Here is a 576,716-nt window from a genome sequence, read left to right on the forward strand (position 1 = left end):
TACGCAATGGAGTGCATCTTCCCGTCCTCATCAGCCTGGAGAAGGCATGCCCCTAGACCGCCATAGGATGCATCCACTTCAATGACAAACGGGCGATCGAACTGTGGATAGGCCAACACAGGCGTCTGAGTGAGGGCGGTCTTCAGTGTGTCAAAAGCCTCCTGTAGCTGCGCTCCCCACTGGAATTTCTTCCCCGCTGCACCTGTCTTACCTCCTGCAACCTTATGAAGTGGTGCAGCCATATGAGAAAACCGCGGCACAAAGCGTCAGTAGGATGCAAGGCGAAGAAAGGAAGAAACCTCCCCCGAAGTCTGTGGAATTGGCCATGTCTTAATTCTCTCCACCTTCTCCTCGTCCACTGATACACCCTCTGCAGAAACAACGTGCCCTAGTTAGTTAACCCTGTCTTTGAAAAACTGGCACTTCTTGCCCTTCACCTTCAATCCATTATCTCCCAAGCGTTGGAGGACACTGTTCAGCCTTTCAAGGTGCTCCTCGAAAGTGGACGAAAACACCAGAATATCGTCCAGGTAGAGGATAATCTGAGAGAGGTTGAGATCCCCCAGAATAAACTCCATTGTCCGCTGGAAGGTGCTTGGACTGTTGGTCAAACCTTGTGGCATTCTGGTAAACTCGAACAGTCCCCAGGGCACCCTGAAGGCTGTCTTCTCCACGGAGCCGGCATCCATCTTTACCTGGAAATATCCGTGTGACAGGTCTAGTGAAGAGAAAAACCGAGCACCCCCCATTGCCTCCAGAGTCTCCTCAATCCTGGGAAGTGGGAAGGAGTCCTTGATGGTCCGGTCGTTGAGCTGCCGGTAATCTACACACAGCCTCAATGAGCCATCCTTCTTTTTCACGAGAACGATGGGGCTGGCGAAGGAACTCTTTGAGTGCTGGATTATGCCTTGATCCAGCATTTCTTGCAGCATTCGCTTAACCTCCGGCATCAGGTGGAATTCTTCGATATGGAAGGCGGATGGGTGGCCCTTCCGTGAGGTCAATTATGTGCGGGATGACATCACATTCTCCAACATCAAAACTCCTCGTAGAAAACACCGACTTGAGTGCTGAAGACCAGGTCCAGCTCTCCTCCTGCTTGATCACCCAGCGGGAGAAGTTGCTCACCAAGTTGGCGCAGGATGTTGCATCCCAGAAGTATCGGGAATTCCTCCTGCCTGGGACTCTTCCCTGCCTGCTTGTCATCCACCACCAGGAAGGCTGCTTGAATAGTGGCTGACCCTAAGCTCAGCGGGGCTTCTATGCAACCCTTAATAGGTAGCTCCAATCCGCTTGCCCCAACCACACTGAGAAAGGTTCCCACCTCTCCCACTTCCCCAAGGTTATTGCGAAGCTTACCTTCATATACAGAGGCCGGGATGAGGGAGGTTTCTGCACCAGTGTCCAAGACGCAACCTATCTCTAGTCCTGCCAGCTTGGCTATCGCCATCGGACTTTTCGAGAGCAACCTGCTCCTCCAGCTTCCAACGGCATCCCCGTGCACTGCACCGCTGGCACTCCGTACCTCTGCACCAGGTACTCCTTGCAGCCCTGCTGGTGCCCCGGTGCTCTCTGGTTGAGGAATGGGTTGTGATTTCTTCGCTTACGAAACTTAAAGTTACCTGACCAAAAACTAACTGTGGATTACTTTTTGTCTGAAATACGTAAACCAAGCAAGATCTGCAAGTTATACCTTTGGTATGTGTCTGTTCATCACGATGCAACAACTTGTTTCCATATCCTAAATTGTCTATCGATTGATAATTGATAATCTTTCAATTAATTTCTTTTGTCTCAACATGCGTCAAAAAGCCAGTTAATTGATACAATAATTCTTTATTAACTGATACGTCAAAATCCGATACCATCTATCAATGTTGCATAAAATATTTAAAGCGCTTGACTATGCAAATGAATCAACTATAGCTTACTATGACACAGACTATTTACGCATTTATCTCATATACCGATAATCTTCTAACTCAATGTACGCTTCTCAACTGGCGATCCTAAAAATCCTATACAAGTATGATGTGCAAGCAGAATAATAATTATACTACGCACAAGCATAATAATAATACCACATGTATAATTATATACAAGGGGTGATCATACGATCAAATCAGCCATCAACGGCGACGCTACCGTTAACCATTGCCAAATCCCCCTTGGGTTCTTGTCTCCTTTAGTAACCATAAATCACTTACATCAGATATATTCTATTTAATCTGAACAATAATCATGCACAATCAATGTATCTTCCCGTCATGCGAACTGCCCAATCTTTAGTTGATGGTACATTGTACTATTTAAACCAATCCAAAACTCGTGCATGACTAATCAAATGTTTCCAAGGAGGAATCACATCTCCCTTCAATTGCGTAAACAACTTATTTAATTCAATCTAATTCTTTTCACAACACAAATCATCTATGCATTACTCATACCTGAATCCAACACAGGAATCTCTGTTGTGTTACGAGTTCCCGCTTTTCGGAATACGTCGTACAAACCCGCTGCAATATACAACGATAACACAAATCAGTCATCTTACAATACAATACGATGCATCAAAATCATTACTACTACGTCAAATATAAATGTGAACAAGCCGTCAAAGCAGCGAAACAACGTGCCCCTCACTGTATGGAGAGTGTCTTTTGTTTCTCTTTGTTCCTCTAAAACTCCTCAACTACGGCTCGCCGAGGCATTTTTATCGGCAAAATGAACGAGCTACGGTTTGTGGACTAAATACCGACCGAAATCTATACTTTTGCCTGTCTAAGGTCACTCGCTTGAACGAGGCAAATCCCTTGTGGATAACCGGACATAAAACATGAATCAACTCTTGTGACCGTTAATTGCCACGCGACCTAACTTTTTCTCTTCTTACTTCGACATACCACCTCCGATAAGGCTGGTGTAAACTTCTCTTTTCCTTTCTCCCTCCATCTCTCTTCTCCTCTCGCTCTCCTTCTCTTCTTTCTTCCTCTCCCATTGACCGAAAGCGACTCAAGATGGTAGTCGCTCACTCCTAGCACCCATCATCGTTAACGGAAACTTTCTAACACCATTACTATAGTGTACTTCGTAATGCGAAATTACAAACACAATATCAACAATTACGGTCTACAACTTAAAACGACTTCATTCTGATTAATATCTGTCTTCCCAACAATATGTGGAATTTACACAAAGAAAGAAAGTGGTATCATATACGAGACTAATGTCCAGCGAAAACGCAACTATTTCACGGTAGACCACTATCACCTAACAACGTCATAATTCTCCCTACAGAAAATTCTCTAAAACAACGTGCGGAGACACAATTCATTATTGGACGTTTCTCTATCCATTTATAAATTGAAATGTTGAATTTACTTACGATTTTCTCCAAAATCGGGATGATTGTCCAAAACTTTGACTTTTCCTCCGACGCAAAACGTGTCCTCTTCCTCTGGCCGTTCTTAGAGCGACTGAAACTCACGCGGTCTCTCCGAGCTGACCAGAGGAAGATTTCTGACCCAATCACTCTTTTCTTCCAAATTGTTATTCTTACTCTAAAATAATCTTGGTTTCCCACAAAGCGAAATAAACATGAATATACCTTTCGAAAATCACAATACCAGAAACTACTTATATCTGAAATTATCATAGCCGACGTTTTTATTCTATAATTTTCTCCAGGAGAATTACTTGCTTGCTCGCGGATGACCACATGATGTCATCGCAAGTCAAGCGGTTTTTCGACGAAATACACCCCGATTAAAGCAATTCTCCGGCCTCTTTGAGGCAAAAACAGCAATACGAATGAATTAAACTGTATTCAAATCCCTTTTTAATCCCGTTCATGCTCTGTAGGGAAATATTCTATTTCAAGCATCTTAATCAGCCACAATGATCACCATATCATCGAATTCATTTGCACAAACTAAAATATTAATCTCGTCAATTTTCCATTTTCCGACAGTAAGTAAATAATTATGGCTGTTAATGGCCTTTAATTTTTTTTCTTATTATTTGCTTTACTTTCAATGTGACATACATGTTGGCATCAAACAATAGATGTAATAGAGATAATTGGAAAAAAACGGCATTTTTCACAAATGTACCATCTTATATATACTTTAAAGTATAACAGTATCATTTTGACCCTTTCAAACAAGGTTTGCCTCTAGTATCATCTCTCTATCATAATATCAATCTGCAAACTCAAAATTATTATATCATGGAAATGTAGTGAAATGTGAAAATATTATGTGTACTGTTTTGTACCTTACTCCAGCATACCCAAAGTGTATAAGAGGGTATATAGGAATATGTGTAGTGGTTGGTCGGGCGGTTCGTCGCAAAGTTTTTGTCGCAATGGTTTTTTTTTTATCAGTTCTGAATTGATAATGATAAAATCTGGGGTATATGGTGATATTGAGTGATTATTTTCACAAGTGTGAAGTAATTGAATGTAACTTTGGTGTATATGATGAAATTGAGACTTGTGTAGATTTGTAGGATATGTTTTTCGTGTGTGTTTGTCGGAGAAAGCATCGCCATGGTAATTTTAATTTTCCTAAAATTTTGTGGGGTGAATTATTTCCACAGCATTTAAGTAATGTTATTTTAAATTTGGAATGCGTAATGATTTATATGTGTATTTATGTAAGACACGTTTTGTGTTATTTTTATAAGGCGCTACCATGGTAGCAGTATATATATTGGGATATCTTTTGGAGTGAATTATAAAAACATACATTGGGATGTGTAGGTGATATATTGTTTGGTGTATATAATGATGCAGGAAACGATATTAATGAATATATTTATGAGTTGAATAATTGTATAAAAGTGATATATATATCAATAGTTTTTGTATAGTTGTTAATGTCGGGCTAATGTATTATGTTGTTATGGTACATAATATTGATTATCCCAGGGCTCGACACTAACTGTGGCCCGGTGGCCCGGGCCACCAAAAAAAGCACGTCGGGCCAGGCTACCAAAATTTCAGAAATGAAGATTTTGGTGGCCCCATCGGGCCACCAAAAAAGTCGGATGTTTGCCTTTACTTTTGGAAATGAAAAGCGGTATCAATCGGCTCCGCAAGATGCTAAAATAAAGGTTAGATGTTTGCTTTTAATTTTGGAAATGAATAACGGTAATATTCGACTGCGTATGATACTAAAATAAATGTCGGATGTTTACTTATATTTTTGGAAATGAATAACGGTAAGATTCAGCGCCGTAGGCCCGTAGGGTACTAAAATTAATCTCAGATATTATTTTTTGCGTTCGGAAATGAATAAGGATATGCTGAAATAAATGTCGAATGTTTGCATTGACGTTCGGAAATGAATACTGATAATATATTCAACTCCGAACGATGATAAAATAAATGCCGGATGTTTGCTTATACGTTCGAAAGTAAATAGCAATAAGATTCGGCCCCGGAAGATGCTAAAGTAAATGTCGAATGATCCCTTTGACGTTCGGAAATGAATAACGATAATATTCATCTCTGTACGATGATGAATAAATGTCTGATGTTTGCTTTTACTTTCGAAAGTAAATAGCAATAACATATGGCTCTGGAAGGTGCTAAAATAGATATCGGATATTTGCTATTACATTTCGAAATGAATAACAGTAACATTCAGCTGCGTTTGATGGTGAAATAAATGTCTGATGTCTACCTTGACGTTCAAAAATGAAAAACAGTAAAATTCGGCTCCGTATACGATGCTATAAAATAATTGTCAGATGATTCCTTTTACTTTCGGAAGTGGACAGCAATAACATTCGGCTCCGTACGATAATGAAATAAATGTCGGATGTTTGCTTTTAAATTTGGAAATGAATAACGGTAATATTCTGCTCCGGGTGATGCTCAAATAAATAACAGATTGTTGCTTTTACATTTGGAAATAAAGGTATCAATCGGCTCAGTTAGATGCTAAAATAAAAAGCGGATATTTGCTATTACATTTCGAAATGAATAACAGTAACATTCAGCTGCGTTTGATGGTAAAATAAATGTCTAATGTCTACCTTCACGTTCAAAAATGAAAAACAGTAACATTCGGCTCCGTATAATGGTATAAAATAATTGTCAGATGAATGATTTCACTTTCGGAAGTTTACAGCAATAACATTCGGCTCCGTACGATGATAAAATCAATGTCGGATTATTGCTTTTAAAGACGTTCCTCAGTCATTTTCTTCAAACTTTCCTTACCGTAACTTTGACCCATCCGAAGCCCAAATATGTAAATAAAACCATAGGTTCATGTGCTCGTTTTTCTTCTACACACTAAAAAAAGGGTTCACTCAGGGAGCTAGAAGGGTTCGAAGTGGCGGAAATGGGTGCAAATTACAGGATTTGCGAAAATGGTGGAACTTTGCTTCTTATATGGTTCATTTGGGGTTCGATCTTGCCACGGTCATTGACGGTGCAATATTGTGCCCCAAAATAGTCTCAAAACAAAGACCTCCTATGCTCTTGCTCGACACTAAAATGCAATATTACATATCCTTGTGCTGGTATTATGAACATACATTTTTTGATATCAGGAAACTTAATTTTCTTTCATATTCTATAATCATTCATCGAGAGTATATTTTGATATTAAGTTGAACCCATGATGAAAAGGGTCTACTAAAAAAACTAACGTAGAGTACCTGATTGCTTGTCTGATATTGACCAATCACATTGTACACATAACCTAGGAGGTTTAACAGATGAAGTTCCAACTGGCTGTAATTATTCAACAGTCGTCAGATTTCTATTGCTGAACAAAACAATTCCACAGGTGCATTTGTGGCTTCGCTGATCGGGATTCGATGCCGCCGTCTCGCTGAGCAAACTGAAGATTCATTTTGGACGTCAACATAATTTTGGCTATATTTTGCTTGTTTATCTATTAAATGAAATGAAATCCTACTTTAAGATAAAAACATATAAAGCAAAAGTCAATTCTGAAAAGAAATATTATTGTGCAAAAGTGTAAATCAGAGCTGTTTCATGTAAAGTGTTAAACTGTACCCTGGATAGCCGGTTTTATTTTATCACTTTTCCTCATGATTCTGACAAATCAAACTGATAGGAATCTTCAAATAGAATTCTTTATCAATAGATATATCAGATTACTGCCAAGGCATGCCTATTCGAATAATGTTCTTTTTATTTCATTTTTTTTGGCGCAATTTCTATTCGTGTACCCCCGTGTCTTTAACATTCACCTAACCTATCTCTTATTGGTTGGGATGTCGAAACGTAATTACCATTACAAAGACATATCTTCCTGTTTGTGGTTCATTCTTGCTAAGGTGCAATATTGTACCCATAACTGGTCTCAAAGAAAGACCTATATGGTGTTGATCGACACTTGAATACAATATTGCATACCGTCGTGGTGCTACTATGTACATTTTTTAAAAGACATCATAAAACTTGATGTTCTCCCATAATTTCATGATCATTCATCGGATCATTTTTAAATGAAGTTAAGTCCTTGATGAAAGGGTCTGCGAAAAAGCTTACGAAGAATACGTGACTGCTCGTCTGGTATTGACCAATCAAAATGGAATATGGAATGGAATACTACACGCTAAAGATTTTCGTTGCGACTCGATCTCGGGACAGCAAAAAAAAAAGTCATCATTTTTTCAATGCCCTCAAATCTGGAATTTCATCCACTCTGATGTGAAATGTAAGAAAACGGTACAAAGTTTTAAGAAAGCTCTCAAGCGTATTTTACTTGAAAGGTTTTCTGGAAGTTACCAATATCATTTTACGAATTTATAAGAGACTAGCAAGATAGGGTGTGTTTGTGAAAATGACATCTTTCGTATTGTTAATGTGCGCTGGTCCATGTTTTTGTCTGTGTATGCATGTGTCTGTATGTGTGAGTGTGTGTGTGTGTGTGTGTGTGCCAACGTTTTTCTCTGTATATACGATGTATTTACTTTTCCGGGATTAGTTTTAAATAAGGCCAATTGCCTTCTCACTCACCCCTTCACTTGATATCTTTTGCTGTTTGTTTGCTTTGTTTGTTTGTTTGTCACATTGTCATTTTATACTTGTCATACCATTGTCACATTGTATATATGCATATTTCATTAAGTGAAAATAAATAAAATGATGAAATAAAATCATTTAGAGAGCAAAATCGCGGATATATATGGGTGAAAACTACACGATTTATTTTCAAGGGTTGATTTTTTTTCCCCTTTTTTTTTCATGGATTCATGCACGGTAAAGCCTAAGGGTAAAATGCTTGCACATGAAAAATGTTAGCACATGTTTCCATGTGCTTACAAACACCACATTTCAGAATGAATAAAGACTAGCTGTGATAGTGGAATTTCTCATGAATAAATAATAAAGCATTCAAATCTAAGCTGGCCATTGTTCAGCACCATTGTCAGGATGTTAACCACATATTCCCATACACACCCATTGACCCCTATGCAAAGTGAAAGTTTTGTACAGAGGGTTGGAAATAGAGCAAAATCTGTAACCTAACTGTGAAATTGATCGTGGATTTCATGAAACCGATTTCTGTTTTAAACCACCTCCAACAAAATTGTACACTATACAGCTATCACCCCTATCAATGACAGTGTTATCTGATATATAGTTACTGAATTATTAAGAATCAAAAGTGGAATATGTTTTGTTACAACGCCTAATCCATAGCATACATTCGATGCAAAATAATGACACGGATGTTTCCTCAAGTGTCAATTCACGGACCCAGTCGTTTTGTCACCTGGTGTGGGCATGTTCATTCTTTTCTTAAACATAATTTATGAATTCAATGAATTGCGAACTTATATGCACATAAGTTGACTCCCAGCTGGCTCATTATGTACAGCTCGTGCCTGCGTATTTGAGCTGAGCATGTAGCGCAAATTCCATTTCCACAGCAGATCAGCTCTTCCGAGGCTTTTCGTAGCGGCTCACTGCAACTCTGACTTCAACATTATTTTGTCCACTTCATAATATTAAGACCCCGCAGATTCCTACTACGTGGAAAATGGTGAGTTAAAACATCATCGTAAAGCATGATTTGAAATATCCACAATGTTCTCGACCAAGGCCTTACTCTCGATATTACCCTTCATCAAATTTCTTGTATCTGTTATGCTTTTGGTTGTATGGCCATGTCTTATAACGTAGGCCTGTAGGCAGTAATATCAAAATGTTAATCTTAGACTCGCTGAAAATCTTAATCTTAGAGTTCTGTTAAAATTGGCTAGTTTTGTGCGTGCTGTTTTCTGTTTTATTTTGTTTTGTTCCGTAACAATTCTGTGGAATTAGATCAGCTTTAATGATAAAATGTCTTGCTAAAGACGTCATCATGGCATTCCGATTTCAGATTTCAGATTTCAGATTCATTTATTGTCCATTAAGGAAATTCTTTTTGTTGGCATATGGGCGTGCACATAGGAATATCTACATACATGCATACATATATTCATGTGCATGGACACATTATAAGTGATACAATTTTCACTACATACACAATTACAAGCATAATTTATACTCACAATACAGTGAACACATACATCATCACAAATTTCAAATAATTCTTTATATTTACCGATCAACAACAAAACAAAATAGTTAAGAAAACGTGGAATCGGATATTCCTACAGGAAGTGTATCCTTTACATGACCTTTGCCCCCCCCCCCACACACACATCCCCAAGGATATACATCGCGTCTTGCCATACCACATTTGATTAATAAAGAATAAAAGGAACGGAAGTTGATGAATTGTTGATAAACTTATGGATAAATAGACCAGTGTACTAACTAAACTTATAATGGCAAACATTGCACGCTTATATGCTGGAATAATTCTCTGTAGTCAGGTAGTGTTAGTGGTGGACTAAGTACACCCTGTATGAAGCAAGGCAGTGCATAAGAATTGAACTATACATTGAGCTGCCATGGAGAGAGTTATGTAGTCACATTTACATAAGTCAGCTCTTCTGCAAAATTATTACACACGCATGAGCAGTGGCCTTGAACTCATGACACTTGATTTTCCTTTTCAGGTATTCAAGCAAGATACAGTATATGATGAAGTTGCGCGCATTCTTCTGATCACGTAAACTTATGCAATTCTGAAGGACAGAGTGATTCCTCAACAGAATATGTAAGTTTCATTAATGGATTAATCCGTATATATGTATTTTCAGGTTATTGATTCATCTAGATTTTAAGCATGTGATATCCATGAAGTGTATTATATTAAAGCTTATTATATATTACACATGAACGCAGTTTTATCAGTTACTATAACGTATAGCCCCCGTTTAGTGGGTTGCGGAAAATTTGATAAGACATAGTGCAATTTTTGATACCATCAATACTCGAGAGATATGTTACTCAAGTGGACCATTGCGATCATTCAACCTTGCCTTTTCCGTTCTACGTCTTCTCAGTTTTTTGGATTTTTTTCCCTGAAAACTCCATGATGGATTGTCACTCATACAGGCAGCATCTCTACCCCGCAAGAATCTTCAAATGCCCTGAATACCCCCCCCCCCTTTTTTTTTGGGGGGGGGGAGGGGTTAATCTTCTTTTCTGTAACCAGTATTATTAAAGTAAATCAAATCAATGTTATGAATAAGTAGTCGGGGCTGTGTTTTCACTTTTTTTCTTGTGACAGGATTAGAGGTGTCAACCATAATGGGCATCATTACACCCATTGCCATGGCCAGCACCCGGACCATCATATGTGGCAAGCTCAGCAACGACTGAATGGCTGAGGTCTATAAGTCTTACTCCTTTCTTAACTGTGTAAAATATACAGCAAATTGACGTTAAATTGGCATGTAATATGATGTTGTCTTACTTTATTATTTTATGTTATGAAGACTTTGAGTTGGTCAGGAAAAATGTGGGAATATTTGAATATGCCTTATGTCATAAATGTATGCAGGCCTACATAAAAGGTGTGTATTTTCATCTCAGTCCAAATTCGCCACATTTTCTTTTTCAACATGACTTTACTCAGGCTATTCCACATCTATTCTTTTTTTCAGCTCTAACTTAGTAGTGTCTGCATGCTGTCTCCTAATTCCCCGTGTGCTTGGAGAGGACATGCTGTATGTCTTTGACAAAGTAAGTGCTGCATTTTTTGTTATGGGAGACGGGAATTCCATCTGCTTTGTGACTAGAAATATAAGAGGAATATTTCTTTGCAATATTATTATGTTTTACTTATATGACAAATAGCTAAAATAAATCTATCCGACCGGATCTGTTTAGAAACCAATATCAAAACTTAAAAGGATGGTATAGTATTGGTGGAGGTGAGGATTTGGGCTTTTAACTTTTTGTGATATACCAAGAACCTACTTATGAAATAATAGAGAGTATGCCATTCTAAGAGAAATTCTAAAGATTATTTGATGAAAATTGGTTTTGAAATGGATGAGGCATCCAAAAGCAAAGTAAAACGCAGCGATCGTGATAAATCGTCCCACATTTTATTATTATTGTTCTGTTTTGGATATCGCAGCTACTTCAAAACCATTTCTCGTTATCTCAGCAAAAGGTGTTAGAAACCTGAAGTAGATCTCAACAAAAACTATACAATCAATTTAACTTTCCATTTTCATGTCAATGGTCATAGTTGCAACCTGTTAGTTATGTACGCAACAAAACTGCGTAGTGTAAACGACCCATTTCCTTCGAAATTTTATTCAGTCATCATTTATTCATGCAAAATCTCTTTCACAACCTGGCAGGACTAAATCCCACAATCTTCACTCTGTGAATGCTGCGCACTAGTGACATCACTATTTGGCTGGATGGTTGTGAAATCTGCCCGAATTCCTGTATACAATCGTGTCTTCCTTCGCTACAATGTTTGCGGCCTTCTATGCTCTGTGGCTTTGAGTATCCCAGACAAGACAGAAACACTCGATGCATTCTTCAGCAGTACATTGCAAGCCTTGATCTGAACAGGCAACTATCACACACACACACAAAAAAAAACCTGCGGCATTTCATTAACAATATTGTTCAATAATTGTCTTGATATAGTTTACCAGCCTAGATTTTTCATGGTGTATACTTTTTTTCATGACTTCGCAAGGAATTGTCACCAGAGAAAATTATGATGTTGTTCAGGTTGTCCATCCGTTCGTACATCAGTCTGTAATCGATTATGGCAACATTGTATCATGAAGGGAAATGAAACGAAAATATACAAGTGGACAAGTTAATGCAGGGAGATTACTTTAGCAGTTGAACACATCATGATAAATTGAGGATTATCGGAAAATCCGTTGAAGAGCTATACATATATTTAGAGTTTCAGTGCCGCCATTACTAGATGAGAAAGCTACATCTTTGACGTCAACCATGGAAAATGATATAAAGAAATGTAAAGAAAATAGGCATAGTTTCACTTTTCTAGTATTACAAAAGGAGCACTTGATTTACATCTTCCAATAGGGGGGGGGGGGGTAATATTACCCTTAACATTATGGCAACGACAAATAAGTCGAGGCAATTTGTACTTTTCATTAAGAATCAGATTTTATAGAATTCCCTTGATATATTCTTCATAAATACGTTTCCAAACGTGAAAGTGACACTGTATGTACGATTGGACGAAGTTACTTCTACCACCTTGTGGGTGCCAGCGTTCAAGGTCAAATATTGTAGGTCATTGTCAAATTCTACAATGTCATTTCGTGCTCTATCTTTGTATCTCACCTGGTAAGCACTGTCGACATAGTATTGTGGTGTTCTTTTAATAACTTTCCACACTTTTGAGCTATATGACCACCAAATTCGCTCCTCAGATCATCTAAAGATGGCTGTCAAGTGTTAATATTGGTGAAGTCCGACTACGTCAACAGTAAAAAAAGTCAGTGAGTTTACATTTGAAAATCAGTGTAATCACAAATTCGATATGGGGGCAAGACATCACTTCGCTTTTACCTTGTTAGATGGTGAATATTTGTGAAGATTCCGTTTCTGATTCATACAACATCAGCATACATGTCTGAGAATAGTGGTAAAGAAGATTAGAGACTTTGGCAACAGCGTGCAAAATTCGCAAAATTTCATTTTGTGCCTTTTTTGCTGAACAAACGTCGTAGGAGTACTGCAACCTGTTAGGCAATATGGCGGAACAATCACTCTATTATTAGCGTTATATAAATGACAATGATGTAGTTCTGAAGCATACTTTTCATTAGATACTTTTGCAATAACTCCATGTATACTTTTAATCGAACTAGGTATATAATTATTAATGACTTGTACTTGAATAACGACAGAATGATTCGGTGAGGAAAGTTTCCTGTCATGTCATTATTAAAGAAAGAATTGAACATGTCAATATAATGCTATTTGTTCTATAGTCATTTCTGAAGTGGTTAAATGTATTTTCCTAAAACATTTTTCCTTTTGTATATACCTACGTTGCATCCAGATGCCTATTCGTTGAAAAATGTGGGCAATGTATTCAAAGGTCAAAGATCATAGGTCACTGGGCCTAGGGTATCCAACATTTCACTAGTTGTTGTTGTTTTTTTTTTTGCAGGGGGGGGGGAGACACGGTTCAACGTGTCCTGAAACCTTGTATAATACATGTATTTAGTTTTGTAGTCACGACACTTGCTATGTATGATGCCAAACTGTTCCCGCTCATACAAATGCTGCCGTTTCAAGGAAATAATGATATTCTTATACTCCATGATTTGGTAATGCCTAAGTGGTTCATAAGATTCCATTGAAACTGTGTATAGAACAGAAAGTGGATTTGACAATGGTATATGATATCCGCAATTTACTCTTTGACGGGGTCTGTCATCCGATTAATATGTATAAGCACGGTAGTCCCCATTCGGAAACTACAAGTCAGATAAGCTGCATTCATTTTGCACGCGACCATGGGGTTATAGCCAAAGGTGATCTGCAAATCCCTGTGTGCCTACACAGGATTGGAAAACGTAACAACTTTCTGTGTATAGAACAACGAAACAGAAACTGGTGCATGTATTATTCTCAGTCACTATGTTAGTTATAATGATGGTTTTCTCTTTGCAGTTCCGAAATCTGAGCTCGAGGGACTCGAATTGATCCCAAATCAGTCGGAATGCGTGTATCACCAAAACAAAATCTGAACACATAACTGCGATCCTGCGAAGTCTCCATTGGTAGCCCATAAGGGCTGGTATCAAGTTCGATTTTCATATTATATACCTTGTATTTAAATGTTTTCATCGAAATGCCCGTATACGGTATGCGTATGTCAGTTAAGTGTCTAAACCATAATAAATTGTAGTCGTAATCTACGTGCCAAAAATCTCATGATTTAAATAAGTGTGAACCCCAAGACATGTCGTGATAAGGACTTTAAGACAATTGGCATCGTCATTATAAAACAAACTCCTAATTATAAGACATGTTTTAGATTTTAGATAAATTCATATCTATGGTGGAAACATATCTTTTTGATGATTCATGATGACGTCACTGTTACATGGATATTGTACGCATGGAAATATGTAGGCCTATTCTTTTAAATGCATACAAACAACTTGTTAAATCCTCTTACATCTTGTTTTTTTTATAGATATGGTGCATACTTTAGAAATGTAAGTAGCATGCTCTTGTTTTTGAGGCTTTGAGTACTGGTAAGAAGCATATCTTTTTCTTATAGATTATGTGAATAAGTACGCATTCAAGTACCTTTTGAATAAAACGTATCCAGATGCATACAAAATGCATACAAATGCATACAAACAACTTGTTAAATCCTCTTACATCTTGTTTTTTTTTATAGATATGGTGCATACTTTAGAAATGTAAGTAGCATGCTCTTGTTTTTGAGGCTTTGAGTACTGGTAAGAAGCATATCTTTTTCTTATAGATTATGTGAATAAGTACGCATTCAAGTACCTTTTGAATAAAACGTATCCAAACAAATGCATATCATATTTTTACCTCTTCCTTCATGCAGATGTATATTCTTGCCTGGAGGGTTTGTTTGATAGATAGTGATAGTGCTCACCTTATTGGAAAGGTAATTGGGTAAATATTTGGTTTCAGTATATCATTCAAACACAACTAAGTTAACTTCTACATTAACATGTCAAAACTCACAAATTCCACAAACACACACACATTTCATGATTCACAGGATCCAAATTACACCATTCTTATTTACTTTGCAGAGTGCAACAACAACATAAGTTTGATCACTGAGCAAATAGGCTTGCATCAGTTCGCACTATTGAAGGTTTAAAGTAGTTAAGTAACTAAATTGTACCCGGTAATGTGATGCTAAGTATATATACCTTATAGGTATAATGTTGCAAATATGTGGTGCTTATATGATCCATAACTGCTGCAAAATTGCTTCTTTAAAGGAGCCAATTAGTGTCACTGCCTGTTCCTTTAGAGACGCAATATTGCACAGTAATCTCAAGGTGCACTTGAGGTTACTGGGCAATATTGCGCCTCTAAAGGAGTAGACAGTGACACTGACTGGCTCCTTTAAAGAAGCAATTTTGCAGCAGTCATGGATCAAATAAGCACCACATAGGTGCAACATTATACCTATATATAAGGCACAAAATTGCACACTTAAGAGAGGGTACAATCTTGGAACCTTGGGTGCTTCTTTGCACCCTCACGAAAGGGTGTGAAGTTGCACCAAAAGTAAAGGGAAGACAGGGTGCAAAGTTGCGCCGAAAAACTAAAGGGAAAAAGATCGCACCCTCAAAATGTGCAAACTTAGCACCACTTAGTGTGGATGGAAAGATGCACCCTCAAGAAAAGGTGCAACTTAGCACCACTTAGTGTGGGTGGAAATATGCACCCAAGGGAACAACTTCGCACCCTCAATAAAGGGTGCAACTTTGCACCCTCTCTGGAGGTGCAAAGGTGCACCGCTAGGGTGCAAAATTATACCATTGCACATGGTGCAACTTTTGCACCCATTTTTTGGGGTGCAAGATAACACCCATAGGGAGCCACCAGTGTGACATCACTTTGCACCCTTAAAAGGTGCAAGAGTGAACCATTTTTTCTTAGTGTGTACGGGACTTTGAAGAATATGACTAATCTGCCGTCCTGTAATACCAAAATGATAGCACTACAGGATCAAGACCATGATTGGCAACAAAATCTGCAATGACAAACTTAAATCCCCATAATTCTTTCAAAATCCACGATATTTTCTCCAAATTTGCAAGAATTGCTGAAAAAGGTACCCAAAACGAGAAAAAGGTTTTAAAGTTAAGGTTTACACTCTCATTCTTGAGCAAGCAGCGCCCTCACGCGGCAGAAAACACCGAAATCTCTCAAATCCTTCTCATCGACGTTTTCTGTTATAGGGGTGAGCTAAAGGACAAGGTTCATAAAACTTATGCTGTACATTCAAAACCCATATCATTTTCATGAAACTTGACTGAATTGTAGAAAACTAATTCCAGAAAAACAATAAAAAGAGGGGGTTCATGTGCTCGTTTTTGTGCTAGCAGCGCCCCCATGCGACATTGAATGACGTCTTTGAACTCCAAGATGTTAATTCTTCTTATGAAATTTTCTTACAAAAATTATTAGATTATTGTGATAAACACATTCCTTTAACTCCCAAAAGAAATGGAAGGAAAAAAGCTCGGCAACCCTGGATTACTCAAGGTCTTATATGTTCTATTCTCACTCGAAACCGTCTTTATAAAATATCTCTGAGAAAACCTACTCCTGAAAACGTGAAAAGGTACAAGATATATAGAAATAAACTAACTACTTTGATTCGAGTTTCACGTAAATCATATATTTCGAATAAACTCGAATCTAATAAGGATGATAAAAGTGCTCTTTGGCGGATCATTAATGAAATACTGAAAAAGAAACCCACGGAATGTCCTGACAGCATCACTCATAACGATAATATTATTACCAATCCTGACCAAATTGCAAATATTTTTAACAATTTTTTTGTCAATGTTGGTCCTTATTTGGCAGCATCTATTCCCATAAATGATATAAAGAATTATAAAGATTATTTATCTGAAAGTAATCAAATTCTTTGTTTTTTACTCCAATTAATGAATCGGAAATTATTGATACTGTTCGATTTTTGAAATGTAGTAAATCTTGTGGGCCTGATAACTTAAGTGTGACTTTGTTGAAAAAATAATTTACCCCCTAGCAGCCTCTCTCACCCATATATTCAATCTATCCCTACTCAACGGAAAGTATCCAGACTCCTTCAAAACGGCCAAAGTTATCCCCATTTATAAAAGAGAAGATCCCTTAATGGTGAAAAATTATAGACCCATTTCATTGTTACCTGCAATATCGAAAATTTTAGAAAAAGTAATTTACAAGCGTCTCCACTCGTTCATGATTGAAAATGAAATATTAAATGCGAATCAGTTTGGTTTTAGGAAAGGATTTTCTACACACTAAGAAAAAATGGTTCACTCTTGCACCTTTTAAGGGTGCAAAGTAATGTCACACTGGTGGCTCCCTATGGGTGTTATCTTGCACCCTCAAGAAATTGGTGCAAAAGTTGCACCATGGTGCAATGGTATAATTTTGTACCCTGTGGGCGCACCTTTGCACCTCCATAGAGGATGCAACATTGCACCCTTTATTGAGGGTGCGAAGTTCTTCCGTTGGGTGCATATTTCCACCCACACTAAGTGGTGCTAAGTTTCACCCTTTTCTTGAGGGTGCATCTTTCCACCCACACTAATTGGTGCTGAGTTGCACCTTTCTTGAGGGTGTGATCTTTCTCCCTTTAATTTTCGGCGCAACTTTGCACCCTTTCTTGCCTCTACTTTTGGTGCAACTTTACACCTTTCGTGAGGGTGCAAAGAAGCACTCAAAGTTCCAAGATTGTAGCCTCTCTTGAGGGTGCGATTTTGTGCCTTATATATAGGTATAATGTTGCACCTATGTGGTGCTTATTTGATCCATGACTGCTGCAAAATTGCTTCTTTAAAGGAGCCAGTCAGTGTCACTGTCTACTCCTTTAGAGGCGCAATATTGCCCAGTAACCTCAAGTGCCCTTGAGATTACTGTTATGGGCAATATTGCGTCTCTAAAGGAACAGACAGTGACACTAATTGGCTCCTTTAAAGAAGCAATTTTGCAGCAGTTATGGATCATATAAGCACCACATATTTGCAACATTATACCTATAAGGTATATACTTAGCATCACATAACCGGGTACAATTTGGTTACTTAACTACTTTAAACCTCGAATAGTGCAAACTAATACAAGCCTGTTTGCTCAGTATATCAAACTTATGCTGTTGTTGCACTCTGCACAGTAAATATGATTGGTGTACTTTGGATCCCGTGAATCATGAAATGTGTGTGTGGAATTTGTGAGTTTTGAAATGTTAATGTAGAAGTTAACTTATAGTTGTGTTTGAATGACACACTAAAACCAAATATTTACCCAATTACCTTTCCAATAAGGTGAGCACTATTAGTATCCATCAAACAAACCCTCTAGGCAAGAGTATACATCTGCATGAAGGAAGAGGTAAAAATGTGATATACATTTGTCTGGATACGTTTTATTCAAAACGTACTTGAATACGTACTTATTCACATAATCTATAAGAATACGATATGCTTCTTACCAGTACACAAAGCCTCAAAAACAAGAGCATGCTGCTTACATTTCTAAAGTATGCACCATATCTAAAAAAAAATGTAAGAGGATTTAACAAGTTGTTTGTATGCATTTAAACGAATAGGCTTACATATTTTCATGCGTACAATATTCATGTAACAGTGACGTCATCATGAATCATCAAAAAGATATGTTTCCAGCATAGACATGAATTTATCTAAAATCTAAAACATGTCTTACCATTATAGGAGTTTGTTTTATAATGACGATGCCAATTGTCTTAAAGTCCTTATCACGACATGTCTTGGGGTTCACACTCATTTAAATCATGAGATTCTTGGCACTTAGATTAGACTATACAATTTATTATGGTTTAGATACTTAATTGACATACGAGTACCGTAAACAGGTATACGGGCATTTCGATGAAAACATCTAAATACAAGGTATGATTATAATATGAAAATCGAACTTGATACCAGCCCTTATGGGCTACCAATGGAGGCTAGGCAGAATCGCAGTAATGTATTCAGATTTTGTTTTGGGTGATACACGCATTCCGACTGATTTGGGATCAATTCGAGTCCCTTGAGCTGAGATTCCGGAACTGCAATGAGCAAATCATCATAATGACTAACAAAGTGACTGAGAATAATACATGTACCAGTTTCTGTTTCGTTGTTCTATACACAGAAAGTTGTTACGTTTTCCAATCCTCTGTAGGCACACAGTGATTTGCAGATCACCTTTGGCTATAACGCCATGGTCGCGTGCAAAATGAATGCAGCTTATCTAACTTGTAGTTTCCGAATAGGGGACTACCGTGCTAATACATATTAATCGGATGATAGACCCCGTCAAAGATTAAATTGCGGATATCGTATACCATTGTCAAATCCACTTTTTGTTCTATACACAGTTTCACTGGACTCTTATGAACCACTTAAGCATTACCAAATCATGGAGTATAAGAATAATCTTATGTTATTTCCTTGAAACGGCTGCATTTGTATGAGCGGGAACAGTTTGGCATCATACATAACTAAATACATGTATTATACAAGGTTTCAAGACACTTTGAACCGTGTCCCCCCCCCCCCACAAAAAACAAACAAAAACAAAACAAAACAAAACAAAACAACAACAACAACAACAACTACTGAAATGTTGTATACCCTAGGCCCATTAACGTATGATCTTTGACCTTTGAATACATTGCCCACATTTTTCAACGAATAGGCATCTGGATGCAACGTAGGTATAAATAAAATGAAAAATGTTTTAGGAAAATACATTTAACCACTTCAGAAATAACTATGGAACAAATAGCATAATACTGACATGTTCCCTTCTTCCTGATGACGCGACAGAAAACTTTCCTCACCGAATCATTCTGTCGTTATTCAAGTACAAGTCATTGGTGATTATATACCTAGTTCGATTTATGGAGTCATTGCAAAAGTATCTAATGAAAAGTATGCTTCAGAACTACATCATTGTCATTTATTCTATAACGCTAATAATAGAATTATTGTTCCGCTATATTGCCTAACAGGTTGTAGTACTCCTACGACGTTTGTTCAGCAAATAAGGCACAAAATAAAATTTTGCGAATATTACACGCTGTTGCCAAAGTCTCTAATCTTCTTTACCACTATTCTCAGACATGAGGTATGCTGATGCTGTATGAATTAGAAACGGAAGCTTCACAAATATTCACCATCTAATAATGTAAAAGCAAAGTGATGTCTTGCCCACATATCGAATTTGTGATTACACTGATTTTCAAATGTAAGCTCATTGACATTCATTTTTTGACTGTTAACGGAGTCGGACTTCCCCAATATCAACACTTGACAGCCATCTTTAGATGATCTGAGGAGTGAATTTGGTGGTCATATAGCTCAAAAGTGTTGAAAGTTATTAAAAGAACACTACAATACTATGTCGACAGTGCTTACCAGATGAGATACAAAGAAAGAGCACGAAATGACATTGTAGAATTTGACAATGACCTACAATATTTGACCTTGAACGCTGGCACCCACAAGGTGGTAGAAGTAACTTCGTCCAATCGTACATACATATGCAAAGTTTCATTTGGATACCTCAAACTCAGTATAAAAGGGGAATGAAACCCAAATGTACCCGTGGATTGGAGCAATATCATAAGAACACATAAGTGAACATGGAAAATCGTATGATCCAGTGGAAGTTATGCATTTTTTAACGTTTCAGTGTCACTTTCATGTATGGAAACGTATATGAAGAAAATATCAAGGGAATTCCATAAAATCTGATTCTAAATGAAAAGTAAAAATTGCCTCCACTTATTTGTCGTTGCCATAATGTTAAGGGTAATATTAGCCCCCCCCCCCACCCCCTTCTGGACGAAGTAAATCAAGTGCTCCTTTTGTAATGCTAGAAAGGTGAAACTATGCCTATTTTCTTTACATTTCTTTATATAATTTTCCATGGTTGACGTCAAACATGTAGCTTTCTCATCTCGTAATGGCGGCACTGAAACTCTAAATATATATGTGATCTCTTCAACGGATTTTCCGATATTCCTCAATTTGTCACGATGTGTTCAACTGCTAAAGTAATCTCCCTGCATTAGCTTGTCCACTTGTACATTTCGTTTCATTTCCCTTCGTGATACAACGTTGCCATAATCGATTACAGACTGATGTACAAACGGAGGGACAACCTGAACAACATCATTTTTCTGGTGACAATTCCTTGTAAAAGTACAAACCATAAAAATTTTAGGCTGGTAAACTATATCAAGACAATTATTGAGCAATATTGTTAATGAAATGCCGTAGTTTTTTTTTTTCGTGATAGTTGCCTGTTCAGATCAAGCATTGCAATGTACTGCTGAAGAATGCATCGAGTGTTTCTGCCTTGTCTGGGATACTCAAAGCCACAGAAGGCCGCAAACATCGTAGCGAAGGAAGACACGATTGTATACAGGAATTCGGGCAGATTTCACAATCATCCAGCCAAATAGTGATGTCAAGTGCGCAGCATTCACAGCGAAGATTGTGGGATTTAGTCCTGCCAGGTTCTGAAAGAGATTTTGGCATGAATAAATAATGACTGAATAAAATTTCGAAGGAAATAGGTCGTTTACACTATTTTGTTGCTTACATAAACTAACAGGTTGCAACTGTGACCATTGACCAGAAAATGGAAAATTAAATTGATTGTATAGTTTTTGTTGAGAAATGGCTTTGAAATAGCTGCAATATCCAAAACAGAGCAGTAATAAAATAATGTAGGAACTTTTTATCACGATCGCTGCGTTTTACTTTGTTTTTGGATGCCTCATCCATTTCAAAACCAATTTTCATCAAAATCTTTAGAATTCCTCTTAGAATGGCATACTTTCTATTATTTCATAAGTAGGTTCTTGGTATATCACAAAAAGTTAAAAGCCCAAATCCTCACCTCCACCAATACTATACCATCCCTTTAAGTTTTGATATTGGTTTCCAAACAAATCCGGTCGGATAGATGTATTTCAGCTCTTTGTCATATAAGTAAAACATAATAATGTTGCAAAGAAATATTCCTCTTATATTTCTAGTCACAAAGCAGATGGAATTCCCGTCTCCCATAAAAAAAAAAATGCAGCACTTACTTTGTCACAGACATACAGCATGCCCTCTCCAAGCAGACGGGGAACTAGGAGACAGCATGCAGACATCACTAAATTAGAGCTAAAAAAAAATAGATGTGGGATAGCCTGAGTAAAGTCATGTTGAAAAAATATGTGGCGAATTTGGACTGAGATGAAAATACACACCTTTTATGTAGGCCTGCATACATTTGTGACATAGGGCATATTCACATATTCCCACATTTTTCCTAACCAACTCAAAGTCTTCATAACATAAAATAACAAAGGAAGACAACATATTACATGCCAATTTAACATCAGTTTGCTGTATATTTTACACAGTTAGGAAAGGAGTAAGACTTATAGACCTTAGCCATTCACCCGTTGCTGAGCTTGCCACAGATGATGGTCCGGGTGCTGGCCATGGCAATGGGTGTAATGATGCCCATTATGGATGACACCTCTAATCCTGTTACCACACACAAAAAAGTGAAAATATAGCCCCCTCTACTTATTCACAACATTGATTTGATTTACTTTAACAATACTGGTTACAGAAAAGGAGATTACCCCCCCCCCCCCAAAAAAAAAAAAAAAAAAAAAAAAAAGGCTATTCAGGGCATTTGAAGATTCTTGCGGGGTAGAGATGCTGCCTGTATATGAGTGACAATCCATCATGGAGTTTTCAAGAAAAAATCCAAAAAACTGAGAAGACGTAGAACGCAAAAGGCAAGAACGAATGATCGCAATGGTCCACTTGAGTAACATATCTCTCGATTATAGATGGTATCAAAAATTGCACTATAGTCTTATCAAATTTTCCGCAACCCACTAAACGGTGGCTACGTTATAGTAACTGATAAAACTGCGTTCATGTGTAATGATAAACTTTGATATAATATACTTCACGGATATCACATGCTGAAAATCTAGATGAATCAATAACCTGAAAATACATATATTACGGATTAATCCATTAATGAAACTTACATATTCTGTTGAGGAATCACTCTGTCCTTCAGAATTGCATATAAGTTTACGTGATCAGGAGAATGCGCGCAACTTCATCATATTGTATCTTGCTTGAATAACTGAAAAGGAAAATCAAGTGTCATGAGTTCAAGGCCACTGCTCATGCGTGTGTAATAATTTTGCAGAAGAGCTAACTTATGTAAATTTGACTACATAACTCTCTCCATGGCAGCTTAATGTATAGTTCAATTCTTATGCACTGCCTTGCTGCATACAGGGTGTACTTAAGTCCACCACTAACACTACCTGACTACAGGAGAGAATTATACCAGCATAACAATGAGCGTGCAATGTTTGCCATTATAAGTTTAGTTAGTACACTGGTCTATTTATCCATAAGTTTATCAACAATTATTCATCAACTTTCGTTCATTTTATTCGTTATTAATCAAGTGTGGTATGGCACGACGCGATGTATTATCCTTGGGGATGTGTGTGTGTGTGGGGGGGGGGGGGGGGGGGGAGGGAGGGGGCGTAAAGTTTATGTAAAGGATACACTTCCTATAGGAATATCCGATTCCACGTTTTCTTAACTATTTTGTTTTGTTGTTGATCGGTAAATATAAAGAATTATTTCAAATTTGTGATGATGGATGTGTTCACTGTATTGTGAGTATAAATCATGCTTGTATAATTGTGTATGTAGTGAAAATTGTATCATTTACAATGTAATGTGTACATGTACATGAATATATGCAAGTTTATGCATGTATGTAGATATTCCTATGTGCACGCCCATATACCAACAAAAAGAATTTCCTAAATGAACAATAAATGAATCGGAAATCGGAAATCGGAAATCGGAATGCGATGACGTCTGTAGCAAGACATTTTATCGTTAAAGCTGATCTAATTCCACAGAATGGCTACGAAACAAAACAAAATAAAACAGAAAAAAGCACGCTTAAAACGAGCCAATTTTAACAGAACTCTAAAATGAACATTTCAATGTTACTGCCTACAAGCCTACATTAGAAGACAAGGCTATACAACCAAAACCATGACAGATATTAATATTTACAAGAAATTTGATGAAGGGTAATATCGAGAGTAAGGCCTTGGTCACATTGTGGGTATTTCAAATCATGCTTTACGATGATATTTTATCTCACCATTTTCCACGAAGTAAGAATCTGCGGGGTCTTGATATTATGAAGTGGACAAAATAATGTTGAAGTCAGAATTGCAGTAAGCCGCTACGAAAAGCCTCAGAAGAGCTGATCTGCTGTGGAAATGGAATTTGCGCTGGATGCTCAGCTCAAACACGCATGCACGAGCTGTACAATGAGCTATCTGGGAGTCAACTTATGTGCACATAAGTTCGCACGACTCAACAATTCATTGAATTCCTAAATCATGTTCAAGAAAAGAATAAACATGCCCACGCCAGGTGACCAAACGACTGGGTCCGTGAATTGTCACTTAAGGAAACATCCATGTCATTATTTTGCATCGAATGTATTCTATGGATTAATAGGCGTTTAAAAAAAAAACATTTTCCACTTTTGATTCTTAATAATTCAGTAACTACATATCAGATAACACTGTCATTGATATGGGTGATAGTTGTATAGTGTACAATTTTGTTGGAGGTGGTGTAAAACATAAATCAGTTTCATGAAATCCATGATCAATTTCACAGTTAGGTTACAGATTTTGCTCTATTTCCAACCCTCTGTACAAAACTTTCACTTTGCACAGGGGTCAATGGGTGTGTATGGGAGTATGTGGTTAACACCCTGACAATGGTGTTAATCAATGGCCAGGGTTTAAATGCTTTATTATTTATCCATGAGAAATTCCACTATCACAGCTAGTCTTTATTCATTCCAAAATGTGGTGTTTGCAAGCACATGGAAACATGTGCTTACATTTTTCATGTGCATGCATTTTACCCTTAGGCTTTACCGTGCATGAATCCATGAAAAAAAGGAAAAAATCAACCCTTAAAAATAAATCGTGTAGTTTGCATCCTTATATATCCGCGATTTTGCTTTCTAAATGATTTTACTTTATCATTTAATTTAATTTCACTTGATAAAATATGTATACATAAAATGTGACAATGGTATGACAAGTATAAAATGACAATGTGACAATCAAACAAACAAAAGCAAACAAACAGCAAAAGATATCAAGTGAAGGGGTGAGTGAGAAGGCAATTGGCCTTTATATTCAAAACTAATCCCGGAAAAGTAAATATATTGTATATACAGAGAAAAACATTGGCACACACACACATACACACACACACACACACTCACACATACACACACATGCATACACAGACAAAAACATGGACCAGCGCACATTAACAATACGAAAGATGTCATTTTCACAAACACACCCTATCTTGCTAGTCTCTTATAAATTCGTAAAGTGATATTGGTAACTTCCAGAAAACCTTTCAAGTAAAATACGCTTGAAAGCTTTCTTCAAACTTTGTACCATTTTCTTACATTTCACATCAGAGTGGATGGAATTCCAGATTTGAGGGCCTTGAAAAAATATTGACCTTTTTTTTTTTTTGCTGTCCCGAGATCGAGTCGCAACGAAAATCTTTAGCGTGTAGTAGGGTTTGACTCCATCATCGTACAGTAAGCATTCTGTGACATATTCCATTTTGATTGGTGATCAATACCAGACGAGCAGTCAGGTATTCTTCGTTAGCTTGTTCGCAGACCCTTTCATCAAAGACTCAACTTCATTTCAAAATGCTCCAATGAATGATTATGAAATTATGGGAGAACATCAAGTTTTATGAAGTCTTTTAAAAAAAACATGTAAATAGCAGCACCACGACGGTATGCAATATTGTACTCCAGTGTCGATCAACACCATAGGTCTTTCTTTGAGACTAGTTATGGGCTCAATATTGCACCTTAGCAAGAATGAACCACAAACAGGAAGATATGTCTTTTCTTAATGGTAATTACGTTTCGACATCCCAACCAATAAGAGATAGATTAGGTGAATGTTAAATACACGGGGATACACGAATAGAAATTGCACCCAAAAAAAAAAGAAATAAAATGAACATTATTCTAATAGGCAGGCCGGGGCAGTAATTTGATATATCTATTGATAAAGAATTCTATTTGAAGATTCATATCAGTTTGCTTTGTCAGAATCATGAGGAAAAGTGATAAAATAAACCGGCTATCCAGGGTACAGTTTAAACACTTTCACATGAAACAGCTCTGATTAAGATTAACACTTTTGCACAATAATATTTCTTTTCAGAATTGACTTTTGCTTTATATGTTTTATCTTAAAGTATAGGATTTCATTTCATTCAATAGATAAACAACCAAAAATATAGCCAAAATTATGTTAACGTCCAAAACGAATCTCCAGATTGCTCAGCGAGACGGCGGCATCGAATCCCGATCAGCGAAGGCACAAATGCACCTGTGGAATTGTTTTGTACTGCAATAAAAATCTGACGACTATTTGAATAATTACAGCCAGTTGGAACTTCATCTGTTAAACCTGCTAGGTTATGTGTACAATGTGATTGGTCAATACCAGACAAGCAATCAGGTATTCTACGTTAGTTTTTTTCGTAGACCCCTTTCATCATGGACTCAACTTAATTTGAAAATATACTCTCGATGAATGATTATAGAATATGAAAGAAAATTAAGTTTCCTGATATCAAAAAAATATGTGTTCATAATATCAGCACAAGGATACGTAATATTGCATTTTAGTGTCGAGCAACACCATAGGAGGTCTTTGTTTTGAGACTAGTTTGGGGCGCAATATTGCATCGTCAATGACCGTGGCAAGATCGAACCCCAAATGAACCATATAAGAAGCGAAGTTCCACCATTTTCGCAAATCGTGTAATTTGCACCCATTTGCGCGACTTCGAACCCTTCTAGCTCCCTTATTGAACCTTTTTTTCTTAGTGTGTACCGATTATGTTATAATTAAATCTGTTGATAATATTATTGATGCGCTTACTAAAAAGGAGCACATAACTGTAGTTTTAATGGATCTTAGTAAAGCGTTTGACACTATTGATCATGACATTTGAAAAATTACATAATTATGGTGTGAGAGGGATTACTCTGTCGTGGTTCAGAAGTTATTTAAGTCACCGAAAACAATATGTTGCATTTAAATCCACTCACTCAACATATTCTAACGTGTCATGCGGTGTCCCTCAGGGATCTATCCTCGGGCCCCTACTCTTTTTGATTTATATTAATGATATTATCAACTCCTCTCGTTTAAATTTCATCTTATTTGCATACGACACCAATGTTTTCTATTCCCACAAGGATATTGTAACACTGGTTGATACATTAAATACGGAATTAAGCAACATCTCGAAATGGTTTAGAAGTAATAAGCTTTCATTGAATATTGATAAGACATGTTTTATACACTTTCATACGTTGCAATCCCAACCCACCCTTCCTCAAAGTATTTTTATTGATGATATAAACATTGCTGAGAAACATTCAACCAAATTCCTAGGAGTGACCCTAGATAGCAATTTAACTTGGAATACTCATGTTCAGAATATTACTACAGCAATGTCTAAAGCAACTGGTGTTTTCAGAAGAATAAAATATTTAATTAATGATCAAACTTTAATTATGTTATATAACACTTTATTTTTACCATAAATATGTAATGTACTGTAATATTGTATGGGGCAACAGTAGCAAAACAAAATTAAACACAATTTTTCTTCTCCAGAAAAAGGCTCTTCGTATATGCACACATTTAAATTATTTGGCTCACACTGATCCCATATTTTATCGCCTAAAAACTTTGAAGGCCCATGATATACATCTATACCTAACTGCCATATTTATGTATAAACACACTCGAAATTTATTACCATTTTTTCATAATACCCTAGTAACCAATGACCATATTCACTTATACCCTACCCGTCGTTCCCATGATTTTCATTTAAGTAATCCGAAACTTTTACTTGCTCAAAAGTCGATTAGACATCAAGGTCCGGATACATGGAACACTCTTCTTGAGGAGTTGAAACAGTGTGCCTCCTTGTTTTCATTTAAAGCAAACTTAAAGAAGTACATTTTATTACAGTCTACTTCAAATACGAACTAAAAACAAACAAATTATACAACTAATGTTGGTCTCCCGATAGCAACAACGCATATCGTCCCCTCTTTCAGTAAACCAATTTTATTATTCTAAATTCCAGCCTATCTGCCATTGTGCACCTTCAAGCACCTGCACACATATTCACCACCACCACCATCACACACTAGAGTTTATTTTCCCCTGCTACCTTCGCAGCAGAATTTATATTGTTACGAATCTAGTACGTCCTTATCTTTTCCTCGGGCCGGCCATCTTTTCAAGCAATGCTTATAATGGCGGCCCTCTGCATAATCGTTTCTTAACTATAAATGTTATTCTTATCACTGCTGCATAGACATGCATATTGTATATTATATTTCTTTCATATCGTTGTTTATGCAAGTCTAAAGACTGTGTTAAATTTATTTTATGTATTTCCTACATGTTCATGATTATGTACTTATATGTATCGTGGTTTATGCAAGTCAAACTACTCTGCGTTGAATTTACTTTGTATATTTCCTGCATCTTCATGATTATGTAACTTATGTATATTGATTTGCAGAAAATAAAGTATCTATCAAACAAACATATATCATCGTAAGTCCCCAAAATCTGGTCAGGAACCTATGCAGGGATGCCCTGACAGGGTGGGTTCATAAAACTTATGCTGTACATTTAAAACCCATGTCATTTTCACGAAACTTGACCAAATTGTAGAAGTAGGCTTACTAATTCCAGAAAAAACAATAAAAACTGGGGTTCAAGTGCTCGTTTTTGTGCTAGCAGCGCCCCCATGCGACATATATCATCGTAAGTCCCCCAAATCTGGTCAGGAAACCATGCAGGGATGCCCTGACAGGGTGGGTTCATAAAACTTATGCTGTTCATTTAAAACCCATGTCATTTTAACGAAACTTGACCAAATTGTAGAAAAAGGCTTACTAATTCCAGAAAAGTAATAAAAGGGGGGGGGGGGTTCATGTGCTAGTTTTTGTGCTAGCAGCGGCCCCATGCCACATACATCATCGTAAGTCCCCAAAATCTGGTCAGGAACCTATGCAGGGATGCCCTGACAGGGTGCGTTAATAAATCTCACGCTGTACATTCGAAACCCATGTCATTTTAACGAAAATTGACCAAATTGTAGAAGAAGGCTTACTTATTCCAGACAAATAATAAAAAGTGGGGGTTCATGTGCTAGTTGTTTTTTTTTGTTTTTTTTTTTTGTGCTGGCAGCACCCCCATATGATAGAAATTATCCTAGGACCCCAAAATCTGGTTATAAACCTATCGTGCATGGGTGCCCTGATTAGGTGGGGTTCATGAATGTCACGCTGTACATTCAAAATCCATGTCATTTTTACGAAACTTTATCAAATTGTAGAAGAAGGGTTGCTTAATGCAGAACAATTGTAAAAATGGGGGGTACATTTGCTCGCTTTTGTGCTAGCAGAGCCTCCTTGCGACAGAAATCATCGTAAGACCCCCAAATCTGGTCAGGAACCATTGCAGGGATATACCTTGCTAGGATGCATGAATATCATGCAGTTCACTCAAAACCCCATTTCTTTTTTTTTTCAAAAACAAAAACAAAACAAACCAAAAAACGTGTCACAATTGCAGTGATATGGTGGAAAAATAGTCAGAAAGGAAGGTCCATATGCGTTTTTGTTATTATTTCCCTTACACAGCCATGTGGACGCAAGCGTGGAAGACTCCACATTGACATGCTTGTTTGTTTGTTTATGTTACTCACTTGCTGGAACCATGTGCAGAAAGTGATAATGGAGGAAGAAGAATAGATATAAGGGAATGGGAGTTTTGGGCATTAGTCTGACGGTCCTCCAAAGGAAAAACAAATCATAATGACATTGATTGTACATTGCATGTGTTAGTTGTTGCAGTGGATGGTAAAGTGCGTGTTGTGAACTATGGAGATGTACCTTGAGTCCCCCCCCCCCCCCTCGAAAAAAAAAATGATTCTCCTTTTGTTGCACCAGAATTGGCAATCAAAAGTTTAATCTCTGAATAGTGAAAGTGTCATGTTTGGTAATACTTTCGTGACCTTTTATTTTGTAACAAAAAATAAAAAGACAATATTTTGCATTAGTAATGACAAGTTTAGATCTAATTTAGATTTTAACAGAGATACTCAGATTTAGTTGTTAGACCTAAAGATGATATGTGTGTCATATATTTGTTTTGTTCTTGTTGTTTTTAACACCTTGTCTAGTAGACTAGTAGTCCCCGACTAGGGCCTATAAGCCCTATAAAGGTACCTTAGTACTAGACTTGACCATGTTGATGAACAGATAATGAACTGCATGTCACAAAACGGATCTACGGATTGAAAATGGAAACAGCTCAGTTCCACTTCAAAGCTTCCCGATTCCGTCGATCAATGTTATGCTACCATGACCATGTATATGCGGCTCGGACCGCTGAACTTTGCGTAGTACGTACAGATTGTAACGCGTACAGTCGGCACGCGAGCCGAGCGAGGCCGCCCAGCGCGGCCACGGTGGGGAGCTGTCGGGTATCCGTACGTACCACACTCATCGATCTTCTAGCAGCTGCTCAGCTCAGCTAGCGCTGCTCAGCTCATCACTCGTGCGTGCGCTTCTAGCTACGCTCATAGTTACGTCACTGCCAACCTGCGCAGCTAGGATGCGCACAAACACAACTGAGGAACGTCCTTAGATTTGGAAATGAATAACGGTAATATTCTGCTCCGGGTGATGTTCAAATAAATAACAGATCGTTGCTTTTACATTTGGAAATAATCAACAGTATCAATCGGCTCAGTTAGATGCTAATATAAAAAGCGGATGTTTACTTCCACGTTCGGAAATGAATAAGGATAACATTCAGCTCCGTAAGATGCTAAAATGAATGTCAGTTGTTTGCTTTTACATTTGAAAATGATTAACGGTACAACATTCGGCTGCCGTATAAGATGTTAAAATACTAGTAAATGATAGATGATTGCTTTTACAATAAAAAATGAATAACGATAACTTTTGGCTCTTAAAAATGCCAAAGCAAAATGTCGGATGTTAAAAGATATCTGCAAATGCTTCCACTTTATCATTTCAAATGTTTATGTTTTGACCACTTTATAGGCATCAACTTTTATGATAATCTATAAGGCCATTTGCTAAATCTTAGAATTCAGAATAACGGTACATAAGATGATTGAATTTTCTATTCATTTATTTTAGACATGGGTACCTGTATCACTTCAGTAATACTTAATATTTCTTTTTCTATGTTATGTTTAGTAGGACCGATTTAGATTATCTTGATTTTTTTTCGGGCCACCAGAGTTTACTTTCGAGCCACTAAAAAATAAAAATCAATGATTTTGGTGGCCCGATCGGGCCATCAAAATTAAAAGGGAGCTATATATTGTATGTTAGTATGGGTTAGTTTCATTTGTATTCTGTGATATGTCTGTGGTGTACCTGTGACCCTGTGATGTATGTAATGTTTATTTTGCTGTGATATCCGATGTACAAAGAATTTCCAGTGTGGACAATAAAGCAATCAATCAATCAATCAATCAATCAATCAATCAATCAATCAATCAATCGATCAATCAAGTTAACAAGAATGGAGTTAGCGCGTTTTGCAATAAAACTCTTCATAATTATGTTAAAGCTTATAGATTTGCTGTTTTGATCGGAAGTATAGGGCCTACACTTTAAAGCTTTTCCATATTGTGCATCATAATATTATAATATTATCCATCCTGTTAGCCATAGAATTATGTTTCTGTGGATATTTTTATACTCTTTTATTTGTTATTGCCATTAATTTTTGTGCTATTTTGTGGCTTGTTTGATGTCTTTTACTTTTATTTATTCACTGGATTCGCCGTCCCTGATTCACCCGATACTTCGTCACTTGAATGACACTTTTTTTACGTATAGTCGCGTTAAAAGATCAGCCTTGTCAAGGATTATCTGTATTAAGTTGTGATTATTTTACCCCTCCTTCCCCGACCCTTCGTATATTAGGGCATGTTATTTACGAAATGTCGGGTAACCCGACCACCCGACGCGAACGCGATCACCCGATGGAACGAAGTAAGCCCATCCTCACTACCGCAGCTCTTTCTGTATTCTTTTATTATCACATGACATCGGACACACCTTTTTTGTTAAGATTAGCAATTTCATTCTATAAAGTTGCAAGTGTGATTGTCTGTGTGCGTGTTTATATGCGAGATACACAGAAGGCTTTTTGTATACATGTCCAATGTGCAATGCTGCTTATTTCGACCTGTTATATCAATGTTTTACAAACGTCATTGCTTTTATGTAGGCCCCACCATATTTCTGACATATGCTTGTGACATCCTCAGATGATAATGACCATAATTATACATTTGTGTATTCTTTCTTCTCCAATGAAAAGATATGGTTGTATACATTTTGTATTCTTGTTTTACTGTAAATCATTTTGTAATCCCATCACTGAGAAAGTGGAAATATGAAAACTTGAACTTGAACGTTATTAAGGCTTAGTTGTTGTTTGTTTCTATACACCCTTATATTTCCTGTTCTTTGTTTCTGGCATTTAGAGCAATGCTGCTATTGTTATGAAGTCCAAGCATTTCTTCCGATGTTTTTCTTTCCATGTAATTGTTGCTGAGCTACAATACTACCGTGAGCTCATTTTGTCAGCTCTATAGTCGCCAGTGTATCTTTCTTTTCACGAGTAATGCACTCCGAGAAGATGAATTTACTCTACGCCAACATCAACCTGGAAGGATACAAAACTTCGATAGATATGCATTGTCTCGTAATTACTGTCAGGAAACTTTAAGAGAGTTAAGGAAATTACAGTATTAATCATCCTTCTTTTCACAATCCGTCACGTCGCGACGTCGTTTGTTCGTTGTCGGTTAAAAAAGATCAGACAACCCTGCTTGCATGCAAGCCGTGTTTCCGAAAGAGTTCAGTCTTTTATCAGCAAAAAAGAAAAGCGCATATATGCGTCTTAACGATTATAATCGTAAAAAACAGGTCAACATGAATGATGCGAACCAACAGAAGTCGTTAAAAGATAACCAATACACTGTTACTGGTCTCGGTATAGAGGCAGTTTACTCCCATGTTCCCTGTGGTAATCCAGCCAGTACACTCGTACTCTGGACAGTTGACTTGAAGGGAGACAGTGAAACCGAATATAGTAAGTTGGCAAATCTGAGCAGACGTAGAGAGGACGAAATGTAAACGCTTTTCACCTTCTCTTCCCTCTTTCTCCATCTCTCTCTCCCTCTCTCTGTCTCTCTCTCATTTCGTCATATTCATATTTGTTCTCTAAATCTTTATGGGTTTTTCATCTATATGAATATAATTATAGCTTATAAAATATGTTTTCTCCCCGATAAGAAACGTACGTTACGTACTACCTAAGGGTATTGTTTTTCGACATGATTTTATCTGTATATATATATATATATATATATATATATAGATAGTTGCCAATTACATCTCACTTTATCAAATCTCCGTGGATATCTACTTCATCACATGCAAAAAAAAAAGAAAGATAACAGTCCATAGATAAAACAGACACACACTCTACACTCGCTTCGCAAACACCCCCTCTGAAATGAAGCAAATACAACACACAACTGCGCAAAACGCTCTATATTATACCATTCATTTCAACCTGCACGATCACACAATTAACAGCTTCTCCACCTGTGATATCGAAACCATTCGACAGAAACGTCACACCACCATCCTCAAACGAGAATGCTATCAACGAGCTTCGAACTCTCTGTCCCCAAGGCATCAATGTCGAAGATCAGCTCGGGGCTTTTTGCGTCAGATGTAACAGTCATTGAAAATCTGTAATCTGTGTTATAAATTTGATTGGTGTATATTGTTCTGTGTCGATGTGCTGTAAGTGCACTGAAATAATTGAGAATTATTGACCAGTGCCATCATCGCTCTCAACAACAACCCCCTCCCCCTCCACGCACACATACACACACACACACACACCAACGGCGGCGTAAATCCGTACTGAGGAGTAGGGGGGATGATCGGCGATAGTCACCATTACCACGATTACAAGCCCATAACCGGACCGGTGCAGCCCTTGTGTGTGTGTGGGGGGGGGGGGGGGGGGGGGGGAGAATCCTGCCCCCCCCCACACACACACTCCTTTCCATGCAAAGTGGGAAGGAAGTGGCACCAAAAATATGAAGACTTTTTGTTCTTGTGTTTGTTTGTTTGTTTGTTTGTTTGTTTGTTTGTTTTTTGGTTGTCAGCCGACTTTCGGCACAAAATCAGACCTTAAAAGTATGAAGACTTTTTTGTTGTTGTTTCTCTTGTCTTTTGATGTTCTTTCTTCTTGACTGACAGGTGATTTTGAACCCCCCCCCCCTTTCAAAAACGTAGCGCAGCCCTGAATAATGCCCAAATAAATTCAATAAAATGCTAATATGGATATCCATTTCTTTGTATGTAATTACGTAGTAGATATTTTCCTGTAGCTATTAATTGTATTCTTCAATTTCATTGATTTAAGTCAATAAAGCAATTTTGCCTATAAAATGGTATCATTTAGATAAACTTCTTGTATTAATTCTTACACTGAAAATCATGAACGCGATCATAAATTCTGACATTGTACAGTCCAAAAACGGCCGCTTGTAGCTATATTTTTGCGCTTAGGAAATTAAGGGGGGCGCATCGGGCGCAACTGCTGGCAGTTACTAGCAGCAACATCAGGGGAATGACATAACGAATAAATGCGAGCGAGCGAAGCGAGAGAGCTTGAAAATTCTGACATTTTACGGTCCAAAAACTGCCGTTTGTAGCTATATTTTTTCGCTTTGAAAATTAAGGGGGGGGCACTGGGCACAACTGCTGGCAATTACAAGCAGCAACATCAGATGAATGGCATGACGATTAAATGCGAGCGAGCGAAGCAAGCGAGCTTGGAAATTTCACATTGTACAGTCCCAAAACGGGTGTTTGTAGCTATATATATATATATTTTTTTTTTGGGGGGGGGGGGGAAATTGAGGGGGGTGGGGGCGCACGGGGCGCAACTGCTGGCAATTGATGGCAGCAACATCAGGAGAATGACATAACGATTAAATGCGAGCGAGCGAAGCGAGCGAGCTTGAAAATTGTGACATTTTACAGTCCAGAAACTGCCGTTTGTAACTATATTTTTTCGCTTTGAAAATTAAGGGGGAGGGGGAGGCGCACCAAGCGCAACTGCTGGCAATTACCCGGCAGCAACATCAGGAGAATGGCATGACGAATAAAATTGTGAGCGAGCGAAGCAAGCGAGCTTGAAAATTTGGACATTGTACAGTCCTAAAAAGAACCGTTTGTAGCTACATTTTTCGCTTAGGAAATTAAGGGGGTGGGGCGCACCGGGCGCAACTGCTGGCAATTACTGGCAGCAACATCAGGAGAATGACATAACGATTAAATGCGAGCAAGCGGAGCGAGCGAGCTTGAAAAATTTGACATTTTACAGTCCAAGAACTGCCGTTTGTAGCTATGTTCTTTTCGCTTTGAAAATGAAGGGGGGGGGGGGGGAGGGGCACCGGGTGCAACTGCTGGCAATTACCCGGCAGCAACATCAGGAGAATGGCATGACGATTAAATGCGAGCGAGCGAAGCAAGCGAGCTTGAAAATTAGGACATTGTACAGTCCCAAAACGGCCGTTTGTAGCTTTATTTTTGTCGCTTAGGAAATTAAGGGGGTGGGTCGCACCGGGCTCAACTGCTGGCAATTACTGGCAGCAACATCAGGAGAATGACCTAACGATTAAATGCGAGCGAGCGAAGCGAGCGAGCTTGAAAATTTTGACATTTTACAGTCCAAAAACTGCCTTTTTTAGCTATATTTTTTCGCTTTTAAAATTAAGGGGGGGGGGGGGGAAGCGCACCGGGCGCAACTGCTGGCAATTACCCGGCAGCAACATCAGGAGAATGGCATGACGAATAAATGCGAGCGAGCGAAGCAAGCGAGCTTGAAAATTTTGACATTGTGTCCCAGTCCCAAAACGGCCGTTTGTAGCTATATTTTTTTCGCTTAGGAAATTAAGGGGGTGGGGCGCACCGGGCGCATCTGCTGGCAATTACTGGCAGCAACATCAGGAGAATGACATAACGATTAAATGCGAGCGAGCGAGCGAGCTTGACAATTTTGACATTTTACAGTCCAAAAACTGCCGTTTGTAGCTATACTTTTTTCGCTTTGGAAATTAAGGAATGGGGGCGCACCGGGCGCAACTGCTGGCGATTACTGTCAGCAACATCAGGAGAGCAAAAAACTGCAGTTTGTAGCTACATTTTTTCACTTTGGAAATTAAGGGGAGAGCCCGTTGCGCTCCCCCCCCCCCCCCTCCCCTGGATCTGCCACTGGTAGTCAAGGGTGTCGGTTTATGTTCATGATTGGGGGAGGTATGACCAGCGAGGTGGCGTCGAAGTGACCAAGCGGGGGAAGGATGTCCAAAATCTGCACTTTAGAGCATCCCCTTATTGTTTGCGTTTGTGTGTGTGTGTTTTATATGCATGGAAAAATTAGGAAATAGCCCAGGTCAAGTCTTATTATTGTCCCCGCCGAACGAGTTCGAGCAGGGGACTATGAAACGGGCTCCGTACGTGTGTGTGTCCGTGTGTCTGTCCGTCCGTGCGTCCGTGTGTCTGTCCGTGCGTCCGTGTGTGATCAAAATGTTCAAAATGCTACTCCTTCGCCATTTCTAACCCGATTTTGATTCTGTTTGCTTTATATGATAGCACTACATGGGAGCTTCAAAATTTCTATACAGAATTTCAGTTGTGACCTTTGACCTTGACCTTTGACCTATATTGTACATTTTGCTTCAAAATGCTACTCCTTCGCCATTTCTAACCCGATTTTGATTCTGTTTGCTTTATATGATAGCACTACATGGGAGCTTCAAAACTTCTACACAGAATTTCAGTTGTGACCTTTGACCTTGACCTTTGACCTATATTGTACATTTTGCTTCAAAATGCTACTCCTTCGCCATTTCTAACCCGATTTTGATTCTGTTTGCTTTATATGATAGCACTACATGGGAGCTTCAAAACTTCTACACAGAATTTCAGTTGTGACCTTTGACCTTGACCTTTGACCTATATTGTACATTTTGCTTCAAAATGCTACTCCTTCGCCATTTCTAACCCGATTTTGCTTCCGTTTGCTTTATATGATGGCACTAGGTGAGGGCTTCAAAACTTCTACACAGAATTTTGACCTTTGACTTCTTTGACCTCTGACCTTGATTTTTGACCTGTATTGTACATTTTGCTACCAAATGCTACTCCTTCGCCATTTCTAACCCGATTTCGATTCCGTTTGCTTTATGTGATGGCACTAGGTTAGGGCTTCAAAACTTCTACACAGAATTTTGACCTTTGACTTCTTTGACCTTTGACCTTGATTTTTGACCTATATTGTACATTGGCTACAAAATGCTACTCCTTCGCCATTTCTAACCCGATTTCGATTCCGTTTGCTTTATGTGATGGCACTAGGTGAGGGCTTCAAAACTTCTACATAGAATTTTGACCTTTGACTTCTTTGACCTTTGACCTTGATCTTTCTACCTATATTGTACATTTTGCTACTAAATGCTACTTCCGGCGGGGACATATATTACGCACCGCGTAATTTCTACTTTTCCTTGTTGACAATGCAAGGCATTTTAATATAGACAAGTATGTAAAGCTACACTGCAAAATCAATGATCTATAGCTTTGATATAACGAAGCGTAAGGTACAAAGGTGTACATTTTACATCACATTGCGCAACATTGCAGCGACTCTTTTTTTTGCCGTTGGGATGTTCTGAGTACACTGCGCACATCCTGCTTATATTCCGAATGCCAACCAGGAATCACGCTGAATCACAATATTTTGTCGGCTCCGGGCTTTTTGAACAATGTCTCACAGTATATACATGTACCTCTTTAATTATGGTTAAAAGAAATCCAAGAAAAACAATTTATTTCTTAATCACCTTTTCATGTCGATTTGAAAAGCAGTTTACCAAACCCTTGAATTACCATTTTGGGTTTCTTTTTTAAACCAGCGGATTGGGGTGGGGGGGGGGGGTGGGGGGAGGGGCATGCCCCCCCCCCCCCCCCCCCCCCCCCCCAGTTACGCCACTGCACGCCCCTGCATACGAGGGTGCTTTTGCATTTTTAGAATTCAGATGAAAACATCTCGTCATATATGAAGTAATGTGGGGAAATTTCAATCCCAGAAGTGTATACTACTTTTTTTAAGGGGGGGGGGGGGGGGAACCCTCCGTTAATTGAAAGTATCTACACATCTCCTCCCACCCAAGGAACATTTGCATTTCTTTAAACTGAAGTAACAGACCTGGTGCACACTTTAGATGAAACATTTTGAAATCTGTCAGTCTAAAGTATATTAAGTAGAAATGACTGAACGGGGAGGGTATGGGAGGGGTTAGACCTATCCCCTTCTTACGCGAGGGAGATTTTGTATTATAAAGTTTGATCAATTTATTTTATCTCGCAAATTACGAGATACGCACAATTTATAGCGCCATCTACGGAGACTGAAATTCATGATGTTGCAATGAACGACTTGCCCTGTTTGCAACGAGAAAATTCAGGATTATCTTGAGAATCCTGAATCCTGGTAAATCCAAACCGACAAATATAGGCACGGAGGTCAGTAATTTACTCTTTTCTAAAGCATTTATGGAAATTATATCTCAAAAGATGTATAAATTTGGCTATTATTTGTGCAATGTTACTGTAGTCAGTGACAGAATGTGTACCGCAGTATGCGTGTGTGTTTCGCTTGACCGAAGTACGCTTATGTACATTACAGAAATTTAGGTTCAGTGTAAGAACACGATTATGCAACAAACACTTGCAGTTTTGGTTGGTAAAATCTAGATAGTTGAAAAGCCTTTAATTGGAGAACACGTTTGTGCATGTATGAAAGTTAAATGTCAAATGAATCAGGCTCAAGGTCAAACCAAAGTCACATACAGCTATTTGTTTAGATTGTACATGTCAAGGCTGCCAAGTAAAACAGCAATGAAATTATTCTAACTAAACTTGAGAAGAATTATGATGGTTGTAATGAAGTTTTGGTTTTCAAAGGCAATTTATGGTGCTGTTACAGGTTTATTTCATTTTTATAACATTTCAGCTGCCAATGCGGAAATAGTTGGTGCTACCTTTACTTGGCAACTCTGATTCCTAAATTAGTATAATTAAATGTAGTATAAAGGATTATAACATGAATATTAATAAGAAAATTTGTTCAAACAAAGGATGTAAAGGATTGTGACAGTTTAAAGGGCTTATTCAAGTTATACTGATATGAGTTAAATCGGGACAAGAAATTCCCATTCATTCATTTGATATTGGTGTCACTGATAATGATAGAGTTTTCTGAGAGAAAGCAAAGGTTTATTATGAAAAGAATAATCATCAGGTGTATTACATTTCATGAAGGTTTATTAATATTAGAACGTTGCCATGGTGACTTTCTGAGTATTTTAGAGCTATCGTCAAACACAGAGTTGTGTATCAACTTAGGACAGAAATTAAAGTTGAATGTGTTTTAATTATATGCGAAGTCTCAGACTGAAAGAACAGTTATAATAGAAATGTTATAAGAAATTATGAAAATAATATAGAGTTGAGGTTCGAGTTAGATAAATGCAAACAAGACACACAAGTAGAGTCAGATACTGAATGTTAACTTATAAGATGCATTTATTGGTACAAACAGTTCTTTATCTTTCTATGCATACACATGAAATGAGTCATTCATTTATGCCAGTACGTTAACACATGTATTAATTATATGCCTTTGTTTATATCATTCTCTGTTACAGTTTTCACGGAGTGGAGTGGAGTGGATTGGAGTGAGTTGCGATAAAAGAAGACAAGATTAAATTATGACACTCCCGTAGAAACCCGAGTCTGTGTGATTTATCATTAACCTGATCTCGTACAAGCAGGCACATGTATTTTCAGAATTGAAATTCAGCCATCTTTGGGTGAAATATTTAGACAGTTTTCTATCAAAAAAGTAAGAACATTTCCACATCTCGGGAGTTACGAGGAGGAGCAAAATGATCTGTTTGTCCCCAATACTTTTACGGGGGAACCATCCCCCTCCCCCTCCATCGACGCCTCTGCATATGAGGGAGCTTTTGTAAGTGAAAGATCTGCTGCACACTCTTTGATAGATATAAGGAAATAAAACGTCAATCTCAAAAGTGTACAAAGTCTATATCGAAAGGGACCGTGTTAGTAGCGGAGCTTTTGCATATTCCTATGATTGCAATTCAGCGATCCGGTGCATAATTCTGGCGGTAGTTGTACAATTTTCCATAAAGAAAGTTCGAGATTTGTCCTCATCTGGTGGACAAATGATTTGTGTGCCCCAACATTTCCGTAGGGGCGGGGCAAATGCCCCTTTGCCCCCCCCCCCCCCCCGAGATAGATTCGACGCCCCTGATCATAGGTATGCCCATAAATGTATCAGAGTCATCATCGTTTCAGGAATGATTCAGGAAATGGAGGGGGGGGGGGTTCAATTATGGCGGTATAGTTTTTGTTATTGTTTGTTATTGTTTGTTTTCGTACAGAATTTGCAGATGGTCCCGAGTTGCTCGCTTCATAGCATGTTTGCATGTAAGCCTGTGCTATTTGACGTTGTCAACGTCTGGGCCATACCTTATGTCGATATTACTTTCTTCGCGAGCGAGCGACGCGAGCGAGCGCTTGAGAAAATTATGCATACATTATCCTACAAGATAGAATACCGTTCAGCTCTGTTACCTGTCTGAAGGCGGGCGTATGAACGTCAAGCAATATGCCAAAATTGATACAATCACATTTCTGCTTCCTCCATTTTTTTTTCTCAAATTTAAGGGGGGGGGATGATTGTACAGGCCATCCCCCCTCCTCCATTTCAAGGGGCGATAATTATATCCCCCCCACCCCCCCCCCGGGATTTACGCCCATGACACACACACACACACACACACACACACACCCTGTACCCAAACACGACACCAACCACACACTCAGTCAAACCAACCACACGTCACGGAACGCCATGAAACCCATCATACAGCTCATCACAACATGTATGTATTATTGATATAGATATAGATAGATATAGATATAGCGCCCATTGTGTAGATATTGCATTGTACATGTAATTCCTTTTACTGCTGACAATATCACTGTCTGTGGCACACTGTATATCATTTTGCGTCTTTCTAGATCCTGATGAAGGCCTATAATATACGGCCGAAAGCTCGAACTAGATAAAGGAGATAATAAGCAGAAGCTACGTCTGAATCGATTGAATACTATAAACAATGTATTACACCTATACAATGTCTATACCATCAGTTGTAGGGGTTTAAAAGCCGGTGCATCTTTGTTTCTTTAAATATATCAAATATATATATATATATATATATATATATCCCTAGTTGGCACCTTAGGGAGACATATTGGGGGGAAGTGTCTTCATTAGGGAGACAACTGGTCATTAGGGAGACAATTTTCGTGTCTCCATTGCGTAAACTGCCATTGAACATGTATATACAAATTTGCATATAAAACAAATGGAAATGTCTTCCAAATGACCCATCTAGGAGTATATATATATATATATATATGTGTGTGTGTGTGTGTGTGTGTGTGTGTGTGTGACCCTGCATCACAAAACCAACAAAAAGTCGCCAGACTCGGATTTTTAGTTTAGGGCAAATTCTAAAAGAGCAGTGACGTTAAGCTTTAAAATGATATATAACTCAATTCAAATGGACTCTCATAACCTATTTAGTATCGGAAAGAAATCACACGCTGTTGAAAAGTGTGAACTGAGAAAAGAGGCTCTGAAGTACAGGGTCTATTCATGCGCTTATGCAGCTGTCATTTGTATGACGCACCTCTTGACCCCCGGGATAGGTGCGTCAAAGTACCAATGTGCGTCATACCTTTTAGGTACCATGACGTACCCTCCGTCACAAAAAGTGACACACCTCTATGAGACATTGACGCATTAACCAGTCAAAATGGTGACGCACCTCTTCGTGAAAATGACTGACCCTTGACGCACATGTTATTCGCGGTACGTACCAGACTGGAATGCTGCAGAGCTCTGAATGATCATAGAAAAGTGTGCGCTCACGCAATTCGCTGCCTGCGAACTGTGTACACCGAACGGGACTTCGCGCGCGTGAATCCCTGTCGCCTACGGAGCCTGGATGTTTACATCGATCGCCGTGGTACTGTATCCCCATGTGTAAGTGGGCGGCTGGGTAGGCGAGCGTGAGTATAATAGTAGCTTAGCTGCACACTGTAGCCAGCTGCCACTACACTACAGTACCCTGTTTCGATTTGAGTCGGGGTAGAAGCGTTCCGTTGTGCAATGTCTGCTTCTTTGTCTCTTTTTCTCTTCTTCTTCATCCGCTTGTCCCTTGCCTCCCAAGTACGAAATGATTTTTAGAGTGTTGTGTGTGTTTTTTGTAACGTTATTGCATCATTTTTCTGCAAGGAAGAGGTGAGTTTCTGTTCGTGTATTGATGTGCACTGCATTATGTGCAGGTGAAAAGCGTTCGAACTTTCTTTCCCCGAGTATCGTGGAAACTCGATGTATTTCTAGGCCTATCAAAGGAGATCTCATATAACAGAATACTTATAACAAACTATTTTCCGGTCAAAATGAATTGATTTCCTTTGTTTTGTATCGTTTATTGACTTGCTCCTAAGGATCTCGTCGCAATACCGAGTTTCCAATGTGTATTTATTTTTGCGTAGCTTTCGGTGCTGTAAACTTTTCTAGGGCCTAAGCTAGCCTGACCAGACCGCTGTGCAAAGCACAAGCGACAGCGGCTGCGTGTAGTTAGGGCCTATTTAGCCTACTACTAAACTTACCGTTCTCCACTGTCGTTCCTCACACCTCGTTTGGTACGATTTCTTCCATTTTATATCACTTTATCCGTTCCCTTTATACTTTGAAGTATTTGACGTAATTTTTTCAAGTGTCTCGCACTGCTATTTTCGTAACGGCGATTTCTCCGCTTTGCAATACTTTTTCGAATCGAAGCGACGAAGTTTGATACCAGCCGCTTTAGTGTGCTGTGTGTTGTCTTTTCTAAATATTTGTGTTGTTGGGAGGTGTTGATACTTTGTATTTGTTATTATTTTCCTAGGTGTTTACCTCGAGGGACTATGCGTGTTTCTTAATGTTGATGATAGGAAAAAGCTAAAAAATGGTGTGAGTGATGTCTGATGGTGATGATGATAACTATGCTGGTGTAAAAAGACGGCTTACTCTGAATGCTGAGCGTACGTGCCGTTCGTTTCATTTCACTTTCCCTCTTATTCTTCTTTCCCCCTTACTCTTCTTTTCCTTCCCAAGAATGATAAAAAAAGAATTACATACACCTCACAACAAAATAGAACCACATGCTACCAACCTTCGTTAAGTTAAATCTAAATGTTCAATATCAGCAAAGAATAAGGAGAAAGCACGAATGACAATAAATTAGAGCGAAGAGATTGTTTTACATGCAGTCTCTTCGGCTCGAAGAAACTTGACACCCCACCCCTCTCCCCTTGTGGAAATTTCCACAAAAGCAGGTGCCAGACCCAGGTGCGTGCCAGACGAAAGAATGCGCGCACTGGAATAAACAGATTGTAAATATCCTGGAAATATCGATCGAAGAACCAGCTCATTTAGTTGAATTAAAGGAATCAATTGCAAAGATATCGTGATTCTATAGCCTTTCTTTTGGCGCGTAGTAGGAAACATCAAACAGTCGAATATAGTGTACTTGATCGAATATCTTATGTTCCCTGAACAATAAAAAAAAATCGATTAATCAGTCAATTAAAAATGCAATCACAGAAATACTTAAAAGGTCTCGTATGCCCAGAGAAATTCACTACGAGTAGGTTCAATGAGATGCAGTCAGTGACCTGGTTAGACAGCAAAATCATGACAATTACTTTCAGTTCACGCTCATCATAACTGCTTATTACTTATCAAAGTTTTGGCTATCAACATTCGTTCGTAGGTGTTTTTTGTTTGTTTTGTATGTTTTTCCTCGTGAAAGACGTAATGATTTCTTCGTATCGAACGTAGACTGCATGTTTACCGTTTATCCAAACAGTAGGCGCCTATAGGCGTACTTTCTGAATATATTCAGAAATTTCTATCAACATTTTTAATATATTACAAGACTCCCAAATACCAGTTGAAAAAATTAAGAAATCGAATTTTTGAGATATGAACAACAACAACAACAAAAATAAATAAAAATGCGTAGGAAAAAAACACTTCAACTTCGAATGACTTCGAATTTCTCAAAACCGTTCCCTAGTTCATGGACATCATGGACATAGAAATGCGTGTTTTGATATACACGTTGCTATGGCATATCCTCGAACTATCTAGTTTCGCGAAACTACGGCCTGGCCACAGTAATTTTTTCCGTATTAATCCTCCCGCCTCCCCTTCCCCGATTCGAAAACAGCTTGATTGAAGCCCCTGCCTATTTAAACACGAACCTTATCAAACCCCAAGTTAGGTACATGGTTTATATGGCTAGTGTTTAAATAGAATTTACTATTTTAAGTTAATATAGGTTTTAATAGACTCTCAGTAGTTCCATAATCGTTTGTATGTGTTTTGCGGCCTGGCCTCTGTCATGCCTCGTCTTCTGTACGTACGTACGCCTGTACTGTATACGTGTACCACGCATGGTCACATCACGCACGTGGTTTTGCTGCAGATTCCACGGTCGACGGTCGATGCTACACTACAGTGAATGCGATTGAAGGATAGCAAGCTTCGCGATGCCGCGGGCTGTATGTGATGATTTTAATCACAAATCGTGTTTGGTAGTGTGGTTTTGGAGCAAATTTGTGCTCAAACTTTCTGAAAAGACCTTTAGTCTAACATCTGATAGAAAAAGAAGACATACGAGAATGAAGTGAGTATCAGTATGTTATAATAAAACTGAATGAAAATTGTGTCATTTTCGCGTTTTCAGGAGCCGGTGAATTCGGCCAGCTCGCGATCGCGCGTTTGTTTTATTCTGTTACGGAGGGATACCATGCAAGAAGCCTCGCAAAATTACATGACGGTCCTATTAACGAACCTGTTGACACACTCTGGTTAAATGACCGACTATGACGCACATAATGGGTCAGTATTGTGACGGACATTTTGCTCCCGTGACGGTACCACGCGTCATCAAATTGGTGGTACTTGACGCGACCATGACGCACATTTCCCGGGGGTCAAGAGGTGCGTCATACAAATGACAGCTGCATTAATCCTTACCAAACCGTGCTAGCTGTGCAATGAATGGGACAAAAACAGGATCTAAACCACAGGAGAAACAACAATGAAGGGATTATCAGATTAAGCTGTAATAGAGCATGCTCTATCAACACATTCTGTGCATAATTGACGCCAACTTTTAAAGCAGTAGCATTATCCTTTCAAAAGTTATTACAATTGAAAGTGAAGAGTGTGTATAGGGATTTTCAAGAAATGATAAGGGGCCTCCAGAACATACCTGATTTCACTACTTTACAAAAAAGGCTTGTAGAAAAACTGCTGAAAACACACTTTCCCATTCATTTTATGATCTCAAACTTAGGAATAATGTAGAAGAAGAATAGATCTTTCAGAAAATGAGCTATTATGAACAACTCAAGATTGACTCGGTTCACTTGTTTCACCCTTTTTTTTAGTCCTATAATGTAAATTTAAGGGGTGCGACTTTTTGTTGGTTTTGTGATGCAAGTTTATATATATATATATATATATATATATATATATATATACACATATATATATCAAGAGTAAAAACATTCGTGTAAACACCGCAGGAGCCAAAAAATTGGGCTGACGTTAATTTTTTGGCTCCTGCGGTGTTTATACGACTGTTTTTACTCTTGATATCTATTTATTACGCACCGACGCAGAACTTTCATATTTTGTTATATCTATATCTATATATATATGTATATATATATATGTATAAATGTGAGGGTCACAGTAATATTAGCACTCACCCCCCCCTTTCCTGTGTTTGCACCCGCTCGTCGTATGTAATATTTGTATGTAAGTTTTAGTTATTTCCTATCCACACAATAATATGCAAGATAATTACCTATCACAGTAACCTAGTTGGATAGTAGAGGTACATCCGCTGTGGTGTAAGGTCAGAAGGTAATTTGCATAATCATAGGGAACACCCCCCCCCCCCCCATAAGTTGAATCTCCCTGTGAGGGGTAAAGCGTATCCTGAAGTTATTCAGAAGGGGCACTTCCTTTGACCATTCTTGAGAAGGCGTCCAAGCATACAACTTCATTTTAATCAACATGCTCCTGTGGCTATAGCTATAGTCCAGTCCCTCATCTTTTGTACTAAGGTAAGAACATCTGTATGATATGTCTTTACTATTTTATACTGATTAACATCATAATTTATGTGGTGTTCATTATATTACATATGATAATTTGAGAGTGTTTGGTTCTGCCTAATAATTAATGGATGAGGTTTTATTCACTAACGAGTGGTTAATGAGGATGGCATGTCGGTTGCCCATGAAGTACATTAGCAACTAAGAATTTGTAGTTTTGTTTGTACCGTATATCTATGCTTTAATGTTATTAATATGAAGTGATATTGGCAGGGAACATCACTTACAGCAAGCTTAATGAAGGACTGTAGATGTTTCTTACTGTATCTTTATTCTATGTGACTTTGAGAAGCGTGCTTGATGCAGAGGGAAGCATAGATTATAGCACTGTGGTAGATGGAGATAAAAGCTGAGCGTTCACACAGCCCGATGTGCACCATAGTTGATTTTGGTAGGCACGCTGGAGGGTTAAAAACAAAGGGGAATGAACTTGGCCCCAGTACAGGGGATGATACAATATACTGGTAGGTGCCTCGGCTTACAAAAGGGTGACTGCCTATGCAGGGGATTAAAGCAGTGGCTAAATTCAAAGGACTTTTTATCTTTACTGCTCGGTAAACTTCCGCTCTCACTATCCAAAGACTTGGGCTGATGTGTGCTACACTGTAAGAGCTGTGCACCCCTATTGATGAAGATGTAGACAAGCTGCTCTTTGTTTTTATAATATGAGCGTAGGAGGTAGCTAGCTAGATTTAGTTCAGGCAGGATGCGGCCTCTACGCCCAGTGACACATGTACAATATATTTCAAGTTTTTAGATGGTGGAAATAGAAACGTATATCTCTTGTACACATGTATCTATCTCTTGTACATAATTTACTGCGCTACTTTAGCAAAGGCAGCCGATCAGTCCTTCAAGTAAAGTTTTCAAACTGATGTACTGTATATTATGTATTATGGTATAGGTTAATATAGTAATAGCACTGGTTTATTAGTAGATTGGACGATGCTTGGGTCGAATAATTCGCTTTGTTTATCATACACACAGGCACGTGTGACTTTATTTACAGATTCCTAACATAGGAAGAGATTAAAGAAAGTATATTCATTCGCATAGTCCATTTTAGAAGACACCAAGACTTATGTCAAGTGGATGGACCCCAGCGCACTGCGCTGTCAGAGCTTCTGTGGGAAAGGGACACGGACTTGCTGTACTCTGCGTCGGACAGTGTTGCGTTTGCTTTAAATTTGTTTGTTCTTTGTTGTTTTGCTATCAGTTGTTTTAAATTCGCGTTAAGAGTTGTTTTCTCCGTTGTTTTAGTTGCGTTGCTTGTAACCGTTGGTTTATTTTAGCTGCCCTTCGTTGCTTATAACTTGTTGCGTTATTTCATTTTATACAACGTCCAAGTAGATCCTTGTAATTTAATTGGAGGATTGTTGGTGACGTGATATTCTATAAGTATTCCATTCAACGCGCCGTGCAATTTTGGTTCAATTTTTTCGTTCTATTCCTCGGTTCGAGAAATTGTACGGTACTGCATGTACGTACTGTGTGTTGCATATTGAGGATCGCATGCAGCTAGCGCAGTGTACGTGTGCTGTACATGCATGCACGTATGTAGGCCTACGTAGTGCTAGTGTACGTGTATGAGCGCTAGCTGTGACCTGTATCCACACTGATTGCACAAGCCAGAAAGAGAATCGCAGTGGATCCACATGTAAGTATGGCTATATTTTTCATACATATATAGACTTCTAGGCCTACTTAGACCTACCCAACAATCCTCCAACCAAAAAGATATACTTGGACGTTGTATAAAACAAATAGTGTATGGTCTTTACTCGTGCAATGGAACGAGATTTCGCACTCGGTGAAAGATGAGGCGCAATATTCAACTCGGCTTCGCCTCGTTGCTGGTATTTCATGCAAACTGCGTCAAAATGATCAAAAATATTTCGCAATTCAGTTGGAACACCTACTAAGCTCTTATAAAAATGCGATATGATATGGTAACACTATTCAAAAGCCAGATTTTGGTTGACTTTACGTGAATGATAATAATAATAATAATAATAATAATAATAATAATAATAATAATAAAGGTTGTTGTTCCGTTAATACGTGTCCATACCGAAGAGAAAAGGCGTTCTGGTAAACCCAGAATGCACAAGTCGAAAGGAATACTACGGTGTGCAGTGACAGACTTTTTTTTTTTTGCACCATTGTATGCAGGATAACAAGACTCGTAGCCCTTCAGCCACTTGTTTATATCTCATATCCGACTTTTTAGAGCAAATTTTTTCTCAACAGCGCTACAATTTTTGTGAAATGCTTGGTTATCAAAATATCAATAACAATGAGTTCCATTCAGAGTGAGAAAAAAACAATCAAGCATCAATCAAGAGAGCGACGGGCAGTGATGAACATGTGAGAAAAGAAGCTTTTAGGCAATCAATTTGATTTGTGTGTGGGCAGCAGTCAATTAGTTCTTCCTAATGTGGCCGGGACGTTCTTTCGCTTCTATGCTTTCAGTCTGGATTACTCTCTTATGAACATTAAAATACGCCTGAGACAAATAAGCACTAATGCATGCGAACACAACACTAACTTTTGGCCAGCCAATTTACGAAATTTTGAAAGTTCTTGTTTTTGTTTTTTTCTAAATTAAACCAAAAAACCTATTTGCACAAACGAGCACCGTGATGTGTTAAATAAAGCTTAACAGCAATAGACATATCTTGCCTACGGTCATTTTGTGGTTCCTGCTTTGTACTTATTTCCGGTGAATCAGTTATTGCTGAAAACCAAGAACGAGTAAAGAGTACAGGGTCATGCATCAGAAGCTAATCCAATGTTACGTGGCCAGAATTCACTTTGTGACCGTCGCTTCGTTGATGCAACGGTTCGTTTAATATTCCGAAGATTGGTTATTCCGAGGGTTCGTTCTTCCGAAGATTTGTTATTCCGAAAGTTCGTTAATCCAAATATGAAATAAAGTTCGTCACTGGGAAGGTTCATTAAAATTCTAAAATGAAGTAAGGTTTTTAATACCGAAAATAAAATAACAAACAAACAAACACACAAACAAACAAACAAACAAATAATCTTATTTCAGTGGCAAAATCCGATGTTGCAAAGGATATTACACTGGAATACAATCATAACTGTATTATTAATAAAGAAAAGTATTTTCTAATCCTTCTCCTTGTGCCCCCTCCTCCCCTCCCCCTCCCATCCTCTACATCATCATCAGGATGAGCCATGCATGACGTATAAACAATAAAATAGGAGGCCACTCAAAGGCAGAAAACAACAACAACAACAACAACAACCCGGAGAGTACTGATCGTCCCATTCGAAAGAATCCTGCTTTACGCCCCTGGTCATGATAAATCTGCCTCTTCCCACCATATTAACTACTCGACAGATACCGATGGCTCGTAATTTTGCAAATGAATAGGGTCAATTCGTTATTCCAAAGGTTCGTTGATCAAAAAATAAACTTAGGTTTGTTAATCAAAAAAACAATCCTTCCTCCAAAAATGGAATAGTCATTATTCCATTTTTGGAGTAAGGAATTTTTTTTTATTAACAAACCTAATTTCATGTTTGGATCAACGAACCTTTGGAATAACGAATTGATCCTATTCATTTGCAAAATTACGAGCCATCGGAATAACAAAAAACTTACTTCATTTTTTGATTAAGGAACCTTCGAAATAGCGAACATTATGACACTCTTTGGACTAACAAACCTTCAGATGAAAGAACCCTATTTGGCATGCGGAACTTTGTGTTTTCGGAGTAACGAACCTTCGGATTAACGTCCTTTATTTCATTTTCGAATTTTTCTTCAGTCATTTCATTTTATTTCAACGAACGAATGAACAAACCTTCGGAATAACGAACATCACCCTTGGCAGGAGCGTACAGGATCAGAGCTGTACTTGAGTCGGTCGAGTAGCAAACAAAACGAAAAACGAGTAGAGAGCCAGAGAGAGAGAGAGAGATGGGGGGGGGGGGCGACATTGGTGTTAAGAAGGAAGAAGATAAGAAAAGGAAGGGAAAAGAAGAAGAGAGAGGGAGGGGGCAATGTATCACCTCCTGCTAGAGTGACATGCAGAACGGATGGGGCTAGTAAAACATGTAGACCACATCGCTGCACGTAACCAAACAAAAACCATTCATTATCATACGTTAACATTACAGATTCAATCGCATAGGTACGCACGTGACAGTGACAATGACAATGAGTGTCTATTTTGTCATGTCACCCTGGTTGAAGGGTATTGAACGTTTGAAGGTTATGGAACGTTTACATCTATCAAAATTCAATGAGGAAAGTGAACGAAGAAATATATAGTTATTTGTTCTTTCTCAACCGACAAAAATAAAACACATCGAGCTACGTCTTCTTTTAGAGTTGAGGAAACCTTCCAAAGGTTTGAATAGTTTTGATAGACTGTAGTTAAACGCACCATTTTTAAACCTAAAAATTATGCAGGCTTTGTGAATTATGTTCTCATTTTCTTTTTTTTTCTTAAAAAAAAACTGCTGAGTGGAACCGAAATATGTAGGTCTATGTGTAGTAATGTGTAGGATATATTGATATAACATATCTGTGAAGTTTGAGAAAAATCTGTTCGAAACTTAACAAATGTTTAAAGTCTCGGTATGCATTTAAATGAAAAAAAAAGGAAATTTTAACATTTTATGTACAAACTATATGGTAAGTTGTGAGGGAATGACATGCTCACTTTGCCATTCGCATAGTCATCTTGACGGTTTAAGAACTGTTCCCCCCCCCCAAAAAAAAAAAATAGCGAAACTTCAAAATGTCATAACTTCCTTATTTTTCATCCGATTTCGATCAAATTTATACCGTTAAACTCGTAATATTTTACTCTTTCTTATCAGACTAACTTATATTTGGACGGGATTTCCCCTTTAAGGCAGTAAACCTAAAGCAACAAACGGTCATAGAAATGTAACTTCAGAATCTAACATTTGGAAATTTGTTATCAAACGACTTATTAGAAAGATCCTGTATCGTAGGAAGATAGGAAAGTAGCATTCAGCTGTTAGACGTATTAAAGAATAGAAACTGTTCTCTCAGACAGCACGGTGTAATTCCCATCGACATTCACTTCGATGTGCTCTGAGACGAGAGAGAAACTGTACGTATTACAATCCCGAAAAGGCACCTATTTCACACGCTGGTTATCATTGGATGCAAATGATAGTGAATGTGACACAATTACGTAACTTATTTTCATTGAGATGTGTGAAATCTGGACATACTATAAGACACTCGGGGCTTCTTGAATGTGAGTACACATTCCCACGGGGGTATTGTTTAAATTTTTAGGCCTACCTCAAAGGAGTTGTGTAGGTCACATGAATATGATGTAACCAACATGACGCACCCCTCTGGGCTGTAAATGACATTGATTACGTTTACATTTTAATGACTGTCTTCATTTCCATGGTGGTATACAGTATACTAATACAGTGCATGGTATACATGCAGTGGTATACAGTGGTGGCTGTACAAGGATGGTGCGATGGTCTATTGCAGCGTGACTGCGATGGAGGCCTGAGCCATGGGCATATTGTTGGTGCTCGAATTGTCTTTCATTGAATCTTCACTGATAGTCCATGGGCCAAGACCCGAAAAAAGGGGTTATTGGTACCACCTGAGGTGGCAAAACCTTTTTGGTGTCATTTTGTTTGTCGGGTATAGATATGCTTATCAAGCTATGATAGCATTTCCAAATGAGTAGCTTAGTCATAATAAATGAATTTTTAACCAATTTGGACTCGTTTTTATATCCCTATACTTCTGAATCTAAACTAACCGCTATACAAAGAAGAGCACTGTCTTCTGTATGTCCACAGGTGTTCTGTTGTAAACGCGGTGCGCTTAGTCTTTATTCAAGGTAGCGAAGGCCTACTCGGATTACATCTAAAACCTCAACTCTAATTGATGTTCTGTTTTCCTCAAATCATGAGAAAATATCGTTTTGTGATGTAATACCCCTGAGTTTAAGCGATCACTTTATGGTCATGGCTACTTGGGGTAATACCAAACCACCGCTAGGTAACAATAGATATGTAGTCAGCCGAAGTGTTAAGATGTTACCATTGTATGTGAAGACGAATTAATTGAAGACTTACAGCAGGTGTCTTGGAGTGACGTGCTTGCGGGAAAGTGATGTAGAAAAAGCATATGAGTTATGGGTCTCTAAATTCAATTCCATTCTCGACAAACGTGTTCCACTTCGAAAAAGGCGAGTCAAACAAAAAGAGACACCATGGATGATTAATGATGTATTAAGTAAGATTCGAGAAAGGGACCAGATGAAAAAGCAAGCTAAAAAGTCTGGATCTGGGCTTCATTGGGACATGTATAAAAAACTACGAAATAGAGTTACATCCATGAAAAGAACGGCCAAACGATTATACGTCTCTAAAATGATCGGAGACAACAAGGGTAACCCCTCCACTATGTGGAAATCTTTGCGTTGTGTTTTGCCGAACAAAAAGAAGAATACATCTATTAATAAGTTGGCTGTCTCAGGTAAAGATGTCAGTGGATATAGAAATATTGCAACTCATTTGAATGACCATTTCACAAGTATTGCAAACAAACGTAAAGAAACACAACTGTTTGGTAATAACATGGAACAATCTATGGAAAAGCATCGTCTGTGTTTACTTTTCAGGAGTTCTCAGAACAAGACATTCTAAAGCATGTCAATACAATACCTTTGAACAAGGCAACTGGTCTTGATCATATTCCTGCAAGCATACTTATGATATCAGTAAGTCATATGTTACGGCCTTTAGCACATTTGATCAATTTATCTCTGGTGAAAGGTGTAGTACCAAGCGCATGGAAATTAGCACGTATCACGCCACTTTATAAAGATGGTGACCCAACCAATGTAACCAATTACAGGCCAATTTCTGTTTTACCTGTGCTTTCTAAGGTATTGGAAAAAAATAGTGTTTCAGCAGGTCACTGCGTATCTAACGGAAAATCGTCTTTTATGTTCACAACAACACGGTTTTCGACCGAAACATTCCACTTCGACTGCTGTAATCAATGTCATTGAAGACCTTGTGTGTGCCATAGGCAAAGGTTATGTTGTTGGTTTGATCTTATTGGATCTTGAAAAAGCGTTTGATCTGATTTCGCATGACATTCTATTAAAGAAATTAGTTTACTATGGTTTTGATGAGAATGTGACCAGATGGTTTAGACATTACCATATTCAAAGGAGACAGATAACTGTGGTCAATGGAAATGAATCGTCCTGTTCTTTTGTGCATTGTGGTGTACCGCAAGGCAGCCTATTGGGTCCCCTCTTATTTATGTTGTTCTTAAACGATCTCGCAAAAGTTGTTGAAAATTGTCGCCTGTCTTTGTATGCGGATGACACCTGTGTGTATTTTGCATCCAAAACCCCCCAAGAATTACAACACGTTTTGAACAATGATCTTTCGCTGATGGCTAACTGGTTTTCGCATAACCACCTGATATCAAACGTACAGAAATGTAATTATATGATCTTAGGATCTAAAGCAAAATTAAGACCCTTTGGCAACTTCAATGTTTGTATTGGTAATACAGAACTCGAAAGAGTTTATCAATGTAAATACCTCGGTGTTATTATTGATTGTAATCTAACCTGGTCTCAGCAAATTGAAAGTGTAAGAGTTAAGGCCCTACGCAATCTTTATTTACTCAGAAGGGCATGGGGTTTTATTGACAAAGCTACAGCTCTTACGCTGTACCACACTTTAATCCAAAGTCACTTTGACTACTGTTGTACTCTGTGGATGAATGGTAATTCAGTGCACTTACGGCGATTGCAGATAATACAAAACAGGGCGCTGAGAATCGTGTTGCAAGTTGATAATCGTTTTAACCGCCAAACATTGTATAGTACACTTAAAGTTGACTGTTTAATTGATCGTTGGAATTAAAAAAAGCAAGCATTGGTTTTCATCTTCAAACTGCTGAATAATTTTCTACCAGAAAGTTTATGTGAACGTCTCGAGAAAAGAGTAAGCCACTACAATCTACGCAATCATGAAAATATTCTTAACCTCCCTAGGCCCAAATCTACTATTCTTAAAAATAACACTTTATATTCGGCATCGAGATTATTCAATACATTACCAACGGAAACAAGATCCTTAACTTCAATTACTGCATTTTCAAGAGCAATTTCGCACATTTCCTTTGCTAATCATTCTACCTGATTGTATTAAATTTATCAAAGTACACAATGTTTATGTAATTACTATCTCCCAATAACTTGTCACATGATGTTTGATTTTTCTTTTTTTTTTTGTCTGTACTTACACAATGTATACTCTGTGACTTTTTTTTTTCTGTCATTTTTTTCCTGGCGTTCGTTTGTAATGATTATTTTGTGTTTTTTTATGTGCATTCTCTTCATTGTATGATTTCTATGTTTTGTTATCATTTCACGGCCTTGCTGAAAAACAGCTTATAGCTGACAGCAGGCTTTTTACCGTGGTTAAATAAATAATTTCAATTCAATTCAATTCAAAGACTATGAACGTATAAATGTACGGCCGATTCATCCCCCCCCCCTTGACTCCTCTGACTGAAGACGCACAGTGTCAAGTGCCATTCTTTGTGTGTGTGTGTGTGTGTGTGTGTGTGTGTGTGCTGTGTGTGCGTGTGTGTGTGCGTGTGCTTTAGTGTGCTAGTGCAAGGCGACTCGACCTACAGTCACTTTAACAGACATGACTGTCCTTGTTTTCTGAACACCAACGTTTCTTGATAATATACTTATGTGGCTTAAACCTACTAATATTAACCAATGCCATACAAATCAATTACCCTGCTAAGGCAATTTTTCCTTTAATTGACTGCAGAGGTGGCAATAAAAGTGTCGCTATCGAGCAGCTGAAGTAAGAGAGAGTCCCGTAATCGATGTATACCCTTTCTCGCCAATCGTGCCTCTCAATATACTGACAGTAAATCAGACTCCTCGGATATGGAGATATAATCCTAAGCACCTCGGTCAAACCAGCACTGCCAGAGAGGTGCAAATATCATGTCGATGCGACTGATGGCGGCATGGCAGCGAGGATGTGAGAGCGATGTTATATAGTGAGTGCTCTTCCAGACCACGTTCTCCACGCAGTGCGCTCATCTCCCTAATGGGCACGTAAATCTGCGAGGAGACCACATCATCGTTCCAGAGGTAGAGGGGCATGTTTAGGGAGCACTGTGTTTTCAGACTCAAGTAATTGCCTTGAGATTATACTTATACATACGTATGTTACTGAGTACTGTAATTCATTGATCGTCACGTTAGAGATTATAGTTGCACCTAATAGAATATCCACATCCCGTAAACTGTTTGATTCTCAAGGCCCAAAAATCTAGAATACATTTCCGAGATGTCATTTGACGAAATATAGTACTGAGTAGAAAGAAGTTTGACTTCGTTTTTTAAACACGTTTTGCCAGGAGCACGCGCAACGTCTTTAATTCACGTTTAAAATATGTGAATAATTTTTTTTTTAAATCAACTTTTGTGTGTTACTTCATTATTTCATTCAGAATTTTTCTCCTCGTTCTCTTTGAGTTCATGAAATGATTTTTGGCGTACACGTATAGTTTCATTTCATCGTAAAACATTAATACTGCAGACGAAATAAGCTTAAAAATCAGGACAAAGCTCTGTCTTTGTGGCGTCTCAATCTTGCCTTAAGAATGTCGAAGATTTCATTAATAGAATAAATATGATAATCATTGTACATGTATATCGTATCTATGATGTCTACAACGTCTGTTGGACAGGACTACGAAGTCATAAACACAGATGTCCTGACCTTTGTATTTATTTTGACCACTAATATTGATATCTATAAAACGTCAGTATGACGTCTTGATGACGTCCTACTACGTCTTAAATACCTTGCGAAGATGTCTAACATACGTTGTGTTAATGACCAGCAACACGCAGAAATGACGTCAAAATATGACGTCCTCGTGACGTCTTCAGGATGCACTACTTAGACGTAATTATACGACGTGAATCTGCCTTTTCTTTGACGTCTGTTTGCTATAATACAGGATTTCAAGCAATCATGAACAATAGCGGAAATAGTTTCAATATTAGCAATTATTTAATGATGATGATGATGATAATAATACTAATTATAATGATATAATAGTGTAACCAAACCCCCCCCCCCCACAATTACCAGCGGCTAAATACTGTTAGTGATAAGGTAATAATAATGATAATAACACTGATAATGATAATACTAATAATAATTATAATAATAATAATAATAATGATAATCATAATAATAATAATAATGATAGTAATAATAATAATAATAATGATAATAATAACAATAATAATAATAATAATAATAATAATAAGGTCTTATTTACCCAGGGTAGCCTCTTCTGTGTTACCACTGCTCTACCAGAGGGCCCTGCCATTATTATTACCCTAGCGTTGCCAGGTACCCATTTATACACCTGGGTCGAGTGGGACATGGTGGGTAAAAGCATCTTGTCCAAGGACGTAAGCACTGGGCGGGATTCGAACTCGGGTCCTCCGATCGGGAGTCGGGAGTCTTATCCACTATGCCACTGCGCCCCAACTTGTTTTAGAGTAAAGATTAGAGTTACGGGTAGGTTTACAGTTAAGGGAAGGGTCCGGGTGATATCCAGGAGGTAATTGCCCCAAACCGGCTATAGCTGGGATATATAATCATGGGAATATACCATAAATAGCTGAAATGGGAACAATCGCGCCAAACCCCCTGTCTGATGTGAATCATTGTGGAAATCAAACATGCATGTATAGGACACGCTCTCTTAGTGCTGTTCGCTTTTTTTTCTTCTTCTTTAATTTTAGGTGAACTGTGGGCCATTTTCATATACCTGAAGCATATTTCCCTCTCAAGCTTCAGTGTTTAATCCAGGATGAGGATACTTTCGTCAGTCAGTATAAAACCCTAGCTGAGAATTCGACCCTTACAAAAATCGTCATTGGTAATTGAATGGTAATGAAAGGTAACTGTCAACGGTGAAGGGTAATTGAACGGTAATGAAAGGTAACTGTCAATGTTGAAGGGTATTTGAATAGTAGGTTTCCAGTGATCAGTGGTAACTGTCAATAATGAAGGGTATTTGAATGGTAGGTTTCCAGTGATCAGTTGTAACTGATAATGGTGAAGGGTATTTGAATGGTAGGTTTCCAGTAGTCAGTGGTAATTGTCAATGGTGAAGGGTATTTGAATGGTAGGTTTCAAGTTGTCAGTTGTATCTGTCCATGGTGAAGGGAATTTGAATGGTAGGTTTCCAGCGGTCTTGGTAACTGTCAATGGTGAAGGTTATTTAAATGGTAGGTTTCCAGTGGTCTTGATAACTGTCAATGGTAAAGGGTATTTGAATGGTAGGTTTCCAGTGATCAGTGCATGGTAACTGTCAATAGAGAAGAGTATTTGAATGAAAGGTTTCCAGTGGTCAGTGGTCACTGTCAATGGTGAAGGGTATTTGAATGGTAGGTTTCCAGTGATCAGTGGTAACTGTCAATAGTGAAGGGTATTTGTTGAATGGTAGGTTCCAGTGGTCAGTAGTTTCTGTCAATGGTGAAGGGTACCAGTATTTGAATGGTAGGTTTCCAGTGGATGGTCAGTGGTAACTGCCAATGGTGAAAGGTATTTGAATGGTAGGTTTCCAGTGGTCTTGGTAACTGTCAATGGTGAAGAGTATTTGGATGGTAGGTTTCCAGTGGTCAGATGTAACTACTAATCTTCTTCCTTGTCACGTTGCATACACATATGCTGGTGTGATCCGCAAGAGAGTTCTCCACCGAGTGAGGTTGGCTGCTATTCTATAGTAGCGCCAACGATGTTTGTTCCCGTACAGTTACTGATGTTTTCGAACCAACTTGCTGCTGGCCTACCCCTTCTTCTCTTCCTTTCGACCATCCCTTGAATGATTCTTTTCTCAAGGCACTCGTGTCTTGTGGCATGGCCAAAAAAGGCGAGTTTCCTCGTTATGATGTCAGATAGCAGTGTCTTCTCACACCCAATCTGTTCCAGGACCCATGTGTTGGTTTTACACGATGTCCAAGACAGTGTCAGCACTCTCCGGTAACACCAAAGCTCAAAGGAATCAATTGTTTTCTTGTCGCTTTCCTTCAGTGACCATGTCTCGCAGCCATATGTTGCAGCAGGAAAAGCTGTTGACTTTGAAGTCGAATCTTCAGTGCTGTTGGTATCTCGCTTCTCCAGATTTTTGACATGATTTGAACCATGTTTGTGGCGATGGCAGTTCTCGATCCTCTTTATTTCTTGGGTGCAGTCACCCTTAACGTTGATAATAGAGCCAATGGTGAAGGGAATTTGAATGGTATAGGTTTCCAGCGGTCTCGATAGCTTTCAGTGGTGAAGGGTATTAGAATGGTAGGTTTCCAGTGGTCTTGATAACTTCCAATAGTGAAGGGTATTTGAATGGTAGGTTTCCAGTGATCAGTGGTAACTGTCGGAATGAACGTATACCAAGTTTTTGTTTGTTTGTTGTTTGAAGGGATCGAAGTAACATCCGCTGCAACAAAACTGGACGTAAATGTAGTCCCGTTCTCGCTCTATACATGCTCTGGTTACGTTGTTTTGATGTCAGTAGCGCTGACTCTGTTTCAACTGCTCTGTTCCTGCGCTACGCAGAATTATTTTGTGCCCAAATATCCCTCCCACCGCTATTCATTAAAGGCGAACACCTTCGCCGATGCAGCCAATAGTATATCCTTGTTTCGCTGCCGATCAATCATGTCTGCCATGAGGTGGTTCAAGAGAGACAAATGTCGACTAAGAGGATGAAGAAGTTCTTGCTACATCCATCGAGACTGACATAACTGAAGAAGTAGCAGACGAAACAGAAACCAGAATATCAAGAAGAAGTCGAGGGGAAGAGAGAACCAACCAGATACTCAAGAAAGCCAAGAGATACAGACTATAGTAATAATCTTAAGAAGAAGAAGAGGATTCGGTCGAGTTCTCTCGACCTAATCGATTAAAAACAGATTGATCAATCTTTACTTACAGAAGAAAGACACGTACGAAAGCAGGGATATCAAAAATATGCTGTCATACAAAGAACTCAGTAAAACTAATTTGGCAAATTCATTTATGAAACAAGGACCTGTTACAATTCAATTTTTACCAGGTTAGGTCGTCTGATTAGGAATGACAGTCAAATCGGGGTATTTATGAGCACATCGGGCACCTTCGAGTTCTCTCAACGGAGAAACAGCATGATTATATATCACATAGATCATTCACAGCGTAGGGCCTCAGCATTCATAGATGGGGTAAAGCCCGCCGCATTCACACTTTACGACTTTCCGGTCGCACGACCGACAGACTTCGGAGCAATACAATGTATAAATCACGATAGCCTCAGAATAATATGCTTGTTTATTTCAGATCCAACGTCGCTTAGTCGTGCGACCGAAAGTCGTGTAGTGTGCTCAATATTTGCGTTACATTATTCTAGCACATAGCTTTCAGCATATAGCCGAGAACGTTGGTTGTAAATACAGCATTCTCACATCGTTTTGATATCACTTTCGATCCAGATTTGTTCAGTTGTACCCGATCATACCCGATTTAAAACAAACAAACACTCCCCCCCCCCCAAAAAAAAAAGGTTGCCAAATCGTGGTGAGGACAGCAAAATGAACTCGAAAAAAATTATGAAATAGCGCACTCTAATCAGAGACGATTTGAAGAGCAAAAAAAGGCAAATGATAAAGACATAATTTGGAAAAAAATTAAAGAGGGCGCGCGCCCCTTGAGTTTCTGCCTACCCTGGGCCCTGTTTTATCAAGATAAAGTTAGCGTTGATTGTGAAATCAACGCTAACTTTATCCAACTTGAAGTCCGCTATAACTTTAAATCAACAGTAAGTTTCCGTTTTACGAAGAGACTTAACAGTCAATTATAGTTATAGGTGATCACCATGACTTAATTATTGATTTAGTCAAAACAAAAAAATACGGGACGAGGCTGGTTCCCGGTACTGTCTGCTTAAAAACAATACAATACATTAAGCTAAACAAACAACAAAAACATGATTGTTTGCCATGGCCACGGAAGCGTAGTCTGCTAGAGCGACGCAGTATTATTAGCGCTACAGCCGCTGAATTAGAAGTATTTAAGTTTGCAACAGAACCGCAAAATACGCCGTTTTGCGTTGTATTGAAGAAAGTAGGTCGATAGATCTAGCACATTTCGATCTCAACGAAAATCTGCGTACGTGCGTGCCGTAAAGATTCCGCACACTACGAAGTGAGGATTAAACACTCAAGTATTCATTGACATGGATCTAAACGTACAGTAACTGACTGTCCAAGGTGAAGGTCGTGTAGGCCTACCACTATGCATTATTTCAAGTCTTAATTCAATAGGCTGAAGTCCTGTGTGTTTTACGTGTAGGATTATGGAAACTTGTAAGAATGTGGTGACTACAGTAGCTTGTTTTTACCTCTACGGCGCAGATCGGCTTTGTAAAGAATAGATCGCGAGTCTACATCAACATGTCGAAATTCTAGACTCTAATAGACGCTCTAATCTGCAGTTCGTGTTACGGTAAGTACAAACGACTCGCTGAACGTTACTTAGGCCTAACGTTAAGCCTATATTACTGGTTAGCCTAACTAAGATCTCAAGTTACTGTCGTACAGAAAGATCCGTGTGTCTGGAGGACTCTTAGTGGGGGGCGCAAGGGATTTTTGGTTCAAATTTTTCCAAAAGCCGCACCAAAATTTGGCACACATGTAGCCCAAACCATACTATTTCGATTTTTGATGGCCGCCAAGAAGGGCGCCCTCTGGGGCGGCCATATTAGCGAAATCCAATATGGCCGCCACATAGGTTTAAAGGTCACTTGCATTTGAAAACATAAAAGGGTTACAATCACTTAAAAAGTCAGGAAAAGATGTTTTCTGGGTCAAGGAATTGGAATCTGAAGTTGTTTTTATGGTATGATGTCAATTTTTCCTTATAAGGTCACCTTAAAGTCATTTAGGGGTAAAGCCATTGTATTCATAACAGTTTAGTAAAAAAAAAATGTCTTGCTCATGGACAATATTCCAGGAATGCCAGCCTCAGTAATAGAATTGCAGTTGTCGACGGCTGAAAAAAAAGGCGTATTTCTTGTGAAGGGCGCCCTCCGGGGCGGCATATTTGCAGAGTCTAATATGGCTGCCACCTACGTTTAAAGGCCTGTATAACAATCAAAAACCTTTAAAGTGTTACAATAATTTGAAAAGTCAGCTTTAGGTTTTATGGGTCAAGGAATTCGATTCTGAAGTTGTTTTTATGGTCTGATGTCAACTTTTCCTTATAAGGTCTGCATAAAGGTTCTTATAAGGTCTCCCTATGAAATATTATAGTTCATGTCACAATCATTCCATTAATTGTTTTTACATTACAGGTGCTAAGAGGAAATGTCCTCACCGACTGGTTATATTTGCGGAATTCTATATATTTGCATTTGCTTTGATGGCAGCCAAAAGAGCTAGTTAGAATTACGGGTAATGCCCTTTTAAAGAGTTTTCAAGATTTGATAATTGGAATATTATTTTCATCTTCATCTGCGAGGAATCCAATTAAAAACATACATATATGAGAAATAAAATCCTATTGCTACCGAATATATTACTAGTTTAGCAATAGGGGGGGGGGGGGGCTACTCTCTACATTACCAGCGTCCTTGACGTTGCCACTAAAAACAGAAGGGTTTTTATTTCTCTGTTGCAGTTCAGGGATCCTCAATCACAATAGATATTCATAATTCAGATTTAAATTCAATGGAATAATAATCATGAAGATCACTCCTAATCTGGATGAAAAAAGAAAAAAATCTGTCGTGTTTAAGAGAGTTTTTAGTACATCAGGTTGGCATCAATTTGCTATTTTCGAACTTGTGTATCAAAGTTCGATTCTAAAGTCCTTATAGGAATTTGTATGTGCCTCCACAGCTAAATATGCCGTTCAGAGAACATGACGGTCCTGGTGACGCCATGTAGGGAACAAGCATATTTCACAGGTGCCACAGTGACACCATTAACAGGGTACAGATTAGATATGCTATAGTACAACTTTCATGACACCTTCTAGGGTCTATTAAGATTCTATCCAAAGTGCTTGGACGCAAATTGGTATGATATCACAAGACTTTATAAGTTGGTATCTCGTTGGTCTGAAGACTATAGGTTGCAACTCTCCTCTCCGCAACATCTCTACGACGCACGTCTCCTGGAGACGAGCCCAATCTCCAGGATTCGAAGGAGAATCGAACATTTTCGAATTTTGAAGAGACTATTTCCGTCTTCCAGCTTATCTCCGAGACGTCTCTGCGAAGTCTCCATCACTGTGGCCATGTCGTGGGGACTAAATTTGTCTGCAACATCTTCGAGATGTCCCCGCATCTTGTGGAGACCGTAATAACATAATGGCGACGAAAGGGAGAAGTCGCTGAAAAAAGACGTCTCTGATAAGTCCCTGCGACTGCAAAAGCCGTGCCAACATCCCCGTGACTTCCAAGCAAATAAGTTGTCCCTTTGTTTGAACACGTCTTGGACGTCGCCCTGGAAATTGCATTAGTTGTGACAGCGAAAATAATTTCTTCGAGACGCTGGCATTGCGACAATGTCTCCTCCCGTCAGATAGGCCCTCAATCCCCCCCCCCCCTTTAAATTTGCAGCAATATCAAACTACTGACCATGGCTCGTCTGACACCTGCTCTACATTGTGCATTTTCACCTTCATTCATCCATCCATCCATTCATTCATTCATTCGTTTCATTATTTTTTTTTTTCATTTCCATGTTTTCCACCTCCAATGCATGCCTTGAAACAGCTGTGGTACAGAAGAATGAAATTTGGTACTGAAGCATTGCGGAGGGTGGCTGATAGTACTAGTAACTGCCATGTAAGTGTCCCATCTTTCCTCTAACTTTACTCCCTGAAGTCAGGGATCACATCATGACCCACGCTGTCATGATTCCAGTAGAAACTCACTTGCAGCAGCACTCATCATCGAAATATTGATACAGCGCCGCTTGAGCAGATAGGGTAGTTTCTGATGAACTGCTCCCACGTTATGACGAGATGATGCCTACCCTCGTTGACGCTGGCTGCCCCATAAACCTTGTTGCTCATCAGTCCTTGCTGGACATGAGCACGATTATTAAAGTAGTTAATGTGTCAGTGCGCTCTGGTTTGCTGACCCATACTACTTAGGCATTTTGCATGCCACATCAAAGCAAGTCTAAAGTAATGTCGCACCCTGTCAGTGCCTGATGTTGGGCTCTGGAACAGAGGTATGCTGTACAGGAAAAAGCTGAAAAGGCCTTTATCTTTTCAATATCACGACCCAGCCGTAACTCCCTCAGATCACAGGGACTAAAAAAAGCACACTACGGAAAATGTGATGTTATGCTCATCCGTGCGATTGTATTCTGTTTTCAAAAAATGCTTTCAGAAAACATTATGTCATCCTTTGTAAGGATATCTTTGCGGAGATCGAATCTAAGTTGTTGGAAAATCTGAAGGATTGTGAGATCACAATTCCTATTGGATATTTCCGTCTCGAATCAGGTGCTCAGGATGAGTTGTCCGTCCCATTCATTCTTGGATATCTGTGCGCTGATAAATGAGGGCAGTTCTTTATTTTTCAGTCTTAATTTTCAAAAAGCCGCTACGCTCTTCCAATCATAATTTGAGATTTGAGTGGTGCCATCACCATCTCTTGTCAGAGGACTGCACAGTGTTGCTGTGCAAAAATGTTAAGATTATTTTCTTCAGGATCAGCATCCCATACAATATCAATAGGTGTTCAGTTTCCCTAGTCATTTGCGCTTTCAGTAAAGAAACGGTTTCGTTTGATAAAAAAGAGAATTAAAAATAGATAAGAAAAAACCTTCAGCTGAATTGTCTTCACCTACTTTGATAAGATACTGCCATTAAAGGACTTAAATGATCAAATTTAATTTACTGCCCCCAGAAAACTGGTCTGACCTGGATTGAGGAACTCGATTCCCTGGAAGCTTCGGCCATTGCTTCCTTCACTGAAGAAGCAGACGCTGTCTTGCCAAGGGAGAGCAGGCATACACCAATTTCAGCAGCAGGAGAATCATATCGCTTGGCAGCTGGAAAGTTATATAATTGAACATGAAAGGTGACGAGGTGGCTCAGGCGGTAGCATATGGCTTGCTGTCTAGGGACTTATGTTCCGGTGCGGGTTCGAATCCCACTTATCTCAAGTCTAGCTGAGCAATGGAGTGTGTTGTCATACCGTCCCCTCTAGTAGAGGCACAACACTTTGCACCTCATCACTTGGATATAAAAAGTGGAAGTCCCTTTTGTGAAAGAATCACAAACCCAGACACATGAAAAGATCCCGAATCGGCATTCCGTGATCGGAAAACTCAAGGTGCATACACCGGTAAAGTGGTCCACCCCAAGTACACATACAACTGGCCAGCTTTACAAACAGACCATCTAGTTGCATACGGGCTATCCAGCTCTCTCGTCAGAGGGAAAAATGAAGACAAAATAAGATTAGGTGTGTTTACTACCCTCATTATCATTGCACCCTGATTCAGCATCTTGGAATAGGATGGCGGCCGTATTTAAGCATATATATACACTCAGCAAAAAATGTAAGTCCCCCCCCCTAGCATTTGTGGATATATCTCAAAAAGTATTCAACCGATTTTCATAATTCAAACGGAAATGGATAAAGAATTTTATTACTCATAACATGAGTGGCAAATCATTGCCACCAGATATCATTATTGGTGTGAAAAAATGCATTTTATGTCAAAATGCATGGAAACAAAAGTTGCACTTTAGTGATTTGCAATGACTTTTACACAAATAATCAAACAGTCACTCATGATTCTGAACATTTAAGCATTGGTTATTGCATATTCTCTATCTCTTTCTTTTCATGAGCATATAGTGAAGTATTTGATAATTGATATGTCCACCACCCGCAATGACCAGCCGCCATCTCATCCTCATACTGATAACTAAAGTTTGTACTTGGCGCTGCTCAATGTTGGCCCATGCTCTCTGCAAGATGCGCTGTAATTCTTGCAGTGAAGTGTCATCTTTCAACTTCTTGCTCGCTTTCCACTAAATAATGATATCCCAAAGATTCTCTACTGGATTACAGTCAGGGGATCTTGCCATTTCCCTCAGCAAACTGATCTACAACTTGAGGGCATGATGCAAAATGCCCACAGGCACATTAATGTGATCAACCTAAATTGGAATTACAAATCACATGGCTTCTACCATTTTCATATTGAGAAGGTCTATTGTTCAAAAGTATGCATAACATCTGTTTAATAGGGAAGCACATTGTACCTGAAGAAATTCCTGAGAATTACACAATTTAAAAAGATCATTTGATAACTTACATAGGAAATGTATACAATATGCTTCCTATGGCCTAAGGTGCAACCTTTTTCCCCCATGCATTTTGACATAAAATGCGATTTTTTACACCAATAATGATATCTGGTGGCAATGATATGTCATTCATGTTATGAGTAATGAAATTCCCTATCCATTCCCGTTCGAATTATGAACATCCGTAAAATACTTTTTGAGATATGTCCAAAAATGTTAGGGGGGAACTTACTTTTTTTGCTGAGTGTATATATATATTGAAACAAAGAGAGGGAAAACTGACCAGATACAAATGATAAATAGCGAAACTTTGAGCAAAGAAAATGAGAAAAGAAAACGAAACCGATGGAAACCCATTTTCTGTGCTCAAAGTTTTCACTATATATACACTGTGATATTATATATATATATATATATATATATATATATATATATAATTTTTCTTTTATTTGTCATAATCATTATTGATATGTAGGGGGATGCAAACCGCTCTTGGCCCTAATTGATCATTGAAGAAGTATGGAAGAAATGACAAATGGGACAAAATAGGTGTACCTGTAAATTCCAGTTGAATGCTCACAGATTGCATTTCCAAAAATGCCCGAAATGCCTGATTTGACCATTATTTGACCTTGAAAGTGACCTTCAGAAGTGATTAGTGACCTTGAATTGCAGAAGTGACATTTAGAATCACATTCTCTAACCCCGTAAACCCTTCCACATAGGATTCATTACCTTGATCAACCTTTCCAATTTGTAACTGCAGTTGACCTTTAACCCGGATGGCGGCCATATTGGATTTCACCAATATGGCGGCCCCAAGGGTTTTTAGTCTTGGCGCCCATCAAAAATCGAAAGAGTATGGTACAAGGGACATATGAGCCAAATTTGGTGCTTTTGGAGTAATTTGAACCAAACAGCCCATTTTGAGCCCTTAGGCCCCCAACTATCTTTTATATTTTGCCATTAACGCTGTCCTCTGGATCAGTGAAGCCAGACGCAGTCTCCGCGGAACATTCCCCGACGGACAGATACAGACCGATCTTTCGGTCAACTGTCGCACTCGGTGCTATAGAATTAAACTCTTTATTTTCTGTATATGCCTACTTAGCTCTTAATTAGTATCAAATGACGAATTAGCTCTACGAAGCCCTTAGTACGCACTTGAGAAATCACTGGTGTTCTCGCATATATGAGTTCTGTGGCAAGGTATGCATTGCACACAGACGCGGTTCCATTAACTCGGTTACTCATTACTTAATTGCCCTTGCTGGCGATGGCTTGATTGGCGGGCAGAGGCGCCGGGCGCGCAGGCTGGGATTGAGACTGCTGTCTAGGGTGTTTGCGTGCAGCAGTCGCGTAAGCAATGCGTGCCGATTGTGAATTTCATGCAAGCATGCAAGGAAAAGACCATAATTGCATGAAAGAAGCGCAACTAAATGTTAGAGAAAGTGAGCAATTAAAAGACAAACATTTGTGACAAGACCCCAGCTAGACTAGGAAAGTGTGACAGTCATCTTTCTTCTGTAAATTACCTTACAAGTGAGTCTAACTAGTCTAGACTGTTTCTACTTAAAGTTGATATTTATCAACTGTTAAGTTAATCATGGATTTGGAGCGGTTGAGAAAACTTTACATGTTGATTTTAGGGGAAGTTAAATTTTTTCCAACTGTGGGTGTCTTGATAAAACGGACTTTAACTTAACTTGGAAGTTAATCATAGATTAAGTGGACTTAGAGTTGAGAAGTTAATCATGGATTATCTTGACTTAACGTTAAATGTATCTTTTGATAAAACGGGGCCCCTGCACTATTTAATTATCAAAGGCGATTTGAAGATTTAAAAAAAGAAATGATAAAGACATGCGTGTGAAAAAATTAAAGGGGGAGGGGCGCCCTTAGCGCCTTCGTCTGGATCAGCCATTGTATTTGCTTGTTTTAATTTTCCATCTGTACAAGACAAAGTGGCTGGATAGCCAATATTTATAAAATGGGTTCAAGAATGTAGCCAATAGGAAGCGCTGAATGAGTCACATGTGCTTTGGTTACTCAGTCCCATTGCACTGCGTGTTAAATCCTATTGCCGATCGTCTGTGCGCGCGGCGGCTCCTTTGAATTGCATGCATACGCGCTGTCAATCCTGTAAACAACTTCTAGTTCGGGCTGCCGGCCGGCCGGCCTTTCTTCCCTTGTGCATAACATGTGTGGCGTACGTACACGTACGTATCATACGTACAGTGTACAGTAGACCAAGCGTTGTGGGACCGGACGCGTACATGGAGTCACTTTGAAGGGCAAATCCAACGATTTAGCAGGTTAATTCTCACGCCGTTTTCAGAGTATGTTGTCTAGCAGGCCTATATGAGGAGTCTATATCAAGTCTTTAAGGTAAAGGGTGCATATTCTATGTAAAATAAGTAAGTTTTCATGCGGGAACTTAAGTGTCCGGAAACCCAACCCCCCATCATACTTATATGTGCGGGAGTTCCGAGTGCGACGTGCGTAAATGTTTGGGACGAACATCTTCGGACGTCTTGACCCACAAAGGTACGTGAAAAACGCTGAAAAATGCTGTTAGTTTTCGAATTTTTGACCCATTTTATAAAACAAATGATGCACAGGATTATTTCGTGGCGTTAGTGGAGGCGTATAGCTCACGAGCTCGAGTGCACTATACGCCTACACTAACGCACTCTATCCTGTGCATCATTTGTATATTAGCAGGACTATATAGCTGGTCTTGTTTGAGGTCTACTTGTGTATTATGCACTTAGGGCGGACCACTTCATAGGGTTATGAACTCTTCTGAATGAATGAATTGGTATTCGGGATGAATGAATGAAGCGGAAAGCGGGATGAATGAATGAAGCAGATTCCGAAGGTTCGTAAACGAATCTTCGGTACAACAAACCTTATTTCATGTTCGAATTAACCAATTTTCGGAACAACGCCACAAATGTTCGGATTAACGATCCCTTCTCCTTTTTCGGATTGCGAAACTCTTAGGTATTTGGGAATTTGCGTGTTTCAGAATAACAAACGTTCGGAATAACAAACCTTATTTCATATTCGGATTAACGAACCTTCGGAATAGCGATCATTATCTCCTGATTAAATTTTCACTGTTGTGATTATAAGATTGTACGCTTTCTTATCAGACTAACTTTTAACTCGTCCGGAATTCCCCTTTAAGTAGAGAGGACATTCATTTTTGTCAGTGTCTGAACACGACGGTTCATGGAGAGAGTGGTTGAATTCCACTGCAGTATAGATTGGACACTGAGATAGAATCTTAACAATTCCTTCCCCACAGGCTCCACTCCAAGCCTTTCATTGGAGATGTCTACCAATTCTTGGATCAGCTGAAAAGCAACGAAATTATCGTGCAACCCTTCTGATATTGCTTATACTGTACACTACGTGATTATAAAACCAATATTCTTAATCTTGTACGTTTGAAGCCTCGAAGATATTTTGCATCAAAATTAATCATTGACGTATTAGTGAATTTCATAAAAAGTGAACAACTCAGAAAATTTGGCTGCTATGGCGGATTTTCTCAATAAATAGTTATTGAGTCTCGTTAAAAATAACAGATTGGAAGGTAATTACGGAAAATCGATTTCATTTATTTCTGAAGAGCGCTTTGATAGCTCTATATGGGGAGAAACCGTTTAGAATATAGTATTCTATTGTGATGCATGAGGAAGACTGGAAGAATTAAACCGACAGCCATCATTACTCAGGAAGCGACTGTGACGAGAGATGTCGCCATCATTTTTTTCCATCATTCAATTTGCCCATGTCTAAGCTGAAAAAAAATCCAATCACCTAATAGCCTCCTCAGTCAGTAACTCATCCAGCCATTTAGAAAATGAATCATTTCTAAGGGTAGGTTAAGATGTGAAATGACACCACTGAATAGTCTATGAAACCTATTACATCAATTGTTTATATGTAATCCAAATCGTTTGAGGGATTTCATTTCATTTCATTTCATTTATTTGTTTCCATATCCAAATGATACAAAACAATTGCAAAATAGGATAATCCATTATTGCACAAGAAGGCAAAGTGTCATTATCCACTGATACAAATCCAAACAACAATAAAAAGTAAAGTACATGTGCATGAGGATCAAGTTAAATATAAGATATAGATTTCTATGGTACGGATGATTTAGGACGCTATAGATGAGAGCATTTGTATACGACGTTTCCAACGAATAGTGAAGGACAATTTATTTCCTGACTCTCGATTTTGTTTTAACCCTGTGATGTCTGCTTTCATTAAAGTAAAAAAAAAGTGTCCATGGACCTCTGTTATCAGTGTAGTATAACACTATCATGTTCAGTTTCAGTTTTTGTTATTTCTTCACTTGTACAAATGAAGCGATTATGATAAATTTACAACGTTCTCATCAAAATATAAGACTACTTAAAGGGTACTGTTGGAACAAATATAATCACGTGTATACAAGAACATACATACATCGTATCTCCGAGGTACAGGTGTGGAGGAGACCGTCATCGATAAAACAAATAACTTAATCCTCGAGTACATTCAATAGCATTAAGGAGGATAACACACTATCTTCACAGAGATGATTACGAAGGGACACAGAAGGAAATACCTGAAAAGTTGTATGACGTATATCATTGTAATGAATTGAATTGAATTGAATGAATTCGGAGAGGTTGAGAAAAGTTAGAACGGATAGAAACAGTGTGTAGTCATGTTAGTAGTCTGGAGCTATGTTATAATAATGTTTAAAAATACTTTAAGGCCTTGTCGCACCTTTCCGGGCAAGCCTTGCTTGCGACTTGCGAAGAACAATTTTTACTACCCGGAGATCCCCGCAGATGACCCGCACATGACAGCACCTAGCACGTATCTCTCCCGTAGTCGCCCGGAGGTGCACACTCAAATCTATTTACCCGCAACCATGTTTAGGCCCTGTCACACCTTTCAGGGCAAGCTACGCGGGCTTAAATTGTTGCATGTGGGGATTTTCCAAAATACCGGACAATTTCTGGGGGCGGACAAGGATTTGGGCGAGTCAGTGCATGTGTCTTACTTGTAGGGCGCGCTCTACTGAAGTTCTACTTTCGGGTATACTGCGTGACCTGTGTGCCAGGAGCGTGGGAGCTGACAACTCAGTGAAGGAATTCCTCTGAAGGAATGACAGAAGTCCCACAGACTGTCATTATCTTGGCCGTATAAACAGGGACTGTATGCGGCGAAGGACTGCGAAGTACCTGCGTGGGAGTTGCCTGCGAGGTGCTCCCAAGGGTCTCATACCGGCGTTCTGCGTGGACCTCTGCGGGCAATCCCCGCGACTCACCCGGAAAAAGTTTTGGTCATGCTCAAAACTTGGCTGCGGGTAAATCGGACCTGCGTGCGCACCTCCGGGCAACTACGGGCGAGATACGCGCTAGGTACTGTCAGGTGCGGACCAACTGCGGAGAGCTCCGGGTAGCAGATTTGTTTCCCCGCAAGTCAACCCGCAAAACCTCCCGAGATACAGTATGACAAGGCCTTGATCATGCTCAAAACTTGTTCCGAGTGAGTCGTGGGAGTTCCCTCGCAGAGGTACGCGCAGAACACCCAGTAGGAGACCCTTACCGGCAGCACCTCGCAGGCAACTCCAACGCAGGTACTTCGCAGTACCCGTAAGTCGCTCGTAACAGAAAACAGATCGGTTTCAAAGCTCTCACGCAGGTCACACGGAATACACGCAAGTAGAAGGTAAGTTGCACGCGTCTAGCAGGTAAGACACAAGTGCTGAACTCGCAGACATTCTTGTCCGCCCGCGGAAAATTCTCCTGCGTGCTGGAAAATCCCTACTCGCAACAAGCCCTCGTAGCTTGCCCCAAAAGGTGTGACACGGCCTTAACTAAGATAGAAACAAAATTGATTGTAAAACTCTTGTTAAACATGAGCTTTCATGTACGGTAACATTATTTAGCGATAATTGAAGTCTTTGAGGACATTCTTGCTACCTACTGATCCATACAATGGTGTATTTTGTTTTTGTTGGTGCAATTACCTTACCTTTATCAACTATCCCAGATAATTCTGCTCGCAGCCATTCTCTTTATTATAAGTCAGTAATACTGATGCATGTGCTATTATAATTTTTTTCCTGGGGGGGGGTGGTGACGAGGTCTTTCGGTTCTCTTGCACTTGTTACCAAAATAACACTTACCTAGTACTTTCCTTTTTATTACAGTTTTCATCATTTGCGTTAATTACAACTCATCTTAATGAACCCATTTCTGTATTTCAGCCATTTGGAACAGGTTAATGAAAAAGCCAAGAACCTGTGATATAAAGCATAAGCCTCAGTTTCAGCGAAGTCCTGTACATGCATTTTTTCTTTGAATGTTGTGTGTTCATAGAAATTCGAGATTTTGAAAATTTGAAGCTGAATTCTATGGATATACAATTCATTTTGTCGTTCCCTGTAGCTGACAGAGACTGGCAGATAGTCGATACTCACAAGCTCCATACATCTTGAAAAGATAAAGATGAATTGGAGTTGATATGATCAATAAATGTTTACTTTGCATACTGCGGTCTTCAAACATACAACAGAAACTAAAAAAGGGTTGTTTGATTGTTTGTTTTTCAGAAACGGCGATTTGAATTCTTTGCTCTGTGTACAAATATTTTCTTTCATCAGTCACGTTAGACTTCAATTTCTACAAACTCTAATTCAGCTGATCATGCTAAGTTTCACTTGCGTACAGTGTTAAAATGAGAGAGGTCCCGTTAGGTTATTCGTAATTGGAAAAATGTTCAGTAATATTTCACTTCATCTCATTCCATTTCATTCTGTTGCTTTGGAATCGTTTTTATGAAAAAGAAAATCGTTGCATGAAGACATTGAAATCAATCTGAATCGTTTGTACCGCAGTTCCCATCTTTTATTATCTCGTCCGTTATATTTTGTTTCATGTAACATTTCCTCTCTGTCAGATGAGTTATCCACGCATGCAGTCGGGGGGGGGGGGGGAGCATTTCATGAAGCATTTTGGTCGGATATTTTTCTGACAAACTGTTAGAAGCTACTGAAATCCTTGTATCTGATTGGCTGAGAGCAAATTTGTCTGACGACTTCTTCAGACAAAATGCTTCATGAAATTCCTCCAGGTGTGGAGAGAAACCAATTTGTTTGTTGATGGTGGATTGGATAACTGAGTAGATACTTATAAGGAGAGGAACAGTTTGCCGCGCCGTTTGTATCTAAGTATATAATATTGCTGATTAAACAAACAAATGTTTTTTAAACATGATATTACACGGCGACAATGAAATTTGAGTTTACATCGTCTCTCGCCCACAAGAGGAACCTTATTGCAATTTGATTTGTTTGCGCTGGCTTTGCTACATTATGGGGGGGGGGGGCAGACAGATAAGCGAAGAGTGCATGTGTATTGTGTCTACGTGTGTGTGTGTGTGTGTGTGCGCGTGTGTGCAGTGGAGAGAGAGAGAGAGGGGGGGGGGGTGTGGAGCGGTGAGGTTGAATTCATATCATTCTTGTCCAAAAGGATAAATATACTGTATTGGCAGCGTCTTGGAATGCTCCTTAAATGAAAACGAGTGTGTGAATTCACGGCCTGTAATCATAATAATTTTATTCTCATCGAAGTATTGTGAGTGTCAAAAATCTGCATTTTTCTAAGTTGACTGTGTCGTTCAATAACCACAAAAATTAGACATTGTGAGATCCGTGGTTCTTTTATTTCAGCTCGCAAAGCAATATGAGAAGAAACAAAATTAACCATGAAGAACCATGGACCAGGCTTTCCAACTGACTTAAACTTCAAATACATGTATTTCAAAATGTGCACTCCCAACAAAAACATAGGAGAAAGAAAGCAAACAAATACTCTACTACGTGTCTTCGACGCGTTTTATGTCTTTATATGTGCACTTCAGTGTTCACACTTCTAGGTCTATAGTTTTCCTAACATAAAAAACCTGCCATGTGGCCTAAAACAATACTAGTAGGCCTTCGTGTAGGCCTACTTGTAGCATCAGCGCTTACAAAAGCACATCCGGTGTTAGAGAGAGACAGAGAGAGAGATTGTACAATCATCGCACTCGAATGCACACAAGCATAATTCTACAGATGCTGACATTATAGATGTCAGAAGGCCAATTACATTCATTTGTGACAGTACTGATACTGAACCTACAGGAGAGATAAGCAGTCTAGAACTAAGATATTGCTACATGAGTTTAAAAAATTCAACTATCAGCATTCGTTGATTGTTCATAGTATACAGTTATGTGATACGAATGTTATGAGGCAATAAGCATATGATCACCTGTAGAAAAAGAAACTAGGAAAGTTATTGATAATTATTGTACGATTATTCTTTATATATATCAAGAAAAATACTCAGTCGCAATTGAATGAAATGTCCTGAATGTCTTCACATTTTCATTTGGTCATATTTTAACTTGAGATAAAATAATATGATCGGATAAGACAGAAATCGCAAAAAGCATTAGAGATTTTGTTTTTAGATGCAGAGAAGAATACAAAATAAGAGAGAGAGAGAGAGAGAGAGAGAGAGGAAGAAAACCAGACATACCAAACTCTTCCGTTTTCAGCATTCTTGACTTCTCCATTCACCAGACATCCGACACAGCACACCTTGACTTTACTCTGCTCAGCCAGCATATGTCCCGACACCTGCCTTAATGAATGTCCGTTTAATTTTATGAGTTCTCGTACGCATGTATGTGAGGATAAACCAACCAACGTAATGTCCACGTACAGTCTGACAACAAGACCTGAACTCCGCGACTATATGTAAGATGCAGGTTGCCCGCTGTGGCTTATATCGCAGCTCAATATCACTCTGGCGCACACATCGGGATGATGCGTTCGGTTTTGCAAGCTCTACGTGTAGAGCCTCACAACGCCTTCCCCCCCCCCCCCCATATCATCACCATCACCACCAGTCTATAGCGCTGTTTGCCCCCCCCCCCCCCCCGTCCACTTAAAACCCTGGGAAAACTGAAAAAGCGACAACTGTGTGATTAGTGCTAAACTGCATGTTCTTGACTCACCTCCTCTACCAGTGCATCTGTGAAAGCACTGAAATAATCAAGTCCGAAAGCTTGCGTTTAAGGGATATAATTGTTTTCGACAGAGTACACGAAGCAGTTGCAACTGAAATACCATATTTAAAAAAAAGCCTTAAATGAAGCACCGTTTGCGACAGAGGGAGAGAGAGAACTTTGCTTGCTTGTGTAGTGTATGCGTGCAGTGGGATGGGATGGATGGGGATGATGCCGCCGTGCATCATTACCAATGAGACGCAGTGCTTTTTGGTGAAGGTTAGGAGATAAACAATAAACATTCACCACAAGAGAGACATAGCGATTTTTGGAGGGGCTAATGCTGTCTTCGTTGTGTTTTGTGTGAGGGGAGTTCAATATGGAGCAACTGAAAAGAATCAAAGAGGGGTATTATTAGCATTTCGAATTGTCAGGGAATTCTATCAAAATCTGTATTCAAGAGAAAGTAACTTTCAGGTAGGACATCACGCAATAAAAGTTGAATGGAAGCACGCGCGCGCGCACACACACACACACACACACACAATATACACTCACAGACAAGTAGGGCCTGATTGCCTGAATAATGTTGTAACGGCAACGACAGAAGCGTATTATAATTGCTCTATAGATGTATTTTCGAAGTTCAGTGATAAAAGTAGCACTAATGTAGAAATTAAATGACAAAATTAAGACGAATACCTTGAAGCCTACAAATCTATGAAATGAAGTTAATTTGATGGGAAAGATGGATGTACATTCTCTGTCATACATTATTCTGGCCAGGTATTGGAGAGAGTTTGGTTGAGACCTATTTTAAGATAGGTATACTCTCTCGAGATGTCATAAACAGAGTGTAGTATACAAAACTGAAAATGGACAAAATGTTTGTCATAAACCAAACTGCAGGTCTGTTACATTACTATACTTGATGTAGGCCTATACACTGTATTAAGATTTAAGGGGGCACAAAGGATGAAAGGCGTTGGCATGCAGAAAATAACAGAGACCAATTAGGTATAAGTGAAATAGGAGTAACGTACAAGCTATGAGATTAATTGATTGGAAAGGTTTATTGATGATAACATCGTCGCAGCCAAAAGGCCGAATTGTGACATTTCACATCGAATGAATAAAAAAAAATCACATGAAAATAGCTTTAAAAAAAATCAAAATACACATAATATTCATGATGAAACAAAGTTAAATGCTAGTATATGAGGTTATAAGATATGAAATATCTCCAGAAAGGGAAGTGGAATTTTCGAGAATATTTCATGTGGTGGTGATAGGGCTTTATGTGTGTGTGTGTGTGTGTGTGTGTGTTTGCTCAGGTAACAGACAAGACGGCTTAAAGATAGCGGCAGAGCTTGAAATGGCCCTCGACTCACCTGCCCATTGTGTTCTACATTATTCAAGTTATTCGGATCTAGACCATCATTCTACACTTGGCTTAAAGTGTACCAATATCCTGAGTTGGATGATTGCTATATATGCAGAATTTACTTGAGACTTATGCCCTGTGCAATATATTATTAGATTTTTTTTGTCACTCCGATTCTTATTTATAAATTTATTTGTAAATTCTAAAGAGCATAAAAACAAAAACAAAACTGAAATAGACTAGTCGATCACCCGATTCTTTCAATCGAACGATCACGCTATTGATTTTTTCCCCAAATAATGGTTAAGAAATTACCATTTTGAAGGAAAAAACAATACTCTGCCAACGGAACGTTTGATCAAAAGTTTTGTAGAATAAGATAAGTTTAGAAGAAAAAAAGCTATCAATTATTAGCAATACGTTTCCAATACATTTGGAGAAGTGGAAAAACTGGAAAAATATTTGCGATTCTGTTTTGGTTTGTTTATAGTGTTGGGCATCCACCAGGAAATGCCTTTTACATCTTACATTGTATAGCCACATAATCACTGAAGCTTTACTCACTACAGTGAAAATCAATAATATTCTGAGGGAGATCCCGTTTTTCAACACTTCACGTCGGTAGTCTGTTTTCGTCGTAGTGCCGCTACTTTTACAGTATTTATCCTTCATCTCCGTACATCTGAAGTTTCTGAGCCATGCTTTCCCTAGTACATGTATTTCAATCTTATTCACTTGACAACTTCTTGAATGACACTTTACTTTATCTTAACATCATCCACTTGCAGCTCAACACGATCCCAAGTGGAACTGCACTGCGTCACATCTAATAGGGGAGATGTTTGACTTCATAACCATATCATGTCGTGATTACATTGTCTATACGGTCATGAAATAAACAGGACACACATCACTGGCGAACAAGAAAACAAAAGGCAAACAAACAGGTATTTTGATCAAATCAAAACAAATGAAGGAAAAGAGGATCAAAACAACAAAGCAAAAGAAATTTCAAGACACATGTTGGTAATTGTATGAACGTGAATAATTTGACACAAAATTGTCTAGAAAAAATACAAACAAAAATATAGGGACAACAAAGTTACGCTCAAATAAACGGGAAATATATATGTATGTTACTCTATTTATTCAATTATTCACTTATTTATTTATTCGTTTATCTATTTATCTATTTATTCATTTATTTATTTATTTATTCAGTATTCTTTACCCAAGGTAGTCCCATCAGTTGTTTATACACTGGTTTATACTATGGATGCCAGAAACCCCCGGGAAACCTACTTTGATAGAATCCGTACGAAGATAAAAACTTTGTCTGATCATTTGCAGCTGAGATACAAACCATGATATCTCAGCATGCGTTAATGTAGGGTTTGATTGTGTGTGTGTGTTTGTGCGTGTGAGTGTGTGTGTAGTACCTTGAGAGTACCTTGTGAGCTTGACTGCTTCACAATTGTGGAAGTATTTCACTCCACAAGATTTTCAAGAAAATTATGCTGTTTACCATGGCAATGCCTTGTCGGGTACAAACACAAAGTGTGTCTTGCATAACTACACCTGTAGATCATTTATACATACAAAATGTGAAATACATTGCTTAAACACTAGGGAAGTAATTCGCTTCACAAGGTTAGGAGGAAAAATTGTGGTTACCATGGCAACGCTTTTCTCCGACAAACACAAAAAATATGTCTTGTACATCTGAGTTCAATTGCTTCAAAATTGTGGAAGTAGTTCACTCCACAAGATTTTCAAAAAAAATATACTGTTACCATGGAAACGCCTTGTTGGGTACAAACACAAAAGTGTACATTGCATAACTATACATCTGTAGGTCAGTATACTTACCAAATTTGAAACCAAGAAATGTCTATTGCCGCCCAATGCGATTGTATCCCCCGGTACTTAGCAGCAGCTTTTGCTTCATCTTCACGTTTGAGCGAGGACAAAGATCCCCTCCCCTTCTTCAAATATAAAGGTGAATATTGTGAAGACTAGGCGCAGAACAACACAGAACAATATTTATGTATATAGATTAGAGTATAATGCATCTGTATACAAAATTCAAAAAGTACTATCTGAAGATACGTCACCTGCATGCAGGGTGACTACAGGACAGCCGCTAATGCCCCAGTCACATAGTTGCTCAAACAATGCTCTGCGTCTGGCGTTGCATCGTAAAAAGTGTAATTTTTTAAATGGACTTTTTGGACGCAAGCTGCAAGCTGCACGCAGAGGATTGTTTGAGCGATTGTGAGATTGGGGCTTAAAATGTGATATTTGACTATGTATAAGGAACATCAGGAGGAGCATCAAAAACTGTGGAAGAGTAAACTATGATGTACACTTTATATAATCTGGAAGAAGTCAGTCTAAAATGTGATTGTCAAGTGCATGCAAGGCAGGCAACCAATATGCGACATTTGACCTGTAAAATATGGAACACTGGGGCAGCATCAGAATAAAATTAGGTAGAGTAAAGTACATGTATGGTACTCCTTACAAATCTGAATGGAATCAACTGAAGAAAAAAAAAAAAAGGTGATTGCCGGAGAGGAAGCCAGACAAAAATCAAAATGTGATATTTGTCCATGTAAAAAAAAAAAGTGGATCCATAAGAGCATTACATTAAGTATAGGCATGTATGTAGATTTTTAACAAGATAAACCAATTTCTGAAAAATGGAAGTAAATCAACACAGTCAATATTTGACAGGCAAAAGTGGTAAAGGAATGTATACTTGTAAGATGGGGAAGATAGGTTGAGGAACGTGTGATTATGAATAGTTAATGAAAAATAATAATGGCAATATAAAAAGAAACAGATCATAATTCAAAATAATGAAAACCATTTGATCAACTGAAAAAATGATACATGTAATTAAATGTGGACTTGAAAAGAGGAACATTGTTAGATTTAGAACTCGAATGGAGATGTGGTAAGTATGTTAACAAAATATTATTATTGGTTAAAGCAAATGTGAACTCGGAATTAAATGTAATAAATGCACTGTGACAGCTCTGCCACTTAACTCAGCACTCATTTGATTTTACTTTTGCATTCTGTACTAGAGGAGAACATTGATATCAAGGTGTTGTACTTAGGGGTTAACATGGAGGAGGATCCTCTACGAGGATAATCATGTCATAAGCAGTAATGCTTAAACAGCCTTCTCAATCCAGAATATGACAGTCGAAAAGAAATTTATAAAATATAATAATAATAATAATAATAATTGCATTTATATGGCGCTTCATACTGACGTTTCTTAGTCCACTTTTGCTACTCATACAAATAGACTACAAAACACAATAACATTAACAAAATCAGCGTTAACAGTAACAAAAGAAGAAGAAAAGAAAAGAAAAGAAAAGAAAAAAAAATGTGATACAATGGTACAATAATCAATAACTGTGTGCGCCTCCAGAAAAAAAAAAATACAACTGATTAAACAGGTGAGTTTTAAGAAGAATTTTAAATGATTCGACAGATGAGGCATTCTGAATACAATTATAAAGAGGGAGTTTATTCCAAAGAGTGGGAGCAATGGTCTTAATGGTATAAATACTGAAGAAGAGATGTTCTATGCTGGGAGATGAAAAAGGATAATAAGGATTGTTCATGAGAGGAAGGTTGTGAAAATTTGACTCTTGATTTTTGAGGGAGGGGTTGAAGCACTTTGAGTGAAAAAGTATTACCGACGCCACTGCTGGGAAGTGGATCACACATCATACTATTCACTGTTTTACAAAAGAGGAAAGGTATCTATTGGAAAAGAATTACTTAAACGTGCAGTTATATTGGTCTTAATATACTGGGTAATGGAGTTGAACAGAGGTCAAAACTGCTGAGTTTATACGAATACTGTTGTTATGGAAAACATCTAATAAAGATCTTTGGTTTATATTTTTTGAGACTCAACAGTGAATTAATATGAAAGGTGACATATACCAATTTTAATCAACTTTTGTTGAAATGAACAAAAATACATGGAAACATTGAACACATGCAACACAATGATTTCATGTAAGATGATTTGGATAATTATAACACAATTAAAGTGATTTGCATTGTGGATTGTATAATGCTTGTAACATAATAGACATACCTAGGGTGATTTTTATTAAGAAATAATTGTAACACGAGTAAAATGATATGTATTGTAGATTATTTGTAGCAGAATAGAGCGCACACAAACCATCCCTCAACAATATGACCTTTGACCCTATAAAAGACGGAACACTGGGGGTGGCACATCCAAAATCTTTTGACTTGTAGCTCATATCATGGTAGACCTTCATACCAAATTTGAACAAAATCCGTTAAGAAATGTAGCCTATAGAGCGTACACAAACCGCCATCAACAATATGACCTTTGACCCTATAAAAGAGGGAACACTAGGGGCAGCAGACCCAAAATCTATAGGCTTGTAGATTATATCATGGCAGACCTTCATACCAAATTTGCACAAAATCCGTCGAGAAATGTAGCTTATAGAGCAAACACAAACCATCCACCAAAAAACATGACCTTTGACACTATAAAAGATGGAACACTGTGGCGGCAGATCCAAACTCTATAGGCTTGCATGATAGAACTTCATACTAAATTTGCACAAAATCCGTCAAAAAATGTAGCCTAAAGAGCGTACACAAACCATCCGCCTACATGACCTTTGACCCTATAAAAGACGGAACACTGGGGGCAGCAGATCCAAAATCTATAGGCTTGTAGATTATATCATGGTAGACCTTCATACCAAATTTACGAAAAATCCGTCAAGAAATGTAGCCTATAGAGCGTACACAAACCATCCATCAACAATATGACATTTGACCCTATAAAAGACGGAGCACTGGGGGTGGCACATCCAAAATCTTTCGCCTTGTAGCTCATATCATGGTAGACTTTCATACCAAATTTGAACAAAATCCATTAAAAAATGTAGCCTACAGAGCGCACACAAACCATCCACCAACAATATGACCTTTGACCCTATAAAAGACGGAATACCGGGGCAGCAGATCCAAAATCTATAGGCCTGTAGATTATATCATGGTAGACCTTCATACCAAATTTGCACAAAACCCGTTAAGAAATGTAGCCTGTAGAGCGTACACAAACCATCCACCAACAATATGACCTTTGACCCTATAAAAGATGGATCACTGGGGGCAGCAGACCCAAAATCTATAGGCTTGTAGATTATAATTATCGTGATAGACCTCCAGACCACATTTGAACAAAATCTGTTAACAAATGTAGCCTATAGAGCGCACAGAAAACATCCATCAACAATATGACCTCTGACCCTATAAAAGACGTAACACTGGGGGTGGCACATCCAAAATCTTTCGAATGGGGGCAGCATCACCCAAAGTTATAGGTGTGGAGATACAGTTAAACTCGCCTAAGTCGACGTCGCATATGTCGAATAATCGCGCAAGTCGATGATTTTAAAAAGTCCCAATTTCTCCCCGTTGACTTACGTGTATTAATTCACTCACAAGTCGAATTTTTTAAGTCGAATACTTGCCTAAATCGATGAAATTCCAAGAACACTTTCACGGAAAAAACATTGAATTCACGGTGTCTAAGTCGAATAAGATTTTTATTGTGTAATAAATCACTGTCAAAATCATGAGACGCCAGTTTTTGTTTACATACAGTACATACCAAAAGAAAACTTTGCGTTAATAAACATTAACGTTTCATTAACGCAACCGTTTTCACCTGAATCGTTAGTAACGCAAACTAACGATCGGGAAAATTAACGTTTGTAGTAACGATGAGTAACGATCCCTAGCGCAAATTAACGATGTTTCGTTAACATTAAAGGTAGGTAACGCAAGAACCTACGCGAGATTTTGGTTTTGTAACGAGACCTGGTGAAAGGACGAGTGTAGCGATCTGTGCCTTATATTTAGCGGAGTCTTTTCGCAAATCGAATCACGATTTCGCGAATGGTTAATTTGCGACCGGGGTCACCAAAAACGCACGCCGGGCCACCAAAAAAGGCGGATGTTTGCCTTCAGTTTTGGAAATGAACAGCGGTAACAATCGGCTCCATAAGATGCTAGAATAAATGTCAGATGTTTGCTCTTAATTTTGGAAATGAATAACGGTAATATTCGACTCCGTATAATACTAAAATAAATGTCGGATGTTTGCTTATACTTTTGGAAATGAATAATGGTAAGATTCAGTTCCGTACGGTGCTGAAATTAATGTCAGATATTTAATTTTGCGTTCGGAAATGAATAAGGATAAAATACGGCTCTGGAAGATGCTGAAATAAATGTCGAATGTTTGCTTTGACGTTCGGATATGAATAATAATGATATTCAACTCCTTACGATGATAAAATTAATGCCGGATGTTTACTTTTACGTTCGAAAGTAAATAAAAATAACATTCATCTCCGGAAGATGCTAAGGTAAATGTCGGATTATCCCTTTGACGTTCGGAAATGAATAACAATAATAATCAACTTCGTACGATGATAAAATAAATGCCGGATGTTTACTTTTACGTTCGGAAGTAAATAACAGTAACATTTACCTGCGTTTGATGGTAAAGTTAATGTTTGATATTTGCTTTGACGTTCGGAAATGAATAACAATAGTATTCAACTCCGTCCGATGATAAAATAAATGTCTGATGTTTGCTTTTATGTTCGGAAGTAAATAGCAATAACATTCAGCTCCGGAAGATGCTAAAATAAATGTTGAATGTTTGCTTTGGCATTCGGAAATGAATAACAATAGTATTCAACTCATTACGATGATGAAATAAATGCCGGATGTTCGGTTTTACGTTCGAAAGTAAATAGCATGTAACATTCGGCTCCGGAAGATGCCAAAATAAAGGTCAGATGATTGCTTCTACGTTCGGAAGTGAATAGCAGTAACATTCTGCTCCATAGTTCAGATGCTAAAATTAATATCAGACATTTGCTATTTAACATTTCGAAATGAATAACAATAACATTCAGCTGCGTCTGATGGTAAAGTAAATGTCGGATGTCTGCCTTGACGTTCGAATATGAAAAACAGTATAACATTCGGCTCCTTACGATGCTGAAATAATTGTCAAATGATTCACTTCACTTTCGGAAGTGGACAGCAGTAACATTCGGCTCCTTACGATCATAAAATAAATGTCGGGTGTTTGCTTTTGAATTTGGAGATCGAATAACGGTAATATTCTGCTCCGTACGATGCTAAAATAAGTAACAGTTTCTTTTACATTTGGAAATGATTAACGGTATCAATCGGCTCAGTTAGATAAAATAAAAAGCGGATGTTTGCTTTCACGTTCGGAATTGAATAAGGATAATATTCAGCTCCGTAAGATCCTAGAATGAATGTCGGTTGCTTGTTTTTACATTTGAAAGTGATTAACGGTGACACTCGGCTCCGGAAGGTTTTAAAATACTTGTAAATGGTGGATGATTGCTTTTACAATCAGAAATGAAGAACGGTAAATTTCGGCTCTTTACGATGTTAAAACAAATGTCGGATGTTTACAAAATGTCTGCAAATGCTCCCACTTTCTCATTACAAACGTAAATTTTGACCACCTAAATAGGCATCAACTTTTATAATAATCTATAAGCCTATTTGCTAAATCTTAGAACTCAGAATAACGGTATAAGATGATTAAATTTTCTATTTATTTATTTTAGACGTGGGTACCGTCCTGTATCGCTTTAGTAATACGTAATATTTATTTTTCTATGTTTAGTAGGACCGATTTAGTTTTACTTGGTTTTTTTTTTTTCGGGCCACCAAAAAATAAAAATCAATCATTTTGGTGGCCCGATCGGGCCACCAAAATAAAAGTTAGTGTGGAGCCCTGGCCTGCATCAATGTGGATAAAGTGTCTTGCTGAAGGGCAAATATCGGGCACACCGCTCCAGCTCTCGGCTCCAGAGTAGACGACATACATGTTTGTACGTGTGGTGTAACTGTAAGTTGATTTTCTTTTTCGACTATATACGCACAAGTCGAAAATCGCCTAAGTCGATGTGTTTTGCTCAGTCCCGAGAAGATCGACTTTTGCGAGTTTAACTATATTTCCAATATGAGCTTCAATACAAATATTCAAAGAAATCCGTCAAGGTTTGCGGCCGCTAGAGTGCTCACAAGAATGTGATGTGGTGACAGTAGCGGCGGCGCAGGGGGTAGCGGCGGCGCAGGGGGCGACGGCGTAACACTGCTGCATCCAAAGTATACTCCGGCATACATGCCGGGGGATACAATTAATTGCTTAAAGCAGAAATTTATAGAGAATCTAGAAATATGACAAGTTTGATATCTACGGTAAGCTAAGAAACTAGTTAACAAAACTGAATATCTTTTAGACGATGTAACTTTACCCCCAAACTGTTTTTGAGATTGAAAAAAACACCCAATTTCCATGACCACGTAGATCCGTTCGCTACAAGAAACATCGGATTTGAGCGACGTCACCTAATGTGTATGAGCTGATTTGCCGTACGGCTATGAGACCCGCTCTGGCAAAACCCGAAACTTCTCGGCAAATGTGATTTCGCGCTAAAGCCCGAAAAAGGTCAAAAAATGACCTACCTCAGGGACCAAATTGACATTTTGGTATCACGTTGTAGGGGAAATTTTCTAGTTTCTGATTGATATTAACAACATTTCGAAATACAACCTACAAAATGTGGAGTTTTGAAGAGAAAAGTTGGATGTCAATCTCAAATGTTTCTTGGCCAAAATCTTACGTATAAAGACCAAATCGCCTTCGCTTACGGCGAAAATGACTGTTCTTTTGGCGATCGTGTCTTAGATATTCTGCGTTGAACCATGACACATTTGGTACCTACAGAAAGCTCTACCTCTGCTTATTCCAAATATGGTCGTGGCATGATGTCATGCTACTCACTTTCATTCATAAATTCGTCTGAAACATGCGTCTTAATATGCAAATCGTCTCCCAGACGCGCAAACAGCCTTGTTTGCTTACCAAGACACGTGATCGAAAATACGTGTTCACGATTGGTCAACTGCGCCGAGGACCCCCTTGTTTACAAGCAATACTATGGGGATCGCTGCAGCAGCGGTGCATGCTTGCATGCAACACGTGTATCGTGACTGCTGCTCAGCACGAAAATGTTGCAGTTTCCCGCTTTTTTAGACTGTTTTTTTAACAAGTTGAGGGAGAAATTAGAATTTAAACCAACACACAAGAGAAAAAGAAAGTCACATTTATCTAACAAACCTTCATCATGCCATTTCGAAGAAGAATCAAGCTGAAATCACGGCATCAAGGAATACCTCTTCACTGCCAATTCTGCTGGTACTGTTGTGCGTACACCTGACTAGTCACGGTAATCGCAAAATCTTGAACTGATTACGGTAGGTTTTGTGTTTTTTTCAAACGTCGTATTTCCGTAAATTTATGGGTGTAAAAATGTTTTCCAATCAATTACAGCTCTTTGACTTAGTTATCATCCTTCATGAGTAAGTAAGATTACCTCAGCTATACGCAATTCCCCCACAATGATCGATTTGTTGTGTCAATAATAACAGCAAATTGTGGCTGTACGAAGGAACAGCTGATCACGGCAATCGTGAATCTTGAGCTGACGATATGTTTTGTGCGTTTAAAACTGTTTTCCCGTAAATTTATGGGTGTAAAATATGATTCCAATGAACACAAACCATATCTGTCTAAAACATGTTTGATGAGGTAACATCTCAAGCTTCTCATGAAGCTTCTCAGTTTCCTTTTAGTCAACTTGACGATATAAGTTTTCTCAATGAATTTCAAAGTCACACAGTAGATCTAGATCGACTGTCAAACCTACAGTTCAATCCCTTTTCTGTATCTGATGGCTTGTTTGGGACCAATGACCTAGATCCGGATAGGAATTTTGTTCTTAGTAATTTCGAAAATTCTAGTCGTTACTATGAACTCGAAAACTTTGCCAGTCGATTTAGCCCTTCAAAGAATGATACCTTTTCATGTATACATTTTAACTCTAGAAGTCTTCCAAAACATTTAGAGTCTATCACAGACATATACCATTCACTTGACTTTCCGTTTGATGTTAAAGGGTTTTTCTGAAACATGGTTGAAAGACACAAGTCCACCTGTAAACATACCAGGTTATACCATATTATGTAAAAATAGAAGTAATAGAACAGGTGGAGGTGTCGCACTTTGTGTGAAAAATGCATTATCTTATAATGAGAGATCCGATCTGCTGCTCCCAAGTAATTTGTGTTGTGATTCATTGAAATTAACTCTTCACAGGAAAGGAGTATATTGGTCGGCACTGTCTATAAACCTTCGAATGTAAATATCACACGATTTAATGAGGCTTTTTCTACATTGTTATGTGATCTTGTCAGAGAAAATAAAAAGATTTACATAATGGATGATTTGAACATTGATCGTCTGAAATTTAATACACATTCAAATATTCAAGATTTTATGCATTCCCTGTCAAGTAATAGTTGTTTACCTTTGATATCTAGGCCAACACGCATTACTAGAACTGCTGCAAGTTTACTTGAAAATATTTTCACCAACCAATTTGATTTACCTATTGAGAGTGGTATTCTATACTACGATACAACTGATCATTTACCAGTTTTTCAGATAACATCTCTCAAATGTAAATCTAATAAAAGTAGTTAAGACATGTATTCTAGATGTATTACAAAAGACAGAATATTTTCATTCAGAAATGCCTTACAGGATGCATGTTGGGATGATATTAAAGAAACTGATGATATTAATATAGCTTATAATATGTTTGAATTAAGATTACGTGGTTTATATGATGCATATTTCCCTCTTCAACGTATATCTTCTAAAAAGAGACGACTGAAGCCATGGATGACTGATAGTTTATTGAAATTCGTACGATATAAAAATAAATTATATAAGATTTTTTTTTTTTTACATAAAGGTACGGTTGTTAGCGAGATTAAGTATAAAAAATGTTCGTAATGAATTGAATTTTTTATTACGAGAGGCTAAGAAGAAGTATTTTGTTAATAAATTTATTCAGTATAAATCTGATATTAAAAACACATGGAATGTTATTAATTCATTGTTACCATTTAAACAGGGCAGGGATGGGGATATTAGACTGAAAAATAATGGTCAGATTATTGACAGCTGTGAAGGTGCAGCTGAAAGTTTCAATTCCTTTTTTGCTGGCATCGGGCCAAAACTTGAAAGATTATTATATACCTGAAAATCATGGGAACTTCCGGCAGTATTTCCGCACACCTGTACATGCAACAGTGTTTTTATATCCAGTAACTGAAAATGAAATTTGTAATATTGTAAAATCGTTTCAGAACGGTAAATCGTCTGGTGTTGATGACTTCAAACCTTGTGTTATTAAAAATGTTATATCATTTTTAAGTGAACCACTTTGTCACATTTTTAATATGTCTTTGAGTAAAGGTGTTTTCCCTAACAAATTAAAGGTAGGGAAATTAACCCCCGTATTTAAAAATGGAGATAAAACTGAAATAAGTAATTATAGACCTATATCTGTTCTTTCATGTTTTAATAAGATACTTGAAAAAATTTTATTTACACGGGCTATGAAATTTATTGATAAAAATAAAATATTAAGTAATAGTCAATATGGTTTCCGACAAAAATACTCTACATCTTTAGCCTTAATTGATTTAACAAATAAGATTGTTGATGCCTTTGAACATGATATGTACCCGTTGGGAGTGTTCATTGACTTATCAAAGGCTTTCGATACTCTTAACCATGATATTCTGCTTTCTAAGAAACATCATTATGGTTTTCGAGGTACTGCCCATAGTTGGTTTTCTAGTTACTTAAAAGACCGTTATCAATGTACTAAATATAATTCTGTTGTTTCACAACTCAGTAAAGTTCAGTGTGGTGTTCCTCAGGGTTCACTACTTTGCCCAATTCTTTTTATATTATATATAAATGATATAGATACTGTTCCTGATAAGCTTTCTTTTATATTATACGCTGACGATACAAATATTTTTTCATGTGGTAAAAACCTGGATATCCTGTGTAATGAAGTCAATAGTGAACTTCAAAAGGTATGTGATTGGTTTCAAGCTAATAGGTTATATTTGAATAGTAAAAATGTAATTATATTCTTTTCAATAACAGGAAAAAAGTTGATGTTAGAAATGTTAATGTTTACTTGAATAATGATGCAAATCCTAAAGTTGATAAAACAAAGTTTTTAGGTGTATTTATTGATTCCAAGTTATCCTGGAAATTTCATATTGAAGAAGTTGAGCGAAAAGTGTCAAAAAATACTGGTATTATTCGTAAATTTGCATATTTTTTGCCTGTAAACATACAACGTATGCTTTATTGCACACTTATTTTACCCTACCTGACGTATTGCAACATTGTCTGGGGAAAACATTTGAATCAAATTTGAAAAGATAACAGGTTTATCAAAATCATATCATTAGATATTTATGTAATGTGCGAAATACAGGTCCTGGTGGTGCTCGAACAGATACATTGTTTAATGAGTTAAAGTTGCTGCGTTTAAAAGATATCAATACACTCCAATTGGGTTTATTTATGTATAAGTGTACAAATAATCTTCTCCCTGATCATCTATGTCACTTATTTGAAGAAAACTTGGAATATCACAAATACGAAACCAGATCATCTTCACTAATTCACATTCTAAAACATAAAAAAGTCTCATTCCAGCACACAGTGCGTTTTTCTGGTCCCAAGGTCTGGAATAATCTCCCAGCTCATTTAAAATCTGTACCTTCTTTTAGTCTATTCAAATGCCACTATAAATCGTCTTTGTTTTTGGAATGACGGACTTTTTGTTGTTGCGGTCAAGTTTGTTCTCTGGGGGCCTGGCAGTGCTTGGTGTCGAGTTATTTTAGTTACCCGTGCAATATCATGGCATTTCAATGCTTGGAATCCACTTTGCACACACCAGTTGTTGTTGTGCTGAACAGGCCTCGTCTGAGCTTTCAGGTTGCTAGGAACAACTTTTGTTGAAGTGATATGCATAAGATTTAAATAGTAAAGCGGTTTATTTATGATCCAGTAAGTAAGAGTGTATTTTATTCATTGTTGTTACATCTGTGCAGATGTTTCACATTACTTGAAACTAGAAATATTCAACGTTTAACCTATATATATGCAACTTTTGCTATAGGCTGTAGCTTGTCACATATTTTCATACTTTACTGTTGCCTCTCTGTTAGACTGCAATACAACGTATCTCTCTTTGAGGAATATCTCATTTCAATATTGCCATGTCTATTCACGATCCAGTTGGAACCAGTGCATTTCATTCATTGTCTTGTTTACATTTGTGCAGAGATTTCATATTATTGGCAATTATAAAATATGCAACGGATAATTCAGGCATATGCAACATTTGCCATAGCCTGTAGCTCGTCACATATTTTCATACTCACAGTTGCCTCTCTGTTAGACTACAATATCTCCCTTTGAGGCATATCTCATTTCAATATTGCCGTGGGAACTATTATTATGTTTTTGTTGTTTTTTGTGTTTGTGTATGTGATGTAATGTATTTTGTAGGGCAGCTCTCTACAAGCTCTGCTTTTGTGAGGTTCTGCCTTCCTGTACAATAATTTCATGCATGTGATTTCCTACATGAAAAAGATGGAAAATAAATGTTTCACAAACTTGAAACTTGACAAACGAACAATTTTACAACGTGATAGTTTTGGCGGACGATTGATTCTAGATTGACAACAAATTACACCCCAATTTCCTGAAAAGTGCACACAGTTTGCCTATAGATACGTAAATCCCACTGGGTTTCATACACACGCGGTGACGTCACAGATTTGGCACTTTTCGTAGCCGCATCGAGCTTTTTCCAGTGCTCAAATTTGGTAAAAATAAAGATTGTTATATTCAAAGCAGAGACAACTTTATTGCATGATTTATGTCAGAAATTAATCAAAATAACATTTAATGATGGAAAACAGTCAATTTATATGATATTGTTTCCTATAAATTTCTTCTTTAAATATTGTGGTAGTAGTTCACTCCACAAGGATATGGGGAAATTGTGGTTACCATGGCAGCGCTTTCTCCGACAAACATAAGAAAGATGGGCTGTACATTTACACCTCAATGTCATTATGTATACACCAAATTTGAGTTCAATTGCTTCAAAATTGTGTACTGCTGTAAAAGTGGTTTCTTTCACGTACAGAAACTTTCGCGGTTTCCATCGGTGCCGACTTTTTCGCGTGTGTTTAAATTCGCGGTCGGTGATGATAGCGTTGTAACAAGCGACAAGTTCGAAACATTTTCGCGTGATGTTAAATTCGCGGTTCAACCTCAAAGCGCGAAAAGCGCGAAAATAAAACCACCGCGAAAGAAACCAATTTTGCAGAGTAAGTAGTTCACTCCACAAGATTTTAAAGAAAATGTCGGTACCATGGCAACGCCTTGTCAGGTACAAACACAAAGTGTGTCTTTCCTAACTACACGTATAGATCACTATACATATCAAATTTGAAATAAATTGCTTAGACACTGTGGAAGTAGTTCACTCCACAAGGTTTTGGGAAAATTTGGGTTACCATGGCAACACTTTCTCCGACAAAAGCAAAACACATGTCTTGCACATCTACACCTCAATGTCATCATGTACCCCAAGTTTCATTAAAATTGCCTCAAAACTTTAGGAGTTCGCGACGCAAGATTTGCAATGGACGGCCCGACCGACAGACCACACGCTGATTCTTATACACCCTGTAGAGCCCACTAATGTCAAAATCGCCCACTAATGTCAAAACAACCACTAATGTCATAACACGTCGACGACAAATGTCAAAACAACCACTAATGTCATAACGCGTCGACGACAAATGTCAAAAGAACCACTAATGTCATAACACGTCGACGACAATTGTCAAAACAACCACTTATGTCATAACACGTCGACGACAAATGTCAAAATCGAATTAACCACTAATGTCATAACACGTCGACGACAAATGTCAAAATTTCCATTTTTACTGCATACTCTTATACCAGTCTCTGTAATGTGTTCACCACTCCTGCTATACAGGGGCAAAATATTGCTCAATGAAGTACATGTACCTTTTTTATCTGGGAAATCATCATAGCAGTGGACATAGGATTTGATTGACTTGGAACCAATAATTAATTACTTTATTCTTCAATACACAGTGCTGCTGTTTATTGTATGTGTTTGAATTTGTGTGGAAAAGTGTCATTTTATCACTCAATATAATGCAGCAGATGTTGGAATATATGAATTCAGGGCTACTGGAAGTGAACAATTACTGATGAAATACTGATTCTGTACATAGTCCATCGTATTATATATAGTTTTCCTAAGAAAAGACTGAATAAATGGACCTATAGATTATGTCAAACAATTGCAAGAGTGTCAGGAGTGTGATTTGTCATGGTTACGTGAGGTATTTGGTTGGAAATCGCCAGTGCTTTCATTGTTTAACAAATCGCCCACACACAAGTATCTGTATGATATGAATACAGGTACTTGAAGGTTTCAACACCATAGCCGTGATGACTTAAATAGGTCACATACCCCCGCATACACAAAGTGTATAAAGGGGTGTGTAGAGCCCACTAATGTCACAATCGCCCACTAATGTCAAAACAGCCACTAATGTCATAACAACCACTAATGTCATAACGCGTCGACGACAAATGTCAAAAGAACCACTAATGTCATAACACGTCGACGACAAATGTCAAAACAACCACTTATGTCATAACACGTCGACGACAAATGTCAAAATTTCCATTTGTACTGCAAATGTCATAACACGTCGACGACAAATGTCAAAATCGAATTAACCACTAATGTCATAACACGTCGACGACAAATGTCAAAATTTCGAAATTTTCTGCAAAATGTCATGACGCGTCACAAGGGCGGATCGAGGAATTCCATAAAGGGGAGGCGCCTTTACAAAATCACAGGCTGGCGCGACCCTCGCCCCCCCCCCCCCATTTTCTTATTTTCATTTCTGTTGTGTTCACTAAATAAAGAGAGGGGGGCACTAAAGGGGAATGTGCCCCCTCTAAATCCGCGATTGCGTCAACCACAAATATCAATATTGGAATAACCACAAATGTCATAACACGTCGACCACAAATGTCATAACGCGACACAGGGGCGGATCCATGAATTCCGTAAACGGGGGGGCTTTACAAATTCAAAGGCTGGCGCGACCCCCGTTTCTTATTTTTGTTTCTGTTAGTGCGGGTGCACGAATTCCGTGAAGAGGAGGCGCCTTTACAAAATCAAAGGCTCGCGCGACACCGCCCCATTTTCTTCTTTTCGGGCACCATGGGGGATGCGCCCCCTTTCGATCCATGATTGCGTCAACCACAAATGACCAAACCCATTGCTTACATTACAGGGGCGTATCCAGGAATTCCGTGAAGGGGAGGCGCCTTTACAAAATCAAAGGCTCACGCGACACCGCCCCATTTTCTTTTTTTTTTCGGGCACCATGGGGGATGCGCCCCCTCTCGATCCATGACTGCGTCAACCACAAATGACCAAACCCATTGCTTACATTACAGGGGCGTATACATGAATTCCGTGAAGGGGAGGCGCCTTTACAAAACCAAAGGCTCATTCGACACCACCCCCATTATCTTCTTTTCATTTTTTCTTGTTTTAACAAAATATATAGAGGTGGCACCATGGGGGATGCGCCCCATTTCGATCCATGATTGAGTCAACCACAAATGACCAAACTCATTGCTTCCATTACAGGGGCGTATCCAGGAATTCCGTGAAGGGGAGGCGCCTTTACAAAATCAAAGGCTCGCGCGACACCACCCCATTTTCTTCTTTTCGGGCACCATGGGGGATGCGCCCCCTCTCGATCCATGATTGCGTCAACCACAAATTACTAAACCCATTGCTTACATTACAGGGGCGTATCCAGGAATTCCGTGAAGGGGAGGCGCCTTTACAAAATCAAAGGCTCACGCGACACCACCCCATTTTCTTTTCATTTTCTCTTTTTTTAAACAAAATATATGTAGAGGGGGCACCATGGGGGATGCGCCCGCTTCCCTTGATCCATGATTGCGTCAACCACAAATGACCAAACTCATTGCCGCCATTACAGGGGCGGGTCCAGGAATTCCGTGAAGGGGAGGGGGCACACCTTTGCATAAATAAAGCCTGACGCATCACCCCATCTTTTTATCATTTATGCTGTTTTGAAGAAAAAAAAATAGAGGGGGCATCAGAGGGGGATGCGCCCGTCTCGATCCGCGATTGCGTCAACCACAAAATGTTAAAACTCATTGCTTGCATTAGAGGGGTGGATCCAGGAATTCTGTAGAGGGGAGGAGCCTTTACAAATTTAAAACCTGCCGCACCCCTATTTTTCATTTCTGTTGTTTTAACAACAACAGAAATGCTTGCTCATTGCTTGTATTACAGGAGCGGGTCCAGGAATTCCGTAAAGCGTAAAGGGGAGACGTCTTCTGAAAATGAAAGGTTGGCGCAATCCCCCTCCCCCTTGTTAATATTTTTTTTATTTCTTTTGTCTAAACGACAGTTAAAGCGGCAGTCTTTAATTTTGTAAAGGAGCCTCCACTTTACGGAATTCCTGGTTCCGCCCCCTGTAATGCAAACAATGGGTTTTGCAATTAACTTGTGGTTGACGCAGTCGCGGATCTAGAGGGGGACACGGTACCCCCTCCCCGTCTCTATTTTTGTTAATACAAAAGAAATTAAATGAAAAAAAGGCGAGGCAGTTTGCGCAACATTTTGATTTTATAAACGCTTCTCTCCTTTACGGAATTTTGGCCGCCCCTCTAATGCAAGCAATGAGTGTTGACATTTGTGTTTAACCCAATCGCTGATCGAGAGGGGGCTCATACCTCTATGGTGACTTCTTTTTTTTTTTACAATAGAAAAATTAAAAGAAAAAATAGGGGGGTGCGGCAGATTTAAATTTTGTAAAGGCGCTTCCCCTTTACGGAATTCCTGGATCCGTCCCTGTACGGCAAGCAATTAGTTTTGATATTATGGTTAACGCAATCGCGGATCGAGAAGGATGCGCATCCCCCTCTGGTGCCACCTCTCTTTTTTTAAAACAATAATTATAAAATATGGGGGGTGCGGCCGCAACCCTTATAATTATTTTGTAAAGGCGCCTCCCGTTTGCTGAATTCCTGGATCCGCCCTTAACGAAAGCAATGAGTTTTGACATTTGTGGTTGACGCAATCATGGATTGGGAGGGGACTGATACATCTCTGGTGCCCCCTTTTTTTTAAACAACAAAAATAAATGAAATGGGGGGGGGGGTGGAAGCCTTTAATTTTGTAATGGTGCGTACCTTTTACGGAATTCCTGGATCCACCCCTGTAATGCAAACGATGCAGCAGATTTGATTTTGTAAGGGCGCCTCCCCTTTACGGAATTCCTGTATCCGCCCCTATCATGCAAGCAATGAGTTTTGACATTTTGTGGTTGACGCAATCGCGGATTGAGAAGGGGGAGCATCCCCCTCTGGTGCTCCCTCTCTTTCTTCTTCTTTAGTTAAAACAATAGAAAAAATTTGAAAAAAATGGAAGGTGGGGGTGCGGCAGTTCTAGTTTTGTAAAGACGCCTCCCCTTTACGAAACTCCTTGATCCGCCCCTGTAACGCGTTATGCCGCTCCCCTATTTTTTTGAATTTAATTTCTGTTGTTTTAACAACAACAACAACAAGAACAAAAATAGAGAGGGAATACCAGAGGGGGATGCGCCCCCCCCCCCCCCGATCCGCGATCGCGTCAACCACAAATGTCAAAACTCATTGCTTGCATTACGGGGGCGGGTCCAAGAATTTCTTAACAAAGCGCAAAGGGGAGACGTCTTTTCAAAATGAAAGGCTTGCGCAATCCCCGTCCCCCTTATTTTTCTTTTTATTTCTTTTGTTTAAACGTAAAAAAAAAAGAAAAAGAAAAGAATGGGGGTGCGGCAATCTTTTGTAAAGGGGCCTCCCCTTTACGGAATTCCTGGTTCCGCCCCATGCAATGCAAACAATGAGATTTGCCAAAAACTTGTGGTTGACGCAGTCGCGGGTCGACAGGGGGGGGGGGGCGGTATACCCCCTCCCCGTCTCTATTTTTGTTAACACGAGAGAGAGAGAGAGAGAGAGAGAAAAAAAAAAAGGAGAGGTGGCTTGCGCAGGCATTTGATTTTTTTTTAAAGGCGTCTCCCTTTTATGGAATTCCTGGACCCGTCCCTATAGTGCAATCGCGGATCAAGAGGGGCGCATTCCTCTCTGCTGCCTTCTTTCGTTTTTTTTTAAACAACAGAAATAAAAAGGAAAAAAAAAAAGGGGTGCGGCAGTTGTAATTTTGTAAAGGTGGCTCCCCTTTACGAAACTCCTGGATCCGCCCCTGTGACGCGTTATGACATTTGCAATACGTTTGGAAATTTCGACATTTTTGTGGTCGACGTCTTATGATATTTGTGGTTAATCCAATTTTGACATTTGCGGTTGGCGCAAACGCGGAACGAGAGGGGGCGTACTCCCCTCTGGTGACCCCTCGCTATGTTTTGTTAACGCAACAGAAATAAATCTAAGAAATAGGGGTGGGGTCTTGCCTGCATTTGATTTTGTAAAGGTGACTCCCCCTTACGGAATTCCTGGATCCGCTCCTGTAATGTAAGCAATGAGTTTTGATTTTTGTGGTTGACGCAATCATGGAACGAGAGGGGGCGCTTCCCCCTCTGGTGCCCCTCACTATATTTTGTTAAAACAACAGAAATAAAAAAATAAGATAATGGAAGGGGGAGGTCGCGCAAGCCTTTGATTTTTTAAAGGCGGCCATCCCCTTTACGGAATTCGTGGATCCACTCCTATGACGCGTTATGACATTTGCAATTAGTTTGAAAATTTTGACATATTATGTGGTCGACGTGTTATGACATTTATGGTTAATCTCCGATTTTGACATTTGCGGTTGATGCAGTCGTGGATTGAGAGGGGGCGCATCCCCCTATAGTGCCCATCTCTTTATTTGGTCAATACAACAGCAATGAAAAGAAGAAAATGGGGAGGGGGAGGGTCGCGCCAGCCTTTCACTTTGTAAAGACGCCTCCACAAGATTTCTGGATCCGCCCCTGTAATGCAAGCAATGAGTTTTTCCATATGTGGTTGAAGTAATGATGGATCGAGAGGGGGCGCTTCCGCCTCTCGTGCACCCTCACTATATTAGGTTAAACCAACAGAAACAAAAATAAGAAAAGGGGAGTCGCGCCATGCAGACTTTGATTTTGTACAGGCGCCCCCCCCCCTTTTACGGAATTCCTGGATCCGCCACTGTGACGCGTTATGACATTTGTGGTTAATCCAATATTGATATTTGTGGTTGACGCAATCGCGTACTAGTATTCAGAGGGGGCGCATCCCCCTTTAGTGCCCCCTCTCTTTATTTTTTTTTCCAACACAACAAAAATAAAAATAAGAAAATGGGGGTGGGGGCGAAGGTCGCACCAGCCTTTTATTTTGTAAAGCCGCCTTTCCCTTAGGGAATTCCTGGATCCGCCCCCGTAATGCAAGCAATGAGTTTGGATATTTGTGGTTGACGCAATCATGGATCGAGAGGGGGCGCTTCCCCCTCTGGTTCCCCCTCACTATAGTATGTTAAAACAACAGAAATAAAGATAAGAAAATGGGGGGGGGGGGGTCACGCCAGCCTTTGATTTTTTTTTTAAGGCGCCCCTCCCCTTTACGGAATTCCTGGATCCACCCCTGTGACGCGTTAGGACATTTGAAGTTAGTTTGAAAATTTTGACATCTGTGGTCGACGCGTTATGACATTTGTGGTTAATCCCCAATTTTGACATTTGTGGTTACGCAATCGCGGATTGAGAGGGGGCGCATCCCCCATTTCGTCAACACAACAGAAATAAAAAGAAGAAAATAGGGAGGGGGAGGGTCGCGCAAGACTTTTACTTTGCAAAGACGCCTCCCCTTTACGAAATTCCTGGATCCGCCCCTGTAATGCAAGCAATGAGTTTGGTCATTTGTGCTTGACGCAATGATGGATCAAGAGGGGGCGCATCCCCCTCTGGTGCCCCCTTTCTTTTCTTTTCTTTTCTTTCTTTTTTTGGGTTAAAACAACATAGATAAAAAGGAAAATATGGGGGGGGGGGTGCGGTAGCCTTTAATTTTGTAAAGCCGCCTCCCCTTTACGAAATTCCTGGATCCGCCCCCACAATGCAAGCAATGAGTTTTGATATTTGTGCTTGACGCAATGATGGGTCGAGAGGGGGCGCATCCCCCTCTGGTGCACTCTCACTGTAATTATTAGGTTGAAACAAAAATAAGAAATGGGGGGGGGGGGAGTGTCGCCAGCCTTTGATTTTGTAAAGGCGCCCACCCCCCCCCCCCCCCCCCTTTACGGAATTCCTGGATTCCCCCCCCCCCCCCCTGTGACGCGTTATGACATTTGTGGTCGACGTGTTATTGCATTTGTGGTTAATCCCCGATTTTGACTCGTGGTTGACGAAATCGTGGATTGAGAGGGGGCGCATCCCCCTTTAGTGCCCCTCTCTTTATTTCGTCAACACAAAAAAAATGGGGAGGGGAAAGGTCGCGCCAGCCTTTGACTTTGTAAAGACGCCTTCCCTTTACAAAATTCCTGGGTCCGCCCTTGTAATGCAAGCAATGAGTTTTTCCATAATGTGGTTGGCGCAATGATGGATCGAGAGGGGGCGCTTCCCCCTCTCGAGCACCCTCACTCACAGAAACAAAAATAAGAAAAGGGGGTCGCGCCAGCCATTGATTTGTAAAGGCTGTCATGATAATGACATATTTTGTATTTGTCACGTAATAATTTGTCTCATTGTACTACTGTTTATTAGGTAGCTCATGTAAGAAATTGATGTTATCGCAATGGTTACAAAAGAAGTGCAGCTTTAAAGACAAAAGCTTGCATCAAAATAACCATATAAGGAGATGTTGCGATGCACAATCAAAGTAAAAGAGAGTGATTTGGAATTAAATGTTTTAGGGATGAGTAAACCCTACATGACGTCAAAATACGAGGAATGGGTATCCCTGGTAGTATGCCTCATACTATCTGGTATGTGGACGTCATTCACGACGTCAAACACAAGTTTCTAGCTAGGTCAAAACAGGACCACTTCAAAGAATTTTGGTTTCCGTGGACAGGAAGTGATGACGTCAAGCAGAGGCTTGACCAATGCAAAATGAGATACTCAGGAAAGTTTAGACAGACAGAAAACGCCACCCAATAAGAAAAGGGAGCAGGACTTCTATGAAAACTTTCTAGGAAGTCACTTCATTTAATTTTACATGGATACCTATGGTCCAACAAATGTATAAATATGCAGTGTTTGGGCATAAAATTCAGATGCCTCATTATTTGCGAAACACTCAGGACCAGGCTACGGTACTTCGAGATTGCGAAGTTAAGAGAGTAGCAGAGTGTTATTTGGAATCAGTGTGATTCAGGGATTGTTGCATTTCGGCTTGGACAGCCTGACCGTCCAGCAGAGAATCTAGGAGGATTCGAGTGTAAACACCAACAACTGTTGTAAGTACACGATCATTTAATTGAAGTTGTTTGTGCCTTGTAAGTTCCTATGTAATTCCCGATATTGCATTGTATGTGTGATGTTTGTATGTCAAACCGAATTTTAATTGCATTGTGAAAGAAATAGAGAATTAGAACAACGCTTATATTTTAATGGGCTGATTAATCACCCCTATTCAACATTGAAAGATAATGATCCATGGTGAAACAGTATTATGGAAATTATGTGGGGCTAATCAATGTTAATATGATGGAATATATAATTATATGTTTTGTTGAAGTTATATGAATAGAATCAGGAATAACTAAAGACCACAAATTATAAGGGAGGTATCATGTTATTAAATCAACAGGGTGTTTAGGGTTCCAGGGAGAGAGCCACGGTTTAGGGGTCCAGAGAGGACCACAGTTCAGGGTTCCGACAAGGACCAGAAGTTGGGAAGCCAACGACCAGTAAGGGGAGACGACCCGCTACATCAGGCAGGGCATCATCGACAACCTAGAACAACCAAGCACGGGAGCTTCTAGAATAAGCCAACGAGCAGAGCAACCAAGCTCAAGATCAAGTGGAATTGGATATCTGTATTCAAGTTTGTACTATGTTATTGTTGTAAACGACCACAATTTGAGACCAGTATAATAAATCTTACTGATTATTATATTGTAAGAACACTGTGTGATTGGCTACTTCTTTCGAGGCACTGTAGTTGCACAAGTCGAAAGAGTTGATTGAGTGAATGGTCTGCTAACAATCTGCTGCATTTAGAGAAAGTCAACCTTTGACTATAGAAAAGATCCCAGTCGCAGGGAGGACTTTCGTTCCCCACATTCAGAGGAAAGTCCCCTGTGACAAAGGCCACCCCCCTTTTTTTACGAAATTCATGGATCCGCCCCTGTGTCGCGTTATGACATTTGATGATGATGATGATGATTTGTGGTCGAAGTGTTATGACATTTGTGGTTAATCCAATATTGATATTTGTGGTTGACGCAATTGCGGATTTAGAGGGGGCGCATCCCCCTTTAGTGCCCCCTCTCTTTATTTTGTGAACACAACAGAAATAAAAATAAGAAAATGGGTGGGGGGGGGGGGGGGGAGGGTCACGCCAGCCTTTGATTTTGTAAAGGGACCTCTCCTTTATGGAATTCCTGATCCGCCCTTGTGACGCGTCATGACATTTTGTAGAAAATTTGGAAATTTTGACATTTGTCGTCGACGTGTTATGACATTAGTGGTTGATCCGATTTTGACATTTGCCGTCGACGTGTTATGACATTAGTGGTTGTTTTGACATTTGCCGTCGACGTGTTATGACATTAGTGGTTGTTTTGACATTAAGATGTCGTCGACGCGTTATGACATTAGTGGTTGTTTTGACATTTGTCGTCGACGTGTTATGACATTAGTGGTTGTTTTGACATTAGTGGGCTCTACACACCCCCTTATACACTTTGTGTATGCGGGGGTATGTGACCTATTTAAGTCATCACGGCTATGGTGTTGAAACCTTCAAGTACCTGTATTCATATCACACAGATACTTGTGTGTGGGCGATTTGTTAAACAATGAAAGCACTGGCGATTTCCAACCAAATACCTCACGTAACCATGACAAATCACACTCCTGACACTCTTGCAATTGTTTGACATAATCTATAGGTCCATTTATTCAGTCTTTTCTTAGGAAAACTATATATAATACGATGGACTATGTACAGAATCAGTATTTCATCAGTAATTGTTCACTTCCAGTAGCCCTGAATTCATATATTCCAACATCTGCTGCATTATATTGAGTAATAAAATGACACTTTTCCACACAAATTCAAACACATACAATAAACAGCAGCACTGTGTATTGAAGAATAAAGTAATTAATTATTGGTTCCAAGTCAATCAAATCCTATGTCCACTGCTATGATGGTTTCCCAGATAAAAAAGGTACATGTACTTCATTGAGCAATATTTTGCCCCTGTATAGCAGGACTGGTGAACACATTACAGAGACTGGTATAAGAGCCAAGATCATTGTTGAAGCAGCACAAAACAGACTCCTTGAAGGCAATTATTCCTGACCACTAAACATACAAAACACAAAAAAGGGGAGGATAGGGACTTCTACATCATGTTTGGGTTGAAATTTATACAAGCAGTACAGTCAGACAAAGGTGGTCAAAATTTCTGTAAAATCTGACATAAAATCAAATGTGAGGTTTTTTTTTTTTTTCAATTTGAACTGTTTACATGTTATAACTGAACACTGACTGGTCACAACCAAATGCATATTAGCTGAGTTACTAATGTCATTAACTTACAAGTCTCCTTATTGTTTATACAAATACAATCATAATCGGTTTTTCATTGATAATAAGTACTTGCAACACATCTCCTCTAGGTTCGAACTAGAAATGTCGCTATGGCGACTGGTATGCCTCCGCCATAATGCATGATTCTCCTAATAGGTCTATAGTACCTGTGGACAATGTGTGATTACATTTTCACAAAATTGGCAAAATATTACAATGCCATGTTTGTCACAAATGTATCAAATGTTCACCTTCCTTGACCTATGTTTAAATGGATGAATAGGAGAGCATGTATTTGGGGATTTAAGAACTTTAACTTCGACTTTGACCCTTTCATAAGTTTACGCACTTGAGTAATTTTCAAGGTAGGGAGAAAAAGTGCAATTTCTGTATTGAACAGTAAATTGTTATTTTCATCTGGCCTTTGATTCATAAGAGAATCACTGTCAGGCAGAACATACATAAATATGTACTAAGTTTAAAGATAACTTGAGCCACTTCCGAGATATGGAGAAAGAAGTAAGTTCAGCACTTGCACTTGATCTTTGACCTTTTGACCTTTGATCTTCTTGGCAAAAAAAAAATCCCAGAGAATCTCCAGTGGGTTATACATGCATACATCAAGTTTAAATAAAATAATCCTGCTGGCATTGCATAAATATAAGGAAAATAGTAAAATTTTGAAGTATTGCCCTTGACCTTTGACCCCTGACCTTAGACCCCCATGAACCCCAAATACCCTAGATAACCACTGCCAGTCAGTACATGCATATATACCTAGTTCCATAAAGATATCTTGAACAATTTCCAAGATACAGAGAAAAAAGTGCAAATTTTAACATTTTACTTGACCTTTTGACCTTTGACCTTTTGACCTCATGACCCCAAACTTTCACCAGAGAATCTTAATTGGGTAATACATGTATACACTAAGTTTCAAGAAGATATCTTCAGGCATTGCATAGATATGGGGGAAATAGTGAAATTTTAAGCATTTGACCTTGACCTTTGACCTTGAGCATGTGCACCCAGAAGTTGATAGGCACAACTTCACCCCCTAATACACATACATGCCAAGTTTCATTAGGATACCTCAAAAGGTTTTGATAATTACCCTGTCCACAAAATTCATTACGGACGGACGGAAGGACGGACGGACGGACAACCCGAAAACATAATGCCTCCGGCACCACTTCGTGGCGGAGGCATACATGTAACAAAAAAAAAAAACATGTGAAAGAAGTTTTTCTAATTGAGTTAATCTTAAAAAGGATGATACATTGTATTTGCATATGCACATGAGGCATTGTGAAATTTTCAGGACCATGACTTCATCGCTTCGTCTAATTTGCATGGCCCTGTTGCTACTGATATCACTTTATCATGAAAACAATGAAATTCAAAAATTCTGTCATTTCTTATTATGGATCCGATTTTGATGGAACCTCTACTATTCCCTTTGATTTTAATACAGCCTTTTGAGCATCATGTGACATTTTACAAAGAGCAGAACTATAATGACAAATTAGACTACAATAAGGGGTAAATGGTAGAACTGTGCTCTGAAGTGACATCACACTCTCATAAGCTTTTCATCATTCTCCTCTTGGTAAAAGAAAACACAATATTTGTCATGTTGTAATGCCACGCTGTAGGAATTATATCTGTCTGAAACCATCTGTATTAAGAACATAAAGCAGGAAATTGCATGATTTTACCAATCAAAGTTAGGCAATACTGTAGATGAGTCTAGACATCTATTCAACATCTACAGGCACCAACTCATGGGTGGAGGGGGGGGGGGGGAGAAGGAATATTGGATGGAAATAGTAATGGCAACTGGTATGCCTCCGCCATAATGCATGGTTCTCCTAATAGGTCTATAGTACAATGTCTTCACAATGTGTGATGACAGTTTCACATAACTGGCAAAATACTGAAATGACAGGTTTGTCACAGATGTGTTGAATGTTCACTTTCCTTGAAGTAGGTTTGGTATATTGTCTAAGAGTGCAGGTACATGTATTGGGGGATTTGAGGATTTTTACCTTACTTTTGACTCTTTTTGAAGTTTATGCATTGAGTAATTTGCAAGGTATGAAGAAAAAGTGTAATTTTAGTATCAAATTAAAAAAAATTGCATTTCAGCCCAGCCTTTGACCCTTGACCTATGACCCTAAAATTCCCTAAGAGAATCACTATCAGGTAGGACATGAATGAATATGTACTAAGTTTCATGATACCATGAGTCACCTTCAAGATATGGAGGAAAACATGAAATACTGCACTTTCACTTTCACTTTGACCTCATGGCAGGAAATTTCCCAGATAATCTCCATTAGGTAATTACACGTGTTGTGTATATTAAGTTTCAAGAAAAATCCTGCAAGCATTGCAAAAATATGAGGTAAATAGTAAAATTTTAGGAGTTGACCTTGACCTTCAACCCCTGACCATTGACCCATGACCCCTGAATTCCCTAGATAATCCCCGCCTGTCAGTACATGCACATGTACCAAGTTCCATGAAGATACCGTGAACCATTTGCGAGATATGGAGAAAAAGTGAAATTTAAACATTTTCACCTGACCTTTGACCTCATGACCTGAAACTCTCTCTGGAGAATCTTTATTTGGTAGTGCATGTATACACTAAGTTTCAAGAAATACCTTCAGGCATTACATAGATACGGGGGAAATAGTGAAATTTTGAGCAGTTGACCTTGACCTCTTGCTGATTTCACTCAAAACTACTTAATTCATTGCCCCATTATACACGTACGTCATCCTTGGACCAAATTTGGTGAAATTTGCTTCATCCAATTTTGGGTTATCATGTAAATGGTTAAAATTTTAGGATTTGACCTTGACCTTTGACCTCTGGCCGATTTCCCTCAAACACTAATCACGTAATTGCCCCATCATAGCTCATCCTTGGACAGAGTTTGGTGAACTTTGCTTAATCCGGTCTTGAGTTATCGCGTAAACGGACAGAATTTCATGATTTGACCTCGACCTATGACCTCTGGACAATTTCACCCAAAATCTAATCAAGTAATTGCCCCATCATACTTTATACTTGGACCAAGTGTGGTAAAATTCCACTCAATGTTACTCAAGTTATCGCGTAAACAAATGGGGACGGATGTATGTACGGACGTACAGACGTACGGAACCCGAAAACATAATGCCTCCAGCACCCTTTGGGCGGAGGCATAAAAAACAAAAAACAAAACCAAAACCAACACATTTTTGGACTAGAAAAAACATGCAAAAACACACACATGCACAAACCAAATAAAAAGGGGGAAAATCTACAATGGTTCTTATGGTATTTTGAATATCATTCCATAGCTTTTGATTGAAATACAGTATTCTGGACCTGTATGACTCACCCCCTGCCTAAAAAAAAAGTATATCATTATCTGCATATGTTTTGTTACAGCTCTCACACTGAAACAGAGATATCAGGGCCTGTGCGTCACATGACAGATTACTAACAGCACTCCGAGCATCAAAACAACTCTCCTCAGTTGTTTCAAATACTCAAAAGAATTGTATAGCCAATTGAAGAGACACTTCTTTCAGGGTGTAATATATCGTGGGACTTCTAAATGACTAAAAGCTTGAAATGACATCACACCCTTCCCTTTTCTTTTCAGGAAAAGAAAACTTTTAGCACATTTCACGGGCAAATTTATAACTGATACCTCAGCTCCTAAAGGGGGTATCTCACTGAGTGGCGAACGTTTGCGAACGTAGTGAATTTGAGATTCGTCAACTTTTCTGACGAATGTTTGCAAAAAATCAGGGTTCGCTTTTGCCATTAGCGACAGTTAACGACTTTTAGCGATGTTTAGCGACAATTAGCAACATTTGAGCGAATATTTGCTTAAGTGTTTACGAAACACAGGTGGCGACTATCAGTGACTGTTAGCAAATGTTAGCGAGAGTTTTGCAAATATTAGCAACTGTTTGCCAATCCCTTGCAACACTTTGTGAATGTTTTGGGACCTGGAAAAGTACCAGGCGATTATGTATAGTCAGACCCATAAAACAAACGTACAACCTGCCACTGCATTCAGATCTCTTGTGACCACCGTTCAAGATGGATTTCCAGTATATGGAAATGAATTTCTGCCAAGAAGAGGCTCTATGTGCTGCTATCCTTGAAGAGCTGCTTTCCCTGGCTGCTGCTACAGCTATGGTGCAGCTTAAGAGACAGAAAGAAGATGAAGAAAAACAAGAAAGGAAGAAGAAAAGAAAGACTGTTTGGGTCAGAAAGTGGTTGTTGCAGAGGACAGACTTTGGTCAATATGAAAAGCTTTTGCAGCAATTACATGATGGAGATGTCAAGAGCTTCAAGAACTTTCTATATGACAAATTTCTCTCAATGGGTCAATTTTATATAGGAACCATATGGTTACTTGTTTGCTAGCAGTGGCGAATAAAAACAAGGCAATCGCCAAATTGTGTCTCGCCCATTCGCGTACAAGGAATTAATATTTTTTATAACTCCCAGAAGTTAATTGACCTGCTTATGACCTTTGACCTTGTGGTGACCTTCAATACCCTAAGGGACATTTACCATCCAAGTTTGGTCACAAACGGACAAAGGGATCAAAAGTAATGAGCCATAATCGAAACGCGCCATAAAAACTTAACATTGGGCCCTAAAAATTTGTTGACCCCTTTCTGTGACCTTTGACTTTGTGATGACCTTTAACTCCCCAAGGGACATCTACTGTCCAAGTTTGGTCACAAACGGACATAGGGATCAAAAGTTATGAGCCACAATCAAAACGCGCCCTAAAAACATAACATTGGGCCCTAAAAGTTTGTTGACCCCTGTCTGTGACCTTTGACCTTGTGACGACCTTCACCTCCCCAAGGGACATGTTCCATCCAAGTTTGGTCACAAACGGACAAAGGGATCAAAAGTTATGAGCCATAAACGAAATGCGCCCTAAAAACTTACCATTGGGCCCTAAAAGTTCGTTGACCCCTGTCTGTAACCTTTGACCTTGTGGTTACCTTCAACTTCCCAAGAGACATCTACCATCACCCAAGTTTGATTGTCATTGTAGCAACATGTGCTGAGTTACGTGTGATAAGAGAGTCTTGCAAGTAAACTTTAACGTATGACCTCAAATGACCTTTGACCTTATCATGTGACCTCTTACGGCACCATAACATGAAGGTACCCCCAGTGCATCCATCACCCAAGTTTGATTGCCATTGTAGCAACATGTGTCGAGTTACATGTGATAAGAGAGTCTTGCAAGTAAACTTTAACGTATGACCTCAAAATGACCTTTGACCTTATCCTGTGACCTCCAACGGCACCATAACATGAAGGTACCCCCAGTGCATCTATGACCCAAGTTAGGTTGTAATCCAAGCAACTTATGTGAAGTTATTTGTCAAAAGAGAGTCTTGCAGGTAAACTTTAACATAGAAAAGAGGGTCTTGCACATACCCTTTAATATATGACCTCAAATGACCTTTGACCTCATCACATGACCTCTGACAACACCATAACATGAAGATACCCCTAGTGCTTCTATCACCCAAGTGTGGCTGCCATTGCTATAACAGTTGCCAAGTTATGCATCATAAGAGAGTCTTGCAGGTAAACTTTAACATTTGTGACGGACGACGGACGACGGACGGACGACGGACGGACGACGGACGGACGACGGACGACGGACGGACGACGGACGGACGACGGACGGACGCCATTTGGATCCCTTAGTCTCGCCTTCACCTCCGGTGGGCGAGACAAAAAAGGTTAGCGGCACCGTATTACGACCATTTGCGAATTCTTAAGAGTGTTTTGCGAATGTTTGCTACTGTTAGTGAAAATACAAATTCGCAAAGGAATTTTGAACATGTTCAAAATTTCTTTGCGACAAGAAAAACCATTTGGGAACTTTCTTGCAACTGTTAACAAACGTTTTGCAACCCTTTACAAACCCTGGCAATATCGAAAATTTACTACGTTCGCCGCTCAGTGAGATACCCCCTGTAATGAATCACCTTTTTAAAGTCTCTATCTCATATGCCTTGCTTGTAGACTTCATAACAGTATAATATGCCTACTTGCTGTAAAGACCTGCCATCTGTGGGATTACACATATGACTACCCTTGCAAAATAAAATAACACATAAATACACACATGCACACACACACCATTTACAAAACATGTCTTCCAGTATGGACTCGATGGCTAGAGAGAAAAAGGTAAAACAGATTACCGTTACTTTTCTCTGTCCTGTATCACAGACAAATCACATGGGTATTCTTACATCTGCCTTTACAAGCAACTTAAACTCTTGCTCAAAAAGTGAAATGTATTCATTGGTGGATGATAAGGACGTATCACACAATCAGTTGAAGATAAAATGGGCATCCTGAATTCAAACTACTACAGGCTGGAATACTCATGAACATCCTCTCAAAAATATTGTGGCAGTCTTCCAATAACCCTTAGCCATTGCATGAAAACTAAGAACTGAAGATCTACACTTTCATTGGCCTTTCATGTTATCCAAATTATAAAGGATACAAGGCTTCAGGTCAAATGAAAATTGTGTTATCTTTGTAATGATAGGTTAAATTAAACTTTGAGCTGCCCAAAACAAACAAAACTAAAAATAAATAAACACTTTGGCATCAATGAGTAGAGTACATTTCTGTCAATTCAGTGATTGACAAAAGTGTGCTAAAAAATATTGATAAACTTGGATTTAAAAAGATTTACTGCCCATACAGACTTATTAAAAATCCAAACTTGCATGATTTCGCTTGTACATCATTTCAATCAAGGACAGAACAAATAAAAACTGATAAAACTAAGAAATTTCATCATTTTCAGTTGACTTTCACGCTCCAAGCCATTTACATATTTACTTGATGTCACTTGAATCAAACCAAGATATTAGATATTGTTTTCCTTGAGAAATTCATATTGCTAAAAAACAAGAATAACATAAAAAACAGCATATTAGATACAAAATTCTACTTTCCTACTACCTACGGCTGTACACTTTGGTAAGATCACATGTAATAACTTAGCCATGGGATACAAAATAAATACACAGTGCTATTCTGTAAAGGTGCCATGGAATTGCCAGTCAGCAAAACTTTTCATGCACAAAGTTTGATAATTCTTTTCAAAATAACTTCTAGTTTAATACATGCATTTATCATTAAAGGCATAGAAGCACACAACTACAATCAAGAAAGTCAAATACTTGCAATCTTTCTTCTTTTTTTTTTTTCTTTTTTTGATGCAGGAGAGTACACAGCAGAAGAGTGTGCAAAAATTTCCATCACTATCTATCTCAGTAAAGAACATCTTGGAAAAGTGAAATGTGTATGGCTACTTATTTTGTTTTCTCAGTGGTGTAGATTTTCATTGCTACAATGGAGCTTTACCTGGAGCAATAAACCTTTCCTAGTGATCTGACATGTCAAGACCCATTTATATAATTCATTGGCTATAGCACAAATTACCCAAAAATAGTTGAACATTTTCTTTAATCTGATTGTGGTAACGACCTGAGGTTTGCCAAAACATACCTATATATATATATATATATATACATTGACTATTTTAAAATGGCTGCTACATCATGGCAGAGTTCAACTATGAGAAGGGTGAAATTTAATCTACTTTACATAGGGAACATACTTATGATTATGTAACATTTTCTCCATACACAATTGCAAATACAAGCATCATTCAGAGGTTTTAGACAATGACCTGCTGGAATTCAGCTGTTACAAAATGACTTTCACGTAAGACCCACATATCATCAAAGGAAATTTTTGCACTAAAACTCAGTTGTGCATCACTTCTGGAAAACAAGTGAAATATAATTCAATTTTAGATATATCAACTTGAGAGAGAGAGAGAGAGAGAGAGAGAGAGAGAGAGAGAGAGAGAGATGTCATTAGAATCTCTGCTCAAATTGTATGGAGTGTTGTCGGGGGCTTGCATATCAGTAACAGTAATACTGATTGCAACAATGAACCATAAAAATCCAACTCTTTCTTCTTTTCTGCACCATATTTTGCACACATGTTAAAAAAAGAAGATATAATACTCCTGATGGACTATAATGACTTCTTCTTGTAACTCTGCCACAGGCAAAATGAAAATTTCTTGCACTGCTGTACCTGCATCCATATTACATGAGAAAAAGAGCAAACCATCTCACAGGAGTAATATGACTCATGCATATTATTAATAATAATATTCTCCTAATTGACAAAACTATCTAGCTTTTGCCTTATAGAGTTTTTTCCACTAGTTTACAGGTGGTCAGAGTAGCAAAGCCTTGCTTTTAAAGGATTAAAATACTAACAGAATGGTATCCACGTGTGTAAACACCCAGCAGCAGATAGTTCAACTCACACTTGAATTTCCCACATTTCAAATGTCTAAGTAATATCAAAAGGTATATCAAACTTCACAATGTAACTTAAAATTAAGGCATTCTGTCACAGCTTTAAGGAATAGAATATACAATTTATTGTAAATGATGGTACAAAGAAAACCCTGTCCAGGGAAAAAAGAAAACAGAGATTTGTTTTTTTTTTTTTTTCTTTCTTTCCAATTGGTCTGTAAACTCAATTTATCATATCTTAACACTGCACGATAATTCAAGGTTTGATATATCTGTACTTCTTATTTGCAAATAAAAAATGATAGAAGTAAAAAAATCATATGTGCCTAAATCACATACATGTAGTATGATGCTGAATAACAGGCACAAAAGTGCATGAAATATCATTTTTTGTAAAAATAACATTATGGCAATTTAGAATTAGAATTACAAATATGATTTACGCTTCAACAAATGGTCATTTTAGTTTGGTTAAGTCATGTTTATGAATCTAAATGCTCTCTAACAACGTTATTTCTTAACACATTTAACAAACATTTTTAACACATATTTCAGCCACAGAGTCCTTCAATGTGATAATAGGTATAATAATTTCACACTGCTTTGATTTTAACACTTGGCGTATGTGGCATCCACAATGAATGGGCAAATATTTTACTTTTTTTTCAAGCAAATAATGCTATGAATAATGCTCAATGTTTGACATGTGATTATAAAACAATGAGTCCTTTTTTTTAATAAAAAAAGTACCAAAATGGAGTATTTATGATTAATATATTCAGACAGTCAAGAGAAGCAAAACACATGCATAGCAAAATATTTAGATGCCACGATTTTGTCATTTTGAATGAAGGTGTACATAAGACACATTTTTACATGACTTTGTCAAGTGTGTGTGTACATTGCGTATGCATGATTTTTTAGCAAGTGTGTGTTTGAGCAAAAATCTTCAATTTATATCCATCATCAAACACCATTTCTTATTGTCCATTACAGGGGCACAGTCTGATGGCAGAATGCAAGTGAGTCTTACATTACCTGCTAACAAAATATATACATGAAAGTAAACACAGATGAAACAGTTGAAAAATCTTAAAATACATACCAATTACTTCCACTTGAACAAACCACTAGTCTCTTTGCTTGATAACGTCATTTATGGTCAACAGACATAAGTTGTCAATAATAAGAATTTAAAGCTTTTCATGAATCTGTTTGTGATCAAGAAGATTATAATCAAGACAAAATTGTTATGAACCAGGTGATACCATACATGCCACATTATTTTGTCAGAGAATCAGACATATACACACATACACACAAAAAGAAAAACCCACTAACCAAACAAACAAAGCAAAAACAGAGTATTGGTAGACTGGCATGTTCTCTCTCTCTCTCTCTCTCTCTCTCTCTCTCTCTCCAGTGTATAAATTAATCTACTTATTCATTGACACATTCATAAACACCTCATCAGACGACTGTCATCAGAGTTTAGGGCACAGAGGGTAAACAAGTAAAAGTAATTACATAGTCTGTCACACTAACACTATGACTTGACATTATAGCATAGGTCCTAGGTCCCAAGTTCATGAAGATGAATGACAGGTTGAAAAAAAAATCTAACTTGGTACTGTAGCTACAGCAGAAAAAACCAAACACAAACACAAACAAAACAGAACAAAACTTGGTCTGTGAGCAAGAAAATTACTTTCCTATAAGATGGGACTCAAAGCTGGGTGATTTTCACATAGCAGTGTAATCATTCCAAGTTCACCATATGCTAGATGCATAAAATCTAGGAATTTGTTTATTTTTACTTAATCTGATGTTTATCATCTTTCAAGCTGTAGTCCCTAAACACTCATTTGAGAGCCTTTGCCTCAAAGTTCTCACAAATCTTTTAGCTCCTTACATAATGGAAAGTACATTTTAGGTGAATAAACAAACAAGAAAAAGGACCTTGACAGAAGCACACTGAGACAAGACATTCTAAGAAATGTTGCAACAAATAGGATTTATATGCAAACCCCTAGTATTCAAGTACATATCATGTCTCATAATATAGCAGGAAGAGAGATGTTACTATCCTCTCCTCTTCATAAGTTAACTGCCTACAGTCGAATTCTCTTTGGAGTCAGTCTTCCTAGTAATTCTGTCTCTGCTTTGAAATGAAATATTTCGTCAAATATGAGAGAAGTATTGTGAAGTAACTATACCTTTTCTCTGTTCTGATGATAAATGTCACCAGTAAGAGGTTAACTGTACACACCAGCAAGGTTTTAAGAAACATTACATCTGACATTCTTTGCTCATAAGTAATACATTCCATTGTGCCATCATCTCTTTCTGAGACTCTAATGATTCATTTCAGCATCAAAGAGCTGATAATTGATAAAAAAGACCAATAGGCACCTTAGTCATACAAACATACTTTTCCCAAATATAATGAAGATTGTTGCCAAATACAGGTACATTTTGGCATGGGGTGATACTGTATTGCTAAGTTCAGTATGCCAATCGCTTTGTTACATCCATAGAGAAAGGCAGTACATCTCCACTTACTTGTGAATCAAGTTCGCACATGACATCTCTTAATACAAGATTGTAATCATACACAGTTCATCTATCAGTATATTTATGAATGCCTACACATACCACAGTTTTCATAGTAATAAGTGGCTTCTACAATACACATAACTGATATGCACTACTTCCAATTTCCATTTCTCATTATTTCTTTCCCATTTCCTACAATCATTACTCTCAGCACATTATTGCAAACACCTTCTTGAGCATAGGAGGCAAAAATTCACATAACAATGATGAGATGTGTATAAATATCCATGTTTTATATGATAAATATAGTAACAATCTAATTTAAGTATCTCCAGGAAATATCTGCAGACAGTATGCCTACTAAGTGGAATGTCAAATCTTGCTTGCAACAACAGATTTCTTTCTCAACTCCATCTTGGTGACACTTTGATCTTGGACAGGTGCTTTTCCTGTTGCCAATATGGGACCACACTCTTGGAACTCTCCTTTATTTCTGACAGATCACATTTACAGGTCATGAATAAATGCATTTACAGGCATCAAACAGCCAGCCAGTCCCAAGCACAGGATCATCCTAAAAATGTATATGACATATAAGCAATCCTTGATCATGTTTCCTTCGCTCCTAAAAAGGGACATCAACTCATCCCTTTCAAGACGTGCCACTTGGCAATGTTAGTCCGTGGCTTACTCATCATCTCATTCCAGTGGGACATCTCTGACGGTGATGCTCGAGCCCCAAGCAGTATACCTCCTATCATGTCATTCTTGGAGAGCCGGTCTTTGTCCACTACAGAGACGACAAAGGTGGTATCCCGTATCCGGTCCAGGGGAATGTTGAAGACGAAGGACTCATTGTAGACAGGATTCAGGGTGTGATACTTTACAACCGTCTTTTTCTTCTCTATTCGTTTGTCCTTGTGCATGTGCCAGATTTTCACATATGGGTCTAAATGGAATGAAGAAAGGGAAAGCTCTTCCATCAGGTTTCCATGATGTTTATTGAAACAAAGGTCTAATAATGTACAATATGGAAGATATTGTGCATGTGTGCATGTGTGTGTGTGTGTGTACTTATAAACCAACTAAAATAGCAGGGTTTCTACACTATTTCTGTTTAGTACATCCCAAGATAAATTTCACAATCCATAGCCAATATCCTCATCACCATCATTAAGTGACACGCACAGTTTTATAAGGCTGGAAATGATTACATGAAAAAGCTAACAGCAAATAAACACCAAAATCGATGATTAGTTTATGTTATAAGATTGAGAATTAAACAGTTGCATATTGTATCTACAAACAAGAAATGAGACAGGAAATTCTGATATCTCAATCTTTGTGTCTTAGCAATAAATAAGTCAACTTTGAACGTATCACAGAAACTGACTTATTTCTTATCAGACTAGACTAGGCCGAGTGTCTTCCCCTGCTTCTCTTGAAATAACTTTATTCTGTTATAAGTAGAGTACATTGTGATGATGTTATGTGATCTCAAACATTAAATTTAAGGGGAGAGAGGGGTGGAGGCTCTCTGTTTGCAGCATATTTTGGTACCACCTTTGCACAAGTTTATACAGGGGGTTGTAGGAAGGGTTTCCCACTCATTACCAGGGCAACTTACATTCAAAGAACCTTTGAGCTACGGTACCAGGGGCAATTCTTATTGACTTTAGAGTGACATCCATGATAATGGAGTAAAAATGAAGTAGATGACATGTCTATCAAAACGTGCTTGCATATATTCTATGAATGTCAGGGCATAGTAATGGTACAATGACCATGCATATTCACATAAGAATTATGATGTTCTGGGACAATGTCGCCCTCTTGTGCCAAGAAGAGTATAATGCATACGGATCACATCTCGGTGTGTGGTGGAACTGGGGCGAAGCATGACCGTCATACATCATTGCCCCGGATGTTTACAAATGTACATTAAGACTTTGGATGCACAACTCTAACCTGACAAAGTCCTAACCAGAAGCAGAATATATAAAACATCCAGGGGGTTCTCACCTGATTTTCCCGTAATGTCTTTTGCAGCAAGGTTTGCACATTTTAACACTGATATGGTAATTCTGCCTGCTGTCGGCGCATAGCACAGAGATACAAGTAGACTCCCAAGTTTACCCTGCAAATGTCACACAAAGAAAAAGAAACAGAGAAAATATATCAATTCAATGGTTAAAACAGAGATATTATAATGTAACACAAACACTCTACACCCTCATTTGGTAAGCCCATGAGAACCATATAATCTATCTTACATCTGTGACATCCTCATACAGACAAAAGAGGACAGTTTATGACACATAAACCAGTATTGAACTGACAAAGCCAGTCTACAAAGACATTAAGCAGCACATAGATGATTTAAAAACACTAACTGCTCACAATTTATTCATGGAGAAGCTTACAGTATTCTTATTCCACAATTAGATTACTAAAATATAACAAAACTAAAAATGTTGCTATGGCAAGTGGTATGTCTCCACCATATCACTTTATTTTCCCAATAGATCAACAGAGCATGCTGCCATTGTTAAATTTCAATTTTCAATTTCAATTTATCTTCATATTTCTCATGAAAATGGCACAGAAAAAATATGACTATACAATACTAAAATAACATATCATAAACTAAAGAAGCACTCTGAGAGCGCAGACCTCATCCAAGCAGCTCATTTCCACCACTGGTTTTGTTCTTCCATAGAAATCAGTGATTTCCAACCATATGTATGCATGCTGAAAGCCGCCCGATTTCCCAGTACTGGTATAGAAGCCTTTTGTTATGTCCACTTCCAGCTGCGTGGCGCGCCTAGCCTTAGCAGAAACTAGAGCATGCACTTTAGTGCGCGTATGAAAACCTTCAGAATGCGCAGCTTAAACTCCCAAGTTCATTGACTCTACCTGCCAAAATATAAAAAAATCCTTCACAAATTCCACAAAAATTCCTGGATCACTACCAATACTACCAACATTTAATCATCTGTTACTTTAGTCATTTTCAACCTTTCCTGTAAGTTTCGTCCAAATCCATTCACAACTTTTTGAGTTATTTTGCAGACAGAGAAACCAACAAAGAAACGCCAATGAAAATATAACCTCATCCCTTGGTGAAGGTAATTAGGTGAAACTTCACCTGAATGCTCAACAGTCTGTCTCAATATAAATACAAAGGTGTGAGATGACAATTTCACATGATTGGCATATAACTATTTTCTTGTAATCATACACCAATTTCCATGACATTACTTTGATTCAAAATATGGAAAACAGGTGAAATTTTAGAATATTACTGCATACACTGTAATCACTGTGTAGTGATATATGTTCAAAATTGTATTTACCAAGTTTAATTACACCAATAAGTACTGTACATTAAATGATTTCCAGAGTACAGGGCTGCCAACTCTAACGCATCGAGCGTCAGACTCACTCATTTTGGTCCTTTCTCACTCTAAAACTTCATTTCATTTGCATGCATTTCTATTGATCTCACTCATTGACTCCTAAATTATAGCATTGGCCTATGGGAGTCTCACTCTCAACTAGTTTCCAGTGTTGGCAGCCCTGAGAGTATGGAGTAAATAATGTTATTAAGCATAAAATGTGTAATTTAGAATTTCAGCCTAACCTATGACCTCATGACCCGACACTTAAAAGAGAGTAAATGTCAGGCAATGCATGCATATCGGAGATATGGAGGTCAAAACTGACACGTTAGCATTTTCATTTGACCTGTGACCCAAACTTTCCCTATAGAAAGTAATACATGTATACAATAAGTTTCATGATAATACATTTAGGCATTGCAGAGATGTGGAGGAAATAGTTAAATTTTGGCATTTGATGACCTTGACCTGTGACCTTTTAATAGCATGTGCACGCAAAAGATAATAGGCACAGCTTCGTCCACTCATACATTCATATGCCAGGTTTTGTTTGGGTAGCTCATATGGTTCTTAAGTTACATTGTCTACAAAATCTATTACGGACGGACCAACTAATGGATGGACAACCCGAAAACATAATGCCTCCGGCGCCACTTCGTGGCAGAGACATTACAAAACTAGAGCACTTTGATATCAATGTGCAGTCAACAGAGAGAACCTGCACTTCCTAGCATCATTATGATATTCTGCAAAAAAATAATTTGGCCCTTTGTTTATTATGGTTAGATGTGGTTTATTCTGAAAAAAAAAAATCATTTGGCCCTTTGTTTATTCCAGTTGGATGTGGTCTATTGCTCATTGTCCACTGATTTTGAGGACTGACCTCTAACCCGTTGAGTCCTGAGTATACTTGGGCAGGTGTCTATGGGAAATGCGTATTGTAGCAAAATCAGCCCGTCCTCAATGGGTTAAACCTCCCTTTTTTCACTACAGAATATTTCAAATTCTTTTCTATCCCTCATGCCAACATTATATTCCCTCTGCACTTTCAAAGCTTATGTTAAGACTGGAATTAAAACTTTTTTTTTTTGGGGGGGGGGGGGGCCTGGTTAAGTGACAGTTTGCCTTCACCCTCATCATTTTATGTACATAATTGATTATTCATTTCTTTACCTTTCTACCAAATCATATTACAGTAGTCTCTGCACAATTGGGTAGTGCCTGGCAGAGCATTTTTTATCCGATTATGTGGAGTACCCGATCAACTGGAAAGCATGTTAATTCATTCACAACATAGATACCCCATACTAATCACACACCTCTCTGTATCAGACACACAGCATGGTATGTCACTTACAGCAACAGCTCATCTGAAGTCTCACAGCAGCCTATAGTTAGTGTCTACAGCGTAATTTTTTTAATAATCTGTATGCAGCCCAGAGTCCTCATCAAGCCACATGCAGGATTCTAAATGTGTCATTTGTGGCTAGATTCCTATGCAAGGTATGCAACCAAATGCAGCAACAAATTATGCTGTGTCCCCATGTGTTTAAAGGCGACCGTATGTTTATTTTCAATGAAGAAAGGTTAGAGTCTCATTGGAGTTAGTTAAAGGGGACGCAAACCCAAAGAGCAATGTGGATTGAGTAAAAGCATTAACACAAGTAGAACACATCAGTGAAAGTTTGAGGAAAATCAGCCAATCGATGCAAAAGTTATGAATTTTTGAAGTTTTGGTGTTGGAACCGCTGGATGAGGAGACTACTAGAGGTTATGACGTGTGAGTGGACAACAATACAAAGAAAATTCAGAGAAAATTCAGCAAAAATTCACTTTTCTAGCAAAATGAAAGAGTACTTGACTAACCGCTTTCAGAAAGCAGGGGGAATAAGTGCTACCCCTGTATGTCAGTATCAAGTTGATAAAATGCGTTATTTTCATTAAAAATGATTTTTTTATTGAATTCCCTTTATATTTTCTTTATATTGTAGTCCACTCACACGTCATAACCTCTAGTAGTCTCCTTACCCAGCAGTTCCAACGCCAAAAATTTAAAAATGCATAACTTTTGCATCGATTGCCCGATTTTCCTCAAAATTACACTGATGTGTTCTACTGCTGTTACTGCTTTCACTCAATCCACATTGCTCTTTGGGTTTGCGTTCCCTTTAATTCTCAGTATCATCAATACCTGGGTGCCACGAGTCGAGCATTGCTTCAGATGCATGATGGGATAGCTCAGGGGACAAACTTGCATCCAGTTTTGACTGAATGTGCACTCGGGTCACATTTCCTCTTTATCTAGGGGTATTCTTTTGTTGTTGAAGATTTCTTCGCTTTCCACTACGTGACCAGCACAGGGAAGCCTCGCAGTAGCGAACCATGACTCTAGTGACCACAAATCAGTAAAATGTAAAAGTTTTAAGCTCTTTTTTAGCTTAATTCTAACCAAAGAAAAAAGCACTAACGAAAGAAGAGCAGATGAAAATTGCAGTGAATTGAATGGGAACTGAGACACGCGCAAACCAACCAGAAGCAACAATGCTCCCAAGGAATACCACAGTGCATCTGTGACAGGGCTATGCAGCATATGCAAAAGTTTTTTGCACATTGGCAATATCAAGAATTCTTTGTTTTTCTCAAGACCTAGCTATAGGCATGTGTACAGTGATCAGTGTATCGCTGTGTGTGTGTGTGTGTGATTTTGGTAGTATGTGTGATGCTGGTGCAAGGGTTCTTTCGGAGCATGCATAAATGCATCTACTTTGTACAAGCGATATGGCGAATCAGTTGTACATCAGTTGCTCTCTATCGACTTACCGCACCTCACAGTTTCTTCATAATCTTTTTTTTTTTTTTCCCACAAATTTTAAAGGCTTTCTGCGGGGAAGCTATGGAAATAGATCAGGTTAACCTGGGAAATTCCTACCCTTAACCGGAATGCCTACCCGACTATCCAGTAAAATATAAAATGCATTAGAAAATGTTTTTTCAGCTTGTAAGTCAATTAAGTGGAGTACCTGATTAAGCAGTACCCTATTGAATAGACAGTACTGTATCACAAGACATTTGCAACTGAAGGAATGGTTAAAAGGAACATTCATTGTGCAAGCCAGGGAGCCTTTGACCCGACCTTTCAACACTTTTCCTTTGGGGGTTGGACAACTCACACTCGGCATATCCCAACCCTGGACAGCCCCAGTGGGTGGAGGTGTCCAGGGTCGGGTTATGATTGGACAACTTGACCCAACTCAATTTGTTGTGGATATCTAGTAAATGTACGACCGGACAACTTGACCTATTACAAACTCGATTTGTTGTGGATATTCAGTAAATTAAACACACAATTTCAACATGAAAGTGTTTTAGATTACTTAATTGATAGTGCTTTATTGAATTTTAAAGCAATTCCCCTTTATTCTCTGCTATTGCAAAGTAATAATGAAAGGTATTTTTCTTGCTTGGATAATCTCCATTTCTGAGCTTCTTCTTTTAAGGGCAGTGGGAATGGTAAGATGCCACATGTATTTGTATAGAAATGCCTCTCAAATGATGAAAACAAACAGCAAAGACCATTTTGTATGTACTTTTTTGTTGTTCTATTGTTGGTGTCATTTTCATAAACTGTGGAATCATTTTAGCGAGAAGAACGAAACAAACGCTGTCTAGGTGAAATCACCATATCTCATAGGCCCACTCATACAGTTACAGGACTGCTATGAGAAGGAGTAAACCTCCCACTTCCACAAATATAACCAGACTCCAGTCCCTCTCGCTGTACAGCAATTATGACATGTTATTTTCTAACTTTGAATGATGATATATCATCTGGCCAAAAGTGAACCTTAACCTGGATTTTGACAGAAACAAACTAAAGGGGGGGGGGCACCCCTGAAATCAACATAAAACTACAGCCACCAATGTACTAACTCATAGCACTAAGCTGTATGTCTTCTATTTCAAAGAAGAAGATTTTTACAGATTTCTTCCTTTGAGGGCTTTTGGGCACCCTAGGCTGAAGGGTGTATGGAGCTCATTTGAGAAAATTAAGACCATATTCCTCATAGGATTCCACCTCCCAAGGTTGGTGAAAATCCATCGCGGGGTTTTCAAAAGGAAACTGAAATATAAAATTTGGGGCACTTTGTTCCTCCCCCCCCCCCCCCCCCCCCCTCCATGCACGTCACAAGCTAAAAAAAAAAGGTCCAATATTCACTTTAGGACATAATTATTCTGAATGTTATTTGTCTTTGGTCATTGTCATTTGTTCCTTGTCACTGAAGAGGATTCTTCATAATTGGTTCCCACAATAGTCCCAGCTATTGACTTTAAAAGTCAACTGTGGGACAGCTTTATCATTGCAACAGCCACCAGGCCCCGATTTCCAGGACACAGTCATGTTTTTGATGACTTGTTAAAAAAAATAGATTGCGTATGTGCAGGTACATTCATATTATTTAATCAGTATAAAATACGGTGTATTTCAAAGTAACAATGTCCCTCCTGTTCGAAGTTCTTCTCTGTTTTCTCCTCTAACACACTTCATGGATGTCCTATACATACTTTGTATCTTTCCCTCAAATACTAAATCATGGACTCACCGAGGATTTTTTGCTGGGAGTCAGAGGTCGCCAGTACAGCCGCTCATGGGTCAGGTCAACCTCAGCCAAGGGTAGGTTGACCTCTCCGATGGGGTCATTGCGACTGAAACGATCATAATCTAGCACCTGGAGATGTAACACTCTCTCCTGAATCTTGGCATATGGGTAGCCTGGTAAAGAAAAAAAAAATTGTCAAAGTAATCACAATGATTGGACAAGGGTTACACTTTATTCTTTTACTTCTTTGTGATGAAAGCTTCAGTGATGGCTATCTCACAGAATGCTGAGAAGAGATTCCCAGATGGCCAAAGCAATGCAAGAATGAAAAAACTGTCAATTATTTCATCATATCAACTAATGATTCACTGGGCAACAGATGAGTTTACTGAGCAATGCTGTATATGGAGAGTCTTTGGCCTTACATACTGCTCAGGAAGGAAAATAGTACATTCTGACAGTCTTTAATCAGGGTACAGTAAGATTTTTCATATAAAATATCATATGGAACATTTATTTGTCCAGGAAGGGATGCAACTTACAGGCAAGCATGCACACTAGATTAGCTCATCACTACATAGTATAGGAAAGAGTGTGTGCTGTTACACAAATGAACAACATGAACACTGTACTGAGAGCCTCCGGTTGAAATCATGCATTATGAAATGAAAGGAATAGCAGTATTTTCTGATGGCTGCAGCCGTGAAGAAATTAGTGCAATTTTTGTCACCAAGGAATTTATATAATTTTATTGGAGGCCTGAAATAGTTTATGATATATTTGTTTTATATCCTCATACACATCTTTAAAAAAAATACAAAATGCTTTCACTTACAATAATGTTTATCTAGTTTTGTTGTTTGTTTACATATTGCAGCATAGACGCTCATAAAGTGTACAACGTGCAGTGGTCATGATTTCACACAGTGGTTTATGAGGCTGATACCAATAGCACTTGACACATGCCATCGATGAATAACATGAATATGACATCATGGTAAGGCACAATTTTCTCAATTAGCATTTTGTCTTCAACATAACAATGGTTTGCTTGGTCACATGACGCTATGTAGACCAAACAGCGAACAGGATTTTGTTAATGAAGGATATGATAAGACAGTATACTGCAGCAATATTCTTTATATCACAAACATTAATGGAACCAAAGAAGCCATGGATGTAAATGTGGAAATCCATAGTTCATTGACTAGTGAGTTCAGTGAAGGTTCCATCCCTACAGAATCTCACATTCCACTACAAACTAGCATGGGTGTCATCCGGGTCAATATTACTACTTTATCAGCATGATTAGATGGATGTTTTGCTTATATCATTCATTTAAAAAAATGGAACAGCTCCTCTTTTTCTGCCTTTGCTACCATATGATCAAGCTGCCACTTCACATAGATTATTATACCCCCACCAAACGAAGTTTGAAGGGGGTATATAGGAGTCAGCGGACGGTCGGGCGGTCGGTCGGGCGGTCGGTCCGTTGCGAACTACTTCCTCAGTTTTCAACCGATTCCCATAAAACTTGGCACAGATGTGTGCCTTGGGTTGTAGATGTGCAAGACGTATTTTTTGACAGTACCCAAAAGTACGTTGCCATGGTAACGGCATATTATGGGCAAAAATGGGTACAAATCTTGCGTCGCGAACTCCTCCCACAGTTTTTGATCAATTTTTATGAAATTAGGTACAGATGTTCATCTGAATATGTTAATGTGCAAGACACATATTTCCGCAGTGGCAAAAAGTGTGTTGCCATGGTAACGGCATGTTATTGGTAAAATATAGGGCAAAATGCTTCATGGCAAAACTGCTTCATCAGTGTTCTTCCAATTCTAATGGAATTCATATTGAATGTTTGTCTTAGGATATAGGTCAGCATGACACATTTCTTGACAGTGACAAAAAGTATGTTGCCATGGTAACAGCTCACATATTATGAGCCAAAATGATGGAAAATTTTGTGTTGCAAACTACTTCCTCAGTTTTTGCCCAATTTCCATGAAACTTGGTACAGATGTGTGCCTTTGGTTGTAGATGTGCAAGACGCATTTTTCGACAGTACCCGAAAGTACGTTGCCATGGTAACGGCATATTAATGGCAGAAGATCAAGGAAAGATCTTGCGGATTTAACTACTTCCTCAGTTTTATGACCAAAGCTTATGAAATATTGTTTTGACCAAAGCTTATGAAATGTTGTTTGGCGGGGGTATAACCAGTCGCTGTAGCGACATTTCTAGTTTTTACAGCTTATGTCAGGGTGGACGTTAAAGGGGATGGCTAGTAACTGATCAGTGGGAATCAGTGAGAATGCTGGGGGATGATCGTTCCAATTCTTGTGGGATTCATTAAAGAGTACATTATATATCTATTGTTGTGTGAAAATTATTTGCTTCAGAAGGGTCTCATATTCAAGTAAAGTTTAATCGCCCCGTCACTGTACAGGCATGCTAACCTGGAAACATTAAACTGCACATTACTTGAATATGAGACCATTCTGAAGCAAATAATTTTCAAATTTCAACAAAATCCGTTCACAAATGTGACCTCTAGAGCGCACATAAACTACGCACAAAAATACGGCATTTTACCCTATAAAAGATGGAACACTGGGGGCAGCATCACCCAAAGGTATAGGTGTGGAGATATTACCAATATGAACCTCCATACAAAATTTTAAAGAAATCTGTCAAGGTTTGTAGCCGGAATCCAAAGTATCCTCCGGCATACATGCCAGGGAATACAATTAGAAGAAGGCTCTTGGGAAAGGATTAGAAACGAAACTGGTAAAAACAGGAATACACATGGGTTTGTACCAAGAAGGTGAGGTAAGGAAAAAACACAAACAAACAAATGCATGGGAAGCTGAAGTACTGCTGGAGATACATGTGCCAGTAATAGAAAATTGGTTCAGGCATTCGCTATTCTGTACAGAGAAAGAAATCAGGTGAAAAATTAAGGAAGAGGCAGAGAAAAAGTGTGTCTGCGAGAGAGATAGAGAGAGAGATACATGTATAGTGGTAGACAGAGAGAGAGGTAAAGAAGTAGAGAGAGACAGAAGAAGTGGAAAGAGGTTGTTTTCATACTCATCAAATAATGGGGCTGTCTCGTACGTAACATGAACACACCCAGGCAAATGTATTTACGGGACCTATAGGACATGTATGAATAACTTTTTACAAGTAGATGTACTTGTTATCATACATTTCATTAATAAAATGCATGTTTTTACTCCTGGCCATATATTTCACTTGTAATGCATGTCTGTACTCTTTTCTTTCTGATGTTATTGAGTCCTTTACTGCTATCTACTAGCAATCAACAAATAACTCCCTCTCTCCGTCTCTCTTCTTCTGTCTGTCTGTCTGTCTGTCTGCGTCTCTGTCTCTCTCTCTCACTTGCTCGTGTATTTGAATTTGGTGGAGGAGGCAGAAGAGTAGTACACATTGCCATGTATGTGTGTCCATGCAGGGAGGGGAGGAGGTGTGTGAGGGATCTACTGGGCACTGAAGGAAACTAATCACTATTCCTAGTATCGATGAAGCGTGAAGCGTGCTAATTGAAAATATTCCATTATTACAGTTCATCAAAACTGGACTGAAATATGGATTGCGGTGGAGAAAGCGGTGCTCTAACACACACAGAGACACAATACTGCACTACTTCCTCCTTGCTGTTGCCTTACACATCTTGAATAGTATGGATCTTGCACTTCAAAATCAAATCATAATCACATCCATCAAATGACATGCTTTGTATCCAAAGAGCTTCTTTTTCTGTCTAAATCATGGGAATTAGAAATTAAAAGAGTCTCACTTGTAATATATAACAATTTAAGAAAAGTGCATACAAAAATTTGAAGCATGACTCACATCTTAGACTATCTTTTAGAAATGACAGGGTCATATTGGTTATTGTGCTTACTCAAGCTTTCTGCAATTGTGTGCGCTCTATTCTACAAGCAACATGCCCACTCAATAGAATTTTATAAATAACATTGGCTAGAAACATGCTCACTTGTCCACATTTACATAAAATCATTAATTTTCTCATGACTGTTTATAGAGCAGTAATATCTTCAATACAAATAACCCTGTTCACACTTGAAACATGTCTAGTAATAATCACAGGGACACCATTGCCATGGCCATAGTATAGTGCGGATATCAAGCTGGCTCTCAGCCGACAATATACAGAGTAGGCTATTGACTGCCTGGTTTGGCGATAAAAACACTAACTACTAACAGGGTCACTAAAGTTTGGTAAAAAGATAAGGACAGAAAATGTTTAATACTTAGAGAGATATTTTTTTGATAGACTGAATCTGTGTTTGTGTTTTGAACAATCTATGGGAAAATAAATGATTTGAGTGAAACAAGAAATGGTGTTAGTTTGTGGAGAAAACAAATCAGTAGGGTCAGTAATTGTTGTTACTGCAGGGAGCCTTTGGAAAGCATTTTTACAAACTGAGCAGGCCAACCCTGCAGTATGAAATAAATAAAACCAATAAATAAATAGATAAACAAATAAATAATGACAGCCACTCTTTCACTTCCTTTTGCAGACAGTATCTTCTTCTTCTTCTTTTTGTCTGGCACAATGTGCCTAGTTGATACTGTCTGTTGATTATTGCTAGTCGCCTCAAGTGAACCACGAGGGGTCGGCATTGTTGCCTATTTTCCTTGTGTGGGAAGGATAGGTGGACCATTCCAAGGGGTAATATCTAACTCCTCGTGATGAATGAAGTGGGTTCTTTTACATGTGTGAGTCTTGAGATAGACCCCGTTTACAGTGCGGGGCTGGGCCGAGCCGCGGCCGAGCCCAGCCTCAATTGCGGGGCCGAGCCCCGCAATTTTGTCCGTTTACACTGCCGGGCTCGGCCCGGGCTTTTAATTCAAACCTTTCAATATTTTGTCGTAGTGGCGCTCTGCTTGTAAACAAACGCAATTTGGTATTGTCTGGTTTTCAGACCCTTTGCCAACTGAATTCCGCGGCGAGGAAGTCGCCATTCGGGCAAATGCCTTTGCCGAAGGAAAAAATCCTTTGCAGGACAAAACAACCTTAAACTATACTAGTTTTCAATGTTGAGAAGGTTAATATTCTGAATAGCGAAATACTGTAAAACATGATATATTCGCGGCATGAAATTTTCGCGAATTGGAGTCGACAGCCTTTTTCGTGGCATGAAATTTTCGCGAATTGCCACTGGCGTTCAAAGCATGTAGTGTAGGCAAGAACTTTCGCGTGCATTTTAATTTCGCGAATTTTGGCGCTCGCGAAATTCGTGAAATTAAAATGCACGCGAAAATTCCTCGTTTTACAATAGTACAGGCAGAGGGTTTGGAGCGACTTTTTGTCTTACATGGAATGTGAGGTTGAAATACAGGAATGCACACAGGTAGGTGATTCAGAAGGGACATGAATAAATCCACCCCCAGGCTGAGTAAAAAGCTGACAATACTTTGACAAATTGACCCAGACATTGACCATTCTGAGGGAAATGGGCCAAAAAGACTGCTAACAGATTCTATTCACCCTGGAAAGTTGTCCTAACATATTTTGCTGATGTATTCTTAACACACAAAAACGACAACATCAAAATTTAAAAAAAAAATGAAAGGAATGATATAATGTGTTTTACCTTCAAAATGGAAGGATTCATTCCAGATGGGACTGAGGTTTTTCCTCTTCACCTTGGTTTCCATTTTGACTTTCTTGTCTGGCAGGAGCATGATTTTCACAAATGGGTCACTGGTGCCACTGCGGGGGAGAGGGATAATACAAACAAAACGGTGATTGCTTGAATAGCTTTCTAATACACCCCAGTTCTGACATTATGTTTTACATAAATGACAGCTTTACTATCATTAGTTAACCTGTTGAAGACTAGTCCTGAGTATACTTGGGCAGGTGTCTACTGGAAATGTTTGTTGTAGCAAAATCAGTCCATCCTAAACAGGTTAACAATGTGAATTTAGCTCTTGAATCTATATTTCTACTTGAAAAGATTATTTTTTGATATTGTCACTATAAAACATAATGAATATGCTTTCTGCGCTGAACTGATGCACAATGGGGATTATCAAGCCACTTTCTGTATCTCTTCACATCATAGATATATCACACACTCTTCACACTTAGGTATGTCATCACACAACTATCAAGCAATCACTGCAGTTCTTTTCAAATTAAACAACTGAAATTAGGCCAGCTGCACAAATTTTTCCCCCATTGGAGATCTGATGGTGCAATCTATCTGAAAAACTGAGGAGTTCTGTACCCCTACTTTAAATAGGTTGGATGGTAGGTAGTGGTGATGGCCAGTGTCCAGCAAGAAGCTGGTGACATGGCAAGCACTCAGTGACAAACCTGAAATCTTTGGCTGGAAGTTGTTTTGCTTTCACAATCCTGAGTATCAGTGTCTGGTCAGGGAAGTCATACATGAGGGAGAACTGAATCAGTCCCAGGTTCTCACCGGACGGCACGTTATCCTCATCAACACTCTGGGCCTGCCAGAATAAACAAAATCCCCTCAACAGTCTTGTATCCACAAAACACTTTCTGGTGCAGTAACAGAAATCATGAATTTTAGTATTTCTACATCAGTACTGAAGGACTACGCCTATGCTTGAACTGTCATCTAACAACAGCAATATGGCTTGTATGAAATACATAAATATAGATTTTGATTCATCCAAGTAATAAAATAACACATATTTGTAAATGCTCGTAACAAATACTTATATGTTATCCTTGTGCTAGTAACTTGAAAGAATGACCTACTACTGCAAACACATTGACACTATGAAACAATACACAGATATATAAACATAATATGTGACTGCGCATCACAAAACCAACAAAATGTCGCACCCCTTGATTTTACATGAGGCCTCAAAAAAGATGGAATGGGTTAACCGGGTCAATCTTGAGTTTTTCATATTTTCTGAAAGAGATATCCTTCTTCTACATTACTCTTTAGTCTGGGATCTAAACATGAATGGGAAAGTGTGTTTTCAGCAGTTTTTCTACAACCCTTTTTTGGGGGAGAGTAGAATGATCAGGTAAGTCTTAGGGGCCCCTTTTCAATTCTTGAAATCCTTTGCTCACTCTTCACTTTTAAGTCTAATAACTTTTGAAAGGATATTGCTACTGCTTTGAAAGTTAGTATTAATCATGGATAAAATGTGTTAATAGAACATGCTCAATTTCAGCTTAATCCGATAATCCCTTCATTGTTGTTGCTCAAGTGGTTTACATCCTGTGTTTTGTCCCTTTCATCGCACAGTTTGGTAAAAATTTAGCACTTGAATAGACCCTGTACTTCAGAGCCTCTTTTCTCAGTTCACACTTTTCCAGAGTGTGTGCTTCCTTTCCAGTATCTAGGTTAGGAGAGTCCATTTGAATTGAGTTATACATCACTTTTTTTTTTTTGGTTTTGTGATGCAGGGTCACATATCACCACAAAACCAACAAAAAGTCGCCTGACATGAATTTTTAGTTAAGGGCAGATTCTGAAAGAGTAGACTATAAGCTTTAAAATAATGTATAACTCAATTCAAATGGACTCCCCTAACCTACATAAATACTGGAAAGAAAGCACACACTCTGGAAAGGTGTGAACTGAGAAAAGAGGCTCTGGAGTACACGGTCTATTCAAGCGCTTAATCTTTACCAAGCTGTGCAAGCTGTGCCATGAAAGGTACAAAACACAGGGTGTAAACCACCGGAGCAACAACAATGAAGGAATTATCAGATTAAGCTGAAATTGAGCATGTTCTATGAACACATTCTGCCCATGATTAATGCTAACTTTCAAAGCAGCAGCATCATCCTTTCAAAAGTTATTAGACTTGAAAATGAAGAGTGTGCAAAGGATTTCAACACATGAAAAGTGGCCTGTAAGACATACCTGATCATTCTACTCTTCCCCCCAAAAGGGTTGTAGAAAAACTGTTAAAAACACACTTTCCCATTCATGTTAAGATCCCAAACTTAAGAATAATGTAGAAGAAGGGTAGCTCTTTCAGAAAATATGAAAAACTTAATATTGACTTGGTTGAACATTTCACCTTTTATGAGTCCTCACATAAAATCAAGGGGTGCGACTTTTTGTTCGTTTTGTGGTGCACGGTCACATTATGGTGTGAGATGACCAGTAGATTTCCTATGGTTGAACTTGAATACATTTTCCCAAGAAAGGACAACATTATTATATTACAATTTCTGCAAAAGACCTTCAAGCCATTACTGTCTCCATTTTCTTTTGCCAGGTGTTTTGACTATTGCAATCAATAGGTCATTGCATATACAGAAGTAGTTCATCCACAGAGCAGCACATTCAAACTGTGTCTTGATATGTCTCCTCATAAAATTTGATTCATTATATTATAGTAGTCTCATCATAATCGTATAATGCTGGGCAAAGCATTTCTTACCTAATTAAGCAGAGTATCCAATTCCCGGACAGCATGTTTCTTCACATTACAGCTACTACACACTAACATGCACCCACCTGTTAAACTATCATACAGCATGCTATGTCACTACAGCCACAGCTCCTCCAAAGTCACACAATGTTCTTTACAGAAATGTCAGTTTTTCCCATTATGGTTTAAATGAGAACAACATAGCAACCCAACAAACTTATTATGATTGAATACCATACCCTATTGATGACCAACTGCAAAGGATGATAATAACAATAATAAAGGACATTTATATTGCACAGCTACTATAATAACATACTCTACTGCATTAGTAATAATCACGACATACATAATTCAAACATAAAATCCATTGTTCAAAAGATGAGTTTTTATCCGGTAATCCATGCAATTTATTTTTATAAGGTCATGTTAACATGGCATTGTCAATAACGAAAAATGCAATCATTACTGCATGTCACTCATGTGGTGGTGCAGTTGTGTTGATACCAATGAAGAAGAAAAATATGAACTGATAAATTGATTGTCATTTCTTCCAGTCTGAAGAAGGTTGAAGCATCATTGGAGCTAGCTTATTCTTTTCCTTGATTAATGTGTCTCTGTGTGTAGTTCGGGAAGAATGTGTGGTGCTGGTGGATGGGTTTGTATACATGGCATGCATAAATGTGTCTACTTCTAGTAAGACTATGAATTGATTGTACATTGCACATTGCAACATAAACCTCAGCACTATCTTCTCTATACACCTCATTTTCTTCAGGATTTATAATATTTGCCCCCATTTTAAAGATCTCTGATGAATTATGAGAATAAATGAGGTTTGTCTGGAAATTTTCTACCCATATTAAACCGAAATGCCTAGTACCCGATTATACAGTAAATATAGCACACATTGGAAATGTGTGCTATATTTACTGTATAATCGTTTTCTTCACAATTTATAATATTGTGGAGAACCTGATTATACAGTAAATATAGCACACATTGGAAATGTGTGTGTGTGTTTTCTTTTTAATTTGTATGTTAAGTGGAGAACCTGATTAAGTGGTACCTGATTATGCCAAGACTACTGTATGGTACTGTCAACAACCATGAGTGAATTCAAGCTTTAATAGTTTTTATAAGTAAGCACATTTGTGATGATATTTAGGAATGAAAGAAGTAAACTGCTTACCACTCCCAGAGCTTCTGCCTGGCCATTGGAAGCTGGAGTGGCCAGCTTGCTGGGGTCTGGTTGGACGTGTTCAAATCCTACTCTTGGCTTTGGACGCTCAAAACTGTGGCCAAAGAAATCAGAGATGAAAATAGATACAACATTAATGAATGTTGAACAACAATCAGTCTACTAATAAAAAGAGTGCAACTGGAATCAAATGAAAAGACAGTAAGTATAGCAACGCCTGAATGGCACGTCAGCCATTCATCGCAACCTACACCCAGGCTTTTATCAATTCAAAATAAGCTGGGTGGACCAGAGAACCTGTTCATGGTATTCCTTTTTTTTTCTTCAAAGGAACATTGGAACATCCAGCTCATCAGTGACTTAATAAGCTGCACAAATCTTCAAATTTTTGTCAATTATTCAAATACTCCCCAATTGTTAAATGTCCATATAAAACTTTATCTATCATCAAAATATTAAATCACAAATGTCACAAAATCACATATTCACAGTAGAAGCAAATGTTCAAAAATGCTGCTATTTGTGGTATTACAAAGTAGCAAATGATTTGCCACTTTGTAAAACCTGTTACGCAAATAGTAACACAGCACCAGAAGTTTACTGTTCTGGTGAATCAAATTTCATTTTGAGTATAAACTTGAAATCTGGTGCTTTAGAAATTTACAAACTGACCAATGCTATGGAGGGGATGAGGACTGGGTAGACCTATTATCCTGTGTCATATTTGTAATCTTCATTCATTTTATGTACACAGCGAGTTATGATTTTCATCATAATCTGCTTTAATGAGGTGATATTATGTATTCTTAGAACTGTATGACTATTGAAATAAGTCTCAAATCAATAGGCGTTTTTACATCAGCCAAATAAAAATCCAAGCTCGAGATATTTTTCGCGATCCCAAATTAGCGCGCTATTTCATTTCCTATTCACATCAGCCTGAACATTATCAAATAGCGTGCTAGTTCGCATTAATTATCGTGCTATTTAGAAAATTTCCCGAGTTAGACTCGAGAAATTTTCTCAATCAATTTGTGTTCACATTATCAAATAGCGCGCTATTTCGTGATCGGGTAAATTTCCCAAGTCAGAAAATAGCGCGCTATTTCGAAACATCAGGCCGATGTGAAAACGCCTAATATTACCCAAGCACTGATCATTTCCATACGATCAGAAATGTATTGGCATGTAACATTAGTCATGCGTAGTTTTCTTATGTTTAACCCATTCCTCCCGCAATTCTATGGCAGCATAACACAAATAAACATGAATTTAGGCCATGAATGCAAGCACTCTTGTCTACATTTTGGGAGCATGGTATTCCATGTTCCAGTGAGGAACGGGTTAAAAGCAAGCACCTATAATAAACAATTCAAGCACACATGTAGGGGGTCAATTCCAGGGAAAGGTTGCATTTTATGAAAATCAAACTATTGAGTATAGATGATTAATGAAGCATAATTAGATGATCTGGTATTGTTTACTCAAAGCAGCCTTTCACAACGGATATTTTGATACCTCATTTGTGAACATCGGTGAACGTGGAGTGGAGTTGTGTCCGAAAAACCTTCATTTTTCATGAAAATTGCCAATTTTTGCAGAATTTATGTATCATTTCTGATACACTATTATGACCATAATACAGCTTGTGTAATTCTCAGATGGCTTATTTTCTGAATGTTCTTTGGTCATAGATTGGTTTTATGATGTTCTAGAACTTGTTCCGGCATCAGTAAATATTATTTTCTCAATCTCAAAATGTGGTAGTTGATAGCGTCCCATAAGTCACGTTTTTGTGTCCCATCAGTCACACTGGTTTTCCCTATCCTGCTACTGTACCAATGAGTAGATATTCATACCGCTTGGCTCAGGGTAAGCACCAACCCTTTGCTACATTCAGGAAAGAAAATATCTTTCCAGAGACTCTGTGTGTAAGAATATTTCAGAACTTACTTTCCCATGTGAAAAACGGTGGTCCTCAAATGTCCCATAAGTCACGACAGCAATTTTTCATTGCTGTACGTAATGCAATGATACTTTTCAAACTAAGTATGGTGTTTTGATAAACTGTGATATGATGGATCTAACCATGAACTGAGAAAAATGCATTTGATGCAACTATTTTCTCAAAATACTGGTTTGAAATTGCCGAAAATTGTCACTTTGTCCCATAAGTCACAATGGAATTGACCAGGGATCTTTCAGACCATGTTGAACTATGAACATCATTGGCTAACTTCATGTATAAAGAAGAAGAAGAAAGTCATTAACTTAAAGGAATATATATGTATAATTCCACTGGCCAGAACAGCGAATGTACACAATGTATTTTGCGCATACCACTTGTAAGGGTTGCAATGTGCTATGTACATTTGTAGTGTGGCAGTTATGTTACATTCACCGGTTTATAATGCCTCGCCTGAAAGTAAGCAACATCATTATGTATAACGCACAAAATTAATGGCTGAATGAAATATTTGGTTTGTAATGTTGTACACAAGATATGTACAATGCACAAAATACATCATTTTACAAACCGAATGAATGAACTACTTTGCATCGATACTATAGTATTACTGGTTTAAAACCAAGTACATTTACAAAGTCATATTTAGGTTTAATTCTACTTTCATCACTATCAAGTAATTGATACACTGGATTGAAAAGAAAAAAAAAATCATGTACATTTACAGAAGTTGTGAATCTTGAAATGCAATTATCTTGTAATCATGTCTTCCCGCAAGATCTAACATTTGCCTGTTTGTAATGTCAGTAACGACTTGGCTGCAATTTAACCAGTTGAGGATGGACCGATTTTACTACAACATGCATTTCCAATAGACACCTGCCCGAGTGTACTTGGGACTCGTCCTCAACGGGTTAAGATTTAAGGTTCCCTTTCAATAAATTCCTGCAAAACAACAGAGTGGCAAAACAAACTGAGAGTGTGGCAGGAGGATAGCAATAGGATAATATAATATCACCTGAAAAATAATCTGAAGAATTGAATCATGAGATGTAAGTAAAATATCCATGACAAAATGCATTTTTTTTTTTACATAAAATAATATCATTGAAATTACAAGGAGATTAATCTATCAGTTCACATCCACATTCAAAACTTAAAAGCATTCACGCTAAGATTCACTCAGTATTCTGTTACTCTCATTTTACTGCTGATCTGTCAAATTAGACAGAAAAAAAAACTAGAAATGTCGCTATGGCGACTGGTATGCCTCCGCCATAATGCAAGGTTCTCCTAATAGTACAATGTCTTGACAATGTGTGAGGACAGTTTCACATAGTTGGCAAGATATTAAAATGACAGGTTTGTCACAAATGTGTTGAATGTTCACTTTCCTTGAACTAGGTTTGCTATATTCCATAAGAGTGCAGGTACGTGTATTTAGGGATTTGATGATTTTTACTTGAATTTTGACCCTTTGACAAGTTTATGCATTGAGTGATATTCAAGGTATGGAGAAAAAGTATAATTTTTAGTATTAAATAGTAAAATGTTGGCATTTTAGCCCCTTAGCCTTTGACCCTTGACCACTGACCCTATGACCCCAAAATTCCTCAGAGAATCATTGTCAGTTAGAACATGCATAAATATGTGCTAAGTTTCATGACGATACCTTGAATCACTTTCGAGATATGGAAGAAGTTAAATTCAGCTCTTCCACTTGAGCTTTGACCTTTTGACCTTTGGGCAAGAAACTTCCCAGAGAATCTGTGTTGGGTAATACATGTATATATATTAAGTTTCACGAAAATTCCTGCAGGCATTGCAGAAATGCGGGAAATAGTGAAATTTTGAGAAGTTGACCATGACCTTTGACCCATGACCTTTGACCCATGACCTTTAACCCATGACCCCCAAATTCCCTAGATGATCACTGCCAGTCAGTACATGCATATGTACCAAGTTCAATGAAGATACCTTGAACCATTTGCGAGATATGGAGAAAAAAATGAAATTTTAACATTTCTACCTGACCTTTGACCTCATGACCCAAAACTCTCTCTTGGGAATCTTTATTTGGTAGTACATGTACACACTAAGTTTCAAGAAAATACCTTCAGGCATTGCATAGATTTGGGGGAAATTGTGAAATTTTGAACAATTGACCTTGAACATGTGGATCCAGAAGTTGATAGACACAACTTCGCCCACTCATACATATAGCGGTACATACCAAGTTTCATTAGGATACCTCACAAGGTTTTTTAGTTACTCTGTCCACAAAATTGATTACAGATGGACAGATGGACGGACGGACAGACGGACGGACGGACAACCTGAAAACATAATGCCTCTGGCGACACATCATGGCAGAGGCATAAAAACCCCTTCAAAGAAACTCTGTGTCTCAGACACTGTGGCCCAAATTCATGAAGGTAGTTTACATTTAGACCATGGTCTAGAATAAGTGTGAAATAGGCGTATCTCTGACGTGCATGTACAACGCGCGTTCACTACTGGACGTCTGTTGGTATACGCAATCTGTCAATATAATATTTAAGCAGAAGAAATTTGCATAAACCATGGTTTAGATTTATACCACCTTCATGATTTCAGGCCTATTATGTTGGTAAACAACTCAAAGGTGATGTTACAGGCTGTGCCTGGGGAACAGCCATACAATCCATTTTGGATCAAATGTGACTGAATACACTGCAAGCACCATCTCACAAACAATGCACAATATCACAAGACAAAGATTAAACACTTCTTCTCATGAGGTCATCAAATGTTCCCTTTACCCCTCTACCACATCCTAACAATACATACAAATATAACACAACTTATAAACAAAAAGATTAAAAAATAGACATTCACTATGTAATCAGGGAGTCGATCATTGCAACACTCTCCTAAAACATCACAAAGTGACAGCCTGCAGGCATGCATCAATTTAGCAGTTTAGAGGGCTCACTGACAGTATCAATATTGCAATACATGCTTTCCTACACCTTGCACATAAAATACAGAAAAAATGAGAGCAAATATGCCATTCATACCATGCACATTCTTAATGGAAATAAGATATCAAAGGAACATGAGTTTGCTGCATGAAAATCTGTCCATGGCATTGGTAACTGTTTTGGCACTATCTAGCTATCCTACCACCACTGTATTGACTCTCTACAGCAAAGTGTTTGTACCCATCCACTGCAATCAAACCTGTGACAATCAGACACCTAATCATGCCACCTTGTTACCATGGTAATGGGACATTCTCTAGCCACTGTCAGGGAACAGTGGTTACCATGACCAGCACAATTTGATATTACCATCAAGCTGATATTAGCAGCAAGAGATACAGTTTCAAGGGTGAGACAGCAATGAAAGTAATATTTGATTGGACCCTGGATGTTGGCAGTATCATCCGGTTAAAAATGTGAGTTCTTCTTTTTTTCAAATGCTATGACATCACTCAATGTGAGGTAGCAAATGTTTATCCTTGTTGTATGTGATTATCAGAGCAATATTTCCTCCATTTGAAAATTATTTCTAATCAATGATTATCAACATTACATACATATGGAATATTCCCTGTCCCCTGAAGACATAAGATTTTTTATTAATAATTCTGTTTGTGACGATTAAAATTTAATCTTTACTATTAAAATGTTTGTTATTGTACACATCATCAAGTAAAAAGAATGACTGCAAGCTGTCAAGAGTAACCCTGAAACACTTGAAACCTAAAGCAATGACATTATGGCCGATTTTCCAACATTCACAAGGGGTAAAATATCCCTACTGCAAGGTTTTGATTCACTGGGTAAATTTGAAGGAGAGAAGTCTCAGAATCTTCCCTGGGATCATGTTTTCCACTCTCATCCATAAATTGCAATGTTATCCAGTATTGAATCCCATTATGTCTGATACCTATCTCTGTCTAGTGTGGAAAGGGCCCACAAATTGAGCATAATTGATGAATGAACCACTAGAGGGAAGGATAAAATTCAGTCCCAGGCAGTCACAGTCCACTTGTGGTGGAATCCCACTCCATCCCTAGATAATCCTTTGGTCATTTAAGATGAGATCCCAGACAGGCGGACTGCACAAATCAAGACTTTTTTCCCTTCACAACATCTCTCTTTCAGTCATCGCTGGGAGACAGATTACATTTGGACCAATTAACATTTCACAAGTCCTTCCAGAATAGTCTGCATTTCCCCTATTAAGGATTCATTCACAGTGCACAAAGCCTAACAGACCGGGAGGCAGCACAAGGCATGGTGGTGTGTATCTCGAAACACAACACTTTCAAAGATGCTAAGTGTTACCTATACCTCTTTAGCCCTCATGACACAGGTTTGTAACAATCCCACAAGGATCTCTAGTGTAGAGTAGGAGTGACTGACACATTGCATGTTTTATCAACCAAAAAAAAAAACAAAAAAAAAAAACAAACAACACAGAACAGAAAAAGAGATGATCTAGCGACAACTTCTTTTTTGTTCGTATTTCAATGGTATGCAAATAGAATGTACTTAACTTTTAAAATAAAGACTCTGTTCTAACCATCAACAAACAAGTCCTCTGTGACAGCGGTGTAAGTCAGATATATACTTCTTTAAAGGCATAATCTACCATTTGCAGATGAAACAAAAACCCAGCATTAGTGCTTTAAAATAGTTCTAAAATGTGAGTCAGGGATAGAAACAACCACTGTTAAAATTTGAATCCACATAATCAATGTGTTGTTAAATACACAAAGTGTGAACAATAGTTATGATAAGAATGTTTCAAGACTAAACCGTCTACAGTTACGTTTTAATGAGAAGAACACTGCTATCTCCTTATACACTTATTTTAGGCTTTAATGCAAAAATTTTATATGGTAGGATGTTTTGTGACACAACAGACCTACACATATGCATTATTAAATGTGATATCTTGAACATTTTTTAAATCACTGCTCCCAAAGGTAAACAGGACATTAAATACCCTGGAAAGTCACGATGATCTTAAATGCCAAAACTAACTTCAGCTGCATAGACACTTTCAATGTCACTCAATACTGTAAAAGTGGAAACTTTCGCGGTGTTGAAATTTTCGCACATTCCGCACAACCAGAAACTAGCAAGAAAATAAAAGCATGCGACTATTTTTGCTTGCCATATGTTCCAGCAGTTGATGTCTCGATTCTGTGGAATTAAAAACACGAAAAACTCTTCTTACCCAGCTGAGCACGAAAAATTAGTTACATGAAAATATCCACTTTTACAAATGCTGAAAAGCTGTAAATTTCTCAAGACTCTCGGCACTTCCAAGGTGTGTGTTCACAAACTGTATAGTTACTGTATTCAATGTTTTCTATATCAAGCATAAGACATGATATCTTCTGTTCAGCTAAGTGCTTTAAGCCCCTCATGGTCGAGGGTTTTTTTCCCCCTCACATAACAAAACTAGAACTATCACTAGGCGTTTTCACATCAGCCCGATGTTTCGAAATAGCGCGCTATTTTTTGACTTGAGAAATTACCCCGATAGCGAAATAGCGCGCTATTTGATAATGTGAACACAAATTAGCGCGCTAATTGTATCGCTCTGATCGAGAAAATTTCTCGAGTCCAACTCGGGAAATTTCTGAAATAGCGGGATAGTAGCGCGCTATTTGATAATGTGAAAACGACTCGAGAAATTAGCGCAATGCATCCCATCATGCCTAGCATGTGTGACTCGATCGATCGCGGCAAACTGCACACAAATCATGAGGAATTTTTGAGAGGGCATACACATTACTGATGCTGTTTGCACATACTTAGCTGTCGAATTAGCTCGAAAAAATTCGGGCTAATTCTATTCGGGCTGATTTGAATAAGAAATGAAATTCTCAATCGCAAAAAATATCTCGAGCTTGGATTTTTATCGGGCTGATGTGAAAACACCTACTGAATGTGATTAATACCCCCACCCAAACCTGAAGGAGTTAACTCATTCCTAAATACTAAAAAAAAGAAGATAATTGAACTAAAAAAATCTGGTTACCCTGGCAATGCATTGTTCAACAATGAAAAGAGATGGAGTTTGTGCACTTATATACTATAGGGATCACATCGTCGCTGAATCCACGAACCGGCACACGTGCACCGCTGGTGCGCGAAGTACATTTCGAGTAAATCGCATTTAAAGATTTCTGTTTTTTCAAACTATTAGTAAGATATGTTAATGGATTTGATATTCAATAAATTTCAATATGACGTATGAGAAGAATCTGCTCTTTCTTGCTATACATAAAAATACTCCCAGTGATGCAAAATATGCACACAGTAAGGCTATAAAGTTGTGTGTCGTTTTGTGAAACCTCCAGACTAGGTACTAAAAAATCCACGAACCGGCACACAGCGCTTAGCTATGTGTCGCACATAGCGTGCAGGATTTTCCGCAAAATAAATCCACGAACCGGCACACAGCGCTTAGTGTTGCACATAGCATTCAGGATTCTCCGCAAAATAAATCCACGAACTGGCACACAGCGCTTAGTGTCGCACATGGCGTTCAGGATTCTCCGCAAAATAAATCCACGAACCGGCACACCTGCACTTGTGCCGCACATAGCGTTTTTATTTATTTTATTTATTTATTTATTTTATCCTTTTTATTTTAATTTTTCATTTCGTTCAGGATTCTCCGCAAACTCAATTGGTAACAGCTCGTTATTCCGAAGGTTCGTTATTCCGAAGGTTCTTTAGTCCAAAGGTTCATTAATCCAAAAATGAAAAGAGGTTCGTTATTCCGGGGGTTCGTTAATCCGAAAATGAAACAAAACTCGCTATTTCGAGGGTTCTTTACGGACCCTATACCCTATCATTTCGGATGAAAACCTTCGGAATAGCGAACCCTATTTCATTTTCTGATTAACGAACCTTCGGAATAACGCCGCAAATGTTCGGATTATCAAACCCCTTTTCTTTTTCAGATTAACGAACCTCTAGGTATAGGGAATTTGTGTGTTTCAGATTAACGACCCTTTGGAATAACGAACCTTCGGAATAGTGAACTTTCCGAATAACGAACCGTCGGAATAGTGAACTTTCGGAATAACGAACAGCACCCAATAAATTCACGAAACGGCACATGGCTTTCAAACTTATTTCTGGTTAAGGTTATTTCACTAAGAAAAGTGTAAATTACAATTAGCTCTTCTAGTAATCCTAGCACTGTGCTCTTGGCATTGTAAATCTAATATCCATGGATAAAAGTATTGTTCTTATTTAGATCATGGAGCTTCGTGTTTAGATCTTCACTTCTTTTTTGTATTTTTCATTACGTATTTTCAATATTCATTTAAACAGAAAGGCAGCCTTTTATATTTTATGTTCTTCATGCACTTGCTTGTTTACGAAAATGAAGAAATTCCTGACTCATTTTAATAGGCATGCAGACGTACATTGATATCAAATTAGAATTCACACAATCCCTCGTACTCCCCTCCTCTCTCCATCACTCCTTCTCTTTCAATCATCATCATCATCATCATCACCCTTTACATTTGCTTCTTCGACAAATAATGACATTTTCAAGCACTCTCAAATCCTGTATTATATTCAATCATTCATTAAAGGAAGAAATACACATTCTTTTTTTTTTTAACAAATGACATTTATTTCTTATTAGATTATAGTCAACATTTCATTCATGCAGAACAGCTAAAAAGAAATCAGACAAAGATAATGGTTTGATTATATACATTCATTACTACAATTATGTTGTATTGTTTCTAAGTATCATAAGTTGTACATTTCATTAAACGGATTTCCACATTTCATTTTCAGCCAAATTCAAAGTTCATTACTATGGTATTTCATAACGATAGATATATAAGCAAAACTGCTGTCAAATAAGAAGCTGTTAAGATTAGATTTCATATTACCTCGAGGACAGACAGTAGTTCATTCAATCATAATCTAAAGTAACAATATTTCCCGTCATGAAAGAAATCTTAACGTTATTAACATATACTGTATGTTCTAATGAACATGACAATTTCGAAGTACCCATATCACAATGAAATAATATATTGCATTGTACCTTTATACAATATTCCTTTACCTTTATGAAATAAAATATTACTTAGTATTTCTTCTATCCAACTCTGACCAAGAAATGAAGGATCATTTTTATCATCAAATTAAATACTAGTCATCTCTACTCTTTCGGAACCGATTATAAAATTTATTGTTCTCGCTGCTCTCAACTCTCTGTCAAAAAGAAATTTCATTTTCATTCCAAATATGCATAATATCAATCTCGTTTCTTACTCCAAAATCAGTTACTGGATATTCTCTATGCACGAATTAAAGATAAGTTTTTCTTCTTAAACTTGACTGTTGTTTAAGAATGATTTATTTTGACTTCAGAAATAACGTCCTCTTCAAAGTAAACATTCCTTCTAGTGCATAAAAAGATATTGTTACATAAACACTTTACATAGTTATCTACACATGTAATGCTAAAGATTTCATACAGATGAATTTCTAACTGATATTTTTACCATAGATTTACGTGGAAATTATCAGTTCTGATATTTCATCAAGTATCACACTTTTCACATTCAGATTCGTTTAAACGCAATCAAATTTTACATGTAATTATATTTCTGTGGTTCTTTACATTGCAAATATTTCTGTATATTATTTTCTGTACATATTTCTGTAAATGATATTGACACCATGAAACTAGGTGACTGTTTTTGCTTCTGGCACTGTACCTGTTTACAAGTAGACTGTTACCATAGAAGTAGCTATTTTGATCTAAATCATAAGAGTAGTTTACCTAGGCAATGATATGTGAACACTCAATATTATGCAGTTTTTCATCATTTGTATCATAAATTATCTATTGATTTATTTTATCATCAGTTGCTTCTATTATTGACCCCAGAAATCAATTGAATAGTTTATGTCTCAATTTAGGTAACCAGGTTAACCTATTAAAAAAAAAAGTCATTTTGCTGATACTTAGTGACACTTAACATATCTTATCAAAACCTTTCCCCCTCTTTGTTTGCATCCTTGTTTCTATCCCTTACCTTCAATCGTGTTTCATTCAAAACCATAAATGCGAGTGAAGAAACCAAAACAGAGTACATTATTCTAATGTGATTTCACCACGATCTTTTAAAAGAAACACATACAAACCAAAAATGGAAATTGTTACGAGGAATCAATATTGCCTGTCAAATCACCATCACTATGACCTTGACATAATTGCCTACTCCTGAGAATGACCCATATTTTTTCATTTAATTTGTCATTTGATAGTATTCACAGAGACATTATATTAATTATACTATGATGGTTACAGAATTTCTCAAGAATCGATTCTTATCGTTCAGAGCTTCTATAAATGTACACCAGCAGATAAATTCAGACACAGTGACTATAGTATAAGTTCCAAGTAAAGACAGAGGAAAGTCAAAGCACTGTGATATCGGCATTTTCATTTAACATTACCATTGACTGGGTTATATGCCATAAATAACTGGAGCACAGAGAGTGGACATCAGATGTACTCTCCTCTTGACACTAGATTTGGACTTGTCCTAATGAACTAGGTCCAGTCTTTCATTGTCATAACAACATTAAAGAGAAAACAACTCAATTACATACTCATACCGTCGCCAAGCAGGTAGGCCTGATGGTAAACGTGAAAAAAAAATAGTCACGACAATCAATGTAGGGGAGAGCGGGGTGAGTTGGGACGCGGGTCAAGTGGGACACGTTCTCTGAATTAAAAACTATTCAACCAATCAGCGATTGGCTTATATCTACAATAAGCCCCCAACAACCATACATCACACTAAGAAAGCCATGCAGTTCGGCAAATTCTAAGTATGTATAAAATGCTATTGAAAATTTTCCCCAAAATATGATATTTTTTTGAAATCAGGTTAATTAACCTGTTGTCTTTGTATTCATGATTTCAAGGGCACAATTGAAGCTGGTGGTGAGCCTTATTGATATGCAACTAATATAACTTGTTTTTGACAAATGCCTGCATGGTTACTGAGCAGTCGTACATATTTATGTATATGCCACGTGAGGGACAATTGGGACAACGTGTCCCATTTGTCCCTCATAATAGCATTACATGTAAAAAAAAAGTTGAGATTTTCAAACATGTCGTTCAAACTTGTTTTGTTAAAACAGAGATAATTTGAAAGCATGTTTGACTGTTTTCATTACCAATGTTTCATTACGCCTTCCAACTTTGACATTTCCGACATTTCTATAGGATGTCACACTTTACCAACACCGTCCCATTTCTCCCTTGCCGTTGTCCCACTTTACCCACGGGTGGGTCAACTTCTCCCCCAAAATAAGGTTTTTTCTTTTCATTAACTGCAGAAAATTGAGAACAGTGCCACCCCCAGTTTATAGCTCTTTATGTAACCTACCATATGAACCTTCATGCAAGCCCAAAAGGAAATGTAACCATCTCTTCTATAAAAAGATATAAGAAGAAAATTGGCGAACTTGAAATAATGTCCCACTTCTCCCCGCTCTCCCCTACCTCAGAACAAACCTGTAAAATTTGATCGTGGAGATTTTCTAAGCACCAATGACTGTGCATGCGCGAGTGGGACACTCCATACGGACATTAAAAAAAAGACTAATCAAGGCCAGAAATGCTTTCAGCAGGTTGAACAAAGCGTGGAACTCCCAGCAGTTAGGCATTAAGATCAGCAGAAAATTTACCAAACTGTCTTCTATCTACATGACTATATGGTTCAGAGCGCTGTATAGTATAACACAGAACGACATTGTGAAGTCCCTTATTTTTGTTTACACACAATGTGTATTAGCGGATCTTTATTATTTTCTATCCAAAAACCAACTATCCAAAGATGGAATTCAATGTTGCAGACCTAAGGCAAATGGATGGCATGAAAAATGCTCTCCTGCGGAAAACGTTTAAGATGGATAGACATGTGCTACGCAAGGAACCTAGCAACATCACACAAATTTAAATGATTATCCCTTGTTGGTCAGCATCTCAAAATAATACTAATCCATGAACACTTATACGTTTATGTGTCATTCTGGTTGACTCTTCTAATTTTTTTTTAGTGTAGCAGTTGACGATAAAACCACTGAATATCTGGGTGGGCCATGACTGCGGTAGGTCCAGAACATAGAGCCATCAAGTCCTCATACTTTTCTTGTGACAACTTTGGAGAGCCTTCTTCATACAGACTCTGCGGAGTTTGATCCCAGTCCTGATCATTAGAGTTGCGTCTTGTTCCTCCAATTCTGAGTGCATGGAAGACATCTTCATGGTGAGAATTCTTGAAGAAGATTGTACATTCCTCTTGCTTCAAGACTTTAAGGGCCTTGAGTCTTGTCCAGTCGATTTCTGTGCCATCATCCGCTGACCGAACTCTCAATACTCCCTTCTTCTGACTGAAGGTTTTCCAGTCTTTCACATCTGAAGACTTCACAGATACAACCCTGTACTTGGGTGGCTTTTCTTTGGCCATCCTACATATGCTCGCTAGCTGAGCAGGTAGAAATACCTCAGTCTGCTGCTTCAGTCTTCTCTCTATCGTACTGTGCATTGAGTCTCCCTCTGACTGGCCGTGGTTGGTTTCCAAAAAGTTAAGACCCATCTTTTCAACACATGAGGAGTTCTTGACAAGTGACAACATCATTGTCGGGATTATGGAATTTTTATTCTGCCCTGCACACCCATCTGCAAAAAACTCGACTTCCCTGACTCCTTCTGAGTCTTTCTCCATGAGAAACCTATGCAAGTTTGAGGCAACCTCACATGCACCTCTTCGTGTCTGTCCTTCATACTCCCTCCTTTGTACCAAGATTGAAAACGGTAAAGTTATAATTCGATAGTCTTCTCTTATAGAAGATTTCTGACCTCTGACTCTGGGGAAGATACATGACTTGTTGCAAGTCAAATACTGCAGCGCAAAAATCATCAGATCTCCCAGCCTTGATCTTGGCTTCTTCTTTGATTTTGCAAACTATTTCTTTCTCACTGATATGAGCACTGTATTCATCATGAAGAGCTTCCTTTTTAGTGAATGAGCCTCTCATGTAGGAATCGCAAAGACCACAGAGGTCTTTTTTAGGTCGATGGAATTTCAGATTCAAGAACTGTAGTACTGACTTATAAAACGTAATAGATGCACCTTCAGGGTGTTCTGACTTGTACATCCTGTACATGGTGGCTGGTGTCAAATCTGATGAAAGATATTGGCAAGTGGATGTAGACCGACAGTAATGTGATTCAACCCTTGGAAAACGATAGATGTGGTCAGTTACTTCCTGTCTTAGGGCTTCATCTCGATTTTTGTTGATCTGCTGTCTTCCGCCTCTCTTATCCTTTTCTATCACACCAGAAGGTCGAATCTTGTTGGTGACAGTGCGTATCTGATGTGCTGTGATTCCAACAGTGTTCATGAATATGGCCTTACACACCATTTGCTTTTGATGCAAAGCATGAGATGAAGGAAGATAGCAGGACAGATGTTTCTGCTTATCAGCCATAGATATATCGACGTGCCTTGCTCTCCACTCACGTTGTAGTTGGAGATCAGCGAGGTCAAAGAAAGCCTGTCTCACAGTTTTACGCTCCTCCAGTGTAAACTCCATGCACTTGAAGTCACACTGATTACAGCTGTGGCTACATTTTGTAGAAAATGGAATATCCCTTCTTGCAGGAATCTTCCTGTCTGTTTTTTCTGTAGAATAGGCGTCCCCTTTGTTCCTATGTATCTTCACATTCAAATTCCTGCTGTTGGGAGGTTTTTTCAACTTTTCAGTCAGAGGTAGAGAAGTTTCGCCATCTACGTGAAAATCTTCTGGTTGAACTTCCTTCATAGCATCTTGGATACACTCTGTCTCCCCTCTTGCTAGAGGTAGATCTGCAACACTGATGTGGCCAGTGGCATTTGGGACAAGCTCTACTTCTTCTCCTACATGCGGCAGATCTGCAACGTTGCTGTAGTCGGGAGCATGTGATATCAGCTCTCCCTCTTCTCTTGCCTGTGGTAGATCTGGAACGTTGCTGTAGCGAGGGGCATCTGGCACCTCAAATATCAGCTCTACCTCCTCTCTTGCCTGTGGTAGATCTGGAACGTAGCTGTGGTCAGGGGCATCTGGGATAAGTTCTGCTTCTCTTGCCTGTGGTAGATCTGGAACGTCGCTGTAGCGAGGGGCATCTGGCACCTCTAATATCAGCTCTACCTCCTCTCTTGTCTGTTGTAGATCTGGAACGTTGCTGTGGTCAGGGGCATCTGGAATAAGTTCTTCTCCTCTTGCCTGTGGTAGATCTGGAATGTTGCTGTGGTCAGGGGCATCTGGGATAAGTTCTGCTTCTCTTGCCTGTGGTAGATCTGGAACGCTGCTGTGGTCAGGGGCATCTGGGATAAGCTCTACTCCTCTTGCCTGTGGTAGATCTGGAACGTTACTGTGGTCAGGGACATCTGGGATAAGTTCTGCTTCTCTTGCCTGTGGTAGATCTGGAACGTTGTTGTGGTCAGGGGCATCTGGGATATGTTCTACTCCTCTTGCCTGTGGTAGATCTGGAACGTTGCTGTGGTCAGGGGCATCTGGGATAAGTTCTGCTTCCCTTGCCTGTGGTAGATCTGGAACGTTGCTGTGGTCAGGGGCATCTGGGATAAGTTCTGCTTCTCTTGCCTGTGGTAGATCTGGAACGTTGTTGTGGTCAGGGGCATCTGGGATAAGCTCTACTCCTCTTGCCTGTGGTAGATCTGGAACGCTGCTGTGGTCAGGGGCATCTGGGATAAGCTCTACTCCTCTTGCCTGTGGTAGATCTGGAACGTTATTGTGGTCAGGGACATCTGGGATAAGTTCTGCTTCTCTTGCCTGTGGTAGATCTGGAACGTTGTTGTGGTCAGGGGCATCTGGGATATGTTCTACTCCTCTTGCCTGTGGTAGATCTGGAACGTTGCTGTGGTCAGGGGCATCTGGGATAAGTTCTGCTTCCCTTGCCTGTGGTAGATCTGGAACGTTGCTGTGGTCAGGGGCATCTGGGATAAGTTCTGCTTCTCTTGCCTGTGGTAGATCTGGAACGTTGTTGTGGTCAGGGGCATCTGGGATAAGCTCTACTCCTCTTGCCTGTGGTAGATCTGGAACGTTGCTGTAGCGAGGGGCATCTGGCACCTCTAATATCAGCTCTACCTCCTCTCTTGCCTGTGGTAGATCTGGAACGTTGCTGTGGTCAGGGGCATCTGGGATAAGTTCTTCTCCTCTTGCCTGTGGTGGATCTGGAACGTTGCTGTGGTCAGGGGCATCTGGGATAAGTTCTGCTTCTCTTGCCTGTGGTAGATCTGGAACGTTGCTCAGGCCAGAGTCATCTGCAATAATTTCGCTATTACACTATAATGAAAGCTGCAAATGTGAATCATCCATGTGCTGCTTTATAGGTCCGTTGCATTTCTGATGGGTTTGGACATGATTTGTTGTGATTTTACCTGTTGTATTTGAGGTAGAGGAAGAGCATACATCCATATCAAATAAACTTACGTCAATGTTATTGGAACAAAAATGCCATATTATGACTCAGGCATTCTTCACTCTGTTCAAAGTGTGTAAAACACAGCAGGCATCTGCATCGGTGACAGGCAGCCCAGATCTCTTCCTTGCACAAGAAGCTGTCACATTCCCGAATATGATCATCTGTTGCATACTCCTGGCCCAAGTTTGAGTCGTCTGCTGAAGGGTTGCTCAGTCCTTCGGAGTGTGCCATAAAGAAAGAAATGTAGTTGATATCCAGTTAATTGTTGAAGCTATCATCAATTTGAATGGATTACACATTAACATTGTGAATTAAATAAATTTTACTGTATCGTGGAAAATAAGCCAATACAAATGAAAGCATAACATTAAAATGCTGGATGTGAAACAATTGACTCTTAATATTCCCAAGTCGCAAATTTGCACCACATATTACACATAAAGTCCATATAGACCTAAGTTTTCTCTGGCACGTTAAGAATTAAATTGTTAATTTGGATGTTAATGTTTGTTGTCATACGTCTGAACCAAATCCAATTAATCCATATCCAATATTTATGCAACTTTTGGGACATTATTGGTGGGTTGGTTTCTTCATTTGGACATCTAATCAGTATATTTGTAATTTGTTGAAGCATTTTGGACCAGTTTTCATGTGTCTATTTTAAATAACTAATAAAATGCCACATAAAATAGGTTACATTTCAATATATACACACAGATATGATGAAAATTTTCAACAGCTTGAACGGAGTAAATGTATATGCATCTGATCCACACACAACTTGCTCCTTAATATGTGAAATGATACACTGTTAGCAAAAAACAAAAACAAAAAAACATCAAATTACAGAATGACAGAGCAATCTAACAGTACAAGTCCAATGTGAAAAAAAAGAAAGAATATGTGAATGACTATGCTTACTAATTTTTTGTCTGAGACTAGCCAGTGCAAGTGAGCTTTCAGGGTCAGAGCTGTCAGATGACTGATTCCTCTCAATGCTTGGAAGAGTGAAGTCCTTGTCACCTATTTTGAGAAAGAAACATCTATCTAATCAATTTGTTATTGTGATCAAGCCATCAACTACATTAATGCCTGGATATTTTGAGGATTGATTTTTCTTCATACTTTTGTATTCATTGTGAAATAAGACCATGTTAAAAATTTGCCATTTGAAAATACAATTGGATGTACTTTACTAGACTTTAATTCATTAGCACTCAACATTTTCATGTATGACATATTTAACTGATGAGTATTTATCAAATGTGTAATATATGGATATTTCTATGGAAATGATACTACTACTGCAACAGTAACAATAATAATATAATGATGATAAAAAAGGGAGGATGAAGAGAGGAAGAAGAAGAAGAAAAGAGCAAGATCACAAAATATTCTAAGAAATAAACACCTTAGTACAGTAGTAACATGACTATAATTATTCACATATATAGAAACAATGAAAACTTCAGCGATTAAGCTACATGCAGTCAGTGAATAAACATACCCACACTATGACAAGATTTGTTTATTTGTTTTTAATATGCCATGAACTGCTGGAAGCATCCATTTACAGGATGAGTCATCAAGACACATCAGTGGTGTGACAGTAGGGGTCAAGTGAGGTAAAATGCTGCAATGCCAAAGCTTACTTAGTTTTTGTCTGATGGTAGCCAGTGTAAGTGAGCTGTCTGTATCAGAACTGTCTGATGACTCTCTCCTCTCAGTGCTGTTACAACCAAAGTCCTGGCTACCTAATTACAGATATACAGTTAAAATTGTCTGTTATCAGTCAATCTGTTCCAGTGGGCAAAAAATCAGATACATAACCCTTTTGGAGGCCAATACGCTTTGAAATGACTATAAAGATGAAAATGTATATGAAAAATAACATACAAATTCCCCTGCACTCTTCAGGTTTACAGACAAGTGTAACTGATACTAATTTGTAAATTCAGAATACTCTGCATTATGCCATTTTAATAACAATTTTTTTAAAATGATTCTAATGAGCACTGTTGGACTCATAGACCAATCTACTTCTGCTATGCGAGATGGCAGCTACAGAAATAAGGCTTTCAAGGTCAAACTGTTTCTAACGCGTGATTCTTCTTACGGTGAAAGTTTCTGGGGAGAAAGCTGAGGACTGTGCCTTCCCACTGAACACCTTCCCACGGCATGGTGACAGTTGATCCTACTCTGAGTGGTGCCCTGTACAGCAAATCTCTGCTGGCAACAGCGTTTGTCTCTCCATTACTATTCCAGCACACCACCAAATCTCTGGAGTGGGCTTTCCTATCGGATCAACTGAAAAATGATTATCAGAATTGTAAATAATAAGTTACATCAATGCACGTGCCTATTATTCCTTGACATAACTACAGACTTTATAAAATAACTTATGTTTTTTTAGAAACAGTTTCCTGTTGACATGATGTTACTCTGTGCAGTTCTTTTGATCTGCATTGCATTACGATTCTAGAATTTTAATGAGAAATCTCTCTTGTCTCTTTCTCTCTCTCTCTCTCTCTCTCTCTCTCTCTCTATATATATATATATATATATATACATACATCAGATGTAGTCCAGCTAATTCTTTTCAGAGAATTCAATATTCTGTCAGGCTGATTCATTTTCGATTTCAATGAATGAAGATTCATCCTATTTTTAAATCTTTCAATCTCCAAAACTTCATTTCCAGCATTTCTGTTTTGATTTTACCTGGCAGAACGTTTTCGTTTAGGCATTTTCTTGGTCTTGGGTGTGTGGCTAAACAGCACTCTACTTAGTTCAGCTCATCGGAGAAATGGAGTGTTACCTAGGGATGAAAAAAAAAAAAGAAAACAAGGAAAAGTAGAAATTACGCGGGGCGTAATATATGTGACCCTGCACCTCAAAACAAACAAAAAGTCGCCAGACATGAATTTTTAGTTAAGACCATATTCTGAAAGAGCAGACCTTAAGCTTTAAGATGATGTATAACTCAAATTAAATGGACTCTCCTAACCTATCTAAATATTGGAAAGAAAGCACAAACTCAGGAAAAGTGTGAACTGAGAAAAGAGGCTCTGAAGTACAGTGTCTATTCAAGCTCTCAATCTTTACCAAACCGTGCTGGTTGTGCGATGAATGGGACAAAAAACAGGAAGTAAACCACCAGAGTAACAACAATGGAGGAATTATCAGATTAAATTGAAATTTAAATGCCTCATTAACACATTCTGTCCATAATTAATGCCAACTTTCAAAGCAGTAGCACTATCCTTTCAAAAGTTATTAGAGTTGAAAGTGAAGAGTGCGGACAAGGTTTTTCAGAAATGAAAAAGGGATTCTAAAGACACACCTAATTACACTATACTACCAAAAATGTTCGAGATAAACTGCTAAAAAGCACACTTTCCTGCCCATTTTATGATACCAAATTTTAGCATAATGTAAAAGAAGACCCGCTCTTTCAGAAAATATGAAAAAGTCAAGTTCGGCTAGGTTGACCCATTTCACTTATTTTCAGTCCTCACGCAAAACCAGTGCATGCGACTTTATGTTCGTTTTGAGGTGCACGGTCACATATGTCCCCGCCGGAAGTAGCATTTTGTAGCAAAATGTACAATATAGGTAAAAAATCAAGGTCAAAGGTCAAAGAAGTCAAAGGTCAAAATTCTGTGTAAAAGTTTTAAAGCCCTCACCTAGTGCCATCACATACAGCAAACGGAATCGAAATCGGGTTAGAAATGGCGAAGGAGTAGCATTTTGTAGCCAATGTAAAATATAGGTCAAAAATCAAGGTCAAAGGTCAAAGAAGTCAATGGTCAAAATTCTGTGTAGCAGTTTGGAAGCCCTCACCTAGTGCCATCACATAAAGCAAACGGAATCGAAATCGGGTTAGAAATGGCGAAGGAGTAGCATTTTGTAGCAAAATGTACAATACAGGTCAAAAATCAAGGTCAAAGGTCAAAGAAGTCAAAGGTCAAAATTCTGTGTAGAAGTTTTGAAGCCCTCACCTACAGCCATCACATAAAGCAAACGGAATCGAAATCGGGTTAGAAATGGCGAAGGAGTAGCATTTTGTAGCCAATGTACAATATAGGTCAAAAATCAAGGTCAAAGGTCACAACTGAAATTCTGTGTAGCAGTTTCAAAGCTCCTATGTAGTGCTATCATATAAAGCAAACAGAATCAAAATTGACTTATAAATGACAGAGAAGTAGCAAATTGAAGATTTTGATCACACACGGACGCACACACAGACAGACGGACGGACGCATGGACACACACACGTACGGAGCCCGTTTCATAGTCCCCTGCTCGAACTCGTTTGGCGGGGACAATAAACATAAATAAACATATCAAATGTAATCTGCATAATTGCAGTGAACAAATTGCATGCATATTATGTACATGTACATCAACAAAACCGAAGGCAAAGGATCTAGACCGGACATGATTGTTTTCTCACTGTAGACCTTTACAGTACTATGCTAGACTAGGACTAGCCTAGGTAGGCTATAATTATACAAAGCAGTTTGAACAAGGGACTCTTTATGTGTAGGCCCTATAAAAATACCCGGTAATCAGTTCACCAAATGGATTGGGCTTTCCTATCAGATCAATTAAAAATGATTACCAGATTTGTAAATAATAAGTTACATCAATGCACGTGCCTATTATTCCTTGACATAACTACAGACTTTATAAAATAACTTATGTTTTTTTTTAGAAACAGTTTCCTGTTGACATGATGTTACTCTGTGCAGTTCTTTCAATCTGCATTGCATTACGATTCTAGAATTTTAATGAGAAATCTCTCCTGTCTCTTTCTCTCTCTCTCTCTATACATACATCAGATGTAGTCCAGCTAATTCTTTTCAGAGAATTCAATATTTTGTCAGGCTGATTATTTTTTATCTCATTGAATGAAGATTCATCCTATTTTTAAATCATTAAATCTCCACAACTTCATTTCCAGCATTTCTGTTTTGATTTTTACCTGGCAGAACGTTTTCAGGCATTTTCTTGGTCTTGGGTGTGTGGCTAAACAGCACTCTACTTAGTTCAGCTCATCGGAGAAATGGCAAGTGTTACCTAGGGATGAAAAGAAAAGAAAAGAAAATAAACATAAATAAACACATCAAACGTAATCTGCATAATTGCAGTGAACAAATTGCATGCATATCATGTACATGTACATCAACAAAACCGAAGGCAAAGGATCTAGACCTGACATGACTGTTTTCTAAATGTAGAACTTTATAGTCCTATACTAGACTAGGACTAGCCTAGGTAGGCTATTATAATTATACAAAGCAGTTTGAACAGGGGACTCTTTATGTGTAGGCCCTATAAAAAATACCCTGTAATTAGTTTACCAAATGCTTGACAGTGCAGGTTGACATTCCTCGTCCTCAGCCTTGCATTATGTTCCTATCAACAAGTCCACATCTAACTCAGATCTAGACTAGAGCGACACTTTTACTTTAGGCATGTTTTGCAGTTCCATGCTAATCATGGCCGGGTTTGTATGTAGATAATATAAAGTTTTGGTACCTCAAAAGTTTCCCTGAGTTTCCTTATCTTAGTTTGTGTTTCAGGTTAAAGTACTTTTCATTATATAACTAACAATGTGAGACTTACTCGCCTCAAAGTGCTCTCATGTCTTAGTAATCATGCAATAATGGTTTCGTACAATAGGTGTATAATGATTGTCGTGGTACCGCGTCGAGTCAAACTAACGGCTCGTTCCAATTTTTTCAGAGCCCGCTCTGCTCTGGTATGAAACCATTATTGCATAATTACTAAGACATGAGAGCACTTTGGGGCGAGTAAGTCTCACAGTGTTAGTTATTTGAAAGGTACTTTAACCTGAAACACAAACTAAGACAAGGAAACTCAGGGAAACTTTTGAGGTACCCAAACTTTATATTATCTTTAGTCGTATATCCTAAGTTATAGGTGCAGTTCTACTCTGTTTACTCATCAACCTACCGGTACAAGTACAACTACCACAGTACCAGTAGTTGGCAGTACCAGATTCTTATCTGCAAATATTAAGTCTAGAATTGCATGTACAGTAGAACGTATAAAAAAATGGACTTATATAGACTCTACAAATCTAGCTGTAGATATATAGCTTTATCTTCTAACACATGATTTCATGAGCATGAAATTCATTCGTACAAGTGATGACATCTATTTTCAGCAACAAAGTAACATGTAGAGTCTGGATTTAAGTAACATGACGTTTATATACAAGATACGCAAAACCCCTATGTTAATTGTTAGCCTATACAAAATGCCTCGTTGACTTACTGTACAAATCAGCTACTCCTAGACTATTATTTTCTTGATTGTTTTATCAATAAACGGTTTTGGGTTTTTAGAGACCGCAACTTACAAAGGGTACGCAGAAAGAGATAGGTGGGGCAATAACGTGAGCACAGGCTAGACCCATTTGTTGTGTGTCAGTGCGCGCACGCGCGCGATAGTGCCGGTTCATGGATTTCCGTTCCCTCGAAGTTACAATTTCACGAAGTGTCATACACCTGTATGCCGGTTCGTGAAAATGTTTTTCTGACTTTTGGGGCTAATGTCGCTTTAGTGACATCAAATATTTCATTAATTAAGCGAAAATACATTCATGAATGCAGGAAACTCATGTAAATGAAAGACCTTTGCAAATAGATGTTAAAAATGAATGAAACTCAAATTTGATTTGTTTTTTTTCGTGATTTTCGGGGTTTGTGCCGGTTCGTGGATTCAGCGACGACATGTGCCAAATTTCAAGTCAAATGGTAAAAGACTGAGGGAGTTAGCTCAATCCACAATATCTTTATTTGCTTTATATTGGAAAAATGCTGTTACCGTGGCAACATCTGGAATCTAAATTGCTCAATTGTACTAAAGCTCAACTCAAATGCTCAAAACTGAGGGAGTTAACTAAATCCACTGGTAATTTGCATGAATTGCATTCCAAAAATGTTAACATGGCAACACATTGTTCCACAATGTAAAGAGATGGAATTTGCACATTTACATACTATAGGGATCCCATCTGCCAAATTCCAAGTAGAAAATATGTTAAAAGAAGGGCATAGGCAAATCCATGATATTTTTGTATGATTTATCATCAATAAATGCATTTACTCATGATCTGTAAACTTCAAGTTACACTAATTACTCTTAGACCACTGGACACATTCACCCATTGCTTTACATTTGCTGTGGGCAGATTGACTTGTTTGTTGACTTCGTAGATTTTTATTTGTTAGGATTTGTGTTTGACACCATATAATGTGTCAGCTTTCAGATGGAAATGAAAGCAGCAGATGTCTGCTTTGTATAATCTATCTGCTTGTGTGTGCTATGTTGTTTTTGTGTGGCTTTCTACACAATAACTGAGTGCAATTCAATCACAAGGAAACTATAACTTTTAATATCAAACATCTAGATACATTGTATTTGTCAAGAAATGCCAGAATACCTGTTGTCGTGCACTCCTACAGCATTCTGAACCATGACACTTAATCTATAAAAAGAAAAATCATAAAGTAAAAAGCAAGAAAATAGAAAGTAAGTAATCTGCACAAAAGGAACATATAAATATTGCAAAAAAGTGCACTAACTAGTGAATATGTTAATGTGTGAGGATTAAGTGCATGATGAAACAGCTCAAGGAAGACAGGTAATTTAAAAACTCAAACTAGAAATGTCGCTAGGGTAACTGGTATGCCTCTGCCGTAATGCATGGTTCTCCGAATAGGTCTATGGTATGTCTTGACAATGTGTGATGACAGTTTCCTATAATTGGCAAAATATTAAAATGACATGTTTGTCACAAAATGTGTTCAATATTCACTTTCCTTGAACTACGTCGCATTCGATGAATGGCTATATTGTCTAAGAGAGCAGGATGGACGGAAGGATGGACGGATGGACAAACGGACCGAAGGACAGATGGACGGACAACCCGAAAAACATAATGCCTCCAGCGACACCTCATGGAGGAGGCATAGAAAGAAAAAAATGGAAGTCATGCCTTGTAATACGCAAATCATATTCCAGATCACATGTGCACATACACATGAAAACCTGACAATCTACAATGAATCATACCGTTATGTGCAGAATTGTGTGCCGATATACAAACACGAGACTCAATGTAAAGCAACAAGATAGTGCAGTGTCTCAATGTCTGCAATGCAGTGTGTCAATGTCATTACAGTGCAGCCAAAATCACAAAGTTTGATATGCCTTGTCGAACGAAAACAAGCGTTAACTCATTTATCTAATTGCATTAAGTGTGCCAAGTGATTCCAAGAATGTAATAAGCGAGGAAAATTAGGTTATGTGCTGTCATATTGAAACATACTAGAAATGAGTGCATCTGTAATTAGTGTTGACTCCCTCACACATTGCAGTACCCAAATGCTGGACTATACCTGGAATGTATGCTTCATCTGCTAGGTAGTGACAAACAAGACCATCACACAGCACAAAGTAATATACAAAAACAAACCTGCTTAGAATCATATTCAGCAATGGAATACAGAGTGCTAAGAAATACTTATCATAAGGACCAACAGAGAGGGTGGAACAAAATGTTTGCACATCAAATGGGTACAAATGGTATAGAAAACAACTGCATAATTCTTTAATTTGATAATAACAACAAAAAATTCACAATATCTATAAAGCGCTTATTACATAATAACGTCTCCGCTGAAATTTGTAAATACTTTGGGGGGGGGGGGGGGGGGGGGGGGAATAGTGCATCCAGTGGGGCAAAGGGGCAACACTCCAATCCCCACACTTCTTCAGAAGAACCTTGGGGCAAAACCTTCAGAAAATTGTTTTTTGGCAATTGTCATTTTTCCTATTTTCTGTGGCCCTTGTGATATCCCAGAGAATGTTTCTTTCAGGTAAATGACACAGCTGTGTGTCCTGTAAAATGCACGCAGCTATATGATAAAAGAAAGGGCAAAGGGTAGAGTTAAGAGTGACAAGGCTAGTGTTGACATCCATCAATCTGTCTTACTGTACTGAAAGTGGTCTCTAATGGAAAAATTCCACCCGACTTTTCTCATCACCAGTCTCCTGTGCTTCTACTTCAGATGCCTTCCCATAATATGCCCAAAGTGGGTGATTAGACTATAGTACATTAGAGGGCAGCCCGTTTAAGCGGTAAAGAAAAACACCTTGAAATAGAAATAAACAAAGTCAAATTGTATCAATACATTTCAAAGGTGTACATCAGCTCTGATTGGTATAAAGGGACCATGTAATGTAATGTACAGTACAACAGGCAATGCTGCCTTTCCATATATGCCTTTCAATAAACGATGTACGCAATGCCATAAAACAGGGGGAAAACATGAAAGCTACAAAGACTTGTACAAAGGCTATGAGTAGATGTCTGGCAAAATAGCTTCGAGTGATTTTATCATTATAGGCAAATAATGCGTAGGCTTCATGATATTGGTAAAGTGTCAGATGTCTTGTAGTTCAACATCCCTGGAGAAAGGGCAGGTTTTTGTCTTGGGATGAAAGATTCATGACCCCTCCCCCCCCCCCCCCCAAAGAAAAAAAACAACAAACAAACAAACAAACAACAACACAACACAACACACCAAGAAACAAATAAATAAACAAACAAAAACAAAACAAAACAAAACACAAACACAAAAAACAACAAAATTGTCTGCATTTTTTTTTCATAATTTCATTTATACAATTGGCCAGTAAACAATCACTTTGATGGAGTGTCATTCTTGGAATGATAGTCATTTCGGTGAGAAAAGCAGTCAACTCATTTAATCAATATCCCTTTGTTAAGGCACTAAATATTTACATGGAAACTCAATAAAGATATAAATGTTCTATAAAATTTTCATTGTATAGCATATGGATCTTGATATCCTGATCGATTACAAAAAGTATCGTATAGATGGGCAGTTTTCCACTGCGCATGTTGGTATGGTCACTGCTGGAAATGAGAGGTAAGATATGGTCACCTTTTGCATGCATTCACGTTAGCCCGGCCCATTTACACCAGTCTATAGTCACCATACATTCAGACATACATAAAAGGTTGATTTGATTTTTAGTTTTACATCCAAATGATGCCCTGACCCGCACTTCATTAGGTGTACAACATTCCATTATATAATGTTCACTCATCAGCATTCACACACATTAAAATGAAACCAAAGAACAAATATAAGTGTGGACTGAGTGAAAGTAGCAATATTAGTAGAACACATCAGTGAAAGTTTGAGGAAAATTGGACAGTCAATTCAAAAGTTATGAATTCTTAAATCTTCTATGCTTTCATTGCTGGATAAGAAGACTGCTACTGTTTATGATGTCATTTTGTACCACAATATAAAGAAAATATAGGGAGAATTCCACAAAATTTAATTTTTCATGAAAAGTACATACTCCATTGACTTGTTACTGACTTATACTTTATGATAAGGGTAATATTATTCCCCCTGCTTTCTGAAAGAGGGAAGTCACATGCTCTTTCACTACGTAAGAAGAGTGAAAATATGTTGAATTTTCTTTGTATTGTTGTCCATAATGACATCATCAAGTGCAGTATTCTTCTAGCTTATCCAGCAGTGATGGCACTGAAAGTTTAGAAAGTCATAACTTCTGAATTGATTGTCCACTTGTCCTAAAACTTTTACTGATGTTTCCACTAGTATTGCTGCTTTCACTCAATCCACATTTATATTTTCGGCTTTGGTTTCCTTTAATCTTTCAATACGGCTATGCCATTTTAGTATAGCCATACCATTTTGGTAGAAATTGTCTAAAGAAAGAAATCTGTAGAAATGTGTCTGAACATCCTGTAATTCTAATATCCCATAAAGGTACCAAAATACAATGTACCATTGATACCTTTAACTTCCACATTTCAGTCAGCAGTTGAATTCACATGAATAATATGTGAGGAGTTTTGGCATTGATTAAGGCAGAAAAAATTGAATTAAAACCATTTGGATTGTGTAGCTGCATGCAATATATGAAAAGGGAAAAAAAAGTTTGTGGTATGCATTGATGATGAAAATAAGCATTTATATTGGAGCAACACACTGCCACATAGGAAGAAATGTGAGATTCACTACATGACCAGAGCAACGGAGTAAGATCAAGCTAGAAGCATGACTATGCACTTTAAATCCTCCTGGCTTGTAATAGTTGGGTCATTACACTGCAATATCAGCCTAATTTGGCAAATAACGTTAACTCTACTGGCCACTTTTCTCATCCACTTTCACCAGAAACGAAGCTCGCCTAACACCTCCAACCTCGTATGAAATTCAATTTGAACATGATCAGCAATATTCAATGAAACGCTGAGGGAGGGTTCCACTCACCGAACTTGAAATAAGGTATATTGATGGTATTCTCAGAGGATTCTACAGAAACCTCTTTCCTGATTCTCTACTTCATTACCAATACACCGCCTGATCCTTCCTTGCATGAGTGACGATGACCACAGCATTGTTTGGATTAAAAAACTAGAAATGTCACTATGGCGACTGATGCCTCCGCCATAATGCATGATTCTCCCAGTAGGCATATAGTACAAAGTCTTCACAATGTGTGATCCATGACAGTTTCACATAACTGGCAAAATATTGATATGACAGGTTTGTCAGAAATAACTTGAATGTTCACTTTCCTTGAACTGGGTTTGCTATAATTGTCGAAGAGTGCAGGTACACATATTTGGGGAATTGAGAATTTTTACTTGAATTCTGACGGACCCTTTTATAAGTTTATGCATTGAGTAACTTCCAAGGTATGAAGAAAGAGTGTAATTACAGTACAAAAATATATATATTTTTTTTTTTTTGGGGGGGGGGGCACTGAAACCTGGCCTTTGACCCTTAACCTTTGACCTTTGACATTCTGGCTGGAAATTTCCTGGAGAATCTCCATTAGGTAATGCATGTATATATCAAGTTTGAAAACTAATAATGCAAGCATTTCATATACTAGTGTATGAGGGAAATATTAAAATATTGAGGAGTTGACCTTGACCTTTGACCCCATGACTATCGACCTATGACCCCTAAATTCCCTAGATAATCTCTGCCAGTCAGTACATGCGTATGTACCAAGTTCCATGAAGATACATTGAACCATTTGTGAGAAAAGTGATATTACAACATTTTCACCGAACCTTTGACCATTTGACCTTTGACCTTATGACATGAAACTCTCTCTGGAGAATCTTTATGCAATGGTACATGTCTACACCAAGTTTCAAGAAAATACCTTAGAGCATTGCATAGATATTGGGGAAATAGCAACATTTTTAGCATTTGACCTTGACCTTTTGACCTTTGACCTCTTGCCAATGTCACTAAAATCTACTCAACTAATTGTCCCATCATACATCATCCTTGGACCAAGTTTAGTAAAAGCTGCTTCATCCAGTTTTGAGTTATCACGTAAACAGATAAATTTCAGGATTTGACCTTGATCTTTGACCTTTGACCTCAGTCCGATTTCACTAAAAAACTAATCAAGTAATTGTCCCATCATACATCATCCTCCAATAAAGTTTGGTGAAATTTGCTCGATCCAGTCTTGAGTTATCGCGTAAAAGGATACAATTTCATGATTTGACCTTGACCTTTGACCTTTGGCGGATTTCACCCAAAATCAAATCAACTAATTGCCCCATCATACTTTATACTTGAACCAAGTTTGGTAGAATTCAAGTCAATATTACTCAAGTTATCGTGTAAACGAAAGCAGACGGACGTACGTACGGACGGACGGACAACCCGAAAACATAATGCCTCCGGCACCACTTCGTGGCGGAGGCATAAAAAAAAAGTATGACAAAGCAGTCATCAAAGGGGATTTAGTAAACGTATTAAAGCCCAAACAAAGTTCTGGTACACCTGCAAAAGTTGTCAAATTTCGCTCCCAAATGTGAACGTATGCTTAGGAAATGTGCAGGATAACGATGTTATGACAAGATATTCGATGGGTAACGACGAAAATGCGAAATATTAACTAAAAAGGTTCAGTCTCAGCACTTACCCGAACGGGGTCAGGCTAAACTCGGACTCGGGGATAACTCGGCTTTGCTTTGACGGTGGGATGAGCTGTAATGGTTGTCCCTCTGATTGTACAGTGTTGTCCTATGGGAGCGGCCTGTATAAACTAGCGCTTCGTGTTCTGGCTACTCGCAGTAATGGTCCGTGTTGTTACAACGCGCGCATCAAAAACCCAGAGATGCCAAGTTCAAAAAACTTTTATGAGTGAGATTTTTATGACTCGGCGTCTCGGCGCTCGCGCGCATGCGCACGCGAACAAGGAGGGTGTCCCCCTCCCATGGTAGGGAGCTTTTTTAAATTATTAGCTCTTAATGATGCGATCTGGTGCATACTTAAGTAACTATTTTTTACTAATTTTGAACTATGCTCCTTATTTTTGGCCCAAATTGCAGACTTCACCAGATGCGTGAGAAAAATGGGTGCCATGCGTGAGATCGTGAGACAGACCCTAAATGCTTGAGACTTGGTAGCTCTGAAAACCTCTTTTGCGCGCATGCAAAATTAGTATGCGCAGATCAAGCACCTCTGAAACAATCAAAGGCGCTTGATAAACAACAACAAAAACTCCAAAGACCGCGCGTCTCTTCAGCTCAGCAACTGAGGACCGCGCACTGTCATTTTTGTTTTGTTTGTACAGGATTACGTTAGCACGCACTTTCCTGTCCATTCAGTTAGGCCTCATTTGGTATTATGCAGTGGCAAGTAGAATGTGGCGATCACGAACTGCGTGTGAATTGTCTGAAGTAGGGTCGAATTTTTCCCGAGACCGAGTTAGTCTGGAGCCTTCTGGAATAAAAGTCGGTTTTCCTACTATAATTATTTTTCTCAAAATACTCCAAACCGACTCATCATTCCGGCAAACCGCGTCAGCCAGGTCAGTTTCTTAGTGGACTCTTTCGATATATTGCAATAAAAAATGAAATGGTGCTAGACGGGTTCTCAAGCACTTACCGAAACTTAGTTTTCACTTTAAGCACAAAGATGAAGCATGAATTGATTAAGAAGCAATCGTGGTGCTAGATATGTTTCAACCCCTTTACCTTTAACCCGTTGAGGACGAGTCCCGAGTATACTCAGGCAGGTGTCTACGGGAAATGCATGTTGTAGCAAAATCAGTCCATCCTCGATGGTTTAAAAGGACTACCAGTATTTTGTTTCAAATAGAAATAATAATTCAACCTAATATCATCTGTTGACAACCAGAAGGGCAGTAATGCTATACAATGTCTAGTGACTTAGCTTCCATCTGCTTTTTATGTACCATATGCTCCAAAATAAAATCAGGTAAAATCAACACATCTAATGATGTATCTAAATAAATTACAGTACATCAATGAATTCATAGCTTACTGGAAACAAAATCACTCCTGACTGTGCTGTTGTAAAGTATCTCTTCTCTGTCTAGCTACAAGAAACTTTCAAACTAACAATGAGATGTTCATTCTGCCGATCTCTCATAAAGAGATTAGGTATGGATGTGACACTCTCAAACTACCTTAAGACAACAAGACGCAACACCAACATCACATATTTTGGCATTGAAATGAGATTGGTAAATATAAACACACATCCTACCACACCATCCACCCTTCTAAAAACACATCTCCTCCTCAACATTACAGAATCTCATAAGAATACCAGTACTGAATATAATATAATGCTGGTAACTGCTTTCACACCATACCGGGTAACTTTGTGATGAAATTTGGCTCCCTATGTCATTACGTGAGGGAAAAAAAAAAAATCTGCCATGCACATATTGATTGAACAGGTATGAGAGAAGTGTAAATTATTGGGATGTTGGTGAGGGAGAAGCAATTAGTTTGATGGCTCAATACAGTAGGACACAGAGTCTGAAAGATTCTACAATGTAGTAGTCTCAGCTTTCACAGACCAATATAATCACCATGACGAGCTGGCAACTCATTTATCAAAGAGATATATCTAATAGTAGCACTGTATATATCAGGGTGCATGGTTTCGTCTCAGAGCTGAGCAAATGATAAAACTGTCAATGCATGGCTGTGGTAGACAAAAATTGCATCACACACAACCATACTTGTCTGCCTTCATTTGATTGTTCTGGAGCAATCAAAGGTTTGGTGCTTCAATATTTAAACTCACTGTCATCTGTAAAATGATTTGTATTGATTCACAGTACCATGATCACCACTTTTGTGGGCAAAGGAATACTTAATACGTGCTACAGATTACTAGATTACATTCTTTTATTCATTCATTTAATTACCTATGTACTTATTTATTTATGTAGTAATTTAGTTATACACTTATTGTGCCATATACATCCACAGACCCCAAAAACTTCAATACCAAGATTCTGTCAGTGACATCACATATCAATCACTGGCTAAAGTCCTAGTATGATTAATGAAGTAAATTGGAATGCACATTCCCCTAGACCTAGCATAACTTATAACTTATCATAACGATATGATTAAAAAAAGACATGGCAGAAAAACATGAAAGTTACGCCCAGTCGAGGGGAAGGTCCATGTCTTTTGTTAATCCAATACCCACAATTACACATACAAAATATTAAGTGGGTTAGGAAGCGCGCTCCGAAGCTGGAGTTTTTTGCAAGCATTCACACGTATAGAAATAACCCGCTAATTGCCGGTCAATAAATTGATAAATCTATTGTGCTCGTGCCTCACAGTGGTGTGGAGGGCACACTGGTGTGACATGCCCTTTGAATAATGGGATATAAAAACTCGAGCTTATTTGGCCAACCGTTTACACCGTCACAGCAGGGCAAATTAGTGCACTAATTCAGAGATAAGAGCAAGATTTCTTTTGTTTATCATTGCACTGCTGATCGCACTAATTTGTGGGGTTTTTGTGCCCACATGTGCAAAAAAAACCAAGCTTACTAGTGGGTTACAAATCTCAAGCTTTGTAACTCGCTATTTTGTATATGCGTGCATCCCTGTGATCAGTACTTTACCAGTGAGTGACAGATGATGTCACTGACAGAATCTAGGTTTTGACTGTTTTGTTTGTTTTGTTTTTTTGCTTGTTTTGTTTTTGTTTTTGCATGGGAGGGGAGCATATATCAAAAAGATCTGAAGGGAAATAGTAGAAAAAATATTGCAGAATGTATGGCATGCATTTACACATTCTTTTGCCCGCACAACTGATGAACAACGAACTATGAATCAACCAACCCATATCAACATGCCTTTGCAATGCAGAATCACAATCCTTTATGTAAGTTACATTGCCCACAAAATTTATCTTAGAGGGACAACCCAAAAACATAATGACTCAGGCAACACTTCATGGTGGAGGAATAAAATCTAGGAAGAAGTCAGTATCAGACGTTAGTGATGAGATTCAATCGACAAGGATATGGAATGTTGGCAGACACACCAGAACAGCAAACCAGTACATGAGGTCACATGCTTTCCTCCAAATTACACAAATCTGTGCAGCTAAATAAAATGTACACATCACTTGGCTTATTTGAGGCAGTTTACTGAGTCAAAGGCAAACTACCACCATTCATCTGACTCCACACTACACAGTTGATTAACTGACAAACTCATTACAGCAAGACAGAAGGTAACTACTGTACATGGCAGGCAAAGATAATCACTCCCCCTGCCTGCTTCACCTGACAAGAGCCTCACATTTTTGTTCCGTCACCATGTATTTGACCCTTCTTCTCTGATCAAGTAGAGGGGTAAGAGGTAATCAAGACAGTTCAACAGCATTCATGTTTCACAGGGCTATAATTGCATTAACTAGCAAATGGTTCTAAAACTTTAAAGCTATATATAGTAGTGGTTGCACAGCAGTATTGTAAGACAGAGCAAATATGGTTTGGAAAAAAAAAATGATTCAGTCAGAGCGACATTTTACAGTTGCAGCATGACAGATTGGCTCTATCCCTCCCCCCCCCCAAAAAAAAAAATCACAGCAAACTTATTTTTCCATTATAAAAAACAACAGAACCTTAGTTGCAGTAACCATTATGCAACAAGTAAGGTATAAAACAGGTCACGTTACTACAGCACTGAAGGTCTAGTGTGCTGCACTCAATCTACTGGGGCACAACCGTTTCCATTGAGTCTCTGGGTGCGTTTATCAACTCCTTTTCTCGGCAGAAACAGGTTTTCCAAACAGCTTTCATGGAATTTTTGCGAGTTGATAAACGCAAAGCTGTTTTGAAAGCCCTTTCGGAAAGTCTTTTCAAAAGGGTATGTCTGGGTGCGTTTATCAACTCCTTTTCTCAGCAGAAACAGGTTTTCCAAACAGCTTTCAAGGAATTTTTACGAGTTTAAAAACGCAGAGCTGTTTTGAAAGCCCATTCGGAAAGCCTTTTCGAAAGGGTGCGTTTATCAACTCTCCTTTTCTCGGCAGAAACAGGTTTTCCAAACAGCTTTCAAGGAATTTTTACGAGTTGATAAACGCAAAGCTGTTTTGAAAGCCCTCTCGGAAAGCCTTTTCGAAAGCCGCAAATTTGTGGCTTTCCAAACAGGTTTCCTAAACAGGTTTTCAGAAACCTGTTTGTAAAAGCCTTTTGAAGTTGATAAACGCAAAGCTGTTTTGAAACGGCTTTGGAGTTATTGTACTGCAGTTACGAACAATGCACGCCTTACATGACCTCTTCTCCTCGGGTCGAATTGCGCAATGCAGCTGTGCAGTGACAGGCCAGTTATCGTGTTCGCGAAGAGAGTTGATAAACGCAACTACTTTGGAAGCCGTTTCTAAAGGGCTTTGGAAACGGCTTTTGAAAGCCGTTTAAACAGGGGAAAGTTGATTAACGCAGCCAAAGTCTCATGCCGCCACTCAGAAATATTTGAAGTATGTGCTAAACTGGAGCTGCCTCACAGATAGGAAGAAAATTGATTCATGTGGCATTGCATCATGACTCGTCATTCTCAAAGGAAGATGTGTCTTTATGATGGTAACTGCTTTTCGCTGTCCCTTCTTAGAAAACAAGCGGCACATTAATAGTACAGGACTTTGGAAAGGGCTTTGGAAAGGGCTTTTGAAACGTTAAACCGGGAAAAGTTGATAAACACAGCCTTAGATATTTATGAGTAAGAGGTCCACATCACCATGCTAATCTCATCTCTAATTTACTGTCTTCATGTGGTAACATGCCCAAACACATTCTCACATACTTTGTCAACATAGCACTACACACTGGAGGGGAAAAAATCAGGGTTAATGCACTCTGGGATCCTTCTGCACATCAATTCTTCATTCACAATCTTACTGAACTTTTCTCACCAGCGGAAATATTGTTACACCAGGTTGTTAAGCACTGAGTCATACTTACACACTTTGCAGGAGCAGGCCTTTCATGCAATTAAAGCTAGAGTAATGTACATGCCTGCTGACAGGCTCTTGCTAATTAATGCCCAATTAATTAAACTGGTGACAGATCAATGGTGTCTGTGATCAGTCATTTTGCGTGTCATTTGGATTAGGAATAATTAGCGCCTGGGGATTCTAAGACTAGACCACTCAAAGGGCACTTAACAGCCTCTGGCCATACATGCACCCGAAAGTGAGGGAATATTCATGACACAAAAATACTGGGGTATAATATTATGAATACATGGACTATTTAAAACAGTTCTTTAACAAACTTTTACATCGATAGAATGACAGAACAGACCATGCTTTATGCAACAAATATATGGCTTGGAAGAAGAGGGAAATCATCATCCATTATACTTTAAAAGCATAGACATTTTCATTTCCAGGATCTACTGAAACTAGAAATGTCACTATGGTGACTGGTATGCCTCTGCTATATTGCATTTTTCTTCAAATAGGTCTACAGTACATCGTGACAATATGAGATGACAGTTTCATATATAGGCAAGATATTGAAATAACATGCTTGAAAGTGTGATGCCACAATCCACAAATGTTTTGAGTTGTTACACATTCCTTGAACTAAGTTTCATTTGGATGACAAAACTGTTTCAGAGAAAAATCATTCAAGAATTTGAGTATTTTCACTTGACCTTTTACCCTTGTACCTACGGCCCACAACTTTCTCCAAAGAATCACTATCTGGTAATCTATACAAGCCAATTTTCATAACAATACTCTGAGCCATTTTAAAAATATGGAAAATGATTATAAAATTTTTCAGCATTTTTTCATATGCCCTTTGATCCCATGGCCAAAATGTTTCACTCCAGAATCATAGTGTGGTAGTGCATGAATCTACAAAGTTTAAATAAGTATACCATGGCATGCATACGAAGATAGCATAGCTTCAGCATGAAATAACATTCTAATTTGACATTTGACCTTTGACCCAAAACTTACCAAGAGATATCATTGTCGTGTAGTGCATACAATATATGTACTAGGTTTGATAAAGATACCTCAATTGAGCCATTTCTGAATTATGGAGAACAAGAAAGGTAAACCTATCCCTAGTAATACATGTTTACACACAAGTTTCATGAGAATACCTGCAGGCATTGCAGAGACACACTGAGAAAAGGTGAAGTTTTTAGAATTTGACCATGACCTAAAACCTTTGATATTGAGCATGTGCACCCATAAGATGATAGGCACAGCTTAATCCACTCACATACAGTGCACTCCCGTTATAATGAACATGGTTATAACGAAATTCCGGTTACAACAAAGTAAAATTCAGGCCGCAACATCATCCCCTCGATGTATTTTTATTGTTTATTAGTTCGGTTATAACGAAATTTTGATACAACGAAAGAAACTGCTGGTTCTGATGATTTCATTATAATAGGAGTCCACTGTATACATATGCCAGTTATCCAATGCTATTTTAAAACTAGAAATGTCGCTATGGCGACTGGTATGCCTCCGCCATAATGCATGATTCTCCTAATAGGTCTAGATAGTACATGTGGACAATGTGTGATTACATTTTCACAAAATTGGCAAAATATTAAAATGACAAGTTTGTCACAAATGTGTTGGAATGTTCACCTTCCTTGACCTAGGTTTAACTGAATGAATAGGAGAGCATGTATTTGGGATTTAAGGACTTTACCTTGACTTTGACCCATTCATACATTTATGCATTGAGTAATTTTCAAGGTATGGAGAAAAAGTGCAATTTCTGTATTGAATAGTAAATTGTTACCATTTTCATTTGGCCTTTGACCCTAAAATTATTAAGATAATCACTGTCAGGCAAAACATGCATAAATATGTAGTACGTTTCAAGATAACTTGAGCCACTTCTGAGATATGGAGGAAAAACTTAGTTCAGCACTTTCACTTGATCTTTGACCTTTTGACCTTTGAGGCAAAAACAAAAACAAAAACAAAAAAAACTTTCTAGAGAATTTCTATTAGGTTATACATGCATACATCAAGTGTAAAAAAAAGATATCTTGCTGGCATTGCATAAACATGACGGAAATAGTAAAATTTTGAAGTGTTGCCCTTGACCTTTGACCCTGACCTTTGACCCCATGAACCCTAAATTCTCTAGATAATCACTGCTAGTCAGTTCATGTATATATACTATGTTCCAAGGTACAGAGAAAAAAGGTGAAGTTTTAATATTATTACTTGACCTTTTGACCTTTGACCTTTGACCTCATGACCCAAACTTTCACCAGAGAATCTTAATTGGGTAATGTATGTATACACAAAGTTTCAAGAAAATATCTTCAGGCATTGCATAGATATGGTGGAAATAGTGAAATTTTATGTATTTGACCTTGACCTTTTGACCTTTGACCTTGAGCATGTGCACCCAAAAGTTGATAGGCACAACTTCACCCCCTAATACACATACATGCGAAGTTTCATTAGGATACCTCAAAAGGTTTTGATAGTTACCCTGTCCACAAAATTCATTACGGACGGACGGACAAATGGAAAGAGATGGATGGACAGGCAACCTCATGGTGGAGGCATCAAAATAAGTTCTGCATCATATCACAATGCAACCTTTCTTTCATTCATTCTTGTGCTATCCTTTCTTGAAAAAGAAAAAGAGTTGTAACTACGTACCTAACTTTTAAATCCTTTTTCAAGTGGGCATGGATAAAGGGACTTCATTTAGATTCATTAACTTTTAAGTATTTTATAGAAGGGAGAGAAAAAAAAAACCCAGAAATTTTACTTCATTGGATTATTTAACCTATTGAAGACTAGTCCTGATTACACTCAGGTAGGTGTCTATTGGAGATGTGTGTTACAGCAAAATCAGCTTGTCCTCAATAGGTTAAAAGAATGTACAGTCAACTTCGGATGCTTCAAATTCGTCGGGACTGAAGAAAATGGTTCGATGTACGCGAACTTCAAGGTACGCGTACGTCAAATTTTCTTCCACTTATCCAAAGTTTATCGATGTTCTACATGGTATCTGTTATAGTAGTCTGGTAGGAATGGGGGGTCCCCATGCACCCTCCGAACACATTTTTTTAACTTACTTTTTTGTAACCCTTAGGGTGTCTAGTTAATGAAATTTTTTGTTCCCAAGAAAAAATCGTGTCCCATGGGGGTCATTGGCGGCCATCTTGGCAGCCATCTTGGATTTTCAGGGAAAATCATGAATTTCCATAACTTTTGAACTACACAGCATACAATTACAAATAAAGCATTTATTCAGGATAAATGTGACATGAGGAATCAATTGAAGTGGTTATTTACATGATTAAAGCAAGTTTGAAACAAGAAAAGCCTAAAAATATGACAATTTCAGTGTCATTTACACCGAAAAATACACAAATAGTTTTACTTTTGAATTACATAACATACAATAACCAATAAAACATTTCTTCAGAGTAAATACGGCATGAGGAATCGTTTGAGATAGTTATTTACTTGATTAAAGCAAGTTTCATACAAGAAAAGTCCAAAAAAGCGAGAAAAACTAGTGTCTTTTACTCTAGAAATTGACCATATAGTCCATATACATAGTACATGACAATCTCATACATCATAAGAGTGACTGGCCACTTTGTCTTAATAGTTTTGTAGTAAAGGGGGATCTTCATACACCCTCCTTTTTGGTATCCCTTAGGGTGTCTATTTAATGATTTTTTTTTTTTAGTTTCCAAGTAAAAATCATTTCCCATGGGGGGTCATTGGCGGCCATCTTGGATTTGCGTGGAAAATCATTCATTTCTATAACTTTTCAACTTTCCAACATACAAGGACTAATAAAACATTTCTTCAGGGCAAATGTGGCATAAGGAATCGATTGAGATGGTTATTTACATGATTAAAGCAAGTTTGATACAAGAAAAGTCCAAAAATATGAAAAATTCAGTGTCGTTTTTATCGGAAAGTACCAAGATAGTTCAACTTTTGAACCATACACAACATACAGGGACACAATTAAAACATTTGTTCAGAGGAAAGGTAGCACGAGGAATTAATTGAGGTGGTCATTTACATGATGAAAGCAAGTTTGATACATGAAATGTCCAAAAATATGAAACATTTTCATGAAAACACAAAATGTTCAGTCGATTTCAAAAATGTAGCTGCCAAAATGTTTTTATTCAAACTTATTTAAGGCTGGGTTATAGAAGCATTTCATTCAAATGTATTTGTTTAAAGCTTATTGTCCGAAAACAAAGAGCAAATTTTCACTTGAAAGCCGGAAATCTACTAATACCCTGTGTAAAAGGACTGTTATACCAATGTGGATTGCTGCTACTTTTATTTAGGAATATTTGCATATAAATCGCTTTTCTGCTTACATTCTGTATTCAAAGTCAACAAAATACAGTTCAAATTGATTGGAATTAAGTTTTTTCTTTCCAAATTATGTTAAAAGTTGTCTGACACAAGACACAATATTTAAGCTGTTATCAATTAATAATTCTCTGCAGGCAAAATGTCTCCCTAGCCTAATCTCCACAAACACAATTTGTATAGCAGGTCAGCTGGTAACACAGGAATGATTATAACTAGTCGCTTCGGAGCCAGAAGTGACGTAACTCTCAGAGCAGAGGTGTTGGGTACTCTGCCTACCTCAGAATTTCCCCTTCTTACAATACTATCCATTCACCCCTTTCTTGAAGATTCTGTAATTTTCTCCAACCTGGGGCCACACACTTGTATATACTAGTACTAGCAAGTCCAAGACGGTTCTAGAAATCCGAACTGTCTCACTGCCTAACTATGTGCATAACAGCCTACTAAAAATAACTACCAATCACATTGGGCTACAGGGACAGTGCATCACTCAGCTTAATATGTAAGCACTTCCTGGAACATTCTAGATTGGGTGAGATACCATTCTAGATTGAGTGAGCTATAATGTACATGTATTTCCTGTCACATGCATGTACTGTAGCTACATTGTATACCACCTAGAAAATTCTCCACTAATCTGGTCAGCCTGTATTTACTATATCTATACCAAATAGAATGTTCCTCTGGTCAACCTGTGTACATACATATTAAAGAAACTATGCATACAGTACATCATAATATGTACATAACTACTAGTGTGTACATTTGTGACATAAGCGATATGTCAGCTTTTCATTTTACACTTCTGTAATTTCTAGTCATTAACAAAACCATCATCGTAATCAATATCTAGCTCATCCTCTTCATCCTCCTTCATCTCCTCAGTAATTTTCTGAAGCAAGTCAATGAGGGAGATGGGAAAGATAGGGCCACTTGACCACACTGGCTCTGTGATACCGAAGGCTGTCTTCTGCCATCCTTATCCAGAATCAACGGGGTCATGCAATACAGAGCACCAGAAGATTGGCTGGTCAGCTCTCTTTAAGATGGTAAGGCGATGGATCACACATTAAATGTGGGAGATAAGATTGTCTCTTCAAGGTTGGAGCATGGAGAAATCCACTTTCGAGTTGATCGTCATTTGTTCGCCTTCTCCCACCATCTGTTTCAGGATGATGCTGCTGTTAATAAACTTCTCCCAGGCCTCGTGGCCATACATTCGGCATGCCAATGCTCCAATCTCATCTGTCACCTCTGGCTCTACAAACCACCAATCACCAAGATTTATGAGGGGGGCAAAACATTGGCACATTATAAAGTCATGCTCTAAGATCTTAGCAGTGTTTATCAAATGTTATATTGAACAATTCAATAAATTTCAATAAAATATTGCTGAAATTATAATATCAGACTACTCTCAACTGAATGCTGTGTGGTACACGGGGTGGCTTTGTAGATTCTTTAGGGGTCCGACTTTGTTCCTACCCTTGAAGGCACTTGTTATATCTTCCCCGGTAAACACTTGTAGTCCAAGTATTGTGGTACTGTAGTTAGCTCTCTTTGATTCTGTATGCCAGTTTACCGACATTTACAATCTGGCAATGCTCGAAAATCCGTTTATCAAGGAACATAGAGCGAGTGACGGAGTGAGCATGGTGCAAGAGGATCAAGAGAATTTCTGTGTCTGGCGTCCTCACCACAAATGCTTTGTACCCATGCTCAGTGGAATACTCAAGGTAGAGCACTACCCTGGTGTCCATCTCCTGGTTGGACAGCAGCTCATGGATAGAGCTGATTGTCTCCTGGGACGCATCATTGTGTGAATAGAAATAATGTAAGAGGAATCACTTGAGCTTCAGAGAATGTGATTTCTGTTACATTCCTTTTGTTTACACAATGATATGTTCCAGGAGACGATAAGCGATATCCATGAGTGGCTGTCTAACCAGGAGGATCAGACGGACACCAGGGTCGTGCTCTACCTCGAGTGCGCCCCTAAGCTTGGGTACAAGGTAGCTTTTGTGAGGACTCCAGACACAGACATTTCGATCCCCTTGCTCCATGCTTAATCCATCGCCCTCACTTCTACAATGTAGTATCTTCCTTCATAAACGGACTGTAAAGTATTGCCAGATAGTGAATGTCAGTGAAATTGAATGCAGAATCAAAATGAGCTGACTACTGTACCACAATACTTGGACTGTATGTGTTTACCGGGGAAGATGTAATAATTAAGTACCTTCAAGGGTTGGGCAAGGTACGTTGGACCCCTAAAGAATCTACAAAGCCACACCATGTACCACATAGCATTCATGTGAGAGTAGCCTGATATCATAATTCCAGAAGTATTTTACTGAAATCTAGTAACTTGCTCAGTATTATCATAATAAACACTACTAAAATCTTAAAATATGACTTTATTATGTGCCAATGTTTGTTTGCTTTTTCCTCAGAAATCTTGGTGATGGGTAGTCTGTGGAGCCAGAGGTGACAGATGACATTAAAGCATTCACATGCCAATGTATAGCAAGGCCCGGGAGAAGTCTATTAATGGCGTCCACAGCATCATGCTGAAGCAGATGATGGGAGAGGGTGAGCAACTGATGACCAAATCCAAGGTGAATTAATGCTCCCACCTGACAGAGGTAACCTTATCCAACACTGTCAATGTGTGAACCACCACCTTGCCATCTTTAAGCGAGCTGATCAGCCAGTCCTATGGCGCGCTAACCCCTTTGATCCTGGACAAGGGTGGCAGAAGACAGCCTTCGGTATCATGGACCCGGTGTGGTTAACTGGCCCTATCCTTACTACTTCCCTCATTGATTACTTCAGAAAATTAACTGCGTAGATGGAGGAGGATGAAGAGGAGCAGCCAGACATTAATTACAATGATCGTTTTGATGATGACTAGAAATCACAGAAGTGTGAAACCAAAAGCTAACATATCCCTTACCGCTTCTATGTTTTGTATAATTGCACAGGATGAGAATTCAGAATACTTTTGACAAAGTGAAGTCATATTGTGTTACTTTTCTCAATATACTTGAAGTCCATACTTCATGGAAAACACATACTGCAGTACACAAGTAACAAAATGTGACTAACCACTTTGTCTGCTGATCAAAGGTTAGATATTTTGTCTTGTATCAGACAACTTTTAAAAGAATTTAAAAGAAAAGTTAATTTCAAACAATATGACATTTCTTTTTGTTGAAATAGAATACAGAATGTAAGCACATTAGCGATTCGTATGCAAATATTCCAAAATCAGTTGCCGCAATCCACATTAATATAGCAGTCTCTATTCACAGAGTGGATTTCTGGCTGTCAAGTGAAATTCATATGTTTATTTTCAGACAGAAAGTCTTTGAACAAATACGTTTGAATGAATCATTTTTAACTTAATTTTCAATAAGTTTTAATGATAACATTTTGGCACCTAAATTGTTGAAATCGGCAGAGCATCTTGGCAGAGTGATTGTTTTCATGAAAATACCCCAACTCAAACTCTTCAAATGCAAATTAAGTGAAATAGAATGCACACAAAAAGTATTCACTTTCATTTTAGGTTCTATTTTTTTCGATTAGTCACTTTCACATGTTGTGATCAAAGTCTGTATGTTCACCTCTTTTGATCTGCTATTTTAGGGGTATTTGCATATGGATTGCCATAGTGCTTACATTCTTCATTTGATTTCAACAAGTGAGAATTCAAAATGCTTGGAGTTGATTTTTTAAAGATAATGTTGAATGTTCTTTATGATACAAAACATCAGATCTGAGCTATGATCTAAAGACAAAGTGATAAGTCACTTTTGTGAAGTAGTTTGTGTCATGTATATAAACGGATTATTTGGGTACTCTACAGTGTAAACGACACTAAGCTTTTCATATTTTTGACTTTTCTTGTATCAAACTTGCTTTAATTATGTAAACAACCATCTCAATCAATTCCTCGTGACACATTTACCCTGAAGAAATGATATATTTGTCCCTGTATGTTGTGAAGTTCAAAAGTCATGAAAATTGATTTTCCTTGCAAATCCACGATGGCCACCAATGGCCCCCATGGGAAACGATTTTTACTTGAAAAAAAAACACCAATCATTTAATAGACACCCCAAGGGATACAAAAAAGAGGGTGCATGGGGATCCCCCATTCCTTCAAGACAAAAGTGGTTAGTCACTCTTATGAGGTATGAGATTGTCATGTATATTATATGGACTATTTGGGCAATTTCCAGAGATAAACGACACAGCTTTTTTTTTGCATTTTTGGACTTTTCTTGTTGCAGACTTGTCTTAATCATTTAAATAACCATCTCAACCGATTCCTCATGCCAAATTTACCCTGAAGAAACGTTTTATTTGTCCTTGCATGTTGGAAAGTTCAAAAGTTATAGACATTAATGATTTTCTTCGCAAATCCAAGATGGCGGCCAATGACCCCCATGTGACACGATTTTTACTTGGAAACGAAACAAAAATCATCATAAAGACACCCTAACGGATACAAAAAGGAGGGTACATGGGATCCCCCAAGTTACTACCAGACTGTTAAGACAAAGTGGTTAGTCACTCATATGAGGTATGAGATTGTCATGCATGTATATGGACTATTTGGTCAATTTCTAGAGTAAACGACACTGGTTTTGATCGCATTTTTGGACTTTTCTAGTATGAAACTTGCTTTAATCATGTAAATAACTATCTCAAACGATTCCTCATGCTATATTAACTCTGAAGAAATGTTTTATTTGTCCCTGTATGTAGGAAATGTGAAAAGTTATAGAAATTAATGATTTTCCTCGCAAATCCAAGATGGCCGCCAATGACCCCCATGGGAAACAATTTTTACGAGAAAACAAACAAAAAAGATCATTTAATAGACACCCTAAGGGATACCAAAAAAGAGGGTGTATGAAGATCCCCCTTTACTACAAGACTATTAAGACAAAGTGGTCAGTCATCATCTTATGAGGTATGAGATTGTCATGTACTATGTATATAGACTATTTGGTAAATTTCTAGAGTAAATGACACTAATTTTTCTTACATTAGGGACTTTTCTTGTATGAAACTTGCTTTAATCATGTAAATAACTATCTCAAACGATTCCTCATGCCGAATTTACTCTGAACAAATGTTTTATTTGTCTCTGGATGTTATTTAATTCAAAAGTAAAACTTTTTGGGTATTTTTCGGTGTAAATGACACTGAAATTGTCATATTTTTGGGCTTTTCTTGTTTCAGTTTTTCTTTAATCATGAAAATGATCGTTTCAATCGATTCCTCATGTCACATTTACCCTGAAGAAATGCTTTATTTGTAAGTGTATGCTGTGTAGTTCAAAAGTGGTGGAAATTCATGATTTTCCCTGAAAATCCAAGATGGCTGCCAAGATGGCCGCCAATGACCCCCATGGGACACGATTTTTTCTTGGGAACAAAAAATTTCGTTAACTAGACGCCCTAAGGGTTACAAAAAAGTAAGTTAAAAAAATGTGTTCGGAGGGTGCATGGGGACCCCCCATTCCTACCAGACTATAGTGCCTACTGATTGTTTGCATGCTTGTCAATTGGGATTGAATTGACTTTTATATGAATGAATTGAATGAAAATCGGAATTGAAATCAACATTTCAGAAATAAAGATTTTGGTGGCCTGATCGTGCCACCCAAAAAAAGTTGGATGTTTGCCTTTACTTTTGAAAATGAACAGTGGTAACAATCGGCACCGTAAGATGCTAAAATAAATGTCAGATGTTTGCTTTTAATTTTGGAAATGAATAACGGTAATATTCGACTCTGTATGATACTAAAGTAAATGTCGGATGTTTGCTCATACTTTTGGAAATGAATAACGATAAGACTCAGCTCCGTATGGTGCTAAAACTAATGTCAGATATTTGATTTTGCGTTCGGAAATGAATAAGGATAACATTCGGCTCCGGAAGACGCTGAAATAAATGTTGAATGTTTGCTTTGACATTCGGAAATGAAAAACAATAATATTCAACTCCGTACGATGGCTAAATAAATGTTGGATGTTTCCTTATACTTTCGAAAGGAAATAGCAATAACATTCGGCTCCGGAAGAAGCTAAAATAGATGTCAGATGATCACTTTTATGTTCGGAAGTGATTAGCAGTAATATTCTGCTCCATACGATGCTAAAATAACTGTCTGATGTTTGCTTTTGAATTTCGGAATGAATAACAGTAACATTCAGCTGTGTTCAATGGTAAAATTAATGTTTGATGTTTGCTTTGACATTCGGAAATGATAATATTCAACTCCTTACCATGATATAATAAATGCTGGATGTTTGCTTTTACGTTCGAAAGTAAATTGCGATAACATTTAGCTCCAGAAGATGCTAAAATAAATGTCGAATGTTTGCTTTGATGTTCTGAAATGAATAACAATAATATTCAACTCCGTACGATGATAAAATAAACGCCAGATGTTTGCTTTTACGTTCGAAAGTAAATGGCAATAACATTCAGCTCCGGAAGATGCTACAATACATGTCGAACGATTGCTTTTACGTTTGGCATGTTTGGAAGTGAATAGCAGTAACATTTTGCCCCATACGATGCTAAAAAAATATTGGATATTTGCTATTACATTTCTAAATGAATAACAGTAACATTCAGCTATGTTTGATGGTAAAATAAATGTCTGATGTCTGCCTTGACGTTCAAAAATGAAAAACAGTAACATTCGGCTCCGTATGATAATAAAATAAATGTCGGATGTTTCAAATGAATAACGGTAATATTCTGCTCCGTACGATGCAAAAATGAATAACAGATTGTTGCTTTTACATTTGGAAATGATTAACGGTATAAATCCGCTCAATTAGACGCTAAAACAAATAGCGGATGTTTGCTTTCACGTTTGGAAATGGATAAGGATAGCATTCAGCTCCGTTAGATGCTTAAATGAATGTCGGTTGTTTGCTTTTACATATAAAAATGATAAACGGTAATATTTGGCTCCGTAAGGTGCTTACATTCTAATAAATGTTGGATTGCTTTTACAATAAGAAATGAATAACGGTAACTTTCGGCTCTTTACAATGCTAAAACAAATGTCGGATGCTAACAAATGTCAGCAAATGCTCCCACTTTCTCATTTCAAACGTAAGTTTTGACCTCCTAAATATATAGGCATCAACTTTTATAATAATTTCTATGCCTATTTGCTAAATCTTGAAACACAGAATAAGATGAATTTTTTATTCATTTGTTTTAGACATGGGCATCTGTATCACTTCAGTAATGCTTAATATTAATTTTTCTATGTTTAGTAGGACCAATTTAGTTTTTCTAATGTTTTTCTTGATTTTTTTTTCTTGTGTGTCACCAGATTTTACTTTCGACCACAAAAAAATTAAAATTAATGATATTGGTGGCCCAATAAAAGTTAGTGTAGAGCCCTGTCTATTCTATTCTTTATCATGCTCGGCCTACTTCCAGATCATGGGTCATTCTCCGAAAAAGTGTGCAATTACCGTTGTAGAAATGACAAAAATTCAACATCAGAGATTTCATTAATTTTTCATCATTTCAGAAACTTCAATCCCTTAGGAATACAAAACAATCAATGGGTGATTTTTGAGAGCCCATACTATTCCTAAGAACATTCCCAAATGTAGAGTCCTTTTTTGCATGTTAAAACCAAATATCAGATACGTTACCAGAGGCAGCATCCTACAAAACTGTTGATTGTCTGCTTATTTCTTGCTTTAAAATGGCAATGATAATGTAAAACTACAAGCTTAAACATCTACAAGCATGGTGGAAACATTTTGGAGTCAGCTTTGATCTAATCTGTAATAAGAATGATCGTAATTTATAAAATGAAGGCCAAAAAATCAAGAACATGTACATATTTCGGCTTGAAATATGTTGCCCTAATCTAACTTTTTGCTTGCATTTGAATTATAACAATACAGTCAAACCTGCCTTAGCGGCCACCTGCATATAGCGGCCACCTGTCTACAGCGGCCACTGAAAAATCCTCCCGAGAGAAAAGCCCTGTGTATAGCGGCCACCTGTCTAACGCGGCCAGCGGCCACAAATTTTGTTTCCCGCGGTAGATTTTAACCTGTCTATAGTGGCCAAAAAACCCAATGTAGCTCTAGCCGAGCCGATAATTCAGCGTGTTTTCTCCTTTGTAGCCGTGCGGGAAACGTTCAGTGATCGCCATTCATCCCTCATTCAGTCATAATAATGCACTAGTGTTAAGCTTTCTTCACGACAGTACACATACTACTGTGCAACAATTTCATATACACCGGCATGGTTAAATGCATGAAACACACGTGTGCATACGTACGCACATACATGAACATGTAAGGATGCAACAATGATACATGTACATATAAGCAATGCACACAAAGTTGGATTACCTGTCTATAGCGGCCACCTGTCTATAACGGCCACTTTTTCTGTCTCCCTTAGGTGGCCGCTATAGACAGGTTTGACTGTAATCTCATTGATTATGTATGCAACTTTATGAACAAGTATTATACTTCTCATAAATAGCAAATGCCAGGTAACATCTCTGCCAGATTAAATACATTTCGGATCGAAAGAAGAACGGTGTGTGGTAACGTATCTGACGCATCAGACGTTCCGTTAGTATACAATTTTAAACCCAACACCAATCATGCCAATATATTCATTTTAACTTGTAAGAACATCACAATATGATTATTTTCGTTAGAACACCACACTTCTAAACGTAAAGAATGTTCTCGTCATAGATAGAAGATTAGATCATTCTTCAATAAAATTTTGAGATGTACATGAAATACGAGAGTCAAGCAGGCACAATTCCACAATGCTTCTTTTCTGATATAGTTCCGAAATTTTGTTATTTTGATACACAGAAGACGGTAAGAATGAAATTGGAAAAGATATAAGCAAGTGATAAATATAAATTCAATTTCCTTTGTTCCTGTCTGTAATAAATTAGGTCTGAAGAACCAATAAGCGATGGTAACGTATCTGACAAAGTATTTATGTTTATTGACATAATAAACTACCAATTTACATCAAACCCCGATCACTCAAACATGTGATTCAAAAACCTGATGCAAAACGTTAGACATTGTTAGACATCAAATCCTATCGTCATTTTCAGAACATAAACCTGCAACGAAGGGAGTGATCTTGACTTTATCCATAATACTAGCCCCATTTTATGTAAATAAGATGCAACATTATAATGAAAGGTAATAATGAAAGGTAGACCGTTCATGTAGTTGCCATTTGCTGTGAAGTTGAAAAAAAAAAGGTGGGTACCAAAACTCAGCCTCTAAAGTCTTTCTATGTTATTGTGGAACAAAACACACACACAGACACACACACAGACACAACAAAGCAGAAAGAAAATGAATTTGTAACATGTATGACGGCACTTTTTGTAAATGCCACAATAAGAGATAGTACATTTCTGGTTTAGATGAGTATAGGTTTTAACCTTTTGCAAGATAATCGAAATCCACTTACACGAAATACTTTACAGCATATAACTCTAAGAAGAATTAAGTATTTACTTCATGAAAATGGTTTTGAAATGACTGAGATGTCCAAAATAAAGTACAAGAAAGATGTCCAAATAAAAGGATATGAGCCACCACATTTTGTTAGAAACTCATTCTTTTACTCTATATTGGATATACCAGCCATTTCAAAACCGATTTTCATCAAATAAACTTCTAATTCCTCTTAGAACTATCCTCTTAGCAAGTCATAGTAAGAGAGCACGTTGTAAACCGGTTAAATCCGCACGCAAAAGTGCGGCGCGGATAACCTTGCTGCACGATACATTTTATTGGTAACGTATCTGACGTGCCTTTACCGTTCTCATACTATTATCTACTAAAATATTCATTTTCACAAACAATTTCTGTTGTGTGATTAATCATTACCTTAAGTATTCAAAAGTATCTGAGCTTCGTTTTTATTTACAGCATACTTTTTTTCTAAATGAAGCAAAGTTTAAGTAACGTATCTGATATCAGCTTATCGTAACATGAGGCTTCCGCGGCTTCGGATCAGTATATGTGACCCGCTACAACAAAAAGGTCCTAAAGTCGCGCACTGTCGAAGCCGTGAAAATCGAGTTTGAAGTCAGAGCATTAAAATTGGTCAAAACTTACGATTTCCTGATTTTGATATATTATTGGAGTCTAACATGTCTTCTATCATCTGTCGAAATTTTGAAGCAAAGTGATCAAAGAAAAGATTAAAAAATAGCATTTTTCTGAGCCATGTTTTTTGGCGTTTCAACGAAGCAGAAACTGGTTCGAAAATTTGGATTGAGCGCCACAGATAGGTTCCGCCCCTAACAACGACCAGAGTGATCTCATTGGTCAGTTTGCTGCTTGCTGCAAACCGAAGCGTGAAGCTCGCACACTGCCCAGTCGACTGGTGCACGTGCGGGCGGGGTGCGCTATGCTCAGCTGCCTCTCACATCCTGGTCACTGATTGGTTGGTGAGGAGACCGCCGACGCTGACGTGCTTGAATTAACTCTTCGGGGTTGCTAGGGCTTACCTTCTATTGTCCAGAGGTGAAAACTGACTTGCGTGTCCCTTGATCGTGATTGCGTCGAAAGGAAGACTTTTAGGGGGCTTTTCTCGAAACACTGCTTTTCCAGACGTCTCGACATGCTCTCTTTTAAACATCGATATCTCCGCAGCCGATTATTTTTATAAAATGTGTTATATATCAATTTAAAGCAGAAAGATTAGGGGATTACATCATGCAATTTTCATATAATCGACCTCGCCCGACTTTAGGATCATTTTGTTGTAGCGGGTCACATATTTTTTTTTGTATTAAGAGATTCAATGAATAAATCATGGTTCCATGTATGCGTTAGGTTGACTTTGTTTAACACATGAAATTACACTGCCATGCGGCATTTCTTCGATCTTCTCTCAAGAGTCTGAAAAAAGGTAACGTATCTGACTGCGATTTGGCGACACGATACAAATTATCTCTTAGAAAAAAATCAAAACATCATATTGTTATGTATTATCATTTTTTCATTCAGGCACTCGAGGGGCAATGTAATGAGGTAAAAAAGATTTGATCTGAATGATATGTAAACAAGTAACAACTTGTTATATGAACACTTACTGTCCTGGCGACATGGGGTTTTTAGGGTTACATCAAACTTCGGATCGTATTTCTAATATTATCCCGGATGTCCCAATAGCTTTATTTATATGTATTTTACAGGTCTGACCTCTCAGATGAATGAAAGTAAAAAATTTGATTTCTGAGGGACAAAATATCGATTTAAACTGTATAAACATACAGGCGACACGAAAATCGCAGTTTTGCACACTTTTTGGGAGAATGGCTCTCATATACCACACTATTTTCATAATCGCATTGCTGGAAAAAAAAAGTTTCAGTGCTTGCGTTCTTGGGGAAGAATGAATGAAACAAACTTCATGAAAGGCAAAAAAAAAAGTTTTAAAAAGGCACTACGCAGGAGATTGATGTTTGGACAGTGGAGCGTGATTAATGCCAAAGATATAACTGTCAACACCTAATCAGGTGCGCCAAAACGGTTAAGAAATCTACGCGCATGGTATGACTATCACGATCAAAAATCAGAACACAGTCGTTAAAGAAAAGAAGATGATGGGGCAGAGCGTAGTGCTATCGTAAGCACTCCATTGGCACGGGGCTATGTGCATACCGTGTACATGTGTAGGTAGGTGTTGGGGGTAGGTAGGTGTTGTAGCTGTATACCGGGTATTTCTTTGGGCGCGCGATTGTTCTGGTCTCAGAATATTTACAATCGATTGTGAAAAGATTTGTGACATGTCTTCACTGTCCACGCGTGCCTAATCGGAGATTCTGAATGATGTTTGCAATTTCAATTCGAGCAACATGCTGGGAAAAACAATAAGTTAATTCAGATCGGGACATGATGTTTGCAATTTCGATTCGAGAAACATGCTGGGAAAAACAAGAAGTTAATTCAGATCGGGACATTAGATTTCCCTTCGAGGTAACCGAACTTTGAGGTTTTTTTTTAGCTACGCGAATTTTAATACACGGAAACTCCATAGGAACAATCGAGACTTTCATTTTGCCCCCGAGGTAAGTGATATTCAGCTTATCCGACGTCGAGGTATCCGAGGTTGACTGTATTAAATTCAGGCAGTCGGTTTTCTGCTTTGATTTGAAGGGCACATTGCCGTTCATCAGATGACAACCCTAGCATCAGAAAATACACTTGTAGCCAAACATACATACAGTTTCTGAATTCTATACACTGGTATTGATACTGTGAATGCTGCATTTCATTTCATCTGCAGACTGCACATGATGTATGATTCTCTAGCCTTCCTGCAGTCATGCTCAGGTTAGCTTGATCCCTTCCAACCCCACCCCTATCTCCTCACCATGCCCTCTACCTCCAATGGAAGCAGCTCATGTTATCATTCATCACTCTTATGACCAAAAATGTGAGTCAGTGCTGATTGAAGAGTAATGCACAATTTGATTTCAGGTTACCCTCTTACCACAATTCAAGTTGCAAAACTGAACAACTGGAAAGAGAGAGAGAGAGAGAGAGAGAGAGAGAGAGAGAGAGGTGAGGGGGAGTGACAGGCCATGTGCTACTGTTTGCTGAGCTGGAAGCTATCTACTGTAGATTGGAATGTAGCGATGCAGCTGAGTGCTGAGTACATGGCCTGAACCATTCTAACAGCATTAATCACTGCTTATAGCAGTTACATAATGCTCGTATTTCATTTTGTTTGCACTTGTGATTTATTCTATTTCTCTTAGCCCATATCAAGACATCCTCTGAGACAGAGACAACAAATGTTTCATTATCTACTGTAAAAGTGGATATTTTTGCAGGAGTAATTTTTTTCGCTCGGCCCGGTAAGATAAGTTTCACATGTTCTTAACTACATGGAATGAAGACATCAACTACTTGAACATATGGAGGGCAACAATATTCATGTGCTTTCTATCTTTGTGATAGTTTCTGGTTGCATGAAATGCTTGAAAATTTCAACACCATGAAAATTTCCACTCTTACAGTAATCAAAACAAACACAAAACATATATTTTCATCTTCCTGAGTAGACAAGAATAAGAAAAGTTCATCACGTTTCATAATCATAGCACTAAAACAATGGGATGCTTTGTCTAGAGATCTGCTATCACCTCAAAATCATTACTGGTTTTTCAGATCTTCATCTGATGAGACTGAAAATTTGTCTTGCAAATCAGTATTTGTCACGCAAATCAGTATTTGTCACTCTGCTTTTCCAATATAATAAAATCTTCCTTTTAGCAAATAGATCCAGTCCCTCCAAATATTTCTGAAAAAGTCACATAACAGACTCACTAAAACTTGCAGCAACCAGTGAAACTGCCTCTATTCCACAAAACCACATAACATACACATATCAGTCAGGGTCAGATCATATGCACATGTAACACTACCTGTAATAATTAAAGGGAACCAACACCCAAATATAAATGTGAATTGAGTGAAAACAGCAATATTAGGAGAACACATCAGTGAAAAATTTAAGGAAAATGTGACACTCAATTAAGAAATGATTTTTTGAAATTTCGGTGTTGTCATCAGTGGATAAAGATACTATTGCAGTTCACGACATCATTATGGACAACAGTATGTAGAAAATACAGAGAGAATTCCACAAAATTTCATTCTTCATGAAAAGTAAAATTCCATGGACTTGCTACTGACAGATGTAAAGGGTAATATTACTTTCTCCTGCTTTCTGAAAGAGGTATAAAGTCAAATACTATTAAATTATGATAAAAAAGTGAGCATTAGTTGAATTTTCTTTATATGTTTGTAAAATTGTTGTCTATAGTGATGTCATGAACTCTAGTAGCCTCCTTATCCACCAGTGACAGCATCGAAACTTCGACATTTCATAACTTTTGAATCGACTGTATGATTTTCTTTCAACTTTCACTGATGTGTTCTACTAATATCGCTGCTTTTCCTCAACCCACAGTCATACACTGTATTTGGAGTTTGGTTTCCTTTATGATTTCTCTCATGCTAACTACAATACATTACGCTATGTAAACACTTCAACATAGTTGGAACTGATTGAAGGTAAAATCTAATACACTTGACTGACAATACACACATACAAAATTACTTTTTGTACATCCATATGTACAGGGGAAACTTGCTATAAAGAACACTGCTAGAACAAGATATCGGTTATTACAGGGAAACTTTCGCAGTCTCAACTTTCCTTCCACACAAGTCTATTATAATGCTACTCATATAGTGAGATCAGCTGCTATGAAACAACTACTTTAACGAGATAAATTTTGTGATTTTCAAACAAAGAAACATAGTTAATCAAATCTGTTATAGCGAGGTGAAGCAAAATCTCTGGGTACAGCTTTACTTCGCGTGTGATCATGTTCAAAGATTCTACAGCTTGATGAGACTCAAACTGTGTGTTGTATATTTCTCCATTGCACTCCACCTATCCTGGCGCAGAGCGCTGCATGGTTTACATGTGTGTGCACACTTGTATGTGTACACGCACAGAGTGTGCTAGAGTATTTACGGCCGCGTAAGGTGTGAGGCGTAGCAGGTGTGAGGCAATCTTCTGAAGTAGCAATTGGCTTTCTACTAGGGAATTCCCAATCTCAACACATACGTGCATAATGCACAACACAAAATGTGTCATACAGTATTATGCATACATTTGTAGTAACATGTTTGAATCTTCCACACACAACACACGCTTGCCAGAACCATAACATCACATAGCAATTCACAGACAATCGTGACACGATTGCACACAAACTATACATTTGCAAATTCAAAATTCATTAAGAAACACATTCTTAAAATTGTATATCAGTGGCAAAAAACATAAAAAAACCATAACATCACATACCAATTCACAGACAATCGTGACAGGATCGCACACAAACTATGAATTTACAAATTCTAAATTCATTAAGAAACACATTCTTAAAATTTCAGTGGCAAAAAACCCCCAAAACATTACCAGGTTATCAGATTTAATTGAAACATGATCTGTAGTCCCACAGGTACAAATTAGTGTCTTTATGTAACACTTTTTATGCCAACTGATATAACGAGATATCGGCTATAATGAGGAAAACTGCTTGGTCCTCCTCGTTATATCCAGTTTCCCCTGTACATGCATATAAAGACATGAAAGCTAGGCAGAGATGAAATAGGGTATGTTACCCCGTTGAAGACAAGTCTCGAGAATACTCGGGCAGGTGTCTATGGGAAATGCGTGTTATAGCAAAATCAGACCATCGACAATGTGTCAATAGATAAAAACATACCCATTATCAATGTGGTAATATATGCCAAGGATCTAAATATGGTACAGGTTGTCAGCTTTAGAAATATGCCATACACCTAGCTGTGTATATCTGCATGCCCAGAAGACATACAGTTGTAGAGGGGGTCAAGTAGGATAGAAGAAGGGGAATGAGGTCATCCCATCCCATATACCAAAACCCATTTGGCTCTCAAGTGAGCTGTCTTGTAGATTGATGTGTGGATCATTTTCTATTTGAAGCTGGAGATTTGATAAAATGTATGGTTTGTGGACTGGTGTTGAGGTGGCACATTTGTCCATCATACCATGATGAGCGCAAAAAGAGAAGGAATTGGTTTGACACCAGCAATGGTGCTTTTTGTACATAAAATATCTTGTTGTTTAACAGCTGAGTATCCATCTGTGTCTCTAACCTTAGTTTATATCGCCAACTTGAGCTTCAACCAGATCTCTGAATTAACAAATTATTAGAAAACCTTGCCTTCAAGCACTAAGTTGAAGTTTCAGCTGTGGAGGCAGCTAGGAAAAAAGAAGATAAACTTGACCAGACAAATCATATCATTTGTGGATGGGGCCAAAGAATCCAGAATGGTGCTCAATCTGTGTATGAGCAATTACATACTACAAATGGTCTTTCAAGCAGACAAACTAAGCTATTTCTTTTTCAAGGGCAGAATAGCAAAGCCAATAAAACACTTTAAAGAAGGAAAGATGAAAGAAATATGAAACTGATTTACTGGAGAAACTTGTGCAAAGAGGCAGACTGCAAGATAGCAGAGCATGGTTGAATACATAATACTATACATCTTTTGTGTTTGCACCAGTTTATTTCTATTCAATTTGTAACTCTGTTCTATTTAAGTCTACCATCCTCTTATTTGCCCAGAGACCTTCACTCCTTTCCAACTATCTTCACCTCACTCTATGGCTGTTTCTGTATTGATAATATATGTGTCTATTCCACTAAAACTGATATTGCACTAAATTTAGCATATCTTGTTTCCACATAGGGGGGTGTCACAATTCATTTTCTTTCTCTGTGTCTGTCAAGCACAACCCTCGCCTAAACATTCATTTTCTGCCAAAATAAGAAAGCCGTGGGTGGACTGGAGATTGGCCATCATGGCATCGGGCTAGCAACCCCCAATCAAACAACGAATCCCTCATGTATTACTGCTGATGTAAGTTACCCTGACAACTGCGTGCTCATCTTTATTTTCAATCAACAAGACAACCTTTTTACCTACTGCAGTATCTAGGTTAGCATAGCTGTAACAAAGACCTGAGAATTTCAGTAAATAAAGAAAAAAAAATGCTTGACTCATGGCCATGAGTGCAAGTTGCTACATTTTGTGGGGAGGGAGGGGAAGAGATGTGAGGTATGTGTGATCAACACACATGACCACACAATGTATAGATGCCTACATACACACACAAAAAAGATAATGTCGTCATTGAAGATTGTGATACAAGAACTTCAGATGTTATTTTTATTCTTTTGAGGGTATATCATGCAAAATGATTCTGGAGGCACAACATGTGATTAGAAACACAGAATGAGTTGATATCTTAGCAATGCTACTAAAGTATTGAAATTTCAATGTAAAGTCACATTTAGCTGAAACAATTGGTGAAAATGTTATCAAATTGGCTGAAGAAGCAAAAATAACAAAATCTGTGGAAGTTTTACCATATTAGATACCACATGCATACACCTTTTTAACTCTTTATATGCCATGGTGTAAACCCCCTGTGTGCCATATTATTCTGAGACAGCAATGTAGTCCCGCTTTTGGGGAAACATTCTGGTTTTGAAATCTATGTGAATTCAATAGATTTTTGTTATTTCCCTGGTCATCTGGTCATGTAATGAGCAAAGGTGTAGAGAAAATGCCAAGCTTTCCTTTGTTGTAAATTGTATGACAAATCATTGACCGTTCTTCTCTGAAATGACCAGAAGCTACATTATTGTAAAGGCATGACTTTTGCACACAAAACAGTGCCTGAAACTTAGAATTTACTCGCAAATCCAGTTGGGATCACCGCTTGATAGCCAATCATTACATAAAATGCAAGCCACATGTGACAGGAATGGGATCTCAAGAAACGCTTTCACTGAACTGCGGCATTTGGCGATTCATCAATCGGTTTGGGCGGGTTTGTGGGTTTGAGCAGAATATGCAAAGTTGGCACACCGTCGACTGAGCCGGACGTGCCAACGTGGCATATAAAGAGTTAAGAGATTAACCCTGTAAGGATCAATGACCATATACCATGAACATCTAATGTAGTTTACTTGCCAACAATGCTGCATATCATGTAATGCAAAAGATGTACATGTAAATAACAGTTGTTTGCTTCAAAATCTACTTTCAGAGAAATATCATCTGTGCAATATGTAATGTGTATTTGGATACTTTGAGACAGATGTGTACATATTTGGGTATTACACTGTTTCAAAACTTGTGCCATCATAAAGCTGACTGTATAACATAGGTAGAGGTAAATGAATCTTCATCGTGGGAATAGACTACATTGTAAATCCTGATATCTTTGGGGTAGTAGCCATAAGCTGAAGCTGAACCTGAACAACTTTGCTCAAAATAGAAACTCAAGTGCCATTACAACCACAATGTTTTTGATGGTGGTCATTTTAAATGCCATAATTTGCATCATGAAAGGACCCTAAATGACAAGGATGTTTCATACCTGTTTAAATCTGAAGGCTAAATCTCTGCCATTATTCAACTTAAATCATCTAGGCAATACAAGTATACAGTCTTTTTGCCATTTTCTGTTTTAATGCATGATCTAGGTTGCACATTCACCATATATGTTGTAATATTTCAGTTTCCTAAATGTAATACATGTGTAAAAGAATACATTTTCCCTTGCAACAATATAGAACGCCACCATTCTCCTTGATCATAACTGGATCTTGACCCGAGGACAGTGCAAACTGGGTTAGGGGGGAGGTAGCTTTGAGGGCCTCTATAGGGGCATGGTGTCCATATAGGCATGTGATGCATCACGCGTTTCCCCGGGGTACCGTAGTACCCCGGGTTACCGCGTTGTGTAGCGCCACCTCACGTCCACTCAAGGACAGCCGCAGAAAAATGCATGCACTGTGTGTGCGTTTACATAGTCACTCCCATGCCACTGCATGTTATACGATGCAAGCATGGCACGCTGTGCTAGCAATAGCGTGTGCTTCAGTGCACTGCAGTGTAGTGGCTAGCGCTGCTAGCTCCAGCACCAAAATAATTTCCATCTTTTGGCAACCCAGGGTACAACCTTTTTAAAAAAATAAATAATTCAACAAAATGGCTGATTTTTATTTGGTACCGTGGGATACCATCTATGTCATCATACAAGTGTATGTAAAACTTTATGTAAAAATCCCCCCTACAATTTTCACCGAACCCCTGGATCTACTTTAGATAACCTTGACAGTGTATTCACAAATGTATTTACTGAGAGTATTTCCTGTTAAGCAATATTTTTCCTTCTTTTTTTTTTGTGAAATAGGGGGTTCCGTGGTCCTTTTATCAATGATATGAATTATCACCCTTGTGATACTAAGTAATGCACTGGGTTTGATGACAAATTTGACCATGTGTTTTCAAGAAGAAAAATAAAATGTGTTGCCCCCTCCCTCCTCCAACTTGAACCCCCCCCCCCCCCTGCCACACATACACAAAACAAACAAACAAACAACTCGAAACTACAGACACCATAATTCTAAAAAAATTGGGCATTATGCTCCATGCCCCCCCCCCCCCCCCCCCCGGTGGGGAACGGTCCATACTTATAAAAACATTATTCTGTTATTCTAATTCTATTTCCCACAAAATAATATGTGCCAAGTTTGGTGAAAATTTGACCGTGCGAAGGATTCCTTTAAGGGGTGCCATTTGTACAACTTGAGTCCTATATCCCCCTAGAGATGCTACCTGTTTGGTGAAAAGTTTGGTGAAAATCCTTCTTGGGGGTTTTCAAGAAGATGAAAATGTACAATATAGGCCATATGGACCCCCCCCCCCAACTCCAAGGGGGGCCGGATCCGCCATGAACAAACTTGAAACTACACTCATCACTGTACTAACTTATAGTATTAGCTTAGCTCTATCACTTCTCGTTCTGGAAAAGAAGATTTTTAAAGACTCCTTCATTCTTCTGGGGCCCCCAAGGGGCATGGTGCCAATTTGAACAAATTGAGACCCTATCCCCTTAGGGATGCTACTTGCCAAGTGTGGTGAAAATCCATCATGGGGTCTTCAAGAAGGAGATGAAAATGTATAAAGTTTATGCACAACGCATGCCAGACGCTGGACGCCAGACGCCAGACAGTGAGTGATCGCAATAGCTCTCTCAAGTCTTCAGATCAGGTGAGCTAACAAAAAATAGACTTACATGTGCTGTTACTGACTGTTAGCCATCTCCTCCTTTTTCTTCGGTACAGGAGAACATGTTTATGGGATCACGTTCTTTGAAATATATTTTGTGGTTCTTTCTAAAAAGAATTCATTTCTAATTTGATTAACCTTAAAAAGGAAAAAGAAAAGAAGTCTATATCTACCTTTGGTGAAAATCAATACCATCCACACCTATAAAAGAATGCATAAAAAAAAGAAGCCGTGACATGCTTTCTCTCTGGGTTATATATGTGACCTTGCATCACAAAATCAACAAAAAGTCACCAAACATGGATTTTCAGTTAACCCATTCCTTCCGCAATTCTCTAAATACCTTCAATGTCCCCAAACGAGATTCTTTTTGCCTGTCGACAGAGAACGGACAGGTTCCACCTGTGCGAAAGCAGTCAAGCGGTGCATGCATCCCTTCCCCACGGTCAACTACATGTGCCCTTAAACAATAAAAATATCGATCCGGTGCGATGTATGAATAGAGAGTGCGCTGATGGGCTCACAGACTCTTTTGTTCTACACATATCAGGCACCAGAATGCGATAACTGGGGTCAGCGAACACAGATATCTACTGTGATCAGCTTTAATCACTAATGTACATGTTCATACAAGTTTTGTAGCAGAGTAAGGGCAAACTATAAAATCAGAACAAGGGTAAAAAATACTGTGATATACGAATTCTTCCAACAGAAAGAGAACAAGTGCTGATAGAATAAACTCTAACCTTTTTATCAAACCCATTTTGAGGGAATTTACAACACAAAGAAACATGAATTTCGGCCACGAAAGCAGGCATCATCTTGGGAACCTGATATACCAGGTTTCCATACATCAGTTGCTCCCACGGAAACCTGGCATACCAGGTTGAAAATTTCAACACCACGAAAATTTCCACTTTTACAGTAACACACTCTGCAGATGATTAATGCCACTTTTCAATGCAGTAGCATCATTCTTTCCACAGTTATTGGAGTTGAAAGTGAAGAGTATGGACAGGGTTTTTAAGAAATGAAAAGAGGATTCTATGAGAAACACCTAATCACACTATCTCACCAAAAAGTGTTCGAGAAAAACTGCTGAAAACACAAGTTCCTGTTCGTTTTATGATCCCAAACTTTAGTATAATGTAGAAGACTTGCTCTTTCAGAAAATATGAAAACAACTAGAAATGTCGCTCTGGCGACTGGTATGCCTCCGCCATAATGCATGATTTTCCCAATAGGTCTAGATACATGTAGTACATGTGGACAATGTGTGATTACATTTTCACAAAATTGGCAAAATATTGAAATGACAAGTTTGTCACAAATGTGTTGAATGTTCACCTTCCTTGACCTAGGTTTAATTGGATGAATAGGAGAGCATGTATCTAGGTATTTAAGGACTTGAACTTGACTTTGACCCATTCATACATTTAGGCATTGAGTAATTTTCAAGGTACAGGTGTGGAGAAAAAGTGCAATTTCTGAATTGAATAGTAAATTGTTACCATTTTCATCTGGCCCTTGACCCTAAAATTCATAAGATAATCACTTTCAGGTAGGACATACATAATATGTACTAAGTTTCAAGATAACTTGAGCCACTTCCAAGATATGGAGGAAAAAGTTAGTTCAGCACTTTCACTTGATCTTTGACCTTTTGACCTTTGAGGCAAAAAAAGAAGAAAAAAAAAACTTCCAGAGAATTTCTATTAGGTTACACATGTATACACCAAGTGTTAAAAAAAATAACCCTGCTGGCATTGCATAAATATGAAGGAAATAGTAAAATTTTGAAGTGTTGCACTTGACCTTTGACCTTTGACCCCATGAACTCTACATTCTCTAGATAATCACTTCCAGTCAGTACATGTATATAATATATTCCATAAAGATACCTTGAACAATTTTCCAAGGTACGGAGAAAAAAAAAGAAGTTTTAATATTCTTACTTGACCTTTTGACCTTTGACCTTTGACCTCATGACCCAAACTTTCACCAGAGAATCTTAATTGGGTAATACATGTATACACTAAGTTTCAAGAAAATATCTTCAGGCATTCAATAGATATGGTGGAAATAGTGAAATTTTATGTATTTGACCCTGACCTTTTGACCTTTGACCTTTGACCTCATGACCCAAACTTTCACCAGAGAATTTCAATTGGGTAATACATGTATACACTGAGTTTCAAGAAAATATCTTCAGGCATTCAATAGATATGGTGAAAATAGTGAAATTTGATGTATTTGACCCTGACCTTTTGACCTTTGACCTTTGACCTCATAACCCAAACTTTCACCAGAGAATCTTAATTGGGTAATACATGTATACACTAAGTTTCAAGAAAATATCTTCAGGCATTCAATAGATATGGTGGAAATAGTGAAATTTTATGTATTTGACCCTGACCTTTTGACCTTTGACCTTTGACCTCATGACCCAAACTTTCACCAGAGAATTTCAATTGGGTAATACATGAATACACTAGGTTTCAAGAAAATATCTTCAGGCATTCAATAGATATGGTGGAAATAGTGACATTTGATGTATTTGACCCTGACCTTTTGACCTTTGACCTTTGACCTCATGACCCAAACTTTCACCAGAGAATCTTAATTGGGTAATACATGTATACACTAAGTTTCAAGAAAATATCTTCAGGCATTCAATAGATATGGTGAAAATAGTGAAACTTTATGTATTTGACCTTGACCTTTTGACCTTTGACCTTGAGCATGTGCACCCAAAAGTTGATAGGCACAACTTCACCCCCTAATACACATACATGCCAAGTTTCATTAGGATACCTCAACAGGTTTTGATAGTTACCTTGTCCACAAAATTCATTACGGACGGACGGAAGGACGGACGGACGGACGGAAGGACGGACGGAAGGACGGACGGACAGACGGAAGGACGGATGGACGGACAACCCGAAAACATAATGCCTCCGGCACCACTTCGTGGCGGAGGCATAAAAATCAAGATTGGCTTGGCTGACCCATTTCACCTGTTTTCAGTCCAAACACAAAATCAGTGCGTGCGACTTTTTGTTAGTTTTGTGATGCACAGTCACATATTACATTCCCTGTGCAAACAAGCATCAAATCAACCTCTGGGTCAGCTGGTGAAATGATGATAGAATGTGCCTCTATACAAAATGTTGCTTGTCATTTTTTTCCTCATTATTATCCACACATCTCATTGGACTGGTGATATCTATCAATCTGGTCAATGTGACTACTAAATTGTAAGAAGAGGTTTTCTATAGCTAATTCTGACCACCAGTCTTGCCACCATCAGTCAGCGGAGCTGAAAAACAAATTAGCACAAGAGGTGTCCGGTCACCTGTTTGAGGTCATCACGTTACAGAAAACATCAAATGGGAATGGGAAGCTGTGTTATAGTGGCATCCATGTGAAATAAAAGAGAAGTCCTTGAAGTGGTTCATCATACATTGTGTGTTTTCATAGTGTCATTTACTTCTAGTTGCAGGTGAAAATCCATTCTGAAGTCTCTTAATTACTTATGTACATAAACAAATCCCTGAAAGGATTAAACTGGGGCATCAGTCTTAGCCACTTACAACTGTACTCTTCTTGACAGCATTGATGGCTGATATAGAATTTGCTTCATTGAATGATGTCATCCTTTTCACTTGATTGGATAGTATCCAGCAAAGCACAGGTGTGTATCATTAGGCTTGTTCATACAGAAGAGTAATCTATTTCTGGACTGCGATGCAAAGATTGATTTTTATTCACACATGGCCATAAAAATTACGTACATGTCATTACTTATTTCTCATCATAGCCATGCTTAAGACATTTCATTGGCATGGTTCTAAAAAAAAACTAGAAATAACGCTATGGCGACTGATGCCTCCGCCATAGTGCATGATTCTCCCAATAGGCGTATAGTACAATGTCTTCACAATGTGTGATCCATGACAGTTTCACATAACTGGCAAAATATCGAAATGACAGGTTTGTCAGAAATGTCTTGAACTGGGTTTGCTATAATTTTCTAAGAGTGCAGGTACACATACTTGGGGAATTGAGAATTTTTACTTGAATTCTGACGGACCTTTTTAAAATTAAAAGTTTATGCATTGAGTAATTTCCAAGGTATGAAGAAAGAATGTAATGACGGTACAAAATATATATATATATATTTTTTTTTTTTTTTTTTTGGGGGGGGGGGGATTGAAACCTGGCCTTTGACCCTTCCCCTTTGACCTTTGACCTTCTGGCTGGAAATTTTCCGGAGAATCTCGATTAGGTAATGCATGTATTAAGTTTTGAAACTAATAATGCAAGCATTGCATAGACTAGTATATGAGGGAAATAGTAAAATTTTGAGGAGTTGACCTTGATCTTTGACCCATGACTATTGACCCATGACCCCTTAATTCCCTAGATAATCCCTGCCAGTCAGTACATGCACATGTACCAAGTTCCACGAAGATACATTGAACCATTTGTGAGAAAAGTGATATTGCAACATTCTAACCTAACCTTTGACCTTTTGACCATTGACCTTATGACATGAAACTCTCTCTGGAGAATCTTTATGCAGTAGTACATGTCCACACCAAGTTTCAAGAAAATACCTTTGGGCATTGCATAGATATGGAGGAAATTGCAACATTTGTAGCATTTGACCTTGAACTTTGACCTTTGACCTCTTGCCAATATCACTAAAATCTACTCAACTAATTGTCCCATCATACATCATCCTTGGACCAAGTTTGGTGAAAGCTGCTTCATCCAGTTTTGAGTTATCACGTAAACAGATAAATTTTAGGATTTGACCTTGATCTTTGACCTCTGTCTGATTTCACTGAAAAACTAATCAAGCAATTGTCCCATCATACATCATCCTCCAACAAAATTTGGTGAAATTTGCTCCATCCAGTCTAGAGTTATCGCGTAAACGGATACAATTTCATGATTTGACCTTGACCTTTGACCTTTGACCTTTAGCCCATTTCACCCAAAATCTAATCAAATAATTGCCCCATCATACTTCATACTTGGACCAAGTTTGGTAAAATTTCAGTAAATATTACTCAAGTTATTGCGTAAACGAAAGCGGACGGACGTACGGACGTACAGACGTACGGACGGACGTACGGACGGACGGACGGACAACCCGAAAACATAATGCCTCCGGCACCACTTCGTGGTGGAGGCATAAAAAAAATAAACAAATTCTTCCTTAACCTAGCTGACCCCTTTAGTAAGTCTCATTTTACCATTTTACAAGATACAAGTATGCCTTTTTGTCATACCCAAGTGTGTTTATATTCAGAAAAGTAGTTATTTATAGTAAATAGCGAAAGCACAATTGTATAATATGCACTGTGACTGGTTTCATTGCATCACATGATTGTGCAAAATTTTTGGTATAGTGCATGGTCGTGTCTATACCGAAACACTTCATCGTGCCTATGTTTTGATTGTCTAAGTAGCAGATACAGCGGAGGGAGCACAGGACTAGGCAAAGCCTTCCAGCATATGCCTAGAGCACAGGACAGAGGAAGTACACAGTATATACACAAGTGTGCTTGGCACTGTATGCGGCTGAACTTAAAAAAGATGATTGTTGTTATTTTCTGATAGCACGAAATCAGTAGTGAGCCTAGATATAGTAGGGCCTAGCTACGGAAAAGTCATGTAGATGCATGATAGAGCATGCACTATTTGTATAATATTCACCTCAATGAAACACAAAAATAAACATTTTCAGTGATTTGGGTGACTATAGTGCTTTGTTTCTTTCACAGAAATAAGAGAACCATGGTAACTCAACAACATCTACCTCACTGCAGGAGGAGCCCTTTAAACAATACACTAGACCAGTGGTCACCCTACACTAAAGTACAGATCAATCCATAAATTCCAATGACCTTTGATATGCCTGCTCTCTTATTCCCTTTAATATAATTAAATCAGCAACGGAAATCAACGACCACAGCTAGGTCCAATGCATGTACACTGTCTTGCCTATATCTGCCATCTTTATTTTTTTTCTCCACATTGTTTTACAATGAAATTCAGGGTCAGAGCTATTGCCACTACTTTGCTGCCCCATTAAAATGCTTTGTCATGAATCCATCTTGATTCTGCCGACTGCACACTGTGTGCATTGGTAATATCAGGCAAAGGCTCACATAGTTTTGCAGTATGATTGAAATCAAAATGCATTCATGTTATGGATTTGGAAATTAATATCAATGATACATTCATCTGTGTGGTCTGATGCAGGGGGGGGGGGGGAGGGGGTGATATGTTCTTTGCACAATATCCTAACTCTCAATGTCTAAAATGTTAATACTATTAAAAAGAGAAAGTATTTTGCTTTTTAGCAGCAGATTAATGTCAGCAAAAAGACAAATGGCCAATAGGAGACAACATGATGACTTGAAGGGTGATTCTGTTCAGGAACAGGACTCTATGTCATAATGATAGAAACAAAGTACACAATCATGTGACAGTGATTTTATTTTGTAGTGTTAACATTTTGAATACTCCTTTGTGAGCTTAACTCTGCCATAGGGATAATTGAGAGAAATGTACCAACATAAAGGGCAAAAAAAAAAGGGAAAAAGTAAAATATAAAAATAATAATCATATCATGATAAAGTTATTCCAAATGGTAAGTTTTTAACCCTGGGTTTCTATATGCATATTCATATGTTGTCATAGTTGTAGATAAGAAACACATGAATACATTCATCATAAATGATCAATAAGGGAAAAGTAAATAGCTGGAAGCAGAAAAAAAATGTGTTAAAGGACACATGGGTAATGTGGAAGAAACTTTGTTTTGAAATTAAAACAAAAAACCACAGCATCAGAGGTAAACTGCAGTAAAACAAGCTCACAGTGGCATGATGGTGGGTAAGGACTGGATGGCATACAGTAGCTTTTGGCATTTACATCTTTCTCTGTCCCGAGATCTACCATAAGTGAGTCAGTAACCCTATCTAATGTAGAAAGGGCTCATTTAAAAATCCATATACCATGGCTATTTATGGATTCATATGCGTGTGAGCAGAAAGGAAGGAAGAGCAATATATGAACACACTTTTATGGAGTGAGGGAGGGAGATGAGAGAGAGAAGGGGAAAAAAAAGAAAAACTGAGAGACAGAGTTATATTGCTAGACAACCTCGATACTGATGATGTTCAAATCAAACTGCAAAGGTTTGTTGCATACTCATATTCTGTACATGGTTCACAGATATCTTTGCAAGCATTCTGGTGCATATTTGCTTTAACAGGAAGGGCAGTGCATGGAACAAATCTTCATTCTTCTTATGTGTGTCCCGTGGTTCAAGACACCTATCCCCAAGGCAAATGGTTCATGTGAGTCCACACAAAACCCAAGGCATCAGAGCTTGTATTTTATGTGAATGAAATTATACATACAATGTGAATGTACACAATTCATACAGCCATTGTAACAAAACACAAGGCATTAGCAATATTGTGTCTCGCCCACTTGCGAAAACAACCAGAAATATCGCGATCTCCGTTGCCACACAAAAGAATTGTATCCCTGGCTGATTGTGAAATATCTGCCATAGAATGTAACATCCCATAAATGAGAAGGGCTATTTCACGCTATGCTACTTCCTCTATCTACTCCCCCTCCCCCACCTTCCCCCTTCTTTGAGATGGAATAAAAAGCCTCCACCAAGTTCTATTAGATTAGACAAAGACAAAACAGGATGATAATCAGTTGCACAATAGAGGCGAAGTAAACTTTGTCTCTGGGGGGCATATAAATGCAAAAAGGTTAAAATTAGTGCTGGGATTGAAAACTGAACATGGAATCCAAGTTTGGTTGAAAAGGGAGCAATGTTTGCAAAGTTATTTGTCTTAAGACTCTTGCAGCTAAGCTTTAATATATGACCTCAAATGACCTTTGACCTTACCATGTCACCCCTGATGTTATCATAATATGCAGCCCCCCCAAGTGCATCTACAACCCAAGTTTGGTTGAAAAGGGAGCGATGGTTGCAAAGTTATCTATCATAGGGGAGTCTTGCAGGTAAACTTTAACATTGACCTGAAATAACCTTTGACCTTACTATGTGAGCTCCAATGGCACCATAACATGAATGTATTCCAAGTGCATCCATCACCCAAGTTTGCTTGCCATTGTAGCAACATGTGCTGAGTTACGTGTGATAAGAGAGTCTCGCAAGTAAACTTTAACGTATGACCTCAAATGACCTTTGACCTTATCATGTGACCTCTTACGGCACCATAACATGAAGGTACCCCAGTGCATCCATCACCCAAGTTTGATTGCCATTGTAGCAACATGTGTCGAGTTACGTGTGATAAGAGAGTCTTGCAAGTAAACTTTAACGTATGACCTCAAATGACCTTTGACCTTATCCTGTGACCTCTAACCGCACCATAACATGAAGGTACCCCCAGTGCATCTATGACCCAAGTTAGGTTGTAATCCAAGCAACTTATGTGAAGTTATTTGTCAAAAGAGAGTCTTACAGGTAAACTTTAACATAGAAAAGAGAGTCTTGCACATACTCTTTAATATATGACCTCAAATGACCTTTGACATCATCACATGACCTTCGACAACACCACAACATGAAGATACCCCTAGTGCTTCTATCACCCAAGTGTGGCTGCCATTGCTGTAACAGTTGCCAAGTTATGCATCATAAGAGAGTCTTGCAGGTAAACTTTAACATTTGTGACGGACGATGGACGGACGACGGGAGGACGCCATTTGGATCCCTTAGTCTCGCCTTCACCTCCAGTGGGCGAGACAAAAATGGCTTAATATTCATAAATATGGTGAATTTTATTTCATATATCAAATACAAATAATTAAGCTTCCAAACAGGAAAACTTTTCTAAAATGCTTGACAGATGGTGATCTAGCCTAAAATTTTAAATGTAGTGAAAGCAAACAGCTCACCAGTAAATGAGTTGGTTGTCCGGAGCTAGCGTAAATGAGAGTGAATTAAACACAAGAGACATCAGCATTCAGAATCACCATTCCCTTTCATAATTTGTCAATGAAATTGTTTGTGGCTATCAGAAATGTTGACATGGACCAAGTTGTGGAATTTCAAAAAGTCAATTATGGAAGTAAAGAGGTAGATGATTTCCTCTCAAAAGTACAGTGATAGTGACATGGGTTTGTTTTTACTCCAGCCACCAACCATGAGAATAGAAAATGTTACGGAATTCAGACCTCCCAATCTTTCTGACTGAAAATAGGGATGATTTGGCTCAAAAGTAGGAAAGAAAGAGCAGTTCCCATAGGACTGTGTAGTAAAATTATCAAGAAAAATAGGAAACTCCTATTGAAACAAGAGCTGGGAATGGTGAAAATTCAGATTCTTTCCTCCAAATTCAAAATGGTTGGGAGGTCTGCAGAATTCCAGCAGGTTCGCGCATTAAATGTTGTGAGGGACATAAACAAAGCAGAGTTACATGAAGGGCCTTTTCACCCTTTTTAAATCTTGAAATCTCAAGAATCTATTTGGATCCAGGACAGTTAACTTACCTTAAGTGTGTAGATGAAGATTTTCAATAAATTCTGTGAACAGTAAATGGTTATGATATTTTGGTTGGATGTCTTCTCACAACATGTATTTTAACTGAGCACTGCTGCTACTGATTTGGTAAGCTGCAATGGAGCTATAGTTAGGAGAGCAAGCTGCTTGTGTAGTAAATTCTAACAGTTCAATACACGCAGCTGTGATGTGCACAAATGTCAACAACATGAACATAAAATGCAAAAAAAAAAATGAAAAGAAAAAAGAATAGGATCTTTCAACTTGCCATAATCATAGCTCCAGGCTTCTGATACTTGAAGAGTATGTCACATAACAGGCTTATTAGATGGCTAACTTTATTTTCAGATTTGCAGGTAGTGTATACCACACTTGCTCACCAAGGGTGAGTGGTTTCAGGTTTTGAGCGACGACATGAAAGTCGACGATGATATATGTATGTAGGTCTATGCTTCCCATGCTCCAATGTGCTTCAAATCTATTAAAGAAAAAAAAGAAAAAAAAGAAAAAAAAAAGATTGGATATATGCTATTAATTATTTCCTGTGATTTTGGTGGAGTTAGACTTGTCCTTTAAGTCAAGTGCGCTGTCTTTTCGGATGCCCGTGAAACAGTGTTGATGTGTACCTGCTGGCAGGACCCCCCCCCCCCCCCCGAAGAAAGGGGCGTCGGTTTGTGCTAATAGGCCTGGAATACAGGAGTGTGTCCTGCCACTTCAGCTGCACAAGCAAGCTACTACTTGTGCTATATATACTACAGTGCAGGGCCTATAGTCCAGCGGATATAGAAAAAATCATGCACTTAATGGTAAAAGCACCATATTTGGTACACATGTACATGATGCCAATACAAGTCATTTCTGATATGGAAGCCACTCTGATTCTCCCTTTGGCGGCCGTGGCGGCCATTTTTCAAAATGGCCGCCATGTGATGTAGCAATGCTGTGTATTTTGGAAACTATAAGTCCGATTGTCGTGATTTTTGTACCAAAGTATAGGTTTTGAGGGTCAAGGATTCCAATAAAATATTTTTTGAGAGGATAAAACCATGGCAACCTACTTATTGGCGGCCATTTTGAAAAAAATATGGCCACCATGCTAGATATAACATCTCATTAAAACGTATGGACAAAGGGTCATGACTCTGGTACCAACTTATATGTTTTTGGGTCAAGGATTCTGATAAATTCAACTGTAAGTGAATATGAATCGTTTCATCCTACGTTTTGGTGGCCATTTTAATACATATGGCTGCCATACAACAGATGATGAATATTGCATATCTTCGAACTCAAAAGATATATAATCACTATTCAAGTGTAAAAGTATAGCTTTTGGGTGAAGGTTTTCAATATAATGATGTTTTAGCAAAATGAATAGGTTCATCACATCCTTTGTTTTGGCGGCCATTTAATAAATAGCGTACGAGTGTTATGACAGCGGGATGCCCATTGTGGATTGATTCTGGTGTAAACGTTTGTTTTAGGGGTCAACAATTACTTGTTCACTCATTTTTAGTATTCTAATGTGGGACATCTAGGCATAGTTAACTTTGTAAGCATTTTGGAAAATATGCTCAACTTCCTTTATAGGATTTCTTTGTGTACAGTGTATGTCAAAAACATGATCTTCACAATGTCATGTCTGAAGTACATATTAGTCAAGATTATATATTTTCTAGAAATATAGACTCTCGCTTTCTCTGGTCCCTTGACTATGGAATGAAAATCATTTGTTTTAGGGGTCAACAATTACTTGTTCACTCATTTTTAGTATTGTAATGTGGGACATCTGGGCATAGTTAACTTTGTAAGCATTTTGGAAAATATGCTCAACTTCCTTTATAGGATTTCTTTGTGTACAGTGTATGTGGAAAACATGATCTTCACAATTTCATGTCTGAAGTACATATTAATCAAGATTATATATTTTCTAGAAATATAGACTCTCGCTTTCTCTGGTCCCTGGACTATGGAATGAAAATCATACTTTCCAACCAATTAGTACATCTGTTTTCTTTGGAAAAATGACACTAAGTGTGAGAAAACTTCTAAAACTTCTTGGGTCACTTACATCAAATGTAAACACACTATATGTATGTCTATAAAATCCATGATTGACCAGGCTGTTCTGATACTTATAACTACACTGAATCTTGTACATCAAACGATAAAGTAAATACTGGCAGTGGGCAGGTCCTTCTGGTCCTGTACGGGTAGAAAGACGTCCCCGCCCTCCACGAGTCTTCCGCTTCCTTGCGGGCATTTTTTTGGTTAATCAAAGGCTAGGGAGTAAACCTTATCCAAATCCGGAACGGAACCCCTAAGGCGGTAAGGTGTTGTAGTTCATCATCTCTCCGGCAAATACAATACATCTTTATAGGTTTAAATCTAATTGTCATTTGCAGGTCCACATGATTCTACTATTAAAATATAAACTACAAGAAAAATTATGCTAATTTAAGGAAAACCTCAAAGAAATACAAATTTTTAGATTCATAATTATTGGAAGATAAAACTGCATAATAAAATATTCAGTAAATCAATCTTACTTACCGGCACCAGTAGAAATACTGAAGACGTTCTCTAAAGCGCACCTGCATCTATGCATTCATGTTCATCACCGCTTAGCAATGGATGATAAGGAACAATATTGTTTCGGATTGTCAGAGCTAATTCGATTCCTTCATATGATTCCTTATAATTTTGTGTAACAGTTTTGACAAGGTCATACCATGAAATAATGAACAAGAACTGAAAACAAACTTTAGAAATCAGTAGGTCTTATAAGACTGCAATACGAATCATGTCTTTGTGGCTGGAAACTATGACAGTACACTAATTGTACTCTCCTGTCTATGCATCCAAAATTGGGGAAAAGTCTTCTTTTCCATTCTCACCATTTTATTCTACCTTTGATATTCAACATAATTATCTTTAGTATTCCACGTATGCAACAATTGTACTTATGTGATGTTCAATACCTACTTGAATAGTGAATGTGATAGAGGTATGGTCAATCAACAACAATCAATGAACAATAAAGAACTAAACACCGCAACGACATAGGAGGTTTATTTACCAATGATAGGTGAACGATTCTTGTCAATGGGACAATACATATGGCAAGTGAGGGTGTATATATAATACATACAGGGTGGCCCCTCAGAAAATGGAAACGAATATTTTTCCAAAACCAAAACGAAATTGTCCAATTTTGTTGAGTACTTTTCTTTCCAGACATGTTTTTGTTAATCATTAATTTCTTACTTTATTATCAAAGCTCAGCAACGGAGACTACCCAACAATTGAAGATCAATTTTCGACAATAATCCTATTCAAGCATTCCACATTGTGATGTGCAGCCTCACTTCTTTGTTAGTCTCCCAAGTGGCTTTTGTTGCATGCTGAAATTTGTTGAATTGAGCTAAGAAATTTACGCTCGACCCGTCTTTAAAAAAAAACATCTGTAGAATGAAAACTACTCAACCAAATCGGATGATTTTGGTGTCATTCTTCTTCTAGATGAATTCTCTACAACTCTGTCATTCATTTTGGCATCAAAATAATGCAAATGTGCAGATATTTGCGAAAACTCGCGTTTCCGTTAATTCTAGGCCACACTGTATATAATGTGTGTGTGTGTGTGTGTGTGTGTGTGTGTACATACTCTATGTAGTGCGGCAGTCATATTTATCAAAATGGACATGAAAACGAAATGTGTTAGTTCTATTCATCAACAAATGCTTGTTTAAAATCATTGACCCCAATTAGTTTCAAAGACACAGTATAGTATATATTGCGGTGGCCATATTTTAAAATGGCAGCCAAAACATAGGATGGTTGTATACACGAAAAGATGTATCCATTTAAATAATTGAACCTCAAAAACATGTTTTTGTACCAGAATCATGAAGATGCATGCATTGGTTTTAAAGATATATGAATAGAATGCAGAGCGGCAGCCATGTTTAACTGGAGTGAGGCCCTATTTATTAAATGGCCGCCAAAACAAAGGATGTGATGAACCTATTCACTTTGCTAAAACATCATTATATTGAAAACCTTCACCCCAAATCTATACTTTTACACTTGAATCGTGATTATGTATTCATTGAGTTCGAAGATATACAATATTCATTATCCGTTGTATGGCAGCCATATTTATTAAAATGGCCGCCAAAACGTAGGATGAAACGATTCATATTCACTTACAGTTGAATTTATCGGAGTCCTTGACGCCAAAAACATATAAGTTGGTATCAGAGTCATGACCCTTTGTCCATACGTTTTAAGGTTATGTTATATCTAGCATGGTGGCCATATTTTTTCAAATGGCCGCCAATAAGTAGGTTGCCATGGTTTTATCCTCTCAAAAATCATTCTATTGGAATCCTTGACCCTCAAAACCTATACTTTGGTACAAGAATCACGACAATCGGACTTATAGTTTCCAAAATACACAGCATTGCTATATCACATGGCGGCCATTTTGAAAAATGGCCGCCACGGCCGCCACAGGCAGAATCAGAGTGGCTTCCATATCAGAAATGACTTGTATTGGCATCATATACATGTGTACCAAATATGGTGCTTTTACCATAATGTGCATGATTCACCCTATATGTGCCCTATATCCGCTAGACTACTACTATTACGAATGTAGTAATCTCTGAGTTTTGTTGCCTTGCCCTAGCTTAAAGGGACTGTACAGTAGTGGTTGAGGTGGGGATTCATGTTTTGAACATTCCTAAGTAAGATAATGAGAAACCTCGTATGAAATACGAAAGAGCATGTAATTTTAAGAAAGGTTTCAATGTTTACTTGATGAAAATTGGTTTTCAAATGGCTGAGATATCAAAAAAAGTGATAATAATAAAAGGCGACAGGCCACACCTTTTATCATGATCTCTTTGTTTCACCTTGTTTTTGGATATCTCAGCCATTTCAAAACCGATTTTCATCAAATAAAGTATTGATACCCCTTAGAATTGCATGCTCTTTGACATATCATAGAGTGGTTTCCGAATATCTCACAAAATGTTAAATGCTAAATCCTCACCTTGACCAGAACTGTACACACCCTTTAACTACCTCCACAACTTTGCCACTGTCATTATCAGTATCATTTCATTGTCACCACTCGATGAATTCTTGACATCAAACTCAAAGTCTAGTCATACACTATAATGTAAGAACTGGACATTTTGATGGTTCACTAAAGAAAGCTGGAGCCAAGAAACATACGGCAAATACATGCATATGACGTCCATTCGCATGGCTATGCAGGTGTTTTGACTGACTATACCAAAGAACCACTGCACTCGAAAAGAATTTCGTACATGTTATGATGTCACTATTTTCAGCTCAAAAAAGACAGCTACTCTGGGGAAAAGCACCTGTGAAGAAAATCATTCAGTTTTGACTCGTGATTTCTTCATGGTGCAAATATTTTGTAATACATCATCTTGACAACCTGTTTCAGGAGACATTTCCCTTTGCTCTGACATTCTTTCTCATATGATTTTCATAAGTTTGGTTTCTTGTTCCATTGGCTTTAAGACAAGGAACACCATGAAATGTACCAATGTTTCTGTAACTAGCCAAATCCACTAGTCAGTACTACAAGTGTAGCCTACTGCAAATCTCAGTATAAGTTCATAAATGCTGAAGACAGCTAGGGCTTTGTAAATTCAGTTGTCTTGTAATTTTGTAATTCTTGTAATTTTGTGGGAGGAGAACTTTGTTATTAGTCCTAACTAGTTTTAAATAAAGTATAACTCTTGTTTTTGTTGCAACCGCTGCTTTGAATACACAGCTCTTACTTTAATTCTAAGTTTTGAAAATACATGATGTCACCTTTATGAGAGAGAGGGGGGGGGGGGGGGAGAGGGGAAAGAACTTATCTGGCACAAACATCCCTTGACAACCATCGAGTAAATCAAATCGTGTGCTCTATTGCACTGACAAGATGTCAGTTATGGTGTACATGTTTCAATAAACCCACTGCCTGTCTGCAAACCCTCTAAATGGCTCGCCTATATACCTACTTTGAACAATCATGAATATTATGTCCTGTTGGTTTCATGCACTTTGGTCAAACAGGTTGTGCAGGAACATGGTTTTCCCTTCTATTGACTGCAGGAATGTATGAGTGGCAGGCCATTCCCATCATTCTGAGCAGTAGTTTGAGTTGAGATTCATCTTGAAATGTGGGATCTTGTAAATTTGAAAGAGCACAGTTGAAAAAAAAAGAGAAATACAGCACGCATTCACACACACGCACACACACACACACACACACACACACACACACACACACACAAACATTATTCTCAATGTCTTTCTCCGAGTTCCTACTTCTACATCTTGCTTTTCCTCATCTCACTAACACTTACATTTTCATTCAATCTCATTTCAACTGTGTGGCTCTTGTTTCCCATCTGAATGAATTCTTGTTTACCAATTCTATTGTTCTCTCTGCCCTCTGTCTTCCCCACTGCTCTTCATCTTTCTCCTTCTGCCCTCCATGTTTCTCTGAGTCCTTTATCTCTCTTTCTGCCCTCCATCTTTCTCTCTCCCCTTTATCTTTCTTTCTGTCCTTTATCTTTCTCTCTCCCCTCCATCTTTCTCTCTGCCCTGTATCTTTCTCTCTCCCCTCCATCTTTCTCTCTCCCCTTTATCTTTCTCTCTGCCCTTTATCTTTCTCTCTGCCCTTTATCTTTCTCTCTGCCCTTTATCTTTCTCTCTCCCCTTTATCTTTCTCTCTGCCCTTTATCTTTCTCTCTCCCCTCCATCTTTCTCTCTCCCCTTCATCTTTCTCTCTCCCCTTCATCTTTCTTTCTGTCCTTTATCTTTCTCCCCTCCATCTCTCTCTCTCTCCCCTCCATCTCTCTCCCTCTCCCCTCAATCTTTCTCTCTCTCCCCTTTATCTTTCTCTCTCCCCTCCATCTTTCTCTCTCCCCTTTATCTTTCTCTCTGCCTTTTATCTTTCTCTCTCCCCTCCATCTTTCTCTCTCCCCTTTATCTTTCTCTCTCCCCTCCATCTTTCTCTCTCCCCTTTATCTTTCTCTCTCCCCTCCATCTTTCTCTCTCCCCTTCATCTTTCTTTCTGTCCTTTATCTTTCTCCCCTCCATCTCTCTCTCTCCCCTCAATCTTTCTCTCTCCTTTTTATCTTTCTCTCTCCCCTTTATCTGTCTCTCTGCCCTTTATCTTTCTCTCTCCCCTCCATCTTTCTCTCTCCCCTTTTTCTTTCAATCTCCCCTTTATCTTTCTCTCTCCCCTTTATCTTTCTCTCTTTATCCTCTCTCCATCTTTCTCTCTCCCTTTATCTTTCTATCTCCCCTTTATCTTTCTCTCTGCCCTCCATCTTTCTCTCCCCCCTTTATCTTTTTTGATGCTCATTATCTTTCTCTCTCCCCTTTATTATTCTCTCTGCCCTCCATCTTTCTCTCTGCCCTCCATCTTTCTCTCTCCCCTTTATCTTTTTTGATGCTCATTATCTTTCTCTTGCCCCTTTATCATTCTCTCGCCCCTCTATTATTCTCTCTGCCCTCCATCTTTCTCTCTCCACTCTATCATTCTCTCTGCCCATCATCTCTTTTTTCTCTGCCCACCATCGTCTCTCTGTCTATCATCGTACTCTCTGAACTCCATCTTCCTTTCCTCCTCAAACTGTTTTCCTCCACTTTGATTGCTGCCTCTTTTTATATCTACCACCTTCTTGGCTGATAGGGAGAGATATTCAAATTGGGTTTCTGTGCGAGTTGTGGAAGAAAACACATTAGGACACCTCCAAATTCACAGCTGGCACAGCCATAGAGCAATACTCCGCAATCAATGTGTGAACCTGATCATCTTGACACCAGTTTGTAGGTTCATCTTTTGCTTCATTCCCTACATGTTGTCTGCATGCAGGCAAGCAGACAAAATCATTCCACTGATGGGGCAAACAGGTATTCTCTTGAGAATCTGCACGACTCTAGTTTTCATTACTCGTGCCTAAATGTCTGTGCTTTTAGCAGTGAGAACATTTGCTGCATGATACTGTTATCAAGAAAATCACCTGTGATGAGAAGTGGGGGAAAAACTCTTTAAGTTTGGCAGCATCTATGAAACTTTGTGCTCACAAATTCAATCTTCAGTAACTACAATAAAATAAGGAAATTCATGCTTGTGGTCCGGAAATGGACAAATAATTGAAATGAACTTGGTGCCTATGGTAACACTCATCCAGTGTGTTCATTAAATCTTTCCAAATGTACATCGTAAGTTTAATAAAAGTTGGTGCTGATTGAAGTGGCGTAGAATTTCCTTTTTTCAGTGACAAAAAAAAAAAAATCAATTTGGCAAACAATTCCAATAGCAAGGATGAACTTTGCAATAAAACTAGGCTGCAGACAACAATGCACTCAAATCCAGAGCTGATTTGTTTCACAGAAATGCAATCAAGATACAGAGAAAGATGCAGAATGTGAGGAAATACGCAATGAATATCGAGACAGACAGACTGACTAAGTGCGACGAAGGATGGAAAAAAGCTGGAGGAACTGAACTAGGCAAAGACAGAATTGATGAGACATACCTTGGAAGGAACATATAGGAAAGAAATGCTAACTATGGAGAGATAGGCTTGTAGAGCATAAAAGGCAAGTGACAGAGAGTGACACAAGGTGCGTTCATATGGCAGAAAGAGTAAGATCTGGATTGCAATCCAAATTACAATCCAAATTTCACTTGCAAGATCATGCTTCAGACGAGCCAAAAATTCTTCTGAATAATCACAATCGACACATCAATATTTGCAGCCGTTCACATAATGACCAAAAATCTCACTAAACAACATGAGTGGACAATCTGTGACCACAGCCTGACCCCCAGCAGCTGAAGATGCCCAGCATGTAGAAAATTATATGGTGACAGTAACTCAAGCAAGATATCTCAACACATACCTCCTTTCCTGTACAGCCATAAGACAGGAATTTTGCACCTCCTACAGATTCAATCTAAACACGTACCCTCAATTAAACTGTTTTACTCCTTGGCTGCACACATTTTCCCTAATCAAGCATAACATTTCTAGTGACAATCTCTTCTCACTTTCACAACTTAGCATCATGGATATTCCTTAGGGATTGCCCCCCATCCCCCCCCCCCCAACACCCACAAACAAACAGGGTCACACTGCAGAATCAAGACATTTATTAATAAGCAAATAATCAACGTTGGTGAAGGTGATGGGACAAACTATCACTTCCGAGGCGACCTGGATGTAGCTATCTTTTCGAAGCGCAGCTGAGGAAAGATAGCGTACACATTCAGATCGCCGAGGAAGTGATAGTTTGTCTCATTGCCTGAAACTAAAAGTTGATTATTTGCTTTATATTCCACATCTAGGGTCCTATAAATTCCCATTTTATTCCACATCTGAAACCGCTTTAGCTGTCTTTAGGTATCCTTAGGGCTTAGGCTACGTGTGCGCGTAGATGACAAAACAATGAATTTGCTGCGCGCATGCACCGCGCCGCACTGTAGTGAAAGTGCGTTGCACTGTGTACTATCAAGTGACCTAGTTAAATGACAGTCCACAGTGCAACGCACTTTTATTTCGCGCGTACTCATCTCGCATTAAGACTGTATGGACTGCCAGAGATCAGCAAAACAAACAGCTGTCTTTATAGATAACAAAACAATGAATTTGCTGCGCGCACCGCGCGACACTGAAGGGAAAGTGCGTTGCACTGTGTACTATCAAGTGACCTAGTTCTTCTCAGGTGATGTGATGGGCAAAACTACGCTTTATCACGTGATCAGCTCTTGACCAATCCTACAGCAAGATTCTTAGTATGTGGAATATAATGTAAAATATATACATGCAAAGATATTTGCCTGTCTTTATTTTCGTGCTGGTTTCTTGTCACGCGAAATGCGCGAAAATTTCCACGCCGTGAAAAATTCTTTTTACAGTACACGCACCACTTGAGGTGCCTAGTACCCCATTTATACAGGGCATTTAGAGTGCTCCAGGAGCACTTCTGAAGCACTATGAACCCTGCATGAACAGACAAAGTGACTCTCAAGCGCTCTAAAGTTATGCCCCTCTCGAGGATAGGCACAGGAGCGCTCCTGAAGTGCTCTAAACTCTGTATTAACCCGTTGAGGATCAGTCCCAAGTATACTCCAGCAAGCATATATGGGAAATGCATGTTGTAGCAAAATCAGTCCGTCCTCAACGGGTTAACTGTCACCAATGGTATGCTGCATGCGCTGTGCACACAGCTTACATAAATGTGTTCCCACACACGTAAAGGTTACACCATGACAGTTATGCCTCGCTCTCAGCCACCTTGTGTGTGGTCTCTATGAGTGTGACTTTCTGTATGAACACATTTAACTGAGCATAAGTTGAAGTGTTTCAGGAGTGCTCCTGCACGCTACTTTTACCATGTTCACAATGGCCATGCGACTCTGCAGTGAGTGCTCAACTTGTCCGCAACTTGTTTGGCACCAATGTCATTGTGAACACTCGAACACCAGCTTAATTTGAGGCAGTGTGGTCGCGCACCACATCAACACTGTCTAAAGCTAGTCCTCCTGCCAACTAAGCTTGACTGCAGAGCTGATACGAGATGGCTGCCACTGTGAACGCTCTCTGAATCAGAGGTGCACAAAAAAGTTCAGAGAGGTCAAATTGCACAATTTGCCAATTTGAAAAAAAGAAATAGCAGTTAATTCTAGAAAGGAGATTTTGTCTTCATACATGCTAAAACATGCTAATTTTATAACCGGCCAGCACATACACTGTGTAGTACTGATACAGGGAATTGTTTTGGTGTAGTGAACTGTATGTGGGGTGTAGTGAACTGTATGTGGCTTGTGTTTCCAAACAATTCTGTGTTTGTTTGTTGTCGCCGTTGTATGGAAGGCTTCAAGCATTTTCCGAACTCCATGTGTGGAGCTTGTAGCAGCACGTACCCCGTTAGTTTGACAATAAGTCACTGGCCGAGAGAGGGAGCTATTTTAATCGGTATAATCATGTTACTCTCTCCGGACGCTCCCCGATTGCAAAAGAAACTAGAAATGTCGCTACAGCGACTGGTTATACCCCCGTCAAACAACATTTCATAAGCTTTGGTCAAAACAACATTTGATAAGCTTTGGTCAAAAAACTGAGGAAGTAGTTAAATCCGCAAGATCTTTCCTTGATCTTCTGCCATTAATATGCCGTTACCATGGCAACGTACTTTCGGGTACTGTCGAAAAATGCGTCTTGCACATCTACAACCAAAGGCACACGTCTGTACCAAGTTTCATGGAAATTGGGCAAAAACTGAGGAAGTAGTTTGCAACACAAAATTTTCCATCATTTTGGCTCATAATATGTGAGCTGTTACCATGGCAACATACTTTTTGTCACTGTCAAGAAATGTGTCATGCTGACCTATATCCTAAGACAAACATTCAATATGAATTCCATGAGAATTGGAAGAACACTGATGAAGCAGTTTTGCCATGAAGCATTTTCCCCTATATTTTACCAATAACATGCCGTTACCATGGCAACGCACTTCTTGCCACTGCGGAAATATGTGTCTTGCACATTAACATATTCAGATGAACATCTGTACCTAATTTCATAAAAATTGATCAAAAACTGCGGGAGGAGTTCGCGACGCAAGATTTGTACCCATTTTTGCCCATAATATGCCGTTACCATGGCAACGTACTTTTGGGTACTGTCAAAAAATACGTCTTGCACATCTACAACCCAAGGCACACATCTGTGCCAAGTTTTACGGGAATCGGTTGAAAACTGAGGAAGTAGTTCGCGACGCAAGATTTGTACCCATTTTTGCCCATAATATGCCGTTACCATGGCAACGTACTTTTGGGTACTGTCAAAAAATACGTCTTGCACATCTACAACCCAAGGCACATATCTGTGCCAAGTTTTATGGGAATCGGTTGAAAACTGAGGAATTAGTTCGCGACGCAAGATTTGCAACGGACCGACCGCCCGACCGCCCGACCGACCGCCCGACCGACCGTCCGCTGATTCCTATATACCCCCTTCAAACTTCGTTTGGCGGGGGTATAACAAAAGAGCTAATTTTTGCTGACCAGTCCTTTGACCACGGTTATGTAAAAAGGTACACGTAGGCTTATCCCATAATACTTGCCACGTAGCCCCCTTTCCCTAACATTAACCGTGGACATAGCTTTTTCTCTCACTCTGGCTCCTCAACCTCCAAAGGAGATGGACATAGACCATCGCTCTCCTGCGTCCAATACAAAAGGGAGATGCAATATTACTTTCCAGAGTCAAGTCCATTCCTTATTGAGGCAGTTTTACATTGTACTATAATTCTTGGAGTTCATACATGTCTATTTTACACCACATCGGTGAGGTGCTTGGTTCCAGCAATATTAATTCTAAATAGTTGTGGAACAATTATTACGGAAGAGGAGTTGCCTTCCTGTCACACTTGCGGATGCTGCATGAGGCTATTGCATTAGAGCTCATCATCGCGCATCTCCTCTCATCGTCAAGCCCATCGTCAATGACTGAGGATGAACTTTATCCATTTCCAGCTCACGACGAATTAGCGTAAATGTGAATCTCCAAGCTGGGATCACATCCTTAACAATCGCAATAGTGTCAACGCTAAGTGATGTGAGTGCCAGGCGACGACAAGACAGCGAACACCCGTTCCAGACAGTGTACACGTCAGCATCTCGACCCGGAGCTCATCGTGGCAGTGCGCACTGCAGTTCGCGATCGCGATCGAGGTCCCCTTGGAGAGTGACGTGGCCACTATTTCACCCTGGAAGCAACTTGGGACTCTGTTCGGACTGTCGCGGTGGTTCGTACCTTATGCACCCTTTGATTTGTATTACCGCTCTTAATATAACCACATGTATTATGTCCCAATAAGTTAAGACCTCCATTTAAACGTTTTGAGCAGATATAATTTGGTGTAATTGCTCATGGAGAGTCGTATAATCAATTCACTGATTAATCCATAATTCTGGGGAAAATACCTTGTAATTATCACCTGCGTGTGATATAATGATTTACACGACAATAAAGCGTGTATACTAAAAATTGAACATAATATTCTGTTGTCAACGACCGTTATTACAACTAGTAAATCGAGTGGAGTCAGAGCTCAGGACGTTGGAATATGGCTGTATGATGAGAGTGTGTTTGGTGTGTAGTTTGTTACATAACGATAGTAATATCTTGCCACATTTAACACGTTCCGAGGCCTACCTTCCAACAAGCTCTCCCATTCACCAGATAATCAAACTCTTGTGTTGAACAATTTTCATCATTAAGCATGCTGTTGCGAAACGCAAAAAGGCAGCAATGTTCATCACGACAATGATGTAACCACATTCCACATGCAGTAGGCGTGTCTTCATCAGCCCGAAGTTCAAACTAGCGGGACATTTTGCGGTCTTAGTAAATAGCCCGATACAGCGAATGTGCATCTTCATCAGCTTGAACAGTCTGCTTCGGGAAAATAGTCCGAAAATTAACGCATGCGCACTTTGCAATATTACTCTGCCTAGCTCGCGGTTCGAAAGTGGATTTCCCCGCTCAAAATTTCCTATATCACCGTATGTACGTACGATACTACAACACAGCAAATTCTCTCCAAAGGGATATTAATAACGCTACTCTTTTGTCCAGGGAGGCATCTTATATGAAGTTAACAAATTGCAATGTTTAAACAAATCAAAAATACACACAACCTGCAAGAATCTTCAGCTAAGGAAGAAGTTTACAAAAAACAGCTAGCATGCACGGCACTGAGTCTTATTAGGGAGGTGAGAGAAATCACCTCCCTGGTTTTAATGATGTCAACAACAGTAGGCCTATATGTGATCCTGGATGAATACACCGTGCGTGGGGGTAATGTACTATATACAATTACTAGCTTGTACATGCATTTTCCATTGCCAGCTGGCTAACCAGAAGCGTGGAGGGATCGAGAAAATTTCGGGCTGATGGAGACGCACCCAAAATAGCGCGCTATTTCACAAATTAGCACTCTAGTTGACGAACTAGACCAAGATTTTGGGGGAAATTTTCCCGATCAAATAGCGCGCTATCTGCGTCTTCACTACACAGATAGCGCGCTATTTTGACATCGGACTAGTTTGGTAACCGCAAGATAGCGCACTATTTTGAAACTTCGGGCTGATGAAGACACGCCTAGTCAGGTTATGGAGCATGCATAGAAAGAAGGCAACTTTTATTTCCTTTTTGGGATTATGTAATTTTAAGCGGTGTTTACCAGCTGGCTTCACTGTGAAAACAAAAATACGCTGTTACTCGTGCGTGACTGGTGAGCTCACTGTGAACACAATTTAAGCCTTGACTGATGCTAGACTGGTGAGGAACACCGTCTCACATCACTCGTGGCTTAAATCCAAGGGACAAAGTGAATACGGTATTTGTGTACAAATAAAGATTTTTTTTTTTTTTTTTTTTTTGCTGATGCCCAACCATCCAACACAAAACACACACATACGTACACACACAAACATACATACATAATCAAACACAGTCACCTGAATCACTGGACAGACAGAAACTGAAGAATGCATTGTAGCACGGTATATGACATGTACAATGTACACATCTTCCATTACACTGCCAGGGGCCATCTGAATGAAATGAAAGATCAACATACTATATATGAATGCTGTAAAATTTTATCAGAATACATGCCTTTCAGATGGTAATTAGCCAGCCCCACAATAAGTTACCATCTCCAGCTGCTTATTTGACCAGAACAAGTGACAACTCACCTTGGTTCAAACACTGGTCAAAGCTCTAGCTTGCATCCCTTCTCAAAAAGCTTTTACCCCCCCCCCCCCTCCCCTATTTCTTCTGATTGAGGGTCATTGATGAGTGTGTCTGCATGAAGTATTGGGTGTGTATAGATTCCAACAGGGAGGTGGAAAACACGTTATTTGATGGATGAAGAAACCCTTGGCTTTGGCAGCGTTGTAATCTTGAGATATTGTCTATTCTCAGTGGCCCAGTAGATCATGCCAACATTTGTCTCTCAATTGTCTGAAAGAGAAGAAAAATTACACCTTCTATTGAGAGTGAGGACATTGACAGCTGTAATTTAAAAAAAAAAAGTCAGAATGCTTCCCTCTTGTTCTGTCTATAACATTCCTAGATGTCATTTCCCCTCATTTTAGTTTGTATTCAGAGAATGGCATTGAGAGTTAAAGGCATAATTTACCATTTGCAGATGAAACAAAAACCCAGATTTAGTGCTTCAAAATAGTTCTAAAATGTGAGTTAGGGATAGAAACAACCAATGTGAAATTTTGAACCAGTATAATCGATGTTAAGTATTGTTGAATATACAAAATGTGAACAGTAGTTATAATAAAAATGTTTCCAGACTAAACCGTCTACAGTTATGGTTTAATGAGAAAAATAGTGATATCTCCATATATTTTAGGCTCTATTGCAAAAATTTCATATGGTAGGATGTTTTGTGATACAACTGACCCACACATTTGCATCAAATGTGATATCTTGAACATTTTTCCCAATCTGCTCCCAAAGGTAAACTGGACCTTTTAAGTTTGTGTGGTAGTCATATGACAGGAGGAAAAACTACTTCATTCATGAATGCAGTCAAAGTTATTCAATGTCATTAGGTACTATCATGCAATAACCATACGTTCTATGTCATCTTTTGCAGAAATTCAAAGAGAATAATTAACACCAAAATTAACCAAGTATCTATCAACAAATGAAATACATTTGGCTGTGGATACTTGTTGGGGGTAACTATGGCAACGATGGGATTGTAAGCAATAGGCTTACTGAATAATTTGTGGAACTACGATAATCATCCACAGGGGAAGGGGAGTGGGATGATCAAGAATTTACATTTTTCACGATGGGGGACGTCTGAAGAGTTCATGCCTCGCCACCTCCCAGCTTCCCTCACTGTCCCATCCTATTAATTCACCATCTTTGCTGATGCAGGAACCATCAGCCTGCTCTGTAGCTATTCCATGCTAAGCAGGATGTAGCAACTTTGGCCCACCCCAAATCAAAACACTTCCTAGCCATAGCACGTCCAAAACTAGCACTACTAAAGACATGACACATAAAAGACATCCTTGTCTGTGGAGTAACATGTGATCAACAGAAAGGCTTTCAAAAATTTTATCTGAGATTATTTCTTCATGAAGTTTGAAGTTCCAAAATAAGAGAAACCTTTTTTTTAACATTCTCATTATCATTTATACTCATTTACAAGCAGCAAACAAAAGCAATTCCCCATTTGCTTTAACAATTTACAATAGGAAACGATGAACCAACAGGATAACAGCAATCGAGGCTACTTCAAATATTTCAGTAAATATAAACAGTTAGGTGTGTTATATCCCAAATATTGCCATCCAGAATTGCATCTTTACAAGCATATCTCGTTCCACCTTCCCCTTGTTTGTAGATTTTTTTTTCGGCATTTTGTTGTTTTTTGTTGTATTCAGGACCAGCTTTCCTTGGAAATGTATCAGAAGGCAGACTGAGATATAGATATTCAGTAGAATGTGCAGAAATTTGTTGAATTGCCATGGAAACAAGCGCAAACATTTGACTCACACATTTGGTGTGAGACTCAGGTACCAAACAAATAGGGCTCAATAATGCGTACATCTATATTCAGGATTACAGCTTCAGGTAATCTAATCATAGTACTGTATGTCACCCCTTTTTAGAAGCATGGGCTATCTTCATACTGACTTTCATTCTCTATTTGATAATGCTGGTGAGGATGAAGTGTTTGTGGTTAATATCATGCCTCCAATAGAGTTGTTCATAATTCATTGGCACGGTGGGCACTTCACTTCTGTCAAGTTTATGATTGAATCTTGATTGGCTAATTGCCCCAGCAGCACTAAAAGGCTAACACCATTCACTGTTTACCAATCCCTTCCATCCAGGCCTACTAATTAAACCCGATCCCTTCAGCGAATGCCCTCTAATTACACCTGATCACCATACTTAATGCAGGGAGTAGCCCATGCTTTTTGACATTTAATGGTCTCCAGCGTGACAAGCAAACTTTTCTGCATTCTAGATACCAATCTCTCATGAAACCATGAATACCCAAAACCACCTAAGCTTTGTTGGAGTGTGTTTACAGTAAGGTGTAAAAATCCACTGCATTCACTGCCAGTGAAAAGACACTTTTCAGTTCAGTTTTACTGGGAGATTCTAGCTGCACCTCGTATGCCATCATATATGTACTTGAGTTCAAATATCAATCATTAACATATTAAATTATTGACATGATAATTACACAATGATTAACCCTAAAGTGGCTTTACAGGAGAAAACTGTATGTCAACAGTTTTGATTACATTCACAAATCAATGAATCAATGAAAGTTACCATGTTCGTGGTTCTCATCACATTGAAATACCGGGAATATGTAAGATTGCTTGCCTGAGACTCCCACTTCGGGTAACTTGATACAGGGGCTGCCAGCCAGTAACGAGCTTAGTACATAATAACATTATATCCCTCAAAGTAGAATGAATGCAGAAGATGCTGCTGAGAAAATGAGACGTGTGAAGGTCAAAAACACAGCAGTGTTCACATGTTTGCCGGGATAGCTACAAAATGACTCAAAGGTCAAGGTAATGTCGAGGTTTGCCTTGCGTCACTATATCAGCACCTTTCTGAGGCCAGCATAAACGATGATAGGATCAAACATCTCAACTTGCCCAGAGAAGTGGAGGGAAGCAGGCTTCGGTTGGATATACATGACCAACAGCAGTGAGACATCTCCACAAAAACCCAAACCTTGATGAAAGATGTACACAGCCCTTCAGCGTTCTTCACTCACAAAAAGAATTAACAGACATGGGAGCTTCTTTGCTCTGTGGAATAGAGAATTACAGGGCATTCAGACGCAAAAAATTTATACTAGAACGGTACAGCTATACCAAAATGGTATAGCTATATGATGAATTTATACGTCTGAACGCTGACTAACGAAACGACGTATAACGAAACGACGTATAGCGAAACGACGGTCAGAGCATCGTTTCGAACTAGAACTCGATAACGAATCAGCATTCCATGTCCGTCTGAACGTATGGCGACCATAGAACGGTATAACTGGGCGGGGCTTAATGGGAGCGCGCACGAAAGGTGACCCCACAGCTGTCACTCATGACTATAACAGCATGTGTAGTGGGAAACTGCACATCTATACGACGTTTCCCAGAACGGTCGAAATTAATGTCTGAACGGTCTGTCGGCTATACGATGATTCTTTATACGTCGTTTCGTTATCGAGTTTTGGTATAAAATGGCATGCGTCTGAAAAGGGGGTTATTCTCAAGACCTTCGTGGAAGCAGACATCGATGACAAAGCATCGAATCACACAATCTATTCCCAACTTTTTGCAATAAAAAAGGAAATAAAATCTGGACATTTTAGCTGTTCTGTAAAGGAGAACTCTGCCACAACTGCCAGCAGCACACAGCAGAGACAGTCAAGGTGAATTTCCAATAATTAAAGGGAGGCAGTCCTGAGCATTTTTACTGTACTTATAATAAAGAAGTGTACACAATAAAACCTTTCAACAGCTTTTAATGCAAGGAAATCCACCACTGTCTCCGTACGCAATTTTTGAAAAATAATTCCAGCATGCGATGAAGGTAAGGCCCAAATCGTGGGTTGAAGGTAGTGCCTTTAGAAAACCACTTTTAAGTGTTTCAAAATGGTCATGTATGATTCATCATAAAATGCGACAATATGCGGTTTCATTATTTTGAAATGAATTGTTTTATGCTTAGTTACATACATATTCACCACTGCAGATTCACACTTTTCAATTGAAATATATGTGCTTGTTTGGTGATTTGAAAGTTTGTTTTTGTTGAAAATAGATCACCAGAGATACCAACAACAACATACTTTTTTTTTTTTAATTTGTGAGGACTGCCTCACTGTAACTAAAATGAACCAAATGTAACATGGACACACATTTCCCTTTGATATTAAACACACAGCTCATCAAAGTTAAGATGATGGGGAGAGACCTGGAGCCTTGAGGGAAGATGTCCTCAGTGCTTCAATCATCTCCAAGAAATGTCTAACCCTACTATTTCAATCATCTCTCTCTCTCTCTCTTTTGTAAAGAGTGAGGAAGAGCTGAAGCTAGCATTCATGACCATCAGTTAAGTGGAGTATGCCCCCCAGGCTTCCATTCCATATTTCTCTACAAATCACCTACTGAGAAAACCACTGGGGTTAGAGCTCCAAAGCACTTACATTAACATACTTCTCCTTTTTTTCTTTTTCTTTTTTTCTGCCATTGACATTGCATTGAGAGGCTGGCACTGATACTGCAATTGTGACCAATCAAAGGTGTCAGAGTCAACCTAATTATTGTTAACAGGTGGCCAGGTAAGTGACCATACATCAGAAATGCATGGCCACATACAGTCGCAGCGGACAGGTACAATTAACTCATACCCACCATTTTCATTTTCATTTTGCCGTGACCTCGCTTGTCCCCTGAATGAACGCTTTGCGTATGAGAAACCGCAAGTGCACCTTCCATGCATTCTTGCAGACTCTTAACTGAGAACACTGGAAACTTGGGGTGGCAGCTTTGAGAGCTGGGGGCATGGTGTCCATTTGCATATTCCATCACACTGGTAAAAATACCGACCGAGTACACTGTCTATATATATAATACGTTAAGTTGTTGTTGTTCTCACGGCCTTATGTATTCCCTGTTTTATTCCGGCGTTGCTGGATTGTCTATTTCCTCCGAAGCCGTCAGCTCCGGGCTGCTGCAACCGGTGCCATCGGCCGCGGGAGAGTATCCTGCATCGAACGGCGCGGGTTTCGTCCGCACTCTGCCTCCGTGTCAACGTCGAGGTCGACAAAGAAAAATTAATGAGATAGATGCATAATGCATGATTGTGCGTGATGAAAGAGCCGAGCGTTTTAATATTCACCGAATTCTGCGCTGGACTCCTGCTTTCTCCATCTTTTAGCTTGCAGAGACAGTGGGATACTATAGATAATGGGGTGCAGCGAAATCTGTGTCATCTTTGGCGGACACACACGCGCACACACACAATGTACTCACGGATATGCAGTGTGTGGCCTGCGCCTGGGTATGTATTGACGATACACAAAACACTCTGCGTGAGCGTGAGATGGACTCTCATACGGTAGGTAATACACAGCGCGGTCACAGGGCAATTACGTATAGTTCGCCATTGGCGTGCCCAAATGAAAACAACGAATGCTGTTATTTTATTGTATTTTTGCACAACTACAGGATACTATGCAGCTCAGGTACATCATTGAGTTTACTCTCAAGTCGGGTTTCAGTGTACTCAGACTGTTTAGGACGGCTAAATATCCACTTAACTAAACTTTCTCCGTGCCAATCGTGCCCTTCCATTAGAGATTACACGCCCTGCTGTCCATTCGTTTACTGCAGCTGCTGTAAACATACATATTCATAAGACATGTGCGGACGTTGGTGTAGTCTGTTCGCTTTGCCGACGACCTATTTTTTAAAGTGAAAATAAAACGGGTGGTTCTATGATCCATTAAACCAAGTTTTGTTGATAAAAATAAAAAGGGAGGGAGCAAATGAAGACAAAAATATTCTATTCTTTCTCTCATAACGTGAAAAAAGAAATGTTAAAGAAAAAAAGTATGAGGCCCTGAGACCCATGGATTCCCACGGGTGCCAAATACTTATAAAACCTAATGACTATGATCTCCCCCTCCCCAAATAATAATGATAATAATAATGATAATAATAATGATAATAATATAATAATAAGCAGATAAACGAGTGGGCGGAAGAGACACAAACAGGTGCTGGATTGCTTCAACGTTTGAAATGAAATATTAACGATCATGAAGCTATTTGAACCGTTTATCAAGCGTAGAGTAACCTTGACATGACGGAAAAAAGATATTCACTGTCCTTGACCGATAAACTTTTTTCCTTAATTCTCTTGAGTCATCCCTATGTCGATGAGTTATATAAAATAATAATAAAACCTAATGACTATGATCTCCCCTCCACCCAAATAATAATAATAGTAATAATAATAATAATGATAAAAATCATAGTGTCAAGGGTATCTCCCCATTTCTACAGGAAGTATCTGTGGGCAGAACTTTCGGGGAATCTCATAAGTGTTTTTAGTAATTTTTCCCTGCATGTTTGTTTTTGTTCTTTGTTCTGCAAGGGTGGAAATCTGTGTGTGTTTTTTTTTTTGTGGTGTGTGTGTATGTGTGTGTATGTGTGTGTGTGTGGGGGGGGGGGGAGTGGTGGTGGGTGAGGGACAACAAGACAACCGTTGGACTTCAACGGGTACAGGTAACCCCTTGAATAAAAGCAAGTGGCGGGGTGATCCCAACCAATGGACCGGATTGCCGGGCACGTACTACAAAATTTAATGTAATATTAGATTTCTGGGAAGGGTGGTCATGGGTAGAAGAGAGAACAATTTAACAAAGGAATGAGAAAACATTTTTTTTTCATCAATAAAAATGTGCAAAATCGTAAATGAGAAAAAAAAAATAAAGGCCCTAAGACCCATGGATTTCTACGGGTGCTGCTAGTAATTTAATGGACTATCCAGTTTGGAAAAAAAAGACTTAAAGCTCTATCACTTCTGATTCTAGAGAAGAATATTGCAAATTCTTTAATTTAGGAGGTTTGGGCCCCCTGGGACCCCCAAGGAAAGCATTATGCCCATTCAAATGCTTTCAGATCCTATCCCCCTAGGAATTCTACTTGCCACGTTTGGTGAAAATCCATTATGGTTTGTTTTTTTCAGCATGAAGATGAAAATGTACAATTTAGGTCCACATTTGGATCCCTCCCTCCCAACTCCAAGGGCGGGGGGACAGCCTTGGATCTGCAATGAGCAAACTTGGAACTGCATGTACAGTCATCAATGTACAACTCATAGTAACTTTGCTTTATCACTTCTGGTTCTAGAGATGAAGAATTGTAAATATTCCTTAACGTTGGAGAGGGGTGGGGGGGGGTGGGGGATTGGGCCCCCAAGGGGAACATGGTGCCCTGTTGAACAAATTGAGATCTTAACCCCCTGGCATGCTACCTGCCAAGTTTGGTGAATATTCATCAAGGGGTTTAAAAAAAGAATATGAACATATGTACAATTTAAGACCACATTTGGACCCATCCCACCCATTCCCCTGGGTCCCAAGGAGGGGGGGGGGGGGCCCTGATTCTGCCATGAACAAACTTGAAAGAACAGTTATTAATATACAGACTCATTGTATTAACTTAATAGCTCAATCACTTCTGGTTCTATAGAAAATCTTTAACCCGTTGAGGACGGACTGATTTCGCTACAACACGCATTTCACGTAGACACTTAGCCAAGTATACTTAGGACTCGTCCTCAACGGGTTAAAGATTTCTTACGAGAGGGTAGGTTGGGCCCCCCTGCCCCCCAGATGGGGGCATGGTGCCCAATTTATGGAGTTGAGATTCTATCCTCCTAGGGATGTTACACTGTACCTGCCAAGTTTGGTGAAAATTCATCATGGGGTTTTCAAGAACAAGATGAAAATGTACAATTTAGGTCTCATTAGGACCCCTCCCCTGGGTCCGAAAGGGGGGCACCCCCTTTTTCCGCCATGAACAAACTTGAAACTACAGTGATTAATGTACTAACTTGTAATATCAACTTAGCTCTATCACTTCTGGTTCTAGACAAGAAGATTTTTTTAAGATTCCTTAATTTGGGGAGGGGGGTTGGGCCCCCTGAGGGCCCCCCAGGTGGGGCATGGTGCCCATTTGAACAAATTGAGATCCTATCCCCCTTGGGATGCTACCTGCCAAGTTTGGTGAAAATCAGTCATTGGGTTCTCAAGAAGAAGATGAAAATGTGAAAAGTTTACACACGATGTACGCCACACGCCACACGAAGAGCGATCGCAATAGCTCACCTGAGCCGAACACGATCGTACAAGTTTGTTACCTAGTATGTATCTTTTTACTTAATTCCAAAAAATCACATTTGAGAAGTCATGCGTCTGGATATATCTGGAAATAATCAAAAGATGTGCATTTCTACCTTTGTTCCGAGCACAAATTTCACAATCTTTCCCGCACGCGTAGACATAGCACAGTCCTACGCACACACATTTTTGTGGTGTTCCCATCACAGAAATGTATTGTCATGTATGAATACCATGATTGTAACTCGTACCGGGAACTCGTATTGTTAGTGCAATAAAATCTGTGTGAAGTCCGAGTGATCCAATGTCATGACTTCACAAGTGGTATTATAGCTGATAGATATTTGCATTTTTTTCTTTTATTTAGGCAAGTTCTGATAAATTAACCCGTTGAGGGTGAGTCCCGAGTATACTCGGGCAGGTGTTTATGAGAAATGCGTGTTGTAGCAAAATCAGTCCGTCCTCAACGGGTAAAGTGCTTATTTATGAGGTGCGAGGTCATGGCACATCTGTTTTAAGTCCTCTGCTACTGCATCGATGAATGGACATGCAGTACTAGCACTTGCATTGCACATGTATGCACGGTAGTGTCGATCGGCCAGCTCGCTGGATCGGCATGGAAAGTCCATTCATTCATTTCATGCATACTACATGTATGCACAAACAGGTAAAGTATGAGCTGCACATGGTGAAGGTGACTCTCCATATTGCACAGGAGTAGAAGCTGACGACGCTCGATATGACCATCTACCCAGCACTGCGTCCTACTGCATAACGGCAAATGTTTAGACTGTGCAATCCGCATATTCTATCTGGAATTGATTAGAAAATAACAGTTCTGGTGAGGAAGTGAAATCCCTGCAATTATTTCTACAGATTTTCTTATTATTATTTAGACATAAATGATGGGCAATGGAAGTGTCGCAGCCAGAATTCCTCGCGGTAAAGTAGTTTATGGTTCCGACTAAGCAGTGGAAATAACACATTAAAAATTTGTTACATCAAGCTTTCTTTACATATAATTCTCAAACGCACAAACCTGCCAAAAGAGATTGATAAATCGCCAGTTGTCACTTGTAAGCAAAATAATCATAGATTTGTCATAACATTTATGTCAAAGCAAAGCTTGCAATTTTTTCTATAGCTTTGCTCATTGCATGTCCAGCATAAGAAAACTGTATCAAACAGTTATATGGAGATGAACATCAGAATCTATTCCCAGAGCATGCCTCTGTGGCAGTCTCCGAATTATGTTACATGCAGGGGGTTTACACCTGGCGCATAAAGAGTTAACCCGAGGTTCCCGCTAAAGCGGTTCCCGATGAATGGGTGAGTAATGTAATATTTGCCAAGTTTTTTGAAAGTTTGACCGTATGCTTTCAAAAACATCAAAACATGAAAATTGATCCCCAATTTGGTCCCAGCCTCAAAGTGGCCACAAGGGCCCCTGGATCTGCCACTGACAATCTTGAAAGTACACTCACTCACGTGTATTGTATTGACATACATGTAGATGGACAGAATATCCTGCTAATTACCAGTTTCCAACTTATCTGGGCATGCCTGAAATCTACTAAAATAGCGACCTTTGCCCTTGTGTTCGTACGCTGTTTGAATTTGTGTTTTGAATGACAGGATAAAAGATCTTGAAAATATTTGCTCCAGCATTCACACACTTGGTGCTGTGCATATCGTCAAGCTATTTCTCAAATCATCGTACTAGTGCTAAAATAATCGCAAGATTTCTTGTGATTTGTTTTGCGATACTGAGTGCGCTATTTATTGAGATTTTGATGTCCACACTGGCAAAGCTCTCAAGATTTAGACAAGTATGCAAATCTTGAGATTTGTATCCCACTAATTCACATCAGCGTGAATCCTACTACAGATTCCTGCTGAGTATGAAGAATATGGCTGGCTGGTAAGAGCTTAATGATGGATGAGGACAAACTGTAGTCAACTGAAGAGTATCTTCCAAAATATCATGGTTGTTGCAGTCAGAACAAATAATCGGTGATTAGAAAAGATACAGATCTGCCATGAATGGCAGTGTTGACAAACCCTTCTATGCACCTTCTCAGCTATTGCAAAATAATCAGGCTACTTATAAACATGGAAGCCACTTCAAATGAAAATGTCAACCTTAATTTTGGTAATAACTGCCATCATAGTGATATTTTCTATTATATTCCACATACTAAGAATCTTGCTATAGGATTGTCAAGAGCTGATCACGTGATAAAGCGTAGTTTTGCCCATCACATCACCTGAGAAGAAAAGTTTGTTACACTCTATGTTGATAGTCCCTATTGTTTCGCTGATCTCTTCAGTCCATACAGGCTTTTGTTTCGCTGATCTCTTCAGTCCATACAGTCCTAACGCGAGATGAGTACATGCGAAATAAAAGTGCATTGCACTGTGGACTATCATTTAACTAGGTCACGTGATAGTCCACAGTGCAACTCACTTTTATTTCGGTGCCGCGCAGTGCGCGGAGCAAATTCATTGTTTTGTCATCTACACGCATACGTCTAAAGTAAACTACGTAGCCTAAGCCCTAAGGATACCTAAAGACAGCTAAAACGGTTTGAGATGTGGAATGAAATGGGAATATCTAGAACCCTAGATGTGGAATATAAAGCAAATAATCAACTTTTAGTTTCAGGCAATGAGACAAACTATCACTTCCTCGGCGATCTGAATGTGTACGCTATCTGAATGTGTACGCTATAGCTACATCCAGATCACCTCGGAAGTGATAGTTTGTCCCATCACCTTCACCAACGGTGATTATTTGCTTACTATCTTTTCTTTTTACAACAACACTGCTCCTGAAAGTGACCAAAACTAGCAAATAAAATTGAAATGTAAACAGGACAGGTTGAGCCAGTGGAATGTACAAAATATAGATGAACTAACTGAATGCTGGAGTTACTTTATAACAAAACAAACAAACAAATTGTCACTTTGGTCATGTAATATAACAAGTCTGCACCACGAGACTAAGTACCATTTGTTTTTATCCATCTCATTACGCTTTGTGGATCATTTGACAAGACCGTAAAGAGAGCAAAATATGACAAGAGTAGGGAACAATCGTACCTGACAAGACTGCATTAGCATGGCATAATCTAATACACACCTGGTGATGCCGTAATATATACTGTATCAGAATTTGAGAGCACTTTGTCACATTTAAGCAAATGATAACATAAAAAGGGAATGCAGTTATGCACATATCAACTCATAGCTAGAATTACACTGATTAAATTGCTGCAGAAGAAACAGACAGAAAATCAAAATTTGAGGAAAATTTGTCTTAACTCATCAGTGTTAAGAAATCTTGATATTTGCTGTCATCTTAACTATTCTTTGTTACCCATGTTTATTGTCTATATCTTGCTAACATCTGGTAGAATAATATATTGCCTACAGTCATCAAGAATTTGAGCTCAAAATCAAATTAAAATTCTGAATATTTTCACATCTGAAACCGAATGAACTGCAAAAAAATGCAGCATTTGACATGACTTAGGGAATTCAAAGACGTAACTATTTCTTTCAATAACTATGACTCCTGCAAGTTCTAGACACAGAGGTGCATGGTAACACCAGCATTTGTCAGTGACTGAGCACATTTGAATGACTGCAGTACACTATGGCAGCTTCTATCCTACACAGATAAACATAAAATGGAGGCTTGTACTCATCTGTGAGGCATAAAAGTGCTATGACGGCTAAGGAAAGTGGGGACAAACATTAAAATTCTAATCACAGAAATGCCTCATGATGGAAATGTACACATCATAACCGTCTCCAGTGATTAACCTCCTTTATACTGACTCCATTATTGACAGCAAGCCAAAGTGCAACACCAAAGATAGTTTGCCTGCATCAATCAAAGAGGGTCTCATGGATGCAAAATTGCTATTTCATCTCCAGCTAGGAGTAGAAGCTGAAAGATGGCCCCATGGCTTGGAGATGAGAAACAGTGCATCACAGCATTCCACCTTATGTTAAACTCTTTCCTCCGTGAATCACACTTTGTGAAAGAGCCACTGAACACAGTCATGATAGTTTGCACCTATCAATCATGAGAGAGTGGGTGGTCACACCACTGAGGTTTCCACACTAAAAAGACTTGAGGCCATCTTCACACATACCATTCTGAATCTCATTACAGCCATGCTTGTGATGTGCTTTCAAATTTGTTTCCCCCACTGAAATGGAGCCAAAAAAAGAGAAAAAAATCCTATTCCTCTTTAGAAATATTAAAGTTTGGTGATGCAGTGATGAATTATAAACACACTATCTTACATACTTGCCCTGCATAAGCTATCAGATTAATGGCACAATAAATCATCCCTCAACATTCCAACACTGGAAAGTGGGAGAGGCACTAGCCCAGATCAGCCCTATCGGGGATTCACATAAACTATTCAGTCTGCTTCAAAAGAACAAACAGCACAATAAGAATTTCAGTTTAACGAAAGTTTAAAATGAAATGAATGAAAGCGCAAATCACATAGCTTTCCTTTCCTGCATGATTTCATGACAAGTAAAAACCTACAACAACAGCCATAAACATTCAACATACAAGAACACACTGGGGAAGCAGACATCACAACACTTTGAAGGACAATATGTCGGTTGAGAATGAGAAGGGCGTTAAGTTGTCTCGAACACTATGGCTTTAGTGGCCTTTATCATTCTCATCCTGACGAATATGTCTTGAAATTACATCATTAAATCATTCTGGATTTTAAGCTGACCTCTGACCCTATAACTGAAAAATTCCCAAGAAAATATTGTCAGGCAGTGCATGCATATGTGACCCGCTACAACAAAATGATCCTAAAGTCGGGGGAGGTCGATTATTTGAAAATTGCATGATAAAATCCCCTAATATTTCTGCTTTAAATTGATATATAACACATTTTATAAAAATAATCGGCTGCGGAGATATCGATGTTTAAAAGAGAGCATGTCGAGACGTCTGAAAAATCACTGTTTCGAGAAAAGCGCCCTAAAAGTCTTCCTTTCGACGCAATCGCGATCAAGGGACACGCAAGTCAGTTTTCACCTCTGAGCAACCCCCGAAGAGTTCATTCAAGCACATCAGCGTCGGCGGTCTCCTCACCAACCAATCAGTGACCAGGATGTGAGAAGCGGCTGAGCATAGCGCACCCCGCCCGCACACACCAGTCGACTGAGCAGTGTGCGAGCTTCACGCTTCGGTCAGCAGCAAGCAGCAAACTGACCAATGAGATCACTCTGGTCGTTGTTAGGGGCGGAACCTATCTGAGGCGCTCAATCCAAATTTTTGAACCAGTTTCTGCTTCGTTGAAACGCCAAAAAACATGGCTCAGAAAAACGCTATTTTTTGGTCTTTCCTTTGATCATTTTGCTTCAAAATTTCGACAGATGATAGAAGACATGTTAGACTCCAATAATATATCAAAATCAGAAAATCGTAAGTTTTGACCAATTTTAATGCTGACTTCAAACTCGATTTTCACGGCTTCGACCATGCGCGACTTTAGGACCTTTTTGTTGTAGCGGGTCACATATATACTAAAGCCCTTTTTACACTTGTGTTTCTTAACCCCGGACTTTCTCTGACCCAGGACTATCGTTAGTCCCGTACCAATTTTTTCAGCTTTTTACACTGGCCAATTAGTCCCGTACTATCTCTTGTCCGGGGCTAAGGAGAAAACTGACCTTTTTACACTCGTATTTCTTAGCCCCGGACTTTCCAAACCACATGAATATTCATGATTAAGCTGCGTACTGTACACGTACACGCACGCACCAGCAGCACTTGATTACCTCGTTTCTGATTGGTCAGTGAGGGTCAGACTTCGTCTCCGTCACTTAGACCAGGATTATTTTTTTCGTTCTGTTTACACTCACTTGCTTGGCACCGCAGTTGCGGTGCTAACCCTGCTATTTTGCAGGGCCAGATAGTACCTGACTATCGGTGGGGCTAGCCCACTTTGGCAAAAACGAGTGTAAACAGAAAGTGGGCTAAGGAAAGTCCCGTACCAACGGTGGGGCTAAGGCCCCCCCCCCCCCCCCCCCTTAGCCCCACCGTTGGTACGGGACTAAGCAAAAATTTACAAGTGTAAAAAGCCCTTAAGTTTCATGAGGATACCTTGAGCCACTTCTGAGATATGGAGAAAAAGTAAAGTTTAACCCATTTTACTTGACCTTTGACCCCATGGCCAAAAACTTTCCCAAGAGAATCCCTATCTGGTATTGCATATACACAGTATGTTTAATGAAAATACCTTCTGGCATTGTAGAGATGTTGTATGGGGGAAAAGAGAAAATTCAAACAAATTTGACCTTGAACTTTGACCTAGAGCATGCACACACAAAGTCGAAAGGCTCAGCCTTGTCCACTACTACATATGATGTGCATCATACCAAATTTCATTTGGATACCTCAAACAGTTGTTAAGTTATACCCCCTCAAAAAAAAAAAATGATTACAGATGGAAAGACGGACAGACCGACAACTCAAAAACACAGTCAACATCTTGCTACCACGTCCTTGTGTATGTGCAACTTGTATGACCACTGGGATTTTTTATTTTTCATTTTACCATTTTGGCTTTTCATATCAAATAGGGAGCTAGCATATTGTGTCTCAAAATGAATGCTGTGCTCTCCTAATAAATTTACTGATGCTGCGTGAACTAACTCCAAAATAGAGACACTTTTTAGGCAAGGTTGTAGCAAGAAATGGAAAGGAATTACAGAATATGCCTTTAATCTGGAAAACATCCTCTCTGTGTGTTAAGGTTCATGCTCACTATTAACAAGACAAATAAAATAAAACACTTTGAATATGGAAAAACCTGTACCTTGCAGTTTCAACTTTTGATGACCACCAAAAAAAATAGAAATAAAATAAAGAAGAAGAAAAAAGACAAAACTTTGAGCTGGACAAAAGAGAACCTCACATCAATACAACAAAATATGAATTATATCTCTATTAGCATACTCTTCCTTAATTTTGTACCAAATTAGTATCATGGATAAATGAGCACAGTGCTTGCAATTGAAATAAAAAGATATGATTCTAACAAAAGTAAACACATATTACGACTAAAAAATGACCAGACATGAGTTCAATTTCAAAACAAAAACAAACAAAAAATCAAATGTGAGGGAATGGTTGCAGAACTTATTGCTCAGTGTGTGAAGTTATTTCAGTCATAATTCCTGAGCACAAACCAGATGTAGGGCATTCTTAGTTCTGTGACATGCTTCCCATGAAAACAATTCTGCTGTTTCTGCATAAACACAATCGAGCTTAGTGAGCAACAAGAATTGCTTTTGCATTGGCATTGTTGGGGCTTTTTCCATCTTCCAAGACAAATTTGGTGGCTTCAGTATATTTGAAATATCCAGACCCTCAGTGGCCTTGCCCTTTCAATAATTCAGTTTACAAGGTTTCATTCTGCTTCAAGCCATAGCTTGTTTTTCCACAATGCTGGTTTTCTTGAACCTATCATCAGCACACCACAAATATGCACAATGCAACTCAACGACAAATAACACAGAATGCATGACACAACTATACTGACACTATCACAAAGCACAGATCACAAGAAACAAAAAGAAATGCTGGCCAAAGACTACATTTTGATGCACATACTCTGACTCGGATGGCATCACTGGTTGTGAATGGACATGTAAAAGACTAGGAACAGATGGTGGTTGAACTGGTTCACTCCGCATTGCACCTATGTCATGGCTGCCATGGAAACTTTGCAGCCTGCTTCCAAGATACGAATTTTGATTATTAATGGCAGAAAAATTAAGATGCATAACATGCAAAATCATAATTCCATAAGAGGCACATATATTTTAAAAACAAATTAAATTTGATAAAAGAAGATGAAATGAAACAGCCAGTGGCAATTGTGTGCAAATTTTAGACAGGAAGTTACAGAAGTCAAGGAAATATTAGACCAGCATTAGCCAGTTTGGAAAGGATTTTTTTTTTTTCAAATTGAATTTCAAGAGATGAGTTCAAGTTAATTTTGTGTTCCATCAAGTCAAAGAAAAAAATATATGAGCAATTCAATATTTCAGAACATTTTTAGTTTCACAAATGCAAGGAATGAGTATTGATTTGTGTCAAAATGAACATCGAGTAGAATACCACCATTAAACAGACGCAAGGATAACAGGACATGTAAAGATACGCAGACAGAGGAACCACAAACCAGACACGAACACAAAAAAGAAGGTGGTGAGTTCCATGCAGGGAAGATGCCAGCCGTTGTTGGGGGGATTCATAGGGTGGGTACAGGATGTCCATGAGTCAAGGAGATGGAGCCAAGAGCAGAGATGGGTGGATCGGTAGAGCGAAAATTCATATGCAAACAGTAAAACAAAGGACAAATCGAAAAATAAACACAGTGTTGTTAAGGGTAATGATGAAATCCTTATAGCTTTCAGATAACGCAGCATTATATGTATTTTTATGACAATTGTCTAAAACTTTCAGCCATGGATCTTTCGGGATGTAGGATTTCTTGCTTGATAAAAAAAAGAAAAAAAGACTATATATATATATATATATATATATATGGTATCACTCATCATCAGTACTTTACGGCAGATTTCGCGAGACTTATATACTGTCAATGTCTAGAAAAAGACTGAAGGTTACTAGTAAAGAAAACAGTCAAACATGTAATAGAAAACACACAAAAAAACGAATGACTCGCGTTAACTTATTCTTAGAATTGAGATCATTCTCAAATGCCCAAGTATAGCATGGTTATAAAACATTTGCATTCAATATGTTCCCCCGCTTATATTCAGTATTGATAAAAGCAAATCAATGCCTTTCATCTACATGGCTATAGCCTCCATGCTAAACTCAAGCCACCTGTTCACATCCATTAAATTCAAATAAAAGATATCAATATTTAGTGAAATCTTTTATAATCCGTGTCAAACAATGGACAATTCATTAATGTACAAATACGACAAATTCAATCATTGACATCACCTTCAATATGAAACAATCTTAAGACAGCAAACTTATCAAGCAATTAATATGAAATGAGCATTCCTTTTTTTTTTCATGTGAATAGGGTTTGAATGGCGAAAAGCAGATTTCTGAGCATTTAAATGGTGATGAGGGATTGATACAGCCTCAGGGGGGAAAGAGAACATGTAAATAGTGACTTCAGCCTCAGAATACTGAAATTCACTCTGGTGCTGCCTCTTCTATAGAAATGAAAGGTTTGAATAGAAATGGTGGCAAAAGGCATAGTTGTCACAGCAAACTCTGCATGAGACCAGAAAGATATGACAGTAATGACCTAGAAAAAAAAAATCTCACAGGCATGCAAGTACAATCTTTATTCACTAACGTTTTTAAAATATATGTAGTGACTACCATTCCACCCTTTCACAATAAGGAGGTTCACGAGATGGAGTCACAATATTCTTATTCCCTTAGAATCTCATTTTCTTTTACCACACAAAGTGATGTCTATACATTTTTGTCAAAAAATGAAATAAAAAATTGAATTTAAAATTGAATCGAACCCATGTTTGATGCTGTCACTGAAGATATTTGGAGTATATGCCAAGCTGGATCTGCTTTGCAGATAAGAAGATACTTGACTCACGTCTCATTCAGCAGCGGATCCAGGCAGGGGTGCACCGGGTGCATGCCCCCCCCCTTTTTTTATTTTTTTGGTTGAAAAATATTTTTAAAAAATTGGGGGGGGGGGGGGGTGCTTGCGCGCCCCCTCATCCCTTTAATTTTGTAAAGGCGCCCCCTCTTTACGGAAATCCTGGATCCGCCCCTGTCATTGCATAGGCCTAATGACCAGCCACTTTCTACGGAAGATATGTCTTTATTATGTAAGAACTAATACCATCCCTACTTATAAGCAGAGGAGTGAAACATAAGGTAAAAACACAGGGATGCGCAAATAGAAACTGCACAAAGATTGATGAAATAGAAATAAAAATTACTTGACTCAGCATGTCTGAGCAATAGTCTGACATATCAATTCTATAATTGAAGATCATATTATGTCACTCATTATTTGTTGGGATTAATCAGAAAAGTGATAAAATTAGCATTCTAGAAGGGCAGAGTTTCACACACTTCCAATAACTACAGATCTAATTTACATTCTTGAACATATTTCTGGACAGGATTGACTTATGTTTCATACATTTTATTATCAAGTGCAATTTTATTTAATCCAAGGAACAAACAAGCAAAATATATCTAACATTATGTCAGATTTCAAAATTAATCCTCAGATTGCTCAGAAAGATGACAGCATCAAACCCAATCATCAAATGCACAAATTATGCACCTGTAAAATTCTTTTGTGCATCGGTAGAAAACTGACAGCTGTTTGAATACATAGGCGTGCAGACCGCTCCCTGCGGCAATTTTTTTTTTCAATTGTCTAGTAGTTGATATTTGTTTTTTTCCTTTGTTCTGAAAATGATTGTTATACTGCGAATCTTTATATATATATATATATATATATATATATATATATATTATATATACATATAATTATATACATATATATATATATATATATATATATGTATGTATAATGTGAGAGATAGTTTCCTGGGTCCCGAACGTGCGCGGTGCCGCATTGTTGGTTGTACATAATTGAAAGAAATTGGACTGAGGCAGGACGTTGCTCTCGATCTTAGTCTCCCTTTTATTTGTCAAGCTTTCGGCCCGTCATTGGACCTTCGTCAGGACCTACCAACAGAACGATTATTATATGAATAACCTGATGTGTCATATAATATATAATGCAATTTCACATATTGCCAATCTTCTAAATCATTTCCTTTATATACACAAATCAATCATTCAATTCAATACAAATATCCAATCTAACAAATATCCAATCTAACAAATAGATATATGAATATGATATATATGTATAATGATTCTGTTTGTGATCATTATGCTAGGAATTATAAGATAATATGATTATTATATGGCAGCATTATGATATAATGATTTATATGTGGATGTATACATATACGCAATACAAATAGACAAATGAATATGATGAATTGATATATATGTATAATGATTCTGTTTGTGATTATTATGCAAAGAATTATAGGACAATATGATTATTATATGGCAGTATTATGATATAAGAATTTATTTATATATATTTTTTGGACATATGATGTTATTCTGATGATGATTTGAGGTTAGATTGGATATTTGTATTGAATTGAATGATTGATTTGTGTATATAAAGGAAATGATTTAGAAGATTGGCAATATGTGAAATTGCATTATATATTATATGACACATAAGGTTATTCATATATAATTGTTCTGTTGGTAGGTCCTGACGAAGGTCCAATGACGGGCCAAAAGCTTGACAAATAAAAGGGAGACTAAGATCGAGAGCAAGGTCCCGCCTCAGTCAAATTTCTTTCAATTATATATATATATATATGTATATATATATATATATATATATATATATATATATATATATACACATAAGGGAAAGGCATTAATATCTAACACTGATGGAAGGGCCCTTAATCATCACTAACACCACCAATACACAGCCAGTTGGACCTCAAGCTCTTGAACCTCCTTGTTCACACTAAGCTTGTCAATGCTCCGTGCACCTTGAATAAATATTTAACAGTTGATAAATTCTTCTTCTGATATCTTACCTTGTGGAGCTTGTGGAGCTCATTATCCTAGACTTTTTCTTTTTCCTCCTTTCCCAGTCACATCACCTTCCCAAGTGATAATATAATATATAGATCTATGTGTGCTTTAAGGGGGGTGCAAATTTCCATAATGGTATATTGCATGACCAGATTTGACTGAAATACTAATTGATAGCCTGATAGTACAATTCAGTTGATGGTGTGTTAGAATGATGCCCAAGAGAAGGTATGTGCCATTGTTTTAATATGAGTACTTTTCAGGGCACTTTGTACCTTATTACAGAAAAACACATGAACTGTAACATTCTTAACCTTTACATGTTTACTTTGGTAGCTTGTTAAAATAATAAGGGCAAATCTTTCTTTTTTGTTCAAGTAATTTTCTTTCCTCTTTTAACCTTTCGCTGGAGAGGGGGGTTTGCAGAATCCAGAATACTGAACACAAATGTCAGCAAATCTGCTCGTGCATATTTATATCAATACCCAAAGCTTTTATGATATACAGCTCAATGTATATCAACAGAAATAATCCTGCTTCAGACTAATAGTGGGTCTGCCTGCAGTACCATTTGACATTTTGTATCTGAAAAGTCAATAGCAAATTGCCTGTTAGCAAATCTTGTATTCATCACAAGCAGTCTTAATCAAAGCTCATGATTTGTTCTCATGAATGTCACCAGTACTTAATCATGAAGACTAATTCATAATAATTTGTTTGGATTTGGGCAAAATACTTGCTGCTTGAAGAATAATCAAATCTAAACTAATTCTCTCTCTTTTCCTGCCCACATCTCCAATAAGGCCATATTTGTCTGCCTGAGATAGGAATGACTGTGATTTTGAAACTTCTGGGTCCCTAACTTAACAAGCTTTGCACTCTCTTCCTTTTTAACTACCCACACATGTCTCATCTGCCTCAGTTCAAATTTTTCCCTGAATAAGTACAAATATATTCCTTGTTTTGATTCTTTTTTTTAATTCCATACTTCTTTACTTTAAAGACCTAAATTCCATTGAGAACACTTTCATTTTTTTTCTCATTACTTCTCTGATGCTTAGCATGTGACTCTGGTTTGATCAACTGCGTTAGGTCTTGCCACTGACATTTCTTGATATCATGAATACTTTGAAGGGAACCTACTACTGATGAGATGCTAATGGTTATGATTTGTCAATCACAAACTCCTATCTTCAATGCATGGCTGGAGGATGCATCCATTTGACAAAACTCTACCACTGCAAGTATGGCATCTTTACAAATTCATCAGGTTTTCTAAAAAACTAGTACTACTAAAGGTTAGTAGGTCAGACTTGAAATCAACATCTGCAGATAGAATGGCATAGATGTTCTGTATTCCTAGTGGCCTTCTCAGCAAACTCTGCTGGTATTCTACACCATGCAAGAGCAGGTTTTTCAAATCAGTGACGACAGTTGTCTCATTGGAGAGGAATCTCCCAGCCCACTTACCATATCTTGTCAGGCAGAGCAATGCCTGATCCCTGATTCCTACAAATCCTATTGATTTATACGTAATCTGCTAAAGCTCCCTCTAAAGTCAGAGCTAGAATGTTGATTCAGTAAAGTCAGACGGGACTCTGGCTCCAGTTTCTGGGGTTGGGATGAGTAGATGCCTTCCAGTCAACATCCACTGAAAAACACATGAGACAAGAAGCTGATCCCTTCCTACTGTGTGCTTACAAAGGGCACAGGCATCTTTCTTGTCATCCTTACTGAAAGATGTATACTAAATAAGAATTGTACCTATACAAACTGATTTCATCAGTTAAAACAAATATATAAACCTCATTTCAAGCATGTTCAATAGGACACAGTGTGATGGCATCAGATGGCTATTTAATGTCCCTTGGTGAAAGCATATACTCCCAATATCTTAAATGAGAGAGAGAGAAAAAAAGCATACAAATACATCTACATTATACTGTATAAGCTGATATTTTCATGAGGGTCTAATTTTTGTGGATTTTGCCAATCACTGGTGTACAAAGAATTTGACAGCATGCAAATATGTTGCCATATGCTTGGGTAATAGTGCACTTACAATTGCCCTGGTGTTAAAGGGGATGGCTAGTAACTGATCAGTGGGAATCAGTGGGATTGCTGAGGGATGATTGTTCCAATCCTTGGGGGATTCATTTAAGAGTACATTACATATCTATTCTTGTGTGAAAATTATTTGCTTCAGAATGGTCTCATATTCAAGTAATGTGCAGTTTGATGTTTCCAGGTAAGCGTCCCTGGTCAGTGACGGGGCATTAATCTGCACATTACTTGAATATGAGACCGTTCTGAAGCAAATAATTTTCACACAACAGTAGATATATAATGTAATCTTAAATGAATCCCACAAGGATTGGAACAATCATCCCTCAGCATTCCCACTGATTCCCACTGATCGGTTACTAGCCATCCCCTTTAAACTGCGATAACAACATCTTGCAAAAATGTCTGTGTCCTCTTCATTTGCGAAAAAAAATGGCTTATACAGCATCTTCTCTAACATATTTATGTGTAAAGAGGCTTAGAAACTTGAGAAGGCATTTGATATCAAATCATGTGGTGTGCATCATCCACCTGGACATCAGCCTTTCCAGTTTAGTCATTCTGTATCCAAGCAACTGCACTCCCATTATAAATCACAACGTCAATTACATGTGGCACAGTACTGCAAAACCAGAAATGTTCGCATGCAATTTACTTTCTGGAATTTTGCGAAAGCCAAGATTTGCGAAATTAAAATGCAAGTGAAAGTTCTTGTCTACACTATAAGCATTGAATGCCAGTGGCAATTTGCAAAATTTTCACGCTGCGAAAAAGGCCGTCGGCTCCAATTTGCGATAATTTTATGCCGCAAAAATATCTTGCTTTACAGTATGCCACACTTGGTGAGCTAGAAAATGCATCATCTATCTTTACAACCTCCTTTTTCATACTCAAACTGTAACATTAAAGAATGACTTTAGCCTTCCATACCTCAACATTATATATCCTATTCAAGGCCCGTGCCATCTGTATGGATTAAAGGTCTGAGGCTAACTACATGTAGGAAGAATTCAAAAAAATGTCTGACCAAAATGAAGAGTTGATGAAGAGCACAAACTTATGATGATTTGCGCTTCAGAAATAGCTTGTAACTCATGTGTTGCAGGCAACAGAAAGAAAAGGTTACTAACTGAAAAGCAACCTAAAATAGATAAAGCAATCAGCATGAAGAGAATTAAAAGAAAAAAGAGAAAAATGGGGCAGCCTGAAAAGAGCCGTAATTTTGTAAGATTTAATGACAAAATTACCATTCCTTAGAATACTGTGACAATGTGTTCAAAAGGAAAAAAAAACCAGAAAGATCATAATACCTATTCAAAATAAGGTAGAACATGCAGGCTAAACCTGACTGTATAGTCATAGTTATACCTTCAAATATATTTAATTTTGTTTTAGCACGCCAAGGAGAAAAGTAGCACTAAGCTAATGTGACAGAGTTAAATGAGAAAAAATATAAATGAATGAGCACAAAACCATTACAGATAGAATCTTAAAGAAAATGGATAGACAGCTTCTATAAATATCATGATCCAAAAATATGAACTTGCAGAATATCCTCAAGCTAGAAATGATAAGCAAGAATTTAGAGAGAAATAAGATAGGCAAATTTGACATACAATGTTGCTTGCTGGCATGGATCTACACATTGAGGCAAGTGTGGAATGCTGAACATTTCAAGATACAGCTGTGTACTACTCTCACAAATTCAACAAGACAAAAAACAAAACATTTACTAATATCAGCTAATCATATCATTTATAGCATTCATTTCAATTTCAGTTTTAGGAGAATCAGTGTAACATTTGTCTTATTCACTGGGTTCATAACATCTCACATCTGCTGTGCTGATTTATTAGTATGTACTTTCACTGCCTATTTTGGAACTCAAATATTCTCCAAATTACCTGTGCAAGTTTTTCTGCTACCATAATCTCAATCTCAGAGAAATCTGATCTGGTAACTCTCTGTACATCTAGCACATTTCAATGCATTATAGAGGATTAAGACATTTGCTTCATATACACTATACACTGACTGAGAAAGAGAGAAAAAAAATATGACTTATTTTAAAGCACAATGCATCCCATACACAGCAGCCGTGAAAGTCATTAAGAATGGCATTAGAACAAAAGCAATGAATGCAGAATGAATTTGCTTGTCTGTCAGCATCAAACTGGGGCAAAAGTTCTTCCTTACGGAATGGTTGAGGGATCGGCCGATACCGACCGAAACATCACTGTCTTCTTAGCTGCAGTATCCGAGCGTTTGCTAAGATCCAATGGTATTGTTGCTGAATTTTCATCACCATGGCTAAAAGACGGGAGAGAGAAAGTGGTAAAATATCATATTTGGAGCAAAATATGCTTGGCTGGGCAATGGATTAAATTTTTTGTTGATGGTTTTTAAGTCTTTCTAGATAAAAATAAAAGCAGAGAGAAAGTGTTCCAGTACAAGTACCAGCAATCTTGACTGTTTGCTACAAGATACAAGCATACCATGCTGCTGGATGATGTCTCTATGGTAACACTCTGCCTCTTTCACTTCTCTTGAGATCTGCCCATTACACAAACTGGGCCCTGTTGCATAAAATTTGAGATCAAACGTCACTCAGGATAATCAACAGAAGTATCAGAATACTAAACTCTGATTGGCTAATACATTTTATATCCTGACTTATGTTTGACTGCATCTTTTATGCAACAGGGCCCAGATCATATTACATTCTCTATATGCTAGAGGGTGGGATTGTGAAATACATTGTAGATCAGAATTGACCACAATAATCAAAATCTTCAAAACAAATTAGGACTGAAACTGAGGCTGACTCAAAGTCTACAGTATCACAGTATATCTCGACAGACTTGCAGGATCATCAAGAACATACAATTCTCAAACCTACAACAGAAAGTAAAGTCCCACATCCTCAATATTAACAGAATATGCAATAGTCCTCTGTTCTCTATCAGTTTTTTTTTTTTTCTGTAAAGAACACCAGAATTTTCAATTGTGAATGTCATAATTGAGGACTGTGTCTCATGTCAAAGATATTGAATTCCTTCATCCAATATGCAGCACATTTTATGAACAGCACCAATGCATTCAAGTCCAAGAAAAAGGGATATGATTACTTTAAAACTGAAGTCTCATACTATCAGTGCCAAACAAGCTGGACTGGAACCCTCCCTCCCCCTTTAATGACTCCCACTAGAGCCCCAAATAAATACTCCATGTCTTCTACAGGTTTCAGGGTGAATATTTATGAGCGATTAAGGGTGCTATCTGCACCCTGTCTTCCTGCATTTTGATAGGGTGAGGGTACCCCGTATGAATAATGTCACTTTAGCATGACAACACACTTTTCCCTATTTTTTACTTCATGTAAGCGGAGTGTCTGCAGATACTTAAAATTCATTGGCAGGATTTGTCATACACCTATATAAGTGTTAACATCACGACCACACATACACTCAGCTACTTGCCTTCCCCCCCCCCCCCCCCCCCCAATTGAATGCATTACAAATCTATGAAACACAGCCTAACAGCCTACATGAATGAAATGTAACTTTCCAGTTTTTCAGCTACAAAGCTGAACTGCTGCAATGCTGAAGCGCTGCAATTTGATGATGACACAATTATCACTAGAGCTGCACAGACAGAATTTCTATCCAATATCCAGAAAGAGGTCTCCACAATGGCCACTTTTTTGACTCTATGAAAAGATGACATTTTACCTCAAGAGAATAAAATGCTTCTCTCTGAATACTATCTCTCATTATGATGATATATGACACAACGCTTGCTGTGAACTTCACGAGAATTGGCACAATGTCTGACATTCACAGAATTCATGACATGTTCCTTCGACAGTTGCACAGCATGTCTTAAAATGTCTGAACTCAGAATCTCTATAGTTTTGTTTAGAACAGACATAAAAACTTTCTCAATGTGCATCCCTTGAGACTAGTGCTATTTAAGCACACACACAAAATTGTTTAATCCTCACTGAACATGATAGCTTTTAAGACTGGGAGGAGAATTTATTTCCCTGAAACAAGGCACACCAGATGTATGTGTCTTTCTGGTCAGTCACCCTCGATAGTAGACAGACAGCACAGAATAGAAAGTTAGAACTCTAGATCACTGGTGATTCATAATCGAGGTGTCATGTTCACATAATACACTACAGATCTTGTTTGCTTTTGCTTTTTTTTTCTGTCAAGTAGGAACATAACCCCCAGTATGAAATTGAAGTGAGACAAAGTGGCTCAAAGCTGACATCCAAGCCAGAGTAAACCAGCGCCATGCATTTGGTATGCAGGAAGTACATGTAAGCCTTTTCCACCAACATTATCAGAGAACATGGGGCAATTTGATTGAATGCCAAAGTGCAGCCTGTAGCACCAAAAATAATAATCAGAGGTATCTATTGAAAATATGCTGTAACTTCAAGTATCAACTTCTGCATACTTGATAGGCTGTCATCCATACATATTACTCAGAGCCAAGATACAAATTTCACACAGAATTCTCTCATGAAATATAAACACTAAAGAGAAACATAAAAAAAAACCAAGTTGCAAAAAAACCCCTGATAATTTCAAATTATACCAGGACATAACAAGATGTAGGACTGATGATCTTGTCGAGCCAGAAAAGCTACCAAATCAAAAATTACATTTTACTTCATATCACATTGTATATAAAATCCAGTACTCAAAAATACTTAATAAACAACAAAGTTATCTCTAAACCCAACGAGATGATGTATGCTGTGATCATTATGTGCATGTACTTCTGAATCATGAAGCAACATATCTGTATTCTACGTGGACCATAAAATCATTTTCAGCCTTTACACAAACAAATGTGACATGTAATATTACTGTCAGTCTTCCATTATTTGCCTTTAATTTCAGCTCGTGCCGAATAAATGTTTGCTGATCAGAATGCTGACAGGAGAGAAGACCAGACTGTGATGAGCCTCTGACTTTTATTTGTGTCAAGGTTTCAGTTAAATACAGAATTTGCAGCCAGACAATAGTCTTTTGAGACACAAAGTCAGACTTACCAGTATTGTCTTACACGAACTCAAACATTTCTTTGTGCTTTGTAATAAATCTCATACTGACGTGTAGCATCTGATAAATAGTCTTCATGAAAGATTACATTTACATACATTTCAGAAACATCTAAATTTACCTGCCATTTGCAGCTCACAACCAACTTATTCATATTTGACAGACACCGACTAATATTTTGTCGACTAAAGCACACTATTTTAGGATCACTGATGCTCATCACAGAAAAGTAAGAAGTGAATGTAAAATGTACAATATTCCAGAAAGTGCCAGCAGTGAGATTAAAGATTGTCTGATGAAGGAAGACACACACAGGCAACTCAAATATCACGGATGAGAAGAGGTAAAGCTCCAGTGTCATTACAGGCCAGTATTCCACAGTGCATCTCTGATCGATACACTGTGCTGTATTAGAAAGAGTCTCTTGCTAGGAAATGAATGCATCAAACCAAACAATACCAAAAATCAGCCTGCCTGTGCTGACAATGCCTGACATACTGTGAACCCTGTCATCGTCTCTCTAGTCTGCACTAATCTGCCATGTTGATTCATGTCTGAAAACACAGCGATGGGATGGAGGGTTGCAAATTCACTTTGACTGGTTGCCAATTATTTCTACTTGCCTATTTACAGATGCTAGTTAAAACCAAACTTGTGATATTAGAATACAGGCAGTATTCCTTGCCTAAGTTTCCACACCCTGCACACTGCAAGGAGTAATACCAACATTTGGTGTTTGTTTCCCCTGTAGATCCCCTTTAAAAGTCAAGCAAGTACATGTATGCATTGGTCACTGATTAAACTTGATAAGCTATTCCAGGTATCGAAAATTGCCATGTACAGCAACTACCTTCCCTTCATCATACTCTTGTTGCCACATGGTGAAACAGCTTTAGCTCTACCCTCTCTTACAGTTTTCAGGGAGAAATACTGATTCATCATCAACTTTCAGACATCTGCGAGCTAGGTCATTAAGTCACTGCTTTAGTTCAGTGTTATTTGATCAGACCAACACAAACTATCTTGCCATGAATATACAAAATACAGTGAACATTTCCACCCCATCATGTCCTGGATAAATAAAGAAAAAATTATAGTTCACATATGACTATACGTAATCATCATGGACATTGCCAATATTTCACTAAGAAACAAGATTATTTTTCACAAGATAGCTCACCTTTGGCTCCATCATAATATGATAAAAAGAAAAAAAGAATGAAGCTACTGTAAAACAAGGAATGTTCGCGTGCATTTTAATTTCGCAAATTTCGAAGAGCCAAGATTCGCGAAATTAAAATGCACATGAAAGTTCTTGTCTACACTATACGCATTGAATGTTATGGAGGCAAATTGCGAAAATTTCATGCCGCAAAAAAGGCCGTCGGCTCCAATTCACGAAAATTTCATGCCGCGAAAATATTGTGCTTAAAAAAAACCACAGTATTACATATTACACAGTATTATTTGGACTAAACACCCTGCAATTTAAAAACATGGATATCTTACAAAGAGGTCTCTAAATTGTAGCATATACAAAGAAAAAAGACAACTTTGGCTCAACTGTTTCAGCATTAGTTATCAAAGTAAATCCATATCTAACATATAAAGGCTACATGAATTGTATAGTTCTCTGTAGCAGCCCATAGGCTTGTTGAAACCTCATTGGAAGCTTGCAATGCACTTCTAAGTGGAGTACACACTTGCAGAGTTTTCTGTTACAGACCACATACTTGCTACAAGCTTGCAAAACTTTTCCGTTTTCTACAAGCTGCAGGGTATCTTCCATGGTAGGTGCCATGTCTTTAATAGGGGGGGGGGGCGGGGGCCAGTTTATAATTTCTGGCCCCACTTCTGGGTTTCACCAGCTGAAAAGCAAAAAATAAAAAGCAAAAATAAATAAATTAAATAAAAAAGGCCTAACCTGCACTTCTCCCACTTCAAGGTTTCATCGGCTGACAAAATGATTTTTAAAAAAAAATTAAAGCCTTCTAGTTCTTCTGGTGCCACTTCCAGGGTTAAAAAAAAAAAAAATGGGGGCCCCAATTTGTTAGATCCTGTGTATTCCTATGTAATATGCAAAAAAAACAACAAAACAAAACAAAAAAAACAAGAGACCCGCGGGTCTAGCGCTCACCTAAGTATCGCAAGTTCACCTTTCACGCAGTCACTCATCTAAATTACATACAGCTCTACCAAAATTTGACCAGGCATTCTCAAGTAGAAGATGAACATGTACAATTAGGGCCCAAATTTGGACCCCCCCCCCCCCCCTCATAGTATCAATTTTAGCTCTATCACTTCTGGTTCTAGAGAAGAAGACTTTTTTAAGATTCCTTAATTTGGGGGGATATCGGGGGGCAAGAGCATGGTGCCCATTTTAACAAATTGAGATCCTAACCCCCTGGGGATGCTACCTGCCAAGTTTGGTGAACATCCACTATGAGGTTTTCAAGAAAATGATGAAAATGTACAATTTAGGCCCTAATTTGGACCTCTCGACCCCTCCCCCTGCCCGCAAGGGGGGCACCCCTGGATCTGCTATCAAACAAACTTGAAACTACAGTCATTAATGTACTAACTCATAGTATTAACTTATAACTCTATCACTTCTGATTCTAGAAAAGATTTTTAGAGATTCCTTAATTTTAGGAGGTTTGGGTCCCTTGGGGCCCTCCAAGTGGGACACGGTGCCCATTTGAACAAATTGAGATCCTACACCCCTAGGGATGCTACCTGCCAAGTTTGGTGAAAATGGGTCATGGGGTTCTCAAGAAGAAGATGAAAATGTACAATTTAGGCCGCATTACGATCCCTCCCCACTCCTCCCCTGGGTCCCAAGGGGGGGGGGGGGGGGCACCCCTGATTCCGCCATGAACAAACTTGAAACTACAGTCATCAATGTACTAACTCATAGCAATAACTTAGCTCTTTCACTTCTGGTTCTAGAGAAGAAGATTTTTAAAGATACCTTAATTTGGGGGGGGGGGGCCCTGGGGGCCTCTGGGTGGGGCATGGTGCCCATTTTAACAAATTGAGATCCTAACGCCCTAGGGATGCTACCTGCCAAGTTTGGAAAAAAATCCATTATGAAGTTTTCAACAAGATTATGAAAATGTACAATTTAGGCCCCATTTGGACCTCCTACCCCCCCCCCCCCCTGTCCCAAGGGGGGCACCCCTGGATCTGCCATGAACAAACTTGGAACTACAGTCATTAGTGTACTAGCTCATAGTATTAACTTAGCTCTATCACTTCTGGTTCTAGAGAAGAAGATTTTTAAAGATTCCTTAATTTGGGGGGTCTCTACAAGTACTATAGCTTGTCTCTACAAGTATATCACATAAAACTACAACCTGAAGGCATGATTCTTAAAGGACAAGTTCACCTTTGTATACATGTGGATTGAGTGAAGGCAACAATGTTAGTAGAACACATCAGTGAAAGTTTGGGGAAAATCCGACAATCGGTTCAAAAGTTATGAATTTTTAAAATATCTGTGCAATCATTGCTGGAGGAGAAGACTACTACAGTGTATGATGTCATATGCGTACAACGATATAAGGAAAACAAAAAGAGAATTTCACAAAACTTGACTTTTTGAATGAAGTGCACATTTCCTCGACTTGTTACTGACTTATGTTAGGGGTAATATTATTCCCCCTGACTTCTGAAAGAGAGAAGTCGAGTGTTCTTTTATTATGTGAGAAAAGTGAGAATATCTTGAATTTTCTTTATACTTTCTTTATATAGTTGTACTCCTATGACATCACAAGCTATAGTAGTCTTCTCATCCAGCCGTGACTGAGCAGAAACTTCAAAAATTCATAACTTTTGAACGGATTGTCCGATTTTCCTCAAACTCTCATTGATGTGTTCTACTAATATTGCTGCATTCACTCAACCCACATGTCTATGAAGGTGAACTTGTCCTTTTAGGTCACCAGAGGAACACTATGTCAACATATATTGCCACTGCTGGTCTTCACTGGATCCAATGTGATAAGAATGAATAGGTACAATGGAAAAAAGCTGTAAAACAACTGTAAAATGACTGTAGGTGGAAACAAAAAAAAACAACAACACACAAATGCTGTTTTGTTTTAATTCTATTAACGCTTTCGATGCAATGCTGCCAGCCAACAACAAACTATTACAGGCCCCTCTTAAACCAAACTGTCACCCACATGATTGTCCGTACCTCAAACATGATACACTTTATCTGTAAGGATTGATTTACTTGGTAGAAAATTTCCCTTTGAAAAAGACTGTTTAGGTAGTTCATCATACCATAGTTTATTTGAAACATACATTGATACACCTTTAACTGATAGATGATTCACATGTCAGATCCACAGTTAGCTGTGCAGCCATTCTAATACACTGTGGTTGCAGTCTTTGTGTGATCGTTCATAATTGAATCTATGATCATACCACCACTGGTGGGGAGAGCTGCACAGAGTGGTGACAATAGAGTCCTTCTGACGTCAGTAAGCTTGGTTTCATCCCCTAAAATCGGCTAATTAATCCCTCAGCGACTAGTCTGAGAACCATCTAATAACCTTGCACCATTCACATACTTTTGTGTCTTATAATCCACTCTCACAGACAACAGTAGACTTTTGTCATTACTCTTCAGGTTTATTTGTGACCCGCTACAACAAAAGGATCTGAAAGTCGGGGGAGGACAATTTTCTGAAAATGGCATGACATTATTCCCTTACTTATATCACAACTCATAAAAGTACTCAGTAACGGAGATATCGATGATTTTATTAGCGCATGTCAAGTCGTTGAGAAGATCAGAGTCTTGAAAAAAACGCCTTCAATGTTTTGCTTCCTACGCTTTCATGATCAAGGGGAGGCGAGACAGTTTTCACTACTCAACAATAGAAGGCATGCTCCTAGCGACCTACGCGATACATGTTCATTCAAGCTTAGCGCCAGCGGTCTACGTACGACCAATCAGTAATCAGGATGTCACGCACTGACCAATAAGATCACTCCCTCGTTGCTAGGGGCGGAGTCTAGCTGCGGCGCTAAATCCAAATCTTCGGACACGTTTCCGTTGTGTTGAAAGTCAGAAAATCATGGCCCAGAAAAAATGCTAATTTCTTGCCTTTCCTTTAATCATTTAGCTTTGAATTTTCGGCAGATGATAGACAAAACATTAGACTACGAAATTATATCAAAAACAGAAATCCGATTGTTTTGACCAGTTTTGATGACGTGACATCAAACTCGATTTTCTCAACTCAGCCATCAGCGACTTTAGGATCCTTTTGTTGTAGGGGGTCACATTTAGTAACTGAACAAGTTCATACTATACAATTTAACAATTTTCTGAAACTTAATTGGATCATATGTCAAACTTTAGCTGTTCCCTCATCAAACACAATAAAACTCACAGAAAAAAAATTTGGATGCCCTAATGAATTCAGACAAGAATTCAATGCACCTATATACTTCAGTAAAAAGAGCACAGCATAGGCTTTAATTGGTATCAACTTTCTGAGAATGGTAAAGAAGAACCTCTATTCTAGACTTTGATAGTTTCTGAATTTAAACCCTGATTTTTTTTTTCCATTATGCAGCTATGAGAATTCTGTAACACTCAAGAGGCATGTCTACAGTAGATGTGAAGTTTCCCAAAACAAAGTTGGCAAAACACACACTTGGTGAGGCTCTTATTCTTCTCAAATCAGGTAGGTTCATTAAAGCCAGGGAGAGACTAAATCCTCAGACAAGATATTACTCCATCTAGTCAGTCCATTGATACTTTTTTTTTAATTCAATTTCTCTCTGGTATGTACATATTGAGCATGGTTTATTTGAATTTGCAGCATCAAAAAAAAAAAAAAAAAAAAAAGAGATAGCACCTATATGGCCCTTCATCAAAATGCACCATAGATTTAAAACAAGGCACACTTCCACTTGAGGTGTACAAAGCCTTCAAAGCATACGCAGTGTTGAGTGTGGCATGAGCATACATGTCTTTATGTCTCTATAAAAACCCTTCAGGTGGTATAACGTCAGAATGAGGCATAGCTCAAGTGCCATGCAATGCGTGAAGCATTATTGACTTTTAACGAGCAACTGCCATGTTACCATGCACGGTATTAACAGCAGCAGCAATAACAACAAAATCTAATATCAAATGAAAGAAGGGTCAAGGAGGGTTATCCTTTAGACTCTAGGTGTCACTTGGGTAAAGGCAGGGACTTGGGCTATCAGTGGATACATGTAGCACAGCTATAAGCAGACACCCTTAAACATATTGTCATATTATGACAGGTCCACAAACAAGGAAAATTCCACCAGTCACAAAAAGGTGACAAAAGTTACTGACACAAAAAATTTCATGTGACTGCATTTTAAACGCGGCTAAGATAAGCACTTTGTGATACACCACAGCCTGTAAAAGACCTCGTGAGAACAAGTTGCATGACACCAATGAATTGGTCAACTAAGTTTTTTTCTCACGTCTCAGAGCTACATGTACGTCAGCAAGGAAAGAGGATGGTGTGAATTCCTTTCATCATTCTGCATTATAAAAGAGGCTGGTCCATGAAATATTCATGTACTAATGCAAGTATTCATTAATTATATATAACCCAAATGAGTTTTAAGTCTACTGGACGAAGACGGACACGTTAATGAAACAATCAAAACACAATCTTTGCCAGTTACCATGGTCGTCAGAAAGGTACAGGTATAGTATCTCAATAACTGAATATTTCATCATGTTGATGAGGAGCTTTTACTATGCCCTTGGTTTCCCATGCCTGAGGCATACAGGATTGGGCTAAATTTATTTAAGTAACAATCATATGTTCAGCTATGCCATAACTGTGAAAATATGTGAAAGAGAACAATATTGCTATGCAAAGAGTTATCAGGAAGGTAAGATGTCACATAAATCATTCATGTTCTAGTGTGAGGGTGAATAGGTGTGTTCTGAATCATGGCTGTAAGTCTTTATGCACCCAGGCACTTAGCTGCACTTGCCATTCTTTTTCATCAGCCTTCACCAATCGATCTAAACTTAGCCTATCTGTTGTAATTGAGTCTATTTGATGAACCTATAAACTATTTTATAAATGCCAAATTGCCAAGCTCCCTAATTCAACAATGCAACAAACAATGTCAAAACACTCACAAAAAGACAATCCTGCACACATATGATGTACTCATGTCCATGGAGATTGTGATTGATTGAGAAAATGGCCAAGGGTTTCAAACATTTAAATGGGTAAATGAACCGACCATGATTTGATTTCATTTCAGTCTAGTTGGTATTTGATTTACATTGCAGAAAGATAGAAATTGTCTGTAAGCCCCAGAGTCAGGAGAACTCTTGACACAAAGTTTGAATGGACTTCGACAGAGGCAATACACCTTATATACAAGCTTCTCCATACCACAGACGTGGTGGTAAAATTCTTGGTGCTGAAATCAGTCATTATTGTTTTCTTTATCTCCTGGTATTCCTGAGCAGTGAAAAGTATTGATTACATCAAATAGTGGAAGGCGAAAGGCTGTTTACATGTACACTGATGCTTAAGCTGTATATACTGCAGAATGGATTTTCTCTTTTGTAGCAATTCGGTTGTGATGACCTCGAAAGATGTTTGGATTTAACACACACAGCAGATGTCCGCAACAAATAGAAATACACAAACACTGTGACTTGAGACAGGAGACCTTCAGTGGCCAAACCAGTTCATGATAAAGGTTAGACCCCATTTACAGTGCAAGGCTGGGCCAAGCCGCGGCCGAGCTCCGCAATTTTGTCCGTTTACACTGCCAGGCTCGGCCGCGCTTTTGATTCAAACCTTTCAATATTTTATCGTAGTGGCGCTCTGCTTGTAAACAAACGCAATTTGGTATTGTCTGGTTTTCAAACCATTTGCCAACTGAATTCCATGGCGACGAAGTCGCCGTTCGGGCAAAGACCTTTGCCGAAGGAAAAAATCCTTTGCAGGACAAAACCACCTTAAATTATACTAGTTTTCGACGTTGAGGGGGTTAATATCCTGAATAGCGAAATAGTACAGGCAGAGGGTTTGGAAGCCAGACTAAGCCAGACTGTGGCCCAGTTTGCATTTACACTGAGAAAAGGCCGGCTCGGCCGCGGCTCGGCCACGGCCGAGACCACCTCCAGAGCGTGGCCAAATGCGCGGCCAATTTTGGCCTTGCATTTGGCCTTTTGCGCGTTTACACTGAAGTGAAGGTGGGTTCGGCCGCGGCTAGGCCGCGGCCTAGTCTCGCACTGTATCCGGGGTCTAAGTCTACATTTGGATATGCACATTGAGATTACGTAAGACTCCCAATGGTTAATCACACCTGTTTCCAGCATGAGAATTAGACACCAAAATGCTCCCATCAGTCTTTTCCACACATCTCTCAGCTCTTGACTGACATAAACAGTGAGAATACTCAGTATATCAAATGCTGTAATTCAAGCATAGTGCATTTATCATTACTCAACTGGGACTATGATATGGAATAAACAATTTAATTATTGTTATCAAGATCCAGAGTAAAGTACAAGGTAATAATAATTTATAAATTGTAAAGTTCAATTTAGGGTAAACTGGTTATTCAAACTTTTCTGTTAGTGTGAACAAATCAAGACAAAATCCATCTTTAATCCCAATAGAGGGACAATAAAAAGAAAATGAGGAAAGCGATGCATCATATAAATCCCCCCCCCAAAAAAAAAGAAAGAAAAAAGAAAAATCTTGCACAGGTGTCATGCAAATAAAGTCAGTGCATAGTTGATTGTCCCTGAAAAACTTTTAAATAGGCGTTTTCACATCAGCCCAATGTTTCGAAATAGTGCGTTTTTTTCTGACTTGGGAAATTAACCCGATCACGAAATAGCGTGCTATTTTATAATGTGAACACAAATTAGCGCGCTAATTGTATCGCTCTGTTCGAGAAAATTTCTCAAGTCCAACTCAGGAAATTTCTGAAATAGCGGGATAGTAGTGCGCTATTTGATAATGTGAAAACGACTCGAGAAATTAGCGCGATGCATCCCATCATGCCTAGCGTGTGTGACCCGCTAGATCGAGGCAAACTGCACACAAATCATGAGGAATTTTTGAGAGGGCACACACATTACTGATGCTGTTTGCACATACTCAGCTGTCGAATTAGCTCGAAAAAAATTTGGGCTAATTCTCTTTGGGCTGATGTGAATACGAAATCAAATAGCCCGCTAATTCGCAATCGCGAAAAATATCTCGAGCTTGGATTTTTATCGGGCTGATGTGAAAACGCCTAATGCTCACATGCAGAACAGGGATGTTTAATAAACAAATATTCAAATATTTTTCAATGGATGTTAGCAGATTCCTCAACTATACAGTCCGCATGAACGAGTCTCATGCCATGCACACAGATATACAATTTGAAACAAGTGAGAAGGATACATTTTTTTTTCTGTTAATTCAAGAGTGACTGTGCAAGAAAACAGCATGATGTACAAGCAATAACATGAGAGTGAAACCACTGCAGATCAAGCATATTGAAGAGATTAGATGCTAGTTATGTTCAGATGGTAATCCTTAACTTCAACATTAGCTAACTCGAGGATAAACTCTCACCCCTTAATGGGATGGCATAGTTTCAGTCAACATGGGGATTCAGATGAAAACTTCTTTTTAAAGATAATTGGAAATTATTGATATTACAGAAAAAACAACTCAAAGAGGAATTAAACACTTCTTGGATGAAAATTGCTTTTAAAATGACTGATACAGCAAAAAACAAAGCAAGTCGTCCTTATAAAAGGTGGGACCCACCCTTTATTAGGACCTCTTTGTTTTTGGATATCTCGGTCATTCAAAAACTGATTTTCATAAAATAAATGTTAAATTCCTTTTAAGAATTGTATGCTCTTTGATATTTCATTTAAGTGGTTTCTAATTATCTAGCAAAAAGTTACAACTTGAATCCCTATCTCAACCAAAATTATACCATCCCTTTAAAGGGCAAGAGCTTATCCTCAAAGTAAGCTAACCTTGAAGTTAATTAAGGTTCACTGTCTGAATGTAACTAGCAGTACTGTTCATGCAAATGGGTTTGTAATTTAACATCCATATTTTCTGATCAATTATTCATCGGAGATGTACATGCGAGTTATATTGCACAGGAGTGAATAGCAGAGCATTCACTATAAGCCAAAATACTAATCCCACCTGGAATACCCTGCTTCTGGATACCAAACAACTGTGATAACAATTTGAAGTTTAATTGAGGTTTTAAAAATTCTGTACTCTGTTGGCATACATGGATCTAAATTCTGCAGTGACTTGTTCTTAGACTGTCACCTATTGAAAAATGTCCAAGCCATTCATCTTTTCATGCTTATACATCATACCTCTGATGGAAAACTGAACTTTATTATTAATACAGAAATCAACAATTCTTATAAAAACAGTACTCTCATAATTTGTTTTATTTTGTTCAGATAAGACTAATTTTTCAGATTGTATCTTTTAAGCCTTGATTCCCTTAAGTGCTGAGAAAGATTTTGATTTCTCAAAATATGGGTGTGTAGGCAAGGTCCAGAATACCAAATATCAAAATAAATTCATCCAAAATACAGACTTGAAAGGTATTCTTTTGATTCACACATATCATGAAAGTCATGAAAGTATTAATCAACACCACCAAAGTATTCATGCAAATATTTACTCACTGGGTAAAATGATGGTAAAAAATGAAGGGTTGATAGAAAACAATGCACACAAAAGATCATATCACCATTTGCTCATATTTTGATAACGAGTCCTTCGGAATTTGAATTTGGGATCAAATTCAGGCTTGGTCAACAAATGGAAAACACATTACTATTTCAATTGGAATTTCAAACAATTCAAATGTAATGATTTTTGTGCAATTGTCACTTTCATGCAGTCATACATGCAAAATTCTTGCAAAAATGCCAAAATATCTGAGTTGAATATTCTGGTGTCAGCATCAAATGAGTGAGATGAATTTACTGAAGTTTGTGTGAGAGTGAATGTTCCCTTGGAATGTTAGTCATGTGCATCCACAGCATGCCCTCTATACCTCCGCATTAAGCCGCCATCTGGGCTCAAGGATGCCTTGCCCTCCATGCTGCCTGCAGGTTTGGGGGATCCCCCTACAGAGCCATTTGTCCCCCAATTCTCCTTCTCTTCCTCCTCTACCTCCAAATCCTTCTCATCATCCTCACTAACAGAACTTTGGGTTTAGTCAGGGAGAAGAATTAGTATCATATTCAAGGGAGAGAACAAGAATAGATTTCAAGGATAAGTAAAAACAGAAAACTTTGATGATGAGTATACACAAAAACTGTGTCTACGAAAATTGATTTTCAAGTCAGACGAAGTCAGAAAATACCCATCCATTCAATGCATTGCACTGAAAGCAGAAAATTGTGTGTATAGAAATAGGATTTTGCTGGCACAGGTAATTGTCTTTTTAAAATGAAGATGGTTCAATGTAAATGAAATAACAGATGGGTCTGCTTCTAAGACTGAACATAATCCATCAAATTTGCATATAAGCACTGAATGCAAATCATATTTTGTTACATTCCGTGACTATCTGTTATACACTGTGCAATAGTAAAAATAAGGGAGTGGACATATTTAGCCATGAGATCTAAATAATATTACCAAATGCTTATTTCATCAAACTGGAATATCACAATAAATGAGATAGTAATGAAAGAAATATAAATTGTATGAAAAGAATAATCATTGCTCATTGCGCTCTACACATACACACATAGGAAAGAGAACAGTTCAGGATTTGGCTGACAGAGAAAAAAACTAACAAGGAAGGCAAAATTATGAAGATGAGAATAGCAAGGATAATGACATACAGTTGTACATGCATAGTAACTGGATACAGCAAGAGAATCAAACTGTGTTTGTGTAAAGCAATATGCTTAGGTTTATCAGGGAGGTGTTAGAAAAGGAGAGACAACTCTTCGTAATTCATTCAAACACATGTTTTGGTTCAAAGCGTTACAATGGGATGTCTAGCATTCCACTATACGCTTTGAAGTCATGCTCTGCACCGCTCTAGTTGCAAGGCAAAGTTCGGAGACGAAGAACGCATTTCACCTTTCGTTGAATTACAAGCTTTATTTCCCCGTAAAATGTTAAATGAAATACTTGAATTGATTAAGAGTAGTTTAGGAAAGAATTCAATATCATAAACATGTACCGTATTTCTAGTTTCTTCGAAATGCGCAAATTGAAATGAAATGAAAATTAGGCCATCTTAAAAACCTAATATTTGTCTATACTGCGCACATTTTCGCATGTTAGTTTTCTATCCTTTAATCTGGGATATTTTGATCTTTCAAATAAAGTACTCCGCTAAAGCGTGCACCAGCATGCTTTTAAACTATTTGCTGTTAAAATTGTCAGTTTTTACACTGCATTTTGATTCGCTGCTCCAATTCAAGGTACACAAGTTCATTGTTGCTATCACATTGAAAGAGAGAGAGCGAAATGCAGTAGGGGCAAGTATTTCTAGATGTGAGAGCGCTAGTCCCGATGCTCTCTTTTGTCAAAGCACCTGATTTCCACCTGTAGTTAAGCGCATAACTTCTCTGCGGTACCGCGCATGACTTCAAAGGAGAACAGGAGTTGTCTCTCCTTTTCTAACACATCCCTGGGTTTATCTACACTCATACATAATGATATTAGTGACAAGTGCAGGGATACATTTATGTACCCACAGATAATTAACATTTGTTTGTAGGCATGTATACCATGGTGAACAATTTAATACACAATCAAATAATGCTGGTCAAATACAGCTGGATGCCAACATACTCTTAACATGTTCTTGAAAGGTTGGTCCCACGTTTTATTAGGACCTCACTGTTTTTGGATATCTCAGCCATTTCAAAACCAATTTTCATCAACTGAACTCTGAATTCCTCTTTGCTCTTTAGTATTTCAGAAGTAGTTTTATTATCTAACAAAAAGTTGAAAACCTGCAATTCCCATCTCAACCAAAACTATACCATCCCTTTAACATCACATCATGCTGTCAAACTTTAAATAGTTGCCCTGTTTCAATTCTTCAAAACTTGCTGTTTGTACTGTGTATGTTTACCATCTAGATTTGTGACTAGGGGTGTCCCAGTCTAATTTCACAAGAATGTAATATCCAGAAATGGTACCTTTCCATTGTACATTCCTACACTGTGAAATCATCGGCGGTCATCCGAACCATTGTATATGCAAGTTTCGTGTAAGAATGATATTTTCGAGATAATCGCGCTTGAAGTTTACCCATTTTTCAAATCATGATTGCTAAACATTTATGTCTGGCATTTCCAAATTATTTTTGCAAGAAGATGGCTCAGAGAAACTAGATTGCACTCAATGTTTTTTTTTATGTGTGTGAGTGTATATATGTTTTTTTGGTTGTTTTTTTTTTTCATTTGCAAAGACCATTGTCAACCATGTAGATAACAGTTTTGTTGACCAGATGCATAGTACTTGCTGTCACCAAAACGTCGTATATCACTGATATTACGCGCAAAGTCAATGTGCCGGATATACGACTGTTTGGTTGACCGTGTGCGGCACCGTGTTTGTGGTCATTCGAACAGTCGATATTATATAAGATGAGGACTGTCATAATGGTGTTTTATAACATGCGTGCCTATGGAGGAAAATGAACAAGATGAGAATGACAAGACTCTATAAAAGTGATAATTACACAAAAATTGCATCAAATTAGAAACTAAAAAAATTACAATATGTATAACAGAATATCCACTATTGAAATTACTAAAAATCTCAAAATAGAAAATTTGACCAAAAATCAGGATATATGAAGGGTCAGATGACTGCAAACGAAATAACATTAGGTATTAGTTTCAGCATATCCTCATACATACACCAGAGTGAAGCGAAGTAATTTAGCAATGAGAGGACCACAGCATACATTAAGCCCTCCTGCACCAAAAGTAAAGTTCAAAATGAATTGTGTCTGATGGTTTGACGTTAATTACATCACTCCCGCTGGCACCATGTGCATAGATAATTGCCTTTATCTCCAAAAAGAGCAAACAGTACTCCATAACGTGTTTTGAAGTCATAATCAATTTATAACCTGTGCTTGTTCGCCTGTCAACACACTGTTGTTATTTTCTTTCATTTTGTTTTTGCTTTTTGGAGGTCATTAAATTATTATTTCTCAGACTCAACATTGAGCAATTGATTCACAAAAGTATTGTTCATAATTTCAGCAAATTCATTATTTGCCATCAGTGAACGTGTAAATCTGTGAATCTCAAATGTCATACACCATTTTATTTGACCATAAGTGTCAAAATTACTTGAAGAGCAGGCCAAATACTGAGCAGTAACACATAATGATTTCATTTCCCTTGGAAATATAGCTTCTCGTAATTCGTGTCACAGAAATTATATTGGTGTAGTACTTTACTCTTGTCTATGAGGGAGAAGCACAGGCATATAATTTGTGATATGCCTCAATAGAAATCATGAAATATACATTTTGTAGAATTACATTTATACTTGCAAGTGGTTACTTGTACTGATCTTGGTAAGCAATACAAGTCTGTATATCAAATAGATAACTGTCCATGATATTTTCGGAAAGATTCAGCACACTGTAACCACTATACAATGCAACCCAAGTGAATATTGTTATGAGTGAAAGAAGAAATTTCATGAGCAAAGACAAGCTGTAAGGGTTGCTCATCTGCTGCTAAAAACCTTGCTTTGGCTCCATACAGGCTCCTGTATTGATTTTTTCCCTAGCATTTTAAGATCTCCTTGCGCCTGTCTTGGGGGCATGCAGACATACATTACAAACATCTGTAGCTGATATATACTGTCAGTTTTCATTGGCTGGCGAAGAATAGCAATCACTCACTCCAATGAAATCGATGTCATGCTCCACTGCAAAGAGTGACAAAAAGGTGTTGTTTTTTCTCCCTCTTCAATTTCATCTTCATGTTTGGACTTGTAGCATGTACAGTAAGCGTTCTAATAATCTAAATGACATTATGATAATTATGATAACTTGTAATGTCCATGTTGTGATTGTTTTCCATGTTCCAATTTTCCATCAAAATCAAACACATTTTTTAAACAGAGGATGAGTCACTTTGCTCTGGCATAAATGACTCGTCTGGTTTAAAAAAAACTGCTGGAAAGTCAGTATGGTATTAAAAATTCTCTGTATGAGTTTATATGACATCCAATCCGTCTCAACTAACTGCTCTATCTTCCAACAGACTGGCTGTGTGAATAAAGAGACCTTGCTAATTATGAAGAAGGAAAGATAAATGCCATTCATTCTGAAGAGAAGTGGCAGAGAGTAATTCGTCCATGGCATTCTCATATGTCATACCAAGAAACCCTTTCAAACACAATTACGTCACTCTTTCAATGTATTCAAATATCATGAAGATGAATGACACTCTGACAGAAAGAACCTTCATGTGGATGTGTTTTGGGTAAATCTTCAGAAAATACGAGGCTCATCTTCCTTAAAGTTCAGATACACAGAGACATAATTCTCACTGTTTTGTGTCCCCCCCCCACCCCCCCCCCCCCCACTCGTGTTTCTCACTCTTTCTCTTTCATAATCAGGGGAAGGAAGCTAAGTCATATTGGTAAACACAGAAACTACGTATTCTAAATTTATCATACTCTTCAGACATGGATAAAATGCAAGTGAGTTTATATTTTATTTCCTTATTTATTCTGTTCCAGATTGTGAAAAAAAAACTTTGATTTGATATAACTATACTAGCAGGGCCCTATTAACCCGTTGAGGACAAGTCCCGAGTACACTCGGGCAAGCGTCTATGGGAAATACATGCTGAAGCAAAATGAAACCGTCCTCAATGGGTTAACCATAAATAAACAGATGAAATCTATGCTTTATGAAAAGATGAAGTCAAACATCTACTTGGATATGGGTTGTGCCATGTCAACAGGAATGAAAAATAATTTCACAGTACAATCTCTCTGTCTTACTATCCAAATTTCCCTGGATACTGGTGACATAAACTAGAATCTCGAAACAATACAAACCATTGATAAAATCAACATCTTCCAGCGGTGACAACTCATTATGAATCCATGCAAAGACTTGCAAGTAGGTCACCGTAATCCCCAACTCTTCTTGCCTTGACTCATTCCAACTTTGATAATCATCAGGGCACAAGAGGCATGCTATTCTTTGTTCATTTTCAATATTCAAAGAGACAGTCACAGCATGCCAAGAGGATGGAAGAGAAAAAATACTGCAATATATTTCGCGTCTAAATTTTCGCGAATCGGGAATTCCCGACGATTTCGCGAGTGGTTAAACTCGCAATCGTGGAGTCCTGTGCTGAACAGAGAAACGTACATGCGTATGTCACATCCATATTGGGATCAGAGTCAATATTTTTGTGTGTCTTTAATTTCAATTTCGCTAATAGCACCTGACTCGCAAAATTCGCGTATATAAGAACCTTGCGAAATATTCGGCGTATACAGTAGATGCTGTTCTTAATCTATTTGTTAGTGAGAGGAAAATTTCTGTAAATGCGTGTATATACTTGTGTATAATAACTATGCACTGTTCTCTTGAAATGACTGTGGTTTGTCAAATAGATGCATGAATCTGAGATAGAAAGCCCAAAACTGTGTCCCCAGGACAACATTTTGATTCTTATTTAATATGCTTTGATCACTATCATCATTTACTGCAGCTTGAAACAGGTACAGTCTGTCATCTGCCACAATTGTCACACTCATCTAATCACTTCTGCTGGTCATCTTCTTTAGCCGTCAATGATGGGGAGCCCTTCACCAAAGCATTCTTTTGATTTGGCATAATTGAATTAGGGGTTCAAATAGAAGTGGTAACCCTGAAATTCTGTAATCAAATTTCAATCTCATTAAAATTTTTCCCCTTCAAATTTTCTATGGCTCCACAGCAATGAGAAAGATGAAGCATGACAGTACTCACTGCTTTCTTCAATAGACCCAAAGTAAATGTATTTGGGGGTGAATCTGCCTGCAGTGCTAACACACCTCATGTGTCCTTGACATTTTCTTATCAAATTGTCATAACCTAGGAAAAAGAAACAATTGCTGTATGAAAGTTTTCTCTTGAAACAGCTTGTAATTCATGAGAAAATGTAGTTTCAATGCAAACCTGAATTAGGGTATACAAGATTGCATGTTTCCAAGGAATACTAAGGGAAAATGTGTGTATTCAAACAGTAGGACCTTGATTATCTGGCCATCGATTATGCAGAATCTCTGTCATGCGGACGTTGACTGGTTGGCATTCTTTTTTGTCTTCATGTATTTTCAGTGCCAAATCTCACTTAAAACAAATGCACGTTCAACCATTATCATGCAAATACGTGATGGGGCATATTTTAATCACTGCAGTGAACTGTAACTTTTAAGTCAGTATGTGAGATGATATGTCAATGACTGGTGCCACGCTTGTCATTAGCACTGACTGCAAAGCAGCAGTTACAGTACAATGCAGTGGCAGTATTTGACAAGTCACAATATCAATATCAATCAAACAAACAATACATGAAGGGACAAGGGATAGTTTACTTATATTTTGTTTTATTTCCATACCATATGAAGTGTGAAACATGACACTGCCATGCAGATAATCATAATAGTAGTAAATTGGTAATAACATGTATATACCCCTAGCATGACTTGCAACTAAGTGTGGTATTTGAGCACATCTCTCTTTTCTGGCCAAATCAATTATCCAGAGGTCCGCCGGTCCCGATGTGGCTGAATAATCAAGGTCCTCCTGTATTTTTTTTTCTAGCTATCATCCCCATTAACTTATGCATTCAAAAAGAGAAAAATGCACATAGTCATGTTATACTGTCTTTTTGAGCTGATATTGTCGCAAAATGGCAGAAAAAAAAAAAATCAATTAACCTTTGGCTGTAAATGCTCAAAAAGAGACAAATCGACATGTACAACGGTGCTGGTTCATATACGGTTGTAACAAACAGAGCAATGTACATAGCATTAGTCCATATTATACTGACTAATCAGTGTCAGTTGATGGGAAGAGATGCATGTAAGGCAATTTATAAATTGGAATTATGATGAAAGATAAACAATTTATATGCTTGGAGTAATGTCTTACAATGCTCATGTGAATAACATATGAGTGTGAGATTTGATATCTACTGTCTGATCTCATTGCTGTCTCATGCTGAAGATATCTCATGATATTACATATTTCAGATCTAAAAGTCTCATTCTGCTCTCTGATGTTTGAAGATTATATAAAAAAAGTCAGACTAAAACATCTGATCACAGTGTTGTATGGCCAACTTTATATATATATATATATATATATATATATATATATATATCAGCAATGCAATGTGCAACTCAACAATCATAAAGAAGTTTGTAAAAGGCTTCTTAAAGCATAAAGTCATAGGATAACATCACAATAGGGATCCAGTAGGACATTAATCAAGATGAGGTTTGAACCTACATATTGTATGCATAATATAATCTTGTTGCTTATAGATACTATTACAAACATTATGTTGCATGTAGGACCCATTATCATACATGAAAAAAATATATATATTAGAAGATTTTTTTCTTCTTTTTTGGCAAAGATTTGACAGATTAACAAAGTATCAGTGAAGTTGTCAGGGGTGACTGAAAAAACAAACAAACAGGCTGTTAGTTTACATCAATAAACTTTGCACTGAATAATGTTTCTCCAAGGATAAGCAATAGGGAAAAAAAAAACTTTCCAAGAGAGCTACTGGTTTAAACATGAATGTTTGAATGAATATTTCACATACAAATTTGTACAATTTTGTTAATTTGTCAACTACACAACTTTTGCAAGAGATGCTAACAATGAAAAAAAAAAATGTTGATATAAGATCTCCTGGTGACATTCTTTTGAAAGTAATTGTCCACAGGAAACAATGTAGTACAGCCAGGCTTTGCACTGCATATATGCAACAACTTGCCACAAGCCATCTTAAAAGTGCTACCAAGGGCCCCTTTGAATCTAATTTTCACAAAACCAAAATGCATGCAGCCTGAGGACTGTACACATCCCATTTGACCACTATTTATTACAGCGTAAGTGTGTAAGTAGCACCACAGCATTCCTTCTGATTTCTGGGTCACTTAAAGACTGTAGCATCTCTCATTTTCATTACTGCAGCTCTCTAAACACGACATTTAACTGAAAACTGGAGGAACGTTCTAGAATATTGGTGGAAGCTTTAAGTTTCAGGCAGTACAGGGCAGGAGACAGAATCTCTCAACGTCGACTGCCAAATCTCTCTGAGGGCAGGCTTTAATAAATGAGAGAAGCGTTTTAGCCAAATTGACTCCTTCTGGGGGAATTATGAATGTTTATTCAAAACTCCCACTGGCTTGGTGGATTAGCATACAAATAATTAGAAAGTGCAAGTACAGCGTGATTTGTGGATCAATATGATAAAAAGCAACAACTAAAGCACGAGGAAAAAGGTTTCCACTACACTGATTTAATAAAACACTCCTATGTACTGGTAAACATGAACTGAATAACAGGAATATATGGATTATGGAGGATTTAATTGTCTTACTTCCTTGGGCAAAATAACAGATGAAATTTGAATTTCATAAAACTTAAAAACATCAGCTTTTTATTGGCTTATAATGTTTGTCTACAATTAGTGAATGATCATACTTCCTAGATGACTACTTGTTAGTTATCAGGTGAAATGAATGCAATTGGTGTTTAAGTGTCATATACAATAACTAACAATTATGAATTACTCCTGACAATTCTTGGATACCCTTACCTTTTCTTGCAATGAAATTACATTTATATCTCTTTATATTGACAAAATATGCCAACCTAAGTGAATACTAAGGTCAATGGTAAATTCAAGAATAATCAGTTTCAAATCTCATCTTAATTAATTCAAGAAATTGATATCAAGAAATGAAAAGACAGTTTCTGCCTCCAAGGAACTGAAGCTTGAAAACATTGATTTTTTTTTTTTGCATTTAATGGCATCTTCTCTATGACCTACAAAATCAAATAATATAATTAAATGTAACTTTTTTTCTTCAGCAGGAGTAAGGAAAAAAACAATTAATGCACAGAAGAATAGATCTATATGACAGCATGCCTCAGAGTTAACCTTGTGTAACAGAAGATTAATTGCTCATGTGTTATGAGTATCACGCTTCCCTGCTTTGTTTCAAGCCGCCTCAAACATGTTCAAACCTCGCCTCATCAACTGTGCCCTTTTTCCTACTTTCACCATTACCTGGTGTTGAGATGCACATGCGATGCCAAAGTGACACTAACAGACTCAAATTCAAAATTGTATGAGGATGTGAGGATGTTTGGAGAGAGCATGAACTGCTCACATTCACATGTTTAGAGTGAAGTGTGGAGCATAATCTTCATGCTTACCTGCAGTGATCTGCATCAATAAACACTGACATGGCTGGTAAATTAAATTTTCAATTTCATTGCTTTGTAGTGCTCACAAATCCGCCTTGAAAAGGGAGGAGACATTGTGCCTGCAGATGGCAAAACATCAGAAGGAATGCACAAAGGCAGGTAAATACTCAACATTTGGAGAAATATGACACAATTTTCTCTCATATCATTCGATATTTGAAATTATTATATAACTGCATTTGTGTTGCTGTGCTGAGATATACTCAAAGAGTAAGATTCAAATACAGTATATTATCATGGCAGAGAATGCATTGTAACATGAAATGTCTGATTGTCTGGTTTATTTTTCCACAATGCACATTGTTTCTACACTAATATGCACTTTTGGGTATGCAGGTGACTACATCTTGGTTTGAATAGTAACATGACCCTTTGCTTACACTGCATATTGTGTCTGTCTTTCAGTTGCCAGTATTTAATCAGCTGGTGGGGCAGTAGGAAAAGATACATATCTGGCTTTTGTTCAAAATAACTCTGGCACTACGAAGCTGGAGACATGTTCTTTGTAAAATTTGGTACTCACTTCAAAGTTCCCCGCTAAAATCTATGTTTGCTTGTTTTTTACCATCATTTGCACAAAATCTTAAATCTTCATTTCTGTTTTTTAAACCCATCACTTCCTCCCTCCCTAATTCATGTCCTAATAATATTCCAAATTGCTGGCTGTGGAGGTGACAGTCTGACATAAAAACATAACCTGTGATGGGGGACAATCAGTGAAGACACATCGATTCCATGATAGGTGTGTTTCTTCCTTTTCGCATTTACTGTGACATGAAGGTCATAGACATAACAAATAAACTCTTCAGGATCACGAAGTTTGCAGGTAACAAACAAATGAGACAATGGCATGGTGGACATATTTCTGTGATCCTCATGAGGGGGATCACGAAAAAATGGCAGCCAAGAAATTCAAAATAAATTAATGGTTCTATCTCTTTCTAAAATAAGACTCGTACTTACATGCAATTTTTCCTGGTCACATGATTCAAACTAATTGAATTTTTATTGCATTGAAGAGGAAAGGAGAGCCAGCACTAGGGAAAGAGAGAAACACGGTAGGATGGTGAAGTCAGCAGTGTTTCTTGTAAAAGGTGATCCTAATGTGTATTGAAAGACTTTCTAACCCCACTGCATTCATGTTTTCATTGCTCATTAGTTTTCCGGACCATAAAGTGTGTCTCTTTGAGGCTTTAAATCTGATTCCATTTTTCAATATGACTCACTTCTAGTAAATAGTGACTCCTATCATTACCCTGCCTGTTTTCTCATGTGTGCCTTACCATCAAGTACAACAATTTTGTATACCAGTTCTAAACTCCCTGCATGTACTGCAGTGTCTCAAATCTCTCAATCACTTTTAACAACTTGTCATTTCCACCCTTTTAGGTCCATTGGAACAACCATCTAATTGGCCATTTCTTTTTGTTTTCAACTTGGAGAAAATATTATATTTTTGAGCTCAGCTTCATGAGAAAGTTAAAGGGGAAGGCTAGTAACTGATCAGTGGCAATCAGTGGAAATGCTGGGAGATGATTGTTCCAATCCTTATGGGATTCATTCAAGAGTTCATTGTATATCTATTGTTGTGTGAAAATGATTTGCTTCAGAACGGTCTCATATTCAAGTAATGTGCAGATTAATGCTCCGTCACTGACCAGGGACGCTAACCTGGAAGCATTAAACTGCACATTACTTGAATATGAGACCATTCTGAAGCAAATCATTTTCACACAACAATAGATATACAATGAACTCTTGAATGAATCCCATAAGGATTGGAACAATCATCTCCCAGCATTTCCACTGATTCCCACTGATCAGTTACTAGCCTTCCCCTTTAAGAGGATCACAAAATAACTATAAACTCTGACAAGCATTTAAAAAAGAAGGTAAGTCACAATCAAGTTAGCCCAGCTAGAATACAGACAGAATTCCACCATGCACCTGTGTGTTGAATGTCAACACAGCTCTATTGAACTTCCTCTCTCACTCTCTGTTTGCATTCTCACATCAATCATCACACACATCTATATATGTACACCAAACAGCGATCCACATATCATTCATTCTGGCAGACCACACCACACTGATCAATGGAAGCAAAGTTACACTGTATGGGACTCTAAACTTACAACTTCAGAAATAGCCACATTCAATTTTAATGCCTCAACAAAGTTAATGATCAGCTGAGTTGATCATTCAAGAAACACTAAGAGGACAGTTGGAAATTTAGCATTTTCATTTTTTTATTGTTTTATTTATTTATTTATTTATTATTATCTCTTCTTTTTTTTTTTGGGGGGGGGGAGTAATTTCAAGTTCGTTATGGAAGAAAATTTTGTTGGCACAATGATCTCAGCAGTGAAGCAGCATAACAACATTAGTGTTCATCACAAACACTCCACTTGTGAATTCAGTGTCACACACAGACAGCTGCACCACATATGCATTACCAATCCATGGAAGACATAAAATAAGAAATAAAAGGAAAAGTTCATAGATTAAAGATAATATCATTCTGAGTCACTGTTCAAAATTCCAAGATTTTGAAAACATATGACATATCATTTTTATCATTATTATTATTGTTGTAATTACCTTAAAAAAAATACCTCCATAACAGGGCTGAATTGGTATTAGGATCATTATTACCAAGTGCTAAATGATCGTAGTGTACATCTTCTGAACACAAGATGACACCATACAACGTAGCATTCCGGGTTACCGCATGGTGCATCATATGCCACGTTTCATTTGGATACCTCACATGGTCTTTAAAGGCATAATTTACCATTTGCAGATGAAACAAAAACCCAGCAGCAGTGCTTTAAAATTATTTTTAAAATGCGAGTTAGGGACAGAAACAACCACTGTAAAAATTTGAATCCGTATAATTGATGTTCAGTATTGTTAAATACACAAAATGTGAACAATAGTTATAATTACAATGCTTCCAGACTAAACCATCTACAGTTATGGTTTATTGAGAAAAATACTGATATCTCCTAATATTTTAGGCTTTATTGCAAAAATTTTATATGGTAGGATGTTTTGTGATACAACAGACCTACACATATGCATGAAATGTGATATCTAGAACATTTTTAAAATCACTGCTCCCAAAGGTAAACTGGACCTTTAAGATATGCCATCCATAATATTTCCCACAATCATCAACCCCTCCCCTCTCAATCATCATTCATCCTATATGCCTTCCCTTCATCTTCTTTCTTATTCTCTACCCCTCTCCAAGTCATCTACCCCTCCTCCATCAACTAACCTCTCCCTTTAAACCCTCCACCTCCTCCCCTCTTCCCCTTCCTTTCATCCTCTACAACTTTTTCTCGTCTTCTCCCCCTTGACCACATCCTCTACCCCTTTCCCTCATCCCTTGCTCCTTCCCTTCATCCGTTACCACCTCCCTTCATCCTATAGCCCCCTTCCATTATCCTCCCCCCCCCCCCATCATCCTATACACTCGTCTTTTAAGTATCAAATATGTTTTGCAAGACATGATGACCTTGGACAGCTTCATCCTGGGTTGCTAAAACAGCATTTTTAACAAGACCACATCCACAAAAGACCCGACGGAAAGGAGTGACATATGGGAATGCCAGACACCATAAAGCCAACCATTTAGCCTCATCTGTTGGATGGAGACACAACCCTGGAGGGAAAAAAAGGTTGAGGGTGGTTGAGGCATTACTGTCTGGTTATCCAGATACCATGATCACCATCCTTCTCATCATTAGTCTTCATTATTTAATTGATCAGCAGAGCCAGCAGAATTCCACTGGCCTCTGTCCACATACAATTTACATGATATTGCACAGTTTGCACATAACCCACTGTGGGTTTTCTTTACATTTCATCATTTCCTGTCTTGCAAAAACTACCCCGTATTATCTTTTCTTTTTTATTACAAGAAGTCCTTCTGCATGTCTCTCTACATTTTTAAAGGTTCCATATAATGCAACAAGACATTTTCTTGTTGTATGTGTAAATTCCCCTGATGAAATCATGGTACATAAATGTAGATCCATAATCTTAGAGCATCAGTATTTCTTTTTTTTTTGGGGGGGGGGGGGGCAGGAGGGGATTGCAATTTCTATGTTTAAATTCATAAAGTTTCTTGATACTTTTTTCAGACATTGTGGTTTATATGTTTCTGCAATCAGATGAATCATGAACTTAGCAGCTACTGTGACTTGAATACTGAGAATCTTTCCCCAATTTTGTCATTCTCGATCAGTCACTGATCATAGCTTTATTTAGCAATGGCTAATTAACTCCCCCATTTATTAGAGAAGAGGGTAAGAAATATGGTTGGGGCTTGGGTGGATGGGTCACAAACTGAGATGAGACTATGTGAGCATGATACTTCAAGCAAGGTACTACAGTGTTGGTAAGAAAAAAAAGACATTATGACATGGCCAGAGCCATGAAGTGATGATAGCTCCATTGATCGCATGATGTTCAGAAATTTAATGCTTGAATATCTTTTTGGACAGTCATTGTATGGGACACTAAGGAGCTGACAAGGAAATCAAAAGTCTAGAATTACTTCGTTAACAGTGAGTTAATTTTGTTATTATCAAAACTTGAGAGAACAAAGCCAATAATCAATGGAATATTCAAATAAGGAAAAAAAATGCAATAGTCTTGTGAATGCACCTATAGATGTGTGTCTGAACAAGTACAACTATCTTGATTTAAATTCTTGTCAAGAGAACAAAGAGTATTCTGGGAAGAACTCATTCTTCCTGCATTCCATTGAAGGGACTTTTATACCTTTGGCACATTCTTCTACATCACTCTGGATTCTTATGAACCATTGCTTGGTGTGTCAAAATTGAAAATATCACTACAAAATAAACTATTTAAAAATCAAAAAGGTTCAAACAATATAAAATTAACTACAGATACAGTGTGTGCTCAGTAAATTCAGAATACTGTATATGGAAAAATTTTCGAGGTACATTAATTTTTTGCGCATTTCGCGCTACTTCTGTCTAGTGCGAATTCTAAAATTCTTGAAAATATCTTCACAATTTTCTCTGCACATTGTGAATGAGTTGACAAATGTGCTGCATGAATTCAATATCCCACGAATATGTTTTTGCGCCGCTCAGCGTGAAAAATTAATCACACACAAAAAATTACATTTAAAGTATGAATAAAGCCCTGCATGTGAGAGCAATAGTGTTGCTCTTGCGAACTACTTGGTCCCACTTGACATATGCTTTTTTATGTTAATATATTTAGGTTTTGCTGAATTGATAGATTTCTTCCAACATGTATTTCAGGATATTGGCATTGTCACAGTGTGTTGTACATGTGAACTAGCTTATTGATCTAGATGAGGCAGTTTGATCACCTGAAATGAAATATATGAAGAGATAAGGTACCGTTAAAATTATGTGTGCATTTATTAAAGTGTGATCACGTCTTCAAATCATACATCCGGTCATACAATATGATAATCGTCTGAGCTCAGAGCTTAAACACATATCTTCCAAATTAAATAACTGTTATTCCATGCATCAAATACTAACAACCTAATTCCCGAACTAACAACTCTCAATATTAATCTTTATGACTTATAAACTAACTATAATATAAATAATTAAATAACTAGACACTTCTCACATTATTAGCCTATGAGACGGCATGGGCGTGTGGCTTGCCACAACAAATCATATGCCTGACCCACAATGTCGGTTCAGAGTTCAGTTCGGTTCAGTCCAAACTCGTGGTTCCGGTTTATCGCATTTAATCAATGGGGAATTTCATGATATTGACTTTGCTTCGCGAATCAGCGTTCTCCATATATGCGACGACAGCCTTGCGTCCTTGGAGACGGCGAACGCGAAGCCCTTGGAGAATGTGTCGGGGCGACAACAATGTCTTTCGACCGGTCGACCACGGTTCAGCGAAGGCGACGGATCCAGCCCCGTGTAACCGGCGTTGCTGTGGAGGGGGTGCGTCTCGAACTCAGGGAGGGAAATCCGGGCAACGGGTCAGGCAGCGGCTGAACAGGAGACACCTGTGGAGTCTCGACCCGGTGATTGTGTGAGCTTATGTGGACGAAGCTCCACTATACCCTTAACAGCCGTAGTTGGGCCTTAGACACCCCAGTTGAGGCATCACTGCTAGACAAGGCTCTGCAGCGTCTGGTCTGTCTGGTGGCAAGACAGGGTGTGGCAGCTTCACTTCTTGTGAGCCTGCCTATACATACGCTGGCTACTGCAAACTTAACTATGCGTGGGAACAATAGCTGTCAAACACCTGCATGTGGGATGCCACCAACCCAACTAAATTCATATTCAAATTCACTTCCTCTCAGACTGGAGGGTATTTAAATTAGATTTAAATCAACTCCTTACAGGCATATCAAAATTAGAAATATCACTAAAAAAGAAAATGAAAAGAATCAAACAAAAAAGTAGGCACAATTACAGTGTGTGCTCAGTAAATTCAGAATATGGATAAAGCCCTATATGTGAGAGTGACAGTGTTCCTGGAGTGAATAGCTTGGTCCCACATGTGCGATTTAATGTAAATACTCAGGTTTTGCTGATTTGATAGCCTAACAATTTCTTTCACAGTGTATTTGACAATCTCAAATCTTGCATATTACTTCCTTTCCTTGAAAATCTTTACCAATTTATTGTTAAAAAAACAAAACTACTGTTTTCAGGCTGCAATGAAAAAGTTTGCTTCAGTATGTATGCATTTCATACATATATATGGTCCTTTCGCCATGTTGAACACATTTTCTACTTACGTCCTGTTTCTCTGGACTTCTTCTTCTTCATCTTGCTCCTGCCCGAAGTTTTCATCCTGTCCACACCAAAGCATCCCAAACTTCATTCCAAAATCCATTTTGATCTAAAATTTTTGATGCAATCCTCCACTGAGATACCTTCAGCAGGATGTTTCAAAGGAAGGTTTAGTTCACGTGACTCAGAGATCTGCGACAGCTGTCACTGTACGTAATCTGTAGCTGGGAAATCTAACATCTTTTCATATGTCATAGCTCTGGAATTCCTATAAATAGGTCTATTCTTTCAGGATGTGATGATGTAAAGACAACAAAATCATGGCAAGGTTTTTAAGGCTGTTTAGTCTTGTCATTGACAAGACTTTGTAGGCAAGACATTACAAGGGTAATCTCACATGGTCAGCAGCAATGCTCCATCAAAGAAACATTACACTCATATTTGGTCTTGGTGAGAGTATAACTCCACTCCTTTAGGCTCGTCTGCTATCCATATTCCAAATTCAAAAGTGAAAGATACTCCACATATTTATATTTCCAGTTACACTCTTGACACACTCACATGATGTCACACAACTGAAGAAATAAAGGCAGTGCGAAGAGGCTGTCCAAGGTAGAAGCAAAGGCCATTTAAATGGTGGGAGAATGCAACAAATAATCCACTCTGAACTGCAGGACACCAGTAAATCAAAATCTCCTAACACAGGTAGCTGCCACATGGATACTTACAAAATCATTGTGAATAATGTGGGGAGCGTAGGAGGCACCCTTTATCATCAGCCTCTGATTAGCTGCACTGGGACAGACACTGCCATACACAGCCCACCATCACCTCACATGAGTGACTGACAAAAACCTGGTGATTCCAATTCAATTCCTACTTGTGTCATGCTGCTGCATAACCAGCACTCGTCCTGAGAAGAGAGCCTGGAAAAATGGGAAATTCAGCAGCTGGACTCAACGTTTTTCCTACTCTGCACATGTGGCCGGGGAGGTGAGAGCTGCGGCGTAGGTAAATAGGCTTATCAGGTCAACAAATGTCAGTCTGCATTTCGAGTATGTATCATGGTGGTACTGTACCGTTCCTTGTCCCAAAAGTTTGTCAAAATGAGGACCACTCACCACTTTGTGTCCACACTGAAGGCTAGTTTGCTAAGTCATGTCCATCCTGTGGGCAGAAAATTGTGCAGCTTTGACTAACAAGCTGTTAACAAGATAGACCTCTAGGCTTCTCTCTCAGACCCTGTGTGCATGTAAGACTAATCTGGAGGGGGGGGGGGGATAGTGGGAATACAGCTTAATGCCAGATGAGTGGGCTCATTATAAATATGTTCACATCAGCATTGGATTTCTCTGCTGCTATAGCAAGCTCTAATCGCTGTAGATTACTCACTTCCTGCAGCCGGCTGGTGAAATTCATGATCCAAAAATGTCAAGGACAATATCCCTCTCCACAAAGGCTGTGTATGTATCAAGTCCCTTGAATATCATTGAAACGGTTCACAATCTACACTGCTTTTTTTATGGGGGGGGGGGGAAGAGTTATGTCCTATGAAAATATGATGTGCACTGACACGTGTGTCCCTGCAACCACAAGCACTAAGCCATTGATTCCCTGATTGATTTCCATGGACTGAACCTAAATGCATTCATTCCATTTCCATCAAATGTTGTTAGTTTAGTGTGGTTATGATTAGACACAAACAAGTGCAGATAGTCTCTGAGACTAGCCTGTCTGGTTGCAGTCAGCAAAGGGTAGAGTGGATCCACGTTTGGGTGACAATGATTAATATAGTCAATTCATCATTCTATCCAGTGGTCTTCAAAAAGCACTGCTCAATCTGTCACAGTAATGCCATTATGGCACTGAAGCAGTGTATAACATTCCACCTGTTACAAGCACATGTATGCACATGGGTATGGTGCAGGGGTAGTCCTCCAAACCAAACACATGAATCCAATTTTTAAAAAGAGAGAGAGAGAAGAAAATACAATGTTCAGCACCAGAAGGCAGAAACCTGTTGGGTCCCTTGTTTGTCAAGCACAATGCCTAAAAACATGCTCATTAAAGTTTGATTTCCTTTTCTTGGTGACAGCATGAAACTGAGAATGAAAAGGCTCTTGCTAAGGTAGCAGTCACACACTTCTAATGGACAGAGATCAGAGTGGCTCACCAGACCCTATAGAGGTAACCAGCATTTTACACCTAATGCATCTGAACTAATGACCCACCTCCCTCAATCCAACCCAACAAGCTGTTACATGAAGGGCTAATTAGAGGTGGAGAGCAAGTAAGAGAAATGCAGAAAGAAGGAGAAAGAGAGAGAAAGAAAAGTACAATGACGAGAAGACACATGAGGGAAGGGATGTGAGAGAGAGAGAGAGAAGGGGTTATACAGAGAGAGGGCTAGGTTTGTTTGAAGCAGTTAAAATTCTAATTAGGCTTGCTGCTTACTTAAAGAGTCATAAAATGACAACCTGATTAGCAGCACTTCTACAGGGACTAATTATCCAGAATGAGTGACCTTGGTTGGCTATGAATGGAGGGTCTCTCTCCTACAAAGTCCCTCTTTCATTGATTGATTCTGGTTCATTATGAATACCTGTATTATGACATCATGTTTCACTGTTTGCATGCAGTCCAATCTAAGGTACTACATAACACAGAGGCCAGAGGATTATGCCGACTTGAAATGGTTTGCTAAGCTGTGTTTCATGCACATGAAATGTAGCCTGCATCACACTCCTCATCACACTTCTTATCTAACAGCATTTTACATCTTTAGAGTTTTACCACTAACTTGAAAGACAAATACACTCTGGAATCCTGAAAACAAGGACTAGGTGAATCTGTTTTCCAGAAAAGGAAATGTCTTCACAGAGACTGTCTCTTGCAGAGTCCTCATGAATTTGGCCACACTGTTCAGTCAATCTAAGGGGCAGAACTGCAACTTAATACTCATTCACCTCTCCTTTGGATCAAGACACTACACATCTTTGGAGAAGACTTCATTTATGGTTTTACAACTTTGTGGTTTGATGACATCAAAATAGCCAAATCCAATGATTAAAAGCTCATCAAGTGGAAACATTCAATATTCATATTCAGCCAATGCATCATGGCATCCCCCAATACCCATGATGATGCATATGCACTGGTACTTAGTCTCTTTCACAGGCGAACATCTTTTTATTTGAAAATTATCAAAGTCACTGTCAATCATAATTAAAATTCAGCTCTACTGACAGCACACTTTTAATACCATCTGAAGGTCTCTGGCATTAATTATTCTATTCACACATGACAAAGGTAATGTTAGTATATACTGACAGATTTACAAATAATCACTGTTAATCCTGTATTACACTCACTGGCAAAGTCAGATATTTGCTGAGTGGGATATAATATTTAGTGTTTCGTGTTGATTTCTCTATATCTACATAAAATCATGACTGTATCCTCTGTGATATTGCACATTCAAAATAAATGAAGGTAATTTAGAATTTAAACAATTGATTAGTCACAGGCTTAGAAAGGAAACATAAAAGTCTAAAAAATGATGACTTCCAGTAACAAATTGTTTTTCCTAATTTTCATATTTGACAGTATATAAAAACTCACACATTAAACTGGGGGTTGTAGCAATGAGAAATCATGAAGATACCTGTGTGTTTACAGGAATCTATGGATATGGAGAGATATATTCGTAAGGTGGTCTTATAATGAGATGTAGCAGCAAGAAATCAAATGGAGGTAGTGGGGTAGAGCACAATGACATGAGGTAAGTTTCAACTACTGAAGATTACAGAAACCTTCATGTATTTTCTTCATTTGCCATCCATTGAGGAGAGGAAGTCTCAAAAAGTAATAATCACATTATCAATTCATCTTAGAACTGAAGGCATGATTATCATTTCCAATCATTGCATAATGTTTACAGTCCTTGAGCTTTTGTTATCTGATTTTGCATGAAGCTGCAGTTCTAAAGAAAGGGCAATATATGCAACTTATCAACTGCTGGTGGGCCATACCTGCTTTCAAAAGCACTTTGCAACTTGCAACATATATTGCGATAAGAGTTGAACAGTAAATATGAAAAGCAAAATGTTTTATAGCAATGATTTTAGCAACACGCATCTTGGGTAGGCTCTCCTTACCAGCTTCAGTCATAGTCTTCTCTGAAAGCCATAATGATACAAACAGATCCCTAGGTCACTAATACCCCTTTCAGGTAATCATGGATGCGGATAATAGGAGCAATAAGTCGTAAAACTTTGATTACATGAATGGGAGAGGAGTAAAAAAGTGCGTATTATTTTGATGCTGCTATTATGCGCATTATTGCAGCATGAGGAGTTGATCGAGAATACATGAACGCGTTTTACGACTTATGCGAACTAACATTCCACAGTTCGGTCAAAGGTCACTCGATTTCCCGCACAACCGCTGATTGCTGAGCTTGAGCGAGAGCTGTGCATACACGTGAGTATATATCACCGGAAACATTACATCATTATAGAGGCGTGCGCAGTAACCATGACAAATACTCTCGTCTTTCGCCGTTATATGAATGGGCGCTCGTAAAAGTAGTGTGCACTTCATGGGATATATGAACGCGATTTTGATTACTTCATCCACATTATTTGGATGCAGATAACTGAACCACGATTACCTGAAAGGGGTATAACATGTTTTCACTGACTAGCAAATATCCTGAAGATACGTTGCACGATGTGACATTCCTCACTGACAGGGCCCGTTTTCTTTTTGACTCATGTATGCAACATACCATGAATAGGTTTCATTTCAAATCTTTTTACCTTTAAATGTAAGATTACATTACAGTGACCACATCATATTTCAAAGAGGTTATATTTCAAAGAGATTATCATCTCTGTTGCCAAATGGTATATCCAGTTCTTAATCATTTACTAATCACATGTTAGAACTTGCATTCGACTGTAAGATTGCTTTAACTGTTTTACCTCTGCACAACCTTCCGTTGACACCCAATTCTCTCTGCTAGTACTTGACTGCTGTGCATATTTGTTCAATCTCTGGCAAGCCCTCTCTGAGGGACTTGATCATCCCATTCTTCAACCCTGCCCGTCATTTATCACATTCGAGTACATTCTCACACATTGGTGCAATAAATCAGCAAGGATGCACAGTTATTGAAAAATGGAGGGTTATACACCTGTTAAAGGCAGAAGTTTGGACAGCATCCCATAGTGGTTGGGCAAAGAAAAGGTACTCTCTTAAAATAGCAAAATAATGTCCTTATCTGGACCCAGGGGACATGACTGTTATGCACTGTCTATGACGTAAACTGACCTTCTCCTTCTCAGCTGATGATGATAATGTGCATGACTTTCTACAAATCATACCTTGTGCTACTGTGATATTTCAGGAAGTTTACAGAGAATATTTGCAAATTTAAGAAAGAAAAATCACTTCTTGCTATAATGTTTATTTTTTATGAAACACATGTCAAGTACTTACTTCAGGAGATATGTGGTATGAAATGGGAAACTTGCAAGTAAGCTGTTTCACATGTCCCTTTAAAGGAAACTAACATGTACAAATGTTGTGCCTTGGGTATTACACACAGATCAAATTCTCAATAGCTTTGCATGCAAAGTTGGGGCTTCAGGGGATCCTATTGACTATTCTGCAGTCACATCCACCTGTCAACAAACACAAACACACAATACACAACATGCATACACTCAAACATTCAACACACACATCAAACACATATTTAGGCAATAAAACACAAACAAATACACATTGTACACACACACACATATATATGCACACACAAACTGACAATATGCATCCACTTCTAACTAGACTTCTACAATGTAGTTCTAATGAGAGAAAATACTCTTTGGTGGGTTTTTTTTTTCTTTCTCATCATCAACTATCAGATTTGATCCGATCCAAACTGATCATCCAAAAAACAAAATATCCTTAGTAGTATTCAAGTGCCTGCATCATATTAAAACAAAGACCCAAATATCTATGAATACATCTCAAAGCAACAATATACAAGATGATACCAAATTATGATTTTTAAAAAATGCATTTAAAAAAATGATCAATCAGCAAAAATCCCTCTTATATATACTAAGATATCTAAAACATGTACACTACTAAAGTGGATAAGAACAGCTAAAAACATATATGGATACACGATCCTATCTGCTCGAAGCACTTTTCATTTCTATTCTATCTCAGACCTCGACATCCTGAAACAGTGTACTCTATACTGTTATTATCAGGATTGTGACAGTATGCACTCTGGGTAATTTCAGACAAAAAGGGACATTAATAATGAATAACCTTCAGTGAGTCTGACCGCAAGCTACCACTGCTAGCCAGAGAAATATCACTACAGGAAGACTGGAGAGTGGCTTGGGATCATGGCTGGTACAGATGTGCATGGCTAAGCAGTGAATGCAATTAAAGGGGGCACCACACTGGTTCTGCTTCAATGACTCTCTGAGATAAATGAGTATGACTTTCATAGACACAATTACACCTATTTCTTTCTTTAAAACAACTTGTTTGTTTTATGCAACATATAATGGATTAGAAGGAGACATTATGGGACAAATAATTTTACCTAAAGGCTTTAAACAAGGCTCTTACAAACATTTGTTGCAGGGAACGGCAGATCTCGTGACTGGATTTCAAACATCACTCAGCAAGAAACTACTGTATCAGTATACACATCTTTAATCTGTGAAGTGCCTCCAGTTTGCTGCTTCTACTTTAGAGCATCATTTGAGGGAGGGTCTCTGTAATCTAATGATTCATCATCTCTTTTTTGTGAGTGTTATACAGTTGATTATTACTGGAATGGCTTTTCTATATTTGCTCAATGTAATTGACATGGAAACAAGTAACTGTGATGTGTGATGTGTTTGCAATATTGTACAAACGTCAATGGAAGCAAAATTTCTATGTCCTATATAATTATAGTATCAGAGATCAATAAAGATGAATCTGAATCTGAATCTTTACCATTGGCTTGCCACAGAAAACGGTATACAGTGAATGTATAGGCATATATGGAAAATTTTTATTTTGTTTAATGCTACCAACATAACAATCAAGATAATCAAACAACGCAATGAACTAGGAGTAGATAACATCCACTAGCCTAGAATGGTATACAGTGACTGCATGTGGAAAATTTTCTTTTGATCATTTATTGTACCTAACATAACAACAATCAAAATAATCAAACAACACAATGATCAATGAATACATATAATCCACCAGTAAACATTGAAAGGGGGAAAATTATACTGTTCTAGTCTCCAGTCGCTATAATAATATATCACACAATGTATCGGAGTGTCCATGTGTCAACAGTATGGTAGCGTTACTTGCTATACACATATATGATCGATGGGCATAACCCTGCTATAGGATGCTGATGCTATGATTATTAGCTTTAGTCCATCTATCTCTCCCTCCCTCTCTCTCTCTCTCTTTCCCTCCTTTCCCTTAACTGTCCCCTTGTGAATTCAGCTCCAACTGGCTCCCCTGGAAAAAAAAAATCATGAAATATAAATGCAGCACTTACACAGAACTAGGCAGTATCAATCAGCATACAGAAACCCTGTTTCATATGAACTTGAAAGGGAAAAAAACCAAATTGATTGATCCACAGATTAAACGATTTTATTTTGCTAATTCATCAACGTACGAAGACTGATCCCAACTACACTCAGTTTCATCCCAAGACTACTAAACTGTGTAATAGTCACTGTGATTCCATATTAGCAGCTACTGACAGCTCACTCATTCTATTGAGCATAGTCGACTGCAGGATAACCCCACATGCACTAGCAAAATTTGTGTCATTTGTCATTGAAGTACAGCTAATCCACAGGAAAATATCACAGAGTTTATGGGAATGAAAGGTAGTGAGTGATTAACCTGGCAATCTCCAAGGAATTAGGAGCAGTAAGCATTCGGTCTCTTAAAGTGACTTAGGGAATTTCCTGACTACGGTTTAAAAACAAACAAACAAACAAACAAACTTTCAAGATAAGTATTTAAACCACATGGGTTACTGATTGCTGAAATGTTCTGAAGATATTGATGTCTGACAATAGAACTGTTCTTAATTGGGATATTGCATGTTGCCAATAAACTCAAGCAAGTGTTGCCATTCAAACCAGCCCAACAGAGATTTACTTTTAACTCTTTTCACACATGGAAAATTTTGCATTCCCATTGGATTTTCTATTTTTTCTAGATCAGGAAAAAGGTCAATGACCTTTAAACTTGACTCTTGACCTGTCATTTCATCCATACATTCGATTATTCATTGCATTTTTTTCTTAGAAAATGCCATTTCCAGTGGGCATTCCTGACTAATGTTATGGTTAGAATATGACATGTTAGCCATAGTACAGTGAATCTGTGACCTTTTAAATTTTCTATTCATTTCTACCTCACTCTTTGTGTGCCACACTGTAAACCCCTTTGCTGTGATATAAATTTAATGACAAAGCTATGGCCATGACACTTTCTATGTACTGTAACATACGGTTCTGCAATTTATATATTAGTTCGTGTGTGGCTGTGTGTTTGGGCAAGCTGTCGATTCATTCAATTTCATGTGTGTATGACAGTTTGCACCATCAAAGTACATACAAAAATGTAAGCTCACACTGCTGACTAGTATTTAACTAGTACATTAAAACAGTGAAAGTGATTTCCACCCATTTTTTTTTCTCTAATGCTTTAAAGCACAGTAGTCCCAATGAGATGAGGGAGGCTATCAAACAATGAATGTGGATGTCATATTAACTCTTTATATGCCATGGTGTAAACCCCCTGTGTGCCACATTATTCTGAGACAGCAACGTAATCATGCTTTGAAAAAAAAAAAAACACTCTGTTTTTTAAATCTATGTAACTTTTATAGACTTTTGTTACCCTGGACATGTAGTGGGCAAAGCTGTAGAGAAAACGCCAACTTTTAAAATGCTTTAATCTGAATTGTATGACAAATCTATTATTACTTTTTTGTTGAAATGACCAGTAGCTACATTATTTTACAGGCATAACTGTTGCACACAAAACAGGGACAGAAACTTAGAAATTACTTGTAAATCCAATAGGGAACATGGCTTGATAGCAAATCGTCACATAAAATGCAAGCTACATGTGACAGGAATGGAATTGCGAGAAATGGTTTCATTGTACTGTGGCATTTGGCGATTTATCAATCGGCTTGGGCGGGTTTGTGTGTTTGAGCAGAATATGCGAACCTGGCACGCCGTCGACTTAGTCAGGCGTGCGAACGTGGCACATAAAGAGTTAAATCCATGTTGTATCTTGTGTCACTTTTACCTCAACTGTCACTTGTATCTAAAATGAGCTTCTATCTGAAGAATCTTCATGATGAAGATGTGTTGCAAAAGGAACAATAGGAAAACACTTTGCCATGTCAGTAACCAATGGGCTTGACTGAAATACCGAAGTGATATTCCTGTCACTTTGTCTGCAACCAGCATCTGTGCCTAATGCTGTGTACTTACCATGCCCCATCCTTTAGAAAAGATTCACTATGCCAAGCTTTATGGTGAAATAGAGTGGCTTATAAAAATTTTGGTGGGTTTTTTTAATGAAAAGCTCTTCATCACTGAGGAAAATGATATGATATGAATGCAGAAATGCTTCATGAGCAGTTTCCTGTTTACAATAAATCAATTCACTTTCGTGACATCACTTACACTGATTAACAGACAGTGAGAGTGGAGTTGGCTTGTCATGACTTCAGCATGTTCTATGTGACTTCCATTACTTCCATTTTCAATTCTGCATTAGTCATCATAATGAAATAGACACTGTATCAGAATGATTTCAGTGAAGACAGACCCTGAATGTTTTGACTTTACTCTGAGCAGAAAATGAAAAGAGAAACAGTCAATCACCATTGCCAAGGAAAGAAGGAAAAGTAACATTAAAAGTGAAATATGATTGTCAATCATATATAATGACACTTTCACCCATTCAGACTCATGTCATTTTATACCAAAACTCGATAATGAAACGACGTATAAAGAATCATCGTATAGCTGACAGACCGTTCAGACACTAATTCGACCGTTCTGGGAAATGTCATATAGATGTGCAGTTTCCCACTGCGCATGCTGTTATAGTCATGAGTGACAGCTGTGGGGTCACCTTTCGTGAGCGCTTCCATTAAGCCCCGCCCAGTTATACCGTTCTATGGTCGCCATACGTTCAGACGCACACGGAATGCTGATTCATTATTGAGGTCTAGTTCGAAACGATGCTCTGACCGTCGTTTCGTTATACGTTGTTTCGTTTGTCAGCGTTCGGACGTATAAATTCATTGTATAGCTATACCGTTCTAGTATAAATTTTTTGCGTCTGAATGCCCTGTGTGAAGTCTGCACTCTGGACAATGTTTTTCTAAAGCTGACAATACATTGGCCACATGCTGATCTGTCTGTCAATCTATCAATCCATGGAATCTACCAGTAGGATCAGAGTGAGGCCATGGGAGTGAATCACATCAAATTAGTCTGATGATGAATCATAGGGATAACAATTGATTGCCTGTGGGAAAGAGGTGTTATACAATCATTAATCATTCTGTGCTGCCTTACAGTTAACCACAGTATTATTTGACAGATTCATGCAAAATAACATGGACATATATAGAGAGTCATGACTACAAATATCAGGAATGACAGGAGTTGTCATTACTTACACCTCTGGGCCCTGTTTTATCAAGAGATAAAATGAATTTTAAATATCCTTACCACACAGGCTGCCACAGACTTACAGTTGAAATTAACTATAAAATCAATTTTAACTCTTCACAAAACAGGGCCCAGGAATACCAAGTGATACTTTCTGCATTCCATTTCAGTGTTTTTTATGATATTTGTATGTTTGCAGGTAGTAAGCAACAGTGTTTACAATCTTGCATTCCAGTAACTTACTCACCTCATATTAGACTGGGCAAATACTGGTGACTGCCTCCTGGCACCAAATTTACTGGAACTCCTCTCTCCATTGGACTGGGTGCGATTCAGGATGGGCCACTTCTGTTCCTGGTCAGAGTTCCGAAATCCAGTTTCATCATCGTCATAATCTGGCTTGGATCCCCCAAAGCAGTAGCACATCCCACATACCAGGCTGGCAAGGACCAGAACCATCAGCGATGCAGCCGAGGTGAGAAGGACGACAACATCACGCACAACTGGAGGATAAGCAATCATATATATCTTTTTTTTAAATGAAATAAGAAGGAACAATTAGTATAATCTAGAAATACAATTTTATAGAGAGGACCAGCAACATGGAGCAACCAGGTCTTTAAATAGTACCTCCAGCACCACTGCAGTAATATAATTGATAAAGATCAATATGAGTACAAATATTTACCTTTCAGAATAGATTGTTTACCAGGCATAAAAACATATAAAATAACTGTACAGAAAAGAACAGAGTTCTAACAGGACAGAAATCCCCAAAATTGAAGCATACCATAAACAAGGTCAAATATTTCAGGGTATAGAACTGTGATAATCCAATGAAAATTTGAATCATTATAACAAAAATGATTTGCTTTCTCCAATGAATATCTGGTACTCCCCTCTAATTGATTTGTCTCCATTCTTACTTTCCATTTGAAAAATAAAAATCAATTAAGAGGCATATTAGGGCTCCCAGAGGTACTGGGGAGCTGTAAAAACTGACCCACATCTGATGGAATAAAAATGTACTACAGCAAATTACCTGTACCAATATACACTTATTGATCTACACTAGTCAGTCGTAGCTGTGTTGATTTCAATCATCAGAAAATGCCCAGAAGGGAAATTGATTACAGAGGACAATTGTTAAACACAGGTAGCATCAATAGGAATGATGTAAACCTTGGTTTCATGGAGCCATTATTTCTCAATATTCTCCTTCCATTCTTTCCTTGACTGTAACAATGCATGCAATTAATCAACTTGGTTCTGGACAGGACCACTGGCGATGATTGCTACTAACATAATCTATCCTTCTTAGGCTATCAATAACAAACTGAATTGATGCATTTTGATAAGACCATGGACCAGCCATCTTTGGTTCAACATGAATGTGATGGATGAGAGGTGTTACTGTTGAGCACATTTCCTCAATTATCTTGCTAATGACCATGTCCACATATATCAAAAGACATTGAATTTTATGAATGCTAGTTGTATGTAATGACTGATTTTCTCAATGACAAATTATCATGGTTTATACATCTTTATATCAAGCAATCTGCATTCTCTATGGAAGTCACTGTCTTTGTTACAAATATATACAATGTGCATTGCACTTTGTGCATATCAAATCTGCATACCAAATGTATGCATGCACTTGTCAGGCAGCTCTTCCTTTGATGATGAGCTTAAATCATTTAACCTGCTAATCTGCAGATTCTGCATGCAAACGGAAACACATAATGCATTGTGTGCTGTAGTTCATCAATGTACTGCAGGGCATTCACACCACAATCAAAATCTTTTTGAGGGATTCCATCATATCCCTCATGTTCTTCCATCCATGAAAGGATAAATTTATCAAAGAGGATATCTCATTGGCTTAAAGGCAGGGTGGTGACCTGGTAGCAACTCGAGTCTTATATCTCCGCAGCATCTCCGCAGCATCTCCTGGAGACTAACCAGTCTCTGGGAAGTCGCAAGAAATTCCAACATGTCTTTGGCTACTTTTTTCCTGCTCCAGCAGGTCTTGGAGACGTCTCTGTGAAATCTCCATCAGTTGCAGCGATGTTATGGAGACTACTTAGTTCATGACTGAAGAGACATCTTCATGATGTCTCTGAGACACATTAGGCCCATTTACACTTGCTTGGAAAAATCACGACATTTGGGTGCAAGTTGCTAAGCAACTACACCCAAACGCCCTCGAAACATCGTCAGAAAAATCGCCAGCCGGAGTGCGATTTTTTTAAACATCGCGATGTTTGAGGCGAAGTTTAGCTAGTGTAAACCCAAGCTGCAGAAATATCGCAATTTTTCATCATGGGACTTTCGGTATCGGATTGCACCGGGAGTTTACACGCGCTCCCGATCCCTCTGGAACATGCAGAGAGTACGTCGATTATCGGCCACTGGCCAGAGTACAGGGTACATGCTGTAGGACCTACAGGTAAACGGCCAATCCTTGGCTCATGGTCTCTCAGCTCCCTGATGAAACTAGTAGCAAACCTGAAGTTCTCCAACCACGCATCATCACCCCATAACGACTTAACAAAATAATGTTCTCCCAGAAATGCCTTGATTTTGGGAGTGCCAATACTGGTCTAAGCATTCGTTGACTTTGTGGAATACAGGAGTACGTAACAAGTGTTGGTAAAACAATGTGAATTCTTGCTGTCGCCTGATGAAATACCAGTCCTAAAAAACAAGCCTACTTCTCACTTTCATCATATCGGTGAAATTTCATGATCCTCCTGAATGCTACTTTCATCAACTTTCCCACACTAAGCTGTGATCTAATATAGCAAGCTATATATAGTTTTACCGTAAGTTTACACTTTCGAGAAACACAAATCTATGTGTGCATTGGACTGATAAAAAGCCCTGGCTCAACGTTCCAACCAGCTAGCTAGCTGTGAGCAAAATAGACTGCATTGCAGTGAATACGAATAGCCAACGCTTCCACTTGTCTACCGTGTTGAAGAGGGGTGAATTACACATGCGCACTACCGACCAAAAAATCGCGATGTTTGGTGAAGCTCAAACTTCGCATGCTTTTGCGCAAGTGTAAATGGTGGAACCAAAATATCGTGATTTTAAAAATCGCGCTGTTAGTAGGTGTAAATGCGACTATTGAAGACCAAGGAGACTGAGGAGAAATTGCTGCCATGTTGTGGCCCCATTAAAGACCATGGGACTGAATGCATGCTGGCATAGTCAAGTCACCTTCACTCTTGGTCCTAAGTCAGGTACATCCGACTCAAGGTCTTTATCATGCATGGTACTTGTTCCTGCGATTGCTGCTGCTCCTTGTACTGCCTTAGAAGAGGCCCTACCAGTTTGTCTTGCCAGGGGACAGCTCCAGCCTCATACATGCAGTACTGTCCCTCCACCATGCCAACCAAGGGCACTGGGGGCCTGAAGGGCAAATAGAAGGTGGGTGAAGCCGTTGTAGCAGCTTTAGCACAGGTTGTAGATGCAGAGGCTGCAGTCGATGCTACAGAAGATGATGAAGATGGTTCGAGCAACTGGAAAACAATATTTGTTGACGTGTTGAGGTGTCTTGAACGTCATCCTGGAGTCATCTTAGTGAAGGCACAAGCCTTTTTGGGGTTTCTGGAGTTGCCTGAGTCGCCGTGACTGATTAGTTACAGCAGTCTCCACCAGTGGGATAGGCCCTTTACTCATCTCAGACCTCCACAATCATGTCAAATTTGATTTGCAACCACAAATACGTCATCCCTCGGCTCCTTCTATCCCACTCCTTGGAAATCACATGTTCACTCTAATCTGCAAATCACACATTAGAATGATTCAGCCATACAGACTCCGAATATACTTCTGATAGACGGGGAAGAAAAAGGACAAATAATAATCAAAGATGAAATGTGAGAAAGCCCATTGCTTCATGCGCTAATTGTCCATTGAGATTCATCTATATTCTTTCAGCAATTGAAAAAAAAAATCTGGCCATACTTTCTTGAACGATTAATAAGCAGTATATACAGTGACAGTGCCCACCCCACCCCAAAAAACAACAACAACAAAACAAGAGACCTGGGGGTCTCGCGCTCACCTGAGTATCGCAAGTCCACCTTCCACGCAGTACACATATTGTACATGTAAAACTACCATAGCTTTTAGTTTATAATTATAGAAAAATTTGAAAAGATTCTTTAATTTGGGGGTTTTGTCTGTGTTGTACAAATACAGTGTCACCCAAGTGATAATACGTGCCAAGTTTGGCGAAAATTTGATCACGCATTCTCAAGAAAAAGATGAAAATTATGATTAAGTACAATTAAGGCCCATTTTTAGAACCGCCTCCACCCCCCCCCCCCCCCTCCACCCCCGGACTCCAAGGCGGGCAACCCTGAATCTATGGTCATCAATTTACTTACTCATGGTATTAATTTTAGCTCTATAACTTTTGGTTCTAGAAAAGAAGATTTTTAAAGATTCCTTAATTGGGGGGGGGGGGGGGGTGGGCCTGCCCCCCCCCCCCCAGGGGAGTATGGTGCCCATTTGAATAAAATGAGATCCTATACCCCCCTAGGGATGCTACCTGCCAAGTTTGGTGAAAATCCATCGTGGGGTTATCAAGAAGCTTACATGAAAATACAGAATTTAGGCCCCATTTGGACCCTGCCCCCTTCCCGGGCACCAAGAGGGGCACCCCTTGCTCTGCCATAAACACACTTGAAACTGCAGTCATCGATGTACTAACTTACAGTGTTAACTTTGCTCTATCACTTCTGGTTCTAGAGAAGAAGGTTCTTTAAAGTGAAAACAAAGTTCCGGTAAGGGCTTGAGAACCCGTCTGGCACCATTTCATATTTGCTTGCAATATATCGAAAGAGTCTACAAAGAAACTTACCTGGCTGACGCGGTTTGCCGGATTGATGAGTCGTTTTGGAGTATTTTGAAAACAAGAGACCCGCGGGTCTAGCGCTCACCTGAGTATCGCAAGTTCACCTTTCACGCAGTCACTAATCTAAATTATTAACAGCTCTACCAAAATTTGACGAGGCATTCTCAAGTGGAAGATGAAAATGTACAATAAGGGCCCAATTTTTTCAAGATTCCTTAATTTGGGGGAATTGGGGCTCCCTGGTGCCCTCTGGGTGGGGCATGGTGCCCAGTTTGATAAATTGAGATCCTGACCACCTAGGGATGCTACCTGCCAAGTTTGACAAAAATCCATCATGAGGTTTTCAGGAAGAAGATGAAAATGTACAATTCAGGCCCCCATTTGGACCCTTCCAACCACCCCCCTCCCCCCTACCCCCAAGAGGGGCACCCCTGGATCTCCTATGAACAAACTTGAAACTACAGTCATTAATGTACTCACTCATAGTATTATCTCAGCTCTATAACTTCTGATTCTAGAGAAGATTTTTAAAGATTCCTTCAATTGGGGGGTTTGGGCCCCCTGGGGGCCCCCTGGGCGGGGCATGGTGCCCATTTTAACAAATTGAGATCCTAACCCCCTAGGAATGCTACCTGCCAAGTTTGGTGAAAATGGGTCATGGGGTTCTCAAGAAGAAGATGAAAATGTACAATTCAGGCCCCCATTTGGACCCTTCCAACCACCCCCCTCCCCCCTACCCCCAAGAGGGGCACCCCTGGATCTCCTATGAACAAACTTGAAACTACAGTCATTAATGTACTCACTCATAGTATTATCTCAGCTCTATAACTTCTGATTCTAGAGAAGATTTTTAAAGATTCCTTCAATTGGGGGGTTTGGGCCCCCTGGGGGCCCCCTGGGCGGGGCATGGTGCCCATTTTAACAAATTGAGATCCTAACCCCCTAGGAATGCTACCTGCCAAGTTTGGTGAAAATGGGTCATGGGGTTCTCAAGAAGAAGATAAAAATGTACAATTTAGGCCCCATTAGGACCCCTCCTCACCCCCACCCCCCCCCCCCCCTGGGTCCCAAGGGGGGCACCCCTGATTCTGCCATGAACAAACTTGAAACTACAGTCATCAATGTGCTAACTCATAGTATTAACCTAGCTCTATCACTTCTGGTTCTAGAGAAGAAGGTTTTTGCGGATTCCTTAATTTTGGGGGGTTTGGGCCCCCTGGGGGCCCCCTGGGTGGGTCATGGTGCCCATTTTAACAAATGGAGTTCCTAACCCCCTAGGGATGCTACCTGCCAAGTTTGGTGAAAATGGGTCATGGAGTTCTCAAGAAGAAGATGAAAATGTACAATTTAGGCCCCATTAGAACCCTTCCCCACCCCCCTCCCCTGGGTCCCAAGGGGGGCACCCCTGATTCTGCCATGAACAAACTTGAAACTACAGTCATCAATGTACTAACTCATAGTATTAACTTCGCTCTATCACTTCTGGTTCTAGAGAAGAAGATTTTTACAGATTCCTTAATTTTGGGGGGTTTGGGCCCCCCTGGGGGCCCCCTGGGTGGGGCATGGTGCCCATTTTAACAAATTGAGTTCCTAACCCCCTAGGGATGCTACCTGCCAAGTTTGATGAAAATCGGTCATGGGGTTTTCAAGAAGAAGATGAAAATGTAAAAAGTTTACGCACGACGCACGACGGACGACGCACGACGCACGACGGACGACGCACGACGCACGACGCACGACGCACGACGCACGACGCACGACGGACGCCGGACGAAGGGCGATCGCAATAGCTCACTTGAGCCTTTGGCTCAGGTGAGCTAAAAATAATAAAAGTTGGTAGACCGACTTTTATTCCAGAAGACTCCAGACTAACTCGGTCTCAGGGAAAACTCGACCCTATTTCAGACATTTTACACACAGTTCATGATCGCCAGTATGTTCATCAGTACTCTATAATACCACAGGTACCAAACGAAGCCTTACTGAGCAGACAGGAAAGTGCGTGCTAATCCTGTACAAAACAAATGGACAGCGCGCGGTCCTCAAGCCTACTTGTATCAGAGCTACCAAGTCTCACGCATTCTGCGTGAGACTCAAGCATTTAGGGGCCATCTCACGATCTCACGCATGACACCCATTTTTCTCACGCATCGAGCGAAATCTGCAACTTGGGCCTATAATAATGAGCATAGCTCAAAAGATTAAAGTGATATAAGTTGCAAGTGAAGGTATATTTCCCTTTTGTCTTTCAAAATAAGTAAAAAATAGTCACTTAAGTATGCACCTGATCGCACCATTACGAGCTAAAAATTGAAAAAGTTCCCTACCGTGGGAGGCCACAGGGGGGAAAAAACCCTCCCACACCCTCGCTCGCGCGAACATTCACATGCCGAGATGCCGAGTCATGAAAATCTCACTCATAAAATTTTTTTGAACTTGGCATCCCTATTTGTATACGCACATCACCTCAGTTGCTGAGACGCGCGGTCTTTGAAGTTTTTGTTGATGTTTATCAAGCCTCTTTGATTGTTTTTAGAGGTGCTTCAGAGGCGCACACTAATTTTGCATGCGCGCCAAAGAGGTTTTTGATGCGCGCGTTGTAACAACTCGGACCATTACTGCCAGTAGCCAGAACGCTACAATGTAGTTTATACAGGCCGCTCCCATATGCATAGTACAACACTGTACAATCCAGAGGGACAACCAATACAACTCATCCCGCCGTCAAGCAAAGCGAGGCCGTGTTATCCCCGAGTCCAAGCCTAGCCTGACCCCGTTCGGGTAAGTTCTGAGACTGAACGTTTTTGGTTAATATTTCCCATTTTCATCGTTACCCATCGAATATCTTGTTATTACAGCGTTATTCCGCACATTTCCTAGGCATACGTTCACATTTCGGAGCAAAATTTGACAACTTTTACAGGCGTACCAGAACTTTGTGTGGGCTTTAATTGGGGGTGGGGTTAGGGTCCCCTGGGGCCCCTAGGGGGAACATGGTGACAATGTGAACAAATTGAGATCATATCACCCTAGGGATGCTACCTGTCAAGTTTGGTGAAAATCCATCTTGGGGTTTTCAAGAAGAAGAGGAAAATGTACAATTTTGGCCCCCATTTGGGCTTCCCCACCCCCTCCCCTGGGCACCAAAGGGGGCACCCCTAGATCTGCCATGAAAAAACTTGAAACTACAGTCATCAATGTACTAGCTCATAGTAATAGCTTAGCTCTATCACTACTGGTTCTAGAGAAGATAATCTTTTTAAGATTCATTGATTTTGGGGGGTTTTGGGCACCCCTGGGGGACCCTAGGATGGGCATGATGCCCATTTGAACAAATTGAGATCCTAACCCCCTAGGGATTCTACCTGCTAGGTTTGGTGAAAATCCATCAAAGGTTTTCAAGAAGAAGATGAAAATGTTAAAAGTTTACGCACGACGGACGCCAAACGTCGAACGATCCCAATAGCTCAGGTGAGCTAAAAAGCTGAGCCTGCTTCAATCTCTTTCTCTCTCTCTTTCTTTCTATCTTTCTTTTCCAATTTCTTGACAGGGGTATTTTCTATGTGTTTCACAAATAAAAAATTAATAATTTTTCTCCTTATCCAGAATTCAGCAAAACGAAAAAGTACATTTCAATTTAAGACTTAACATTAAGATATCATTAAATAAGTCTTTGATAAAGTGTCGCTTTGGCACACTGTTATTGGCACAGAGAAATGTGACACCAGAGCCCTTACCCTTTAAAGAGATGGTATAGTTCTGGTTGTGATGGGGCTTAAGGTTTCAACTTTTTAGTGAAATAATGAGAAATTTCTGTTAAAATATGAAAGAGCATATATATGATGCTAAGAGGAATTCAAAGTTTATTTGACTGAAATCAGTTTTCAAGTGGCTGAGATATCCAAAAACTAAGAGGTCCTAATAAAAGGTGGGACCCACCTTTCATTAGGAACACTTTGCTTTACTTTGTTTAGGATATCTCAGTCTTTCTAATCTGATTTTCACAAAACAAACTTTGAATTCCCCTCAGAATTGTATGCACTTTAATATTTCATGACCCGTTCTAGATATTTTACAAACAGTTAAAATCTGAATCACCCATCTCAACTAAAACTATAACATCCCTTTAAAAGAATGTAACTCAATTTTAAAAGAATTAAATCAATTGATGTACCTTACACTGTACACGACACGACCGGCGCCACGTTTTCAAAAATGGGGGGGGGGGGGCACTTCCAGGTTTCATGAACTAACAAGCATTTAAAAAAAGGCCTTCTGGTGCCACTTCCGGGTTTCTTCAGCTGACAAGCAAGGAGAAAATAAAAAAAAAAAAAAGGTCTTCAGCTTAAAAACAAAGGCCTTAATGTGCTCAAAGGTTTCTTTCATTCTATTTTTTTTCTAGTGCCACTTCTGGGGTTAAAAAAAAGTTGCGGGGGGGGGGGGGGGCCAACGTGGTGACACCCTATGTATTCCTGTGTATGGGTGCAGAAAAGTTTACAGAGAAACTACTTTGATATTGGGATGCTTGACAGTACTGCTGCCTGATCACATGATCACTGTGCTGACAGTGTTAGCATGCATGATACGTTGTAAAATCAAAAGAATGATGGTAAACATTCACCAAATTTGTAAAATTCACAAACTCACATTAGATCTTGATCTCCACTTTCATTTACTGAACCACATAGCAGACTCAAAATATGATGCGAACTGACAGAAATTTGAGTCTTCCTTGAATCATAAATATGCATCTAAATATATACATAATCTCACATAATTGTGCCATCTGCAGATTACACGTGTGGCATCTACAATCATCATACTGATTTTCATACTTACAGTAGCTGTATTCAATATTTTTTCTCCAAAATCAATGTAATTCCATGTCTTCTCCTTACATGCTGATTTGTAAAATGTTGGTTATGTCTAATTTTGTGTTTAATGCATATCACTACATTGTATTCTGTGATTTTCTTTCTAACCACTGAGGAAAATCAGATGATGGGATGTCATCTCATCATACAAGATAGTTCCTCTATGAAGATTGAAGTCCTCTGAGAATGGAGGAGTTAATAAGACCCTAGTTCTCACGTGCCTGGCCCATGAGGGAGCAGGTCCTCCCCAAGTACAGCATCTAGAGGCATATCACTCACCATGACTTCCACGGCCAGAACAAGGGCAGAGCCTGCCTCCATATCCCTCCTGGCCTCCACTAAAGAACTTGTCAGATGAATTAATAACTAAATAGCCAATTTACTTCACACTCCATGCAAATACTCCCAGGAAATCACCCCTGGCCTTCATGAATAATGGTATCCGTGGTAACAATGTTGGCATCTATTGAGGGGCCTAAGGCATCCCATCATAGCGAGATAAACACAAGGAGAAAGACAGGGAGAGAGGGGGGCAGAAATTATTGGGAGTAAGGATCTCCCACGATACTCTGCACTAACTGATGGATTCAGACCACATCCTTACACCAGCTAGCTGGAATTCTTCCTCGAATCATTCCTCACAAGGTGTGTTTATGCTCAATTTGCAAAGGCAGAATCAGCATTTTGAAACACTGATCCAAAAAGCTGATCCTAAATGCTGTTCACAGGGGTACTGTTTATACTTACTTTATCTTAGCACAAGAGCAAACATGCACTGCACATTGCTGAAAAACTATAACTCCTATTGTAGCAAGCTGTTCAACATACATAATTTTGCATGTTAGCTTCCCAAGCAAACGTGATTTGCATTTATGCTTCCCCAGTACATGTGATTACAGAGAATCACCGTTCATAAATGCACCTTTTTGTGCATCTTAAATTGGTCTATTGAAACAGCATTAATATCAAAGGTAGGGTGTGTTTATCCACAAATTTTGTGATACATAATCATGATCCCAAATGCATTTGAGGCATTTTCTATGTTTTCCCCTACATTTAGAAACGCGGATATGAAATGCAAACAACAAAGGCAATTTAAAACGCACTTGAGACCATGTTCGCCTTTCTGCGAGTAGATAAACGCAACGCCATTTTGAAATGCCTTATACCTCTGAGCTGCTAAGGTCAACTTCCAGCTGTTTCTGGTTACGAAGAAAAGTGAGCACCATTTGTTTTCTACCAAGTGTATGTGCATGAACGATGAAGGCATGTTTGGTCGTATGCATCCACAATAGATATTACTTATTAATTGTATGCAGGTACATGGGTAATTTTCTTCCCTTCTTTATTACAGCCATTGTTCATGCTGCTGATTCTCTTCTACATGGAGCCAAAAAAAAAAAAAAAAAAAGAAATGCACAACAAATCAGGAAACTTGAGCCTCAAGAGAATATGCATATCTGAAGAGTTCAGTTTCAAAAGGTACTACATCCATAATTTCAAGTTCTAAGAAAAACACAATTTTTTGATTATCATATTTAGCAAGCTCAGACTGGAATGATATTTCCCCTTATTATACCTCTCTGTGATACAACACTACAACCACTCTCCCAGGAAATCCAGGTCCGTATAGTATTTTTAATGAATTAATTATTTTCATATTTTTGTGGATGTACTTACCTTTTGAAACCGAAAGTGGATGTAGTACCTTTTGAAACCAAAATTTCACATACCAGAGATATATATTCAGTTTGATGTCATGACATGTTTCATGGATTTATTTTTTTTTTCCAGCAATTGTGTTGATGGGGATGGAATACGAGGTCAAGGGGCCTCGGTAATTGGACAATGCCCTGCCCTATTTAGCAGCAAGAATAACAAGCCTCCCTTGCTGACCAATATTTTGAATGAATTCACTGTCATTGGTCATAAGCATTCAAACAATTTTCACATCCTTCAAATGTTCTGGATCCATTGAGGGGGGGGGGATTCATTATGCATAAGGGATTATACTTGGGGAGGGGTCACAAAGACACAGCGCTCCTATACAGGATTACCCAACCAGGCACAGGGACAGTTAAACATACCATACCCATTATGTTTCGCTAGCCCCTTTTCTTTCTGACAGGCTTTGTTTCTCATTTCCTTTCTACAATATCCCTTTTATTTTCTGTTTCCCTCATTTATTCATTTTTTTTTTTTTGGGGGGGGGGTTTTCTTTCATTCTCACCAGGTGATTTCTCTCTTCTCTTTTCTCCTTTTGTTTTTCTCAAGGGCTTTATCTCGTGATTTCTTTTATTTTTCTTCTTTGTATTAATTTTTTGGATATTTTTCTCTCTGTGAATTTGACCTTCACGTGTCTCAAGTATACTGTATTCATTATCTTTTTTTTTCTTCATTCTTTTTTTAATGAAACTTCGAAGAGAAAAAGGTGGAAAAGCAGCATCTGAATGTGTATTTTTTCAACACTGTAATTAAATTCTTTACATGAATTTCATTCTGGTATATTCTTTATCAGGTAAGATAAATTCTGATAATCTAAAAGCTAATAAAAATCAAGACGGTTGATGAGTAATATGACCACCTATACTTAACACATATTTGGTATCACCTTTGTGACATTGTTAAAGTAAAATGTGTCATTACAAGAATAAATATGAATCTAGTGTTTAAAGCTTCATGCCACTCCGTACTTTCCAGCCCTGGTAATTTACATTATGCACGTATAGAATAGCACAGCATACCCACAGGTAAAGCACTGTTGGTAAGGATGTCAGAATTTCAGCCATTGCATTTACATTTAACAAAGTACCGGTAATAACTTTGATTTCAAACTAGTTGCCACACACTTATTAGCTGTGAAGCCATTTATATAAGGCATAGTCCATACCTACAAAGTGTTTGTACTTAATTCTGGGGACAATTTATGGCTCAAACTCAACACCCTAGCAGTAACGCACAGTACCGGTCACTAACAGCAAACGCAGTACGTGGAACTACATGAAAGTCACGCAATTTCTCCAGTTTCTCTGCCATTTCTTCTTTGCTCTTGGCTACTGCTTTTCATTTCTGATCTTTTTCTTGTGATGGTTTGTTCTGTCAATGAGTTCTCCTTCATTTTCCTCCATTGCTTGATCAAAATGTGATGAGTTTTTCAAGATATTTGTTAGATTTGCGTGGTGATTTTAACAGAAAGCCAACAGCCAAAAGGCTAAGTGTAAAGAGGTTCTAAAAATTAGTACATCAAGACCAACAAGTGAACTTTGATGAAAAAAATCTATGTCCACAGGTACTGACAGTATTAACTCCCGTGTTATAAAAGATGTTATATCATTTATCTCGATTCCTATCACACATATTTGCAATTTGTTTATGTCAACTGGTGTTTTTCCAGAATCGATGAAAGTCAGTAAAGTAGTTCCTGTTTTTAAAAATGGTAATGTCATTGTTCTAAGTAACTACCAACCTATTTCCCTTCTTCCAACGTTGTCGAAAATTCTTGAGCGCATTGTCTATGATAGGCTGTACAACCACCTGACCACCCACAAGGTGCTAACGAACAAACAATTTGGTTTTCGAGCTAACCATTCAACTGAATTGGCGTTGCTTCATGCAACTGAATTGCTCAATTCATTCTATGATGAAAAGAAACTAGGACTGGGTGTTTACATTGACCTCAGTAAAGCTTTCGATTGTGCTGATCATGAAATCCTTCTTTACAAACTTAAACGGTATGGTGTGAGAGGAACGGATGGTTTTCAAGTTATCTTTCAAACAGAAAACAATGTGTCCAGGTTAAAGATTCTCTATCTACCCTTGCACCAATTTCAATAGGGGTCCCCCAGGGAAGTATTTTGGGACCTCTTCTCTTTTTGATCTTTGTCAATGACCTTCCGAGAGTCTCAAAGTCACTCACAATGATACTTAACACGGATGATACCACCATCTTTTTTGCAGATACAAGCTTAGAAAAGGTTTCAAACTGGTTTCAAGCTAATAAATTGCAACTCAATGTATCAAAGACTAAGTATATGTTGTATAATATGAAGAATAAAACTGCCTCTGCAGATGTAAAACTGAAACTCAATAATATGATATTTCACAGGTTGACAATGTCAATTTCCTCGGTTTAATTATTGATCAGAAATTATCCTGGACCAATCATATACAACATATTTCCCGTAAGATAAGCATGAATATTGGTGTTCTGCATATTAAAGCTACGTACTATGTTACCATTAAATGCCCTGCATGCACTGTACAACACCACTATATTACCTTACTGTAACTACTGTAACCTCATATGGGGTCGTGCATCTGCCTACCTTTAAAGAGACTAGTGGTGTTACAGAAACAGGTTATTCGTCTTTGCACTGGCTCACATTATCGTGCGCATACACATGATCCATTTCGACGCCTCGGCGTCTTATCTCCGTCTGATTTGGTTTTGTACAAGACTGGAATTTTTATGAATAAGTTTATTCACAATACACTTCCATCTGTTTTTATGGATTATTTCAAACGTTGTAATGAAATTCCCTCAAAAAACACACGGCATCAATTCAATATTTATCCATTCTGTTTCCAAACAACTCGTGCCCAAAAACAGTCGATATGGTTTCATGGATCTAATATTTGGAACTCCGGAATTCTGGAAAATCTTAAAAAGCTGCCTCTGAACAATTTCAAGAAAAAAATTTGATATGCTCTTGCCTTCTCCTCATTTTAGTCAAAACAGGAAATTTGAATTACATTTTTTTATTATGTATTTTACATGAGCTGCAATCGGTAACGTCTTCTCGTACTATTTACACGTATTTTTGTAGTCTCGTTCTATACCTCGTTCTGTTTTGTTTGCTTTGCTTCATGTGATGTTATTTGTTTTGTTTTGTCCTCTGTCTTAGTATGTTTTATTCTCTCCATGTTCTCTTGATGTTATTGGTAATTTCTGTTAATTTCAATTTTGTGCTTGTTTTAATATGCTTCATTCTCTCTGTGCTCCTTTTATCATTTGATATTTTAACCCGTTTTGGACGGTTTGATTTTGCTACAACACGCATTTCCCATAGACACCTTCCCGAGTATACTCGGGACTCGTCCTCAATATTAAATTGCAATATGTGTATGATTTGTTTTCAGGGGTACATTCAATTTTAACAAGCCTCTGGCTTTCTCAGAACTGTACCTGCTACATTTTGTAAACATTTTATATCGAAATGATTTTTATTACTGAATAAATGTATGAATCAAAAAAAAAAAATGGATGTAGTGCCTTTTGCAACTGAGCTCTTCATATACATTTGGCATTTTTTAAGAGTGCGTGCGCCGAAGAGGTTGCCCCTCGTTTTGAGCTCTGTTAAATTGTACGATTCTTGGGAGTCATGTGGACTTTTGGCCTATCATTTATGTGGTGACGTATTTGTGAATGAACATGGAAGCAACTGGATCGCTTTTACTCGATCCAACGAAAGCTGTCCACCCAGATGACATTCCCATGAGGCTGATTTGTGAATTCGCTTTCGAGATTTCGGCACCACTTACCAACATTTTCAATGCCATCTACACTTCTTGGGTATTTCCTCTGTGTTGGAAATCATCTGTCGTGACACCAATACCAAAGAAGTTACCGGTTTCTGGCTGCACCGATTTGAGACCAATATCGATTATACCCGTGTTTTCCCGTGTGTTTGAAACCTTTGTTGTGCAGCGTTTGATGAGTGATCTGGCACCTCACCTAGATAATCGTCAGTTTGGGAATATTCGCGGTAGCTCGACGACACACTACCTTGTAAGCTTACTCGACACAATTTTGAAGGACCTGGAAAAAGTGAATCAATGCGCGACGCTTTGCACAATCGATTTCTCAAAGGCGTTCGACCGAGTGAATCACAACATCGTCATTCAGTCAAACCTAAAGTGGGACACGCAAGTCGCTGATATGATATCGAAGGCGGGGAGGAGACTCTTCATTCTCAGCCGTCTGCGTAGGTGTAGTGTGAGCCGGGCTGACCTGATAACTATCTACATATCTTATATTCGCCCTCTTCTTGAGTATGCGTCACCTCTCTGGGCACCTAACATAACCAAAGGACAGGCTAATGCCTTGGAAAGAGTTCAGAAACGCGTTTGTCGCATCATCCTAGGCAATGAGTACACCTCATATGAAAACGCTCTCAATGAATTACAAATCCCACGTTTAACGTCCCGGTATGAGCAGCTCCTCCATTCATTCGGACGTGGTCTTCTCCATTCCCCCCGCCATAGAGACTTCTTGCCACCTCCACGGAATCAGATCTCCACACGTCAACTTCGCAATTCTCATGCCCTGAACACTCCTTTTTGCAGAACTGAACGTTATCGTAGATCCACTATTCCATCTGTAGTTCGCCTTCTTAACAAATAATAAGTTGTTTTTTTTTATGGTATTTAGTTTGTTATAGTTGTTGTATGTATGTTGTATGTGAAAGTTGAAAGACTGGTTTTTTCCTATCTTCTTTCACACCATTGTTTTATGTACTCCCTATGTTTCTTTTTTCTTTTCAAATTTCTTTCCCTCCTTAACCACAACACCAGTCACTGTTTTATGAAAAGGTCATCTTTGTTTATCTATAGAAGCCTTTTAGGCTTAACTTTCTTTCTCTCTTTTTTCCTTTGTCCTTTTTTTTTTCTACCCTTTTTATCAGACTGCATTTTAAGGCGCATATCTCTCACTCTTCATGACTTATGAGATACATTGAAATGTTGGTACATACAAGCATACAATTATGAGTATATATGACAGTGCAATTTTGAATCTATTGTGGAATCACATGTTTATAAATTTTGTCAAAGGCATCTTCGTAATTGTTTTATATATTTGTATGTGAAAGCTGCAAGATTTGATGTCCCCAATTTTCTTCCACACGTTTTTGCTGTTCTTTCTATTTTTATACTCTTTTCCCTTTTTAACTACAAAACCAGTAACTGATTTATGAAAAGGTTGCTTTTGTTTGTCTAGAAGCCTTTTAGGCTTTATTTCTCCCTCCCACCCTTTTTATCAGATTGCATTTTAAGGTACATTTCTTTCACTTTGTATGACACATGATGGTATATGGATATCTTGATACATACAACTATAATTATATTACGAGGAATATGAAAGTGCAATTTTGAATCTATTGTATACATGTAATCATATGATTTTATTCTGGCAATACATGTATGTGGAAAGAAATGAAGTGTAATTGTTATATAGATTCTGTTATGATATAATATAGTAGAATATAAATGCAACATTTGATGAATTATATTATGTTAGGTGCTTTTGGTGTTTAATAATGTCATTGATTTTTTTTTCAATATTTTGGTAATTTTAGCTTGAAGGTTGGTGAAAAGTTTTGTAATTGCTGTGTAATAACGTCTCCTCATTTTTGTACACCCCTGCATATATATTTTTGTTGTTGTTGCTTAGATTAAGGGTTTTTTCTCCGTTGTTGTACTGTACACATGTATGTAAGTTTTTGTTGTTTTAGACTAACAGTTGTGTGATTTTTATGTATAATTTCTCAATATGTTTATTGTAAACACCTTCAAATGTTATTTGTGAAGCACTGTGATTTTTATCTATATACACACTGTACATGTACTCTGTAAACTGAATGTATTTCAGCCTTTGGGCTGCCAATTCAGTAAACAATAAACCTTATCAATTCAATTCAATACAATATGCATGGCCAGACAGTAGAGTAAGTACAGTTACAAAAAGCATACGCCTTTATAGTTGACCTCTACTTCCCGGGTTGAACGGCACAAAGCAGCTGCGCAGTGACAATACTATTACGCGATTTGCTCCTGTGACAATTGGTGGCATTAAAAAAAAAAAAACTGCACACTAAGCTAATCATTGAGCATGTTTCTACTGGGGACATTTTGCATCACCTCGTATCCCTCACATCATCACAAATTTTTGTCCCTCACATCACCATGTATTTTTCGACTAACCAAACTGTTTCTACTGAGCAATAAATATGCAGTCATACGCGGTGACGCAGGGAGATGCGAGAGAACTTGCTGTGAACAGGAAGTCACGTATTTTACAGATGTGGTCGCAGGTCGCGCGGTATGGGAAGGTAAACAACAATCAAGATGGCACAAACTAGATCGGGACATGAAATGTGTATCAGTATTTTCGCTTTTGTACTGCTCTCATTGCAGTCCAAAAATGAAATGTCCTTCACTACATATTTCATCTGCTACCACTTGAAAATAAAAAATCGCTTTAGATCCATTCTCCAGTCAACATTTTCTGACAAAATTTTATTCAAACGTTCCACCCTAACAACATGCAAGTCATGAGACAACTAGTACACAGTACATGTGTACAGTGTAGACTGTACAGTTCATGTATTGTATAGGATGCTACAACACGCAAGATGCGTCAGCACTCTGAACGCAAAGCAGGTGTGTGACCATTTGAATAAGGCGGGCAAAATCTCCCAATAATTTGAAACTTCTGGTACACCGCAAGTTTTGTTACCCAATGTGTTTCTACAATGTACTAAGAATCATCCCTCGTATCACCGCGCATCAACCACCTTAAAGGTGGATGATGTGGAGCACCACACATCATTGTGCATCGGCCACTATCAAATGTGTTTCTACTGAGGAAAATTTGAGTTTTTCCCGCACATTGCCGCGCATCACCACGTATCACCTCGCATCTCCTCACATCGCCTCAAATTTTTGTCGCTCATTAGAAACATGCTCTTAAATCCAGCCTACAACCATAACCCTATCCCTAACCCTAATCCTAATCCTCAGAAGAAAAAAAAAACACTAAAACTAAAACCCTATCACAACCCGAAGCGTAAGTCCCTGGAGAAATTAAGACTGGAGCAATTTTGGTAAGAGCATATGTCATGTCACCAAACATGGCACCCCGAGAATCGTGCTTCAAACCACATTAGTAAACACCATTTGAAATGCATGATTCTGTCTCTCAAGTTTGATAAACACAACCTGAGTTGGGAGCAACCATGTTTTGCACTAATCATGTTTCAAAATACTGATTAAGGCCAAGAAAAGTTTAGCATAAATGCACCCTAAGTCAAACATATTTGATTTAGTTTTAATAGCATAAATGCACCCTAAAGTCAAATATAATTGATTTTCTTATGGGCAACCCAAGTTACATCAAGACAGGGAGTTTATGGCCTATATCCTCAGTATCTAGTCACAGGAGGCTGTGAGAAGAACCATGAAACATACAGACCCACGCATGAATGCAGCTTTTCAAGTCAGTAATTTGAAGCTAAATCTGTATTTAAAGGCAGCCGATCGCCATCCCTAATGGTACGTAAACTCCGAACGACCGAAGTTTGTGCATGCAATTGCGCAATGCCAGACTCGGTGCTATATCCATAAACGTGTGGGACAATGCTGCCACTGAGACACGTGTGTGTGTGTGCATGTGTGTGTACGCATCATACACAAACATTGTCATCGCGAGCTGCGGTGAGTGGAGGAGAGAGGCCAGAAGACGCGTGTGTGTGTGTGTGTGTGTGCATGTGTGTGTACGCATCATACACAATTATTGTCACCGCGAGCTGCGGTGATTGGAGGAGAGAGGCCAGAAGACGCGTGGCTCTTTTGGCCTCTCTTCATGTGCATGCGCACTGAGTGTGTGCATCCATTCGGAAGCTCACGTGGCTCGCTCGGACAGCCATTTTGGGTTAGGAGATTAGCACAGAGAGCGCTCTTGTAGCCTACGCGTTTTGTTCGCTGACCCATTTGAGCCAGCGCTATTCTCATTCGAGGTCACTACATTTGATACAGAATGGGGGAGGCAGCGTGTTGCGTTCGTCTCCGTGCCGCACAAACCACTCGCCACGACTGAGTGCCTTTAAAGCCAACACACAGTAGGACCTTGATTATCCGGCCATCAATTATCCAGATTTTCTGTTATCCGAAACATTGACTGGCTGACATATTTTCATGTTTCATGTATTTTCAGTGCCAAATCTCACTCAAAACAAACACACGTTCAATCATTATCATGCGAATACACGACGGGATATTTTCCAATCATCGCAGCTGACTGTAACTTTGAAGTCAGCTCATGAGACGATATCAAAGACTGGTGCCGCGCTTGTCACTGGCACTGAGTGCTCAGAAGTGGTTACAGTACAATGCAGCGGTAGTATTCAACGAGCCACAACATTGATCTCATTGTCTGTCAGTATCAATCAAACAATAAATGAAGGGACATTTTATTTGTATGTATTTTGTTTAATTTCTGTGTCAATTTCTGAAGTATGAAACATGACAATGCCATGCAGATAATCATAATATTAGTGACTTTTTTTAAATAGCAATAACATGTGTATACATACCCCTAGCATGATATGCTAGAAAGTGCCGTATTTGAGCATATCCCTTTTATCTGGCCAAATCGATTATCCAGATGCCTGCGGGTCCTGACGTGGCCCAAAAAATTGAGGTCCTACAGTATATGAATAATACTGTGGAAATCCATGCCATAACATTCTTTCAATCTCTAGTCACATGAAAATCAAACATGGTATCTAAAATTAAATCATGCACACACAAGCCTTACACACTCCATGCTGTCTTTCAAATGACAGTAAGACAACTCACTGTTATCAAAACGAAGATATACTTCGTGCTTCCTGAAAATTTTGCTTATTGCTCTTGCACACACTGCAACGGGGAAGCTGTTATCACCGTACTTGCACCTAAACTTACGGACCTTTTCAGATGTGTTCTAATGCAAACACACGTTGCTTTCCACTCAAACCTAGCGTCATTGTAATATCTGATGTGTACTGAGGTAACTAGGTCAACCAAGGCTTTCCCCTCTTCCAACAACTGTCCATTTCAACTCCTATAAGCTTTACACTGTGCACGCGAACCAGACTTATTCTCAATCATTTCATACACAACTGTGTGCAAGTACAATTGTATGCAATACCTGCCTGCCTTTTTTCATTTACAACGCAGACATCATATCTACTCATTCCAAAACATCAAAGAATGTTTATTCAATGAAACACCTTGCTTTTGGTATTGGTTTTCCATGTCCTCTAGGTAGAATTACCTGTTTGACAGCAAACTGAATTGTGGCCAAATATACAATTCAATTCTACTTATTTTCCACCAAAGTCATACAATGTTTAATATAGTTGCATGTTGCAAAACAGAACGCATGTTCAAAATTCTATCTCTACAAAAAGGTCGAGTTTATGAATTTGTAGAGTCAAATTTGATGAACAGAATGGAAAGTGTTCACCAAAATTAAACACTGCAGCTATATCTTTCACAGGATTTTCATCTTTCAATTTCTAAAAAAGGAAAAAGAAAAAAAAACTGTTCCTGCATCATAACAAGATCATAATATGATACTTCTTGTGATTCATGAAAAAGACAAGAGTCTCAGTGGGTCTAGTGCTCACCTGATTATTGCAAGTTTACCTGCCAGGCATTCATGCAGACTACATGTATTACCTACAACCCCATTTCAGGTCAAGTACAAGAGTACCAAGAGTGCAACCAAATTACTTCAACTTGCGTCCTTTAGTCACATTCACACACACATTAAAAAAAAACATAGTGGATGATAACAACGATTCAAACACCAAGATTTTTTGTGCTCGTTCAGACAGACAGAAACATTCCACTACTTGCTGATTGTGTGAGTTTGTCGACCAAACTGTGAATGCTCAAAATCTACCGAAATGGTATTGTGTTCATGTCCTATTCAATTATGTGTATTATGAATGATAGGATAAAAATCTTGAAATTCTTTTTTGCTACAATGTTGACACACTCGACGTGGTGCATATTATCAAGCTTTTGCTCAAATTATCTCAATAAATACACATTAATGGCAAGATTTCTTGGGATTTGGGATTGCAATGCTAGTGGTATTTAATGGGATTTTTATGTCCATCCAGGCACAAAAGATTTGGATCACAATGCAAATCTCGAGATTTGGAACCCACTAATTCGCATTAGTGTGAATCCTACTTTTGAGTTCGTTCATACAGAGAGTCAGTGCCTGCTGAGACCACGCATGAAGTTCAGAAGTTCAGAACCCTTCAGAAACACTCCTGAACCTAGCTTCACAAGAGGCATGACTTTACAGTGTTCCAGAATCTGACTGTCTGTTCATAGAGAGTTTAGAGCACTTCATGAGCACTCCTGGAACACTCTAAATGCCCTGTATGAATATGGTATAAGAAAAATATTGCAAACTTGGGGGGGGGGGGGGGGGAGGTAGAGTGATGATGGGGGTCTCCACAGGAGCATGGTATCAATTTATATCCTATCACAATGGTGATAGTATCAGGCAAGTTTGCAGAAAATTTGACCATGAATTTGGATGTGTTACAACCATGTACATCTGCCATAAACACACTTGAAAGTACACTCACTAATGTATTTACTGAAAATATTAATGGTTTTATAGAAGTGTTCTTTCTTTTTTTCAAAATCTATCATTTTTTTTGCCAGGAAGGGGATGGTCATCATTTGTTCAAATATATATTTTATCACCCTAGTGATAATACCTGGCAAGTCTGGAGACAAATTTGAACACACAATTTCATGAAGATGAACACACGAAAATTGACCCTTATTTTGGTCCCCCCCCCCCCCCCCCCAACTGGGCCACAACAGGGGCAAACCTGCATCTGGCAGAAACAAACTTGAAACTGCACTTGTCTCATGAATGTACAAAGTATACTGTAAACAATATTTTTGTGTGATTACTTTTTCACACTGAGCAGCTCAAAAACATATTTGCCAGTTCTTGAATTCACACTGTTCAATTATTGACATATTCAAAATGTGCAGAAAAGCTCAAGGAAAGTAAAGTGAAACAACTCACTGTAAAACCCGAAATTTTTGGTGCATTTTAAATTTTTGAATTTCACCAGTGCCAAGTTTCATGAAATTACATTGGAAGCAAAAGTTTTTTGTCTACATGTGCGTTAAATGCAAGTGGCAATTTGCGAAAATGTCATGCCACAAAAAAAAAATATATGTCAGCTCCAGTGCATGAAAATTTCAAGCCATGAATAGCTCTGGATTTACAGATACTGTCATATTCATGTACCACCCAACGACAGTAATGTGATGTAATGACATCATCAACGCCTCTAATGTGCATAATGAATAGTGGTCGCTCTAATATGACTTTTACGTGCAACTCTTGAAGTCTGCTCCTCTTTTAGGTGATACACTATCAGCATATCACCTATTGTGTTTGTAAGGAATCTTCCTTTCTTTTTTATTCCCATTTCTTTCTAACAAAATTTTGTGAATGAATTATCTCAAAAATAGCTTGATCGATTAACATGAAATTTTCAATCATCCTATCTCATACCAATATCTAGATACACAAAACTTTTTGTATTTCAATATTATCTGTGATGTCAACTAAGCGCCATTTTGTGATTTTAACATGATGTCAAATGATCGATCATACATTGTATCTTCTTAACTAAATGTTATATCTTTATCATTTTTAGTGTGCATACAGTTCACATGAAGGCTGGTCTTCCTGCACAATGCTTTTCAGTCAGGATATCATGATGCACACATAAATGCGCCTCAACATTTTAAAATGCTCAAAATGACTTCTGGACCGATTTTCTATACGTTTCAGACAATTTGTGGCATTTCAAGAATTTCTGCGTATTCGCATCCTTCCACACGTTTCCATGTAAGCAACATGGAAATGCGTTTCTTTTCACTTGATTTGGATTCCTGATACAACCAGTAATAATATCCACTAATTTCCGGTCAACCTTGTCAACCTTGACCAACAACAACACTAAATGTAAAACTCTTTGCGCGGGTCAATGTGAAAATATAGTGAAAAACGTGCCTTTGTTTATTTCACCACAGCTCTTCAAAATGCAGGCGAACCCCCTGTTTTTATCACATATTCCAAAAGCATAGGAATTGTAGATAAAATTTCAAGTATCAATATTTCAATCAAGGTAGCATGACGTCATTATATCGTAATATGAAATCAAAAAAGTGGAATTCAATATCATGATCTACTGTTTCTGACATTTATTTGTGCGTTAAAATATTTATTTGCTGCGTTATATTAGCTCAATATTCTCCAAATTCGGGTATCTTGTAACTTTGGACAATTGTCTTTCGATTCAGCACCATTGTTTTTCAATTTGATGACGTCATATTAAAAATTGCGATTAAAAGCAAAGTATCAAAATCTGCTGAGTTTATGTGTTATGTCTATGGGAAGCAATTCTTTTTCCCGATCATGCATTGACTTGACAATGTTCTGGAAGCTGTACATCAGTTGACTTTGCTCCATTTCCCCTGAAACTTAAGTATGTTGTAGCTGAGACAATAAGCTTAAATGGTAATGTTACATTTTATTTTTTGAAATGTTCTAATTGGGGTAATAATTTTGTGGTTTAAAAGTGCGAATGTGGATGGAATCTGGATGAAATAATTCTTGACTTGTCTTTCACTATTTAAATTTATTTTCCACACATTTTGTTTGTGGAGATGTATATGGACCTACGTGGCTAAAAACTCAGACTCTGGTGCCAGAGACCTAAGTTCGGACATGGGCAGGTTGGAACCTGATAGGACAAAACCCCTTTTTCTTTTCTTTTTTTCTTTCTTTTTTTTTTTTTTGGCAATTGAGCTAACTCCACTTTCATTCATGTGAAAATCACGTCAAGTAAAGACACACACACACATACATACAAATAATTTCCCTTTGTTTTGCATTTGAGCTTGTATTGCTACGACTGCTGCAAATTGTCATACATTTGTAGAGCTTGCCCAACTGATCATACAATTGCATCTAATGAGGGGCAAGATTAGACATAGCCATCTTGGTAATGCAAATAACGGTCAAAGTTCACATTTGAACATGCCAATTCTAAATTTAAGACTACCCTAAACTACCCTTAAAAAACTTTAGAGTAAATATTAATTTTGCCAGTGTCAAAGACCTATTGGTAAATACACAGTTACACAGCTTGTAGAATTGACTTGTACTTCCAAATGCACATTAAAGCGATTTCCCTTTGTTTTGCATGACAGAAACAATTTGTCCAAATGTATAGGTGCATAGGACCCAATTTAACAAACATATCTCAATGTAACTTCCAGTCCTTATGTGACATCCTTTTCGTGAAAATTGTGGTATGCCTATGTAAGGGTGTGATTGCCTTTGAATTGATAACACCATGCATAATACTGCTTTGAATTCTGTCCCCTTTGAAGATGTGTCGATCAAGGGTGACCAATATCTTATGACCATCCAGCATATCACCGAACTCATCTTAAAAGTGATGAGTTTCACATGTCTCATTTCAGATATGACTTTGCTTAATTTTCCTTTGTGTAGATGCAAACAGAACTTGGTGTGGACTAATGTGTAAAACCTAGCATCAGGTATACAAGATGTGGAATGCAAAGTTTGTATTATCCCCATTCATTCATTCAAACTATGATTTGTTAATTTCCACATATCTGATGTGGAAAAAATGCTGAAATGATTTAATTGCTTCTGCAACCTTTCCTAATCTTATTGGCACTGTAGTGGATACAAGCCCTTAGAAAGCAAACCTTAGGAAATAGTGCTATGTATAACTCATTCCATATTTCACAATAAACTGATATCATGACATAATGTATCATCTTGTATATAATGACAAAAATATTCATACAACTAACATTCAAGGACAATCACAAGAACACAGTACTAGTACTATAATTACAATCCAGTGCACATTTACATGTATGGTAGTGAGGAAAACAGTTTATACTTCGTGCCCCCGTATAAAGACTCATGCTCGGGGAAGATTCAATTAGATAATGAGATATATTTCACTGGGAGTTTTTCACCTAGTATGTCAGATTGGTTAACATATTTTTGGCTATTTGAATTTCCATTTCCATAAGTCCTCTATAATGACCATGCTTATATGTAGGCAAAAACTGTATAAATGCATAGCAAGTTGTGATGCAATACCAATAAATTATTCCTTGTTCATATACTCTTTCCATTTCATTGTTCTAAAGTCTACATGGGATGATACCAATAGTGAAGATGAGATGCAAATTGCACTTACAATATTCTGCTTTTCATTTAAAATTAGCTCATTACTGACATTCCTAGGCTAAAGCTTATCAAAAGGGACATGGTAATCTGCTTCATAAATTGCTTCCCTGGTGACTTTAATAAGCTTTATGTCCAGCAAGAAAGCAAACTATATTTGGTATTAGAGAATAATTTTCTCTTAAATATCATCTTCCTTTAGTCCATCCTGTTAAAGGGGAAGGCTAGTAACTGATCAGTGGGAATCAGTGGAAATGCTGGGAGATGATTGCTCCAATCCTTATGGGATTCATTCAAGAGTTCATTGTATATCTATTGTTGTGTGAAAATGATTTGCTTCAGAACGGTCTCATATTCAAGTAATGTGCAGATTAATGCTCCGTCACTGACCAGGGACGCTAACCTGGAAGCATTAAACTGCACATTACTTGAATATGACACCATTCTGAAGCAAATCATTTTCACACAACAATAGATATACAATGAACTCTTGAATGAATCCCATAAGGATTGGAACAATCATCTCCCAGGATTTCCACTGATTCCCACTGATCAGTTACTAGCTTTCCCCTTTAAAGACTAGTCCCGAGTATTCTTCGTCAAGGGTAAATGGGAAATGTGTGTTTTCTGAAAATCATTCCATCTTCAGCGGATTAAAGTGGTTTATGAAAGGATGATACTGTGCAGATTAAAAGTTTGCATTGGGAGTCGGCAATTTATTCACATTGGAGTTTTCGCATGGTTACATGTTGACAGTATGAAGATAGTATACCATATTGGTCTCTTTCTCCATTAAAACTAATTAGTATCTGATGAAATTACAACTGTGACCTTCATGCTATTATGCCAGCAAGGTAAACAGATCTATACAATGAGTGATGAGTGCAAAGTGCATGTATACGTGTGTAAAATCAAGGTATACACCTCATGCTCCAAGTGACAAGTACACACATTCTTATCACTACAATAACAATCACGGAGCCACACTTGGCAATATTTGGATAATTTATGTGTTGGCACATTAGTATACCTTGAATAAAAACTAGAACATAACAAAAAACATACGAATGAAAAACTGAATAGGACATTAGAATTTTGTTCAATAATGTTATATGCATATTCCCATAGTCTATGAAGGAGAACCACGTTCAAGACATCAAGTACCGGGTAATACATTTTCTTGAAGTAGAGTATGGTTCATATGCCCTATCTTTTGATTTGTTTTCTGGGCCCTGCAATTTGTAATTCATGTACACATGATAATAAAATATATTCTTAACTGAAAGAAATGAGGTCCAAATTATAGTCTGTTAGAAATACATGTCGTTGCTTTTTGAAAATGAGTGAGTCTTGCATCAAGATGCTTTTATTGCAACTGATTTACAAAATGCCCTTGTGGACACCAATCATTCATCAATCAATCATAGCAATGGCAAAAAAAAAAAAAGAATCATGGGCATACAATAGGCCTACTCAGATGGTATTCTGGTTGCTGTTCATTATATAAAGGTTTGTTATTCCAAAGGTGCATGAGTCGGCAAATGAACTAATGTTCACTATTCCGGAGGGTCATTTATCTGGAAATGAAATATGGTTCATTATTCTGAAAATTCATTACTCCGAAAACAAAGCAAGTTTCTTTATTCTGAAGGTTCGTTAATCTGAAAATGAAGAAAGGTAGATAGATTCTGAGAGTTCCTTAATCCAAAAATGTAATAAGGTTCATAATTGTGTAAATTCAAAGTTCGTTACTATGCACCTCTTTTTCATTTTCTGACTTACGAACCCTAATTATTTCATTAGTGGATTGACAGACTTTTGTAATAACAAACCTTATCATTTTTGGATAAATACAAACCTTTAAGAGTTACAAACCTGTGAAAAAACGCCACAGATGCTCAGATTTACAAACCTTATTTCATTTCGGATTAACGAACATCTAGCTTTAGGGAATTTGTGAGTTTCGAAATTACAAACCTTTTGGAATTAGAAACCTTATTTCACTTTCAGACTTGATAAGGAACCTTAAAAATAAAGAGTATCACCTAGGATTGTAAAACTGATGACCTCATGATAGCTAGACAGGTACTATATTCACTTTATTTGATGAATCAATGATTAAAACTTTATTTTCACTTTTTTCAACACAATGTACTTGAAAGAAATATGTGAAATTTGAAATGAGTGTCATTGAAAATATACATAACCCGCCAGAGATAACAACATATTCATGTTTATGTGTATGTGATTGACTACTGAGCTTCCACCTAATAGCCAGTGATGGTTCTTATCCCTCATAACAGCAGGTTATTCATATTTACGAAAATTACGAAATTTACGAAAATTCTTGCATGGAAAATTTCTTTTTTGCAACTGACTGACAAATTGCCCGTCATAGAGTAAATACACACTGATTATTCAGTGTTTGTATTATAAGCAAGAGCCATGATAAAAATTATGGGAACATAATACTCATGACTATATTATTCAGACATACATTACATGTATTGAAGAAAAGATGAAAGCCACTCTGTTTGAGGGACATCACCCCATCTCTGGAGTGGAAAGTATTTTGATATCACCCTCTTCTTTCAAACTAATAATTGTAACAGATAATTTTACCTACATTGCTTTGGAAAAAGAAAGTCATACAAAAGACATAAATAATTGAAATCTACATTACTGAAGATGAAACCTCTGTTACATATTGGATGTGTGTGAATTACCTTATTGCTAAGTAGATATCTGCTTAATGTGCACATTCTATTCCAACCAGTATACCATCATATAAGAAGCTTTAAAGATACAATTCTATCATTTTAATGTTACAATAAAGACTTTCCCCTAGATCAACTGATAAAAAACAATTTGACATTTGACCTGTGGTTGACCTCCTGCTGCACTGCTACCATACATTATTTTATTTCAATGCCTGTTACTTTGAATGCCTTGACATATATGATAAGACTCCATTTTTTATCGTGAATCAGGCATGATTTGCATGATTATGACTAAGGCTCTAAAATAGCTTGTATCATATGTTTTGGTAATGGTAAGGCATGTTTCATTTCAGCTTGATGCAATGTATGCCAAAATATTTAATAATAATAATAATAATTGTTTTTGGATATAAACTCCAAATTTTATTGTCCAAGAATGGAAATTCATTTTGCCCAATTGATCGTGGGCCCGGCAGCCACTGAGCAGCGCCAGATCGACGTTGCTCTAACCTTTTCAACTGTTGAACGGCAAACAAGGTAGCAGCAACTCCCATCTTTGAACGTCTTTTGGTATGACGCGGCCGGGGTTTGAACCCACGACCTCCCGATTGTGAGGGCAGCCGCTCTACTCACTGAGCCAACACATCGGTACGAGTTGTTGCAGAAACCAAATTATACTGTTTGAACAAGGTCACAAAGTATAGTTTAGACTTTTAGAAAGGGTAACATTGGTTAAGGCCCGGTCCCACTGCACTTACGGATGCAAAGAGGATGTAAAACGTAAACTAGATATATCGCTACGGCGACTGATATGCCTCCGCCATAATGCATGGTTCTCTAATAGGTCTATAGTACAATGTCTTGACAATGTGTGATGACAGTTTCACACAATTGGCCAAATATTAAAATGACAGGTTTGACACAAATGTGCTGAATGTTCACTTTCCTAGAACTAGGTTCAATTGGATGAATGATTAAAATGTCAGAGTGCAGGTATTTGGGGAACTGATGCAGGGCTCGACCTTAGCGGGAGCCCGGGGACCATTGGCTCCCCAGAATCGCTACGGGCTCCCTAGAAGTGTATGAAAAAAGCCCGGCTGGCTCCTTAAGTTTTTTTTTTGCCGTATAGCCTCACGTTTCAAGACAGAATTTAGTTTATGTACACACTCACACTATTGACGAGCGCGAGCAGCCCCGGCGCGCGCAGCGAGCCCTGACGCTCGAAGTTATTATCCCTGCAATTGCAATATAGACTACACACTGTACATGTTTCATTCTCCAGCCGGCCCGCGTTGCCCGCATGTGCGTGTGTGTGTGTGTGTACCCGACGTGTGTGTGTTGGTATCTTCTATCATAGAATAGTGTGCGCACATGCAATTCGCTGCTTGCGTACTGTGTACACCGAACGGAACTTCGCGCGCCTGAATCCCTGTCGCCTACGGACCCTGGATGTTTACATCGATCGCCGTGGTATCCCCATGTGTGGCCGGCTGGGGACACACTGTAGCCAGCTGCCACTATAAACAGTAACCTATTTCGTTTTGAGTCGGGGTAGAAGCGCTCCATTGTGCAATGTCTGCTTCTTTTTCTCTACTTCTTCCGCTTTTCCCTTGCCTCCTAAATACGAAATGATTTTAAGAGTGTTGTGTGTGTTTTTTGTAACGTTATTGCATCATTTTTCTGCAAGGAAGAGGTGAGTTTCTGTGCATGTATTGATGATGTGCACTGCAGTATATGTGCAGGTGAAAAGCGTTCGAACTTTCTTTCCCGAGTATCGTGGAAACTCGATGTATTTCTAGGCCTATTAAAGGAGATCTCATGTAACAGAATACTTATAACAAACTATTTTCCGGTCAAAATGAATTAATTTCCTTTGTTTTGTATCGTTTATTGACGATCCCAAGGATCTCGTCGCAATACAGAGTTTCCAATGTGTATTAATTTTCGCGTAGCTTTCGGTGCTGCAAACTTTTGCTAGGGCCTAATCCTACTACTAAACTTATCGTTCTATTTCTGTCATTTCTCACACCTCGTTTGGTACGATTTCTTTCATTTTATATCACTTTATCCGTTCCCTTTATACTTTGAAATATTTAAACGTAATTCTTTCAAGTGTCTCGCACTGTTATTTTCGTAACGGCGATTTCTCCGCTTTGCTGCAACACTTTTTTGAATCGAAGCGAGGTGTGTTGTCTTTTCTAAATATTTGTGTTGTTGGGAGGTGTTGATACTTTGTATTTGTTATTTATTTTCCTCGGTTTTTTTCTCGAGGGACTGTGCGTGTTTCTTAATGTTGATAGGAAAAGGCTAAAATGATCTGAGTGATGTCTGGTGGTGATGATGAAAACTATGCTGGTATAAAAAGACGGCTTACTGTGAATGCTGAGCGTACGTGCCGTTCGTTTTATTTCACTTTCCCTCTTATTCTTCTTTCCCCCTTACTCTTCTTTCCCCTCCAAAGAATGATAAAAAAAAAGAAATTACATACACCTCACAGCAAAAAGATCCACGATCTACCAACCTTCGTAAAGTTAAATCTAAATGTTCAATATCAGCAAAGAATAAGGGGAAAGCATGAATTACAATAAATTAGAGCGAAGAGATTGTGAAATACTGAATACATGCACGCAGTCTCTTCGGCTCGAAGAAACTTGACACTCACCCCTCTCCCCTTGTGGAAATTTCCACAAAAGCAGGTGCCACACCCAGGTGCGTGCCAGACGAAAGAATGCGCGCACTGAACAGCGTGTAAATATACTGGAAATATTGATCGAAGAACCAGCTCATTAGTTGAATTAAAGGAATCATTGCAAAGATATCGTGATTCTATAGCCTTTCTTTTGGCGCATAGCAGGAAACATCAAACAGTCGAATATAGTGTACTTAATCGAATATCTTATGTTCACTGAACAATAAAAAAGGATCAATTAATCAGTCAATTAAAAAGGCAATCACAGAAATACTTAAAAGGTCTCGTATGCCCAGACAAATTCACTTCGAGTAGGTCGAATGAGATGCAGGCATCTCCTGGTTAGACAGCAATATCATGACAATTAATTTCAGTTCATACTCATCATAACTGCTTATTACTTTTCAAAGTTTTGGCTATCAACATTCGTTCGTACACATGTAGGTGCTTTTTGTTTGTTTTGTATGTTTTTCCTCGTGAAAGACGTAATGACTTCTTCGTATCGAATGTAAACTGCATGTTTACCGTAAACAAGCCATCAGCTCAGCTATGGCGCATTCGATCCATCGAACTTGCAGTAACCTCTTAGGCAGGAGCACATGGCGCATTCATTTAAACTTGAAAGTACAACCATGTGTTTGCACATTGGCGCAACCACAAACAGCGCGGCATTTTGTGATTATCGTTATAGCAGACTTTCCGATTCCAGTCAGGGTAAAAGAAATTGGAATACCGGTACTTTCGGAAAATACTGATGTTTAAAATCCAGTAAAATTAAAAAGCCTGAAAACAACGCATGATTATGTTTTATAGTAAAGAATAGTTGGGAACACCGAACAGAGTTTTCAATTCGCTCACACAGAAGCTTTCTTGAGAAGATGAAAGCATTCCTCCTCCCCTGCTAGATAGTGGAAGCTTCCATAATCAGCCCAGCAAGTTTCTGGAGGTACATACATGCACTTGTAGTCTTGTACACATGCATTGTGAGAAAGCAATCAATCAACGCTGAACATTGCGTAGTTTGGATCTTTATCGTGCTGGTGACCAGCTCGATACTTCCGCATGTGTCGTAATGTTATGTTAAGAGCCTGTAGGCCTTATAAGTCGACGAGATTAATTCAAAATGGCAAAAAGAGGGAGATGGAAAAAATACGGATTCTGGTGGAAAATATCGATTTTGGAGCTGCTGAGTACGGATTTGTGCTTCCAACTCTGCTGTTCAATCAACATGTGGCATTGCATAATTGTTTCTAACCCACACCTTGCAGCTAAAAAGAGAAGAACCGAGAAAGAAAGACAATATGAACAGACCAGAGTAAGAAATTACACAAGGGAATGGGAGAGGGACCACACAAAACACCTACACACACACACACGCAGGTGCACGGCAGGCACAGGCACACACACACACGCACGCACGCACACACACTGTGACTGTGCTAAAACCCGTTAGAGACTAAGAACAAGGTATCTCAGGCTTGTGTCTGTGGAGAAATGCATGTTATATCTAAATGAATCTTCTCCACCAGGTTAATACATGTAATAGACCTCTACTGCTGATTGTGACTGAGGGAAACGTGGCTCCCTAAAACTTAATTTGGCTCCCTAAATAGGTCCCTGAGGAGCCCGGCTGGCTTCCTAGAAAAAAAGTTAAGGTCGAGCCCTGTGATGATTTTTACTTGACTTTTGACCCTTTTATAAATTTATGCATTGAGTAATTTTCAAGGTTATTGAGAGAAAAAGTATAATTTCAGTATCAAATGGGAAAATAGCATTATCTAAACCTGGCCTTTTGACCTTCGACCTCACAGTTCCAAAGAGCATCACTGTTAGGTTGAACATGCATAAATATGTAAGTTTCATGATGATACCTTGAAGTTACTTTTGAGATATGGAGGAAAAAGTGCAATTCAGCACTTTCACTTGACCTTTGACTTTTGGCAAGAAACTTCCCAAAGAATATATGTGACCCTGCACCTCAAAACAAACAAAAAGTCGCCAGACATGAATTTTTAGTTAAGACCATATTCTGAAAGAGCAGACTTTAAGCTTTAAAATGATGTATAACTCAAATCAAATGGACTCTCCTAACCTATCTAAATATTGGAAAGAAAGCACAATATCAGGAAAAGTGGGAACTGAGAAAAGAGGCTCTGAAGTACAGTGTCTATTCCAGTGCTTAATCTTTACCAAACCATGCTGGCTGTGCGATGAATGGGACAAAAAAACAGGAAGTAAACCACCAGAGTAACAACAATGAAAGGCTTATCAGATTAAATTGAAATTAAGTATGCCTCATTAACCCATTCTGTCCATAATTAATGCAAAACTTTCAAAGCAGTAGCACTATCCTTTCAAAAGTTATTAGAGTTGAAAGTGAAGAGTACGGACAAGGTTTTTTCAGAAATGAAAAAAGGGATTCTAAAGACACACCTAATCACACTATTCTACCAAAAATGTTCGAGATAAACTGCTAAAAAACACACTTTTCTGCCCGTTTTATGATACAAAATTTTTAGCATAATGTAAAAGAAGACCCGCTCTTTCAGAAAATATGAAAAAGTCAAGTTCGGTTAGGTTGACCCATTTCACTTATTTTCAGTCCTCACGCAAAATCAGTGTGTGCGACTCTATGTTCATTTTGAGGTGCACGGTCACATATATTGGGTAATACATGTATACATCAAGTTTTAAAAAAAAAACCTTCAGGCATTGCATAAATATACGGAAAGTAGTGATATTTTTGAGGAGTTGACCTTGACCTTTGACCCCCTGACCTTTGAAAGATGACCCCCAACTTCCCTAGATAATCACTGCCCATTGGAATAAGCATATATACTAAGTTTCCATGAAGATACCTTGAACCATTTGCGAGATATGCAGAAAAACATGAATTTTCAACCTTTTTTTCACTAAAATAAACCTGTGACCTTTGACCTTTGACCCTGTGACCCTAAAATCCAAACAAAGTATTATCCCCCCAGGATATACCCTCATACAAGTTTGATGTAAAACCACCACACGGTTCTTGAGATATCGACAACAACAGAAACGGGACGGACGTACGTACGGACGACCCGAAAACACAAGGCAATCGCCAAATTGTGTCTCGCCCATTCGCGTACAAGGAATCAAATATTTTCTTATAACTCCCAGAAGTTATTGACCTGCTTTTGACCTTTGACCTTGTGGTGACCTTCAACACCCTAAGGGACATTTACCATCCAAGTTTGGTCACAAGACGGACAAAGGGATCAAAAGTAATGAGCCATAATCGAAACGCGCCATAAAAACTTAACATTGGGCCATAAAATTTGTTGACCCCTTTCTGTGACCTTTGACCTTGTGATGACCTTTCACTCCCCAAGGGACATCTACCGTCCAAGTTTGGTCACAAACGGATATAGGGATCAAAAGTTATGAGCCACAATCAAAACGCGCCCTAAAAACATAACATTGGGCCCTAAAAGTTTGTTGACCCCTGTCTGTGACCTTTGACCTTGTGACGACCTTCACCTCTCCAAGGGACATCTTCCATCCAAGTTTGGTCACAAACGGACAAAGGGATCAAAAGTTATGAGCCATAAACGAAATGCGCCCTAAAAACCTAACATTGGGCCCTAAAAGTTCGTTGACCCCTGTCTGTAACTTTTGACCTTGTGGTTACCTTCAACTTCCCAGGAGACATCTACCATCACCCAAGTTTGATTGCCATTGTAGCAGCATGTGCTGAGTTACGTGTGATAGAGTCTTGCAAGTAAACTTTAACGTATGACCTCAAATGACCTTTGACCTTATCATGTGACCTCTTACAGCACCATAACATGAAGGTACCCCCAGTGCATCCATCACCCAAGTTTGATTTGCCATTGTAGCAACATGTGTCGAGTTACATGTGATAAGAGAGTCTTGCAAGTAAACTTTAACGTATGACCTCAAATGACCTTTGACCTTATCCTGTGACCTCCAACCGCACCATAACATGAAGGTACCCCCAGATGCATCTATGACCCAAGTTAGGTTGTAATCCATGCAACTTATGTGAAGTTATTTGTCAAAAGAGTCTTGCAGGTAACTTTAACATAGAAAAGAGTCTTGCACATACTCTTTAATATATGACCTCAAATGACCTTTGACATCATCACATGACCTCTGACAACACCATAACATGAAGATACCCCTAGTGCTTCTAAATAAGTCTTTGACTCTTAGCTCATTCGAGTCGCGGTTCTAATTGCTTGACTCATACGTCAGCAATGTTGACAATCTGCAGAAGGTATATAAACAACAGAAAAGTAACACTATAACATATATACAAGTTCCTCTATGCCACCCCCCCCCCCCCCCCAGTCTTTGAGGCAGTCAAAGATTTGTCATAAAATGTTCCCTTGTTAAGCTATACTGGGGGGTGGAGACGGGGGATCATCGAGGTCCTGGAGGCGCGGAGGTGGCAAGGTCAGCAACGGGGCATTCCTTGAGACCTGGGGCGTTGTGTGGGAGGAGAGAGGTAAGTGCCCGTGGAAGCCGTGCCGAAGACAGGATCTTGGGGCGGGGCATCCAGGTTGAGGGGCAGTAGCAGGGGGTGGGACGTCGTCGGTCTGTGAGCGAATGGGTGGAACGGCTTGAGGGGTTGTGGCAGGAGGTGGGTCCAGATGGGCCGGTGGAGGTGCATCAGTGGAGGCAGGGCGGGACTGATGTACCACAGGATAGGAGGGTGACACAGCGGGCGGGGTGGGGGACATGCAGAGTGGTGCCCGGGGCACAACGGGTGTAAACTTGCGGAGGAAGCGCCGGTTCCGGAGGGTGACGCGGCCAGATCCATCAACGCGCACCACGTATTGGTCAAACTGGCGGACTTCCACGATGATGCCAGTCTTGTCCCATTTGGTGGGGTAAGGGGCCAGTCTGGTTTTGGATGCGCACTGAATCTCCAACGACCAAGGGTGGTAGATGGCGGGTGTGCTCGGATAAGCGCTCGGAAACCCGCATGTGTCGATGGCGGAGCGCTTACTCACGCGCGCTTAAGGTGTCCTTCCAGGTGTGGCGTGGATGGTACCTCCCTGGGTGTATTGGGATGAAGTCCCGGATAGATCTGCCAAAAAGGCACATTGCGGGCGATAATCCTGTGTCCCGATCTGGCGTGTTCCTATACCGTAGCATCGCCCGTTGGAACTGATCAGAGTTCAGTTTGCCATCACTGTTGACGTTGCCGGTGAGAAGCCGCTTCACTGTCTTCATGCCCACTTCCGCACGGCAATTGCTGTGGGGGAAGGGAACGGACGAAATCCTGTGTCAAACACCCCAGTTGTGGAGGATGGTAGCCGTTTTGTGGGATGTGAATTCAGGCCCTCCATCAGAAGACAGCTCTTCACTGATGCCGTATGTGACGAAAATGCGCCCTAGGGCAGTAATGAGTCATCAGCTCCAGTGGTGGCCTCCTCGACAATGGGCCAATTGCTGTACCTATCCACAATGACGAGGTAGTTATGGCCCTGGAGTGGAAATAGTCAGCGGCAATGCACACTGGAAAGGGTAGACTGGAGATGCGGGTGGAGTAGGGGCGCAGCTGGCTGGGACGGTGCCATGCGATTGCAGGAGGAACACCTTGTGCGCATCTCAGTGATCGCCGGGGTCATTCCAGGCCAAAATATGGACGATTCAGCCCGTGAGAACATTTGTGTGATACCCTGATGTGCCGAGTGTCAGGCCTGCAGCACGCGGCCACGGAGGGAAGGGGGAATGACTACACGATAACGATACAATGCCACACCGTCAAAGGTGGGAGAGGAAGTCTCTGAACTGGTGAAACTGGCGAAGGTCAGGCGGAAGGTCATTGCGGTTCTCGGGGAAGCCCTGTTCTATGGCCTCCAGCAGCAGGGACATGGATGGATCACTTGTCATGGCTAGGCGCACAGCATCCCAAGTGACAGATTTGACAATCTCTGTAGGGGGAGAAGCACTTGCTGTGCAGGTCTGGGAAGTGGCCTCAGCAGGGGTATGTAAGTCAAGCGGAACCCTGGAGGTAGTGGAGGAGGGGCATGAGTCGCAGCAGGGTCCTGAAGGGCTGCAATGTCGTCGGGGAGAGACAATTGCTGAGGTTTCCCGACAGGGTGGCGGGAGACGCATCGGCTGCTGCGTGGCGGACACCTGGGACATGGACCATCCGGAAACGATAGCGTAGCGACTTATCTTTCAAGTTGCGAAGACGGGGGTTCGGGATGTCATTGAGGGAACGATCGCCAAAGGTTTTGAGCAGGGGTTGTGAGCAACGGCCACGATGATGTTTGAGCATCCGATGACGAAGTGGCGAGCCTTGTCTAAAGCATTGATGACAGCAAGAGCCTCGCCTTCTATCGGGGCATAGCGAGACTCTGCACAAGACGTGAAGCGACTACCCACCAGGGTGGTCTTCCAGCCAGTTTTGCAACAGAAGGGCCTGGTGGATGAGCATGAGCAGTGTTTCTGGAGGAGCCAAAAGCCGATCCCATCTTTACTCCAATCAGTTGCAAGGCAGGTGGAACGACCTTTGTCGAAGATTTCCACTCCATTGTGAATCTCATTGATATCAGGCGTTTGGATTCCTCAAACAAGGAATTCAGCTGTGTGGTCCAAACGAAGGGTGTGTCAGGTTTCAGCAGGGCACGGAATGGCAACATGCGCTCTGCCAAAGCGAAGGCATAGGATACCTGGTTGATCAAGCCAAACCAACTACGGATGTCGGTGATGCTTGTAGGGGTAGGAAAATCGCGAATGGCCCTCAAAAATTGAGGACAAGGTCGAACGGCAGTTGGGGTGATTTCAAAGCCTGCGAATTCCACTGTTTGTAGCGCAAACACAAACTTGGAGGGGTTGAGTGTGATGCCATTGCGCCACAGGTGTCAAGCCAATTCGCGGCCTGGAAGAATGCCTCTTCAATAGAGTCGGACCATAAGAGGGTGTCATCCACGCATTTCGTCTTCCTTGGGATGTCGGCAACAACCTCATCAAAACGTCGGCTGTAACCATCACCAGATGCAATGTATCCCTGGGGGGCAACACAATATCTGTAGCGACCCCAGGGGGTGATGAAGGTCGTGAGGTCCCGGTCGCACTCATCAAGAGCTATGCTGGGATAGCCATTCCATGCATCAAACACAGTCTTGCGGGTGTGTGTGGAATGATCTGGCCTGATGAAATGGTGATTGGGTGTGGTGGGTCTCGCGAACAGCATGCTGGTTCAACGGCTAGAAGTCAACTGTGCGTCTTGGCTTGCCTGACTTCTTGGGGCAGACCACCATCCTATGACACCAGGTTGACAGGTGTGCCAATGGGGACCGGTTCAATCACTCCGAGTCGAACGTCTGGTCGAGGCCCACTTTGACGTCGTCCTGCCAGTGAATCGGGACGGGGTATCGGGGTGTGGAAGGCCACGGGGTGGGCATTACGGTCCACCATGAGACGCATTGGTGGGCCTGGACATCATGGGAAGTGGCTGGTGCTCGCAAACGTTGAAGGAGCTGCTGGCGTAGTACTCCCGTAGCCAGTCCTCGAGCTTCCCACGGTCTTCCTCATTGGCTGGGAACGGCAACGTTGAAGGAGGTGGGGGTGGTGCGGTGCATGTTGGGCATTTGCACTGAGTGGGCGTGGATGACGCTGGGGCAAAGAGGCCGTGGTCCCTGCAGTGGGTTCCTGCCGCTCGTGGATCATCGGGAAGTCCTTCGGGACCAGCCCCAGGGCAACACAAGCTTGCCGGGAGAGGAAAAGTTGGGTGGCAGCATCGCTGAAATAGACAATCTGGCGGGTTTCGACAATCTGCCCTGATGGGGAGATGCTGGACACCCTGAGCGCCAGGGCACCCACAATGTCAATCTTGTTCTCATTGGCAGCAGTCATGTGGAGGGTGACAGGGAGCAGGTGGCGCTTTGTCAGGCCAAGAGTCCGCAGGAGAGAGGTGGGAGCAAGGTAGGATTGGCAGCCAGTGTCAGCCATTGCAAGGTAGTGGACAACGGGTGTAGGGCGGAGGAAGCGTGCTGGGAACCCAAGGGCTCGAATGTCTGATGGGATGGCCCGGATGCAGACGGTGACAGTGGGCTGTGGGTCCGAGGCACGCTTCTCCCATACTTGAGAGAGTTCATTGTACGCGTGATGGTCGAGCCGCAGGTCACTGGAGGGAGGAGGGGGAGGGCTGGTAAGGGAGCAAAGGGTGTTGAAAACTGCAGTGGCAGCATTGGTTGGTGTGGCATTGGCAGAAGGGGTGGCCTTCGGCGGTCGACGCTTACGGTTAGCCTGGCGGCACACTGACTCAAAATGGTGGAGGATGCCACACTTGGAGCACTGGTGGTTGTAGGCTGGACATTCCTTTTGCCGTTCCGGTCTGGTGGGACCATGGCCTGGCCGACCACAGTGCCCACATGGGAGTGTGGGCGAGGGAGGATCAATAGGGGGGCCCGGAGTGTGGCCCTTTACATGGCGGCGATAGAAGCTTGTTGCGGCAGCAGAGGCAGTGGCAGGGGGGGGGGGGTCTCCCCGCGGATGCGGCCAGCAGATCTTTTGCCGCTCTCCTTGGCCTCAACGAAGGCGAGCACATCCTCAAGGGTCATATCCCGTCTAGTCTCACCTAAAATGTCCAAGCGTATATCCTCATCTCCCAGCCCTCGGATGAGGGCATCCCGGATCATGGTGTGGCTGTAGTCCACCTCTTTGTTGCAGGGGCAGGTGACCTGGTAGTTGCAAATGCTCGCTTGGCCACGGAGACGGGCTGCAAATGCCCGTATGGGCTCGTCCCTGTCCTGGCGCATCTGGTGCAGTTGCGTACGTGCGACCATGATGTTCTCCTGGCGGACGGCGAGTGTCTTCATGCGGGAGAGGACGGTCGATTCGTCCTCGGAAGCAAGGGCCCCAAAGGTCCGTGTGAGGTCCTTTCTGAGGTTGTCATCACAGCATTCAAGCAGTTGGTATATAATGTTGGGCCCTGTGAGGTGGGTAGCAGCCTTGTAGTCTGACTAACGCAGGAGGAAATAAGCCCATTCCTCGCTGGACCCGGCTGCTGCTATGGTTGGCCTCTTCACCTTTTCTGTCTTGACAGATGCGGGAGCTGTGTGTCCGGCAGGGGTGGTGGGGTGGGCCGTCCGGGCATGGAGGTCAATCAGACGGGTCAATACCTCACCTGGCGTCGTATCTGGCCATGTGGTTGTGCAGCTTGGTGCTGGGCAAGGGATGGCACTCATTGTCATGGGTAAACCTCAGTCTATGATTGTCAACATAAATAAGTCTTTGACTCTTTGCTCATTCAAGTCGTGGTTCTAATTGCTTGACTCATACATCAGCAATGTTGACAATCTGCAGAAGGTATATAAACAACAGAAAAGTAACACTATAACATATATACAAGTTCCTCTAGCTTCTATCACCCAAGTGTGGCTGCCATTGCTGTAACATTTGCCAAGTTATGCCTCATAAGAGAGTCTTGCAGGTAAACTTTAACATTTGTGATGGACGCCGGACGACGGACGGACGCCATTTGGATCCCTTAGTCTCACCTTCACCTCCGGTGGGCGAGACAATAATGCCTCCGGCCACTTCGTTGGCGGAGGCATAAAATGATCTTGCCATCCATTGGAAAATGCTACGTATCCGCTGTGTACTCATCGCATACGTGTTTCATACGCTCTATCCATCGAGAATCTGTCCATGTTGATTTCATCCGCGCAAAAAGTTTTAAGCTGCTTAAAACTTTTAGAACGAATGAACTTTCCGCCGTGTACGATGTAAATCCGCGACATATACAAGCAACAAACGTTGTATGTCCGTTATCATCTGATAAATGTCCGCTGTATCCTCTCTGCATCCTCTGGGCATCCTCGCAACTCACATCCGTTGCAGCTGAAAACGGAAAGAGGGAGGAAAGATACGGTACATGGAACATCTATACATCGTTCATAGCACGGAAATAGAAAGGATGTGAGCGTATCCATCTCGTATATAAAGTATTTAAAACGGACAAAGCGTTTGTTTCCATTAGGCGTACGTGATGCATCCGCTTCATCCGCTCTGCATCCGCTCTTTCAGCTACATGTCCGCTTCGCACTTATCCCCGGTAACCCCTTCGGAGCTGTCATCCACTTCCATCCGCTCTCATCCGCAAGGCTTCCGATGAACATCCGTTCAGCATCCCCGCTACATACTACCCACGTCCGTTCTTTGCCGTTCTGTTTTCACAAATTTTTCATCAATTTTCTCAATTTCTGTAGCGGATGAAAGCGGATGGAGCCACCCCCGAAATTTTGCTCGTCCGCTGTGTCCTTTCTGCATACGTTTTGTGTCCATCGGCCAGTGGGACCGGGCCTTTACTTTTCTTAACCATACGGTCAGAGCCACGAGATCAAAAGCACTGTTTTCTCAAAGAAGGAGTGTACAACAGAAATGCAGTTTGTGCTGTATGTTCAGGAGTTTCTAGCAAATGTTCTGAGGGAGGAAACCAAATCTAAATCAAAAGGTGCCAAGTAAGTGCTTTTATTCATTGTAACAATATGTTTCACAGACATTTGCAACAATTTTCTATAAAATATTCTATCTTGAAATGTATTTGTTATATAATCTTTGTTTTTTAAGTTGTGTAAACATCACAGTTTCTAGTTTGTCACTAGTCATGAACAGGAAAGGACTATAATTAAAGACTAGAAATGTCGCTATGGTGACTGGTATGCCTCCGCCATAATGCATGATTCTCCTAGTAGGTCTAGATAGTACATGTGGACAATGTGTGATTACATTTTCACAAAATTGGCAAATCATAAAAAATGACAAGTTTGTCACAAATGTGTTGAATGTACACCTTCCTTTACCTACATGTAGGTCTAATTGGATGAATAGGAGAGCATGTATTTGGGATTTAAGGACTTTAACTTGACTTTGACCCATTCATACACTGTATGTTTAGGCATTGAGTAATTATCAAGGTACGGAGAAAAAGTGCAATTTCTGTATTGAATAGTATTTCAATTGTTACCATTTTCATCTGGCCTTTGCCCCTAAAATTCAAAAGATAATCAGTGTCAGGCAGAACATGTATAAATATATACGTTTCAAGATAACTTGAGCCACTTCCGAGATCTGGAGGAAAAACTTAGTTCAGCACTTTCACTTGATCATTGACCTTTGACCTTTGAGGCAAAAACAAAAACAAAAAAAAAACTTTCCAGAGAATCTGCATTAGGTTATACATGCCTACACCAAATGTAACAAAAAAAAAATGATAATAATTCTGCTGGCATTGCATAAACATGAGGAAAAGAGTAAAATTTTGAAGTGTTGCCCTTGACCTTTGACCCCTGAACTTTGTCCCCTAAATTCTCTAGATAAGCACTGCCAGTCAGTACATGTATATACTATGTTCCATGAAGATAACTTGAACAATTTCATAGGTACAGAGAAAAAAGGTGAAGTTTTAATATTTTTTCTTGACCTTTTGACCTTTGACCTTTGACCTTTGACCTAATGACCCAAACTTTCACCAGAAAATCTTAATCAGGTAATACATGTACACACTAAGTTTCAAGAAAATATCTTCAGGCATTGTATAGATATGGTGGAAATAGTGAAATTTTATGTATTTGACCTTGACCTTTTGACCTTTGACCTTGAGTATGTGCACCAAAAAGTTGATAGGCACAACTTCATCCCCTAATACACATACATACCAAGTTTCATTAGGATACCTCAAAAGGTTTTGATAGTTACCCTGCCCACAAAATTGGCATTATGGACGGACGGACGGAAGGACGGACGGACGGACGGACGGACAACCCAAAAACATAATGCCTCCGGCACCACTTCGTGGTGGAGGCATAAAAAACATAACAGAGTATCTGAATTTAGCTGTTTGCGACATTGGGAATTTGAATTGTATGCCATATCAATAAGCTTGTAACTTGTAACATAATTCATGAATCATGCATGCTAAAATTTCAGAACTTACAGTCAATTATATGTTTGAGGATGTAATATCACTGACTCTCATGACCACCTGTCTAAATAATACCCATATTCTTGGTTCAACTTTTGTGACAAGGTTTTCACCAAACTGTACATTTTTAGTAGTTTGGGCTCACATGCCCAAATATTGTACTTTGTGTACAATATGGATGACTCAATATTTAGAGCTCTTCTAAATGGGACAGTGGCTTGATTGGGACAAAGGTCGTATTCCAACAGCATTCCAATTTTGCAGTGACAACTGTACTGTGCACAAAGGTGTGTCTGCAAATCATGTAAATCGATATTGATTTCCAAACATCCATGATACAAACCTCACACAATGAAAAACTATGATCTTTCATTTATGTTACTAAGGACTTTCTATTCACAGGCCATGGAACATTGTTCTGAATTCTGTTTCTTCTGACTATAAAGGTGCAGTCAGATTGGCAAAAAATCAAAGATCATGATCTTTAAAGAGGAAATCTACCCCCAAAATAAATCAACTTCAAAAGAAAGAGAAAAATATTCCCTACACAATGATACAAAAATCAGATTCAAATTAATCAAGAAATAAGGAAGATATGACATTTTGAAATTTCACATTTTTTCAGAAAACATTTCTTGACCAGTCCTTATTAATATTCAAATGAGTGAGTTGATGATGTTCATACCCTCACAATTGTTTTATGTATGTTATATATGAAATTCTGAAAAAAAAATATTTCTAGCTAATACAAGTAAAACTAAAAGCATGTTCCCATACCAAGATATATCAGAGTTAACATTTTGTTCTAAAATCAACCTTTTTTTATTTTGGGTGGTCTTAAGACAAATTTTATATTTAAAGAGCTGAAGTACGAGATTTTTGTCATTTCTATGAAATGAGTAAGAGATTGTGAGAGCATGATATTGTCAACTTGCTGATTTGAATATTCATACGAACTGGTCAAGAAATGTTTTCCAAAACAATTTGAAATTCCTTTTATGTCATACAACTGTATCTTCCTTATTTCTGATCCCACTTTTATAATTTTGTATCGTTCTGTACGGAATACTGTCCTCTTTCTTTTGCAGTATATCTATTTTTGGGGTGGATTTCCTCTTTAAGATCTCAAAGTTCAGTTCAGTTCAGTTCAAATTTATTTCATATTTCCACTTTCTCAATAATGAGATTACAAAATACCAACAGTAAAACAAGAATACAAAATATATATACAACCATGTCTTTTGATTAAAGAAGAAAGAAGAAAAAAATATTTATCAAAACACAATGTATATGGTCATATCAAGGATGTCAAAAGTAAATATCAGAAATATGATGGGGCCTACATAAAAGCTATAGCGCTTGTAAAACTGTATGTTCCTGAATTCATAGGCATGGAATTATATGGAGAACGGATATGTTTATCTTGACCAACTAAAATCATACCAGTACAAAAATCAATATAAGGAATGAACTAGTGAATCACATGAATATCGCTCAAACCAGACTATACAGATTTCGCCGTGTTTGAAAAAGAATGCTATATATGTTAAATATATCGCTACTATTGAATAACTTGGTGCTGCGGACAAAGACAAAAGAATGGGAGTATAAAAAAAAGTTCCTAAAAGTCTGGTAGAGTGTATCCACTAAGTAATAGCTGTTTTAATTTGCGTTTGAAAGTGAATAGGGATAAGGAAGAAGTATTTTCTTGAGGGAGGTCACCCCAGTATCTGGGTCCAGTAAACATAATTGTTTTCTTTGCAAAAAATAGTGCGAGTACGGGGAAGGTGATAGGCGTCACTCTGGCGAGTGGGATAACAGTGAATGGAGCGATTTCTTTTGAACATGTATGTGAATAAGAACAGATGGTAATTCATTAGATGTTAGTTTATAGTATGAAAATTCCGAGATTATAATAAAATAGGTCTGGAATTTTCAGAATTCTGTTTTGGTGAAAAAGGCAGTTGGTATGAGCAAAATATCCAGCGTGGTTTATGATTCTTATTGCATGCTTTTGAATACAAAGAAGGGAATCTAATAATGAATTAATTGCATTTCCCCGTGCCAAAATTCCATAATTAAAGTGTGGAGATATTAAAGAAGAATATATGCTCTGCAAAACATTAACAGGGAAAAAATATTTAAGCTTATTCAAAATTCCGATATTTCTGGACAAAATTTTACTTACAAAATTAATGTGAGTTTTCCAGGATAATTCTCAGTCAATCCAAATCCCTAAAAACTTTGTGTTATTCACCTGTGTTAAACATATATCATTTATTTTAATATCATGTGGGACAACATTCAAAGAATTACTGAATACCTTATGATTTTTTTCTATATTCAGGGATAATTTGTTCGCATAAATCCAGGATTGCACAGACCTGAGCTCAGTATTCATCATGTTACAGTGTAATTAATGTATTAGGGTCTCGATGTGAAAAAAACAAACTTGTGTCATTGGCAAAACAAATGAATGATAAAATGTGGGATGATTTTTGAAGATCATTTATGTATAAGAGAAATAAAAGTGGGCCCAAGAGGGAGCCCTGTGGGACTCCACATGAAATAGGTTTTAACTGCGAATCATGGCCGTTAATATCAACAAATTGCTTTCTATCTGTTAAATAACTTAAACCATTCTAAAGGCGTCCCGCAAATTCCATAATGACACAGTTTATAAAATAAAATTTCATGATCTATCGTACCGAAAGCTTTAGAAAAATCAAGAAAAACTCCAATTGTATGTTCAAAATTATCTATATAGCATGAGCTACCTTATCTATAAAAGTAAGTAAAGCATGGGTTGTGTTGTAATGTTTTCTGAAACCAAACTGAGAATCTGATAAAATGCTATGATTTGTGAGAAACTTTAATAATCGCGTGTAAACTAACCTTTCAAGGATTTAAGACATTGAAGTCAATAAAGAAATTGGTCGGTAATTATTCACCAAATCTTTCTGTCCCCTCTTAAAGATAGGGACAACTTTTGCAACTTTCATCTTATTGGGGACTTTACCATTAGATAAAGATTGATTAAGAATGTATGCAAGAGGAGAAATGATTTCATTTAAAACAATTTTTAAAAGAAAATTTGTAATTCCATCATATCCTGAACTTTTGAAGTTTTGCCAGTGTGCCTGGAAGTTTTGCCAACTACTGGTGTGCCTGAAAACTTCCTGCAAAACTTCCCACGCAACGTCCCACTCCAACTAGGGACATTTTCTGCTATGCCATCCCTGCCAACTTCTCGATCTTTTGCCAGTGTGACCCGACGACAAAAGATCACAAGACTTTGCGATCTTAAACTTCTAGATCTTTTGCTAGTCTCACCGTGCCTAAATGAGCTCCCACACTTCACTGGTTCTACGAATCTCATTTCAACACACATATCGAGCCATAAAGGGTTTACCAGAGAGAGTCTGCTTGTGCTTTCTCACCTACAACTGTACTAAATATAGCCATTTTGGCAGACAACTGGTCAGCTGATTGAGATGTCACTTAACATAACTAGAAAAAACTTGAATTCTCGATCTTTTGCCAGTGTGACCCGACGACAAAAGATCACAAGACTTTGCGATCTTAAACTTCTAGATCTTTTGCTAGTCTCACCGTGCCTAAATGAGCTCCCACACTTCACTGGTTCTACGAATCTCATTTCAACACACATATCGAGCCATAAAGGGTTTACCAGAGAGAGTTTGCTTGTGCTTTCTCACCTACAACTGTACTAACTATAGCCATTTTGGCAGACAACTGGTCAGCTGCTTGAGATGTCACTTAACATAACTAGAAAAAACTAGAATTCTCTATCTTTTGCCAGTGTGACCCGACGACAAAAGATCACAAGACTTTGCAATCTTAAACTCCCAGATCTTTTGCTAGTCTCATCGTGCCTAAATGAGCTCCCACACTTCACTGGTTCTACGAATCTCATTTCAACACACATATCGAGCCATAAAGGGTTTACCAGAGAGAGTTTGCTTGTGCTTTCTCACCTACAACTGTACTAAATATAGCCATTTTGGCAGACAACTGGTCAGCTGCTTGAGATGTCACTTAACATAACTAGAAAAAACTAGAATTCTCTATCTTTTGCCAGTGTGACCCGACGACAAAAGATCACAAGACTTTGCAATTTTAAACTCCCAGATCTTTTGCTAGTCTCACCATGCCTAAATGAGCTCCCACACTTCACATGGTTCTATTAATCTCATTTCAACACACATATCGAGCCATAAAGGGTTTACCAGAGAGAGTCTGCTTGTGCTTTCTCACCTACAACTGTACTAAATATAGCCATTTTGGCAGACAACTGGTCAGCTGATTGAGATGTCACTTAACATAACTAGAACTATCACTGATGGTGATTAATACCCCAGCTCCAGCAGCTCAGATTCCTATGAAAAAGAGTTGAACCAGGGTTTATCATATACAAACACAAAGGGCATTTTGCACAAATACACCTATAGATCTTCATGCACACCAAATTTGTTCTTAATAGCTAAAATGCTTCAGTTTGTGGTGACCATCAACTCCCCGAGGGACATCTACCACCCAAGTTTAGTCACAAACGGACTTATGGATCAAAATTTATGGTCCATAATCGAAACGCGCCCTAAAAACCTAACATTGGGCCCTAAAAGTTCAGTGACCCCTGCCTGTGACCTTTGACCTTGTGGTGACCATCAACTCCCCAAGGGACATCTACCACCCAAGTTTAGTCACAAACGGACTTATGGATCAAAAGTTATGACCCATAATCGAAACGCGCCCTGAAAACTTGGGCTCTAAAAGTTCATTGACCCCTGCCTTGAGGTGACCTTCATACTTGGTAAAAAGGTAAAACTTTGTATGACCACTCTTTCCTCCAAGTTTGATTCAAATTGAAGCAAAGAGTAGTGAGTTCAGAGTTATTCAAGTTTTTATAGCGTTACGGACAGACGACGGACAGACGGACGGACGCCCCAGGCGATCCCTTAGTCTCACCTCACCTCCAGTGGGCTCGACAAAAACATGTCTTGCACATATATACCTCAATGTCATCATGTACCCTACATTTCATCTAATTGCTTCAAAACTGTAGGAGTTCGCGACGTAAGATTTGCAACGGACCACCCGCCCGCCTGCCCAACCGCCTGACAGCGCGATCACCCGACCACCCGACCACACGCTAATTCCTATATAACCCCTTATACAGTGTACACTTTGTGTATGTGAGGGGGGGGGGGTGGTATCATAACCTGGACAAGTAGAGGAACATTTTTGAGTGGAACCATGCCCACTACTTTGTTATCTGACTGCTGTATTGCCATAGTGTTCCATGTTTCTCCAGTGGAAACTGGGTCTGGGTACTCCAAGGAATAGAACTAGACCCCTAGTCTGTCCTCATCACTTAAACATGTTTGAGGCATTGAACTGGAGCAAATTGTAAGAGGTCTGATAGTACACAGGGGACTTCATAATTTACAAAGCAGAATTATTGCCTCCCAAGTGCTATTCATCAACCTCAGCCTTCAATTTTTCTTCTGCCATCCTCCTTCTATCTCTTCTCTTCTCCAATCTTCTTGTCTCTCTTTTCCTCTCCTTTCTCCCTCTTTCTTCCTCTCCTTTCTTTCCTCTATTTATTTTCTCTATCCCACTCTTTCTTCCATTCTTTACTTTCCCTCTTCATATTCCATTCTCTCCCTCTCCCACTTTAATCTCTACCCTTCTGTCTTTCACCTTCTGTAACGATCTCTGCTATACCCATCCTCTGACACTCCTACCTATCCCCCCCCCCCCAAAAAAAAAAAAAACACAATAGGAAAATGCACTTTTGAAGAGATCATAGATGACAAACGATGTAAGGGGGAAAGTTCTTGTGTTGCTGCAAAAATATTGAGGCAAATGTCTTCTTGGAGGGCGTATTTATCGTCATGCAGTGTTGGACCAGTGACTTTCTCAACAGGACATTCCATCACCACGGCAATGTCAGGCTCGTGACCTGCACCATGAGATATTCGATCACCATGACAATGTTTGGCTGGTGGCGACTTACAAGACGACCCATGGCCCTGTATTTCCTTTACTGATCTGTGACTGATAGGACTTAAGTGTCTGAAGAAAATTTAGGTTTTCCAAGCATGGAGTTAGGAAAGAAGAGCAGAGACTCAAGAATAAAAAAATTTATCTATGTAGGTACCCTATGTGCAGAGCACCATTGTTAATGGCAAAGATGGTGGCTACATGTAAGAAAGAAAGAAACTGAATACCATAAGACTGACCAAAAAAAAAAATGATGGGACAAAGAAAAAACAGACATAACATGCATTTTTGAGGTACGTTCAATTCTTATATATTTATATACAATATAAGAATATATCAGCATTAGGAGTACTATAGGCATCACATTATACAGGGCTGCACACTGGCGCCGGTCCGACGGTCAAAGACCGGTAAAAGTCACTGTCGGACCGGTAACTCTCCAGGAAATCCACAAGTTACCGGTCCGACATGACCAGTAAAAAAACAAAAACAAACATTGGTGGGGTCAGTAGAAAGAAAAAGAGCAGCCCCGATCAGGGAGAAACAGAATGCAAGATATCGCACTGTTCAACAAGTTTTACGCAAGTTTTCGTTTATGCCTACCGGTGCAATTTGTACAGTAAACGGGATTAGTTTTGAGCACTAGCAGTCGACCAATTATTCGCGCTAGCTTGCGCATTTGGCGCTGCTCACGCACTGCATGCAATGCAATACATGCAAAGCATGTACAGTGTAACTGCTTTTCGTTTGCTTGCGATCGGCGGTCATGCCAGACAAGAAGCATTGATAGAAGCGCACGCATTTCTGGGTCATTTTACTCATGATTTTTAACGCAAGATTGATCCGATTCCGGCTTCGCTGCAGCGTGGCAGTTATGTTAGAACTAATTTACTAGTGTCGATTTTTAGAAAAAGTAAAAACACATTCGATATTCAGCGATACAGTAAATGGATCTGATTGCGTTTATTTTCATTTTACACAGTCATTTCACAAATGAATATTTTCATTCGCTCAGAATGGTCTCATAATGAAGATAGGCGCAAAAAAGGATCACGAAATCGGCACTTCCGTGAACTTTTTAAGAACGCATGCACAAAATGTGAAGAGATAATACTAGGGAGAAAAAAAGAATCATGAAATCATGGCAGTCCCGCTTACATATTTGAGGTAGAAATCGTCCCAAAACGGATCATGAATTTGATCGGCCGCGTCGTATCTTTCAAAAGCTTATGATGTACGAAATGCGAAGAGATTATAGAGGAGAAAAAAAATAAAGGAAACATTTTGGTGAGTGCATCATAAAAGATTACAGCCGAATAACAATTCATGAAATCAACGCAATCCCGTTGAAATTTGAGGAAATAATAGGCGCAAAAAGGATCTTGAATTCAGTCCTGCATGCCGTGTTGTTCATCAAAAACGCATGCACAAATGCGACAAGATTGTCGGGAGAAAAATAAAAAACACATTTTTACCCTTCTGGTGCGTGCATTACAAAAGATTACATCCGAAGTAATTCATGAAATCGCCACAATCCCGCTGATATTTGAGGTAGAAATAGGCGCAAAAAGGATCGTGAATTCGGCCGTGTCGTATACCTTTTAAGAACGCATGTACGAAATGGGAAAAGATTAGCGGGAGAAAAATAAAGGACACATTTTCACCCCTTTTGCCGATTGCATCATATAGATTACAGCCGCAGGCCTCGAATTAACCGACGGCCACCGACGGCCATGGCCGTCGGTGCCCCTCTCGTTGGCCGCAATGCCCTTTCTTCCGTGATCAAAGTTACGGCCAAAAAAAAAGTGCCCTTTTTCTTGTGGCCGTGGTGCCCTTTTAGAATGAAAGTTCTTGTTTATGACGTATAATATGCCCTTTCTCAAAGTCTACACTTCAATAAGCTTGAACAAATTTCCTCATCTCAAATATCATACCTTCTGTTCAGTTCACTCACGTCCCGTATCTGATTCAAACTCAACGAGACGACGTACACTTGTACTCATGTACGTACGGCCGACCGGCTTTGACCGTTCCGTCGACTGCCTCCGCAGCGCAGCGGCCATAGAGTTACTAGCTAGATGTAGTCCACTTCTGTATTCGTAGTGTGCCCGCGCGTACGTACGGAAGTACGTTGATGGTGTCTGTACGTCAAGTGTCGCAATCAGCGGTTGAGCGCGTTGGGTGGGTGCTATGTGCATGCGTGTGTTACTGTGGGGAATGCGGAAGATTAAAATCGTCTGGAGCAAGTGGTCGTAAGCCATGTGCCAGGCATGTCGGACGGCTGCGAGCGTTGCCATCTCTCTCGCTCTGCATTCATGCCCGCATGCTCAAAGTAATTTTGATCGAGGGCACGCATGCGAAAAAAAGTGAAATAAAATGTAAAAAAAAAAAATTGTGCAGATCCCCGACCCCCGTAACACTGTATGTGAACACGGGTTGGCTGGTTAGTTGAAAGTTAAAAGTGCCCTTTTGTTCCTCAAAGTGCCCTTTTTGTTCCTCAAAGTGCCCTTTTGTTCCTCAAAGTGCCCTTTTTGTTCCTCAGTGCCCTTTTTGTTCCTCAAAGTGCCCTTTTCGTTCCTCAAAGTGCCCTTTTTGTTCCTCAAAGTGCCCTTTTTGTTCCTCAAAGTGCCCTTTTTGTTCCTCAAAGTGCCTTTTTTGTTCCTCAAAGTGCCCTTTTTGTTCCTCAAAGTGCCCTTTTTGTTCTTAAAACTGCCCCTTAGGAAAAAGTGTGCCCCCTTTACAGGAAAAGAGGGGCACCTTCAAAGAAAAAAGGGCACATTTAGTTGATCCTCCAAAAGGTGGAGGGGCACTGTGTACCCCTGCCCCCCCCCCCCCCCCCCCCCACCGAGAGCTGCCCCTGTGCTCCTTCCAGGCCCTTTTTATACCATTGTCGGACTAATTTAACTTTGGACTGAGATTTAAAACTTCGGCATAGCGAACTTTAACAATAATTCGTAATCATTTTTTTTTCATTGACATTTTCTGAAGCAGCATGCGTTTCGGTAGTTTGAAACGTGTAAATGTTGCGATGTCTTTCCCCTGCAAGTGCAGACTAAGTTCGGTCACGGCGAAAGTTCCGTTACGAAATAAAAAATAATGCGAGCCTTTTCAACAATAACGCACTTCCGTACATTTTTATGCGTTTGAACGCAGTTTCTAGTTTCGGACAAGAACCGCAAGTCTTTTCTGCAACGCTCTTGCGTTTTAAAAACAGATTTGCATTTGATTTTTAGAGTTGCGTTTAAACGCAATTGAGTTTAAATTTCATACAATTTTCTAGTTTTGTGTTATTATCAAACGCAAGTCTTTTCAGTGTTCCGTGTGATTTGATGGACTTGTATTTGATTTTCAGAATTGCGTTTAATTTTTAATTTTGCTTACGATAAGTCTTTTAAACAATAACACACTTCCGTAGATGTTTAGAGATGCGTTTAAACGCAATTTCTTATATTTTCGTACAAAAACTGCAAGACTCTTCTCTGCAACGCTCTTACATTTGAATACAGCGTTACGTGATTTGATGGACTTACATTTGATTTTTAGAGTTGCGTTTAAACGCAATTGAGTTAAAAAAAGTTCCCTACAATTTTCTAGTATTGTGTGATTATCAAACGCAAGTCTTTCAGCATTCCGTGTGATTTGATGGACTTGCATTTGATTTTTATTGTTGCGTTTAAACGCAACTGAGTTTAAGTTTCCTACAATTTTCTAGTTTCGTGTGATTATCAAACGCAAGTCTTTTCAGCGTGCCATGTGTTTTGATGGACTTGCATTTGATTTTCAGAGTTACGTTTAAATGCGAGTTTAAAAAAAGTTCCCTACAATTTGCATACAGTTGCATTTAATTTGTAATTTTGTTTACGAAATAAAAAATAATGCAAGTCTTTTAAACAATAACACACTTCCGTAGATGTTTAGAGATGCGTTGAAACACAGTTTCTTATAGTTTCGTACAGAAAACGCAAGTCTTCTCTGCAACACACTTGCGTTTAAATACAGCGTTACGTGCGATTTGATGGACTTGCATTTGATTTTTAGTGTTGCGTTTAAACGCAATTGAGTTTAAGTTTCCTACAATTTTCTAGTTTCGTGTGATTATCAAATGCAAGTCTTTTCAGCGTGCCATGTGTTTTGATGGACTTGCATTTGATTTTCAGAGTTACGTTTAAATGGGAGTTTAAAAAAAGTTCCCTACAATTTGCATACAGTTGCATTTAATTTGTAATTTTGTTTACGAAATAAAAAATAATGCAAGTCTTTTAAACAATAACACACTTCCGTAGATGTTTAGAGATGCGTTGAAACACAGTTTCTTATAGTTTCGTACAGAAAACGCAAGTCTTCTCTGCAACACACTTGCGTTTAAATACAGCGTTACGTGCGATTTGATGGACTTGCATTTGATTTTTAGTGTTGCGTTTAAAGGCAATTGAGTTTAAGTTTCCTACAATTTTCTAGTTTCGTGTGATTATCAAACGCAAGTCTTTTCAGCGTGCCATGTGTTTTGATGGACTTGCATTTGATTTTCAGTTACGTTTAAATGCGAGTTTAAAAAAAGTTCCCTACAATTTGCATACAGTTGCATTTAATTTGTAATTTTGTTTACGAAATAAAAAATAATGCAAGTCTTTTAAACAATAACACACTTCCGTAGATGTTTAGAGATGCGTTGAAACACAGTTTCTTATAGTTTCGAACAGAAAACGCAAGTCTTCTCTGCAACACACTTGCGTTTAAATACAGCGTTACGTGCGATTTGATGGACTTGCATTTGATTTTTAGTGTTGCGTTTAAATGCAATTGAGTTTAAGTTTCCTACAATTTTCTAGTTTCGTGTGATTATCAAACGCAAGTCTTTTCAGCGTGCCATGTGTTTTGATGGACTTGCATTTGATTTTCAGAGTTGCGTTTAATTTTTAATTTTGCTTACGAAATGAAAAAAGTAATGCAAGTCTTTTCAACAATAACGCACTTCCATCATTTCCGTAGATGTATAGAGATTTATTTAAACGCAGTTTCTAATTTCGTACAAAAACCGCAAGTCTTCTCTGAAACGCTCTTGCGTTTAAATACATCGTTGCGTGTGATTTGATGGACTTGCATTTGATTTTTAGAGTTGCGTTTAAACGCAATTGAGTTTCAGGTTCGTAACAATTATTTTCTAGTTTCATATGATTATCAAACACAAGTCTTTTCAGCAACGCAATTGCGTTTGAATGCAAAAGTTGCGTGTGATTTGATATCACCTGCATTTGATTTTTTTTAGTTGCATCATTAGTTGCATTGTAATAAATCTTTTTAGAAAGGGCCCTGGTTTTGATACCGCTTCGGAATAATCAACGTTTCTATTCGGATTTACAAAAACACCTATTTCATGTTCGGATAGTGAATACATGTACCTACTGGGACATATAAGTGTGCAAAATTTGTGCGTTTTGAGAAAAACGAGAGGGAGAAAAGGGGTAAAGTGAACTGTCTTGGGTACTACATGTAATTCTCCAGTGTAAATGAGTGTATGTCCTTTCTATATTCTGGCATACAAGACAATGGACGCATGGCGCGAACGCTACCGCGGCGTACACTAGCGAATTACCGAGTAGAAACGCAGCGAATCGGAGCGGGAAAACAATTCTTTTTCAGAGAACGGCGATAAGATTTTGAGCGAAAAATTATGTCGACTTAGACGAGGGAATTGATACGTATTTCAGCTCAGTTGGCACTGAAAAATCAGGTCGACTTACGCGAGTTGTCAACTTATAAATGTCGACTAAGACGAGGAAATTTTCAAGGAATAACAAAGGCAAAAATCAGGACTTTTTATTGTGTCGACTTAAGCGAGTTGTCGACTTATGCGAAGTCGACTTAGGCGAGGTCTACTGTATACTATTATGTATTGGGGGGGGGGGTTGTTAGAATATGAAAAAAAAAACATAAAATTCTTGCAACGTCGCAAAAATCACCCTTTAAAAAAACACCCAACATGCCCTTTTCAATGTGGCCTTGGTGCCCCTCTGACTGACCTAAGTGCCCTATCATGGCTGGCCTCATGGTAAAAGTGCCCTTTTCTAAATGGCCTTGCCCCTCCAAAATCCTATTTCAAGGCCTGCAGCCGAATAGTATTTCATGAAAATTTCGCACTCCCGTTGGAATTTGAGTAAACAATAATAGGCGCAAAAAGAATATCGAATTCGGCCCTGCATGCAATGTATAATTTTAAAAACGCATGCACAAATGCGAAGAAATTATCGGGAGAAAAATAAGGAACGTATTTACAACCCTTCTGGTGAATGTATCACAAAAGATAACAGCCGAAATAATTAATGACATATCGCAATCCCGCTGATATTTGATGTAGAAATAGGCGCTAAAAGGATCGTGAATTCGGCCGTGACGTATAGGCATGTACGCAATGCGAAGTGATTATTGGGTGAAAAATACAGGACACATTTTCAACCCCTTTTCGCCCGTGCATCATAAAGATTAGAGCCGAATAATAATTCATAAAATCATTGCGATCCCGCTGAAGTTTGAGGAAACGATAGGCGCAAAAGAATCATTATTTTTGGCCGTGTCGTGTATCTTTTAAGAACGCATTTACGAAATGCGAAGAGTTTATTGGGGAAAAATAAAGGACATGTTTTCAACCCCTTTTGGCGCGTGTATCATAAAAGATTGCATCCTAAGTTATACATGTAATCATCGCAACCCCGCTGATATTTGAGGTAGAAATAGGCGCAAAAAGGATCGTGAATTCGGCCGTGTCGTATACCTTTCAAGAACGCATAACCGTACGGAATGCGAAGAGATTATGGGGAGAAAAATAAAGAACGCATTTTCAACCATTCTAGTTGGTGCGCGCATCACAAAAGATTACATCTGAAGTAATTCATGAAATTGCCACAATGCGGCTGATATTCAATGTAGAAATAGGCGATAAAAGGATCGTGAATTCGGCCGTGTCGTATACGCAAGTACGAAATGCGAAGAGATTATTGGGAGAAAATAAAGGACACATTTTCAACCCCTTTTGGCCCGTGCATCATAAAGATTACAGCCGAATAATAATTCATGAAATCATCGCAATCCCGTGGAAGTTTGAGGAAACAATAGGCGCAAAAAGAATCATGATTTTTGGCCGTGTCGTATATCTTTTAAGAACGCATTTACGAAATGCGAAGAGTTTATCCGGGAAAAATAAAGGACACATTTTCAACCCATTTTGGCGCGTTCATAAAAGATTACAGCCGAAGTTATTCATAAAATCATCGCAATCCCCCTGATATTTGATGTAGAAATAGGCGCAAAAAGGATCGTGAATTCGGCCATGTCGTATACCTTTCAAGAACGCATGTACGGAATGCGAAGAGATTATGGGGAGAAAAATAAAGATCGCATTTTCAACCATTCTAGCCGGTGCGTGCATCACAAAAAGTTACATCCGAAGTAATTCATGAAGTCGCCACAATTCCGCTGATATTTGAGGTAGAAATAGGCGCAAAAAGTATCATGAATTCGGCTGTGTGGAACATCTTTAAGAACGCACTTACGAAATTCGAAGAGTTTATTGGGAAAAAGTAAAGGACACATTTTCAACCCCTTTTGGCGCGTGCATCATAAAAGATTACAGCCGAAGTAATTCATGAAATCGTCACAATCCCGCTGATTATTTGAGGTAGAAATAGGCGCAAAAAGTATCATGAATTCGGCCATGTGGTGCATCTTTTTAAGAACGCACTTACGAAATTCGAAGAGTTTATCGGGAAAAAAATAAAGGACACATTTTCAACCTCTTTTGGCGCTTGCATCAGAAAATATTACAGCCAAAGTAATTTATGAAATCGTCACAATCCCGCTAATATTTGAGGTGGAAATAGGCGCAAAAAGTATCATGAATTCGGCCATGTGGTGCACCTTTTTAAGAACGCACTTACGAAATTCGAAGAGTTTATCGGGAAAAAATAAAGGACACATTTTCAACCTCTTTTGGCGCTTGCATAAGAAAATATTACAGCAGAAGTAATTTATGAAATCGTCACAATCCCGCTAATATTTGAGGTGGAAATAGGCGCAAAAAGTATCATGAATTCGGCCATGTGGTGCATCTTTTTAAGAACGCACTTACGAAATTCGAAGAGTTTATCGGAAAAAATTATAAAGGACACATTTTCAACCCATTTTGGCGCGTTATCATAAAAGATTACAGCCGAAGTAATTTATGAAATCGTCAAAATCCCGCTAATATTTGAGGTGGAAATGGGCGCAAAAAGGATTGCAAATTCGGCCCTGCATGTCGTGTGCCTTTCAAGAACGCATGCACAAATGCGAATAGATTATCGGGAGAAAAATAAAGAACTCCTTGGAGCGAGTGCATCAGAAAATTTCACAGCTAAAATAATTGATTAAATCGTCGCAATCCAACTGACCACCAAGAGCAGGTTACGCAGCAAGTTCGTGCGCCGATGTTTAGAAAAAGTCACAAACGCATTTGATACAATCTAATTTTGTTCATTATCATTTTACACTGTAATACACAAACATTCTAGTTTTTCCTATTTTTTTTTTATTTCTTGTGCAATAGATAATGCAAGTTTAAAAAAAATATGTTAATCTGTAAAATGTACATGGGGGGGGGGGGGGTACGTCCATTAAAAACAAGAAAATAAGTTTATTTTTTAGGTTGTCGTTGTTGACCGGTAAATTTTCTGTTCAGACCGGTAAAAAATGTTCAAACGGGGCATTTACCGGTCCGACAGAGACAGGTTGGACCGGCAGAAAAAATGGGTTAGTGTGCAGCCCTGCATTATATTATATCTCATCATTATGACAAAGCATGCATATGGGTAAGTGGTATTATATACTAACAGCCAGTTTAATATTTAAACAACCCGAAAACATAATGCCTCCAGCACCCTTTAGGCGGAGGCGTTAAAAAAAAGTACACAAGACAATCAGTATGGTTGTGTGACAGGAGAGTTTGTATTGAACTTCTTATTGATTCAACAGCTGCAGCGGACGACTATAATTAACTCCCTCGAAACCCACAAAACGTTTTGAAATTTCAACCGTCATCGAGGCAGTGCGAATCGGGCGTTCTCATTTTCACCAAAATTTCATCTTCTCATATCTCCGCTATACATTGACCAAAATCGCTCAAACTTTCAGTGTCAATGCAAATTGATGATTTCTATCCACATACGAAAAATCACGAGAAACGATTGAGTACTTTTTAAGTTATTCAACATTTCATGTTTCGCTGTCTCGGAAAACTACCCTCCCATTATTTCCAGACACATCTGGTCGCACCACTAAATATTCATGAAACTTAACATATGGGCGGACGTTAGCAGAGTGATGTTCGCTTTGCCGAAGACCTATTTTTGAAGTTATAGTCAAGGCGCAGGGACCCAGAAAAAAATGACTTCGTTCAACCCACCCTGCAGAAAAGGTTTGACTGCATGGGGTGGTCGGTTGGACCCTCTGGAACACCCCTTTCTCCTCAAATCTTGTGTAGAGATTATCTGAAAAAGCTCTTTGACTATCAATCTCAAACTTTATACCATATATGTATCAAGTGTGTCAACAGATCAAGTGTATCATTGCGCTCAGTCCACCGTGACGTCAGTATGACGTCATACATGGTATCTCAAGTCATATTCTCATTCATATCTCATTAATGGAATGGAATTTCTTAATGAAATTTACATCTCAGATAGCTCAAGTCAAGCTCTATCGATTTATGTCATAAAATTTCATCGTAACCCTGGTAAACGAGCACGTACGCGCGTGTTGAAATTTTAATATGCTCTAATCGGTTGTTTTGCACACGTTTCAGGTCATTTGCAGCATTTGATAAAAAAATTGACTTACACATGCGCACAAACACGTACGCGGAGCTCGTATTCAATAGAAATTTTGCAATTTTTCACATGGATCGGATGTCTAATATGTCAAGGAACAATTCTACCACGTTTCGAGTCAATCAAAGTCAATATGACGTCATACGGGCCCGTCAAATTTGAAATTCCGAGTGTGCGTCAATGGCGATATACAGTGTAAATATAAGAGAAAACCGCAAATTTTAAATCCGATTGAACTCCTCAAGATGGATGGTGACCCCCTATTTTCTTTACATATTCTGAAAGCTGATGAGTTGTACATATCATTTCATGGGTGACCAATGCTGACAAAATGATTAAAAGGTATCAAATTCCTCAATGAAAGAAAAAAAGTAAATTTTCAAAATGACGTCATCAAATTTCAAATTCACTTGAGCGTATCTCACTTATCCTTGGCCGATTTTCACCCAGATTTTAGTATGTTGTAGCTTGCTGAATGCTCTTTTAGGGGCGTAGTCGCAAAATTTTAAAGGTGCATGGTCCTGGTGTTTTAGTCAAATGCATACGCGGGCGCACGGCGCAAGTTTCCTACAGAGACCTACGCTATCAACTCCTCTTTAGCGCTTACGCTTTGGCCCACTTCCCCGAGTCCGAAGAAGTCCGATTCACTATAGTCAGTGGTCGGATCACAGTTCGGCTCATGATTCGGGTGAGGGAGATGACAGCTTCAGCAAACTTCTTTTGTGACGTCATAATAACAAGCGCATATACACGCACCCTGGCATTACTACAGACTGCGCGATGCGCAGAGGAGACAACAAAGGCAAGGTTACTTAGCAACACCTACGCACTTTACTCTTGATGACAGCTCAACTTCGGTAATCTTCGTATCAATGCTAGCGGTGATCGGCAGTATCATCAACAGCGCCCTCTACACTACCGGGACTATGCACCTTTAATTAGATGACATCATCACCTCGAAAAAAATCAATTGAAAGTAACCATGTCAAATTTGACAAGTTTGCGTGTTATCTCTATGGGAGTGCATTTTTTCAGGAAATGAAAATTGACATGAATGTCTTTATCGAGCACTAGCTCACTTACCCTTCAGTGAATTTTTCCCAGATTTCAATATGATGTAGCTGAGACTTTGGGCTATCGTAAGTGTGCCCCCCATTTTTTCATAGGACGTCATAATCACGTCTAAAACCTATTGTTTTATTCTAGTTTTTCCGTTTTGAAATGTCTGTAAAATTCACTCCTAAGCCGGAAGTATGCTCCACACAAAGTGTACAGTGGCGCGAAAGAGCTCTCTCATTGGACAATGCTTGCATTCAGCGCTTGAACTACACGCGTGCCTGTATGCAACCATGCGCTATGCACGCACGTGGCATCAAACCGTATAGCAGCGTTATGACGTAATGCAGGCGCTGAATGCAAGCGCTGTCCAATGAGAGAGCTTACTCTTGAGATTGCACAGTTTCAAGCTGACCAGCACTGACATCGATGTATATTTTACTGGTTCCTGACCGGATTAAGCAACAAATTGTCAAGATATTTACATAGATACAAAAATTAAGAGATGGACTACCAAATACTGCATTTTCATTGAGACGCAAAGTGAATTTGGTATTCTTTTGACGTCTTGAACGTGTACTACACAAATTGCTTTTTCATAATTTTTCAAGCTCAAATTAAGCTATGATATTTTTCATTTACAATAATTTGAGTAACATGTGACAATAGCTTACATATTTTCCTTGAATTTGATACCAAATTTGTGAATATAAGGTGTATTTTTGTTGCCGAAAGCCCAACGACAAAATCCCCTTCCGCAGCTTACTACGTATGCAAGCCTAGAGCGGACTTGCATACGAGTTGAATAAATACGAGCGAATTATCGGGTGCTGCGGTCTGACTGTTTTGTACATATATGGACCATGTTACCTGGATCATTTCATAAGACAACTACTTTTGACTCACATGACATCTAGGCTGTGCAAGGTATATAGGGTCAAGGGTCAAGACTACTTTGTCCTGTACCTTGGTAATTACATGCCCTATCACTCCCATACTTTGCATACATTTAGCCCATGGCATATGGATCGTTTCATGAAATAACAACTTTCTAATCAGACGCCATCTTGGCTGTCTAAAATAGGATGAAGGATCAAACAAATTTTGTCCTGTATCTTCTTAAATACATTGCATAGCATTATTGCCCCCATATTTTGCACAGATAAGGACCTTGTCAAGAGGATCATTTCATAAGATAATGGCTTTTTCCTCAGATGCCACCTTGTACACTGTATGTCAAAATGAGGTTCAAAGATTAAAAATTTTCTTTTTCTCTCTTTGTTAACACAATATGCCCTTTCCATTTTAAATCTGTAGGCATGAAAGGTTTGATTCCCTTTTCTTCAATGAGAATCTCAGAAATCATTTATTTCCAAATATATTGGATCACCTAATTTGTCAGGCTTGACAAATTCTTGAATCTAGTTATTATCATTATTACTATTATCATAATTCATTACTACTTTTATCATTATTTGGGGGAGGGAGATCATAGCCATTAGGTTTTTGGACGCATTAATATAGGGATGAATCAAGGGAAGGAAAAAAAGTTGATTCATCAAGGATTGTGAATATAATATTTTTTTTTTCATTCATTTACAAGTTACTCTATGCTTGATAAAAGGTTCAAATAGCTTTTGTTTGTTTGTTCAATTTACATCTCATCATTTATATTTCTTTTTTAAACATAAAAAAAAATCCACCCATTTGTGCCTCTTTCACCCACTCTTTTTTATGGATCATACAATCCCCCACCCCGTTCCTTTGCCTCATACTGTTTATTATTATTATTATTATTATTATTATTATTATTATTATTATTATTATCATTATTATTATTATTATCATCATCATCATCATCATCATCATCATCGTTATTATTATCATTATTATTATTACTATTACTATTATTGCTATTATTATTTGGGGAGGAGAGAAAGTACGATAGAGCCATTAGGGTTTTGGACACAGTAATATAGGGATGAATCAAGGGAGGGGGAAAAGTCAATTCATTAAGGATTGTAAATATCTTCCTTTTTTCATCATGTTAAAGTTACTCTACTCTTGATAAAAGTGTTTTCTGTACACAATCCTGTGCAAACTGTCCAAAACTACTTCACTGCAATCACATACGTGATCTTGTGCTGAATAGGCCTACTTCATGGAATTCTAGTGTTTCTGTTGCTGCTGTTGTTGTGCTTTTCCCATTAAAAGTACACTCACTATTCCACTGCTCAATTCTACAAATAGAGAGAAAGAAAGAGAGAGAGAGAGATAGTGGGGAAGGGATCGAGATATAGGCTAATTTCCAGAGAGTTTGATTTTCTTGAAATTAGTTGTACAGTTTCGAGACACTTTCATTCACCGTCACAAACCATTTACACAGCTGACGGGAATAGCTAACATTGTAAATCCCCAAGTCGTAGGAGCCAATTATAGTCCATGCAAGCGAGTCATCGAGTCAATTCTAGAGCGATTCCCATGAAACATATACATAGACAGTAACTGTAAAGTGTAATGGCCAACACAACGATTCTAGGACATGCCCATCACTTTGAGTTAACATTACAACATCCTAAATTTTTAGTGAGGAGTAATGTGGATTTCTTGAAGTTTGATATCGATCTAATACCAACACTTAGATCCACAAAGCAAAATTCTGACCGGCTGCCCAAGGCTGCTCATTCTGCATACACAGCAGTAAACGAACGGACTTGGGTAAACGTTTGATGGAAAGGTAACGATTGACGCGGACGTGTCCCAGTAAAGTGGATTTTTAGCCATCCTAAACACTCTGAGTAGCAATGATACCCGATTTGAGAATAAATTCAATGACTGCACAGGATCCTGTAGTTGTGCAAAAATACAATGAAATACAGCATTTGTAGCTTTCATTTGGGCTTGCCCATGGCGAATATGCAAGCTCCCGTGTATATTACCCATGGTCAGCGACACGCCACGCACAAGCACAATAATAATAAGACCTACATTGTATTGTACGTATACAGGCCACTCTGCGACACCCGTACACCATCGTGCCTACACTGTCTCTGCTGCAAGCAATCAGCTGGGCGATCTCGAGAGAGAGAGTCCAGTGCAATCACTGATATGCACAACGACGTACTGCGCACGATAGCTGAAAGAGTCCAGTACGCAAAGAGTGCGTCCAATGTCCTGTGTAAAGATGATAGAGCTTTCGCTGCACCCTATTATCATTTCAATAGTATCCCACTGTCTCTGCAAGTGAATAGTGGGAGAAAGCAGGAGTCTAGCGCAATCGCTGAATATATGTACCGATGTGTTGGCTCAGTGAGTAGAGCGGCTGCCCTCACCATCGGGAGGTCGATCGTGGGTTCAAACCCCGGCCGTGTCATATCAAAAGACGTTAAAAGATGGGAGTTGCTGCTGCCTTGTTTGCCGTTCAACAGTTGAAAAGGTTAAAGCAACGTCGATCTGGCGCTGCTCAGTGGCTGCCGGGCCCACGATCAATTGGGCAAAATGAATTTCCATTCTTGGACAATAAAATTTGGAGTTTATATCCAGAACAATTATTATTATCAAATCATTATTATATGCACAATCAAAGTCTGCAGACGATAGCCGAAGAGTTCGGTGAATATAACAAGAGACCAGGGGGTCTCGCACTGTATCGCAAGTTCACCTTCCATGCATTCTAGCAGACTCTTACCTGAGAACATTGGAAACTTGTGGTGGGGGTTAGCTTTGAGAGTTGGGGGCATGGTGTCCATTTGCAGGGTTCGAAATTGGCGATGGTCCGCTGGCCATTGGCCACCCAAAATCATGTCGGACTAGCTAAAAATCATAAAATTCTGAAGTAACTAGTCCGTCTGGCTAGCCAGAATATTGCTTCAGTGTCAAAATTGATTCTAAGTAGTCCGCCTGGCTAGTTAAAAAAAAAGTTAAGGGCGACCCCTGATTTGCATACCACCACACTGGTAAAAATACATGCCAAGTACACTGTACTTTATAGAATGTTGGACTATGCAGTACGGGAAAAAAAGACTTAAAGCCCTATAGATCACTTTTGATTCTAGAGAAGAATATTATTGAATATTCCTTAATTTAGGAGGTTTGGACCCCCTGGGGCCCCCAAGGAAAGCATGGTGCCCATTCAAACACTTTGAGAGCCTATCCCCCAAGGAATGCTACTTGCCAAGTATGGTGAAAATCCATTATGTTTGTTTTCAGCAAAAAGATGAAAATTTAGGTCTGAATTTGGATCCACTTAGAACTACAGTCATCAATGTACACTGAACAAACTCAAAGTGATTTTGCTTTATCATTTCTGGTTCTACAGAAGAACTGTAAATATTCCTTAATGTGTGTGGGGGGGGGGGGGGATTACGCCCCCTCGGGTACCCCAAGAGGAGCAGCCCCCTGGGGCCCCAAGGTGGGCCATGGTGCCCATATGATGGGCATGAGATTCTATCCCCCTAGGGATGCTACCTGCCAAGTTTGGTGAAAATTCATCATCTTGGCATTTTAAAGAAAAAGATGAAAATGTACAATTTGGGCCCGATTAGGACCCCTCCCCTTGGTCCCAAGGGGGGCACCCCAGATTACGCCATGAACAAACTTGAAACTACAGTCATCAATGTACCAACTCGTAGTATTAACTTAGCTCTATCCCTTCTGTTTCTAGAGAAGAAGATTTTTTAAGATTCCTTAATTTTTTTTTTGGGGGGGGTTAGGCCCCTTTGGGGGCCCCCTGGGTGGGGCATGGTGCCCATTTGAACAAATTGAGATCGTATCGCCCTAGGCAGGGTTCGAAATTGGCAGTGGTCCGCTGGCCATTGGCCACCCAAAATCACGTCGGACTAGCTAAAAATCATAAAATCCTGAAGTAACTAGTCCGTCTGGCTAGCCAAAATATTGCTTCAGTGTCAAAATTGATTCTAAGTAGTCCGTCTGGCTAGTTAAAAAAAAAGTTAAGTGCGACCCCTGCTAGGGATGCTACTTGCTAAGTTTGGTGAAAAGTGGTCATGGGGTTCTCAAGAAGAAGATGAAAATGTAAAAAGTTTACGCACGACACACGACGGAAACAGACGACGGACGACAGACGAGGGACGCCGGACGAAGAGCGATCGCAATAGCTCACTTGAGCCTTCGGCTCAGGTGAGCTAAAAACGCTCGGCTCTTTCGTCACGCACACCATGCATTATGCATCTATCTAATTAATTTTTCTTTGCCACCCTCGAGGTCGACATGGAAGTGGAGCGCAGATGAAATCCGGTCGAACTAATGGAAGAGACCCTCCCGCTGTAGACGGCACCGGTCTTGGGGGAATGGAGCCGACAGCTTTGGAGGAGATAACCATACCAAATTGCCCAGAATGAAACAGTGAATGCATAAGGCAGAGTCCCCCCCCCCCCCCATCCCCTGCGTCACCTCTTGCTATTACTATATTAGATACGTAATAAGTTTCATGAAGACACCTTGAATCATTTCCGAGATATGGAAAAATATCAATTTTAGTATTTTCACTTGACCTATGACCTTTGACCCCATGACCCAAACTTTCCCTAGAGAATCTTTATCAAGTAATACATGTATACAACAAATTTCATGAAAATAGTGTACATTCAGGCATTGCAGAGATCATACAAGGGGGAAGTAGTGAAATTTTAGCCTCTGACCTTGACAAATGGTCTTTGACCTTGAGCATGTGCCTCAACCACTCTATAAGTACCAAGTTTCATTTGGATACCTCAATTGGTTCTCAAGTTACCTGTGTAAGTCCATCCACAAAACTGATTGCGGATGTACGGCAACCCAAAAATACAAGAGACCCGGGGGTCACGCGCTCACCTGAGTATCGCAAGTTCACTTTCCATGCATTCTTGCAGACTCTTACCTGAGAACATTGGAAACTTATGGTGGGGGTAGCTTTAAAGGGACTGTACAGTACTGGTTGAGGTAGGGATTCATGTTTTCAACATTCCTAAGTGAGATAATGAAAAGCCCCTTATGAAATACGAAAGAGCATGTAATTTCAAGAAGGATTCAACGTTTATTTGATGAAAATTGGTTTTCAAATGGCTGAGATATCAAAAAAAGGTGCTAATAATAAAAGGCGACATGCCATAACTTTATTAGGATCTCTTTGTTTCACTTTGTTTTTGGATATCTCAGCCATTTCAAAAAAAGATTTTCATCGAATTTTTGATACCCCTTAGAACTGCATGCTCTCTGACATCTCATAGAGTGGTTTCTGAATATCTCGCAAAACGTTAAAAGCTAAATCTTCACCTCGACCAGAACTGTACACACCCTTTAAGAATGGGGGCATGGTATCCATATTTACATATTCCATCACACTGGTAAATATACCTGCCACGTACACTGTAATTTATAGAACGTTGGATTATGCAGCTTGGGAAAAAAGACTTAAAGCCCTATCACTTTTGATTAGAACTAGAGAAAAATATTATTTCATATTCATTAATTTAGGAGGTTTGGACCCCCTGGGGCCCCCAAGGAAAGCATGGTGCCCAATCAAACACTTTGAGATCTTAACCCCCTAGGAATGCTACTTGCCAAGTTTGGTGAAAATCCATTATGTTGTTTTCAGCAAGAAGATGCAAATTTAGGCCCAAATTTGGACCCACCCCCCCCCCCTCCCACCCTACTTCCTGGGGTCCAAAGGGGGGGGGGCACCCCTGATTCACAAACTTGAAACAACAGTCATCATTATACTGACTCCTCATTGTATTACCTTAGCTCAGTCACTTCTGGTTCTAGAGAAAATCTGTAAAGATTCCTTACAAAGGGGGGGGGGGGGTGGGACCCCTGGGGGCCCCCCAGGTGGGGCATGGTGCCCATTTGATGGAATTGAGATTCTATCCCCCTAGGGATGCTACCTGCCAAGTTTGGTGAAAATTCATGATGGGGTTTTTAAGAAAAAGATTAAAATTTACGATTTAGGTCCAAATTAAGGCCCCCTGGGGTCCCCCAGGTGGGGCATGGTGCCCATTTGATGGAAATGAGATTCTTTACCCCTAGGGATGCTACCTGCCAAGTTTGGTAAAAATTCATAATGGCATTTTCAAGAAAAAGATGAAAATGTACAATTTGGGCCCCATTAGGACCCCTCCACTGGGTCCCAAGGGGGGGGGGGGGGCACCCCTGATTCAGCCATGAACAAACTTGAAACTACAGTCATCAATGTACTAACTCATAGTATTAACTTACCTCTATCACTTCTAATTCTAGAGAAGATTTTTTAAGATTCCTTAATTTTGGAGGGTTTGGGCCCATCTGGGGCCCCCCACGTGGGGCATGGTGCCCACTTAAACAAATTTAGATCCTATCCCCATAGGGATGTACCTGCCAAGTTTGGTGAAAATCGGTCTAGGGGTTCTCAAGAAGAAGATGAAAATGTAAAAAGTTTACACACGACGGACGACGGATGACGCACGACGCACGACAGACGACGCAAGACGGACGACGGACGACGCACGACGGACGCCGGACGAAGAGTGATCGCAATAGCTCACTTGAGCCTTCGGCTCAGGTGAACTAAAAATTCAATATTATCCTTATCATCCAAGTAGGAATAATTACCATTATCTTCATCATCATTATTATAATGATCATGTAACTTCACCACTGCTGCAGTAATACCATTACTATAAACTGTAAAATTTCAAACTGCTATTGAATGTTATGGAACAAAACTTATTTGAATACTCTTCCATAATTTGAAATCCGCTGTACCGTATGTCCCCCCAAAAAATTACAACGATGCCCTCCGCAACGGTACCTTTAAAGGGATCGTATAGTTTTGGTTGAGACCTAATTTCAGGTTTCTAACATTTTTTGGTGAGATAATGAGAAACCTCTTATGAAATATGAAAGAGCATGTAATTCTATGAGGAATTCAACATTTATTTGATGAAAATTGGTTTTGAAATGGTTGAGATATCCAAAAAAGAGTGATTCTAATAAAGTGTGGTACCCACACTTTATTACAATCGTTTTGTTTTACTTTGTTTTTGGATGTTTCAGTCATTCCAAACCCGATTTTCATCAAATAAACTTTGAATTCCTCTTAAAATGGTATGCTCTGTACTATACCATAAGTGTTTTCTTGGTATCTCACAAAAAGTTACAAGCCCAATTCTCATCTCCACCAATACTGTACTATCCCTTTAAAAATAGAGAATCAATCCAAATGCAATTTTAGGGTATGAAACTATAACTCATTGCCTACATCTTACAGAAAACCCCATTCGATTTGCTTCAGTGGTCAAAGAGAAATGAGGAATTTTGTAGAGCATGTCAGAAGTCTCTTCCCTCCAAGTTCTGTCTATTGTGTTCACACATTAATTTGCATTTCCAAGAGCATCCAAGTGCCAAGAAGAAGAATCAGACTCATGACATGCTTTACAACAATCCACATTTCTCTGTGACCGCTTAACCAAATTGAATGGGGTTTTCTGCAAAATAGAGCTAAGATGTTATGTTTTAAGACTCTGAAGTAGCATTTAGACAGTTTAGTCATATTGGGTGTTATCAGTGGATTGTAATTTTTTTTGGGGGGGACATGCATACTGTCTATGATGCCACTAACCACACAGCTCTATTTTCAGATAAAATTGAGACATTATTCAAATTTCAGTTCAGAAGATTATAATAGAATTTTCTGTTCTTAGCAGTCATGCACAGTGCAAGATTCAGTGCTTAGATGGAGTTTGCTACCCCCCCCCCCCAATCAAACAACACACACACACACACACACACACACACACACACACACACCAGTGAACAGTGAATATCCTTACACAAGACCAAGTCTTTTATGCCATAGTCAATGTGGCATCAAACTAGCCTACATATAGTCAAGGCGCTAATTCCTGTAGGGGGCTTAATTAAAGGACAAGTTCACCTTCATAGACATGTGGGTTGAGGGAATGCAGCAATATTAGTAGAAGACATCAATGAGAGTTTGAGGAAAATCTGACAATCCGTTCAAAAGTTTTGAATTTTTGAAGTTTCTGCTCAGTCACGGCTAGATGAGAAGACTACCATAGCTTGTGATGTCATATGAGTACAACTATATAAAGAAAGTATAAAGAAAATTCAAGATATTATCACTTTTCTCACATAATAAAAGAACACTCGACTTCTCTCTTTCAGAAGTCAGGGGGAATAATATTACCCCTAACATAAGTCAGTAACAAGTCGAGGAAATGTGCACTTTATTCAAAAAGTCAAGTTTTGTGAAATTCTCTTTTTATTTTCTTTATATCGTTGTACGCATATGACATCATACACAGTAGTAGTCTTCTCATCCAGCAGTGACTGCCCAGATACTTTAAAAATTCATAACTTTTGAACGGATTGTCCGATTTCCCCCAAACTTTCACTGATGTGTTCTACTAATGTTGTTGCATTCACACAATCCACATGTATATGAAGGTGGACTTGTCCTTTAAGGAGTTCGTTCAACCCACCCCGCAGAAAAGGTTTGACCAGACAGGGTGGTAGATGGGACCTCCATGAACATCCCCAGGTAGTATGTGGTTCCAAATTGTGGTGTCAGTAGAATTTTACTGGCCACTTTTCATCATTATTTGTTGGAACAAACGTATAAGAGTCTGCACACGCCAAGACTACTACACACACCACTAGCCCTCCTACAGGCACCAGTACCAGTGCTGCGTGTAGTAGTCTTAGCGCAGGCAGACTTTTTCTTCGACAAACAAGGGTTTTGCCTGCAAACTAACTTTTCACACCAAGCTGGGGTCGGTGTAGTGTAGTTTCTAGACGTTTTTATTTCGTCTTTATTTCTCCGAGTTGAAGCTAGCCGAGTGAGAGCGTATACCCAGTGATTGCGATGCCCGAATCGCAATCACTGGGTATGTGCTCTCACTCGGCTTAGCGCAATACAGCGGGCTTCTGCACAATACGCAAGCTGCAACTCAGAGAAATAAAGACGAAATAAAAACGGCTAGAAATTAGACTAGGGTCGGTGTCGCTTGTCGCAATTGGGGCACTGAAAATGACAAACTTATCACGGTTTTTGCATTTATTTCATGAATAATCCATCAAAACTGCATAAAACTATATATGTACATGTTGCTAGAGATGTCAGCAATACAGTGGGATTCATTGTAAGTTATAATATTGTGCATGGTTACCATGGTAATCGGATGCCTACAGGTGATTGGTAACCCCAAAATGGCTCCTACTGCTGCAAACTTTGATTTAAATTATATTCTAATGTTAGCTCTTTTGAGTATTTACAGAGCGATGGTTATTCAAAACAATCCTGGAAAAGAGCAGAGGAAAGCAATTGATTGTTCATGTTCTTAAAGGAAATTTATTCAAGAATGCAGATATAATCTTTTCTAAAGAAGGAATATACACGTGCGCTGTATTATCCACCAAATAATTAAGCGTACTTTTGTGTTCGTTAGCTATTGTAAAAAAAAAAATAGTAGAATAAAATGAAAAATCATGATATGTAAATTTGTATCAAAACGTGCAGTAATGAATCAATGCTAAAGAGAAAATGAGGGAAAAATCTGGGCATCCTTTCCCTTTTATCCACGCTAATTTTACAGTGATGAGGTAGGTACTTTAAGATCCGATCTACAATGGGCGATGTGCACGAAAGGCAAAAGAAACAAATCTGTCTAAATTCCAGATATTTTTGGGGGGTTACCAATCACCTGTAGGCATCCGGTTACCATGGTAACCATGCACAATATTATACCTTACAATGTATCCCATTGTATTGCTGACATCTCTAGCAACATGCACATAGTTTTATGGCGTTTTGATGAATTCTTCATGAAACAAATGCAAAAACTGTGATAATTTTGTCATTTTCAGTGCCCCAATAGCGACAAGCGTCACCGACCTTAGTCTTAATTTCTAGCCGTTTTTATTTCGTCTTTATTTCTCTGAGTTGCAGCTTGTGTATTGTGCAGAAGCCCGCTGTATTGCGCTAAGCCGAGTGAGGGCGCATATCCAGTGCTTGTGACAAAAGACGGTTCAGACGTCGCAATCACTGGGTATGCGCTCTCACTCGGCTTGCTTCAACTCGGAGAAATAAAGACGAAATAAAAACGTCTAGAAACTACACTACACCGACCCCAGCTTGGCATGAAAAGTTAGTTTACAGGCAAAAACCCGTTTGTCGTAGAAAAAGTCTGTGTGCGCTAAGACTACTACACGCACCACTGGCACTGGCGCCTGTAGCAGCGCTAGTGGTGCGTGTAGTATTCTTAGCGCGCGCAGACTCTTTCTCGAAGAATAAGGTCTTGTCGCAACTAAAGTGGCCTGTAAAATTTTATTGATACCACAATTTGGAATCACATACTACCTAAGGGTGTTCCAGAGGGTCCAACTGACCACCCCATGCAGTCAAACCTTTTCTGCGGGGTGGGTTGAACGAAGTCATTTTTTCTGGGTCCCTGCGCCTTGACTAATAATTTTTGGGCTGTATAGATGATTTACATCCGTCCATTGTGTAGGTTTCACAATTTGGACTTGTACTCTCACAATGACATTATGAAATCCATATATGTACATTGTATGAGGCTGAAGCTTTTACCAGCAATTTCTAACAGAACTGAATGATTGACACTGATGTCGGTACAAATTGTATTAGCATCACTGCTCCAGTGTAGTTTCACAGCAATCTGTAAAATCATATTCTTACAAAAGATGGGTTTCTATATAAATTTTGTGAAAACAATTATAATGTGAAATACACACTTTCACATTCTTCTGATTCACATGCCTCTTACAGAGATTCATTTTATACTTAATGTATTTTTTCCACTAACATTAAAGTGCAATCAAGGTCACAACTTTTCAAGCCTTAATATTAGATGGTATCATGGCCACATCTTTTAAAAGTAAAATCGCCACTGGTCATTGCTCTTATGTCTATTATGACTGGTAAAGGTTGCGTGACATCTTGGTTGTGCACATGTGATTGCTGCGCACGGTGTGTGTGTATGGATCATGATAGTTATTTACCTGCTCATCTGTGCTCAGTTAGCTTGCCTAGTACAGTAGATCTCCTTGATTAGCCTCACCGCACCAAATGCCATGCGAAGCTTCGTGACAGCATTGAGTGTATGTGCAACAATGAAAGTGATATTTCGGGGCGGCATACAGGATTTCCAATCATTCAATAGACCAGTTTACTAACATATATTCAAATCTACGGGTGTTTCTTCCATAGTAATGAGCTACATCGTTGTACTATCAACCTGCACCTCAAAAACACTTTCAAACCCATTGAGGACAGTTTGACTTTGCTACAACATGTATTTCCCATAGATACCTGCCCGAGTATACTTGGGACTCGTCCTCAACAGGTTAATACTTGGAATCCAGTTTGCAAACATTAGTTGTTATTTTCTCAGGCAAACATTGGGCAAGCTTTCAGGTCATCAAGGAGAACTATTATCAAACAGATATGAATTAAATTTGTTAGTAAACTGGTCTTTGTATTTCTGCCCTTAGTTTTCTTTTGCTTTTACCTCCATACTTATTTGTTTATTTTTCAAAGTACAAACATTTTTTGATAGTGTTGTCAGTTTTCATTGTATAACCAGGTGCATCATTTTCCTGCAATGCAGAAGTGAATTTCTTTTCACAAAATCCTACAGGATGGGACCACTTTGCTTTCTTACAGTTGCCATTCTTCAGCACCAACCAATGAAGAGAAGAATTAGATCTCTCTTTTTTACTTTGATTTTTCCAGAACCTTGACTTTGACAAGATTTTCTGAGATCCAACAATCAAAAATCATAAAAACAACTCAGCTGTAGCTTTCAATGTAGATGTTACATGTGTGCTAAGAATGCTTTGGCTGAGTAAACTGATACACAGTTCTCTGATGCATAACGGTGCCAATTTTATTCAGTTTGCATTCCATCCTGGTAGTACTAGCCATTCAACTCATCTTGTGTGCTCCTCATCCCACAATACAACTAGAAACACACAGTCTCCTATGCAATACTTTTGCTCGATCTCTCCATTATAACTGAGATACAATGTAAGCACACAAATTAACATACATCTTTAGTATGCACTGTCTCGGAACTGGCACAGAAAGGGCAAGCTGGAACTGACAATGCCATGATCACAACCTTAACTTTGCAATGAGTATTAAATTAACCTTAACTTTGCAATGAGTATTAACCTCCAGGCAGTTAAAGACTGTTCTCTTTCAAAGGGTTTCAATATCAATGGCTTATAAGGCTTCAGTTAATTACTACTGTTCAGAGTCAGCGAAAATACAGTAGATATGAGGGGACCAAAAATACCAAAATAACCCCCATCCATAAACATTCCTATAACATTTATCAATACTTTACAAGCTTGCAGGAACGCACAGGCATGGGTGTAATAACAATCTGTAAAAGTAACTCTATCTTCAAAAAACCAAACCAAATCTGACTCAGCTTAATGCCAGTCTGTAATATTGTGGACCATTTCCTATTGGATGGTAAGCCTCGCCCTTATATTACCTGCAGACCCTGACTGAGTCTCTGCTGCTGGACAAAATCATGACATCATCCTGGCACACATAACATCCCCATCATGTAATGTGAATGCAAAGTAGTCTTCTCAAGTGACTTTTGACCTTGCACTGTTTTATGTGTCTGTATAAATGAGAGCATGTTTTTATTTGCCCAATATGTCTGGCTAGAGTTAAAGCGAGTGTATATTTGCACAGTGGCATGGATGCCTGTTACACACTCTGAAGATAGAGTCCAAGCTAATTATTTCATGTATTTCCTTGCATATAATCAACAATTCACTGCGATCCATAGGCAAAGGTATGGAAAAGGGCATACTGTTTACCACAGAAAATAAAGGTTGCTTTAATACAGAATAGTATCAGAACATCCACATAGTACATGCACTAAGACACAAGACATGGACATGGAATCAAGGAAGCATAAAATCACTTCACATGTAAACAAATGTTGACAACTGAATGAAGACAATTCAAGAACATTCATCATCAAACATGGCGTCATGTATGGTAGAATATCTATCACAGAGCTTTCTCAGGTATGCTTGAGACCCAGCCTGCTTCCATCTTATATTTTGTCTGTAAAATATCACTTCTCAGTAGAAAAACATAAATATTCTCTTCATAGTTTTATAGATATCAAAAAACATATCAAATTATAATATACTGAAAATTGAATTCAGTCTTCAACCATAAAGTTAACCACAGATGAAATTTGATGGGAGCTTTAAAAGTTTTCAAAGGGAGGTCTACCTGGTACTTCTTATAACAGTTTGAATACTAAAATTCAGTTTATTGAAAATACATTGTTTATATTTACACTCCATAATAACCTGCTTTGCTTTCATGATGCCTACATTGTGTGTGTGTGTGTGTGTGTGTGTGTGTATGTGTGTGTGTGCTGTGTGTAAGCATGTGTGTAAGCGTGCAGATGGTGGCTGTCCAAAGAATACAGAACTGCCCTCTGTGATTAGGAAGCAGACCATCATGCAGTGCCGCGCCTATTAAATGTCCCTTGGATCCCAGAGAGAATTCTCTCTTTTAATGAAGGGATTTTCAGATAACTACAGGAAGAGTCATGAAATGAGGAGATAGATGGAGAAGGTATCCCAAGACGGTTTACCACTGGTGCAGGTGCCGCAGTAGTTGACGCCTGCCCCGAGAGGTGTGAAAAGTGTTGCCAAGGGAAAAGATCAATGATATCACAGAGCCAACCGCCTCTAGATCTGACACAGGCAACTCTATTTGTACAGTAGGCAGGGTATATAAGAGGAGATGTTACGGACATACTGTACGAGCTGAAATTTTCGCGGTGGTTTTATTTTCGTGAAATTCGCGAATCGCCTTTGAAGCGCAAAAATAACAACACGCGAAAATAATAACGCGTGAATAAGTAAGTTCAGTTAGACCCTCGCAACCGCGAAATTAACAACGACATGAAAATGTCCTCCAAGTAGCAATTCGCGAAAATATCTGTACACGAAAATTTCAGCTCGTACAGTATCCTAGACAGATTTCATAAAACAACTTGTTTTGTTCTTTTGTTTTGGCTTCTTTTAAGTTGATATAGATCTGTCATCCATCAAATTTGGCAGGGAAGGTTGTGGCCATAAAATCATCCATATCGGAGACAAAGTAAGCCAGTGGAAGAATGACTGTGAGATAAGCATTTTCTGATACATACAAAAGTATGAGCAAACAAAGCTAAAAAATATGCAACATTTAATACTGACATGTTCAATTTATAGGTTCAATGTAGCAGAATATTTTCATTACATCATGTCTTAAAGTGTAACTAAAATTCAAAGTAAAACAAGAGCTGAAATGTGACAACCTGCTCTTCTGATATGAGAGGGGGTCTTTACACAATTGAGTAGAAATAGTGATAGGCAGTACACAAGGGTGAACCTTAGAACAAGCTCCCTTATGACAACAAATTGTTCTAAAAATGCCTCATTACATCAGCCATATTAAATACATATAAAAATGCATGTTCTATGAGCTGCATTTTGTTATCTTCAGCAAGGGTTGACCTAAAGGGTTGACCTCGTACTGACACCCGATTCACAACCGCCAGATGCACAAAGTTATATCACTGACAACAACAACAACAAAAATCTGCTTCTCTTATGATATCAAGATCAAACGGTTCCTGAGATATTCAGCGTAAGCAATTACTGTATCATCCTTCAAGATACTTAGCCCCTGCATGGTGCATCCATTCAAGAGCAACTGCCATTTAAATCACCTGATAATACAATATTCATAAACACTGGAGTAAAGCTCTCACCTTCTTGTTGCCCACTAGCAGCCCCACTCCAATCATTGGGCACATACATGGCTGGTACATGCACTGATACTCGCTGGAGTAGAGAAGTGTCTGATCCTCCTGCACTTTACTGTCCTCCAAACTTGTTGATTTCACCGCCCCTCAATGGGCACCAGCCCCGGACTTCATGGTGACAAATATGGTGCAGAAGGTATGTATGGTCTGGGAACCAAACAAACAGCACAGGGATGTCATAAAACAGGGTCTGTAAATGAACTTTGTATTAGATATTGATGGATAATAAAAAATATTGCTATAGCTGTGGGGTATGGTTATCATATACTCATCTTGAAATGAGTGTTCTCCAAAATCACTCTTAATCAATACACATTCTATAAAAGATGTCAGTTTAAAGAGGAAATCCACCCAGAAAAAAAAATCCCTAAAAAAGAGAGAGACAAAAATCCCTACACAGCATTCCAAAAATGATTAAAATTGGATTAAGAAATGAAGAAGATATGACATTGTGAAATTTCACATATTTTTGGAAAACATTTCTTGACCAGCCCCTTATGAATATTCAGATTCTGAATAAGTTGATGTCATACACCTCAAAACATTTCAACTATGTTATGAAATCTTGAAAAATTGTTATTTCTACCTAAAACAGGTAAAAGCATATTCCCATACCAAAATATATCAGAGTTAGCATTTATTCGTTTATATATTGGGTAGTTATAAGGCAAGTTTTATATTCATACAGCTGAAATATGAAATTTTTGTCATTTCTATGTATGAAATGAATAAGATATTGTGAGAGTATGACATTATCAACTTGCTGATATAAATATATTCACAAAGACTGGTCAAGAAGTGTTTCTGAAAATTTTGAAAAATTCAGAATTTCCTTATTTCTTATCCAATTTTGATCATTTTTGCAGTGGATTTCTTCATTAGAAAAAAAAACACAAAATATGTCCAATAAATCTTACATACTTTACATAATCCATTTTTTTTTATTCTCTCCATCCCTCTCTTTCTTTGTTTTTCCAAACCAGCTTGAGCTGACAAAATTTCAACCAATAATACTTCTTAGTATTAGAATCTACATTGAGGAATACCTAAATATAAAAACTTGATATATAAATGTTAGAGGTCATCACTTCACACCATGGTAGTGACTATAAAAGTTGAAACCTTCATTCTGAAGTTCAAATATATCAATGTACTAAAATCCTTTAAAAATAATGTTATCCTCGTTTTTGCCTTTGTTTTGATTACGTGACTCAATGTATGTTTCAGCAAACTCAAGTAATCATTGATTTTCATTACAATAAAGAGAACAAGGTAGAACAGAGTGTGATTCATCAAAAATATTCTGAGTCTTCTTTTACATAAGTTTTTCAGAGGCCTTCATGCCACTGTTAGCACCAACAACTGCAAGCAGAGCTAGCAAAGATGAACACAAGGGCCTTTTAGATTTGCCAAGATGCTAATACAACTATTCATGATTGAAGAGAAAGCAGAAAGCATTATGTGTGCACCACTTCTTCAAGTGGATATTTTCAACTGAGTAACTTTTCACATTTGGGCGGGTAAGATAAGTTTCGTGCGTTTTTAATTGCGTGGAATCAAGACATGAACTACCGGAACATCCCGCAATCAAAAAAATTCCCTTGCTTTTATTTGTCATGCTGGAGTCTAGTTGCGCGAAAAGTGCGAAAATTTCCACTTTTGCAGTAACAAGCCCGGTGATACGGTGCAATTAACTCTGTGATAAGAGGTCAAAGCTTTAGAATTTGTAATGGTCATGGAAACACTGTGCGGTACGAAGGACAAAAAAAAAATCTCAAAAGTTCACTTCCTCATATCTCCCTTATTTTACCACTAAATCCCTTGAAACTTTACACATATATCTAATATGGATATGTCATCCTTCCTATGATTTTTTGGGTGAAAATGCTGATGTATCTTTTGAGATATATGTAGTTTTCTGTTTGAGACAACCATGGGAAAGGGTTACGATTATTTCCTGACACAAGTCTGTGCATGTATGTATATGCAAATAATCAACATATCGCTAGTCTGTATACCCCAGACTCACTACCTGCAAAGTTTTGTATTGCACAATTAGTACAGTGTAGTTAGGTTAAAATCACAGCAAAAAGACAACCAAATTCTAGAGAAAATACTGGACATGCACAACTAGATCATCCTCCTGCGCATAACTACTGGTCAGTGCACGCTTAGCCTATCAGCGGTGTCAGGTTTGGCGCATGGCGACAGGGTTCGGTTTTGGTCCATACGGTGGTGAGTGGGCGAGAGACGAACCCTGCAATGTGCTTCAATTGTTTCATGCAGCACAAAAAAAAAAAACGATACATCGGACTGCGTACGTGTACTTACGCTATGGATTTTACGTGGGTCACAACTGACAGTGATCTCAATTTTTTTTCCCCGACATAACCATGCGACAAATGATACAGAAAAGATATTTGGAACTCAGTATGGACATACTACCTTATACCAAAGTTTCATTTTTGGGCAATGAAGGAAAATGTGAGAAAATAACACTTGTTTAGAAACTAAATTTTCTGTTTTGGAAGCTAAGTTTCAACGATATTTTCACAGGTTTATCCCCAATAAAACCAAAATAACTAACATTGCGAGTTAGAGAATACTTTCTCCTTCAATTTGCTGTATAGATTTAATCATTTGTTGGCTTCTGAGGTGAGATATTGCAATTGTCCTGCAACACTTCCCCAGCAGTTTTGCGTACACAAGCTGTTTACTTTATGCAAATGAGGCTTCGAGGTCATATGCTTTTGGCGAGTTAGTTGCACTGTATCGCCATGCCTGGAATATCAGCACTAACATCTTGATTTTTGCCTTTAAAAAGATCAGATGAAACCTGAAAAGAATGAATTATAAATCAAGCTTGTGACATGGAGCTTCTATGGTAACCTTGGAAACATCCTCTCACTTAGGCATCCTTAAGCACCCACCAAGGCTGAATTCACACTGGGCAGTTTTTAATTTCCCCATGCCAACATACCCATTAAACCTCTTGAGGTTTCCCTGCGGTTTTGCGTACACAAGCTGTTTACTTTATGCAAATGAGGCTTCGAGGGGCTTTTGGCAAATTAATTGCACCGTATTGCCTCGCCTGAAAGTTAAACCCTAGGATTACTAGGTATACCCATATTGACTTCAGTGCAAAATTTAGGCTATATATCTTTTGATACAGCAATACTGATTGGTTGTATTCTATGCTACTAGTTATGTTGATGTTAACAAAACTCAGTAAAGCAAAGGCTCATTAAAAAGTTTAGAAATATGACAGGTCTCAAAAAGGCCCGCTTGACTGAGGATTAGCCCCACAGTGGACTAGCCCCACAGTGGACTAGCCCCACTGTGGACTAGCCCCACTGTGGACTAGCTCCACTGTGAACTAGCTCCACTGTGGACTAGCTCCACTGCTGGCTTCAAGTCTCTAACTTGCTTGACAACTCAGACCTGTCACATAAAAAGCAGCCACAAATCGCTGGCACCACAACAGATAAAAATCAGATTTTAGTTGAGGTACCGATAAAAAAAAAACAAAGATTTTTGGTTAATTGGAAACTACAGGGTTTTATCTACCATTAGCTCAAATTTCAAGGTGTCACACTTACCAGAAAAGTTTGAAATATTTGATTATTTGTAGGCACTCTTTTTTTTTTCGGATTGTCAATTTTTACTGGACAGTTTGGGCAAGGGCTTTATCATGGAGGACCATTTCATAAGCTCCGCCCCCTAGCAACTCCTCAAAGCTGATTGGCTGGTGAGGACGTATTTCACTGAAGGCTTTCATTGCCCAAGTGCAAGTTACGAGGCATGATCGATCTTAAACTCGAAGAGTTATTGTTTCTACAACAAGGCTTGACTTCAGTGTAGTTGAAGTGAACAATAGACAGCATGTACCCTGTCGGCTGACCAGACATGATCCCGTAATCGGTTGTGGTCCTCACACTATTGATTGACAGGTGCGCCCCACTCGCTTTGCTTGGAGTTCTGAATGGTGTGGCTTATGTGCTTTTCAAATGAACACAGCCTCTGTTGTAGCAGTGCACTGGAGACCGAGTCATGTACTCGCAAGCAAAATAACAAGTGCTGTAAGCCACTTGAGAAGCCCCTTTTTTTGTAACGTTAATTAAGACAAAAATCTTGCTTCAATCCTTCTGAAATTTTATGATGCATTGTGTGAATTTTCAAAAGTAATGGTTCAACAAATCTTATCGTTGCTAAGGAGTTTATGTTTGTGATATTTTCAATCCCATATGGTGGACAATCTTGGAACAAAAAAGAAACCGAGAGCACACTTTGATGGTGATTTTCTTCGTATTTTGTGGGCACAAATTTCCCGTTCGCCACATTTGATTTGAAATATCTTTGGATGTAGAGTGCATCTATTATGGATTATACATCAAATCAAAGCTTAGAGACTGGACTAACTTAATATCTCGTCAACAGAAAATTTGAAGAATCCAAATTGTGGCTGCTTTTGATCTGATGGGGTCACAATTCTCGCTATCGCCAATAGGCAAAAAAGTACCCGGATGTGGCTTTTTCATCAAGATTTAGTGCACTTCCGGGACTAAAGCACTTCTTGTGTGGGGCATATTTTTCACAGCGCTAGCATGCGCATACATGTACATATACGTACCTTGCGCCGCACCGGCCACGGATAGGTGCCAGTACCCGAGCCATGCAGGCCTGTGATAGCTATAGCCCCCATATGTAGCCCTCTGTAAGCCTTGCATACAAGCTAGACAGACAGCTTGATCATAGCGATCGACTTGCACATCAGTCATATCTGCATATCCCACTACAATGCTGAAAATAATACTGGAAAATATTAACCCACCTGGATATCATCATGGAGGGTCCTTCTCGAAACTTTGAGAGAATGACCGTTCCCCAGCTGAAAGCGTTTTTGACTGAATAGTCCATGGGCCAATTAAAGACCCGAAAAATGGGTTATTGGTACCACCTGAGGTGGCTAAACCGTTTCGGTGTCATTTTGTTTGTCGGGCATAGATATGCTTATCAAGCTATGATAGCATTTCCAAATGAGTAGCTTAGTCATAATAAAGAAATTTTTAACCAATTTGGTCTCGTTTTCATATCCCTATACTTCTGAATAGAAACTAACCGCTATACAAAGAAGAGCACTGTCTTCTGTATGTCTACAGGTGTTCTGTTGTAAATATGGTGCGCTTAGTCTTTATTCAAGGCAGTGAAGGGAATATCCAAAGGGTTATGATGTCCACAGCTGTCACGCAGTGCGCTAAGTCTTTATTCAAGATGGTGAAGGGAATATCCAAAGCTTATGATACAGTGTATATCCCTTTATCTAAAAACAACCAAAAACAAGAGACCCTCGGGTCTAGCACTCACCTGAGTATCGCAAGTTCACCTTTCATGCAGTCACTAATCTAAATTATTCACAGCTCTACCAAAATTTGACCAGGCGTTCTCAAGTAGAAGATGAAAATGTACAATAAGGGCCCAAATTTTTAAAGATTCCTTAATTTGGGGGGATTGGGGGCCCCTGGGGCCCTCTGGGTGGGGCATGGTGCTCATTTTGATAAATTGAGATCCTGACCCCTTAGGGATGCTACTTGCCAAGTTTGACAAAAATCCATGAGGTTTCCAGGAAGAAGATGAAAATGTACAATTCACTGCTAAAAAGAAAAACAAACAAAACAATGTATATCGTTATCATATCTAAAGTTCCTAATAAAAGGGATTATCTATACTGTTTTCTATACTACCATCTCAACAAATACATCAGTTTTAAACAAAAATCACTCTGTTCATTTACAATATCATTTATTATAATGTACAGTGTAGTGCACCGGTACATTGTTTTTGCATTATCTTTCATTGTTGGATGGAAATAAAGCGACATTGGCGTGGCATTAGCGTTTTCACCGGAAAATGATGAATAATTGAACAAGAGACCCGGGGGTCACGCGCTCACCTGAGTATCGCAATTTCACCTTCCATGCATTCTTGCACACTCTTACATAAGAACATTGAAAACTTAGGTCTGCATATGGATCCCCCTCCCTCAACTCAAGGATGGGGGGGGGGGGGGGGGGGCAGGCAGCCCTGGATCTGCAAAGAACAAACTTGGAACTAAAGTCATCAATGTATAAACTCATGGTATTAACTGTGCTTTATCATTTCTGGTTCTAGAGTAGAAGATTTTAAATATTCCTTAATGGGGGGGGGGGGGGTGGGCCCCATAGAGGCCCCCCAAGAGAGACATGGTGCCCATTTGAAGGAATTGAGATCCTATCCCCCTAGGGATGCTACCTGCTATTAAAGTTTGGTCAAAAATTCATCATGAGGTTTTCAAGAGGAAGATGAACATGTACAATTCAGGCTCCATTACAACTGTGGGTCCCAAGGGGGGGGGGGTACCCCTGATTTCGCCAAATCCCATGAACAAAACTTGAGAGTACAGTCATCAATGTTCTAACTCATAGTATTATCTAAGCCCTATTACTTCTGGTTCTAGAAGATTTTTAAAGATTCCTTAATTTTAGGGGGTTTGGGCCCCCTGGCCCCCCCCCCCCCCCCCCCCCAGGTGGGCCATGGTGCCTATTTGAACAAATTGAGATCCTATCCCCCTAGGGATGCTACCTACCAAGTTTGGTGAAAAATCAGAAACGGGGATATCAAAGTGAAGATGAAAATGTACAATTTAGGCCCCATTAGGACCCCTCCTCACTCCCCCCTCCCCTGGGTCCCAAGGGGGGCACCCCTGATTCCCCCATGAACAAACTTGAAAACTACAGTCGTCAATGTACTAACTCATAGTATCAACTAAGCTCTATCCCTTCTGGTTCTAGAGAAGAAGATTTTTAACGATTCCTTACTTTTAGGCTGTTTGGGCTCCCCCTGTGGCCCCCCAGGTGGGCCATGGTGCCCATTTGAACAAATGAGATCCTATCCCCCTAGGGATGCTACCTGCCACGTTTGGTGAAAATCGGTAATGGGGTTCTCAAGAAGAAGATGAAAATATAAAAGTTTACGCACGACGGACGACGGACGACGGAAGACGGACGAAGAGCGATCGCAATAGCTCACTTGAGCCTTCGGCTCAGGTGAGCTAAAAATATAGCAAAATGCACAAGGAATTGCTTTTTTTGTTTGTTTTTTTAGATAAAGGGATACACACTGTATCATAAGCTTTGGATATTCCCTTCACCGTCTTGAATAAAGTCTAAGCGCTGTGGACATCATAATCTTTGGATATTCTCTTCGCTGCCTTGAATAAAGACTAAGCGCACCGCATTTACAACAGAACACCTTTAGACATACAGAAGACAGTGCTCTTCTTTGTATAGCGGTTAGTTTCGATTCAGAAGTACATTGTATAGGTATATAACAACGAGACCAAATTGGTTAAAAATTCCTTTATTATGACTAAGCTACTCATTTGGAAATGCTATCATAGCTTGATAAGCATATCTATGCCTGACAAACAAAATGACACCAAAAAGGTTTCGCCACCTCAGGTGGTACCAATATCTGGCCTGGCCCATGGACTAGAGGCATTCCCTGTCATGGAAAACGCAAGCCTGACCTCGAATCGCAAATGCTGTGGAGTCACCCGAAAACTTCAAAAACATCACGACGTCTCGCATGTAAACAGGGATATTTCTGTCTAGATTTTCTCGTTCATTGTCGTCCAACCAACACATGGCAGCTTCGTAGTAACAACCCATAATCGTATTTACGGCAATTTCTCTAGAATGGAGAAATTTCAAATCATATAAATGCTAAAATTCAGAGTAAAAGTGCCTTTCAGTGTTTCCCCAAAATATGAGTAGTTTGATCCACAAGATTTTGCAAAGGACCTTGAATAATTTGTACATTTATGCACAGAGTAAAAGTGCCTTATAGTATTGCCAGCTGTACAGGAATCTGTCTTTTATTCCTTCTTTCATGGTAATTTTTATAAAAACTATGTTAAATCTTTACGTGCCATGCTCGCGCACTAAACACAGCCAATGACGTGCCAAGTTCATTATACATTGTAGTTTGCTCAAATACACAAACCAGCCCAAACTGATTAATAAATCGCAAAATACAACGGACAGAGCAATGAAAGCTTCACGCGTTATTCCATTCCTGTCACATGTAGCTTGCATTTTGTGGTGACTGAATATCAAGTGGTGTTACCGACTGGATTTGTGGGTAAATTCTGTATGTTTCTGTTTCTGTTTTGCACACGTGTGTAAAAGTCATGCCTGGACAATTATGAAGCTACGAGTCATTGAATTTGAAAAAAAAAATATTGATCAAATCATAGATTTGTCATAAAATTTACAACAAAGCAAAGCTTGAATTTTCTCCACAATTTTGCTCAATACACATCCAGTGGAACAAAAAAAAAAAGTTACATAGATTATAAAAACAGAATGTTTTCCCAAAGAACACCTGTGTTGCTGTCTCAGAATAATGTAGCACACAGGGGGATTACACCATGGTGCATACAGAGTTTAATATAGTCTCTAATCAAAGAAATGGTAGTTTGTATCCGTTCACTTTAATGACATGAAACAAGTATTCAAAAGTTCTTTGCCATGAAGCAGTTTCATATATTGTTCATCCAACTCCAGAAACTACTTCCATTTGGCTTGACAGTTTCCCTTTTTTCTAATTACACAAATCAGAGCTCACTGGCCCAGGTGTCAATGGCCACCTGAAATGGCAGTGGGCCACCTGAAATTGCAGACTAGGTGGCCCAACTGGTCCTCCAACATCCTCAATCACTAGGCTTTTGATGTGAATTTTGCACATGCATAAAATGGGATGGTAAACAGTCGACACACCCAATTTCTAATGTTACCATGCAGCTATGCTACTTATTACACCATGCGAGGTACTTTAACCTGAAACACAAACTAAGACAAGGAAATTCAGGGAAACTTTTGAGGTACCAAAACTTTATATTATCTTTAATCCAACAATTGAGTGACACTAACTTTGTCATCAGATTAATTGTTTGCTGTTTTGTTGACTCTCAAGAAAATCTCGCCAAATCTCATCTTGCGCATGCACATTCTGAACGCAAGTTAGCTGAGCGAGACTCTAAAGTAAAATGTGCGCATATACCTCATTAACTAGGGTGCTGTGATTTTACTGGCAATGGTAAACACTAAGCGAGGCTTCGTTTACCATCACTAATTGTTAGAATTTTGTAAAAAGAATCTCAGCTGAGAAATGAGACCAAGTCTCCACACCACGCATCCCCAGTACTGAGCGTCATTGCGAGAGCTCGTCCACAAGTGGCACAGCTCATGCTCTCACTCATTGCCTCCCCGTAAGGCAAAAAAAAAAAAAAAAAAAATGTTGCATTGGAGTAATGGGTCACTGAAAAATAGGGTAGGTAGGTAGGGATTATTATTATTATTTTTAATAAATCCCTCCCAAAATCTCCCCCGGCTCAAGTACTCCCCTTTTTGTCGGCGATTGCCCCCCCCCCCCCCAAAAAAAAAAAAAAAATAGTACAGTGAACCTTGCCTAAATCGAACTTGCATAATTCGAATAATCACCCAAGTCAAAGGTCTTATCAAGTTCTCTTCTCTTTATATTCTATTGTTTTAAAGACGAATTTTCTTTAAATCTAAGATATTTCTTCAGTCCTAACAGATTCAGCTTTAATAGGCAAGGTTGACTGTAAGATCTTTTTGTAAGATTTTTTTTTTTGTAAGATTTTATTGACTCTATCGATCCCCTCTCGGGGTATGAGGGTACAAACATATTTACAATATGAATACAAAAATATAAGTGATAATGTACATGTTCATGTGAAAATAACAGATATTTAAACAAACATGTTTACAAAACAAGGCATAAAGGACATTTAACTACTCTACTACTACATGTACACACATTCACATCTACTTTCCACACTTTCTACAAAACTACTGTCTTTCTTCTTTGGTTTTGAAGAAAACTGAAACATAATCATTCTGACAAATTTGGCTAGTTTTTTTCAAATGGCAAGCATTAGCTGAATTGAATAGTTTGGCCATATGCAGGGCTCGACACTAAGGGTGGCCCGGTGGCCCGGGGCCACCAAAAATGAAAGCCGGGCCACCAAATTTTTTAAAAAAGGCAAATTCGGTGGCCCGCCTCGGGCCACCAACATTTTTTGAAAAGTGTCATTTTTCTATGTTAAGATGTTGCAACCCATGTGCCTGTCAATGAATATTTATACGTAGTCTTGCCATTCAGCAGTTAAATTTGTTTAAAGGATGGATGAAAAGGACTGAATGAGTGCCTGAGAGTGAGTGTTGCGAGTTTGTTGAGGTTTATTTATAAGTAGATAAATGTCCAGCTTCCAATTCTTACTATGATAAAACTTAAATATTCTACTCATCAAAAAAAAGCAGGAATTTTAATGTTTTTTATTGTTTTTGGGGGGCCACCAAATTTTTCTCTCGGGCCACCAAAATTTTGAAATTGATGATTTTGGTGGCCCCATCGGGCCATCAAATAAAAAAGTTAGTGTGGAGCCCTGTCATATGTAATGCACTTGGTCTACTGGCCGTCAAGCCACTTGGTAAATACAATAGTCTCTCTTTGTGGAAAGAGGGACAAACAAAAATATAATGGAATTTATCCCCTAAATCTGCAGATGAACATTATAGTACAATGCAATTCATCTGTCAGGCTTGCATCAAACCTGCCCTTATTAACGGGTAATCCATTAGATCGACATCTGAATTTACTTAATGTAACATAATCTTTCTTACACAAGACCTGTAAATACTTCTCAAACATCAAATTATCCTTTTAAAAAACATTCTATAATTTGTACAAATTCTATTTGACCATGGCATGTGGCTGCTCTCCACTCTTGACTAAACATATCAAAAAGTCTAACTTTTGAAGTGTGTGAAATCCATGCAGCACTAAATCCACCCCCTTGTGCTAACCACACATTCCCTAGCCCTGCATACTGTAAAACATGATATATTCGCGGCATGAAATTTTCGCGAATTGGAGCTGACAGCCTTTTTCGCGGCACGAAATTTTCGCGAATTGCCACTGGCGTTCAATGCATGTAGTGTAGACAAAAACTTTTGCGTGCATTTTAATTTCGCGAATTTTGGCACTCGCGAAATTCGCGAAATTAAAATGCACGCGAAAATTTCTTGTTTTACAGTAATCGAAAATATTTGCGATAAATGTGACCCTGCACCTCAAAACAAACAAAAAGTCGCCAGACATGAATTTCTAGTTAAGACCATATTCTGAAAGAGCAGACTTTAAGCTTTAAAATGATGTACAACTCAAATCAAATGGACTCTCCTAACCTATCTAAATATTGGAAAGAAAGCACAAATTCAGGAAAAGTGTGAACTGAGAAAAGAGGCTCTGAAGTACAGTGTCTATTCAAGCGCTTAATCTTTACCAAACCGTGCTGGCTGTGCGATGAATGGGACAAAAAACAGGAAGTAAACCACCAGAGTAACAACAATGAAGGGATTATCAAATTAAACTGAAATTATTCATGCCTCATTAACACATTCTGTCCATAATTAATGACAACTTTCAAAGCAGTAGTGCTATTCTTTCAAAAGTTATTAGAGTTGAAAGTGAAGGGTGTGGACAAGGTTTTTCAGAAATGAAAAAGGGATTCTAAAGACACATCTAATCACACCATTCTACCAAAAATGTTCGAGATAAACTGCTACAAAAACACACTTTCCTGCCCGTTTTATGATACCAAATTTTAGCATAATGTAAAAGAAGACCCGCTCTTTCAGAAAATACGAAAAAGTCAAGTTCGGCTAGGTTGACCCATTTCACATATTTTCAGTCCTCACGCAAAATCAGTGTGTGCGACTTTATGTTCGTTTTGAGGTGCACGGTCACAAATAACAACCACTGTGATTTTGATGGGGAGTGTATGTCTCCTTGTAAATGGAGAAGAAATTTGAAAAGTGTACATGAGTGTTTGGTTTCTTTTCCCTTAAACTAATCTCAACCAGAATCCAATCATTCGACATTTGATATGGTTCAAAATTACTCCACATCCGGTTTCACCATAAACCATACAATCAGGAGTACATTTGTTCACAAGCAAAACTTTTCTTAAGAATTTCCTGTGGAAAACTTCAATTTGGTCCATGCACTCATAACCACAGACTTCACAACCATAGAGTAAAACTGGTAAAACAAGATGATAAAATAGATGGTACTGTGTGTCCACAGAGAGCTGTAACTTTTTAGTCTTGACCAACATGCTATAAAGTGCTTTCCTAGCTTGTGTGAATTGTTTAGAAAGTGCCTTTTTAAAACTACTGGCATAATCCAATTTTACTCCAAGGTACACAAAGTCATCTACAACCTCAAGTGGATCACCAGCACAAACAAATTCAGGAATTCTTCTAACCTTCCCACGGGAGAAAATAACAATTTAAGTTATTTTAGTCTTGCTAGCATTAACAGTCAAGTACCATGTCTGACAATAACTATCCACAACATCAAAAGCTTTTTGCAACTCCTCTGGAGTTTGTGCTAAAATTATTGTATCATCTGCATAAAGTAAACAAGAAAGATTTAAAGCTTTTTTTGACGTTATCAGAATCCAGGTGGTCAGAAATCTCGCTTTCCAAATACTTCAGTCCACCATATGATTTTCTAATGTATTCTTGAAAATCATTCAGACAAATGGCAAATAAAAGTGGGGAAAGGTTTTCACCCTGTCGTACACCAGTGTTACAAGTAAAAAACTTGACATCTCCCCCATGACCGCCACCCATGACTTAGCACTTTCATAAATGTTCTTGATGACAGTAAACAGTTTACCCCAAAGTCCCATCTTCAACATTTTGTACCATAAAGATGATCTACCAATTAGATCAAATGCTTTCTTGTAATCAATAAATGCACAGTGTAAACATTTTTTATTTTGCAGACAAACATCAATTATAGTCTTCAAAACAAAAATACTATCAATTGTAGAATAATTAGAACAAAAGCCAGCCTGTTCTTCACCTAACGTATCGATCAGCAGCTTTGAAAAACTCGGAGATTCGATGATTCAAAATGTAAGTAAAAAGATTTTCTAGACAACTGAGAAGAGTTGTTCCTCTATAATCATCAGGATTTGTGTCTATACCCTTATTCTTAAAAATAGGAATGATAATCCCTATGCACCATTCAGTTGGAACAATACCACCGTCCAGTACCACATTAAAGAACTTTATTTTACAACAGCTCTAAGATGTGTAAATTCTATCGTGTACAAAGTGGATAGGCTCCACCAAAGGGGGTATGAAACATCCCACTAGAAGTCTCAACGTTACGTACTCTTGTGATACTACAAAGCATTGTTACAAACCCTTCCACTACCTACATTGTACAAAATAACACTGATCACCCTCCGATAACACCTGAATGCCCGAGATCTGGCTGCTTGTCTAGTTAGATGATATGCTCTATCAGCGAGTGTAAGTAACCTTATTCTCTTTTTATATTAAAAGACAAGCTTACCGTAATATACATGTGGATTGAGGGAATGCAGCATTATCAGTAAAACACATCAGTGAAAGTTTGAGGAAAATCGGACAATCTGTTCAGAAGTTATGAATTTCTATAGTTTTTGTTCAGTCACTGCTGGATGAAAAGACTACCACAGTAATCAAATTATATACCATGCAGTGAGAGGTTCCAGTTGAAATTGTGGATTCTGAGGAGACCGGACTGGGACTATTTTCTGAGGGGCGCACTGAAATAGTGTTATGCCAGTCACTGAAATTTGAACTTGCTCTGCACCAAGTTCAAACTTTGCTTGGAGCATTTAATAAAAAATTGATGGACGCATACGTGCATGCACATGTGCATCATATGCATGCGCTGTGCATGCATAACAGAATTTTCTAGGTTTGTTTTTTGTTTGTTTCTTTATTTGTTTTTGTTTTGTTTTTGTTTGTTTCTTTATTTGTTTTTGTTTTGTTTTTGTTTATTTACATAAATTGGATGCCTAAGACAGCAAGGAATGAATTTACCAAGTTTCCAGTCAATCTGACTCAATATAACGTCATACAGGGCCGTCAAAGTTGGAATTCCGTGCGTGTGTCAATGGCGACATACAGAGCAAATATGCCCAAAAAATTTAATTTTAAAAAAGTTATATTTCAAAATGTCATCAAATTTCAAGCTCATTTACGCCTATCTCATTTATACTTGGCTGATTTTCATCCAGATTTCAGTATGTTGTACTGTAGCTTGTTAAATTGTCTTTGAAATGCGTTAACTAAAATTTTTAATAAGATGACGTTACATCTCGAAAAAAATTAATTTAAGGTAATCTCATGAAATTTGACCATTTTATGTGTTATCTCTACAGCAGTCCATTTTTCTGAAAATGCTAAATGACATGTGCTAACTGACATGTGCATCACGCACTAGCTCACTCTAATATCCTTCCATGAATGTCTCCCAATATGTTGTCGCTGACACTTCACTCTACTAGCACCAAGTCCTCTGTCTTTTCATTGGATATCAAGATCACATAAAAAAATTTGGTTGAAATCGCAACTAAGCTTTGATGTCGGGACATATTGTACAATAAGTATTTTGTACACAATGTAGGGAGGCGCAAAGGAGAGAAACCTCCCTGGTTTATATGTGCAGGGCCAGAGATTTGGCTCAGTCGGTAGCGCATCTGCCTCTATATCCAAGGGCACGGCAATCCGTGTTTCAAGGCTTGCACCTTGAATTTCTATTGGGTAATTGCTAAACACTGAGTTTCAATAAAATACCTTCAGGCATTTTATAGATATGAGGGAAATAGTGAAATGTTTCGGAGTTGACCTTGTCCTTTGATCCTTGACCTTTGACCCAATGACCCCAATATTCCCAAGAGAATCACTGTCAGGCAGTATGTGCATACACATTAAAGTTCCATGAAGATGCATGTACCTTTAACCACTTTCAAGATATGGAAAGAAAAAGTTAAAAATCTAAGCATTTTCATTTTACCTTTGACCGCATGGCCCAAAGCTTTCTCTAGAGAATCCTTATTGGGTAATACACGTATTACATTTTTATACATGTACTAAGTTTCAAGAAAATATCTTGAGGCTTTGCAAAGATATATAATAGGGGAATTAGTGAACTTTTGAGCATTTGACCATGACCTTTGAACTTTGACCTTGAGCATGTGCACCCAAAAGTTGGTAGGCTCAATTTCATCCACTCATACAATGCCAAGTTTCATGAGGTTACCTCAAACTGTTTTTTTAGTTACACTGTCCACAAAAATGATTACTGACAGAAGGACAGATGGACAGACAGACAAGCCGAAAACATAATGCCTCCGGTGACACTTTGTGTCAGAGGAATAAAAACTCCCACGACCAATCACTTCAAATGTCAGATCTCGCTGATCTTATCTTCAGAGTGAAATGTAATTTCTATATGTAGGCATAAAGTTCAAGTCAAGGTTAATCACCTCGCATAATGATAGTGAAACTATCACTAAGCACATGTGCACATGCAAAAGTTCAAAATGCTCCAAATGACCTCTCAATGATTTTGAGTACATTTCAGACCATTTTGAGAATTTCCAAAATTTCAGCATGTACACGTCCTTGTGTTTCTACATGCATAACTTTAAGTCCGTATGTAGCACCCTTGGTCATGCAAATAAAAATGAAGATTTACATACTGTATTAAAGGTACGATTCTTTTTATTCTGATAATAGTCATGCTTTTCTTAAGTGTACTGTTTTCACCACTTTGATATTTCCCAGTTTCAAAGCTGATAATCACCACCAATTCATATCAGATCATATTTATCATCTCTCTCATTCCAATGACGAGATCAAATCTACTTGATAATTGAAACTGATATGTCATTTGAATATTCCCTCTGTTCATTAAGATCAGTGAAAAATGCCTTTGTAAAAGACTTTCCTCATTGACTTGAATATATTATCTAAAGAACTTATCCATCCAGTGCTGTTATTTAACACTAATTTTAAATTCACCACTAAACATTATTCTCTGCACTAACCTACGCACTGGCTTTGGAAGAGGAAAATTACTCTTTTACATAAAGCATTTTGGATTTTACAATTCTGATGAAATAAAGAAAACACTCTTAATTTTTTTTTTTTTTTTTTTTTTTTTTTTTTTTTTTGGGGGGGGGGGGGGGTCAATGCTTATCCTTCATAAACATGAAACATAGCAAAGAATACACGAGAAATACACATAGTTTCTCATACTGGTTCGATATTACTCCAAGCGGTACTACATCAAAAGCAGGGATTCAATAATTTCATTATAATCACAAACCAGGGAAGATTTCATTCTGTCTAATTTGATACAATTATACCACACTACAATATAATTCAAGTACTTCTACTTATCAATGACATTTTACGGAATTTGCAGGAAATCTATTCCACTGATCCCTGATACAATTTGTATACATGACATTTAAAAAAGAAAATGTAGATCATATAACACACTTTGTACTAATCCACTAGATTTCCACAGCATACTGCCAATTCAAAGAAAATGGGATAGACTACATATAACGTCAAAATATTTGTTCCTGATCTGCAACTACAATTAAACCACAACTTTTGGTTTTTGTTTCTGGTTTTTGTTTTTGTTTTTGTTTTTGTTTTTGTTTTTGTTTTTGTTTTGCTGTGTGTGTGTGTGTGTGTGTGTGTGTGTGTAATTCCACAAAATTGCAGTGATAAACTTCACATTTTCAGATTATTTTACAGAAGAAATCAAACTGTTGTGTGTAATTTCAAAAAAACAGCATGCTACCATGCACAGTAAACTTTAATGTATGCTAATAGTCAAAAACCTTACCTAGATATATGGTTATTTCAGTGAGTTTAAAAAAATGAAAATGATAAAAATAAAAACATACAGAATAGATGAATATGGTTTCCAGTACCTTTGCCTAAAAGAAACTGTGTAGGTTCAGCAGAGCTTGTCCTTGTGCAATATCTGCATTCATACACACTGCAATGAGCAACCAAGATCGTAACGGATGACAGTTCCGGGATACTGTTTCCTTACATCATTATTTATAAGTGTATGTTATACTGTAAAACCAGGAATGTTCGCGTGAATTTTAATTTTGCGAATTTCGCAATGAATGGGACAAAAAACAGGAAGTAAACCACCAGAGTAAAAACAATAAAAGGGATTATTAGATTAAACTGAAATTAAGCATGCCTCATTAACACATTCTGTCCATAATTCATGCCAACTTTCAAAGCAGTAGCATCATCCTTTCAAAAGTTATTAGAGTTGAAAGTGAAGAGTGTGGACAGGGTTTTTCAGAAATGAAAAAGGGATTCTAAAGACACACCTAATCACACTATTCTACCATGAATGTTCGAGATAAACTGCTACAAAAACACACTTTCCTGCCCATTTTATGATACCAAAATTTAGCATAATGTAACAGAAGACCCGCTCTTTCAGAAAATATGAAAAAGTCAAGTTCGGCTAGGTTGACCCATTTCACTTATTTTCAGTCCTCACGCAAAATCAGTGTGTACTTTCACTCGATCTGTGAAACAGGAGACTACCAACCTATGGCAGGCCCCGGGAGTGGATGGATGGTTGTCGGCCCCCTTCTCTCAGGAGGAGTTAGCTAATGCTTTAGCCCTACTTAGGAGTGGAAAGGCCCAAGGTCCGGACAACATCCCACCGGAATTCCTTATTCATTGCGGGGTCAAATGTCAGAAGTGGTTAACAGATTTCTATTCTTGCTGTTTCACCAACCAAGTCATCCCTAAGATATGGAGAAAAGCCACTGTAATTGCTCTCCCAAAACCAAACAAACCAGTTGATGACCCCAAGAGCTACAGACCAATCTCCCTTCTCTGTGTCCCTTACAAGCTTCTGGAACGTCTCCTTCTGGCGAGGATAGAACCTGTGGTTGACCCACAATTACCAGATGAACAAGCGGGCTTCCGCCATGGTCGGAGTACAGTCCACCAAATTGTCAAGCTGACCAATGACATCGAAGACAGCTTTGAGAAGAATCACAAAACTGGCGCCATCTTTGTCGACCTCACTGCAGCCTACGACACTGTGTGGCACCAGGGTCTGACTCTGAAATTATTAAAGACAATCCCTGATCGCCACATGGTGAGGTTCCTCTGCAACATTCTAGCCAACAGGAGGTTTGTTCTGAAGACTAGTGATGGACAGTCCAGCAGACCACGCCAACTGCGGAATGGAGTTCCTCAAGGCTCTGTACTATCCCCCTTGCTCTTCAACATATACATCAGTGACATCCCCTTCACAACCTCACGACAGTATGGCTATGCAGATGACCTTGCCCTTCTTCACTCTGACAGAGCCTGGTCAAATGTAGAGAATACCCTCACTGCAGATATGTCGCAAATCGCGAAGTACTTCAGGATCTGGAGACTCCAGATTAGCATGTCCAAGACAACGGTAACAGCCTTCCACCTGAACACCAAGGAGGCTAATCGGCAACTCAGTGTCATTCTTGATGAAACACCTCTTCCATACAATGCTACACCAACCTACCTTGGAGTGAAGTTGGATAGGCAGCTGACCTACAAGGAACAACTCAAGGCCGTAAGTGCAAAAGTGTCTTCAAGGAACAACCTCCTTCACCGACTTGCAGGCTCAAAATGGGGTGCCAGTGCAACCACTCTCCGCACTAGTGCGCTAGCACTGGTATACAGTGCCGCGGAATACGCCTCCCCTGCGTGGTGTACGAGCTCTCACACCAAGAAACTTGACTCAGTTCTGAATGACACCATGAGATTAATAACAGGATGTCTCCGGCCTACACCAACCGAATTCCTACCTGTTCTCTCAGGCATCGCTCCTGCCCCCATGCGCCGAGAACATCACACACATAGGCTGGTAACCAAGGCCTCCAGCAACCCGGACGACCTCCTCCACGACGTAGTTGAGGGCTCTGCAACTCTGGGTCAGCGGCATCAGCGACTGAAGTCTCGCCGCCCTTTCTCCCGCCATGCAGCAACGCTGAGAGGATCAGACTTCAACATTTGCCAGACATGGAGAACAAGCTGGGAAGACACCCAACGACCTGCCCAACTCGTTGTCACGCCCAATACATCTGTCCCCCCAGGAGCAAACCTCCCAAGGAGTGAGTGGGTGTCTCTAAATCGGATTCGAACGGGAGTTGGGCGTTTCAATGCAGCCATGCATCGTTGGGGGCTACGCCCGTCAGCAGCTTGCCAGTGTGGTGCACCAGAACAGACTGCTCAACACATCTTGAGTGAGTGCCCTGATCTCCGCCCTCCTGACAACATGGACCTGACACACCCTACTCCACAGACTGTAACTTGGCTACAACAATTGAGGGACATTATTTAGCTGCTGCTGCCTCATAAGCAAGAAGAAGAAGAAGAGTGTGTGCCACTTTATGTTCGTCTTGAGGTGCACGGTCACATATGCAATGGATATTAGAGGCAACTCGCGAAACTTTCATGCTGCGAAAAAGGCCGTCGGCTCCAATTAATTCGCGAAAATTTCATGCCGGGAAAATATAGTGTTTTACAGTAAGTGTACATCATGACTTCATCCTGCAGTCAATTAATGCTCTTTTGATTCATTTTGATGGTGACATAAACTGCATTACAAACATGCTGTATGCTGCATCTCACTATCTTCTCTGGGAACAATACAGTGTTTTTGAGAAAGATGAAAATGAATAACAATGTCCTCAATACACACCCAATGCCTGATATCATAACTTTTTTTATCATTTAGACATTGGCATTGCAAATTTCATTCATGATGATATAAACAAAATAATGGTTTTGGATCTTTGGGACAGCTTACCATATCAGCCCCCTAAACCTCACACACTGATCAAACAGAAAAACCTACTTGGATTGGACCCGAGACTCATTGACATATTAATTTTTCCATTCTGTATCACTAAAAATGAATGAAATCCTATACCTACAGCCTCATTTCAGATTTACTTTCAAAATGATCTGTAATTTGCTGCAAATTGAGCCACAGATGTAAGATTGGACTGATGTAATACAATCCACTCACTGGAATTTGTATTGCTGGCAAGCTGTGAATATGCGAGATCTGAGGTAACCTGTCACAATCCAGTCACAATTTGCATACATTGTACATTATAGCTCGCTGCCTTCAAGAACACCTCTCCTGGATTGGAACCTGTATCCCTTCACCAAAAAGCAGTCAGCAAATGCTTTGTTGTGAAGTTTTCAGGGTACCAAAGTGTGATTACATTGATGTCAATCAGAAGAAAAAAAAAATACTGTAAAACTTATAATTTTCAAGTGCATTTTAACTTTGCTAATTCTGTGAGAGGCAAGAGGCATAAAATTAAAATTCACGCAAAAGTTCTTTTCTACACTATAATGCACTGAATGCCAGTGGCAAGTCGTGAAAATTTCATGCCATGAGTATTTCTTGCTCTCCAGTACGTGGTTATGAACCACTGCTTGACTCCATCTTGACTTCACTTTGAATTAATGACTTAATGTATTTTTTTAAAATCCAATACAATTTCAAATGATAAGACCTGTATATTTACTAACAGCATTGTAATATACATGTATGTGTATTCCTGTCATTGTCTTGCACAGATATGAGCTTTAGGTTTGAGTGTACATACATTCAGTGGAACATGACAGAGAGCTACATAAAATCAGAGCTACCAAGTCTCACACATTCTGCGTGAGACTCAAGCATAATTTTTACGGGCCATCTCACGATCTCACGCATGACACCCATTTTTCTCATGCATCGGGCGAAGTCTGCAACTTGGGCCTATAATAATGAGCATAGCTCAAAAGATTAAAGTGATAGTTGCAATTGAAGGTATATTTCCCTTTTGTCTTTCAAAATAAGTAAAAAATAGTCACTTAAGCATGCACCTGATCGCACCATTAAGAGCTAAAAATTGAAAAAGCTCCCTACCGTGGGAGGCCACAGGGGGGAAAAACCCCTCACACACCCTCGCTCGCGCGCACATTCGCATGCCGAGATGTCGCGTCATGAAAATCTCACTCATAAAATTTTTTTGAACTTGGCATCCCTGTAAAATGTATTTGTGCTCTAAATTTAACTGTCTTTCCTGCCCTAAACTTGAGCGATACACTTCTGCAAAGGAATGAAGCTATATTGTTAAGGTGGAAATTTTCACGGTGTTTGAAATTTTTGCGCATTTCGCACGACCAGATAACAGCGTGAAAATTACAACACACAAATATTTTTGCAGGTCGTATGTTCCACTAATGAGTGTCTTGATTCCGTGCAACTAAAAATATGCGAAACTTATCTTACCCGGATAAGCGTAAAAAATAACTCACACGAAAATATCCACTTTTACAGTAGTTGGTATCCATCTCGTACAAATCGTAGATATTCTCAGCCAGAGTGTTCCCTTTTGTAAGGATGTTGATAACGATAATTGTTGACCTTGCGATGTCACCATGCAATTCCTCACCATGTTCAAGTTGACTATAATTTAGTACTTAACAAACAGAATGACAGAAGTTTCATAAAAATTGAAGATAAATGCAGAAATGAACACAAGACAGGTGTTCAGACCACATTATTTACTATGCCATGTCTCCCAAGTTTATAAACTACTGTATACGCCAATATTTTCGCGTACAGATATTTTCGCAAATCACGGTGTCAGTGGCATTTTCGCCTGTTATTAAATTCGCGACTGATACTAGTAGTAGTCGGGTCTACTTGCCAACGTACATTGTACTTGTAACGTTTTTCCATTTGCATGCGAATTGTGACTTCCCAAACATGACAATATTAGAAAAGACACAGTAGAAGATTTATAAAATGAAATAATAATTACGGGAACTTACAGTGAGACAATCACATACGGCATTCATAAGTACCTACCATGTTGCAACAAAATAGATGCAGACTACAAAGTTTCAGAGCTGCTCGCTAGCCCTAGCGAAAGTTTTACATGCATCCCTAGGCCTCACGCACCTGTACCCAACCATGTCTAGCCGGTGTTTGTTCGCATAGGGTAACGTAGCACGGAGATTGCACATTTAACGCATGTTTATCATCATAATGCACTGTAGCGCGCGTACTATGTAGTATGCCAGCAGTTGCAGTACTCAATACTAGTGTTTGTACGTACTGGCCGGTGTGCTGTGACAGCCGCGCGCGCTGGTGGTCCGGCCAGCGCTTGTCATCAATTTGTAAGGTATGACGGGGTAATATTTTTGCGTGTCTTTAGTTTCGCGATTAGCCCAAAGCTCGCGAAATTCGCGAAAATAACGGCGTATACAGTATTCAAGCTGTGCTAAATCATCCACTGCTTTTACAATGTACTTGCCATTCAACTCACATCACAAGTTTCACATGAGCATTCACAGATCCCTAGTTTAATGTGTTAAACAATATAAATTATCATCATAATGGCTAAAATAGCCAGTTCATCAGGATGTTTTGGTATTTTACTACAGATTTTAAAGGGACTGTACAGTAGTGGTTGAGGTGGGGATTCATGTTTTGAACATTCCTAAGTGAGATAATGAGAAGCCTCTTATGAAAGAGCATGTAATTTTAAGAAGGATTCAATGTTTATTTGATGAAAATTGGTTTTCAAATGGCTGAGATATCCCAAAAAGTGAAAATAATGAAAAGGCGACAGGCCACGCCTTTTATTAGGATCTCTTTGTTTCAACTTGTTTTTGGATATTTCAGCCATTTCAAAACCGATTTTCATCAAACAAACTTTTGATACGCTCCCTTAGAATTGCATGGTCTTTGACATCTCATAGAGTGGTTTCTGAATATCTCGCAAAACGTTAAAGGCTAAATCCTCACCTCAACCAGAACTGTACACGCCCTTTAATCAGAGAAACTGTAAAACAGAGCTCCTGTTACATTTTATAACTAGAAATGTTGCTATGCTGACAAGTCCTACCCCCCCCCCCACATTCCAGATTTTTCAGAAAAGGGCTACCATGTATGTAAGGGCTCAATGTGGTGGGGAAACAAAATCTCAAAACAAGAGAAGGGGGGGAGGGGTCTCGCACTCACCTGAATATCGCAAGTTCACCTTCAACACTAATCTAAATTACACACAGTGCTAGTCTGCTGTGATAGCTTATTGCTTACAATTTGAGAAAAGAAGAGTTTCAAAGATTCCTCAGTTTGGCATTGCTGACTGTTCCCCCCCCCCCCCTCCACACACACACACACACACACACACACACACTTCGGCATTGTGCTCCAGTCTCCCCCTCCCCCCCCCCAAACCCAAGTGGGGAATCATGCCCATTCATACAAACAATATGCAATAAGGTGCCGCAGTCCATGGATTTCAGCTTGGTAATTCATTGATCCATCGTGCCTGAAAAAGTGTAATTTCAGCATTAAATGCTACAATTTTAACATCTTAACCTGACATTTGATCCCATGACCTGAGAATCACTATCAGGCAGTAAATGCATTTTATTGGAACCAAAACAGTATAAGTGATTATCTAAAAGATGCAAGGAGTCTTATTGTATTCAAGAGGAAAACCAAAGACAGCTTGGTTGGTTTATAGATAATAATTGGAATACGTTTTTTTTTCATTCCATTTGTTTATAACTTCCTTTACATGAATTATATTGCCCATGCCAATGAATAGTGTCTGGCAACAGCACTACTGCATGTGCTGCACACTCCTGCTTAGACAGTCCTCCTTTCCTTCTTTTCCTTCCCTCTTTCCTTCTCCCTCTAACCTGTCCCTTCCCTTTGTTCCATTGTTTGTCCTGTCTACATTTTTGTTTACTGTGAGCATCTTGTGCCTGTGTGATGTGTGTATAAATTTATAAATAGGTACCTTTACACTCATTCTGTTATAAGTTCAATGTATTGAGTGACCCACATCTTTACAAGCTTGTCTTTTATGTGGGTCTCTCTCTTCACATGTAATTATTTTGAACAATTACTTCCATAAATTTTGCACAAATATTGATGTAATTAATACATTCTAATTTACTGATTGAAATACCTAACAACTCAACTCTTTAAAGCCAAAACCTCTGCCCAGTTTCTATTAAAAAGGCCTGCCTGTCACACCTTTCCGGGTAAGCTACGCGGGGTTGTTGCAAGTAGGGATCCGATTTTCCAGCACACAGGAGAATTTTCTGTGGGCGGACAAGGATGTTGCAGAGTTCCGTACTTGGGTCTTACTGCTAGACACATGCTATTTACCTGCTACTTGCGTGTATTCCATCAGGTCTGCCGACATTCCCACATCCAAATCAGGGAGATTTCACACAGCAATCAGGGAGATATCTGTGTGTTACACGCATTTCAACAGGCGAAATAATTCCCAAATCAAGGAGATTTTAATAGGAAGATTAAATGAGAACTTACCTGTTTGAAATTTAATCTTGATTTTATAAGTAAGTCGTAGAGAAGAGACTACATGTCTCATCGGGTGTAATATGAGATCCCGCTGGTCACGTGTGTGGCAATTTTTTAAAGCTGTACGAGACTACAGGATATATTGATAGGAAGATGAAGATGTTGAGAACTTTACCTGCATAAGGCTACGTAAGTCGCAGGGTGGGAAGAGGAGGGATGTAGTCTCTTCTCTACGACTTACTTATAAAATCAAGATTAAATTTCAAACAGGTAAGTTCTCATTTAATCTTCCTATTTTATTACGTAAGTCTCCGATCGAGACTACATGTCTCATCGGGTGTAATATGAGATTTCAAAGCCCTGTAGTCACGTACAGAACAATACATCTGTAAGCCATCAACGGCATCACTACAGACAGACATACCTGTGCACTCTGTGCAGACTGCCATTCCATATGCAGACTGAAGTTGCCAAGTCACATTTTCAGTAAAGCCTGGGCAAATTGGTTAGTATCTTGTAAGGGCTTGCAATAAAACTTGCGGAATGTCTTCTCAGCCACCCATCCAGCCCTTGAGAGGATTTCTGACACAGGCACCTCACTCCTTTGTGCTGCTGACGTAGAGGCCGCCCTTGTGGAGTGAGCACTGAAGATCTGTGTATCGACACCAGCGTCATGTAGGACAGTCTTAATCCAACGTGCAATTGTTTGCTTTGATGCACGACGGTGAGGCTTCTTATAAGCTACTAACAAATGTCTCTCCATCCCTCTTAGATTCTGTGTCCGCTGCACATACTCTTTCATATAATTCACTATGCACAATCTCCTATCTGGAGGGTACGCATTTAGTGTGACACTGAATCCCGTATTTCCAGGCTTGTTTTGTTTCAGTGTGTTCTCAAAAGAAATCTCAACAGATGATTTTTTCCACCTCATCCTGTCCAGGTGGATAACATGAAGAGACTGCACCCTTTGTGCAGAAACAAGTGCTATCAGCATAGTCAATTTCTGAGTAAGTTGCTTCAGATTAAGTGCCTTGGATGGAGACAGCTTTCTGAGGTAGTCCAAGACGACTTTAACATCCCAGATAGAAGAGTAGCGAGGAGCAGGCGGTTTTAAATGAAAAACTCCTTTCATAAACCTATTTACAAGTGGGTGCGACCCAAGAGGCTGTCGTCCACCATCAACTATGAGAAACGTGGAAAGGGCACTCCTGGCTGTATTCAGGCTACTGTATCCAACTTTTTCTTTGTCTAACATATTTGTAAGAAATGCCAGGACATCACAAACTTGGACATTCAAATAATTAATGTGTCTCTCTGCACAAAATCTTTTCCACTTTCTGATGTACACCTGGTACTGTGCTTTAGTGGATCCTTTCCACGACGCAGCTATGATGTCTATTGTCCTTTGTGTGAGGCCCTGCTCTGCGTAAAGTCCCTTCCAAGCCTGCAACATAATAGAGACAAGTGATTATTCAAAGGATGTGGGGTGCCTGAAACTGGTTGACATAATAATGTCTTACTCTTTCGAATTAACATGGGTTCCTCAACCAGCATACTCTTAAGGATAGGGTACCAAACCTGTGTTGGCCAATTGGGCACCACTAAAATCCCACATGCCTCATCCTTCTGAATTTTCTGCAAGCACATTGGCACTAGATTGAATGGGGGAAAGGCATAAAACTCCCACTGACTCCAATCAACTGTGAAGGCATCTACTGCCCAGGCCTCTGGTTCAGGCCTCCAAGAAATATATCGGTCTACCTGTTTATTTAGGCGGGAGGCAAACATGTCAATTTCAGGCACACCAAATCTCCTGATCATTCGTTGAAATATGCTCTTATTCAACATCCATTCTGTGCTGTCCGAGAATTTTCGAGACATGCGATCTGCTTCAATATTCAATCGCCCAGGTAGGTGAGCAGCTGTAAGCCAGATGTCCTTACTAATACACCATTCCCAAATATCAATGGCCATTTGATTACATTCAGGAGATTTTGTGCCACCCATATTGTTCAGATATGCGACAGCCGTTATGTTATCTGCTCTAACAAGTACATGATTGCTCCTTTTCTCTGAGCAAAAGGCTTTTAGCCCATGATTAACTGCTACCATTTCTAGCAGGTTAATTTTATTCTGATTTGCCTCTTTCAACTCATCACTATTCCATCTGCCACCTGTTGAAGTGCACAGATTTGTTGCCCCCCAGCCTTTACCACTGGCATCTGTGTGGATTTCCACATCTGGTTTTGCCCTCTGCATTGGGCTAAACTGTGACTCAAGGTTCCATATCCACCACTGAATTTCATGGATGCTTTCTCTTGACAAGGTCATATGCCTATCGAAATGTCCCTTGTTCCTTGCAAGGGCAAGAATCTTGTCTTTCTCTAAGGCTCTATAATAGAGAGGGCCATATTGTACTGCTGGGAATGATGCCACTAGTTGTCCAATAACCTTTGCAACTGTTCTGATAACAGGTTTCTCAGTAGCCAACAGTTCTTTACAAGACTGCTTTATGTTCTCCTGTTTTTCTTTTGGAAGCCTAACACTCATATCCAGAGTGTTCAGATTGAAACCCAGAAAGGTAATCTCATGAGTAGGCTCTAAAACTGATTTTTCAGGGTGAACAATAAACCCCAAATTTGATAGCAACTTAGTAGTTGCGCTCACTGCTGCCTGCATTTCCTCTGCAGTTTTTGCAATGATAAGTGTATCATCTAGATATGCAATTACAATGTGGCCCTGCTCCCTGAGCGTTGCCAAAACAGGCTTTAGCAGTTTTGTAAAGAGCCTTGGTGCTGAACTAAGCCCATTGGGAAGTGCTTGAAATTGCCATAACCTTCCCTGCCATGTAAATCTCAGGAAATTTTCGAGAATCTGGGTGGATAGGAACCGTGAAGTATGCGTCTCGGAGATCGACTGAAGCTAAATAATCTCCCGGAGAAATAAGCGGTAGAGCTGTCTTGATATTATCCATCTTAAAATGCTGATACAAAATACTCTTGTTTAATTCTGTCAAATCCAAGATGACCCTGAGGCCGCCATTCTTCTTTGGCCTTGTGAAAATATTTGATATGAATTCCCCTTCTACATGTTCACATGCTTCTATGACATTTTTCTCAACCAGCTTGTTGATTTCTTCCTGAATCGAGGCCATTTCCTCAGAATTTCTTTTGAATTCATGAAGGGGTTTTTCCCTACAAGGGGGATATTTAGCTGGGTCAAATTCAAGCTTGTAGCCCTGTACAGCTTGCAAAATATATGTATCAGATGTAAGCTCTCCCCAGTTGTGCATATGTAGCTTCAGTCGACCTCCGACTGCAATATCATTGACATTAGATGTTATTGTCTCCCTTACCTCATCACTGTTTGGGAGTTGCTCTATTTCATCCTGCCCTGCCCTTGGCCGAGCTTCCGGTACTGTGGGGCTTGGCGTCCCTCTCGAGACGCTGTCGGGGTAAACGTATGGGGAGCTTGTGGGGTCCTCTTCCTCCACTGGTTTCGTTGGCCTAAAAAAGGCCTAGATGTGCTCCCTGACGAATCCGCGTAGGATGTCCGCGACACCCAACCAGCTTCCTTGTATCTGCGTTGAGACCCTTGGCTTGGGTAGGGGTGATAGGCCGGCTTGGGTCTTTTAAACCCGCCTCTCATCACTCCGGCCGCCGCTTTGTGCTGGTCTTGCAAGTCCTTTACTTGCTTGCCCAAGTCATCCCCAAAGAGATACTTGGTTACAGGGTTTGTTGGTTTGCAGAGATGAGTAAATTTCGCGTTCAGATCCGGCTTGATCAATTCTTTACGAAGAGCATTCATCTCAAAGTTTGCGTTGCACAACAAAGCTAGAACGTCTTGCTGTTCGGGAGATATGTTGCTTGGATCGAGCAGGCTGACATAAGCCGAGATACCTCTTGTTAGGGATTTTTGGACCCTCTGAAGTTTCACATCCTTCGTACGAACAGGGGCAGAGAGGTTGTCCCAGATCGTCTGATTCACTTTCGGGGTGTCGATCCCTCGACAGTTCGACGGCACTGGGTATTTGCTACTTGTCTCATCGAGCACTTTCTCTTCCAGATGATGGCTCATCAAGTAGTTGACAGAGCTTGCTAGCTCCTCATCAAGAGGCTGTCCAATATCTGATGCCACCGCAAATTTAGCAGCAAAAGCTGGTACTGTCTGTGCTTCTGCCCTATCCACGCACGACTCCAGCTCTGAGCTATGCCCTGCACTCAAGGCATGCACCATGTCATCATCCTCAACATCCATTTCTTCTGTATGTGCCAAGTCATAATCTGCACTAACGCTAGAAGTTGAAGCAGAGGCTGAATCACTTCCACTGCGATCAAGATGTCGGTCTGGCTGTGCATGTCCCATGCCTGCCACCCCTTCCCTTTTACTGGGAAGAGCCTCCATGAACTGACAGAGCAAGCCTTCGAGTCTATCAAGACGACTGTTTACGGTCCCAAAGTTATCATTTGTCAACTTTGACGAGTTGGATTTCGTAGCAATCCGAGGCCGAGTCGCCGCTACCGCCGCGCGGTCGCCAGCCTCCATCACCGCCGGTACTCCCCGTCCACGGCCCGTGTTGGCAGCCGTACCTTTCGCTGCCGCTGCGCGGTCAGCTTGGCTAGCACTCACCGCCTGTTGTGACTCCATTGCTGCTCTGTTTTCGCCCGAAGATTCTGCCGCTGCGCGGTCAGTTTTCTTCTCTTTGTTTTCTTTTTCCGCGGCCACGCCAGCGGATCTTCTATCCTTCTGTTCTTTCATTATTCTGATAAGTCCGAAAGGAAGAATTTCCGCGAAATTCTTGAATATTCGAGGGTTGTGAAAAATCCTTTTCACACACACAAAACGCGCCAACGAATTGCCACACACGTGACCAGCGGGATCTCATATTACACCCGATGAGACATGTAGTCTCGATCGGAGACTTACGTAATAAAATATTCTCTTATTTAGACATGAACAGATTCTGACATTTTCAGGGAGACTCCTGCAGAATCAGGGAAACTTGGCAGCTCTGATTCCATGTGACTTGCGTGAGAGCTTTGAAACCGATCCATTTTCAGCTACGAGCGACATACGGGGACTGTGAAGTACCTGCATGGGAGTTGCCTGCAAGGTGCTGCCGCTAAGGGCCTCCTACTGGTGTTCTGCATGTACCCCTGAGGGCAAACCCCTGCGGCTCACCTGGAATGAGTTGTAAGCATGCTCAAGGCTTTGTCACACCATGTCTGGGGAAGCCTTGTGGGTTGATTTGCGGGGGAAAATTTTTGCTACCCGAACCTCCCAGCAATTGGTCCTCACCTGACAGTACCTAGCGCGTAGCTCTCAGGTAGTTGCCCGGAGGTGCATACGCAAGTCTGATTTACCCGCAGCCAAGTTTTGAGCATGACCAAAACCTTTTCCGGGTGAGTTGCGGGGATCGCCCGCAGAGGTCAACGCAGAACGCCAGTAGGAGGCCCTTAGTGGCAGCACCTCACAGGCAACTCCCACGCAGGTACTTCACAGTCCCCGTATGCGGCCAGGATAATGACATTATGAGGGACTTCTGCCATTCCTTCTGAGCGATTCCTTCACCGAATTGTCAGCCCTCACTTGCCACCCATGCGCCTGACACGCAGGTCACACAGAATCAGAACGTTAAGAACGGGTCCAGCAGGTAAGACGCATGCGAAACTTGCCCAAATCCTTGGCCGCCTGCAAAAATTATCCTGCGTGATGGAAAATCCTCACAACCAACAAGCCCGCCTACGTAGCTTGCCCGGAAAGGTGTGACAGGGCCTAAACTTGGCTGCGGGTGAATAGGACTTGCGTCAGCAACTTCGGGTAACTACCGGTGAGATATGGGTACTGCCATGTGCAGGTCATCTGCGGGGATCTCCAGGAAGTGAAAATTGTTCTTCGCAAGTCGCATGCAAGGCTTGCCCGGAAAGTTGTGACAGGGCATTAAGAAAATCAATGTTGAGTATAGTGTATAACAGTATACTTAATTCAACCAAAAACTAGATTTAAAAAATAATAAAAATATTGCATTGCAATGGAATGAGCAGATAATCAGCACTAACATCTTAATTTTGCCTTTAAAAAGATCAGATGAAACTTGAAAAGAATAAATTATTTAAGTCAAGCTTGTGACATTGAGCTTCTATGGTAACCTTGGAAACTTCCTCTCACTTAGGCATGGATCCTTTTAACCCATTGAGGATGGTTTGATTTTGCTACAACACGCATTTCCCATAGACACCTGCCCAAGTATACTCGTGACGTCCTCAATGGGTTAAGCACCCACCAAGGCTAAATTACACACTGGGCAGTTTTTAATTTCCCCATGCCAACATACCTATTAAACTTCTTGAGACCTTGGTGACACATAAAACATAGAGTTCATACTATTCTTGACTCATAATGAATTATGCAAACCTCTAACAATAAAGGCCTGGTAGGACCTTCAGAAACAGCATCACTGGTCATCTGACTCTGTCCTGTCAGCATGCACACACTTCATGACATACAGGGCATATCAAAAAAAAAGTTACACTTTTGAAAAAATGGTTGTTGTTTTTTTTCATATTCATGGATGCCCAATAGTCTCATCTATCAAGTGCAATCAACAAAACAAATTTTTGTTCACGCTTGGTTGAACACTGACGCTCTTTGTCCAGAGTGTGAAAAATGACTTGCGCCAAATTGAAAGAAGATGGAAAATTCAGCCAGAAGCCAAAATAAGTGTTCTCATTCAAACAAATTGCTCTTGTGCTCACAGTTTTGATTATGTTATGATAGTTAAGGAATTTTCTGACAATTTTCTGTCACGTTTTAAATGATTCCATTGTGTTATGGAAGGTTGATTAACAACATCAAGATCCTTTAAGCACAGTTATCACAAATAATGCACAGACATATCAAACCCACATGCCAGTCACTCAGTCAAAAGAAAAGTACAAAATTAATGCATCCTCAGATCATTCAATCAATACAATCAATCAATCAATCAATCCAACCAATCAAGCTTTCAATCAATCAATTAATCAATCAATCCATCAATCAATCATTCATTAAATCAATCAATCAAACAATCAGTCAGTCACAATTGTATGTTTTATAAAAAGTGGCAGATCCACATAGGGAATATCACCTCCCCCTCCCCCCCCCCACCCCCCGTGGCTTACAGACTAATCAATGTTTGAAAAACTTATTTATTTGTTAATTTATAAATTCATTCAATCAGCCGATTGATTATTTCAATGATTGAAAACTGATTGATTATTGAGTTGATTCACTGATTGATTGAATAACTCAATGACTGACTAACTGATATATCAGTTGGTGTATTGATTGATTGATTGATTCAAGGTTGGTTGATTGATTGGTCAATCAACTGATTAATAGGATGAATGATTTGAATGTTGATGAACTTGGTGCCACTACCACATTAATGAATAACTGGCATACATGTGTATGGTATTGATGTGTCTATGTATTGTGAAAACTGTGCTCTAAAGATCTTGAAGTAAAATACACACTCTAATTCTCACTAATTGATTTAGAAATGAAATCATTAAAATTACGATAAAGCTGACCAAAAAAATCTCAGACTATCATAACATAATCAAAGCTTTAAGCAAAAGAGCAATTTGTTTCAATAGGAGCACTTATTTGGACTGCTGGCTAAATTTTCCATCTTGAACTTTCAATTTGGAGCAAGTCATTTTTCACACTCTGGACAAAGAGCATCAGTGTTCAGCCAAGTGTGAAAAAAAAAAACTGTTTTGTTGATTGCACTTGATACAATTGTAGATGAGACTATTGGGCATCCATTTATATGGAAAAATCTTCCAAATATTTTGAAATGTAATCTACACAATTTGTCAAAAGTGTGACATTTTTTTGATATGCCCTGTATTAGAAATACAGGCAGTCACAAAGCATCCCTTTCACACAAAGAGCAGCACGTAATTTCTGTATAGCATCATAAATTATACTGTACAAAACAAAGCTGGCAACAGCATACATAGCAACCTTCATGGCTACTAGCAAACAACAACTCAATTAAATGCGATACTACAAAATTGTATAGTATCCCACTCTTGGGAAAGGGGAATGTTTACAAGCAATGGGAACAAATCAAAGTATTGAGCACTGCTTATCATAAAGAAAAAGCAATAAAATGTCATACATGTACCAACCAAAATTGTTTCTACACTCCTCCACTAATCATATTCAAGTGCAAGTAAGTCTAGAAGCAAAAACCTGTTTTACTTTTACGTGGTAGGTCTACCATGTTTCAGACCGACTGCCTTTGCATAAATGCTGTCTTTCATATTTAATATCGAAAGTGCACATGTGACTGGGCACAATGATACCGTGTACATCAGAATATTTGAACAAGCCAATAACCGAGAGAAATGAGGAGGAAACCGGTAACTTAAATGTAGACAGAGGAGGACACAGAATTTAAAGAAAAGTTTCCATTAGTTCATACACATCAATGTTAAATGCATCTTTGCTGTTCATCATGTACAGCTACACGCTTCTAAAATCAATGGAGGACAGGCAGTAAGTCAGATAATGAGCTCGCAATGGATGCACAAATAAAAAAATTCACTTGCGTTTGTCACCAAAATTTCAATGTGTAAGATACTAGTCAACTATCTGAGTCTCTGCTGGATTTTCTGCTCCAGTTACAATGTTGTACATGAAATTAAGGTTAAAGTTTCATGATTTTTTTTTTTAGATAAAACGTAATTACCGGGTAATCAAAAGGTGGTTGATCTGTACTACATGTAAGTCCAACCATACCTGGTGTCCAAATAGTTTATTGCATACAAGGTTACACACTTGGGTTAAAAGTGCTGACTCAAACAGGTTAATTGCCAATCTACGTACCATGAATTTGTCATCAGGATTTCAGAGTGCATTAATCAGTACACTTCTCTATCAATAAAATCTATACTACTTCATGTCTTTAGAGCACTTTTCATAGACAATCTTTGCTGCTCATGCAAAATGTTTCTCTCATCACGGAATTCCTCCTCTCAAACAAAATTAGCACAAAAAAAACAAAGAAAAAAGCTGAGATTATATCACAAAAAGCCTAGTAACAGCTACTTCATCAACTTCTTTAACAGAGAGTTCAGTACTTCAAAATGTAGTATAAAATGGTTGATTCTATAAAAAAAAATACTACTTCATCTTATGTTTAAATAAAGTACTGTATCACTTTAAGTTTATATAATTTCGACAAATTATCACTTTCTTTGTGTCCCAATTACCACTTACATTTGTATGATAACTATTTCATACAGTGCTCAGAGTTAATCAAGAATCACTTAAGCCGGAATCCCGCTTAAGTGCAGCAAAACTTAGTGTCAGAGTTTTCATTTTCCACCATTTGAACATAAACCACTTTCTAGGGACAAATTCAGGATGCACGATTCCATTGTCCATCATAAATGTCTAAACTAAATTAATAAGTAAATCCTTAGAAATAACCGCAGGATTTTTATTTCCTTTTTCAGAAGGGTTATTTTCTAACCAATTCCATATAAATTATGTGATTGTACAGTCTAAACATTTGCCAAGGTTACACAGCAGGACCTAGTGAAGGCGGTCATATCACGGGTCATCAGCCTCTACTCATACTACCCCTTCATTGCAATACCAAGGAGGTTTGAGAGATGGAGTTACAACTGACTATAAATTCAATCAGCTGTCTGTTCTCTATGGATGGACATAAGAATTCCACAGGTGCATAACTTATTGTGCCTTTGATGTTCGATGCTTGAAGCCGCCATCTTTCTGAGCAATCTGAAGATTCATTTTTAACGCTAACATAATATCGGTTGTATGCTGCTCGTTTATATATCAAATGCAATGAAATTTCACCTAATGATAAAGCATATAAAACAAAAGTCAATTCCATTCGAAAATATGTGCAAAAGTGTAAATCTGAGCTGTATTTTGTGAAAGTGTTTGAAATTTTACCCCCATGGAAAGCCGGTTTTATCACTTTTCACCTTATTTCCGCCAAATGAAACTAATACAGTATCATCTTCAACTATATAGTTCTTATAAATTAATATGTCACATTAGCCTACAAACAAGTGCAGTCGAGTAATTTTGATATCTATTTCAGCAATATTTGAGCAATTTCTATTCGCGCACCCCCGTGCCTTTACCATTGTCTACCGCCCATCGTTTGTAAGTAGGGATAGCGAAAAGAAATTACCATCACAAAGACATATCTTCCTTGGAAAGTGGCTGGTGAGCATGGGATCAAAGCAAATAAGACTGTTGTGACTCCATTTCTCGAACCTCCTTGGCAATACAATGTTACCTTGTTGAACCAACAAATGTAGGAATGTCCACAAATGTACGTCCACTAGAAATACATCAACCACAAATGGGCAATTCCACGGTATGTAGGACACAGATGCCGAAAATTCAAAATGATATTTGTTTCAAACACCATACATTTTCAGACAATACTTGAGTTGAAGTTTTAAGAATCATTATGTTTTTTCAATAAAAGCGGCCATTTTGATTTTCAAAATGGCTGCCAAAATATGCCTATAACTCAATGGTAAGAAAGAGTGTATTGTCACATAACTTACCCTCCGTATATATATCCACTTTATTAGTACTCTAAACAACAACCTTTTATATGCATGCAGTTACCAGACAAGTCTTTTACCACATGATAAAAAGAAAAAGCTGGTTGCTTAAGAATTTTATAAAAACTTTTAATTAGTTTGACAATGATGGATGTAACGTCAGTTACCAAAAACAAGGAAATTTTAACATTATTTATCACAGAAAGTGAGCTGTATGATATAACTTAGGATTTCTAATGTATGCCCATATGCCTTCCTTTCAATACCAGAAAATAAGGATACTTGGCATACTGGAGAGTCAAATGAACACATCAAAATGTGTAACGTCAGTTACCGAAACGTCATATACCAGTATGTAACGTCAGTTACCATGACAGTAATTATAACTTAGGCAAATTTTTTGACTTTAGGCCATTTCAATACATCTGGGAAGTCAAAGGTTATCAACAAAGAGCAGCAATCCCTTTGATAGGGAATGATGTCATCACCATGGCAGGCCTTGAAATAGGATTTTGGAGGGGCAAGGCCATTTAGAAAAGGGCACTTTTACCATGAGGCCAGCCATGATAGGGCACTTAGGTCAGTCAGAGGGGCACCAAGGCCACATTGAAAAGGGCATGTTGGGTGTTTTTTTAAAGGGTGATTTTTGCGACGTTGCAAGAATTTTATGGTTTTTTTTTCATATTCTAACAACCCCCCCCCCCATACATAATAGTATACAGTAGACCTCGCCTAAGTCGACTTCGCATAAGTCGACAACTCGCTTAAGTCGACACAATAAAAAGTCCTGATTTTTGCCTTTGTTATTCCTTGAAAATTTCCTCGTCTTAGTCGACATTTATAAGTTGACAACTCGCGTAAGTCGACCTGATTTTTCAGTGCCAACTGAGCTGAAATACGTATCAATTCCCTCGTCTAAGTCGACATAATTTTTCGCTCAAAATCTTATCGCCGTTCTCTGAAAAAGAATTGTTTTCCCGCTCCGATTCGCTGCGTTTCTACTCGGTAATTCGCTAGTGTACGCCGCGGTAGCGTTCGCGCCATGCGTCCATTGTCTTGTATGCCAGAATATAGAAAGGACATACACTCATTTACACTGGAGAATTACATGTAGTACCCAAGACAGTTCACTTTACCCCTTTTCTCCCTCTCGTTTTTCTCAAAACGCACAAATTTTGCACACTTATATGTCCCAGTAGGTACATGTATTCACTATCCGAACATGAAATAGGTGTTTTTGTAAATCCGAATAGAAACGTTGATTATTCCGAAGCGGTATCAAAACCAGGGCCCTTTCTAAAAAGATTTATTACAATGCAACTAATGATGCAACTAAAAAAAATCAAATGCAGGTGATATCAAATCACACGCAACTTTTGCATTCAAACGCAATTGCGTTGCTGAAAAGACTTGTGTTTGATAATCATATGAAACTAGAAAATAATTGTTACGAACCTGAAACTCAATTGCGTTTAAACGCAACTCTAAAAATCAAATGCAAGTCCATCAAATCACACGCAACGATGTATTTAAACGCAAGAGCGTTTCAGAGAAGACTTGCGGTTTTTGTACGAAATTAGAAACTGCGTTTAAATAAATCTCTATACATCTACGGAAATGATGGAAGTGCGTTATTGTTGAAAAGACTTGCATTACTTTTTTCATTTCGTAAGCAAAATTAAAAATTAAACGCAACTCTGAAAATCAAATGCAAGTCCATCAAAACACATGGCACGCTGAAAAGACTTGCGTTTGATAATCACACGAAACTAGAAAATTGTAGGAAACTTAAACTCAATTGCGTTTAAACGCAACACTAAAAATCAAATGCAAGTCCATCAAATCGCACGTAACGCTGTATTTAAACGCAAGTGTGTTGCAGAGAAGACTTGCGTTTTCTGTTCGAAACTATAAGAAACTGTGTTTCAACGCATCTCTAAACATCTACGGAAGTGTGTTATTGTTTAAAAGACTTGCATTATTTTTTATTTCGTAAACAAAATTACAAATTAAATGCAACTGTATGCAAATTGTAGGGAACTTTTTTTAAACTCGCATTTAAACGTAACTCTGAAAATCAAATGCAAGTCCATCAAAACACATGGCACGCTGAAAAGACTTGCGTTTGATAATCACACGAAACTAGAAAATTGTAGGAAACTTAAACTCAATTGCCTTTAAACGCAACACTAAAAATCAAATGCAAGTCCATCAAATCGCACGTAACGCTGTATTTAAACGCAAGTGTGTTGCAGAGAAGACTTGCGTTTTCTGTACGAAACTATAAGAAACTGTGTTTCAACGCATCTCTAAACATCTACGGAAGTGTGTTATTGTTTAAAAGACTTGCATTATTTTTTATTTCGTAAACAAAATTACAAATTAAATGCAACTGTATGCAAATTGTAGGGAACTTTTTTTAAACTCCCATTTAAACGTAACTCTGAAAATCAAATGCAAGTCCATCAAAACACATGGCACGCTGAAAAGACTTGCATTTGATAATCACACGAAACTAGAAAATTGTAGGAAACTTAAACTCAATTGCGTTTAAACGCAACACTAAAAATCAAATGCAAGTCCATCAAATCGCACGTAACGCTGTATTTAAACGCAAGTGTGTTGCAGAGAAGACTTGCGTTTTCTGTACGAAACTATAAGAAACTGTGTTTCAACGCATCTCTAAACATCTACGGAAGTGTGTTATTGTTTAAAAGACTTGCATTATTTTTTATTTCGTAAACAAAATTACAAATTAAATGCAACTGTATGCAAATTGTAGGGAACTTTTTTTAAACTCGCATTTAAACGTAACTCTGAAAATCAAATGCAAGTCCATCAAAACACATGGCACGCTGAAAAGACTTGCGTTTGATAATCACACGAAACTAGAAAATTGTAGGAAACTTAAACTCAGTTGCGTTTAAACGCAACAATAAAAATCAAATGCAAGTCCATCAAATCACACGGAATGCTGAAAGACTTGCGTTTGATAATCACACAATACTAGAAAATTGTAGGGAACTTTTTTTAACTCAATTGCGTTTAAACGCAACTCTAAAAATCAAATGTAAGTCCATCAAATCACGTAACGCTGTATTCAAATGTAAGAGCGTTGCAGAGAAGAGTCTTGCAGTTTTTGTACGAAAATATAAGAAATTGCGTTTAAACGCATCTCTAAACATCTACGGAAGTGTGTTATTGTTTAAAAGACTTATCGTAAGCAAAATTAAAAATTAAACGCAATTCTGAAAATCAAATACAAGTCCATCAAATCACACGGAACACTGAAAAGACTTGCGTTTGATAATAACACAAAACTAGAAAATTGTATGAAATTTAAACTCAATTGCGTTTAAACGCAACTCTAAAAATCAAATGCAAATCTGTTTTTAAAACGCAAGAGCGTTGCAGAAAAGACTTGCGGTTCTTGTCCGAAACTAGAAACTGCGTTCAAACGCATAAAAATGTACGGAAGTGCGTTATTGTTGAAAAGGCTCGCATTATTTTTTATTTCGTAACGGAACTTTCGCCGTGACCGAACTTAGTCTGCACTTGCAGGGGAAAGACATCGCAACATTTACACGTTTCAAACTACCGAAACGCATGCTGCTTCAGAAAATGTCAATGAAAAAAAAATGATTACGAATTATTGTTAAAGTTCGCTATGCCGAAGTTTTAAATCTCAGTCCAAAGTTAAATTAGTCCGACAATGGTATAAAAAGGGCCTGGAAGGAGCACAGGGGCAGCTCTCGGTGGGGGGGGGGGGGGCAGGGGTACACAGTGCCCCTCCACCTTTTGGAGGATCAACTAAATGTGCCCTTTTTTCTTTGAAGGTGCCCCTCTTTTCCTGTAAAGGGGGCACACTTTTTCCTAAGGGGCAGTTTTAAGAACAAAAAGGGCACTTTGAGGAACAAAAAGGGCACTTTGAGGAACAAAAAAGGCACTTTGAGGAACAAAAAGGGCACTTTGAGGAACAAAAAGGGCACTTTGAGGAACAAAAAGGGCACTTTGAGGAACGAAAAGGGCACTTTGAGGAACAAAAAGGGCACTGAGGAACAAAAAGGGCACTTTGAGGAACAAAAGGGCACTTTGAGGAACAAAAAGGGCACTTTGAGGAACAAAAAGGGCACTTTGAGGAACAAAAGGGCACTTTTAACTTTCAACTAACCAGCCAACCCGTGTTCACATACAGTGTTACGGGGGTCGGGGATCTGCACAATTTTTTTTTTTTTACATTTTATTTCACTTTTTTTCGCATGCGTGCCCTCGATCAAAATTACTTTGAGCATGCGGGCATGAATGCAGAGCGAGAGAGATGGCAACGCTCGCAGCCGTCCGACATGCCTGGCACATGGCTTACGACCACTTGCTCCAGACGATTTTAATCTTCCGCATTCCCCACAGTAACACACGCATGCACATAGCACCCACCCAACGCGCTCAACCGCTGATTGCGACACTTGACGTACAGACACCATCAACGTACTTCCGTACGTACGCGCGGGCACACTACGAATACAGAAGTGGACTACATCTAGCTAGTAACTCTATGGCCGCTGCGCTGCGGAGGCAGTCGACGGAACGGTCAAAGCCGGTCGGCCGTACGTACATGAGTACAAGTGTACGTCGTCTCGTTGAGTTTGAATCAGATACGGGACGTGAGTGAACTGAACAGAAGGTATGATATTTGAGATGAGGAAATTTGTTCAAGCTTATTGAAGTGTAGACTTTGAGAAAGGGCATATTATACGTCATAAACAAGAACTTTCATTCTAAAAGGGCACCACGGCCACAAGAAAAAGGGCACTTTTTTTTTGGCCGTAACTTTGATCACGGAAGAAAGGGCATTGCGGCCAACGAGAGGGGCACCGACGGCCATGGCCGTCGGTGGCCGTCGGTTAATTCGAGGCCTGCCATGGTACACTGTATGTCCATGGATACATTTTTCTTTTTGGTTCACTTTATCTTATTTATTTATTTATCATATTTTCTTTTGGGTGGGGGCGGGGGCTTGAGCTTTTGATTTTCGGTTCAGCACAAGTTTAAGGTTAAATCATCTGGAAGTTTAGGTTTATCACATGCAATAAAATGCACTCCAATTACTATACAGTACTCACTGTCCTACGGGATGATAAAGCTACCAAATTTGTAGGCCTAATCAATGATGTGGTTGCGTGGTAACCACCATTTTCTATTAAAAAGCTTGTGTACAGCTCTATACCAATAGTTTTATAATCTTTACTAATGACTACTTTTGCAAGCATTTTTCTTTTTCTTTTCTGGAAGCTTAGTGGAGTTTCTACCTCAAGGCAAATGCAGGAACAGATATATTTCTTCGCTTGCACTTAAATGTGTGGTTTAGTTAATATGGCACATCTTGAAATGGTACATAGATAAGGGCAAGTCCAAGATAACACGAGCGTTACGTATGGGACATTCAGAGACTTTTATGACCTGAAAAATAGTGTTAATGGCTTTTGATCATATTAAACTTTATCATGGTGATTGATATCTAGGAGAAGTATAATCATGCAAAAAATGGAGAAAAATGACCTTCACAATTATATTCTAGAAGAGAAAATATGTGCCGTTACGTATGGGACCAGAAAAATTTTGTTTTTTTGAACATTTTTTTCAACCTCAAAACTCTCTGAAAGTATATCATTCTACAACTTGTAAATCACTGTGATGAAAGTCACAACACTCAAGATTATCACAGGTAAGTTTCGTGTCATAAGGCAAAAAGTTCTAATTACAGTTTCTAATTAAAGACAGACATGACGTGTTACGTATGGGACAGTTACGTATGGGACAGTTTGTCCCTCATTCATTTAGTGTGTGAAGAACCATGTTTATGGGTATTTTGCATAATTATTGAAGTAAAATCAGTTGAAACTACTCAAATACTAATCCAGATTGTCAAGGAAACAATATTTCCCAAATATTCACCATCCTAATCATATTCAATCATATTTTTGTATTTTTATGACCAACCTGAGTATGCATGCCCTTTGTCCCCCATTCGTTTAGTGTGTGGAGAGACATGTTTATGGGTATTTTGCAAAGTAATTTTGCAAAATACCCATAAACAAATTTTTGCATAATTATTGAAATTGAATCAGTTGAAACTACTCAAATACTGATCCAGATTGACAAGGGAACAATATTCCCCAAATATTTACCATCATAATCATATTTAATCATATTCTATATTTTTATGACCAACCTGAGTATGTATGCCCTATTTTTATCAGGATAGTTACTACTGAAAAATTGAATAGTTTAAAGTGTTTACTTCCATTGATGAAGGGCAGTTTGCCATTTCGTTTCAATAAAAAACAACTTGACACAAGAAATATTAATTTTTATAGATAAGCAATACCTGCTGCGTGAAACCCCAGTGATCGAGTAGATATATGATGTCTGTCTAGCAGTCAGGTCATTGATTCGAGTCACACCTCAGTATTATTGAAACCTGAATAAGGACAATTTGTGTATCACTTGCAATAAAAAAAAAATCATTTTACTTTATATTCTTTTTAAATATTTATATCACAACCATTTCCAATTGGATCTCCATCACTAAACTTTGAATTCCTCTAGTCTTAGGATTGTATGCTCTTTAGTAATTCATATAATTGGTTTCCAATCATCTCATTAAATGTTGAAAACTGAATCCCCATTTCTGCAAAAAACTATACCATCCCTTTAATGCTGATTTTTCATTGTGTATTTTGCCATTTTCCCCTCCCCCTTTCTGAAAATTGTTCAGTCAAGTACATGTATTGTTTAAAGTGTCTATAACTCAAAAAGTAGCTACAATGTTGGGATGCTTTCTCCAGGATGATTGACCATTTGTGTACTGAGAGACCTTCCCAGCTAGCTACATGCATTCACATGCATTATGTATGAGGATGTCCCATACGTAACGCATTTGTCCCATACGTAACATTATTTCAATGCCTAATAAAAGATATTCCTTTTACTGTTTTTTCTTTTTTCTATGGTATTTAATTTCTCTAAACAATAAATTAGAACTTTCCAAAAGGGCATTTATATAACCTTAGCAATTTCAGAAAAAACCTAAAAAAATGACCTCAATTTGTTACGTATGGGACATCTCATGATAGGACACGAGCTAATTTGCATAATCATTGGCATAATCCCTAAATTTTCATACCAAGTTAAACTATTTGATGAACTTCTTATGTCCACATACTAATCAAATATCATTTGCTTTCCTTTGAATTAATATGAATTTTTATAAATGTCCCATACGTAACGCTGTGTTTCACATTTATGCAAATGAAGCCCTTGAAATTTGCATAAATTTACGTAATATAATTTTTTCCTCCATGGAAATCAAAACTTCAACTCATAAGCTTCAAAATGATACCAAACATGTCAATATTGAGCAAAGATGAAATTTTGCCTTCTGAGGGGACCTTATCTTGGACTTGCCCATAAGCAGGCCTGACATAAGGCATGTAGGGTTGGGGGTACCACGTATCGACACCCTAAGGATCTGTAGCTTGTTTATTCTAAAAATATAATACAAATCCGCCTAATTCTTACCTCAAATATGCCATAAATACTGCAGTTTTGAATGTCGTGACCGTCTCGTTGATTATGAATCTCCGTTTTAAAATAGCGCAATTTTAGTGCGTGCGTTCCGTTTTCTTCGCGCAGCTAAAAAGGGAACCTTGCGATCGACACCCCCTCTCCTCCATAGGTATACACGTGAATTTCACAGCATAGGTATACACGTGAATTTCACAGGCCATAGGTAATACACGTGAATTTCACAGCCATGCGTCGTTACTGATCGGATGTGTAATTTTTAGCTTGGTTTGTTTGAGTTTGATTTTCGTTTCTTCGTTTTTATTGTTTTTATAGCTAATGACACTTAATCCCGCGCGTACTTTTTTGTTCTATACGCAAACAGCCATGATACGCAGGGTGTCGATGGGAAGGTGCCCTGTCGATAGGTGGTGCCCCAACCATACTGTCATTACTGTTTGAAACTAACACTGATGTTGCTCAAAGTGAGAGGTGATTCTAGGGTAAAATAAAAAACTGTTCATATTTGTTGATTACTTTATTTCATTCATGCAGGGACATTTTTGTAATACATGATAATTATGAACAGGAAGATTCGTTTATATTGATCTTAGAATTTATTTCGGTGCAAAGTCCTATTTCTTGGTATCTGGGATGTATTTGCAAGCCTTGATATACCAGTGAAAAGGAAAAGAAAAACAATTCCATTCCTTCAAGCAAGGAATAAACAAATTCAGTACTGCCCTTTTGACCAAGAAAGCATGTTTCTTCTTCACAGAAAAAATATTAAAAGTGTAACACTATTCATTTAAATCATTATTGATAATGGAGATCATTTTTTTATTTGTGGCCCTAACAGTGCCTTGAGGGAGAAGGAGTAAAATAAAGAAATGAAGAAAGAATATATCACAGTAGATTTCATACATATTTATGAATATTTTTATTTGTATGTGTTTTTTCCCCATGACCTGAAAGATTTTTTTTTCACACACAAAAACATCTGTGTTTTGTGTAGTACTGGAGGGCATTATGGGTGGGGTACTCTAGATAGAAACTTTCCTGTTCATCAAAAAAACAAAAACAAAAACAAAAACAAAAACAAAAAACAACCCTAAGTTATGTCAATATTTATACTTGGAACTGCTGAATCTAAATGGCTCTGTGTAATCATAACTGTTGAATTTGAAGCATTCAATCTTAAGACTTGTCAAGAAATATCCTCTGGTGCATTTACATTATTTTTGCTCAACTGTGCTATGGCATGGGGGGGGGGGAGCTTTCCCTCTAAGGGCCCCACCCCATTTTTTTTCTTTAGATTTTGTTTTAATTTGTTGCTAAGTAAATGCCTGGGATTGTAACTGGTATACTGCAGCAGTATGATAACCTGTTAAATAAATCAGTTCTTTGTAAACCTCATAGCAAAAGTATGTGTAACGTCAGTTACGTAACGTCAGTTACTGACATGTTTACCTTTAAGTTTTCATAAAACATAAAGAAAATGGACATATGTTTCATTTCATTTGGGTATTTGTAATTGATGAACCAAGGTATGATTCCATATAAAACAAATCACTCTGAAAGGTCAGAATTATAAAATGTCACAAAACTATTCCTAATCATGATTTTCCATGTGTAAACCCTATGGCAAATGTAAGCGTAACGTCATTACGTAACGTCAGTTACCGTCATGCCTTCACTGAAATTGGCATGGTGCTAAAAGGAAATATCTAAAGTGCACATTATTTTGCACATCTGTTCCTAAGAACCTAGGTTTATTGTCATATTAAACACATAAAGTTTAGAAGTCAGGGACACGAGATATTTCCATTTAAATCTACACCATAATTTCCTATGTCCTTTTTCCGTAACGTCAGTTACCAACACATTTTTCACTTGCTATGTGATAAGAAATAGTTTGAGAGAAAAACTTTCCATCTATTTCTTCATTCTCATGAACTCATTCATCAATGCTAATTACAAGCCCCGGGTGCTTTCATTCACGAAACTACAACACAATTTTATGAAAATCCTTACGCGTAACGTCAGCTACCGTGGAATTGCCCAAATGTAAAAAATTGCTCACAAAGGTAAAAATGCCCACTAATGTGGTTCACAACAACAACAAAAAAAGGAAATTGGAATGTCAGTACATGGCGACTGGTACGTGTATGCCTCCGCCATATCACATGGTTCTCTCTATAGGTTTAGAGTAGTCTTGACAATTAGAGACGACAGATTCACATGATTGGCAAAAAACTAAAATGACATGTTTGTCACGACAATGTTGAACTTGAATGTTACTTTTCTTGCACTAGGTTTCATTAGGATGTATGGCTAAATTAAGAGAGTAGGTATTTGGGAATTTGAGCATTATCACTTGACCTTTGACCCTTGCCCTTTGACCCCCAACACCTACAATTCTTCAAATAATCACAAGTAACATCCATTTTCATGACTGTACTTTGAGCTATTTAAATCAAAATATGGAGAAATTTTACATCTTTCACTTGACCTTTGACTGCACAGCCAAAATCTTGCCTCTAGAAAACAGAATCATTGTGCAGTACTGTAAAAGTGGAAATTTTCGCGGTGTTGAAATTTTCGCGCATTTCACGCGACCAGAAACTAGCGCGAAAATAAAAGCACGCAAATATTTTTGCTTGCGATCTGTTCCTGTGCGTGATGTCTTGATTCCGCGGAATTAGAAACACGTGAAACTCTTTTTGCCCGGCCAAGCGCGAAAATATCCACTTTTACAGTAATGCACACAGGGTTTTACATACTGCATGGAGTATATGGAGAAAAAGTGTAATTTCAGCAATAGCCTAGAAACAGCATTTTAACCTGACCTTTGACCCTTGAACTTTGACCCAATGGCCCAAAAATTCCACAGAAAATACCTTCAGGCATTGCATAAATTATGCATTCTTAAATATGGGGGAGGTGGAATAGTGAAATTTCAAGAATTTGACCCTGACCTTTGACCTTGAGCAAGTGCACCCAAGAGTTTATAGGCACAACTTACATCCAATGGATGCTACACAAAATTTTGTAGATTTCATATAGGCCTAATAGGAACCTAAAACAGTTTTTAAGTTAGGTTGTCCACAAAACTGATTACAGGCAGAAAGACTGAGGACAGACGGACGGACAACACGAAAACATAGAATGCCTCCAGTGACACTTTGTGGCAGAGGCACAAAAAGATGAGGTTATCTTGAACTTTGCATGTGAATGTCATAGCCACATATTACATTTCTACTAGGGAAGGAAGAGGGAAATGAGGAATGGCCAGGGTGAGGGGTGATCATTTAATCCAAAAATTGACCAGGCTCCAATAGGCACATTATATTCATTAGATGGGTTGGATAATAGATGGATTTCATGAAAAAGAAAACTTTTTGTAGAGAGGTTAACCTAAAGTATATTTTCTAAAACTATTCAATATTTTGTAATACTAAAACTGATATTTGTGACTGAAAGCTGAATATAATAATAATAATGATAAATCAGAGTGAATAATTCACACAACTGCTTTAATTTCATATGAGGACAGCGGAAATCAGAGCATCGAAAGACAAGTGTCTGACAACACAATACACTCTCAAATGTAGGCCTATCAAACGTCTTGAGAATTTCACACAAAAACTTCATAAGACATGTGACGTGTGAAAAATTTGGTACAATGGTTAAAAGTTGTTGGAGATTTACAATCTCTTCTTTTCATCTTTTGGCATTGTGTACATTGTAGGCCTACTGGAACCAGCATGTGAACTAGTAAGATTAAAGAATAAAATCGTCACATAGTGTCTACAAATTCAGGGCTCAACACATTTTTCTTAAATAGTGGCCCATTCAGGCCACTGAAGACTTTTAATTTTATTATCATGAAATCTGATATTTTGGTGGCCTGAAAAAAAGAAATGTAGTGGCCCAAAATGAATATAAACATATGACAACCCATTCTGAATCTTTTTATAGTATAATTCTTAGTGCCCAATTTAAAATACTGAATCAGGACACACACCAAAATAAAACTTTAGACTTTAAAATCTTTAAAATCTTTAGACCAGGTCAAGCCTTTTTGAAAATTTGGATAGCCCACACCCAACAAAAGTTTTTAGTATTAGTGGCCCCAGGCCAGGCCATATGGGCCACTGCTAAAAATGTCGAGCCCTGTATAAATTCTATATGTTTAGATCACTCGTAAGTAACACCAGCCCTCCGTTGAGTATAATTGACCACTATTAAGTTGCACGTGGGTACGATGGACTCGGCTGAACCGACACCTACCACACGCTACCACCACAAGCACTGGCACCAGCAGTACTGCCAGTAGCCTACCTCGTAATATACACACCCTGGTGTTGCAAGACTTGCATGAGACCACTAGCACTATGTACCACACAACACGTATTTTAAAGGCAATCAACTTACTATAAAACAAATCGTCCTTGACTCTTCCCCTTCGTTTGGGTACGCAAATCATTCCTCCCTTCGGCTAATGGTTTCCTGATATACAAAACTGATACGCTTCAACATACTGTCAGCTCCAGATCAATGCGATATATCCGTGAATTTGTCCTCCTTCACCAGCCACTTTCAAAGTCCCACAGTGTTACAGGAGTACGGTGTATGGGTAACGTAAACAAGCAAGTAAGTAGCGGTGGTTGCAGGGCTGGCTACTGCTGGAGGCAGAGAGAGCTTCGCGTGTCTCGACCGTTTTTACGCCGGCTGAGCTGCCTGGGCGCGGGCGTACCCGACACAACGAGAGCGAAAGGCGTGGGCACAATCCGCTCAGTAATGGTACAGTGGTCTTGTGTAAACTTGGTACTTTGGAAGAAAAGTTTTGAAGTTATTTGCTGCCATCTCTCGTTATCTGTACAGACAGTCGTCAAGGCCTACTCGGTCTGTGTGATATGCATAATTATAATGGCGATAGGCCTGAGGAGTGATTTTACGCTGGGTCTATTAGTCTGGTAGGAATGGGGGGTCCCCATGCACCCCCCGAACACATTTTTTTAACTTACTTTTTTGTAACCCTTAGGGTGTCTAGTTAATGATTTTTTTTGTTCCCAAGAAAAAATCGTGTCCCATGGGGGTCATTGGCGGCCATCTTGGCAGCCATCTTGGATTTTCAGGGAAAATCATTATCTTCCATAACTTTTGAACTACACAGCATAAAATTATAAATAAAGCATTTCTTCAGGGTAAACGTGACACGAGGAATCAATTGCAATGGTTATTTACGTGATTAAAGCAAGTCTGAAACAAGAAAATCCTAAAAATATGCAAATTTCGGTGTCATTTTCACCGAAAAATACCTAAATAGTTTAACTTTTGAATTACACAACATACAGGGACAAATAAAACAGTAATTCAGAGTTAATATGGCATGAGGAATCGTTTGAGAGAGTTATTTACATGATTAAAGCAAGTTACATACAAGAAAAGTCCAAACATGTGAGGAAAACCAGTGTCGTTTACCCTAGAAATATTCCCAAGTGAATACAATCTCATATCTCCTAAGAGTAAACTAACCTCTTTTTCTTAACAGTCTGGTAGGAATGGGGGGTGGGGGGGTCCCATGCACCCTCCTTTTTGTATCCCTTAGGGTGTCTATTTGATTCTTTTTGTCTCCAAGTGAAAATCGTGTCACATGGGGGGTCATTGGCAGCCATCTTGGATTTGCGAGGAAAATCATTAATTTCTATAACTTTCTATAAGTTTCCAACATACAAGGACAAATAAATAATTTCTCCAGGGTAAATTTGGCATGAGGAATCGATCGACATTGTTATTTACATAATTAAAACAATTATGATACATGAAAAATCCAAACATGTGAATAAAAAACAGTGTTGTTTGCTCTGCCCAAATAGTCCATATACATACATGACAATTATATACCTCATATGATTGACTAACCACTAAAGTCTAGGAATGGGGGATCCTCATGCACCCTAAATTTTTGTATCCCTTCAAGGTGTCTATTAGATGACGATTTTTTTTTTGTTTCCAAGTAATAATCGTGTCGGAGGGGGGGGGGAGTCATTGGCGGCCATTTTTGATATGAGAGGAAAATCAGTAAATTCTGTAACTTCAGGGTAACTGTGTCATGAGGAATCGACTGAGATGGTTATTTTTATGATTAAAGCAAGTTTGATACAAAAAGTCCAAAATACGAAAAATTTGGTGTCATTTACACCGTAGAGTACCCAAAATCCGTATACATACATGACAAACTACTTCACAAAAGTGACTTGGCACTTTGTCTTTAGATCATAGCTCAAATATGGTGTTTTGTTTATAAAAAAATATGCAACATGCAACTCCAAGCATTTTGACGCCTCACTTGTTGAAATCAAATGAAAAATGTAAGCACGATGGCAATTGATATGCAGATACCCCTAAAAAAGCAGATCGAAAGAGGTCAACATACACATTTTGACCACATGTGAAAGTGACTAATCGACAAAATTCAAACCTAAAATGTAATTGAACACTTTTTGAGTGCATCTTCTATTTCATATAATTTTGTATTTGAAGAGTTTGAGTAAGTGTATTTTCATAAAGGAAATCACTGTACCAAAATGCTCTGTCGGTTTCACCAATTTAGGTGTCATATTGTTATCATTAAACTTATTTAAGATTAAGTTAAAAATGGTTCATTCAAACGTATTTGTTTAAATCCTTCCTGTCTGAAAATAAACATATGAAAATCACTTGACAGTCAGAAATCCACTCTCTCTCTATGACTTTAATTTGTCTAACATATTCTTAATTCTCATCCTATGCAATTATACAAACCACAGATTCGGTAAGCGATAATATGTTAGCTTTGGGTTTTACACTTCTGGTAATTTACAGTCATCATCAAAACGATCATTGTAATCAATGTCTGGCTCCTCCTCTTCATCCTCCTCCGTCTACGGAGTAACTTTCTGAAGCAAGTCAATGAGGGAAGTGGGAAGGATAGGACCACTTGACCACACCGGATCCATGATACCGAAGGCTGTCTTATGCCACCTTTGTCCAGGATTAAAGCGGTAGCGCACCAGAAGATTGGCTAGTCAGATCGCTTGAAGATGGCAAGGTGGTACCCATGGTTCACACATTGAAAGTGTGAAATAAGGTTGCCTCTGCCAGGTGGGAGCAAGGAGAAATCCACCTTGGATTTGGTCATCAGTTGCTCGCCCTCTCCCACCATCTGTTTCAGCATGATGCTGCGAACGCCATTATGATAGACTTCTCCCGGACCTCGCTATACATTTTAGGCATGTGAATGCTTCAATGTCATCTGTCACCTCTGGCTCCACAGACCACCCATCACCAAGAATTGTGAGGAAAAAAACACTCAACTTGGCATATTGTAAAGTCATATTCTAATATTTTAGTAGTGTTTATTATGATATAATACTGAGCAACTTATTAGATTTCAGTAAAATACTTCTGAAATCACGAAATCAAACAACTCTCACCTGAATGCTATGTGGTATATGGGGTGGCTTTTGTTGATTCTTTAGGGGTCCAACTTTTCCCAACCCATTAAGGCACTTTAATTGTTACATCTTCCCCGGTAGTCCAGGTATTTTGGTATACAGTATATGAGCTCCCGTTGATTCTATATAAATGCAAGTTAATTGACATTGACAACCTGGCAATACGTGACAGTCCGTTTATTAAGAAAGATACTACATTGTAGAATGGATTAAGCAAGGACCAAGGGGATCAAGGAAATGTGTGTCTGGATCCCTCACCAAAGCTACCTTGCACCTAAGTTTAGCAGCGCACTTGAGGTAGAGCACGACCCTGGTGTCCGTCTTCTTATACTGGTTAGACAGTCACTCATGGATATCGCGCCATTGTCTCTTGGAACATATCATTGTGTAAACAAAAGGAATGTAACAGAAATCACATTCTCTGAAGCTTAAGTGATTCCTGTTACATTCTTTTTGTTCACCTAATTATTCATCCCAGGAGACAATAAGCTCTATCCATGAGCTGCCGTCTAACCAGGAGAAGGACACCAGGGTAGCGCTCTACCTCGAGTATTCCACTATAAGCTTGGGTACAAGGCAGCTGTGGTAAGGACACCAGACACAGACATTTTCTGGATCTTCTTGCACCATGCTCACTCCGTCACCCTCACTATCCTCCTTGATAAATGGACTGTCGAGCATTGCCAGATTGTGAATGTCGTTGAACTGGCATACTGAATCAAAGGGAGCGGGCTACTGTACCACAATACTTGGACGACATGTGTTTACAGGGGAAGATGTAACAAGTGCCTTCAAGAGTAGGGGCGAAGTCGGACCCCTAAAGAATCTACAAAGCCACCCCATGTACCATACAGCATTCAGGAGAGAGTAGTATGACATTATAATCTCTGCAATATTTTACTGAAATGTGGTAAATTGTTCAATATTACATTATAATGAACACTGCAGAAATCTTACAACATGACTTTGAAATGTGCCAATGTTTTTTGTCCCCCACTTAAACCTTGGAGATGGGTGGTCTGTAGAGCCAATAAGAGGTGACAGAAGACATTGGAGCATTCACATGCCTAATGTATGACCACAAGAGGTGGAGAAGTCTATTTACAGCAGCATCATCCAAAGCAGATGATGGGAGAGGGCGAACAAATGACTACAAACTCCAATGTGGATTTCTTCATGCTCATATACACCTTGCAGTGACAACCTTATCCCACACATTAAATGTGTGACCCATCGCCTTGCCATCTTAAAGAGAGCTGACCAACCAATCTTCTGGTGCTCTGTATATGACTCCTTTGATTCTGGACAAGGATGGCAGAAGGTAGCCTTTGTTATGATGGAGCCAGTGTGGTCAAGTGGCCCTATCTTTCCGACTTCCCTCATTGACTTGCTTCAGAAAATTACTGAGGAAATGAAGGAGGATGAAGAAGAGGACCCAGACATCGATTACAATGATCGTTTTGATGATGACTACCGGTATAGAAATTAAAGAAGTGTGAAATGAAAACCTGATATATTGCATAACCGCTTCTGTGGTTTGTACAGTTACACAGGGTGAGCATTCAGAATACTTTTTAAGAAAAGTGAAGTCATATTGTGTTACTTTATATTTTTTCAATATACGTTAATTCCATACTTCATGAAAAGCATATACACATGTCACAAACGTTGAAATATATAGATGATGACTGGCGGCGGAGGGAACATACCCAATGTTCCACCCGAAGGGTTTGAAATGCTATTGAGGGAGGTTATAAGTGCGCTGCGGTCCTAGGCCTTAATTCTGTCATTTGTCACGTGGAAATGTTTTCCCATGGGAGAACATTACAAGAATGTTCGCCCATGGGCCAACATAACGAATGTACTTCCATCACGTGACTTGGTTCAGCCAATCACTAATCGGTATGTGACTAACCCTTTCAAAATGTCATTATGTCTTTTGATAATAGCTTGAATATTGCGTCTTATATCAAACAACTTTTAACAGAATTCGAAAGGAAACTTAATTCCAATCAATGTGAACTTGAATTGAATGCATACAGGATGTAAGCACAAAAGCGATTCACATGCAAATATTTCTAAATTAAAGTAGCAGCAATCCACATCGATATACAGTCCCTATTCACAGGCTAGATTTCCGGCTGTCAAATGAAATGTTTCTCTTTTTGTTTTCGGACAATAAACTTTAAACAAATACATTTGAATGAACTGCTTTTTTAACTTGAGAATAAATGAAACCATTTTGGCATCTAAATTTTTTTAATCGGCTCGACATTTTGACACAGTGATTGTTTCCTTGAATATATCCCAACTCAAACTCGTTTTAAATATAAAATGAAACGAAATTGAACGTGCACAAAGAGTGTTAAATTTCAGTTCAAGTTTTATCTTTGTCAATTAGTCACTTTTAAGTGTTGTGATCAACATTATTCTCATGTGTCACCTCTTTTTAAGGGTATTTGCATATGAATTACCACAGTGCTTACATTCTTATTCTATTTCACCAAGTGAGGGGTGACAATGCTTGAAATTAATTTTCTCTTCAGATTCTATTTAATGTTGTTGATACAAAACAAAAAAGGCATATTTGGGCAATGATCTAAAGACAAAGTTGTTAGTCACTTTTGTGAGGTATGCAATTTGTCATGTATGTAGCATGAAATATTTGGGCCATTTCCAGAGTAACAGCACTTAATTTTTCAGTTTTGGGACATTTCTTGTGTCAAATTTGCTTTCATTATGTAAATGACAATCTCAATTGATTCCTCATGCTGTGTTTCGTCTGAAGAAACGTTTTATTTGTCCCTGTATGTTGTGTATAGTTCAAAAGTTGAACTATTTGGGTACTTTTCAGTGTAACCGATACAGAATTTATTATATTTGGGACTTTTCTTGTATCGAGCATTTTTTAATCATGTAAATAACCATCTCAATCGATTTCTCATGTCACATATACCCTGAAAAAATGTTTTATTTTTCCTTGCATGTTGGAAACTTCAAAAGTTATAGAAACTAATGATTTTCCTCGCAAATCCAAGATGGCTGCCAATGACCCCCATGTGACACGATTTTCACTTGGAGACAAAAAAAAAATCAAATAGACACCCTAAGGGATACAAAAATGAGGGTGCACGGGACCCCCCCCCCCCCCTTTCCTACCAGACTGTTAAGAAAAAGAGGTAAGTTTACTCTTAGGAGGTATGAGATTGTCATGTATATGTATATAGACTACTTGGGAATATTTCTAGAGTAAACAACACTGGTTTTCCTCGCATGTTTGGACTTTTCTTGTATGTAGCTTGCTTTAATCATGTAAATAACTCTCTCAAACGATTCCTCATGCCGTTTTATTTGTCCCTGTATGTTGTGTAATTCAAAAGTTAAACTAATTGGGTAGTTTTCGGTGAAAATGACACCGAAATTTGCATGTTTTTAGGCTTTTCTTGTTTCAGACTTGCTTTAATCATGTAAATAACCATTGCAATCGATTCCTCGTGTCATGTTTACCCTGCAGAAATGCTTTATTTATAATTATATGCTGTGTAGTTCAAAAGTTATGGAAGATAATGATTTTCCCTGAAAATCCAAGATGGCTGCCAAGATGGCCGCCAATGACCCCCATGGGACACGATTTTTTCTTGGGAACAAAAAAATTCATTAACTAGACACCCTAAGGGTTACAAAAAAGTAAGTTAAAAAAATGTGTTCGGGGGGTGCATGGGGACCCCCCATTCCTACCAGACTATATGGGTTTATCTGCTGTCTGTGTTGAGGGTTGCTTTGAATTTATGCTGTATGGTGGAGTCATTTAATTATTTAGGCCCCAGGAAACTTGATTTCACCTTGACTTAGGAAAAGTTAGTCTTTTGGGTTGTTTAATATTTACTTGTTCAAAATTTTAAGGTTTATTTGTTCATAATATGTTTTTGGTGTTGTTTTTATTTTCATTGACTTTCTGGATCATTTAGGCCTTATCAGGTGAAAGTGGAGTAGGCTCCTAAGCCTTTGCCGAAAATAAAATATGTAGAAAAAAATAAAAGTCTTCATATAGATCTATATTTTCAACTTTCCAAAATTATCAGTTGAAAATAGTATTCATATGGCATTTCAATCTATCTTTTTAACAAAATATGGATAAAATTGATTTTACTGTACTCATGTACTATATCTAGAACATAACATTTCTACCGTGCGCGAAAAATTCAAATGTATTATGACAAATATAGAATAAGACAGAATGAAAAATGAGAAACTGCCTTTGTATATATTTTCTGTGCTATTCCTGTTTGATTTGGGGGATCTCCCTATCACATCTTATTTATATAAGCGATATGGGACGGTTTGTGTTTTGTTGTTGTTGTTGTTGTTGTTGTTGTAGTTTTCTCCATTGCAAACCAGTCTCTATTTTGTATGCAAACCAAAGTGGGTTTATACAGCCCTTGAAGAAATGCATTTTTCACGAGCTTTCAAAAAACGAACAAAACAAAACAAAATCAAAACGTGTTGCACTCTCTGTCATGCAAATTGAGCACTAACATCTCATAATGTTACCCACATGATGCCTGACGTACACCCCCCCCCCTCCACCTCCCGCCCCATTTTTTTTTCTTTTGTTATTTGAATTTATTTGGCGTTTATCCACTCCCATCCACTCCCACTCCCAGTCTGGTTTCCAGACTCTTTTATATATTACAGTGTATTATAGTCCCTCAGCACAAAATGCGCCCTCCATCCTCTGCGGAGTCGACGTTAGAGGGCGTTAATATACTGGGAAGCAATGACGGTCTGGAAGCCAGAACACGCCCCTCCCCCCCCCCCCCCCCCCCACACACACACACATTTTGTTTTGTTTTTGTTTATGCTTCATCTTTACTGATTTCATTCAAATCAAACACGGATTAAGCTATATCATTTCATTTCATTTATTAGGTTTCCACACAAATCATACAGTAATGTGTTTACAACATAATGACAATGTAAAGTGAAACATAAATTATAAGTTATAAGTTCAGTATAACAATAACATACAAAAAGCATTTACATAGCGCAAAATCAGTTGAAATTATTCTAAAGGGTACATTCATTACGGATAAATGAAATTATGTGTGGAGGTAACCTACATAAAACAAAATTTAATGCTTGGAGGAGTAGGTTCCCCGAAAGAAAATCAACACAGGCTGTTACACACACACACACACACACACACACACACACACACACACACACACACACAAAGAGAAGAGAATGGGAAAGAGGAAGAGGAGAATTCATCAACTAGACCGTCATAGAGACAATAATATAAATGACGGTACCTGCAGCTGCAAGAGGAAAGAATAATGAAAGAAAAGAATTAAAAATAAAACCATGTTTAGACCTGTTCTACAATCATGCCGAATAATCTATATCAGTATCAATCCTTCCAAATCAACTGCTAAATCATATTAATTCATGTAACCAGAGTATTGCGAAAGAAGTTTATTTTTAAGCTTACGTTTGAATGAATACCAGCCGGGAGTTCGTCGTATTTCACTATCTAAAGAATTCCAGAATTTGGGGTCATTGTAAATAAAAATATTCTGTAATATTCGTAATCTGTAGTTTTCGGTATATGAAGCATATCACTCTGTCGTGTTGGATATCTAAAACAAAATATTGACATATGTAAACAGATTTCCCTCGAATATGTTGGATCATAAAAAATCATATTCCACTCATAAAACTATATATATTATACACTGTACAAATCAAGAATGATATCATTCATTTTATAAGCCCGGCCAACCCTATACCCCTCCCGGGGTCATCCCACGAGACCGACATCCACGAGTTGAAAAACAGCCCACGAGTTCGACATTGGAAAAAAAGGTCCATAAGTCATTTTTAGATTACAACTCACGAGTTATACAGCCCATGAGTCGACATTACAACACGTTGGGTCTCGTGTGCCTTGTTTGCTTAGTTTCGAACTCATGGGCTGTATGACTCGTGGGCTTTATAACTCGTGAGCTCAGTTATGGGCTGTATGACTCGTGGATGTCGATCTTGTCACGATGTGACATGCAACCTCCCCCCTCCCCCGACCCACGCCGACACCGCCCTTTCTTCCTGATGAAGCCCCTTCGGATGCCAAATTACCGTGCAAATGAAGCACAAACACAAACTTTTCTCTCTTTTAAAAAAACAAACAAACAGAAAAATCACCCTTAAATGAACGTGCCCTACCATTGACCCATCCCCCACCCATCAGAAAACCACTATGTTTGTTGAAACCACATGGGATCTATTATTATTTTTTTTAATCAAAGTGCTTTGACCTCTCATAACCAACCATATTTGGCTCACGGCATTGCACGGGGTGAGTTTTTCAAGACAGTGTCCCTTTAATAACTGCAGTGCAAAAAAAAAAAAAATGTATTTCATGTCTGTGAGTGAAAGTATAAGGAAACCGTGAGACCTCATGAATTGAAAATGATTGGTGAAATGCATTCAAATTTTTTCTAGCATTCTGCTTGAAGAAAATCGGGAAATGAATGAACATGGGCAACACACTACCAATAATTATTTCAAATTGAAATTAAATCTCAGTATTATTATACGCACACGAATATATGTAGGCCTATACATGGCTCTAAATTGTAAAGTCTCACCCTTCATTCTGTGTAGAACCCTATAAATCGATAGGGCTTCCAGCGCGAGAAAGCTATCATATGGTCACGCAGATTTGGCCTATATAAATTAATAAGAAGAGTTTGTTCGCAAAAACTGATAGGTCCATTACTTTGTTCAACTCTTAATCTAATCACGATTTTTCGTTACACTTTGTTGGCGTATAGAACGCGAATGATGTAGAGATCATTCTATGAATGTCGGTTAGAATGTTTGATTATCAGAAACCTACACAAAGAGGAAAGTGTTATTTCTTTTTGATGTGTTTTGCGGCAAAACTGATCATAGGCACTTCTCGTTTTGTTGCAAAAGCAAAGTCCACCGCGCGCGGTAAAATCGGTGCGTTGAAAATCTTGCAAATTGAATTATAGGAGCCTTCTCCAGTTTTTACCAACGCCAATAGCACACACATTGGTTCGGGGATTAATATATATATATATATATATATATATATATATATATATATATATATATATATATATCTTTTTTATTTTTTCTCGAATGTAGGCCTGTATATTGGAAGCTGCGTTGCCATCATGGTGACGGCATAATAAATGGCCACAAATCAGGCACAGTTTTGGGTGAGGGAGCTATTCACCAGTATTTTTCGCGGCGGACAATGAAATTGAAATTTGCGCTCCCATCGGCCTTGGGATGAAGATTCGTTAATGTCTAAAAAGCTGCGTTGCCATGGTAACAGCATGTTACGACGATTGATAAGGAAAATATAAAGGAATCGAAAAAGTTCGTCATTAACCGTCCGGCGAAGCAAAATGCTTGGCACACATAATGAGTGTCGGGATGAAGAATAATTAATGTGCAAGACCTTTTTCGAATGTGTTGGAAACTGCGTTGTCATGGTAACAACACATTATGGTAATATGTAAACAGCATATTATGGCAACAAATTGGGAAAATATTGCGGATCGCAGACCACTCAAGTAGTCATCTCGCTACCGCAAGCTCGGTTTTTTTGTGTGTGTGTGTGTGTGTGTGTGTGTGTGTGTGTTGTTTTAATACGGAAAAGGGGTATAAGTTTTAGGGCTTTTGGGGGGGGGGTACTCCCGAAAATCGTTGAAATAGGGGATCTTTAGGTATTTAGGTTTTTTTGTTGTTGATATTTTTCACTAGGGGTAGTTTTCAAATCTTTTCCAAACAATCCTAAAATAGGGTCCCGAGTAGGGTTCGTTTCAAACCCCCGAAATGCTTCTATGTTGTGTGCCCCGATACTCCGCCTTCTTTTAGCAGGATATCTCGCCGCCCCGCACTGCACACGTACGTCACGATGCAGTGCTAACTTCCCTTCTAAAAGCTCGTGATACTATGGTCATGAGCGTAAATCCGGGGGATGTATTCCCCCCCCCCTCCCAAATGGAGGAGGGGGGATGGCCTGTACAATCACCCCCCCCCCCCCGAAATTTTTAGGGGAAAAAAGGAAGAAGCAGAAATGTGATTGCATCAATTTCGGCGTATTGCATGACGTTCTTACATCTTTTAGGATTTGTATAGATATTTTTTTCAAGCGCTCGCTTGCTTCGCTCACTCGCGAAAATAGTAATACATGTGTCCGCATGATCCAGACGTTGGCAACTTTTTTAATGATATAGGCCTACATGCATACATGCTATGACACGCGGAACTCGGGACCATCTGAAAATTACCTACGATAACAAACAAGCAAACAAACAGACAGACAAACAAACGAACAACAAACACCAACAGCAAAATTATACCGTCATAATTACTGAACCCCTTCCATTTCCTAAATCATTGAGCAAACGATGATGACTGATGACTCAGTCAGGATACGTGGATGGGCATACACAGGGATGATCAGGGGCGTCGATCCTACGGGGGGTTGCAAAGGGGCATTTGCCCCGCCCCATGGAAATGTTTGGGGCAAACAAATCATTTATCCCCAAAAGAATTCCCGAGATCAGGACAAATCTCGAACTTTCTTGATGGAAAATTGTCCAAACACCGCCAGAAGTATATGCACCAGATCGTTGAATTGCAATCATAACTAGAAATCTGAGAGCGCAGACCTCCGCCAAGCATGCAGCTCATTTCCACCATTGATCTTGTTCTTCCATATATCAGTGATTTTCATCCATACGTACTTTCCAATATAGAAGCCTTTGTTACGTCATAAACCCTCAGCTGCACGGCGCGCCTCCCCCTAGCAGAAACCAAAGACGCTTACTAGCCGAGTTCACACGTACAAATTAGCGGGATGACGATCACGATGCACATCCCGAGTTTTTTGGCGAGCGTCCACACGTACCAAATTAGCGGGATAGCGATCGCGATCGGTATCCCGCTGATTTGGCGAGCGTCCACACGTACCGAATTATCCCTCTAATTGCCGATAGAGATAACAGCAAAGCCTGCAAACTGGGTCACACAGCGCCCTTCTCTATTACTGCCTGTGCGCACTTTCCTATGCCCATTGCCTTTTACGCGTCAGTGGTGTGGTTCGCGCGCTGTTGTTTTGGTGCGCCAAAGAGGTTAAGGACCTCTTCGCAGAGGCCTCGCTGTTGTGGTGTGCGCATTGCATGATGGGATATAAAAACTCGAGATTCTAATCCCGACCGTTCACACGTACCAGCGCGGGGCCAATTATCCCGCTAATTGGCGAACCAGCGCAAGATTTCTTGGGATTAGCATCGCGATGCTTATCCCGCTAATTTTCGGGTTTTTTCTGTCCACACGTGCAAAAAACTCGGGATGACGATCGCGATGCAAATCTCGAGATTTGTATCCCGCTAATTGATGTACGTGTGAACCCGGCTATTGTGTGCTGAAAGTTGCCAGATTTGCCAATATAGAAGCCTTTGTTACGTCATAAACACTCAGCTGCACGGCCGCGCCTCACCCCAGCAGAAACTAAAGTACGCACTTTAGTGCGCGCAGGCAAACCTCAAATACGCGCAGCCTGAACTCCCAAGTTCATTGACCCTACCTGCCAAAATGTGAAAAATCCTTCATAAATTCCCCCAAAATTCTCGGATCACTACCAAAAGTTAATCGTTTGGTATTTGTGTCATTCTCAACCTTTCCTGCAAGTTTCATCTCAATCCGTTCACTACTTTTTGAGTTATTTTGCACACGGACAAACTAACAAACCAACGGTAACGAAAACATAACCCCCTCCCTTGGCGGAGGTAACTAGAGAAGCACTCTGAGAGCGCAGACCTCCGCCAAGCATGCAGCTCATTTCCACCACTGATCTTGTTCTTCCATAGAGATATCAGTGATTTCCACCCAGTTATAGCATTGTGTGCTGAAAGTCGCCCGATTTCCCAATATAGAAGCCTTTGTTACGTCATAAACCCATCAGCGCCATCTGTGGGATCATTTCGAAACCGTCTAACGGTTGATCACAGTGGCTAGTATTTTCGTCAAATTTTCTATGTGCTTGTAAATATCTGTAAATAAATTGTATTATAATGTAAATAGCACCAGTCTGCAAGAATCTTCAGTCTATTGAAGGAGGCAGACTTAATCAGAAGAAGAAGAAGAAGAAGAAACCCTCAGTTTCACGGCGCGCCTCGCCCTAGCAGAAACTAGAGCACGCGCTTTAGTGCGCGCATGCAAACCTCAAATACGCGCAGCCTGAACTCCCAAGTTCATTGACCCTACCTGCCAAAACATCAAAAATCCTTCATAAATTTCCCCAAAATTCTCGGATCATTACCAAAAGTTAGTCGTTTGTTACATGTGTCATTCTCAACCTTTCCTGCAAGTTTCATCCCAATCCGTTAACTACTTTTTGACTTAACTAACTAACTAACGAACAAACACACAAACCAACGGTAACGAAAACATAACCTCCTCCCTTGGCGGAGGTAATGATAATAGTGGCCACTTGTATAGCGCACAGGTCCACTTTTCAGTGCTCATGCCGCTTAAAAAATGAAAAGATATCATATATTTACATGCATATACATATTCAAACATTTCAACAAAGAAAAAAATGGTAAACAAAAACAAATATGATAATACTCCCAAATTAATACAACATATACCAATTAAAAATACAATATTGATCCAACATTGATGACATACAGCAATTACAGTCCTCAGTATGAAAGGAACAGATAATTTTTAAGTTTAGATTTGAATGACTCTGTAGATGACAGTTCCCTCAACTGAAGAGGTAACTGATTCCACAATTTTGGTCCCATAACGGAAAAAGCACGATCACCATACCCATGTTTTACTCTGGGTGTTTGGAGTATACTTGTATCTGATGATGAATGTAGCCTTCGTGTCGCACTATATTTTTGAACAGAATTACTTATGTATATGGGGGAAAAGAATGAAATGAATGATGTACTACTACTACTAATAATAATAGTGGCTACTTGTTATAGCGCACAGGTCCACTTTTCAGTGCTCATGGCACTTTTCAGTACTAATAACAGAATCTTGAAAATAATCCTTCAAAATATCAAAAATCCCTCATAAATTCCTCAAAAATTCTCGGATCACTACCAAAAAGTTAATCGTTTGTTATTTGTGTCATTCTAAGCCTTTCCTGCAAGTTTCATCCAAATCCGTTAACTACTTTTTGAGTTATTTTGCACAAGGACAAACAAACAAAGACACGAACACACGAACACACAAACCAACGGCAACGAAAACAACCTCCTCCCTCGGCGGAGGCAAATATGCAAAACCTTCTACACTGGGTCCCTTTCGACAGACTTTCTACACTTTTGAGATTGACGTATGTACTGGTATTTCCTAATATTTTATCACAGAGTGTGCAGCAGATCTTTCACGTAGGCCTATACAAAAATCCCATCCCTTTGTAGGGACGTCGATCCTGGAGGACGGGGATGCATGGGGAAGGGCAAACATGTCATTTTGTTCCCTAGTAATTCCCGAAATGAGGAGAAATTTTCTTGATTTTTTTATAGAAAACTGTCCAAATATTGTATCCGAAGTGTGCGACAGATTGCTGAATTTCAATTCTGAATGCAAAAGCTCTCTAGCGTGCGATGGGAGGGGGATATCCCCTCCCCTAAGTTCGTTTCTTTCCCTATAGACTTAGTACACTTTTAGACTGACAGATTTCCAAATTTAACAACTAAAGACAGTGTGCACCAGGTCTGTCACTTCAGTTTGGGGAAAAAAAAAGAGAGCAAAAGTTCCGTCGAGTGGGAGGGGATATCTTGTTTCTCACCCTTTCCCCGCTTGGTTTCCGTCTTAAAACTTTAGTACACTTTGGGGATTGACAGCTTTCCGAATTTCATCAAAAATCATGTGTTTTAGAGATATTTTCATTTGTATTTGTATTCTAAGAATGCAAAAGCCCCCCTCAGGAACGTCGATCCTGATGGAGGACGAGGAGGGGGGGGGGGGTGGGCAAACGTGTCATTTAGTCCCCCAATAATTTCCGAAATGAGAAAAATTTTCATAATTTTTTTGATAGAAAACTGCCCAAAATATTCTATATCCAAAGTGTGCAGCAGATTGCCCAATTTCAATTCTGAAAATACAAAATCTCTCCAGCGTGGGAGGGGGATACCCCCTCCCACCCCTCCCCGTTTGGTACTTTATACGTATATTGAGTAAACATTTAGATTGACAGATTTCCAAAATATGTTTCATATAATAAGTGTGCATCAGATCTATTACTTCAATTATGTTCGTTTGTGAATGTACGTGTTATTTGTGTCCTTGTCAATTGTGTTGTAATGGTCAATTGTATTCTCTTTTTCCTTGTACTTAACTGCCTGTGGGCAGGGATAATAACCTAGGATTGTTTATTACATGCTTTGATCTATGAAGAAATAAAGTATGTTATATACATATGTATATCCCTCTTCCTCTTTTAATTTACCTTTCCCCCGCTCGGTTCCCATCCGTTGATGTAGACTGCACATCACTTTGGGGATAGACAGTTTTCCGAATATTTCACAGAAGTGCGCATCAGATCGTTAAATGCAAAAGCCCCGTCGTATACGGAGGGGGCTATACCCCCTCCCCAGTGGCGTATCTAGGGAAAACGGCGCTCGGGGCAAGCTCGAAAATTGCGCTCCTAATATCTGAAAAAATGTTCAACCCCAACCCCATCCCGGGAGGGACTTTACAAAAAGTCCACCCATGATATGCTTTTTCAAGCACTTAAAAGGGGTCTTTTGAGGGTGATTCAAGATGTAATACATTTTCATAAATTTTGGCGAGCGAGCGCAGTTGTTGTATTTCAGCTTACAAAACATGGAATTCTTTTCATTTTTTTGGTTAATAAATCTTACAAATCTAATCAAGATATAGTGACGGACTTAGATAACGATTTATACCAACAAACTGAGGACTTGGAAAAATACTCTAAATCAGTACGAGCGAGTGAGGCCAAATTTGTATATTTCCGCGTCATCATCACGTTTTGTTCTTATCTCTTTTTTTATATAAATTTTAGCGAGCGAGCGCAGCGAGCGAGCCGAAAATTTTTGTATTTTAGCTAACAAAACATGGAATTCTTGTGATTGCATCCTCTGCATGGTCCGTGTAACATTTTGCCTCCTAAATGTAAAATACCATGTGTGAACACAATAGACATGCGAGCCGAAAATTTTTGTATATCCGCTTATGTCCGCGTCATCATCATGTTTTGTTTTTAATCTTGTTTGATTTGGTTTTCTGCCCCCTCCATTCTTCCCCCCTCCCCCTACCCCCTCCCCCCCCCCCCCCCCCCCCCGTCCGGGCGAGTTTTTTTTTTTCCTCTTCTTTTTTCCTTCTTTTTTTTTTCTTTTCATTTTTTCGTTTTTGGCGCTCCCAAGGAGTGGCGCCCGGGGCACGTGCCCCCCATCACACTGCCCCTCCCACATCCTCCCCCTTCCCCGGACAACTTCCATGTAGCATTGTTGGAAGGCCTACACAGTGATGTCGCCCACGCGGAACAAGAGCTGAGATACCACCATTTAGTCATTCAATTATCTGTAAATGTTTCATTTACCTCTTTTTTTTTTGATAGAAAAAAAAATTCCACCAAAAGTGAAAACCAGAACGCTGAATTCAGGTCTGAAAACGCGAAATCTTCCTCGTTCGGTCGCTCCATCGTTGCACTCCTAACCGTTTGGCAAGGCCTCGTGGCTGAAAAAGAGACTAACTGCGAGAGAAAGGGTGAACCTTTTTATGCACTTTGAATGCACTTTGAATGACAGAAGAGCTGAGACAATACATCGCCTCAGGATGGGGATCTTAGGTTTAAATGACAATTTGTTTCAAATAAACCAACATGTGTCGGGTATGTGTGAATATTGTAACGTCCCTGAAACAGTTGATCATTTTCTTATGTTCTGCCCCAGATATATAATACCTAGATCTATAATGTTAGCTGAAACAAAAATTCATGAGAACAGCTTTCAAAGCTTATTCATTTCAACTAACCCATAGATCAAAGAGCTCTTGTGTTATATGTTAAAAGATCACAAAGATTTTAGATAAACTTTTATGCATGTTATGAGTGTACTGGTTTGCACTAACTCTGCCTCGAGGTATTCTGAAGAGGCAATTCATGCGCACCATGCACAGCCCAGAGATTGTAACTTTACTCAAAAAATTATATGTGATTACGATATAATATTGCTTTGAATCGAACCAATTGAGGTTCCTGTGTTGGTAACCATCGGACGCTATAATGCCTGTATATCGGAGGGGCCTATAGGCCATTAATAACGGCTGAGAAGTCTGCTCGAGACAATGAGCCGGACTGGCCAGAAGATATGGTACTTTAAGCAGGCAAATAGACGTACCGACAGCTGACCAAGGATACTCATTATAACATTTTTTTGTGTGTGTGTGAAAGAAAAAAATGATAAAAGGAAAATAAATTGAAAGAGCAGTGTTTGGCGTAAATATTCTAAAGAGAATGGAAAACGCTACTAATTACAAAACAACAACAACGACAACAACAACAACAGCAACAACAGCAACAACAACAACAACAACAACGGTGAACGCAGTGCTCGAATCTTCAGCCACGAGGCCTTGTCAAAAGGCTATACTCCAAGGGGATGGTTGCTTTAATTGACTTAAATCAAGAAAATTGAGAAACGCAATAGCTTTAAGGAAATATCTACTACATTATTACATACAAAGAAATGAATATCCTTAACCATTTTATTGATTTCATTTGCGCATAATGCAGGGCGACGCTACGTTTTTTAAAGTGGGAGGGGTGTCAAAATCGTCTGTCAAGCAGAAAGCAATGAGAAACACTACAAAAAAAGTCTTCATATTCAAAGTTTTCGTATTTTTGCTGCCACTTCCGTCCCACTTTTTATTTCATACAAAGTAGGGGATGCAAACATTCGATCCCTGTAAAGTGTGTGTGTGTGTGTGGGGGGGGGGGGGGGCGGGGGGGGGGGGCACCAAGCTCCTCCTCCCCCCCCCCCCCCCCCCCCACACACACACACACACACACACTTCTCCGTACGGATTTACGCCGTTGGATCAAGCTCCTTGGTTGGATATAGACAAAGATCCTGCAATAATGTATAGGATCTTTGATAGCTTTCTTTTTTTTTAATGGCGTCCCTTCCAAAAGGTCTCGCATCCCACACAGCCCTTCATTCAGCAGTGATTTATCAACTCATCTGCATAATTATTGGGTATCTTATTGTACAACGTATTCTGTAATTTTTAACAAGTTCTGCTTTTTACAGCACTCTATGCATACATAAATCTGCTTCAATCATGTAATTGTGCATATACAAGGTAATATTAATATACAACGCCCTCACGAGGGGTTAGTGTTATATACGTGAGTGTTTAAAAAAAAAAGACCCATGCTATTTATTCATTTATTTATTTTTATTGTGAAATGAATTGAAAGTGAAATTGAAATTGATCGACATAACCGCACGGGGCACAGCTGTGCAGCGGCTGCAAGCTAACCCTACTGACAAAGCGCGTCAAGCGCCGAGCGAGCTTATGTGGCTTAGGCGACTTACAAAGACTGGTATCAATTATCCGAAAAAACGAGCACACGATGCTCGCCATAATTGTTGATATTCAAGGCCTTCAGTCTTCGCTTCCATCAAACCTCGTCATCATCCAAAGTACAAAACCCGGGGAAATTCAAAATGGCTACTCTTGTAGGATTCACTGTCCGTTAGCGATCGACGGAGTGCCATCCTCTCATTGGTCCGTTAAGGAGGTGCGGAAGCACGAAAACAGTGCGATCCCGTACGTAGAATCCTCGGCGAATTACCAATAATTGCAACCGTACAATTTTAAAGGATTCAAAACAGAATTCTAAGCAAATCAAGCCTGGTTTTGGATCAGATACCAAGTACAAATATATCAATACAACACTAAAATTAGTGTTCCGAATGAGATATTATACCACAAGTTCACTGCCTCTGGCTCACGTTTACTGTTGGATCGGCATACGGCGGCAAGTACGTGGTGTGCTGCATATCAAACGCACAAGTACAGTATACGTGCGAGCGGATCTACTCATTAGACTTTACACAACAGTCGTTTTATTAGTGTTCTGAAATGGAGAGTTTCGATATGCTCCCAGTCTCTCACTCTCGGAGCAGACAGAGACATCTACCATTAATTGCAACCACAATTAGATCTTCATGTCAGATGAACTGTATAAATAGAATAAAACAAACGAACTTCCAAGTAAGGCAAACAGATTTTGAAAGATAACGTAAGAATTATTTGATTATAGGTCAACAGTCAATGCCAGTCATCAGGGCCTACTGGATATCATACGGCAACATGCCAGTCAGTCCTACTGAATATCAATAGTATGGCAACATGCACCAGTTATCACCCCTACTAAATATATTATTTCAACGTGGCGGTCAGTCCCACTGATATCATATGGCAACATGCCGGTCAGTTCTACTGAATATATCATATATATGGCAACATGCCGGTCATTCCTGAATATATCATATGCAGCTGTATATGGCAACATGCCGGTCAGTCCTACTGAATATATCATATGGCAACATGCCGGTCACTCCTACTGAATATATCAGATGGCAACATGCCGGTCAGTCCTACCAAATATATCATTATGGCAACATGCCGGTCATTCCTACTAATACATGTATCATATGGCAACATGCCGGTCAGTCCTACTGAATAATATATGGCAACATGCCGGTCACTAGTTCCTACTGACTATATCATGTATGGCAACATGCTGGTCAGTTCCACTAAATAAATCATGTATGCTGGCAACATGCCAGTCACTCCTATATGGCAACATGCCGGTCAGTCCTACTCAATATCATATGGCAACATGCCGGTCACTCCTACTGAATATATCATATATGGCAACATGCCGGTCACTCCTACTGAATATCATATGGCAACATGCCGGTCAGTCCTACTGAATATCATATGGCAACATGCCGGTCACTCCTACTGAATATCATATGGCAACATGCCGGTCACTCCTACTGAATATCATATGGCAACATGCCGGTCACTCCTACTGAATATCATATGGCAACATGCCGGTCAGTCCTACTGAATATCATATAGCAACATGCCGGTCACTCCTACTAATATCATATGGCAACATGCCGGTCAGTCCTACTGAATATATCATATATATGGCAACATGCCAGTCGATCAGTTGTGATATGGCAACATGCCAGTCACTCCTACTGAATATATCATATATGGCAACATGCCGGTCAGTCCTACTGAATATATCATATGGCAACATGCCGGTCAGGCCTACTGAATATCATGTGGCAACATGCCGGTCACTCCTACTAATATCATATGGCAACATGCCGGTCACTCCTACTGAATATCATATGGCAACATGCCGGTCACTCCTACTAATATCATATGGCAACATGCCGGTCACTCCTACTGAATATCATATGGCAACATGCCGGTCACTCCTACTGAATATATCATATGGCAACATGCCGGTATGGCAACATGCCGGTCAGTCCTACCGAATATCATATGGCAACATGCCGGTCACTCCTGCTGAATATCATATGGCAACATGCTGGTCAGTTCCACTAAATAAATCATGTATGCTGGCAACATGCCAGTCACTCCTACTAATATCATATGGCAACATGCCGGTCAGTCCTACTGAATATATCATATATATGGCAACATGCCAGTCGATCAGTTGTGATATGGCAATATTAAGATATTATCATATGGCAACATGCCGGTCAGTTCTACTGAATATATCATATATATGGCAACATGCCAGTCGATCAGTTGTGATATGGCAACATGCCGGTCACTCCTACTGAATATATCATATATGGCAACATGCCGGTCAGTCCTACTGAATATCATATGGCAACATGCCGGTCAGTCCTACTCAATATATCATATATATGGCAACATGCCAGTCGATCAGTTGTGATATATCATATATGGCAACATGCCGGTCAGTCCTACTGAATATCATTTGGCAACATGCCGGTCAGTCCTACTGAATATCATATGGCAACATGCCGGTCAGTCCTACTGAATATCATATGGCAACATGCCGGTCACTCCTACTGAATATCATATGGCAACATGCCGGTCACTCCTACTGAATATATCATATGGCAACATGCCGGTCACTCCTACTGAATATATCATTTGGCAACATGCCAGTCACTAGCTCCTACTGAATATCATATGGCAACATGCCGGTCACTAGCTCCTACTGCATATCACATCACATTTTATGTACAAAATTATATATATATATATATATATATATATATATATATATGTTATATAGTTATAGTAAAGCAATTAGTAGAAGAAGAACGCCGTCAAAAAATAAATCATAGATCTTGAAGATCTTAAAAACGGAGCATAGCTCTCAAATACTGAAAGGCAAGGCCACACTCTTCATCAGTGCCCATGGTGTGACAAAAGATCCTAATCAAACCCGTTTCTGAAACAGACATGAAAACATATCTGATCATGGGCAGACGGATTATGAAACTCACCTTTCAAAGAAGTCACCGCGCTAAACAGATAGAGGTAGCGCGCAGTGTCCATAGTGACGCATCTAATGACGCGTAGTCATGACTGCAAGATGACATGGCAAATCTCCGGCTCCAAAACAGTGAATCTGAAATAAAGGCATCACTAGTTTTATAAAGGAGGTAGTACTCTTGGATTTGGATTCAACAATTCTAGCATTACACAACAATACACACAATAGCATAATGCTGTGATGTAGCAGGATTCGCAGATTCATTTAGAAACTGACAGGGACCGCGACGAGAACGCTCCTGCTATGGCCCCCAAAAACTCATTGCATTTTAACAATTTGCAACAGCACTGCAACTGTCAAATCTCCTTTCCTATGTGAGGCTGATGATACCGATACACCTGGCTTCATATCAGCGGAAAGAAAAAGAGTTTTCTTGCCACATACCAGTTTTCTTGTGGAAAGAAGAGTTTTCTTGCCACATACCATTGGAAAGAAAGAAGGTTTTCTTACCACATACCAGCGGAAAGAAAGAAGGTTTTCTAGCCACATATCAGTGGAAAGAAAGAGGGTTTTCTAGCCACATACCAGTGGAAAGAAAGAAGGTTTTCTTACCACATACCAGTGGAAAGAAAGAGGGTTTTCTTGCCACATATCAGTGGAAAGAAAGAATTTTTTCTTGCCACGTACCAGTGGAAAGAAAGGTTTTCTTGCCACATATCAGCAGAAAGAAAAAGAGTTTTCTTGCCGCATGTCAGCAGGGCAAGGATAAATAATGAATAAAAATGAATAATTAGCTGCATATCACAGTTGAAGGTTGGGGTTAACTTGCTCTTCCAGTCCCAAAAAGGGGAATAGGCCAAATGTTGTCACCACACCTGGCCTTGAAGGGGAGGGGAGGACTGGTTAAGACTTACAGTTCCCGCACCAACCTGGTCTCAGAAATGGCTGAATAATCAAGAAAGTAAGAAAACAAACAAAAGTTAGTGATGACAAAAGAATAATATCAAGAAACAATAAAAGTAAGAGCAGTATTTAAAAAACCTGCCTCTTACCCGGTTGGGGAACAACCAGCTCTACTCAGTCCCAAAATAGGGAAGAGGCTGCCAGCAATCACAACTCCTTGCCTCAAGAATAGGGGAGGGAGGACTTTTCAAGACTTACGGTGTCCCACACCAACCTATAAGTGTCAACATCGGTGAATAAAGGTCAAGTTCAGTAAAAGGCAGTGCAACAATGAGCTTTACAAACATGTGAATTTTTTTTTGTAAGCAAATAATTGATTGAAGAATTTTGTATGCCACAAGCACAATATTAAAAAAAAGCATGTGTTTTGTCAACATGCATAATATCAAGGCAATGAATATATAATTTAACTTGGCTGTAACTACATGTATATCATACTCAAATAGAAAGGTAGAAGCCAAGAATCAAAGTGTAACACCTTTGTGATATAAAATTTTGGAACAAGGGCCAAACAAAATATCAGACACAAAGTGATTATATATTGCTTAATGTAGCCACAAGCCCATAAGCTACTTATAAGAAAACACAAAAAGTATGCAAAGCAGCATGGTTTCATGTAAATTCATATAGCTTTATGTAGCCACAAGCCTACAAGCTACTCATTCTGAGTGGCTCAGAAAATTGACTAAAATAGGTCACATAGGTCAAAAATATTAAGGGCAGCATGGCTTCATGTCATTGGGTATTTTTGCACCTCCTATAGCTTAATGTAGCCGCAAGCCCACAAGCTACTCATTCGAGATATGAAATGTGACTACTAAAAAGCATGGAAATACAGCATTAAAATGAAATAAAGTCACACAAAATGTGCTGATTACAAAATCAAATAAACCACATGCTTGCATTTTGTAAAGCCATCAATGTGCACGCAAATGTTCATCAACTGTCCAAATTGGCTTTGCTACAGCATAAGGTGGGGTCGTCCTGGGGTACTCCTTGCTCCATCAAGTCAAAATGGGGAAGAGGCTGCTGTCTATCGCATCACCTTGCCTCGAAATATGGGAGGGTAGAAAGACTGATGGAGGCTTACAGTTTCCACCCTACCACCAAGCTGCTAAACTACTTTATTCTACTCTACAACTATTCTACAACTATTCTACAAATTCAACTCTAAAGCAAAACACAAAAAAGCAGCTTAAGGCTACTACGTGGCCTAAATCGTGTCGATGTGAAAAAAGCAAAACCCCAATGAAAATATCATTAACTATGCGACACAGAAGTTGCAGGTCCATCCATTTCGAGGATTCCTCTTCAAATTACAACATTTCCAATGAAACCACTTTGTGCACTTCTCGCACTCTATCATATTAAGTGTAGTCCTAGTTGTCGTGCATAGATGACACTTCCATTCCCTGCGTTTGTTTGTTACAACATTAAGAATAAGTAGCCATGCATCATCATCAACATATTGCCTCAATTTCCTCAAATCATCTTCAGATATATCTACTACTTTGTCAGACACATTTCCAGGCAGTACCTCAACTTCAGTTTCCTTCACCTTGTCTTGGTTAGTCCTTACTCTTTCAACCACCTCACAAGTGACAAATAGCTCTAACTGTTTTGCACTTTTCCTTGACATTGTATCCCTATCAGCGCAATTAATGTCTGCTGGCCTAGAAATACTAGTATAATCATGGTCGTTTCCCTGGCTTACTACAACATCTGTTCCCTCTAACCTGCATGCAATACTTTCTCGCTCCTCTCTAGTCGGCTTCTCCAGCGGGACCCGTTTACTATTTCTAGGTTTCTTAGTGGACTTGAATGGTGCCCGCTGAGGAGTGACCCGCTGAGGTACATTTGACACTCTAATACCAGTATCCTGAAATGGCCTGTCGACAACTGGTCTCGAAACCCTAAGTAATTGCAACGCAGCATCCAAGTGCTTATACACAGAAGCTAAGTCTGCGTCCTCTGGTACATCCCCTAACTGTTCCCCAATCTCATGCAGCTTACACTCTACTTTGTCCTTACCAACCTTCGTCCGTGCCTGCCTAGTCTGCGCAGTCAAATCCCTGAGGAGGTCCTCCTCTGCTGGAGGCAATGTAACATGAGACTCATGGTCATTATTGCCTACATGGTCTAGTCTACCCTGACTCCTGACTACAAGATGAACATGTTTGCACAGTGTACCCCTAACTATCCCATCTAGGCAAGTACATGAAAACTCATGAACACAAACCCTACATTGCTTGCAATCCAGGTGGCATGATCCCTGACATGACTTCGGCTTCCTATCAACAGTGTACACACGCTTTCCATCCGTTGATCTAACTTCCCACCTATTGACCTCAACCTCTTTCACATCTTCACTACGTAGTCTAAGACTTAGCCTATGTCGACTGTCAATATCATTGACTCGTCGACTCTTCTTCCCCTTCTGAAGTTTCACTAGTCTATCGAAAGTCTTATCCTTGACAAATTCCATCAGGAGACTCACACACTTGTCCACTCTCCTATTGGCGAACCCCTTCATGTAGATGTACTTCAGCGAGTGGTGGAATGCCTCCACGTACATGTTCGTATTGATACCAGATCCCTTCCTGTAGCAGACTGCCCACTGTGACTTCCTATCCACATAGCTCCTAAAATACTCTCCAAACCTACGCGTACCTTCATCCCCTAGCAGGTCAGTAGTGACCTGTCCTAGCATTGCTTCAAATTTCACAACATCAGGTTCATCTAGCAGGCAGCGCAGTGCTTTGTAGACAGAAGACTGTAACTCGACATTCCCACTGATGTGAGTACGTAGCGCCCCTCTCCATGCCCTATCTACATGCCACATGCACAGTAGTTTACTAGGCCTATGTGCAAAAACACTAATCCACGCATTGAAGTACTGTTCCGCATCATCAGTCATGACCCACTTTGGTGCTACCTCACCCACTATGTCCCTTATCCTACGCAAGAAAGCAGTCAGAACAACACGATCCTCCCTATTTGATATCAGCCATGCGACAGGAAAGCCCTCACCAAACTCATCAACAACTAGAACGGTAACAAGAGAGAAATCGTACCCATTTGTACCATGAGTTGCGTCCATACAGACTATGTTATTCCCACAAGCTTTCAACATATCCCTTTGTATTGGTGTCATTAGACCTAACACAAAATCATCCTGTGACAGATCATCTAAGCTATCTGGGCAAGGTGCCCCCTGTTCTTTGTATAACAGGACAGGATTGCTATCTCTATCCATCCCAACTTCCTCAACCCACATGCCAACACTAGTTGCATCATCGCTGTGCCTACTGATTCCATGTATTCCTAGTGAGCGCTCTATGTTCTTAATATCCTGTCTAGTCACTAGGTGACGCCTCTCTAGAGTGTCAGAAAGAGAACTCCTAATGTCATCAAGTATCCTATCAATGCTGATTCCCTGTGCAAGTTTCTGCGCAATAGACACACGCTCATTATCGCTCAGCTTGAGATGAGCAAGCTCAATATCATGCCCATAATGCGTTGCATTCAGAACTACACTCACAGTACCTTTAACCTTACAGGTTTTTGCCCAAATCCCTGCAGTACAATGCGCGTCCATTTTGCAGGACCCTTGGGCTTTCAGCGCACGCTTACCTTCCCCCTTAGAGTTAAAAAATCCACTGCGATTGCAATAATACGATTGCATACTGACCTCATCATTGCCTATTGCACCTTTAGATGCAACGAATGAACATTTATCCTGCCCTTCATATTGCCGCTTCCACTGGATGAACGCTAGATGAGGGTAAAGAAACAACAGTAATAAATGAAATAAATATGCATATTTTCACATATGTACTTACACTGGCTATACGCAATGCCTTTACCTTTTTTACATTGTATATTACGACATAATTATGGTATGCTCCACATAGTATTTCAATAGAAAACCACATTGGAAAAGAAATAAGTGTGTTGACTTTTTGCACTTACTAACAATGCAATTACTTGAAACGTGAACTTGCTTCCAACTGCCAGCCCAGGTGACATCTATTCAACAAAGGAAATGGAGACACGAAATAGTAGCAGAGTTAATCCTATCAAACATAGACAAGAAGACAACAAAAAATCAAATCAATCTTGATTTAATAGATAACATGGTAACTGAGTAACATAACTGAGTAACATAACAGATGAATGGATAAAGAACAAATTGATGTACAAATTGTAATGTGGCTATTAAAAACAGCTTTTAACTATCCATAATGGATAAATTAAGCTACTTGCCAAATCTTAGTTACATCCATTTGTGAGTAAAGTCATGCCTTCTATACAATCATGTAGGTAATGGTTATTTGAAAGAAAATCAACGATAGTTGCATAGATTTGTAGTACAATATACATCAGAGAAAAGCTTGACATTTCCTCAAAATCTTTGCTCATTACATGTCCAGGATTACTTTGTCAGCATTACATCACTTATGGTTTTGCTCATCATGGCTCCAAAAATGAAAACATTTAATCTATTTACCTTCTCTGGATTCAAACGTGAGCTGAATCTCCTCCATGGATATCTGATGAGCCACGATGAGGTGCTCGCGGAGACCTTTACGACTGTGGGTAGTGAACTGACACTCACTCTCCAGGCACCTCACTTGGCCACCCGCTGATGCAGACTGTGGATGTTTCTGCCGACGATGCTTGAAGAGACTGGCGCGGTGACTGTAGACTTGTGGACACTCTGGACACTGGAACTCTCCACTGGTCCTGCTTCATTTAAAGAAAAAAATAGAAAGAGAAAAGAAATATGTAAAATCTACGGCAATACAGGCAACTTTGGGCTACATGTCTATGGCATTAATGCTGGAGTTAAAGGACAAGTCCACCTTCATATACATAAGGATTGAGAGAATGCAGCAATATTAGTATGAGAAGATGATTAGGATGAGAAGACAACTAAAGTGTACGATGTAACCTGCGTACGATAGAACGAAAACAAAAAGAGATTTTCACAAAATTTAATTTTGAATAAAGTGATGGAAATGTTGATTTTTTTTTTTAGAATCTCCATTTCAGTTCTTCATATATCAAAACATCTAAACATTTGGTGAGATGAACTATTCTAATCAGACTACCATTCAATGAAAGAATGAAATTTTCCCTTTAATAATCCACCCAATTACTTTGTTCAGTGCAACAGTCATCTTAAAATCAGAGTTGTTGATGTTCGGCCCTTTCTATAATTTTACTCATGGTTGATAAGATTGAGATGGGGCGATAGTTATTTAACGAAGAAATATCTCCTGCTTTAAATAGTTATAGTACGGTAGTCACGTCATCCACCCATGACTGAGCAGAAACTTCAAAAATGTATAGCTTTTGAACAAACTATTCAACTTTCCTCAAAATCTCACCAATGTCTTGTGTTAATATTGCTGCATTAACTTGACCCACATGTCTATGAAGGTGAACTTGTCCTAAGAAGCAATTCTCTAGCTTCATTCTGTACACTCATCAAAATACCAAATTGAAAACATGTAGTTGCATGTGGTTGTCAAAACATTACTTGACCAGCAGTACTTTTAGACACTTGGTACATTGTAAGTCTGATAGCTGTGTATTGCTTCATCCCTATATATGAGACGACATTGAAACCTTTCTCCAAGAAAGAGAACCCTCCACATAACTATGAAAGGCTTTGTCTACCCGGTACATGTGGGACTGTATGGGACACCTAACTGAGCAAAGTTACAGACACTAAGTACTGACAGCTGTGTATTGCCTCATCAACAACATTGAAACCTTCCTCCAAGAAAGAGAGCCAAACAAAAGATTCCACAGACAAAAGTTTTTATCCACTTAATCCCCACAATGTACAGAGCTGATTGCATTCAGGGTAGCCACTCAAGCCAAAACAATGCATTCCCCAGCCTGTGTGCTTGAAACCTTTCCTGGCCACTATACAAAGAAGCTGACATTATCCTATCAAAACCACAAACTTCACCTGTGTCATGACTTAGTTGTCATGGTGCAGTAGTGCAGTCCATGTTTTTAGCGGAAGCCAGTGACGACCAGAATGTCAGGATTTTTGTAGGGCTTCTGTGGAAATGGAAGTGTTCAAAACACAATTGAGAATGAGAATATATGACTATAGTTGCCGCAGTTGACGCATGTGCGTCACGACGGAAGTGCATTGTACCCATTGACATGCCCTGGGAACATCCACTGCATCCGCCACTGGGTGTGAAATGCTCAAGGGCCATTGTCCAAAGAAGTGTGCACTCATCTATTTGTACAAATGACTAAAACTCTACATCAAAGATTTTACTCAACATTTGGGCATTTCCACAGTAAAGGGGTCCATTTCAAAGACACTAGTAGGTAATCTTGTGTTTCCAATGTGAATAACCCACCAAACACCTAAGAGAGATAACTTTGACCAGATTTTGCTCCAAGCAGGCTGTCTATAAAAATTAATTTAAAAAAAAACATAAAAATAGTGAACGAATGTAACAGGTGGACAGACATTTGTGTACTAATGCATGACAGTCAAATTAAATACCTTCTATGGTAAATGAGCTTTTCTTTACTAAAACAACTGATATGGATAAGAAGATACAATATCACCCCAAAAATTCAAATTAACTGTGCACTATAGTACACTTTTAGAAACAATGAACGTATGCAACATGTGAAAAGGCATGGACGTTACAGTTTTGTCCGTCCATGTTACATACGTTCAGCCTAAACTCTAGAACTGTACCTTAATTTAGCACAGGTAATTTGATTTCTTTAGATGATGTTATCTCTTATCATCCATATCAGTTCATTTAGTAAAGAAAGGATCATTCTCCATGGAAGATACTTAATTTGACTGTCATACATAAGTACACCAATGTCTGTCCACCTGTCACATACGTTCACATGAAATTTTCATCTTCAATTTGCAGAAATAAAGGAATAGCTTATGTAAGTGACTCATTTAAAGAAAAAAAATATCATTCAGGAATCACTTAAAGCCATTGTATTTCATTTAGAATGTAAAGCACTGCGGATATTTATAAGATGAAGGCTAAATACAAGTCAAGCTAAAGAGCAAGCGTATATTTTGGCTTAAAACATTTTTGTACTGATTGTACGAACAGTAGACAAGTTACTTCTGATAATTAGCAAATGTATGTAATATGCATAATAATAGTGAACAAAAGTAGTGATCCAGATAAAGTGTAATTGCTAGGCCCTCTATATATATTTTACTTGACTCTTGACACAAGTATTTGCAAAGATATTATCAAGTCTCTGCATGCCATGCCACCAAGTGATTGCACTGTGTAAGCCTTGTTGGCAGACTTTATATTTTATATAATTCCACAATAAAATCAATCGCAATCCAGAATTGGGGATAGTATGGTAAATGTTGCACTTGTTTACTTCTATAAAGTCATGTTGAGCGTTCCATGATAGTAATCTCATAATTACGGCCAAAAGTTGTGCCCACATGTCATATCAAGGTGATGATGGTAGGCCTATAACATAGGATCCACACTAGTTTTGTTTGGTTTGTGCCTTACATATCGCATTTTTATAAAACCACAATATGGGCACGTAATTTCTAAGTATGTGGCATTTATAGTGTACATATGATCCTAGTTGTTCTGCAGTGGAAAAATACCAAGTCTCACTAATCACGCTCAGCCTCTGATGGAAAGGCTGTGAACCTATTACTAATTAATGGTACACATTGATGTGAACCTATTACTAATTAATGGTACACATTGATGCAATGGAAGTCACAAAACTCAAGTTTACCTGAGCTAAGTTGAATGTCACGGCGCAAAAAGCTCTTATTACAAATTACAAGGCAGACATGAAATATTCAAATACGTTGAGATAGTTTACCTACGTATGGGACACTTAATTGTCCTGCATTAGTTTAGTGTGTAGAGAACCATGCTTATGGGAAATTTTGGGTACCCCGGTACCTAAGTATAGAAGTAAATTTAAATATTGATCCAGAAAGTCAAGGACACAATATCCCTGAAAAATTTACCACCATATTCCTATCTCGCCATATTTATACATGCATGCTCTGGATTTTTATCAGGATAGTTACTACCGGTACTACAACTTTGAATAATAAAGTGTTTGTACTTCCATTGCTGAAGGTCAGTTTGCCATTCAATGTCAATGAAACTTTAGAGAAAGACCTTTTTCGGACACAAAAATACTAATAGTAATAGTCTAGATGTGCAGTACCTGCTGTGTGGAACCCCAGTGGATATGATGCCTGTCTAGCAATCAGATCGCTGATTGAAGTCGTACCTCATAAGTATGCCCATGAGTTTTATCATGGCTGCTACACTGTAACACTGAATAAGAGCAATTTGTTAACCAATTCAATGAAACAAAAAAATTGATCCAAGAAAGACTAGTTTGAAGCGATATCATCTCCATTATCATCACATACTTGCATGCATGTGTAGACCTTTGAAATGCATGTTGAGCTAGATATACCAAATATATTTGGGGAATTTGGGGAATGCAGCAATATGAAATATTAGGACTAATCTGTGAAAGTTTGAAAAAAAAAATTGAGAAGACTATGTACTATGAGAAATGAGAAACTTTGCCTCAACATTTGCTGATGTGTTGTACTAATATCAATGCAGTCAATATAGAAGTGCATACAATTTTCTGAAGTACTACATACCGGTACATACTGTTTGCCACCAGGAGTAGCCAGTGAATTAAAATTTAATAAAAATTACAAGGTTGCAATGGAGACAATGCGGGATGATGCATACAGTGTACATTGTGACCAAGCATGGGTTTTGTTAGCCCGACCAGACGCTGTTAGTACGCTGACTTACAGCGACTGGGCGGTGTATAGTTATGATATAGTTATGATCTATATCATTTGCAAACGGTAAATAATGTGTTTAACTGAGCTCAAGAAAAGTTAAGCCTACTGCCGATGCCTATAGGCATTTACAGGTGAGTATGATGACCGATGCACAGTTAGGTGAGGCAATCCCGGCGATCGAGTTTCTTGGAAATGCCACTAACACTATGCCAGTGAGGAATATTATTAGAAGATTAGACAGACATCGTCATAGATAGACAGTAGTTAACACTCACCTTGTTCTTCCGCTGCGATTATCGCTGTTGCTGGTGACGACGTCGATTTCCTCCGGTTGCTGCATGGTGATGATGTCGATGATCCAAAATGTATTCGAGCTACTCAACTAGTCTATCAAATGGGTAGTACAGTGTCTAGTGAACCTATTTAACAGTCCTGTATGCAGTGGGACGATGTAGTACGCGGTGCCTTAGCGGTTGTACGGTAAACAAACTAGCAAATGTCCTCTTCCGGGTCCTCTCTTGTTGTGGTCCTGGTCCTCCACTTAGCACTGGTCCTCTTCTGGTGGTGATCCTGGTCCTCTGGTCCTCTCCTGGTGCTCCTGGCCTTCTGGATGATTCCAATGCGGGTATGAAAACGGTTCCGATAAGTGACTAGCCATTAAATTTGTCTTAGTATTTATACTTGTGGATCACTGGATGGACGGGGCGCCAGCAGTCGAGTTTGCCGCCCCGCCCCCCCGGTATTCAGGGCACAACAGCTAATCCGACAGTCTGATTGGTTGAATCTCCGCCGCGCCTACGGCCCAGTCGCTGTGAATGGTCAATCACTCATTACGTAAAATCTTTTGTGCCGAGTTCATCGTCACGTATCCGTAAACATCCTTTTGTGCTTTCTTCATCAATTTACTAGTAATTAAAGAAAGTCGAGTATTCGTAAACACCCTTTGTCCTGTCTTCATCATCTAATTAAACAAAGTCACGTATCAGTAAACGTCTTTTGTGGTGTGTGTTCGTCTTGTCTTCTCTGAATATTAATACATCATGTACTTGTGTCACATCGCGACAGCTGTCTTCTCATGCCATATCACTTCCACTGCCACCAGGCAGATTGGTGATAACCCACAGAGATAATATACGAGTACTAATAACTAAAGAACACAGATATATACTATTCAAACATAAACATGCAGAAAAAAAAAACGGCGTGGCTGTATCACTGCCATTCTGATCTCAAAGGGATCGTACATTTTCGGTTCACCAGATGAGGCTTAAAAGGTTCCCAACGTTTTTTTGTTTTTTTTTCCTTTTTTTTAAACATACATTTATAAACACTGATTTTGTAGATGAAGAGAAACAATATGAAGTACAGAAGAGCATAGCCATGTAATTCTAAGAGGAATACAATTAAATGGTCAATAATGATAAAACTTTTTTCTAAATGGCTTAGGTCATGTATATGTCCAATCTAAAGCAATCCTAATAAACATATGATATTCAGTAGGAGTGACCGGCATGTTGCCATATGATAGGCCTATTCAGTAGGAGTGACCGGCATGTTGCCATATGATATTCAGTAGGACTGACCGGCATGTTGCCATATATTCAGTAGGAGTGACCGGCATGTTGCCATATGATATTCAGTAGGAGTGACCGGCATGTTGCCATGTATGATATATTCAGTAGGACTGACCGGCATGTTGCCATATGATATTCAGTAGGAGTGACCGGCATGTTGCCATATGATATTCAGTAGGACTGACCGGCATGTTGCCATATATGATATATTCAGTAGGACTGACCGGCATGTTGCCATATGGTATTCAGTAGGACTGACCGGCATGTTGCCATATATGATATAGTCAGTAGGACTGACCGGCATGTTGCTATATATATTCGGTAGGACTGACTGGCATGTTGCCATATATGATATATTCAGTAGAACTGACCGGCATGTTGCCATATGATATCAGTGGGACTGACCGCCACGTTGAAATAATAGGCCCTATATTTAGTAGGGGTGATAACTGGTGCATGTTGCCATACTATTGATATTCAGTAGGACTGACCGGCATGTTGCCATGTATGATATATTCAGTAGGAGTGACCGACATGTTGCCATACATGATTTATTCAGTAGAACTGACCGGCATGTTGCCATATGATATTCAGTAGGAGTGACCGGCATGTTGCCATGTATGATATATTCAGTAGGACTGACCGGCATGTTGCCATATGATATTCAGTAGGAGTGACCGGCATGTTGCCATATGATATTCAGTAGGACTGACCGGCATGTTGCCATATATGATATATTCAGTAGGACTGACCGGCATGTTGCCATATGGTATTCAGTAGGACTGACCGGCATGTTGCCATATACTGTATGATATATTCAGTAGGACTGACCGGCATGTTGCCATATATGATATATTCAGTAGGACTGACCGGCATGTTGCCATATGATATTCAGTAGGACTGACCGGCATGTTGCCATGTATGATATATTCAGTAGGACTGACCGGCATGTTGCCATATATGATATATTCAGTAGGACTGACCGGCATGTTGCCATGTATGATATATTCAGTAGGAGTGACCGACATGTTGCCATACATGATTTATTCAGTAGAACTGACCGGCATGTTGCCATATGATATTCAGTAGGAGTGACCGGCATGTTGCCATGTATGATATATTCAGTAGGACTGACCGGCATGTTGCCATATGATATTCAGTAGGAGTGACCGGCATGTTGCCATATGATATTCAGTAGGACTGACCGGCATGTTGCCATATATGATATATTCAGTAGGACTGACCGGCATGTTGCCATATGGTATTCAGTAGGACTGACCGGCATGTTGCCATATATGATATATTCAGTAGGACTGACCGGCATGTTGCCATATATGATATATTCAGTAGGACTGACCGGCATGTTGCCATATGATATTCAGTAGGACTGACCGGCATGTTGCCATGTATGATATATTCAGTAGGACTGACCGGCATGTTGCCATATATGATATATTCTGTAGGACTGACCGGCATGTTGCCAAATGTTATTCGGTAGGACTGACCGGCATGTTGCCATGTATGATATATTCAGTAGGACTGACCGGCATGTTGCCATATGATATATTCAGTAGGACTGACCGGCATGATGCCATATGATATTAGTAGGAGTGACCGGCATGTTGCCATATGATATTCAGTAGGAGTGACCGGCATGTTGCCATGTATGATATATTCAGTAGGACTGACCGGCATGTTGCCATATGGTATTCAGTAGGACTGACCGGCATGTTGCCATATATGATATATTCAGTAGGACTGACCGGCATGTTGCCATATATGATATATTCAGTAGGACTGACCGGCATGTTGCCATATGATATTCAGTAGGACTGACCGGCATGTTGCCATGTATGATATATTCAGTAGGACTGACCGGCATGTTGCCATATATGATATATTCTGTAGGACTGACCGGCATGTTGCCAAATGTTATTCGGTAGGACTGACCGGCATGTTGCCATGTATGATATATTCAGTAGGACTGACCGGCATGTTGCCATATGATATATTCAGTAGGACTGACCGGCATGATGCCATATGATATTAGTAGGAGTGACCGGCATGTTGCCATATGATATTCAGTAGGAGTGACCGGCATGTTGCCATGTATGATATATTCAGTAGGACTGACCGGCATGTTGCCATATGATATTCAGTAGGAGTGACCGGCATGTTGCCATATGATATTCAGTAGGACTGACCGGCATGTTGCCATATATATGATATATTCAGTAGGACTGACCGGCATGTTGCCATATGGTATTCAGTAGGACTGACCGGCATGTTGCCATATATGATATATTCAGTAGGACTGACCGGCATGTTGCCATATGATATTCAGTAGGAGTGACCGGCATGTTGCCATGTATGATATATTCAGTAGGACTGACCGGCATGTTGCCATATGATATTCAGTAGGAGTGACCGGCATGTTGCCATATGATATTCAGTAGGACTGACCGGCATGTTGCCATATATGATATATTCAGTAGGACTGACCGGCATGTTGCCATATGGTATTCAGTAGGACTGACCGGCATGTTGCCATATATGATATATTCAGTAGGACTGACCGGCATGTTGCCATATATGATATATTCAGTAGGACTGACCGGCATGTTGCCATATGATATTCAGTAGGACTGACCGGCATGTTGCCATGTATGATATATTCAGTAGGACTGACCGGCATGTTGCCATATATGATATATTCTGTAGGACTGACCGGCATGTTGCCAAATGTTATTCGGTAGGACTGACCGGCATGTTGCCATGTATGATATATTCAGTAGGACTGACCGGCATGTTGCCATATGATATATTCAGTAGGACTGACCGGCATGATGCCATATGATATTAGTAGGAGTGACCGGCATGTTGCCATATGATATTCAGTAGGAGTGACCGGCATGTTGCCATGTATGATATATTCAGTAGGACTGACCGGCATGTTGCCATATGGTATTCAGTAGGACTGACCGGCATGTTGCCATATATGATATATTCAGTAGGACTGACCGGCATGTTGCCATATATGATATATTCAGTAGGACTGACCGGCATGTTGCCATATGATATTCAGTAGGACTGACCGGCATGTTGCCATGTATGATATATTCAGTAGGACTGACCGGCATGTTGCCATATATGATATATTCTGTAGGACTGACCGGCATGTTGCCAAATGTTATTCGGTAGGACTGACCGGCATGTTGCCATGTATGATATATTCAGTAGGACTGACCGGCATGTTGCCATATGATATATTCAGTAGGACTGACCGGCATGATGCCATATGATATTAGTAGGAGTGACCGGCATGTTGCCATATGATATTCAGTAGGAGTGACCGGCATGTTGCCATGTATGATATATTCAGTAGGACTGACCGGCATGTTGCCATATGATATTCAGTAGGAGTGACCGGCATGTTGCCATATGATATTCAGTAGGACTGACCGGCATGTTGCCATATATATGATATATTCAGTAGGACTGACCGGCATGTTGCCATATGGTATTCAGTAGGACTGACCGGCATGTTGCCATATATGATATATTCAGTAGGACTGACCGGCATGTTGCCATATGATATTCGGTAGGACTGACCGGCATGTTGCCATGTATGATATATTCAGTAGGACTGACCGGCATGTTGCCATATATGATATATTCTGTAGGACTGACCGGCATGTTGCCAAATGATATTCGGTAGGACTGACCGGCATGTTGCCATGTATGATATATTCCGTAGGACTGACCGGCATATTGCCATATGATATTCAGTAGGACTGACCGGCATGTTGCCATATATTCAGTAGGAGTGACCGGCATGTTGCCATATGATATTCAGTAGGACTGACCGGCATGTTGCCAGATATGATATATTCAGTACGACTGACCGGCATGTAGCCATATGATATATTCAGTAGGACTGACCGGAATGTTGCCTTATGATATATTCAGTAGGACTGACCGGCATGTTGCGTTATGATATTAGTAGGAGTGACAAGCATGTTGCCAGCATACATGATTTATTTAGTGGAACTGACCGGCATGTTGCCATACATGATATAGTCAGTAGGACTGACCGGCATGTTGCTATATATATTCGGTAGGACTGACTGGCATGTTGCCATATATGATATATTCAGTAGAACTGACCGGCATGTTGCCATATGATATCAGTGGGACTGACCGCCACGTTGAAATAATATATTTAGTAGGGGTGATAACTGGTGCATGTTGCCATACTATTGATATTCAGTAGGACTGACTGGCATGTTGCCGTATGATATCCAGTAGGCCCTGATGACCGGCATTGACTGTTGACCTATAATCAAATAATTCTTACATTATCTCTCAAAATCTGTTTGCCTTACTTGGAAGTTTGTTTGTTTTATTCGATTTATACAGTTCGTCTGACATGAAGATCTAATTGTGGTTGCAATTAATGGTAGATGTCTCTGTCTGCTCCAAGAGTGAGAGACTGGGAGCATATCGAAACTCTCCATTTCAGTACACTTATGAAACGACTGTTGTGTAAAGTCTAATGAGTAGATCCGCTCGCACGTACGTACTGTACTTGCGCGTTTAATATGCAGCTAGCATACCACGTACTTGCCGCCGTATGCCGATCCAACAGTGAACTTGTGGTATAATATCTCATTCGGACCACTACTTTTAGTGTTGTATTGATATATTTGTACTTGGTATCTGATCCAAAACCAGGCTTGATTTGCTTAGAATTCTGTTTTGAATCCTTTAAAATTGTACGGTTGCAATTATTGGTAATTCGCCGAGGATTCTACGTACGGGATCGCACTGTTTTCGTGCTTCCGCACCTCCTTAACGGACCAATGAGAGGATGGCACTCCGTCGATCGCTAACGGACAGTGTAGGATTCCAGATGTTGCAAGAAAACCCATCGCTGTCTTGTCACAGTGGAGAACGACCCGCTTCGAGTGAGTTTTCATTTTCTTACTATGATTCGGCCGATACACGTGTATATCTTTTTGTTGTAAATCTATTCAGGTTTCGAAATTTTGTGCCGTAAACGTCAAACAACAAGCGAACAGTCGATCTCATATCGCCACACGATACGCCCGATGGAGCCGGTCGGTCGTCATCAGCTGCGCAGGCAAGCCCCCCGCTCGCTGCCACTGCCCTGCGCTCTGCTGCATGCTGCTGCCCGCTTGCATACTACAACTTGTGTACGTGCATGCTGCATGAGCTGCATGGCCACAAATGGCAGTGCAGTGCCGTGGCCGTGGCATTCCGGCCGAAAGGTGCTAAAGGGTCCATTACCTGGTATTAAAAGATTAAAAGATGGCCTGTGGAGACATCCAAAATCCTTCTGTCGGGAGGACTTTTTAAAATCATTTATGGCTCTCCTTAGTACAGTTACAGTAGAATTCTACTCAATATCAGTCCGGGAAACCCGCTCATGAGGACCGACCGCCCCCGCGTACGAGGATGGTCCCTCCTCATGAGGACCTCCCCACCGCCTCATGAGGCCCCCCATTCACTTCTTATTCATCTCACATCTGACGTATAAATTGTCGCAACTTTGCACGGTGATTTTTTGTTTATACACACACATGTCCACTATCCATGATGAAAAGAAGAAAAAATCCTGTGTGTTTTTTTTTTCAAAAATCGAGTTTTAATCAACCGATGCAGAGTGCCCATCAAAACACGGGCGCCAGCGCGTTCGCACAATGCAAGACTGCCGCACCTAGCGGCCTGATCCGACTAAATATTTTCGATGCTTTTTTCTGCGGCTCTCACCTCTCCGCGCACGAATCAGCCTCGTGAAGCTGAAGTCTGACATCTTTTTACACAAATTCGTAACGAGAAAAATTAAATCAGTACTAACCTGATCTTGTCCATATATTCCAAATTACTATTCCACACTGATAGAGTAGGTGGGTAGATGACATACTCCAGTTTGTTAGCAAAATAATCACTTTGTAGGTATGACGAGTTCACTTTCTTCGTCAATTCCGCCCACGATTCCGCCGCCCGCTTACCGTTTGGGCGCTTTCTCTGGACCAGTGACCACTTTCTCTGAAAAAGCGCCCAAACGGCGCAAATAGATTGCACCGTCCCCACAGCAGAGTAACTGGAAGATATCTGTCTCTTATGTGAGGGGCAGGCTGCATTGCCAACTGTACAGTTAACAAGAGGCCACCGAACAAGGGGCAGATGGTCTAGGTGTAGCAGAGACAGATCCAGCAGAGCCTAAACTCACAGGAGCAGCTGAAGAATCCAAACTACATGTACAGTACAACTATATAGAGTCTGTAAAACATACATTTCAGAAGTGTCTGCCCAGAAATTGTTAACTTTCAACTGGAGTGCATTTAGCTGTTGCTTTTCTGTCATACACACTGTACATCATGTCAAGACCATACTTATCTTGTGATAATGATAATAGAGAGACTCTTATAACTAAGTACTCCTTATACCTACAGTGTCAAAAGATACTCCTGGCGCTGTGGAAGAGAATATTACGTTACAAAATATTCAGAGTATCATAAAAGATAACACAAGAGCAATAAGAAAACAAACAATTAATATGTAAACATGTAAACAATCAAAGATAGGTTTTGAGAGTCTTTTTTTTAAAGCGTCAATGGAAGGTGCTTTCGTATGTTCACATTCCGTCAAGTTTTGGATCCAAAGAGAAAGCACAATCCCCCAAACAATGCTTGATTTGAGGTACACTGTACCTGTAATTTCTGTGTGTTCGATGAGCGGAGATTTTGTGGTGGTTGGTGAAGATGAGTATTTGGAAGGTGAGCAGGGGCAAATTTGTGCAATGTACGGTAGACAATCTTGAAGAAGAATTTTGAAGTTAATGTGTTCTACAGGGAGCCAGTGTAGGGACCAAAGTAGTGGGGTAGATGTTGTTTTCTTTGTGAAAGTAAGTACATCGTAATCTAGCAGCGCAGTTCTGAAGATGTTGCAGTTTACTGTGTTCTTTATGTGGAAAGCTGCAAAATTGAGAATTGCTGAAATCTTGATGGGACAAATAAGAGCATGCATTAATTTTTCTGCTGCTTATCTAGTTAAAGTATCTCCAAATTGAGCCTATGTAGGTTACAAAATGAAATCTTACAGTTTGGGATACATGGTGTAGGTCTGTGAATGACAGATTTGCATCAAATACAACACCAAGATGGCAAACTTTGTTCAATGGCTTAATATTACTGTTGCCAATTCTAACATAACATGTATCAGAATTCACTTCAGACAACATCTGTTTGGATCCTATCAGAATAAATTCTGACTTACTGAATTGTTAGATTTCAGACCATTTTTTTCTATCCATGTCTTAACATCATCAATACATAATTCTAATTGTTTTAAATTTTCAGAGAGTCAAGTCCTGGTTGGTGAAAAAGGCTCAAATACTTGTATACAGTGTGTCATCTGCATTTATAACAGTGATACTGAATGTTATGTCTATCAAAAATGTGCTTAATCCTTGAAAGATACAGAGAACAGAAGTGGTTTGCCTACAGACCCTTGTGGCCATGTGGGACACCGCAATTGATTGTAAGTGTACATTGTAGAAGGATTAGATTTTCTGTCATTATACCCCTTTTAAATTTTGAATTTCAAGCAGGGAGGTGTTACAGAGATGGAGTGGCAACTTCGTAATTCATGCAAACACATGTTCTAGCATTCCACTACGCTTTGAAGTCATGCTCGGCACCGCTCTAGTTGCAAGACGAAGTTCGGAGACGAGCGCATTTCACTTTTCGTTGAATTACAAGCTTTATTTCACCGTAAAATTTTAAATGAAATACTCTATTTACTGATTTAGGAATAAACATGTTTCTAGTTTCTTCGTAATGCGCAAATCGAAATGAAATGAAAATTAGGCCATCTTAAAAACCGAATATTTTTCTATAATGCGCACATTTCCGCATGTTAGTTTTCTATCTTTTAATCTGGTATATTTTGATCTGTCAAATAAAGTACTCCGCTAAAGCGTGTTCCAGCATGCTTTTAAACTATTTGCTGTTAAAATTGTCAGTTTTGCACTGCATTTTGATTCGCTGCTCCAATTCAAGGTACACAAATTCATTGTTGCCATCACATTGAAAGAGAGAGAGCGAATTGCAGTAGGGGCAAGTATTTCTAGATGTGAGAGCGCTAGTCCCGATTATTGATGCTCTCTTTTGTCACATCACATGGGTAACACCTGTAGTTGAACGCGTAACTTCTCGGCGGTGCCGAGCATGACTTTAAAGGAGAGCAGTAGTTGTCTCTCCTTCTCTAGCACCTCCCTGTTTCAAGTGTACTGTTCAACCCAAGGGATCAAATTCCATGAAAACTGAAATTCTAAAAATGTTGTCTTTACCTATATATCTTTATTTAGCACCTGGCCCTTTCAGAGCTACTCAGCTGTGGAATGGAATAGTGGAACACCTCAAACTGGCCGTGGATGTGAAGACTAGGAAACACCTGATGAGGTCATATGAAGACTGTTTCACAGGAGCTGATGCAGTAGATGTCATCTGTGACTATCTGGAGCGGGATAGTGCTGAAGGCAGAGACATCACAAGAGAGAAGATTTCCAAACTTTGCCAGGTTATTTATTTTCTTCCATCACATGAAATACAATGCTCCTATAGATGTGTATCACTCTTTGGTTTCCTGTCAGTTGTAATATTATCCCTTTATGTAATACATACGTGTATTAGACCTACACACAATGTTGATTACTGTAAAATATGATATATTCGCGGCATGAAATTTTCGCGAATTGGAGCTGACAGCCTTTTTCGCGGCATGAAATTTTCGCGAATTGCCACTGGCGTTCAATGCATGTAGTGTAGACAAAAACTTTCGCGTGCATTTTAATTTCGCGAATTTTGGCGCTCGCGAAATTTGCGAAATTAAAATGCACGCGAAAATTTCTCGTTTTACAGTATTTCGCGGACCCTTTAAAATGGCTGTGTATGTTTGCCTGCTTGATGATATGAAATGTACAATGTACATAGGAAACCACACAAAATACATACAAAGGACATACGTACATGTATTGTTTTATCATACCGATTGCATTGAAGGCTTATACCTGCAATGATTGAGTACACTACACTCGGGGACATTTGTGTGCAATATGTACATGTGATAGGTCAACTAAGTTCAACTATTCAACTTTACAGTGCACTCCAATTTGAACTAACGAACACAGTTATAATGAAATTCTGGTTACAACGAAGTAAGAATTCAGGCCGCAAAAATATCCACTCTTTGTTCTTTATTGTTTGTTCGGTTATAACAAAATTTTGATACAAAAATTAAGAAAACTCCGGTCCCGAGTACTTCATTGTAACGGGAGTCCACTGTAGCATAACCGCTTCAACTGTGTGCTTGAAACCTAAGAAAGTAATATGAAATACTGTAAAACATATTTCAGGAGTGTAATATTTTGCAAATCACTGCACACAATTTCACAAGTAGTTAGGATTGTGATTGGGAACCACAGCAACATTATTAGAAATCCTTTTTCATTGAAGAAAAGAGTTGATTTGAGAAGGTGATTTCCCACCTAAGAAACAATATAAGACATTGGATTTAGATTATGGAAAGCTATGTTTTAACCTGTTGACGATGAGTCCCGAGTATACTCGGGCAGGGGTCTATGGGAAATGCTTGTTGTAGCAAAATCAGCCCCTCCTCAACGGGTTGATATGTTTTTGAGAATGTGAATATAATAATGATAAAGTTAGCTACCTGAAAAGTGAATGTGGTTGCCTATCGACACTCATGACGCTTTGATACAAACAATTAACTACAACTTGTACACATGACAACATGATACACAGAGGCGCAATTAGAAACATTGATACAACTTCGGCATGGATTATCAAAGGTTGAGTACGGCTGACTAAATTTTGTTCAATATTATACAATTTTGAAATGTATGGCATAGGAGTATAGGATGTATATTCCCACAGAGAAATTGAAAAAAAAAATGCACACTTGTTTTTTGAGTCAGAAGTATTGGTCTGTTGATGTATCAAATTGATGTATCAAATTAATGCATGTCATGTCTAAATCTTTCTCTGTTTTCGTCCACTTCATTTCAAGTTCACATGCTTGAACGAAGACTGCATGCCACTACTTACCAAGAGAAAAATAATCAGTCTTCAAACGATATCTTTTGTTAAATTGATGAAATAGTAGACATTGAATCTGTGAGGGCAATTATCTTTACACATCATTTCATTTGGTTCAAACATTAAATCTGAATGATTTTTATGTAGAATGCATGTCACATGATTAGATGTACACAAATATGGATGTAGTTTCCAGTCTTCACATACAGTGAAACCCCGTTATAACGAGGTCCGTTGGGACCAGCGATATTACCTCGTTATAACCGGTACCTCGTTATAACCGTACGCATCAAAAACAAAGAAAAACATAAGCACAATGTCATATACCCATCAATGAAACTTACATTGTAAGAACATCCTTTGCATTGTTATTACACAATTATGGATCATTATTATTGAGAGAATAAAGGGAAATTATTTGTGAATTAGACAAAAAAGTAGGGGTTGAAATGAGTTAATTCTTTATTTTTCTTCCGAAAATCTCTTCGCATAATACTTGCACATTATGTTCTTGAGAAGTATAGGCCTATATTATTTTCATGATTCTTTCTACAGTACACCTATCTCTTCCTCTTGTGTTGAACCATTTTGAAAGAATATTTTTTCGTTTGTGAAATACAGTGTAAAATGAATATGAACAAAATCAGATTGTATAAAATATGTTTGTTAAGTTTTTCTGCACACCTGCCAGCGCAAATAGAGTATTAATACATGCATTCTTTACTGTAACTTGCGAGGTATTTTTACGCTGTTGGTGCCCAGCGGGAATGCAATGATTTCATGAATCATTTCGGCTGTAATCTTATACAATGTATGATCGTTGCGCCCGAAGGGATTAAAAATGCGTTCTTTATTTTCTTCCGAAAATCTCTTCGCGTTTTGTACATCCGTTCTTGAAAAATATGCGACAGGATTGAATTTGGAAGGTTGTGATCCTTTTTACGCAAATCTACCTGGTAGACCATTCTGAAAGAAAGAAAAATCTTCATTGTGAAATGCAGTGTTAAAATTGTGATAATGAACAAACCCAGATCTATTCAAACTAATAAATGCATTTGTTTCTTTTTCTGATTTAGGTTAACATATATACATGTACGTTATTCAACTATTTTTACGCTACTGTCACCTGGTGAGATCGCGATGATTTCAGAGTAACATGCGTTGTTTACCGTTAACTTGCGAGGTATTTTACGCTGTTGGTGCCCAGCGGGAATTGGATGATTTCATGAATCATTTCGGCTGTAATTTTGTACAATGTATGATCGTTGCACCCGAAGGGATTAATTGCGTTCTTTATTTTCTTCCGAAAATCTCTTCGCGTTTTGTACATCCATTCTTGGAACTGTTAGATGCGTTTGTTTCTTTTTCTGAACACCGATTTAAAGTAGGTTAACATGTGCTATTCAAATATTTTTACGCTACTGTCACCCGGCAAGATTGCAATGATTTCATTGATTATTTCGGCTTTAATCTTCCACACTCATACATGTATTTGCTAACCAGCAAAAGAACTGGAAGTCGGAACTAAAAATGGAAAGGATATAATGATGAGTTGCACACCCATTCCAATTGTCCATTTTTGGCCACAAGTGTCGCTACATGAAAAGTTTGTGAATGCGTTATCTTTTTTTTTTTTCTCATTGCGCTGTGGTCTGACCTATAATATCACACACACGTACTATCTCGCGAAAAAGAAAATCGAATGATTATGTTCAATAATTTAGTATGAACGTTGGAAGGTTTTTCTGTGTCTTATCGCGTGGTTTAGAAGAAAACATGAAATTGGAAGGAACGGTTCTCTGTAAAACGGGAAAAAGACGTGGATAACGTGAATTCGGTTTTCAATGTTTCATTTGTCGCGTGTTTGAAAGCGGCAATTTAGTCAAGAAATTGAACCTAGTTTTATCCGATCAAATTGCTTATGTTTTTCTTTATCATGATGCACCGAAATTGTCCTTGTTATAACCGGAATCTCATTATAACGGAACTCGTTATGACCGATTCGTTCTGCCATAGGTTTACATGCAAAGGAAAATGGGACCGAAGCGATCACCTCGTTATAAGCGGTTCCTCATTATAACCAAACTCGTTATAATGGGGTTTCACTGTATATGTGTTATCAATGCACTTTGTTTATGAAATATCAATTAACTCATTCTGATGTTCATCCAATGACTATTTGGTTTGTGACTATTATTTGTCTTCATTGTCATTATTGAGATTTTCTTACACAGTACCGTATTCGCTGGCAATAAGGCCGCAGCACCAGATAGGCTGTACCCCGACTTTGGTGATGGAAAAAAGAAAAAGAAATCTGGGGTATTTTGTTCTGATCAAACCTTCCTTGCTTTTCTGCATTATTTTTGATATTAAGAAAGTTTGTTACTTCTGCATGTTTCCATGATATCCCTACAATAATTTATGTTTTGTTTTGTTTTTTTTCCAGTTGATGCAAACTGCGTGTCAGGATTTGAGTGATCTTATCTTTGTGTACAACACCCTGAATGTGAAGAATGACTGAGCCATTGTACACACACACACAATCCCGTTATAACAAAGTCCTCGGGACCGACAGTTTTCTTTCATTATATCAAAATTTCGTTATAACCAAATAAATAAACAATAAAAAAACATAGAACGGATAATGTTGCGGCCTGAATTTTTACTTCGTTGTTACCGAAATTTCATTATAACCGTGTTCATTATAACGGGAGTACAATGTACCTGTGTGTCTTCATTCACACACACACTGTAGGGCCTACTATTTAATAGTCAAGTATTGCATGAGATAGTGCTATTTTGTGATGTGCACAGGATTGTAAGGCCAAAAAAAAAAAAAATGGTTTGTTTGCCCTTCGCGACCGACTGAAAATCACGGAAATTTTGGGTCGGGTTTTTTATTTATTTATATTTTTTTGCTCTTTCAAGTTTATTTTTTTCCACAAATTTCATCTTCTGCAAATTTGTGAATGGTTTTAAACCCAAAATTATCCATTTTAAGCTAAAGAAAGAATGAAAAAAAAGTCTAAAAATGTTTTTTCATTTCATCGACACGTCGTAATCGCGTTCGGGCTGCGCGGGGCCGCAGGCTACGTTTTATAGCACGCATTGCATGCTAGCTACCTTTTTGGCTCACATGCATAGGTAGTGCGCTAGCTAGCTAGCTGCCGTACTGGCCGTGGCGCAGCGCAGCGCGACTGCCAAGATGGCTACTTTTGCAGCATCCGTTACCAGCTGTCATGGCACCGAAACTGTTTGGAGTTCAGTTGCCAGCATCTCACTGGAAGGTACTTTTTTGGAGCTGTTTGCAAAATTTAACACAGATGAACGTTATAAAGTGTTTGTCAGTGAGTGTTTCTGCTTCGCCTACCGGGCCCTGGTAAGACGTAAAATTTGAATGAATTCCTTTGAGTTTTGAGTGCATTAAACTTGTGCCACATCCTGTACAAAGTTGAACTAGAACTCGAAGTATTGCCAGAAGGATGAGTGTATTACGAGATGCCCTGCCAAAGTTACAAAATTACATGGGTAAAAAGGTATTTAGAAAAAACAAAAAACAAAAAAACACGAAACGACCTACCGACCCTCTTGGGTTTTGACAATATAGGGCAAACAAACATTTTTTTTTTGGCCTAATTGCCGCTACATGCACACCAGCTTACATTTGTGCTGTGCTTTCTTTTTTTAGACTTCAAAAAAAAAAATGTCCTCAGAATTAGCACCAGCGACAGTGATAAGTAGATAATAAAACAAAAAACATATTGTCACTTACCGTATTGCAGAACATAGCATTGTCTATAAGATTGATTGATTCAGTGGTTGATATGGCGTTTCTCATTGGCACACAGCATATATGTGGGTTGGTTAGGAAAGTGATTTTTGAATTGGAAATACAGTGTACAATAATTAGCTTGTGCGGGTGTATAGGCCTCAACCAGACTTCACTGATTTATTTTTGTTAAAAATGGTGCTTCCTTATCGCCGGCGAATACGATATTTCAGTTTCTGTTTCAACTAACATATTGTTCCTCTTGAATGCATTACTGATAATGATAGCAAACAAATTTACTCTCTCCATTCTCCACAGTATTTTTTAGATCAGAATATTATTGAGGATGTGCAAGCTTCTGGTAACTTTGGGAACAAACGTGCTCTCTTTGAGGACAGTGCTTCACATTTTTACAGGTACTTCCTTCTTTGTCTTCTTCGTTTATTCCAGTTACCGGTATGTCATGTTTTATATTGTGTTGACTTGAGGAAAAAAAAAAAGATTCATCATACTGATTCAGAGGATGAAGCAGAAAAGACAGTTTAGAAACACGATTCTGCTTTTGTCTTGGGTACATCTGAAAAAAAAATGTACAATTGTAATGGTGTAATCTACAAGATTATGTTGTAAATTTTTTTGAAATTATAAAATCAATTTCTAATTTTGATTACAAACTGTAATTAATCATGCAAATCAAGCCCAAGATCTTATTTTAGCCTTTAAACATTAATTAAAAGTATTGAGAGTGTATTTTTTGGTTTGTATATCTGCTTTAATATATTCAACAATTGTACATGTACATTATAAAAACTTTGAAAAGGCATTTACATTTATTAGTATGTATTTTATTGTGTTCAGAATTTGTTTTCTATATCTCTGTTTTTTTACTTTAATTTTTTTTTTATTATACCCCCACCCACACATAGTGTGTAGGGGGGGGGGGGTATATAGGAGTCACTCTGAGGTCGGGTGGCTTGAAATTTGGCACATGTGACGGCTATGATATACATAGTTGTGCAAACTTCATTTTTTCTTAATGTCCAACATTGTGTTGCCATGCCCATGGTAACACAATTTTTAATGAAAACCATAGAAATTGTCAGTTTATTTATCTTGCTCACTCACTTTTTGAGCACTTGACTTGAGATGTGGGACATGTGACTAACAGTGAGATATACATTTATTCACTGTTGAACAGTGCATTGCCATGGTAACATTATTTTTTTTTCCATTAAAAAGTAAAAAAAATAATCCTGGTTGAGCTAATTCCCTCAGTTGTGGGTGGGGGTATATTAATCACAATGAGTGATAGTTCTAGTTTTCATTGGAAATTGTCACTGACAACTTTTCTACCATAATTAGCATATAGAATTAATCAAAGTAATTAATAGTAATAATAGGTTTTTATGAGTTTCATGACAGAGCACTGTTTTCTGTAGGAAATGTACACAAATCTCAAAATTGTGCTCATTTTGGGGTCAGATGCAGTTACAAGAATGTATTTTTTTTATACCATAGAAGTGACTGTACATATAACCTCCACTTGTGACTTATCAAACTTGGTATATGCATACTGCACAATGATCTTGTAGAGAAAGATTTGGGCCATATGGCTAAAGGTCAGGTGAAAATGCTAAGATGCCACTATTTTTTCCATGTTTTGAAAATGGCTCTAAGTATTGTCCTAAAGGTTGGTGTATTATTGCTTGTTTGCCAATCATGTGAAAATGTTGTCTCACAGTAGCAAGCTGTACTGTACACCTATTGGGAGAATAATGTCATATATATGGTGTTTAATAGGCATACCAGTTGACATGATGACATTTTTTTCCCCCTTTACTTTGACATATTCTAGGTTCTGTAGTAAGGATGTGAAGGAAGAGTTTGAAGGTACAGGTGACACAGCTGCACAGAGCTACTGCCATCATGCCTCACCCAGTGACACTTCAAAACCCTGCAGGTTAGAGACAGTCCAGTATGTCAGAATCCACACTATCAACATACATGTACCTTGCTATAAGTATTGTAAAACCAGAAATGTTTATGTGCATATGGATTTTGCAAAGTTTGCCAGAGCCAAGATTCACGAAATTAAAATGCATGCAAAAGTTCTTGTCTACACTATATGTACTTATTGAATGCCAGTGACAATTTGCAAAAAGTTCATGCCGCAAAAAAGGCTGTCAGCTCCAATTCATGAAAACTTCATGTCACGAAAAGTATCTTACTGTACTGGACAATATGTAATGAATAGATGACTGATATTGATATTAAAAAATACAGTAACATCGTTTCGTGTTGTGGTAACCTTTTGGCCAGACAGCTTATATTCCATCACAAAATCCACACAAATTTCATTTGCACTCTCAACTCTTGATTTTACCTGCCACGTGGGATATATTGATAATATCGATATAAATGTATAAATATATATCAACGGGCTTACCTGCATATATGTAAGCCCATACATCTTATCCTTGTGAAAGGTGGGGCTAACCTGTGATATTAAATGTGATTTTATATGCAATGGTACAGTTGGCTATTAAAAGCAATTTGTTATATGGAAAACGTGAAGAGAAATAATTCACATTTAAAAAAAGTAATGCAACTGCAAAGGCATTAAAATTTTCTCACAAAAAAAAAAAAAGCCCTCTCTGTGTATTGAATGGCATGATATAGCCAAACAACCCATGTTGCCCGTCTCACATACTGTATAGCAAATATATATGGTAATACACATATATGCAGGTATGCATATTTATACACATTGTACTGATGCGTACAGGAGATTCAGCGTAGATGTGTTACAGGACCAGTTCGACAGAAGGAAGAAGAGGCGAAGCAGCTTTGGATTAGGTAGAAGTGGCCATAGGTACGTTCACATCTTGAGAGACTATTATAATGGGCCGAATGCATAAACGCTAGCAATTGCTTGTGCTAGCCTTTTACTCGAATCCGTATGCATAAAAACAAGCAATTGCTTGAGAGCAGAAGCTTTTGCTAGCAAACACAAGCAATTGCTTGCTGCCCTCAAGCAATTGCTTAGAGGCCAAGCATTTGCTTAAAAACGTATGCATAAAACATACCTTTTGCTAGTTCTTGCTAGCAATTGCTTACGATTTTCCAAGCTCTGTAAAATGAGCTTGAGCTTTTGCTTAACCGGAACGTTCCCTTTTTTTAATCATTTTCATATTCATGAAAGAAAGACCACACTTGTGAAGGGGTGGTATGAATCTACAAGAAATTACTCCTGAGTAGTGTAAGACACTTTTTCATGTCAACAACGGGAATGTCCAGTGCTTAGCACGCAAAATGTGATGAAAATCAGGTAGGATATCTGACTTCGGTGGAGAGCAAGGAGACCTCTCTCCGTGTGCATATCTGGCAGATCCGGGCTACTATAAGCTGCAGTGATGGGAATCAGCCAGTAATACGTGTGTGTATATAGATGTGTGTGTATGTGTCTGTGTGTGCATTTCAAAGCTCTTCTGCTATGTCAGGAAATGTTTCCCCACACACATGCCCTTTCAAATACATGCTGTCACACTCACCTTTGTTCTTGTGTTCGCACAGGCGTGAAGTCCCTTTTGTTGAAAACGCAAGCAATTGCTTGTGCGGGACAAGCAAAAGGTATTAGCATAAGCAAAATGTTATGCATATGGATTTAAGCAATATTATTGCTTGAGCTAGACCTTTTGCTAGACGAGCTTGTGCTTTTGCTTGAAGCAATTGCTTACAAGCAATTGCTTGTTTTATGCATTCGGCCCATTGTTTTAACAGTCACTTGAAACATGCATCTGTTTTTTTTTAATGCCATAATAAAAAATGATAACATAAATGGTATCCCGGGTTACCAAATAAAAATCCGCCATTTTGTTGAATTATTTATTTTTTTTAAAAGGTTGTACCCTTGGTTGCCGAAAAGTGGAAATTATTTTGGTGCTGGAGCTAGCGCGCGCTAGCCACTGCACTGCACTGCATGGCACTACACTGCACTGAAGCACACGCTATTGCTAGCACAGCGTACCGTGCATGCATAGTATAACATGCAGTGACATGGGAATGACTGTGTACATGCACACACAGTGCATACATTTCTCTGGGGCTGTCCTCGAGTGGACATGAGGTGGCGCTACACAACATGGTACCGTACCCCGGGGTAATGCGTGATGCATCAAATATTGAAAGTATTTTGTTATGTGTTAATGAGACTGCTCTTTTTTTTTTTTTTTTTTTTTTTTTTTTTTTTTTTGCTGCTGTAGTATGAGCAAGCAGATTTTTCTGTCATTGTTTCTTCATGAAAAGTTCATATTTTCAGTGTGTCATTAAATCTCCTGAGTGGAAGACAGGAGATCATGACTAGTCACTTGAGTGGGATCAAATTATCATGGATGAAATGTTGTGGATCAAACCCATAGTATCATTACCTGTGATTTTGACCAGTGAATTTAATTTTCCGTAGCAAAACGTGTGTTGAATAGATTGCTGTATTATCTGTAGTATTTGTCAGTAAGTTGGACCCAAGTATTACAATGGTCGAAGTACTTTTTCGCTTTCATCCTGCTGCTATTCTGTGAAGTAGGATTAGTATGTGTTGAACCTTTGCTGAAGCGTGGTTTTTGTGTTAGATCAGTCTCCATTGATAACACCAATATTCTTCTTTCCCGCAATGAACTGATAGAGCTTCACTTGCTGAGGGACGAGGAAGTAACTTGAAAGGGATCCAGAACCCAGCCTTTGAAGGTCCTCATTCCCAGGGAGGCACTCTGGCAGCTATACTGTCTCCTTCCCGCAGGCCTCTTGCTCCTCACAACACTCCTGGCAAGCCATTTACTCCTGCATTTAGCAAGCTTGGACGTGAGAGTAGGAGAGAAAAGAGGTTATCTAAAGATGGTATGGACAGAAATGTGTCTTTTGCTTTCTTTATTGCCTTTTGTTAGTGAGCAGTTTACTTTCTATTCCTGTTCCATATTAATTGTGTTGAAGGTATGGTGCTAATTTTTGGCGCAAGTAGCACTGTATAACTCTGTCCAGTACACTTTAGAAGACACTTCCATAGACCATATTCATATGAGAGAATATTCACAAGAGATGGGATGACATTTACAGGGGTTTGTCAAGCTGCAAAGAAGGATAAAAAAAAAAATCATTGATATCTGTGATAGCTATGAAAGCTCTGCTAATCTACAGTTTCATAAGGGTGGAATGATACAAACTGCTCAAAAAATAGAATATTCTGTAATATAGAATATTTCCTATCAGATAACTCTGACTCTGTAAAATGATCACAGAAATACTCTTTATAATCATACTGCAATAGATATTAAGCAAAGAGTAATAATGTATGATACATGTCATAGTTGCTTGTGTGTGTGTGTGTGTGTGTAATATTTTCATTCATAATAATGACAATGTGGACTTTATGTTGTTATAATGAAATTTGTGTTATCTTGTCATTAATTAATTTGTATATTGTTTATATGAAAAAGAAAGAAAATAAAAGTTGAAAAAAAGTGTGTGTGTGTGTTTTAAAGACTGTAATTGCTGTTTGTCTCTTTTCTTTGCCAAGTTGTGAGTGAAATATGGAAGGAGGCCATAATTCAGAGGATCTTACATCTAGTGGACCTATCCCACCTGGACAACCTCCTTGCCTGTGCAGCAAACTATCAGTATGAGAGTGCTCAGCATGTAGAAAGGTCAGCAAGGGGTGCAGTCACAAGAATGTCCACTAGAAGGAATGTCACCAGACCTAATCTTGAAAGGTATGTTGAATGTTGTTGTAATAATGACTGCAGGTTTTTACATGATCAAAGACTGATAGTTGACATACATCATTATGACCAAACCTTGCATTATATGTGACCCGCCGCAACAAAAGGATTTGAAAGTCAGTGACGGCTGAGCCGAGAAAATCAAGTTTGAAGTCAGATCATCAAAATCAGTCGAAACGATCAGATTTCTGTTTTTGGCATTAGTTTGTAGTCTAATGCATCGTCTATCATCTGTCGAAATTTCGAAGGAAAATGATCGAAGGAAAGGCAAGAAATTTGTGTTTTTCTGAGCCATGATTTTTCGACATTCAACGGAACAGAAACGTGTCCGAAGATTTGGATTTAGCGCAGCAGCTAGACTCCGCCCCTAGCAACAAGGGAGTGATCTTATTGGTCAGTGCATAGCATTTTGGTTACTGATTGGTCGTGCGTAGACGGCTGGGGCTAAGCTTTGATGAACATCGTGGAGGTTGCTAGGAGCATACCTTCTATTGTCAAGAGGTGAAAACTGTCTTGCCTCCCCTTTATCATGATAGTGTCGGAAGAAAAACTTTGAAGGCAGTTTTCTCAAAACGCTGATTTCCTAAACCACTCAACATGCACTAATAAAACCATCGCTATCTCCACAACTGAGTACTTTTATGAGTCGTATTACAAATGTACATATGAAATTAAAGTGGAGGAATAAAGAAATAATGTCATGACATTCTCAGAAAATTGTCCTCCCCCCACTTTCCGATCCTTTTGTTGTAGTGGGTCACATATACAGTCCGACCTCTTTTATCCAGCCATGTCAGGATAAGCGATTTGACCAGATATGGGAGAAACAGTGTTTACCAACATGTATGTACATGCACATATAGCTGCTGACCCAGTGGTAGCTAGGTAGGTAGTGTACACTGTAAAACAGTGGTGTACTCTCTGCTAGCCTGCTTCAAAGTATGAAAGTATTAGTCCTCTTTTATAGTTGCTAGGCACATAACATTGCATTGACAGAAACCTCATAGGTAGTGTTTTTGTGTTTTGTTTTTAGGCAGGGCTGCACACTAACCCATTTTTTTCTACTGGGCCAACTGGTCCGACCTGTCTGTCGGACCAGTAAGTACCCAGTTTTTTCCGTATTTTACTGTTCCATTCCTGAATAAGGTACTGGTCCGACAGTGATATTTACTGGTCCTGGACCGTCAGACCAGTGCCAGTGTGCAGCATTGTTTTAGGGCATCTCTCTGTTTGTAGATGTTAGAAACCATACTTCTTTCAATCCCATACGTTGCTGCAATTCTTGCCTGAGTAGCTCCTTTCTCTTTTCTAGAAATTATCTCAAGATTCTGGTCTGCTTTCAAAACAACATGTTTATGTTTTAGAGGTATAGTGATATGAAAATGACATGCTTTAAATGAGAAAACAAAAACAGATAAAGTGAATGAGCTCTATACACTGTACATGCATTCATTAAAACAGATTAAGCAGGTCAGTTTGATTTCAAATTCAGCATGCATGCGCATGTGGATACATGATTATGATAGACTCAGAAATTACACAATCTCATATGTGTAGTTTGTGAAGGTGGCATTGCAGCTAACATTTTTGGGCATTTCGAACGATCAGAAATTTATGGCAACATTGAGTGATAAGAATTGCCATCTTATCGGCGTTTTCATTATTAGCTCGCTGTATGACCGATCGTCTCTACCGCACCATTATTTACTGGAGAGATTTCCTTCCATGTTCTTATGATGAATGTTTTATTTGTGAATACCAGAACTTGTGATCGTGACTGCATACTGTCATGATTATGATTTCGTGTGAATGTATGTTAATGTTGGGAATATTATTGGTAAATCATGTGAGTTTTATAGAAATTTCTTTAGTGAGTTTGAAATCATTTTTTTTTTTTTTTTCGTCTTCACTGCAAAAATACGTCCGGATGATAGAGAAGTCCAGATAAGAGATGGCCAGACAGTCGAGGTTTGACTGTAACCTGGTAACAAGAACCAATGCTGAGTATGCTTAGTATGCATAATTACAATCAAGCATTAACATCTGCTGTTAATTGTATATGATTGCTTGTATATTGACATCCCAATTTTGGGGGATACTTGCTGCAAAGTCATGAGCCCATAAATTGCTCTTCAGTGTTGGTTGACTGGCATAGGATGGAAAGGTCCTACATGATGCTCATTTCTCAGAGTTTGAATTTAATATCCAGACCATTGAATATGACAGTGTATTCATCTTAAAAGGTTGCTACAGATGAATACCTCAATTCTTTCCATTTACAGCATTGACCCCTGGTTGAAATCTGCCCTGTACTGCTTAGAGGTCCACCCAGAAGGCGGTCAGCTGCAGAGGGACTTTGCCCAGAATTGGCCACAGACATCAGCTATGCTCCATGCTCGCAAGCTTCTTCTGTACCAGGCCATTGTTGGGCTCTTCACAGAGGCCAAGCCTGGTGCTCTCATCCCCCTCCTTCTTATGGACATTGTCACCATGATCCTAGGTGCCCTGGGTGGGGGGAAGAGCTCTAGGGCCATTGAACTGACTCAGCTTTGTGTGCTCCTGTTACCGGCTACAACACGTCTCCAGCTGAGAGCTTTGCTGCGTTTCATGGGGGAGGCCAGTAAGAATACAGCTGTGAAGCTGACTTATCAGGTACAGTCTTTATGAGGGCTCTAAGACCTCAACTTAGCATAGGTCTTGAATGAGGTTCATCTGATTGGTGATTTCATAGAACTATGTTCTTTATTTCACCTTAGTTAGTACTTTTGCCTCCTACTGGTGGCTTCTTCAGACTGCGCTGAAGATTGCGATATGACACTGGACGATAGAGAATGGTATCATTTACATGCAAGAGAATATATTGGCCCAAGTCTCTAAACCCCTAACACAACTAGAAAAGTACTTGGAGAGCACAGACCTCCGCCAAGCCAGCAACTCATTTCCACCCTTACATGCTTGCAATCTATTTCCCAAAACAGAAGCCTTTTGTTTACATCATTGCACGGCGCCTTGCGGAATTGCTCGAGCAGAGCACAATGCTTCTAGAAGTGCGCGCCGGTAAATTGTCAGTACGCACAGTTTGAACCCCAAGTTCGTTGACCTTATATGCCAAAAGATGAAAAATCCTTCAAAAATCCATAAAAATTCCTGGATCACTACCAAAATTATATGAGGTGTTCCTTGTGTCAATATTGACTTTTCATGCAAGTTTCATTTCAATCCGTACGCAGCTTTTAAAGTTATTTTGCAAACAGACAAACCTATGCCGATGATCACTTACCTGCACCTACCTTGGCGGAGGTAATGAACAGAGAATCATAGTCATGAATCTGTTGTCATCATCCATTACGTGTGCACGTGCTTGGTATTCGTTGTAGCACAGCAGCAGCTAAAATCTCATTAGGAGCTACTGCTTAGTTTTCGACTGAGTTAAGTTATTCTGCTCTGTGCAATCCAGCAGTCCCCTTGCTCTCAGAAACTTCAGATTATCAGTTCTTGTACACCAGTAACATTGTTAGGATGAGAGAGCAGTAATTGTTTGGATTAAGGAAGCTAGTGCATAGTAGGGGCAAGTGATAAGGAAAGAGAACAAAGCCAGTTAACCAGTTCCTTACGGGAACCTGGTATACCAGGTTCCCGTGGGAGCATCTGATCTACGGGAACCTGGAATACCAGGTTCCCAAAATGAAGACAAGAGTGCCTCCTTTCGTGGCCTAAATTCATGTTTCTTTGTGTTAAAATGCCCAGAAAAGTGGGTTTGATAAAAAGATCAGAGTTTATTCTATCAGAATTTGTTCTCCATCTGTTTGAAAAATGCGTATTTCACAGCATTTTTTACCTTCTTCCTGATTTAGTTTTCACTTGTTCTGCTGTAAACTCGTACGAACATGTACATTGCGATCAGGGCTGAGATCAGTTAGATTTCTGCTTTCACTTACCCCAGTCACTCCAGTCAGGTGCCTGGTTTTGTGTAGAACAAAAGATTCTGTGAGCTCATCAGCGCAGGCTCTATTCATACCTCACACCCGATCAATATTTCCATTGTTCACTGGAACATGTAGTTGACTGTGGAAAGGGGGATACAATGCACCGCTTGACTGCCTTCACACAGGTGGATTACCAACCTGTCTGCCTCTCTGTCTACGGGCAAAAAGAATCTTGTTTAGGGGCATTATAGGCACTCAGAGAATTGCGGAAGGAATGGGTTAAGAAGGAAGTCTGTACTTGGTGTAGTCATCTTACAATGGCTTGCAGCAAGCATTCATCAGAACCACTCAGGCATCTCATTGATCAGGGTTAATCTGATCACTAGATAAAGATGGACATTTTTGTCTACTTAGATGAAAAGAACTTGCATTTGGGAGCTCTTGAACCTCATTTGTGCACCTACCCTTTTCACAGATGTAATCTGTAGAAGCTATCAACTCTACAAAATTTCCATTTCCATTCTAAGATGGGAAAGCCATCCCTTTTCATAGGAGTTTCGCAATTAAATTTCTGATTCTGAAACTAATGAGTGCCATCACCCCATGTAATGTGTGTTAGATATTGACTTCTGCTAATACAAATAATTCTGCAAGTCGCAAGGTCTTGAACTTATTAATCAAAATATGCATCATGGCTTTTTTATCAGTATGTTTCTTTTTTTCCCCTTTCTTTCTTTCTTTCTTTCTTTTGCACTAGCCTAGCTCCACCCTTAGAAAAGCAAATGATACTCACCTTACCCTGACTAATGCACATATAATTGATCAGTGCTTCCCTCATGGCCCATGATGTTTCTTTGTTTTGTTGCCCTTTTCAGGTTGATAACCGAACCAACGTCTGCAACACATTTTGCTCTGCCATCATCTCAAGCCCACTCCTTGCAGCTGTCCAAGCAAAGAACCTAGTTTCCTTCTTCCTGGATACTCAGAACCGGATTTTTAAGGTCCCAGAGGCAGTCCTGCAGGCTGTCACTGCCAGACTGCAGCAGGCCAAGCAGGGTGAGAAGGACCTGTGCCGAGGTAGGTGATTTATGTGTGACAGTGGTATGGATGCAGGGTGACTGCTGATTGGCTACTATGTCAGAATAGATGTGAGAGTATGCAAATATTGACTGCTGTGACTGACATGGTTAAAAGTATTTGCCTAGAGGGGATTTTTTAACATTGCTATGCCCCGAGACAAAGTCGAAGGACATAGCACTGTTGAGAAATCACTGAGAGCAAATAGTTTGAACTATTACTCGAAAGACAGCAGGAGCGCATGGTCACATGATGCTATGTAGACCAATCAATGAACATGATTTCATTAATGGAGGATATGATAATAGATATGGGGCCATTGTAGAGATTTTGTGGTGAGAATGACTAGGACATACTTTCTGATAATCTGCTGTGATTAAGATGAGTCATGTTGGTCTGTGTGAGCTTCAACCCCCACCAGCACTCAGGTGAATGATGTTTTTTCCCATGGTGTTTGTTTGGATGGATCTGTTTTCCATTTGTCCCATTGAATGGATCTCCTCAGAAGTACAGAGCTTACAGAGATACCAGCTCAAGATATATTAACTAATAGTTTCAGTCTTCGCAGTAATGGATTATCTGGGTTAGAGGTTATATTGATCCTAGCTGAAGCACACTCTGTTCCAGAGCAGACCAGTATGTTGTCACACAGACACAGTTGACTTTAGCTCGTCTCTTCACCGGCAGTGTGCTTTGAACCATGATGACTTCCTTTATTTTCCTGTTGAATAATGGATAGTAGAAAAAGAACCATGAAATTAATACAATTTCTATCCCCACTTTACTGATGATAGTTTGGCAAAAATGAAAGCTTATTAGAAAGAAAAAATATGCGTATAGCTTAATAGCAAAGGCAGTGTTATATGCTGTGTTATTCTCTTTCACTGAACAAAATAAAATCTGAAACAGCCAATTCTACATGATCCTTTGAATTTGGTGTCCAAGGTTAATGTAATGTTCCTCTCATGCCAGTTGTCTACTGCCAAAGGATAAGCCCGGAGGAGTTTGAGGTCAAAGGCCACGTGTACACCCATGAGATGCTGAAGGGGCTGATGAATGCTATCATTGATGACACAAGGATCCCCCTGAAGGAGAAGAAACAAAGACTCAAACAGCTTCAGAAGACTCACGGTGATGTGTTTGCCCAACACTTCTCAGACATGCAGTGACTCAAAGCCATATGATCCTGCTGTATGTGAAGACTGTGTTAGCTGCAAACTTTTTAAACCTGGTGCACAAACTTTTAATGCACCCTGTAGATTGGTAAGAAAACAAAAATCAAAAGAAGTGCAATTTCTGATCAACAGGTGTAATTATTCTCTATATTTTATTTGGATCGTATTGAATGATGGAGGACACTGAAATAAGCGTAATCACCAACACAGTGCACTCCAGTTACAACGAACACAGTTATAACGAAATTTCGTTATACGGAGTAAAACTTCTGGTCCCAAAATTATCGCCATTGAAGTCTATGGTACAAAATTTGCTTATAATGAATACGGTTATAGCGAAATTTTCGTTATAACGAAGTCTTTCCAGAGCGCCACTGACATAGATAAACAAAAGAAATGTGCTCCGTTATAACGAAATACGGATCGCTTTCGAAAATATGTAGCGGAACAAGCATTTATAGCGTCTCTGCGTGGGCGAACGCTCCACATCACTGTGTGTACACTCCGTGTGTCACGCACAGTTTCCGAGAGGGACTTGCGTTATTGTAATACAACAATCTGAAATTGAATAGAGCCTAAGGTTCGTTTTATTGTTCCGAAGGTTCTTTATTACAAAACACACCGATTCTGATACATCTAAATGTTCGTTAGTTCGGAAATGAAATAGGGTAGTTATTACTAACATTTTGGCGTTATTCCAAAGGTTCGTTATTAATGATAATAATGAAATTTTTATAGCGCATATAACAAGTGAATGTCCCTATGAGCTTTATTAATAAGGTTCGTTAATCCGACAATGAAATATGGTTCTTATTACGTTAGTCCGAAAATGATAGGAATTCCAAACGTTCGTTAATTGGAACATTAAAAAAAAAGTTTCGTTAATCCAAAAGTGAAAAGCGGTGAGTTCCATTAACAAAACCTAGGAATTACAAACCTAATAATTGTCTTAAGATAACCGAACCTTCGAAATAACTAACCTTTCTCATTCGTTTGATCAACAAGCCTTCGGAATAACGAACCTCATTTCATTTCAGATTAAAAATCCTTCGGAACAACGAACCTTCGGAATAGTGAACCTTTCTCATTTTTTTTTATTTACAAACCTTCGGAATGACGAACATAATTTCATTTTCTGATCAACGAACCTATGGAAAACGAACAATATATTTCTATCTAAATCATGACCTTTCGGAAAAACGAATCTTCGGAAGAGCAAAGCTTCAGATGAACAAACTTTCGGAGTCCTGGGAATGGCAAAACTTCGGAATAAGGAGCCTTCGAAGTAACAAACTGTAGAAAGAAACGAACCTTTGGAATAGCGAACTGTAACTGAATCCTAAACCATTAGTTTCTATACATGTGTGACAGTACAAACAACTTTATGCTCTCTTATTGATGTAATATATAAACAAAGTCAAAAAGGTACCATCCCATTTTACATAGCTTTCCAGTGTATGATGAGCATTCAACAAACAGAATATGATATATGCGCGGTTTCCTTGTTTTCGTTATATATTGTATTTGTTCGGTTAAAACGAAATTTCGTTATAATGAAAGAAAACTGCCGGTCCCGAGCTTTTCGTTTTAACGGGAGTGCACTGTATTTACATTCCAGCACTGAAGAAAAAAAAGTGACATTGTATCATCTTTCCCCCTAATTTGATGCCAAGAAGACCCTGTTTAGGGTGTCATGATTGCATGGGCAATTCCAGAGGTGATTGCCTCATTTTAATATAACATAAGTAGGCCAAACACCCTTAGAGTACTTCATAAGAATGTGGAATGGATTTGATTACTGGTGGTGGGGTAAATAAGGGAAACTTTTAATGTTATAAAATACAAGAAATTTGGAAGACCTTCTGAATGCTTGGTATTGGACACAAGTTCAGTGTTGTGTGAATATTCTGTGCTGTCAGAGGAGACAAGCTGTATTCTTGGTATAGCATGAATAGTCAGTCAGTGCATATTGTAAACTGTTGGGCAGGAATGATACTGATCTCTAATCATTTGTCAGTTTCATTCGTTTTAAATAGTTTTATCGATTGAAGTGCACTTTTCCTGTTTACTTTGTCCTGTTTACCTTTGGGAGCAGTGATTTAAAAAATGTTCAAGATATCACATTTCATGATATGTGTAGGTCTGCTGTACCACAAAACATCTTACCATAAAGAATTTTTTCCATAAAGCCTAAAATATAAGGAGATATCAGTATTTTTCTCAATTAACTGTAACTTTAGATGGTTTAGACTGGAAACATTTTTATTATAACTATTGTTCACATTTTGTATATTTAACAATACTTGACATCGAATTTACAGGTTCAAATTTTCACAGCGGTTGTTTCTATCCCTAAATCACATTTTAGAACTGTGTTATTGTAAAACACTAATGCTGGGTTTTTGTTTTATCTGCAAATGGTAAATTATGCCTTTAATGGTAAGTTAGAAATATTTACTTATAAAAGCTTGATTTGTACAACACTTTTGTTTCATTCTTATTCCAACATCACAGTGATCATGCTGCACACTTGTGTGATCTCAGTAATTGCAGGGATAGGCTCCAAAAGGACACCTAAAGCCTTTTCTAAATACTACTACAATCCCACTGACTGGGTTGAGGTTCTGTTCAAAGCTCATTGGGTCCAAAATATCAATCTCCTAGTGACATACACATCTTGTTTTACTGTAGCACTAGAACTTTTTTTTTTCTTTTAAAAATTGTAGGTAAGTAAATGTATAATAATACAGCTGTATGTCTATTTCTGCACAGAGTAAGCCATCCCTTTTCAGTGTGCAGATACTGCTATCCTCTACAAAAGTCAGAAGTATGCTGGACTCTTTCCATATACTGTCTGCTGCCCTATAATGTTATCTAGCTGTGATGACTTCATCTGCTGCAATGAGAGGTATGAATGTCAAGTCACTTCAGTGGGGTATGAAAGCTCCAATCCATAGTGTTGTAGGAAGTACATAGCAACAGTTTGCCTATAAACATGCATGAGGGCTGGCATAGTGCCTTTCCATCTCAGCCAGTGTTATTTTCATCAAACTCAGTGTATACAGTGTACAGTATTATCAGAAAAAGGTTCTTGGGAGAAAGTTTTGGGCCATGAGGTCAAAGGTCAAGTGAAAATGCTGAAATTTAATTTATCTGTCCAAATCTCATAAATGGATTAAGATATCTTCATGAAACTTTTATGAATTGCCAGTAGAGTTCAAATGCTCAACTTTCACGATTTCCCCATATTTTGGAAATGGCTTAAAGTATTAAAAGTATGTCAAGAAAATTAGTGTATGCATACATTATATAGTACCAGATGCTGATTATTTGCCAATCATGTACAACTGTTTGTCTCGCATTGGCAAGATATGTGACCCGCTACAACAAAAAGGTCCTAAAGTCGCGCACGGTCGAAGCCATGAAAATCGAGTTTGAAGTCAGAGCATTAAAATTGGTCAAAACTTACGATTCTCTGATTTTGATATATTATTGGAGTCTAACATGTCTTCTATCATCTGTCGAAATTTTGAAGCAAAATGATCAAAGGAAAGATTAAAAAAATAGCGTTTTTCTGAGCCATGTTTTTTGGTGTTTCAACGAAACAGAAACTGGTTCGAAAATTTGGATTGAGCGCCACAGATAGGTTCCGCCCCTAACAACGACCCGAGTGATCTCATTGGTCAGTTTGCTGCTTGCTGCTAACCGAAGCGTGAAGCTCGCACACTGCCCAGTCGACTGGTGCATGCGGGCGGGGTGCGCTATGCTCAGCCGCTTAACACATCCTGGTCACTGATTGGTTGGTGAGGAGACCGCCGACGCTGATGTGCTTGAATGAACTCTTCGGGGGTTGCTAGGGCTTACCTTCTATTGTCCAGAGGTGAAAACTGACTTGCGTGTCCCTTGATTGCGATTGTGTCGAAAGGAAGACTTTTAGGGCGCTTTTCTCGAAACAGTGATTTTCCAGACGTCTCGACATGCTCTCTTTTAAACATCGATATCTCCGCAGCCGATTATTTTTATAAAATGTGTTATATATCAATTTAAAGCAGAAAGATCAGGGGATTATATCATGCAATTTTCAAATAATGGACCTCGCCCGACTTTAGGATCATTTTGTTGTAGCGGGTCACATATACTGCAGACTTATTAGGAGAATAATGTGATATTGGCTGAGGCATACCAGTCACCATATAGGGATGTTTCTAGCACATGGTATAAATGTTCTTTCTGAAACAGTTTGTCATGTGATTATTCCGACCATACAAACAATCCATGTTATGCTTTGTACAGTATACTCCCATTATAACGAACATGGTTTGTAACAAAATTCTCATTACAATGAAGAAAAAATTCAGGTCTCAAAATTACCCTCCATATATATCTTAACATACTTTACTGTTTGGCTGTAACAATATTTCCATACAACAAAAGAAAACTGCTGGTCTCAAGGACTACGTTAAAATGGGACTGCACTGTGTTGCTATTTTCTGGTGTGTGACATAACTTTGTCCAAAACAAGTCGACATCACAATCCCAAATATTTTGTGACACTTTAGACATTGCTGTTTTGCAAAATCCATATTACTATGTATGTTAATTGTTGAATTACCAAACATTGCTATCCTAGCTGAATGAATACACAATGAGGGGATAATACAGTCTCAAATACGGATTGTATTGACTTTATTTTTATATTAAAACATAAGAGTGTGTAACATTTTTTCACAGTAGTATTCATAAGATAAAGGATGATAGAATGAATAATAATAACTGAATGAGATATGTGCAATGTCAGTCATATTTGTTAATTCCAAGAATCACCTTTAATCATTCTTCAGTCTACATGTACCTTAAGTTAGGAGTGGGCAGGTAATGTAGGCATTTCTGATGCGCAGTAGTATGTGGGTAGCTCTGTATGCAATTGCTCAAGCTGGCGTGCATAGTACCGGTGGTATCTGCCCCAGTAAGTCTGGGTTTTATGTTGCAACGGCCAAAGTTGTGATGTACTGAGACAGTGATTTGATATGTTGTGTTTGTATGTATTGTGTTTTCAGAATGTGTCTTTGAGAAAATTTCGGGTATTGGGTGATAGCAGTTAATATCCAGAAGAATTAAAGACTTCTGTCATCAATTCTTGCTTGGTCCTTGCCAGTTTTCAAACTTGTGGTCCTGTACAACCTACTTTTCGCTCATTTGCCATTTTAAGATTTCTCATCTAAGGTTAATGACTACAAATCTGACAGGAACAACTTTGTGATTGATATATCTTTTTCAATTACTACAGTGTAGTGGAAACTCTAAGAGATGTTTCCATGTTGGCCTAAATTATGTACAAGACATTCTACATTCACTCGTAGATGCTCTTTCAATCATCTGATGATTTCTTTTTGGTTTGTGATATGTGATCGCCCCACTCAAACCCACAAAGAGTAGGCCAAAATTAGTTTCCACTTTTCTACATAGTTTAGAAGAGTTAGCAATGAGCTTTAAATATACAGGTAATTTGCTAAACTTGGACCATTACTTTTTCTGTTTTGACAATTTTAGTTTTGTCCTAAACCACCAGATTTTGACAATATATAATGAAAAGATTACTCTCCCAGGTAAGACAAACTTTAAAAAATCTGGGTCGGTCAACCAAAATGGCATGTTTTGGTACATTTCAGAGAATCCTAATCGGCAACTTTTTGTGGGTTTTGACCTGGGCAGTTGATGTTCTTGGCTTGTTAATTGGCTTTATAAACTATGTACCATACCAGTAATTGCAGAGTCATTTAGCAGGCTATGTGCATAGCCCTATTCGTGCCTGCAGTGTATAATATCCGTCCTTGTGTTACAGATGGAGATTATGTGATGAGAGAACATGTGAATTTTAAAAAATAAATGCCTACTAATTATCATAAAAAGGCAGTGATATTAGAAAATTGCAATAGACAAAGTGTCAGTCTGGTAGGATAATCTGATAGAAAGCTTACAAGGAAGATGGCGAGCGGTCTGGTGTGAAATTTCAGCAAAGTTCAATCAATCTTTATGCATTCCCTGAACATTCCACTGAATGGATTTTATGCATTTGGTGTAAATGTGCCATATTTTGATACTGTACAATGTACAGAGGATCCTCATTTTAACAAGCTGCTTGGGACCACTGAAATTTATTGTCATATCATTTACATGTGTCTTGTTATATAAGAACTTTAAAAAAATGAATACATAAAAGGAATGGGACCTGCGGAATTACATTAAATATAAAGTGTGTTTCTTATCTGACCTCGTTATAATGACATTTCACGGTATGTGAAAACATTTCACATCTGTCATTCTTATTTCCAGTGACATGTACTGTAATAGTGTACATTATCATATACAGAATACATGTATACAGCAGAGATACACATAGGTTAATGAGAAGATGTGGTTGAAGGGTCATTTACCAAAAATGTGACTCTGCTTTTCTTGACATTGATATCATGATAACAGTGAATTTTCAATGTCCCAAATAATCTAAGAACAAGCTGTTCACTCAATATGTAAAGGAACAAATGCTGATACACTTTGCTTGTACATCCACATTGCACTTTTTGCTTGATTTGTTGTTGTTGATATTGATGTCTATGCTTATGTTGTACCTACAATAACACGGTATCTACACTTTATTGACTTGCTAAGTTCATGAAAAGTCTCTGCACAAATATCAAACTTTCCTGTAATATAATTGCACTCCTCTAGACAATAAACAAAAGTGAAATTGCTTATGAAAGAGGGATGCTTTTCCTTTCCAACCATCCTTTTTGATATGCAGGCTTTTAGTAGTAAAACATAAACAAAATGACATCAACATTGCTGATGGTGCGGTTGTACGTAGGAATACTTTTCATCAGGAATTCTAACCGCGGCTGTGTAATACAATGTACCTTAGCAGCTAGTGATACACTGCCTGCATCCCTCTTTGTGTACAGTCAACCTCGCCTAAGTTTATTCTTTTTTTTTGACTGAAGAAATTGCTTAACTTAAAGAAAATTTGACTTACATGTATGAGGGATTAAAATCAATAGAATGCACTGTATAAAGAGATGACTGAAACCAACTTGCGCGATTATTCTACTTATGCAAGGTCAACTTAGCTTCAACTGTATATTGAATCTAAGAGTAGAACACACACTGTTAAAATATGTACGCAACTGTTTGCAGAAGAATAGCAGAACAAGCAGCAACACTGCTCATTGTGATGAAACTGTGTACATGTAATAGTGTATTCTTGTGTTTTGTCTTGTGTTTGTCACTGCCTTCAAATTTGCTAGCCAAATACAAATGTAGTTTTGTTTTAACCATACATCATTAAAAATCTACAATTTCTTTTGCTTTCCATTTGAATAAGCATTCCCTCCTTTGTGATGTAAACATAATCTATTGGATTTTCTGGTACATGTATATACTTAACCAAATCGCTCTGGAACCCACTACATTTCCCATAAATTACATGCATTACTGCAAATACTGTATGTGTAACTTTGTGTATTACATCACCAATGTTGTAAATCTTATGTACATGTATATTCACTGCAAGCATACCTTTACAAAAATGTCTCCATTATATACAATGTACTCTGTATGTTCTACTTCTGGCTCTTGACATTGATTGTAGATATTGAAAATGAACTTGCCAACACATCTGCATCTATATTGTATTTACTTTATTATATGATTCTGCTTAAGAATTGTTCACAGAAACTCAAATAAAATGAAGAAAAAAAGAACTTGAAAGTGAAGGTATCAAATGTGCATTTATTTACAGCATACAAAATATAAAACTGCGAAAAGAATTGGGTATTCAACTACAAGATTCCTGGAATCAATCAATAATAGTCAAGGCTTTGTTCCATGAAGGCTAAAAATGAACAAAATACTTGTATGCCATACAGTGAAACCCTGTCATAACGAGCTCACTTAAACAAGGAACTGCTTTTAACTAGGTGACCAAGTCTGTCCCATTTTTCCTTTGTGTGTAAACCTACGGCAGAACAGGTTGGCTACAATAAGCTCATTATTAACAAGATTCCGGCTATAAGAGGACATTTTCAGTGCATCATGATTAAGTAAAAACATAAGCAATCTGATCAGATACAAAGAGGTTTCTTGATCTGTCGCTTTCATACGCGACAAACGGAACACTGAAATCCAAATTCACGCAATCAGTGTACTGTATTTTCTTTCCTGTTCTGAAGACTCTGTGCTGAACACGGTAATGTGTAGCGATCCCCATGCCGTCTCTACTCTACATGAATTATTTGAAGTGGAAAGAGGAAAAAAACATATACATTATAGGCTCAGTCCTGCCATTATCCCTCTTTATCCCCTATTATCAGTGACGAATAACCCGAGTGTTAATCTGTCCACGTTTTCATCACACGACAAAACATGAATACCCTCCAATATGCTTAAATCTTTTGAGGATAATCATGTGATTTTTTTTTTTTTTTCTCCAGATACATGTGTGTGACATTGGATGTAACCAGTTATAAATATTACCACAAATGTAAAAAAAAAAAAATCATACTCATTCAACAAATTTTAATTCGATATGATGAAAGAAAATTCCTGGTCACAACAACATGAAACAAGTTACTCTACTCGTGCCAGTGTGCAAAAAAAAAGAAAGTACTGAATGCATGTTAATACAGCTGTAGTGCTTTACACAATCTGATTTTGTTCACCATCATTTTACACTGTATTTCATAAATAAATATTTTCATTCTTTCAGAATGGTTATATGAGGAAGAGATCGGCCTATAGGTGTAAAAAGGATCACAAATTCAACCCTGTCATGTACAGTGCACTCTCGTTACAACGAACACGGTTATAACGAAATTTCGTTATAACCGTGTTCGTTGTAACGAGAGTGCACTGTACATGAAACGAAATTTCGTTATAACAAAGTAAAACTTCTGGTCCCAAAATTTTCGCCATAAAGTCTATGGTACAAAATTCGCTTATAACGAACACGGTTATAACGAAATTTCGTTATAACGAAGTAAAACTTCTGGTCCCAAAATTATCGCCATTAAAGTCTATGGTACAAAATTCGCTTATAACGAACACGGTTATAGCGAAATTTTCGTTATAACGAAGTCATTTCCGAGCACCACTGACAAAGAAAAACAAAAGAAATGCGCTTCGTTATAACGAAATGCGGATCGCTTTCGAAAATACGTAGCTGTGTGTGTCACGCACAGATTCTCAAGAAAGTGAAGTCTTGGTTAGATGAGAATCACCTCACACTCAGTGTAGATAAAACACAGGTAGTTGTTGTTGGCGCACAACAGAAGTTTGTTCAGTCCAATCTGAATATGGTCTTTAAAGTGAATGATGTAATTATCAAACAGGTCCAAAGTGTGAAGTATTTAGGGGTCTGGATGGATCAGCATCTTAGCTGGCAAGAGCAAATCAAATATACCTCAAAAAAGATAGCAACCAGATTAGCATTACTCAGACGAGTTAGAAAATATCTAACTCTTGACAGCGCTAGATTGCTTGGTAATGCATTGGTCTTACCTTACTTTGACAATTGCTGTAATGCCTGGACGAATTGCAATCAGCGCAACAGGTCGATACTGATCAAACAACATAAACAAATGGCAAGGATAATACTGAAAGCAAATCCTTTAACACCCTCCTCTCAAATGTTCAAAACCTTGCATTGGATTCCTATGGAGGAACGTTGGCGGTTCCATCGGGCTAAGCTCTTATATGATGTAATTAATGGTTCTGCTCCATCCTATTTGATTGATCGCTTCACGCTATGCAGTAGTACACATCGGTACAGGACAAGAAGGGCGGGCACCCATGGTCTTGTTTTGCCCAGAGTCACCTCTGAGAGTGGGAAAAGGGCTTTTTCTTTCTCTGGAGCTATGCTTTGGAATGCACTTCCTGCAATTATACGCAGTTCTCCTTCAAAAGCTACCTTTTGCTATAATTATTTGAAACATTTCGCCTCATAATCTGGGTTATTTGCTATCTGATATATGTAGATCTTGTTAGATCCATTTTCTGTAATTTCTGTTGTATATTTCTGTAGTGTTATTTGTCTGTTTCGTTTGACTTTTATGAATGCGTTTGTGACACAGGGCCTCTAGGGAGAACAGTGCATTGACCCTATATAAATATGACTAAATAAATAAATAAATTCCGAGGGGACTTGCGTTATTGTACGATAATCTGAAACCAAAATCAAATAAGGTTTGTTTTATTGTTCCGTAAGTTCTTTATTACAAAACACACAGTTTCTGATACAGCTAAATGTCCGTTCGTTCGGAAATGAAATAGGGTTACGTTATTATGAACATTTTGGCGTTATACCAAAGGGTCGTTATTAATAAGGTTTGTGTATAATCCGACAATAAAATATGGTTCTTATTACGACAGTTTGTTAGTCCGAAAATGATAAGAATTCCAAACGTTCATTATTCTGAACATAAAAAAAAGTTTCGTTATCTAAAAGTGAAAAAGGCGAGACCACTAACAAAACTAAGGAATTATAAACCTTATAATCGTCGATAACCGAACCTTTGAAATAACTATAACTTTCTCACTTAAAAAAAAAAAAAAATAACAAACCTTCTTCGGAATAGCGAACCTTCTTTCATTTTCGGATTAAAAAAACTTCGGAACAAGAAACCTTTGGAATAGTACACCTCTCTCATTTTTTTTTTTTTTTTTAATTTACAAATCTTCCGAATGGCGAACCTCATTTCATTTTCCGATCAACAAACCTTCGGAAAACAAACCATATATTTATATCTAGATTATGAACTTTCAGAATAACGAATCTTCGGAAGAGTGAAGCTTCAAATGAACAAACCTTCGGAATCCCGGGAATGGCGAAATTTCGGAATAAGAAGCCTTCGGAGTAACAAACTTTAGTAAGAAACGAACCTTTGAAATAGCGAACTTGAACCAAATCTAAACCATCATTTCTATACATGTGTAATAATACAAACAACTTTATGCTCTCTTTTAAATGTAATATTCCACAAAATTAAAAAGGTACCATCCCATCTCACAAAGCTGTCCAGTGTATGCGTTATATATTGTATTTGTTCGGTTATAGCGAAATTTCGTTATAACGAAAGAAAACTGCCGGTCCCGAGCATTTTGTTATAACGGGAGTGCACTGTACCTTTCAAGAACACATGTTCATGTACGAAATGCGAAGAGATTTATGGAAGAAAAATAAAGAATATATTTTCAACCCCTCCTGGCACATACATCATACATGATTACAGCCAAAATACAATGTAATTCATTAAATTATTGCAATCCCACTGGGAACTGACAGTGTAAAATACACAGTAAGTTAACGCAATGTTACTTCACTTGCGCCGATGTTCAGAAAAAGTATCAAATGCATCAGATACAATCAGATTTTGTTCATTATAATTTTACACTGTATTTTACAAAAGAAAATTTTCATTCATTCAGAATGATTCAATACAAATTTGAGCCTGTCCTGTACTTTTCAAAAGTGCATGTACAACATATGTGAAGAGATTTTCAGAAGAAATATAAAGAACATACACTGTATTTGTTTTCTTCTTCTTTTTTGTTTCAGTTAACAAATAATTCCTTTTTATTCTTTCTCAATAATGATCCACATACTTGCGTTATAACATTAATCAATGCAAGACTGCTCATTTGATTGATGGTACATATATACTGTATGACTCCAACTTCATGTGTTTCTTTGTTTCTAGTGCGAACTGTTATAACAGGGTACATGGTAATCGGCTCTCCCAAGGACCTCATTAAAACAGGTTTCACTGTTCAATGTTTTTACAGTCATGAGCTCTCACACAAACAAAATGTACTGTTAATAAAATGTACCTGCTTGTATCAGTTTTCCTATACAACATACTTGTAATGACAGTCAACTATAAAGGACAAAGAAGAATTTTACAGTACACTGTAAACTGAAAAAGAAATGCACAGCATCAAAACACAGTGCAGAATGCTCAATAAAAGCACACTGATGTAACAAAGTTTTGCTTTGTTCTGTTTTTATTTTTTCATAAATGCAGTATTTTTCTTGCCCCAAAGTTAAATTTTTTTTTTCTTACTTCATTTTTCATACCCTGATGCACCAAAATTTCTGCACAAGAAAGTGATGTCCTGGCCCCAAGGAGTTTGGTACTGTATGAAGCCCCATTTTCACAGACCTTTGATAACACAACAACCTCAGGAGAACAAAATTCCTCACTTCAGGCATTAAAACTGCAGGAGAGTGAGGGGTACTGTTTTTACAGACACATACCAAAAACCTTTCCCAAGGTAGGTTTCTACGAAGAGGGTGTGTCAACTGATGCGACTACCCCGCCCACTGGCCGGCACCCCATGACTGTAAACAAAATGTGGTTACAATCACTGATCTTGACTCCATAGAGATCAGTGGTTACAATCTATGCACATGATTGGCACGCGGTGTGTCAATCATTCTCTGTCTGCAATGTTGCACATGCTTGTTGAGTGTATCAAAGGAACATTACTGCAGTTGCATTCGAACAGAAGGGTTACCCCTGTAATGTTGGAGTAATGTCAGGGTAACATCAGGGTAATGTCGCAGTTAGAGTTTTGCAAAAGTTACAGCAACAATGTCTGAATAACATTTTGTGGAACCCTTTCACCAGGCAGGGTAAAGAAGGTTTAAGATGCTACCCCGACGTTTTCGCAGTAACAAGGCTCTGTTATAACAGGGCTTGAATGTCCAATATACATATCTTGAAGGTACTCCTGCCTGGGAGTGACACATATAAAATCAAATGAAATTTTGAAATCTATATGATACACTGCACCTAGTAGACAATGCTACCATGATATTTTTCTTACAGCAATTGCAATTTCCTACTACAATGTATATCGTGTACTTTACTATCTGCCTATGAAAACACTATCTCTTTGTATCTGAGCTGAACCAACCATAAAGTCTCCATCCAATCAATAGACGGTCAGACTTTGATGCCTGTAGAGTATTATACGACGGTCACAATCAATATGTCAAATTCTGATTCTTTTGGTTCATGCAAAACTTCCATGAATTGTCCTTGGAGTCCACCAAGTGAGTGATCAACTTTTAAAAGAGGAGCTCTCTAAAAGCCATCATCTTATACACCATACCTAGCCAAAGTTGAAAGAAATATCTCCTGGGATGGATAGACATGTGTTAACCTAAACATAGGTCCAAATTCATGTAAGTTGAAGGAATTTCTCCTGTCTCTTTTAATAATAGGATTCAACTTTAGGCGAGTTTGACTGTATATGCAAGAACAAGAGCTGTTACATAAAGTTACATGAGGGAAACTTACCAGCACTTGTCTACTGATACACTGTACTATTGAAAAGTGATGTTAGTTTCTTCTGTTGCCATTATAACAGCACTCTGTACTACATACACTTTAGCATGCACACTAATTTGGATAAAGATGAACTGTGTTCAAATTTCCAACCGCCTTCATGAATTCCAGCCTGTAAAACCTGGTGCAGGAGGAGCTACCTGGTACTAAAAGGCAACAGGCATGTCCTATGATACTGGTCCTTGGCACAGAGTATGGCTGGTAGAAGGGAAGCCACATGTGTCTGGGTGTTGGTTGCAGCAGGTCATCATACATCAAACTTATCAAAGCAAATGTTCTGTCCTTCCTCATCATACTGCTTCTTTGTTACAATCAGCTTGGCAAACTCTTTGGACTCTGTCATGATCTTTCCTCCTTCCCATGCATACGTCACTGGACTGGAAGTTTAACATGTCACCATTAGAAAGAAAAACACATATGATTAAAAAGAGTGATACAGTAGCTTCATGTAAATATGAGAACAAATTTTTCTCTGCCACCTTTCTGTTATATGTAATCAATCTTCAATGCATCGTCACTTATTAGCAATATTCACAATGCCTTTCAAACCTGACATCTAAAAAAAGAGGGGGGGGGGGGTTTCTTGATAAATTCAAGAGAACTCTATGGATTATGTCATTATCTTTCCCTCCTTCCCATACATGAGTAATTCCGTGAAGTTGGGGCACAAAGTGTTATATTTTAGCATAACTCAATACTAATTATGCTGTACATAATTTATACTGTTTATAGGCTTTACAATTGTATTGAGACCATACATTTTCCTGGAAATTTTGTGCCATTCAGACTCAATTTTGATGAAGTTATTAAAACAATATGTAAGGGAGTCCTGTAGCATCGTGACGTGTCCATGTAGCATCGTGATAGTTAAAATCTGGTCCTAAAAGACAAATTAATGCAATTAGCTTGACCAGAATTTGATATAATATGCATAATTACTAGATTAGTCAGATAGCTAAATATCTTAACTCTCCTTTCCACAGTTTTACTTTTACAAGAAAATTTAAACACAATGTGTCACTATGCTACGCGGTGTCCACCAAATGTAACAAAAAAGGACACCGCATAGCATCGTGATACATTTTGTAATTTTCTTTTAAAATTAAAACTGTGTACAGGAAATTTGAGATATTTTGCTATCTCATTCATATCTTGTACATGTAAATGCATATTGCATCAAATTTTGGTCAAGCTAATTGCCATAATTTGTCTCTTAGGAACAAATTTTAAAATATCACGATGCTACATGGACACGTCACGATGCTACAGGACACTGTTACATATTGTTTAATAACTTCATCAAAATTGAGTCTGAATGGCACAACATTTCCAGGAAAATGTGTGGCCTCAATGCAAATGTAAAGCCTACAAACAATAAATGTATAGCATAATTAATATCAAGTTATGCTGAAATGTATTTTTTAAATATCACTATGCTACATGGACACTGCCCCAACTTCATGGAATTACCCACATATAAATATACATACAGGTATGAATAACACACTTCTATGTGTTTTTAAGTACATAATATTGTCCATTCTGTGGAGAATTGAAAAGGTGGTTTGTTTAGAAGAGGTACATGTATTGAACAATTTCTGCCACACAACAGCTGAAAAGCATTACAGACAGGCTAACAAAATACAGAAACAAGTATGGAGAGATAGATAGGACAGAAAACATGAAAAGACAGAAGAGGATCTAAGTTTAGAATGATTGACTGAGTGAATGGGAGAGTGAAGCTCACAGGAATTAACAGAAGAAGTAAGACCATATCAAAAACAAAAGTTTAAGCTTTCACCTCTTTGGCAGTGTGACTTGGACCTTGTATTCTACCGGTGCTAGGGACCTGACATCACTCTCCACTCTCTCCCTGAAGCCAGGGAAGAGGCAGTTTCCCCCAGTCAGTACAATGTTCTGGTAGAGATGAGGACGCATCTCTTAAACAGAAAGCCAATATAAAAAGAGCAAATGTTATTTTGAACGATATGTTAAACTACAGTGGCATGGCTGGAAGATCAGGTTGTACTGTTTCTTCATGTGATACTTAGCATGGTACAGTGCATTCCTCTACAGTCCTTGGGGCGGTGGTTTTCTTTCATTATATCGAAATTTCATTATAGCTAAACAGTGAGGTATACAAGGATATAGATCCTATGACAATTTTTGGACCTGAATCTTTACCTTGTTGTAACAAGAACTTTGTTATAATCATGCTCATTATAACAGGAGTGCACTGTAGTCTACATACAGTCAACCTCGCGTAAGTCGACATAATCGGGACTGAGAAAAACACGTCGACTTACGCGTAAGTGAAATGAAAACTAATTTCCCCTATACAGAGTAAGATCACAATGCAGATCGCTACCCAAATCTTACTCCTTTTGCTGCCAAAACATACCTACTGACATCAGCAACGATTATGTTTTAGTTCATGTATAATTCTCGCGCGGATTAGTAACGACAACGCACAATTCCCAAATCTCTAGAGAGATTTTGAGAGAGCGGGATCGGAAACCTGGGCCCGTTTCTAGACACTGTACATTTTAAATTTGATTTGAAAAATCAAACGCATATTCCCCAAATTGTATGCGGCTTTGCGATTTAAATTCAAGTGCGTTGCTGCGAAGATGTGCGTGTAAATTCGTATGATTCTGTCGAGATAATTTTTCAGTGCCGTCTGAGTTGAAATAGGATGTGTGATTTTCCTTCCCTAAGTCGCCATATTTGTTTTGCCTAAATTTCTTTTGTCATACTCTGAAAATGAATATTGTTCTCGCGCTCCGATTTGCAACATTACCTCTCTGTACGGCGCGGGCTAGTCTGAAATAAAAAGAAGAAGAAAAGTTTGTTAATCCGAAAACGACATCTTTTGGGATTACTAATACCTTCGTAAAAACAAATCTCTTTCCATCGTCGGACTAATTTAACTTTGGACTGAGATTTAAACCTTCGGCATAGCGAACTGTAACAATAATTTGCTACTATTTTTTCATTGACATTTCGTGAAGCAGCATGCGTTTCGGTACTTTGAAATATGTAAATGTTGTGATGTCTTTCCCCTGCTAGTGCAGACTAAGTTCGGTCACGGCAAAAGTTCCGTTACGAAATAAAACATAATGCAAGCTTTTCTACAATAACACACTTCCGTATAGATTTTCATGCGTTTAAACGGTGGAATTTGATGGACTTGCATTTGATTTTTAGAATTGCGTTTAAACGCAATTGAGTTTAAGTTTCTTACAATTTTCTAGTTTCGAATGATTATCAAACACAAGTCTTTTCAGCGTCCCGTGTGATTTGATGGACTTTCATTTGATTTTCGGGGTTGCGTTTGATTTTTAATTTTGCGTACGAAATAAAAATAATGCAAGTCTTTTCAACAATAATGCACTTACGTAGATGTTTACATAGAGATGCGTTCAAACGCAGTTTCTTATAGTTTCGTACAAAAACTGCAAGTCTTCTCTACAACGCTCTTGCGTTTGAATACAGTGTTACGTGTGATTTGATGGACTTGTATTTGATTTTTAGAATTGCGTTTAGAGTTTTTTTAAAAAGTTCCCGACAATTTTCTGGTTATGATTATCAAACGCAAGTCTTTTCAGCGTTCCGTGTGATATGATGGACTTGCAATTGCATTTGATTTTCAGAGTTGCGTTTAATTTTAAATTTTGCGTACGAGATATAAATTAATGCAAGACTTTTCGACAATATTATAAACGCACCTCCGTAGATGTTAAGAGATGCTTTTAAACGCAGTTTCTATAGTTTCTTACAAAAACCGCAAGTCTTCCTTGCAACGCTCTTGCATTTGAATACAGCGTTGCGCGTGATTTGATGGACTTCATTTGATTTTTAGAGTTGCGTTTAAACGCAATTGAGTTGCAGGTTCGTACAACTATTTTCTAGTTTCATATGATTATCAAACGCAAGTCCTTTCAGAAATGCAAAAGTTGCTCGTGATTTGATACACCTGCATTTGATTTCTAGTTGCATTTAATTACATGTAGTTGCATTTTAATTAATTTTCTAAAAACGGGCCCAGGTTTCTAATACCGCTTCGAAATAATCAACGTTAGATTGGATAAACGGAAACACCTATTTCATGTTCTAATAATGATTCTCTATAGGACCTATAAGTGTATAAAATTTGTGCGTTTTGAGAATAACGAGAAGGAGAAAAGGGGGAAAGTGAACTGCTTTGGGTACAAATGTAACTCTCAAATGTAAATGAGTGTATGCCCTCTCTATTCTGACGTATACATGTACAAGACAATGGACGCATGGCGCGAATGGTACCGCGCCGTACTCTAGCGAATTACCGAGTAGAAATGCTGCGAATCGGAGCGGGAAAACAATTCTTTTTCAGAGAATGGCGATCAGATTTTGAGCGAAAAAATTATGTCGACTTAGACGAGGGAATCAACACGTATTTTAGCTCAGTTGGCTCTCAAAAATTAGGTCGACTTACGTGAGTTGTCGACTTATAAATGTCGACTAAGACGAAGAAATTTTCAAGGAATAACAAAGGCAAAAATCAGGACTTTTTTATCGTGTTGACTTAAGCGAGTTGTCGACTTATGCGATGTCAACTTAAGCGAGGTTTACTGTACATTCATTGCTCTTGCCCACTCTTAATCTGTCATTGCTGACATTTGATACTGAATTTTACACTGAAACCATAACATTTTGTAGTTCTATTGTGGCATTTGCAATTCATTATCAATTCTAAACTGGAGAATGTTACTGTCTGGTGCATACAAACTTCGCAAAATGCAGATTGCTTCTTCTGAAATGACTGATGTTACCTTCAAAATGTAACAAAACTCCTTGTGATTTTCAAAAAGTTGTATGTGCATGCACATAATTCGAACATGTTCATTCTTGTGTCCATCTGGTCAGAATTTTATGATACACAATTACATACCATATGTCTGAATTGTGATGGCATGTACAATTGTTTTTGATCAAATATCCATAAAACAAAATGCAATGTACGTAGTTGAGTGATTAAGACAGCTACACACATGGGTACAGTGTGTTATTGTTACAGGTTCAAGAGTTCCTGGGTTCAGTCTCAAGAAATTCTGATACTATTCTGCATACAACAAAAAATGACATCTTCTTGGCCCTAACCCTCCTTAACCTAACTTTGAGAGAGCCAAGCATGCCTTAGACATACTGGGGTGTGTGTATTTTGAATCCCACCTCAGTTCCTTCTTAAATCCATGAATATTTACATCTAAGATTATTGTACATTTGTATCACTAACAAATACATCTGAAGGTGAAGCAAAAATATAAACTGGTTTGCAATTGAATTGTCCTACAAGGTGTGTGCGATTCACTCTGTGCGGAAGAGCGATGGACATCGCTGTGACCCAATTTGCCGATAATAGATTATGAAAAATTATGTAGCAGTCACGATGGGGTAAGCTCTGAGATTGTGGACTTCCAGAGAACCTTTTCTACTAATATTTTGCATTTTCATTGTTACCCAACTGAAATTGTGTTATTACAGCATTATTTCGCACATTTCTTAAGCATATCTGTGATTTTAGAGCAATAATCAACAGGTCTGCTCGCATACAAGAACTATGTTTTGGCTTTAAGCACTGTTGCTCTGTCGTTTATGACTACAAGAGACATCATGCCCAACATACATCTGAATAATTGATACAATACCATCAAAGTTATTACTTGACTCAGTCACTACATTTTGCTTTAAAGAAAGAAAACATTTGGTTTTAAAGAAAAAAAAATACAATGCTCAGGTTCAGTCTTCCAATATCAATCATATCTGTATTGGCAGCGATTAAAATGCAAATATTCAGTTTCTTCAAATTCACAAATAGTAGAAGGAAACCACTGATAAGAAAACTATTATCAGGATTTGAAGGTGGGTAGATTAAATGATGTAAATTCAGATTAAATTATGTAACTTTGACATTTTCTTGCATGAAAACAACCTGAAGTACATACAGGTGTATCTGTTGTGTTTGACCAAGGATATCTTTATTTGAAATGTGGGAAGACAAGAACTAGCAGGAAAAAAAGCTGAAATCAATGGGTTCAACAAACTATCAAACACACATAAGAACTTACAGGTATACATACATAACAGCCTCAGTCTATAGCTGACATCTCATGATAAATGCAAAACTGTGGATTTTTTGTTTTTCACTTTTGTACCTTCATGTGTTAAAACTCTAGGAATTTGAAGTTTATTTTACAGAGATTTAAATTTTTGGTAATAAAAGAAACAAAGAAAGAAAGAGGAATCAGCCTAAGGGCAGATATAACAAGGGAAAATGTTGATTCCGAAACATGCCATGTCAAAACCAGCACACGACAGTTGAATGACTGCACTCTATACTTCTCTGCATTATCACTGTGTGCTTGCAGTCGCAACCCCGTGACAAATGCCAGTTACATGTGTGCTCCACATTATCTGAGCTATTGATTGGCTAAATCAATGTTGGCCTATCAACTGTTTGAGAGATGTTACTGTTAGTGTAAGTATGAGGGACTTGGGATTGCCCTTTACTTGGCACTATTGTTTGAAGGATAAGAATGGGGCACTTTCCAATCACATCCAGTACTAGTATATTTTCTATTTGTTGACTGAAACTTTGGTCACTTTGCTGAATCAGAAACTCAGAAAAGTGATTCATGAGCATGAGAGATAACAACTGCAGACAGTGTTGTGCACCTGTGGTAAATTTTGCATTCATAGGTCTGTCTTTACAGAGCAGTGGGTGATTTTTTTTTTCTGTGACTGTTTGATTTGCTCCCTTTGACTTTAATTACCATTACCCTGTACTTTGCCTCCACAGCACTATTTTGTATGGTGTGATTGAGGCAATATACAGATGATGAGTAGATGATCTGAGGATTCATTAGCATGTGTGATGAAAAGCAGGTTTTGTCTGCAACAAGTTTATTGCCAAATCTAAAACACTTGACAAGTGTTAAGACAGACATTTTTCCCCCAAGAGAATACTCTGAAGCCTCTTGTACACTTTCAGGGATCGCATCATGGATCATCATTCCAGGATCATCCATCATGTTTCCACCATGTTTCCATCATGACTGTGTTGACACTGAGAAGTCATTTGGAATGATCCTTGACCTTTCGACATGCCCGTGGAAAAAAATATGCTTGCTTAGAAATCAGTCCATACCCTTCCTTGTAGGCACTGTCTAATCTCTGTTGTCTCCGTATTCATTCCGGAACACTGTGTGAAGACATTGACATGTCCATATTAGCATCAGCTCCATCAGAGACTGAAATTCTGTGTATTTTACAAATATGACTTATAAAGTTTGAAATTTGCTCACATTTTTCTCATCATTTATAATGGCATCATCTTATCATACTATCTGTAAAGTGATCGCATAAGAAGCCAAGCTGTTCACCCAAACACTCCATTTCCTCAATGTTTTTCTGTGTTTTGTTTTTGTTTTGTTTTGTTTTGTTTATGCCATGATGTTGATGATGATGATGATCCACAGCATTTGTATGGCGCCATATATCTGTCACAGAAACATTCAAAGGCGCAGACTCCTCCAAGACAGTTAGCAATTAAATGTCTGGTGAAAAATGTGAGTCTTGAGTGAGGCTTTGAAGTGATCCAGTTTGTCAATTTCACGGAGGAAAGATGGGAGGGAGTTCCATAGGCGAGGAGCAATAGAGGAAAATGCCCGGTCTCCGTATCCCTTGAGATGTGTGATGGGCACCTGGAGAGTGAGGCCAGATGAACGAAGGCCAGGGCGAGGCTGCCGTCGCTCAATTAGGGAAGACAGGTATCCTGGGGCCAGACCATGAATGGCCTTAAAAGTGAGAAGTAAGATCTTGAAATCAATTCTGTTCTTGATGGGAAGCCAATGCAGCTCAGCCAGGACAGGGGTAATGTGATCATACTTCCTCAGCCCGGTGAGCAAGCGTGCTGCTGCATTCTGTACTGCTTGAAGTCTGTTCAAGGTTGCAGATGGAAGGCCAGCTAGGAGACTGTTACAAAAATCCAGTCTTGATGTTATGAGTGAATGAATGATGCTTTCTGCTGCTATCCTTGTAAGCAAAGGTCTAATAGCTGCGATGCTACGAAGCTGGAAGTAAGCAGTCTGGCATACCTGCGAAACATGCCTATGGGCAATTCCGCGGTTAGTAACGTTACATTTGAACAAATTTAGATATTTGTTTTTACTACTAAATTACCATTTATTCATTTCAAGCCAAAATTATGTCAAAAACATGTTCATCATTCCCAGGTTTATGATATAGAAAAGAATGAATACAATCCAAGAGATAATAGTATTGCTATGGCAACTTAAAGGGCTGGTTAGTAACGTTACGAAAAAAGGACATGACAAAAAAATCAATGTCTTGTAACAAAAAGTGTGCAAAAATTCAAGTTACTTCAAACAAAGTGTTGCATTAATTTCAATTATTGCATCATGACAAATGTTCACACAATGTTTTTTAGCAGTTCGACCAATAATTTCTTAGCTAGACCCCCAAAAGCATGGTTAGTAACGTTACGGTTAGTAACGTTACATTTGTCCGGAGTAATTCCGCAGGTCATTTCACCCTTTTGTAATTGACAAAATGTCACATGACTTCTGGAGTATTTAAATGTATTTATCTTTTACCCCTTAGCAAAACTTTGAGGAAAAAATTTCAAAGGAACCCACTGTAATTTGCATTTAAGTGAATTTCAGCATCCCCAGTCCCACATGTACATTTTAAATGATGGTTTTAGATCTCGCGAAATCAATCAATACGAAAGATAAAATCTACTGAATTTGAAAGACCTTAATGATTGGTGAACATCCATGGCATTAGTTGATACCTAGATTAAAGAGTAAGATAAAGAGGCACATTTCTTTTATCCATGTCATGTCCACCTAACTGCGGAATTGCCCCTATCCATCCTCATAGACTGGTCAAAGTAGACCCCAAGGTTACGGACGTTATCTGCAGGAGAGACAGACACATCACCGACGTGAAAATCCATGGAGACGATCTTGTTTCTCATTTGTGGAGAAGAAATGATGAGGCATTCAGTCTTGTCGTCATTGAGTTTCATGAAGTTCTTCACCATCCATTGTCGGATATCTGACAGGCATTCAGTCATCCTCGTAGCTGCTGCTGTTTCTTCAGCTGCCACTCTTGGATCGAATGTCACATAAAGTTGAGTGTCATCTGCATAGAAGTGGGGTTCTAAACCATGCTGACGTGCTATGTTCCCAAGGGGGGAAGTGTATAGTGTAAAGAGTAATGGTCCGAGGACTGAACCTTGTGGGATGCCACAGGTCAGGAAGGCCTGCTCTGACAGAGTTCCATTGATGTTCACAGACTGTCTTCGGCAATGGAGATAAGATCTGAACCATTGAAGGGCAGTGGCACCAACTTTGAAATCCTGCTGCAGCCTGTGAATGAGGACTTTGTGATCAATTGTGTCAAATGCAGCTGACAAATCCAAGAGAAGTACCATGGCTGCTTTCTTGTTGTCAACTGCTGGCAAGATGTCATCAGCTATTTTCAGAAGGGCTGTCTCTACGCTGTGGTGTCTCTTATAAGCAGACTGCATCGGCTCATAGAGTTTGCAGACCTGGAGATGTGACATTAGTCTTTTGGCAACTACTTTCTCGAGGACTTTGGCAAGGAATGGCAAGTTAGATATAGGTCGGTAGCTGCTCATCTTATCCGGATCTAAGGGTGTCTTCTTAAGTACAGGAGTGACATGGGCGAGCTTCAGCTCATCTGGAAACATTCCTTCCTGTAACGAAGCATTGATTATCCTGGAGATAGGAACGGCCATTAGTTCATAACTCTCTTTCACAATTGAGGTTGGGATTGGATCCAGGGAGCATGACTTCGCAGGAGAGCTGCGGATAACACTCTGTATTTCTGCCGGAGTTGTGGGCGCGAGTGTAGTAAGATGTTCATCACTTGAGGTTGTATCACTGTCTGACTCTGGCTCTACAGTAAGGGACATGTTCGACTGTAGATTGCATCTTATAGACTCAATCTTACCAATAAAATACCTTGAGAATTTAGAGGCTACACGACCAGGAGAGGAATGATGCCCTAGTGCCACAGCTGATTCTGTCTTTCTGTACAGAAGCTTGTTGATGATGGCATAGAGTGCTTTTTGGTCAGATCCACAATCAACTATTAGTTTATTGTAGTAGGCAGCTTTGGCACACATGAACAACTGCTTGACTCGATTTCTCTGCTCTTTGAAGAGTTGTCTATCAGATGGGGCACGAGTTTGCCTCCATCGGCGTTCAAGCTGTCGCCGCGTGCGTTTTGCAGTAGCGATAACCTCACTGTACCAGGGGACAGCCGGCTGTTCCACAACTACACATGTCTTTTCAGGAGCATGTTTGTCCAACAATTCCCTGAGAACCACATTATACTGATGGACTGAGTCATTCACGGCACCACAGGTGTTAGAGAACAGACCGGAATGTTTCAGGTCAAACCTAAGCTGAGTCGAATCAATAGTCTTCAACTTGCGGTAGGTGATCTTCTTCTTCACAGGCTTGGGTTTCTCGAGTTGGAGGAGACAGTGGACAGAGCTGTGATCTGATATCGAGTCCTGGATACATACTGAATTTATGCCTTCCACATCAATATGGGTGATGATCAGATCTAAAATGTGACCTGACTCGTGAGTAGGCTCATCCACAATCTGCTGCAGATTATGATCTAGGAGAAGTCTCTGGAAAGCTTTAGTGTCATTGGATTGTTGGTTTTCCCAGTGGATGTTAAAGTCACCAAGAATGAACAATTTCCCAGTGAACAAGGAATGTCTATCTAACAAAACTGAGAACTCATGGATGAACTCAGTAAACGTACAACAGTTCTTACGTGATGGTGGTGGACGGTAAACAACAATTACCTTAATCCTTGCAGTACCATGTGACAAATCAGTTTCCATAAACTCAAATGATTTAGGTTGAATGTTGGTTCTTACTGCTTTTGAGCACAGACTTGATTTGTACAAAAGACCTACACCTCCACCCCTGCGATACTTCCGAGGGACATGAAGCAGTCTGTATCCAGAAGGAGTTACTCTCGCTGCGCTCTGGGGCTCGCCTGGATTGAACCAAGTTTCAGTCAATGCTAGAACATCAATATCATGGTCTATCAGATGATCCTTAATTAAATCAGATTTATTGCATGCTGATTGACAGTTAATCAGACCAAGAGTAAAGAGAGCATGCACAACTACAGGAAGAGTTGAACTCTTCATAGCTTTGAATTCACTCTCAATAATCTGCTTCTTCTTACCACCACGGCAGCCCCTGTGACCATTGCGCCTCTTGTGTATTCCCAAGGTCTTCAATTTTCCATAAGTAGAAGCAGCTAACATGCGTTGGTTAAAGCTCATACCATTCCATATTGACTTCAGTTCACTTGTGCTGTACTGAATAAGTGGCATTCCTGGGGAGAGTCCACTCTGGCAGAGCTATTGACATTGGTGGTACTAAGAAGAAGCTACACAATGGACACTGCATGTCATCCTATTGTGTGTGATTCCGGTTAGTTGCACAGAAGAAGCACCCAGCTAAAGCCCATGAACTTCAGAACAAGACATGAAGAAGCACATATGGGACAGGCAGGCAAGTAAAAGTGAAATAGGACCACAAGCTGAGAAATTGACTCTACAATTTCTGAGGAGATGAAATTCCATATCAATCAGATAGATGTCCAGTGGTATCCAGGTATCAAACTGGTCAACTAGAAGCACTCACAAACTCACAAATCACAGCAGACAATGCAAAAAGCCAACAAATTGGAGGAGTCAAAAGAGGGGTCGCCATCAAGGGCGCACACACACACACACACCTGATGTTGCTGCAAAATGAAAGTTTCTGCAACAAAGTGTTTTATATTCATGGTCTTGACAAGCAGAACTATATGTGCTGTAGATTTTCTGTTGTGCTTGCCATACTTACCTCTGAAGGCATGTCACCTGAGAAATATGAATTATTAAATGAGCACCTTCAAGCACAAGTGACTTGTCAACATATTAGGACCAGGAAGGGACCCAGTTACCTCCATGCTCTTCCTTGATAACCATGTTAGCTCTGTGTATATTTCCGGAATGGTCTGTGTTGCTACCTTGTCTGTCCATGGAGACACCCAGTTGGGATTGTATCCACACCGGCATTGAGAGAAAAATTGTGATGTTGCACCCCGGAACACTACAGATCAACGATCCGTGGTGATCCGTGAAGCGATCCGTGAAAGTGTAAAAGGGGCTTTAGCACTTTTCTGTCACATTTCCTTTGTTTCCTGTTTATCAATTTTACAATGTACTATGTATGTTACCCTATCATAGCAGAACATGTTCACACAGTGTTCATGTACAAGTGTGCTCCATATGTGCTGATAGGACAGGGGTCCAGATATAGTGAGGTACATTAGCCAGGACCTTATCTAACCGGATTCCCCTATATCACAAATATTTCTCTGTTTGTTTGTTATGTACAAATGTACATGCTACATGTCAAATCTATGTGTGTAATCCTTGCTTTAAAAACACACAAACACACACACACAAATGTTCCCTAAACCTAAATTATTTTTGCCTGGAGTGCTAAGACCACCCACCTTCAGGAGAAATGCTGATTTGTGTTTGTTTCACTTGTGTGTAAAGAGAACAAAGGCCACAAGTTAGACATTCATTTCATCTTTCCTAGAATTGTAGTGTGGCCACTCCTATGCTTATCTCACAAGACACCTTCTGCTACTTTGTAATCTCACCTTCTGGGGTGGAGTTGATAGAATGCACTATGGCTTCACTGATCCCCATCTCCTGTATGCTGATGTCTGATGGATGGAAGAGGATCTCAGGCACAGCAAAACGTTCATTATTCATGCGCACAATCTAAGAGGGAGGAAGTTAAAAATTTGAAAACAGAAATTGGACCTTCAATAAAATTAATTTCCCTGTCAAAATGAAAATTGTACACAAGATAACACTGGTTTTGTGATTGTACAGGAAAGGTAAGTTGTATAATATTCTAGTTGTGACTATGCCTGAACACTTGGTATAATTGACTTGTAAGTACACAGTATGTACAGTCCTATTGTAGGTCTATATCAAAAGCACAATCCATCAAACTGTGATGTTGCCCATTCGTAAAATATATTCTACCACCCTAACAATAATATTTCGGAAGTTTGGTGACAAATTTGAAAATGTGTTTTCAAGGAGAAGATGAAAATGCAAACTTTGGCCCCCACTTTGACGCCAAGGGGACATCCCTGGAGCTGCCACAAACAAACTTGAAACGACAGTCACAAATGTACTATCTCTAGCAAAAACTTAGCTCTATCACTTCTGGTTCAGAAGATTTTATTCTTCTTTTTCTTTTTTTAATACCTCCACCACAAAGTGTCACTGGAGGCATTATGTTTTTGGGTTGTCCATCCGTCCATCCGTCCCTAATTAATTTTGTGGACACTGTCACTTCAGAACCATTTGAGGTATCCTAGTGAACTTGGCATTTGTATGTATGAGTGGACAAAGTTGTGCCTATCAACTATAATAGAGTACACATGCTCAAGGTCAAAGGTCACAGTCAAATTCCTTTCTCCTTTTATTTCTCCAAAAGTATGCGGTAATGGGCAAGCCCAAGATAAGGTCCCCTCAGAAGGCAAAAATTTCATCTTTGTTCAATATTGACATGTTTGGTATCATTTTGAAGCTTATGAGTTGAAGTTTGATTTCTATGGAGGAAAAAAATGATATGATGTAAATTTATGCAAATTTCAAGGGCTTCATTTGCATAAATGTGAAATACAGCGTTACGTATGGGACATTTATAAAAATTCATATTTATTCAAAGGAAAGCAAATGATATTTGATTAATACAGTATGTGGACATTAGAAGTTCATCAAGTAATTTAACTTGGTATGAAAATTTAGGGATTATGCAAATGATTATGCAAATTAGCTCGTGTCCTATCATGAGATGTGCCATACGTAACAAATTGAGGTCATTTTTTTAGGTTTTCTCTAAAATTTATAAGGTTATTTGAATGCCCTTTTGGAAAGTTCTAATTTATTGTTTAGAGAAGTTAAATACCATCTAAAAGAAGAAAAATGGTAAAAGAAATATTTTTTATTAGGCAATTAAATAATGTTACGTATGAGACAAATGCGTCACATACATGTATGGGACATCCACGTACATATTGCATGTGAATGCATGTAGCTAGCTGGGAGGGTCTCTCAGTACACAAATGGTCAATCATCCTGAAGAAAGTATCCCAACTTTGCAGCTACTTTTGAGTTACACACACTTGAAACAATACATGTACTTGACTGAACAATTTTCAATAAGGGGGAGGGGGAGATGGCAAAATACACTATGAAAATCAGCATTAAAGGGATGGTATAGTTTTTGTAGAAATGGGGATTCAGTTTTCAACATTTTACAAGATGATTGGAAACCAATTATAGGAATCATTAAAAAGCATACAAATCTCAGAGTAGAGGTATTCAAAGTTTATTTGATGGAGATCCGATTTGGAATGGCTGAGATATCAAAAAACAAACAAATACAAAGCAAAATGAAGTGGTCCTAATAATAAATGTGACCCACCTTTTGTTAGGACACCACGTGTCTGGATATCTCAACCATTTCAAAACAGATTTTTGTTATGTTAACTTTGAATTCCTCTTAGAATTGTATGCTATTTAAATATTTCATAAAAGAAGTGCTAATTATCTTGTAAAAGTTGAAATCAGAATTCCCATCTGAACCAGAACTAAACAGTCCCTTGAAGTAGAGACCTCTAATCTAAAGGGTACTGAAACCGAATCTTATACAAAAGCAGATTGAAAAATTGCAGTTCAACTACTAGTATATTGGGTAATGTTCACCACTCAATGTAGAGCTCTAGCTACGTTGTAGCTGCATTGTATAACACATGTCTGTGATGACAATGAAGATGTTACTTCAAATTAGTGTTTTTCATATCATTTTTTTTTATTGCAAGTGATAAACAAATTGTCCTTATTCAGTTTTCAGTAGTAGCCACGACAAAAATCATGGCCATACATACTGAGATGTGACTTGAATCAATGACCTTATTGCTAGACAGACATCATCTACACAATTACTGGGGTTCCACGCAGCAGGTACTGTACGAGCTGAAATTTTCGCGGTGGTTTTATTTTCGCGAATTTTGCGAATCGCCTTAGAACCGCAAAAATAACAACACGCGAAAATAACAATGCGCGATTAACTAAATTCAGTTAGACCCTCGTAACCGCGAAATTAACAACACGCGAAAATGTCCTCCAAGTAGCAATTTGCGAAAATATCTGTACGAGGATGACCAATGACATCAATTGGCTCGATGGGTTCGGGTTCAGGAGTTACCTTACTAATCGAAAACAATTTGTACTTATCAACGGTCATGCATCAACTACGCAAAATGTTAACTGTGGTGTTCCTCAAGGAAGCTTACTAGGTCCCCTTTTATTTATTCTCTATGTTAATGACATGTCAAATTCTTCAAACATCCTCTCTTTCTTATCATTTGCGGATGATACTAATGTAATTTTATCTGATTCTGATTCTGATCGATTAATTGATACTTTAAACAGTGAATAAATAAAGTTACTCCAGTGGATAAGAGCAAACAAATTGTCAATAAATTTGCAAAAAACTAAATGCATGTTGTTCAGTAATTCTCTGAAAAATTTACCAAGAAATATTTTCCTGGAAGACACGATCATAGAAGAAGTCTCTTCCATCAAATTTCTAGGTTTGATTCTGGACAATAAACTTACCTGGAGTTTGCATATCGATTCTGTATGTCATGTTATTTCGAGGAATATAGGTATTATAAACAAAGTTAAATTTTATCTTTCAAAAAATTTACTTTTTATGTTATATTCTACTTTGATACTACCTTACTTAAACTATGGGATACTCGCATGGCGAAACACTTTTTCTACTTATACAGAAAGATTATTATTACACAAAAAAGTTCTTCGTATCATTTGTCACGAATCATGGAGAAGTCATACCAATGATTTACTTCACGAAAATAATATTTTGAAAATTTATGACCTCTATCGTTTGCAATTAGGACAATTCATGTATAAACACACCAACCATTCTCTCCCCCTTTTGTTTGATTCCATGTTTTTAAAGAATGAAACTGTTCATGCATATCCAACCCATCACTCCCATGAATATCATTTGCCTTTACTAGGACGGTTTACTAGGACGGTTTACTAGGACGGTTTTTGCAAAATCTTTATTCTCTTTTTCTGGACCAAAATTCTGGAATTCTCTTGATAATAATACAAAAGAAGCTTTAAGTTTGAATACATTTTCTTTGAAGTTAAAGAATCATTCCAAAACTTTGTATGCAGCATAATAATTCATTCTTTTTTTTTCTCACTTTTGATTTTCAAAATTGTTGTTGCTTCGTTAATCTCACTACTCTTTGTTCATCAGCGAGCCCATGCTTCACTACTGTATCTTTCTATCCTCTCATTAATCTTTCCTTACAAGAGAGCCACCTTGTGTTTGTTAATGCGTGTCCGTATGTGTGCATGTATGTGTGTATTACTCTGTCTGTCTTTTTTTTTACTACCGCTTAGGGAAATTTGTTGTTTGTTTTTTGTAATTATATTTTTTTTCTATATGAGGGGACTGCATTCTACAAGCTCTGCTTTTTAGCAGTCCCCTCCATTTCCAGCAATATTGTTTATGCATTTACCACAGTGACGTAATAGTTATTTGTATCTCTGTTGATAATTTACCTGTATCTTGTATACAATGTTATTCTGTTCATCGCATTGTGTTACTGATTTCCTGACATCTGTGTATACGAGTGTTTCATTGTATTTCTAATTATTTGTTTGTTAGAAATGAAATGAATCAACTTGAACTCAACTTGAAACATGGTTCCCCACACACTTAACGAATAGGGGACAAAGTTTTCCATACATAACTGTCCCATACGTAACACGTCATGTCTGTCTTTAATTAGAACCTGTAATTAGAGCTTTTTGCCTCATGACATGAAACTTACCTCTCATAATCTGAGTGTTGTGGCTTTCATCACAGTGAGTTACAAGTTGTAGAATAAAATACTTTCAGAGAGTTTTGAGGTTGAAAAAACTGTTCAAAAGAACAAAATTTTTCTGGTCCCATACGTAATGGCACATATTTTCTCTTCTAGAATATAATTGTCAAGGTCATTTTTCTCCATTTTTTACATGATTATACTTCTCCTAGATATCAATTACCATGACAGAGTCCAATATGATCAAAGGCCATTAACACTATTTTTCAGGTCATAAAAGTCTCTGAACGTCCCATACGTCGTAACGCACGCGTTATCTTAGACTTGCCCTAACTGATTTTCTCTTGAAACAGTGTTAACATGGATTCTCTAGGGAAAGTTTTGGGTCATGGGGTCAAAGGTCAAGCAAACATGCCTAAATTTCACTTTTTTTCTCCATACCTCGGAAATGACTTAAAAGTATCTTCATGAAACTAAGTACATACATGTATGCATGTACTGCCTGACAAAGATTCTCTTGGGAATGGGGGGGGGGGGCATGGGGATAAAGGTCACATGAAAATTTTAAAATGTAACAATTTGTTCTCATATTTTGAAATAGTTCAAAATATTGTTGCAAAAAAAAATGATGTTACCAGTAAATGATTTGAAGAATTGTGTGCTATCATTGGGTCAAAGGGCAACAGTCAAAGGTCAAGTGAAAATTACAAAATTTCTGTATACTTGCTCTCTTGATTAAACAATTTAGCTATCCTTTCAAATGAAACCTAGTTCAAGGAAAGTAAGCACTTAACAAATTTGTGACAAAGATGTCATGTAAATGTTTTGCCAATTACGTGAAACTGTCGTCTCACACTGTCAAGATGTACTCTACACGTATTTGGAGAATCATGCAGTATGGGGGTAGCATACTAGTCACCATAGCAACATTTCTAGTTTTTTTAAATCTTTTATGCCTGAATTTTGGGGCTTGGAGGCTTGGGGCCCCTGCGGAAGGAGCATGGTGCTCATATAAAGAAATTGAGATCCTATCACCTTAGGGATGCTACCTGCCAAGTTTGGTGAAAATCCATTACGGGATTTTCAAGGAGAAGCCAAAACTGTAAAAAAGTTCATGCACAAAGCATGATGCATGACACACAGAGCATGACCAATGATGAATGATCACAATAGCTCACAAATGAGCTAAGAAGTATGGGAGCAATTTCTAAACTTTTTTTTTTTCCAGAAATATAAGGTACACATTCCATAAACCTTCCATCACTGTTATGGCAAATATCATTTTCAATGGCTTCTAAAGACAGTCAGATCAAGAGCTTTGTCAATGTCGTACAAAAAATAAATCGTATTGAGTTTTTTGTTTTTTTACGGTCAATTGTAACTTTTTTTTTCTATTCTTTATCTTTACTACATCACTATACATGTATACTGGGGCAGTGATTTGGCTCAGTCGGTAGCGTGTCTTGTCTCTCGATCCATGACACAGTGCCCTGAATCAGTGTGTGGTATAGCACTGTCTAGTGGCATGCAATATAAAAGTAGTCCTTACCTGTTCATTTGGTTTCTGTTTCCCAAATGCTTCCTCTTTCACATAGCCTCTCTTGATGTCCTGGAAATCAGGTAGGACATAATCTCTGCACACGATGTTCTCTTTTCCTTTTAACCTGATCAGGAGTAAATATAATGCAATCCCCACAAACTCGTTGAATCATACTACATACATCATTGCTCTTGATCCTTTGTTTTCAAGGAGTATTAAAATAAAACAAAATATGGAAATTATCTACGATGCTTGTAAATGTGTTGTTTGATGCTTGTAAATCTAGCACATTGACTGGAGTCCATCTCTAATGTCAAGGCGTGTGCATGTATCATGAGCAGTTTTCTGTGCATGACGGTGCTTGTGTGTGTGTGTGTGTGTGCATGTGTGTGTGTAGCTGCAAATGTGAGTGTGTGTTTCTCTGTGTGTGAGTGTATGTTTGTAAATGTGTGTGTGAGTGTATACATGTACACTGTATGTGTCTGTGTAGTGCATGTGCGCTCGCGTGCGTTTGTGTGTGTACGTGTACATATATGTGAAGGTGTGTGCAAGAGTGTACATGAACAATGTATGTGTTTATGTAATGTGCAGAGACTCCAACTCTCTCGCTTTCGACGGGAGATCTCCTGCTGAAAACCCATTTTCACAAAATCTCCCGTTCTCCCGCTTGAGATTTAATTTCTTCCACCTTGGCTCTGTGTCTCCCGCTTGTATGGTTTTGTACATGCCAGTCAATTTCACAATACACAAGCATGTATAGCATCTGCACATGATATACAAAATGAAGTTTTATTAAGCCAAAATATATGATTTGACTAATTGAATTATTACTTACTTAGTGCCATCGTATGTTGAAAATAAGCCTGAGATAGCACGAAAGAGCATCTATAGAACCCTATAACCCAAGGGATTTCGCGCACATCAAGTTGGAGTCTCCCGTTTGTGAGGGGTGCAGGCGGGAGAATCTCCAGATCAGAAGGTGCTTGGGGTTGGAGTCTCTAAATGTGAGTATGCTCACATGCATTTATGGGTGTTGTACAATCTACGTGTGTGTGTGTGTGTGTGTGTGTGTGTGTGTGTGTGTGTGTGTGTGTATGTGTGTGTGAATATGCATGTGTGATGTGCTTTAATAGGCATGTGTGTATAGTGAATGTGTGTATCTGATTACTGGGGCCCCGGGGGGGGGGGGGGGGGGGGGGGGGGATGACCACCTTACAAAAAAACGTTATTTGTGGAATGCTGGTTGTGTAATGACAGCCTTGTTGACGCATTTTCCCAACCACACTGTATACTCCTTTATCTGTAAAACATGAATAGAATCTTTTTGGTGATGTGTTGTGTGGCTCTGAGTGGGTTATTTGTTTATGTGTTTTCCTCTTCTTTCTTTCTTTCTTTTTTTTCTAGAAAAATTCTAAGAAGGTTTGTACCCTTGCTGTATACAAAATGCACATTTATGTTTTCCTCTTTTTGTACTTAAGATTTATATGGTAATTTGTAGTGTTAAGACTGTATTAGTCGTGTATACAGTATGTTTGAATGTGATATTTTCTTTGTATCTATCATGGCTATGATATTATTCTATTCATTTTAATGTACAATCTTAGTGTAATTCGACTATCAGTCACCCACTCAGATTTTTTTTTAATAAAGACCTTTAATCAATCAATCAATCAAGGCCTTTTGCTTTCTCAAAATCCCATGACAACATTTGTGAAAGTATTTTGAAATTGTGGAATGCAAAATAAGAGATATCTATAGAAAAGAGATTGCATAATCCATGCTAGAAAGGTACAATGTGAATCAATTGCACAGAGTGCTGTACAATATGTGACAAACATATAAACATATTGATCTGGAAAATCTTCCAAAACTAGACAAAGAGACAACATACATGTACATTCTGTCTCACAGCTAGCCATAAAAAAGACACTTACTTTGCAATGTCCATGTCCTTGTAGAACTGAGAAGACACGTAGCAGACATCTTCTTTGACCTGGTTCATGACATAGGTCTCGTCCATCACATGCAGTTGTCGGTATGAGATTATCTCTTTCAGGTGATTTGTTAGGAGTTTTCCACCAACATTCAACCTATAATTGGCAAAGGAAGGAGCAAATGGAGACGGCAATGAGTAATGAATTGTCTATCATTGAAAATAATGCCAAGAAATGTACAGTGGAGACATGATAATGGAAGTACTGCCTAGATGTGTCATGTGTCATGTATGTGGCACTAACTTGATAAGAGTGTATCAAGGGTCTCTGAGAAGGGCTCACACAAACAGCTATAGCATTAAAATGACACGGCCAGAAAGGCAGATGGCTACCAAGTACTGGGTGAAAGAAAGTGATTTTTAACTGGCTCATGAAATGCCCAGTGATGTTAATGAAATAACACAAATTCAGTGATAATACTTCCTTGGTTCTACATTGACTTCCATTGAAGAAAAAACAGTTCAATTCTGAAATTGAAAGCAAGATATTATTCAGAGGGTTGAAGGTTCAGGTGTGAGTTTCTTCTTCTTGTAGAAGGAGACAAATTGAAGAAACTCACACCTGAACTCTGTAATCGTATCTAAATAAATGTAACATGTAAGAGATGAACAAGACCAATACTAGCTCACCTGAAAATAGCTTCAGCAACTTTCTGGCTGTTGTAATAGGGTGCTACATGAGTGAAGGAGTAACCACTGTCTACAATCATACAGCAGCGATGATCTGGATGTTCAGATTTACGATTGTGTGCACTGAGAGTTCCAGCTGAGAATTACAAAACATTCCATACTTTGTCACTCAATAAATAATGAATTCACCTTGTTCATCCTTTCTCACATCATTCCAATTGGTTTAGTCAATGTGTTCCCATGAATGCATTGCAATGGAATAAGAGAAAAAAAAGACTAAAAAACACATTACGTGCAACATTTCTTGCAATTGACTGACAAACTTATCAGTTCTATCAGCCCCTCAGACTATGACAAGAAAGCAATGTACTGTATTTTTTAACCTTTTATCATTGTCTTTGTGTGTAAAATGCTCTGAAAACACAGAGAATAGAGAACCAATAAACTCATGGAATGCCAGGCTCAGTAATACATGTATGCACAACACTGTGAACTCTTCCTTCCCTCATTTTGGGAAAGCTAAGGGAGGAGTATACTTCAAATAGTACAAACTCTTCAAGATCACATGACGAGGTACAAATGTGAGATGGCACAATCAGGTACCTTCACACTCACACATCACAAAAGAAACTGATAATCTTCTACATTTAATTCTATGTCATACATTTCACACATATATGTTCATATCGTACAGTTACATGCACCATATTCAAATAAAGTGCTTAAAAAATATTTGACATCTAGAAATTGAAAAAGCATGCATGTGTAATGAGTAAGTAGAAATTCAATTCACTGCACGGATAACTTTTCACGCTCATTTGAGGTGGGGATGTTTTGTTTATCTTAATTGTAATGATTTAGTTACAAGAAACAGCAAATGTTCACATGGAAAAGAAATTGAGCTACCATACACTCGTACATGTAATATATTTTTGCAATTTCTGAACTTCAAACTAGTATCATACTGTGTAAAATGTGCAAAATTTACCACATAACAAAATAACAGGATTATTCACATTCCAGGTACGTTGTTTTTGCTATACAATAGAACTGACATAATATTCTTCTGTTTTTACCCCTGTTTGTTCAGTGTGTATGTTATCAGTACAAACCACTGTCAATTCCTCTTGCTGTAAAACTTTCATAATACAAAATTGATAGCTTCTTGATACATCTGTAGTGTAGAGATAGCATTCACATCTCACATTGCAACTGGCTCCAACTTAGCGGAGTTCAAGTAGCGAGTTGTGGAGAGTGAAAGCAAGCTGAATTTTAGCAACATGTGCAATGACTTATGAAGAGCTCTTTGTTTAAATCTGGACAACTCACCACTTTTCTCAGCACAAATTGGTGCAACTGAGCGTAACTTTCTTGCACTCGTGTTCTAAGTCAAGAGCCATTCCCAAATTTGTAAACATGTTCAAAAATTTTGCTGACTTGGAGCAGTTCATGTGCAACTCATAACTCACAGTGAACTCACACTACTTGAAATAGTTAAAGGGATGGTACAGTATTGGTGGGGATGAGAATTGGACTTTTAACTTTTTGCAAGATACCAAGAAAACACATGAAATAGTACAGAGCATACCAATTTAAGAGGAATTCAAAGTTTATTTGAAGAAAATCGGGTTTAGAATGACTGAAACATCCAAAAACAAAGTAAAACAAAGTGATCATAATAAATTGTGGGTCCCACACTTATTAGAATTGCTCTGTTTTGGATATCTCAGCCATTTCAAAACCAATTTTCATCAAATAAATGTTAAATTCCTCATGAAATTACATGCTCTTTCATATTTCATAACAGGTTTCTCATTATATCACCAAAAATGTTAGAAACCTAAAATTAGGTCTCAACCAAAACTCTACCATCCCTTTAAACTTGCGATATACAATACTCTGAAATTTGCCCATACTTGCAGCCTAGAGTTAAACTAAAACAGTTCTCATGTACCTGCAGAAGTGTTGATTTCTGCTCTAAAATGTACACATATCCATTAGAATGGTGTGAAACAACACTATGATAACACAATTTCTGTTGGGTAATGCCAAATATGCAAATTCTAAAAAGATTTGCTGGAAGTACTGCAGTCCCAGTTCATACCCGATTGTGATTGCTATGTAACTTTTTATAATTGATAATCGATACTCAACATATCGGGCAACAGCAGGACTCAACGATCTTCCACTCAAGAGTGAATCACATGGAGCTTGTTGGAATGGAGAGAACACTGTATGATAGCTTGGGCACAATCAATCAATCCCTCGTGGAGACTTGGTACATACATATATATTTAATAATGTTCATATTTTTCTAAGATTAATAATGTCTGTTTTATGTTAAGTGCTGTCTGGGGCAAATTATTTGTATAGGGCCCCATTTTTCTCTTTCTTCTTTCTTTCTATAAAACAACAACAACAACAATCAATTGTCCTGTATAAAAGTTTTTACATACTCACAATACTGAACAGGGAAGTGTACTACCATCAAAATTCTTCTACACTTTGATCTCAAGACACTCCAAAACAACTCATCATCCTTGGCAAAATTATTTCAGCTAGGTAAGTTTCTTGATAGACCTTTTTGATGCATTTCAGGCAAATTTGAAATGGTGGAAGATAAATTTTGAGCCCTAGTGAGAACTATGTTTTAGCTTTAACTCAAGTACAGTGCAAGCATCAGAGTCGAGTGCAAGCATGTTGAATGCAATGCAAGTTGCCAAAGTTTTCACTGCAAGGATTGTATAGGCTTAGGTCAAGGTAAGGAGAGTTTTGAGTGAGGATTCCAGAGAGAAAGCAAGCTCGGTACAAGATTTATAAGGGTGTAATTTTCAGCTACAGATCCAGTATTTTTAACTCAAAACTTGTATTTTTCCAACGAGTGTGGTATGGTATGTCACAAAACCAATTTAAGCTCAACTGAACTTGTGATCACTTATCGTCCATCATCCATTGTATGTAAACTTTTTACATTAACCAGCCTTTTCTTGAGAACTTTATGACAGATTTTCAACAAAGTCACACACACACACACACACACAATTCTTATGACAGTGCCGCACTCAGGTCTCACATGCTATCCATAATTTGGTTTACTATTTACTTAGTGTATATTTCCATATTAGTGTCCTAATCTGTTGGTACTATTCTCAAGGAAAATAAAAAAAATAAATGTGCCATAAGATGGTCTTTTAAGAAGGTCTTTTAAATAAGTCTAGAAGTATCTTTGTTCTCAAAACTACATATAGATGACAAGAAGTGGCAAGGTGTAACAGCTATTCTATGTTCTCAGATCAGTATCTTTGCCAGGTGGAAAGAAAGTGAACTTCATCAGTTCTTGCTAGTCAGATAACTGTGAGTGCCATTTACCATCAAAAGAGAATGTTGAGGAATTACTTTGCTCATATATCTTGAACTTTATGCCTGTGAATCTGGCCAAAATGACTGGTGTAGAAAAGGGTCACTAGAAACATGGCTTTGTTAGACTCTGGACTGCAAGCAAATAAAACAACAACAACAACAAAAATATTAAAACAAAAACAACCTAAAATCCTTTTTCCTTATTTTGTTTCCATTAAATAAAAAGTATTAATTTCTTTAACAGGATTATTTAAGAAAAAAAATATTTGAAGAAATGATGAGTGAGGTTACAAAGTGCTCCACTAGAATTTAGAGGAGCATAAAGTACTTTAGTTAACCCGTTGAGGACGAGTCCCGAGTATACTCGGGCAAATGTCTATGGGAAATGCGTGTTGTAGCAAAATTAGTCCGTCCTCAACGGGTTAAAGGGCTGTGGTGTGAAGGTACTGTCCAAGGAGGTGAAGGACAGATCTGAAAACAAACCCCATCAGTTCCTGAGGTTTATTGCCACTTGGTCTACTATCAGATGGTCTACTTCCAAGTTCGTCTAATACCACTACCGCTTAATTCATTTGGTCTACTATTATTGATTTCGTCTAATGCCTGTTTAGTCTAGTGACCAGTTTGGCTCATCATTTTGTCTAATGAGATGTTCTTGTTGTCATTTGGTCTACTTGGATATTTTCCTACTTCATCAATTTGGTCTATTGCCAGTTCATCTAAAGTCCATTTGGTTTATTTATCATTCGTAACCGGCATCACAAAACCAACAAAAAGTCACACACGCTTCAAAATAGGTGAAACTAGTCGACCTAGTCAATTTTGAGTTATTCATATTTTCTGACAGAGCAATTCTTCTACATTATTCCAAAGTTCGGGATCATAAAATGAATGGGGAAATTGTGCTTTTAGCAGTTTTTCCTCTAGAACACTTTTTTTTGGGTAAAATAGTGTGACTACATGTAGGTGTGTCTTAGCAGGGAGGTGAGAAACCCTTTACACACTCTTCACTTTCAACTCTAATAACTTTTTGAAAGATGATGCTACTGTTTTGAACATTGGTATTAGTCAAGAGTAGAATGTGTTTATACAGCATGATCAATTTCAGCTTAATCTGATAATCCCTTCATTGTTGTTGATATGGTTTCTTTCTTTTTTTAGTCCCATTCATTGCACAGAGCAAAACTATGTAACATTATTAAAGCGCTTGAATAGATCCTATACATATACTTCAGAGCCTCCTTTCTCAGCACACACTTTTCCAGAGTTTGTTCTTTCGTTCATTACTTAGATACATGTATTATGTTAGGAGAGTCCATTTGAACTGAATTCTACAGCATTTTAAAGCTTTAAAAAGTCTGCTCATTCAAATTTTGTTCTTACAGTAACTAAAAATCCATGTCTGGGGATTTCTTGTTGGTTTTGTGATGCTGGGTCACATTTGGTCTATGACCATTTTGGCTAATTACCGCTTGTTCCACTGTCCGATTGGTCTATAATTCACTAGGTCTGATAGCCAACAAGTCTACTCCCATTTCATCTAATTTCCAGTTAGTCCATAAGCCAATTCACCCCATTAGCATTTCATCTAAACATCCTTTTGGCTAATCACCTTTCTGTCTAATTTTCATTTGGCCAAATTGCTAACAGGGCTTTAATATAATAGTATATCTCTTGTTTCATCGAAAAGATGCCAATAATACATAATATCTATATTACTGATTTGGCTGCCACTGAAGTGCCCTTCTTGTGTGGTATATTTACAAAATAAACTGCAATTTCATCTGTTTCTTTCTGCATGTGCCATTGTATAGTTTGTGTATTAACTGTCTGAAATTTGGCTCATACGTTAGACTACTGTGCCCATGTGCCTGATTTGTGGAAAGTTTTAGCACAAGTGATTTTAAAAAAAGGGCATTTGCTCTCCAGATATCAAAGTTTAGTGTCATAAAGTAAATTATACATGTTCCTAACATGGTGGCTAGAAGTTGTCATTTGTGCATTCTTTTCACTTTCCCTCTGTTTGGCTTGATAAAGAGCAAAGTCCACTCGAAAATGATGTTGACATCAATATCAGATAATTCTCATTCCCAGTGATGTGTCATGTAAAGATTAGGTTCACTTTACAGCTGGCATGCTCTTTGACACACTGGTAGAAGTATGATTATGTAAGGGGGTAGGACCTCCTTGGTGTAATGTTCACTCCAGGAGGTGACATATACAATCCTCCCTGGTTCACGGTGAACATTGTGTAAGCTCGGTGATCCATGTCAACAAAAGATACAGCTTTCACATTGGGCACGGGCCAGGAAAAAACAGTGTGTGTGTGTGTGTGTGTGTGTGTCTGTGTGTGTGTGTGTGTGTGTCTGAGTGTGTGTGTGTGTGTGCGCGCGCCCAATATGAAAGCGTTATCTTTTGTTGACATGGATCAACGAGCTTACACAATTCACCGTATGGAACGCGTTTCGCACCCAAATTATTATCTCATAAGTCGCAAAAAATTGAAAATGACTGCATTTACAGAAATTGGCGTAGAATAAAAAGTTCTGCACCAAATTTAATGATTTTGGTATCATGGTCTTTTGCGGAAGATGCTCTTTCTAATGATGTCAAAAAATATATCACTTTTAGAACGTAAGGTACTGAAAATCCACCGTTCCGCTTTTTTTGGGACACCCGGTATATTGCCTAAGTGAATATAGCCTTTGAAGTGGCCAAAGTGCGAATTAGATGAAATGGTAATTAGACAAAGTCGATATTAGAAAATTTGAATCAGACAAATCAAATAATAGACGAACAGGTGATTAGACAATGTGGTATGTAGAGCAAGTGGTAATAGACCAAATGGATATTAGACGAAATGGGCGTAGTCCATCTGGTTTAAAGTAGACAAACTGGTCATGAGGCTACATGGCAATAAGACTTAGTGTATGGTCACTAGACGAACTGGCTGCACAAAACAGGGTTAGACCATATGAGTTGAGATTAAACAGGTATTGTAACTCTCAACAGCTCTGTCTGTTAACTCATATCTCACACCATCATAGTCGTATCACATTAGGTATTACTCATAGTCCAGACTGTTTTGTACAACTAATTCACCCGGGCTTGCATCATACAGCACGCATAGAAGATACTAAAAGCAATATCTAAAGATTTCAGCCGACAATCATAAAAGACAAGCTCTTCAATACTTGTGATTACAACTTGGCAAAGTGGGAGCTATGATTTATCATTTGTACCCCACATCACAAACTTTGGGGTGTAACCAACATGACAGGAGTGTAATGTGAACAGTTGAGAAAGGGGGAACCTGTTAAAAGAATTGATATTTGTCTTTTTCCTGAGAGAACAGAGAAAGATTTGGTTTATGCTACATAGTTTACCATTTATTCTCAGCAGACTTTTGAACTGGTACTCCTCAAAGAAAATCTCATTCATTGCTTCTTGAACCGAAGAGAAATTGAAGTAGGGTTCGGTGATGACTGCAGTGGTGTCTGGACAGTCTAGAGCCATGAGTTCCTTGCCAAACATATAGTCCCATACTTGCCTTTGTACGTCCCAGTTGACAAGGTAGCCCTGTCTCCGAATGCAGTAAGGGAGCAACATAATCAATATTTTTGAAATGATGCAACACTTTAAATCTAATAATACTTCACATATTTTGTTGGTAGGTGAAATGCATCTATGACTGAATAATTCCAAGGAGTCTCTATTGCACAAGTTGATGTCTCAGCTGTCTTACATGATGATCTAATACGTATGATGACTGATGAACATTTAGTCTTCTCATGACGTAGGAGAATTTCGTCCAGATTTACATTCGTTTACACATGACTAAAATCTTTAATATTTACATTCAACTATTAAAGCTCTTCTACATTTCATTTGAGTTATTCCACTTAACACACTTTTTTGCATGGTCAGTTCAAAGAATTACTCCTAAAATACTATGTAAGCAAAGCAAACATACAAATTGTACATGAGTGAGTCTCGAACTTGTAGTTTTTCCCAATACTGCTACCAATAGCCAGGATGGAGGAAAGTCAAGGGACTAGGCAGAGGAAATGTTTGTGCTGTAATCTCACCTTTTGGAATGGTAACATGTAGTAAAGGGCTGATAAATCTCTGCATTCTTCTATCTGGTTACCAATGAACTGCTTCCGGCGCTCACTCTTTGACTTAGTAATGCAGTTTGGAATGAGCCTGCAACAACCATAAAATTTCAAGAGTAAGAGGAACTGTCATGTGAAAAATAAAGAAAGAATTCTTTCCTTTTAAAACTGTTACAAGCTGATAAACGGATAGATTCCCTTGTTTAGCAGGAATTCACTCATTATGTTTAATTGTTGAATTTCTAGATGAGATGCATTGTGTTGAACTTGACTTGACATTAAAGGCATTGGAGTAAACCATGTCATGTTAGCAAAAAACAAAACAAACAAAGACAACTAGAAATGTCACTATGGCGACTGGTATGCCTCCGCCATTATGCATGGTTCTCCCAATAGGTCTACAGTACATCTTGACAATGTGTGATGACAGTTTCATATTACTGGCAAAGTATTAAAATGACATGTTTGTCATAAATTCAATGAGTCGAGTGTTCACATTTCTTGAACAAGGTTTAATTGGATGAATGGCTATATTGTTTAGAGACCAGGCATTTGAGGGATTTGAGGTTTTTTTTACTTGACCTTTGCCCCTATTATAACTTTATGCATTGAGTAATTTCTGAGGTATGGAGAAACTGTAATTTCAGCATTAAATAGTAAAACTTTAGCATTTAACCTGGCCTTTAACCCTTGACCTCTGACCCCAGTGACCCTAAAATTCCAAAAAGAATCACTGTCAGGCAGTCATGCATAAATACTTGTAAGTAAGTTTCATGATGATACCTTGAGCCACTTCCAAGAAAAGAAGGATGAGGTGAAATTTAGAATTTTCACTTGACCTCTGACCTTTTGGCAAAAAACTTTCCAAGAGAATCTCTATTGTGTAATACATGTATGCACTAATCTACCTTACGGCATTGCATAGATATGAGAGAAATATTGACCCCATGACCTCAAAATTCTCAAGATAATCACTGTCAGGTAATACATACATATGTATACTAAGTTCCATGAAGATACCTATACCTTGAACCATTTCCGAGATGTAGAGAAAAAGTGAAGTTTTAGCATTTTCACTTGACCTCTGACCTCATGGCCAAAAACTTCCTCTGGAGAATCTCTATCTAGCAACACATGTATTATACTAAATTTCAAGAAAATACCTTCAGGCATTGCATAGATATGGGGGAAATAGCTAAATTTTGAGCACTTGACCTTGACCGTTGACCTTGAGCATGTGCACCCAAAAGTGAATATTTAAAGCGCAACTTTGCCCACTCATCCCATGTTTCATTAATATACCTCAAACGTTTTTTTAGTTATGCTGTCCACAAAATGTATTATGGACGGAAGGACAGGTAACCCGAAAACATATGATATAATGCCTCCGGCGACTTCGTGGCGGAGGCATAAAAACCTTAAGAAATGTTGCTACAACTGTATGGCACCTGGATGGTATGCCTCTGCCATAGAATGGTTTTCCCAATAAGTCTAGAATGTAATGTGAGATGACAGTTTCACATAATTGGCAAAAACTTGAAATGAAATGTTTGTCACAGATTTGCTGAATTTTTATATTCCTTTAAACTAGGTTTCATTTGGATGAATGGATAGAAATTGTTTAGGAGAGCAAGTACAGTCAAACCTGTCTATAGCGGCCACCCAAGGGAGACGGAAAAAGTGGCCGTTATAGACAGGTGGCCGCTATAGACAGGTACTCCAACTTTGAGTGCATTGCTTACATGTACATGTATCATCGTTGTATCCTTACATGTACATATACAGTGTATGTGTGTACGTATGCATAACCGTGTGTTTCATGCATTTAATCATGCCGGTGTATATGAAATTGTTGCACAGTGGCATGTTTATTGTCGTGAAGAATCGTGCATTATTATGACTGAAAGAGGGATGAATGCAGCGGTGGCGATCACTGAACGTTGCTCGCACGGCTACCAAACAGAAAAATACGCTGAATTATCGGCTTGGCTACGGCTCCATTGGGTTTTTGGCCGCTATAGACAGGTTAATATCTCCCGCGGGAAACAAAATTTGTGGCCGCTGGCCGCGTTAGAGAGGTGGCCGCTATACACAGGGTCTTTAACAGGGCTTTTCTCTCGGGGGGATTTTGCCGTGGCCGCTATAGACAGGTGGCCGCTATAGACAGGTGGCCGCTAAGGCAGGTTTGACTGTATTTGGGAATTTGAGCATTTTCAATTGACTTTTGACCCTTTCCCTTTGATCCCATGGCCCACAAATCTTCAAATAATCACTATCTAGTAACATTAATTTTCATGAAGAAATCCATAAAAATTACTTAAATAATCTATCCGTTTTTTTTTCCCTGAAATATTTTAAATTGATGTAGTTTTCAAATCTTTCCTGAACAATTGTGAAAAAGCATTCCAAAATAGGGTTAATCTTAACACCCCCCCCCCAAAAAAAAGAAGAAATCCCCAAAATGCGGTAGTGCAGCTTCTGCTTGGTAAGTTGGTGTTCCCCCTCCCCGACTCTCCCGATTGTGCTTACTGTGCATATTTTGCTGCAAAGTTATGTTTGCAACTTATTGCCAGGCTTGCCTTCTTTTTAAAGGACATCTTGCCACATGCGATGGCCAGACGTAGAAAAATCCCCCCTTGAAAGCCGCGAACAGATAGCCGGGCCATCCGCTTCCCCGCACAGTGCAGTGTGCGAGATTCACTAACTCCATGGATCGGTGTGGTGTACACAATGCGTTGCGCTCAAATTGCTTGCTTGTTGTCGTGTTACGTAGCAGTTATGGCGGCGAGCTCGGCTGAAGAGCCCCCGTCAGTACACAATGCTACACAAACCACACAATATGGCGACCAAATTACATTGTGGTGTTGAGCTTCTTATGTGTGTCTCTCCACACCTGTACATGTCGCTACGATACAAATCGCATGTATTGATACACACACACCAACAAACACATCGAACTACTTCACAAATTCATACCTTAAAATCATGTAAAAATATGACTTATCAAATCTCAAACACAACGATAGCTTCGCTGAATACATGGTTACACCTAAGGAGGAAAATATTTTGCCAAAAATCGAAAACTTGATGTAACATTGCCGAGTTTAGTATCAAACTGTTCGGCCAATCACGCTTGAAATCATCGCACACATATGTTATAACGTTGTGGGAAAATATGTTAATAATGGGGGTAAAGAGCCAATGATGATGCAGCTTCGGTGTAGCTCCAGATTCATGAATGAAAAATAACGTCATGCCAATGCGAGCGAGGGCAGTAGCAAATCGAGCATGCACGGCTTTTATGGGCATTCTTCATGGTGGATGGGTGGCATGTACATCATGCTTTTATAATGTAAATTTATTAAAAGTCCTACCTTTCTCTATATACAGACATGTCGGTACCGGTGCTTATTCAGATAAGGCCTAAAAGAGATTTGGCTGGATATGGGAGACGCTAAACGTACAAACGCACCCAACTATCCAAAATGGTAGTACTAGTACTCGAGTAGGCCCTACATGCAGCTACATTTATTGCAGGCAGCATAGATTTACACTAAAATTCTTTCTTTGCTATATGTAGATCATTGGGGTAGTGATCAATGTCTGAATGCATAACATTATTCTTAGTAGATTTGTAGACTGGCAGGGATTCCGTGACACCAAATGCAGTCTCTGCTCCAGAGACTCCACGGAACATGTCCCCGACCACCAGTTAAAACTTAAATCAGTTTAAAATTTTATTTTAATAACGTTAGATCTTCTAGGCTAGAGTACTGTTCTAATTTTACACCGTGACGTGAGTGTAGTCTAAGCTACAGACCAATCTTTCGGTGAAGGACTAGCAACAACGTGGTACGTGTAAGTGCTAACCGGAAACCCGATGTCGGTGAAGTGGTCCACCTACCTACCACACAAGTTTGAAGAAAGTGACAGCATAATTATTAGAGCTCTATTGTTGTTCGACCTTGCTTGTGTAATAGTGTAATAAAATACACCACACCTGTTTCAGCACATGGGACTACGAGACAACCGGGTCATGGTATTCATTTCAACAGAAAAACTGTAAAACTCCCATATAGTGTTACACACTTCAAAAATATGAACTTGTTTGCACAACAGAGCGATAGTCAACTCCAACTTGAGTATTCTAATAAAGTATAAGCCGCCTACCTTGGTTCGTCGGAACTTGCTAAGCCAATCTTTGCTTGGAATGCACCATTGTCCAGAATGACAATGGGGGCTGCCATCTTGAATTTGAATCACTGCGTCAATCTCGCGTATGGCAAGCCCTTATTACATTTAAAGTTAATTTCTGATATCACGAATTCTATTTTGTGATATAAACAAAAATCACATTTCTGATATCAAGAATTAAATTTGTGATATCAAGAATTGAATTTGTGATATCACAAATTCCCATAAGTGTAGCACATGAACCTAATTTGTGATACTCTATCAAGAAATCAAATTTGTGATATCATAAAAATTCTTGATATCACAAATTCAAATTTGTGATATCAGAAATTCGAATTCATGATATCAAAAATTCAATTTGTGATATCACTGAATGAATTTGTGATATCAGAAATTTGAATTCTTGATGAAATAGGTTTCTCACGTGAACAAACAATGGTACGGTAATTCGTGATATCACAAAATTAATTTTTGATATCACAAATTCGAATTTGTGATATAACGAAAAAAAATTGTGATATCACTCGGCCCTAATTAATTTTTAATTTGTGATATCAAGAATTCTTATTTACGATATCAAATTCCATTTTGTGATATCACAAATTGAATTACCAATTAGTATCACAAATTCGAATGTGATATCAGTAATTCACAGGGAGTTCGAGCGTCAGTTTTGCGCTGAAATTCAACTGTGAATTCGAGCGTTAGGTCAGTGCAGTAAATCCCTGCGAATTCGAGCATTAGTTGAGCGTAGAAATACACAGGGATTTCCCGAGCGTTTGTTCAGTGCAGAAAATAATTATTGTTGTGAATTCGAGCATTAGTTTAGCGCAGAAATACACAGGGAATTCGAGCGTCAGTTCAGTGCAGAAAATCGTTGTGAATTCGAGCATTAGTTTAGCGCAGAAATACAAAGTGAATTCGAGCGTTAGTTTTTCGCTGAAATTCACCTGTGAATTCGAGCGTTAGTTGAGCGCTGAAATACACAGGGAGTTCGAGCGTCAGTTCAGTGAGAAAATCGCTGTGAATTCGAGCATTAGTTGAGCGCAGAAATACAAAGGGAATTCGAGGGTTAGTTTCGCGCTAGAATTAAACTGTGAATTAAAGCATTAGTTTGGCGCAGAAATACACAGGGAATTCGAGCGTTAGTTTTGCGCTGGAATTCAACTGTGAATTCGAGCATTTGTTTAGCGCAGAAATACACAGGGAAATGGAACATTAGTTTTGAGCTGATATTCAGATGGAATGTATATCACTGCTAACTTTTTAGAACACTGTTCAAAATACAAAATACAAATATGAGAGATTTACACATCCATCATTCCCTAAATGATCATCAAGCTATATTCGATGAATTATTGATGCAAATCATTTTTTTTTTTGCAACATATCATGAATTCAATGATAATATCACTTAGGGCCTACATTATTTTAATTCATCGTTCTGGTCCTCAAATTGTCATCTATACGTTATTGTTAATCATTACACATTTTTCAGGTGGTAGTCCCCTTTACAGTAAGTCTCTTCCACCAAATCGATGATATGTGTGGTTGTAGATGTGTATGTATAGCATAGGCCTACCACGTGTTCGTAATGAGGAGGACCGACCGAGGGCAATCACCCTTCTGGTCTGGTGATGTCAGCAGCGGAAAATAAGATATAGACCGGGGGCCCAGAAGATTTATTCAGCTGAAAAGGGTCACACTTTTTCATGGTCTCATATTAAGATGTGGCCAAGGGTCAATAAAACAGGGGCGTCACCAGCTTTTTTTTTTTTTTTCAAGGGGGTGCTTTTTGACACTAAATATATACTTCGTGGGCGTGCGGAAAATAAATTTGATTATGGAAAATAGTGATCCACTAAAAAGCAAAGCTTGTAGGACGTGGATCGCTAGATAAATAAAGAGTGAATAATATATTATTCGATTTTTTTTTTTTACAGCTATTGTATTTGATATAGATTATTAACATTTGTAAAGATATACATGTCGCAGGTTTTAAGAAAACGTACTGTCCCGATGTAAACTATTCTTTCGAGAATCTTAGAAATAGAAGATGATACAGATATGGGTCTATATATTGACACCATCCTCCTCCCCTTTCTTATAAATGGGAATTATTTTCGCAATTTTCATGCTATTTGGCACATGGCCAGTTGATAATGTGTACTAATGTGTATGTTTTTTATCAAGTGTTTGTCAATTCCGTCGTGGCCAGGACTTTTTCCTTCTTTCAAATTTGCAACGATCTTTGTTATTTCTTCTTTATATGTTGGGTCAAAAAATATATAGTTTTGGAGTTACGTGTATCTAAAAAAAATCACTAAAAGATTTACTAGAAAGAGGAATATATTTTGAGAAAGATTTTTTTTTCCAATTGAAGAGAAGAAGTCATTGAAAATTTCAGCCATGCCAGCGGGAGTGTTGCTGGAGGCATTGCCCCGTCAAACTTCAGAAATATAAAATGAATTGTTAGGTGTATTCAAAGCATTTTTTTATGTTTTCCATGTGTTTTTAATGTCATTTTTATATTTGCTTATCTGATTAACGTAAAAATTTTTTTTCTGCGTACGTAATAATTTGATGAGTGTGTTTTTGTATGAAACATATTTTTTCTTATTTTTTCAGTGGGGTTGCATCTGTATTTATAAAACAAATTATTTTTCCTATTTATAGATCGTAATATAGACTGGGTTATCCACGGGAGTCTTGGAATTTGCTTATATCTGGTTTTTTTTAATGTTACGCAGGGGAATATGGTTATCGATTTCGGTGGTAATAGTAGATATGAAGTAGTCATAAGACAAGTTGACATCGATATTGTCGTATACAGAAGACAAGTTGACATCGATATTGTCGTATACAGAAGACCAGTCGATTTCTTTTAAACTGTTTTGGAGACTTGTAAGATTATCTGTAGTAATCTTACGTCGCTTATAATAGTTATTTTGTTTAGTCAATTTAATTGAAACCTGGGCAAATATAGGATAATGGTCAGTGATGTCTGAGAGGACGATACCAGACTCAGGAAGTGAAAGAACATTACAAAAAACGTTGTCTATGAGGGTAGCCGATTGGCTGGCGACACGGGTAGGCTTGGAAATTAACGGTAAAAACGAAGCAGACATTAATGTTTCGATAAATTCTTGTGGGCTGTTTTGGAGTTATATTTCATGAGATCGATATTAAAATCAAGAGTGTATTTTTATTAAGTATAATGGGATTTTGTACTTAATCCTGCAAAACTGTCAAAAAGTCATTCAAATTCGACCGAGGGGGGTCTGTAAATTACGCTAATCACAATGTTTTTCCATGTGGATTTATCAATTCAATAAAAAGGGATTCGAGTACATAGCTCATAACACTAATTTCCTCATGTTATATATTTTTTATGATATATTCAATTTTTTTCGAGATGTACAAATCAACTCCACCACCAACTCTCTCGTTTTTATTTCTAAATACAAATTCGAATCCGGGTAAAGAAGATAAATGAATGATATTCGAGTTCAACCATGTTTCTGTTAGCCCTATGATGGAGCAAGATCTTTGATCTGGGTTTTCTAAGAGTAAGCGCAACTTGTCAAAGTTTCTGTTGATACTGCGTATGTTAAAGTGAGCTATCAAAAATGTTTCATCGACTGTATTAGTAATACGATTTTTATACTGATTTTCGGTCAAATAAACACATGATGGACTCTGAACTGGATCATTTGAGTCAAAATCATATTTAAATTCTTGTGCTGAGGCATTGTATTCATTGGAAATGTAATCTTCATACGAACTGGAAACATTTTCTCAAGTGACTCCTCAAAAATCACTTCTTCAGAACAAAGGGGTGTATCTATTAAGACCAATAGTGTTGGGTGTACAGTTTGCCTGCCCCAATATGTTTATGATTTTGTAAAATGATTTAAAGTGTAATCTATTATAGGCAAGTTTATTCAAGAACCAAAACCGGGGAGAACAAAACTGGAATGCACAAGCCCAAAAGTTTTCAGACCAGAGCAAGAAGAGTGAAGATATCCAGATCTTCCTAGAAGTAGGAATTTATGCAGCAGAATGCATGGCAAACAAACAGTTAGAATTTGTAGTAAGAAGAAAGCTGTGGTACAAAGGACTTCAGTTTTGTTAATCTGCGCAATGAGAAATTTCTCTTATTAACTTGGAGGAGTAACAGGGGGAGGCCGGGAGAGAGTATCTTTCACAGAGTAAAGAGAAACGCAAACAAAAGTTGTAAGTCAACCAGTCTCTGCCAAATCAGTGGGGAGAAATGGAGGAAAATGCATGAGAATATTAATATGTGACTTTGAAGTAATTGACAACATATCAGTAATGGCATTTCAGATATGTTGCTAAACGATTTATTTTCATCGATTCTTCTAAAACTAATTCCAAATCACTTTAAATGAAGACGATTTGCCAAAACTCTTCATTCAGTTTTTTTCCCTGTTACTATCGTTATATACTATGTAAAGATAACACCAGAAAATTAAAAAATAACACCAGAAATTCCTAATGGAATTTCAGAGCTACACTAATGCTCGAATTCACAGTGTATTTCTGCGCTCAACTAACGCTGGAATTCACAGTTGAATTTCAGCGCAAAACTAATGCTCGAATTTCCTTTGTATTTCTGCGCCGAAATAACGCTCAAATTCACAGCTATATTTCAGCGCCAAACTAATGCTCGAATTCTCTGTGTATTTCTGCACTCAACTAACGCTCGAATTCACAGTTAAATTTCAGCGCAAAACTAATGCTCGAATTCCTTGGGTATTTCTCCGCTCAACTGACGCTCGAATTCACAGTTGAATTTCAACGCAAAACTAATGCTCGAATTCCCCGTGTATTTCTGCGCTGAACTAACGCTCAAATTCCCGTTGGTTTTCTACTCTGAACTAAAGCTCGAATTCCCTGTGTATTTCTGCGTTCAACTAACCAAGTCTAACGCTCGAATTGACTGTTGAATTTCAGCGCAAAACTAACGCTCGAAATCAATGATTTCTTTGCAAAAGATATGTGCTGAAATTCCATGTAAATTAATGATATCCCAAACTGGAATTAGTGATATCACAAAATGTATTTCTTGATATCAAGAATATGAATTCGTGATATCTCGAATTGAATTTGTAATATCACGAATTGAATTTGTGAACCTTCTCTAATTCGATTTCGTGATATCAAAAATTGGTTTTACGTGATAAACCAATGGGTATTTGTGATATCAAAAATTGGTTTTACGTGATAAAGCAATGGGTATTGGTGATATCAAAAATTGAATTTATGATATCAGAAATTCGAATTGTTGATATCACAAAATGGAATTCGTGATATCAGAAAATCTTTTTAAAAAGTATTTTGGCTTGCCATACTCGCGCGCGGGAGGGAGGGAGGCGCTTGACGACGCGGTTGACGTAGTGGGATGGGGCGGTGCTCGGAAGGAGGAGTATAGTAAACAGAGAGTGAGGGGGTGGGAGGGGGAGGCCTCATTAGGGAGAGTTTCGCTGGCCAGCACATTGCCAATGTCATAATCAAGCTTTGGATCCATCATGAATAACTACTCAAGATATACATACGTCATACGCCATGAAATTACACTGTATTTTGTAGAATTGGAACCATATCTGTGAATATTGCACTTTCTTTTCCAGAACACCGCCAAAACTAGTCAAGTGTACTATTTGCTATAATACTCTTGTATAGTAATTCCACCCAGTATTCGATGATCTTCAAAACGAAGAAAGCCCATCAGTCTATATATTCTTGCGCAAAGTATTTGCAAAGTGATCAGATTGCAATCTCAAGGTCTTTCGTTGAAACAGTTTATAGCCGCAAAAAGGATGTCGGAGGTGGCCAAGGGGCAAAACGGGAACCTATAAAGAGAAGCCGCTCTGAAAGACGGAGACAGAAACAAGGAATGAGCCGAGAGTACAGCTAGATGTTCTATTGTCAAGTTTCTTGGTATCGAGTCACCCGATTCGTTTCGTTTCCTGAACTAGTTGGGCTGGAAAAGATTCTAGCATTTCGTAATATCTGTCGATGTGTGAAATAGAGATGAGTCGAATGGCACCGAGAAAGATGGGGTGAGTATTTTACAGCTATACAATATGGCTGTCACATGAATCGTGTGTGGTCGACTTTCTCAGGCTATGGATTCATTATAGGTATAAGATACGCTTTTGGTGAGTGAGATTTGTACATTTTCAATATTCTATTGTCCTACTCACAAGCTGCAATGATGAACTGTATTATCCGATTAGATCGACTCTCTAAACATCGACACTGAGCCCAACTTGTTCACTTTTTTAAACCATTAAATTTCAAAAAGAGTTTGTGATAGTTTGTCATAGCATTTTTAAAGAAAGGCAGGATTTTTTTCTTTTCTTCCATGAATTGGAAAATACATGGATGATATCTAAAACAAAGCATACCGATCATGTGAAAATGTTGACTGTTCTTCTGATGGATCAATAATATTGATCCATCAGAAGAACAGTCAACATTTTCACATGATCGGTATTGTTCAGTTCAACGGCATTTCCGCAGTTCATTTCTGTGTGACAGAAGGAGTGCAAAATAATGGCGATTTTTTTTTCGTAATTCCTTGTTGATAATGTAATGTAATACAGTGCAAACGGTTAGTGACTTGAGAAGGGAAAAGTTAAACCCGTTGCTTTTATACCTCTTTCATTGTTTAACCTCTTATATTCTAAACTTTACGTTTGTGCATGTGATATTTCATCTCTGATATTGTTGCTTTAGTCATCCTAACCTCTGAAATATTTATATCTGATATTTTAACTGTTATTTTTTTTTTCTTACACTCCGTGTTTCACTGTGTGTATTCTCTCCTTTTTATATGTCCACTCTTCTGCATTCTTACCGGTATAGTACCCAATTCTTCGCAATATCAATCCAGAATTCGTCTTATCATTACTCTTACATCATGGAATCCAGTCTGCTTGTGTCCACAATGGCGCATGTTGTAGTTTCATTTTTTTTTCTTCTTCTTTTTCCTTTTTTCTTTTTCTTTCCTTCCTAATTTGATTTCATGTCAGTTGACATTGGTTTCTTTGATTTTGTTTCGCATATCTGTTTGTAGTTTCATTGAGTCATTATTCGTTCTCGTATGTATTTTCTGAGGGTCCCATACCGTACAAGCTTTGCTTTTCAGTGGGACCCTCCATTTCCATTCCCATCCTTGTATTATGCATATGTATATACAATGTACATTTAAAAATGAATTTATGTTGTTATTCGTGAACACATGTATTTTGTTAATTTACGTTTTTGAAATTATTACAAATAGTACGTTCTGTTAATGCACTGTATATAATTTTCCCTGTTTATTTAATGGAAATGAAAATTAATGTTGAAAGTTGAAAGTTGGATTAAAGAAAATGTATATTTTTTTTTTTAGAAAGGAAAAGTATTCGATTGTTTCATAAAGAAGATTTTGTACATTGGAAATGCGGGTTTTGCAGGTAAGATGTGAGCTGCAGGTGACAAAACTGAAAATTCTGTATTTTTTATTTTTATTTTTTTGTTGGGGGAGGGTTGTTTGTTTATTTGTTTGTTTGTTTGTTGTTGTTTTTCTGTTTAGGGGAGGTTATCATTTCCTTTCCATCATATCGTATAATGCAATCTGATTCTAATTCTAATGGCTTTCCTAATATAAACATAGAATTTGCATTGATAACATGTAATGATGATCTTTAAAATTTAAACTATTTTTATATTTTTCATCTCTCACATTTCACGGAAATTGTGAGAGTTCTATGTCATTGCGTAAAGAAATATGCTTGTTTATGCCAGTTCGTACTTCCACTTTGCTCATGAGCAGGAAAAGGTATTTTGTACCACCAAAAATAATGATTGGTAATCCGCTGAGATAAGCATCTGTGATGCAATGATTATTCATGTTATCCTTACATCATTATTTTAATGGTGTTTGCCAGCATATGCACCTGGCAGCCAAGATTGACCAAAAAAGTGCATGTATTAGTGGAAAAATGAGCAAAGAAAAAGCGATTCCATCGGGATTCGAACCCGAGTAAGCGACGGAGTAGAAAGCCGAAGTTCACAATTTGTCCCAGAAACCCTAAATTCTCAATGCTCGGATGGTCAGAAGCTACAGCAGTGTGTTTGCGTGTGACACACATGCACACACGTAAACCTGGCATAAACCCGAAGGATAATGCACCTTTAATAGGGATAAATGCGAGGCATCACCGAAGTGATGCAACTTTTTGAGTATGTAACAAAAGCAAACAGAAGAAAATTGACCAGAAATTAATATATTTTATTAGTGCAAAAAAAAAAAATGAGCAGGGAAAATGGGAATAATGCAATGCAAAACTAAGAAATAAATGCTTCCCCAAGTTGACGGACTATTCTGGTCACCTAGTCTACGCAAATTCATTCTTTGCTTGAACATGAATTCCATAAATCGGGCAAGCTCATGCATTATGTCCCTTTTAAAACGAGTGAGGTGCCTAACTTGCAACCGAGAAAAAGGAAAGGTCATTGTACCAATGTGCATGTGAACAAATTACGAGCTGGCTTATTACCGGAAAAAAATATCCTATGATTATATACAGAAAATATACATTAATATACGACACTGACACAATAGATGGTGAAGGAGTTATAAGATGAAACCTTTCCGTATGGGGTGTATGAATCATAGTGATCATTAAAGCCAGCTCCCCATCCTATAAACACACATCCACGTCTAGCTTTTAGTAATATGCCCGGAAGGAATGGTGATGTATGAAATATACTTTTTGTATGATAATGAGAATAGTAGCGACAATAATATAAGCTGTACATGTATATCAATTTATGAAGCGCAAAACCTATGCATTATATGTACATGATTATGTTCTGTGCTGGAAGAGGTCTTGATAAGTTTAATAATGATGGACAGCTAAAATAAAATGTTTAAAAGAAAAGACGAAAATGTGTTTTTCGTCTTAATTTAAATAATTCTGTGTTTGGGATCTCCTCGATTCTTTAATGGTAAGATATTCCACTGATGGAATTTGTGTGGGGGTGTCTTTAGATCTGCGCAAGTTATGTATAAGTTTGTGAGACTTGATTAATGTAATTTCAGTAATACATAATGTAGGCCCTACATCTATATAACGGGCCTAAGCAGTGAGCACCTTTGTATACAATAAGCAAGATCTTAAGTGATAGTCGTCGGAGAATTTCGAGCCAGTGTAGATCTCGCACAAGAAGAGTGATCCTTGAGAATCTGAATTCAGCCTATTACAATTATTGTGTGGGCTTTTTACGATGATAATAATGGCGCCTAAATCATTACTGTCAGGGCTGCTCGTTTTAATGCTGAATAGGTTATGCGGTATCGCGTATAGGCCGTGCGTCCCTAGAATTAAGGATAGTTTGTTAGTTAGTTTGTTTGTGTGTATTATTTGTATATTCGAGGGAATTATAGTTAGATGGTACATAATGGTATCTTGTGGTTTCGTTGGATCACATTACCACTCCGATGCACGGAGAATGATCATCACAAGTTTGAAAGAATCAAAAGTAACGGCATTAATTTTGTGTGGTAATTGTTACGGATTGTGCAACCAAGAAAAAGCCATTCATCCTCTGAGCTGCAAGAACAAATATCACTGAAGAACATTAAATAAAATGAGGTACAAATAGAATACTAGAATTGTCGTCTTTGGGACGTGATACATATATGGTATAAGTTTGAAATTGATGGGCAGAGGACTTTCTGAGCTAACCTCTACACAACATTTGAGGAGAAATAAAAAAAAAAAAAGAAGAAGAAAAGAAGAAGAAAGAATCCGTACAAAAACAGAAGTATCCGAGAGGATACTCGGATCACCTACCAAGAGCTTTGAGGTAATTGAGCCACTAAGTAATAGAATACAAGAGGATTGTGGTAAAATCATTAAGAAACGAAAGCTGTGGTCTCGTGAAAGCGATGGCAAGTGCGAATCCTGATTAGTGCGTGTATTCTTTGCCAACTTGCTTTTCACCTCTTTTGCCAAGGTTGATAAAAGTGGGTAGGATATTGCATGCAGCGATGGTGGTGTGATCATAGATAATGACATTTGCAATCTGGGAAAACAGGACAGTCATCATTATGATAATAATGATAATAATAATAATAATAATAATAATAATAATAATAATAATAATAATAATAATAATAATTATAATAACAATAATAACAATAAAAAAATAATAATAATATAATGTTTTTATACAGCGCGATTCAACACAAAATAGGTATTCAAAGCGCTTTACATATAAGGGGGCTAAATGACCAAACAAAGTGAGAATTGAAGTGGCAAACCACATAACATAACGGTATAATTCTATGTATATACTAAAATTACTGAAAATTGTAAGCAAAAAGAAATAGTGAGTTTCCAATTTTTTTAACAGTTCAGAATTTTCTTGGGCTCTGAGTAGCTGGGGAAGGGAGTTCCAGAGGGCTGAGGACAGACAGCGAAGTTCTTGAAGGGACGTATGGAGTGACCAGTTCAGATAGTCGGGTGACATATTGTGTATAGCCTTGTAAACAAACAGACAGATTTTATACTGGATCCGGTATTGAGGGAGCCAGTGAAGCTCAGCAAGAATTGGTGTTATGTGATAGTGCTTCTTACACTTTGCTATCAGACGGGATGCAGATAAAGATCATTATTTTGATTATTCATAACATGTACGTTAATTGTTGATGGTCTTGTCGTGGGAATAACGATGTATCGTTTAGACTGTCATCACATGATTCGCAAACTGACAAAATTATGTTTCTTATTTGTCACTTTGTTTTCAGAAATGTGAACATAAAAGAATCAGTGGTCCTATGTTTGATCATGGTCTGGATGTTAGAGACTCCTATTACAGGAGCCGGGCTGACTGTCACACCCTCCCCACCATCACGTTGTAACACCACAGCGAGTCGACCTCACCCGAAGTCCCATGGTATAAGTATTTGTATGTTGGGCAGTCGGAGAAAAGAGCATGGCATTTTTTTTTTTTCTAGAAGAGCTGTTCAGAGACTTGTATAGAGATTTATTTTCTACCTACTTCACGAAGCAAGAAAGGACAGCCAAATTTAGACTACTTTTACTTTTTACTTTCATGATCCAGCGAAGAAGGTCTATGAATTTAAATAATTCATAATAAACATTGTTATAATAAGTATTTGTAAGTATGTCATTCAATTCGATATTCGGGTCATTCAAATTTGCTTATAAAGACAGTGCTATGAAGATAGTCATTTAAGTTTGTTTTTTGATCATTCAATTCCACACTTCTGTCAAACAATAGTTATTGATTTACATCATTCAAATCAGAATTTCCTTCAAGAGCATTCAAATTTGTCGGAAAGCGAGGGAGCTTTTTTTTCGAGCGTTCAAATTTGCACGTTAGCGTTTCAAGTTCAGAGTTATTTCATTCACTTTAGCAGCGAAGGGTTGGAGGCCGGGCAGCTGCAGAGGAAGCCAACATGACAATGACAGACTGGCGAGCACATGTCATACGTTACGTCGGAAGGCATAACATTGACTACCCACCACTCCAGAAAAAAAAGAATATGTTCCGTGTTCACCTTATAAACAACCAGTCCTACCTCCCGAGATACCTCTCGACCGCCAGGAAATGGACAGCTAAATCAATTGAGGTGAACTCTCGTTAAAGCCAGGGTTACACCAGAACCGAATTCTCCCGAACAAATTTGGACCGATTCTGCCCGAATACGGCCTGATGGATTCGGAACCTATTTGTCTCTGATTCGGGGAGCTCCCCGAATAAGAGACGAATAGGTTCCGAATAGGTCTCGAATCAGAGCAGAATCGCCAAAAGAGTTGACCCGAATCAATTTTGGGCATCCCGAATAAAGCCGAATGCCAACCCGACTAGTGGGCAGAATCGAGAAAAATGTGGTTAGAATCGAGCCGAATGTGGCCAGAATCCCAGAATGCCCCGATTACAGCCGAATAGAGGCGAATGACGACCCGAATGTCGACCCGAATCGGGATGAATATGGCCAAATGCGCCGAATACGAGGCCTCCCTGCACGCGTATAGCCAGTCTGGCTATATTCGCGAGGCTATTCGGGTCATTCTGGCTGTTCATTCGACCTATTCGGCTGCTATTCGGCCATATTCTGGCCTATTCGGCTCAATCGGATGGATTCGGGGAGGTATTCGGGGCATTCTTGGCAGATTCGGCTCTATTCGCGAGATTCGGGCCGTTACCCCCCCCCCCCCCCCCCCCTAATGATACGAATAGGCCCGAATCTGCCTAGAATGCCCCGAATGCCTCCCCGCGAATCCAACCGAATTCCATCCGAATACATTCCGAATGTGGCCCAAATGAAATTTAGTCGGGGCCACATTCGGGAGTATTTTGGAGGGTATTCGGCTGGTATTGAACATTTCAAAACGAGCTGAATCCCTCCACGAATGTTCCAGAATCCCTCCCGAATTTTCGCCCATGGACAAAAGTAACGCCTCGGTTACACCGGAATTTAACCGAATCAGCTGCGAATCCACCCAAATACACGAAAAAAAAAAAGACCGCAAAAGCTTATAGTAAGCTGCAACAAGAATATTACGTCATTCTCCTCTTTCAGAAGGGATATTTATACATAGCCTACGGGTGACCTACATTCTGAAAACTTTAATCACAGTTATAGATCACTTTGAATCGCGTTCTTCACTATTACGTGCACACTCCATTATCGGATTATTGTTATCGTGTGTTGTAGACCAGTGTATTAAGGATGCACAGATGAGTTGTATGCTGTTGACAAGAATAATGATAAACCAGTACGTTGTGTGATATCGATAATAACAAAAGTGTTGTTAAGGATGTATCGATGCGTTGTGTGTTGTTGAAATGATATTAACACCCCCGTTCCAAATGGGGCACGACCTCTTAAAGACCACTGAAAGACCGTAAAAATTAGCAGATCTCTCAATGATTTTTCAGTGACTGTTCAATAATCTCTGAGGTCTTTCATGATTCTCAAGTAATCTGTTAGTGAGTTTCATGGTCTCCAGAATTTTTTAAACTGTTCAAAATAGTCTTTCAGCAGCCTTTCATGAAAATATTCTCTCAGTGGTCTATCAGCGGTCTTTTCGATCTCTCAACAAGCTCTCGAGGGCCTTTACGTCTTTCAAATATCTTTCAACAGTCTCTCAAGAATTGCCATATTTTGGGGGAAGATCACTGAAAGATCATTGAGGGATCATTGAAAGACTAGTCACAAAAATCTTCATTGATCTCTCAATAATCTCAGTGTGCATGTCAGATATGATCTTTCAGTGATTTCTCAGTAATCGTATTGGTCTTTCCATGAACGTTCACCAATCTTCAAGGTCCCATGCGCATTAGCATGCAGACATCTCTGAGAAATTTGCAGAAAAGATACTTTCAATGATCTTTCAAAGAGTTTTTGAAGGGCCATCCCACTAAGACGCTATTTATCTGGTCTTGCATGGATACTGCTGAAGGATCTCGCCAATTTTGGGCCTGTCAGTGGTCTCTCAAGGTACTCCGTTATAAGGTATAGGGGGGGGGGGGCTTCAAGATACGATGCCTTGTGTGTATGTTGGCAACGGTTGAGATAAGCTGTTGTGTGCTGCTGACAAGAGAATCGTTAAAGATACATCCTGCGTCGCATTGTTGTTGAAAACATAATGTTGAAATACGCCGACGCCTTGTGGTTTTGGTGCAAGGGTATCGTTAAAGGCACATCGACGCTTTGTGTGTTGTTGACATTAAGTGTTACAGAATGTGCGGATTGCTTATGTTGTGTGTTGTAGGATAGAGTGCTGCATCAAGGGAAGATTTTGCGACTGGTTTTTTTTTTTTTTTTTTTTTTTTGGTGACGTTGCCGTGAGGTATAGGAGGAGGAAGAGAATAAATTCAATCAAATCAATATTATTGGCACCTAGTGAAGAAGAAGGAGGGCAGATCCTTCTAGGTAGCAGCATTACTTTACTTATTGGGCTTATAGATTGCTTTTTATTTGCTTTTAACACAAACAATGTTATATTTAGTTATGTTGGACAATATACAATGTGTTACATCACACTCTATTTGTAAAGGTTAATTCTCCTTAGATTCTATAAGAATGTACGTCATTAGACAAGTTAAATCTGCTGCGAGTAAATTGTGTGTGACACAGTTTCATAATTTTGTTTTACATGTATTATTACTGTTTTTATTCCTGATTATTTAACGAGTCTCTTGCTCTGACGGTATTGTGTGTTTAAAAAGTATGACACGCAGACGAAATACTAGTGCACACTTCATGCGTACATCCAGGCACACATACACACTCTGACAAGCACACATACACGCAGACACATAAACATAAAAGTTTATCTGTAGACAGATGCATAAGAACTTGAATACCATTATATATAATCCCTCTTAAAATATTTCGATTACAGACAAGCTGCTCGTGTTGTCCTCGGTCATCACTCTGTCATCTTCTTTGAAAATAATATAATCACCTCTTTCTCCATAAACTTTTCTCCTCATAAATTCGTTGAATGTTCACGGCATGCATACATTTGATTAGTAGACGAATTGACTAATCAGCGCCGACAACTTTTTTGAAACTTTGGATTATTTGCACAGTGACATTTTAATAACTCAGCCTGTGAATTCGCAGATGAGCGAGAATTTATCATGACTTGATTGGATTTGTTAATTTGTTAGTATATTCAGCTGAGGAATATAATACGAAATGCTGAATTCCACTTTCGAAGATGGTAGGTCTTGATATTTTGAAATAAAAGTCACTTGATTACAAGTAAGCTGCTTCGACAAACAGAAGGTACGATATCACTTTGTCTGAAGTTTTTTTTTATATCAAAAGGAAGAATCGGCATTGGTAAGCAAACGAATATTGCTTACTTCGCATGTTAAGCCTTGACAAAATACAGCCAAAAGAGGATATTCCTCACTGTCTGAAAATTTAGCTCAAATTCTAATGTGCTTGAGCTTGCCGCAAGCTGTTCTGTGAGCTGAACGCTGAATCGCGCCTACACAGCGTGGGAACAGAATCGAAACAGTGAATTCATGAATTTCCTAGAAGCAAGTGAGAGGCATTGACAAATATGTCATCTCAAAGGATTAAACAGTCTTCAATCAAAACTAGAAATATCGATATTGTGTATGGAATTTTCAAAAAGAAAAGTAATCAGTACAAACAATGAAAATGAAATGGGATTTTAAAAAAATATAGAGAGAGGGTGCAAATTAGCCTTAGGGATAAATGACAGCTAAACTATATATGCCGATCGTAACGTACACATGCATTCATAGTACCACCATGAATCGTAATTAAGTTTGTATAAAATTTAATGAAAACTGTTTGATAGATGCACTGCATGGGCTATCTGTTATAACCGTGGTAAGATTAAGATTCACGTGAAATCCTCTCAGCCTCCTGGCGATACCAATATATTATTTCAAAATAAAAGTTCATGAATCAATGTCATTGTTCTCGTCACACACACACACACACACACACACACACACACACACACACACAAAACACGATATAAAAGGTTTTCATTGTCATCATTCTTGATGATATGATCCTGTCAGTGTAATGTAACCACTAACCTGCTCCTTGATGATATAACATTATTTTCAAAGTCTAGCGCTAACACCTGTGAAACCATTGTCATCTGCAATGTAACAATTTCTCAAAGAGTGAGTTCGACTAACGTAGAAGGAAACACGATAGGACCAGTTGCAGAGATTCATACTGAAAACCATCCACATCTGCGGCTGAGAACCACTCACTGCACAAAGTACCTTACATTTCAACGGAAATATTTTCTTTACAATAAATATTGGCCCTCAGATTTGTTTCTCATGTACGACATCGACGAAGATGGTTTCATTCTACCGCTCGAGATGTCGCTCTTTCTCCAGAGGCACCCTGAGCTCGAAGACGACATCGATCGAGTCGTATACGAAATACGAAATATTTTCGACTTGTATGATGTTAACAGTGAGGATACCTTCTGCCGCGTGTTTAAATTTTGTGTATCAGATGAAAAGGTCATGTTTATCTTATGTTATTTTTCATTTGTCATGGAGGCGATAAATAAGGCAACGTTGCTTGGCGTTCACATCACTGCGTATTTTTATATATATATATATATATATATATATATATATATATACATATATATATATATATATATAATTAATATAGATATATAATATAGAAATATATATATATATATATATATATATATATATATATATATATATATATATTCATATGTACATACATATCGTTAAGTTAGTTTGGAAATAGAGAACAAAATATTTCTCATCATACTGAAGTCGTTACAGAACGAGGAATTACTTTTGATTATTATATTATAATTATCAAAGGTCTTGATAATTTTCTTTATTTTTCAGCCGCCGTAACATGTTTAATCTCAAATGTCTCAAATTGAAAGAAGTGGATAAATCTGTTTTTGCATTTACACTCGAATATCTCAAATTGATAGAAGTGGATATATCTGTTTTTGCTTTGACACTCTTCATACATTGTTTATACGCAGAGACGTGGACACAATGCAACGTATAAACAGCCTAGCACTATGTTGAAATTCATCAAGGTATACATGGACTGATCGATTTGATTCTCTTAGTGTATTCCTTAAAGTTGTCATGTTCGATAATTTATGTCATAAGAAAAGCGATGTAAAAACGTCATTATCAATGGTTTCCACCAAAGAAGTAATGCCCCTTGTGTTATATTGTTTAGAAAGGAATTGCTAAGCGGGAGGAAGAGGGATAGGGGAAGATATAAATGACAAAGACGATAAAATAATGATAAATAAAGTAAATGGAGAAGGAGGCGAAGGGAAAAGGAGGAGGAGAAGTGACCGAAAGAAGAAGGCGAGAAGAAGGAGAAGTAGTGATATTTTAGAAATGCCATGTGTTATTTTTAGGAGGCTTTGTTATACCTTGTGTTCTTTATCTCTTTGTTTGTTTTGCAAACTTCAGACGACGGTCGGCTAAATGAGTCCGAATTTCTGAATGCTGTTCCCGAGGAAAACTCGACTATACCGTCTGATCCAGAGATTTTAGCCTTTTTTGAAGCTTTCGATAAAAATGGAAATACCAACCTAAGGTTTGTAAACTTGGATAATAACACGGTTTGCATTTCATCATTCTTGACTTTCTTCATTTCTTCATTCTTGATCATCATGACTAAAACGAGAAGCATGGAATCATACTCTCTGCCTGGGAGGATTATGTCAGCATATTGCGAAAAGTAACAATCTATAATAGGGTCACAATAATTAAAGTTTAGGCCGTGACACCAAATACATGAATGAAATTACATGCGCAAGAGAAATTTCGTCGAATTATGCAGTAGTGCTGTCATGATGCGCACATGCAATCATTGTCACATATATTACAAATTTCGAATGCACTCTCTCACTCACCCCCTCAAAAAAAAAAACCAATTAAAAACAAAACAAACAAAACACCCACTTTCAGCTTCGAAAGCTCGATTTTTTTTTAATCATAGCTACACCACGGGTTGCCCACCTCCTCTTCCCCCTTTACTACTTAGTAAAGTAGATTAGAATAAAAGTTAACTTGCCAATCAAACTTCTTTACAATATTATTATTATTGGACTTCAAAGATGCAATGATTTCGTTCACAGGTTTTCACGTAAAGTGCAAAGAACAATTCCCATATTGAATTATAATATCCTCTATACTATCCTTGCATTCAAGGAGAAATATGGAAATGAATCCAAACTTTTTTGATTTTCTTTTTTTTTTTTGATTTTCGATGATTGGAAATAAACTATGATTGAATTGATTGAATTGAAAACTAAACATACAAAACCAAACCAAACTGTTGTCCTGTAATACCAATTATAAATGACTTGTTTGGGGAAAGAGGTTGTAGATTCTACAAATATCCCCCCTATTTTTGAAGTGAAACTAACAGGAGAGTTGTGAGGGGATTATAATTATCATCGCCTCTGCTATTTTTTTTTTTCGGGGGGGGGGGCGATGTGTTTACCACCAATGTCATTCTGAAACATTGTATGGAAATTCAACCTTTCTAATTTTTTGACTCCATTAGATGAAACATCTTGTATTCTGGTTGCCTTATTTACTCCATTTAGGTTAACAATGGGGATTATTGCTTTATTTATCCAGGGTAGCTTCTTCAATGTTGGCACCGCTCGTTTAGAAGGCATTTCATTGCTATTACCCTAGCAATGTCATATATCCATTTATTCACCTGGGTCATGATGATTATTGTACAGACATCGCATCTGAAGATGGACGCGGACGCAGAATTAGAACTCCAGACACATCAGGTTTACAAATCCACAAACTTATCCACTGTACTATGGTGCTTCCGTATCGACTTGATTGTGATGTAAAATAAATTGCACATAAAAGCATATGGCTCAATGAAAACGATTTGTTTTGGGTGGATAAACATGACAATCTAGAAGGAGCTTTCTTTGAGACCTTACGATACTGAACTTTGACAAGCATAAGACGAACACTAGGACATATCCGAATCTGGATTGGGATTTCTTGAGATGTCATGTCATGGTCCGCTCAGATTATAGATGCGATGTCTGTACAAGAAATATGGGTCATATCTACTTTGGTGTTATATTCTGTCAGAATACGAGTAGGATTTCGAGGCATGCATAGTAATACCAATGAGCAGTGATGAGCAGCAGTGATGTACATAATATAAATCTTCGTCTAAGGCAAGGTGGGCAGCATGACAACAAGAAGACTTAGATCCACAGCAGACTTATGTAAAATCAAAAAAACTCAGGCGGAATTATTGTCGGTGTTATCTTTCATATTCAATGTTATCTTCTTAGTTTGCAGGAAGTTCTTTCCACCCTTCAACAGATGAATCCTTCAGCTAACACAGAAGAAATCATACGTCATTTTCATCTGAGTGACGTCAATGGGGATAAAGCCTTATCATATGAAGGTACATGCACCAACTTTACTTGATTGCATCAACCAGTCTTCTTTCAAGTGGAAAGTTGTCCTTGTTTATTTGGGTTTTTTTCCGGGGAGGGGGAAGGGTATGGATGTGTGGCTGTAGGTAGCACACGGGTGTAATGTCACATGAGAACACGTTACATTTCTTTAAGAGTCATGATATCAAATATGCATATTATGTCTATTTACAACTAGCCTGAGAGTACTTGAATGTGGTGGCTACGTAGGAATTTACATGTAACTAATGTACTTCGGATATTTGGTGCCAAAACAAAACGAGATGATTGTCATGAAGAAGTACTAGAATTGTCTGAAAAGTTGACGACATTCTTGCTTTATTATGCTAATGGCTTTAATGCTTAACATTCAATAATGTTTCCCCATCATTAAAGTGTCACGGGGCATATAGGCCTACCTTGTTCTCTGCTACAAAAGAGTGGCCATACTCATAATGATCACTCCGTAATGTTTTCTGTCCATTTTCTTTTCTAATTATCACCTCGTCATCAATCTCGTCGACATGTCTGTGTCTGCCACGCCTGTCCTGCCGACTTCTCTTCCCACAGAGTTTGTGATGTCCATAGTGTTTAACTCTCAACCGACAGCATTTGGTGCCTAATGTGTGATGAGTAATTGCAATTGTCTCGTCAGTTTTCTCGTCATCAAAATTGTTGTTGAACATTTCGAAGACCGTTACATTGTAGTATGCAACATTACATAATGGAGGTACCAATGATCTTGACGGAAATCCTTCGCACAATCTAATGCTTCTCAAGGTTTTTATAGTTTGCTTATACGGTCTTGAGCATTGTAATGTTGATAGCATATCGAGATTACTAGGTTTATTTGGTTTACGAATGAACAACGAAATGAAAATGCAAATACATGTACATATTATCCATTTATTGAATAACGAACTATGGCAAAATTGAATCAGTCCTTTCAAAACAAAACGAAACAAACGGAATACGTGCTAAAGTTCTAGTCAAGAATACTGGCGAACTTTGTCTGGGTTGCCTTCCATGGGGATATTAACGCTTGCAACTATGTGAAATGCGTCATAACCTCTTTTTGATATGCTATGCAAATATTTCATGAGATTTCCCCTCTCAATTTTGCAGTTTTGTCATTCAATCTAAATTTACAAGCATTCATAATATGCACGATAGTTGTGCTCGTCTTTTATCGTCTTTTAAATTCATTTTAGTTCCTTCATACTGTTCGTAATTCGTGTAATAGCCATTTCAAAGCATTCAAATATCTTTCAGATGCCACTGCCTTGGACTGTGTTCTGTTCTGTTCTGCTCTGTTCTGTTCTGTTCTGTCATTCAAGTTTATGAAATGGCAAGCATGTTTTAGATAATGGCATTAGATTGGAGGTCCACGGCAAAGACATAAATGAACACAGAGAAAAAGAAGTACACATAAACACGCATGCCCAGGTAAAAATCACGAAGTCCGTGAAAGTGAATAAACGAATGTATGATTTTAAAGTGAATTCTCCAATTGAAATCGAGCTTCCTCTGAGGGATTTTCTCAATTTGAGTGCACGAACATTAAAATCTAACGAGGAGATGTCCGTTATTTTTAAGGGTCTTTAATCCAAAAAAAAAAAAAAAATTAACTAAATTCGTTATTCCGAAAGTTCGTTATTCTAAAACACATGAGTTCCTCATCCATTATGATCGTTAGTCATCATTAATCGTAACTGAAAGGTTATTTATTCCGAAGGTTCGTTAATGCCAAAATGAAATGAGGTTCTTCATTACGGACGGGTTTTTTTTTTTTCATTCTCGGACATACGAACCTTCGGAATAACGATCTGTAACCATGCATCATTCTGATGCATGAAATTTGAAACCGTATGAAAATGCAGAAGAACCATCGCCAATTTTAATACCCTGAAAATGTGTTGTATACGGGTAAAGAAAAGTAGAATGTCCTTAACTGAAATAATGTTCTCAATAAATGACTTTCAAAGTTTGTAAATTATTTCGCGTGTCTCGAAATTACTTTCAATTACTGTATCTAGGATTTCAAAGACTGATATTGATCGTTAGATGATTGTTTCAGATTTTGAATGCATCTAAACGAATTGGAGTTATAAAAATATGAAACTGAGCAGGAAAACCTTGACATATTGATGCTTCGTTACAATGTGGTTTAAAGTGTATGCTACATTTAAAACTGTGAATTAAAGACAGCAGTAATTGCATCGGCTGCTGCACTGTTAGATGAAAAATAACGACAACAACAAAAAGTAAGGCGCACTCTACACTGTGAAAAATTGTGACTGCTTTGATTACACTGTTATTCATTGTTGATCATGTATCATCATGATCACCTTATGGGGTTAGGACAACAATCTGCTGTTTGTTAATTGCAAGCTGTTTCTAAATGTCGATTTCTGCTAATTCAATTACTAATTTCTCATACAGATTTTCATGTTGGTGTCCAAGTTAATTTCATAATGGAATTAAAGCTCGTTACAAAACTTCAACAGGAGAGCTACTTATACCGAATCTGACGTTTTTTCTTTGTAAGAAGTGGCTTTTCTGCTCTTTCTGTTTTATATTTTGTTGAGAGAGAATAGAGATACCGTCGAGAGGCATACTTCCGGTCGCCGCAGCGGCTTGTATACCGCATTTGTGAATTGAAGTCAGCGTAATAATTTCTATAGACTTACGTTAGAAGTACACTTGTAATTTGAAAAAGATCATGTCATATGTTTCTGCGTGGTATGATGGATATCACATACCTTTCATGAGGGTTTACTTGTAATGTTCTATGAACTGAAAAGAAATACAAAACAATATCTTGACAGAGACTGAGCTTGCTTATTTACGGCCCAAGGATATAGAAGATTGAAAAAGCCACATCTGTTTGGTATTCATTGATTTCTTCCTCCCACATACGCACAGTAGTTTTGAAGTCATTATATTCTACCTAAAAAAAAAAGATTATGTGAACATTCACACACACACATTCACACACACACACACTCTCTCTCTCTCTCTCTCTCTCTTACACATGTACGCACAATCATATCTAAAGTTATATATATATGTATATAATATATACATATATATATACTGTATATATAAACATAATACATTATATGTATACGTATTGTATGTATTTATTCATAATTAATCATATACACATTGCAAAATTATATGAGAATGTGTATGTGTGTGTGTAGTGTGTGTGTGTGTGTGTGTGTATGTTTGTTTTCCAGACGGGGGCTTGATGAATCGTTGAATCTTATGACGTAAAATTACACAACCAAATCAACGAACTGCACAAGTGACACACACGCACAACCGCCGAAAACAACCAAACGCCTATACATACGCACACATCATTACCGGTGCGTGGTTTCTTCTGATACATATATCACAGTACCAATTCCTTTGTTCGCCGAAATTCCAATCATATCCTCTTAGTCTCATAGAAAGCAATAAAGGGTATTAAAAGAAAATGCTTTAGTTTATGTGAGTGGAAATTGAAATCAATAGCCATGGTCACACTGGCAAAAGATCTGAGATCTTAAAGATCGGGATCTTAAACTTCTCGATCTTTTGCCACTGTGACCGCGGTTAATTTGTAAGATGTATCCACATGGACACAGATATTTTGATCTGACATTCATGCATACACTCACGTACATGTGCATACAACTCACTTTCTTATTTCATGTTTCCTTTTTGACATTTTCATCTTTTTAATTTCTTCGGTTTTTATTCTTTTGAATTTTCTTTATTTTTTTCTTCAGATTTCTTGTGTTCTTGTAATTCATTTATGATTAGTTTCATTTCATTTTCAGTTTATTTTCAGTTCACATAAGCCAAAAGCCTTCCATCGTGTGTCGTCCGTAATCTTGTGCGGTAATCATCGTGCTTAAACTTTTTACATTTCAACTTCTTCTCTCAATTTCTTTAATGGCTCATTGCCCTCCCTTCCCTCTTTTTTTTTTTCGGGGGGGGGGGGGTTATAAGGAGCTCCAAATCCAGGGAAGCAAGGAATTTTTAACAATCTTATCTATGACCGTAGGTTATAGAGCCTAAGGTGATGCCATGAGTCAGTACAAACCATACATCGGTGACTGTAACGGCTAACTGTGGTGGACTAATTTGGTAGGTAATCTTTAAATTTTCATCTTCTTATTAAAAACGCATGAGATAATTTGTCACCAAACTTGGCAGGTATTGATAGAATATTCTCTGTGGCGACGATTTAATGTATCAAGTTCGGGGACGGAAACACCAAAGGCGGAATGTACACTCGAGATGGAAATATATACTTTCATGACAGTAAGCAGGAATATCTTCAATATTACTAGTAATTACAGGGGAGGGGTAGGGGAGCAAGCGACAACGCCCAGGGACCGAGCAAGGGGAGGGTGTGGAACAGGGAATCCCCTTACCACATCGGGGGGGGGGGGGAGGCTTTTGCGGTTTAGAATTGAAATTCAACGATCTGTTGCACACTTTTGGTGGAAAATGTACAAAGTTTTGATAAAAAAGGTAACAAAATGTACAATCAATATACACTTTTGTATATGGACAATGTGACTGGCAAAATCTCATTTACGTATCTATCACCTCTTGGTCCGTTTTTGGAGGTGTATAGAATGGGGAGGGGTTGTCCCCCTGCCACACGAGGAAGCTCTTGCATTTTTAAAATTCCCAAATTTCATTTTCTTTGTTGCCAAAGAAAGTGAAACGTCTAATGCATGTTCTTTTCGAAAAAGCAAACACAATTTGAAATGAATTGAATTGAATTGAATCTAATCTATTCAATTTGATTTAATTTAATCAATATTGAAATTCAACCATCTGGCTCGTAAGTTCATAACTTTACAGTCTTTTTGATAACGGATTGGGGGAGATCGAACTGGGTAAAAGACCTTTTAAAAATAATTATTAGAAACACCATTTTCACAAAAGAGATGAAATTTCTATCCATATTTGACATGAGACAAAGAATGTTTCTGATTAATTGCCAATGTGAATGAGCCCTTGGACAAGAACCTGTTATCCACCATACAATGTCTATATCCACCCACTTGTATACAAGGTACCTGGCCACGCTATAGGGTAGTAATAATCGCGGGACATTCTTGTAATGCAATGGCAACATTGAAGAGGCTACCATAGAAAAATACCACATTATTTTTACTCTTATAACGGAACTGTTCAAGTGTGGAAGGAACACGCACTCTTTCTTCACTCCGTTCGCCTACATGGCCAATGGCGGTAATGTCAAACACTATCTAGGAACTCCAGGGAAGAAAGGATGATCATTATATCTACACACACAAAAAAAAAAATCTGAGTCAAATGACTCGTTTGCGTGAGTTTTCAGGGTTGTCCGTGAGGCGACACACTTTTTCCGTTTATTGAGTCTTTTCACTCACGCTTACTGAGTCACTTGACTCAGTAGTGAAACAGCTGAGTCAAACAACTGAGTCAAATGACTCCTTTGCTTGAGTCTTCAATTTGTCCGTGTGGTGACACACTTTTGCCAAATATTGAGTCTTTTTACTCAGTAAAGTCACTAAATGAGTCAAGTGACTCAGTATGCGGAGAATGCGAGAATCGAAACGCAAAATGATTGTAACGTCTCTTGTTCAGCATGCTGATCCAGTCGCTGACCTACGCATGCAGCACGACCGTAGACGGAGTATGGGAATCAGATCCTATATCTTGTGGTAGCCTATAATCCTACTCGTAACTAGCTATTCCTAACCTACTCTTAACTTATTCCTAACACCTAACTACACATCACGAGACAATGCTTCTAATATATACCCATGTCGTAAAATTGTATTTATGTATGTGGTTACTGTTTTGAAATATATTTTCTATCCATTTATTCAAGACTTCTCTTCTGATAACAGAGCTGAATATTTCATAAATTATATGAAATTATAAATATTCAAAAATTATGCAATTTACCATCCGCGACTAAATCAGAAATTTCAGAAAATATTTTCTGAAAAAATAGTTAATTCTTCTGCTTGAAGTTATTACAGGATTGATTATAATCGCCTCACTGGACTCACATGTCACATAAAATGAGTCGGTTGACTCATTTATAACAGTTACTGAGTCAAATAGAGATGATGCAATATGAGTCATCGATTTCGTGGCTCATTATTGTAATTCGGTGTGCGTCATTTTACTCGTTAGATTCGGTAAAACGAGTCTTTTTACTCAGATGAACTTAAAGGGTGTGTCACAACAGCAATGACTCAGTAGATTTGACCTAAAATGAGTCAACTGACTCGGGTAATTTTTTGTGTGTATCAATGAACCATCTTCAACAATATTTCCATCTCTGATTCTCATGTCTTGTCAAACAAAAGCATCCTGAAATAAAGTATACAAGGACATTGAGAGAGACTTCAAAATGATATTCTATTATTGATTAGATATTACCTTGCACAGTAGACCTACTTATATACAAACACCCAATTTCTTCCTGCAATAACTCACATTCTGAATCTCTCGTTGTCATCAGGCGTAGTTCCTAAGCACTTCAAAAGGTCGCTCATATTGCCCTTTCTAAAGAAACCCAGCTTAGACCGTAATGATTTGAATAATTTTCGCCCCATTGCTAATCTGTCTTTTCTTGGTAAAGTTCTTGAGAAAGTGGTTGCTCGCCAACTCAGAGATCATCTTGATGAACACCAGTTGTTTCCTAGTAATCAGTCTGCCTACAGGCACTTCCACTCCACCGAAACCGCCTTATTGAAGGTACTCAATGACCTCCTCTTAGCAGTAGACAAAGGCCATGAAGTTGCTCTTCTGCGTTTAGATTATTCTGCTGCGTTTGATACTATCAATCATGAAATTCTCCTTAACAGATTGGAGACTAATTTTGGTCTAACGGGAACAGTCTTGAGATGGATTGCATCTTACTTACACGACCGCCACCAGATGGTTACTGTGAGCGGTGCATTTTCTCAGTCGTTCCCTCTTAGACATGGTGTCCCCCAGGGGTCTGTGGTTGGTCCTTTACTATTTCTTCTATACACAGCCCCTCTGTCTTCAGTAATCAACTCTCATAACGATATTTTACATGTTATGTATGCCGACGATACTCAAATCTACATAATCATACAACCAAATACCCAAGTCGAAGCACTCTGCAAACTTAGTAGATGCGTTGATGATATCAAGCAATGGTCTCACGATAATTATTTGAAATTGAATTGTGTTAAATCGGAATTTTTATATGTTCATTCTCAGTTCAGGCGGGGTAGCTCTCTAACAGAATTTTCCTTTGAAGATAGTACTATCCCCATCTCTCAGTCCGTCAGAGATCTCGGAGTTATTGTAGATAAGCATCTGAACTATCAACAACATATTAAGAATTCATGTCGTTCTGCTGCTTGGGGTATTTGTAAAATTGGTAAAATACGTAAATTATTGGATCAGTCTTCCACGGAACGTCTCATTCACGCATTTGTTTCCTCTCATCTTGACTACTGCAATTCCCTTCTTGTTGGTCTCCCTGCTTCAAGTACTGCACCACTTCAAAGAATTCAAAATACAGCTGCTATAGGCTTGTGACCCTTACAAAAAGATCTGACCACATTACTCCAGTTTTCCAATCCCTCCACTGGCTCCCCATCCATCAACGTATCACTTTTAAAATCCTCCTTATTGTTTACAAGATATGTAATAATCTTGCCCCATCTTATCTTAAAGATTTAATTTCCTTCCGCTCCTCCACTTCAACCCGTTCTCTTCGTTCTTCCTCCGCTCTCCAATTATCACGTGGTCCCCGCACCTGTACACGTTATGGTGATAGGGCCTTTTCAGTTATTTCCCCACTACTTTGGAATGAACTCCCTTTTTATATTCGTAACGCTGAAAATGTTGATAGGTTTAAGTCATTGTTGAAAACTCATCTGTTTACACAACCTTAATTTTGCTGTTGTTGTTGTTGCTGTCGTTATCATAATATGTACATAATGCTGTATTTTGTTTTTACGTTATATATATTATTTTTTCCCCGATTTGATGCGCTTAGAAACATCAGTATTAAGCGCTATATAAATGTTATTCATTATCATTATCATTAAACTGCACAATTTTGACAGTTTCTGAAAAAAAAACCCACTTACTTGAGAATGTTTGGATAATGAAACAAGGCCGCTATTTCTCGCCTTAAAGTCATATTTTGATACACCCACAAGTATTTTGACAGTGAAACTCCTGACTTGGTTGCTATATTAATTACTGGTCAAAAATGAATGCGGCTTCAGATTACTGATAATAGCCTAATACTGGTAATTTTGTGTTAGTTCTCCTTTATTTTTATATAATAATAATAATAATATATATAATAAAAGGACATTTATATTGCGCAGCTACTATAATGATATACTCTACTGCGCATTACAAAATGACATGCATACAAGAAATTCAAACAGAAAATACACTACTTCAAGAGATGACTTTTTAACCTGGTCTTAAACTCATTAATTGTAACTGCTTGTCTTACAAACAAAGGGAGATTATTCCATAATTTTGGTGCAGCGTACAAAAATGCCCTGTCACCAAGAGTAACTTTTGATTTCCCCGATGGATATTTCAATAATGTTTGATCCCGTGAACTTCGAAGATGATAAAATGTTTGAAATGATGTTTTTAACTTTACAAGTTCCTGTATGTACACTGGTGCTGTACCATGAATAGCTCTATATACAATATTTTTATTTTTTTAATTATATTTTTCCCACTAATCGCAACACTCAATAAAACGGGCTTAGTTTTCCTACATTTTGCTGATTGTTTTGACGACATTCTTGATAGATGATCAATGGTTTTCCAGAATCCTTCTTCTTAAGGTTCTAAACATGTACAACAAACAATGAGGGCGCCACTCCCCATTTTGTTCATCATCGCGTTGTCAAGATATTAGGGAGTTTTTGCTACACGACGGGAAGACCGAGAATGCGCGGAAGCAATCAACTGTGACAGTCCCCGTACTCGAACTCCCGTCCCCATATGTAAGCAGTTTCGCTATCCTGTACAGGAAAGAGGCGTGGGGACAAGATCGCTGATTGGCTGGCTGGCTGGCTGGCTGGCTCGCCGGCTGCGAATATGAAACGCTATGGGACATGAATTATTCATAAGTTTAGCAAAAATTTTGAAGTGCGCAAGTGCAGGGACTTAAAGTACAGGATGAACGGACTCGCATACTGTACATACATGTATTCACATACATGATCACGTGTGATCACTGCGTGCGTACGTACGTGCTCGCATTTAAGTTGCTACATTCGATTCGCGGTTCATGAGCGCCCTACGTACGTAACCCCGCTGGAAATATGCAGGGAGCTAGCGGAGAGCATCGTGATTGTCAGCCAGGGTAGCCGGCGTGGATAGGAGAGCAGGAACATGCGTAGATCGCGGGAAATGTACAACTTTACAAGTCACAACTTCTACAGCCATAGGCTTGTGGAATTGATGCCACATTACCACTATTCGTACATGCATTTAATGGCCAAATAAGAGCTCTTTCGACATTTTTTGTACGATCTTTTTGTGGATCGGGTACTAGTATTCGTAAATACACTGCTACCACAATACCCAGAAGGCCTATTCGATACTCCGTACTACTCTTTAAAAAAATTCGAGTGAAGATATTCACTCCAAAAAGAGTGAATCCAAAAAAGTGTGAATTTAGAGTGAAATTGGAGTGAATTTTGAGTGAAAATGTTCATTTTCACTCGTTTTAGAGCGACCTCAGGGATCACTCCAAAAACTTCGAGTGATCCTTGAGGTCACTCCAAAATGAGTGAAAATGAACATTTTCACTCAAAATTCACTCCAATTTCACTCTAAATTCACTCTTTTTTGAATTCACTCCTTTAAGAGTGAATATTTTCACTCGATTTTTTTTAGAGAGTATACTTGGCTATGATCTATTATGAAGTTGACGTGTACGGAAACGCTATGGGATATAAATTATTCATAAGTTGAGCTGAAAGACTGAAGTGCGCAAGCGCGTGGACTTCACTAAAACTGTATAGCTTGGCCAACTTGTACACAATGAACGGACTCGCCTCGCACAGGCCTATTCTCTGTGTTACACATGCAGCGAGCTAGCTATATAGTACCTCTGTGCGTGGGCGCGCGCGCGCGCGTGTGTGTGTGTGTGTGTTGTGCATGTACAGACGTTCGTGCGTAAACATGTCACTGCACTCACGAGGTTCGTCCGATCAATGAACAACATGCAGGAAAATATTTACTGTCGCTTGCGATAGCTCTTCAACACACATCACATTGCTATACAAATGATGCACAGGATAGAGTGTGTTAGTGAAGGTGCAGCGCGCTCGAGAGTATTGACAATGGTGCGACATGCACGAGGCGCAGCCGAGTGCATGTTTGCAACCGTTGTCAATACTCGAGAGTGAGCCGCACCTTCACTAACGCCACGAAATAATCCTGTGCATCATTTGTTTTATAAAATGGGTCGAAAACTAACAGCATTATTCACGTACCTTTGTGGGTCAATACCAGTCAGCGCCATGTAGCACTCGCTCAAAAGTCAAGATGTCCGAAGATGTTCGTCCCAAACATTTACGCACGTCGCACTCGGAAATCCCGCACATAAGTACTGTACGTACGTATAAGAGTATACGCATGGAGCTATGGTATACGTACGCCACGTACTGTTATGCACAAGAAAGGCCGCCGGTTGTTGTGGCAGCCCGCGGCCCGAACTAGAAGTTGTTTACAGGATTGACAGCGCGTATAGTAGCGCGTGACGCACTTGTAACAACTGATTGAGTGCGCACTGCTAGTGTAAACATTGTGACGTACGTCAGGCCAGGGAGGTGGAAGAGAGATTCTTCTTAGTGCATACCTGAAGAAAATAATGCATGCACACGTGACTCATTTCAGCGCTTCCAATTGGCTACATTCTTGAACCCATTTTATAAACACACATATCACCCTCTACATCTGATACAATCACGCTGACATATCACGTACTTTAGTTTGAAAACACAGAAATAGACTCTACTGAAGTTCGGTCTACTATTATAAGTTAACATGTGAATTGGTAATGATCTTATCGTTGTAATTCGAAAGTGCACTCGAGATGCTCGAGGCATCATGTTCACTGGCAGCCCGTGGCGTATCTAGGGAAAACGGCGCCCGGGGCAAGCGCGAAAATTGCGCCCCCTAATTTCTGAAAAAGTATTCAACCCCAACCCCATCCCGGTAGGGACTTTAAAAAAAAGGTCCACATGATATGCTTTATCAAGCACCTAAGAAAGGTCTTTTGAGGGTGATTTAAATGAAATCAATTTTGATAAATTTTGGTGAGCGAGCGCAGCGAGCGAGCCGAACATTTTTGTATTTCAGCTTACAAAACATGGAATTCATGTCATTTTTTTCTTATTAAATCTTACAATTCTAATCTAGATATAGTGACGGCCTTATATAGATAACGATTTATACCAACAAACTAAGGACTTGAAAAAATACTCTAAATTAGTATGCGTGAGTGTGCCGAAATTTGTATATTTCCGCGCCATCATCATGTTTTGTTCTTATCTTCTTCTCTTTTTTTTTTTTGGATAAATTTTGGCGTTCGAGAGCAGCGAGCGAGCCGAAAATTTTTGTATTTCAGCTTACAAAACATGGAATTCATGTCATTTTTTCTTATCAAATCTTACAATTCTAATGTAGATATAGTGACGGCCTTATATAGATAACGATTTATATCAACAAACTATTAACGACTTGAAAAAATACTCTAAATTAGTATGTATGCGCGAGTGAGCCGAAATTTGTATATTTCTGTGTCATCATCACGTTTTGTTCTTATCTTTTTTTTTCTGATAAATTTTGGCGAGCGAGCGCAGCGAGCGAGCCCAAAACTTTTGTATTTCACCTAACAAAACATGGAATTCTCGTCTTTTTTGCTTATTAAATCTTACAATTCTAATCAAGATATAGTGACGGCTTTAGAGATGACGAGTTATACCAACAAACTATAGGACTTAAAAAAATACTCTAAATTAGCATGCGTGAGTGAGCCGAAATTTGTATATTTCCGCGTCATTATGTTTTGTTCTTTAATATCTTCTTCTTTTTTTGGATAAATTTTAGCGAGCGAGAGCAGCGAGCGAGCCGAAAATTTTTGTATTTCAGCTTACAAAACATAGAATTCTTGTCTTTTGTGCTTATCAAATCTTTCAATTCTAATCAAGAAAAAATACTCTAAATTAGTATATATGCGCGAGTCAGCCGAATTTTGTATATTTCTGCGTCATCATCACGTTTTGTTCTTATCTTTTCTATATATATATATAAATTTTGGCGAGCGAGCGCAGCGAGCAAGCCGAAAATTTGAGTATATCAGCTTAAAAATTCTTGTCTTTTTTGCTTATTAAATCTTACAATTCTAATCAAGATATAGTGACGATCTTATAGATAACGATTCATACCAACAAACTGAGGACTTGAAAAATACTCTAAATTAGTATGCGCGAGTGATGAGCCGTAATTTGTATATTTCTGCGTCATCATCACGTTTTGTTCTTATCTTTTTTTGTTAATATTTGGCGAGGGAGCGCAGCGAGCTAGCCGAAAATTTTTGTATTTCAGCTTAGAAAACATGGAATTCTTGTCTTATTTGCTTATCAAATCTTACAATTATTCTAATCAAGATATAGTGACGGCCATATAGACAACGATTCATACCAACAAACTGAGGACTTGAAAAATACTCTTAAGTAGTATGCGCGAGTAATGAGCCGAAATTTGTATACTGCGTCATCATCACGTTTTGTTCTTATCTTTTTTTGTTAATATTTGGCGAGGGAGCGCAGCGAGCTAGCCGAAAATTTTTGTATTTCAGCTTACAAAACATGGAATTCGGAATTCTTGTGTGAACACAATTAACATTGTTATTTGTCCGCGTCATCATCATGTTTTGTTTTTATCTTGTTTGATTTGGTTTTCTGCCCCTTCTCCCTCCCCTTTCTCCTCCTCCCCCCCCCCCCCCCCCCCCCCCCGGTCCGGGCGAGGTCTTTTTTTTCCTTCTTCTTCTCCTTTCTTTCTTTTTTTTTTTTTCGTTTTTTTGCGCCCCCAAGGAGTGGCGCCCGGGGCGCGAATAATTTTTTCGTACATGGAAACGCTATGGTAGATGAATTATTCATAAGTTTAGCAGAAATTTTGAAGTGCGCAAGTGCGGGGACTTGTAGTGCAGGATGAACGGACTCGCGCATACTGTACATATTCACATACATGATCACGTGTGATCATTGCGGGGAGCTAGCGGAGAGCATCGTGATATTCAGCCAGGATAGCCGGCGTGGATAGGAGAGCAGGAACATGCGTAGTTCGCGGGAAATGTACAACTTTACAAGTCACAACTTCTACAGCCATAGGCTTGTGGAATTGATGCCAACATTACCACTATTCGTACATGCATTTAATGGCCAAATAAGAGCTCTTTCGAATTTTTTTGTACGGACCTTTTTGTGGATCGGGTATCTAGTATTCGTAAATACACTGCTACCACAATACCCAGAAGGCCTATTCGATAAGCACAAAAGACAAGAATTCTATGTTTTGTAAGCTTTGGCTGCTCTCGCTCGCCAAAATTTATCCAAAAAAAGAAGAAGATAAAAACAAAATATGATGACGATGAGGCTCACTCACGCATACTAATTTAGAGTATATTTTCAAGTCCTATAGTTTGTTAGTATAAATCGTTATCTCTAAAGCCGTCACTATATCTTGATTAGAATTTTAAGATATATCTTGATTAGAATTGTAAGATTTAATAAGCAAAAAAGACAGAATTCCATGTTTTGTAAGCTGAAATACAAAGTTTTCGGATCGCTCGCTCGCTCGCTCGTCGCCAAAATTTATCAGAAAAAAAAAGATAAGAACAAAATCATGATGATGACGCAGAAATATACAAATTTCGAGCTCACTCGCGCATATATACTAATTTAGAGTATTTTTTTCAAGTTCTTAGTTTGTTGGTATAAACTGTTATCTATAAAAAGGCCGTCACTATATCTAGATTAGAATTGTAAGATTTAATAAGAAAAAATGACATGAATTCCATGTTTTGTAAGCTGAAATACAAAAATTTTCGGCTACGCTCGCTGCTCTCGTTCGCCAAAATTTTTCCAAAAAAAAGAAGAAGAAGAAGATAAGAACAAAACATGATGATGGCGCGGAAATATACAAATTTCGGCTCACTCACGCATACTAATTTAGAGTATTATTTCAAGTCCTTAGTTTTGTTGGTATAAACTGTTATCTATAAAAGGCCCGTCACTATATCTAGATTAGAATTGTAAGATTTAATAAGAAAAAATGATATGAATTTCCATGTTTTGTCAAGCTGAAATACAAAAATTTTCGGCTCGCTCGCTGCGCTCGCTCACCAAAATTTTCATGATTTATTTCATTTAAATCACCCTCAAAAGACCCCTCTTAGGTGCTTGAAAAAGCATATAATGTGGACCTTTTTTTTAAAGTCCCTACCGGGATGGGGTTGGGGTTGAATACTTTTTCAGAAATTAGGGGCGCAATTTTCGCGCTTGCCCCGGGCGCCGTTTTCCTAGATACGCCACTGGCTGCCAGTGATCATGATGACTCGAGCATCTCGAGTTGCACTTTCGAATTACAACGATAAGAATCATTACCAATTCACATGTTAACTTATAATAGTATGACCGAACTTCAGAAGAGTCTAGTTCTGTTGTTTTCAAACTAAAGTACGTGATATGTCAGCGTGATTGTATCAGATGTAGAGGGTAATATGTGTGTGCAATGTGATGTGTGTTGTAGAGCTATCGCAAGCGACAGTTATTTTCCTGCATGTCATTCATTGATCGGACGAACCTCATTATATTTTTCTATTTATAACATTATATATTTATATATAATATTTATTATATCATACATTTATCAATTAGCCACCATATCATTATTGAGAATTATACGATGTAACTACTTTCCAACCTAAGTGAAAATAAAAGGAGCTCACTCGCTGCGCTCGCTTGCACTAACTCTTATGCTTTGTGATTTTTTTTTTCAGTTTGTCAGTGTATATCACCATTTATAAATCCAGCCGGACCAGTCATCATATCATAATGTTGATAATTACTTGAATTATCAACCATATATTGAAGAGAATCCCGTACTTCCTATATACAAACATGTTCAGAAAATGCTCACACTAATTTGTAAGTTTTAGCAAGCTTTTGGATTCAATTGTCGCTTGATCCGTTATTTTATATACAAGGCAAGCCACCATATAACAGTGTGCCAGCATTGTATAGATTTACAAGTACAACGAACTATGAGATAAATGCAATGTTTCCTACACAGAAATATACAAATTTCGGCTCAATCGCTCGTACTAATTTAGAGTGTTTTTTTTTCAAGTCCTCATTTTGATGGTATAAATCGTTATCTATAAGGCCGTCACTATATCTTGATTAGAATTGTAAGATTTAATGATCACAAAAATACAAGAATTCCATGTTTTTTAAACTGAAACACAAAAATTTTTGGCTCGCTCGCTGCTCTCGCTTGCCAAAATTCATTACACTTAAATCACCCTCAAAAGATCCCTTTTAAGTGCTTCAAAAAGCATATCATGTGGACTTTTTTTAAGTCCCTGCCTGGATGGGGTTGGGGTTGAACACTTTTTCCTAGATACGATACCTAATCGCAACAGAGATTTAGATATCCGAGGCAGCCTAGAAAATCTTTTGTAGTTTTTTTTTCTTATAATAGGAACATGCTTATCCAGAAATGGAATTAAGGTTTGCATTAACAAATCATAAGCTTCAGTTGGATCTTCAGTATCATATACATCGGTCCAGTCCACTCCGTTTATGTCTTGTGCTTACAACTTAGCTATATTGTCAGGTGTTATTTTCCGGAAACTCACCATAGGGGGCTTTAATATAATTCTACAGTTAAGGGGGATATACGTGAAAATGGGATAATGGTAAGATAGATCTGATGAAACAATTCCGGAGGCAGGTATAGAGGGGTGATGTTACAAAATATACTATCGATAAGTGTCGCAGAATGATTGGCCACACGAGTTGGTTTTGTTACAAGCGGTGAAAAAACCCCGAAGAAGTCATAATATCCAGAAAATTTTGGGAAGTGTTTAAAGTCTGAAACTTTGGCAAATCAACATCAAAATCTCCCATAGTAATACAATCTGTATTATTAAGAGTTGGGTTTACAGTGTAGTAATCATGGTAATAGGAATTGTGTATAAAGATAATCAAAAAAAACCCCATGAATATTTGAATTAGGAGGTCTATATATGACTAACACAATTATATTCTTTGAATGAGGGACTTTAATTTCAATGACAAGTGATTCAAGGATTTCATTCATACAATTCAATTCATCATGAATAACATAATCCAGGTTTTGTTTAACATAAAAAGCAATTTACGCCTCCGCCCATTCTCTGATTTCTGCTATTATGTATGAAATCATAACCTGGGAGTGAAAACATGGAAGTAAAACCCTGAGGGGCCACATATTTTATGATGGGGACAGTTGTGAAGTAAAATCTCAAGATTGATTGAGTTTGAGGCAATCGAGAGGTCCAGGAAAGTGGAGGAAAGTCAAAGTTATCTTGTCTGGACGATGCCAGAATAAAGATCACGTTCACCGAAATCAGCCGTTTTAAGCAGAAAGAATGACCTATGTCAAATACCTAAATTCTTACTTAGACTTTCATACAATCAGACAATAATGCCCTTGGAGGCGTAAATCTAATGTGCATGAAATGCTGGTGTTGTTGAAGTTGTTTATTATGCATTATCAAATATATTGACTCTTTACAAGAGAATATACTGGTGAAGATAAATCTTTCATTCACTCATTCTTGACTACGACAAATTGAATGTAGTATATCGCTTTTCATAATCATGAGCACATTAATGAATGAAAGATCCCAGCAACTTACGATGATTGTGCTATCTATAACCCGAATTCAGCAACAAATGCATTGACCCACGAATTCAGTGATGATTTAACTCAAAATATGTTGCGCAATTATATTACAGTGAATTAATGTAAAGATATGTATCATACTTTTTCTTAGGGCACGTTTTCTTCATCACATTTAAACATAAGGAGTGTGAATAGACATTTCTATGAAGAACATTTTTATCAAAAACTGATGCAAGTCACTTGTTTTTGGTTATTGGATTAAGTGAAACAGGATATTCTTTTGCAATTGATGGTTAACATTTGTTTGTTAATAATACGCCTGATAAGAATGATGGAGGTGTTCCATTGTATATGTCACGTACTTTTGAATGTATTGTTCAGGAATATATTTTCAGAATGGACAATATTGCGGAATCATGGTTTATGGAAATCTTTTATCCCAGGAAATAGGAATCTTGTGGTAGGAATTATATACATACCTCCCTAATCAAATATTAACGATTTTGTAATCTATTTTTCAGAGTTTAATATATTAACAGGTCTAGGAGATGAAGACTCGCTCTATGCTATGCCCACTCGTATGCTTCTCTTTCTCCTTGTCTTTTATCAGGCGTCAAAATATTATTTTCTCGACAATTATTTGTTTCTCTCGACTTGTTTCTGCCGACGATCGTCGTCTCTATTGTGCGTTAATGTTTGTTCTGTTGTCCGTCTGTTTGTTGTGTCTCTTTTGTCCATTCTGTCTCTCTTTACCTTGTCTTTTATCAGTGGTCACAATAATATTATTTTTTTCCTCGACATATAATTTGCTTCTCTCACAATATTATTTTTTCCCGACAGTTATTTCTTGTTTCTCTCGACATGCTTCTGCCGAAGATAGCTGTCTCTGTTGTGCGTTCGTGTTTGCTAATTGTCTTTGTTGACTCTCTTTTATCCATTCTGCTTTGTCTTTTATAGCCTTTCCTTCAGTAATTTCATTGTTGTCTAGACTCGTTTTATGTTCATTCGCGTCTGTGTAAGTGCATCCATTTGTTACTCTATTTTCAGTGGGCTTCCAGATTTCTTTTTTATTACGGTGCTTCAATTTATCTTTCCATTGATGTGCTTTCCCATAGCAGAGGGCCCACATTCTACAAGCTCTGCCTTTTTAGTGGGTCCCTTCATTTTTCGCACTTTGCGTATTGTTATACTTTACTTTATTTCGACCACGTCAGTTTTCATGACATGGTATAGTCATTATGACTACTGTAAGGTTTCTCAATTATTGTATAGTCTTTTCATTCTACAATGTTCTATTTACCTTCTTATCAATTACCATATGAAGTGAAATGTATATGTTTTCTGTGAAAGTGAAATAGATTTTGAATTGAATTGAATACGGCTGACTGCGTGCTTAGCGTAAATTGGTTTGTTTGAGTACATTTGATTGATTTTTTTTTTTCAGTGATATAATGTGCTTCAAATTCGAATCATATCTACACATTCTATTCAGGTTTTTTTCTTTTTTTCATCCAGCAAGGAGTAAAACAAAGCATAATGCATCGTAAAATAATCAATTGTTTGATTAATTTCAATTAAGGAAAATAAAAGAAATACAATTCTAAAAATGAATCGCGTATAGTAGTATATAACAAGAGACCGATGATCTTAAGATATTTTGAAATGCAGAAAATACAGTTTCAGGCAAATCTAACAATGTTCAAGTTGCGAGGTTGCGAGTATTCCATGTGCCGTGTGTACCCAAACAGAAGAACAGTGAAAAAAGTGAAATAAACACAATTAGAAGGAGAAGAAGAAGAAAGTTTGTTTGCTTGTTTTATTTTGATCAGAGAAGACGGCTGAAGAGCCCATATTCGGTTGCACTAGCTGATCTTCTCCCATGGGGTCCAGTGAGATGTGGGGCGGGACCATTTTACCGGTTTATGCACCCTGCTCTTTGAATGAAAGAAGCAGGATCTTTTGCATGATCTATGACTCTCTCATATTCTGGACCTCCATTTTATGTCCTATCCTAGTGTGAAAGAAGGGTGAATTTGGATAAAGGCCCTAATTAACAAATCATTGCACAGGAAGATTCATAGAGAGCAAAAGATTAGAGGAATTATTTGATAATGTCTCCAGTTTGGAAATCTAAGCTGCATAATCCTACATGCCAGAGCCTCATATTGTGGAGATTTTTAGCCATGAAATAAGAATAGAATGTAAGGTTGAAAAAAAGTGAAGCTCTCCGTATGACCGGATTTATCACCCTAAATATTTCGATAATTACTGATACTGAGGCACTGGGATGTTAATCAGAATCTTCAGATTTGAGATGTCCATTTTACTCATTGTAAGCTAGAAATACGAGTATCTACAGAAATAAAGATAATGCAGTATGGAAGGAGAATAAAGACAATGTCACAGTGGGCTAACATTTCGAATATAATACTGAGAATGATTTCGACAAAACGAACCTTGAATGAACATTGCCACAGGTTATATATACAATCTAAATTGGGTCTGCCAGTAAAAATCAGACTTCAAGAGGTTGGTATTCTGGACCGAACTGGCCTCCATCTATAGTGTCCATATTTTTGGTATAGATGGAGAGGCCTATAGCTCTACAACACGTCGGTAGACATCGTAGGTCCTACTGGTGCATCATCAACGTTACGTCACTTTTTTTACCTTTGCTATTACCGTGTACTAATATTGGTTTGACTGTTGATAATATTACCTCTGTCATGGTGGAATGGCCTTTGCTTATATTCCTTTATTTTTTCTCTCTCTCTTCTCCTCCAATTTTGTCCCACAAATTTCGGAACAGTTGCAATGTAGATAATCCTTGAAGCCTATAGATTTACAATAGCAACAAAAGCAGGGTTTAAGAGCGTGTAGGGCCTATTTATAGGCATGCAATTGAGTATATGAATATAAGAACGACCCAAGTCCATGGAAGACCATTTCGAGTAAACTAAAAAAACTTCATATCTTTTTTGTTTGTCCAATAATATTCTATTTAACTGTGATGAGAAAGCAACATTGTATATACAAATTAGAACATATTATTATTATGACAATTAACATTAACATTAATTGTGGAGAGGCCATTTTGTGTGATGGACTTGGGTCGTTCTTTGATTCATAATAGTTTGTTATGGACTTGGGTCGTTCTTTGATTCATATACATGATATTCTGCTATAGAGATGAGAGGACGAGAGAGGGCGCTATAATATGAATGTAAGAATGACCCAAGTCCTTCATTCTTACATTCATATCAGATTTAACTCATTTATTTCAGGCACTTCCGGGGGTAATTAGGATTTATCATTTATACACAAGATGAGTCCATGCATAAGCTACAATTTCCCATGTCAAACTGAATTTGGCCAAAAATTGGACTTGGGTCGTTCTTATATTCATATACTCAATTGGTCTACCAAGAAAGTCGAAAGACGCGAGAAACAGAGACGTTCACTTTTAAAAATTAGATAATCTGACGTTTCTTAGATTAAAGGATTGTCAGGCTTTAAAATTCTCGACTTCTTCAGAGTTCCTTATTTATTCATTTTTTTTTTTCTGGTCCAGCAGCATTGGCTTTTCTTATCTTGTATCAGGCAAAACTGAGCTATTTGCATACGTCACTTTTACTAAACGTATTAAATGGAATGCAGTTTGATGTATTTGTGTTTGTATACCATGAAACGTGAATGTCGAATTGTGCTGTCGAAAATGACAAAAAAAAAATGTTGGGGTTGTTGGTCATTCCTACCTATTCTCCTCATTAAAAAAGAAAAGATTACCTCCACAACTGGCAAATTAGGAAGATTCGGCGACAGCCTTTACAACCAAAATATGTATTTTTAAAAAAGAAAGAAAAGCGACGATTAGCATCATTCAACTTAGTTGCGTAAAGGATATCGTAAAAGTAAGAGACTGTTAAGCAGATGGGTGAAGATATGGTATGACTATTCTTCAAATTGTCCCCTTCACAAAATGAAATTTGTAAGATCGCACTGATGTGGGGGGGGGGGGGGGTGGGGGTCCAGCGAGAATCGCATCTACTGCTTTGCACTATACCACCAGGCTCTCCCTGATTGCCGACAGTGATACATTGAACTTGGAACAAATACCCAAACTCCGAAATTCCGACATGTTATATCAAGTAAGGCTTATCAAATAAAAGCAAGAGATTGTTAAGCTGAAGGGTGAAGATATATGCGTATGTCCCTACTGGTAAGCAGAACACAGCGTCCTGCAGTGTTTTCCCAGCACGTTCACATAGTCGACTATGTGAAAACGCTCGAATTTAACAGTATGAAGATGATTTAACACTGTGGTCTGGATTTTCACAAGGATTTCCTGTTTCACAGTGCAAATTAATGAGTCACAATGTGTTTACGATGTGTTCACCTTTGTTTCACATTGTGTTTCACTGTTGGACACTGTGTTCTTAACAGCAGGGGATTTTTCTTTAGTATTTTATTTGTATCCCTCCGTACAAATGAAATGTGTAGGATCGCTGATCAACGTTTTTAACAAACGTGATTTATCGTTCATCGTGACTTACTTTGACATCAAGTGTGATAACAATACTGACGTCCACGGATATGACGCGCAATGTTCATAATTACAAGTGACGCAATTCACCAATCTCTTAACAAGTTTGATTGTAATACATTCCTCATCTGGGATTTGAAAGCCAATGATGTCGATAGCACGGGAACGGTGAATGAAAACTTTAAAAAAAAAAGAGCTTAAGAACCCTCTTATTGAACAATACAACTCATTTAGCAGTTGCATAACACGTCCTTATTACCTAGCACAACAATCAATGGGGTAATGCTCATACTATTGACTTTTAACCTCACTTCTGGTCAAGGAAGGTAAATGAAACTATTTGACTATAAAAGATTATTAATCCTTCACTGAATAAGGTCCATACTACACCGGGGTCCATACAAAGCTAATTGGCTTTGAAATCATTCCTCTAAAAGAGATCCTCCCGGCGAAGAGAGACACCGGCTAGGCGGCCACTCATTGTTACCAATCCTTCCCCCAGTGATCTCGATTGACTTGATACAGTCTACTGCAGTTGACAGAAGATAGCCGACTATCAATTAGTATAGAAGCTTAAACTACACAACCTTTTGATTACTCTTGTACAAGGGAAATTATAAATGAACGAGCACCACATCCCCAGTATTGTATACCTGATTCACACGCCTGATTGCGAATGGTTTGGGTGATTCTCCATCTCGATGATGATGGTATCAGCGTAATGCGATAAAACTTTCTTTTTTATGACTTGTTCCTTTAGTTTGAAATAGCACTTCAAAGTGACAAGGAGGGTGACACGAACTGTAATGGTTGACAGCTCAGTTGTGTGTCAGATGACTGCGCACATTCTTTTTTTTTTTAGCAAACAGTCGTTGTCGTCGTTGTGGATGGTTCACCTTTAGCTTGGTTTTGTGTTGATGTTATTTATTTTTTGTTTTCATAGAAGGACCGAAGAACCCTCACGCGTTATGTAAACCTTAACTATCAAGACTATCGAGAGAATCACTCCTAAACTTCCGTGACGGTTCAGAGTGTTTACGTAAAAAGAGCTATTGTTGAGTTTGGCAGGAAGCGTTTGATGATACACTGGTTCAACAACGATAATCATTGCATAACATTGAAGGGATGACATGAAGCTAAGCCCTGCGAAAGGAAACACAGGATGTAGAGCGAGAGCAGTGGAGGCTAGATAAGTGTGCCTTTAACGGAACTTCGACAGCGATAAACTAATACACATTGTCAGTGTGTTGGCTGGTGATCCATTTCGTCATAAGTGAGACATGAAACACAATTTCATCTGTCATCTTGTCCAGCAGTAACTGGGTTTGAAATATATAGTAAGCACTCTCATAATCTCGATGCAATATGTCAAGTTTAAAAAACGGTCAGCTGGACATAATCGATCTGCGAAATGCTGCAAACTCTGCTATTTATATGAGCTGCAAAACATGGGAGCACAACACCTACAATAAAATCAATTACTAAAGTACTAGTACCAATATCAATGTTAGTGCGGCAAACTTAGTAATTATATGTTTTTCAAAATGGCTGCAAAATATTTTGACGACTGTTTCGGTAATTTTACTATATCAAATTTACGAGTCAGGATCTTAGCAAGAATACGCAGTGGGCGATCATTAAAGACGTGTACACCTTTGTCAGTGATCTTCAGAAGGCAAAACAGAGTTTAAGCTTTGATATAGTCATTTTGCCATTTGAACAAATATGCTGTGTAGTCATTTGAGCAAGTAATAAGTCCTATTTTGACCAAAAACAAAAATGAAAGAGAAAATTTCTAAACCACTCATACAGCAAATGACTTTCCATTCAACATATATCGTCGATTTCATTATCCTTCAACCTTTGCCCATTCAAGAAGAAATACCAGGTATACAGACATAGTGTGTCCAATATAAGAACCCGATTGTTTCAGTTTCGTATAATATTTAACATGGCTCATCTGATATATTTCAGGAAGTAAGCGATTAAATCAACATGATCAATGAGTTCTGGGTTGTACAATTAGCTAATGAAAAGCAGCTTTAGAACACTTGTTTGAGGAGGATATAGCAGGAAGTGAATCCCGCTCACAGCGCCTACACATGGTAGACTTCAGCTTGAAGGTTGTCATTGGATGTGATTCATTATAAGTGTGGGCTATAAAGAGACAGAGATTTAGACCATACTGACATTGATGACACAATTTCAGGGGGATGCTTCATCTGTGATAAACATAGTAATGTAAAATGGTTCGTGATATTAGGAAGGAAATATGCAATGACATGACGGCTACATATGATTCTGTGCACCTTGGAAAACTCGTTAAAAATCATTAATTAAAAAAAATCAAACTATTCTTTAAAATCTTGGACTAACTCGAAACACACGATAAGAAATATGTTTTTCTTTTTTCAGGTATAAATTGATTCACTCTGAGTTATTCACATCACAGCATAACCTACAGCTACCAAGTACAAAGCAGATTGAAGACAAGGTAAACACAAACGCAGACAACGCAATAATTATCATGTATTGATATATTATATCATCAATGTCACAAATGGCACAGTATAAGAGTTATTAAAGGCAAATGTCATTTCACACGATGTTGTGAATAAGGAGAAGGGGATGAAGTATGTTTCGCTTAATCCCTATTGAATGAATGGAAGTAGGCATGCGTGTTATGAATAAACGAGAAAATATACTAAACGATAAGATCATAATAGTACAAGATATATTCATCGTACCATTTAAGCTCCACCCCATTCCTTCCCATACCTCCCCTCTTCCCCCCGTGTCTCCTCATTCCTTTATATCCAAACGTTCATCACTCACCATTGAGTCATCCCTTTAACAGTGATGAGGGGAAGTGGGATTTGGGTCTGTTTGTTGTTGTTGTTGTTGTTGATGATGGTTTATTATCTAGTTTCAAACAATAAGTATTATGCACGTATTCATACATAGTTTGTATGGAAATAACAAGATTCAATCTATCGTAATTTTTCATCACTATACAATACGTTGTACACATAAATCATGTAGTACTATGTACTATGTAGATCCATACTACCTTGTTCTTGATGGCTGCCTCTGAGGATATTATGATGTGACACGTGGCTGTCTAAACATAAACAAGATACCCAAGAAGTATTTAAAAATACGTAAGAAAACAGTCGTCTAAGAATAAGAAGAAGGAGAGGAAGAGTGAGGAAAGAGTTCAGAGATAAGTTGTACAGAGTGAATCACAAAATGTATTTGTATTGACGTCTACGTATAAGGAGTATAGCCAGGCGAAAACTAGAAATTACTTGTATATGAAATGTATGCCTGTCTTGGATATCACCGCTTGAGTGTATTGTTGTGCATGTGCGTGTTAGTGAAAGAAGAGTGTGTTATGATGATTTTTTTTTAAGTTGATAAGAAGTGGCCTGTCATAAAAACCTATGTACTCGCCGTTTTGATCGTAGCATACACTAAACCATACACGCTAATCAGAAAACATGGCTAAATTCTAGTCATGTTCTAACCTGTAAGAGTGCAACATCGGATTCATTTCCGTTATGACAAATTTGTAACGATAAAGTAGTGCAAGTCACTTCACAGATTTCTTTATTATCCTTATTTTGGTCCTGTTTTCCATTGGGTCTACCACTACATTTTTTGTATACTGTATTCTGTCAAAGTGCGGTGAGTGAAATGACTCTTTGTAATGTCTGTCTCGAATGGGGACGTGTGCAAAACCCATGCAAATTAGGGCGTGAAACCAGCTATGCACGGTTCGTCCACCCACTTTATCCTTTCTACCATGCTCTGTTTTTGCAGTCTCTTGCAGCCGATATAAGCCTTGCAAATTTGTTACAAATTCATTGCGATTTTGAGTGAGCTGAAAGACATACAACCAGAGAAATACGGAGAACTTTCATCATGGCACTTGGACTGTCACTAATCTTGATAGCATGTGCTCTGGCTGTGACAGGGGCTGATAGGGTAGACACGCCTGAAGAGGCCATGGTAAGTCAAATTTCCAGCCCTGTGATAACGTTTGTTTTCTATTTTCAAATTTCCGAAATCTGTACGCATTTTTCTTTCTTGAAATAATGTATCATAAATCAAGACTTGCCTTGCAATATTAGAACTGAAATAACCTTCAATGATTCTTTATTGAGAACTAACGTTATATTTTTCTCTTTATAAGGCTTCGAATGTTTATCCAAAGTTCTACCTATCATGCAAGCAGTGTGAGACTGCTCTGGGTTTACAACCACTCACATGATGAGGAATGACAAACAAATTGAAAAGCATCCGATCAGGATCATTTCTGGCTTCACTAAATCTTTTGGGGTTTTTCTTTTCGATGTCATGATGAATTCTAAGATTATACACAGAAGTTAATATCTGTATTTCGCGTCTCATCTTCTTGTATAATAACACAGTGTCTCAGAGAAAGCATGAATGACTTAGATTCATGTTACTGCAGTTGCTTTTAGCCGTGAAACAATCAAAACATTGTATTGAAAACCTTTCTTCTCCTGTTTACATTACCACACAGGCGTATCTGAATAAGTACCAGTATTTGCAAACCTCTGAAATGAAAGACGGAATGCCCATGACAAACGACATCTACGTGCAAGTCATCAAGTACTTCCAGGAATTTAATAACATGACTGTTACGGGTGAGATTATACTCATCAGTTGAAGGATTGTCAGAGACTATTGTCAAGGCTGAAATCCACTTATTTTATTCACATCCTCTTTCTATTACGTGATTAGATTTCAGTGTGTTTAAGTGTTGTTTATTTCTGTCTAAACTAATAATTTGGTACATATTAGACCGCATGATACTTTCCGCGTTTTGCATTTCAAACAGAATTGTTTCACATCTAATTCATTTTTTTTTTTACATTTTATGCACAAAGTCATTATATTCTAACATTCTGTTTGATTGGTGTTTGCCAACAATTCTCAAATAGTGTTGGGAATCCTACAAAGCTTGATATAATTTATACAATTTTGGTATTCACATGGATGTATCAATAGCTCTTAAAAATATTTTTCAATAAGTGAATACTCTTAGTTACGATACACGTTACGTTTTCAGGATAACAATAGTCCCATGTTTGTGTAATCTGTTTTGAGAAAAAAAAAGAACTTGCTTTAAAAAAAAACAGAGTTAAAAGACAAGAGCAAATGAAATTCAGTCATTCCAACTCGTCGCATTTACGTTTAGATGAATCATAAAATAGGAGATAAAAATGAAAAATTATTGAACATTTTGACGACTGATGCTGATTAGGTTTTTTTTTTTCAATTCGTGTCAAAATAATGAAGGTGAACTGGATGAAGCGACGTACGCGTTGATGAACATGCCTCGGTGTGGTATGCCGGACATGTCCGAAGACCGGGAGAAAGATATGGTTCGGCGCAAGAAACGTTATTCACTGTCGGATCAGCGTTGGCCAAGGAACGAGTTGACTTGGCGTATTAACTCGCGCACGCCTGACCTGAGTGCATCTGCCGTCGACCAGATCATGGAAAGAGCACTGAAAGTGAGTACCATAATCCCTTTACCCTGGCCTTAAGCTAAGTGGGCTCTTTCTTCTCTTATTTCTCGTACAGTACTTCTTTTACTTGAGAAGGAAAAGTGACATTTTCTTATCTTTTTTGTTTCATGTGAACAACGTGATATGTATAATTTAAGGCTTCCAGTTTACATTTAAGGCTATAAATGAACAACACTTACAGTATATGCATGATAAAAAACAAGACATGTAACTACATTGATTACAGTGTCTCTTCTTCCGCCACGTCACGTTCTCCCTTGGTAGCCCTTTTTTTTTTGACTGATTTGTATTTCTACTTCCTCAACGGATGTAATAATTATGAATTTGTTTTAGACTCTGAATTTGGAAACTGTCCAAACTCAAGCTTTGAGATTGAAATACTGCAAGGCGCTGGAGTGACTTTTGTTTTTATAAGGTCCACCCCTCCCCCCCCCCCCCCTCCCCATCGGGCATTCAAGAAAATCATTATGATAAAATCTGATATTTGTTGGTCATCCACATTTGAAAAACAATTCTTATCAGAAGTTCTCTGCATTTTTTCACAGAACATGTTTATTTTGTGACACTGACATATGACCTTGTATAGTTATCTATTCGTGAATTTATCAGTTTGATTTTTCTGCCTTAAAAAAAAAAAGAAAGAAAGAAAGAAAATGGTAACCTGGAACGGAAATGTTTGGGAAATGACATGTTTTTTCTGGTTACTGACGTTAACGTGGTTCATGCATATTTCTGCTCTATAGGTCTGGAGCGACGTGTCAGCACTCAGCTTTACAAAAGTGACCAGTGGAGATGCCGATATCATCATCGACTTCGTGCGAGGTAGACATACTGCTTTGGACCCCAACGATTTCGACGGACCCGGCAACGTTCTCGCGCATGCCTTCTTTCCTAATCGGTTTAGTAGCCTCGCAGGCGACGCCCACTTCGATGAAGACGAAATGTTCACAGAAAATACAAACCGAGGTTTGTGTGATGCTCCCATGCTTTTCTTTTCAAGAAAGAGAAAAAACTTGGTCGATGTGTTTACAGCTGTTATTACTGTTTTAGTTTCCCTGGTGCACATCTTGCAATTTGTTGAAATGAGGCAAAATATTGCGACATAGGACTTATCGTGACTTCCTAGAACTAGTCTTCATTGCTTTGCAGCTAACAAGCGTTCTACGCTGACACACGAAACTAAAAATATTATGTTTTATCATCGTTTCATTGTATTGTTATCCAAACTTCCGATGTTGGTTTTTTTTTTTTTTTTTTTTTTGGTTAATACAGGGAATAAGTACCCATGCATTAGTGTTTTACTCTCATCTGATATTGCATGCACATTGCTGATGTTGGGGAGTATGTTCTTATAATATGAGAAGTTTTTGAACTGTTAACCTATCACTAATTTAGTGGAATGAATTTCTAATATCTATATCAATGTATTCAGTTAAGATGAATCTGAATTCATATGATACAAACCCCTCAAAAAAGTTTGGAAATCTGAGTTTGATCAATCATTTCTCCTATTTTCCTTAGAAATGATTTAATTGTGCTTAGTACCACAGAAAGATTGTTTAGTTCTCTTTAAAATGGTACCATACTTGTTATGATTTTCGTGTACATGGAGGTGCAGTGTTTACAAATATGAGGTAAAGTCAGAATTTGACAGCTGCAAAGTGGCTCAATTTTTGATGTCCCTGTTGGAGGTTCCTCGTTATGAGTGAGTTCCCCATTGTTTCTTTGGTGTTCATTTACTGTAACATCAGCATTTTTTGTGGAGTGAAACATGTATGTGTTCAACCATACAGACACACACACACACACACACACACAAACACAAACATAAACACAAACACAAACGATCATGACTCAAGCCATTTTATCTCACAGAACCTCGCCACATTAACCACAACAAAGACATAAAGAAGTGAAATGGCATGCTCTTGATTTTGTTGGAGTTTCATCTTTATTTTGTCTTCATTTTGTCGTTATTTTGTCTTTACTTTATGTTTACTTTGTCTTTATATTGTCAATGAACATGATCGGGGCTCAGTATCTGGCGGACGACCCAAGTGCTTGCACCACCGCCCGGCACCGTGTCCTCATGTTGTTGATTAGCTTCGTGATTCGCTGCTGAGGAATGGCGTTCCACTCGTCAACCATCTGACGGAGTCCTGCCAATGTCGTTGCATTTGTGACCCTCTTCCCCACAGCTCGGCCAAGTTGATCCCAAAGATATTCTATGGGGTTGAGGTCGGGGCTGCATGCAGGCCAGTCCATTCTAGTGATGCCGTCTCTCTCGAGAAAGCTGCGCACAAGTCTCGCTCTATGTGGTCTTGCGTTGCCATCTTTTTGAAGCATTTCAGCTTCAACTTGCCCTATGGCGCGGGCTTTTTGAACATTGCTTACACGTGGCATGATGTACAACCATAAAACTTGATGAGCTATCAAAATTGCCTGGCATGGCACCACTGAAAACTTGAATGTGAAGTTAAGATGTCTATTGAAATTTGCCTTCATGGCTGACCAGTTGAGAACAAGAGACATAACACAAAAGAACGTATTCTCTACTTACTCTTCACGACCATTCTCACTCATAAAGACCGTTCTGGTTCATGTTGCAACTTTTCAATGCAGTCCTTATTTGAGTACAGCCCTTTACTTGATAGCATAATCATAATGAGTAGGATATCATTTTAAAAAAAAATTAACAATCTTTCCATTGATATCAAGCATGTATTGTATAGTGCTTACAAACTGGAGAAATTTACAACTGAAGTCAGATTTCAAAACTTTTTTTTTGAGGGGTTTATGTTCACTCTTCACCTTTTGCTCAGGAATTAACCTGTTCCAGGTAGCCGCTCATGAGTTTGGACACAGTCTAGGCCTCGGTCATTCTCAGATCCAAGCGGCCCTGATGGCGCCTTACTACCGAGGTTACGTTCCAAACTTCGAACTCCACGAGGACGACATAGCCGGGATACAGGCTCATTATGGTGATTTTTTAGTCTTCACATCTCCCTCCATCAACGAAAGATATTATCATAGCAATGCTCGTAGTGAAATTAAGTACGCTATTTTACATCTTCAGTCGGTAATGTAGATTTTCCTTCAAGCCACAGGTCTCAGTATAGCAAAATATTTGAAATGGTTTCTCTCACATTGATTTTAAAAAGTCACATTTACACAATATGCTACGTTTGTGGGACCTCCCCCCCCAAAAAAAAAAAAAAAACAAAAAAACAAACAACAACAACAACAAAACAAAAACAAAGCTGAAGTGAAGTTTTCTTAACACAAAATCACCCCATGTCTCTATACATCAAGTATTTCAAAATGATGTAAATTCAAAAGGCTAGAAGAAAAACGCTGATATATCGTTAATATTAATGAATGTCTCACATGAAATTCATCTCGTGGAAGAGAATAAATAATACTTTAGTTATTGTGAAAATCATTTTTGCTGTAGGTTTCTGAGCAAATCATTCCAGTTGGATCTTGAAAAAGAGTGGACAACATGACAATTCGATATCAATGTGCACTTCTTACGCTCTCAAGTAATAGGCCCACCGTCTAGCAAAAGCATAATTACTCCACTTTGCTCTCGACACTTTTCCTTGTTAACTGCGGTCATTGACAGGTCCTAATGTCGGCGTGCCGGAAGAGATGGGCACTCCATTGACCCCAGTGGAAAACTGCATGGGAGATGTGTCCTTTGTCACACGGACACAAGATGGCAGCGTATACATCGGAGTAGGTGAGTATGAAGAACGTATGGCTTTTCTGGATCTTTTTTGACGTAATATTTGCCTCTGAATCAAAACTCGAGAACTTTTTTTTACTGCAAGGAAAAATGTACATTTTGATATGCACTCATATTGATCTTAATTAATCATAAATCAGATATTGAAAACGTAATTCGAACAACCAACACTTTCTCTTTGCCAGGTACACAAGTGTTCAGAAGAGTTAACGGCCAACTTGTCGCGGGATACCCCAAGCCAATCAGTGAGGAGTTTCCTGGTCTGCCCAATGAGCTGGATGCCGCTTTCTTCTATGAGCCATGGGGAAGGACATATGTATTCAGGGTAAGTCTGCAACTCTTAGTCTACAAATAAACGAACAGCTTGTATCATTAAACAGGTACGAAAACAGCTTCACTATTTTACACTGTAAGAGATCAATCTTTGCTTTAGACTTAACGTCTGACCTGGATAGTTGTCTTGTGAAGTTCGCCGAGGACGGAAATACAGTAAGTAGAAATATGTTAAGCACAATCAAAGCATGAACAAAAATGAGGAATATACGCACCATTACCAATGGATCTGGAGACAACTCAGCAATCGCACGAAAAAGAGATAGAGAAGTTGAATAGGGTGATTGAAGGATACGAATCGCGCATCGCCTGCCTGGAAAAAGAAAGTAACGACCTTGAACAATACTCCAAGCGGAATTGTTTACTCTTTTTCGGGGTGCCGGAGTCAAAAGAAGAAGACACCACCCAATTAGTGTGCAAATTATCGTGGAAAAACTGCATGTTGATCTCCGGCAATCTGAAATAGACAGATCACATCACCTTCAGCGTCGAAACCATGGCAACGAAGGAAACGAAAGATCTGGGGGAGCGCCAGCTAACGGTCGCATGCAAACCAGAAAAGGGCGGCGTGAGGACCAATGCCATCCAAATAGTCACTCGGCACCACGACCACTACTAGTCAAGTTTGTGTCATACCAGACCAGGATGCAGGTTATCAAAAACCGCAAACTCCTAAAGGGCTCGCGCATGTCAGTTCAGGAACACCTGACAAAGTAAAACCAAAACCTACTCGCCAAAACCAGAGCGCACTCGGCAGTGAAAGACGCATGGTCATCGGACGGGAAGACTGTTGCAATGATCCGGGCGACCGGAGGAAAGTTTGTAACTCGAGGGATCAGTGGAGAAAACGACCTTCCTAAAGACTAGTTTAGAAAATTGAAAAAAAAACAAAAACAAAAACAAATGACACTGGACATTTGATTTTGATCAACATATCATATTGATTTTTGATCCATGTGTTAGTTGTTCAAAGCCTAAAAGAAATAATCACAAAGGAATACAATGTGTAAAGTGTCATAATTGGGTTCATATCAAGTGTGTTGGGATCTCTGAAAGTGAGTACCGGTATGATAATCCATGTCATGAATTTTTAAATTGGGAATGCTCTAAATGTATGTTACATTATTTACCAAATTACGTAATAGATCAAGATGAATTGCCTCCCAATAATAGTAATTTTATTAAAAAACCGCGTTTTTCTGTTAAATGTCAAAATGATAGTTTGAAGTTTAAAGAATTATCACAGGAAGGACTTCGGATTTTACATCTGAATGTACGCAGTTTGACTAGAAATCTCTCTGAAATTCATTTGTTGTTAATTCAAAATGGCGTTGATATTTCATCATTAAATGAAACCTGGTTAAATGATACAGTATTGGATCATGAGATTCAAATAGACGGTTACCGCATGATTCGAAAGGATAGAAATAGACACGGGGGAGGTGTTCTTGTATACGTAATAACTTACACTACTATGTATTGAAACACAGCAGCTTAGAACATTTAGAAGCTATTCCTCTTTTTATTACTCCTGATCATTCAAGAGCGTTCATTTTTGTGACATGGTATCGATCGCCTAACATCCCAATTTGTGTGTTTGATTATTATGAACAATTGATTTCATTTATTGACTCTTTTGGCCGAAATGTTATCGTTATGGGTGATGTCAATTGCGATATTATGAAAGATCCAATAAGCAATGGAACTAAGCATTTTAATCAAATAAACATTATTTATTCTTTAACTCAGATTAATACAACAGAGCATACAAGATGTTCCGATGCTTCAATTAGTTTAATCGATCATATGATGACAAACTCTCGCGATATGGTCAAGTCCCATGGTGTTATACAATCAGGGATAAGTGATCACTCAATCTGTTAGTTGATTTGGAATTATAATGTTTGTATTAAAGCCCCTGTGATAGTATCTTACAGAAAAATGAAAAATTTTGATGTGTTTCGACCAAAATCACTCTGAGAATGATCGCACAAAAGAAACAATCAACTGATGTTCAGGCGGTTTATTAACAGTGATATTGTGGGAACAGACTCGTAATCGGTTTTCACATCAGTTTATACAATAATGATCACTAGAAACAAATATAAGTCAGTAATGGAATCACTTACATGTATTGCAGGCAAATCTTAAATCACGAAATCCCTACAGTTCCCTGGTAGTGTCCAAATACGATGCTTGATGCACAAATGAATGATCCGCGATGCACCGATGAATGATTCCTTAGACGTAAATCCAGAGGCACAGGTTACAATAGTCCGCGTTATAAATCCAGGGTATATGTCCACAATAGATCCACGGTATAATGTTCACAGCGAAATGTGGAGAATCCAACGACCACGTCCAATCGATGCGTTGAATGATGATTCACTTTATATTGTCCAGCTAGGAATCCAGCCCGTCACAGCTTTTCCGTAGCAATGTCCATTGACACAAACATGGTGTCTATCTCCAATGAGGGCACATTAATTCTCTGCAGGCAAAATGTCTCCCAGGCCTTATCTCCACAAACATAACAGGTCAGCAGGTAACACAGGACTGACTATAACAAGTCGCTTCAGAGCCAGAAGTGACGTAACTCTCAGAGCAGAGGTGTTGGGTACTCTGCCTACTGCAGAATTTCTCTGGCTTATATACTATCCATTCACCCTCTTCTAGCACATTCTGTAACTCTCTCCAACCTGGGGCCACATACCTGAACATACTAGCAAATCCTAGTTCCAGGAAACCTGGATGACTCACTGCATAACATCATTGCTAAAATTAACTACCAATCACATTGGGCTACAGGGACAGTGCCTCACTCAGCCAAACATGTAAGCACTTCCTAGAACATTCTGGAATGGGTGAAATTATTCTAGATTGAGCGAGCTATAATGTATTTCCTGTTACATGCATGTACTGTATAGCTACATTGTATACCACCTAGAAAATTCTCCACTGATCTGGTCAGCCTGTATGTACTATATCTATACCACATAGAATGTTCTCCATTAATCTGGTCAACCTGTGTACATTAAATACACATCAAAACAACCATGCATACAGTACATCATACATGTACATAATTACTAGTGTGTACATTTGTGACAGATGACAATACATTTCTAGATCAATTACGATCGCAACCATGGCATAATGTGTACGATAACGACAACATGGAGGAAGCCGTTAAAGGAATGGGAAGAATTATTAATGGAAGTTATAAACAATCACATGCCTATTCGGCACAAACGTGTAAAGAACAGATTCTGTCCTTGGATGTCTCCAGAGATCATTGAATTAATCAAAGATCGGGACAAACAGAAAAAATAAAGCACATAAAGTAAAGATTGAATTGTTAAAGACGCAAGAGGAGTTCACGAAAATCGAGCTGAAAAGAAAACATGAGGAACTTTGGAATAAATACAGGAAATTACGAAATCATGTTACACTTAAAATACGGAAATGTAAACGATCTTATTTTTCAGATAAATTAGCTTCCGCAAAGACATCTGGTGAAATGTGGAATGTGTTAAAATCTGTTCTCCCACATCGTTCCCCAAACAGTTCTCAACATGATAAATCTAATAGTGACAGATCAGAAGCCAATGTTTTTAACCAATATTTTGCAAATATTGGGTCAGAACTAGCATCGAATATTCCATCTGTTTCCCCTCCGTCTCATGCCTCGTATCACGTTGACTCCTTTAACTCTTCCATGCAAACTTCTCCCAAGTTCTCTTTTCAAACTGTTTCTGAAAATGAAGTTAGTGATCTTATCAGAAGCATGGAAAACATGAAGTCTGTTGGTGTAGATGGAATTTCTATGCACTTGTAAAAAATTTCTGCTCCTGTCATCGTTCCTTGTCTTACTTACCTTTTTAATAAGTCACTGTCAGAAGGCGATTTTCCATTACGCTGGAAATAGGTAAAAATTATTCCTTTGCATAAATCAGGTGATAAAACATTACCTTGTAATTATCGTCCTATTACAATTTTATCTTCTGTCTCAAAAATCCTCGAGAAGATTGCAGGCAAGCAATTCTCAGAGTTTTTAAAATCTAGTAATATACTTGCGGAGAAACAGTCAGGGTTCAGGCAAAAGCACTCAACTGTGACAGCTCTTGCACGTGTTTCCGACGATTGGTTAAACGCGTCTGACAATGGTTAATACACAGGAGCAGTTCTAATTGACATGAAAAAAGCATTTGATAAGGTTGACATCAGTATTCTATTAAAGAAAATTATGGATGCTGCTGCGCAAGGAAATAGTTTTGCCTGGTTTGAAAGTTATTTAACCAATCGTCAAATATGTACTTATTTTGTTCTGAAATGTCTGAGTTTGTTGATATCAATTACGGCGTACCTCAAGGTTCAATCCTTGGACCATTACTGTTCACTCTTTATATAGACGATATAATTCAGCAGGTACAACACTGCGACCTACAACTTTATGCAGACGATACCATTTTGTATTACTCTCACAAAGATGTTAATTGCATAGCTTATTTGCTGAACGCAGACTTGGAACGCATACATGATTGGATGTGTTTGAACAATCTTAGTTTGAATGTCGATAAAACGGAGAGTATATTGATTGGTACCCGTTCAATGTTGACAAAACGCAAAGACTTAAATGTTTATATTAGTGGAAAACATATTCGATGCAAAGAAGCCGTGAAATACTTAGGGATGATAATAGACCAAGAATTAAAATGGAATGATCATATTGAATATCTTTGTAAACAAAATCGGTAAATCGCTTAATTTTTTAGGTCATCTTCGAGTTTATATTAATGAATGTAATTTGAAATTGATTTACCGCACAATAATTCTTCCTATGTTTGATTACGCAGATGTAGTGTATGATTCCTCCTACCTGAAATATACCGATCAATTGCAGAAATTACAAAACAGGGCTGCTGGTAGAATAATACTTGGAATAAGTCCCTATAAACATATATCCAATCATGAATTACATCAAATTTTGAATTGGGAATCCCTAAAATCTCGCCGTATTAAACGTACTATATCTTTGGTGTATAAAAGTTTAAATGATCTCAGTGCACCATATATGCAAACTTCATTTCATTTTGTTTCACATCCATACAATTTACGCTCCTATGGAAATCTCTCCTTACCAAAGCCTCACACTCATTATTGTAAAAGAATGTTTTCATATCGTGGAGCTTCTTACTTTAATGATTTATCACGTGACGTTAAATTTGTAACTTCATACAATTTGTTTCTTTAAGAAATTGATCAATATATATCAAAATGGCTTTAATGGATTAACATATAATATATATATATATATATATATATATATATATATATATATATATATAAGAAGAAAGAGTCTCAAGTACGCCATGGATCCAACGATTACAAATTTTTTTATTACAAAATTTTCGGTATGCCTCAGACCTTCGTCAGTGCAAAGACAATGATCATTGTCTTTGCACTGACGAAGGTCTGAGGCAGACCGAAAATTTTGTAATAAAACATTTTGTAATCGTTGGATCCATGGCGTACTTGAGACTCTTTCTTCTAATAATTACAACATTCGTAATCCAACACGTGGAAAATTGATGAACATATATATATATATATATATATATATATATATAAAGGTATCATGGATATTTTGGGCGGGGGGGGGGGGGAGAGTGAGTCATAATGATGGTATAATTGGGATTGCAATTTATTTGATTCATCTGGTAGGTGTCAGAGGTATGTTTCCATTTTGTTCTTATCTTAATCTTGATTTTTTTTTCGTTTGATTTAAGACTTATTGATTTTCTTCATTATTATGTACGAGTAATTCATGTCTTTATCATTTGTGTATCACAACATTGTTATTTCTAGGACCCTCTCTGGAAAACAGCTGTGTTATGACAAACATAGCTGAGTAGGGTTATCCTTCCGTTCATTACTGAGATATATTAGCGGTTGTGATTCTTGATGTAGTACACCAAGATTGTGCGTACTGAAACAATTTGTGGAGCAATGTCGAAATATTAATTTGGAGATTTAATGTAAAAAACAAATAGCGCATGATCGTTCCTGCTAAGGGTTTTATTTTTTATTTTTCCGAGCTATTATCTACTTGATCTCTGCCATTCTATCGCGCATCTAATTCACCAGGGTGCTCAGTACTGGCGTCTGACCAACCGGAACATCGACCGCGGATTTCCACGAAGTATTGCTGACTTTCGTGGTCTTCCATCAGATCTGTCTTCAGCATTTGTTTGGAGTGGAAATGGTCGAGTCTACTTGACAAAAGGTAAGGATAAAGGAGATTTCATTTCTTTCTTTATTTGTCCAAAGTTATGTTTAAAACATGGCATGGAAAATTGTTTTTTACACAAAATGTGAAAAATAGTCATGATAATAATTGTTTATAGAATAAACAGTCTACAGTTATGGTTTACTGAGAAAAATAGTGATAACTCCTTATATTTTAAGCTTTATTTGGAATCTTACGTATGGTAGGATGTTTTATCAGACAACTGACCTACGTATATGCATCAATGTGCTAACTCGAACATCCAATGTACTTCAAGCAAATACTTCTGCTGATTCTTGGACGCAACACCGTGACTGAGTCTGATCACAAGCAGTGAACAGCAGAGTGATAATAGCCGCACCAGTCAGAAAACAATTAAGAAGCAGGAAAATACCTGTAATGTTTTCTATCTGGTGGTGATATCGCCGTCGTCAGTACGGTAAAGTAAGCTGACAGGGGATAGAAATGAAGACAACATAATACTTATTCTCTGCCTTAGTGACTTCTGCTAACGCGAACATGACAGGCTAACACAGGGTTAGGTACATAATTTGTAATCACAAAAGTTTCTGTTGGGCCTACGTTAGACGACACGAAATCAATGTTGTCGCATAAGCTTCGCCTTGCGTTATTACAGCGTTGCCCGTGTTTGTTCTCTCCAAACACCGTCAGTGGTTAGAGGGCGTACGTTATTACTAGTAAATGCCCAATTTTGCTCCTCCAGTCTCTGTACAGCTAAGTATGAGTGGTAAACTCAGTTTGGAATTATAATTTCTACGTCTCCCGACAGGAAACCAGTACTACCGCCTCTCGACATATCTACGTAGAGTGGACCAGGGCTACCCTCGCCCACTAGCTGTCTGGGGAGGGCTTCCTTCTACGGTAGACGCAGCATTCCAAGACAGTAATAGGTTTACATACTTCTTTTCGGGTTTAAACTATTATCGATTCGACGATAGGACCTTTCAAGTGGACAGCGGCTACCCACAGAGTGCAGCCGTCATGTTTTTGCAGTGTGACCCCGCAGAACTTGAACTTGAATCATCGACTCCTACGTCAGACGCAGCGCTGACAATTCCCTCACTGCTCACTCTTGTGCTTCCCGCCCTTATGGGTTTTGTCTACAGCCATTAATCACTTTGGATTCACTCTTCGGCAACCTCACAAGGTTTCTAGAAAGTACCGTGTGCCCTGATGACACATACCATGTACTGAAGAACTCTTAAAGTGAAAATAAGATCTTGCATATGAAATGAATGTCATTGCAAAATTTGCTTCAATCATGATTTCTATGTACAATTTAATGTCTGTAGGATTAATAATGGTCTCACATGACCGTGTCTGCGCATAACCACTGTACATTGTAACATTCGATTTGCTCAGGCATACCATATTCAAACGATTAGAGTGATGCAAAGGTTGATGTGAATGTTTATTTCACAGTGTACACTGTCATTAATTCAGATATCAGTCTTTAGATTCATTGTCTTACTGACACATTCTTTTCATATTTTTATATTACATCCTCCACTAGAATGGGGTTTGATAGGCTTATTCATCTATAAGTTCCCAAATTCGTTTCAACCTTCACGACCTTACACTCAATCTGCGGTATCGAAACCGTCCGACATAATTGTCATATACGGAATATACAGTCATAGTATTACTACACCATCCTCAAACACACGACAAACGAGAACCATATTTGATCAACAAGCTCTAATCTCGTCCCCGAAACATTTATGTCGAGGAATAACTTGCAATAACCCAACCCCCTCCACCCCACATAAGTATACACACGCCCTCTTTCCACGCACGAGACACTCAACACACAACTCAGCATTGCATGTATAGTCTGTATCTTATGTATAACTGTTATTATATTTTGGATTAAGAAGTTATCCTCTAGTCATTGGTTGAAAGAGCTTCACGTACTTAAAGGTATTTTCAGCTATGTCAGAATGTTGGCATGTTTACTGACACACCATGGTGTACTACTGACAATTTGCAAAATGATGTCACCACCAATTGGTGACATCACAAAGCAATCCTGACATCGTGCGTTGCTTCATACGGTCAGTATAGGATCCCTCCACAACATCGCATCCACCACACGACTTTTGGCGTCGCATTTTCATCTTCTTTTGTTTAAATGTCTCATCCAAAATGTAGAACAAATATACTCTGCCTAATTTAAAGTTTCTGGTTAAAACCATAAGTCTCGTTGACTCAAAAGAAAAGTTTTGGAGGCACCTCTGTCAAAGCAAAGTATATTTGTATATTATTGTAAAGTTTATGGATTGTAATTAGTTGATTAATAAAATGTTTCTATCAAATTTCCGTCTCATCCGCGTATGTTGTTTCACTTCCAGTTTCAGTAAGATTTATTTCTCCACTTTTACATAGCAGAAAATAAATATAACAAAATCAAACATATTTTTCACAAGTCATGAAAATATAAACAAGATTTAACAGTACAAGTATATCATCGTGTGAAATAATGCATGAATTTCATTATACAAAATTTTAAGTGTACAGGTGGGGGAGACCGTTATCAATAAGCAAATCGCTTGACTTGGACAACGGTCTCTGAACATATAATGCCTTGTAACATTTTTTTTTTAAACTAAAGGAACGGAATACACGCAAGTAGAAGAAATAACGTAAATCTTAAAGTATTTTAAATGTCATTTGACCAAAAAGGACAACACAAGGTGGAATGCATAAAGACGAAAAAAGACCAGAGAATAAGGGACCCGAATAGGAAGAGTAGAGAGAAGAGAGGATCCGCGTATGTTGTATGTATGAAATACAATCATGTATGTATGAAGGTATGAGCAATAGCTGAATAGTGTACAATTTTGTTGGAGGCAATTTCAAAATGACAGCATAATTCAGTTTCATTAAATTAAACATTAATTTTACGGTTTTACCAGGATTTGAATGCTCCATTATTATTCATGAGAAATTCCACTATCGCAGTAGTCTTTATTCATTCTGAAATGTGGTGTATGCAAGCAAGTGGAAACATGTGCTTACTTTTTTCATGTGCATGCATTTCACCCTTCGCTAGGAATTCAGACTAGCAGTGCCCAGGCGATCCATCATGAATAATTGATAAAACATTCATGTGCCTTGGAGCAGAGCTCTGAACAGGTGGTATCCAGGTCCATTGTTCAGGGTCATTGGAAGTACACACTCACATAAACATCATTAGTTCCCGTGTAAAGTTCAGGTTTTGTACAGAGGGTTAAGATTTGACCAAAATCTGGAACCTAACATTGAAATTAATCATGGATTTCATGAAACTGATATAGGTTTTCATATTCAAATCGGTTCCATGACATTTGCTCCGGCGACATGTACTCCGACGACAATTGCTCTGAAAAATGCGACAAATGCTCCGCGACATTTACTCCGCGACAATTGCTCCGCCGAAATTTGCTCCGCCGACAAATGCTCCGGCGATATTTGCTCCAGCGACATTTGCTCCAGCGACGTTTGCTCCGGCGACATCTGCTCTTTCGACAAATGCTCCTAAAGGCCGTGTCACACCATTCCGGGCAAGCTACGCGGGCTTGTGGCGAGGAGGTTTCCAGCACGTAGAAGATTTTCAGCGGGCGAACAAGAATGTTTGCAATTTTCATTCATGCCTTGTCATACCGTACGGGGGAACTTCTGCGGCTTGACTTGCGGGGAAACAAATTTACTCCCCGGAGCTCTCCGCAGTTGGTCCCCACCTGACAGTATCTAGCGCGTAGTTGCCCGGAGGTGCTCACGCAAGTCCGATTTAACCGCAGCCAAGTTTTGAGCATAACCAAAACTTTTTCCGGGTGAGTCGCGGGAATGCCCGTAGAGGTCCACGTAGAACGCCAGTAGAAGACCCTTAGCGGCAGTACTTCCCAGGTAATTCCCACGCAGGTACTTCGCCACGCAGGTACTTCGCAAAAAACACCACGACATGCTTTCATACTAAACGGACGCACCAGGGCTTAGCTCCGACCACCCTATTGCTTTTACACACCCAACTTGCTACAGCACGTACAATGTTACCCCAGCGGCCTAATACCCGCCAAGCATCGGCTAAGCAATCGACTGGTCCCGTAGCGGGTGCAGCTGACAAATCCTCCTCCCCAAAGGGAGGTTCACCTACGAACGCAGACTTGCAGCGGGACATTGCAGACTTTTCCAGCAAAGTCTACACAAAATTGGAAACTCTGACTGAAGAAATTAAATCTATGAGCCGTCGCATGACTGACATAGAGGCCACTGTTGAAATGAACTCATCCAAGGTCGCTGAAGTTGAGAAGGAAATCCCGAAAGTACGTGCCTCCCTACAAGAAGAAATTGCTCAATTGAAGGAGAAACTGCTTCTAACGGAAATCTACTACAGGAAGCAGAATTTGTTGTTCTACGGTGTTGAGGAGCAAAGAGAGGAAAACATTTACACTACGCTTACTGATGTCTTCATACTCCTCGGCCTGGATGAAGAGAAGGCCAAAGGAATACAGCTAGTTAACGCCCACAGGCTTCCCCGCCGCAACCCACACGGGAACGCTGACGCCCACCACCCAGCCTCAAACCGCCCATCCCCCGCACCGATAATCGCTAAGTTCGTTCGGATGGCTGACCGGGATCTCATCCTCTCCACCTTTGAGAATCAAAAGCGACCGAGGAACACCCCTGAAGGAGACGGAACCAACCCGTCTCCCCCTTCCCGGATGACCGTCAGGACCGATCTCCCTCCCACGTTGAAAGCCCGGCGCGGCCACCTTGCTGAGGTGGCTTACAAGCTGCGAAAGGAAAAAAACCTGTCTACCAGAATTAAACTACTATAGGAGTCAACATCGTCCTTCAGTGGAGAGAGAAAGGAACAACAGCATGGAAACCTTACCAAGACTGAACCCCTCATCACCTCAGGTGACCTAGCTTGTTTTTTGGTATTTTTTTTTCTCAATGGTTCAGAAATAAGAAGTAAAATGAATTACAGCTACATATTATAATCAATGTGAAACTGAGGGGGAAAAATAGCAAACGTTGTTTCTTTTGCGTTTCACATTGCTTTGGCACTTTCTTTATAAGCCTTTTTCCAATGTGTTTTCTATCCAAACTTTAAAATCCCTCGGTTTGAAATTATAATAACATGTAGAGGGAAAAACACCTTCAGTATATTGTACATTTCGATACATTTCGGTATTGTAGTTTAATTTGTAATTATGACTTTAAATTTCTGTCATATTATAATGAAGTAATATGAGTGGTTTTCTTTTTTCTGTCTCACCGCAAACCATAAAGATATCGTACACAGAATGTTTGATTTTTATGACCTTTTTTTTCTTTTTGCTATATAAAAAATGAATATCAATTAACAAAATGGGGAAAAAACTAAACAGAATAAAAACGAGCTTCCGTACTGGTACCAGGTACACATGCTCTCAACGCAAAATAGAAGCAGAGCTTTACTTTTCCTGTACACCACGGCTGTGATTTTCACGTACAAGCTCATGTTAGCCGAACATACTGAACACTGGGTCAGAGTGAGGGATGTACAATCTTATTTGTTGTTTTAAATCTGAACTTATTTGTCATCAATGATGACCCTATTCCACACTCTTGACAATCCCCGCGAAACGAATTTTTACCGGTGTACTATGCATTGCTTATCACGTTATTACACCCAAGGAAATTTATAACGAAAGAAAAAATGGAATGCAATGTTTGATGTAGCAGAGAAATACTTCCACCTCAGATCGATTGGAGGCATGCATTCATTACACTCACTTTAGTGATTGTGGTACTGATGTTTATAATACCTCTTTTTATATATATAGTGTCCAATTTGCTTCATACGAGAAAGGTCTATCTGATGAGTCAAATTCTCATTTTTTTTTCTACTTGTTTGCCTTTTTTTTTCTATCGGCAAACGTAAGATCCCATTTACTTCCGAACACGTTAAATGTCATGCGTGAACGTTCTCCCTCTATTGGGACGACCCATCACTCCTTGTAAAATGTGAATACTATACATCTTATTCAAAAATACAGCTCAACATCACAATTTGTAATTTATTTATTCTCTGTGAATTGTTATTTGAACTTCGAGCATGTATCAACCCATTTCTGAGTCTTGTATATCCCCTGTATCAATCAATAATCTTATCCCCACAGCTTATACCCACAGCTTAAAACATGTAGTTATAATGTTCACACACTTCTAAAACAGACACAGGACGCTGTTTCTCTTCCACGCCACGGCTGCTTAATATCTTCTAGGCACACTGGCCGTATGGAGGGGTCAACTATTTCGATACCTTGACTTTCATCGTGATTAAGAACTATACCCAAGGCACATTCATGTTGACTAACAGAAAATAAAAAAGTCAAACACATGAGCCTTGAAAGGAATGTCTATTTGTCACTACAACAACAAATTTATAGCACCGAAATATTTCCAAGGTTAGATTGGTTTGTTCAAAGCATGCATTCACTACAGTAGTAATCTGACTTTAACGACTGCTTAAATATTTGCTTTTTGTGTTGTCTTATTTTTCGTAGGGAAATTCTGTCCAGTCGTTTTGAGTAAGGTTTATCTGATAACTCTGGTCCTTTTTTTTCTTTCTATTTTTGTTGTCTTTTTTCTTTTGGCGAATGTAAGGTAGTCCTTTGCCTTTAAAAATGTTGAACCACGTGCGTGAATCTTCTTCCTCTACTGGCATGACCTTCCATTCCTTTCTTTTGTTACTACGATACATTGCATTCAAAAGTACTTCTTAAAATCACAAATTATCTATTCATTTGTTGTGAATTGTTATTGATGAATTACGTTCGAGCTTAATTTAACTACCTTCTGAATTTTGTATATCCTCTGTATCAACCGATGATCCGCAGATAATGTCTGTAGCATACCTATACTTTTGTATAAAAAACAAACAAAATAAACACGAAATCCCTGTATTTGTTGTTCACACACGTCTAAAATATAGACAGTGCGTGGCTCCTTCTCCTCACCACGGTAAAGCTATAGTCAATATTTTACATTGGTCTTCTAGGCCATTTTTGCTGTTCGTTCGGAAGGGTCAAATACCTTGACACCTGGACTTTCACGATCAATCTGTATTGGTTTTATTGTGACGAAGAACAACTGAAAGGCACAACTGCGTTAGCTTGTTAAGAAGAAATGATAATTAAAGAAAAAGAAATAACAACATTTGACGTTTTAGCGTCGAAAGGAATGTATGTTTGTCACCACCCTTCAGCAGCTAAATAAGGCTGCCATGCATGCAGGAATGTTCCATTTTATACCCTGTCTTGCCCGTTGGATTTAGTGGCGGGCATTATCATTTGATAAATAAAGAGAGTTACATAATTTCTGATTGAAAATGGGCTGCTTTCAATGGTCAAATCCACCATCACTGCGGCCGGGTATGTCAAAACACATTCCAACCCGGAGCTCTTTGGTTGATAATTTTCCTTTTTCTTACAACTTATTGTTACTGAGCAAGAACATCTGAAGTCAACCAATTGTCAGCTAAGCTTCCATACATTTTTTCTTGTTTTGATATTCAACCATAGAACTCAATTGTGTATTAGCCTCACCACATGTGGCCAATTACGTGTCTTGTGCATGCGTAAACCAATGTCAGGGCGAGGTTTTCCCTCCACGCCTCTGCTATCCGACCTCTTCGTTGATCCACTGTGAATCAATGTATAGAGATTCACTTCATAAATTATTATATTTAAAGAAATCACATTATATTGTAAAGATTTTGATAACCGGTAAGGTGAAAAACCTAATGAGAAAAAAAGGGAAATCAGTTTCTGTCATCACTGTAGGGGTACACAGTTCAAATCGGCAAGGTTATGTTCATCCGCCACCAGCCTGCGAGCTGAATGTTGACAATTAGTACCTTACGTTTTCACGTATTAATTGTAAAGCCAGAAATGTTCACCTGCCTGTTTCCCTTTAAGTTTCAAAACTTTTTTTAACCCATATCTCCAACTTTCTGAATGAAAGTTACTAATCAATTTGAAGTTTACTGATAACTGGCAAACGGTTTTTACAAACCTCCATATATACTTCCTGTTATTGAACCTCGATTTTCTCAGTATAGTATCCCCTGCACTGCTTTGGCAGGCATTTATCCCTGTACTTGCCCAACAAAATTATTTTGTTTTGCAAATCATCTTTGTGAAAGTCAGAGGTGTTCCCACTGACGTATCGTTCTTATTCTATGCATGTGTACTATCAGAATTTTGCAAGAATGTGTAATCGTTCACATGTTTAGTGTAGATACTGAGCGTGGCTACTCTTTCACACCACGACCTACTTATATCTCTGTATGTTAATCAAGCCACTGCAAGTGGCACCTGTGTTTGACGCATGTTGAACGGGTTCCTGTTTGTACACCCTGATTTCCATTCAATATTTGTACAGTATTTTTTTCTTCGACGTGTCTTTTAATGGGTACTGAGTACATGGTTAAAAGTCTCGTATTTGATAGTCAATACAGAGATTGCAAGAAATGTACCTTCACTCCCCCTTTACTCCCCCCCCCCCCCCCCTCCCCTCCCTAACTGGACAAGGGCCACGGTCCTTTGGTTTTCATATAAAGGAACTCTAAAGTTTGTAATGAATTTGTATAATGAATTTGTGTTAACCAATGATTTTATTCAGTTATTTCTGCAACGTAACCATAATTATATATAAAAAAACAAACAAATGTGTAGTTTTTATAGTTGTCCACACACGTCTAAAATATAGACACAGGGCGTGGCTCCCCTTCCTCACCACGGCAAAAAATTATATCTAATATTTTATATCGGTCTTTTGAGCCATTTTTCCTGTTCGTATGGAGGGGTCAAATACTTCGACACTTTGACTCTCATGATCAACTTGTATTGGTTTTATTCTGGCTAAGGATCATGTAAGGCACAATGGCGTTGGTTGAGTTAAAAAAAATAACAAATAAAGAAAAAATAATAATTTAACACATTAGCCACGAAAAGAATGTATGTTTGTCACTACCTTCCAGGAACCATTAAAAAGCTACCATACAGGAAGATTTTATTTGCCCTGTTGGATTTATTGACGGGCATCGCCCTTTGACTCATAACAAAAGTTACGTAATCTTTGATTGAAAATGGTTGCCTTCAATTGCCAAGTCCACCATTACTGGGAATGGGAATGTCAAAGCACATTCCCATCCGGAGCTCTTTGGTTGACAGTTTTCCTTTTTCTTACAACTTATTGTTATTGAGCAAGAACATCTAAAGTCAACCAATTGTCAACTAAGCTTCCATACATTTTTCCTTTTTCGATATTTAACCGTAGAACTCAATTGTACCTTGTAACATCACTACAAATATATGTGTTGTTAATTACGTGTCTTGTGCGTAAACCAATGTCAGGGCGAGGTTTCCCCTCCACGCCTCCGCTATCTGTCCTCCTTGTTGATCCACTGTGACTCCCAACGCTGTGTGTAATGAATGATAGAACCATGGTTTGTTTCAACCATTTTTATTTCCTATTATATACATTCATATGTACATATATATATATATATATTTTTTTTTTTTTTTTTTTTTTTTTTTGATGGCGGTTATCAAAAAAGTTTAACGGGAAAAAAAGAAAACCTTTTTCGGTCATCATTTTAGGGATACACGGTTCAATTTTGCAAGGTTATGCTCATCCACCACCTGGTCATTCTCCACAGTATGGTGACAGTTTATAGTACCTCATTTTTTCACGTATAGATTGAAGCCAGACATTTCTACCCACATATTTCACTTCATAGTTTCAAAATGTTTTTGAACCCATAACTTTAAATTTTTAAAGAAAGTCACTAATCTCTTTTAATTTATAACTGGTAGATGGTTCTTTTAAACCTCCCACACTTTTTGGTATTGAACTCCGATTTTGTATTATTATTATTATTATTTTTAGTACAGCACATCCCTCACTGCTTTGGCAGATATTTATCCTCCTGTGAACTGTCCGGAAAAAAAAAAAATCCCTTTGTTCTACGAATCACCTGTTGAAACTCCGAACCCATTGATAAGACGTCCGTATTATACATGTACAGTAAGCAGTTTCCATGAATGTATAATCGTTCACATGTTGTGTGTCGACACGAGGCGTGGCTGTTTTTTCGCGCCACGGCCGACTGATCTCCAATGGTAATTAAGCCACTGCAAGTAGCACCTGCGTTTGACGCATGTTAAACGGGTTGCTATTAACACCCTGATTTCCATTCAGTATTTGTACTGTTTTTTTTCTCTGATACGTGTGTTAATGGGTGCATGGTTAAAAGTCCCACATTCAATAGCCAATACAGATGTTGCAAGAAATGTACCTTTACTGTTTACTCCCCTTTACTCCCCCCCCCCCCCCACCTGTATACGGGAAAGTCTCCCTGAACTTTAACTGGGCAAGTGTCACGGTCCTTGAATTCTCTGTCTGTACGTGTTTTAAAACACAACACCTTTATACTGAGTGGTCCGGCTATCCCCTGGTGATCTGTTGTAATTGCGTACTAGTAATTATTGTAAGTGTGACCAAGATGGGTCTAATTGTACCAAATTTTGTATTGTATATTGAAACCCCACACACATTTGCACTTTGCACACACACCTGCACAGTAGTATGCACTTGCAAAATGCACATTAGCACCTATGCAGTTGTTGTCTCTCAAATCTCCGGTAATTTACATATCTGTATTACGGAATGGCGTCGTCACATGTGAATACCCCCGATATTCCTGCTGACATTATGCCTATGCGCGACAGTAAATATTACACACCCCTTGAATTCAATGATATTGTATCGTATAGTTCAGATAATATTTCACTTCTTCATATAAACTCTAGGAGTTTGAATAAAAATTTTGAATATTTGGAAAATCTTTTGCACTCTTTAAACAATTTTGAATTTTCTGTTATTGGAATAAGTGAAACTTGGTTACATCAAAACTCCCCAGATATCTTTAATTTACCCAATCATAAATTAGTTAGGGCTGATCGTCAAGGAAAAAGGGGTGGCGGTGTTGCGTTTTATATTGCGCAAAATTTACAGTTCAAAATCCGTTCTGAAATCACGTTAAGATATGCAGAAACGTTATTTATTGAAATTGAGAACCCAATCTCTAAAAACGTTATTATAGGTTTAATTTATCGACCTCCTGATCTGAATTGTGAATTATTTTGTGATGAATTGGATTTATATCTCCATAAGATAGGTAATGAAAGCAAACATGTTTTTATTTTTGGTGATTTCAACATTAACTTTTCCCCCACATCCGATAACAATAATTCCCTTAATTTTATGCATTTAATGTATTCATATGGTTTTATGTCGATTATCAATAGACCCACCAGGATAAATCCACACTCGTCAACTCAGATTGATAATATATTTTCGAATGTGTATAATAATACTATTATGGGGGGTATATTATGTTCTGAAGTTTCTGATCATTTACCAATATTTTCAATTTGTGAATGTAAAGTGGGTCGTAATAAATTACATGATAAAATATGGTACTATAAAGAGTCAAAACGTAATGTGGAATTATTGAAACAGAATTTATTTCTAGAGGAATGGACAGATATTTATAGTATTAACAATGTTAATTTGGTATATAATTGTTTTAATGATAAATTGTTGTTTTATTATGAAAATAATATTCCTTTATGCAGAATAAAAAGTAACCGAAATAAACCAAGAAATCCTTGGATTACAAAAGGTATTTTGAAATCCATAAACACTCGTAATTTTTTGTATAAGTTACATATTCGTAACCCAACTGAATCTAATTTGAATATGTATAAAGTTTATCGAAATAAATTGACAAAATTGATTCGTTTATCCCGCAGATTATATTTTTCTGATAGAATGAAAAAGGTTTCTTCGAATATTAATGCAACATGGAAAATTATTAAAGAGGTCCTAGGTAAGAAGCCTGATTCTCCGCCAACGGATGATATCACATTAAACGGTAATAAAATAAATGATCCTAATATGTATGCTAATTCATTTAACTCATTTTTCGTTAATATCGGTCCGGAACTTGCTACTAAAATTAGCAATACTTCTGCTCATTTTACAGATTATCTTTTTGACCAAAATCAAGAGTCTATTTATTTTAACCCAACAAGTCCCAGTGAAATCATTAGTATCACTAAATCTTTAAATAGCTCTAAATCTTGTGGTTCTGATAAAATAAGTATGATGTTATTGAAAGAAATAGTTTATCCACTCGCAGAACCGTTAAGTTATATATTTAATCTTTCTTTATCACAAGGTATTTTCCCTGACCTGCTGAAAATAGCGAAAGTTAATCCTGTACATAAAAAAGATGATCCTCATGAAATTAGCAATTATCGTCCTATTTCTTTATTGCCTAGTATATCCAAAATCTTAGAAAAAATTGTTTATAATAGACTTCTTAAATTTATTAATAAGTATGATTTATTTATTCCCAATCAATATGGTTTCAGAAAAAATTATTCAACTGATTTAGCACTAATACAAATTTATGACAAAATTACGAGTGCTTTTGCAAACAAAGAACATGTTGCAGGTATATTTTGCGATTTGAGTAAAGCATTCGATACTCTTGATCATTCTATTTTACTCACCAAACTTAGTCATTACGGTATTCGAGGACAAGCACTTTTATGGCTTAAAGATTATCTAACTAATAGAAGACAATATGTTATTTTTAATGGTTGTGAATCTGACCCCCTTTTAATTAAATGTGGTGTTCCTCAAGGCTCAATTCTAGGCCCATTATTATTCCTTCTTTATGTTAATGATATCATAAATACATCCTCTCTTCTCTCTTTTGTTCTATTTGCTGATGATACGAATATATTTTATTCTCATAAAGATCTTAAGATTTTAAATGACACTTTAAATATTGAAATTAGTAAAGTATCAAATTGGTTTAAGTCT

The 576,716-nt window shown here is 38.6% G+C and overlaps 7 protein-coding genes across 11 annotated transcripts; 2 read left to right on the forward strand and 5 right to left on the reverse strand.

The window, feature by feature from the left end:
• Positions 1–107,666: 107,666 nt before the first annotated feature.
• Positions 107,667–402,278, reverse strand: LOC139733356 (synaptotagmin-7-like). 5 transcript variants are annotated; one of them, XM_071644192.1, is made up of 11 exons: positions 402,014–402,278; positions 354,978–355,178; positions 279,256–279,511; positions 238,032–238,145; positions 229,710–229,829; positions 130,331–130,433; positions 127,079–127,218; positions 126,351–126,469; positions 120,703–120,872; positions 114,723–114,837; positions 107,667–113,649 (listed from the first exon to the last, which is right to left on the reverse strand). In XM_071644192.1, exons 2-11 carry the CDS (start codon positions 355,024–355,026, stop codon positions 113,339–113,341), a joined length of 1,497 nt encoding a protein of 498 aa, XP_071500293.1. In that variant the 5' UTR covers positions 355,027–355,178; positions 402,014–402,278; the 3' UTR covers positions 107,667–113,338. The 5 variants fall into 5 exon arrangements, with proteins under 5 accessions (XP_071500293.1, XP_071500294.1, XP_071500296.1 ...); XM_071644193.1 differs by lacking the exon at positions 229,710–229,829; XM_071644195.1 differs by lacking the exons at positions 229,710–229,829; positions 238,032–238,145.
• On the reverse strand, positions 146,612–152,417 carry LOC139733358 (uncharacterized). Its single transcript, XM_071644197.1, has 6 exons — positions 151,849–152,417; positions 149,583–149,679; positions 148,978–149,156; positions 148,514–148,615; positions 147,783–147,884; positions 146,612–147,073 (listed from the first exon to the last, which is right to left on the reverse strand). The coding sequence occupies exons 2-6, from the start codon at positions 149,606–149,608 to the stop codon at positions 146,874–146,876; spliced, it is 609 nt and encodes a 202-aa protein (XP_071500298.1). The 5' UTR covers positions 149,609–149,679; positions 151,849–152,417; the 3' UTR covers positions 146,612–146,873.
• On the reverse strand, positions 382,124–384,327 carry LOC139733355 (uncharacterized). The gene has a single exon (XM_071644191.1). The coding sequence runs from the start codon at positions 384,162–384,164 to the stop codon at positions 382,785–382,787; it is 1,380 nt and encodes a 459-aa protein (XP_071500292.1). The 5' UTR covers positions 384,165–384,327; the 3' UTR covers positions 382,124–382,784.
• Positions 402,279–426,714: 24,436 nt separating the features above from the next.
• LOC139733376 (uncharacterized) lies at positions 426,715–433,845 on the reverse strand. The gene is made up of 5 exons (XM_071644211.1): positions 433,781–433,845; positions 429,174–429,409; positions 428,297–428,437; positions 427,003–427,708; positions 426,715–426,751 (listed from the first exon to the last, which is right to left on the reverse strand). Exons 1-5 carry the CDS (start codon positions 433,843–433,845, stop codon positions 426,715–426,717), a joined length of 1,185 nt encoding a protein of 394 aa, XP_071500312.1.
• A 9,468-nt stretch (positions 433,846–443,313) lies between these two features.
• Positions 443,314–460,936, forward strand: LOC139733378 (DEP domain-containing protein 7-like). Its single transcript, XM_071644212.1, has 9 exons — positions 443,314–443,686; positions 449,312–449,409; positions 450,849–450,953; positions 451,779–451,865; positions 453,675–453,886; positions 454,563–454,755; positions 457,047–457,416; positions 459,566–459,767; positions 460,740–460,936. Exons 1-9 carry the CDS (start codon positions 443,423–443,425, stop codon positions 460,934–460,936), a joined length of 1,728 nt encoding a protein of 575 aa, XP_071500313.1. The 5' UTR covers positions 443,314–443,422.
• A 12,377-nt stretch (positions 460,937–473,313) lies between these two features.
• LOC139733359 (actin-related protein 6-like) lies at positions 473,314–507,318 on the reverse strand. The gene is made up of 9 exons (XM_071644198.1): positions 507,230–507,318; positions 503,033–503,150; positions 502,331–502,523; positions 495,585–495,720; positions 494,896–495,051; positions 492,971–493,085; positions 487,129–487,252; positions 476,147–476,285; positions 473,314–474,722 (listed from the first exon to the last, which is right to left on the reverse strand). Exons 1-9 carry the CDS (start codon positions 507,304–507,306, stop codon positions 474,593–474,595), a joined length of 1,188 nt encoding a protein of 395 aa, XP_071500299.1. The 5' UTR covers positions 507,307–507,318; the 3' UTR covers positions 473,314–474,592.
• Positions 507,319–551,758: 44,440 nt separating this feature from the next.
• Positions 551,759–564,909, forward strand: LOC139733379 (collagenase 3-like). The gene is made up of 9 exons (XM_071644213.1): positions 551,759–551,845; positions 552,384–552,507; positions 553,163–553,380; positions 554,139–554,361; positions 556,218–556,376; positions 557,021–557,137; positions 557,329–557,468; positions 563,624–563,762; positions 564,556–564,909. Exons 1-9 carry the CDS (start codon positions 551,759–551,761, stop codon positions 564,897–564,899), a joined length of 1,551 nt encoding a protein of 516 aa, XP_071500314.1. The 3' UTR covers positions 564,900–564,909.
• The last annotated feature ends 11,807 nt before the right edge of the window (positions 564,910–576,716 follow it).

This window comes from Diadema antillarum, unplaced genomic scaffold, assembly GCF_040938485.1.
Source record: "Diadema antillarum isolate AM-2024a unplaced genomic scaffold, OU_Dant_1.0 seq00000472_RagTag, whole genome shotgun sequence".
NCBI classification, from domain to species: domain Eukaryota; kingdom Metazoa; phylum Echinodermata; class Echinoidea; order Diadematoida; family Diadematidae; genus Diadema; species Diadema antillarum.

Bases quoted from the DNA above. Each gene is read 5' to 3' on its own strand.
- LOC139733355 (XM_071644191.1), bottom strand. From the start codon at position 384,164: ATGAAAGAACAGAAGGATAGAAGATCCGCTGGCGTGGCCGCGGAAAAA.
- LOC139733358 (XM_071644197.1), bottom strand. From the start codon at position 149,608: ATGCCTAAACGAAAACGTTCTGCCAG. The intron at 149,157-149,582 runs GTAAAATCAAAA...TTGATCCGATAG, and splicing joins AAACGAAAACGTTCTGCCAG to GAAAGCCCACTCCAGAGATT. The intron at 147,885-148,513 runs GTAAGCTTTGGC...TTCTCAAAATAG, and splicing joins TACCATCAGACAAAAACTAA to GTGACAAGGACTTCACTCTT.
- LOC139733356 (XM_071644192.1), bottom strand. From the start codon at position 355,026: ATGTATGTGCCCAATGATTGGAGTGGGGCTGCTAGTGGGCAACAAGAA. The intron at 127,219-130,330 runs GTAAGCAGTTTA...TTATTCTGGCAG, and splicing joins AGGCAGAAGCTCTGGGAGTG to GCCCAGAGTGTTGATGAGGA. The intron at 126,470-127,078 runs GTTTGTCACTGA...TCTCCCCCGCAG, and splicing joins CTTCCAGCCAAAGATTTCAG to TGGCACCAGTGACCCATTTG.
- LOC139733379 (XM_071644213.1), top strand. From the start codon at position 551,759: ATGGCACTTGGACTGTCACTAATCTTGATAGCATGTGCTCTGGCTGTG. The intron at 552,508-553,162 runs GTGAGATTATAC...AAAATAATGAAG, and splicing joins TAATAACATGACTGTTACGG to GTGAACTGGATGAAGCGACG. The intron at 557,138-557,328 runs GTGAGTATGAAG...TCTCTTTGCCAG, and splicing joins CAGCGTATACATCGGAGTAG to GTACACAAGTGTTCAGAAGA.
- LOC139733359 (XM_071644198.1), bottom strand. From the start codon at position 507,306: ATGGCAGCCCCCATTGTCATTCTGGACAATGGTGCATTCCAAGCAAAG. The intron at 503,151-507,229 runs GTAGGCGGCTTA...TGGTTGTTGCAG, and splicing joins GCAAGTTCCGACGAACCAAG to GCTCATTCCAAACTGCATTA. The intron at 476,286-487,128 runs GTGAGATTACAA...TTTCTGTTTAAG, and splicing joins TATCAACTCCACCCCAGAAG to AGATGCGTCCTCATCTCTAC.
- LOC139733376 (XM_071644211.1), bottom strand. From the start codon at position 433,845: ATGCAGCAACCGGAGGAAATCGACGTCGTCACCAGCAACAGCGATAAT. The intron at 428,438-429,173 runs GTAAATAGATTA...ACCCTCATCTAG, and splicing joins CACGTTTGAATCCAGAGAAG to CGTTCATCCAGTGGAAGCGG. The intron at 427,709-428,296 runs GTAAGCGTGCGC...TTACCGTTCTAG, and splicing joins TTTTAACTCTAAGGGGGAAG to TTGTTGATGAGTTTGGTGAG.
- LOC139733378 (XM_071644212.1), top strand. From the start codon at position 443,423: ATGAAAACTGAAATTCTAAAAATGTTGTCTTTACCTATATATCTTTAT. The intron at 449,410-450,848 runs GTACTTCCTTCT...GACATATTCTAG, and splicing joins AGTGCTTCACATTTTTACAG to GTTCTGTAGTAAGGATGTGA. The intron at 453,887-454,562 runs GTATGGACAGAA...TTCTTTGCCAAG, and splicing joins AAAGAGGTTATCTAAAGATG to TTGTGAGTGAAATATGGAAG.